At 47.8% G+C, this 570,325-nt stretch overlaps 10 protein-coding genes and 3 long non-coding RNA genes across 63 annotated transcripts in view; 9 read left to right on the top strand and 4 right to left on the bottom strand.

The window, feature by feature from the left end:
* PPP3CC (protein phosphatase 3 catalytic subunit gamma) overlaps positions 1 to 79,209 on the top strand; it is a 110,723-nt gene extending 31,514 nt beyond the window's left edge. For 3 of the 8 annotated variants that reach the window (XM_025463132.3, XM_025463130.3, XM_049100935.1), the window contains exons 2-15: positions 13,236 to 13,433; positions 13,738 to 13,862; positions 29,647 to 29,758; positions 38,006 to 38,151; positions 40,191 to 40,330; positions 45,006 to 45,083; positions 45,201 to 45,295; positions 49,720 to 49,845; positions 50,570 to 50,641; positions 63,823 to 63,849; positions 64,748 to 64,829; positions 65,420 to 65,517; positions 71,888 to 71,917; positions 73,061 to 79,209. In XM_025463132.3, coding sequence (XP_025318917.3) covers positions 13,236 to 13,433; positions 13,738 to 13,862; positions 29,647 to 29,758; positions 38,006 to 38,151; positions 40,191 to 40,330; positions 45,006 to 45,083; positions 45,201 to 45,295; positions 49,720 to 49,845; positions 50,570 to 50,641; positions 63,823 to 63,849; positions 64,748 to 64,829; positions 65,420 to 65,517; positions 71,888 to 71,917; positions 73,061 to 73,287 — 1,556 coding nt within the window. In that variant the 3' untranslated portion in view covers positions 73,288 to 79,209. Of the gene's footprint in view, positions 1 to 13,235; positions 13,434 to 13,737; positions 13,863 to 29,646; positions 29,759 to 38,005; positions 38,152 to 40,190; positions 40,331 to 45,005; positions 45,084 to 45,200; positions 45,296 to 49,719; positions 49,846 to 50,569; positions 50,642 to 63,822; positions 63,850 to 64,747; positions 64,830 to 65,419; positions 65,518 to 71,887; positions 71,918 to 73,060 lie in introns of those variants that run through there. The other 5 variants (XM_035717186.2, XM_035717181.2, XM_049100939.1 and 2 more) reach the window with 3 other exon arrangements.
* SORBS3 (sorbin and SH3 domain containing 3) lies at positions 78,520 to 106,417 on the top strand. Of its 18 annotated transcripts, none has more exons than XM_049100930.1 (22): positions 78,520 to 78,649; positions 87,421 to 87,577; positions 87,838 to 87,955; positions 89,429 to 89,622; positions 90,512 to 90,575; positions 92,786 to 92,824; positions 93,243 to 93,336; positions 93,593 to 93,655; positions 95,272 to 95,362; positions 95,607 to 95,693; positions 95,793 to 95,846; positions 96,637 to 96,723; positions 97,244 to 97,290; positions 97,743 to 97,882; positions 98,090 to 98,142; positions 98,269 to 98,315; positions 98,485 to 98,599; positions 100,364 to 100,489; positions 101,663 to 101,974; positions 102,794 to 102,894; positions 103,416 to 103,522; positions 105,559 to 106,417. In XM_049100930.1, the coding sequence occupies exons 1-22, from the start codon at positions 78,633 to 78,635 to the stop codon at positions 105,618 to 105,620; spliced, it is 2,175 nt and encodes a 724-aa protein (XP_048956887.1). In that variant the 5' UTR covers positions 78,520 to 78,632; the 3' UTR covers positions 105,621 to 106,417. The 18 variants fall into 18 exon arrangements, with proteins under 18 accessions (XP_048956887.1, XP_025318908.1, XP_048956885.1 ...); XM_025463123.3 differs by lacking the exon at positions 78,520 to 78,649 and adding an exon at positions 82,741 to 82,876 and having other exon boundaries at positions 87,883 to 87,955; XM_049100928.1 differs by lacking the exon at positions 78,520 to 78,649 and adding an exon at positions 82,741 to 82,876 and having other exon boundaries at positions 93,270 to 93,336; positions 93,596 to 93,655; positions 95,275 to 95,362.
* A 2,352-nt stretch (positions 106,418 to 108,769) lies between these two features.
* On the top strand, positions 108,770 to 122,942 carry PDLIM2 (PDZ and LIM domain 2). Of its 6 annotated transcripts, none has more exons than XM_025463137.3 (10): positions 108,770 to 108,888; positions 111,134 to 111,228; positions 111,916 to 112,067; positions 114,683 to 114,752; positions 114,862 to 115,013; positions 115,170 to 115,248; positions 119,114 to 119,196; positions 119,437 to 119,582; positions 121,166 to 121,283; positions 122,367 to 122,942. In XM_025463137.3, the coding sequence occupies exons 2-10, from the start codon at positions 111,136 to 111,138 to the stop codon at positions 122,542 to 122,544; spliced, it is 1,071 nt and encodes a 356-aa protein (XP_025318922.3). In that variant the 5' UTR covers positions 108,770 to 108,888; positions 111,134 to 111,135; the 3' UTR covers positions 122,545 to 122,942. The 6 variants fall into 6 exon arrangements, with proteins under 6 accessions (XP_025318922.3, XP_025318923.3, XP_025318921.3 ...); XM_025463138.3 differs by having other exon boundaries at positions 108,771 to 108,788; XM_025463136.3 differs by lacking the exon at positions 108,770 to 108,888 and adding an exon at positions 109,574 to 109,706.
* Positions 122,943 to 127,005: 4,063 nt separating this feature from the next.
* Positions 127,006 to 132,904, top strand: C25H8orf58 (chromosome 25 C8orf58 homolog). 5 transcript variants are annotated; one of them, XM_025463113.3, is made up of 7 exons: positions 127,006 to 128,002; positions 129,554 to 130,065; positions 130,428 to 130,568; positions 130,725 to 130,851; positions 130,980 to 131,092; positions 131,340 to 131,422; positions 131,955 to 132,904. In XM_025463113.3, exons 1-7 carry the CDS (start codon positions 127,912 to 127,914, stop codon positions 132,064 to 132,066), a joined length of 1,179 nt encoding a protein of 392 aa, XP_025318898.3. In that variant the 5' UTR covers positions 127,006 to 127,911; the 3' UTR covers positions 132,067 to 132,904. The 5 variants fall into 5 exon arrangements, with proteins under 5 accessions (XP_025318898.3, XP_035572995.2, XP_025318900.3 ...); XM_035717102.2 differs by having other exon boundaries at positions 131,316 to 131,422; XM_025463115.3 differs by lacking the exon at positions 127,006 to 128,002 and adding an exon at positions 128,454 to 128,575.
* A 786-nt stretch (positions 132,905 to 133,690) lies between these two features.
* Positions 133,691 to 147,834, top strand: CCAR2 (cell cycle and apoptosis regulator 2). Its single transcript, XM_025463111.3, is given in 22 exon segments — positions 133,691 to 133,828; positions 134,719 to 134,814; positions 135,101 to 135,192; positions 135,610 to 135,701; positions 135,906 to 136,020; positions 136,188 to 136,317; positions 136,501 to 136,597; positions 140,215 to 140,334; positions 142,162 to 142,384; positions 142,471 to 142,584; positions 142,938 to 143,101; positions 143,549 to 143,720; positions 143,808 to 144,000; positions 144,003 to 144,037; positions 144,146 to 144,367; positions 144,948 to 145,092; positions 145,221 to 145,303; positions 145,709 to 145,855; positions 146,009 to 146,120; positions 146,221 to 146,409; positions 146,554 to 146,759; positions 147,017 to 147,834. Coding segments are annotated over 21 exon segments (2,754 nt in total). The 5' UTR covers positions 133,691 to 133,828; positions 134,719 to 134,756; the 3' UTR covers positions 147,062 to 147,834.
* A 242-nt stretch (positions 147,835 to 148,076) lies between these two features.
* On the bottom strand, positions 148,077 to 192,557 carry BIN3 (bridging integrator 3). The gene is made up of 9 exons (XM_025463116.3): positions 192,453 to 192,557; positions 168,434 to 168,482; positions 161,762 to 161,802; positions 161,286 to 161,347; positions 158,136 to 158,272; positions 157,599 to 157,639; positions 151,777 to 151,918; positions 151,452 to 151,586; positions 148,077 to 148,979 (listed from the first exon to the last, which is right to left on the bottom strand). The coding sequence occupies exons 1-9, from the start codon at positions 192,458 to 192,460 to the stop codon at positions 148,833 to 148,835; spliced, it is 762 nt and encodes a 253-aa protein (XP_025318901.1). The 5' UTR covers positions 192,461 to 192,557; the 3' UTR covers positions 148,077 to 148,832.
* Positions 192,558 to 210,809: 18,252 nt separating this feature from the next.
* EGR3 (early growth response 3) lies at positions 210,810 to 216,198 on the bottom strand. Of its 3 annotated transcripts, none has more exons than XM_025463108.3 (2): positions 215,882 to 216,198; positions 210,810 to 214,561 (listed from the first exon to the last, which is right to left on the bottom strand). In XM_025463108.3, exons 1-2 carry the CDS (start codon positions 216,033 to 216,035, stop codon positions 213,552 to 213,554), a joined length of 1,164 nt encoding a protein of 387 aa, XP_025318893.1. In that variant the 5' UTR covers positions 216,036 to 216,198; the 3' UTR covers positions 210,810 to 213,551. The 3 variants fall into 3 exon arrangements, with proteins under 3 accessions (XP_025318893.1, XP_048956898.1, XP_025318894.1); XM_049100941.1 differs by lacking the exon at positions 215,882 to 216,198 and adding an exon at positions 215,579 to 215,821; XM_025463109.3 differs by lacking the exon at positions 215,882 to 216,198 and adding an exon at positions 215,382 to 215,537.
* Positions 216,199 to 233,712: 17,514 nt separating this feature from the next.
* Positions 233,713 to 480,807, bottom strand: PEBP4 (phosphatidylethanolamine binding protein 4). Of its 11 annotated transcripts, XM_025463101.3 has the most exons (8): positions 444,619 to 444,843; positions 437,264 to 437,316; positions 432,990 to 433,126; positions 427,474 to 427,600; positions 329,574 to 329,672; positions 247,504 to 247,549; positions 244,921 to 245,034; positions 233,713 to 233,998 (listed from the first exon to the last, which is right to left on the bottom strand). In XM_025463101.3, the coding sequence occupies exons 2-8, from the start codon at positions 437,303 to 437,305 to the stop codon at positions 233,850 to 233,852; spliced, it is 714 nt and encodes a 237-aa protein (XP_025318886.1). In that variant the 5' UTR covers positions 437,306 to 437,316; positions 444,619 to 444,843; the 3' UTR covers positions 233,713 to 233,849. The 11 variants fall into 11 exon arrangements, with proteins under 11 accessions (XP_025318886.1, XP_025318888.1, XP_048956899.1 ...); XM_025463103.3 differs by lacking the exons at positions 437,264 to 437,316; positions 444,619 to 444,843 and adding an exon at positions 480,694 to 480,807; XM_049100942.1 differs by lacking the exons at positions 437,264 to 437,316; positions 444,619 to 444,843 and adding an exon at positions 475,838 to 476,119.
* LOC118354899 (uncharacterized) lies at positions 236,347 to 255,548 on the top strand. 2 transcript variants are annotated; one of them, XR_004816300.2, is made up of 3 exons: positions 236,347 to 236,736; positions 252,977 to 253,071; positions 255,130 to 255,548. It is a non-coding gene; the product is annotated as an uncharacterized LOC118354899 (long non-coding RNA). The 2 variants fall into 2 exon arrangements; XR_004816301.2 differs by having other exon boundaries at positions 255,059 to 255,548.
* On the top strand, positions 444,956 to 479,343 carry LOC112669751 (uncharacterized). The gene is made up of 3 exons (XR_007405753.1): positions 444,956 to 445,324; positions 457,052 to 457,540; positions 479,121 to 479,343. It is a non-coding gene; the product is annotated as an uncharacterized LOC112669751 (long non-coding RNA).
* A 105-nt stretch (positions 480,808 to 480,912) lies between the features above and the next one.
* On the top strand, positions 480,913 to 510,097 carry RHOBTB2 (Rho related BTB domain containing 2). Of its 3 annotated transcripts, XM_049100924.1 has the most exons (12): positions 480,913 to 480,980; positions 487,744 to 487,831; positions 495,460 to 495,661; positions 496,333 to 496,436; positions 496,964 to 497,149; positions 497,817 to 498,838; positions 499,129 to 499,247; positions 501,473 to 501,623; positions 505,088 to 505,176; positions 505,540 to 505,645; positions 506,431 to 506,670; positions 507,462 to 510,097. In XM_049100924.1, the coding sequence occupies exons 2-12, from the start codon at positions 487,776 to 487,778 to the stop codon at positions 507,677 to 507,679; spliced, it is 2,493 nt and encodes an 830-aa protein (XP_048956881.1). In that variant the 5' UTR covers positions 480,913 to 480,980; positions 487,744 to 487,775; the 3' UTR covers positions 507,680 to 510,097. The 3 variants fall into 3 exon arrangements, with proteins under 3 accessions (XP_048956881.1, XP_048956883.1, XP_048956882.1); XM_049100925.1 differs by lacking the exons at positions 480,913 to 480,980; positions 487,744 to 487,831 and adding an exon at positions 491,071 to 491,400; XM_049100926.1 differs by lacking the exons at positions 480,913 to 480,980; positions 506,431 to 506,670.
* Positions 508,099 to 551,733, bottom strand: LOC112669750 (uncharacterized). Of its 3 annotated transcripts, none has more exons than XR_007405752.1 (9): positions 551,434 to 551,733; positions 521,065 to 521,161; positions 519,324 to 519,466; positions 518,590 to 518,716; positions 517,279 to 517,401; positions 515,968 to 516,120; positions 515,740 to 515,867; positions 514,562 to 514,687; positions 508,099 to 514,127 (listed from the first exon to the last, which is right to left on the bottom strand). It is a non-coding gene; the product is annotated as an uncharacterized LOC112669750 (long non-coding RNA). The 3 variants fall into 3 exon arrangements; XR_007405751.1 differs by having other exon boundaries at positions 515,705 to 515,867; positions 551,434 to 551,731; XR_003142484.3 differs by lacking the exons at positions 517,279 to 517,401; positions 518,590 to 518,716 and having other exon boundaries at positions 515,705 to 515,867; positions 551,434 to 551,725.
* Positions 551,734 to 551,758: 25 nt separating this feature from the next.
* On the top strand, positions 551,759 to 566,440 carry CHMP7 (charged multivesicular body protein 7). The gene is made up of 10 exons (XM_025463096.3): positions 551,759 to 552,244; positions 554,206 to 554,377; positions 561,701 to 561,886; positions 562,024 to 562,157; positions 563,029 to 563,077; positions 563,332 to 563,451; positions 563,721 to 563,819; positions 564,045 to 564,105; positions 564,572 to 564,751; positions 564,981 to 566,440. Exons 1-10 carry the CDS (start codon positions 551,946 to 551,948, stop codon positions 565,031 to 565,033), a joined length of 1,353 nt encoding a protein of 450 aa, XP_025318881.1. The 5' UTR covers positions 551,759 to 551,945; the 3' UTR covers positions 565,034 to 566,440.
* Positions 566,441 to 570,325: the final 3,885 nt, after the last annotated feature.

Genomic DNA, 570,325 nt, shown 5'->3' with positions numbered 1-570,325 from the left:
ACGTAAGTTTGAGGTTGAATTTTTCAGTGTTACTCATAAGAGTCAGTTCGGGATATAGCTCTACTGATCTAAGAAAAGTATTTAGGTATAAAACTGATTACCATATGGAAGGTTATTGCAAATGGGATTGTTGTGTTTTTTTTTTTGCATCTGTTACTTTTATTTGAATAAAGTTTACAAAAATGTGAAATAAACTAGAATGTAGGGCAAAGCAGATAGAAAAAAACAAAACAAAACCACCTGTAGTCCAAACACTCTTCCTTTTTTTTTTTTTTAATTTTTATTTATTTATGGTAGGCACACAGTGAGAGAGAGGCAGAGACACAGGCAGAGGGAGAAGCAGGCTCCATGCACCGGGAGCCCTACGTGGGATTCGATCCCGGGTCTCCAGGATTGTGCCCTGGGCCAAAGGCAGGTGCTAAACCGCTGTGCCACCCAGGGATCCCCAAACACTCTTCCTTATACTATTTTTTTTCTTTTAAAGATTTTATTTATTCATGGGAGAGTCAGAGAGAGACAGAGACATAGGCAGAAAGAAAAGCAGGCTCCATGCAGGGAGCCTGATGTGGGACTTGATCCTGGGATTCCAGGATCACGCCCTGGGCAGAAGACAGGCACTCAACCGCTGAGCCATCCAGGCGTCCCTTCCTTCTACTACTTTTCATCATTTTCTTCCAGTTTTTATTGTTCAATTAAAAGAATATCATTGTAGGGTGCTTGGGTGGCTCAGTGGGTTGAGCATCTGCCTTTTGCTTGGGTCATGGTCTCAGGGTCCTGGGACCCTCATTGGGCTCCCTGTTCAGCGGGGAATCTGCTTCTGCCTCCTTCCCCCTTGCTCATGATATCACTCTCTCTCAAGTAAATAAATAAAATATTTTTAAAAGGAAAGAGAATATCATTATAATCACAGGGTGTATGAAATAATTATACTGACTTAAGTGTATTTTTTCACTAATTATCAAAGTAATACAGTCATTGGAAAAGTTAAAAAAAAATAGGAAAGTAAGAAGAATAAAATAATTTAGAATCTTGTTACTCATCACTAATACTTGGATATATTTCCTTAGTACCTTTTCTAATGTATTCTTTAATCACAGTTTAGATCCTATTGTGTGGATTTATTTTTAAGTAGAGTTAACACTGGAACACTTGTGGATATTATGTAAGAGGCATTTGACATATTATATATTGCCTGGTAGAGTTTTTTGTATCCTAATCTTTAAAAATGACTTCACTGGGGCACTTGGGTGGCTCAGTTGTTATGGCATCTGACTCTGTTTTGGCTCAGGTTATGATCTCAGGGTCATGGGATTGATCCCCATGTCAGGTTCTGTGCTCAAAGGGGAGCCTGCTTGGGATTCTTTTTCTCCCTCTCCACGCTGTACATGTGTGCTCTCTCTTTCTAAAATAAATATTTTAAAAAACTAAAACTAAAAATAAAAATTACTATTCTGTATGAGTTTTAGATTTATAAATGTTTCTTCTATTCAAAATTGTACATATGTATGTATGTATATATTTGTGTGTATATACGTATTGATAGGGACACCTGGGTGGCTCAGTGGTTGAGCTTCTGCCTTCGGCTCAGTGCATGATCCCGGGATCCAGGATCGAGTCCCACATTGGGCTCCTTGCAGAGAGCCTGCTTCTCCTCCTGCCTGTGTCTCTGCCTCTCTCCCTCTGTGTCTCTCATAAATAAATAAAATCTTTTAAAAAATATGTATTGATATAGGTTCATAATCAATATTTAATGAAATAGTAAAAAAAACAAAACAAAATTCCATGGTCTATCTAAATTGACTCAGTCCTCAAGGGTCCCTGACAGTTGAGTTTTCACTGTTTATTATTAGCATCAATGGGCGAAGGATAGCACATTTCCATTGGCTCTTCGGTCTTATTCCTTGGCACAAGATGCACTGGCTCTGGCATCCCTATTGGGGGACAAGTTGCTCAAGAGAAGAAAATGGCTTTGAAAAGAGGTCTTTTTTTTATTAAAAAAAATTTTTTTTTTGAAAAATTTATTCATGAGAGACACAGAAGCAGAGACACAGGCAGAGGGAGAAGCAGGCTTCCTTGTGGGGAGCCCGATGTGGGACTCGATCCCAGGACCCTGGTATCATGACCTGAGCTGAAGGCAGATGCTCAACCACTAAGCCACCCAGGTCCCCCTTTTTATTATTTTTATTAAGTAATCTCTACACCCAATGTGGGCTCAAACTTGATCCTGGGATCAAGTCATATGCTCTTCCAACTGAGCCAGCCACATGCCCCTAAAAGAGGTCTTTTTCTTTTTTTTTTTTTTTTATTCGAGAGAGAGAGAGAGAGAGAGAGAGAGAGAGAGAGGCAGAGACACAGGTAGAGGGAGAAGCAGGCTCCATGCAGGGAACCTGACATGGGACTTGATCGGGACACCAGGATTGTGCCCTGGGCCAAAGGTGGCATTAAACCGCTGAGCCACCCGGGCTGCCCAAAAAGAGGTCTTTAAAAAAAAAAAAAATTTTTTTTTTATCTTACAGAGAGCATGCATGTGCAAGCAGGGGGAGGGGCGAAGGGTGAAGGGGAGGGAGAGAATCTCAAGCAGACTCTTGAGCTGGAGCCCTGATGCGGTTGGATCTCATGACCCAAGATCATGACCTGAGCCGAAAACCAGAGTCAAAGGCTTAACCAACTGAGCCACCCAGGCACCACCCCCCAAAAAGAGGTCTGAAAAGAACATTCTAGATTTAGTAAAACAGAGTACTGTATCTTATGTCCCCTCCTGGTTTCTTATACTGACTATCATGCCAAAATGTCTCAGCTGAAGGTACAGACTAATATCAAACCTCAGTGCACTGTCTTTCTTTTGAAATACTGGTAGACTGGGCTCTCTTACTAGGTGAATTTTTTTTTTTTTTTTTTTTTTTTTTTTTTTTTTACGATTTTATTTATTTGAGAGAGGGAGAGAGTGAGCATGCAAGCAGGGGGAGGACCAGAGCAAGAGGGACAAGCAGACTGAGCTGAGTGAAGCCCGACTCAGGGCTCAATCCCATGTTCCTGAGATCATGACCTGAGCTGAAATCAAGAGTAGGCTGCTTAACCACCCAGGTACCCCTCTTGCTATGTGAATTTTTTACTTTATTATTATTTTTTTTTATTTATTTTTTTATGTTTGTGTGTATGTGTGTGTGTGTGTGTGTGTGTGTGTGTGAATTTTTTAAAAAGATTTTATTTATTTATTTAAGAGAGAGAGCACAAATGGTGGGAAGGGGCAGAAGGAGAGGGAGAAGCTGACTTGCCGTTGAGCAGAGAGCTCGATATAGGGCTCTATCCCAGGACCCTGAGATCATGACCTGAGCTGAAGGCAGACACTGAACCAACTAAGCCACCCAGGTGCCCCTTGCTATGTGAATTTTTAAAGAATACAGAAAATCATTTTTTGAGTTGCTCGACAATAAAATAGATTATTACTTGCTATACTTTTACTTTTGAAGAGAGGGGAGAGGTAAAGACAGATATTTTGTTATGTAATTTTTCTTGCAGAGTGTCCAGAATGTAATTTGGATGTGGTCATCAACCATATCAAGAGAGTTTCTGTTAAGTTTGATCTCAGAGTTATATAATCTTGAAATCAACCTGGACTTCTGGATCTAGGTTGAAAGTGAATAAAGCTGGACTTGAAAATCTTTAGTACCATGACATCTTCATTTTAAACTGAGAACTTGACATTTTATTTTTTTTATTTATTTTTTTATTTTTAAAGATTTTATTTATGTATTCATGAGAGACATAGAGAGAGAGAGAAAGAGGCAGAGACACAGGCAGAGGGAGCAGCAGGCTCCATGCAGGAGTCTGACATGGGACTTGATCCCGGGACCCCAGGATCACACCCTGGGCTGAAGGCAGGCGCTAAACTGCTGAGCCACCCAGGGATCCCCATTGACATTTTATTTTGAATCAAGTATTTGTAAAATGTTCACCTTATATCAATAGTTTATTTTTGCATTTTTATCTTTTTTATTTAAAAATCCTGATTTGTTTTTTAACAACTAGCAAATCAGAAAACAGTTTATGCAACTTCTAATACAGTACCCTAAATTTTTTTGAAACATTTGGGAATTATCTACTTTAATGTTTTCCCTATAATAAGTGAATAAATATTCTCATTTGATAATAGCCTGGAGAATATAGGACAGACTGTTTAAAAAGGACTCGAATTTAAAGGACACCTGAGTAACTCAGTTGGTTAAGTATCTGCCTTTGGCTCAGGTCATGATCCCAGAGTCCTGGGATTGAGCCTTGCATTGGGCTCCTTGCTCAGCGGGGAGCCTGCTTCTCTCTGCCTGCTGTTCCCCTTGCTTGTGTGCTTTCTCTCTCTTTCTCTGACAAGTAAATAAATAAAGTAAAATAAAGGTATCATTAGAGGCATTGGTGACTTTTCCCCTTTGAAATAGAGAAAGTATGACAGATTCTTTTTCTTTTTTTTCTTTTTTTTTTTAAGATTTTATTTATTTATTCATGAGAGACACACAGAGAAAGAGAGAGGCAGAGACACAGGCAGAGAGAGATGCAGTCTCCATGCAGGGAGCCCGATGCAGGAGATGCAGGACTCAATCCTCGGACTCCATAATCACACCCTGGGCTGAAGACAGGTGCTAAATGCTGAACCACCCAGGGATCCCCAGATTCTCTTTTTCAAGTAATGGCCACAGCAGTATTTCTAGTCTCACATACTCACAGAATTTTGCCACTCTCCATCAATAGGTGGAATCCATTTCCTATCCCCTTGAATTTGGGAAGACTTGTGACTGCTCCAACCAGTTGAGTGTGGTAGAAATGATATGATGTGACTTCTGAGACTAGAATATAAAAAGAATACAGGTTCCTCCTGCCTTTTTCTTTATCTTGAGATCCATGTTCTTAGAATTCAGTCATATGAGCAGGCCACTTGTAGATAATTTCATTGAAAACCTGAGCTAAGCCTCAGGCAATAGTCGTTAACCATTGGATGAGTGAGTGGGTGAGCTTTCAGATGATTCCAGCTCCTGGCTGTCAAGTATCCACTGCAGCCCCGGACATTATGGAGGAGAAACAAGTCAGCCCCACTGTTTCCACTGTCTAAATTCATGGTCCACAGAATCTGTGAGAGATAACAATAACTATTATTGTTTTAAAGCCACTAAGTTTTGGGGTGCCTGAGTGGCTTAGTAGATAAGTGTCTAGCTCTTGATTTTGTCTCAGGGTTGTGAGATCAAGCCCCACATCAGCTCTGCGCTGAGCATGGAGCCTGCTCAAGATTCTGTCTCCCCCTCTGCCCCTCCCCCATCTCTAAAAAGTGAAAAGGAAGAAGAAAGCCACTAAGTTTTGGGTAATTTGTTATACAACAGTAAATAATTATATGCAAGTTTTAAACATCTGTTGTAGGGAAATAATCAGATTTGGACAAGGACATATATATAAGAATTTTCACTACCGTATAATTTATGACTATAAATTTTTTGGAAATAGCATAACCATCAGTAAGAAAATAGTTAAATATATAATATATCCCCTAGGGCACCTGGGTGGCTCAGTGATTGAACATCTGCCTTTGGCTCAGGTCATGATCTTGGGGTCCTGGGATTGAGTCCCACACTGGGTTCCCCACGGGTGATTTCAAACATACTACAAACCTGTAAGTAGTCAAAATGGTATGGTACTGGCATAGAAATAGACACACAGACCAGTGGAACAGAATCAGGAGCCCAAAAATAAACCCTTGCATGTACAGTCAACTAATAATTTGATAAGGGCTCCAAGAAATACAATGGGGGAAGGATAGCCTCTTCATTAAATGGTATTGGGAAAACTGGATAACCACATGCAGAAGAACGAAACTAGATTCCTATCTTTTACCACTCACAAAATTAACTCATAATGGATTAAAATGGATTAAGTTTCGGGCAGCCCGGGTTGCTCAGCGGTTTAGCACCGCCTTCGGCCCAGGGCGCAATCCTAGAGACCCCGGATCGAGTCCCACATCGGGCTCCCCACATGGAACCTGCTTCTCCCTCTGCCTGTGTCTCTGCCTCTCTCTCTCTCCCTGTGTCTCATGAATAAATAAATAAAATCTTTGAAAAAAAAATAATTCATTTAAACTTAATCCATTTTATTTTTTTTATTTTTAAAGATTTTATTTATTCATGAGAGACACAGAGAGAAGAGAGAGAGAGGCAGAGAGAGAAGCAGGCTCCATGCAGGGAGCCCAGTGTGGGACTTGATCCCACAACTCCAGGATCACGCCCTGAGCCGAAGGCAGATGCTCAACCACTGAGCCACCCAGTCATCCCTGTTTAAATGAATTAAATTTGAGACCTGAAGCCATAAAATTTCTAGAAGGAAACACAAGGAAAAGCTCCTTGACCTTGGTTATGGCAATGATTTTTTGGACTTGACACCAGAAGCATAGGATCGAAAAGCAAACAAAATAAGTGGAACTATATCAAACTAAAATGCTTTTGCATAACAAAAGCAATCAACAAAAAGAAAACCTATATGTAATGGGAGAGAATATTTATAAATCATGTATCTGATAGGTAACAAACTTGTACAACTTTTTTTTTTTTAAGGTTTTATTTATTCTTGAGAGACAGAAAGAGAGAGGCAGAGACACAGGCAGAGATACAGGCAGAGGGAGAAGCAGGCTCCATGCCGGGAGCCTGATGTGGGACTCCATCCTGGGTCCCCAGGATCAGGCCCAGGACTGAAGGCAGGCACCAAACCGCTGAGCCACCGGGGCTGCCACTTGTACAACTTAATAGCAAAAACAAGCGAATAGTCTGATTAACAAAATCGGAAAGGAGCTAAATAGATTTTTTTCCAAAGAAGACATGCAGAAGATCAGCAGGTACTTGAAAAGCTGCTTGGCATCACTAATGATCAGGGAAATGCAAATTAAAGCCACAGTTAAGACATCATCTCACATCTGTTAGAATGGGTACATTGTGCTTCCAGCACGAATGAGGACTGGCTGGAGAGTCTCCAAATTTAAAGTATATTTTAAAGGTAGAATGAACCAGGGGCACTTAGCTGGCTCAGTCAGTAGAGGTCAGAGCAGTGACTTTTTTTTTTTTTTAAGATTTTATTTATTCATGACAGAGAGAGAGAGAGAGAGACAGGCAGAGGGAGAAGCAGGCTCCCCGCAGGGAGCCTGAGCGGGGACACGATCCCAGGTCTCCAGGATCATGCCCTGGGCTTCAGGCAGCACTAAACCGCTGAGCCACCGGGCTGCCTCTTTTTTAAAAAGATTTTATTCATTTATTTGAGAGACAGGGAGAGAGAACAAGCGGGGGGGGGGGGGGGGGGGGTTGGTAGAGGAAGAGGGAGAAGCAGACTCCCCATTGAGCAGGGAGCTTGATGTGGGGCTCAGTCCCAGGACCCTGAAGATTATGACCTGAGCCAAAGACAGATGCTTAACCAACTGAGCCACTCAGGCGCCCCTCTAAGTGGCCTTTTTTTAGTACTGATCTTCTTTGAATAACAAGGACCTCCTCTACTCTTCAAAAAAAAAAGTACTGTAGTTTTAGAATCCCCAAATTATTGCATTTCTGGATAAAGTCATCTTTTGGCTCATAGTCATTTTTTTTAACTCCGTGCTTGTATTTTGAGACCCTTCGATCCCTCTAGTAACTCTCCTTTCTCATTGGTAAAGATTGTAGTTTATCCAATAATAGACCTATATTAAAGATGAAGGGACAACTTCCCCTCAATTTATGATATGATATAATCAATAAAGCAGTAAATTGAGAGCTGACACTAATGACATTTTGATTCTTTCATTTAAAAATGCCTAGTTTAATTTTTTGAACAAATGAAATGTCTGGAATTACTATTAGCCTTGAAAATCACTTAAGTACATTTTCTTTGAAATTTGAAAAATTGTGTCAAGACATTTTGGAAGTATGACCATAAATGGAGTGTTTAAAGAGGTAACATACAGCCTCAGAAAGAAGGGAAACTTCAGTGCTTGGTGTTGAGTAGTTTGTTTATAATTTGAAAAGATTCAAGAACTAAAACTCTTGTGTTACAGTTTATATACTTCATAGTTTAAGGCAGGGATAAGCTAAAAGTTGAGGTTGTTCGTCTGCTTGTATAGTCATAGTGTTTTGTTGAATTTTTTGTTAGTGAAATCCTGTGTGTCATTAAGAACAGTTGGAAATGAACTTATCAGACTTGGGTTCTAAGAAAAGATTATCATTCAGCACTGTGAAGTGAATAGTGAAGTCAGCTGAAAATCCTCCTATGTATACATTAGACATAATAAAATCTCCAAACTCTGGCTTAAAGATGGATACAAGGCAGCCCCCGGGTGGCTCAGGGGTTTAGTGCCGCCTTCAGCCCGGGGCGTGATCCTGGAGACCCAGGATCGAGTCCCACGTCGGGCTCCCTGTATGGAGCCTGCTTCTCCCTCTGCCTGTGTCTCTGCCTTTCTCTTTCTCTCTGTGTATTCTCATGAATAAATAAATAAAATCTTAAAAAAAATGTAAAAAAAAAAAAAGATGGATACATACATAATATTCAAGTTTTGACTTTAGTCCTATTCTTGTTCCCCTAAATCCTTGTTTATCCAAACCAGTGTTAACACAAAGTGTGGTCCATGGATCAGTGTCAGTTTACAACCTGTTATTAACTTCAAGAAGTATAGAAATTGAGCATTAAAAAACTTAAATAGTAATTTGACATTGGCACAACATCTAAGCATGTGGTCGTTTTTCCAGTAATTTATTTTTATTGCATTTTACAAAGTACAGGTTTTGACAAGTTGGAGGATGGAGTGAGGCACTTCCCACAGATAGTTTGAGAAACACTACTAGTGATCCTCTCTTCTTCTTCTTTTTTTTTTTTTTTTAAGATTTTATTTATTCATGACACAGAAAGAGAGAGAGAGAGGCAGAGACACTGGCAGAGGGAAATCCCCTGGGACACCTGTTAATGATGCAAATGCCTGTGCAGGATCCCTCCAAATTTTAATTCTACCAGTCTGAGACCCAAGAATTTACATTCTAAACAAACATCCCAGCTGATTCTGGTGAATATTGTTTTTGGGTAGGTGATTTAAATCAGGATACTTGAGAGTAAAAGAGGACACTACTGAATCACATTAGGGCAAGATAAATAATCTGAGAATATCTTAATACACATACTCAGACACATGGTCACTGTACCTGGGGCTTGTTTTTTGAAAATAGAGGTTTAAAGTTTATTTTGTTTTATTTTATTTTATTTTTTTTGAGGTTTAAAGTTTAATCAGAAAGTTCCCGCTATTTCTTTTCATGACCAAACTTAGCTAGATTTCCTTTAGTCTTCTCAGGATGATGGCTGTTCCCACTCTTCTACGAATCAACCTTAATAATAATGTGTATATAACTATCTAATAAAGGAAGATGGCATTCAGGGCTTTTAAACATAGCTAATAACTTGAAGGGAGATAGGACCCACTCCTTTAAAGTGGAAGATTCTTTTCTTCTGATTTGAAGGAAATTGATTTTATTTGCCCTTAGCTAAAAACTTAGGACTCTTCTGGAACTTTCTGTTATGCATGTTGTCTCAAGCCAGTCTTAATGCCTCTTAGTGTTCCTGGATCAGCTGTGTCCCATTTCTCTTAGCTGGGCATAATCCCCTTGATCCATTTCAACCTTGCTTTCATTTTCATTTAACTAAGTGACTTGTTTACTTGTTTTAAGTAAATTGCAACTGAAGAATTTGAGAGAAAGAAAAAATACCTTTCTAAATTTAAGAGTTCTTTAGGTTGTTGTCACCTTTCCTTACGTAAATTATATGATAGAAAAAATGGTTTATCTATTTTGTAAATTATTATTTGATTGCAACTGAATATTGGGGCGGGTGGCTGCCTGGGTGGCTCAATCAGTTGGGCATCTGCCTTCAACTCAGGTCATGATTGTGGAGTCCTGAGATAGAGCCCTGCATCGGGCTCCTTGCTCCGTGAGAAGTCTGCTTCTCCCTCTGCCCCTCACCACACCTGTGCTCTCTCTCTCTCAAATAAATAAATAAAATCTTTAAAAAACAACTGAATTTTAGTATTATTATTTTTATTAGTAGTAATAATCCTGCTGCTAGAAGTCAAATATCATCTGTGGATCTCTTGTCTCTGAGACTACCTCTATTAAAATACCATTTTTGTCAATTCCAACATATTTGGTTTTATATTATTGCATTTTGTTTATAGTTTGTTGACCAATTTCTTTTATTTACAAAGTGTAAATTAAAAACAAGCAGGCTTTCTTTTGGGTTCATTTAAAAATGGGGAAGGGCAGGTTGGCTAGCCAGAATTGAGAGTAAAACTTTGAAAACCAAAAAGAGGTAAATTAAGTATGAAAAGGGGACTGATTAAATACGTTTCTTTATTTTTCTGGAAAAAGATTTCAGAGGACTGGAGGTTCTCTGAAGTTATGTACAAGAAATTAAGTGTAGCTCTTGATTGAACCTCATATAAATTTCCCCAAAGAAAGTTACTCTAAGACTTAAACTCTTGTGGTGCCTGGGTGGCTCAGTGGGTTAAGCATCTGCCTTGGGTTCAGGTCATGATATCAGGGTCCTGGGATCAAGCCCTCAGAGTTGATCAGCTGGGAGTCTGCTACTCCTTCTTCCTCTGCCCCTTCCCCTGTTCATGTTCTTTCTCTCTCTCTCTCAAACAATTAAATAATCTTAAAAAAAAAAAAAAAAAACCTTATACCCTTAGTTTTGGTAATTTTTCCACTTTTAAAAAATAAGTATTTCAAATGTATTAGAACAATAGAGGAACTTTCAAGTGAATATCACTCAGCTTCAGTTAGTAACTCAAAACCAGTCTTTTTTTTCCTCTGTGCCACTGCTTATTCCCTGTCCCTCCATTATTTTGAAGTAAATCCCAAGTAGCATATAATTTCATCTGCAGATATTTCAATAAGAATCTCTAAACTGGGCAGCCCAGGTGGCTCAGCGGTTTAGTGCCACCTTCAGCCCAGGGTGTGATCTTGAAGACCCGGGATCGAGTCCCACGTCAGGCTCCCTGCATGGAGCCTGGTTCTCCCTCTGCCTGTGTCTCTGACTCTGTCTCTCATGAATGAATGAATGAATAAATAATAAAATAAATCTTTAAAAAAAAAGAATCTCTAAACTATAAAGGACTCTGTTGTTATTGTTAAACACAACCATATTACAATACACTTCAGTAAAAATTTAAGTAAATTTGTTTAGGACTTATCTTTCACTCTGTTGTAGAGACTCACCAGATGAATAAATTTTAAAAATCTTCATTATCTTATTTTTGTTTTATTTTTTAAAGATTTTACTTATTTATTCATGAGAGAGACAGAGAGAGAGAGAGAGAGAGGCAGAGACACAGGCAGAGAGAGAAGCAGGCTCCATGCAGGGAGCCCGATGCGGGACTCGATCTCCGGACTCCAGGACTACACCCTGGGCGGAGGACAGGTGCTAGACTGCTGAGCCATCCAAGGATACACCTGTTTTATTTTAGAAGTAGATTATTTTACTAAAATAATGTATTGATATTCTACCTGAATAACACAAATTAAATTAATTTAACCTGCAAATTAGAATACTTTTGAGAGTGAAAGCTGGCACTATGAACAATTACGATAGGAGAGCAGTGGAAATCTACGACTGCCTGCATAAACTGGGATGTATATGGTCCCCTATTTCAAGGTAATATTTGCTGGTTAGATAACTACTATAATTTTTTCAGTAAGCTCTGAATAGCCCAAAAAAGTCAAGTTGTAGCTAAGAGCCTGGTGAAACTACCATTTTCAAGGATTTTCAAGTCTCAAATTTTTATAGTGCCTATAGATTTCAACTTGGTTCTCTCTCTTTTTTTTTTTTTTTTACAGAGAGCATAAGAGTGAGACTACACACATGCATGTGCAAACTATGGGGTAGGAGAGGGAGAAGGGAATAGAATCCCAAGCAGGCTCCACACTCATCTTAGAGCCCAACATGTGGGCTCAATATCACAGCCCTGAAATCAGGACCTGAGCTGAAATCAACAGTTGGACACATAACCAACTGAGCTACCAGGTGCCTCTCCCCCCTTTTAAAGTTTATTTGTTTAAATAATCTCCCAACCCCAAGATCAAGAGTCATTCACTCCTCTGATTGAGCCAGCCAAGAGTCCCTCATCTTGGTACTTAACACATGCATAAAGCTAGAAGTGGAACTACCAGGCATAAATCACAAATTAAAATGAGCCCTTCTTTTAAATGTATAATTTATAGCCTTGTGAATGTTAGATCATAGATAATCTAAAGTAGACTACCTTATGAAGTAAGTAAATGAGATTTATTTATTTATGTAATATTCATGAGAGACACACAGAGAGGCAGAGACATAGGCAAGGGGAGAAGCAGGCTCCAAGCAGGGAGCCCGATGTGGCACTCGATCCTAGGACTCCACGATCATACCCTGACCTAAAGGGAGACGCTCAACCCCTGAGCCACCCAGGCATCCCGATGGCCAATTTTAAAGTCAAAAATTTTTTTCCTGTTAAAGTTGCTAGTTCACCATGATATTACATGAACTTTATATCAGACATAAACTGAAGTTATCTTTTAGCATTTCCAGATTAGAAAACACAGCTAGACCTTCCTTATCTGGTATTCTCGAGTTTATGCTGTGTCACTGTAACAAGTAATTCTGAGGAACAGCTCCATTCAGTTAGTGATATGCTTGCTATCAGTAATATTTTAAGCAACTGCTTTTTCATAATAAAGTGTACAACTATGATTCATTACCCGATCAGGAGCTGAAGTCAGACTTTTAAAACAGTTCCATTATGTCAGTTCATTGGAAAAATAAATGCCCTTTAGTGTTGATTTCTTTTTTTTTTTTAAGATTTTATTTATTTATTCATGAAAGATGCAGGGGGAGAGAGAGAGAGAGAGAGGCAGGCTCCAGGCAGGAGCCTGGTGTGGGATTCGATCCTGGCACTCCACGATCATGCCCTGAGCTGAAGGCAGACACTTAACCGTTAAGCCACCCAGGCGTCCCACACATACATCTTTTAAACACTTTAACTGTGGCTTTTTTAAAAATTAGAGTCTATCATCTGTAACATACAGTATCTTAGATTTCTTTCCCCATAAAATTCTAGTGCTGTGGTTGTGAAATCATAGTGATGTATTAGGTATAATTTGTTACGTAAAAGAAATGGGTTCACAGTTCTCTCTACGTTTAAGTATTTTAAATTACTTTTCCTCTCTTTCTAGCTGTTCCCTTTCCTCCAACCCAACGGCTTACTTTGAAGGAAGTATTTGAGAATGGGAAGCCTAAAATTGATGTTTTGAAAAACCATTTGGTGAAGGAAGGGCGACTGGAAGAGGAAGTAGCATTAAAGATAATCAATGATGGGGCTGCCATCCTGAGACAAGAGAAGACCATGATAGAAGTAGAGGCTCCAATCACGGGTAAGAGAAGTGTTTGCACAGCAGCAAATTTGAGAAATTATTACAAATAACCAACTAAGATGTATGATAATCTTTCTAGGAATTATGAAATAGTCTTAGGGATTGTTCAGTATGTTTGTTCGTCGAAGAAATACAATTTAAAATACCTAATATTTCCAGTATTGGTAGATTGACTACAATTATAGAACAATCCAGTCAAAAGCTAAAGTGATTTAAGTTAAAAGTTAAACTGTGATCTTATTGGTGTACTGCCCTTCTCTTATAAGATACAATTTTTCACCTCACCTTGTGTCCTTTTTCCTAGTTTGTGGTGACATTCATGGACAATTCTTTGACCTGATGAAGTTGTTTGAAGTTGGGGGATCACCTAGTAACACGCGCTACCTCTTTCTGGGTGACTATGTGGACAGAGGCTATTTCAGTATAGAGGTAAAAATTAAACTGGATACCTTGGAACAATTATATTGTCTTTTTTTTAGAAATTTGCTTTCCAGGGCAGCCCCGGTGGTGCAGCGGTTTAGCGCCGCCTGCAGCCCATGGCGTGATCCTGGAGACCTGGGATCGAGTCCCATGTCGGGCTCCCTGCATGGAGCCTGCTTCTCTCTCTGCCTGTGTCTCTGCCTCTCTCTCTCTCTCTCTCTCTCTCTCTCTCTCGCTCTGTATCTCTCATGAGTAAATAAAATAAAATCTTAAAAAAAAAAAAAGAAAAAAAGAAATTTGTTTTCCATTCTTCAGCAGAAGAAATTTAAATGAGAACACTGGCAGAATTTATAAACTTTGTTACTTTGAGTATTAAAGTGTTGGAAAAATGTTTTCATTTATATAAGAAAGGTCTATTCCTTCTTGTAGCTTCTGTATGTAGTAGACATATAGAAATCTATATTAACTCAGCTTTGCAAATAAATTGTTTACCAAACTTTTCTCTTGAAAATAGTGTATAGGCTGTATATAAATGACATAAATTACTATTCCTCCTAAACAGGGCTTGAATTAGCAGACCTTATTTATAAAACCATAAGCTGCTGGGCTGCAATTTACTCTTAAATTAGCTCCCAATGCTAAATAAGCAGTCATTTAGCATGTTGTAGGAATAATTTTTGATATTCTTGCACATAGTAAGCAATAAATATTCACTGAAGGAAAAAATAAAGTTAATGAAGTTAATGTAAACCCACAATTTACTTAAATATATTTCAAAAATTGAATGATGAGAAAAAATGATTAGAATTAAAGTAGGAGGGACTGGGTGGCTCAGTTGCTTAAGCATCTGACTCTTGGTTTCGGCTCAGATCATGATGTCAGGGTTTGGCTCCACATTGGGCATGAAGACTGCTTGGGGTTCTCTCTCTCCCTCTTCCTCTGCTCCTCTCCCTGATCATTCTCTTTCTCTCAAAAAAATAAATAAAATCTTTAAAAAAGAAATAATTAAAGTGTAAACTGTTATATATATAAAAGACAAAACTGTTTTAGACCCTAATGCAATGACTTGAGTAAAGTGGAACAAAAAGCACATTCATATTTAATGTCCATTGATGCAGCTATGTATACATGTTTGGCAAATAAAAGAGAAGTAACTTGAAATAGTGCAGGTAATTGAATTTATAATGTGTCCAGAATAAACATGAGATGAGAAATTGAGTCTGCTTGCTGTTCTTTTAGTCTTTAGTTGTGCTTCTCCTTCATAGCGTTATATAGTCTCACTGTACTTAGTGTATTTATGGCAGTTAAAAGTTTATTGTTTTTGCAGCATCACTCCTAGATCCAAGTCAACTCTCCTACCTAGTGCTCAACCAAAAAAAGCAGCATTCTAAAGATGCTAGAAAGATACACAAGAGAAATAGCTTGTCCTTTTTAGTTAGATGAGTGTTCTAAATTAATGAATCAGAAGTTTGGTGTTACCTGCCAGTGACTCCAATTAATTTAGTGTCATCTGTGAGGACAGAAGTTAGTGATAGAGGGATGTCTGGGTGGCTCAGTGGGTGAGCCTCTGCCTTTGGCTCAGGTCATGATCCTGGGGTCCTGGGATGGAGTCCCATATTGGGCTCTCCGCAGGAAGCCTGCTTCTCCCTCTGCCTGTGTCTCTGCCTCTTTCTTTGTGTCTGTCATGTATAAATAAATAAAATCTTAAAAAAAAAAAAAAAGGTAGTGGTAGAAGCTAAGAAAATAATTATGTTTCCCTGCTGCTCAGTAAATTCCCAAAGTCTCTAAGTAGGGACCTGGGATGGGTAAAGATGATACTTGCAGACTGTACCATTGAAATGTTTCTCTATTCTAAGTAATCTCACTGTCCATTAATAGATAAGTGGATAAAGATGTGTTCTATATACATATATACCAGATATAATAGAATATTACTCAGACATAAAAGAGAATGAAAAGTGGCTATTTGCAACAACATGGATGGACCTAGAGGATATTATGCTAAGTGAAATAAGACAGAGAAAGACAAATACTATATGATTTCATTTATGTGGAATGTAAAAAACAAAACAAATGAACAAACAAAACAGAAGCTAACTTATAAACACAAAACAAACTGGTGGTTCCCGAGGGGGGCGGAATGTACGGATTTGGGAAAATAGAGGGGATTAAGAGGTACAGACTTCAGGTCATAAAATAAATAAGTCACAGGGATGAAATGTGCATCACCAAAAATATAGTCAGTAATACTGTAATAACTTTGTAGGGTTGGGATGCCTGGGTGGCTCAGCAGTTGAGCATCTGCCTTTGGTTCAGGGCCTGATCCCGGATTCTTAGGATTGAGTCCCACATCAGGCTCCTTGCATGGAAACTGCTTCTTCTTCGGCCTGTGTCTCTGCCTCTCTTTCTGTGTCTTTCATAAATAAATAAATAAATAAAATCTTAAAAAAAATAACTTTATAGGGTTATAGGTGATAACTACACTTATGTGGTAAGCACTGCATATTGTATAGGATTATTAAATCACTATGTTGTACACTAGAAACTAATATAATATTGTATATCAACTGTAGTTCAATAAATAAGATAAAAAGGGAAGCAAACATAGCCTAAAAAAGAAAAGATTCCTACTTTCTATTCATATCACGTTTCAATAGACAGTCAAAAGTATGGATTTTGAAAGACAGATTGAATGTGTACTTATTTGTGTATTTGTTAGCATGAAGAGGTTTTAGAAGCTGACGAGAAGAATACAAAACTTACTAAATTTTTAGTTCTATTTAATGAAACATTTTTTTAAAGATTATTTATTTATTTATTTATTCATGAGAGACACACACACACAGAGGCAGAGACACACACAGAGAGAGAGGCAGAGTCACAGGCAGAGGGAAAAGCAGGCTCCTCGCAGGGAGCCTGATGTGGGACTCAAACCCAGGGCTCCGGGATCATGCCCTGGACTGAAGGCAGCGCTAAACCGCTGAGCCACTCAGCTGCCCCAATGAAACAACTTCTTAAAAAGATAATATTGTACCAAATCATCTTCAGATTATCAACTCACATATTTATAAATAGTTTCAATGCATCAGTATGTTCAGTAAAGCATACATCAAAAAAATCCATAATGATTTTTATATACATATACTATATTCAGAATATTTTCTGTTATATATTTTTTTCCTCATTCACCAACAAATGTTTCCTGATTGCCAACTTTATGGCAGGCTCTTAAGATAAATTAATGGGGCAGCCCCGGTGGCCCAGGGGTTTAGTGCCACCTTCGGCCTGGGGCCTGATCCTGGAGACCCGGGATCAAGACCCACGTTGGGCTCCCTGCATGGGGCCTGGTCCTCCCCCTGCCTGTGTCTCTAGCTCTCTCTCTCTCTCTCTGTGTCTGTCATGAATAAAAAAAAATTTTAAAAAAAAGAAATTAATGAATAAAATTCATGATTTCTATTTTTTGTTTGTTTTCTTTTTAAGATTCATGCTTTCAGGACACCTGGATGGCTCAGTCAGTTAAGCATCCAACTCTTGATTTCTCTTCAGGTCATGCTCTCAGGGTCATGAGACTGAGCCCCTCGTGGCTGCATGCTTAGCTGGGAATCTACTTGGGATTCTTTCTCTCCCTTTGCCCCTCCACGCCCTCTATTCCCCATGTTCACACACTCTCGAAAATAATAAATAAATCTTTTCTTTTTTTTTTTTTAATTTTTATTTATTTATGATAGTCACACAGAGAGAGAGAGAGAGAGGCAGAAACACAGGCAGAGGGAGAAGCAGGCTCCATGAACTGGGAGCCCGACGTGGGATTTGATCCCGGGTCTCCAGGATCGCGCCCTGGGCCAAAGGCAGGCACTAAACCGCTGTGCCACCCAGGGATCCCAATAAATAAATCTTAAAAAAAAAAAAGATTCATGCTTTCTAAAGGAGCTGACAGTCTATTAGAAAAGATGCACTTATAAACAGATCTTTCAGTAATCGTACAAAAATGCTGATTTAATTTTTTGCAGTATTCTTCATATTAGGAACTGGCATATTGCCTGACAGTAGACACTGAATCTATATTTGTTGAATGAATGAATGTTAATAAATCAGTTTCATTTTATCTAGTTATTTGATGTTTGACTAACTTAAAGGATTTTTCTGGAATAGCTGAAGAGATAAATGGATTAAAACTGTAAAGTGACAATGCTATTTTTTTTCCTTTATTTTTTTTAGATTTTATTTATTCATGAGAGAGAGAGAGAGAGAGAGAGGCAGAGACACAGGCAGAGGGAGAAGCAGGCTCCATGCAGGGAGCCTGATATGGGACTCAATCCTGGGACCCCAGAATCATGCCCTGAGCCAAAGAAAGACCTTCAATCACTGAGCTACCCCGGTGTCCCAGTGACAATGCTATTTTATCCCAGTTTTTTTTTTTTTAATTTTTATTCATTTATGATAGTCACAGAGAGAGAGAGAGAGGCAGAGACACAGGCAGAGGGAGAAGCAGGCTCCATGCACCGGGAGCCTGACGTGGGATTCGATCCCGGGTCTCCAGGATCGCGCCCTGGACCAAAGGCAGGCGCTAAACCGCTGCGCCACCCAGGGATCCCTATTTTATCCCAGTTTTAAAAGTAAACATCAGGGTGTATGTAGTGTTAGTTGGAAGTCACTTATTTGTAAACCCCTAAGGTTATAAACTTCTGTAGGCAACAGATTAGTCCAATATAATACAAGTATATATTTGAACCATTTTTTTATCAGTGTCCTTGATAAGCATGAATATGATGTTTTTGTCAAATGGATGCAAATAGGTAATGGAACCCTTATTACAATTTTTTGTTGTTGTAAATAGTTCACTTTTTTTTTTTAAAGATTTTATTTATCCATGAAAGACGAGAGAGAGAGAGAGAGAGAGAGAGAGAGAGAGAGGCAGAGACATAGGCAGAGGGAGGAGAAGCAGGCTCCATTCTGAGAGCCCAATGTAGGACTCGAGGTGCCCAGGTACTCATAAATAGTTCATTTTTGTAGAAAAATTTGGAAATGTAGAATCTAAGAAAACAAAAACTTTTGGGACACCTGAGTGGCTCAGTGGTTGAGCATCTGCCTTCGGCTCAGGTTGTAATCCCAGAGTCCTGGGATCAAGTAAGTCCTGCATCAGGCTTCCCTGCATGGAACCTACTTCTCCTTCCTCTGCCTATGTCTCTGTCTCTCTCTTTCTGTGTCTCTCATGGATAAATAAATAAAATCTTAAAAGAAAAAAAACATTATAAATCAGATATAATCCCTGTTAACATCTTGTATTTTCTTTCTTTTTTTTTTTATAAAGATTTTTTTTTGGGTAATCTATGTCCAATGTGGGGCTCAAGCTCACAACCCTGAGACCAAGAGTTGCCTGCTCCACTGACAGGCACCAACATCTTATATTTTATTATAGTCTTTCTTCTTCTTTTATATATGCATATATCTTTTTTAAAGAAAATTGAAATCATTTTGTACATTTCCTTTTTGTAGTCTTTTTTCCCCACTCAGTATTGTATTGAAAGCATTTTTCTCTGTTATTTGGAAAAATCTCTCCAAAATATGGCTAATGGTAAAAATATCATAAATTACTTCACCATTCTCCTATTGTTGGATAATTATTAGCAGGTAATTTTTAGCAGGTACTGCTTGTTGCCCAATAATTTTTAGCAGGTACTGCTTGTTGCCCATCTTTTCTCTCCTTCTTCCTTACTATCAAAATACCTATTTTGTTCAGATAAATGAGATTGGGGGTTTAGAGAGAACCTTGATTTCAGGAAAGGAGGCCCTTTAACCCAACCTCAGGGAATGAATTCTAATTGGTCTGAGCTACTCATGTGAATTAATTCCCTGTCATCAGTGATTGGTCTAGGGTAAACATGGGATTCTGTTTTGCCCAGTAATATGTAATGGGAACTCTGCTGTGTATATTTTGGTGTGAGGGTGCACACACACTTGGGTACTTTGGAATACTTGTTTCCAGATGAAAAGACTCTCGCAAGGTGAAAGCTTTTGAGCACTATTTCACCTTGTCATTTCAAATGTACTGTAGCAGCCACTTTGTGGCCATGTGGAAGGAAGGGCTAAGAATGAAAAGCAGACTTGCTGTGAATTACAGATCAAAGAGAGAGGACATGGTTTCTTGGTGACAGTACTGAGCTGATACACTAAACTGGGCATCTGATTTCTTGTTTCTTCCTAAATTACTTAAATGTCTCTGTGGCTTAAGCCATATTTAATTGCATATTTATTATTTTTACAAGTGGTCATTTTCTAGTTATTTCCATTTTGCATATTGCTGCAGTTAATATCTTTTCGAATAAATTTTTAATAGCATTTCTGATATTTCCTTGAGTCATATTATTTTTTTTTTAAGATTTTTATTTATTTATTCATGAGAGACAGAGAGAGAGAAGGGGAGGGGGCAGAGACATAGGCAGAGGGAAAAGCAGGCTCCCTTCAAGGAGCCCCAAGCGGGACTTGATCCCAGAACCCCAGGATCATGAACAGAGTCAAAGGCAGATGCTCAACCACTGAGCCACCCAGGTGCCCCAAGAAGTGAGTTTTTAAAAATATTTTATTTATTTATTCATGAGACACAGAAAGAGAGGCAGAGATATAGGCAGAGGGAGAAGCAGGCTCCATGCAGGGAGCCCGACGTGGGTCTCGATCCCAGGACTCCAGGACCATGCCCAGGGCTGAAGGCAGGCCCTAAACCTCTGAGCCACCCAGAGATCCCCCTGTCTTTTTTTTTTTTTTTTAAGTATAATTAACACAACGTTATATTGTGTACAACATAGTGATTCAACAAGTTTATAAGTTATGCTATGCTCACCACAAGTGGAGCTAACATACGATGCTAGTACAATACCATTGACTGTATTTCCTATACTGTCTCTTATTTCTTTGACTTAATCATTCCATAAGTAGAATCCTATACCTCTTACTCCCTTTACCCATTTTGTCAGTCCCTCCACACACCTCCCCTCTAGCAACTATCAATTTGTTCTCTGTATTTATGAATTTGATTCTGCTTTTTATGTTTATTTATTCAGTTTTGTGTTGAATTCCACAAGTAAGTGAAGTCATACGATATTTGTTTTTCTCTGCCTGACTTATTTCATTTAAAATTTAATGTAGGGATCCCTGGGTGGCGCAGCGGTTTGGCGCCTGCCTTTGGCCCAGGGCGTGATCCTGGAGACCCGGGATCGAATCCCACATCAGGCTCCCAATGCATGGAGCCTGCTTCTCCCTCTGCCTGTGTCTCTGCGCCTCTCTCTCGCTCTCTGTGACTATCATAAAAAAATAATAATAATAAAATAAAATAAAATAAAATTTAATGTATATTTTTTGGGGAATATTCTGTGCAAGTTGATATATATCAAAAACAAAGTCAACCAAAAAAAAAAAGTCATCTAAGTATATTTGTGTATGTCCACATATTTAAGTTTCTTGTTTGTTCTGCAGTGTCCTGAAATGTACATATATTTTGATACAACAGTTCTATTTTTTAGAAATACTGCAGATGTACACATAATTATGTACAAAGACATATGAATGAATAGTTTGTCAAAATGCTTGAGAAGTCCTACTGTCATTTAATGAGCTGGCTCCAGGGAAACATATCATCCAATGTGCAGGAAACTCCTGAACAACAAAGAACCACGCTTTTCAGATTGTCAGTACCTCTGTAGAGAAGCACCATTAAATTCTGGGGATGGAGATGAACAAGCAAAGCCAGGTCCCATACATGTTTTCTAGTGAAAAGGACTTCATTGTGTATTTGTTTATGCCTGTGAAAATCAAATCAGGGTAATGGGCCACAAGGATAACTAATTTAGTTGGAGATTAGGAAAGGCCTACTTGAGTTAACATCTGAATAGAAACTTGAATGACCTGAGGGAATGAGTCTTGCCTATGCAGTCCGGGTTGAGGGAGGGGTGAGAACATATTAAGTATAAAAGCTCTGAGGCTGGAGGAAGACTTATGCAGTCCTCGAATCATAACAAGGCCAATTTTGCCAGAAAGAATAATGAGTAAGGGGAAGTTGTAGGTGATGTATCAGAAAGATAGGCAGAGGTTAGATGATGTCAGCACTTTCAAACCATAGTAAGGGATTTATTCTGAATGCAATAGGAAGCCATTGGAGATTGATTGTTTTGAGCTGGGGAGTGACATATTCACATTTATATTTTAAAACAGTTACTCTGAGGCACCTGGCTCAGTCTGATGCCAACTCTTGATTTCTGCTCAGCTCCTGACCTCAGGGTTGTGAGATGGAGCTGAACCCTTGTCAGGCTCCTGCTGTGCAGGAAGTCTGCTTAAGATTCTCTCTCCCTGGGCAGCCCTGGTGGCTCAGCGGTTTAGCGCTGCCTTCAGCCCAAGGCGTGATCCTGGAGACCTGGGATCAAGTCCCACGTCAGGCTCCCTGCATGGAGCCTGCTTCTCCCTCTGCCTGTGTCTCTGCCTCTCTCTCTCAATGTGTCTCTCATGAATAAATAAATAAAATCTTAAAAAAAAAAAAAAAAGATTCTCTCTCCCTCTTCCCCTTCCCCCTCCTTCTCTAAAACAACAAACAAAACAAAACTAGTTACTCTGGCTCTTTTGTGGTAAACTGACTGTGGAAGCCTAAGAGTGGGTACAGGGAGGCCAGTTAGGAATCTAATCCAGTACATGGGCAGGAGATGTTGGTGATTTAGATTAGGCTTATTCATAAGCACCTGGGATTTAGAAGAAGTTTGAAGTCTTTCCTTTTTGGGAGGTGGGAAAATCTCAGTTCAAGTAATCAAGCTCATCAGGTCATGACACATTTATTACTAATCATTGCAAAGTCCCTGTCTTATTTTTTTTTTCTTATCTGTGAACTCTATTTTTTTCTTCCTCTTGCTATTATGTATATCTCTGTTATGTTTAGTATATACCTCAGAATACATATAATACATTACATTAATTTTTTAATATGTAAGGTTTTGGATAAAGTATTTAAATTTTATATAAGTTTTTTTGGTGCTATTCAGTGGTCCTCAAACTTTAGCATGCATCATAACTCCCTGGAGCAGTTGCTCAAAAACAGATTACTGGGCCCCACCTCAGAATTTCTTTTTTTTTTTTTTTTTTTTTTTTTTTTTTTAAAATTTTTTTATTTATTTATGATAGTCACAGAGAGAGAGAGAGAGAGAGAGAGGCAGAGACATAGGCAGAGGGAGAAGCAGGCTCCATGCACCGGGAGCCTGATGTGGGATTCGATCCTGGGTCTCCAGGATCGTGCCCTGGGCCAAAGGCAGGCACCAAACCGCTGCGCCACCCAGGGATCCCTCAGAATTTCTGATTCACTTTCTGATATAGAGTCTGAAAATCTCTATTTCTAACAAGTTGCCATGTAATGCTAATGCACCACATTTGAGATGAATATGACCACACTGAGAACTACTGCTGTGGCTTTGTTTCTGTTGATTTGGGTTTTCACTTATGATGTTTATAAGATCTATCCAGATTACTGTCTCTCGGTCATTGCTTTCTGCCTGCTGTGTAGTTTCCATAGTATACCTATATGACATTTTAGTTCCTTATTCTCAATGGTGGACAGCTAGTTTGTCTGTAGTTTCTTTCTACAGTGAACATTGCTGTGATAAATATTCTTATATAGGGCAGCCCAGGTGGCTTTGCGGTTTAGCGCCTGCCTTTGGCCCAGGGCCTGATCCTGGAGACGTGGGATCGAGTCCCACATCGGGCTCCCTGCATGGAGCCTGCTTCTCCCTCTGCCTCTCTCTTTCTGTGTGTGTCTCTTATGAATAAATAAATAAAATCTTAAAAAAAAAATTCTTATATAAATCCACTGATATTCCCATGCTTTAGTTTCTCTGTGGTTTATGAACAAGAGTGGAATTGCCAGGGAAAAAGGTATATACTTTTATACTTGAAGGTATATACTTCATACTCTATACTTCATACTTGAACTGACGATCCCAGATTCCTCTTCAGAATAGTTGTACCAATCTATATGCCTACCTGTAGCACCTAAGAGTTCATTTTTCCTTACAGTCCTCTCTCCAGAATTTAGTTTTATCTCACTTTCTAATATTTAGCGAAAATGTCTCCAATTACTAATGAAATTGAGCATCTCCTCATATGTTAGCTTTACAAACATATTTCCATATGTTTTTATTTTTTATTTTTTTCCACATGTTTTTAAAAAATAAATGTACTTGTCAGTGTATATTGCCCCTTAAGTGCTACTTTATTTGGGTCCCACAGATTTTGGCATGTATTGTTTTTATTATTATTTGGTATTTTATATTTAAGAATTCTCTTTAACCCTAGGATAATGAAGTAGTTTGGTTTTTATTTCCAGTCATGCAGGATTTTTTTTTTAGAGTTAGTATTTTGTTACTGATTCTAATTAATATAATTTAGAGAACATAACCTGAATAATATTCTTTGGAATTTATTGAGACTCCTTTCCTGAGGTACCTACTAGATTTTTGTGACTATTTTTTTTTTTAAGTAATCTGTGTACCCAACATGGGGCTTGAACTCACAGCCCCAAGATCAAGAGTCACATGTTCTGCCAACTGAGCCAGCCAGGTGCCTCTTTGTACTATCTTGCATATACTTGAAAATAATGCATTGTCTTTGGAATTGTTCCCTGTAACTTTCGTTATTTTTATCTGCTTGAACTAGGAGTTACTTTTTATGTGTCAAAATTGCCAACTACAGTTACTGATTGTTGGATTCTCCCCCTAGTCCTGTCAATTGTTGCTGTGTTTTGAGACTATGTGTGAGATATGTATATTTCATAATTAGTATATATGATTGGTTTCATTATTTGCAGGTTCTGTATTTGCATATATGTCTCCCTGATAAAATTTATTTTAGTCCCCAATTCAATACACCTAGTGATTCTGAGGTCCTAGGCCCTCTCACCAGGAACTGGGAAATATATATAAGCATACCAACCTGTACATTTTTATTTGTTTCTGTATTTCTCTTATATACCCTAAAAAGAATGAATTTTGATTACAGTCCAACCATCACAAGATTTAGTCTAGCCTTCCTCCTTTCCTACTCCCATTATCTACAGTATATTCACTTGTCTGTTCAATCTTAGTATATCCATAAAATAGGTATATATCAGCCAGTTCATACTGTGAAAACAGATTTCCTAACTAGAGATACAGTGTTTGTGTACATTTCTTTGTGTCTTTAGTCTTGTAGTAGGCAGTCAAAATACTATTTTCCAAAGTTACTTGGGTTCTTTTTCCCCATACCCTTCTTTGTTGCTTTGATATCTATTTATAATACAGTTAGGGTTATTACTGTTTGTATTCTGTTTGGGGTTTCTTTCACATGCTGGTTGATTTAATTATTTATTTTGGGAGACACATGTAAAACATTACTGTTGTTCTAGGAGTCAAAGCTATCCAAAAGGTTATCCTTTGAGAGGCACTGCTCTCTCCTCAACCCTCTTAAACTGTCCCCAGTGCCCCCTCCTTTCCACCCCTTTCCTCTGTGCCCACTGTAAGTAACTTTAGTTTCTGACTTATCCTTCCTGTAATTCTTCTGCACAAATGAGTAAGTACATATGTCTTTTTGTATCCCTTCTTTATTACAGAAACAGTAGCATACTCTTTTGTACTTTACTTTTTTCACTTCATACTGTATTTTAGAAATTGCTCCAAATCAGTTTATACAGCTCTTTCTCTCTGTTTTGTGTGTGTCATAATTTGCTAAGCCTTCTGTCCAATGTATGGTCATTTAGGTTGTTTCTGAAATGTTGCTATTACAAGCAATACCACAGGGCACCTGGGTGGCTCAGTGGTTGAGGATCTGCCTTCTCAGGTCAAGTGATCCCCAGGTCCTGGGATAGAGTCCCACATCAGGCTCCCCCCAGAGAGCATGCTTCTCCCTCTGCCTATGTCTCTGCCTCTCTCTGTGTCTCTCGTGAATAAATAAATAAAATCTTATAAAAAATAAACAACACCACAACTTTGTATTATTATTATTATTTGGAGGTATATCTTCAGGGTAGGTCAAAAGTTAAATGAATATGTAGTTTTAGCAGTTTTTGCCAGTTTTTTTACTGTACAAATTATTTTTATTTTATTTGTAGATAGTCAAATTTATCCATCCTTTAAACAGATTTTTTAAAAGATTTTTATTTATTTATTCATGAGAGACAGAGAGAAAGAGGCAGAGACACAGGCAGAGGGAGAAGCAGGCTCCATTCCATGCAGGGAGCCCGATGTGGGACTCGATCCCGGGACTCGATCTCGGGACTCCAGGATCACACCCTGGGCCAAAGGCAGGCGCCAAACCGCTGAGCCACCCAGGGATCCCTATCCATCCTTTAAAAATTTTTTTTAGGGCAGCCCTGATGGCTCAGCAGTTTAGCGTCCCCTTCAGCCCAGGGCCTGATCCTGGAGACCCGGGATCGAGTCCCATGTCGGGCTCCTTGCATGGAGCCTGCTTTTCCCTCTGCCTGTGTCTCTGCACCTCTCTCTGTCTCTCATAAATAAATAAGACTTTAAATAAATAAATAAATAAATAAATAAATAAATAAATAAATAGATAGATAGATAAAATTTTTAAAAATTTATTCAGGAGAAAGAAAAAGCACAAATGGGGAGTGAGGTGGGGGGCAGAGAAAGAGGGACAAGCAGAGTCCCCATTGAGCAGTGAGCCTGACATGGGCTGAGACTCAGGACCCTGAGATGATGACTTGAACTGAAGGCAAATGCTTAACCAGCTGAGCCATCCAAGAGCCCCTCCATCTTTTCATATTTCTTTTCTTTCTTTTCTTTTCTTTTCTTTTCTTTTCTTTTCTTTTCTTTTCTTTTCTTTTCTTTCTTTTCTTTTCTTTTCTTTTCTTTTCCCCTAGTTTTTTTTTTAATTAATATATTTTTTTAAATTTTTATTTATTTATGATAGTCACACACACAGAGAGAGAGAGGCAGGGACACAGGCAGAGGGAGAAGCAGGCTCCATGCACCAGGAGCCCGACGTGGGATTCGATCCCGGGTCTCCAGGATCGCGCCCTGAGCCAAAGGCAGGCACTAAACCGCTGTGCCACCCAGGGTTCCCTGCCCCTGGTTTTTTTTTATCATTAGTTAAGATCAAGTTTTTCCCCGGGGTGCCTGAGTGGCTCAGTGGTTGAGCGTCTGCCTTTGGATTAGGCGTGATCCTGGAGTCCCGGGATTGAGTCCCACATTGGGCCCCCTGTATGGAGCCTGCTTTTCTCCCTCTGCCTATGTCTCTACCTCTCTCTGTATCTCTCATGAATAAATAAATAAAATCTTTTAAAAAAAATCAAGTTTCCCCCTACATTAAGGGTACAGAACTCACCACTTTTTTTATAGAACTTGCATGATTTCATTTTGATACAGTTAGCTCCCTTATCCATTTGTCATTTATTATGTATTACATGAGATATAGATCTAATTTTTTTTTGAAATGGCATCAGATGACCCAGAGATATTTATTAAGAAATCCATCATTAGGGGCACCTGATGGCTTTGTCAGTAAGCATCTGACCAGCTCAGGTCATTATCTCAGAGTCCTGGGATCAAGTCCCATGTGCAGCCCCACAAGGAGACCCACGCTGAGCTCCCCACTTAATGGGGAATCTGCTTGTCCCTCTGCCCCTCTCTATGTTTGTGTGCAACGATGTGCTCTCTCTCTCAAATAAATAAATAAAAACTTAAATCCATCATTACCCTCAGTGAACTAGGATGCTACCTTTATTATATACCAAAAAATTTGTGTATACTTGGATTAATTTCTGAGCTAGTTTATTCCACTGGTATATTTATATATGTGCCAGTACCACTGTTTTAATTATAGAAGCTTTATAGTATCTCTTAATGTCCAGTAAGACTAGTTCCCCTCCATTCTCTGTCCGCCCATAGTTCTCATTTTTCAGTGTTTTTTTCCTGGCTGTTTCCTGGCTATTCTTGCATGTTTATTTTTCCATAGAAAATAACTTGTTAAAAAAAAAAAAAAAAGAAAATAACTTGTTGGTATTTTTTTTGGAATTACAATGATTTTATAAATTAGGAAGAACTAAGGCAGAATCATCCTATCCAAGAACAAGGGATGTTTTTCCATTTGTTCTTGCCTACTTTTGTGTCTTTCAGGAGGGTCTTAAATTTTTCTTGGTATTAATTTTGTACAGTTCTTGCTAAATTTGTTCCTGTATGTTTAATCTTCTTTGCTGCTATTATAAATGGCAGGTGTCCTATTTATTGGTTGTGTATATGAAGGCTATTTATTTTATATATTAATTTTATATCCTGCCATGTTACTGAATTCTTTTATTATTTGAGTTGGGTTCTTTTTTTTTTTTTAAGATTTTATTTATTTATTCATGAGAGACACACAGAGAGAGAGAGAGAGAGAGAGGCAGAGACACAGGCAGAGGGAGAAGCAGGCTCCATGCAGGGAGCCCGATATGGGACTCGATCCCAGGTCTCCAGGATCAGGCCTTGGGCTGAAGGCAGTGCTAATAAACCCCTGAGCCACCCTGGCTGTCCTGTGTTTTGTTTTTGTTTTTTTTTAAGATTTTATTTATTGGACGATCCCTGGGTGGCTCAGAGGTTTAGTGCCTGCCCCTTCGGCCCAGGGCCTGATCCTGGAGACCTGGGATCGAGTCCCACATCAGGCTCCCTGCATGGAGCCTGCTTCTCCCTCTGCCTGTGTCTCTGCCTCTCTCTCTGCCTCTCTCTCTCTCTCTCGTATGTGTGTGTGTGTGTGTGTGTGTGTCTCATAAATAAATAAAATCTTTTTTTAAAAAAAGATTTTATTTATTTATTTGAATGAGAGTAGCCAGAGAGCATGAGTGGGGGAGAGGCAGAGGGAGAAGCCGACTCCTTACTGAGCAGGGAGCCAAACATGGGATTCGGTCCTGGGACTCCAGGATCATGACCTAAACCAAAGGCAGATGCTTAACCAACTAAGCCACCCACGTGTTCCACTGAGTTAGTTTTATCATTGATTTTTTTGGGGGGTTTTTGGATATACTATTTTTTTTTTGGATATACTATTATTATATATATTCTTCAAATAGAGTTATTTTATTTTTTCTTTATCCATTCCTTTTTTTTTTTAATAAAGATTTTATTTATTCATAAGAGACAGAGAGAGAGGCAGAGACATAGGTAGAGGGAGAAGCAGGATCCCTGCAGGGAGCCTGATGTGGAACTCGATCCCAGGACCCCCGGATCATGACCTGAGCCAAAGACAGACACTCGACCACTGAGCCATCCAGGTGCCCCTCTTTACCCATTCTTTGTTTTTTTTTTTTCCTCTTTACCCATTCTTAAACCTCTAATTGATTTCTTTTGTCTAAATTAATTACCTGTACCTCTAGTACAGTGTTGAATAATAGCAGAGATAGTGGATATCCTTGCCTCATTCCTTATTTTAATGGAAATGTCTCTGGTGTTTCTTCATTAAATAAAATACTGATTTTAGGACCAAGAGTGTGGGGGTAGGGTCAGTAGGTGGCTTTGTCACAGAGTTATAGATATTTGGATAGAACATTAAAATATAAATTAAGAAGAGGTATGTATGAAACTACTGTCTGTCAGATTTTAGAGCAACAGTATGTCACATTCAAAAAGTTAGAAAGTTGTGCTCGCTTCGGCAGCACATATACAAAAAGTTAGAAAGTTTCATGTCTCAATTTGAGAATAGCAATGAGATATGCCATTATAGCAGGTCATTTGAATTTCTATAAATTATCCTTATGCATTATGGTCACAAATAAAAATATATCCTTATTTTTGTCTTATAGTGTGTGCTGTTTTTGTGGAGTTTAAAGATTAATCATCCCAAAACAGTATTTCTGCTTCGAGGAAATCATGAATGTAGGCATCTTACAGAATATTTCACCTTCAAACAAGAATGTAAGTATAATCACTTTTCCAGAACTTTTTTTTTTGAAGTAAACTCTACCCCCAGTGTGAGGCTTGGACTCAAAACTCTGAAATCAAGAGTCATATGCTCTACCAACTGAACCAGGCACCACATAAATTTTTTAGTTACCGTTTGTCAATCCCAAAATGAATCAAACATAAACTAAATTAATGGAACTCAAATGCCTCCTATTTATTTCTGGTAAGAACCAAGACATTTGTTTTCAAAATAACTTTTGTGGTTTTCCCCTATGTATGTAAAGTAGTACATTTGGGGTATTTGGAAAACATAGAATAGTCCAAAGAAGATAAAAGTTGTCCACAGTAAAACCACTTAAAGATAATAACTATTGGGCAGCCCTGGTGGCGCAGCGGTTTAGCACTGCCTGCAGCCCAGGGCATGATCCTGGAGACCCGGGATCGAGTCCCACATCAGGCTCCCTGCATGGGGCCTGCTTCTCCCTCTGCCTCTCTCTCTCTCTCTCTCTCTCTCTCTCTGTGTCTCTCATGAATAAATAAAAAATAAAATCTTTAAAAAAAAAAGATAACTATTATCTCACTATTTGAGAGGTAGTCTTTTCTGTATACATAAAAACCTATCATGAAAGAGTTCAAATGCATGTATATTTGTACGTTTTCAAAATAAAATTGGGCTTTTATATGCACTGCTTAATAAATTGTGCCTTTCACTTTAATAAAATTTCTCTGTATCATTAAATATTTTTAAACAGGATTTTAAAATGTTATTTTAATATTTTTAAAGTATTCCATCTTATGAGGTGCCTCGGTGGCTCAATCATTTAAGCATCTGACTTCTGCTTGGGTTGTAATCCCAGGATCCTGGGATAGAGGCTTGCTGAGCAGGGAGCCTGCTCCTCCCTCTCCCTCTGCCACTCCCCCTGCTTGTGTGCCCTCTCTCAAATAAATAAATAAGTTCTTAAAGAAAAAAAAAAAGGTCTTCCATCTTATGAATGCACTATCATGTAGCCAGTTTAGTGACAACTGTATGACATTTCTGTTGAATGACATTAATACTGTAATAGTTTAAAAAAAACTATTATTAAAGGTAGAGTTTTTTAAAGTCAAAATATTGGCGATCCCTGGGTGGCTCAGCAGTTTAGTGCAACCTTTGGTCCAGGGTGTGATCCTGGAGACCCGGGATGGAGTCCCACGTCAGGCTCCCTGCGTGGAGCCTGCTTCTCCCTCTGCCCTCCCCACTCTGTGTGTCTCTCATGAATAAATAAATAAAATCTTAAAAAAAAAAATTGCTGTTTGATAAAAAAAACAAAAAACGTCACAGATTTCTTGGACCAAAAAAAAAGATTTCTTTGACCAGAATCTAGGTACTCACTATTGACTCTTAACTAACATTCAATGTGAATATTAATCTATTGGGCTTGTTTGAGAGAATTTACCCCAGGACATTTGTACTTAGTATTTCTTGTTTTCCCAGTTAGCTATCTGTTCATAAGACCTATGTCCTTACTTCACTGATGTCATCTCAGAGACTTTCTTCCTTGGTTGCTTTTTCTAAATTATATATATCATCATTTTACTCTCATACCTCGCCTTTTTTTTAATATTATCTATCAACACCTGGATTTTTATATAAGATTTATATTTTTAAAAATAGATTTGTTTATTATTTTTCTCTCCTACCATAATTTAAGTTTCATGACAGCAGGGACATGTTTTATCCACTGTTGTTTTTCCATAATAGCGTCTAATAACTCCTAGGAGAGGGTAGCCCCTGTGACTCAGCGGTTTAGCACCGCCTTCAGTCCAGGGCGTGATCCTGGAGCCCCGGGATCGAGTCCCACATCGGGTTTGCTGCATGGAGCCTGCTTCTCCCTCTGCCTGTGTCTCTGCCTCTCTCTGTGTATGTCTCTCATGAATAAATAAATAAAATCTTTAAAAAATAAATAAATAACTCAAAAGAGATGCTTAAAAATATTGGTTGAGTTAATTTGTTGAATGAATGATCATCTAGAATTTGTACTTTGGGCACATATTCTCAGAAGACAATTACTAAGTTAGAGAGCCCGAACATTTTAAAGACTTGATACATACTCTAACTAGCCCTCTATAAAGATTTATCAATTTATACGTTAGGGAGTTTTTGTATTTTTATATAAAGTGAGAAGAAATAGAACCCACAAAATTTTAACACTTTTGATTTCTAAAATGTTAGCACATTCTTTATAAAATAAGGAAGCTCTGAGATCTACCTCTTTCCCCAAATAAAACTGAATATATACAAATGCTTTAATGTCATATAATTGATGATTTGATCATGGATTCTACTTTGCTTCCTATTTAGATTTCTCTTTATTATCTTGGAGGAATAAATCATAAAATATTTAAAGTTTTATTCCCAAAGAATATTCAAAATTGAAAAAAAAAACAACTTTTAAATTTATTTCCCAAGGTTCAAGAGTTCATCCAATCTTTCTCCCCCAAATCCCTTTATTTACAGGTAGGTAACAACTTAATAGTGTTCGACTCATAGTAACTCTTGTTATTGAAGCTTCCTACACTGGAGTTGGCAGTTATGATGACAGTCTGTCTCCTAGTAGATTCTGAAAGAAAAGGTCATTCGTATTAGAATGAAAAATTTAGAGTATGAACACTTAAAAAAAAAATTCCTCTGACAGGACAGTCAGCTACAGGTGGGCAAGATAGAGATCATTCCAGCCCTTGGGATTTAGAATACAGTTCAAACCAGTAGGTAACAACCACGAAATTTTTTTAAAAATTAGATCTACGTTGGTGAGTGTTTAAATTGGTATAAAGTATTTGAAGAGTAATTTTGGAATGTCTGTGAAATTTCTGATCCAGCATCTTGGCTTCTAGCAATTTATCATGCAGATTATATACTTTTTTATATATATATACATTTTTTAATGCTGTATAACAAATCACCACAAATTCAGCTGTTCGAAACAATGCATTTATTATATCACAGTTACTGTAGGTCAGAGATCCAGGCAGAGTGTGGCTGAATTCTCTGCTCAGGGTCTCCCTGAGCTGAAATCCAAGTGTCACCAGGGCTGCAGTTCTCATCTGCAGCTTGGTATCTTTTCTAAGCTCACCAGTTATTGGCAGTAGGCAGTTCACAGTATCGATGTTTGCTTTCTTCCAGACAGCCTAAATGCATATCTCTACCGCCTTCTGTGATCAACCAGCTGGGGAAAACCCTTTTCTTTTTTTCTTTCTTACAGATTTTATTTATTTATTCATGAGAGAGAGAGAGGAAGAGACATAGACAGAGGAAGCAGCAGGGGCTCTTTACAGGGAGCCCTAGGTGAGACTATCCTCAGACTCAGGATTATGCCCTGAGCCAAAGGTAGACCTCAACCGCTGAGCTACCCAGGCATCCCAACCCTTTGCTTTTCAAAAGCTCACTTGATTAGGTCAGGTCCACCTAGCAGAATCTCCCTTTTGCTGTAATGATATGTAGTCATAGGACTCTCAACATAGCCACAAATTCCACACTCACTGCTGTAGGTCATTGCTGTTCATTTTAGAATTCTGCTTACTATACTCACAAAGATAATAGGTTATGCATGTATAAGGATGTATGATAACAATTATAGTATTAATTGTAATAGCAAAAAAGGAAAACAACAAAAAAAGAATTTGAATATAAATGAAGGACTACTTAAATAAGTGAGAATACATTTTAAAGAATGGAATACTAGGCAGCTATTGAAAGATCAAGGTGGGCCTACATGTACTGATATGGAGAGACGTTCAAATATATTGTTAGGTGACAGGATCCCATTTGCAGAACATATATAATGCCATCTCCTTTGTAAATTAAAAATATATAATGTTTAGAAGAAATGTATAATAGTTATTACCTGTGGGGAGTTGGGTCAGCGTAACTTGTATTTTTAATTTTATATCTGCCTGTGGTATTGCTAGAGTTATTTTTATAACTACCATGTACAACTATTACAATAAAATTTTTAACTGGTAATTTAGAATCACCTGAATGGGCCCCAAGCACTTAAGAGGCTTTTTTAAAGCTCTGCAGGTAATTGTGCTGCATGCCGCTGGTCTAGAGGCTTTGAAAGTATCTACAATTTGTCATTTGAGAACCGCTTCACCAAATAGTAAAAATTGGAAATATTTTGCATTGTTTTTATAAACCAAATATGGGGATATTACTCATTACACTTCTCTTTTCTTTACCTGGGAAAATTAAATAATGCGTATCAAGCCATTAACAAAGGTTCTGGAATGATCAGTATGTAGCAAAAAATAAGTCATAAGAAAGCTGCCTATGAATGCCTCTGTTCTGAATTAAGGGTCAGGTTTTTTTAGGTAATATTTTATCCAATCCTTCCTCTGTTTGCTCAGAGTTCTTTTTTTGACTAGTATAAATTGGTTCAGACTATTTTTAGAAGACGAAACAATACAACATTGGGAGAAAATTTTTTAAGTATTTCATTTTACACAGAATTTCTTATCTTAGGTTTTTATTTGCTTTTCACATGCTTTAATTTGTCAAACCAGGTTTCTTTCTTTTTTTCTTATCTATAGAGATACTCCAGTTTCAGTCAAATACTGCATATGAAATGTGGATAAATCTTGGAACAAGCACATAAATACACTTTCGCATTTTATTCTTATGAACAAAGATTATGTGTGCTGCTTTGCATGGATGTTTTCACTGATAAACTGTCTCTCTTAAAGGGCCATTGTGGCTTTTAGAATCAGCACCTTACAATTACTGCTAAATGATGCTTAGTTTCTGAGTGTGCAGCTGCAGTCTTGTGACTATTTCTAAGGATCGCAGGTGAAGATTGGTTTTTTTCTTTTTTTTTTCTTACATCAATTCTTAAGTTGCTTTACATTACAGTTTTTAAAAAACATTCCTTTCAAACCCAGAGATAATTTGAGTAGCAAAGAAAAATAGAAGTTAACTTTTGACATATCATTTATGGTTGCAAAAGCATTGTTTTATTGTTATATACTTGAAAAGTGAACCTAATGCTTTTATGATTCCATCTCATAGCAATTTCTAAAGTAAATTAATTGTTGTTTCCATAAGCCATTTTTTGATATTTAATTAAATAGCTTACTGACAAGTTCTGGAAACTCCTCTTGTAATTTTGCTAATGAAAACAGTACTGTAATGACAGGTTTATTTTTTTAAAATAAGTATTGCTTGTCATTAATTATAGTATTATTTGTAGTACTAAGAGATTGGTGTGGTTAAATTGTGGTATATCCATAAAGTGAACTACTAGCCATAAAGTATTTGTGTGCTTGTTCCAAGATTTATTCACATTTCAGATGCAGCATTAGAATGAAACAAGCATAAAAAATAATTACAAACTCTTCATATAAAGATGTGGCATGATCTCCAAAATATGTTAAGTACAAAAAGCAAGTGTAAAACAGTGTATATAAACTACCATTTATGTGAAAAACAAAAGGATGTTTTGAAAAGAGAATAAATATGTGCATGTGTATGCATAGGGTATCTTTGTAAAGATCTCCAGAAAACTAGAAATACTGGTTGCCTGCGGGGGGGTGGGGGGGGTGGCAGGAGTAGAGGTTTGTAGGAGGCTCTGTATAGCCTTTTATAGCTTTTGTATTTTTTAACCATGTAAATGTAAATCTTTTTTTAAATAATGAAAGCAAATGTAAATGAAGATAAGTATATAATCAGTGGCTAGACCAGGTCAGGGTTTCTTGCAAATAGTGTTGACTCTCAAAATTACTTATAGGGCAGCCCGGATGGCTCAGCGGTTTAGCGGTTTAGCGCCGCCTTTAGCCCAGGGTGTGATACTGGAGACCTGGTATCGAGTTCTGTGTCAGGCTTCCTGCATGGAGCCTGCTTCTTCTCTGCCTGTGTCTCTCTCTGCCTCTCTCTCTCTCTCTCTCTGTTTTTCTCATGAATAAATAAATAAAATCTTTAAAAAAACCACAAAATTACTTTTAAAGAATATTGTTGAAACTTTGTTAATATTGTAGTGTTGATACTGGTTAGAACTTGTATCATCAGTGTGATCCTGTGATTGAGGTACGTTTTTCCTTTATTATGGAAATGATTGTCTTATGGAATGTAGCTTAAAATTTGTCATGAAAATAAAACACTGAGTCAAGTAATTTAATTAACCTTTGGGAATTATATGTTTGGCTATTTAGATTCTCCTATTAAATATTTAATTTGAAATAATGATTGGGAAGAGAACTGCATGGTTTTAAGAGCATGAATAGGTTCAGTTTCCAGCCCAACATCTGGCAAGTAGACCCAATTTCTTTAGCTTTTTAATGAAGATAGTAATAGTACTTGTTTCATAGGGTTTCTGTGAAGATAAAATAAGGTAATTATATTAGTTAATACTTACATAGTACCTACTGTGTGCCAGACATTATTCAAAGCATTTTACATATATGAATTCATTTAATCTTCACAGCAGCCTTGTAATGTAGGCATGTATTGTTATTATGCCTATTTTATGGATGAGGACATCAAAGCATAGGGAGCTAAGTCATCTGTGCTGAGTAGCATAGCTAGTAAAACAAGGTTCAGATCCAGGCAGTCAGGTTCCAGATTGTTCTCTTGACCACTGTGCTGTGAGGAACACTTTTTTTTTTTTAAGATTTTATTTATTTATTTATTCATGAGAGACACAGAGAGAAAGGCAGAGACACAGGCAGAGAGAGGAGAACCAGGCTTCATGCAGGGAGCCCGATGGGGACTCAATCCCGGGACTCCAGGATCACACCCTGGGCCAAAGGCAGACGCTCAACCACTGAGCCACCCAGGCGTCCCTGTGAGGAACACTTAACCCAGATACACTGTGAGCCTTCAACAAATTCAATAATAAAGGTAATATGATAATATATATTATTATAGAAAGTTAATATATCTCATCAGAGAAAACACAAATAAACTAAGCCAAAGAAGAATATAGATATCATCTTCAGTCTAACCCCTCAGGAGATAAGTGTTGGTGTTTATATACCTATCCATATACTTTAAGAAAATAACATTTTGTAAACTATTTTGGTCATGTGTTAATATAACATTTACTTCTGTTTTGCTTAATTTGATTTATAACCTCCTGGTTTTTAAAAATTTTTATTAATTTTTAATTCCAGTTAGGGAACATGTAGTTTTATATTAGTTTCACATGTACAATATGTGATTCAGCAACTCTATATGTTACTTAGTGCTCATCATGATAAGTGTACCCTTAATCCCCATCACCTGTTTCATCCATCCCCCCCCACTCACCTCTCCTCTGGTCATCATCAGTTTGTTCTCTATAGTTAAGAGTCTGTTTCTTGGTTTATCTCTGTCAGTTTTCCACCTGTTACTTAATGACATATTTTCTGGATAATTGTAGAGACCCCACCCTCTGCCCACCGGAGTGTTTCTTTGTTCTTTAACCCCAAAATACAATTTAAGATGAACATTTTTATACAGAATATAATTAGGACAAAATTTGCTTAAAGACCTTAAAGATCATGAGCAAAAGATTATTGACATTTTATTGATTACTCTTAACACTTCAGTTTCCATTAATATATGTTCAGTACCTCCAGGGAATCTTTTTAGACCCAATAAACATTTAGGCTTACAAGACTACCATGGGCCATATTGGCATTCATCTACTTAAGAAGGATATGGTCCAGGAAGGGGGACAACACCAGGCATTCCTTTTCAGTGGGTATAGCAGTCCAGACGTTTTCTGCCTTTCACCATCCCCTCCAAGTCACAATCCCAGGTGCAGGGAAACAAAATCCACATTGGGCAGATCAGGGAGCCACTGTGGCTTAGAAGCCTCATGTAGCACAGTTGCCAGTATCTCCCATAAAGCTTGGTTGGTATAGATTCCAGGGTCCCAGAGGGACCTACCTTGAGTCATCATTGCACTCAAAAGTCCAAAGCTATAGCTGCCTATCAGGTAATTGAGTAATTTTTACCATAAGAAATGTTGCCTAATAACACAGCTGACATTCACCTTAACAGGTTTCCAGGACAACAGGACTAGAAGGTTAATCCAGGGTCATATTTGTCTTTAGAGAAGATTTTGTTTACCTTTTAGATTTTGTTTACAACTTTTCAAGAATATTTTTATAAAGATGATTGTGTTTTCAAATTTGCCTGAAATAAATGACTTTGAACTAGCTTCATAATTTTCTGCCCAATATTCTTATTCATATATGATAAATTTAGCTTTTCTTCTTTTGACTGTTTTTCTTTTTTTATAGGTCGAATTAAATATTCTGAAGAGGTATATGATGCATGTATGGAGACATTTGACTGTCTTCCTCTTGCTGCCCTCTTAAACCAGCAGTTTCTGTGTGTACATGGAGGGATGTCACCTGAAATTACTAGTTTAGATGACATTAAGAAAGTAAGTAACCTTTCATTAGCCTCATGGAATATATATTTTTTCAGTTTTTTTATTGTAGTCAACTATATGCCTCTATTGCTGAAAAATTTTAAATGCAGATAATCAAAAGTAAGAGAATGGAAATCATCTGTGACCTCATTATTGGGAGAGGACTACTATTAACATTTTGCTAAATGTCTTCCAGAAAATTTCTGTAAATTTTAGTGAAATCTGTACTTTCATCAACTGGAAACATAACCTATTTTGAGTATAGCCCTAAAATTTTAAATTATGTAGCATTACGAAAGGAAGGAAATCAGGCTTCCCCTGTTCTGCAATTAATTGTGTAACCTTGACCAAATCAAGGTTAACTCTTAGTTACATTTTCTTCTCTGGGAAATGAGGAAGTTAGAATGGATAGTCTGTGAACTTCCAGCTCTCAAATTCATTGGCTTTGGCATTTTATTTTATTATTTTTTTATTTTTTAAAGATTTTATTTGTGTATTCATGAGGGACACACAGAGAAAGAGAGAGAGAGAGAGGCAGAGACACAGTCAGAGGGAGAAGCAGGCTCCATGAAGGGAGCCTGATGCGGTACTCGATCCCAGGACTCTAGGATCATGCCCTGGGCTGGAGGTGGGCGCTAAACCGCTGAGCCACCCAGGGATCCTGGCTTTGACATTTTAATTTTTTTTTCTTTTTTTAAATTTATTTATTCATGATAGTCACACGGAGAGAAAGAGAGAGGCAGAGACACAGGCAGAGGGAGAAGCAGGCTCCAAGCACCGGGAGCCCGATGTGGGATTCGATCCCAGGTCTCCAGGATCGCGCCCTGGGCCAAAGGCAGGCGCCAAACCGCTGCGCCACCCAGGGATCCCAGGCTTTGACATTTTAGATGATAGAGTTTAACTGCTACACTTGCATGAGTTAATGATTATTATTTTCAGGATTTTCTATAAAGATGATCAATCTTTTTTTACTTCTTTTGTCCTACATTATCATCATCTTTTCTCTACCTTTGTATTGTACCTGTCTCATATAGGTACTGAAATTAAAGATTTTTTTTTGTTTATAAAACTTTTCTCTGAATTAAAGTTACTCTCCTCAGGGTAAGAGGGTGTGCCTATATTTCTGCTGCCTTATGATCTTTAAAATAACCGACTTTCTCCTTTACATTGTAAGTCTTGAATTTTGCAATTCTGAATCAATTGTATTAAAAACCTCCCCTTTCATTTAGAAGTCTTCAACTCTTTTAGTTACTGGGTTTGTCTTGGTTTTCATGCTACTAACCAAAGCAGCAATGACTAAAAGCTTAAATTAATAACTTACATTGAAATGCCTGCACTGCATAGAAGGGAAAGGATGAAAGTTCTTTACAAAATAAAACTAGAGGGGATCCCTGGGTGGCGCAGCGGTTTAGCGCCTGCCTTTGGCCCAGGGCACGATCCTGGAGACCCGGGATCGAATCCCACGTCGGGCTCCCGGTGCATGGAGCCTGCTTCTCCCTCTGCCTATGTCTCTGCCTCTCTCTCTCTCTCTCTCTCTGACTATCATAAATAAATAAAAATTAAAAAAAAAAACTTAAAAAAAAGAAAAAAACAAACAAAACTAGAAATCTCCTTTGGAATGAGGTAAACAGTGAACAGAACCATTGTAAAACCTTTCCTGGTCTGATGGTAATGTTAGCTCACCTAGGCAGTTGAAGTGAATTTTACATAGTCTTTCTCAATAATAGTATATCTCTATAATGGTTGATTTCACATTTGAATTAAATGAGTTCTGCTTTTAAGACTAGGATGTAAAGGAGTCCTTTTCTACAGTATGGTTAGATGCCAGGGATATTTATAAAAATTTATTTCAAAAAAATAATAAATATGTATCCAGATTTGTTAAATGCTCATTTTCTTCCTAAAGGAAAACTCCTCTAAGGGGCTTTTCTCCTAATACATTCTTGTGGGTAGGAGGGTTTTGTTTTGTTTTGTTTTTTGACCCATACCAGTTTCCAAAAGCTCTTTTGCTTTCATGATTTTTCTTCTTTTGGCTTTTGTGTGTCTTTTAGTTAGACAGATTTAAAGAACCTCCAGCCTTTGGGCCAGTGTGTGACCTGCTTTGGTCCGATCCTTCAGAGGATTATGGCAATGAAAAGACTTTGGAGCACTATACCCACAACACTGTCCGAGGGTGCTCTTATTTTTACAGGTAAGCTAATCCCCAAAGTTATAAAATTAAGAAAGGCAATTGTAATATGTATCATCAAATTATTTTTAAGTACTTTATATCTCTGATTTGTGTAGTATAGAGACTTGTTTAATTTTTTGATTAATAGAAGGTAGAAAACGTGTTTATTTTGTTTTTCATGTTTTAATAGGTATTATGTGCTCCCATAATATATAGGAGTACCTTCATTAATACCTAAGTGTGATGTACTGAACATAATTGAACAGAACATCTTGCAGTGCTTAAGTGTTTTCTGATTCTAAACGATCTCGATTATTATCTATGAGTTTTTTAAAAATAAAGATTTGTTGGCTCTTCCCCCAGAGATTCTGATTAGGTAGATCTGAGACAGGAAAATCCGGTTATTTTTTTTTTTTTAAAGAGTTCTCCGGTGTTTGGAACCACTGCTATAGGCAAAGATATAAAAAGAATAGGACATTGTGAACTAAGTGCAGGACATTTCCTGGAAGTTGGCTGTTGTCTTAAATCTCCTATGTGAGCTTTTATTGTGTTCTGCCATTCAAAAATAGGGAGATAGAGGTTTGAAGTCTAAAGTTTTTTAATCCCAATATTTTACTGTGACAAGTAATGCATATATTTAGTTCCCTAAAAATCTCTGTTAATTGCATGAGATAACATATCCATTAAGTGAAATCCACATACAAAAAGTAAAAAGCTTTACTACTGCCATAGTTTTAACATTCTTCTAAGCAACCTTGTTTTAGTTCTTTCTAAATAATTTAGATTTTACTTCTCTTTTAAAAAAATTTAAGATTTTATTTATTTATTTTGAGAGAGAAAGAGAGCACATTGGGTGGGGGGAGGGGCAGAGTTTGAGGGAGAATCTCAAGCCGACTCTCCACAGAACATGGAACCCACACAGAGTATGGCTCAGTCCCATGACCCTGAGATCATGACTTGAGCCAAAACCAGGAGAAGGACAGTCAGCCAACTGACTACCTAAATTTTACTAATCTTTACACTGGTTAAAATAAAGAGCATAATGTCTTTTTATTGTTTGCTCAATATAAACTGGTATGATTTCTTTGGAGATGAACCTGACAGCATCTCTCTATTATAAAGGCCTTTAATCCAGAAGTTCTACTTCTAACGTGTGGTCCTGTGGCTATACAATTGATTCTTGGTATTTATGAATTCCGATATGCAAACTTGTCTACTTACTAAGAATTACTTATAAGTGTAAAGTCCCCACTCATAGCACTTTCACTGTCATTCAGACATGTACACATGCAGAATGATGAAAAATATGTTACTTTATGTTACTTAATGTGTGTTCCTGAGGTCTCAAGGAGCTGCTCTGCCTTCTTGTTTCTGCTTTCATGCTTAAGACCATTCTTTTTCTGATCCATTTAGTGCAATATTTTTCGCATTTTTTTGTTGGTAAAATGGCCCCTAAGCATAGTGCTTAAATGCTATTGAGTATTTATTCATGTAAGAAGGCTGTGATGTGTCTTACAGACAAAATACGTGTATGTTGGGATGCCTGAGTGTCTCAGCAGTTGACCATCTGCCCTTGGCTCAGGGCGTGATCCTGGGTCTGGGGATTAAGTCCCCCATCAGGCTCTCTGCAGGGTGCCTCCTTCTCTCTCTATGTCTCTCTCTCTCTCTCTCTCTCTCTCTCTGTGTGTCTCTCATGAATAAATACATTTTAAAAAATACATTTATGTTATATAAGCTTTATTTGGGAATGACTTACAGCATTGTTGTCCATGAGTTCCATGTTAATTAACCAACAGTATATATTATTAAGTAAGGTATCCTTACACAGAGACACACATAAAACAAGGTTATATATTGATTGCTTAATGAAAATGTGACCAGAGGATCAGAGGACCCTAACTATGTATTTTCTCTAGGAGTGGTGGTTCAGTTTTAACTAACTCAGTATTTACAAGTTAGCTTTATAGAACATAGCTAATGCAAATAATAATAATCAACTATGTGGAAGTGTGTAAAATATATGTACAGTTGACCTTTGAACAATATGTGTTTGAACTGAACAGGTCTACTTACACATGGATTTTTAAATACAAATACAATACAGTACTATAAATTTATTTTTTCTTATGATTTTCTTTTTTAAGATTTCATTTATTTATTCATGAGAGACACACAGAGAGGCAGAGACATAGGCAGAGGGAAAAACAGGCTCCATGCAGGGAGCCCGATGTGGGACTCGATCCCAGGACCCCAGAATCACATCCTGGGCCAAAGGCAGCCACTCAATGGCTGAGCCACCCAGGTGTCCCCCTTATGATTTTCTTAATAACGTTTTTCTTTTTTCTAGCTTGCTTTAGTGTAAGAATACAGCATATAATAGATAGAACATAGAATGTTGATACAAAATATGTATCAATTGACTGTTAAGGGTAAGGCTTCTAGTCAATAGGCCAGTAAAGTTTTGGGGGAGTCAAAAGTTACATACGTGAGGAGTGCCTGGCTGGCCCAGTTAGTAGAGCATGTGACTTTTGATCTCAGGGCCATGAATTTAGGCCCCATGTTGGGCATGGAGTCTACTTAAAAAAAGTTTAACAGAAGAAAAATTTTAAACACAGCTTTTTGACTACATGGAGAATCAGCATCCCCACATTGTTTAAGAGTCAATGGTACGAGGTTATTCACTGCTGTATTATTTATGATAAAAACTCAATTTTTTTTTAAGTAGGCTCCATGCCCAGCAAGGAGCCCAACGTGGGGCTTGAATTCATGACCCTGAGACCCTAAAATCAAGATTGTGATGTTTAACCAATAGAGCCACACAGGACAGGGTACCCCTATGATAAAAGATTTAAAACAACCTAATTGTTAATAGAAGAGTAGTTAAATACCTTGTGGTACATTCAGACAATGGAATGTGCCAGATTATGCAATGAGGCTATTTTTTTAAAAGATTTTATTTATTTATTCATGAGAGACACACAGAGAGAGAGAGAGAGAGAGGCAGAGGGAGAAGCAGGCTCCATGCAGGGAGCCCGATGTGGGACTCAATCCCAGGACTCCAGGATTACGCCCTGGGCTGAAGGCAGTGCTGAACCACTGAGCCACCCAGGGATTCCGAGGCTATTTTTTTTTTTTAATTAAAAAAAAAAAAAAAAGAAAAGAAACTCTTTATATATGTATACAAAATAAAAGCATACCTTATTTTATTGCAAGGTATGTACATTATTTTTTTAGACATAAATAATGGGAATAAATTTTGGGAAACCAAAAAATTAATTTGACCTGCTTTATTTCAATATTTGCTTTGTTATGGTGGTCTGAAACAGAACCCACAACATCTCCAAGGTATGCCTATAGAATATCTTTTAAAGGATAGTCAAAGAAGCCGAGAACATTGGTTGCTTCTAAGGTAGCTGGAAGATAGATGTAAGAAGAAGGAGGCATTTAGGGGCACCTGGCTAGATCAGAAGAGCATGCAGCTGCCTCTTGATCTTGGGGGTGTGAGTTTGAGCCTCATGTTGGGTATAGAGATTATTTTTAAAAAATAAACTTAAAAAAAAAGGAAGCATTTCACTATATAACCATTTGTATGTTTCCATTTTATACCATGTGAATGTAATTGATTTTTCTAATGAGCATAATAAGAAATAAAGATTTAAACATGAAGTAAATAATTAACACTAATTCTAGGATAATTTAGTATCCTTCAATTTTTCCTATCAGATTTTTCTTTTTTCTTTTTTTTTTTAATAGAGAGAAAGAATCTTAAGAAACCTAAACAAAAATCAAGAGTGCACCTGGGGCACCTGAGTTTGGCTAGGTCTTGATCTCAGGGTTATGAGTTCCAACCCACTGAGCTCCATGCTCAACACAGAATCTACTTGAGATTCTCTCTCACTCTCTCTCTTTCTCTCCCTCCCCCCCCCCCCACTTTCACACACACTACCCTGGTTTTTTTTTATTATTATTATTAAGACAAGAAAAGTTTTGGTGGTGTTATGTTATGGGTTAAGACAAAAAAAATTAAAAGGTAAGGAAGCTCTTTTTCTGTCCTAAGGTTGTTTGTTATCTGCATATTTGATCTGGAATGAGGTATATTAGTGAAGTGGGAAAACAGTGATGATTGCTAAGCCATTAATAAAAGTTTATTGATATATCAAACCTATAATTTTGAAACAAATTCAACTTATAGCATCTTGACTTTTCCCCTTCCTCCTGTTAGAAAACAATTGTTTTGGGCACTTAAATGACTTAGTTGGTTAAGCATCTACTTTCGGCTCAGGTCAGGATCTCAGGGTCCTGGGATTGAGCCCTGAGTCAGGTCCTGCTCAGCAGGGAGCCTGCTTCCATTCTCCCTCTGCCCCTCCTCCCTCTACCTCTGCCCCTCCCCTGCACCCTTGCTTGGGCTCTCTTGCTCTCTCAAAAATAAATAAATTCTTTAAAAAAGTAATAAAAAATAAGGGGTACCTGGGTGGCTCAATCAGTTATGTCTACCTTCGGCTCAAGTTATGATCTCCGGGTCCTGGGATTGAGCCCCCCATCGGGCTCCATGCTCAGTGGAGAGTCTGCTTCTCTCTCTCCCTCTGTGCTCGCTCTCTTTCTCTCTCTCAAATAAATAAATAAAATCTTTAAAAATAATAAAATAAAAGACAATTGTTTTAGTTCTCGGTTTATGTTTTCTAATTTTCTTTTTCAGTTACCCTGCAGTTTGTGAATTTTTGCAGAACAATAATTTGTTATCAATAATCAGAGCCCATGAAGCCCAGGATGCTGGGTAAGTTATATTAAAACTGTACCAAAAAATAATAATAATAAAAAAATAAAACTATACCAATTATCATGGTCGAGTTTTTGCCTTTAATATCAAGACAGATTATTATCTCTCTTCCAGGTATCGAATGTACAGGAAGAGCCAAACGACAGGCTTTCCATCACTCATTACAATTTTCTCTGCCCCCAATTACCTAGATGTCTATAATAATAAAGGTAAAGGAGTCCAGTGATATTTGAATTTGAATTTGTGAGTAAATGTGAGCTCTAGTTTAATTATATGTATGTATATATATTTTATATATATATATAAATTTTAAATAAGAAAAGAGGCCTTAATTGAAACAAGGGCCAAGGAACTTAGAATTTAGGCTACTGCTTGGTTTTCATTTCCTAAGGATTATTGGGCTTTTTGTAAATATAAATAATGATCATAATAGGTCTGATGTATACTCCTGAATCAAAATATAAGAAGAATGGGGTGCCTGGTGGCTCAGTTGGTTGAGTTAGTCCATTGAGTCCGTGGCTCTTGGTTTCTGATCAGATCATGATCTCGTGGGTTGTGGGATTGAGCTCTGTGCTCAGCAGGGAGTCTATTTGAAGATTCTGTCTGTGTGCCTCCTCCCCACTCTTTCTCCCTCTCTCTGTAAAATAAATCTTTAAAAATACGTATATAAGAAGAAGTTATTTCAGGTTCATGTTAGAATAGTCATCATAAATTATTGCTTTTGGTGAATTTAATTTATTTGTAACAGTATCTCAATAAAATGTCACTGGTATTTTAATGTTTGTAAATTATTAAGCTGTTTTTGCTTTTTGTGAATGATAGAGGTAGAATGAATACTGTATAACAAGTCAGAAAAATCATTTTAGTCCAAGCCCCACCATAAACCAATAGTGTGACTTTAAATAAGTCACATAATTTTTCTAAGCCTCAGTTTCCCATATAAACAAAGAGGGAAAAAATAAAAAATAAACAAAGAGGATTAAATATAAACATGCTTGCAATCCAGAAATTCTCATTCTTATACTTTATCCTATTGAAATTTTTTACTTTTACATATGCCCAATGTAGGGCTTGAACTCATGACCCTGAGATCAAGAGTTGCATACTCTACTGATGGAGCCAGCGAAGTACCCTGAAATTTTTTTAAAAAAATTTTTTATGATTCATAATTTGTAAGTATCAGGGCAAAATTCCTCTGTAATATCCTCTGTAACATGCCTCTGTGTAACTATTTTGTCGTTTACAAAGTATGACTATAAAATAATAGAACTTCCTTACAAACATGCTGGAACATATATATCCAAGTGAGTATTGTCCCTTCACAGTAGTTACCTTGGAAAGGTATATGCTTATTCCAACAATGCTGCCATTGTTCAAAACGTTTTTGGAACTCCTCTTTTGGCATTGCCTTCAGAGTCTGCGACACATTCTTTTGATTATCCTCAGTGATGGGAAATCTTCGTCCTTTGAGGGTGGATTTGATTTTTGGAACAGCCAAAAGTCATTCGGAGTCAAGACTGGTGAATAAGGTGAGTGATCAAGCTAGATGCTACCATTTGGGGTCAGAAACAAGGTATGATTATAGGGTAATGAGACTGGTTTTTCTTGTGTTGCTTATAAAATAGGTTTGGAGGCGATTCCAAAAGAGGAGTTCCAAAAATGTTTTGAGTAATGGCAGCATCTTTGGATTAAATATACAGTAAGGGAGCAAGGTATATTGAAAAGAGTACTAAGCTAGGAATCAGAAATTCTAGTCTAGTCCTGCTTCACTTTTAAATTCACAGTTAACATGACAATTTCACATTTAAGAAGACATTTAACTTCTCTGAGCCTCAGTGTATCTTTAAAATAGGGTTATTGAAGATAAGTTGGAACAATAAAAATAAACATTAAAAGCATCTGTCAAACTCTGAAATTGCTATGATACTATAACATTTTACTGTTATTGTACCTAGTGTGATTACATTGGAGGACCATACTCATCTCATATATAAGGTCTGGTGTGTTTGTAGTTGGTGGTTTTTAAGTCTCATTACTTTATAGTCATACCTTGTATATGCAGCTGGGGAGTCAAGTTTAAAAGAAATCCACAGTATACTAACTATGTAGCCTTTTTAAAGGGAAACTGAGGAATGACACATCTCACTTCAGTCTGATTTGAATCAGTCATCTCAGGGTCCTTCAGTGGCTTACTATCCATTTAAAAAAAAAAAAAACTTCTTTAAGTTCTCTCTTAGCGGGGATCCCTGGGTGGCGCAGTGGTTTGGCGCCTGCCTTTGGCCCAGGGTGCGATCCTGGAGACCCGGGATCAAATCCCACGTCGGGCTCCCTGTGCATGGAGCCTGCTTCTCCCTCTGCCTCTGCCTCTGCCTCTGTCTCTGCCTCTCTCTCTCTCTCTCTCTCTCTCTCTCTCTCTCTCTCTGTATGACTATCATAAATAAATAAAAAAATTAAAAAAAAAGTTCTCTCTTAGCTGTATAATTTTTTACATCTCGTCATTCTTTTCTGAGTCTTACCTATCCTGCAACACTCTGCTTCTCCCTAACTCCATTCTTTCTTATTTCCTCTTCCTACTATTCCCAATATGTTAGACTTAGTTTTGTTCTTATTTCTTCCATTATGAATGGTATGTACTGCTTGTATTGGTCACTTCTTCAAGGACACTTCCTGGCCCTAGTTCTTATATTTGTGAGAAGACGTTCCCTTGTCCCTTGTTAAACCTCTCTAGGAAGAGTGTCTGTTGACTGCACAGTGGATTTATCAGTGTGCTCACCTGAAGCATGGCACCCAACATAGCAGTCACTTCACTTACTCACTAAATACCCTAGCTCATTTTCTGCCCCCTTCTAACCTGGTTTTGATCTTGATTATTCCTTTAGTGAACTTTTAAATTCATAGTCATTCTACCAGAGTTTTCTGTTGACTGATACAATTGGTAACTTTATTTTAAACATTCTTATTTTCCTTGGTTGTTTCTCAAACTTTTTTTTTCTTTTTTTAAGAAAAACACAGTGGCATCTGAAACAATATCTGCTGGTACTCATTTACTCCCCATCCAAGTACCTCTTTCTTGAAAATGACAGCCCTCTCCCCCTTTCCTTTCTCTCTTTCTTCTCCTGTTGCTCTTCTTTCTTGCATATTGGTACCAACAAGTATTCCTTAGTTCCAGTGATTATGTGAAAGATCCTTAAGTCATGATTTTTAAAGATTTCTATTTTCATTTTTTTGTGTCTACTGGGAACATACCCAAAAGCAATTTTTTATACTCTCATTTCTAATCACCCACTAGAAAGACCCACTTCTCACTTCTTTTTCCTGTATAGATTGAGGGAAATGCTGAATAATTATAAATTCATCTAACCTAAATAAAATACATGTATATGAAAATAATGGGACATGTATATCATATCCAGTGTTAGGTTTTTAAGAGCAGGAGATCCAGGGGATCCCTGGGTGGCGCAGCGGTTTGGCGCCTGCCTTTGGCCCAGGGCGCGATCCTGGAGACCCGGGATCAAATCCCACATCAGGCTCCCGGTGCATGGAGCCTGCTTCTCCCTCTGCCTATGTCTCTGCCTCTCTCTCTGTCTCTCTGTGACTATCATAAATAAATAAAAATTAAAAAAAAAAAATTAAAAAAAAAAAAGAGCAGGAGATCCTACTTTAATGTGTTTTCTTTATAATCCATGGTGTACATTTTAGACACTCAGAAACTTAAATTTTGAGCATACGAGGCTATCCTTTAATAAGCAAAGAAACAGAAACTAGGAAATGACCTATACCTGTCATTTCTGGAGTACTTCATAATACCTGATTCTATTTATGATCACATAAATACTACTTCAAATAGACTCCCTGCTGAGCACAGTAAGAGTAAAGAGAATAATGCCAACAACATTGCAGTGCTTGTGCTCATGGTAAAGTCTAAGAAATTGGATTTTAAAACTTAAAATATAAAGAAAATTAGTTTGGTACCAAAGTATGTATACAAATACATGAACTGGTTAATTTAAACATTTATACAGTGCTAGCAATATAGTGATTCTGTATAGGAGAGGTGGATATTTCTTAGTCCTTTATATAATATGCAGAGATGATTTAATCTACTTTTGAGCCTTGTAAATTGGTTCAGGTTTACCATCTGCATTCCCCTCTATGAATTGATAATTGCTATGTTATAAGCTCCCAGACAGTTTATAAAGTCTTTGGCTCTGGGTAATGACTAGCAAAACGAGCTGTGTTCACTTAATGAAAAATGTTTGTCTTCAAAAGAAAGCTGTAATTGTAACCATTTGTCCTATAAAGGGAAATTATGACAACATTTTTCTAATGTGGAACCTGAGATTTCTATAGACAGTTACTGTGCAGTGACCCTTTGAAGTTTCAAAATTCAGTTTCTTTTGTACTTTTATTATATGAGATCTTCAGGTAACTTTGTTCATTGGGATAATTCTCAAAAGAATGAACTGTGTAAAATGCTTTAAGATTTTCCATCTGTTCTTAAATACTGAGTTCTGAATTTACAAATGGAAAGTAAGCTCATGAATTCTGTTTAGTAGGTACACAGCTATACAAAGCATACCAGTTGCCATGTCGTGTTCTTCTGTACCAGACTTTCCTGCCTTTTCCTTTTTAGCTGCTGTGTTAAAATATGAAAACAATGTCATGAATATCAGGCAGTTTAACTGTTCTCCACACCCCTACTGGCTTCCAAACTTTATGGATGTTTTCACTTGGTCTTTGCCTTTTGTTGGGGAAAAAGGTAAGAGAACCGGATTATCGTCTTAATTAGTAATGGAACACACTTTTATATTTGCCTGAGCCCCCTGATTCAGAAATGTTTTTCTTAAACTTATAGAAGTAAAAAAATAATAAAAATAAGAATAATAAAGTTATCAGAAATATTTTCTAATTTTCTTCTTGACAAAGATTTTTGAGTGGCACTTAATTGGTTTTTAAATTATAGTTCTAGTCAATTATGCTCATCTTATTATAAATATCAATTTAAAGTAGCTATCCAGCTATGACCAGGATGTTAAAATAGCATAAATCACCGCACCTTTCCTTCAGTATTTATTCAGTGATAAAGAAATATAAATAGGAAATATTGTCCTGTAAATTTTATTTGTGCACCTATACAAGTAAGCTATGCAAATATAAAATAAATCTGTCTTTGTAAAATGGGAGGAAATCTTTTTGTGTACACATCAGTGAGGAAAAGGTTCTGGACAGCAGTTCCATGGAACCAAGTAATTATGCAATCAAATCTTCAAAGACCTGACCTTTACTGAAGCAAGTAATTTCCCCAAATTCTTTATAAATCTGAAAGTCTAGATTTAATGTGACTTTTTATAATTATTCTTAATAGCATTATGATAAATAATTTTTGTTTATTTAACATGTATTTTACTTAGACATCCACATCATTGTAGAAAGACTATCTTACTAATTGTACAAATTCTGGGTTATTTTCTCTTCTCATACAGTCACAGAGATGCTGGTCAACATTCTCAACATCTGTTCTGACGATGAATTGATCTCTGATGATGAAATTGAAGGTAAACTTGCCTTTTTCTCATTTGAACTAGAAACAGAAATTTTAGCTTTGGTTTTAGTTTGTTTTGAGTAATTTTCTGTGTCTTGTTAAAAACAGAATTGTGTGTATTACAGAAAAATAAAATTTGAAAAATGCAGGAAACCATAAATAACAAAAAAGTTACCTATAATTCTACCATCTTATAGATAGCGACTGTTCATATCCTAATGTAATATTGGGTGACCTTTTATCTTTGCATATATTTTCCCCCTCTTTTTCCTTTTTAACAAAAAGGTCATATATTAGTATCACAAACATTTATAGTTTTTTTATAGACTAATTTTTAATAGTTACTTAGTTGTCTTTATTGATGATTTGTTTTAATCAATCTCCTGCTGTTGGATATTGGATTTTTTCTAACTTTTTAAAAACCGTACAGTTTTGAAAATTCTTACAGATAAATCTTTATACATTCTGTCAATAACCAATATTTATTACATGCCTACTATTAGTACTATTTAGGTCCTTGCATGCAATAAGCTTATATTCTAGTGGTGGGAAGACAAACAATAAATAAGTGCAAGTCAGATGTTGATACATGATACGAAAGAAAGGGGGAAACATTAAGAAATTGAGAATAACATTTTCTTGTTTTCACAGGATAAACTTCTAGAAATTGAATATCTGTGTTAATTAGTATTTACAACTTTAAATCAGATACAGATAACTTCTTGGAAGGCTATACCAGATTACATTTTTTTGTGTATGATGCATAGTTCATGTGTACTCTCCAATACTGTTTATTACCATTTTTATGTCTGGTGTTTTTAAAATTTTAATTTGTATATTTATGATGACTGATGAACAGTTTTTTTAATTGACCACATGTATTTTTCTTTTGTGAATCGTCAATTCATTCCTTTTGCCCATTTTCTTACTGGGTTATGTGCATGTTTGTTTTTTGCTTTCTTCTTCTTAGCTGTGTGAGGGATCTTTATATAGTAACATTTTGTTAGATATGTAGCCATGTATTTTTTTGTCTAGTATGTTGTGGGAGGTTTGATTTTAAAGATAGGTCCTAATTTATCTGAGAATGTAGAAGATTCTGGAAAGGTGGTGGCTCCTAAGTTCAAACCTCTGGCTGTCTCATTTTCCAAGCTCTGTGCTGAAGTGACTTACTCACCTGTTAGGATAAACCATCTATGTAGTGGAAAAAGCCTAGCTTACTTTGGGCAGATAGAGAGGAGTTCTAAACATCCTTATGTTTTAGATTCCACATGAGGGTGAAGAGCAGATGGAGCATAGCTTGTGAGTATCTTTATATATGAGATAGGAGATCACTATAAGGAACCAGTTCTTGAGGAAATAGTATAGACAAGAGGAGATTAAAACAAAAAAAGCATTTAAGTTAGGGATAGATAAAATATGTAAGAAATAGATGTAATAGAATTTGTATTAAAATCTTTGTGCAGGGATCCCTGGGTGGCGCAGCGGTTTGGCGCCTGCCTTTGGCCCAGGGCGCGATCCTGGAGACCCGGGATCGAATCCCACATTGGGCTCCCGGTGCATGGAGCCTGCTTCTCCCTCTGCCTGTGTCTCTGCCTCTCTCTCTCTCTCTCTCTGTGACTATCATAAATAAATAAAAATTTAAAAAAATAAAAAAATAAAAAAAATAAAAAATAAAAATCTTTGTGCATATAGAAATTATTGTGAATGCTAATTGTATGCACTAAGAAAGGATTCTTAATTACCATAAAGATATGCTTACAAAATTATGCCAAAAATTGTATATGGAATATATATATTAAAATATTGTCATAATAGCAACAGATTCAAAATAATCTAAATGTCCCTCAGTGGAGAAGTGGGTAATTCAAGTATGACATACCCATATGATAGATTCAATACATAACATTATTTTCCTTATGCAAGACTCCTTTTCCTCCTTCTTTTCTAGTTAGCTCTTGTTCAGCTTATTATAACATTCTCATGGAAGACCTTTCTGACCTCCCTGACTAGATCTAATACCCCTGTCATGCTGTGTCATATCACCATGTCCCTCTCCTTACCATTTACTAGAATGGTAATTTTGCATTTATTTATATTAATATAAGATTAATATATTTTACTCCCACTCAACTATAAACCCCCTAAGGGCTAGGACACAGTTGGTTTTTGCTCACCAAGAGAGCCCTAAAGCCTAGTGTAGTGTAATGAGCATGGTAAGTAAACATTTCTTGAGTTAGATTGAGTGATATGAAGGGCAACTATTAAAAAGAGAATGGAGTAGAGCTTTTGGTGCTAATATGGAAAATTTATTAGATATTCTGTTAAGTGCAAAAGTAAATGAATAGAATCCTCTCCCATTTTTTACAGGGTGTGTAGCCATAAGCTGATATGTGCTTTTTAATTTTTTATGAAAGGAAATGAAGAATAACCTTTTAGGTTATGATGGTGAATTGAACATACTTCTAATTCCATTCCTTTCTGAAGCTACACTAAAACCACATACAATTTTAGTGATATAAACTAAAGATTTCTACTTTAATAATGCTATAATAGATCGTTTAAATCAATCCTGACTTAAGATAACTGTAAAAGCTAGACACAGTATTTTAAAATTTGCTTTAAAGGCATTCAGAAAGCTAATGAAGTAAAATAATTACCAAGAGACTTGAAAGAAGGCATAAATCAGAGAGGTAAAACCAAAATTTGGAACTATTTCTCTCCTGGAGATATTCATGAATTTCAAAAGAAGGGGCTAAGAGGTTAAGCAGCCCTCTTGATAGAAGCTAAGAAATTAGGGCTTGTATTATCTGGGTGTCTTAGTTGGTTGGGCATCCAACTCTTTTTTTTTTTTTTTTTTTAATTTTTATTTATGATAGGCACACAGTGAGAGAGAGAGAGGCAGAGACACAGGCAGAGGGAGAAGCAGGCTCCATGCACCGGGAGCCCGATGTGGGATTCGATCCCGGGTCTCCAGGATCGCGCCCTGGGCCAAAGGCAGGCGCCAAACCGCTGCGCCACCCAGGGATCCCTGGCATCCAACTCTTGATCTCAGATCGGCTCTTGGTCTTGGGGTTGTGAGTTCAAGCCCAGTGTTAGGCTAGGTATGGAGTCTAGGTTAAAAAAAAGTTAGGGCTTCATGGCTCGCTAAGGATGATGTGAATGCTGATAAGTTTCTGCTCTTTGGCTTGGGACTCCAGAACGTTGCATCTATTTAAGAGTCAAGGTGAACTGGAAGCAGAACAGCCCTGAAAGGGACTACAGTTTACCCTCAAATCATTTTAATCCATGAAATTTATTCATTCATTCATTCATTCACTCACTCATTCATTCGTTCATTCGAGACAGAGAGAGAGAGAGGCAGAGACACAAGCAGAGGGAGAAGCAGGCTCCACTCAGGAAGCCTGATGTGGGACTCAATCCCTGGTCTCCAGGATCACACCCTGGGCTGAAGGCACTGCTAAACCGCTGAGCCACCCAGGCTGCCCTAATCCATGAAATTTAAATAAAGTAGCCCAGATGCCTGGCAAAAGTAAACCTCTCTATACTAAGATAACATCATGTAGAACTTTAAATTACTACAAATAGTCTTTCAAATATAATATGTGACTCACAACCAAAAATAACAAGGCTTATGAGGAAATATAACATAAATGAGAACCAACAGAAACAGAAAAAAAAAAAAAAAAAAAAAAAAAAACAGATGCTAGGTTCTCCAGACATTGGCTTTATCAGACTGAACTTTAAAATAACTATGCTGAGGCACCTGGGTGGCTCAGTGGGTTAAGCATCTGCTTTTGGGTCAGGTCATGATCCCAGCCAGGGTTCTGACATCGAGCCCCATGTCAGGCTCCCAGCTCAGCGGGGAATCTGCTTCTCCCTCTCCCTCTGCCTGCTGCTCCCTCTGCCTGTGCATTCTCTGTCAAATAAATAAATAAGCTCTTTCATCATAAAATAAAATAACTATGCTAAAAACCAAACCTAAACAATGTATACTATGTTCAAGAACGTAAAAAACTGGGATCCCTGGGTGGCGCAGCGGTTTGGCGCCTGCCTTTGGCCCAGGGCGCGATCCTGGAGACCCGGGATCAGATCCCACGTCGGGCTCCCAGTGCATGGAGCCTGCTTCTCCCTCTGCCTGTGTCTCTGCCTCTCTCTCTCTGTGTGACTATCATAAATAAATAAAAATTAAAAAAAAAAGAACATAAAAAACTAGGTTTAAAATTTTGGCAGGAAATTGTGAATTATAAAAGCAGAGCTGATAAGCACTGAAAGAAAATGCTAGGAATGAAAAGTAAAATAAATTTTAAAATTGTGAAAGATGAATTAACAGATTCAGTAAAGCTAAATAAAGAATAAATGAACTAGACATTAGTTTGGAAAAGAAATTCAGAATGAAATCAATAGAAAAAATAAAATATGAAAAAAAGCCCAAGAAGCAGAAGATACAGTAATAGGCTTATCATCTTTGTGTTTGGAGTCCCAGAAGAGACAGAATGGGATAGAATCACTATTTGAAGAGATAATGGTTAATAATTTTCTAAAATTGACAAGACATTAAGCCACAGATTGAAGAAGCTCTGTAAACCAAAGTAGAATAAATACGAAAAAGAAGTAACACCTAAGCACAACATAGTAAAAATGCTTCGGATGACAAAGAAAAAAACCTTTTTTTTTTTTTTTTTTTAAGATTTTATTTATTTATTCTTGAGAGACACCAAGAGAGGCAGAAACATAGATAGGGGGAGAAGCAGGCTCTTTGCAGGGAGCCCGATGTAGGACTCGATCCCCAGACCCAGATTCACACCCTGAGCCAAAGGCAACTCAACTGTGAGCCACCCAGGCATCCCACAAAGAAAAAAATCTTAAAGCAGCCAGGGAAAAAAAGAGATTACTTTCAAAAGAGATCAATTTAACTGACAGTAGGAGCAAGAAAAATGGAATAACATATTCAAAGCACTGAAAGATGATAATTGGTAACCTGGAGACCTAGCAGAAATACCTTTAAGAGTGAAGAGAAAATAAGCATTTTTCAGATATCCCTTCCTTAAAATATTTACTTAGAGAATTACCAAGAGACCCACACTAAAATCTTTTAAAAATTAAATTAAATTAAAAAAAAAAAAAGATGTTACGGCAGCCCCGGTGGCGCAGCGGTTTAGCGCTGCCTGCAGCCCGGGGCGTGATCCTGGAGGACCAGGATCGAGTCCCATGTCGGGCTCCCTGCATGGAGCCTGCTTCTCCCTCTGCCTGTCTCTGCCTCTCTTTCTCTCTCTCTCTCAATAAATAAATTAGTTAATAATAAAAATAAAAAATTTAAAAAATTTAAAAAAGATGTAATAATTTTAAGTGTGTATGCAATGACTTAATAATATGGCTTCATAATATATAAAACAAAAAATAGCAGTATAATGAAAAAAATATTCACAGCAATGGTGGAAGAAATGAACAAATATCTCTCAGTAATTGATGGAACAAGCAGACAAAATTAGAAACATTGTAGAAGATTACAATGTAATTAATGAACTTGACCTAATGGACATATAAAGAACACTGCATCCAAGAGGTGCTGAAATACACCTTTTTATTATTTTATTTTATTTTATTTTATTTTATTTTATTTTATATTTTATTTTATTTTATTTTTTAAAGACTTTTTATTTATTTATTCATGAGAGACACACAGAGAGAGGGGCAGACACACAGGCAGAGAGAGAAGCAGGCTCCACGCAGGGAGCCCAACGTGTGACTCGATCCTGGGCCACCGGGGCTGCCCAGAATACACCTTTTTAAACACACATAACATTTACAAAAATTGACCATGTACTGAGCTAAAAGCAAGTTTCAGATGTCAAAATATTTAATATTTAAAATCATAATTACTATATGTTCTTTGACCATATATAGTTAATATACAAATCAATAATAAAAAGGTAATCTAGAACACTCCTATATTTTAGGAGATTTAAAAATATATGTGGGGTGCCTGGGTGGCTAAGTTGGTTAAGCGTCCCATTTGTGATTTTGGCTCAAGTCATAATTTCATGGGTCATGAGATCGAGCTCCAGTTGAGCTTTAGTCGGGGAGTCTGCTTGAGATTCTCTTCCCTCTGCCCCTCCCCCCACTCACACACTCTCCTTCCCTCTCTCTAAAATAAGTGAATCTGGGATCCCTGGGTGGCGCAGCGGTTTGGCGCCTGCCTTTGGCCCAGGGCGTGATCCTGGAGACCCGGGATCGAATCCCACGTCGGGCTCCTGGTGCATGGAGCCTGCTTCTCCCTCTGCCTGTGTCTCTGCCTCTCTCTCTCTCTCTCTCTCTCTCTCTCTCTCTGTATGACTACCATAAATAAATAAAAAATAAAATAAAATATTTAAAAAAATAAAATAAAATAAGTGAATCTTTAAAGTATATATATTATATACACATATATACATACATACAAACAAACACTTGATACCTGCTCTGCTGGCTGGCTGGCTCAGTTGGTGGAACAGTTGGTGATTCTTAATCTCAGGGTCATGAGTTCAAACCCTACATTGGGGCTGGAGCTTACTTACCTACTTATGTACTTACTTACTTACTTTATTTATTTATAGATTTTATTTTATTTATTCATGAGAGACAGAGAGAGAGGCAGAGACACAGGCAGAAGGAGAAGCAGGCTCCCTCCAAGGAGGCTGATGTGGGACTCAATCCCAGATCCCGGGATCACACCTGAGCTGAAGGCAAATGCTCAACAGCTGAGCCACCCAGGCGTCCCTGGAGGTTACTTTAAAAAAAAAAAAAAAAGTATGTATACACACACACACACACACACACACACACACATGTGCATATACATACTTGATAACCAATGAGTCAAATAAGAAATCACATTGAAAATTTGAAAATATTTTGAGCTGAATGAAAATGAAAAGTAGTGCATATTAAAGTTTAAGGACAGGCAGCACACCAGGCAGGACTGGGCTTGGGGCTAGAGCCTGAACCTTGTGGCCATGTCAGCAGATACTCACTGGTTGACAGCTTCTGCTGTCTTCTGAGAGGAATTTAGTTATACTTGACTTTAAAGTAACAGGATGGTCCGAATTAAGTAAAAGAGATGCCATCCACAAAGAGTTCTTCAAAAATTTTAATCAAGTATTTGGCTTTATGTCCTGAGTCTGCCTCTCTCTGCCTCTCTCTGTGTCTCTCATGAATAAATAAATAAAATCTAGAGTGCCAGAGACACAGGCAGAGGGAGAAGCAGGCTCCATGCAGGGAGCCCAACGTCGGACTCAATCCCGGGTCTCCAGGATCAGGCCCTGGACTGAAGGCGGCGCTAAACCGCTGAGCCACCCAGGCTGCCCTAAATAAAAGCTTTAAACATAAAATAAAAATAAAATCAGTGCTTAAATACAAATTGATTTAAACTTGGGGGAAAAAAACAACAACATTTGGGGGATGTATCTAAAGCTGTGTTTAAATTTATAGTTTTAAATACATATACTGGAAAAGAAGAGAGGCAGAAAATCAGCATCCATCTCAAAAGGTTGACAAAAGGATAGACAGTACTTTAAACCTAAAGAAAATAGATGGAATAAAATAAAAAGTTAAGAATATTAGTTACAAAATAGGAAAAAAATACAGAGGTAGTAATACCAAAATGTGCTCGTTTAAAAGGGTAATAAAATTGATGGATCCTAGGTAAGATTTACCAAATAAACAAGATAAGACAAAAATTACCAATGGTAGTATTAAAAAATGTAGACATCAGACCCTATAGACTTTAAGAAAATAAAGTAAATTTATACCAATGAATTTTAAAACTTAGGTAAAATGGACAGATTCCTGAAAAATGTAGCTTATTCAAATTGACACAATATAGAAAATCTTTTTTTTTTAAGATTTATTTATTCATTTATTCATGATAGACACAGAGAGAGAGAGGCAGAGACACAGGAGGAGGGAGAAGCAGGCTCCATGCCGGGAGCCCGACGTGGGACTCGATCCTGGGACTCCAGGATCGCGCCCTAGGCCAAAGGCAGGCGCTAAACTGCTGAGCCACCCAGGGATCCCCAGAAAATCTTAATAATTACATGCCTACTAAGAAATAGGATCTGTAACTTAAAATCTTTCTAGGAAGAAAATTCCAGGTGAAGATAACTTTACCAACAAATGTACCAAACATTTAAGAAAGAAACAACACCAACCTTATACAAATTCCTCCTGAGAACAAAAAAGAAATGCTCCCCAGCTCATTTAGTGAGGCTGTTGTATAACTATGATACTAAAATGTGAAAGGACATTATTATATCTATATAATAATCCTAAGTAAATAATCCTAAACAAAACATCAAGAGATTCAAACTAACAATATACATAAAAGAATTATGCCTCCCAACCAAGTTGATTTATTCCAGAAATGTTGGAAGATTTGACATTCAGAATTCAGTCAGTAGGGATCCCTGGGTGGCGCAGTGGTTTGGCACCTGCCTTTGGCCCAGGGTGCGATCCTGGAGACCCGGGATCGAATCCCACATCGGGCTCTCGGTGCATGGAGCCTGCTTCTCCCTCTGCCTGTGTCTGCCTCTCTCTCTCTGTGACTATCATAAATAAATTAAAAAAAAAAAATTCAGTCAGTATATAGTAATGTAAGATCTTTTTTTTTTTTTTTTTTTGTAAGATCTTAATAATAGCGGGAACTGGGTGGAGAGTGTATGGGAACTCTATAGTGTCTTCACAACTTTGCTTAACATCTAAAACTATTCTTAAGAATTTTTATTTAAAACTGTATAATTCACTGCATTATAAAGGAGAAAAGTCATATCTTAGTAGATGTAGAAACAGCATTAAGAGTCATCATTCTTTTGCAATAGATATGTTAAACTCAGCTTACAAAGGAATTCCTTAATTTAACAAACATATCTATAAAAGCCTGTTGCAAACATCATATGGCAAAATATTGAAAGCTCTCCTTAGTGACTGGGAACAGACAAGAATGCCAGTATCAATACTTCTATACAATATCGTATCAGAAGTTGCACCCAATACAATAAGGCAGTAAAAAAGCAACATAGGGCATAAAGATTGGAAAGAGAGAAACAAAATTGTCATTATTTATAAATGATGTGATTGTGTGCAGAGAACACTTAAAAGAATCTATAGATTGTTAAAATCAACAAATGCATACAGCAGAACTGCTGGATACAAAATCGATAAGCAAAAATTATTTATATTTCTATTACCAGCAACAAACAAAATGAAATCTTAAAAGCATGCCATTTAGGATATCCTCCATAACAACAAATCTAGCAAGTAGTGTGTGATACCTCTGAACAACAAACTATAAAACATTATTAGAGAAATTATTTTTTTTTTTAGAAATTATTTTTTTTTTAAAGTTTTTTTTTTTTTAAGATTTTATTTATTTATTCATGATAGACAGAGAGAGAGAGGCAGAGGGAGAAGCAGGCTCCATGCCAGGAGCCCGATGCGGGACTCGATCCCAGGTCTCCAGGATCATGTCCTGGGCCAAAGGCAGGCACCAAACTGCTGAGCCACCCAGGGATCCCTAAAACATTATTAGAGAAATTAAAGGAGATCTAAACAAATGGAAAGAAATGTTCATTAATATTTGGAAACCTCAGTATTGGGCAGCCCTGGTGGCGCAGAGGTTTAGCGCCGCCTGCAGCCCAGGGCATGATCCTGGAGACCCTGGATCGAGTCCCACGTCGGGCTCTCTGCCTGGAGCCTGCTTCTCCCTCTGCCTGTGTCTCTGCCTCTCTCTCTATCTCTCTCTCTCTCTGTCTCTATGAATAAATAAATAAAATCTTAAAAAAAAAAAAAAGGAAACCTCAGTATTTAAAGATCTCAATTATTCCCACATTGATCTATGGATTTAGTACAAAGTCAAATATTAGCAGCCCATTCGATTCTAAAATTCCTATGGAGGGATGCCTGGGTGGCTCAGTGGTTGAGCACCTGCCTTTTGCTCAAGTCATGATCCTGGGATCCTGGGATTGAGTCCCGCATTGGGCTCCCCACAGGGAGCCTACTTCTCTGTCTGCCTCTGTCTCTGCCTCTTTCTCTGTGTCTCTCATGGGTAAGTAAAATCTTAAATAATAAATAAATAAACAAACAAATAAATAAAATTCATATGGAAATGCTGAGGATAGATTCTAAAATTTGTATGAAAATGCTACAGATAAGGTTCCAAAATTAGTATGGAAATAGCTTAAGTCTTGAAGAAGAACAAGGTGGGAGGACTTATTCTTCATATCAAGATTTACTATAAAGCTAGAGTAATTATAATTATTAATTCAAGGACAGATGAGCACTGAAACAGAACAGAGAACCCTGAAACATCACAACATATGTGGACACTTGGTTTACACCAGAGGTGGCACTACCAATAGTAGGAAAATGTTGTATTTTTAATAAGTGATTTGGGGATATCAGAAAAAATTATACCTGATCCATATCACATTTCAAGCCCCAGAATAATTTCCAGATGGATTAATACATTCAAATATGAAAGGCAAAACAGTAAAGCTTCTATTCTAGAATTTATAATATAGAATATCTTCATGGCTTTGGGGTAAAGGACAATTTCTTAGTGCGGACACAAAAAGCACTTACCATACAGGAAACTATTAATAAGTTGGACTACATTAAAATAAGAACTTATATTTATCAAAAGACCCTATTAAGAATGTGAAAAGACAAGGTACAGGGTGGTAGAGCATATTTGTAACACAATCAACAAAGAGCTCAGTTGCAGAATGTGTAAAGAACTGCAGGTCAGTTAGATGAGACTTGAACAAACACTTTACAAAAGAGAATATCAAAATGACCTGAAAAGATTTTCATCCACATTAGTAATTGTGAAAATGCAAATTAAAACCACAATGGATGATTCTGTACATCTGCTAGATTGGCTAAAATTAAAGGTGAATTACAGATAACACCAAATGGTGGCCTGGATGTGTAGCAACAGGAATGCTCATACACTGAAGTGTAAATTAGTATGTCCACTCTAGTGTCAGTAATGCCAAACTGTTGTCCAAAGTTGAACATATACATATCCAATAACTGAGCATTCTAATTCTTGGAATATACCTCACAGAAATAGCAGCAAGGAGAAATGCATCAGAATAGTCATAGCAGTCAAATTCACAATTGCCAAAAAATTGGAATCAGACCAAATACCACTGACAGTTAAAAGGGTAAATTGTGGCATATGTATACATAATAGAATTGTATACGATAATGACGATGGACTACAACAGGCAAAACACAGATCAGTCTTACAAACATAATGTTGAGGAGCACCTGGGTGGCTCAGTGGGCTAAGCGTCTGCCTTTGGCTCAGGTCATGATCCCAGGGTCCTGGGATTGAGCCCCACATCAGGCTCACTGCTCATCAAGGAGTCTCCTCTCTCTCCCTTTTTCCACCTCCTGCTCATGCTCTCTCTCACTATCTCTCTCAAATAAATAAAATCTTTAAATAAAAAACATAATGTTGAGGGCAGCCTGGGTGGCTCAGCGGTTTAGCGCCGCCTTCAGCCCAGGGTGTGATCTTGGAGACCCGGGATTGAGTCCCACATCGGGCTCCCTGCATGGAGCTGGCTTCTTCCTCTGCCTGTGTCTCTGCCTCTCTCTCTTTTTCTGTGTTTCTCTCATGAATAAATAAATAAAATCTTAAAAGAAAAAACAAAAACATAATGTTGAGCAAAAGAAGCCAGACACAAAAATATATATTTGATTGTTCCAATTACATAAAGTATAAAACAATGAAAACCATAGTGCTTGTGGATCCACACACACTTACATGGTAAAACTATAAAGAACAGCAAGAAAGTGATTTCAATAAGGGTCAAGAGAACGATTTTCTTTGGGAAGAAAGAGATTATATATCTGTATTTTGTACTTTTCTTTATGTTTCTCCTACTTGACAATAAAAAAGTTTTAAAAGTTACAAACCTATAAAAACATGAGATTTTTGCAGGACTTTTTAGAAGCTGGAAAACGAATGAATGTTCCTCACTTGGCTGATTCAAGAAAGCTGAAGTAATGGGGAATGCTGAGTTCCAGCACAGAATTCTCAAAAGGCAAAGGAATTGGTAGTAGGAGTTTTTAGAATTGGGGACTGTGGGCTGTGGGGAGGAGGGAGATGGTCACTGAGTTGAAATGAGACTAGATGGAAGCTATTTGAAAGGCAATTACAGGGCGTCTGAGTGGCTCAGTCGTTGAGCTTATGCCTTTGGCTCAGGTCATGATCCCGGGGTCCTGGGATCAAGTCCCACATCAGGCTCCCCACAGGGAGTCTGCTTCTCTCTCTGCCTGTGTGTATCTCTCATGAATAAATAAAATCTTAAAAGAAAAAGGCAATTAAGTCCTAGTTGTTACTGGGTAACTGCCTCACCTCCAGGTCTGGAGGTTAATCTCTAAAAAAAAATGTAAGCCAAAGAATTTCTGGATTAGGGGTACAACTGAAGATGTCAGTGCCGTGCCCGAGACATGTGAATTAAGTGGCCATGTATATCCTCAATACTGATACAGAGAACTCCCTCACAAAGTCCCACTCTGATCACTTCTGATAAAGCTGTCCACTCGGCAACTTGGAGAGCCTTGTAGGTCCCCATTCTCAGCCACAATCAGACTCCTGGGATTATATCAGGATAGTCTTGAAGAGAATCAACAACACAAACAGCAAAAAGCAATGTGAATGAATGTGAGATTCTGAAGAGAATACAAAATTGAAAAAGGGAAAGACTATAATATCTCCAAAAAGATGTAGGAAGATAGTAACAAAAATTAAACAAAAAATATACCTCTCTTAAGAGATTTGTAGGCTCTTCATATTGCCCTTTGTTTTGGTTCCCTGTTTTCAGTGTCATTTGTTTCCCAAACAGTATCTTTTTCTTTGTCTAATTTTATTTGCGTGACTTATGGGGGGACAGGGTATGTTGGATGACAACAAATGTGAATTAATGTAAAACTATAGACTTTTAAGAAATGGAAAATGCTAACAAGAATTCTGTAATTTAATACTGTCATGCTACCAAGGATGTCTCTTCTGAGCCGATAAAGATAGTAGCCTGCTTCTCTCATTGCATTTCATTTTGATTTTTTTTCTCTCTTCCATGTCAACTTAAATTTCTCTTGCCATATTTCTATCTTCATCTCCTTGTTTCTTGCTGTCTCTTCTCCCCGAAGATCACTACATTTCCAGCTATCGGAAAGGTATCCGACTAAAATGTGCTAAGAGCTTAATACCTGCTGTCTGTCCCACAACAGCCTATTAATTTTATTAGACTTTTTTAGTTGTAGTTGAATGATTTCAGAGAGGCTCTCCATCCTCCCTTTCTGTTTTAGTGTAAATGTTTTCTTTGTGCCTGCTGTATAATTCTGCAGAATATTGAGAGCTGAAGGGGCAAGGAAGGAGAGGCCATGTTTCTCTTTCTGACTTTTGAGTGCGGTCACCTGGTGCATGCCTGGACCTTGGCTTCATGTGTGAGCTGTTCCCTGAATCTTAGATGAGAAAAGGCCATACAATGTTGTGGTAGCTTTTTTAAAGAAGCCTCCCCCACCCCCATCATAACTGATATTGCACAGTTGTCTATGGTAGGAAGTAACTCACTGGTGTGTGAGTAAGTGAGGATTATAGAATGAAAGCAGCCCTCACTAAACTGAGGAGAGCTAGCTGTATGTTTGCCTGCAGAAGACAACTGCGTGAATCATCACTTGCCCTTTGGCAGGCCAAACCCTGCATCCTGAGGTGGCCCACAGCATTCTCAGAAGAGATCTTTGCTGTAGCAGCTGTCTTTGTTGACATGTGTATGTTTCATTCTTTGCTGTGCTCTGCATTTCAGAGGCCACAAAGAAGTCCCTGCCTCTCGTAGGTCCATCCAGTCTGTCTTTGTTGTGACCCTTCCATTTTTTCATCGTTTGCCCCCTTAGGTTGTTTTTTTCTCTTGCTCCTTAGAACTTTCTGGGATTTTTGTTTGTCTAAACAAACTTAGGCCCTGATTTCCTTTTCTAAAACAACCATTTCTTTAACTTAGAAAGAGACTTCATCCTGCATTTTTATCATCTAACCTGTTAACACATTCTTTTAACTCACTGATTCTTTGTATTGAAGGAGGCACTACAGTTCGAAAGGAGATCATCAAGAATAAAATCAGAGCCATTGGGAAGATGGCACGGGTCTTTTCAATTCTGCGGTAAGGATAAATCTGTCATTACAATGTGGGATCAAGGCATTTTGAGAGACAATTAGAAGTTGATTTCAGGACAGTTTTTTTTAGAATTGGAGTTTGGTATGATTGGATAGGTCTTCAGAGCTGAGTGCACACTGAATCTAACCAATATGTTAAAGTGACTAGAAATGTTTTGGCAAACATTCATTGGGCACAAGCTTAGATGTAGTGAATGCAGTGACTTACTGTGGATTCTTGGAGCCAGATTGCTTGTGTTCACATCCTGGCTCGACCTCTTCTTAGCTATGATTTTGAGCCTCAGTTTCCTTGTCTATAAAAGTGTGATAATAACAAGACCTGCTTTACAGTTATTAGGAGGATTAAATGGGATGATATATGGGAAACATTTAAATAGTTCCTGGCTATTGAACCTGCTGGTTGTTTAAAATTGGAATATTTACAGAAAGCATCTTTTTCTTTGGGTCAGGGAAGGGGTAGGAAGAAGGAGAACCTGTCCTCTATCTCTGTGCATCTTAACTTCCCTTCTAGTATCTTTGAACTGCTGAGTGGTAGACATCCTGGCATTAATGTAGGGCTTTCACCTTCCTTTGCAGGGAAGAGAGTGAGAGTGTGCTGACTCTTAAGGGCCTGACTCCTACAGGGACACTCCCTCTAGGTGTCCTCTCAGGAGGAAAGCAGACTATTGAGACAGGTGAGTATGAGAAATACTCCTTTCATGGAAGATGTGCTCCCATTACCCAGCAGTCAACAGAAAATTTAAAATTAGGGCTTCTTTCAATAAATGATATTAGAGCAATTGGATATCCATGTGAGGGGAAAGTGAATCTTAACTCTTATCTCTATATACAAAAATTAACTCAAAATGAATTATAACTTAAACATAAAAGATAAAACAATAAAACTCCCAGAAAAAAATATGGAGAGTATTGAAGTAGATAAAGAGTCCTTAGGGCACAAAAAGTAGTAACCTTAAAAGAAAAAAAAATCAATTAAATTTCATTAAAACTGAGAATTTCTATTCACAAAAATATATGATTAAGAAAGGGAAAAGGCAAGCCATTAACCGAGGGAAGATTTTTTGCAATATGTCTGTCTGACAAAGGGCTTAAATTCAGAATCTATAAAGAACTATAAACTCAAGAAGAAAAATACAACTACACTTTATGCTTCACAAAAGAGGGTATCAAAATGGCCAGAGAGCATATGAAAAGATGCTTAATATAGTTACTCATCTGGGAAATAGACATTAAAACCACAGTGAGATACCATTATATTCAGCAAAATGGCTAAAATTAAAAATTCTAGGGCAGCCCTGGTAACCCAGCCGTTTAGCGCTGCCTTCAGTCCAGGGTGTGATCCTGGAGACCCAGGATCGAGTCCCATGTCGGGCTCCCTGCATGGAGCCTGTTTCTCCCTCTACCTGTGTCTCTGCCTCTCTCTGTGTGTCTCTCATGAGTAAATAAATAAAATCTTAAAAAAAAAATTCTAACAATACCAAGTGTTGGTGAATTTGTGGAGAATAGAACTATATACATTGCTGCTGGGCATGTAAATTGGTTCAACCACTTTGGAAAACTGTTGGGCAATAAAGCAAAACATTATCGTACCCTAAAACCCAGCAATCCCAGACCTCGTATATCAAGGAGAAATAAGTGCATATGTCCACCAAAGGAATTGCATAAGAATGTTCACCATAGCTTTATTCATAATAGCCCCAAATGGGGAAAAACCTAAATGTTCATCAATAGCAGCATAGATAAATGTGTTCTGTTTATACAATGGAATATTACACATCAATGAAAAAAATTATAGATACATGCAAAAACATGGTTGAATCTCACAAATGTTATGGTAAACTAAAAAAGCTAGGCACAAAAGGGCACAGACTGTGTAATTTATAGGATGTTCAAGAATAGACAAACTAGGGGCACCTGGGTGGCTCAATTGGTTAAGCATCTGCCTTCAGCTCATGTCATGATCCCAGGGTCCTGATTGAGCCACATGTCGGGCTCCCTGCTCAGTGGGGAGCCTGCTTCTGCCTCTGCCTCTGCCTCTGCCTCTGCCTCTGACCCTCCTTTTGCTGGTACTCTCTCTTGCTCTGTCTCAAATAAATAAAATCTTTAAACAAAAAAAGAAAGGGGGCAGCCTGGGTGGCTCAGCAGTTTAGCACCGCCTTCAGCCCAGGGCCTGATCCTGGAGATCTGGGATTGAGTCCCATGTTGAGCTCCCTGCATGGAGCCTGCTTCTCCCTCTCCCTGTGTCTCTGACTCTGTGTGTGTGTGTGTGTGTGTGTGTGTGTGTGTGTGTGTGTCTCATGAATAAATAAATAAATAAAATCTTAAAAAAAAAAAAAAGGAAAAGAAAAAGAAAGAATAAGCAAACTAGCCAAATGGTAATAGAAGCAGAATGACACTCTGTTGGGAGAATATTGACTCAGAAGAAGCAGAGGGGACTCCTGGAGTAGTGGCGATGCTGTATATTTCACTACCTGGGTAGTAGTTACATAAGTGTATTTTTTTTTAATTTTTTTTTTTATTTATTTATGATAGTCACAGAGAGAGAGAGAGAGAGAGGCAGAGACATAGGCAGAGGGAGAAGCAGGCTCCATGCACCGGGAGCCCGATGTGGGATTCGATCCCGGGTCTCCAGGATCGCGCCCTGGGCCAAAGGCAGGTGCTAAACCGCTGCACCACCCAGGGATCCCTACATAAGTGTATTCATACACAAAAACGTATAGATATTGGTGCACATGATATGTCTCATGTATTTTTTTTTAAGATTTATTTATTTTAAAGAGAGAGAGAGCACTTGAGCCAGGGGATGGGTAGAGGGAAAGGGAGAGAGAGAATCTCAAGCAGACTCCCTGATGAGCATGGAGCCCATCTGGGGCTCGATCTCATGCCTAACTGAGATCATGATCCGAGTGGAAATCAAGAGTTAGACACTCAACTGACTGAGCCACGTAGACACCCCACTTAATGTCTTATTTTGGGGTGTTAGAATTTCTCAGAGAGGGAGTTTGCCTCTGCCTGCCAGCCATATCCTATTCCAGTGTCACAGTCACCTACCTATCCAGTCAGTGTCAGTACTAAAAAGCTTATGGATGCTGACTTGTAAGGAGAGGGCTTTATGGAACCCTGCAATGAAGAGATCAATGTTTGTCAGAATAGACATAGATGTGGTCAAGCAAGGCAACTAATTCTAGGCACAAAAACTGGAGTTGAAGCATTCACAACTTAAACTAGACTTTCACTGCTTTTATTGGCCCCTTATTTTATTACATTGTTTGTCTTTTTTTTTTCCTTGTCATACCATTACTTATAGGAATCCTTTGCTTTTTGTGGAAAATCCACTGATATTAATAGGAACAAGCCCCTTTTTCCCCTTTCCTTTTATAGGATTGAATTGCTCCTTCTCTTTCAAATTAAATACTGGAATATTAGAGTTCAACTATTTGGAAGGAGGAATGAACATTTTCTCCTTGGAAGTACATAACTATTTTCTTAATTTCTTTAGTTTCATAGAAAGGATCAGTAAACTACTTCAGGTTGAAATTTTTTCTCTCAAACAAATGTGCAGTTTCTTATAAACAAAATACTTCCATTACTTTGTTTGGTAGTTAGTCATGGGAGCTACTCTGAGAGTACTTCTGACGAGGCAGGTTGGAATTAGTAGGAAACACCATGGATAAGGAAAAAGGGAATGTCTATATCCTTACTTGAAAAATTTTAGAAACTTGCTGATCCACAAAGTTGTTGTTTTAATCTGCACCTTGAAAGACCAAATCTGGGATGAATAATGAAGAGAATTGTATAAATGTGCTATTTGGAGATTTGTTTATAATCTTTGGTCTGCCTTTTGTTCTCAGTCCCAAGTATATAGTTTCTCTTCATTCCTAATTGGAATATGAGTGTTTTAATAAAAATAGCATTTTTATTGATACTTTTGAAATTGATAGATGTCTTCAGGAATGCATTAAGAACAAAACTAAAGTTGGAGCCAGCTTTTTAGAGCTTCTTATGTCTCATTGATTGACAGAAACTGAATTTATTTTGTCGTTTTCCCATCACTCAGTTTTACAGGTTCATTGGCAAACTGGAGCATTAGCTAAAAAAGACCTTTTATTGTTCTGGTAACTCTACTTGGAGAGCTTTCAACCAACAATATCCCATATGGCCTTATGGGATTCATTCATTTATGTCTTAGCTTGTTCCAAGAGGGATTTGAGTAAGTTACAGTGTACATATAACACAGTGAAGTAAAATAAATATGCTTGGAATTAGAGCACAAAGGAAAACAAACAAACAAAAAGCCAATAGATAGTCACAGATTTTACTCCCAAGCTTCCTAGTACCGAAATAAAGAGGAGTGCCAAGAACTGAATGAGATTCACAAAGACCGTAAAATAAGAAACAAGTGGGTGATAAATTGGACTACATCAAAATTAACATTTGTGCTACAAATGAAACCATCATCAAGAAAGTGAAAAGACAGGACGCCTGGTTGGCTTAGTGATTGAGCATCTGCCTTTGGCTCATGGCGTGATCCCAGGGCCCTGGGATCGAGTTCTGCATTAGACTCCCTGCAGGGAGCCTGCTTTTCCCTCTGCTGATGTCTCTGCCTCTCTCTGTGTCTCTCACAAAAAAGTCTTTTAAAAAAGAAAGTGAAAAGACAACCCATAGAATCGGTGGAAATATTTACAAATCATACATTTGATAAGGGACTGATATCTAGAAAACAGAAAAGAACTCTTATAATTGAATAATAAAAAGACAACCCAATTAAAAAATGAGTAAAAAAAGTTGAATAGACATTTTTCCAAAGACATGCAACTAGCCAACAAGCATGGGAAAAGTTGCTCAACATCATTAGATATTAAGGAAACACATCCAAACAACAATGAGATACCACTACATACCACACCCAGGATGGCTGTGATCACAAAGACAGATAGTAACAGGTGTTGGTGAGAATGTAGAGAAATTGAGACCTTCTGGTACCCTGCTGGTAGAAATGTGAAATGGTGAAGTATTTTGGAAACCAATCTGGCAGTTCCTTAGATCAGTAAACATCAGTTAACCTTATGACCAACCGTTCCACTTGTAGTTGTATACCCCCCAAAATGAAAATGTATCCACACAAAGACTTGTTCACAGCAGCATTTTTCATTAGAGCCAGTAGGTGGAAATGGCCCAGATGTCCATCACCTAATAAGGTGGCTATTCACACAACAGCATACTGTTCAGTCATAAAAAGGAAGGAATTACTGGTACATGCTTCAACATGACTAAACCTTAAAAACATTGTCATTTTCCCATCATTACGCTAAGTGAAAGAAGCCAGTCACCAAAATCACCCTCTGTGCAATTGCATTTATGTGAAATGTCCAGAGCAGGCAAATGTGCAGAGACAGAAAGTTGATTATTGGTTGGCTCAAGGATTAAGGGGAAGGGATATTTGGGGTGATGAAAATGTTTTAACCATAGATTGTGGTGATGGTTATACAACTCTAAATATATTAAATCATTGAACTGTACACTTTAAACAAGTGAATTTTATGGTATGTGAATTATATTTCAGTAAAGAAATATAATAAATATATATAAATTAAATATAAATAAACCAGTTTCTCAGGTTTTTTTGTGACTGTTTCTTATAATGCCCCTTAATGCAGGCTAGTATCTTAAAACTCCGTGCAAAAAGTAATTCTAGAAGGACTCAAAACAGTGTAATACTAGTACACATTTTACCACATAGCTTTTAAACTCTAATTAGACCAACAACCTGTATACAATTTCAGGCTGTGCTTTGTTCTTCCACTTTGTAGCAGTAGCAGCAGTGATGTACTGCTTGAAGGCACTATCATTTTCTTGTAAAAGTTTATTTGTTCTATTCCAGGAGATTAGGAAGCGTGTGACATTGCTTTACCACAGGCCCACATACGGTGGACAAATTCAAGCACTTGATAAGTTGATTCCAAGTTTCCATTTTTCACATTGTGACAGGAGGTTAATTGTCAGTCCTCCCAGTTTCTCCTCTCTTGTTGTTATATAAAACCTCAGAAACAGCAAGCTATACTGCTCATTATTTTTCCCTGACTTCTTGTAAAAATTTGTTACTGAAGGAACTGAGAGGGTTCCTCTAATAGGATCTTTCTTGCTACAACCTGTAACCTTTTCATATACTAGGGTTTTTACTGTTTTAAAAAGATGATGCAAGGAAGTTTACCTCCTGGCACTAATTTTTAAATTGCTTCCTTTCCCATCACTGAAGGAGAAGGCTCTCTTAGTAATTGACCCACTCTTCTGCACAGTGAATGGAAGCCATGTATGGGTTGGAAATGTCACCTTCTGCTAGATCTCTAATCCCAAATGGTACATGAATTTGTATCCGGTATTGAGTAGTTTTATGTCTTTGCCAGTTTAGTATTCTACCCCTGGACAAGAAATAACCACTTACTTATAACCCATTTTTCTCTCCTTCCAAATGCTAGTCTGTTATTCAAAGGCCATTCTCTTTTTATTAGGTAATTAAAAAGGACAGTTGGACCCTACCCTACATAAATTGCTTAAGAGCAGTAAGAAGTAGTCTTAAATGACCATTTTGAATAGGACCCAGCAACAGCTCATTGAATACCATCTGAGCTGTTAGAAACTAAAGAACAGTTGTAATATTAAATTACTTGACTCAACTTATTTTGATATGTGAACGTCAAGATGTAAATTAGCAGCTGGCTATTTAAAAATGAGGAAAGCAACATAACTCTTGGTTTCTTATAGTCAGCTTGACTGACCTGTTGTCTTAGCTATAGATGCTATTAGCTAAAAAAGTTCCCATGCCACCTGAAATGTTAAAAAGTATCAGAACTCTCCCCATTTCACATTTTCTCCCCAATTTAGTTTTTTGTAGTAATCCTCACTTCTCTAACTAGTTGACTTTTATTATGGATGGGAATAGGCTGAGGTGGGAGCCTGGGATGTCTGTGCTGGCAGCAATGCTGTTGGTTTACTCACTCTTTTTCTGTCTTCATTTTTGCATGCCACTGCTCCTGCCTCTTACAGCCACAGTAGAAGCGGTAGAGGCCCGGGAAGGTATGGCCATATTCCTATGATAGATGTGATCATGTGTCTGTCTACTAGTTTTAAGAGCTTTGTCAACATCTGAAATCTTCTATTATTGCATCACCAGAAATGTAACAGTGAGAAAAGGAATAAATATTTCTAGGCATGCTCACAAAGTGTTTCCTTTATGTCCTGTATTTATGTTAATTTAAATTACCCTCTCCACAGCTAAAGGCCTCTCTGGGCTCTATCAGTTTTAATGCAATGGCTGAAGCTTAAGCAACTGGTCATGAGGAATCAGGTAGTTTAATCCTGTAGCCCTTCCATAGAGAAGTGACTTCTGTGTGATCACTAGAGACTCAAACAGGTCAGCCTCTTTATCTAATGATTCTGAGGGATATCCAGAGCAGAGACACAATTGGACAAGGATTTAGTTTGATTCATTTCTGAGGTTGCCCTAAGGCAGTTAGGCTAAATTATCTGTTTCTATGAAAACAAATTTCAAGTAACAGATCATCTATGAATCCAATAATGGAAATCATTGGGATTGATAAACTTGTGTTATTAATTTCATTGTTTTGTTAAGTAAGGTGGGTTCAAAATAGGAATGCCTTTCCTTGGTGATACAAAAGTTCAACTAGAAGGAAGATATCCAGAAGCTCTTTTTTAGATGCCTTTTAACTTATATTCAGCCCCTGGTTGTGCAAGAGAAAAAGCTGTCCTTCTAAACAAAAAGATGAGCTCTTTTTTTTACTTTTTTTGTGGTCAATATGGTGTTTGTGCTAAAGTCAACTACTCTGTTGAACTTGTTCTATTATTCTAGTGTTGTCTCTTCTCTTACATTAAGCATATTTCAGGCCCATAAGAAACTCTTTCTCAAATGTATTGAGGTTAAGAATGAACTTAGCCATTTGTCAGGTATACTTAGACCATGATTAATTGTATTGAGCTTCTGTGAAAATTAACTTTCTCAGTTTCGATGGCCTTATCAGCCTTAGGGAAGCAGTAGCTTCAGATGAGGCTGATTCAAATCAAGTCTTGCATATTACTTTCACCAGACATGTGCTCCAACCCTTCTTTGGTTTTCTCTACGAGGTTGCTGTATGCTAAAAAAACTTTAAGCTTGTTGCTTTGTTGTCTAATCAAGCTCCTCCCTTTCCTGTTTTTCTGTAGCCATCAGAGGGTTTTCGCTTCAGCACAGGATCCGGAGTTTTGAAGAAGCCCGAGGCCTGGACCGAATTAACGAACGGATGCCACCCCGAAAAGACAGCCAGTACCCTGATGGGCCAGTGAAATTGGTGGCTGCTGCACAACCCAATGCTGCGCATAGGAGTGATAGGGGGAGAAGAGCCAATAATGACACAGAGCCCTGCTGTGGCACAGGTGGATCCAAAACCTAAGAACGAATTTTATTAATTTATTATTGGAAAACAAAACAAAACAACTTTAACAACTTAAACCTGGAGGTGCATTCATAGTTCACTCTGCATTTATGCTGTAAGAAAGGTGACCATTTTATAAATTGTTTTTAATTTATGTTTAATATATATATAAAAAATACATGTTTTCCTTTTTTCCCCCTAATTTTTAGGAACTGATCTGATTGTCTGATACATATGTGAAGTCTTGTGCTACAAAGGGGACCTTCCCCTAATAAAAGGGCCTTGGAAACCTCCACCCTGGGTTTCTGACTTGAACTAGCCAGCCTTTTCTCTTGTTCTTTTGGAAGGTGATATCTTTCATTTCAGACTAATAAGACTTTTTCAAACACAAGAAGGTGTTTTTCTTTTCCCTTTCTATGGGGTGCCATTGAAAAGATTGTTCAGATTTCAGTGGCTAAAACTTCTCTTCTTATGGAAAACTTGATTAGAGTAGAACTTCTAAGTGAATAACCCAAATCCAGTGATTTGAAGGCCAAGGAGAATGTTTTCCATATAACCTACTTTCTTTTGGACTCTCAGTTCTTTTAATATGTTCTAGTAAAACAAAATAAAAAGCAATGAGGGATTTTCTTAAAATTACTCAAAATTTCTTCTTCCAACCGTGGGCATAATTGGTTTAAACTTCCCTTAGAACTTGGGAGGTTTCTTAACTGTTCCCAAATCCTTTTGCTTTGATTTTTGAAGCCCAGGTGATTTACCCAACTGCAAAGGAAGCTACGTATCTAAATATTTTATAAATGCCCTCTGTAGAACTTTTGACAGTAAGAGGTATTTATGTCCTTCTGTGCAATTGCATCAGCTGTTGTATCTGTTCTCCCCATTGTCCTTCTATTTTTCTATGTCAGCGTTTCAAAACTGATTAGAGTAGAATGATCCTCTTGATCCCCTTATGAATTCGAAGTCTTTCTAAAGGGCATTGGATGATGAGGATTTCCTATTTTCTGTATTTCCTATTTTCTGTAATTACTGGGATGTTTCTCCATCTTTAAACACTCATTAGGTTGAACTGTATGTCAGTCTCCATTAGCATATTTTGGAATACAAAAAGTATTCAGACACAGTGTTTGAATAGCCTTCTCTTACTTTTTCAAGTAACAACCAGTGAGGCAAAGAAATTTTGGTGATCCTTGGGCTCCCATTTTTGGTTTAGTCTGGTGACAAGTGCCATGTCATAATACTCACTGGTCAGCTTTGCAGTGAATGTGCATGTCTGGGCAATACTACACCAAAGTGATTATTAACAAAATTCTTAATATCATTTGGGATGTAGGAGTCCAGCATTGAAGCAAGTATCTCAGACAGTAATACTTAATGTTGTAAGCTTTAAGGACACCAGAAACCTTTCTCAAAAAACAAAAACAAAAACAAAAAACAAAACAAAAAATCCACACCATTTCACTAAAATAATGAGGATTTAGCCCATCTATCTCTGTTTTCCTATACCTTTTGCTATCAGTTCCCAATTTATGACAGAGATCAAAGCATTTTAGGGCTTGGAATCTGGTGACATGTATTGCTCTGTCAATAATAAAAAGATAGGAAGGAGATGGAGGAAGGAGATAGAAGACCTCTTACTGGCTTATGAGTAAAACCTGTGAAAGGAGGGAGCTAAAGCCATGAGTAGTTATCTTTTACCGATCATCATTTATTTATACTCAAAGAGGGAATTCATCACCTGAATAGCCTCATGCTCCTCCCTCCCCCAGTCCCACTATAGAAAGGACCACTGTTTTGGAAATCTCACCTAATATGAAGGTCAGTCCACATGACAGATTTGATGGATGGGAGTCCCCATCCCTTTCTCCTTTTCTCCTAGCTGAGGCTGTTATACATACATAACCTGCAGGTAGAAACCACTTTTAAGGGCTTCAATCAGCAGGCAAGTACAATGAAATAGTTATTGAAAATCTCTACAAGCAAAAAAATACTGTTCTAGTAAAAAGGATAGTTATTTAGGAATGTCTTCATATCTTCTCAAAAACAACTTATACAGTAAAGCAAGTCTTCTTGACAGGCCTGGCAAAAGACCTGTAAATACAGAGAACAAACTGAGGGTTGCCAGCAGGAGGGAGGGGAGTGAGGGATGGGCAGAATGGGTGAAGGCAAGAGGGAGATACAGGCCTCCAGTTATGAAGTAAATAAGTCATGGGAACAAAGGCACAGGATAAGGAGTACAGTCAATGATACCATAATAACAATGTAACAGGCCAAAATGGTAGCTACACTTGGGGTAAACATAGCATAATGTATTATCTTGTCATATTACTTAACTTGTATATCTGAAATGTAACATGTGTCAACTATACTCCAAGGAGGAAAAAAAAAAAAAAAGGGATGTATTTTACAGGTACCCTGTTAGCTGTTAAGGGATCAGCCAGAAAGATAGGAAGTGATGATTCAAGAAAGTAAGAGTGAGTTTATAACAAAGTGACAAGGAAGTTAGGTTTGAAAATTCAAATTCTGTTGAGTTCTAAAGGCAAAGATATTTCTTAGTTCTGTAGAAAGTTGGGGTGTGTGTTTCAACAGTTTAGAAAATTGCGTATAAATGTGTGTCTGTGTGATACAGGTAGCTTCTGAAAGTAAGACCAACAATCTATACTTTCATCTGTATTTGCACCTATGACTCAAGATGGGTTTAGAAGGCCTGAGCCTTGAGGATCTATCTACCTACCAGATAGATTATGATAGGTCTATCACTATCTAGATATCTATAGATTACATCTATGGATAGTGATATCTATAGATAGTGGTAACAGACTGTGATAAAGTGATAGTAATAAAGACTGATAACAGTACTTTTTCTTCACTTTAGGCTTCATTGGAGGGTTTGTTTGTTTTCAAAGATTTTATTTATTTATTCATGAGAGACACAGAGAGAGAAGCAGAGATAGGCAGAAGGAGAAGCAGGCTCCATGCAGGGAGCCTGATGTAGGACTCGATCCTGGGACTCCAAGATCACACCCTGAGCCAAAGGCAGACGCTCAGCCACTGAGCCACTCAGGCATCCCTTACATTGGAGGGTATTTAATATGTTTTCAAATATTTTAATCTAAACAGTAGCTCCCAAGATGGCTGGTTACCTGTTCTGGGTTTCCCTTAGGCCATCATTTCAAACACTTTAACTGCTGTCAGAGCTCTGCTGTATCTCCATTTTCAAAGCCTCTTCTATTTTATTAAATCTTACCCCCACATGTTTTAAAGATACTAAAAATACTTTTCTCTTGTTCTCTACTTTAAGATCCATAGAGACCTTATTTTCTTCAATTCCTCTCATCTAGGAGGGAAAAAACCCACTTCTTACATCCGTTCCCTAGACATGTTGGAGGACATGTCTATTTTACTGAAATATAATAAGTTTTTGTATATTTTACTGAAATATCATTTAAAAACTGATGCTTCCCAAGGACCAGTTTTTCTGACTTTTTTTTACATCTGCATCATAGGAAATTTCAAACTGATCAGATGACTTTTTTTTTTAATAAAAATGTAAAAACTCATCTAACACAAGCTTAAAATATACATCCTTTTTAAATCTCTGTGTTCTGAATATTTAGAGCTAAAACAACCCAATAAGCCAAGGGTGTGTGTGCGTGTATGTTTAATGGCATGCTAAAACAAAAGCAGCCTCAGTTTTCTTTTAAAACCTCAAGGCAAACACTTGGTTAATAAGGACAGACATTGCTGTTTCACTGGCCTTTTGTGACTGGATACTGACCTGCAAACTGCAAAGTGAAAATTGTGAATTGCCCTCCGATGGGCTTGATCTGGCTCCTTGTGCAGGGGTAGAAGAATCAGACTCTCTGGGAATATCAGTATTTCTCCTATACTTCTATCTATATTTACATTGTCTTTTCTGTTCCTACACAAACAGTTGCAATTCAGTGAAGCAAGTTCTTGTCAATAGCAGACAGACATCCTAATAACTTATCCTAATAACTTAGGTATGACTTCCTGACACTGTTCAAAATAGGAAAAGAAAAATCCTTTTATTTGTTTTGCCAACAGAATATTATTATTCAATGTCATTAAGGAGCAAGGGTGGGATTTCTTAAAATCGGATAACTTTGGGGCCTTTCGGCTTTGTCATTGTCCCATATATCCTCTTCTCAGTAATTTTAAAATACAAAGTTTGAGGCAGCTGCTCTTCATAAGAAAAATAATATAAACCATGCTTACATGATATATAGCTGGGCTTACATGGTCATTACTAAAGAGTCTGTCCAGCCTCTCAGAAGGAATAAGGCTAAAATCGCTTCCCTCCACCCTCCTGTTTTATGTATATAGTGTAGCTGATTGCCAGAATTTTTGACTATTTTATCTATAAATATAAAATTCAAGCTCTTTAGAATTAACTAAGTTAAAATGGTTTAGGAAGAACTTGCCCCAGATTGACTAATTTATAAACTTTTTCTTCATATTAATTATCAGGTTTTTTCTCCAGTTTTTATATTGAAAATTATTTCTGAACCCATAAAGACTTGTTAAGACATCACTCTAGAATCCCCAATATTTATTGTAGTTGTTATAGTAACAGTGGAACCTAAGTGTTTTTCAGACATTATTCAGCTTTTTATACCTAGGCAGAAACAATTTCAGAGGAAAGGTAAACCCACAGCCCCAGTTTGGGAATGAGGTTCCAATTTCCTAAATCATTTGTGGTTATAGTGATGGATACCATCTTGTTTGGCACCTGGTCCACATCTTTCCCAAAGCCTCTATAAGAGGGAGTAGAGGGCAGCCTGGGAGACCTCATCAAGAGCCAGAGGAGGGTCTGAATGACCTGGAGGGTAGTTCCAAAGCACTATGTTGCTACAATTCCTCTTCAGCAGTAGTGTGATCAAACACTCATAGGAAAGTCAGAAGAAAGAGCAGATGTGTATAGAGGAAGAAAGTTGTGTAGTCGAAAAACAGGGCTGTTACTCTTGAGTTGTGCAGAGAACTGTGTTAACAGTAGAGCTTTGTGCCGTTGCCAGAGTGTGAAAGAGGGAACCTGTGTTACTCTGAGACTCATCACCTGCCCTGCCTATGTCTAGCCAGCCAAAGTGAATGGGGCCAGGCTTAGCTGCCTTCATCTATGCAGTCACAAAGGTAAAGATGATACTGGCGAGGATATTCCCTCCCGGGAGGCCTTGGCCTCACGCCCCAGCAACCTTGGCAAGACTTGCTAAATAACACCTTTGTCTGGGACAGGGTTATGCATCTTCCCCTCTTCTACACCCTCATGACAAGTCAAGGTGGCTTAAGATCAAGAAGCAAGGACAATGAATGTGGACCATCCCTCTGAGCAACTCTAAAGTAGGGCCATGCACACGGCCTTCCTGTAAGTTCTTGCCCCGATCCCGTTCACTTCCTTAACATAGCTGTTTCCAAATAACATTTTGTGGGGGTTTTTTTGCATGTTAAACTGAAAGTGCATGTAATAGGGAGGAAGCCTACCATAGATTTTGATTTGCGGCAATAAAGATAGTTTTTTTGTGTCAGAGAACCTTTTTGAAGATGTCATCATGAATGCCTTACTTTTCCTTTCTCAGCGCACTGTGACCAATAGTATTTTTCCCAATGGAAATGTTAGCAGGCATTTTCCAAGAAAGCATCCCAGTTTTGCTTCCTAAATGAGGTGGTCAGACATAAATTAGCTGGTAATGTCATTTTTTAAAAGGCCTTTCTGAATGATGGATCATTTGCCTATGCTGAGAGATTATTTGCTTTATCTTGCTTTTGGTTATGTGAAAGAAAATGGTGGAAATGTTATTTACTGGCAGAAATTAACAAGTCTTTTTTGTGATCAAGAAATTAATTTGTTAAAACTTTCTTATTGTAAATTGGAAGTCATCTTAAAAAAAAAAAACACTGTTAAAATTAAATGATAACCTTATTGGCTTCCTGTGTCTTTATTTCCTTTATTTCCTGGTAGAGGCACTTATATTTGGCTCTTACCCGTTTAATAATTCCATAAATCAAAGGAAAGTCTGGTGTTTGATGTCTGGTCTCTGATAAAGGAATCTCCTCACAATAAAAAAGACCTCTTCTTTCCCTTACCTCTTCAGCCCTTTCTTGAGTTTTAAATAGGCTCTGGTGACTGCAGTGTTGCCTCTCCCACTCAGAATCTACTGCCTTGCCCCACCCTCTTCCCCCGGCACTCTGCCTACCACTAACTCATGCTCCAGTCCCAGCTCCTCCTGTGGCTTTTCTGGCAGAGGCCACTACTTGTAGGAAAGGAAGAAAGAATGGAATGTCTTTCTTCTTTAGTTTTTATCTATCTTACAAAAGATAAAAATAATTTTTATTATAGTAACTTAGTAATTGCAGATGATCCTAATAATAGGCATGAGTTCTATCTTGGGAAAAGTCACAGGAGCCAGAGAGGCATGGACTATGGGGCTGGACTGACAAGAAAAGGAAGTATAAGACCAGCCTTTTGATTCCTCCCCAAAGTAAAAATAGCATGAGGTGCTGTGGATTCACAAGGTAAAATAAGTAGAGGATTGAGAGGAGAGAAAGCACCCAGGGTCCTTAGGACAAATATATCAGAGGATTTTATCAGTTCTGGCAGAAGAGGCCAGACATCAGGCCTCTTAAATCCAGGCCTTGCCAGGCCTGAGTAAGGTAATTTCACTGCAAGTATAGCCACAGCAAGGGCCACAGAGCAATTTACAGGCCAGAATACAAGCCCAGCTTCCTAATTTCAAATAAGCTGGGTATGCATTTTGGGATCTTTGTTATCCAAATAGTGTCCTGACTTGGCAATGTCCTTATACCTCAGCTAAACCATCAGTAAAATGAGGCAATGTTTGCCCTTATTTCCAGAACTGTGAAAAAAGTTATTTAAAATCCTGGAAATTAAGAACTAAAGTGCAAACTCATATTTACCTCCCATTACGTGTAGATTCAATCTCTACCTTCTTGCCTGCTGTATGTAATTATATGGTCTTCCTGGGTTTTCTATTGTGACATGCAGGTTTTAGAAAGAATTAATTTTGACCCAGTAGATTAGTAACTTAATGGCAAATTAGACAATCTTTTTAATGTTGATACAGTTTAGGAGAAGTTTCATCATAGAACTCAAGGAGGGGAAGACAAGGTTATTCTTTGTTTGGAGGCCAGTAGACACCGTGAAGTCGTGCTCTGATCGACAAATCAGCCCTCTTATCTTATCTGTTTACCTGTGCTAGGGAAGAAGGTTGATGCAGACCTAGTTTTCCAGCCCCTGCTCTGTGTGCCCGTCTTTGTGGCTGAATTAACTTGGCTGGGTTTTCCCTCTGAGGTCATCACTTATTTATCCTTCCCTCATAAAATCTACTTTCTAAAGGGGCTGACAGCTACTTGCTCTTTCTTTCTTTTCTGAGAACTAAAAGAGGTCCAGCTCAGCTCTTCTCAAAGACACCCCATGTGCACATGATGCTTGTTTGCTCATCTATAAAAGGAGAGAGAACAGTCGCTGGCGTGATGTCAGTGTAAAGGCTTCCTTGAAGACAGCATAGACAATTGGACAAAAGATTGAGTTCTGTTGCAGCCTCTGGGGTTGGGATGTGACTGACTCCGAGAACCCTGCATATATGATGCCTGTTACATCATGTGTGTGCTATGGAGAGCCGTGTGCAAGGCAGGCCTGAGAGCCTCCTCCTCCACGCCCATGAGGGTCCACTCATGCACCCTGGCCGCCAGGCCCCAGCGCTGACCATATCTGACCTGTGGTGGGTATTTTTTCACTCCATTATGGTCTGCTCGCTCAGTTCCCCTGGCAGGAAGAGAACACTCTTCTGAGAGCACAAATAACCTGCTCAAAGCCTAACTAAAGAATATGCCAGAGTTCATCTCTGTGAAGAAGAGAAGGAATCAGATGCCCTTCCTTTGCCTAATGTGGGAGGACTGAGGCACAGGGCCAGAAAGCCACTTAACTGCTCAGGGCAGATCTCAGAGTGTGACATTCAAATACCGGACTCTTAGGACTAGATAAATACTTCTCCAGAAATGAGCGTTCCAGGTGTATGTCTTCTGGGCTCCCTGGCTTCCTTTTCCCACTTGAGGAATAAAACTGAATTCTCTGCTCACTTACAGTAAAAAGCTATTTAAGGGCTTCTTCAATTCATCCTTTTTCTTGGTGACAGAGGTTGGTTTTCAGAGTGACCTGTATTCCTGTATGAACAGCCACAGGCTTCTTCTCCTGCTCTGTGTGAAGAGTCACATCTCTTGGGAGTCTCTTGACTAATCATTCCTTAGGGTGGTGGGCATGGACAGATCTCTGTTGACTTGGGTGCCACCAGGGGATAATTCCCGGAACAAAAGGTGCCAGGCTTGAGGAGCGGGGTGGGGGGTGGCGCATACGGCTGACCAGGATCAGATAGCTAGGAAAAACAGAGCAGTTATGTAACTGTGTTTACTATGGCTCAGGTGACTCTGAGAAGGCAGAGGCAGCCCCCTGACAGGAGGCACTGCCAGAGATGGGGGAAGAGTCACAGGGAGGGACGTCCCTGTTAGATAAGGGAGTCACCAGAGGAGATAATGCATTGGGATGAAAAGAATCTCTTTGTTGTTGACAACAGCCAGGTCACCTCGGACAGCCTCTCCCTAAACCGTGCCAGCTGTCTTCAGGGTTAGGCCATCAGCAAGTAGAACTGAGGCTGGAGGGAGGAGATGAGAGATCAGATACCTGTTTCTTGGCTACATCTCTGGACTTTGCTACTCCTCACCCCCGCCCTTTACTTTTTTATTTTTAGGACTTTTATTTATTTGAAAGAAAGACCACAAATGGGGAGGAAGGGCATAGGGAGAGGGAGAAGCAGACTCCCTGCTGAGTAGGACCCTGGGATCATGAACTGAGCCAAAGGCAGATGCTCAACCAACTGAGCCACCCAGGCGCCCTCCCCACCCCTCCTTTAATCTTCCACTTTTCAGAGGAGGGATTCTTCTCCCTAAATATGTGCAGAAAAGGAGCAATCAGTCAAGATTCCTTATGCTCTATGCTCCCACCAATCTCTCATCCTCTTTGCTATGAGGCCCAATGGCAACGAGGGAATATTACGCAGGGATCTTGTTGTAGCTCTTCCTTGGTCCAAGCACACGGCTCAAGACTCAGAGGAGAGTGATTTCCACTGGTACCCGGGCAGAGCAGGTTCTGACCTGAGAGAGGTGATAAGCCCAGCAGAGCCTGGGCCTAAGTAGGCAGAAGTCAGAGCAGCTCAGGAGAAAGGCTCAGGTCTCCAGTGTGGGACCTACCCTGCCTCCCCCCACAAAGCTGTTTACCGGACTCCCTATTCCCATAGAGATGAAACTGGTAGCCAGTCCCCAGCTCCTTGCCCCTGGCTGCTACCTCCTTTTGTGAGAAACAGGAAGTGAGGACCTTTGTCAGCTCAGCTGCACCATCTACATTAAATATTTATCTTGGAGTCCAGGTCAGAGCCCTAGAGAATAAGAGACGCTCGCTGCTGGTGAGAGAGGGTATGGCCAGGATTCCTGGAATTGGAAGATCTTCAGCTTCACCATCTTTGGAGAACAAGGAAGAACATGAAAGAGATGTGGCCCTTCTTAGTCGAAAGGATCCTGACAGGTGGGAAAAAATTGGTGACAGGGGAAAGGGGCATATATTTTATCTCTGAGGGAGGGAAGAGGATGGTGCGGAGGGTGGGTAGGTAAGTATCCAAGCTTTAGGGGTAGGACAATGCACTGCTGCCTGTCCTCAAGAAGTCCCAGAATGCCTACACTCCTTTCTGCAGCTGCATTCTGTGGGCCAGGGCTACCCATCGCACCCCATCCCTCAGCTCTCCTGGATAATCATAGATTCTTGGAAGGGGCCTTAACGGTGACCTTGTCCAGCTCCTTGCTCAGAGCAGTCACTGCTTTTAGACAGATACCCAATGATCAGTAGGCTTTGGAACCCCTGTAATCATTCTAGAAGTTTTTCCTTGGAAACTTTGGATCAGCTTCCAAGTATGCACCCAAGGGTCCCACCTCTGTTAGTGCAGCCAGGCCGTTTCCACATGTCTACCCTGTAGACACTGGAAGCTAGCCAGCATGTCTGTCTCTCTCAATCTTTTCCACAACCTAAACGTGCCTCCTTCCTTCTTCACATGTGGTATTGTTTCAAGCTGGTTCACCACACTGGAATAGCTCTTTTAACTGAACTGAGAAAAGATAAAGCTAACAGCATCAATAATGGGATTAAAAAAAACTTTTTTTTTCATCTTTTCTTCATTCCCTTCCTTCTCCACTTCTGAGTTGAATGATGTGGTTGGAAGACACCCTTAAGCGCATGGTGGCTTTGGGACACCAATCTTACACCCAGTAGACATGCAATAAATGTTTTCATATTTTCATAAATTATCATTGATCCCTCGCAAAATAGATCTAAAATTGCCCAATAACTACTTGTTATTTTGGTTGGTTTGGGGCTTGGGTCCCAGAGGCAAGCCATGGGTGAAGCAGCCCTCCAGTTTTCCCATTAGCTGTGAACATTCATGAAGCATCTTGGCATTCTATACCATGCTCCGCGCCCGACGCAGAGGCTTGGGGGGGATGGAAAGATGGGCCAGAGGGCTTGGGAGCCAATGGGCGCAGGCTCTTGGGACTGGTGTCCGAGCAGTGGGAACAGCGGAAAAGCAGCAAGATCAAAACAAATACGGTGTATGGGAACACCAAGACCCTGGTAACCCCATCCCCGCCAAAGGGACCCCGCCCTCATCCTCTTCAGGGGCGCGGCACGCCCAGGGGGCCGCTCCCTACGGCTGATTTCCTCCCCCAGGCTACCCTCAGCGGCGCTTGCACGTGTGTGAGCATCCGCCCATGTGCTGGCGCGCGCGCGTCTGCGTGCGTGTGTTTGTTTGCACACGCCCGGACGCGCGCTTACGAAAGCACAAAATCTCCCCCAAGAGGGGAAGGAGGCGGCGGGGCCTTAACTCGGTCCGCTGAGCCACTCCACTTGTCGGGGCGCCCTTATCCCGGCCCCAGCCTGTCTGCATCTCGGGCCTGTCTCCGAGCTGCCGGCGCGGTATCAGCCGCGGGCTTGCCCCGGGATCTTTAATCATCCCTGCCCTCTGTCCTGGCTCCGCCGTGCAGGGCTCCCTTCCCACACGCTGGAAATGTCGCTGGAAACTCTGAGTGGCGCTCGCCCCCCCGCCCCCCCGGCCGACGCCAGCCCTGCGGTGGGGGCCCGGGCAGGCAGCTGGGAAACCGGAGCGGGCTCCCCGGGGACCCTCGGCGGCCCCTCCCGGCGCCGCCCGCGGCCGGCCCGGCCCCCTCGGCAGGGGCCACCTCGTCCCCCGTCGCACCCCGACGCAGGGCACTCGCACGCCCCGCCGGCCCCGCGGCGCAGACTGGAGGGAGGCGAGCTGCGCCGCCCGCGCGCCCCTCGCCCCCGCCCGCCCCGCGCGCCCTCGGGCCCGGCGACCCCCCCGTCCTCCTCCGGCGCCCTGCCTCGCGGAGCCCGTCCTGACCCGGTCACGAGGGCGGGCGGCACGGCCCGGACTTCTCCCCGCCCGCCCTCCTCGAGGGCCCGCCGCGGCCGCAGCAGGCGGGGGCCGGCCGGAGATGCTCCTGCCCTCCCGGGCGTGCTCGGCCCGCGCCACCTGCTCGCCGGGGAAGGTAAGCGCCGGAAGGGGAGGGGGCGGAGAGGAGGCGGGGAGGGCGCGCGCTCCTCCCCCGGGGGGTCCCGTCCGCAGCTCTGGGGGGGAAAGAGGTGGGAGTCCCCTCTCAATCTGGAAAAGGCAAAACTCGAGAAATCCTGTCCTTGCCCACGTGGACTTGCGGCTGGAAAATACCTGCTAAAGCTCCTAGGGCCAAGCCCCCAAGGGCAGGGCCATCCTTGGAGGTGGAAAGGAGTCTGCCCACTACGAGCGGCGGAGCTACCTCACAGCTTCAGCCCTTCGGGTGAAGGACTGCCAGAATTATGGGAGGACCCCAGGAATTTCCTGGCACCCTCTCTGTCTGTCCTCTGCGGGTGCGGGACCAATGCCTCTGGGACCCCGTCTCCCTATCAGAAGTCGCTTTTAGTTTCTCCTGGCTCCGCCACTGAGAGCAAAAGTTAGCCCGCTCTTGCCCACGCACCCCTGTCTCTGGGGGGTGCCTGCCGCAGGCAACAGTGTGGGAGAGGGCAAGCTAGACCACCAAGGATCAGCAACCCCTGAAAAGTTGAGTGGTGTTGGGGGATCTCCTGTCCTACCCATCCTGCTAGGGGGGGGGCAGTTCTCTTGAGCAGAACTGGGTGGGACCGGAGGAGGGAAGGAGGCTGGGGTCAGCTGATGGCTGGGACTGCTGATGCTGACCTCGCAACTTGGCTACAAGCAGTCAGCTGGGAAGGGAGGGGTGGCTGCTAGGAATCAGCCTGCCCCGGGCCTCTGGATCTCCTGCTCTCCCCTGCCTCAATTTCCCTCTCAAGGGGAGGGAGCACAGCCGGAACTGGGGTGTGTCTGCATGTTTTGCTTTTGGTAAGAGTCCTAATTGGATCCAGCTGGTGAGCTGCCCCTCCTCCAGCCTCAGCCCTCACTCCCCCCACAGCCAGGGATGGGCATGGAATAGCTATGTCCCCAGTGGGTCTTTGCAAATGTCAGGCGAAATCCCCACTCAGAACAGAGACAGGGACCTGCCACCAGCCTTGTCTGTACCCTCCAGCCCTTGTGGCCTGAGCAGGAACTGGTACAGGAGTAATCACAGCCCTCTGTTGTACCTTCACCCCCTCTGGTGTCCATAGCTCTTGTGCTTCCCCTATGAACCCCCACTGCATACCCACCCACCCCCAACTACCATTCAGCTGACACCCCTCCCTACCCACAGCTTCCATGCTGCTCACATACCTCCCAGCCCTATGGTATCTCCCACAAGTCACATTCACAGCACTGCACTCCCACCACACAAAAACATAGCACCTCACTGGGCCCCCTGGGCTTTCTCGTGAGTCCCCAAACCCCACAGACACACACAAGCCTAACCTCAAACACAGACACCAGAATAGGTCCAGCCCCAGCAGTGGAGGTTGGCTCAGCTCTAGGTCCAGTCCAACTGCACAGGTAAGGAGGCTCATGCTCTGCACAGGGTAGAAAAGCCCTGTTGGACAGCCTGACCACCTCCATATCCTGGTGCCTGGGGTAACTTTTGCGTGGGGCAGAAGGACCAGGCTGGCCAGCCAGACCCTCTGCCAGGAAGACACTCTGTTCAAAAAGCCACCTAGATGATAGGAGCACCTGGCTGGCTCAGCTGGTAGCATGTGCAACTCTTGATCTTGGGGTTGTGAGTGTAAGCCCCAGTTGGGGGTGAAGAGATTAATTGAAAAACAAATCTTAAAAAACAAAACCAGCCTGGAGGTGTAAAAGAAAGTGGGACTGTAGGAGTGGGGGGCACTCAGCACCACGTCTCCAAGAGCAAGTCCAACGTTGTTGCTGTGCACCGCTTTGCTTTCCATCCCACCCCTCGCTGGCACCCTGAGCCCTCTGAGGCATCAGTCCCAGGGAAGAAGGCCAAAGAAGGGAGCTGATACTGCTTTGAGCTCAGGAGTGGTTCCTGCTGCCTGGAAATGCCCCGCCCCCTCCCATCGCCTTGGCCCTGTTGGACTGTGGGCGGGTGTCCTTGCTGTCACTGGGGCCTCTCCCACAGCCCAAGAAACTTGTGGTGCCTGCTGGCAAGCAGATGCTCACAGAGGGACTGGAGGAGGCATGGGGAACTGAAACAAAGTCCTGAATGCCCAGGACCTCCTCTGCCAGCTGCCCCAGTTCCCTCTGCCTTCCCTCTGGGGGAGCAGGCCGCACTGTGCAGTGAGAGCCCCAGAGGGGCTGGCCAGCGGGCCCGTGTGCCCAGGGCTTTGTCCAGCAGGCCCACTCCTGGCCAGCCTCCCCTCCTCCTCGCCTGGCTTCCCCCTCCCCCGCTCCCACCCGGAGCTCCTGCCCAGCGGCCTAACAAGCAGCCCATTGTGCCTCTGGGAGCCAGCACGGGCAGCCTGCAGGCCGGTGCCCGCAGAAGCCTGTTTCCTGGGTCCCTGAGCTCCCACCCAGCTGGCCTGACCCCCTCCCACAGCTGTCCTCTCCTCCCCGACCCCAAGGTTGAGCCCAGAGGGCACAGGTGGCCTGAACCCAGCTGGTCATTCCCTTCTTCCTTCCTTCCCTGCAGAGGACGCACAGAGGAGCAGCTGGCACACCCGGAACCCTCCAACCTTGACCCAAGCATGCAGGCCCCGCCTTGCAGCCTCCCCGCTGGGCTGAGCCTGGACGACTTCATCCCTGGCCATCTCCGGGCCCACAGAGGGTCATCCTCCCGGGGGGCACGGGTGAGTGAGACAGTGAGAAGCGGGCTCCTGTGGGTGCAGAGTTGATGGGGACCTCGAAGGACAGGCGGAGGGGTGGGAAGCAGGAGGATTAGAGGAATGGAGGGACAGGGCAGGAGGGAGCTCTAGAGAGCCTGATGGGCTACCTGCTAAGGGGTCAGGGTGGCCCTCCAGCCCTTCCCAGGGGGTAAACTGTATCCATGCTTCCCACCCCTCTGTGGAACCTTCGGGCCTGAGCTGCTGCTCCTGGCCCCTCCCCACAGGTGCCTGTGATCCGGAATGGTGGCTCCAACACCCTTAATTTCCAGTTTCATGACCCTGCGCCCAGGACCGTGTGCAATGGGTACTTCCCCCAGAGGAGAGATGCTTCCCGGCACCCAGGTGGGTCTGCTCAGGAAAACCTGCTCTGGGAGCTCCATGTCGGGGTTGGGGGGATCAGAGCCTCCCTGCCATCTGGCCACCACCCTGTGATGGGCAGGGGGGTCAGGAGGGGCATGAAGGGCTCTCAAGGTCTTGGGCTCTGCATTCAGCTAGCTGCCCTTCTCTATGTGAGCGCTGTGAGTGTGAAATCTGCTGTGGGAGAGAACAGGCTGACGCATGCCTTCCCCTCTCCCTGCCCCCCCTGAGCCAGGGGAAGGAAGTGTGCAGGGGACACAGCCTTGGGAGGCAGCGGGACCTCTAGCAGGCTGCGGAATAGCTTGGATTGGGGATGGAAGGGGGAGGGATGTGACCATGTGTTGGTTGCAGAAAGAGTACGAGGCCAAACCCCATGAGAGGCCCTGAGGGCTGCTGTGGTCTGTACTCACCAGCCAAGCAGAAGTTTGGAAAGGCAGCTCTGAGAGCCTGTCAGCTCCTGGGCTCCTGCAAGTCACACCAGTCTGGGCCATGGGATCCAAAAGATCCCAGGACCTCCTGGGTACAGGTCTACCCGGGAGGCCCCTTTCCTGAGGAGGGAGACATCCGTTCTTGAGCATCCCACTGAGGCAGGCACTGTGTGAAATAGTTTATTCATTTAACTTGTTGAACCCTTGGAACATGTGGGACATGTTACAAGCCTTATCTCATATAATCCCTTGATGTCCTGGAAAGATAAGATACAATTGTCAACATCTTCCCACTGAGGAACCTGAGTCTCAGAGATGTTCAGTTGCAGAGGTTGAGCTGAGATTCAAACCCTGGTCGTTCCAGCCCCGAAGCCCTTCTGCCATTACTCTGGTGACTTGGAGGCTGAAGGTTCTAGGGGAGTTGAGGACACAGTTGCCATGTCTGGTGAATGAGTTTCTGTCCCTTATGAGGAGCCAAGTGACTATGTGTCAGGCACCTTGCTGGGCACGGTCACACACACTAGCTCTTCCTGGATGTCTGCCAAGATTATCCTCCTTTTACAGGAGTGGAAGCAGGGGCACTGAGAGGTTGCCTGCCGTACCCCAGGTCACACAGCCAGTAGGTGGCAGAGCTGGCACCTGAATCCTTTATCCCCTTCAAGCCCAGCGTCTTGTCTGCCACACCCTGCTACCTTCTCAGCTGGGATTATCCCCAGCATTCTCTGCAAGTAATGATTCCCAGCCCTCACTCTGAAGACTTTTAGGACAGCCTGTGGAAAGGATAGGGCACATGTGGGCACAGATGTCCCCCCAAGACAAAATCCATTTTCATTCACTTTAACTAAAAAATAAACAACGTCGTGTGGTCCTTCTGGGGATGGGGAAGTCTGTAGAGTCTGCTTCATCAAGTCAAACAAACAAGATGTTGAAACTTTTGAACCCATGGGATCAAGTTCTGAAGAGCTAAGGCCCAAACTAGTCCAGGGGGTGCCCCTGCTGATTGCTAATGTGGTGCTGCTCACTCCCACAGACCCTGCTTGGTATCAGACCTGGCCAGGTCCTGGGAGCCGGCCCTCTGGGAGCCAGAAGACCCCTGCCTCCCAGCATCCCCAGAACTGGTCAGCTACGTGGACCAAGGACAACAAGCGTCAGGACAAGCGTTGGGTCAAGTACGAGGGAATCGGGCCTGTGGATGAGACCGGCATGCCTATTGCCCCCCGATCTGTGAGTCCAGGGCTGCGGGCCACTGATAACTGATAGATGGGGCCCGGGGACCCACGCTGAGCTCCACTTCTGTGAATTAGAGTGGGAGCCGCAAAGAATGCACCCAAGCCATTTCAGACTAAAACAGGGGTTCTGCCATGATGAGTTTGGTGGGGGTGTCATAAACCACATAAAATTACAGGTGTTCTTGTGTGTCTGAGTTGCACAAGTGGTCTGTAGGGGGGAAGGGGAATCTAGAATGCCCCTGCCACCAGGTTCTCAGAGGTACAGAGCCCCTGCTATAAGGGCTGACCTGGGCAGGGACCCCCTTTGTTCACAGCCCCAGGGCCAGGCACAGCTGCTGAGTGCATGACCTGGCTGGATAAGCCAGCAGAGTTCTGGGTGAGAAGGCCTTACACTGTGGCAGGCATGGAAGGCTCCAGGGTCCAGGCTCCAGGGCCTGCCTGTCTTCTACAGCCATGTCTATCTCGAGCCCACCACATGCCTCCAGTTCTCCATCTGAAACTGAAGTTGGTAGTATACCTCCCGGGCCTATTTTCAGGCTCCGTGGGGCAGGAGCTTTGAAACACCATTCTACTCCTATGTCATTGCATTTATTCTTTCATGACATAGAAACACATAGTTGTTGTAGAAGCATCAGAGATACAGAAAAGCAAAGAGAAAAAAAGAAACCACCCCAAATCTCATGGGCTTGGGATCATCGCTGAGGGAGATCCTTATGTACACCTCATTCATATGTAATATGCTATATGAAGTTATTGTTATTAGACCCATCACAACAGCCCACCCACCGGGGCTTCAAGGGTGGCTAGAGAAAGGACTCTGTGAAGAACAACTTCCGTGGCTTCATATTAAAAGGGCGGCCTGACTTTGTCTTTTCTGATCTCAGAGTGTTGATAGCCCCAGGGACTGGTACCGGAGAATGTTCCAGCAGATTCACCGGAAAATGCCAGGTAAAACACCGTGCCTGAGTGGGCTCCAGCCCTTGGGGCCAGGGGAGGGAGGCTAAAGGGGTGGTGCCTCCAGACTCCTTTCTGTCCTGCCATGCAGTCACTTATTTGTCCAATCCGTCCCCTGACCATCTATCAAACACATAACTGCGTGACAAGCACTATACTAGGTGCTGAAGATAAAACAGGGAATAAAAAAGAATGTCACTGCCCCCAGTGAAGCTTAAGGCATGAGAATAAGCAGATACATATTTAATATGGCAGATGGCGGTAAGGGCAAGGGAGAAAAAGGAAAGGTCAGTGCCCAGTACAGGCTGGTCAGGGAAGGCCCTGTAGGTGGCATCTGAGCAGAGAGCTAAGGGAAAGGAGGAGCCAGTCCTGCAGAGCCAGGGGAAGCAGCAGAGACCCAGAGGCAGAAGCAGACCTGGCCTGTTCCAGAGCAGCAAGAAGAGGCTAGACTGGAGTGAGAGGAGCATTGGTGGGAGACAAGAGTCAAAGTGATGGGATCTGGTCAGGGAGGCCCTTTGGGGCCATGATCAGGGCTTTGGCTTTTATTCTATAAGAGCTGAGGAGCCAATGGGAGGTTCTGAGCAGAAGAATGACATGCTCTGAAGGCTCCCTCCGGCGCCAGCTGGGGGAGGGTGATGAGGCAGTGGAGGATACAGCGGACCATTTAGGGGACCTGGCTTTCATCCAGGCTAGAAGCTGGCAGTGTCTCAAACCAGGTCAGTAGCAGCGGGCCTGGTGGGATCTGGAGACAGAGTCATGAGAATTTGCTGATACATTGGATGTGGCATGAAGGAAAGAAGTCAAGGATGATTTGAAACCTGAGCAAGTCAAAGGATGTTGCCTCCAAATTCAAGGAAGACTGAGGCAGGTACAGTCTAAGAGGCATTCAGTTTTCAGTGAGGTCCATCTGATTGGAGATGTCAAGTAGGCAGTTATATGCAAGTCTCTAGTTCAGCAGTGAGGCCTAAGCTGCAGATGGAAGTACCTGGGATTCACTCAAGGAGATTTTGATTTAAACCTCCCCAACTAATTCTAACGTGAATCCCTGCAATAGATGGGGTTTTCGAAGCCAGAAGACTAGACAGGATCACCTGGGGAGATAGACAGAGGCCTAATCACTGAGCCCTGAGGCACTTGGATGTTCAGAGGTTTGAGAGATGAACAGACATCAGCTGAGCAGCCTAAGAAGGTACAGCAGGGAGCAAAACTAGAGTTGTCTTCCTGAAGCCAAGTGGAAAAGGAATTTCAAGGAGGAATGATCTACTGTAACAGATGTTGCTGATGGGTCAAGTATTTTGATTTGGTAACATGCAGGTCACTGGGTCTTTTTTTTTTTTTTTTTTTTAAGATTTTATTTATTTATTAGTGAGAGACAGAGAGAACACAGAGAGAGAAACAGAGACACAGGCAGAGGCAGAATCCCCACAGGGAGCCCAATGCTGGGACTCCGGGATCATGACCTGAGCCAAAGGCACTCAGCCACTGAGCCACCCAGGCGCCCCTCACTGGGGTCTTTTTTTTAAGAGCAGTTGGGGCACTGGTGATTGGGCTGAAAGTCTACTTAACCGAAAAGGGGAATTGGAGACGGTGAGTTAGTTATGGGCAATTGTTGGCTGCAAAGGAAAGCAAAATAGTCCAGGAGCTGGAGGACAGTATGGGATCTGGAGAGAGGCATTTTGGTTTGTATTTAAGACAAGTGCTGTTGTGGCACGTCTGCATGCCAAGGGGATCGAGTGGGTTGGTTGGGCAGTTGCTTTTCCAAAGAGGCCCAGGAAAGTCATGAGCACCATGAGGAGTAGGTCTGGGCACAGGAGGAAGGACAAGCATTTAGAAGGGGTGCGGAAAAGGAAAGAGGGAGAAGGAGAAGTGGAATTTCTCCAACCTGACATGGTGAGGGCAGGTTTACAAAGGTCAGGGCTAGGGTGTGTGTGGGAATGCAGGGAGGGAGGAGCAGGAGGGTTTGGGCAAGTCCACTGCCGGGGTTGGCTCACTCAGGCCCTAAGTCTGCCAGAGGCATTTCAAACCCTCCAGAGAACTGCCCTCCTAATTCCTTGCCTCCCTCGGGACATTCTTCAGGCCCTGACTCAGCCCCTCGGCCCCTGCTGTAGGCAGGGGGATGGCTGGGAGCAGCTGAGGCAGCCTCACAAGGCTCTCCATCCTCGCTTGCTGCCCCACCTCTGATCTGGTCCTTTCTGCTCCCACAGACCTGCAGCTGGACTGGAACTTTGAGGAATCACCCAAAGGTGAGGGGGGTGGTGTGGCAAGCTATGTCTGGCTTTGAGGCTCCCCAGTTGCTTAGTTCAACTTGAAAAGTTCATATACCCATTTTCGGTGAGCTCCAAATTTCCCAGTAGGTGGCAGTTAAGAGCCTCAGCTTCACTTTCCTGAGAGTGTCCTGGCCCTGGCTATGATTTCTCGGGGCTTCTCTCTCCTCATCTGTAAAATGGGGATACTCCTTGCCCCCAGAGTTGTGAAGATTTAGTAAAGAGTGTAAAGCTCTTGATGCGAAACTCCCATATAGTGGTCCAGAGCATCCCCAGCCCTGTTCCCACAAACCACCCAAGAGCATGTGTGGAAGTGGGTTCCAGAATCTTCAGTGCTCACCTGGGTACCCTCAAGCTCAGCTCTCACCTCCCCTGGCCTGTCTTCTCCCACCTTCAGTGCCTTCCTCCTGTGCCGCCTCTACAGACTCAAGGCATCCAGGGCCCCAGCAAAGACCAGTTGCCAGGCCGGGCCAGGCCTCTTCTCTGAGTGGGTGAGCCATCCTGGGAAAGGGCCCACAGGCTGCAGAGGGGCCCTGGCTTCCTGGAGGGGACTGGCACCCCCTGGTGGCCAAAGCCAGTGCAGCCTTTCCCCCCCACCCCATTCCACAGTTTGCTGCTCCTTCTTAGGGTCCCTACCCTAGATACTCTCTTTGTTCCCTGCCAGGGCCAAAGGGGAATGGCGGGCAGGGGTGGACTTAAGCACCCCTTTCCAGTCAGGAATGCCTCTGATGCTTTTGTGTTTGGCAGCAGGAACTCATCACGCCAAAGATCCACAGGTCATAATGCGATGGAAAGTGGGGTGGCCCATGGGTAGGTGTGGACCTGTGGCCATTCACTCCAAATCCTGGGAGAAAACAGGGGTATAGATGATCCCAACTTTCCTCAAAGGCAGGGGAGATGAGGATGAGTGAGGAACCCTTCCACATGAGTGAAGAATGTAGTTCTTTTGCCCTGCACAAACCACACAAGCCCCGCCCAGGCTGCTGGGGTCCTGGGGTGGGATGAGGGGTGGGGGGGTGGGGGGTGCTCAACCAGACCTTGAGAATCAGGAGCTTTGCCTCAAAATGAAATCCATGAGTTTCTTATTCCTTTGTAGGAAGGGATTAACCTCATTAGCATGGCCATACCTGGCCTGTGGCTCTTGGCATCATCAATAAGATAGAGGTTAAGACCTCATGATTGAGCCCAGAGTTCAGATTCAAGCTGGTACACTGTCACTGGCCATGTGATCTTGGGCAACATAACCAATCTTAGCCATCTGCCAAGTGGGGACCCTGACAGGGTGGTTGTGAGAGTTTAGGCACATAGCAAATCTCCACGTATTATTATTTTTTAAAAGATTTCTTTCTTTATTTGAGAGAGACAGAGCATGAGTGTGGGGGGGGGGGTAGGCAGAGGGAGAGGGAGGAGCAGGCTTCCCACTGAGCAGGGAGCCCAATGCAGGGTTCGATCCCAGGACCCTGGGATTGTGATTTGAGCCTAAGGCAGATGCTTAACCAACTGAGCCACGGATATTATTAATATACAGGCTCAGTTATGACTAGAGCTTCCCTAAGTTAGGAATAATATGTTCTGTTCTCATTATCAGTGGTATTACTAATATTATTATTGCTAAAATAGAGAATAGAGTCATAGTTACAGCCAATAAATCCTGACCCTCTGGTCAGACATTCCATCATTTGATAAGCTTGGTACAGTGGTGGAAACATTCTGACTCAACAGAGGCTGGAGCATCTGGGCCAGCCAAGAAAGGAGCCCTGGAGGGGAATGAAGGCAAACGTGACAGCGTGGAGCTTTGGTGGCTGGCGTGGTTTCACAGATGACATCACTGAATCCAGCACCCCCAGGGAACTGAGGCTCAGGGAGCAGAAATAGTTTGCCCGGGGTCCTGAGTCAAGGCTGCAGGCCCGTTGCTCTATCCTGGTTTTCAGACTAGGATGTCATCCCACCCATTGGGCATGTGAGCAAGACCGCTTGACTGTGACAGCCAGGAAGACCAGCTTCATCAAAGCTGCACAGACATACATAGCCACAGCGTGGGTTCAGACTGAACACAAATGTAGCGTATTTCACCAAAACCAGTGGGAAGGGACTGGCCACTCATGGAACAGATGCATGTGTTAGGCCTTCTCCTGGGTGCCTCACATGTGTTCCCTCACCTGAGCTTCACCACACTCTCATGAAGGTGGGTCTCCTCCTCATATTACAGGTATTGAATCTGAGGCTCTGAGAGCTCTGTAACTCACCAACAGGTCACAGCTAAGTGGTGGAGCTGTCATCTGAACTTAGAGCTCATAACTCCTCGATGTAACAGTGCTTTCGCAGGCTGGAACCCATAGTGCAGGGGGATGGGGATGGTGGTGTTCTCACTCATGCCTCAGTCTCCCTAAAAGGAAACTTGAAGAGATGTCCTCCCCTTTCTTTAGAAGAAGCTGGAACCCCTCCGAAGAGTTTCCTAGAAGTACCTTCAACTGTAATCCTGGAGCACCCTCCTCCTTACACCAGACCCCAAAGCAGGTAGCCTGCCCGGCATCCTCTCCTCACTGCTGTGCTCTTGGGCCAGACACCTCTGCTGAAGAGCACAGATAATGAATGCCCTTTCAGTTTGGGGCCTGTCCTATGTAGCCAGGAGAGCCCAGAATCCTTAGGAGGGCACTGGCAGGCATAGAGGTGAGGCAGGGGCCTACAAGCCTGCTTTTTGAGCCTGGACAGTGTCCTGGTACCCCTCTGCTTAAGCTGATGCCCACCTACTTCCATGCAGGTACCCAAACGCCAAGAGAAAGCAGACAATGTCTGGACGGAAGATTCTTGGAACCAGTTTCTGCAAGAACTAGAAACTGGACAGAAGGTAAGTGTCCTCCTGGCCCTCTAAGAGTGAAGATACTCTTTAGCTAGTGCATTTTGGAAAGTGAGTTCACCCCCTCTGACTCACCCTTCCCACCTTTAGCCCAAGAAACCACTAGTGGATGACCCTGTTGAGAAGCCCTCCCAGCCCATTGAGGTGAGTCCTGCAGGACAGGTTGGAGGAGGAGGGAGACAGCTATGCAGGGGGATGAGTGAGGGAGACTTTGGGGTGGTGTTAGCCCCAGTTACCATGGGCAAAAACAGAGACCCAAAGCTCTGACCCTCTCCAGTCCCATACAGTTTGCCTCTGTATCCCCAGCACCTGGGACAGTGCCTGGCATACAGTCTGCCCACAAAGATGTGTTGAATACATGTCCCCTGACCAGAGCAGCAGCAGAGAAAGGAGTGGTCAGTGTGGACTTGTCAGGAAGTATTCTTGGAGGTGGAGCTGAGGTCTCAAGAGTTGGGAGGGCTTGGTTCTGGCAGACAGCCAGCTCAGTGTGAGGGAGATGCAGAAGCAAAGGAGGGAAAGCCGGTGGAGCACAGGCTGTGGAAAGCCGCCGGCAACTTGGTGAGGGAGGAAATAGGGAGCTCTATAGGCTCTGGAACAGGGAAGTGAACGGACAAAAGGCACCAACAGGAAGTACTAAGGTACTATCCTGGGAGTAGGGATGGGTGAGCCAGGTCAGATGGGAGGGGCCAGCGAGGAGCTGTGGATGGGCCATCCTGACACCCTGAGACACAGCTCTGGGCAGGCCCACAGGCAGGGAGCCTGGCCTGGCCCTGTGCCCCGAGCCTGCCCTTTACCCAGGCACAGTGTGCTTTGCTTCGTCCTGCCGCCCCCTGGGTTTCTCACATCTGACCTGCGACCAGTGCTCCCCCACCGTGCCCTCCACCCCTCCGCCGCGCCCCGCTGCCCGGGTCTCTCCCCATAAATCCGCCCCCAGGTCTTGCTGGAGAGAGAGCTGGCCAAGCTGAGTGCGGAGCTGGACAAGGACCTGCGGGCCATTGAGACCCGGCAGCCGTCCCCGAAGGTACCGGCCCCCCAGTCCCCTCCCGGATGACCCGGAGTCCCCCGCACGGCCTCCGAGCGTGGGCGGGAGGGGCAGGCAAAGCGGAGGTGTCGCCCCCGGCGCGCTCGGCACGACCTTGGACGGACTTCATCCCGGACTGCTGTCTCCTGTATAAAATGCAGGGCGTTGACTTTTCCAAGTGACCCCTAAGAACCCTTCCAGGCGACTCCACGTCAGCCGGCCGGCGGGGTGCGGGGTGCTGGGGGCCCCCGCCCTGTCCGCAGGGACCCCCACCTACCCGGGCCGGCCTCCACTCTTCCGCCCCGCCCCCGCCCCCGCCCCCGCCCCGCCCCCGCGTTGTTCCTCCCGGGTTCCTGCGCGGCCGACTCTAGGACCCCGCGTCCCTCCGCCCCTCCCGCCCCTCCCCTGCCCTCCCCACCCCTCCTGCGGCCGAGCCGCAAACTTTTCCGGAGGCGGCGGCCTCGGCTGCCGCGGGAACCCGGCGCCCCGGGCCCTGACCGCGCCCCGTGTCCCCGCACAGAGCTCCCAGGCGCCCCGACGGTCCCGGGAGCCGCGGCCCCCAGCGCGGTGAGTTCGCGGCCGGGCGGGGCGCGGGGGACGTGGCGCGGGGCGGGGGGAGCCGGGCGAGGGCGCGGAGGAGGGGCCTGGCGGCGGGCGGGCGGCCGCGCAGGGGTCGGTCCCCGTCCCGGTCCCCGTCCCCGTCCCCCTCCCCGGTCCCCGTCCCCGTCCCCGTCCCCCTCCCCGGTCCCCGTCCCCGTCCCCGGTCCCCGCGCAGGGCCTGGGGGGCCGCGGCCCGCGCCCGGGGGAGCCTCGCGCTTCCCACGCGCGCTCCCGCCCCCCGCGGCCCGGGCCGCACCCTGTCCTGCCGGGGCTGCGGGGGAAGTAGGACATCCTGCGGCGAGCCCGGGACGGGGAGACGCCTTGGGGGCGGCGGGAGGGGGGACGCATCCGGGCGGCCGGGGTGAGTGGCTGCGGTGCGAGGCCCCGACAGGTGGCTCACGCGCCGCGTCCCCGCGCAGCCCGGCCTCCGCCTGGAGCACCAGCTCCCCGAATGCACTTTACCAGGGTTCCTCCCGGCCTCTGAGCCCCCACAGAATGGCGGATGGAGCGAGCCCCTTCCTAGGTCGTAGGGACTTTGTCTACCCTTCGTCGGCCCGAGGTAAGCACTGGATCCTGCACTTTCTCTCACCTGGAGGCCTGCCACCGTGCCCCCCCCCCCCCCCTGCTGTGGGGTTGTGGGGAGCGGGCGGTCATAGAGCACCCTGCTTCCACTGGTCCATGTCCTGGGGTGGGGGGAGCAGAACCCCATTCCCAACCCCGCCCCCCAGACGTGGCCTTCCCCAGCTGAGGTCGCGCTTTTCCACAGACCCTAAGGCCACTGAACGCGGGGCCAGCCCAGTCAGGAAGGAAGAGAAGAAGGTAAGCAGGGATGGGAGCTACTCGGACCAGAGTGCATGGGGATCCAGGATGGATCTCCTGTTGGCTGTTCTGGACCTGCCACCTGCTTGACTAAGGTGCCTGCCTCTGTCCTCTCCCCCTGCCCAGAGGAAAGCTGCCAGACTCAAGTTTGACTTCCAGGCACAGTCCCCCAAGTAAGCGCCCTTCTCTCTCCACCCCACCCCCACCCCACATGTCTCTGCACCCCACGGAGGAGTGGTCTCCCCCAGAGGGTGGAGGAGACTGGGTGCACTAGACAGGGTCTGAAGGGAAGGAGGATGGGGAGGAGCTCACCTTGCTGGACATCCTTGCACTGGCCTGCAGGGAGCTGACTCTGAAGAAGGGTGATATTGTCTACATCCACAAGGAGGTGGACAAGAACTGGCTGGAGGGGGAACACCATGGCCGGCTGGGCATCTTCCCTGCTAATTATGTGGAGGTAAGCAGGGGTGCAAAGGAGAGCCCAGCTGGGAGGGTGGATGGGTTTGCAGAGACTTAGAGTGCAGATCCCTTTATCCCCTCCATAGCCTCTCTCTGGAGATAACCTACATCTGACAGGCTTCCTGATAGGTAAAACTGTGAACTCCAGGAGGCTGGGGCAAGCCAGCCTCATTCATGCTCTTGGCCCAGTGCTCTGCTTGCACTCAGGACATGTTTCTGAAATGAACACTAAAGGTGGAGCCCAGCCCATGGGGAACCAAATGAAACCTCTGGCTCCTGCACCAGAGGCCACCAGGCCAGACTTCCACCATTCAGCATCCACCTCTCTCAAGCTGTCTTTGGGAAGGATAATGAAGGCAACGGGGAAAAAGCACGAAGTGTGTGACAGCTTACAAATCACATATACATTCATCACATCCTTCACGCCTATTACCTCCGTTGCTTTTCTCATTAACCTGAGAAGTGATCAGTCGTCCCCGTTTTACAGAAGCACTTGCTAAGGTTCAAAGACAAGTGGTTGAGTACAAGATCCAGAAGTGTCTGGCGGGCTCAGTCAGTAGAGCATGCAACTTTTGATCTTGGGGTTGTGAGTTTGAGCCTCGCGTTGGGGATAGAGTTTACTTAAAAATATTATACAAGCATTTAATGATATAAATTTCCCTCTAAGCAGTGCTTTAACTCCACCCCACAGATTTGGTATTTTGTGAGTTTTTTTTTTTTTTCATTCAACTCAAATTATTTTCTCATTTCCTTTGTGACTTCCTCTTTGACCCATGGATTGGGCTGTTGTTTAATTCAGGCTCTCGATTTGATAAGCATTAGTAGGCCTCCCCTACCTTCAAAACAGTTTCTCTGATTCTGAAATTCCACCAAGTATATACAGCATTCCGTGGTATTAGTAATTTACTTCTTAGTATGAACTAGTTTACTAGCTTCTTGATTTTTTTTATAAGTAGGGTGAAGCAGAGAGAACATGGGAATTTTGGGTACCTGATGGGGTAGAAAGGTGGGGGGAAGAGAGACATTTGGTTCTCAGCAGTGGTCAAATGTTAGATCCTCAGGGTGCCTGGGTGGCTCAGTTAAGTATCTGCCTTCAGCTCAGGTCATGATTTCAGGGTCCTGGGATCGAGCCCCACATTGGGCTCCCTCTACAGTGGGGAGCCTGCTTCTCCCTCTGCCAGTGCCCCCCTCCCAGCTCAAGCTCTCTCTCTCTCTCAAGTAAATAAATCTTAAAAACAAAAAGTTAGATCCTCACTTTTAGATCAGGTTACAGCTATCCCCTGCTTTTTTTTTTTTTTTTTAAGATTTTATTTATTTATTCATGAGAGACAGAGAGAGGGGCTGAGATATAGGCAGAGGGAGAAGCAGGCTCCCTGCAGGGAATCCGATGTGGGACTCGATCCCGGGACCCCAGGATCATACCCTGAGCCGAAGGCAGATGCTTTAACCGCTGAGCCACCCAGGCATCCCTATGCCTTGCTTTTTGGAACTCCTCATGTACATCTGGGCTCCAATATATGCTGTCTCTTAGGACTGGTTTCCATCTTTGGCTTGTCATTGCCTACTCTGCATACCTCCTGGGGAAATTCTTCCTCTAGTAGCCTTCTGGGACTAACCACCCCTTGGCTACCCTCAAGCTTGTGGCTGGTGTCTGTGTCCTTGCTGGCCTTGGGGGCAGATCGTGCCCATACCATCTTCTCTTTGTTACCTGTGCCCAATTGATACCCAGGCTGAGTCTTTCTCATGAACTTTCTTCCTGTAGGTGCTGCCTGCAGATGAGATCCCTAAGCCCATCAAGCCCCCCACCTACCAGGTGCTGGAGTATGGAGAAGCTGTGGCCCAGTACACTTTCAAGGGAGATCTGGAGGTGGAGCTGTCCTTCCGCAAGGTAAGGCCAGGCAGGAAGTAGGGGTGGGGTGAGGGGGGAGGTGAAGACATAGGTAAATATGTGTAGTAAAAACATCTTTTTAAAGAGTCAGGTGCACCAATCTTCAGCCAGTATTTAAAATTTTCCCTAATCTCTTTATCTATGTTTCCCTTAATTTAGCCCATTTTTTAAAAAGTTTGAAACTTCTAGAGTAGTTGTGGTTGTGTGTTTTTTTTTTTTTTTTTCAGTTGCAGGTTGATAGGCTGTGAGCATTTTTAGAACAGAAAGGAAGTGTTAGAATGTCTTGCATGTAAAAAGGCTATTTTATCAAACTTTTAAGCGGTTACATATGTACCCATGCACATGTGTGTATACTGGGTTGTTATTAGGACATATTTTTTACTATAGATCATAGTCAGGGTAAGTTTGAAAAATGTTGTCCTAGGAAACAGAACTGGTCTCTCTTTGGTTGATTTTTGGGGCATGCCCTTAGAGAACATCCTCCAGAAGAACTAGCCCCAAGGAGACAAGGAGGGAGGTGGCTGGGTGGAGAGAGGTGGGGGGCAGGGAACCACCCTCCCCAGGGCAGCCTCACCTAATGTCAGTGAGCATGTAGGTTGGAGGATGTGCTGGCTGCCCTCGGAGAGTTTGTTTTTTGATGCACTGGTGATGGATCACCAGCGAGGAGGCAGGGACAGGAGTGGTGGCCGATGACTGTCCAGTGCTTCTTACCATCTGTCGCTGATCTCCTTTGCTCCTCACAGCAACAGGATTGTTCTTTCCACTTAACACGTGAGGGAACTAGGCTAAGAGATGCAAAGTAACTGGTCCAGTGCCGCCCAACTTGGAATTGGCAAAGCCCGATTTGTTCATAGCCACCAGAACTCTGGGGAGAGGATGCTATGAAGTCAGAGGGGTGCGTGTCAGATAGGCTTCCCAGAGAGGCAGGACCTGATCCACACCCAGGGCGGCATGTTGTGGGAAGAGCCTAGACTTCTGGGCTTCTTCAGGCGGCCTGGGCTTGGCTCCTGACTCTACCACTGCCTCGTGATGTGCCCGTGACTTCCTGCTGACCTGCTCACTCTGTGCAAGGCGCTAGGTCTAAATGAGACAGACCACACAGGCCCCTCCCCTCGGGGCATGATGCCCAGGAGGGCCTTGCAGATGCTAATGCCCCTGTGCCTGCCCCTCCAGGGGGAGCGCATCTGCCTCATCCGCAAGGTGAATGAGAACTGGTACGAGGGGCGTATCTCAGGCACCGGGCGCCAGGGCATCTTCCCTGCCAGCTACGTGCAGGTGTGCCGTGAGCCCCGGCTCCGGATCAGTGACGATGGTCCCCAGCTCCCCGCGTCACCGCGCCTGACCACCACCGCCCATCTGGCTCGGCACTCCAGCTCCCCATTGACACCACACAGCCCAGGTGATCCCACCGACTGGGGGAGCCGGACCTCCCCCCGCCGCACTGGCTTCTCCTTCCCCACCCAGGAGCCCAGAGCCCAGACCCAGGTAGGGTGATCTGCCTTGGGCTAGAGAGCTGACCCCTGCTCCCCACACCATTTCCTCCATTTCCCTGCTCCTCCCACCAAGTGGGTCTACACTTTGGACTCCTTCCTGGTCTGCCCCGGACCGAGAGCCTTGCATCACAGAGCCACCCTGGCCTTGTGGCCTTCAGACCCCTGGTTGGCCTTTGAGCCACAGCTGCAGCCCACGGAGGCATGGGGCAGCCAGCCAGCTCTAGGAATGACCTGAAAACCAGCGTAGGCCTCCTGACCCTATAGATTCCGCTTTTGTGATTTGCCAATAGGAATTTCTGGGACATGGTCACGTGGGAGTCAGAAGTCTGCCGTTCACCTGCTGTGTGACCTTGGGCAGATTTCTTACCCTCTCTGGATTTGGGTTTTCTCAGCTGTGGAATAGGGGTAGTAATTTCCCCTGAGGAGGGTACTTGGGTGGGTTTGACCTAAAAGTTTGTAGTAGCCAACAGGTAAAGGATTTCATTGGTCCTCATACTGATGTGGCCTGTAAACGAGTACATTCGCTCCCACACTCATCCATTCACTCAGGAAACCCCTGTGAGCAGGCTCAAGCCAGCGCGTGGGATGCTTCCGTTCCCAGCTTTGTGCTGGCATTTAGACTCAGTCACCTACCCTACCTGGGCCGCAGCTTCTTGGCGCCTGTGAAGCAAAACTGTCGAACAGACCGTGGGGGTTGAGAGGATGAGACGGGGCAATATGAGAACGCTGCTGCAGGACAGGTGGGAGGGCCCATCGCACTTCTCCTCCCTCATGCTTGCGTGTGCCTGCTTTTCCTCCTATGGACACCCAGGGTCTCAGCACCCCTGGGTCAACTCTGTCCCATCCTGGAGACTCCAGCCGTCCCCTGGACCTGGGGACCCCCACCACCACCACTCAGATACACTGGACCCCGTGAGTACCATCTGGGGATGCTGGATCAGGGGTGGAGTGTTGCTTGGCAGGCACTACTACGCACATTGACCATAGTCTGCCCCTTCCCCCCTAAGATGGATTTGGTGACTCCTACCTCCGGCACTTATGGGTTGTCTGTGGTGGTCCTCACCTGTCCCTGCCAGCCCTACAGCCTTAAAACAAGCCTCCCATTCTCTGCCCCCTGGGCCTCAGTCTCCTCACTGGGTTTCCAGCTCTGTGGTCAGTGTGTGTATGTGTGAAGTGTGGAAACCAGTAGAACGAACTTGGAGGCAGTGGGAACTCAGAGGAGATGCTGGGGTGGCTAGGGCTCAGAGTGCAGGGAGCAGGCCTGGGGAAGAATGTGCTGAAGCCAGATGGGAGTCAGCATTCTAGGAGCTGGGCCAGGGCAAATGGGATCATCTGGAAAATCCGGGGGATGTGGCAACACTTGGGTTAGACTCTGGGCCTGGTTTGAGGCAGGGGCCGGGCTCTAGTAGTTGCCGCGATGCTGTCTCCCACAGGTATCGGGCGATGTACCAGTACAGGCCCCAGAATGAGGATGAGCTGGAGCTACAGGAGGGGGATCGGGTGGATGTCATGCAGCAGTGTGATGACGGCTGGTTTGTGGGTATGTGGGCCTGGAGGGGGCAGGCTGGAAGGGGTATTTCAGGGTCCCCAGGGGATGGGCTGAGGGGCGGACCAGAAGGGGGTACCTCTGAGTCCCCAGGTGGGGTAGCTGGGGGGGCAGACCAGAGGGAGTATCCCAGGATCCTGGGGAAGATGACTTGGGGGCAAGTTAGAAGGGAGTACCTTGGGGTTGCTGGGGAGATTTGGGTGGACTGTCACTGCCTGCCAGGGCTGATTGAGCAAAGATTCATGGTCTGACAGACGAGCCCAGGGTCACTGCTGAAGTCAGTACAGACTCGGGGCAGCAGGGCTCCTGACCTTCTACCCCTGCTCCTTCCCACCGCTCACCTGTCTCTGGAGCAGTTTGGCAAGGAAGGGCCTGTCTCTTGAGACACTGAGTTCCTGATGGAAAGGACTGAGTCTCACACGCATGTATCACCCATCCCCTGCCCCCAGTTAGCAGCTGCCCCTGCCACCCCCCATGGGACAGAGTAGAGAAAGAGCCAGTCGTCAGGGCTGGCCCTAGGGCAGTTCATGAAAGGACTGAAGCAGGAAGCCTCAAGTTGGCCTTGGCCTGGTTCAAGGTGACCAAGCCAGCAGGCTTCACAAGGCCTTGTCCTCAGAGTGGGCAGGGCCAGCCTCAGCTTCAGAGGAAGGGGCTGTCCTCAAAGAGTAGTGAACAGCCCGAAGCCCCCTCCCACAGCAGACTGTAGAGCTTAAAGGGTGGCAAGGCTGCTAGAGCAGAGGTGGCCCCAAGGGCAGGCAGTCTCTTGACCTGGCAACCCACCCTTTCTCATCTGAATCCTAGCACCTCATTCCCCACCAAGTTTAGGACACACCAGTGATGATGGAGCACCAACCTGTTAACAGTTCTTGCCTTGGAGGGGTGGGCTCGGGGGCACATTATCATTTTACTGTGTACGCCCCTGCATTTGAATTTTTTTAATACCACTAATAAAATTGTGCAAATATAGACAAGAAGAAAAAGTGCCGTTTTGTGATATTAAAGCCATAAGTGCTTTCAGAGGAAAGGTTAAGAAAGTTCAGTGTCTTGGTCAGACTAGCACATTTCAAGTGCTCAGCAGCTACATGTGGCTAGTGGTTATCATTTCAGACAGTGCAGATCAGGGAAGGCTTCCTGGAGGAAGTGGGGGAGCGAGGCCGTGAAGGGCAAATGAGGCATCCCAGGCAGCAGGACTGTGTCAGCAAGACCTGGGGGGCGGCAGGGTGAGCAAGGGCTGCCCAGAAGGAAGTCAGGATGCCAGCCTGCAAGGAAGAGAAGGTTCAGGACTTTAATTTCATTTTGCATTCCTATATCTTTTAGCACTCTCCCTTCTCCACCCCAGAACATGGGTTTCTTTGGGGTGGTAGCAGACCCGAGGCCTGGATTTTACTCCCACCTCTCCCTCTAAGCAAGAGTGCTTTTTGGGGATTCACTTGGCCTTCTCTTTAGGCCTTGCCTGACAGTCCCATCTCTAAATTGAAGGTGAGACCAGTGAGTTTCCTCTGCATTTAAGTTCTGGATTCACTCTCCTGCTTCCTGGCATTCCTGAGGAAGGCGGGGTAATTCAGGGCTGAGTGCAAAGTTCTAGAGTACTTCAATTCCCAGTCCTTGCATTTAAAAAGTGTAGCTTTGGGCAGTCGAGGTGGCGCAGCGATTTGGTGCCGCCTGCGGCCCAGGGCGTGATCCTGGGGACCCTGGGTCGAGTCCCACGTTGGGCTCTCTATGTGGTGCCTGCTTCTCCCTCTGCTTGTGTCTCTGCCTCTCTGTGTGTCTCTCATGAATGAATAAATAAAATCTTAAAAAAAAAAAAAAGTAAAAAATTAAAAAATAAGTGTAGCTTAAAAAAAAAAAAGTGTAGCTTTGCCCATCTGCTCACTAGGGGGCAGAAACGAGTAAAATAAATCCTCCCTCCCTGGGTGGGGGACTCCACTTGCAGTTCTAGGCACTGCCAGTAGGGAGAAGATCCCTCACCCCGACCTTCCTCCTAAAGTCCAGGGAATGCCTTTTATGCCTTTCCTCTTTCTCTCTTTCAGGTGTCTCTCGGAGGACCCAGAAGTTTGGGACATTCCCTGGAAATTATGTAGCTCCGGTGTGAGTCGTCTCCGTGGCAACTCAGAGCCCAGCCAGGATGGGGTGCGGAGCAGTAGCACTTACAGGAAGGAAAGAGGATCCCCCTCCATCCTCTCCCCAAGACCCGAGCTGCTGGCATCTGCAGACTACCCCAGCAACCATTCTTTGGAGCCCCCCTCAAAGCCCCCTGGAACGCTTCCCACCCACAACTCACAAACATTCCTCCAGCAGCCTTTTTATTCCCCCCCTACCACACCCCTCAAATATAGAGGTCTGCTTTGAAGTGGAGACTGTTTCCAGGCCTTATTGAGACCAGACCCTGGAGCCCCGCTCCCCCCTGCCCTGCTATGGCGTTTCCTCTAACAGGGACTGGCTCCCAGCTTCACCCCCATGGGGTTCCTCTACCCAGAACCAGCTTTCCTAACCTAACAGAGACCAAAGGCCGCCTCTGCCTGGGGGGGCGGCAGGGGGGAGTCCTCCTCTTTCACTCCAACTTGCCTGCTGCCCCCTTTGTCTTCCTGCTTCCAGCTGGGCTTGGGAGTGAAGTGGGAGAGAGACCCAGCACCTCTTTAGTGCCTAAGCCCTGGCAAGAGGCCTTGCCTGAACGCCCCCTCTTCCCAGAGGCTGCCCAGACCTGGGCCTGGGCTGTGCGTGTCATCGTGTTGCTGCAGTGCCCAGGAAGGGCTGAGCCTCAGAGAACTGGCCGCCGCCCCAAGTGTTTTCTGGGGAGACTGAGGTGTGCTGCCCTCCTGTCTCACCTGCTCCTCCAAACCCCCAAATCCCCCCTGGAAGAGAATATAAAATAAATCTGGATACCAGGGACCTCGCCAGTCTGTTTCCTTCCGGGTGGGAAGGATTGTGGGGATTGTCTCGGCGGCTGGCTGTGCCGGGAGCCAGGTGGGACGTGAGGCTGTGTGTGAAAGGGGAGGTGAGACAGCACCATCATTATCTCTGGAGATCTCAGACGTCAGTTCGCGGGCGGAATGGGGCAGCCCCCGGGATTGGGCAGCTGTCTGACAAGCAGCCCTGAGAGCACCTCTGTCACAGGGCCCAGGGCAAGGCCTGGCCATGGGGAGAAACCAGAGATGGGAGCTGAATGCGGCCTTGTGTGCAGGCTGTTTTGATTCCAGAGCCGCCATGGGGTTGCTGGACTAGATGACATTTCTAGCTGTTCTGCTCTAATGTTTTCCTTCTGTGTGCTCCATTTCCACACCGAAGCTCTCGTGTGTTTGTTTACTTTCTTCTTTGGGTTTGGGTTTCTGAGCCATTGGTTGTGGGAAGCTGGGAGTGGTGGGGCACAGCTTAGCCAAAGCAACGCCTCTCATCCGGGGTTTCAGAGTCCTGGGGCCTGGTGGCTCCTGCAGGGCCACAGCAGTGGCACAGTCTGGGCCTGGGTGCTCTGCCGAGAAAGAAAACTCCATTCCTTGCCAGCTGCTGGGCGTTGAGCAAAGTATAAGGTGCTACACGTGGGTTATCTGATGTAAGCGTCCCAATGACAGGGGTGGGGTTCCATTTTATGGGACGAGAGACTGAGGATGAGAAATTAAGTTGTCTGGGTTACATGATTGTAAAATGTGAAGTCAAGTCCAATGACTCTTGTCACCTCTCTGCACTAAGTATACTAAATGCCCAGGCAGTCCTTTCCTTGTCTTGGATAAGGAAGGTCCTGCATGAGGCCCAGGACTTCCTGGGGCAGCGCCAGGCTGGGCCTCTCACGTTCTTCCTGACAGTCCTGTCTGCTAGACCTGTCACAGGGCACCCTGTGGTGCCAGGTGGGTGGGAAGAGGTGGTGGCGCCTAGTTGTGCTTGTGAATGACCGGGCCACAGCCTGGCCCTGGCAGTTTCCTTGAGCTGGGGTGTGGCCTGGGCCCCAGTGGGGGTTAAACAGCAGCTGGAGGAACAAGACCTATGTGCACCCGTCTCTTCTGTCCACCCCAGTCCTCACCACCATCTGCTTCTAAGTTAGCAGGCCCAGCCCATCTTGTGGAAATGACCTTCCTTCAGGAACCCACTGGTCCCTTTCCTGATCCCCTGTCACAGCTTCTTCGCATTCCCTGATGCCCTCATAAAAGATATCAGGGTTGATTGGGACTTCCTCTCCCTGGGGCAGAAACCAAATCCACACCCTCTTTGATGGAACCCTGAAACTTCTGCAGCAAATCAACCCTCCGCCCCTGGGCTGCCTGCCACCTGCTTGCACAATGACAGCTTCTGTCCCTTGACCTGGTGTGAGGTGGGAGGGGAGGGGAGGGCCCGAGGCCTGAGGGGGTGAGGGGGACCTGAGATGTCAGAAAGGGCTGCAGGCCACAGTGGGGGAGAGGGATGCTTATCCTATTGGCGAGGTGAGCTGAGTGACTTGCCCAGGACCAGAGTTGCTTAGATGGGGACAGTACTCCCCTCTGGTCCACAGGGTCTGGCCCTTGCTTAGTCAATTTTGTTTTTGTTGTGAGTTTTGTGAATGCACAAGCCACAGAGTAGAAATCCTACAGATTAACCTATAGATGCTAGGGACTAGGGTGATGTCAGGAGCACAGAAAGACATAAAACAGAGGCCCTGCCACAAACTGGGGGTGAAGGAAGGGAAATGAATCCATTCACTCATTCAAACAATATTCATTCTACGATTAGCGAATGCTAATCGCTGTGTGCCAGACACTGTGCTAGGCTCGGGGAATGGAGCAGTGAACAAATCCCTCCCACCCTAAGAGGAACCTGCCCGTCAGCACATTGGGGAGGACAGTCTGCAGACCGGAGGCTAAGGTATGCATTATCTCCATTTTATCCATGGGGAAACTGAGGAAATTACCCAAGGTCACGCTGTAAGAGGCAGATCTGACATTTGAGGCTAGGTCTGTGCGACTCCAAGGCTGCACTTGCCCGTCCTGCAGTCTCCTGCTCCCTGGAGGGCCTCCAGTCTAGTTGTGGGGGGGAGAGCAGTGGTGTCCTGCAAAGAGGTCAATCCTGGAGGCCCGGGACTGAGGGGTGGGAGAGTGGCTTTCACACCTGGGGAGGGGGGGAGCCCCAGCAGGGAGCTGGAGGCTGCGCTGTCGCTGATGGCCTGGTCAGTGCAGGGAGGATGAGACGGGGCTGAGGTGGGCGGGGAGGGTGGCAGGAGGGTGGAAGGCAGTCCTCGCAGGGGGAAGCCGAGGGAATGACTCACTCGGAGCCAGGCAGCCTACAGCTGTGCCCACAGGTGTGCTTCCCTGAAAACAGCCCAGCCCCACAGCGACCGTGCAAAGTCCGGGCCGGCGGGAGATGCGCGAGGACCGGTGACCCTCGGGCTCCGGGTGAAGGTGCCCGGGGATGGCTCTGGGGAACCGTGTGCCAGAGGGGTCTGGGCTGGGGCCTGGGGCCTTCCCTTGGCTGCCGTGTCCCTAGCCCCGGAGCCTGGGTTCCAGGTGGCTGGCGGGAGCGGGGGCCAGGGGTGCCTGCTGCGGCTGGCGCACCCCAGCAGGGCAGCAGAGAGGGCAGCCAGGGAAGGAAACGGCGCCAGCCCGGGGAGTGCCCGGCGACCCCCGCCACGGCCCTCGGGTCGGGAGGTCGCCCCAGCGGGGCCGGCTCGCGGGCGTCTCGGCAGCGGCTCAGCGCCCCCCGCGGGCCCCAGCACCGGGAGCGCCGCGGCCTCGGGGGCGCGGTGGGGGCGGCGGCGGGCGCCCGCCTCGGGATCGGGGGTGTCGGCCGCACCCGCGCCGGCGTCGGAGCCCGGAGTGGGCGGGGGAGCCGGGCGGACCGCAGACGGACCCAGCCGGCCCGGCCCGCCCCGCCGCGGGGTGCTGGGGGGAGGCCCCGGGAAGGCGGGTGGGCGCGGCCGGCCTGGGAGAGCTCGGGGGGCGGCAGCCCCGGGCGTCGCAGGGCACCTGGCGGGGGAGGCCGCGCCCCCTCCCCGCACGCCGCGGCGGGGCGAGGGCCAGGTGGCCGCCGGGGCCGGGCTGCGCGGAGGAGGCGGCGGCAGGGGCGGCCCCGGGATCACATGGGCGGAGGCAGGTCCCGGAGCCCCGGGCGGGCTCTCCCCAGAGTCGGGCGGCGGCGGCGGCGGCTCCTCACCCTTCCTCCTTCCCTGCCCTTCCCTCCCGGGCCCGGCCGCCCAGCCCGACGGGTGAGCGGGAGCCAGGTGAGCGGGGCCGGGTGAGCGGGGCCCGGTGAGCGGGGCCCGGTGAGCGCGCCCACCTGCGCGCCGTCCGCACGGCCGGCTCCGGGGCCCTGGCGGCTCCGCGCGCTGCCGCCCCCTCCGCGCCCCGGCGCCCGCCCTGCAGCCTCCCCGGAGGCGGCGCCCCCCGCGGGCGGCCCTTTCTCATCCCCGCGCTTCTGCTCCAGCGTCCGGCCCGCGGTACCTTGGCCTCGGAGCGCACAGGGCGCCGGAGCTGGGAGAGCCGGGCCGACGGGCTGGGCACCTCCCCGCGGCCCCGGGCGCGGAGTCCACCGCCGGCTCAAAGGTCTGAGAACGCGGGGGCTCTGCACTGCCAGCGCCGGCCCGGGCCCCGGGACCTGGCAGGGGCAGGGGCTAGGCCTGGGCAAAAGGCCGAGGAGAGGGCGGGCAGCCGGTTCTGGCTTGAGCGCGCTCTCCCCAGGCTCTTAAACTTGGGAAGTGGCCCCAGTGTCCTTGATCGATTCTGACAGCAATTGCGGTCTCTGGGCCTCCCCAGGGGCAGCCTCAGGGGGCTGCTGGGTAGGGTGGTGGCCCAGGCTGGCATTACAGCTTCCTGCCCGGGTTGGCTCCTGACTCCATAACTAGAGGCTCAGGAAATCCTACAAGGGCTGGTCTGCGAGGACACTCCCTTGCCCAGCGGAGGGGCAGTGGATGGGAGGCCCGGGGCGCCAGCTAGCAGGCAGCATCAGTCAGCTCACCCTGCTGCTCATTGCCAGAGGGTGGATGTGCCCAGCCGGGCACATGAGCCCGTCCTCCTGGCTGGGGCTGTTCGGAGGGCAGCAGGCCGCTGGGGGTGGTGGGAAGCCCAGTCTTGCCTATCTGGACCACATTGCCAGGGGCCAGGCAGGCAGCCAGGAGGCCCCTCTGAGGACCCTGGGCCAGTCCCCACCCAGCCAACTACTGGGACAGTCTGCGGTGGCCTCATCCCCTTGTTTGCTATCACTCCTGTTCCCAGAACACTGCCCTCCCCCAGAGTGGGGAGGAAGTACCTTGTGCAGTCAGTTTTGGGGACAGGAAGCGGGCCCTGAAGCGACTTAGCCTTGCTGGTGGAGGAGGGGGAGAGGCAGGAAGCGGTGACCTCTCCTACCACCTGCCTCGGCCTTGCCGCCTGTTCTCCTGGTCTCCATCCCGCAAGCCCCCGTGAGGCGCCCTGGCAGCCTGCCCTCTGGGAGCCGCGCTGCTGGAGATGGTGGCGGCGAAGGGGGAACTCAGAGCCATGGCTTCCCAGCGTGGGGGGAAGTGAAACTGGGGGGTGAGGAAGGGAGTTAGTCACTTCCTCTACCCTCCCCCTCACCCCCCCAGCCCCTAACTGGCTGCTCACTGGACCTGTCATCCCCTCTCTTCTGCTTCTCCTGCCACCTTACAGCGTCTCCATCCCTCTGCTTCCTCAGATATGGCGCTGACGGTGGATGTGGCAGGGCCAGGGCCCTGGGGCTTCCGGATCACTGGGGGCAGGGATTTCCACTCGCCCATCATGGTGACCAAGGTAAGGGCTAGTTCCAGGAGCTAAGGAGGTGCCCCTCAGAGGTAGGGTCTACCCTGCTCTGCACAGGCACCTTTCTTTGTTTATTCTGGAAGCAGAGGTCTGCTGCTGGGAGTGGTAGCCTGGGGAGGACTGGGGCTCCATTGCCATGGGGTTGCGATGACCACTCCAGGAACAGACTTCTGGGGAGTGAAAGGGAGCTGGGCCAAGTACAGGGCTCCTCTCTCCTTGGACACCAACCCTATACCTGCTGGCAGCCATTTGGGGGAGTTTACTAGAACAGAAGCCCCAGGTCCTTGGCAGTTTCCTCTTGACCCAGGCCCAGGCCAGGGAGCGTTCGTGCCAACGGGCTGCATGCAGGCAGCCACCTGCATGGTGTGATGTGCACGGGCAGGGCTCTCTATCCTAAAGCATTTCCAAGTACAGTCCCTGAAATGCTGCCATTTCTTCGGGAGGCCCGGTGAGAACGCCAGCGCTGGGGTGAGGGGGGGTGGCTCCCCTCTAGCTTTTGGAGGGCATGAGCCGATCAGCTGGGCAGAGCCTGCTGGGCCGGGGGACAAAGTGGGAAGCAGGCCAGCCTGCTTCAAACCAGCGTCTGTGTTCCCTGGGCAGGACAGAGAGAAACCCCCTCTCCTCCATCCCGACGGGAATGTCATCACTGTCTGAGCAGGGATATCTCATCCCCTACAGGTAACCGAGAGGGGCAAGGCTGAGGCTGCTGACCTCCGGCCTGGCGACATTATCGTGGCCATCAACGGGGAGAGCGCCGAGGGCATGCTCCATGCTGAGGCCCAGAGCAAGATCCGCCACAGCCCCTCACCCCTGCGGCTGCAGCTAGACCGGTAGGCCCTCCACCTCCGCTGGGCCCGCCGGCTTTTTCTCTCCTCTGCCTGCCTGCTGCACGGCGGCTGTCCTCACCCACCTGCCCTCAGCCCCACCCCGGCCTTCCTGGGCCCTTTGGGCTCATCTTTGAGAAGGTCCAGGCTCTGGGGCTGCAGCAGGGTGGGCTGGGGGGTGTCCCTATGCATGGCTGGGCATGCAGCCATGGGCAGGGCAGGCTGGCATCAGCCACCTGGATGCCCGGGTTTGACGGGTTCCCAAGTGCGCAGGGTACAGGGTGTGGGCATGAAGTGGGTTGAAGAGGGGAAAGGTGTGCCTTAGGCTGGGTCTCCTGGGCCCCTGCCTCCAACAGAGGATGGCCTTTGTTCTGATCCGGGGGGGGGGTGGTTTGAGGGGTCTGGGAGCTCACTCACCATAGGACCCCTCGGTCCCTCCCCACTGCCTCTGGGGGCTGTGCTGGTGAAGGAAGATTCCTAGGCTTGGGTTTTCAGCCCGGAGACCTGGTTGTGGGGGTGGGGGGAACAGGTGGCTCCTTGGGGTGGAGCGTCCAAGTGAGTCACAGGGCAAGAATGTTGGGAGATCCCCCAGCCAGGAGAACCCTCTGGGCAAGCCTTGAACCTGAGTCAGGCACCTCCAGCCTCTCTGCCATCCCCTCCCCTCACTTGGGCTCTCTCTGGGCCCTGGCTCCATGCCATCTCTTCACCCCCCACCATCCCACAGTGCTGCAGAAGCTGGCTTCCGTGATGCTCTCATGACCCTGGCCCCATCCTGACTCCTTCCTCGGACTCATGAGTGTTTGCAGGAGTGGGGCCTAGAAGAGGAGGGTGGAGAGTAGCTTATGGCATATGTGAAGGGAACCAAAGTCTATAAGAGGCTGCAGAATGGGGTGGCAGAGGGGCAGGGAGCTGCTGACGCCATCACTTCCTCACAGTTCCTTCTAGAGGGACCCAGTCCCATGAGGGAGTGGGCCTGGCTGAATCCCTCCAGGCCTCCAGCTCCATGTTGGGTAGGTCAAGACTCCCTGCCTCTTCTTTCTTTGTCTGGCCTCCTCCGAAACCCCCCGAGTCTCCCCCACATCAGGAGGCCACTTGGGCACCCAGAAGCTCTGTGGCAGGAAGCAGTGCTCTGGACTGGAGCCTGAGCTTGAGCTTGAGCTCCCTTCACTCTGGCTCCACACCCCTCCCTGGGGAGGCTGAGGCTGTGGCTGCTGTGGTGTGCGATGACTGAGGTTCTTGTTGACCTCTCTGGAAGTGACCCGACATCCAGGAATGGTGTAGTGGGATTGGGACATGGTGGGCTTTTTCTTCACCCTCAGCCAGCCCCAGCCCTCCCATGGCTTCCTGTTCAAGGCTCCAGTGGGAAGGGCTTTGGAGGGGGTCCCAGGGAGCTGAGGTAAGGGCATCTCTTTTCTGGGTGCCTTGGTGATTGGTGGGGGGGTTGGGGCTGCTTGTTGCTTTAGCTCTCTGGGTCCTGTGGGGGGAAGAAGGCACAGGCTCCATCCTTTGTTGGCTTCAGAAGGGACCAGGAATGACCCTCTCAAAGGTATTCCAAGCCATTAGCAGCTGGTGGCAGACAGCATCTGGCTGGGCAGAGGAGAGTGGGCGGCTGGCCTGACCATTGTTGGGCTTTAGGAAATTGCTTTCTCTCTCTGGGCTTCAGTTTCTCCATGGGTGCAAGATAAAGGATTATTTATGTGAAATCAGCAATCTCCCCCAAAATTAATCTACAAACTGATGCTGACCAGTGACAAAGTCTGGATGAAATGCAAAAAAAAAAAAAAAAAAAAAGGGATCCCTGGGTGGCTTAGCAGTTTGGCGCCTGCCTTTGGCCCAGGGCATGATCCTGGAGTCCCGGGATCAAGTCCCACGTCGGGCTCCTAGCATGGAGCCTGCTTCTCCCTCCTCCTGTGTCTCTGTCTCTCTCTCTCTTTCTCTATGTCTATCATAAATAAGTAAATAAATACATCTTTAAAAAAAAATTAAAAGAGGGGTGCCTGGCTGGCTCAGTCAGTAGAGCATGCAACTCTTCATCCCGGGGTCGTGAGCTTGAGCCCCATGTTGAACATAGCGATTACTTAAAGAAAAAAAAGAGGAGTGGTTGGGTGGCTCAGTTAGTGAAGCATCTGGCTTTGGCTCAGTTCATGGTCTTGGGGTCCTGGGATCGAGCCCCACGTCGGGGTTCCACACTCATTGAGGAGTCTGCTTCTCCCTCTCCCTCTGCCCTTTCCCCTGCTTATGCTCTCTCTCTCTAATAAATAAATAAATAAATAAATTAATTAATTAATTAATAATCTTTTTAAAAAAGGAATAAAAAGAAAAGGGAAAAGAAAAAGACAGGGGATACTGTGAGGAGTTTTTAACAAAATTGAATTTATGAAGTATGTCCAGTCTACATATTGATGCTAAACTGTCCTTTCCTTGGAGAAATGGCGGTGGTTGTTGATAATGATTGTTTGTTTTGAATTTGGCAAAGTTGCAAGTTGACAACCTGATATCCACGTTTTGAACATTTTACTAATCTTGAGAATCTGTTGTGGGACCAGCTGGAATCTGCAGCCCCTGTCAGGTTAGGAGGGTTCCAGGACTCCTGTGACTTGCCTCCCCTGGCCTCTCCTCAGGTCTCCGGCTGCTTCCCCCAGGCAGACCAATGGGGAAAGCTCTGTGGAAGTGCTGGCCACTCGCTTCCAGGTAGGATGGGGCCTTCTTCTGGGAACTCCAGCACCCTGAAGTGAAGGGGAGCCTTGAGGGGCAGGGCCGGGAGGGGCTGGGTGCCACCCTCCCAGCCTTCTCTCCACAGGGCTCTGTGAGGACCCACTCGGACAGCCAGTCCTCCCTGCGGTCTTCCTGCTCCAGCCCCTGCTCCTCCAGCCCCCAGCCGGGCAGCCCCTTCTCTGCCCTGCCCCCCAGCAGCCCGCACACCCTCCCTGGGGAGGCTGTGGTCAGCCGCAGGTGAGCGTACGGGGTGGGGTCCAGACCAGGCCCCTCAGTCTCCATAGCTGGGTTTAGGGTTTAGGGGAGCCTGAGGGAACACCCTCTGTGTCCCTGAGGCAGGCGGGTGGTGGGGGGGGGATGCCTGGCACCCAGCTGCCCTTGCCTGCATTTCAGTTTCCAGAACCTGGCATATTCCCCGGGACCCACTGCTGCCAACCGCTTTTCCTATGGGGGCCGTCCTGGAAGCCGCCAGGTGAGGATACCTGGGGGGAGGACAGAGCCTCCCATCCTGGTTGGTTGCTGCCCACCAGCAGGACCCACTCAGGTCCCACTTGGGCAGCTGGGGCCTCCATTTCCCAGCACCAAGCACGCCCCTCTCCCGAGCCAGGAGGCCGTTGTGTCTGTGGTGGGCCGCCCTCTCTGTGCCCCAGCCCTGCCTGGCCAGTCCCCAGCGGCCTTCTACCTCTTGCCCTCCCACTTGCCGCCTCCCCTCCTCCTGCTAGCTTCCTCCCTTCCTGAGTGTTTCTCTTGGGCCAGGGCTGAAATAGTTTTGCTGCTGTTGTTGGGATGGTTCCCTTTGGCTCTGGCTGCATCTCTTGAACACATTCCTCCCCATTCCAAGTCCCATGCCCACCCCCAACTCCTGTCCCCCCCATCCCCCTTCCTCCTCCTCTGACTCAGCCCAGAGAACCACCACCAGTGGGACTGTGGTTCTGCCTCAAGTTGCATTTGGCTTACTTTCTGTCTGCCCCCTTCCCTGCCCTTCTACCCTGGACACCCCCCACTGGGTCCCATTGTGAACTGGTGACAGGCCCCGCCTTCCCTGCCTTGGTGGTATTTCTCCTCTGTAAGGGCAGGGGTGAGGAAGTGAGGGAGTGAGGCCACAGCTGCTGGCGGCAGAGTTGGGGGGGGGCATGTCCAGCCTTGGGGTGAAGGGGATGAGGCCCAGCCGCTGGAATCCTACCTCCCGGTTGATTTTGCATTCCAGAAGGCAGAGCCTTTGGAGATGGCTGGGGGAGGGCATTAGAAACTGGGGGCTCTGGAGAAGGAGAGGGAGGGCTCCTGTGGGGGAGCCCATGGTAGGGCCCCTCCAGTGACTCGTTGTGGGCCTACTCAGTGGCCTGCCAGGCAGTGTGGGCATGGAGATGCCTTCGATAAGATCCCCGTCTTTAAAGAATGTGAAATGTAGTTGGGAGATAAGACAAACATGTAAAGCAGTTCTGGAACAATTAAGAACTGAACAGTGTGGTCTTAATTATAAAAGCAGGAGGCATTCTGGGAGGGGAGAGGAGTGTCAGCTGGGTGGCCTGAGAAGGCTTTGTCAGGAATTTTGCTGGACGTCGGAGGTAGGACTGGGTAGGGTTTAGATTAGGGGACGATAAGCCAGGGAGATGGGAAAATGGTGTACCAGCAAGACCTGGCATGTTTGGGGTGGCGGTGGGGTGGGGAGGGGAGGGGCTTCTCCGGGAGAGCTTTGGGGTGGAGACCAGCTGAAAATACGCTTGGCCCAGGGCATGGCTGGAGAGGGTCCATCATCTTGGCCTTCTTCCCTGCAGCGTCCCAAACTTGGGCAAACGGGAGATGCTGGTGGTACAGGGTGTGGCTCCCCAGCCAGCAGCAGCACCTTGGAACCTGTTAGAAATGCTAATTTTCAGGTCCTAGCCTGAGATGCAGGAGTGAGGGTGCGGAGCAGGGGCACCAATATGTGTTTTCAGAAGCCCTCAGGGACCCGATGCAAAGACTTGAAGACCACCCATGCTGTGTAAACAGGAGCCCTGGGCTGGGTGGTAGGGAGACGTGGCTTAGTACCACCGCCACCATCTAACCTGGGATAAGCCCCTCTTGCTCTCTCTGGACCTCAGAGTTAGTCTCCATGCTCTGAGTTTCCTTCTTTGGCCTGAGGACCGTGGTCATTCCTTCAACAAACTTTTATTGAGCAGTTGCTTTGTGTCAGGCACCCTTCTAGGCTCTGGGGATGCACTGGTGGATAAACAGAAATTCCTAGCCCAATGAAGCTTTGCATTCTGGCCTATAAAGGAGGCTGTGGTCAGATGGTGTGGGAGTCACAGGGCCCCACACCTCCCTCTTGGGAGTCACTGTGTACTTGTAGCACCTTCAAGGCTCTAAGAAGTCCCATGAGAAATAGATTTAATTTTATTAATTTCCTAAACTTTATTTATTTATTTTTCCTAAACTTACTTTAACAACAGAATTTCTCCTGGCGCTCCCTGCCCCACACCTGCAACTCACTTATTAACGTCCCCGTGTTCACCAGAACACATTTTGAGAGGTGTTGGCTATAGATGAGCCCTTTCACCCCCTGTACTTGGGGATGAAGGTTCCTGCAGGTGTCCCTAGCTGACCAGGAGGGAGGGAGAAGGAAGGCAGAGCTGCTCCCCAGTAAGGGGGTTGGGCCCCTTTCCACCAGGGCACAGTGGTCTTTCAGGAGGAAGGGGGGTACAGGTGACTGTAGATGAGGTGCCCCCACCCCAGTCTGCCAGGGCCAGGGCCTTGCTGCTGGCTCCTGAGCTGGCTGGGGCTCCACTGAGCCCAGGGCACAGGACACCACCAGCCTTTATGGTGCCCTTCTGGAAACTGGAAGTGCCATGTCTGGGTCGGCACATGCTTTGGTGAGCAGATGTGAAGTGAAGGGAGCACCCCTCTGGCTGGTTGGCACGGGGACTTGGCTTGCCAAGAGCGCCTGGGTGGATTTCAGCACCCCCTTCTGGCTAGCCGCTGCCCCTGTGTGGGCACATGCTGACTTCAGATGGTGCAACGGGACATGGTTCTTAAGTAGCAGGGGCTGACTGTCCTTCCTGAGGAAACCATCTTACCGTCTGTCAACTGCGTGGCATTGAGAGCATGAGGAATGTAGGCAGGTGGAAGGGGGCTGCAGGGGTGAGGGTCCAGGGCTGTCTTCTCAAAACTCTCAAGTTTCTGCTTTTAGCTTAAAAATTCATAGGGCTTTATCATTTCATCCCATAATTTGTCCCTGATTTTGAATTTTAAAATTGAGGGAATTTGGGGATCACCTGGGTGGCTCAGTGGTTGAGCACCTGCCTTTGGCCCAGGGTGTGATCCTGGAGTCCCGGGATCAAGTCCCACACTGGGGTCCTTGCGGGGAGCCTGCTTCTCCCTCTGCCTGTGTCTCTGCTTCTCTCTCTGGGTCTTTCATGAATAAATAAATAAAATCTTTAAAAAATAAAATAAAGGGATCCCTGGGTGGCGCAGCGGTTTGGCGCCTGCCTTTGGCCCAGGGCGTGATCCTGGAGACCTGGGATCGAATCCCACATCGGGCTCCTGGCATGGAGCCTCCTTCTCCCTCTGCCTGTGTCTCTGCCCCTCTCTCTCTCTCTCTGTGTGACTATCATAAATAAATAAAAATTAAAAAAAAATAAAAAAAATAATAAAATAAAATAAAATAAAATAAAATAAAATAAAATAAAATAAAATAAGAGGGAATTCGGCCTTCTGGGGAACTGTGCTCCCAGCATGGTGCGCTGTGGCCTGTCTGGTTGTGGCTGGGTGGGGCTCCCTCTTTCCTTGGGGGTGCCCAGAGAGAGGAAGCAGAGGAGGAGGGGTGGGTGCAGAGGTGCAGGCCAGAAAGGGGAGCAACAGGGAATTCGAAGGCAAGATTTCCACTGGACAGCAAGTGTAAAGAGCCCCAGATGGACAGCACACACCTGGAGAGGGGGCACTGCTGCTGGCACGTGGGCCGCAAATGGGCTTGACCCCCCACGGCTCCAGGGCAGCCACGAGAGGCCCACCAGCCCACACCTGGGACAGGAGGCGTGTGCAGGGGCGAGGTCCCTGGTGCGGCCCCAGCCCTGCCCCTGGAGGGGTCTCAGGCCCTTCACTCCATGTTTCCCCGACCTCACCGCAGGAGGATCTGCTTCCCCTCTGCTGTCCAGCCCCTGCCCAATCTCCTGGCGGGGCCTCTGCACCTCCGTAGGTGGGTGTAGGTGGGTGCTGGCCGCCGGGTACCCCGGGGCCTGCAGGGGGCCTGCTGGTCAGCGGGGGCCGGGCGCCCCCTGGTGGCGGGCCTGGGGCCGGGCGGGCGGGCGGGCGGCCCGAGGCTGCAGCCGCGACTCCTCCCCTGGTGCCTCGCTGTCCCGCAGGCCGGCCTCGGCGGCGCTGGCGACGCGGCGGTGCTGGTGCTGCCGCCTTCCCCGGGTCCCTGTCCCTCCAGCCCCAGGCTCAGGTACCGGCGGGCCCCGGGGTGGGGGTGGGGGGTCCCGGAGGGCCTGGGAGGGCCTGAGGCCGACGGGCTTTCCAGAGAAGAGGGATGGGGTAGTGGGGAGGTGGGGGGGGGGGGGCTTGGCTTTCCTCCGAGTCCCCCGGAATCCCCTGGGTCTCCCCTGGGGCACCCTTTCCCTGCCCCCATGCTGGCGCTCATACCCAGGGAGGGCCCCTCACTCCTGGCTGCCTCCCGTCCCCGCAGTGCGGACTCCGAAAGGGGAAGCCACCTTCTGGACGAGGACTCCGAAGTCTACAAGATGCTGCAGGAAAATCGCGAGGGGCGGGTGGCCCCCCGGCAGTCCAGCTCCTTTCGGCTCTTGCAGGAAGCCCTGGAGGCTGAGGAGAAAGGTGAGTCCCTGGGGAGGGGGGGCGGGGGGTTCCAACCCCCAGGGTAGGAAGTAGGTTCCAGCAGGACACCCCTGGGCCCCGACTGGACACGATATTGAACTAGTATTTCTTAAGTGCGCATCACAGGAGTAGACACCAGAGGGGGGTTCCAGCACCAAAGGAGCTTTCAATCTGGTAGGTCTGGTAGGTCTGGTAGGTCTGGTAGGGGGGTGCACCCAGAGGTGCTCCCTGGGATCAGGAAGCGTGTCAAGGGAAGCATAAAGGTGGGGGGCAGGGTCCCCAGGCAGGGCTTCACAGAGGAAGGTGGGTTTGACTTGACTCTTGAAGAAAGATCAAGACTTTTAACAAAGGCCTTAAGATGGCGGCTGGGAGTTGGAGCCTCAGAGAGGACACCAAAAAAAAAAAAAAAAAAGTGGCAGGGAGCTCCGTGGCCTGTGGTGGCTGTGGCTGGCAGCTGCGGGGCTTGGTGTGGGAGCCGGAGCAGCGGGCCTGGCAGCGCAGACGGCGGTCTCGGAGGTCAAGTCCTGGCTGAGAGGTGTCGCGTGCCCGGCCGACGAGTGCCCTGACCCAGGAGGGCCCGGTACGTAACGCCAGGCGCCGCCTCTCGGATGCCGGAGTGAGCAGGAGGAGAGGGACGGGCTCTTGCCGGCCACTCGGTGATTCACTGGACAGATTTACTGTGCCTGTCGGATGGGCCAGGGGCGTGCGGAGCGTGGGGCCGAGCGCAGTCGGGCACCTGTCCGCCCTTGAGGAGCTGTTGATGGGGCAGACGGGCCTGCGCAGCTCCTGAGGTGGCTGTACCTGTACTGTGTGTGCGTGTGTGCGTGTGTGTGCGCGTGCGTGCGCGCTGCCCCCGTGCAGGGGAGAGGCGAGGAGGCCCGGCTTGAGCACTGGCTACAGGGAGGCAGAGGTGGGGCGGTCGGGAGGATCAACAGCCTCACCAGCACAGTATCTGGTGGCCCCTTTCAACTCTGACCTTCAGCTCCTGGGATGTTCACTGCGGTCAGAGGGCAGGGAGCCAGTCTTGTGCATCATCACCCTGAGGCCTTGGTGGAGCCCGGGACGGGGCCCAGGGAGAGGGGTGGGGGGAGCACAGACAGTCGGTGACTCCACGGCTCAAGCCTTGGCGTCCTTGGCGGCCAACAGGGACCATACCCGCCCAGGAACATCTGTGCTTCATCTCAGTGTTGTTCCAAGGCTCACATGCAACAGTGTCCATAAAAGCTCTTTGAAAACTGTATAAAGGTAGTGTGGTGCTGCTATTATCTGTTATTACCATTTTTAATTAATATCATCACGACTGGATCACGAGAGGAAACGCCTGCTTGGTGGGAGGTGGTAGCTACAGCACAGACGCTCTTCGGGGTGCCTTAGCTTGGGCTGACTGCGCCTTAGCCAAGGAGCTGCCGTGATCACTCTCTTCTTCTATTACCTACCTGCCTCACACCCAGTGTTCCTTTGGAGGTGCACAAGAGCACCTCTTAGGAGTCCGCGTGCGAGGAGCATGCAAGGATCAATACAGCCTGGGGCTGCCGCTGGTGGATGACTCTAATGTGTCTGTCTGCACCCCCCACCCCTCCCAGGTGGCACACCTGCCTTCCTGCCCAGCCTGCTGAGCCCCCAGTCCTCCCTGTCCACCTCCAGGGCCCTGGCCACCCCACCCAAGCTCCACACGTGCGAGAAGTGCGGCACCAGCATTGTGTGAGTATTGGCGGCTGGGAGGCAGGCACGCCCAGGCAGGGCCCTGCTGGGGGTGGGAGTGGGGGGTGGGGGGTGGAGCCTGGGATGCCCTCAGGAAGACTCTGCAGAGAACAGCCTGTCAGGGCCCCTGGAGGGGGTGGGGTGGGGTTTGTGGGTTATTTTCAGGCTTCTTACACGCCTTGCTGGCTTCTTCCTGCTGCATCTCCTCCTTCCTGGTCTCTCTCCCCCACCCCGGAGGAGGAGGAGGAAGAAGAAATGCTACTGCTTCTGATTGCTCTCCAATAATCTCAAAGCCTCTGGAGATCTGCCTCTAGATGAGGTGCCTCCTCCTGGAAAATTTTGCTCTTCCCCCTCCCTCACCCCCTTTGGAAAGAGATTTTCCAGAGGTAGGTTCATTTTTCTCAGTGGGTGGCATTATAATGCAGCCACATTCTCTGGCAAATTGCTGAAAGCCCACTCCCCCTGCCATAAATTTCTTAACGTGCAGTGTGCAGTGTTGACGAGCGGATGACTCACCTTAGGCAAAGCCCTTAGCCTCTGCGGGCTTTCGTGTTCCCCCTGCGGAATGGGATACTGCTCATGCCTGTTGTGCAGATGCGAGTGGTGTATCTCAGAGCAGGGGGCAGGGCTCCCCAGGGCTCGTTAGACGGATGGCTGGCCCATGCCTCAGAGCTTCCTCTTTGGGGATCCCTGGCCCCAGAATTTGCATTTCCGACTTGTTCCCAGGGGTTGCAATCCTGAGGGTCCTGGTACCTGGGACCACATTTTGAGAACCACTGCTCCATTAACAACCCAGAAAATTCCGGATGGATTATGTCTGCTTTGTGTAAAGGAGAAAGGACTCCTTTTTTTTTTTTTTTTTTTTTTAAACCAGAGGTCCTAGGGGTGGGGGTTGGGAGTTATTGAAGTGAGAGCCCCAAAGGAAGCCTCAGGGAGTCTAGGGTCTGAGATTTGGGGATCTTCCCTGACTCTGGGCTGGGAACTAGGCTCCTGGGAAATGAGAATGGCAGCGTCCTGCCTGTCGCCCCATCTCCACCCCAACGCCCCAGGCTAATGGCTTTCCCCTCTCCATCGCCCCTGCAGGAACCATGCTGTACGCATCCAGGAGGGGCGCTACCGTCACCCGGGCTGCTACTCCTGCGCAGACTGTGGGCTGAACCTGAAGATGCGGGGGCACTTTTGGGTGGGAGACGAGCTGTACTGTGAGAAGCATGCCCGCCAGCGCTACTCCTCACCCCCCACCCTCAGCTCCCAGGCCTGAGCTCCTGGCTGTGCTCTCAGCCTGCCCTCAACTCTGTGGGCACCTGTATAGCAAGGCCATGCCAAAAACAAGTTGGCAGGGAAGGGTGGTGGCAGGTGGTGGGGTTCCGCCCTCCGCGCTAGGTGAGGCCAGGGCCTGGGACCTGTCCTCATGCACGGTCTCACCGTCCCAGGCTTCTGCTAGGTACTCTCAATTTCCCCCGCAGGACAGGCTGTGCACCAAAGTCTGAGGTGGGCACTGCATTGGGTATCTCTGTGCAACAGGGGTTAGGTGGGGGATGTGACACAGAGATAAATATGTAGAAAGAGAGGGGTGGGCCAGAGGCTAAAGGTATTCACTCTGTATAGTTTTCACATATGAGCTCTATAAATATATATACATGGACAAAACAAAGTAAATCTTTTCTCTCCTTCCCAGCCCGGGCCCCTGGGGACGAGCTTCTCTCTACCACTGGGGAGAAAGTCCTTATTGGCATAATTTTTTCCCTTTTATTTCCCTCCCTCCCATGAACCCTTGCCTTACCAGGTGCTTCACTATGTGATCCCCCTTACTGAAGAGGCTTGCTTCTTTTGGTGGAAGGTTATGCTCTTTCTGGACAACTTCTCCTCTTTTTTAAAACAATTTTATTTTATTATTTTTATTTTTTTATTTATTTCTGATAGTCTAAGAGAGAGAGAGAGAGAGAGAGAGAGGCAGAGACACAGGCAGAGGGAGAAGCAGGCTCCATGCACCGGGAGCCCGACGTGGGATTCGATCCCGGGTCTCCGGGATCGCGCCCTGGGCCAAAGGCAGGCGCCAAACCGCTGCACCACCCAGGGATCCCTATTTTATTATTTTTAAAGATTTTATTCGTCCATTCATGAGAGACACAGAGAGGGAGAGAGAGAGAGGCAGAGACACAGGCAGAGGGAGAAGCAGGCTCCACGCAGGGAGGCTGACATGGGACTCGATCCCGGGTCTCCAGGATCAGGCCCTGGGCTAAAGGCAGAGCTAAACCGCTGAGCCACTGGGGCTGCCCAAAAGATATTATTTTTAAGTAATCTCTACCCCCCAATATGGGGCTTGAACTTAAAACGACAGTTGGTGGAGTACATTTGGTTGCGTGCTCCTCCTGGACCCATTTATTGGTGCCCCTCCTGAACCCATTTATTTATTTATTTTAAAGATTTTATTTATGTGAGAAAGAGCACATGTGGATAAGGACTAGTCGGGTAGAGGGAGGGGGAGAAGCAGACTCCCCACTGAGCAGGGGGCTCCATGGGGGGCTTGATCCCAGGATCCTGGGATCATGACCTGAGCCCCAGCAGGTGCTAAACTGACTGAGTCACCCAGGCGCCCCACCTCCTAGACCCTTTTTTATAGATGCCAGTTTTACGGATAATTCCTGGTCCATGAGAGGTGTGAGTTTCTCACTGGGAGCCTGGAGAAGAGGAGAGGTGCTGGAGGGCAGGCAGGAGAAATAAGAGGCAGGCCCGGATGTCCAATCTGTCCAGGCCCGGCTTGGTGAGACAGTGTCAATACTCCTCTGGCACTGGCCAGCCTGGGACTCTGTGCTCCTTGCTCTACCTGGGGTGAATGCTGTGAGCCCCGCTGACTTACCCAGATGAGCCGGGTGGGCAGGAGAAGGGCAGCATCCAGAGCACCTCCAGCACTTGGCCAAGGCTGTCTGCACCCATTTGAGAAAGATAATCACCAGAAAGAACCTCGGACAGGGCTGCAGGTTAGCCTTGCCTGGGAAGGACAGGCCAGTGGAGTCTCCATCCCAAGGGACCACCCTACCCATCTTGGGAGACCCCACTGGCTTCATTGGTAGTTGATTTGAGAAACAAAAACAATCAGTGAAGAGTGCTAGGTGCCAGGTGAGTCTACCCTCAGGTATGTTTGAGTTGAGGTGGGGGCCAGAGGTTCCCTACCAGATTTAGGGCTTGATTCACCCACCACCCCCAGTCCTAATCCCAAAGGACATTTCAGAAAGGTGTATGGGTGCTGCTGGGTGCTCCAGACCTACCCACCCCACCTCCAGGTAGCTTGAGGAATGGGCCACAGCCTCAGCTTTATTTTCACAGAAATGATCAAAGCTGGACTTCAGAGGCTTTTGTGCTGTGGGGCTCTTTTTGGAAGGAACCTTTTTTTTTTTTTGGAAGGAACCTTGGTGGAGACTGTTTGTGTTGGCTCCTCAGGCACCTGTTGATATAATTTACACCTTCCTATAATTGTCTCACCTTTTGCCTGGATGGCTGCCTTTATTTTCATAGAAAAGATCAAGGCTTTCTGTGGCTTAGGAGTGCACCAGGCCAGAACACCTGGTCCGCAACGGGACGGCCTCCTTGGCGCCACCTACTGTCAGAGGTAGCCCACGACAGGGAGCTACAGAGGAGAATGCGCCCAAAAGGGGCCATTTCACCCCTCCGTCAATACCTGGGTCCTGGCACAGTGAGAATATGGAAAAATATAGCCTTTTTTTTGTTGCTTTCCTGAAGGTAATGGTCAAGTGGCAGCAACTGAGATGGCATGAATGAAATAAGACTATATGGCAATGAGTGCTAAGAGCTAATGTGGAACATACAAGGCGGGCCCCGTGAGTACAGAGCAGAGGCCATCTGTGTGTAAGGATGGACAGGACTTGACAGGTGGAATGGACAGACGCCAACCGATGGGGTGGGTGCAGGTGGAATGCTCAGTTTAGGGCAGAGGCTGAAGGAGGTATCAAGAGAAGACTAGAAAGGGAGATGGGAGCCTTGAATGCCAGAAGAAATGGTCTGAACTTCACCTGAGGCTCTGGAAACATTTTGAAAATTTAAAGCAGGGAAGTGACAGGTTGGAAAAGGTGGGCCGGGATATTAACATGGTCAGATCCCCACCTGTAACCAAGCCTGGTGGGCCAGCAGTGTTCTAAGGAGTGGAGGAGAACAAAATGTGGGATAGGAGCCCCTTGTGAAATGGGTATGCCAGTGAGTTGCTGAATGCCTTTGGAAGGCTGGATGGGCTTTTTTGTTTTTGTTTTTGTTTTTGTTTTTGTTTTTGCTGGATGGGTTGAAGCTGAAATCCAGTTCTTTAGTTGTGGCAGGCAGCTCTCTTTGCAGGAGCCTGAGGGTTTCAGAGTGCTCTGCAGCTACACAGCCAGCCTGAGCTTGGGAGCAAACTTCTTTGGAAGATGGAGTTATTAGGCAAACCCATTGGTCAGAGGAGAAGGTTGGGGGCAGTCTTCGATCTTTTACCTTGCTCTCCCTCCACCCATGCCAAGCCAGCTGTGAGCGGCCACTCCACGTGACCCAGATATAGTGTGTGTGTGTATGTGTGTGTGGCAACTATCTAATTATAAGACTGCAATTTGTCCAGTGCTGTGCCCTCTTGAGGTTTTTTTTTTTTTTTTTTTTTTTTGCATTTGGGGGAATAACTTCAGAAATGGAGACAGATTCAAGTTAGAAGTTCCCTGAGAGAGCATCTGGGTGTCTGGGTGGTTCAGTGGTAGAGTGTCTGCCTTCGGCTCAGGGCGTGATCCCAGAGTTGGGGGATGGAGTCCCACATTGAGCCTGCTTCTCCCTTTTCCTGTGTCTCTGCATTTCTCTGTGTCTCTTGTGAATAAATAAAATCTAAAAAAATAAAAAGTTCCCCAGAGAGCATCTAACATAGCCCCTTTAGTTAGAAATGGGAAGGTGACATTCCCAAAGTTACACGACTAGATAATCTTAACACACAGATGTTTTAAGTGCTTTAAGCCTCACAGTTCTGAGATAGGTATTGCTATCCCCTTTCTTCTATAAATGAAGAAACTGTGGACAGGGAGGATGAGTAACCAGTCCAAGCACTCCTAGCTGGTTAAGGGGAGGGGAGGAAATGGCACCTGGAGTCTGAATCCCGCATTTCTGGTTTGGGGTAGGGAGTTTTTGCACCTCTATCAGCAGAGGCTGCCTCCCAGGCCACAAGGGAGGTCACCATGGCTCCCAGCCTTCTCTGCTCTGGCAGGAGCTGCCTCCAGCCTCTTGGCTTTGACCTTCCTCCCACCGGGCCTAGCTCAGTGCTGAGCTTTGCAGGAAATGTGCTTCCTGAAGCTGGGACTTCCCCATGGAGGACGAGGGGCAGCTGGGCATCCCTGGTTTCATCCTGAGAGATGACTCTGCCCGGCCACCATGTGTCTCAGGAACTCAGGGCAGCTGCTCACCAGTCAGGTGGGCAGCGAGGGGGTGGCTTTGCCATTCCTTCAAGCATCTCTCAAAGGGAAAGGATTCTCCCTTAGTAGTAAGGAGGGTGGGAGATACAGAGCCCTCTGTGTGGCGAAGCCGGGACCTAGCTCTGGTCACAGGGCTGCTCCAGTCAGGGCTTCAGAAGGCAGATGGGAGGGAAGTGTGTAGCCCCCATGAAGGATCCCCATCACCAGATACCCCTCAGGCCTATCGGTGTGGTGGGGTGCAGGCGTGTGGCCTGGAAGGGAGTGTGCTTGGGTGTGTGTGGGTGGGGGTGTGGGTTCTTTTGAGCCCACACAAAGCCTTGTGCTGAGACACTGCATTCCTGCTGGCTGGGCTTCCTGTTCCAGATGCATTCTTGCCCCAGAGTCACCAGGGAGACTGCTTGGAATCTGGCCCCACATTCTCCAAATTCAGGGCGAGATCTGGCAAAGGTTCCCCCCCTTTACCTCCCCACCCTCTCTTTGGAGGGAGGAAGCCACCTGATAGGGGCCAGCCCTCCAACCCTCCTACCTAGGAGGGCTGGGGTGGGGTCGGACACTGCCTGTGGGGTTTGGTGCCACACATCCTGTTGGACAAGCATAAAGCAGTTCCTGCCAGGCCCTGCGTTCAGTGTCCCCGTCTATATCTGGGCAAGGGGAATGGAGTAGCGGTGCTGCCTAGAAGGATGGGGTTAGGAGGGGGCAACCCAGAGGACCTATGCCTAGCAGGGTAGGGCTTGGCCTGAAAATCAAGGTAATTGAATGGCAGGTAATTGAGGGACTAGGCTCTCATTCTGTCTCCCGACTTGGCTACCGGCTACCGGCTTCCGTTTCCTCTTCCTACACAGTTAGAATCTTCTAGTTTGTGGCCCCCTGGTAAGGCTCCCGTGTAAGGTGTTTGAGGAAGGGTATGAAGGAGCAAGGAGCACAGCGGGGTGGGTAGTGTCTTCTCCCCTCCCAGTTAACGGCCACTTCCTTCCCAGGGCTCCGGCCCCAGCCCCTCCCCCCGAGGCTCAGGTGCAAGTTTGCACGTCCACCAGCTCCCTTATCTGCCTCCCGGGGGTTTGGGTTCTGCCGGGACTTTTCCAGCCCTGTCCCCTTCCTCCGGCGAGTGAGGTCTCCTTAGAGGCCAGCGGCCCCTCGGGTCACCTTCGGCAGCTCCCCTTTCAGGCTGGGAGCCTTTGGGGGTGAAGGACGGTGGAATGCATGGGCCCAAAGAGGGTGGGGGTGGGGACGCGGCCTCCAGGCTGCTTCTCGGCCCCCCCCCCGGGCCCAGTTCCCCGAGGTGCTCGGGTGAGGAAGAGGAGGGGGCGCCGCGGGGCTCGGCTCTCGCCGCGGACACGCGCGCTCGGCGCAGGGGGACCGTCGGCCGCGGCGGGCTTGGGGCGGCTGCGCGGCGGGCCCGGGCACACGGCGGGGAGCGCGGGGCCGCGGGTCGGGGCCTCTGCCGCAGCCCCGTGGGGCTCCACTTCCTTCCGCGCTCCCCGCCCCGTCCAGGCCCCGCCAACGCCCCCCATCCGCGGCGGCATCTCGGCGGCAGGAAGACGGAGCAGCGAGGGAACCGGGGGCGGGGCGGGGCGGGGCGGGGCGGGGGCCGCAGCTGCAGCCGACGGCGCCCGGAGCCCGAGGGTCGGCGGACCCAGGCGCTGCCCGCGCCCCCCGCGCCGCTCACCTGCGCGCCCCTCCCCGCCCCGCCCCGCCCCGCCCCTCCCCTCCGCGCCCCGCGGGAGGGTCCGGGGCCGCGCCCAGCCGGGCCGGACGCGTGCGGAGCCGCCAGCCAGCGGCGGGGGAGGCGGGCCGGGCGCCGCGTCGGGGCCATGCTGGGCCGGCGGCGCGTCTTCGCGGTGGAGCCGCTCGGCGGCCGGGGTGAGTCCCCCCCGCCTCCTGCCCCGGGGCCGCCTCCCCTCGGACCGGCTGGGGATGGCGCCGCGCCCCGGAGCCCCGGGTGGGGGCGGTAGACCGGCCCCGTCCATCCCGGCCTCTGACTCCCCCCGTGGATCCCCCCGCGGTGGGGGCCGCGTCCCCGAAGGAGACCGCCCTCGGCCGGGAGGGCGGGGGCCGCTTGGCCTGGGGAGCCGGGGGCGGCCGTCGGTCTGTCCGCTCGCGCCGGCGCTGGTGCATCAGGCTGGGTGGGCCCAGCGCCGAGGGCAGCCCTGGGGCCGGGCGCGGCTTCGCCTCCGCTCCCCCCCCAATCAGCTCCCCCCCCCTTTTCCCACCAGCTCTCCAAAAAATCTTCACTATTTCTCATTTAAAAGCACAGCAGCCCGCCACGGCTACGGCGATTGTTATTTTTATTACCCTCCCCGGGAGCTCCGGAGGGACTTGATCTCGCATCCCAGTCCCGACCCCAGGCTTCCTTCTCTGTGCCTTTCCCCGTGTCCCGACGTGGGGGTGGGGGTGGGGGTGGGGGTGGTCACAGTAGGTCACAGCCCTACCGCCCCGTGGGGAGTAGTTGGAGAGACCGAGGCTCCCCGTTCACCACTTGGAGGTCTTAGGCGGACCCGGCCCCAGGGCACAAGGGATCCCAAGAAGCAGCAGCTCCCCCCTCAAAAGGGGGACCGGCCAGACCGGGAGCTGATGAATGTGCCCTACCAGGCCTTGCCTGCCACACAGCCCAGATCCCGGGGGGCTGTGATGGCCAACAAAGACTACTGTGAGGGGAACCCATCTTAACTTCTCCAGGCCAGGGAAGGGAGAGACCTGGGCGGGGCGGTGGCCACCCAGTGGCTCGCCTCCCTCCACCTCTGGCCCAGGACACTCCTCCGCGGGGAATGCTGCCAGCTGCCAGGAATGCTGGGGGCGTCAGGGGCGGCCTGCTCAGCCTGATACTCACTCTCCTGGCAGATGGGGTTGCTGAGGACTCGGCGCTCGGCTGCGTAGTACCTGGAGTCAGCAGCACCTACAGACGGATCCCGGACGCTGCTCAGGGGTGCTCGCTGGCCTCCTGGAAGGCGGATGGGCAGTTGAGAGGTCCCAGGAGGCAGGAGCCGCTTCTCAAACTGGCCTCCCGGGACTCAGGAGTGGAGATGGTGGTTGGAGACAGCCCCCTGACCGCCTCACCGGGCCTTTCTCAGGACTCTCTGGACTTTGAGCCCACAGGGAGCCCTGAGCCCCCGGCCCTCGCTTCCATGGAGCCTCCCGCCCACCTAGGCCGGCTTGTGGCCAGCCACAAGCTGGAGCAGGTGCTGGAGCGGTCCCGCCAACTCCCGGCTTCCCCTGCCGGCGCGCCGCCCCACCACCGTTCCCTGAAGCCACCAAGCAAGCCTGAATATGATGTGCCCCTTTTTGGAGCAGGGGAACAGGAGGCCACTGAGGCAGAAACGGACCTAGAGGCAGGCCTGGAAGAAGCAGAGGTGGTGAGTGCCACGCCACCTCTCAGGCTGGGTGAAGAGTGCGATGGAAATGGCCCTTTCACACGGGGGTGGGGGGGCTGGGGGTGGGTTGCTGGCTGTGGGGCCTCACTGGCTCTTTCTCCTTGGAGCTCTCTCGGGGTGGGGCATTCCTTGCTTCTAATTGACGGGTTGTTCTTGCCTCGGCCCACTCCCAGCTGTGTGGAGGGGGGCAGTACGGGGCCAGCCTGGCCATGCCTGGCCGGGTAGGGAGGCCAGCTGGTGGTATGCGCCTACTATCCCCGGCCCCTCTGCTCCCATCTGCTGGCTGCCCAGGATGGGCGTCTGGCTGAGTTCAGGGGTCTCCCCTACCTCACTCTGTCCCACAGGTCAGGGGCCTGGGGCCTGAAGCCTGGGCCTGTCTCCCAGGGCAGGGTCTCCGCTACCTGGAACACCTGTGCCTCGTGCTGGAGCAGATGGCAAGGCTTCAGCAGCTCTACCTGCAGCTGCAGACCCAGAGGCCCCCAAGGGTGAGTGAGCTGCAGGTGGACAGGCCAGTGGGGGGTGGGTGGAGACAGGTGAGTGGGGGAAGCAGAGAAGGTCTGGGACCCCTGGAACCAGGGCTCCCTTCAGAACAGCCTCAGCCCTCTAGTCAGGTCCCAAGTGCCCGTCTGTCCTGTGCACAGGATCCTGAAGCGGAGGAGGCAGAGGAAGAGGAGGAGGTGGGGGAGCCAATCCTGGCACCTTCACCTCCACCTTCTCGTGCCCCAGGCAGTGAGGCACGCAAACTGCTGAGCCAGGCACAGGAGACAGGTGAGGGGCCATGGCATCTCCCACTGTGTCTTGCCTGCCCAGGGCCCCCCAGGCAGACCCTTTGAGTCCTGGCCTTGATGGGTGGCTTCCTGCTTCTGGCCCTGGGTAATCTGATTCTCTTTCTGAAGGGGCAAAAACAGCAGCAGCCCTAAAGGTAGGGCTGCCAAGTGCCAACCCTGACAGGCTGTCAGAGGCCACCGCAGAGCCAGCCCACATCATCCCACCCTCCCAGGGACACAAGGTAGGTGATGGGTGTGTGCGGAGGCAGGTGACAGGATGGAGGGGGTTAGGGGCTGTTTGGGATGTGTACATATCCCAAAGGCTGGAAACACTCAGAAAGTGATGGAATTCCTGGTTGGAGAGGGTGACTTGTCCTGGCTGTGGTGCCTGCTGTCTCTGGGAGCTTGGTCAGGGGGTATGTTGTGGGGAGGAGCTCTGTGGTGATCCCCCCACCCTCTGCTCAGCTGGATCTCTCCCACTGGAACAAGGTCAAAGTCCTGCTCAACCGGATCCGTTGGAGGAGCCCGAAGCACCCTGAGTCCCCTGCCCCTTCTGATGGGCGTGCCCCTAGGTGAGTCCTGGGGCCCAGCCCAGGTTAGGGCAGCGAAAGGAGTGATGAACCCGGATGCTGAGATTGGACTGCCAGTTGTGGTTTTTTTTTTGGTCCCTTTGAAATCTGAGAGACGCAGGTAGTCTTGGAGAGGGTGCTGGAAGAAACAGAAAGTAGCTAACACATCCCGTTTACAGAGGAGGATGGGGACTGGACTGGGGAAGGCAGTTGCTTTCCTGAGGCCACATGTGTGGTGAGACGGTGGCAGGGGCAGGGCCAGAAGAGGGGAAACCCCCTCATGTCCGCCCAGCAAGCCCTCACCCTTCGCAGCTGAACCTTAGGCCACCTCCCAGATTTGCTGGGAGAGCAAAGGGACACAGAGGATTCCCCAATAGATGATGGGGGGTGATGGTGAATAACTCAGTGGGGCAAGGAAGCACCATGCCGAAGTCCCCGGCTCCCCACGGCAGATAGGCAATTCCCCATCAAGTCTGTGGCCATTGCTGCCTTCGTGTCCCCCTCCTAGCCTAAAGCTACCTTTCCTTTTGCACAGGATTGAGTCAAGGGGGGTCCCCGAAAGAACTTCATGCCAGCCACTCCGGAAGACCTTTATGCCATCATTTGTGGTTAAGAAGCAGCGAACGAAAAACCTCTCTGTATGCTGAGACCTCCTGGTGCGGGGACGTGACCCTGGGTGGAGGGGTGTGCAGTGAAGTCTTCTTCCTCGCCCTTTGCCCTCTGCTGCTTCTGGGCACTGCCAGGAAAAGCTGCTGATACTCACTCTTCTCTCTGAGGAGAGAGCTGGATCTTTCTCCTCTGGGCAGCCTGGCAGAGGAGCCCTGGTTCCCTGAGAGGCCCCCCAGGTGTGGCAGCCCCCGGGCTCCTTACTGGTTGCCAGAAATCCCTGGTCCTAGACAATGTGAACTAACTTATTTATCCGGAGTCCTTGGAGCAGGTTTGGCACGATGTCCTACTGGGGCATGGCGTGTCACAGAGGTGGATCTATGCAAAATGATACGTGTATCTCTGTGAGTGTGTCACTGTTGCAAACTGGCTGGATCCATCCCTGTCTTCTGAATCATGCGCTCAGGGGGTTGGTCCTCTGGGTGACGTAACTGGTGAGGTAACTGCGGAAGGATGGAACCGGCCTTCATTCCTCAGTGGGCTGATCTGGAGTCTTGCTTCCTCCTCATACCTTCGTGGGTAGCCCCAGGACGGGGCAGGAGGGTCCCACCTTGGGTGCCTCTGCAGAGAGCTTGCCTGGGACAACGTGGAGAAGAGCAGAGTAGTAACCTTCAAGATCTGTCCTCCGCCGCTTTGGTCCCTTTACACATCAGAGCCAAAACCAGAGACTCCTACGAGCTTTATGACCTTGACAAAAATCCCTTAACTTTTCTGAGCCATGGCTTCCTACTTAACCTCCCAGATGGTTTCATGATACCTGCCCCACCTACCTCACAGTCTTGTTATGAAGATAAAATGAGATTAAACTGTCTCATCCAAGTGCGCTGTGAATGTTAAATGAACGGGGAGGGGGAGGAGGGTGTGGTGTTGGGAGGAGGACACCCTGGAGGGAGGACGGGGAGGCCTGAGGCGGCTACAGGAGGACTGGGGCTGCCAGTGGAGGCTTAAGTGGCCAGTGAGGAGCAGGCAAGACTTGAAGCAGGTCACTTCTCCAAGGTCTTCGGGTTCATAGCTTGAGAATTAGGGCACCGATTCCTGACCTCTGTGACCTTCCAGAGTTGTGAGGACTAAAGGAAAATGTTCCTGAGCACGTTGTAAATGTCTACCAAGATATTGTGGTGGTTTATTTATTGCAGCACCTTGGGCTCCCAGCTCTTTGGGAATTGAGGACGGGGAAAAGGCTTAGTCTCCGGTAGGTATCGGAGGTCGGGAGGGGAGCTGTCAATGCAAGGGCCGGGCTGGGGATGAAGTCACGGGCTTGAGTCCCTCAGGAACGCCTCCTAGAGATGGCCACCGCGGGGGCGCCCCTCCGCCCTCAGACAGGAGGGGCTGTTTCTGCGGCTGCAGCCCGGGGCTCCGCCAGGAGGCCAGGTGTCGGGCGGTGGGTACTCTCTTTGGGGGTCCTGCTCCTGCCGGTTTTTTTTTTTTTTTTGATTAGGAACCAATGCGCCAGAACCTACTTTTCCAATGGGACCGTTAAGCGGGGGCACCACCGAGGCCCGGCTTCCTAACGCGCGTCCGATCGGGGAAGGCGCACTTCCGCTCCACAGTTGGAGCGGGATGGCAGGCGGCGTGGGGGAAGGGAGAAGTCGGTGGAGCGGAGGGAGGGACCATATCCGGGAGAGTGGCAGCTTCCGACCAGTGGTCGCGCTTCCGGAGAGGCGCTTCCGGTGGTGGCGGCAGCAGCGGCTGTGGTGGTTCCGGGTGTCTTTGTCCCCCCGGTGTCGCGGCCCTGGCCCGCAGGTGGGTTGGGGGGCCCCCCGCCGCCCCTCCGCCCGTCTGCCCCTCCCCCGGCCGCGGGGCTGCGAGGGCCGGGCGGCCAAGATGCACGGGGCGCGGAAGGGGCCGAGCCCCCCTCGGACTGCGAGCCCCGTCTCCCTGGCAACGGCCTCGGCCCTGGGGGCGGGCGGGAGGAGGAGGAGAAACCGCGCGCCTCGGTCCTCCCACGGTGGCCCCGCCGCGGCCCGGCCCGGCCCGGGAGGCCCGGTGCCGGCGGCTGCTGAGGCGGGAGCGGGGGCCCGGGGCGCTCGGGAGCTCGGGAGCGGCGGGGCGGGCGGGCGCGCTGCCGGATTCGCGTCGGCCGGGCCCCGGGGCTCCCTTCGCAGCAGCCGGTCCGGGGAACAACGGGCCGGGCTTCCGGGGACAGGGCCCACACCACCTCCTCTCCCGCACCGGCCTCCTCCATTTTCCCGGGCCTGGTGGAGGGCCTTTTGACGGATGTATTTGAATGAATGAGTGTCACCGGGGTCTCCCCAGGCATCCGCGGAGAGGGAGAGGGGCGCCAAGTTGTTGGCGACCTGGGTGCGAGGCTCAGCTCTGTCACCGACTGGTGATGTGACCCTCGGCAAGCCTCAGTCTCTTCGAGCTTCAGTTTCCTTTTCTTTAAAAACAGCCTGACGGCATCACCCACCACGACACTACCGTGAGGGCACCCTGCAGCGGTGTAGTTTTTGCATTTCCTGCTTTATGTGCTCTCCAGCTCCTCCATTCATTCTCCGCACCCACCTGCACACCTACATCAAGATCCTCCGTTACTTTTTGGCTGGGGTGTCTGTGTGTGTGTGTGTGGGGGGGGGGGGAGTCGATGGAAAATTTCCCTCTGAGCTCTTAACTTCTTTCTTTTCCAATTAAAGGTTTTTTTCTAAGACTCTGAAAGAGGACAGCATTCCCAATGTCCCAGTTTAAGCGCCAGCGGATCAACCCGCTTCCAGGGGGACGCAACTTCTCAGGTGATCACCTTTATCCCTGTTTGGCCCCATAGTGGGTATGATGTGCTTTGGAGTTAGTCTTTTAAAATGTGGCTTTGGGGGTTTCTCTGGGGGAGCGCCGTTTGCTGCCCACGTTTCATAGGAAGATAGGAGACGAGCACAGTGGTGGCAAGTGAGACCCTGCGGAGGAGTCGCTTCGAGTCCCCTTCGAGTCCCTTTGCCCTTTGGGTCCCCCGTACCTTCTGGAGGACTCTGGTGCTCAAAATGGTGGGTGCAGCTCCTGGAGATTGCTTCTCTGTCCACATAGGCGCAGCTTCAACATCTCTTCTGGGTCCTCCTCCTGGTTTGCTCACTCCTCCTGTGGCCACAGACCTGTCCCAAAATGCCAGGCACCTTCAGGTAGGTTGTGCATTTTTTCTAGTGAGCTTCAGCACTTGGGACTAGTGCAGCATGCATGGGGGCCTGGTGCTTTCATTCTTGCATTGCCATGTTCATCCTTCCTGGAGCTCCTGGCCTGGGCCGGGATGGAGGTAACTAGACACCTCTGACCGGGAGTCCTAAGTTCTGGCTGAAATCTCTTGGGTGCTTCTTGGAATTAAAGAACTGGAAATCCCAGAAGAAGCCTGTGAGCTAAGGTTCAGTGTGATCTCTTCCTCCTCCCAGCAGTAGATTATGACTGTTCTTTCTGTGTGCTTCCTTCATGTGACCCTTGATGCCATCCTCTGTTGAGCTAGATGGGGTTTGGCTGGAGATGAGATGCTAATGGCAGAGCGTAGACAAATGCTGTTACTTTCAAACTGCACTATTCTCTTTCAGGGTGGGGAGAAGCAGCGGGTCTTCACTGGCATTGTTACCAGCTTGCATGACTACTTTGGGGTGGTGGATGAAGAGGTCTTTTTTCAGCTCAGGTAGGCTTGAGGTTAGTCCCTTTCTGGAAATGCTTGTTGAATTCAGTTCTGTCACCATGCTGGTGGGGCCCCTCTGAAGCCATTGCTTTGCTGTTTTTATGCAAGGTGTGCGAAATCTTGATGGGCAGGGCCTCATAGGGGCAGTCAAGGTGGCTTGGCCAGGGTCTGTCTCCTGACTGGGTCTCCTGGCTTGTGTGCTGGCAGTGTGGTGAAGGGCCGGCTGCCCCAGCTGGGTGAGAAGGTACTGGTGAAGGCTGCATACAACCCAGGCCAGGCAGTGCCCTGGAATGCTGTCAAGGTGCAAACGCTCTCCAACCAGGTATTCGTCTTTCTGGTGTCTGCATTGGAAAGGGGAGGGGGGAACCCCCAGTGCCTTGACAGCTGGGCAAGAACCTTACTTTTGTCAAGGGGTGGGGCTGTATCTTTCCAAGGTAGTGAGCACATCAGCCACAGGATTCCCTGAATTTCCTGGTTACTGTCCTACAGCCCCTGCTGAAGTCCCCAGCACCTCCCCTTCTACATGTGGCAGCCCTGGGCCAGAAGCAAGGGATTCTGGGAGCTCAGCCCCAGCTGATCTTCCAGCCTCACCGGATTCCTCCGCTCTTTCCTCAGAAGCGTGCGTACCGGTGGGATGGATGTTGGGGTGTGGCTTTATGGGGTATTTTGGATGAATGGGCCTGTAACTCTCAGGTGGTTACTCTCAGACTAGGAGGGGGTACTTTTATCACTGGAGGAAAGGGACAGGGAAATTGGGCAGATATGTAGGGTTTTAGAGTCACCAGCCATTTCTTCTCTGTAGCTCTGAGTCTCTTCCAAACATCCCACACACTTCATCTGAGCCACCTGAACAGATTTCCTGCTCGGGGCCCTCACGGACGATTGGATCAAGGCCGAAGGTAAGAGAATGATCAAATAGGGAAGATACTTTATTTGTCTCTAGGAGCAGTGTCTCTTTGCCACCTGTTGACACCAGCATTCTCTTTCTGCAACTAGATCCTGGGCCTTTTCCCCTGAAATAAGTTGATGCACTGAGATGTATATGCCAATGTCAGAACTTTATAAATTGGTTCAGCAGGGATTTGATAATATAGTTTATCTTTCAAAATACCACACTGAATTTTTAAAATATAGAAATTTCCCTTTTAATTCTTGTCCTTAAGACTGAGATGCCAAAAATCAAACTATGCAGATACTGGTGACTGTCCAAAAAATGGGAATGTCTTAATTTGTAGTATAAATTTGTAGTATGTCTTAATTTGTAGTATAACGTTTCTTTATATACACTGTACACCTCAGTTTAGCGTTAGAGTCTATAGGTTGCACTCTTCCCAAAAGTCCAGGCCTGTGCCTAGAACATGTAAATAGCTTCATGGCACATGTGCAGCCGGCATGGTAGCTTTGGGACGTTGGGGGTGTTTTAGGCCATCCTGTATCATCTCTGAGCTTCAGGGACTGCTGGGAGCACACTCCCCATTCTCTCCAGCTCATGTGTTCCTTCTCCTGCCTTACTCTCTCCCTAGAAGGTTATGCTTATATTCCTAGGAGTTAAGCTCTGGGCTAGTTTGTTGACTTGTTTTAGTTCTTCTGTCGGTCCTTACTTTAATTTTTTTATTATGGAAAATTGCAAATATAAGCAAAGCAAACAAAAGGATGTTCCCTTGGGCTAGGTCATCATGAACTCTAACTAGGAGAATGGTTCTGTGGTCCAGGATTGTTTTCCACCGTGCTTCCACTACTTGAAATGCTTTGTTCTGTCCTCAAGTCACTGGTGTATATTTTGCATACACCTACACCTCTTGTCCTGTGCATCTTCCCTGTCTCCAATTTTCAGACTTTGTACCTCTCCCATCCTGTGGGTTTATTAAAGGCATCATTACCAAATCACAGCAAGTGCCCTGAGGGATAGTGTAGCCTGGGTGGGAATCAATGGTTGCTATTGACTTTGTGCTTTAGTTTCAAATTCTGTATAGTCACATGCATTTGATTGTCCTGGACACGCCAAGCCCTGTGTGAGGCCTGTGTGACATGATTCTCACCATAATGCTTTGGCGTCGTGGCTTCTAGAGAAAGGAGGTCTTGCCACTGGCTGAGAGATAGCACCATCAGTCAGTACAGAGAGGCTGCGAAGTAGGAAAGGGAGCAGTAGGAGTTAGGTCACTCGGGGAGAACAACAATTTACAAAGGAGTCCAGCTACTTTAGCGTTTTGACTGGAAGCCAAGTTTTATTTTAAATTTCAGGTTTTGGGATAATGGTGGTGGGAGGTAACGGAGGTAACGGTGTCTCCGTTGGACTGCCGGTACTGAACTACTGAGGTTTTTGGACAGGCATATCCAGCGGGATGCCATCGCAGCATCCTGCTGAGGTTACTGAGATGTCTCCCACTGGTACCACTTTTCTAATGTGTTCTTTACGATTCACAGTGAGGAGAGAAAACTGGCCATTGAATTCTAGGATTCAGTGGGACATCCACCGTCACTAGGGGTGGACAGCCTTTACTGAAGTGTTCACCCAGTCGTGGATGAGCTGAGGAGAGCTGTCAGAATGACTCTTAGAAACGTGCAAGTACTGACATCCTGTAAAGGCAAGATTGCAAGGCAGCTTTCGGATGGAGATGCTAATAAACCAGGAAATGAGCCAGGCAGATAGAGAAATGATGAAAAACCTTGTGTTGAATGTAATGAACTTAGATGCCCAGGGCTGGAATGATCAGGGAAACAAGACAGGTGGGTCTGAAGGGAAGAGCAGAGGCCTTCTGGTAAATAGACTGCAGTCTGCGCCATACCTGGGCAGGAAGAACTGACAGTGATTTCCTTTCTCTCGTGAGACATGCGGGTTTTGTTTTCTCTTATCAGTCTGGCATTTTATAATGGTCTAAAGGTTTTTCTTTTTTTGTTTTTACTTCTGAACCCATAAAGTAGTGAAACTGTCATAAGTATAGAAATGTATAATGTAGTACATGCTATTAGGTAGGTAAAGTTAAAATACGATAAAAATGTGTCATTCCCTGTAAAGGTTACCATTCTTAAAGACCTTTAGAAACAATTTTGAAAAGAGAAATTACTTACTGCTTTTTTTTTTCTATGTTCTTTTGTGGTCTTTATGAGCATACTTTTTATAATTTTTCTGAGTATGAGCATACTTTTTATAATTTTTTTCAATTTTAATTTTAAAAAATTTTGACTTTAGAGTCCAAATTATTTCTATACATTGTGATTAAAGTGATCAAACATTTTTTTCCATATTGCGGTATAATCCTAAAAGTTCAAGTATTAACTAGATTTGAATGTGGTTTTCATATTCTTGGCTTGATTTTTTTTTTTTTTTTTTTTTTTTAAAGATTTTATTTATTGGGGGCGCCTGGGTGGCTCAGTGGTTGAGTGTCTGCCTTTGGCTCAGGTTGTGATCCCTGGGTCCTGGGATTGATGGAGTCCCACGTTGGGCTCCCTGCGGGGAGCCTACTTCTCTCTTAGCCTGTCTCTGCCTCTCTCTCTCTGTCTTTGATGAATAAATAAATAAAATCTTTTAAAAAAAGTAAAATCTTTTTATTTAATTTATTTTATTTTATTTATTTTATTTTTTTATTGTAGAGAGAGAGCATGTGAGTAGAAGCAGGGAGAGAGGCAGAGGGAGAGTGAAAGGGAGAAGCAGACTCTCCTTTGAGCAGGGAGCCCGATGTGGGGCTCGATCACAGACCCCTGGAATCATGACCTGAGCTGAAGGCAGACAGACGCTTAACTGACTGAGCTATCCAGGCGCCTCTCAGCGTGAATTTTTTCCACTATTCATAGTCTTATGTTTTTCTTTTGAGTTAACTTCCTTGGGATAATATTTTCAAGAATGGAATAATTGGATCAAAGGGTTTTAGTGTTTTTATGACTTAAATGCATAGTGCTAAGGGTTTGTTACAAGAACTGTCTCTTAATAAAACTTCCTTTATAGAATCCTTTGCATGATGCTATATACGTGTCTCATGTTAAAAATCAGTTAAAATCTTGGCATTTCAAAAAATTACGTTAGCTATAATTTTTAAGTTCAGAAAAATAGAAAAAAATTATTCACAAGCCTTACCAGTCAGAGGTGTTCATCATTAATACTTTATAAGATATATTTTTTAAAAGTAATCTTTGCACCCAGCCTGGGGCTCAAACTTACAACCCTGGATCAAGAGTCACATGTTCCACTAACTAAGCCAGTCAGGCGTGCCCCAATACTTTACTACTTTTCAGTCTTTTAAAGCTTTTTTTGCACAGTTGAGACAATACTATATACATACTTTCCTGTACTAGTCTTTTTGCTCACCATGGGTGGTTTTCTGTTTATAAGTATTTAAAGGTCCATTTTAATAACTTTATAACAATGTTATAAATGTTAGATGGCTGTTAGCTAGGCTTCTTTATCCATTTCTTTGATGTTGGGGATTCAGATTGTTTCCAGTTCTTTTAGGCCAGTAGGTATTGAATCTTAATGTAACATTGTGGTTTCTTCCTCCTGGTGATGGATCAACCCCCCCAGCGATGACTATGACTCCAAGAAACGCAAGCAGCGGGCTGGTGGAGAGACTTGGGGTGCTAAGAAACCAAGGCATGACCTGCCTCCTTACCGGGTCCATCTCACTCCCTATACTGTGGACAGGTGAGTGGTGAGGCTGGGGTGGGGGGTGAGGCTTTTGCAGCTGGTAACAGTTTCTTGTGTAAATGAGATACAGTCTATGCAAGAATAAGTGTGTTTGTGTGTAGGGTCATGCGCCTGGGACCTTTCTGTTTCTTAATCTAACAATTTTTAGATTCTTTTTTTTTTTTTTTTAAAGATTATTTATTCATGAGAGACACAGAGACAGAGAGGCAGACACACAGGCAGAGGGAGAAGCAGGCTCCTCGCAGGGAGCCTGATGTGGGACCCGATCCCGGGACCCCAGGATCATGCCCTGGGCCAAAGGCAGACACCAAAACGCTGAGCCACCCAGGGATCCCAGTTTTTAGCTTCTGAATCTCCAATTTTGACCATCATAGTGCCTTGGACATGGATGCCTTGATAGAGCTTTTGTGATTTTATCACCAGAAATAATTATGCCAGGTTATCATTTAAGGTTTACCGGTCAGAATCCAGGTACCCAATACCAGTTCTAATTTAGGTAGAAAAGTCCTGATCTTAAGCACCCTGGGACTGGTTTTCCAGGGGGACCTTAGACTCATTTTTAGAGTGCTCCAGAGCATGGGAGGACTCTGGCCTGCAAGCTTATGTATTGTGCTTAGGAACTGATTGACTCAGAGGCAGATGAGTGATTCCAGCAGCGTGGAGGCAGGGCTCCGGCCACTGCCCCAGTAGCAAAGTTCACCTAAGCCCGAGCTCAGGGGAGGGGGCAGCCTCCTGGCACCTCCTCCTCGAGGTGCAAGGGAAAGAGGGCTTGTTGCTGCCCTTTCTGGCATCAGTGGTTCCTCTCTGCAGGGCCGGGTAGGGCCTGTCCTGTGCCCCCTGCTAACCCAGCTGCTTTCCCAGGTTAGTCTCATAGGATGGTATGGTCCCCATATCTTGGAGAAGGATGCAGGTAGCGCCTCCTGCTAATCAGAATGTGACTGCCAGCAGGTAGCCACACACATGTCTTTGGAAGCCTCTTGTACGTACTGGTTGGGATTTTGCTTTTTCACTTAATGTGTCTTAGAATTTATTCCATGTTAGCATTTGTTAGATTAGTCTCATACTTTTCACCACCTACGCAATATTCCACTGAATGGATAGACCATTTATTTCACCAGCTCTCTGTTTCCACATTTTAATCATCCTACATATTGTTGTCACAAACAGTCCGTGTGGACAGGGGCAAGTAGTTTACTGAGGTCATTTCCTGGAAATGGAGTAGCTGGCTCAGAGGGTCTGATGTTGAACTTGCACATCCATTGCCGGTTCTCTCAAAGAGGCTGTGTTGGTTTCCATTCTTGCCCGAGGGGCCTGAAGTGCTCAGTTTTCCTTTCCCCCTGCTGTTGGCAGTGCTGTGCTACCAAACTTTTCAGTCCTTGTCAGTCTCTCTGGAGAAAAGTAATATTTTGATTTGCATGTCTTTAGTTCTAAGTGAGATTGAGCAGGCGTTCACAGGCTTTTAAGTCTTTTCTTTTTCTGGTAAGTACCTGTTGATGACCATTTTCTCAGTTTTCTCTCAGACTCGTGAACCTTCTTGTGAACCTGATATAATTTGTTTGCTTCTCTTCAATCAAGATAGTGAGCCGTAGCTGTCAGATATGCAAATGTTTTTCTGTTTTTTCTTTCCCAGTTCGACTTTACTTTGCTGTTAGAGGCTGAAACATTTTAGTGGTCAAATCTCATCCATCTTTTTCTATTCAGAGATGTCTTCTTCCCAGATTAGAAAATAATTTGCCCTTTTTCTCCCCCCAAGTCTTTCATGGTTCCATTTTTTAAATAGTGTGGTCTTTGCTCAGTCTGGATCCCCTTGCTTTCTTCCCCCAGCCCTACCTGTGACTTCTTAGAGCTCCAGCGCCGCTACCGCAGCCTCCTGGTGCCCTCCGATTTTCTGGCTGTGTGTCTGAGCTGGCTGTCAGCCTTCCCTCTGAGCCAGCCCTTTTCCCTCCATCCTCCAAGCCGCATCCAGGTATCTTCTGAGAAGGAGCCAGCTCCAGATGCTGGTGCTGAGCCCACCTCTGCAGACAGTGACCCCGCTTACAGTTCTAAGGTAAGAGGACTGAGGTCCTGCTGCCTTGTCCCATGGTTGGAGGCCAGTAAAGTTCTTGAGCGTGTCCTTCATGCTGCCCTGCACAGGTACTGCTGCTCTCTTCCCCGGGACTGGAGGAACTGTATCGTTGTTGCATGCTCTTTGTGGATGACCTGGCTGAGCCAAGGGAGACACCAGAACATCCTCTGAAGCAGATTAAAGTAAGAGCTGGAGTTCATGAGGCAGGAGGTAGTCCTGGATGACGGCCAGGCCCTGTCACGTTTTCAGCAGCCTGGCTCCTGTTCACGAGCTCGTAGAAACAAGGAGCCCAGAACTGAAATGACCACTCATTTTACCAGAAAGACAGCATGGCTTAGGATGTTCTTGTCAGAAAAAGTTACATGGCTAGTTCATGTTTGTAGGTGGAGAGATCCATCCTCCCCTGCTTTCCACCCCGTGTGGCAGACTCTTCACCATATCCTGCTGCTTTCATTCCCCAGGGGTGGTAAGCTGCCTCCTGGTGAGAGATCCAGATAATTGTTTTTTTGTTTTTTTATCTCATTTATTTTTGCAGTTTTTGCTGAGCCGGAAAGAAGAAGAGGCAGTGCTGGTTGGGGGGGAGTGGTCTCCCTCTTTGGATGGCCTCGACCCCAAGGGCGACCCGCAGGTGCTAGTCCGCACTGCCATTCGCTGTGCGCAAGCCCAGACTGGCATTGACTTGAGCGCCTGCACAAAGTGGTGAGTGGCTGTCCTGGGCTTCTCTTTGGTGGCTCATTGGCACGACTGTCTGGGAGACCAGGTTCCTGTGCCTTTCTGACCTGTCAGAACTCTTCTTTTCCCCCAGGCCTACCTCACCCCTCCCTCCAGCCCTTGCAGATGATTGTCTTGGTTGTGAGCATGACTAGGAGGTGTATGTGTGTTGAGGGCCAGCCGACCCTTCAAGGCTTGTCACATGCAACCCCCCAGCCACGTTAGTGGTCCTTGGTGCTGGGAGCACCCTGGATAGTAATTGTCTGCTTACTCATGTCGGCTCATCGGGGAACCACTTCTCGAGGACTTGGTCTCTTTTGTTTTCATGTTTTCAACGCTGCGTGTGCAGTATGTGCTCATTAAATGTTGGTTGGAAACTGAAGCACCTGTAAAGGTTGTGGGTCAGGACTTCTTTTTTCCTTTTGCCGTGAGCAGGTGGCGCTTTGCTGAGTTTCAGTACCTGCAGCCGGGTCCCCCAAGACGGCTCCAGACTGTGGTGGTGTACTTGCCAGATGTCTGGACCATCATGCCTACTTTGGAAGAGTGGGAGGCCCTGTGCCAGCAGAAAGCTGCAGAGGCAGCTCCCCCAGCCCAAGAGGTGTCTGGGGTAAGGCTAAGCCTTACAGACAAGTGGGCAGAGTGGGTGTCCTGACCTCTGGTTGCAGGTGGTCATAGCTCTTGACTTTTGTCGCAGGAAGCAGAGCCTCCGGAGCAGGCAGCTGATACATCAGAGCAAGTAGCAGACACCTCTAAACAGAATGCGGAGAATCCGGAGGCCACCACACAGCAGGAAATGGACACTGATCTCCCCGAGGCCCCTCCACCCCCTCTAGAACCTGCTGTCATGGCCCGCCCTGGCTGTGTAAACCTCTCCCTCCATAGCATTGTAGAGACCGGAGGCCAAAAGAAAGGATCTCTTTTGAAGTAGGTGTAGGGGTCTGGAAGGGCTGTGTGGCAGGGTGTATGGGATGGAGGGCTTGGAACATTCCCTTTCTCCAGATGCTCACGGGCTGCTGTTGTCTCTTCCACAAGGTGATGGTGTTGGCTGAGCTGTTTTTGGAGATGCTCCAGAGGGATTTTGGCTATAGGATTTATAAAATGCTGCTGAGCCTTCCTGAAAAGGTAGTGGCTCCGCCTGAACCTGAGAAGGAGGAGGCAGCCAAGGAAGAAGAAGCAGTCAAGGAAGAGGCTGCCAAGGAGCCCAAGGATGAGGTACAGAGTGAGGGCACAGCTGCCGAGTCAGACGCCCCACCGGTGAGTACTTCTGCTGCCTGCCTGGGCACTGGGGCTGCACACGGGAGTGCCGAGCGGGTTTGAGCGCTGCTGGGGGGGTTCTGCGGGGCTCTTCTCACTGTCCCCTCACTGCCTGCATGCACCCCGTTGCCTTGGCACGTCCTCAGGAGCAGGGCACTGCACTCTGCCACATGGCCACACAGCCAGGAGGTGGGGTGCTGGGAGGGAGGTGGGCCTGGAAGTGTGGCCAACGGGCCACGGCAGCACAGAAGTTAATATGCTCTGAGGACAGGGGTTTTGGCTCCTTGATGGTTAACTAGCACACTGCATTTTCTTAATGCTTTCTAAAGTGCATGGGTCTGCTTCTTCCTAAATGCTATTGAGTAAATGTAATTTCTTATGGGACTGAATTGACTCTTAAAGAGAATGCCAGGTGCCTGAGAATTGCCCTAGTTCACTCTGAACCCCACGTCACAACGCAGTAAACCAGACTGTATAGAGAACCCTTACCGCGGTGCCCAAACACGGCCAGCGCACAAATGTCGGCTCTTATCATTGTTAGCGGTTACAGGTGACCGTTCGCATCTTGGTTTGCTTCCAGAAGGAAGATGGGCTTTTGCCCAAACCTCCGTCTTCCGGGGGAGAGGAAGAAGAAAAACCCCGGGGTGAGGCATCCGAGGACCTCTGTGAGATGGCCCTTGACCCAGAGCTGCTCCTTCTAAGGGATGACGGCGAAGAAGAGTTTGGTACGTTCTGGCATCACGCAGCAGCCTCCTGGCTCTGTAGCTGGTGCTCTCCTGTCATGGCTGTGCATCTGGGCCCCGGGGGGAGGGAGGGGTCTCCTTGCTCCCTGCTTACCTCGGGCTTCCTGTAGCAGGAGCCAAGCTGGAAGATTCAGAGGTGCGGTCGGTTGCCTCGAACCAATCAGAGATGGAGTTCTCCTCTCTTCAGGACATGGTGAGACCTCTTTCCTGCTCCCCCCGCCCCACTGACAGTGAAGCCTAGCGAGGCCTCTGACTCACTGCTGGGATGGGGAGACTTTACCGTATGACTCCTGGCATCCTCTGACCGACAAAAGACAAATGTGGTTCTTGGCTTGCAGAGTGGTACTTTCACAGGATCCGGGATGCTTTAGTAGCTCCATCTGGGCGAACCAGGGCGGTGTCTGATGCAGGAGCACACTCGGCTCCTGTGTGTGTGTGACAGCCCCTGGTGCCCAAGTGGCCCAGGGCTCCCATCTCCAGCTGGAAGGGGTACCCGGGTGTGATGATGTCAGCTCCTTTTTCAGGGGGTTACCTCCTGGGTGATTTCGCTGTTCAGAGAATGCTTTGTAAATCTTGTTCATCCTTGTTTATCTTGCAGCCCAAGGAGCTGGACCCCTCTGCCGTGCTCCCTTTGGACTGTCTTCTTGCTTTTGTCTTCTTTGACGCCAACTGGTGTGGCTACTTGCACCGGCGGGACTTGGAGAGAATCCTGCTCACCCTTGGGCTCCGGCTCAGTGCAGAGCAGGTGCCTGCTCTTACATCCCCTCAGGCCTCCTCAGATGGCCTCCCCTGGCGCCTGTGCATGCACTCCCATGGGTGGCTCAGGGTGCTTGCATGTCACAGGGGCGAGGGCTGCCCCTTCTCGTCAGTGGGTTTCTTCGGTGTGTGTTTTCTGTAGGCCAAACAGCTGGTCAGCAGGGTGGTGACCCAGAACATCTGCCAGTACCGCAGCCTTCAGTACAGCCGCCAGGAGGGCACAGACGCCGGGCTTCCCGAGGAGGTGCTCTTCGGTGCGTCCTGAGGAGTGCCCTGCAGCCTTCCCAGGAGGACGGGCAGGGCAGGCTGCTTTCTCCTGAGAACCTCTCCCTAAATCTTCACGGCCCCTTCTAGGAAACCTGGACCTGCTACCTCCTTCGGGGAAAAACGCAAAACCAGGTGCTGCTCCCACGGAACACAAAGGCCTGGTGTCCCACAACGGCAGCCTCATCAACGTGGGGAACCTGTTGCAGCGTGCGGAGCAGCAGGACAGCGGACGGCTCTACCTGGAGAACAAGATTCACACACTGGAACTGAAGCTGGGTGAGTGGCCTGCGGCTGCAGGGACCCAACCAGGATAGGACATGCAGACGTGTGTCTTCATAGGCTCCTCACGCCTCGGGCCTCTTGCCCTGGGCTGCGACACTCAACCTTAGCAGGGGTCTTTCTGCCATTTCCCTCCACCAGAGGAGAGCCATAATCGGTTCTCAGCCACGGAGGTGACGAACAAGACACTGGCGGCAGAGATGCAGGAGCTGCGCAGCCGGCTGGCCGAGGCGGAGGAGACGGCCCGGACGGCCGAGCGCCAGAAGAACCAGCTGCAACGGCTGCTCCAGGAGTTCCGGAGGCGCCTGACCCCCCTGCAGCTGGAAATGCAGCGGATGGTTGAGAAGGTGAGCCCTCTCTCCACCCGGGGGAGAGCCAGGCCGGCTCGGTGTCCTGTTGGGAGGCTGTGAGGACGATAGCCAGCCACCGCTCTGCCCCTCCCGCCCCCACCCCAGTTTGCCCACACCTCGCCTCGGCTTCCCCACTTGCTCCTTTCTGGGGATGGGGGTCAGTCTGGCCTCTGCTGCAGCCTGCTCCTAGCAAGGGGGGTTGGTGGGCACCCCCGTCCTGGCCCTTCCTCCTCAAGTCCTGATTCTCGTTACAGGCTGACAGCTGGGTAGAGAAGGAGGAGCCGGCACCTAGCAACTGAAGGGGCCTGGTGCAGCAGCTGCCCTCCCGTGGGGTCAGCGATGGAGCCTGCTGACGTTCGAGCCCTTTTGGTTCCAGAAAGCAGCTGGAGCAGGACCTGGGAGCCATGGGCAGGGGTGGCTGACCCCTGTGCTCAGCCTCTGTAGAGGAGCTCAGGCCGTCAGGGTGGGGTCTGCGCTATGTGGGATGGATGAGTGGGGAACCCTGGTTCCACTTAACAACTAAATCCAACACCTTCTGCACCCCTCGAATGTCATTTTGTCCTCCACCTTGGGATTTCTCCTGGGGCCCTTTAGTCTTGTGCTTTCTCCTGTCCTTTTCCAGTTTAGAATAAGACAGGGGAGGAAAAGGCTTTTCAAGTATGTCATAAGGTCTGATGCCAATAAACTGAAGAAACAGACGTGGAATCTGGCGGGGGCGGGTAAGAGCCCTTCCTCCGGATGGCACAAATCCTGCTAGGTCCAGGAGCAGGTTCTTGGGGGAAGGGTCTCCCTTGGCCATCGCAGGAATGGAGTCCGTGCTAGCAAACTCTTGGTGTTGGGCTGTGTTTCCCAGAGAGCACTGTGTTCTAGCCACCCCAGACTTGCCAGAAGAAACCAGCACCTCCCCATGTTCAGAATGTGGTATTGGCTCTGGCCCAGCCTTTTTCCCTGTTCCCCCCATAAGTCTCGCCTCTTTCCATAATCCGTGGTTTCAGTTTGACTTTGTATATAAAGTTGGTTTTTTTTTTTTTTTTGGCTTTTTGTTTTTTAAATAAACCAAAGTCAAAAACAAGCCACGTGTCCTCCATAGCCCTTCCCTTCTTCCTCTTCTAGGTCTGCCTGTGCAGGCCCCCTTCCTCCCAGCCCTTAGTCCAGAAGGTAGGGCGGGGCAGTGGGAAGGGTGAGCCCCTGGTGCTCTGGGCCCTGCCACCTGCTGGTCGAGAGGGGCAGTGCTGTAGAGGTGCGGCCAGCTCGGCAGGGGGCAGCACACCCTGCCACAATCCTAGGGTGGCTCTCCTCTCAGTCACAGCACAGTAACAGCTGGCAAGTTTATTGAAAACTTTACTTGAAAAAATAAAATTCCAAGTATTCCGGTGAGACAAACCCACTGTTGTTGCTCTGAGGCCTGTGAATCAGGCTGTGACATTTTGTGTGGTTGGTAGCCTATTTACACGAGCTGAGTCTGGTTTCCTAGGGAACCTACGAGGCTTGGGACTCTTCTGTGCACCTGACCTAAGGGACAGAAGTGGGCTAAGCCAGTTTTGTTGTGCTGGGAGGCTGGAGTGAGGGGGTCTATGGGTTGGGGGAGCACAGCTCTTCTGTTCCCCATGGCAGTCTCAGGCCTCTTCAGAATAGAGGAGTCTGGAGCGGAAAGGCAACGAGGGCAGGTGGACTCCCCAGGGGTCTTTGGAGGTAGATGTGATCGCGACCTTGCAAGCAAGGCTGATGCCAGGTGAGCAAAGCCGGTGCTTTGAAGGCTGGAAGCTCGCGCAGGCCCCGGGCCAGGATGCCCTCTGGACGGTTCTCTTAGAGGGGAGAAGGCCCCTGGAGTTTTTCTGCTCTGCTTACCTGTCTGGGCTCTTGCTATGGGTGGGGAGATAGCAGCCTGTGTGGGGCTCCTGGTGCCAGGTCACTTCAGAGGGCTGGTGAGGTAGAGCAGGGGCTCTGCTGTCCCTGTGCTTCTCTCAGGGGAGGGCCTTTTGCTGGCTCATACCTGAGCCTAAGCTTGACAAGGCCAGAGACCGGAGAGGCGGACTTGTGTCCCCGGAGTCTCCAAAGGGCAGCGAGGACTCAGTCATCTGCCACAATAGAGAGGGCTCTGAGCTCACTCAGCCTGGCCTCATTCTCCCTCTCCCGCAGCTCGTCAGGGTGGCCAGGCTGGTCAAGCTGCTGGGTCAGGTCTCCAAAGATCTTCTGCATTTCTGAGTAGTACCCAACCTGGGGGGAGAGGCGGGGAGGAGGTTGGCAGGTGCCGGGCTCCCGTGGCACCAGGCCCCACAGCACGGCACCCCCGGGCACAGCAGGACAAGCGGGGCCAGAGAAGCGTCCCAGAGGCCCACACACTGTTGTGCCCTCAAGCAGAGCACTCAGGCTGGGGAAAGGGCTGTCTCCACTGTCCCCTCGGCCCATCCCGAAACTGCACAGCAGGCAGGGAGACTGAAGCCACGGGCCCCAGCCCTTCAGGGGCAGCCGCTGCTGCTGCCAGGATGGCAGTAAGTCAGAGGGTCCTTGGGGAGGCAGAGGTGGGGAGGGCCTTCATGCCCTTGGGAAGCTGAGGCTGGGGTGGGGGCACTGGCAGGGCCCTAGGCAGGTCCCGGGAGGCCGGGGAGGCCGGTGCTAACTACAGGCTGCTTTAGCAGAGCTAGAAGCCCGGGACCCTCATCCACAGGAGAGAGGGTGTAGTGGCCGCCAGACCCTGGGAGTTCCCAGAAGCAAAGATGAGGAAGGTGACACCTCCCCAGCCTTCTGTTCCTTCCTGACCTGTCCCACTGTTCATGGATGGCAACAGCCTGCTCATCACCACCTCTGCTGTCGTGGGCTGAGGGCAGGGCTCAGAGTCCGCCTCGTGTCCATGTGTGTGTATGTCGGGGTGGGGGGGGGCGTCCAGGGGAGATAGGAGAGGCCTGCAGTGGGGCAGGTGCAGGTGTGCTCAGGTACCAGGAGACCCACCAGCAACTCTCAGGTGGCGGAGGGCTGCTCAGACCCAGCACCTTTTCCAGAGGCCACCTCTGCCCCAGTCGCCACTTCATGACCAAATCAAACACCTACTTTCATGAAAGTGATGCCCACCCCTCGAAACACTATCTGGACACCCACCCCTATGTGGTATCATGTCCGGCTCCAAGTTGTGCCTGGGCAGCAGGAGCTCTGCTTCCACTTGGACCCTGGAGTGCTGTCACCGGTGGGCAAGGCCTGGAGGGGCGGCAGGTCTGATGGCAAGTCCACAGCTGGACTTGCCCTGGGCCGAGGGGGAGCTGAGTGGAGGTGTGCCAGTGGTGCTGCCACCGGAGCGGATGGGGCCTGGGCGGGTGCTGGGGGAGGGCAGGGGCTGGCCCGCCCTCCCCCACTCCCTGCCCCAGAGCCGCACTGCGCAGGCTGAGTCACTAGGGATGCTCACTTCTCTAGTGACTAATGGCAGCGACAGCCTCGGGAGGTGGAGGCTGGTGCCGAGGAGGCAGTACACAGCCCCCAGGCACCCCGCTGCCTGGTTACAGGGCATCCCTAGCCCCTAAACTGCTCTGGTCCGGGCACCCTGGAGCTAACTCACAACAGAATGGAGGGGGCGGGGGCCGGGAGCAGGGGTGGTGGCGGCACAAGGGAGGGAGGGCGCAGGTCTCCTTGAGCCCATTTCTCCCAGGCCTAGGCTGAGCTGCTGGAGGGGAGCCTCATCTCCAGGGGCACTGCTCAGGGGGCAGGGGCAGGAACCCCCACTCGCTCGTGCAAGGTCATGTGCGGCCTCCTTTCTCCCCAGCGACCAAGGACACTAACAAGTTCCAGCTCAGGGTTCCTGAGCCCGGGTGTGCAGCCCCGCCTTCGCCTTCGGTGTTCTCAAAGCTGGGGGGGGCCCCGCCTGTGATTGCTGACTGCAAGGACCGGATGTGTCCACTGGAGGGCGCCAGACACCCAGGCCAAGGGCAGAGGTGGGCTGGAGGCGGCCGCGCCGCCAGCTTTGTTACCTGCGGGGGACTGTGGGAAAGGTGGCAGGATGCGGGGCACCGGCCGTGGGCTGGGGGTCCTTCTTGGTGGGGACTCTGTACCTCAGCCTTCTCCCTTACAGGCAGGAGCTGTGGGCAGTTGTACTTTGTGTCCTTACACCTTTGAGGCCTGAGAGACAGGGTCACAGCCTGTGGCCCGCCACACTCTCCACTGCCAGACCCCGGAGCTCCCGTGCCCCTCCCACACCCGGTCTGAGGCCGGCTGGCCTCTCTGCTGGAAGGTGCGCCTGGCCTGGCCCCCACGCAGGGGCCTTGAGCACGCTCTCCCCAGGGTTTAGGGAGGCCTCCAAGGGTTGCTACAAGTCAGGACATCAGAAGAGGAGTGACTGCTGTGGGGCTGCGGGGCCAAGGGCCCTCATCCTGCAGGCCCCTGCGCCTGGCCTCCTGAGCACACCATGCAAAGGACCTGCCCACCAAAGGGAGGCGTGGACAGTGTGGCCTGCTTTCTTCCTGCCACAGGTGGTACAAGGACAGGAAGGAGAGAACTGGAGGGCAAAGCCATTCCACAAAAAGGGCCTCATCCCAGAGCTGGGATTAACCAAAGAGCCACGGAGGAGCTAAGACAGAGAAGTGGAGCAAACATTCAGAGCTGGAGTCTCTGGAGGCAGTGACGGGGGCAGGGTGACGGCACCGCTGTCGCATCTCCCCAGGGAGGTGTCCGCGGTCCTGCGGGCAGGGTGGGGCGCGGCCTCACCTGCGCTCGGATCAGGGACTCGAAGCTGGGCTGGAAGTAGTCGAGCCGGCTGTTGTAGAAGCGCGGCATCTCATCCAGGAGCTGCTTGTTCTTGGCCTCAAAGTCTTCCCGCACAGGCCGAAGCTCTTCTCGGGCCTGGGGACCAAGACACGGGCTGGCAGGGCTCCCGGTGGCTCCTCCAGCGTCCCTGCCTGGGGCAGGACGTGCCCGTCGGGGGCAGGAGAGAGTCCCACAGCCCCCAGGGCGGTCCCCAGGTAAAGGAGGCATCCGCCGTGTGTCCCCAGGGGGCCCGCTGTCCACACCCAGCTCGCCCTCCTCTTGGTACCTGGTGCAGTTTGGCCAGCACTGGTCCGGTCTTCTCCTTCTCCTCGTACTTCTCCACCTTGGCCTGCAACCTCCTGTAGTCCTGCAAGGCCTGCTCCCGCCGCTTCACTGCCATGTTGAGGCTCGGGAAGACGCTGCCAAACCTGCCAGACACAGCCCCGTTGGATGCGGGCCGTTCTCGGAGCTGCGGCCCAGCCTGAGCGCCTACCGAGTGCCGGACCGTTCTGGGTGTTGGCGATTTCGCATGAGCAAGGCAGATGAGGCCCGGGCCTCGTGGGGCTCCCGCTGCTGAGAATACGATCTGGGGTGAGGCCCAGGGAAAGAAGGTAGGAGGGCTAAGGGTCACCCTACTGACCTGAGATGAGCCACAGGGGCAGGAATGCAAGGAGGCCACCGAGGCGGTCCCTGCTCTTTCCCTGCCCATCTCACATGGCCCCGTGCGTGACAGACACCTGTCACAGAGGGTGGCCGAGCCGAGGGACTCCTTGGAGTCCTCTGTCCAACATCCTCCTGTAATACAACCAATGAGATGGAGGCCAGAGTGATGATGTGACTTCTCCAAGGTCACAATTAGGTAGTGACTGTCCAGCAGAGAACTCAAGCATCCCAGTCCTCAGGGAACCTCCCCACCATCTCATGATGCCATGAGATGTCACCAGCAGGTGACAACTGCAGTGGAAACCTAGGATTGGTCTCTATCAGCTGACCACGGGAAAAGCAGGCATCCTCTGGTGCTTTCCTTCACATGGCTACACTCTCAAACCAGATGTTTGAGGGCAATGGCTCCAGGGCATCTTCTGGCCCCACCACAACTAAAAAGGACCACAGGGAAATGCTGAGGACTATATGCCATTCACGGAGGGGCAACGGACACTCTGGCTCTGTGGGCATCATCCTTGCGGCAGGTGTCATCTCTAACGGGGAGGAGTGGGAGACCGGGAGATAGACACAGGGCAGGGCTGTATCCCAGGCAGGGATGCTGGACTTCCCTTGATCAAGGGAATGGTGGAGGAGGCAAGGCAAACCTGCAAGCAGGTTTTCTGGAACTGGACAGGAGGGGATGGGCCAGCTTCCTGGAATGCTAAGCGTGCAGGGCAGGAGGTGCCTGTCACTGTTGTGGGAGGCTGGAGGTGTCCACCCTGCAAGGTGGGAACGTGAGCAGCCTGAGAAGATCCGGCCCCGCAATCGAGGTAAATGGGGGGGGCTGCGAAGCAGAGGGGGCGACTCAGGGCCAGGAGCGAGCAGTGGGGTTCTCCCCTTCCACGAGCGCCCAGGGCCTCTCGGGCCACGTTTAGGTAGTTCAGATGCCACATCAGGAATGACTCCCCAAGTCCGCCTCTCAAAGGGGCCTGCCCATGAATTTGGTTTTTCTTTCCAAGTTTTGCATAAAATTCTAGTTTGATGAATTTGGGTTTTAAAAGCCTCAACAGGGGCGCCAGGGTGGCTCAGTGGGTTAAGTGACTGCCTTTGGCTCAGGTCGGGATCTCGGGGTCCTGGGATCGAGCCCCACATCAGGCTCCCTGCTCAGCGAGGAGCCTGCTTCTCCCTCTCCCCCTCCTCATGTTCTCTCTTTCCCCTTCCAATAAATAAATAAGATCCTAAAAACAAAAAAAACAAAACAAAAAAAGCCTCAACAGATGAAGGGTCCTTGTGACAGAGTGTCTTTTGCCAGAGAACAGAGAATATAAATTTGACCAAAGCACTGAATTCCCCAGCCAAGGCTATAGATGCAGGAAAATTCTGGTGATTCTTACACCCGAGGAAGAGCACTAAAGTGAGCGCTTCTAGCTGATGGCGTGTGCTAATGGGCTCACTACCTAAGTGGAAAGGCCAGAAGTGGGTAAGACAGGCCCTTGGACAAATCAGTCATCAAATCACTGCTACCGACTGAGCTGCCGGTGGAAGAGGCCTCCCGGGTGCGGTGCAGGCCGGGTGTGGGTAGTGGCCACCTCCAGGACACCGCCTCCCCACCGCCTCTGGGCAGGTCTGAAGAGCTGAGACCACCGGCAGGGACAGGCCTTGCTGTTTGTGCCTCAGGTGGTGGCTCTGACAGGGTGTCAGCGGCTCGGTGAGCCCCTCTCCCTCCCTGGGAGGACTGTGACCAGCAGCTGAGAGGATGTGACTCAAGGAAGCAGGTGCAATGGAGCCTGAGAAAGCCACTGCCACCTCCCCCTCCACCCCAGCCAGACGAGGGGCCACTGAGGGCCACCTTCATTCTCTCATTAGAGGTGCCCAGATTGGGTGGCCCCAGGGCCTGAACCTCTGCTGTCCATGCTGCTGGTGGCCTGGGGGGGCAGGGGGTGCTTACAGGATGGGAAGGAGGCAGGAAGCGGCAGCTGAAGGGTTTTCTCCTATTAGGAAGAGGGCAGCACGGCAGTGTCCACAGCACGAGATGCACGTTACGGGGATGGGGGGGGGGCGTGTGGACGACCACCTTGCTGGTCAGCTGAGCAGCTCCGGATGCCCTCTGGCCCCTGCAGCGCCTGTCTTCTCTGGTCAAAGGCACCAGGGATGCTGACTAAATGCAAGGACTGGATGAGCTCATAAAGGCAACAGGAATCCCACCAAGGGCCAAGTCCTGAGCCCTGAGTGAGCCAAGCAAGGGTCCAGGACTACAGAGTTCCATGCAGTGCCAGGCAACCTCAGGGGACAGGCAGTGTACGAGTGATGTGTCTCCAGGATGCCAGGCGGCCTCTAGAAGCAGGAGCACCTGTCCCCCGTGGGGAGGAAGTGGCTGCAGTGCAAACCGGTCCCAGCTGCTCTGTTAGAGCCTCTAGGAAAACCATTTCTTCACCATAGTAACTTCTGCCTCCCAAAATGGTGCCCCTCGGTCACACCAACAGACCTCGGGAGGCTTGGCTGGCTTAGGTCACTGCAGATGGGTCACGAGTCAGTCACTTACCACCTGGGTGGCTTTGGGCTCTGGGCTGCAGGACTCCCTCGGAGTGGAGACAGGCGTCATGCCCTTCTTACAGTAAAGTGGGTAAACCGAGGGCAGGCAGGGGGACCGGATGGCACAGTTGAGGTGGTGACAAAAGCGTGGGGACCCAGGGGGACCCCGTCTGTAATCCTGGCTCTGGTTAACTACACAGACACAACACATGGGATGCTGCCTGCGCCGGGAGCTCGTACAGCACCAGGCCCCGGTGCGGGGTGCCAGTGCTCTCACCCACCTTCAGGTCGGGAAGGGAAGGGGGGTGGGCAGCAAGGTGGGGACAGCCAGAGGCTGGTCCCTGTGCCTGGGCCCTCCCAGACTTGCTCCCAGGACCCTACAGAGTTATCTGCTGATTTCAGCTGAGAAGGGGCGGTGGGAGCCCAGCTGTCCCGCAGGTACCAAGTCCACACTTTCACCCGGCTGCCACAAAGAAACAAGGCTGGGAAGTCGGGGCCCTCCGCTCATCTCCCACTTCCCCCCGATAATAAGCAGTATTGTGGAACACAAGAGGCCCCGGGCCAGGGCCCCAGGGTGGACTCCATCCTCCAGAGGCAGCTCAACCCACCACTTCAGCCCATGGACACCTCTGTCTCCTCCTCCTGAGCGCCGACCAAGCCATTCCAGGTGGCGGGTGGAGGTTCAGGCCTCCCTTCCCAGATGGGGAAACAGGTTCAGAGGAGTGGGGCCTGGCCAGGGCCGTGGGCTGGCTGGGGCAGGCTGGCCCACCTGGCACTTGCCACACCCACTGAGCTGCACCACCTTGGCAGTTACGGATTATCCGGGTCCTTCTTCCCCAGAGCGCCTCTGCAGCATCCGCACTAGGCCACAAGCTCCTCAAATCTGTGCTGTGTCTACCCTCTGGAGAAGGGGGAATAGGGCTGGGCCTACACCGGACCATCGCTGGAGCTCTGCCCAGGTGACTGTCCTAAGGTTCAACCAAACTGCCTCCCCTGGGCTAATGGTGGGGTGAGGAGGCAGAGAGAGGGAGGAGGGGAAGGCGGAGGGAGAAGAGGCCGGCTGGGAGGTAGGCTGGGAGCAGCCGGCCCTGGTGGGGAATGCCTGCCATTCCTCAATCTGTGCCCACACAGCCGGGATCTTCCACCCACCAGGAAAGGGAAATTGAAAGCATCCCCATCCGACCATGTGAACGCAGCCCAGAGATGGGGGATTAGAGGCCGAGCCCCCTGGGGGGAGGCTGGGGGCGGTGGGGTGGCCATGTGGCCATGTTCTTCATCAGAGGACAGGAAAGCTGCAGTTTCCTGTTTCCGGTACCGGGGTCCCTGGGAGCTCCTCTCCTGGCAAGAGGCGGCAGCAGGCAGTGGCGGTTTTATGTGGTTGGGGGGGATCGCATGTCGGCTACGGGCCGGAGGAGCCAGCCGCCAGGCAGGCGGGCCGGGGGCTCAGGCAGGTCAGCGGATCCGCTGCGGAGATGGTGCCCGCCCCCTGTGCCACTCACCCACCTTCCTGGCAGGTGGTGGGCTGCTGGGGCGGTGGGAAGCAGCCGGGATTTCTCTCCATTTGGCTCTAGAAGCCAGGCATCAGATTTCAAGGCCGCCTCCTTGGTTGTGAAATCGAGATTGGAGTCAGTCCCCCTAGTCCTCGGAGCTGGTGTCCCCTGCCTAGCTCTGCCAGCTGTGGGTGTCCACGGCAGCCTCTGCGGCAGCCCCAGGGACCCCGGGGGACAGGGTGTGCTCTGCCCATGGTCCTTCCCACCCAGCTGCAAACCCTCAGTCCTGGAGACCCACTCAGAAGGCCACCAGCAATGGAGCTCCTGCTGACATCTCAAGCCACCAGCCACCAGCCTCCTCGGCAGCTTGCAACCTGGGGCAGAGCAGGGGCCAGGGAAGGAGTGGGGTGCAGGGAGAAATCCCTTCCCACCATGGCCAAGCTGCCAGAGAGCCCCGGCTTAGAAGGAGCCTTCCCTAACCCCACCCCTTGGACCTGAGCAGGGAACGAAGAGCTCCATAACCCCAACGCCAGGGGCTGGAGGACCAAAAGCTGCGCTCTTCATCTCCCTCCGGGCCCTGATCCAGGCCTAATGGTAATTAGCAGAGCCTCATTACCCAGGCCTGGTGAGGCAGCTGCCAGGGACCACCACAGAAGAGGTAATAAAGTGCAGCTGCCGGGCTGGAGCGGGAGCCTTTCTAGGTCAGAGTCAGTTTGGGAGAGGCTAGGGAAGATGATGAAGTGATCCGGGAGCTTCAAGGCAAGGCTCCTGCCTGGACCCCCCCCCCCGCCCCCCACCAGCCCGCCGCCAGCCCACCCCCTCCAGGGACTCAGGGAATAGAATAGGCCTGTCTGATCACTGCCCAGGGCCTGCCTGAGAGAAGATGAGTCTTACAGAAGAATTTCTGACCCTGACAGGTCACAAGTGAGGGGACCTTCCCAGGCAGGCCCCCGCGGCTGCGCCCTTCCCCATGTGCAGCCACCCCCACATTTCAAAAGCTGAGTGCGGCAGGCAGCTGCTCTCCCAGTGCGGCCGGTTGAGATGAAAGGCCTTGCCCAGCCCCGCTCAGGGCCGGCCAAGACCTCGCTCGCCTGACTCGGCAGGCCCCGGGCCTCTGCTTCTCAGTCGGGAACAAAGGGGAGAGTGGCGAAGTGACCACTGGAGCAAAGGCCACCTGCTGTGGCGGCTCAGACGTGCCCCACTGTCACTGAGTGTGCCCCAGCCAGGTGGGCGCTCTGGAGCTGCCACGGGTGTGGCACCCCTAGGGCCACAGGTCATGTAGCCAGCGTTCCTGCTGAGCTTCTGGTCAGCCCTGGCGTGTTTGCGGACAGGCTGCTAGAGATGATATCTGGTTGCCAATTGGGCAGCTGACCTGCCTTTCCAATAAATGCCCTGAACCCAGTTCCCTGAGGCCTGTGGTCTCCGGATGACCTTTACTCACTTTTTTAAAGGTTCAATCACGGTCTTTTGAATCTGGTTCACCTGTTAAAAGAAAATACCCAATGACAACAAAACTGAGGGGGAGTCAAACGCTTCCTCACACAGGGGCCTCCAAATTCCTGAGAAGAGAAAGGGGGCCTCAGGGTTACGCTGAAAGCCCTGGGCAGGGACAAGACTGTGGGGAGGAGCGAACAGGCGAGGCGTGGCGTCCGTACCTCTGCGGCGGGAGCGAGGCAATGGGGAGAACTGTGCTCGTTCTGGGTCAGCTCTCCTCCCCCAGCCGCTGTCTGCAGGCCGCTCAGTGGGGAGGCCGGGAAGGCACTGCAGCAAGTGTGAGGGGCTCCCCTTCTCCCTCAGGGTCGCACTGTGAGTGAGCTACGGGGAGCTTCCAGTGCTGAAGCCACAGAAGAGCTCATGGGGCTTGGACACACGGGCCTCCAAGGGCTGAGGGCAGCTGAGAAGTCCCTGCTGAGGACCCCTTGCAGGAGCTCCACCCGGGCAGAAGCCACGAGGAGGGGGAGGGCAAAACCCCACTTGCCTTTTCCTGGTTGAAGGCATCCATCCGCTTCATGGCCGTGTCTAGGGCTGTCACCATGTTCAAGAAGTCCTGGTCTTGCTCGCAGAGGGGATTGGAGAGCAAGTCCAAGGATATCTTCACAGCAGATTTGGACATGGCTGTAAGAAGTCAAAGCTCAGTAAACCTACGAGGGGATTGGCTTCAGGGCCTTGTCATCAGGAAGGACCCTGTCCTCCTTCAGCCCAGGGGCCACCCCCTGACCTCCGCCCCGGCCATGGGCCATGGGCTCTACAAAGCACCACAGAGCCGTGAGTCATGAGTCCTTACTACCTGGTGGTTGTTCCTGACCATCTGATGCGGCTCTGGGTCATTCTTTTGAGTAGCTTTACCTTTTGCGATGACTTAATTTTCTGAACTCGAGATTTTAACAGAATCATTTGGGTGGGAAGCTGTTAAAAAAACAAACTTATTTCTAGCTGTACAGATTCTAATTCGGTAAGTCTGGAATCCAGGAACGTGCATTCTAAAGACACTCTCTGGGCGGTTTGGAGGTGAAGCTTGGTTTGGGACTCCCTCACGGACAAGAGTAACAGCCTTCCACACCAGGGCTGGCAAACAGTGTAAAGGGCTAGAAATTGAGAGGTTAGGCTTTCGGGGCTGCTTGGTTTCTGCTGTCATTACTCAGCTCCGCCACAGATGATACCTGCAGAATGGGGGTGGCCTGCTTCTGATATCATCTTATCGACACAACAAGGGCAGGTTTGGTGTGTTCAGACCACCCCAGGCTTCAGTGCCACAGAGCAGTAAGACATACATTCAGAAACCCTTTTTCCCCGGAGACCTTCCAGAACCATGGCCCTTCTGCAGTCTCTTCCTGCCCCTTGGGACTTCTGTTCACAAACAATGGAGACTTAAAAACTCGTACAAGCCAAGAACTACATAGCTGCCAACAGGTTCCCATGCCCCCACTGTTTTATTCGGGGCTCCAATAACCCAGGAGTCATGTTTGGCTCCACTTTACAGATGAGGCGCGTTAGGCTCAGAGGAGCGTCTAACTCCCTCAAGGCCAGCCAACTGCGAGTGCCGGGCCAGGCCTAGCCTCCGGGTACCTGCCTCTCTACCACAGTCTTGGCTTATGGTGTTCAAGGCTCCTGAGACTGCTTCCACATGGATAGAGACCACTGCCCTGCTGTAGCCTTGTTCACGTGTTCTGACCCTGTTTGACATAAGGGGAGTCTGGAAATCCCATGGCAGCTCCGAGGCAGGATCGAGCTCTAGTGGCAGCTCTGGAGAAAAAAACAAAGTCTCCAGGTGCCGAAAGAGAGACAGGAGAAGGGTCATGCTTGTTCCACAGGGTCTGTGCCAAATCCAGGGTCTCAGGGGAAAACAAGCTTCTGAATGTATTTCTTACTATCTTACACCATTGGATTTAAGATGCCAGCAACTGTAAGACATCGTTACCATACGAGCCACTGAAGGACAAAAATGCTGCCAACTAAACACCATTAAGTGTTACGGTGTCTAGATTTCAGAGCTGTTATTAAATGTGAAAAAAAATCTCTGAATTTATGAAATCAGGGCCACTCCACTTCATGACAGATGTGGCCTTGCCTGGCCACTGTATACGAGGAGGGAGCAGCCCTAAGCCCAGCCTTAGCCCGCGGGGGGGAAGGGGAGAGACAGAAACCCACCCAGAGGCCCCTCGTCACTTGGGCCCCTCCACAGGCCAGCAAAGAGGCCCAAGGTGGGTGACTGGCCTGGGCAGAGACCTGTCCTGGCTTCCTCTCGAAACTGGGAGCTTGCTGCGGTCACCCAGCAAACAGGCTAAACACAGGAGAACCCTGAAAATGTAAAATTCCCAGAAATGTCAAAGCAGTGGAGCAAAAAAACCCCTCTTTCAAATCTGCGAGGTGACTTTGCAGGCCAAGGAGCAAACGTCACCTGCCTGGATTATGAAATGGTCTCAAGACAGTGTCATGAAAGGATAAAAACTTGGACAAAACTGGAAATGTCTGAAAAATTTCTTCTAATTTTTTAAAAAATATTTTGGGAATAATCCCTGAAAAGTCGGGGTTGGAGGAGACTTTCTTCCCAACTTTCCTTTTCTTTCCTAAAGCCTTCACACTTCATGCCTTTGTTGGGGGGGGGGGGTCCTTTGTTTGAACCATCTGAAGTCCATTAATAGCACGAAATTCACCCCCGTCCCCCGGGAGTCCTCAGCCGCCTCTGTGAGCACATCCAAGGACCACTGGGCCCCCACCCTCAGGCATTGGGACTGTGTGGCCAGCCTAATGCAAACTGGAAGCCTGGTTGTCTTTGAACCTTAAAGAGAGCAGGGGTCTTAGACACCACATGGGTCTCTGGAACCCCAATGCAACCTGAGAATGTAAGGGTCAACCAGGACTGGTCACGTGCAGGTGATCTGGTTTGGGCACATGCAATGGGACATTAGATCTTGTCCAGGGAGCGGACTAGATTCCAAGAGCAGGAAACTTGATTCCCCTCAACTGTTTGGAGCAGTGGTTCTCCAAATGGGGTCCCTGGAGCAGCTGCAGCGGCACTGTCTGGGGTGGGCCTTCCGGAGACTCTGACATACTGTCTGGGGTGGGGCTCAGGCCTTGGGCTGGGCTGGGGTGCTGCTGTTTCAGGAGGGCCTTTCCTGCCCAGACTCTGCTTCTGACTCTGGGCTCCAGGGCACTGCTCCCTGCCCCCCCGCCCCATTTCTTTGTTGGACAACCACACCCTCTACTTCATGGACCCCTGACATTCCACTGCTTCCAAAGCTGCTTGCAATAAAAACACTACCTTCCCTTCATTTGTGCTTGGACAGTACAGTGGTCTGGAGAAGCACCGAGGAAAGGAAGCAGTAGGCTGCAGCCTCTCCTGTGCTAAAAAGGCAGTGGCAAATGATAAAGATGCCACCCAGGTAACGTGCAGCTACCCACAAAACAAGTGATAGATGGGCTCCGAAATCAGACCCTCGGCTCGCTGTGCACACAGCATGTGGACGCCGTGGCAATTGTGTTCAGACCCACCTGCAGCCTCTGGGTGAGCAGTGGCAGGGGGCTCTGTGCACAGACCACAGGAGCCAGTGCTAAGTGATGGAGGGCCGGAGGCCCACCCTGTGCGCCCCCCGCCCCTCCCAGCCAGGCCTGGGGATCCGCCACCTACCCAGATCAGCATCGGTGCTCTTCTTCATGTCCTTCTGCAGCCTCCTGGTCTGCTCCTCCAGCCTGCAAGGCAGGGGCACAGGCTTGGGCACCTGGCACCACCAGCCTGCTTCAACCCCCTTCCTTCCCATCCACCTGAGTTAAGGCCAACCTGACACTCTGGAATGCCTGCCAGGAGAAGAAGGGGCCCCTAACTCTGCAGGGATTTTTCCCACTGACCGCAGGGCCACCACCAGCTCTGCGTGAAGCCAGGCACCCAAAGGCTATGAGTTAACGACTCTCCCACAGCCATCAGCTGGCAGAGAACTTCCGGCAGGCTGTGAACTGAGCCACCCTCAGCTCCCAGGGTACTAGTGGGGCAGAGGAGAGGCCCACCACCGGCGGTGCCAGAAGGGGCACAGCAGAAATTGAGACCTGGCGGAAGGCTCCTGCCCTTCCCTCCCCGCTTCCCTCATCCTTCTGGGGGTTGACACTCACTGCTGGAGTTTTCCATACTCTCTTTCAAAATCTCTCTCCACCTGTAACCAAAGAGATAACTCAATCATCAGAGAAATGACAACACGTTGGAAAAAATCTGCCAGCCTCCCGAAACTCCCTGCACGACTTCCCCCCGGCTGTGGAGAACAACTCGGTCCAGCCCATACAAGCACCAGCAGATCGTTAACGACACAGTATCCCTGTGTTCCCAAATTAATTAAGTGTTGGATTTAGGGCAAAAGCCTCCCCTCCCAGATGGGCCAGCCAGGCAAGTAGCAGCGGATTGTGGCTCTGTTCCTCTGCCACAGGGAGCGAGGCACTCAGCTGGGTTCCCTCTCCTCCCTCACCCCTCAGGTGAGGTGCTTGGAATGTGCCGAGACTCAGGCAGCCCAGCGGGGAAGCAGGTGGGTCCCGTCCAGCTCCCGGTTTCCTCACAGGGCCTGCCACCTGCAAGGAGGTTCCGGGTGGATCCTGAAAGATCCTGTGTCTGAGCTCTGTGTGCTGGGATGTACCCAGCACAAATACTATTACTACGGACTCAGGCAAGGCTCTCTTAAAATTCTGGATTGAGTTACCACATTTCCCCGATGCCACCAATATTTACATCAGATGTGTGTGAGTCTTGATCCCAATTCTGCTGCCCACATATCAGAAATTAAGAAAGTCATCTGCACGTCTAGTGCCTGAATTTCTCCATCCATCAACCAGGGCTCTGGCAATGGTCTCTCAGGAGAGTGGCCCGTGAGTTATACAACCTCTGAGAGCTGAAAGGAGGGGGCCGAGGCCTCTCCTCTTTCCCTTCCACAGAGGCAGTACCAGCTCCCCTGGCGGCTTGCTGAGCCTCTGGGCTGAGGGTCTCAAGTAAAAGCAGCTAACGCTCACAGGGCGCTCACCCCGTGCTTCTGGGGACGGCCGTTCCTCCACACCTGGAGAAGGCAGGTGTACTTATGGGCCTCACTGTACTCAGGAGCTCCCTAGGACACAGTGAAACAGACTGTACAAGATCACACCACTAGTGAGTGGCCCAGCTGGGATTTGGACATGGGTGGCCTGGCTCCAAGGCCTGTGCTCTTAGCATTCTAGTGAAAGGGGAAAAATGTATTTGCTGATGAATTAAAGTCATGATCTCAGAAAGGTGCCTTCTTGGCTGCTCTCCAAGATTCCGGCCAGTGAGAGCCCTGAATGGATTCTCATGCTCACAACAGGCAGGCTGACGCTCATGGAGTGCGAAATTGTGCAAAGTGTCACGGCCTCACTGCTCTTTACCCAGCATACCCTTCCTTCATGGTGCCCAGCCAAGGAGCTTTCAGGAGCCCCATGGACCCCATACTCCTCATGTGCACCGAGGTAAACTCAACATAGTCATAGTCAATTGGCCCATGATTTGGGCCAATTTTTTCATGTTATGAATGAGGAGAACAAAGCCTGGAGGTAGGAGGTGATTGATGGAAGGACGTAGGGGCTAGTCAGTGGCAAAGCAAGGCTAGAATTCAGTCTTCGAGCTCGGCACCCTCCCCCACTTTGAAAATGACATTCAGGGGGGTGCCTGGGTGGCTCAGTTGGTTAAGCGTCTGCCTTTGGCTCAGATCATGATCCCAGGGGCCTGGGTTTGAGTCCTGTGTTGGGCTCCCTGCTCAGCGGGGAGCCTGCTTCTCCCTCTGCCCCTCCCCCTGCTTGTGTTCTCTCTCTTCCTGTCAAATAAATAAAATCTTTAAAAAAATTTTAAAAAAGAGAAAATGACAGTCATTAATCCCACAAACACTTATGACCATCTACTCTGCCAGGTGTGAGGGATCCACCGGTGAATACAACAGACGCAGGGCCTTGTGGAAGAGATGAAACAGATTCACACACAGGCACACACATGTAACCCAAATGGTAGACATGACACTGTGGGAATGGTGCGGAGAACCTGAGTAGCTAGGGTCCTAGGGCATGACCATGTGTCACCCTTGCACAGACATACCTCATCCTCCTCATCTGAACTGTAAAATTTAAAGGCAGGAACCCAGGGTCTTTCCTTACTTTATGATCCCAGCATCTGGGATCTGGCACAAAAGTGTGAGGTAAAATTCACTCCTGGTTTCTCCCCCTCCCACAGTCTTTGCCCTCTTTTCTATAGACCCCCCGTCTCTGTTTCCAGGAACTGGACATCTTCATCACTGCCTTCCTTATGACCCATCAAAAGCTGCTCTAGAGAAATTCAAAATTTGCTCTCACTAAAGCATATATTCCTGGTAAAAGCTTCAAGTGCCACCTGTCCCAGGGGATGTGTAGCTGGGCAGGAATCAAAGTCTCAGCCAAGGACTGAAGAACATCTGGCATGACTACAGGTGGTGGCTTTGTTCTGGGGGGCAGGGGGGGGGGGCGCCTGGCCCAGGCCCAGCAAGCTGGCATAGAGGCAGTCCAGCCCTTTCTCCGAGGACGGTCGGGGACAGGAGAGAGCAGAGATGGATGAGACATGAACTCTGACGCCAGCTGTGCAGCACACTACCTAACATTTTGAGTCTCGGTTTCTTTCCTGGTAGCATGGGAAAACTTTGTTTAGCTTTTCCCTCTGAAGATTTCCGGTAGCCAACGAGGCAAGGGGGTAGCATGGGGCCCCACTGGCTTGCTTGGAGGATTCCCAGGAGTCCGTGCCAAGCCCAGAGCAGTCTGGGGGTGCAGAGTGAACTGTAGCCCCTTGGCTGAGAGGCGAGGCAGTGCATAGCATGTGGCTGGTTGATAGCTAGGATGAACCTTCACAGGACACATCACCTCTTACTTCATAGGATTGCTGAGCGGAGTCTTCACATATGAAAAGTCTTTTCTTCCCAAGAGAATGAAACTAAGATTAAGGAGGTCCTGGTCACAATCCAGCTTTCCTGAAGATCAAGAACGTGGAGTCGGTGCTGCTGCTGGGGAGGCAGGCTCAAGGAACGCCTGCCGACCCACCGGAGCTCCAGCCTTGGCTCCCGGCACTCTCTTTTGCAATCCCCACGTGTGCTGATGCGTGTGTGTGTGTGTGGGATGTCAGAGAGCACCTGGTCCCCCCAGCTGGGACTGCTTGGACTTGCACACAGAGTGAGCGACTGTGGGTTTCCAACTGGGCCGGATTACTCTGGTTGGTGAGAAACTCGAGGTCTCACACTGGCGGGTCAGAAGTATGTCGGGGTGGGGCTTGGTCCTTCTGCTGCTGCTCAGGGGCCGTGACAGCCTGCGATGTTCATGAGCGTTTCCCTCCTCTGCTTCTGGAAGCCAGGTGTGGGTTGTTTCTACAGCTCCCTGGCCTCAAGATCTCTCTCTTCCCCTGGGGAAAGATCCAAGGCCACACAGCCAGGATTCTGGCCCCTCAGACAATGGCTGAAGGAATAAAGAGACACACTGGAGCCTTAGTCCGAGGTATATCCATTCTGAAAGGAAGAGCCAAACACAAAAGATCGGAACATCTTTGAACGCTTGATGCTTTTGCCAAAGAGGCGATTGGCCCCCAGTCAACAATGTGAGTGTAAACACATGTGCAGGACTGTCAGAGGGTCAGGGGCGGCTGGGCCAGGCTGGCGGGGTTAGCACAGGGGGACTCGAGCACCACCCTGTCGCCTGCTCCCTATGTTCTTGAATACTGCAGGTGGAAGGGTGAGACTGTGCGCTCACCGCTCAACCGCCACCGCCTTGGGGCAGGCTGGCCCAGGGCAGGCCTCAGTCTCTAAGTGGGTGACTGGGTCCAGTTCCCAGCCAAATGGCCATGCATGGTGATGTGAAAAAGGAGGCCAGCAGGCAGGGCTGGGGCTTTAGCCATGGAGCTAAGCTGTGTCAGATCAGAGCTGAGGCAAGGGGCATGCGAGGTGCTCTAAGAAGCCTCTCTTTGAGAGGTGTTGGTGGGGGGGAGCAGCTTCCCTTTGTCCCTTTGGTATACTGCAACGAGATTAAATGAGGCTGAGAGATGCTCCACTTTGCAAGCGAAAATCTTTCTGGAGTGAAGGCTTGATACGGTGGATGCTCTTCTGCCTCGATGCTGTGGAGAACCTACGTAGCTATGACTCTGAGTGTGTGCTTTCCTTCACCCGTAAGACCCAAGCTATCTGCTTCCAAGAGCTCTTCCATCCTTGCAGGTGACGGAGGGAGGAGTAGCTACTTCTTGCCACACCAAGATGCTCCAGCTACTTTATGGGACTGCAAGAGCAGGAGGGGGACTGAGCAGGAGGTTCAGACCTGGAGTTGGGGGACCTTCTGTCCTTGCACTTCCATCCCAATGGCCAGCCCCTGCAGAGAACATGCTATTCCAGCCAGAGCCTTGACAATAATAGAATTCGTGTTCATGACCTGGGCACAGGAGAACAGTGAGAGCACATGCACAATGCTTTCTTTGTGTCTTACAGTTGGGTGCCTTGAGCCAAAAACCTCCTGAAACTCCCTGAAGATAACATGAGTGTTTCTTCCCATGACAGGGGCACCAGGCTTTCCAGTCAGCAGGCAGCCACATCTGGGCCCCCTCTGACAGTGCCTGGGCAAGAACAGCAGTGCGTCACCATTGTTTAGGGGCAGCCGCCAGAGGCGCCGAGACAGCTGCCTGGGCTCGGCCTGTTGTGGGGGCCAGGAGGGGTGGCGGAGAATGAGACCGAAGGGGCAGGCTCTCATTCCTTATACTTCAGTGCCTCTGGGGAGTTGAGGGAGCAAATAACTCTCTTCTAAAGCCCTAACTCCGCTTTGATTCCTTGTAAGAGATCAAAGGCCCCGCCTACCCTTTCCCTGAACTAGGGATCTGGCTCCTGGGGACAGGCTGAGTCCTTGGTGGTTTAAGAGTCAAATCAACTATCTTCCCACCATGTAGTTAATATTTATTGGGGGCGCACTATGTGCCAGACGCTGGGTGAAGTGTTTCATACGCAGGAGCTCATGTAAGACTTATAATACACCAATGGCACAGGTTCGAGGCTCATCCGTACTTATGGAGGAGGGAAGCAAGGCTCAGGGGGTGAGGGCCTTGCCCTCGGTCACACACAGCATGCAGCAGAGCAGTGGGAATCCAGGCAGGAAAACTCCCAAATCCCTCTTTGTAACCACTACTTGCTGCCCAGTCTGTCCGGGGGAGCAGATTACGGAAGTCAGAGGACTGCGATTCTATCCCAAATAAGAGCCATGTGGGGAGGGAAGAGAGAGGCCAGGGGCCCAGCCGTGGGCCTGTCTGTAGGGTGCTGGGACTGTATCTCTGTCCTTTCTCTGGGGAGTCCTTGCTACTCCTCAGAGGAAAAGACCCAGAGATCTTTCCGTCAAAAAACTCCGGTAAGGAAGCCAGAAACTGACTTTTCTGTGGAGAACGACGACTATCTCCACAAAGGTAAGGATGTTGGGAGAGTTTTCTGTTTGTCTGTTTGTTTTTTGGTAGTGAGTGTTGGGAATAAAGGACCCTTCTCAAAACCACTTCCCTTTCAGATCTGCCCTGGATTAAACTCTGGAGACTCCAAGCCACACCTTCCCACTTCCTGTAGCCGGCTAGAGCCCAACACTTGCACGCCCAGATTCTCGGCGCTTCAGCTGAGAGCCTCCACAGATGGTCAGCCTCTGCATGGGAGGTAAACTCTCAGGCTGTCCCCGGCCTGCCTTCACTGGAAAGAGAAATGCAGGCCCATTTCCTTTTAAGTGGCCTGACTTTGGATTTTCCAAAGACTAAGCCATTGGTCAAATGTGTGCTGAACTTCCCTTCTTGCCAAACTGAAGCAGTTATCTTTCCTGTAGCTCTGAGGCTGGAGCCAAGGAGGACCATCAGGACGTCTACCAGGCTGACAGCACTCACTTCCTGCAACTGTCACAATGAGAGGCGCTGTGCAGTTACGGTTCCCCACAGTAAAACCAAGAGCCTGCTTAGGTTTTTGGAGGGTGGTTTGGGGGGATGTTCAAGACATCATTCTTTACCAGAATTCCCAAACCTTGGGAGACCATCACAACCTGAGTAAGGTAGCACAAAGTACTGGAATGTGTATTGAACAGAAGCTCTAACTCGGGTTCCAATTTCAGCTCTGTCAGTATTCGTCTTTTTTTTTACAACCTTAGGAAGTCACTGTGACTCTTTGGGCCTGGGTTTTCTTGTCAGTCGGACTAGATGATCTGAAAGGGCTTCCATTTCTAACTTTCTAAGAATCTATGATTCCTCTCCCATTCTGGAGATAAAATAGGGATAAACACTGTGGGCTTTCAAGGGGGCAGGATTCAGTCATGCCCTCCCACTGACTCTGGGTCCTGGCCAACGTGCCTTTGGCAGTGGAGAGAAAAGGACCCCCCTGGAGAAGCTTCCTGGTCTTCATGCAGCCCGAGGTGGCTGGAGATAAAGGCCTGGGACATGTCTTCGGTGGGGGCCTATGTTTCAGGAGCCCTCTTAGGAAAGTGCAGATGTCATGCCAGATCGCAGAGCTGGGCCATTCAGAAGCAATGGATTTCTCCTCACCCATCACCTACTTCCTCGACCTGCCTGAGGACGACGGGGACGAGCCCAGGCTGATCTGCGGCAGGAAAATGTCCCAAGCTAGGAGGCCCCTTGCAAGTCCCAGTCTAGGTGAGGCTCTAGAGTGACGCGGCTGGGAAGAAGGCAGCCCAGGGTCTGCCCTCCCAGTGCCACGATGTGCTGAGTCAAAGTTCTGGTTCTCTGCAAAGGCCACGTGAGACAGAGTCTTAGAATGAAAGAATCGGGTTACTCACTGTTTTGGGGACAATCTGTTTCTTGGGCTGCCCAATCTTGAAAGGAATCCTATGAGAAAAAAAGACAAAGGGGGCTTTTAGGAGATGCGGGAAAGGATGTGGCTGGAAAGAATTGATGAAGTCTAGGCTGCTATTCCCCAGGAAGGCAAAGAGCAGCCATGGCTCACTCCTCAGCACTCATGCCACATGCCCCGTGGGTCTCAGGCCATCGGAAGCCAGGCTGGGCTCTGGAGAGTGATCTTTCCATGGACGGTGTCAGCTGGAAGTCCTGGGTGCAGCCTTCTGCCCCAGACCATCTTTCCTACCAAGACTCTGGTGTTGAGACACACTGCAGAAGTGAAGGTGGGAAAGCAGAGATGCAATTTCACTAACAGGTCACTGTAAGTCTGTCCTGAGGGGCTGTGAAGTCAGAAATCACAGGCTTGCCTAGGTAGCTGTCATCCTTGAAAACAAGCATTTAAAAAAACACCACAAGAACCAGTTATCGTCTGTATTAGGTGCTTCACTACTTCTTTCTAGAGGGACAAACAGTAGCCCTGCACAGCCTCCTATGTGGCTGGAGATAGCAAACTATCGGGGCGTGAAGAACCAACCAGGCTGGGTTATTTCCAGTAAGAAGTGACAAAATTGAAAGGTGGCTAACTTGGAGAGGAATCTGAATTGAGCCCAAGTTTGTCCTGAACTTGCTAGGAAGCTCTTGCACCTCGGGTTCCCCATTTGGAAACAGTTGACAGTTTGGCCTAAAAGAAGGAAGGTCAAGGTCTAGGCTCTAAACCAAGGCACCAGCCCCACTGCCGCCTCCACCTCTGAGGAGCCAGCTGCCCTTCAGCAGGTAATGACTGCCCTGGGACCCATCTCCTGCTCTGTGAAAGGACAGGGTTAAACTGGATAATTCAGAGCTTCCTGGAGGCACTGAGAATTCTGATTCTACAATTCTGAGAAGTGTGGCCTGGCCAGAAGTAAACACCAGGGTGCCAACTGCTGGAGAAGCAGAGGCTCCGGGAGGCCCTCAAGCTAAAAGTGTGTTAAGCCCCCCTGGGATCAACTTAGGGGACACCACAACAACACTGAGGGGACAATGCCACTCCTACTCCTATTCCCTGTAGCACTCAGGACACGCCCTAGAGCCAGAATCCCTCCCATTCAAACCTCCCGCTTCCACTGCCGCACCCACCCATCCACCGCCCCTTCCCTCTGCACCCCCTTCTGCCCAAGCCTGCTTTCTCTTGGCCCAAACTGACCAACGCTGTTGCTAAACCCAATGGTATAATTAACCACGGATAATAACCCCAGACAACGATCCGGTTGAGAGGATGGGCCAGCCTGAGTCACAGCGGTTTAAATTTAATTTCTGGAGGACATCCTGTTTATTGTTAACCCAGCCTGGTAATTTAGGAGCATTAACCCTTTGGGGGCTGGCTGATTCACGTGGCTTCTGTAAACAAATAATCAGTGGCTATATAATTAGCAGGGGGGAAAGGTAAGCTCTGGAACTGAAAAGGAGAGAAAAGGCGAAATTGCTCTTTCCCTTCTTCAGATCTGAAGAACAGAGGTTAGGGGAGCTAAGCTCTGTAGTTCCCTCCTCGTGCCCCCAGTTATTCTTCCCAAAATTAGGGACTGGAGTTGATTGACACAATGGTTTTGTAAGGCAAACAACTGCCCTCAAGGACCATTTTGGTGACAGTGCAAATGAGGCCCTGGTGGCATTGAGAAAAGATGGACTCTGTTCTGTGTGAAGCATGTTGCGGTATAATAAGCTCTAGCCTGGGAATCAGAAAGCCTGTCTCCGTCTCTGACTAGTTTTGTGGACAAATCACGATCTCTTTGGAACTCAGTTTCTTAAACTCTAAGACAAAGGAGATGGAATAGAGGGTCCCTTCAGCCCATCTAATAAAACTTGAATTCTAAACTGAATCTTCATTGCAGGAACACAGGAGCTGGATGAGAATTCTACAGAATTCTGAGTGGTCTTCAAAATGATTCTAACTTGGAGTCTAATACTACAGACAAGCTACAAAGAAATTAGGAACTTAGATGCCATTACTTGTGGTGCCACAGCCTCTCTAAATCTTAATTTGGAATCACAGTATTTTTAGAATTGCAAGTTACCATAGAAATTGTTCCAGTTCAACCCTCTCATTTTGTAGATGAGAAAGCCAATCTGGAGAGGTCCAATGACTAGCCCAGGGTCATTCTGCTCCTTCACAACCGAACCAGGAGTAAACAATCCACTTCTCTCTCTGCTATTCATGGTTTACTACTCTTTCACATGAATTTGTTATATTTATTTGAAGCAAGTAAGAAAAATCATTTGATCAAAATACCTAACCTTAAAACACCATGGAATTTCAAAGGGGCTCGTTGTTCTTTAAAAGACTGGAAACACAAGAAATGAAGAGAGCAGTGTTGTTAGGAGGTAAGGGGCTGTGCAAACACAGCTCCTTCTGCACAAATGACAGGTTACATGTACCATGTCAACTGAGTGCAAAATGTCATCAGGACGACAGGTATAAAACTTGGACCATCCAGGGCAATTGGGACCTATGGCCACCCCATCCACATGGGATGCCTTTCCTTTTCCCAGCTTGATCAAAGCTGTTCTCTAGTCCAAAATCTTGCTTACCTTCTTCTAAATACCTAAGACTTTATTTGGTATTTAAAAATAGTCTACCTTTTATAGTTAATTGAAGTTTATGCCTTTAAAAAGTAAAATACAATCATCAGAGAAAACTTGGGAAATACAGAAAAGTATGGGGGGGTGGAGAGAGAGAGAGAGAGAAAGGTAAGGAAAAGAAGGAAAAAAAAAACAAAACACAGCTCACAGTCTCATATCTAAAGATAACCAAAGCTAATGTTTTGGTGTTAATTATATTTTAAAAGTTTGCAGAAAGAAGAGAATCTGAAGCAAATATGCCAAATGTTAGTAGCGGTTAATTTGGGGTGGTGTGTGATTACTGTTTTCTTCTTTGCACTTTCCATATTTTTCAAATAAACTAAAAAAATCCCTTGTTTTTTCCTTGACTACAAAAATAACACCTGATCAGTGTCAAACACTTGGAAAACATGGAAAAATACAAACACACACACACACACACACACACAGAGAAAAATAAACAGCAACACCCTGAATCTGTGTGTACATATATGTACATGGGTATATATGCCTATTTACATAACTTTTTTTTAAAGATTTATTTATTTATTTGTTCATGATAGACACACACAGAGAGAGAAAGAGAGGCAGAGACACAGGCAGAGGGAGAAGCAGGCTCCATGCCGGGAGCCCAACTCGGGACTCGATCCCGGGACTCCAGGATCACGCCCTGAGCCAAAGGCAGGCGCCAAACAGCTGAGCCACCCAGGGATCCCCTATTTATATAACTTTTAAAGAATAAAGGAAACATATCATGAGGGCTTTTTTTTTTTAAGATTATTTACTTATTTATTCATGACAGACACAGAGAGAGAGGCAGAGACACAGGCAGAGGAAGAAGCAGGCTCCATGCAGGGAACCTGATGTGGGACTCGATCCCGGGTCTCCAGGATCACACCCGGGCCAAAGGCAGGCGCTAAATCGCTGAGCCATCCAGGGATCCCCCTCATAAGGGCTTTTATATGCCAGTATGTGGTTTGTCACCAGGCTGACTTGTAAGAGGCTACCTAGTACTTCATTCACCATTTTATTTTTGTGTCCCACATCACTTACTGGTGGTCATTTCAACTGTTTCATATTTTCCTTCTATTATAAAAAACTCTAATAGCTAAATCTTTGTGTACATCAAGAACTAGTCACATAGGATAAATTCTTAGAATTGGAATCGCTAGGTCAAAGGATATATACATGTCCAAGACTTTGATACATTTGCCAAATCACCCTAGAGGCAGATTGAGACAGTTTACATTTTTTAAAAGATTGAAATGGGGGATCCCTGGGTGGCGCAGCGGTTTGGCGCCTGCCTTTGGCCCAGGGCGCGATCCTGGAGACCCGGGATCGAATCCCACGTCGGGCTCCCGGTGCATGGAGCCTGCTTCTCCTTCTGCCTATGTCTCTGCCTCTCTCTCTCTCTCTCTCTCTCTCTGTGTGACTATCATAAATAAATAAAAATTAAAAAAAAAAAAAAAAAAAAAAAAAAGATTGAAATGGTTTACATTTTACCACTAGCCCTTCGGCCTGTTTTATCAGGATTTTTTTTCTTTTTCTGGCTTAGTGTTTGCTCTTCCCTTCTGTACATATGTGTTTTTTTTTTTTATTTTTTAAAGATTTTATTTATTTATTCATGAGACACACACACACAGAGAGAGAGAGAGAGAGAGAGAGAGAGACAGGCAGAGGGAGAAGCAGGCTCCATGCAGGGAGCCCAATGTGGGACTTGATCCTGGGACTCCAGGATCACGCCCTGGACCAAAGGCAGGTGCTAAACCGCTGAGCCACCCAGGGATCCCCTGTACATATGTGTTTAATGTACAGAAGCTTCCAATCGGTATGAAGTCAAATCTACCAAATCTTTTTTATGATGTCTTCTTTAGGTGTCTTAGTGAGAATGAACTGCCCTCTCCGCCCCAATATATAAAAATTCACCTAAATTTATTTTATTGGTTTCCTTTTATTAATCTAAGTTTGCTTTCATCAGAGTTCTACGTGGGCATAGTTTAATAAGACATTAAGGTTTGTTAAGTGAAACATTTGGTTCTATCCTCCCTTCCCCACCCTTGTCTCACTTGCCCAAGACAAGCGCTTTCAACTCCACTGGTTTTTTTGGCATGTGCCCTTGCATCTCTAAATAAAAATGCTTCTATTGCTATTTCTTGTTAGGTTTTAGGCACTAGCTCCTGCCTTTTTATTTTGGAAGAGGAAGATTTAACAAACCAACCTTTTCTAGGCCTCCACCCCCACTACACAGAGGCACATCTGCATCTCCTCTTCTTCTCGAAATAGTTATGTGATTTGGTTAGATCAATACTAAGTAAACTATTAGGACAATAATGTGATTTCTTTTCCTTCCTACATGTGGCAGCGGCCAACAGATTTTTCAGCCTCAGCCAAACCCTCAGAAGACAGTGTTTGAGCCAAGCCCCCCAGCTAAGCCACTCCCAAATTCCTGACCTGCAGAAACTGGTACTGTTGTTTTGAGACACTACTGTTGTGGGGTAATTTGTTACGCGGCCATACATAACTAATAACATTGCAGGTTTTTGCTTTCCCTGAAACTGTCATTTTTCTTGCACGTGCAGAATTTCCTACGTATTTATCCCTCACTGTCTCAGCTGTCCCAGTCTACCACCAATACGTTCATTTGTATGGGGGTTCACTTTTTGAAGCAGTGTTGGCGGCAGCCTGTGAGCTAGCTGCTCAGGCCCTGGTGCACAGCTGGGGGCCCAGGCTCTCCCCGTGTCTTCCCTCACACGGAATCCGTTTGTTTCTCCCAGGAATTCAAACACCTGGAATCCACATCTACCTCTTTGTTGGTTTACTCCTTGTTTGGGCGGAGTAAAAGCGAGTGCCAGATACTCTGAGACTTTGCATAACCAAAACCCTTCTGATGCTGCCTCACACCAGTTAGTTTGACTGGGTATAGAATGTGGGCTGGGCTTTATCTTTCAGAATCTCCAAGGCATTGCTTTGCTGGCTTCTCCTTTCACAGTTACTACTGTGGTGGTGAAGTCTAAAGTACCCTGGTTTCTATCCTTTGTAGGTGACCTACTTCTTCACGCAACTTTATTGGATCATGTTTGTCTCTGGCGGTGGCGGTGTGAAATTTCACAGCGATGTACCTTGTGGGTCTAATTTCACTCACTGAAATTGAATGCCACTCTTCCAGTTTGGCAATTCATCATCTTCTGTCTGGAATTTTAAAAAAACGTGGTTGTGGTTGGTTTCTTCCCCCCATTTTTTCTGCCTCTTATTTCTGAAGTTCCTGTAATACTAATGCAGACCCTCCTTGGTTGCTTCCACAATTTCAATTTTTCAACATTTTCTTATCCTCTAACACTTGTCAACTTTTCCATTTCTGCCATCATACATTTTTCAAAGTTTTTATTCATTTAGGTAAGTAATCTCTACACTCGACGTGTGGCTTGAGGTCATGACCCCAGTCCAGAGCTGCAAGCTCTCCGGACCAAGCCAGCCAGGTGCCCTGTTTCTGTGATCATAATTTTAATTTCCGAGAGCTCTTTTTAATTTTCAGGATGTCCTGTGTTTTTTTTTTATTTTTATTTTTTATGTATCCTGTTTTTTATTTCATGGATGCCTTATCTCTGTAAAGACCTTAATGATAGCTTTAGAAAACATTTCTTCTTCCTGTAGTCTCAGTTTCCCCCTCAAGTTGTCTTCTGCTTTTGTTTCCATTTTTTATTCTCAACACTCCCCTTGGGGTATGGTAATTCTTGGGTGTCTGCTCACATGCGTGACAGGAGACAAAACAGCTGATTAGAAGCCGGGAGTGCTCTGATGATGTCTGTCTACTATGTAGAGTGGCCTGGCTGGGCAGTTTTGTGGGGGAGCCCCTGACATTAGTACTTGTCTCTAATCATGGGCAGGTAAATTTTCCTAGAGAAGATTCTTCTGCTGTCTCGCCATGGAGTGTTCTGAGGGCTCAGTGAGAAGAGGTCACGTGCACACACACGTGAGGCGAAGGGTTGTGTCAGCCCTCCCCATGCATTCCTTCACTTCATTCCTGCCTTCAGGATGCAGTCTGGCCTTCAACTGGGCTTACAACGGATCTGGGGTTTGTGGGCCTGTAGCTTATGTGATTTTTTTTTTTTTTTTTTTTTTTTTTTTTTTAGCTTATGTGATTTTGCATGCCCTTTTAAAGAAAAAGGATGCCAATTCACAAATATAAAAACAAGATGGGGTGCCTGGCTGGCTCAGCTGGTAGCATGTGTGACTTTTTTCTTTTTTTTTTTTTTTAAGATTTTATTTATTTATTCATGAGAGAGAGAGAGAGAGAGGAAGAGATACACAGGCAGGGGGAGAAGCAGGCTCCATGCAGGGAGCCCAATGTGGGACTCGATCCCAGGACTCCAGGATCATGCCCTAGGCGTGAAGGCAGGCACTAAACCACTGAGCCACCCAGGGATCCCCGCATGTGTGACTTTTGATTTCGGGGTTGTGAGTTCAAGCCCCATGTTGGGTATAGAGATTACTTAAAAATGAAATCTTTAAAAAAACTTAAAAAAAAAAACAAATATAAAAATAGGCAGGAAAGTATTTATTTAGACAGAGAAAAGAACATAACAAATTATAAGTTATAAAAGCTGACAAATAACATGAACATCAGAAAATCAAGAATCACCTAATTTTTTTATTAATCATCTGCCTGACACACCTCTGTATTCATTTCCCTACATTTTTTTGGCTGCGTAGTCTATGATTGCCTCTTTATATGACACAGAGTGGGTACCATCATTTTCTTAGAGAAAAGAAAGGTAATTCAGCCTTCCTCTAGTAGGGTTGACTAAGATTTGTTTTCTATTACTGACAGTTTAGAAAAGCTTTTTTTTCGGCTTACCAGTAATATATAAATATACTATAAATTTTAGGACTTGTAAAATTTAGGAAAATCTCATGTTTCCTTCATAAATAAACTAAGATTCTAGGACACATTTCAGGGTTTCTTGTATGATTACTAATCTTACTAATCTTAACCACTCTGAATTAGTGGAGTTAATTGTTTTGTCACTGATGTCCCTGGAAGAGGGTACATCATGAGTTATGTCATCTTCGTTATCTTTCATGTTAAAAAATTTAAATGTTTTATCAATGTGTTCATGATTTGCTCCTCCTCTTTATTAACTAGATTATCAAGCAACTGCCGCTATTTAAAACCGATCTCGTTCTCATAATGAATCACTAGTTTTTAGTACAATTTGAAAATATTTTGTTGTACTTTGATTTCAGAATCTCTTGATTTAATTGCTCACCTTTGTCACTTTTATATTGTGTTCCATTATTTTTGACCCAATTTTCCTCTTAGCTTTTTTTCTTCTTTTAAAAATGTTTTCCAGCTTTATTGAGACACAATAGATATATATAGCATTGTGAAAGTTGAAGGCGTACAATTTTTTTTTTTTTAAAGTAAGCTCTACGTTCAACGTGCGGCTTGAACTCACAATTCCAAGATCAAGTTGCAAGTTCTACTGACTGAGCCAACCAGGTGCCCTTTCCCTTAGTTTTTAAGTACATTTAAAGAGGATAAGAAGAGGGACTCGTTGTATATCTACCATTCAGGAATGTGCAATATCTCATGGTTTCATCAAAGTTTTCAAATGTCGACAAATTGCAGCTAAAACAGCATACTCCCTGTTCAACCCTCAGGTCACATCTCCAGAAAGGCCTGTGCTACTCCAAAGCTGCCTGACACGAGTAGTATAAGCAGAAAAAGGAGGAAGTGAAGGCAGAGGTTTTCTTAACTGAGTGCAGTATATATTTTTGATGTTTACAAAACCCAGCATCATGTGAACACACCACCAGGGTTCCTTCTGGGGCCTTGGACAAGGTTCATGGAAGTCAGGGGCCCCAAAGCTTAAACCTTATTAAATAGTTTTCACATAGTAAATCCACCTTTGTGTGCCTAGTAGAGGAACTCCCTGTCTCATACTCTCCAAGGGGTGGGGCCCCTTCATTCTTTTGCTAGGGTGAGGCAGGGACAGTCTCCCAGGGACACTGGAGTTGGGGAGGAGATGGCAGGGCTCTAAACTTACTTAGAGGGATGCCTGGGTGGCTCAGTGGTTGAGTGTCTGCTCTTGGCTCAGGGCCTGATCCCAGAGTCCTGGGATTGAGTCCCACATCAGGCTCCCTGCAGGGAGCCTGCTTCTTCCTCTGCCTGTGTCTCTCCCTCTCTCTCTGTGTCTCATGAATACATAAAATCTTAAAAAAAAAAAAAAATTTACTCAGAAACCACTTTTAAGCAATCCTTCTGATCTGAGTGCTTGGCCTCACCCCACTTCTAGAAGTTCCTATTGCCACCAATTCCTGTACTTTTGAGGATTCAATAATGTAAGTCATGAGGGCTCTTGGTTTTCCTAAATGCCAGTTTAGGATTTGGCTTTCTTGGAACTTAAGACTGTTACTGCATGTTACTGCATTCCAATTCCTAAATGTGGCTGATGTCTCTATTCTCCCTGAGTTTGTAGATCTGTGCCTTAAAAAAAAAAAATCACTTTACTGTGCTTTTTGTGGGATTTGTGAGGGAGATAACTTAGATATATGTATTCAATCTGTCATCTTTACTTGGAAGCTGATTTTTATTAAGTTTTAAATAACGTTATTGAGATATAATTCACATACCATAATATTCACTCACTGTACAATTTGGTTGTTTTTAGTACAGTTAGAGAGTTAACCATCACCACAATCCAACTTCAGAATATTTTCATCACCCCAAAAGAAACCCCATATCTATTAGTAGTCAGCCCCCAGGCAAACCATTAATCTACTGTATCTATGGAATGTCCTAGCATCGACATTTCATACAAATGGCATTATGTAATAAGAAGTCTTTTGTGTTGGCTTCTTTCACTTAGCAAAATGTTTTTAAGGATCGTCCACATTGTGGCATATATCATGACTTCATTCCTCTTTTATCACCGAATAATATTCCATTGTAGGGATATACCATCTTTATCCACAAATTCGCTTTCCATTTATCATTCACTGGGTGATGGACACTTGGGCTGTTTCCATTTTTTTGGCCATTATAAATGCTTGCACATGTTTTTGCGTGGACGTATATTTTCATTTCTCTTGGGTATATACCTAGGAGTGAAACTGCTGGGGCCATATGGTTAAATCCATGCTTACATTTCTGCAGAGCTGCCAGACTTCTCTAACGTGGCTGTGCCATTTTAAAATCACCAGCAGTAAGTGAGGGTTCCAATTTCTCCACATCCTCACCAACACTTGTCATTGTCTTTTTTATTTTAGCCATTCCAGCAAGTATGAGAGTTATTTCATTGCAGTTTGACTGGCATGTCTCTCATGACTAATGATGTTGAGTATCTTTTCATGTGCTTATCAGTCGTTTAAATGTCTTCTTTGGAGAAACATCTATTCCAACCCTTTGCCTATTTTAAAAATGGGTTGTCTTTTTTTATTGTTGAGTTGTTAAGAGTTCTTCATCTATTCTGGGTAGAAGTTTCTTTTCTTTTTTTAAAAAAATATTTTATTTATTTATTCATGACAGACACAGAGAGAGAGAAAGAGAGAGGCAGAGACACAGGCAGAGGGAGAAGCAGGCTCCACGCAGGGAGCCCAATGTGGGACTTGATCCCGGGTCTCCAGGATCACACCCCAGGCTGAAGGCAGTGCCAAACCACTGGGCCATCGGGGCTGCCCTGGGTATAAGTTTCTAATCAGATATATGATTTGCAAACATTTTCTCTCATTTGTGAGTTGTTTATTTCACTCTTTTAGTGGTTTCTTTTGAAGCACAAAAGTTTTAGGTTTTGAAGAAGTACAATCTATTTTTTCTTTTGTTGTTTGTGCTTTTTGGTATCACATCTAAGAATTCTTTGCCAAATTCAAGGTCACGGGATGCCTGGGTGGCTCAGCAGTGGAGCATCTTGCCTTGGCCCAGAGCGTGATCCCGGAGTTCTGGGATCGAGTCCCACATTGGGCTCCCTGCATGGAGCCTGCTTCTCCCTCTGCCTATGTCTCTGTCTCTCGTGAATAAATAAATAAAATCTTAAAAAAAAAAAAAAAGCAGAGGTCAAAAAAAATTCAAGGTCACGAAGACTCACCCCTATATTTTCTTCTTAAGATTTTATAGTTTTAGGGATCCCTGGGTGGCGCAGCGGTTTGGCGCCTGCCTTTGGCCCAGGGCGCGATCCTGGAGACCCGGGATCGAATCCCACATCGGGCTTCCGGTGCATGGAGCCTGCTTCTCCCTCTGCCTATGTCTCTGCCTCTCTCTCTTTCTCTCTCTGTGACTATCATAAATAAATAAAAATTTAAAAAAAAAAAAAAAAAAAAGATTTTATAGTTTTAGCTTTTACACTCAGGACTTTGATCCATTTTGAGTTAATTTTTGTGTATGGTGTGAGGTACGGGCCTCCCTTCATTCTTTCGCATGTGGATACCCAGTTATTCTGGCACTGTTGAAAAGATTATTCCATCCTTATTCAACTGTCTTGGCATCCTTGTTAAAAAAAAGAAAATCAACTGACCATAAATGTTAAGGGTTTATTTTTGGACTTTTATTTCGATTCCATTGACCTACACTATCTTTATGGTAGTATCACAATGTCCTACTTCCTGGACTTTTGTTGAGAGTTTTGTGGTTGAGAAGCAGTAAGCCCTCCAACTTTGCCAAGATTGTTTTGGCTGTTCTGTGTCCCTTGCATTTCCAAATGAATTTTAGTGGTGTATTTTTTATATTTAAATCCTTATTCCAGGGGCACCTGGGTGGCTCTGTCAGTTAAGCGTCTGCCTTAGGCTTGGGTCATGATCTCAGGGTCCTGGGATGAAGCCCTCCATAGGGCTCCCTGCTCAGCAGGGAGTCTGCTTCTCCCTGTCCCTCTGCCCCTCCCCTCCCGCTCATGCTCTCTCTCATTCTCTCTCTAATAAATAAAATCTTTAAAAATTTTTTTAAATAAAAAAATAAATCCTTATTCTATTTAGAGTTTGAGTGTATGGTTAGCCAGTTATTTTAACCTAATTTAAAAATAAACTATCTTTGAGAAATCATTTCTTTTTTTTTTTTAAGATTTTATTTATATATTCATGAGAGACACACAAAGAGAGAGGCAGAGACACAGGCAGAGGGAGAAGCAGGCTCCATGCAGGAAGCTTGATGTGGGACTCGATCCCGGGACTCCAGGATCATGCCCTGGGCCAAAGGCAGATATTAACCACTGAGCCACCCAGGGATCCCCAAGAAATCATTTCTTTAGTGTTAAATACTTTTATTCCATACCACAGACCTGTCCTTTGCCAATAACATAGATTTAATTATTTAGGTTTATAAGAGTTCTTAATACCTATCCAAACAGATCCCTTCTCATTACATTTCACTTCAGGTAATTTATTTTAATTTGTCTTGATATTTAAGATGAACTTAAGAGTCATATGCTGTGTGCCCCCCCGCCCCAGGATACTTATTACTAAAAATGCATTATATTTATAGATTAACTTTTGAAGAGCCTACATTTTTACAAATATTAGGTTGGCTCATTCAAGGCCAAAATATTTCTTTCCATTCATTTAAGTCTTTTTTTTTTTTTTTTTTAAGATTTTATTTATTTATTCATGAGACACACAGAGATGTAGGCAAAGAGAGAAGCAGGCCCCATGCAGGGAGCCTGATGTGGGACTTGATACCAGGACTCCAGGATCATGCCCTGGGCCGAAGGCTCAACCACTGAGCCACCCAGGTATCCCTCATTTAAGTCTTTTTTATCATGTGCTTTAGTCTTTTTTTTTTTTTTTAATTTTTTTATTTTTTATTTATGATAGGCACACAGTGAGAGAGAGAGAGAGAGAGGCAGAGACACAGGCAGAGGGAGAAGCAGGCTCCATGCACCGGGAGCCCGACGTGGGATTCGATCCCGGGTCTCCAGGATCACGCCCTGGGCCAAAGGCAGGCGCTAAACCGCTGCGCCACCCAGGGATCCCCATGTGCTTTAGTCTTAAGAGTTTTTTCATATAGGTCCTCTACTTTTATTTTGCTGAATATCAAGATCCCAAAATAACACTTACATGTGAAATTTTTAGCCCTACACACGGAACCAATTCCACTTGGTTTACTGCAAGTGGAATTCCCTTTCATTTTATTGTCCTGGTACACAGGAAAGCTACTGGGTATTAAATATTTACCCTGACCCAGTCATCACACCTACATACTTAGCCTATATAGTCTGAGAAATTCAGCTAGGAAAAAAAGAATTAGGTTTTCCAAACAGAGAGTTATAGCACCTGAAAATAATGATAAAACTTCCCTTTTCTTTCCTGATATTTTGTACCCATTTCTTGTCTTGTCTGTAGCATTGGCCTGAAATTGTAGAAAAATATGTCTGACTTTAGTAAGGATGCTTCGAGACTGACCTTTCACTATTAAATATGAAAAAGTCTACTGGTTTCAGCCAGGAAGCCTCCTAATGGTAAGGAAATATCTTTTTGTTCCTGGTTTCCTAAAAGATACGAAGGTTGGATTTTTGAGTTATATCACAGCTTTTTCAGCATGCATTTAGATGCCCAGTTTGTTCTCTCAGACCTAGTGCTGTGATTCACTGTTACACTCTGCCCAGTAAAGGGTTAGGCTAACCAACTTGCTGTTTATCTGTCTTGCTTTTGATGATGACACATAAGCCCTCAAGTGCAGGGACTGAATGTTATGCTTTTTTGCAACTTCTGTAAGTACCTTTCATTGAATGAATATTCAGTAAATATTTACTGAGGGCTTCCTTTATACCTAGAACTATGCTAGGTGCTAGGGCTATCAGGATGAACAAGACTGACTCATTCTGTGATCTCAGGGAGTGTATAGTCCAGTTTGATGCACATAGTAAGCGTTGGATAGATAAGTGGCTAAATAAATGAGTAAACCGGTTATGTTGCCCCAAGGGCCCTATATAACACCATACCCCCATTTAATTTAAGGTTCCTGAAAAAAATTAGTCTCAGAGAAGGCTTTATAAACAACAAAGAAAAGTAGTATCATTGTCTTTGGTTTCCCAGTCCCTATCTAACTAAAACCAACCTAAAAGGATGATATTCCCAGCCACAAGCAGCAGTTGGGGACAGGGGAAAGTTTACTCGGTGGAGACTGTGAAAACGGAGCTAGCCTTTGGCATTGGCAGTAAAGCCTGGCTAGACATGTTATCTGAATATGGGTTGAGGGAAAACTATTATATTTTCTTGTGAAAGACTTATTTATTTATTTGAGAGAGAGAGAGAGAGAGAGAGAGATAGTGTGCCCACAAGCAGGGGGAGAGAGGGAGAGAGAGAGTCTCCAGCAGACTTCCCACTGAGCACAAGCCCAACCTCAGGCTCCATCTCATGCTCCTGAGATCATGACCTGAGCCGAAATCAAGAGTCAGTCACTTAACCGACTGAGCCACCCAGGCGCCCCTAAAACTAATATTTTGAAGAGCTTAAGAGGAAATATGATGGGAGAAGAGTCTCCTGGATTTATTCCAAGGCTGCCAAATGGCAGATATGCTCCCCTCAATAGCCTGAAAACTGGGGCAGGTACCCTGAGGGAAGAACAGATTCTCTGCCACTGACACGGTGAAAGGTGGCCAGGGGAGAGCGAGAAGACAGAGCAGAAGGACTAACACTTCAAGCAGCTCTTTGCCTTTTCTCTCTGCTTCTCAACACTGCCTCCCTGTTCTCATCCCTGTGGTTCTAGAACCCTGCTGGGACGCAGGGACTTCCTCGGGAGAAACAGCTGCTCTGGAACGCACGTGGCAAGAGTAAGAGCATCGTGGCATCTCAGAGGACAGCGGAGTCCTGGCCCAGCTGGAACTGTGGAGCCGAGGCTGGCAGTCCTCCAGGACCCGGAGACGGTCACTGGGCCTCAGAACCTTTGTCCCCCTCCTCCTCACAGCTCCCCTCAGTGTTCTTCCTGTGGCATCAGGTGGGTGAGATGAGGTCCAGAGAGAAGACAGGGCTTGCTCCCCACAGAATCTCTCTGCTCTGGAAGAAATCAAGAGGGCTCGGTGCTCCTAGCCTCTGGACGAGAATTCCTTGGTTGGTTCTGTTTGCCAATCCGTAAATATGAGCACCAGAGGGCAGGAGAAGGGATATTTTGGTCTCAGCAACAAAACGGAGAAAACAATTCTCTTGAGCCTCCCCTTCTCCATCCCTCAACGTGCTCCACTTCAAAAAACAAAACAAAAAAAAAAAGTTCTATGTGCACAGAGGGAAAGGGGGAAAATTCACTTTCACAGTAAAGAAAAGTCAACAGGATGTTCTCCAAAGCTACAAATATACTTTTTCAAACAGTAAATATCTCTATTAGCAGCATGATGCCAGTTGGCTAATTCTGTCCATCTCAGTAAAACCTTTCCAGAAAAACTCCTGCTCTTGTGTAATGTCTATTTACAAAAACAGCTCTTTTGCATTTTCAATTTGCTAGGTTTCTCAATCTTTTGTTTCCCCACCCCCTCGACTGCAGAGGCAGAGACAAGAGGCAGGCCCAGATGGCAGTTGGGTGGGGATCCCCTGGTCACCCCAGCAGATCCCTCAAGCCCCGCCTTCTTCAGAGAGTCCTCCGCTTCCATTACAATGAAGAGTGGAAAGAAGCTGGAACCTACACATTCCTCCCTGGTCTTCACCTTGGCCTTGGCCTCTGCAAGTTGTTTCTACTGAATGTGAATGAGCCCTCGGCCTGGCTTGGGGGTGGAAAGAACCCTGAAATGATTCAGCCCACCCCACCCCACATCTTTCTGATGGATCACAGTTTTGGGGGGGAGGGAGGAGGTGAGGGAGGTGAGAACGAAGGGAGGGCTGAGCAAAGAGTAGGCGGCAGTTGATAGTGGCTGAAATCCTGGCTCCCCGGGGAGTGGTCTGGGCCTGAGTCACTGTCTCGGCAAGAGCAGGAAGGTGGGCGAAAGGCAGCAGCTTTTGCAGGCTAGAAGGACAAGCCCCTCCTCCCCCCATCCTTCTGTTACCCTATCCTTGGGTCGTTGCCTTCTCTGGTCTGAGGGCCCACCAAGGCTACCACCACCTTGACGCTCCAAGGGGAAACAGGGCTGGGGCCAGGGCAGGCCTTATGGAGAGGCAGCTGGCTCCAGCAGAACAGCTGTTTGCTGGATGTCATCCTCTCTGTAAGGCCATCTGGCCACAGTGTCACCCGGCCATCGAGAGTTCAGCCCGAGCAAGGGTGTGAGAGACCCCATCCGAAGGGGAAATGGAGGAAAACAGAGCTGTGAAATGGCCATTTCCAGCACCTCTGACCACAGCCTCTCCACCATCCCCCCTCCCATCAGCCTTTCCCTTAAACTAGCCAGATCTAAAACCAGAGCACACACAACGCTACCCTAACTCACCACCCGTCCGAGGAGGTATGTGTGTGTTTAAAAATAAAAGGCATGACTCTGTGACTTGGCTGATTTGTCACTTGGACCAGAACAATCCCCCAGCTCAGCTGTGATCCCTCCTTCCCCACTGCTCCCCAGGCTGACCTCTTGAGAAGTTGAGACAGAATGAATCACAGACTGTTCAGTGAGATCTCACAGCACGTGAAATCTTAGAAATCCTCCAATTCATGTGACCATTTATTGAGCATCTCCTATTGCAGGTTTGTGCTAGGTGCTTCTGATACATCAGTTCATTTAAAGCGGTCCACTGCTGTATTCCTCACAAGAGACGGTGCGCTGCATTGGGGGACAGACTGCCAGCTGTGAGGTTCTGGACAAGTTACCTAACCTTGCTGGCTCTCAGTTTCCTTGTCTAGAATTGGACAAGAACATATATATTATGTAGGGTCAGGTCGCTGAGAGGACTAAATGAGTTTAGTGCTTAAAATAGTTCCTGACATATATTCAGCAGCCTGTATTTGCTGGAAAGACAGTGGTGGTGATATTTTGATGATGATGATCAAACAGGCCTGAGGGGGTGGTTCACACACAGTTGCACAGAGGTAAGTATGGCTAGGAAACCTGAAATGCTTTTTTCTGCTTTGGGGGCAAGCAGCAGTCCCGTATCATAGTGCATCACTGCCAGGCCCAAGTTAATCCTTTTGCCTACAGTGAATGGGGACTTCTTCCTGAGTAGTGAAAGGAGTTGTGACAGAAGTCTGGAGGCTGATGAGGCATCTAAAGGTCAGGAAAACAAAAGGAAGGAAGGCAATTCAGGGAGGTATTCTGTTTGTTTGTTTGTTTGTTTGTTTGTTTGTTTTGTAGCTCCTTAGAAGATGCATTTCCCCATTTTATAAAAGGAAAACAGAAGGCTTTCTGAGGTGAAAAGCTTATCCTGCTTACTCAACAAGCCAGAGAGAAGCCTCCAATGCCTGCTTCCCATTCTGATGGGCGAACAGTGGCTCAGACACCAACAGACCCTGAGAAGCACCAGACCAACTGTTTAGCTCTGAGGCACTACCTCTAATCTCACGTTCACTCCTGTCTCTAACCAATTGGAAATTACACAAAGAGCTTGCACTGACCTTTTCCCTTCTCTGTGGAAGGTCTGATAGCAGGACAGAGAAGGGGGATGGAAACTCGCTTCTAGGCCTACCTCCCTAGGTCATCCTCACCTACTGGCTGGGCAAGGCAATAATTCTCTTGCCATGAACAGTGAGGTCAACCCTAGCCGTGATGCCAGTCAGGCGAGGCATGACAAAAGTTAATAGAAACTATTATAAATGATTGTAAACACTCAAAAAATTACAGAGAATACTAAAAACACTCATGCATTCACCTAGCACCATCAGGTTCTAACATGAAGCCACACTTATTTCAGATCTTACTCTTTTAGCAATGCAGCATCTCCAATACTGCTGGAGTTCCCTGAATGCTACAGCCCCATTCCATCTTCTTTTCTCTCTTCCTCCTCACCCTAGTGGTAACTGCTGCCCTGCATTTAGTAGGCATTATTCCTATACTTTCACTACATACATTTAAATCTGTGAGCACAACATAGTATTGTTTTACAGGCTTGAACTTTATGTAAATAGAATAATACTGAATGTATCACTAGGAAACTAACTTATGTCCAGCATTATGCTTCTGAGATTTTGTCCATGCTGATATATATAGTTCTACTTCATTCATTTTAATGATTACATGTTTCATTATGTAAAGATATCACATTGTAGAGGCTGGACATCTACAGACAATGAAGCAACTCACCCTCCCTTGTAGTCTCCTGCTGCACCAGGGCAGGAGTTTCTCTGGGTGAGGGGGTGCGAATGTTTCCTATAGCCAGAGGCACTGTAGAAATCTCCAAAGGGGTTGTATCAATTTACACCTCCACCCCCCACACCACTCTGCACTCCTGATGCCAGTGGACAGCCAGCTCCCACTGCTCCTCATCCTTAAGATACTTGGCCCTTGCCTGACTTTAAAATTGTTGCCTGTTGGATGGCTGTGCAATGGCATCTTTGCTTTCCCCTGATTACTAACAAACCAACATCTTGGTAAAGGCTTTTGTCCACTTGGGTTTTCTTTTCTATAAAGTGATTGACAGCTTTCACATCTCTGGATTAAGTTCTTAGAAAGCACACAGCTGGGGTTCTTTATAGTTACTCCTTCTAGGTTTATTATTATAACCCACGAAACACAAACAAATAAACTAACAATGCTACCTTTAGCTGGCTGGAGTTACAGGCGTTGGCTTCTAGTCTGAATACCTGCAATGAACTCCTAGATCAGTGTTTTTCTAACTGGGGTCATGCATCAATCACGTTTGCTGCTACATGTTACTCCACTGTAAACCTATCAAAATTAGTCATGAGATCAACTGAATACACCATTCTTTTAAACATGAAATAGAATATAACAGAAAATGCTAGAGTACATTAGACATATACCATGTAAAGTTTTTATCTGAAGTATAAATGTATGTGTGCCGTTATATCAAAGGTATTTCTGACTGCAAGTTGTGGTCAAAAAAATTTGGAAGCTACTGTCCCAGTCAGTCCCCATGGCTCCATGCTTCCTTTCCTCTGAGCTCTTGTATAGACCACCACCAAATTCATCTGATTAAATCACTGATTTCCCCATGCCACTTCCATGCTCAAATCCCTTCAATTTTCAAAAGCCTCGGCTCAGTTCAGTTCCTCGGCATTGCACTGAAAGCACTGACAACATGGCCCTGACTATGGGGCCAGCTGTCATCAACGAAGCCTCCACTCAAATCCCTATTTGAGAAACCCATGCTGGCCTCCTGATGGACCGTGTCGAATACTTGATGCATTGTCTCCACACACCTTGTCAAGGTTATTCTTCTACCTGGACCCTTCTCTGACTGCCCACTGCGACAGTGCACACTCACTAGTCAAGGTTCAGCTAAAATCACATCCTCTGGTTGAAATCTTTCTTGATGTCACCCTAACATTTAGCGATTGGCTGTCATTCCATGAATCCCTGGCACTTTCTATACGCTGGCTCAAGACAGGCATCGATGCTTATAGCCTTTTCAATGTCCCCCAACATTTACTACAGGCCCTTGTACAGTAGAAATGTTCAATGAGCATCAGATCAACAAATATTTATTGAGCATTATCTGTATGGCAACATGTTATGGGCCATATTTAATGGATTAGCCACTGAAATAACGGGTTCAGGGAAGCAACCCTAATAACTAAACCGCCAACTCCGAAGTGACCCCAACACATGCACATAAAGAGTATAACACAGAACAAAACATCTTTGACAAAGAAGCTGTGGGATTTAAGATACTTGACTCTTTCCAAATGTAAAAAAAGTCCCTTCCCCTCTCATTACAAGAGGGGAATGTTTCAGCAGAAACAAGAGTGAGATGCTTTACATTTGTGCCCAAAGCAACGTTAACTATAGAATCACACAGGCTCTCCAGGGGGGCCCTGTCTTCTGGACATGACCATGCTCTCCACAGAAGAGGAAAAAGCTTGGGAAGAGTTTGGCCTGTCCAAGGAAGTGAGTAGGAAGGCTGCCCAAGGCAGGAAGGCCTCAGAGTAAGAAGCTGAGATGGTCCAGAACACTTCCTCTATTGCTTGGAGTGTGAACACTGGCGACTTTTTGTAATTCACTACCACCCTGGTAGAGTTCATACACGCTGGCAAAGTAAAATATCTTCCTTTGGGGCCCAATCTACTTGGGAATGGTCTTCCTTTTTAAATTTTTTTTTCTAGTAATCTCTACACTCTACATGGGGCTCGAGCTTAGGACCCCAAGATCAAGAGTCACGTGCTCTGCCCATGGAGCCAGCCAGATGCCCCTGGTCTTCCATTCTTCTAACGTTTCTGTTCAAGCACAGAGAATACTCAGGAGCAGCAGATTTTAGTTCTAGTGCTGCCGGGTACTCCGCACATGAATTCTAATAAGCTGTCAAAGGGAGATAAGAAGACCTGAACTGCATACTTCTGAGGGTACATGTGAGGATGTAGTCAGATAATGGATGGGAAAGTCATTTGAAAAGTTAAAAGCATTATACAAATGTGCAATAGCAAGGGTAACACTAGAGGGAAAAGAGACTCCACTGAGAACATGTATGAAATAGAATGGGTGGTTCAGTTTGACTCGGCAGTTTACGTTCCTTTCTTTATATTCCATTCATTTCATTTGACAATTACCAATTAGGTACTTACTATGTGCAAACAGTAGACACACACAAAGGTGAAGAAGCTGTAGATCCTGCCCTCACAAAGCCTGAGCGGGAGAGGATCACGTCTGTGCTCCCTGGAAGGATGTGGAAGTGCTACAGGAGTTCTAGGCATGTATGGAAGAGGGTAGTTTGGCAGGGGGAGAGGAGAGAGAATAATCAGACAGTCTCTGAAAGGCTCTGAAGCCACTTCTTCCCTCGTTGATTTAACAACAGCACTTTTAGAGACTCTCCATTTCAGGAAGTGGCTTATAGGTTCTGCATGTTTTTATCTGAAAATTTTTCCTGAGCTAAGGCAAGTCAGGAAATGGAAAAAAAGTGCTCGCTCATACATCCAATAAACATGTACTGTTTGCTGGGAACACTGCTAGGGATACAGTGATGACCAAGACACAGTCCCGTCCTCATGCACAGTGGAGTTACTGACAAGCAGACCAACAATTCAAGTACAGACACTAATGAGGGTCAGAGGAGGGGCATCCAACTTGGCTTGGCAGGGTGTGGGGGGCTGTTGGGGGAAAACCCTCAGAAGATGTGAAACCTGACCTGACTCTGGAAGGATGAGTGTGCATTGGCCTGATGGACAAGGCGATGAGGGGAAGAGTAAAGATGGACAGCCAGGTCCAGGAAGGCCTTATAAGTCATGGCCCAGCCTTTATCCTGAAGATGATGGGGGAGGGCCTACATGGTGAGAACAAGGCGAGGGAAAAAGGATGGATTCCAAGGAATACCGATACTTAAGGGGCAGCGGGAGGTAGAAGAGCCCAGAAGAGTCAGAAAACAATCATATGTGCATAGTCTGTATTTTTTTCTCACGACACAGTTGGGTGGTACAATGTCAGCCAGGCTTGTCCTCTGCATGCCGCAGTTGGAGAAAACAAGACGGAGGAAGGCTGGATGCCTACCCAGGCCAGGCTGTGAAGGAACCAGACCCTGAACTCACCCCTCTAACACCCAGCCAGATTTCTCTGTACGGACCCTCATTTCCTTCATCCTGAGTCAAACTTCTACACCCCTAATAGAGGAAGATTTCTTGTAGCCTCCTTTCTCCTCATCACTTAAGCCTAAAGAGCATCAAGGTGTGTGGTTCCAGGGAAGGCTACAATTACTGGAGACAGCTAAGCCAGATTAACAAGATATATTATATTCTTAATTCTACTGAATTCTCCCTCCTTACAACAGTAAAGACACAGACACACAAGAAGAGAGAGGGGGAAACAAGCAGGAGGAGAGGAGAGATAAGCACTGGACTTAGGCCCAGAGGGTGGATCAGTATCTGAGATGTGAACATCAAACGCCTTCTCTCTAGCAGGGCACACCACTGCGCCAGCTGGCTAGAAGACACGTGGGTGGTCAGCAGACCAATGGATGGGTAGATGGTACAGGAAGGCAGCAGGTACCCACTAAACAAACGCGGTGGGCGAGCTGCATGCACAGAGGAAGCAGGGAACAAAGACCGCTCACTCTTCATGCAAAGTCCACAGTGTACAAAGGGCATCAATATTGGACATTTCTCACTGTGACATTTTGAGAGCCCAGCCTAGCCCAGAACAATGGTTACACTCTGGGGACCATGCGCTGCATGCCCCTGGGCCTTATTCAATGATGGCTGGAATACCCCATGTGCTTGGTGAACTTGACCTTGGGCATCGGCCTCCTATCATGGCCCTACGTCACTCTGGTCTCTTCCCCCACTGAGAATTCCAGTCTCGGATGAATGGATAGATTCATTCTGGGAGCAGGAAAACCACTCCAGGAGTGAATCAGAAGGACCCAGCCCCGATCCCTTTGCCAGCCATTGAGCCAGGAACTGAGTGTGATTGTGTGCCCAGGCGCCGGTGCTGTTCCCCTCTCAGTGAGACAGGGTCAGGGTCCACGTAAGAGATGACGTAGAAGCCCTCTAAAGAGGAAGAAAAAGGAATCTCGGCATTGAGGGACAAAGCCACCCTTTTGGTTCTGACCCTCAGTCCAGGGAGGTGCCAAGCCGCACATGGACTAGTGAATTAATTCTACAGGATAAAAATCTCAGCTTTCGCTGAACAGTTGGTTGTCAATTTCAATTCTCTGCAATCTGACAGGCCTCAGGAAACAGGCTATTACTTTTTCAGAAAAAAAAGACTTCCTCAAGACAGGTGTTAACAGTATGCTTCAGATCACCAAGAGAATCTTTTACACTGGTCTCCGGTCTGTCCTTCTCCCCATTTGTGAAGAAAAGATCGATTTTTAAAATTGTAAAATGCCAATCTAAGCAATACAAAGCATTCGCACTTTCTGTTTTTTACCTTGAAAAATTAAGCAAGAGAACTCCAAAGATTCAAGATGTGGCTGGCAAGAGGACGTCTATATCACAGGGTCAGGGGATCCAGGCTGACACTTTAAGGAAGTAATTCCTCAAGGAGAGGGAATCGAAGGACTGCCACTTTTCTCATCACTAACTAGGTTATAACAAGATGGGAAAGTTAGCTTTTTAAAGCTCTAACCCCCTATCGGCCTCCTGGGGCAAAGGTGGAGGGAAAAGGAGCAGCTCCTGCCGGGGCTTATTAGGGCATTGCTCCGGGCTTCCCTCACGTGCTGGCACCTACTGCCTGACATTTGTCCATCAATCTTGTCTAAGAAGCAGGAGGGAGGAGGGGACAGAAATGGTTTAAATTTTACATTAGAGAATTGTCCTCAACGCTGACTGCCATTAGCTGCTTGTGGCTAGCGTGTAGTTTCCACTACACTAATGGTCAAATGTGAGCCTGCAAGAGCCTTCCTGAAGGATACTCTACTACCTTCATTCACTCATGACTAGTTATCTTACATTTACTTTGCATAAAGAAACAGGCTAGACTATATGAGGGCAGAGTGGCAAACACATTCCATATGGACCTTGGATTCCAAGAGAGGTTTGATTAATCTCCTACATCTCTGGGGGTCAATGTATTCATATAAACGAACTGTAGTTGGACCGTCTTGAGGTTTCCGGTTGTGGTTATATGCAGGTCCTTGGGCCTGAAGGTAAGGCCCTTTGGGCAAACCGAATCTTACAAGACAAATCAACCATTACATATTACGAAGTCTCTACTATGAGCTGTGGGCATCATAGAGCAACGTACCTACCGGCTCTGGAGTGGTGACTCTACTACTCTGAGACTCCTTAGCATCTTTTCTGATGGCCTGCTGGTTCCCATCATGTTTTAAGCTTACCTATGTCTATTTTAAAGAGAAAGCAGTGAGTGGGGTAATGGCCCTGTTAGCGACGAAAGCTAGTTCAATCCCACACTGGGAGTGTGGGTGTGGGTTTTCAACTCTGGACCCACCCCCAAAGAGAAGCAAGTTCTGTCTCTCCAAGACAATGAAGTGGTGCAAAGGCTAGCCATCTGGAAGCGAGGGGATTTTTTTGGTCGGTGAAACTGGGCCCAGACTGCCAGAGTGAGAGCCACAGCTCCGGGGCTATGGGAGCGGTGGACAGATGCCCACGGGGGAGAAAGCATTGACTCCACCTCACAGCGAGCATTTACAAGACGAGGAAACAGGAGACTTCCTCAGTTCAAGCAGCCGGGAGAAGACGCGACCGGTTCCTTGCAACAGAAAGAGTCAGGAGACAGACGCGGGATCCCAAGCCGAGGGGGACCCCTCGACCCAACTCCCGGTGAGTCTCCGGGAAAGCACCGGAGCAAGGGCCCTCAAACGACCAAGGGCGGCGGGTCCGTGCGGGCAGCGCGGGCGAGGGGACCCAGGCGGGCGCGGGCAAGGCGCACGGCGGGCCTGGGGCTCCGGCGGCTCGGCCTCACTCACCAGCTCATGGTCCCGAACTCGGCCCTGCCGCCGGGGTCCTCGGCCGCGACTGGGTCCTCAGGGATCACTTCCGGATTCAGCCAGTCTCCAGGAAGTGACGCGACCACGCCTCCTGTGCCCGGAAGAGGCGGGGCGGTGGGCGGGGCCTCGCTGCATTAACCCTTCTGCAGCGGCGGGCGCCCCGCGCGGTGTGCCCGGCCCGCGACCTCGCGCCTTTCCTTGGGGGCTGGGGGGCTGGGGGGCTGGGGGGCTGGGGGGGGGGCGGCGTGGGGACCCCGGGTCCTGAGACACTGACTTGTAAAATTCTCATTCGTGCCTCTTAACCTTGTTAGTGCCTCAGTTTTTCTGTGAAAAGGCTTCTAATCCAGAGACAGTAGTAGTCCTTGTTGATGGGGGAAGGAGCCAGTTGGGGGAAAGAGGGGGGGATTACATTCACCGTATGGGATTTTTGTGTCTTTTAAATTGTGCACCCTGACCTTCCCCTACAAACACAGACACAAATGGATCTTCCCTTCTTCAAGATGGCACAAGGCTCTGAATATAAAATAGATGCTTTTTGGGTTGGAAACATTCTGTAGATTGACCCAACGGAAGAGAACAAAGAGTAAAGGTCTCCCAGTCCTTCCCTCTCCGCTCCCCTTTACAGAACCCAGGGGATGTGACCGGTCCCATTCTTTTTACTCTGTCATTTAACAAATGGGATCCTGCCATGTGCTGGGCCCTGTGCAACCTCAAGGTCACAACCCTGAGAAAGAAGGTGGATCCTGCCTTTAATCCGTCCCAGGGCCACTTGCCCAGAGGGAGAGGTAAGGGGCACCTAAAGAATCACATGTGATGGGAAAGGACAGGGGGCTGGGCTGCCAGTCAAGGGCTCCTGCAAGCTGTACGTGGCTTCTAGGAGAAGCCAAGTCCTGAAGGCAAAGCACGCTAACCGGGTTGATCTGAGATGAGGGCTGCAGACGGTCCAGGCAGAGGAACCTGTCTTGGCCGAGAAAGGACCTGAGCTCCAGGCAAGCAGCTCACTTTGGGTCTCCCAAAGTCAGAGTTCAGGGTCTCAGTTCCTCATAAGCTGCCTGGGGTCTTGGGCTGTGTTGGCCTCCTTACCCCCAAGAACCTCCTTGCCTTAGAAGAGAAAGGCAGGTGGTGAAGCCCGTGAAGGTAACTGCCAGATCCACAAGGGCCCTCTCTCTGGGAATTCTCTTTCAAATGGATCTTGAGTGTTTTAGGGTCATTTGGAGAGCAGCTAAGCCACTGAACAGATGTACGTTACTTGTTCTGCCTTCTCAGGGGAGCGTGGACGGCTTGGTCAGGAGGAGTAGAGAGGCTCAGAGGACTTTCTACAGGAGATGGTCCCTCGTTTGTGTTTCCTGTTTCCTCTGTGGAGGGTCTGAGTTTGACTCCACCAAGGTTTTCCGATAAAGGGTGGGCCCTCAAGTGCGTTACACAGATTAGTTTCATCACCGTGTTATTCCTCAGGAAATGGGCCAAAATGAGCACTAGAGCATATTGAAGAATAAAGAGGAGGAGAAGTGACCAAAGAGCAGCCAGGACAGAGTAGGCAAAGGTAAGGACAGTCCTTGCTGCTTTGTACAAGGTGTGGTGGATGGATGATGGGTGCTGTGGTTTATGAATGTTCTGGCATTTTAACACCTGTGGATGGCTCTCCCACCTGCTTCTTCCTTTCCTCATGCTCTGTGTTATTCCCCCAAAGTGCTAAAGAATTTCCAAAAGTATTAGCCTAGGCCATCACCATATCCCAGGGGAAGACTGTTTCATGGCTGGGAATAGCAGGAACATCCCATAGGTCAAGAATGATGAGTTCTGAATTAAGAGTCTGGAGGAGTCCTGGGCTCTGGTTCCACCTTTGATACTAGGACTGACCTCAGGAAATCACATCCCCTCTCTGAGCCTTGGCCCCATTGTCCAGAAGATGAGTGGTTGGATAATATCACCAAAGTTGCCAACATGTTGAGGTTTTACGTTGACTGTCTTGTTGACTGAAGAGGTCCTCAGGAAATAGGAAAATAGGGGAGGCCTGTGGGGTGGGGCCAGAACAGAAAGGCAAGCTCAGAGCAGCTCTGAGGGATCAGTGACATCTCAGAGCCCGCAGGGGGGTTGGGGGAGAGGGAGGGAAGGATTCAGCCCAAGGCCCAACTAGGGCTGTGCTGCTTACCTCCAACCCTGGCTCTGATGAGGCCAGAAGGACCTCTGAGGGTCCTGGAAAGAATGCTGGCCTTCTAGGAAAGTGCCTGCTCTGACTCCTTGTCTGTGGCTCATTTGCTCAGCCTGAAGTGTGCCAGGTTGAGGATGGATGGCCAGGTCCCCTGCTGTTCCGTGGACCCCCGAGCTTCCTTCCATGAGCGTGCCATGCCTTGTGGCACTGATCCCTTGGGAGCTGAACACAAGGAAGCATCAACACCTCCCACTGTCATAGAAAACTCAGCCATAGGGTATCCAGACCAGGCTTGGGAGTTATGTCTTTCTTTTGGGAACCAACCAAGCAACAGCACCGTGCGGGTTAGGTTGATCCTGCCCGTCCAGGAGAGGGCTGGAAAAGGAGCAAATTCAGTTTCTACGTGGAAGCTGAAAGTAGAGGAGCTTCAGACAGAGGTGGATGCTCTTGGTTGCAAGCCTGGTGGAAGCTGCTTCCTCCCCCAGAGTCTGAGTCTGAAGTTCAAAGAGTGTTCAGGTGGCAGAGATCTGCTTGGGTGGACAAAGTTCTATACCAGAGGGAGAGCAGCCAAAGAACCAGTCCTGCCATCACATCCCTCCCCTCTCCTTGGAGCTTTTCACTCAGAAATTGGTAAGTAAGTGCTCCCCACTGACCCTCCTCTCTGGTCTTGTCAGAGGTCTAGGACTGACCCTCCCATTCTTTCACCCTGCTGACCTCTGATCAGCTAAGAGCAAGGATTCCAGAACCAGAGCTGGGCCATTAGGGGTTTCATTACAACATAAGAGCTGAGACTGAGGGGACTCACCTTCAGGGGCCGAATTGATGGGCTGAGCTCCCTTGCAGCCCTGAAGGTCTGTGCTCCTCGGGAGTCTCCTGCAGGGTAAATTCGGGACCCTCAGGTTTTTCTGGTTTCACTACCCACTTCCCTCTGCTCTGCATCTGCTCAGCAAGATGTCTCAGAACAACAGAGTTCCCTGAGCAGCCATGGGCCAAGGGCATGGGAGAGGACCAAGGGTGGGAGCTGATGGAAGATATGAGGGTAAGAGTTTCCAGTGGCAGGAAGCACACCTCAATGGCTCAAATGTCAGTGCAAAGTGGCGAGTCAGAGGCTGGGCTAGCCAAGCTGTCAGGGCCAGGAATAGCTGTCTGGACCCCGGCTATGTCTCCCAAGTAGCTGGAATGAGTCTCTTCCCTCCTCAGGGTCTCCTTTTTCTTGACTGCCACATAAAGAGTCCAGGTTAGATCTGGGATGGCAAATGGGTGCCATCCCACTTGGCATCTCGAATTGCTTATTCCTGGCTGCTTGGGGCACCATATGAGAATTCTGGGGAGTCTGCCATTGGTGGGGGAAGTTCTGTGATTGATTAGCAATGTCTGCCTTGGATGACTAATGAGGTACATTCTACTTTATCATTTAGTTGCTGTTATTATTTTTATTATGAGTTAGTAAATATCATGAGCACTCACAACATGGCAGGCACTATTCTCAGTGGTTCAGTTTTTGTTGTTTACAATGACCCTGTGAAGTAGGTACCATTGTTGTGATCAGCACAAAGAACAGCTGGTAGGTAGGGAGATGGAATTCCCACCTGGGGAGCCTGGCCCTGAGCCTCATGCTTTTTGCCACTATGGTACCCCACCTCTTACCTATGATTCTAGAAGTTCCTACTTCTGACAACCTATAGTTCTGCCAAGGCAAAGTGGAAGGGAGCAGCAGACAGTCGGGGACAGGAGAAGCACAAACACGGAACGGTTGGGTTGGGGCTGGAGAGCGGGCCAGCAGGAGACTGGGCACCTAAAGGGATTCGGTGCCCGGCCTCATCCTGGGAGCTTTTATATGCTTCCCCCAGTTTGGCGAGCTCAGGACCAGCAGGTGGCAGCACCTGGCAGGGTGAGAGAAAAGGGCAGATTCCGGACTTGGCATGGAAGCCCTTTAGGGATCAGACAGCCCAGATGTCAAGGAAAGCAAGAAGAAAGGAGGGTGTGCAGGAGGGCTAGCCAAGGTCCAGGAGGAAGAAGGACCGGGCCTCAAACCCATAGGGAGCTCCCATGGCCAATGCTTTAGTTCCACCCGCAGCGTGAGCCTCTCAGCTTGCATTTCATGGTGCCTGCTGTGGGCTTTTTTTTCCTCCACTCTGGGAGAATGACTAACTTTAAGGACTAAAAAAAAAGTGTTTTGATTACACTGCCTTTTTACCAACTGGGAGCATTAGTCACCGTGGATTGCTGCAGATAACGGGGAAGGCAAGCAGCATCCCCCTCCTCCCCCTCCTTCTCCCTGATTAGCTCGCAGAAGCCAAGGAGGAGACGCGAGTGAGAAAGAGTGCACCCAGGAGGGAAAACAATCCCCCTGGACAACATGTGTCCTGGGCATCAGTCCAAGGGCTGCTCTGTCAAGGCTGGGCAGCCCCCTGATAGCTCGACCTGGATTAGGAGGTGCCCACTGAAAAGAGAACTGACCAGAGGAGCACTGAGCCTGTGCTCCCCAGGGTCTGAGTTGGCTCCAGGTGGCCTGTTCCTCTAGGTGGGTCTAGGGTCAACTGGAAAGGGAAGTCACAGGGAAGTCACTGCAGCTCCTGAGGAGGGAACATTGGTGGCCGAAGAGGAGGAAAGAGTCTACAGTGGCTGTGACATGGGGCTGGTGCCCAGGCTGTGGAGGAGCCAAGAAGTGCCACCTCGGCCTGGGGCTTGCAGGGCGCCACCTGGGGTTGAACAGTTCCTGCAGGTGGGGACTAGTCCCTGCTTTCCAGGCCCTACCCTCCAACCTTCTCCCTTCCTCTGCTTATCAAGGGGACAGTCTTTGGTACTTTGGGTGGCCTTTGCTCCTGCTTTGGTGCTGATGGGGCAGAAGAGCCGGGGTGCCCTCCTGGTCTGTCCTGTTGACCTGGGTGCCAGCGATGGGAGCTCAGCACCTCCCTGGGGAAGGCTCTGAGGCAGGGAGGGATGGAACTGGGCTGTATGTTGACAGGCTGACCCTGTGAATCCTGTTCTCTCTGGTCAGTCCTTCAACCCATCCCCCCACCCGTGTTGCTCCATCCTGGGAAGAAGAAATTTGTCTGAATGGCCCTCCCACTGGCTAGCCACTAGTGGATAGCCTTGTAAAGAATTCCAAGGATTAGGACAAATAACCTTGGGATTATATTAGTAAAGAAAAGGAAACAATTTTACTTCGACATCTCCCAAGATCAAAGCTACTTCATCTTAATTTTGCTGTTGCAAATTTTCTTTAAATGAGGAGCTTATAGGGGCATCACCTTAGAGCAAAAGGGATTGCAAGAGAGAGAAGTTCTGGGAAAAGTCCCCCTCACCCTCAGAGCCCTAGCTGTCACAGAGGATGTCCAGGCACTGGGGTTGCTGTGTGCTTTGTCCCATCAGCTCCAGCACATCTCTTCAGGCTTTGGTCTCCTGACTGTGGCACACTTGGCTTTCTGACGCTCCCCACACCCATTCTTTGCTCTTCACAGTTCTCCATAATAACTATCATTGTTGAGTGCTACTGGTGCTGAGTGAAGCATTTGACATGTATTCAACACTGTATTCTGTTTTTTAAAAAAATATTTTATTTACCTTGCTGAAAAAAAAAGATTTTATTTATTCATAATGTCTACACCCAACATGGGGCTCAAACTCACAACCCTGAGATCAAGAGTCACACACTCTACTGACCAAGCCAACCAGGTGACCCAAGACAACATGTTCTTCACAGTAGCTTGATGAGGCAGCTGCTCTGATGATCCTTTTTATAGATGAGGAAACCAAGGCTGAACCAATTGCCCAAAGTCATAGAGTTGGCCAAGTGACAATGACAGGTGTTTAAAACCAGGTTATCTAAATTGCCTTGGAGTAGAAAAGAAAGTAGCAAAAGAGGAGGGAGCTAGCATTTGTGGGATTCTCACTCATATGCCATCTCAATAACCCTTGCCACCTTCCCAAAGGAGGGTGATGAGGCTTGGTTGGCTTGGCCACAGGAGATCCTGGGATGGTCCAACAAGTCATTCTGGCTGCAAAGCCCATGCTCCAGCGGTGGCAGTGCCCAGAGGTCAGCTTGCAGACAGGAGGGGTACCCACTGATATCAGATGGCAGTGCAGGGAGGTGATTGTGGGTGATAGAGTGGCCTCAGGACTTTTGTCCCTTGGCTGGGAGAACCCTTTGCTCTCCACAAAAGCCGCAGGGTATCCCAGGTGAGCACAGCCCCCAGGAGCGCATGGCTTTTCTCGGGAATCCTTGCAGGTCCCACACACGATGAGAGCGGATCCAGGGAGTGGGGAGGACTGCCCTAGCCTGACCTCACTTTGGGCCTGGCTGCCCAGTGTCCGCCCCCTGCTGTTGTGGCCGAGACAGCCCCCAGACACCGGCAGGGCAGGTGGCAATTATCCTGAGGCACTGATTACACTGCAAGGCCGGCCAAAGCCCCAAATAGCCCAGCAGCTCAGCCTGGCACAGGGAGTGGGGGTGGAGAAGGGTCCTGCTGGAGAAGATGGGGCAGGACCATAGGGGTGCATGGTATGGATGTGTTTGGAAGGCCTGTGGGGGCAGGGAGGGCACCATGTCAGGCTTTCTGTCTTTTGGGCAGTCAAGGACCCTGAAAGAAAGGGAGGAGGTCTCCACTATAGCAGGCCGACTTAGAGAAGGGCGTCAGTGGTTGGGGTAGACGCCACTACTCCAGGCTTCTTGAGGGTAAATCTGCGCACTGAGGAGGTGGTGACCAGCATGGAGCAGCATGTAGGAAGGGTCTCATTGCTCCGTAGGAGGAACCAGTGGTGCCACTGGGCCAGGCCAGTGTGCCTCCAGTCCTAGCCTGTTGTACCTCTGGCCTGATCGGGAACGAATTCCCAGAGAAGGCACGCAGTGCAGGGCAGAGAGGCTAAGGGAAGGTGTGGAGGGTGCTGGGCACAAACTCTCCCTGCCCCAGAGGCCAGGCCAAGGTATGGGTGCTGCTCAGGCATTAGCCCCTCTTCACCTTGGGCATCCCTTGCCTTGGATGGCATCGTCACTTCCTGGACCCCAGGGGCCCTCCCTCCCAACCAGACACAAAGACAAGCAGCTGTGGACTTTGGAGACTGGAATCCTGTATAGCTGGGGCCCCGAGCCTTTGGTATGGGGTGCCTTGTGAAAGTAGTCAGGGCAAGGAGTGCTGGCTTCTCACCCCCTCATTTCTGACTGCTCTCCTCACCGCCTGAGGTGTTGGAGGGCTTGAGACCCGTGGAACCAGTGCCTCCACAGCATGGGCTGGTGGAGGTAGTGAGAACCCAGTTTGTCAAGCAAGTTATGGGAAGTGGGCTGGACCTGGAGGTACTTGGGAGGAGTGTGCGGCAGGTTCCGTTGGGGGCCTCTCTGGTCCACCACCCCAACCTGGATCTGGTATCCTTAGAGGGTTGCTTCTTGGAGGACCAGCATGAATGCCTAGAATGGCCGAATGGGAGGAGGCACTGGACGGGAAACACAATAATATACCCCCCAGCATGCACCCCATTTTCCTTCTTATATAAGGACAGACTCTCCTGTGTGGATCCCCTCCACTTCACTAGGAGAGTCTGCAACCATCGTGGCTTCCCCTCCAGCCAGCCAAGAATGGGGGTGAGCAGCTGGCCCCTCCCCCACGTCCAGAAGCTACGCCTGAGGGGAAACCAGGGCACAGTCGGTCCCAGGATTTGCCAACTTGGGGACAAGGCGGGGCAGAAACCTGGTTTGCCTGAGGTCTGTGATGGAGGGAGTCACGGGACTCCACGGTGTCCAGCGTCTGTGCCCCTCTCCTCCCCACCGTGGGACCTGGTGCCCCTCTGGCAGCACCTGCTCAAAAGCCACCTGTGAGCTCTCTGGACCCAGGTCAGAGAAGGAGGCTGCCAGTGGCTCCAAACCACCTCTCCCAGCAACTCTGCTAATCCAAATAAGATAGGGAAAAGGCAGTGGGAGGAAATGATAGTTTCATGGTTATTTTCAGAAAGGAAACAAAAAAAAAAAATGCAAACAGGAGCACACCCTGCATTTTGGTGCAAAATCTAGGAGTCTCAGGGAAAAGAACCGACCATGCTTCCTTCTCCTGCTCCCTTCACCAGAGGCTGGGGAGGGGCTGCCTGGGCCCCTGGGGGCCTGGGGCTGCTTTTCCTCCCTGGGAGAGGGGCTCAGGGCTCAGGGAGTAGACCGCAGAGACCCTTCCCACAAAGGCAGCCTGGGAGACTGTGAAGCCGCGAGGCTTGTAAGGCACAGTGGCTTGTGTAGGATTGGTGGGCCGGGAGGGTGTGTTCTAGGAGCGCAGCACAGAAAGAGAACGAGAGGGGGAGGGCAAGCAAGGGAGCCTGGGCTGTGGGAGAACAGAGTGGGGTGCTGCGGGCATGCACGGAGATGGGGGTCATGTGAGCAGGCCATATACAGCGGGATGGCCCAGGCCCCCATCCCCCCACCCCCACCCCCGAGTACTGCAAGACCAGCCAGGGAGAGGACAGAGCCCATCCTCCTGTCCCAGGGTGGGGGAAACTGGGCTGTGCTCCATAGCCTGTAGGTTTCCTGGATAATGTGGGGAGATCGCAGAGGGAAGCAGTGACCTGAACCTCTGGGAGATTTGTCTGGGGAAGCCTGTTGTCAGGTGTTTGGAGACTCTCCTAGGACAGCCCTCGGAGGCCGGAGGGTGAGAGGATGTGGATGGGAGAGAGGTAGGAGCCAAGGACCGCTGGCACATGAGGAAGAGGGGCATGGTGAACCAAGAATCCCACATGGTGGCAGAGGAGGCGTTCTGGGGCAAGGGCAAGAGAGAGCAGAGGGCAAGCAGACCTAAGGGACCTGGCAAGGCAGCTGGGCTGGTGTCCTGCCTGAGGCAGGCACAGTGCTATTACCACCACCTTATGGAAGTGTCAGCCCGTAAGGGGCCCAGAGAGGCTAGTTGCTGTGTCCAAGTTTCCATGACTAGCCAGAGAAGGAGCTGGGGTGGAGAGATGGGCAGGAAGCAAACTCAGGCCATCTGTTGGGTGGTCTCGTTGGTGATGGGGGAGGGGGGGAATCTATAGTGCTGAGGACATAGGAGTGCCCATGAGGCACTGTTCCAGAGAAGACAAAGTCAGGCCAAATACCAGGAAAATCCTGGTCCCAAGAGGCCTGTGGAGCCTTGGAGCCTACCCACATGGAAGGGATGGAGCCTTCCCTCCCAGCTTGCTAAACCAGACCAAGCCCTGGGACCTTGGGAGGGTTGGAGAGGAGATGGAGGTAATGACTCAACCCATCCGACACAGGCTTGACCTAGGGGTGGTTGGGTAACCCAGCAGACGCTCCAGTGTGGGGAGGGATGGAAGAAATGGGTGATGCTCAAGATAAGGGAGAAAAGGCGGGCCGGTAGGGAGGGGCCAATGGTTCCGGGCAGCCTGTTTGGGAGGAGGATGGGGGAGAAGCACACTTGGTCTTTGGGGTTGGGAAGAAGAAATGAGGTTCCAGGACCTCTGGGGTAGCCTCTCCTGAGATTAGGCCCCCTTAGGAGAGGCAGAGGCTCTTTGGGGCTAATATCCCCAAACAGAGGATTCTGAGTGATAGGAATTCACAGGGTGGAGGCCCACAGGCAGAGCTCTGAGCCCTCCACAGTTCTGCTACTCCCTCCTGTTCAGGAGCCAGCCACCCTCTGGCACCTTCCAGTCCATGGCCTGGGGCTGATCCATGTATCACAGGCCACTGCCGAGACCCCAAACCAGAGGATCTCACTAAATGTCATCTTAAATACCTTTGGCTTGGCCCAGAGAACGAGAGGCCCCAGGAAGTCAATGGGATGGAAAGAGGCCAGCAGCAAGTAGGATCAGGTTCGGGCCTACGAGGACAAAAACAGAGGCTTTTTCCTTTTCCTGCCCCTGCCGGGCCCTGGCTCAGTCCTCCAGCTCTAAGGTGGAGGGGTGGGTCCTGTATGCACAGGGTGATGGTCCTGGCACCTCTGCACATCCAAGCTTGAAGTACCATATGGATCCACCACTAGCACCACTCACTTTTCTGATGGGGACTTGAAGACACAGAGGGGGGGCTATGGCTTTGCAAACATCATGCAGCTTTGTTCTCATATCAAAGTCAAGATCAGGAGCCAGGTGTCCTAACTCTCTGGGTGCGGTACAGGAGTGACATAAAGGAGTCCCAGAGGTATACAGCGGTTTGATGATATATATCCTCATTGGATTTGGATTTCAGTACACTTAGACCCAGGAGATAGTTTATAACAATGAAACAAGGACCATTCCCGGATTTGCCACCTCTGAACCATCTGAACTCTGTGTGGTTTTCTCATCTGACCTAGTAGGAAGAGTCACTGAGTTCAGACGCGGCTCCTAGCTCTGCCTAGAACGTCAGCCTGGAATATTCACTGTAGAAAGAGAAAAGTGTTTCCCAACAGTCTTCTTCAGGCTTCTGGGACGGGATAGCAGTCCTTCATAATTTTACATTGCAGTCGACCTCTCAGCAGCCATGTGGAGTAGGGGTTAATAACCCCCTACAGATGGAAGATGGGAGAACAGATGCTTGACCAAGTTATGAGGTTGACTTGGTCTATCTCTTATCTTTTGATCTGATATGGTTCAACGCAGAGAGAAGAACAATACTAAGGCCAAAGCTATAGTTTGGGTCTTTTGGTTGAGAGGCCTGAGCTCTTTAACCGGTAGCAACAGAGAAGTAGGTGAGTAGGCCGAGGGGAGGAAGGCAGAGGTTTGTCTATGCTTGGAATTGTGGAAGCAGAACTCTTAAGTGCCCAAAGAGAAGAGAATGGAGGACAGTGTTCCCTTCCAGCTCACTATTTCAGGCTGTGGAATGAGGAGTGGGCTGGGAAGTCAGCCAGAGGGATGCTCTGTGTGGACCAAGGAGAACCAGAAGATGGATCCCCCAACATAACCCTTCCCCCAGCTCTGAAAAAGTCTGGCCTGTAGCAAGAAGAAGCAACCAGAATGTAACACAGAGAAGTGTCATCTGGGTTGGACAACCTCCACCAAGCCAGCTGGGCATGCTCCAGGGATGCCAAGCTGGTATGTTGTTTCCTGGGGCCTGTGGGCCACTGAGACTTTCTTTTTCCTCCTTGAGGAAAGGGACAAGAGAGTGAGCAGCCCCCCAGGGTGCCAGGTGAACATTCTGGGGTAGATCCATTCTACCTGGAGTCTAATAGGATAATTTACAAAGAGACACTTAGCTCAACACTTGTCAGGTAGTGAGTTCTCAGTGCCTTGGTTTCATTATTATGAGAGACGTGGAAGAGGACCTTCTGAGATCCTCCAAGAAGTTCCCTTTCTTGCCTCCCCCACCTCCCACCAGACTCTGATTTAGGTAGGTGTCTTTCTATCAGGGACCACCATTACATGACACCAGGCCCAGTGTATTGAAATAATCTGTTTAGGTGTCTGCCTCTTCTCCAACAGAATGAAATACCCTTGAGGGCAGGGAGAGTGTCCTGTCATGTTCATCTTCGTGCTGCCTGCCACTCCCCCCAACCCCACAGACAGACACTATACCTGGCTTCATACATTTTCGTAAAATTAACGGATGAACAAATGAAATGTGAAGGAGTTCTGGATGATGCCAAGCTGCCAAGGAAAGACAGACTGAGAGGGGCATTTGGAAAGACATGACATGGAAGACCAAAGAAAGGGCAGAGGGAAGCAATTTCTCTTGTCCAGATGAAATAAATGGTTTAGACAAGCCTATAGAGATAATGCCAGAGCACCAAGATTTGTGACAATCCTGGGACACAGAGCTCATGGCTCATGGTATACTGGGTCAAGTGGTTTTAGGAATGTCCCATCTTGCACATTAAGGGCTCAGGGTAGGGGTGAGAATATGACCATATTGGAGGAACTTGGCCATTCGTCAGCTCTTTGCCAAGGCAGGAAACATGGCCCATCCAGCTAAGATGAAGGAGGAAGCTGGCTTTGTAAGAACGATTTCTGTGAGAGGAGGCCAAGGGAGATTCCCATTTTGAGACTGGGCAGCAGGAAGAGTCATCCATCTTATTAGACACTTGGTACCCAGGCAAATGTCAGCAGGAAAAGAAAGGATTCTCAGGCTGTGGTTCTCGAAGGAGGCAGTTCTTTCTCTCCTTGGGCAAGCAAACTGGGGTTTAGGAATCAGCAGGGGCCTCTGAAAGGACATGAAATAAAGTTTAAGAAGACTGCAGTTGGGGGGATTAAAAAGCCAAGTGGAGGAAGGGTGATCATTGAGGGCAGAGAGGAGGAGGCCTGGCAGCCCAGCATAGGTCCTACCCTCTCCCCTTCTTCCTGCGGTTGACCCCCTTCCTCACTTCTCAGCAGCCACTCTGGCTTCATTGGCTCCTTAAATAGTTCAAGAACACCACCACCAGGGCCTTAGACTTGCTACCCCTTCTTGCCCAGATGTCCACAGGACTGCCTCCAGCACTTCTTGCATCTGTACAAAGGCCCCTCCCCACTGAGGCCGGCTCTAGCTGCCCCCTATCTAATTGTTATTCCTACTCCAAGATTTTTCATTCCAATTGCTCTGCTGTATTTTTCTCTGACACAAATCACAATCCAACATATATGTTTTTTACCTGCTTCTGGCCTGAAGAAGGGAAGCTTTGTGAATGGAAGGATGCTTTGTTCACTGCTATATCCCCTAACAAATAGTACTGAATAAATGAAGCAATCAACATTTTCTATGGGGCCCTCCACTGAGCATCTGGATCTGAAGTCCTGGCTCTTCCCTTATTGGATGTGATCTTGGAAAAGTCATGGAACCTCTGGAGGCATTTATTTATTTATTTATTTATTTATTTATTTATTTATTTCCTGAAAAAGAGGGTATTGGACTCTTAATGTCCCTTATGACTCCACAAATGTGGGGGAACCCACTCAAGGGGGTGGGATGAGATAAGGGCCCTGCTCTACATGATTCTCTCCTACAACATCACTGCCACGAAAGCCCTGGGTGGTGCTTCTGCTCCCGAACTAGGGTTGGGCCGGGGGCAGTCCCTCAGCCCTGAGGCTGGAAGCTGAGAACTGGCCAGAAGGCTGAGGTCAAGGATGGATGACTAAGAACAAGCCTCAGATCCAGAGAGAAGGACAGACGGGGAGGAACTGGGGCTGCTGCGTTTTATTTAAATCCCTGATAAGGATCAGGAAGCAGGCAACAGCCCAATGACACATTAATTAACTTTGCAGATGATACTGCATCAGGAAGGTGTTCCATCCACCCATCTAAGTGAGAGAGACAAGAGGACCTGGGATGGGGTCAAGAGCCAGCCAGGAAATGACAACAATGACCAGCAGCTGCAGCTGGGAATGGACAGGACTTGTGTCCTCTGGGTGGACTGGAGGGAGGAGGTGGGGTTGAAAGGATCCATTTTCAGAATACAGATGTCCCATAGAGGGCTGGAGCTGGGAGCGAGTGCTGAGGACCGGAGACTGCCTTGGCTCTATTTGAATGGGTGTGCGGATCCCTGGTGGAGACAGAGCCTTCTTACTTGCATCTGTTTCTGAAGGATGGGGAAAGGGGACAGGACACAGGACAAGGGAAATAAGCAATATGTATGGAGCACCCATCATGAGCCAGGCACCATATACACTGCGTCATTTGAACCCTACAATGCCATGTTAAGACCAGAGGGAACCCAGGTGTGGAGAGGCTAAGAAACCTGCCAGTGGTCACACCATAAGTGGCAGAGTGGAGATTCAGATGGAGATGGAGATGGTGATTCCAAAGCTGGCTCAGAGCCCCATGGGAAAAGCCAAGTTGCTGCTGGATTATCAAACAGCCCCCCAATTTTCAGGACAGAAGCTTGAGGGAGGAATAAGTGCTCCAAAGGAGACTTTCTTTAGTGCCCTGGAGTCACACAGGCACTAGAAGTTTTCTGCCTTTCTGCTCAGATAGCTTGACCTTCTTAAGTGGGGAGGTTCTAGAAGGGGACAAAGTGGAATGGAAGACCATCAGGCACCCAGACAACCCAGAGGAGCAAAACACAAAGAGTAGAAAGTGCTAGAGCTCTTGTAGCCCATGCTTGAGAAGAAGCCAAGGTTCCTGGGGGTCCAGTTCTGTTCTGGTCACTAATCTCTAGCCCTTTGATGGAGACAGGGACCTGATGCATGGGGGAGGGGTGTGTGTGTGGGAAGCCACCCCCTGGAAAGAGCCACCGCAGAGAATACAGATCCTCAGACAAAGGTGACTGCCCTTCTGGAAGGTTGGGGTGTCCCCAGCCTTAGTGGTGTCAGCCATCTCTTTCCCCCCAGGAAGCCAAGAGGTGGAAGCATTCCTAAGACCATAACTAGGAACTCGGTGGGGAACTCAAACAGGAATTCAAGTCAGCTATTAGCTGGGAGAAAAGAGCAGTCTGTTTCTGGGTGGGTTATGATACCACTGAGAAGGCCCGAGGTGAAGGGCTGCAGACCCTGGGCAGACCTCACCAGGAAAGCCAGCCTGAAGGACTTGTGATCATGCTCCTTGCAAAATGATCAGGGCCCAGAGAACAATGGTGGGTAGTGATTGGATGGGACCGGTGGTGGAGTTGCAGAGGCCCCAGGAACAGACGGAAGAGGAGATTATAGGCTAAGGGTGGGTTGCCTGAGGTCCAGGAGAGGCATTCTGAGGACCAGAGAGTGACTTCTTTGTCCCTTGTCCAGGGACCTTGAGAGGAGGGTATCAATAAACCAGGGAGGCCCCATGTCTTCGTCCTAAGAGAATGCGTTAGGGCCTTCCTGGAGATGAGGTCAAGAAGCGGCCTAGGCAACACTAAAGAAATCAGATGGTGGTCAAACTCCCACCCAACCTAGACATTAGAGCCTTTCTGTTGAGTAGCCAGCACCATCTAGAATCTTGGATTCTCTCATTCTTCTCGTTTGCAGCTCTGGGCCATGTTTGTGTCAGCTCCTTAGTAAGATTGCTCAGAAACCTTTCTTCTAGCCATCTGCGCATTTTGTCGGGAGGGAGGAAATACTGTTTTCACACCCAGGTCAGCCGGCCAGAGGAGCACTGTGCCCCTGGTGGCCAGCAGAGGCAGAGGTAGGGACTGTCCCAGTTCCCCATGCCCGAGGAAGCAGCCGTAATGAGGATGGGGGATGAGGATCCTAGGCAAGTGAGTCAGGGTCTGGTCCCTTCCTGCCTGGGCATGGAGATAGGTCAGTGACTTTAGGGCAAGTTGGGAAAGCCTCATCACACTGCCCCCAACCCTGGCCCACCTCTGTTCTTGCAGAGACTGTGAAAATGATCAGCTGTTGAAAATATGAGAGATGGGGTAGAAAGGAACCTTCAGGCAGAAAGAGTGGTGAAGTTTCAAGAGTTGGGATGCTGGGAGAAGCTGACAAGGCCAGACATGTCCCTGGCCACTGTGGATGACTGATGGGGGCATGACTGCTCCCAGCATTGTCTCAGGGACTAGTGTGTCCGAAGGGCTCCAAGAGTCACTTGATCTCTCCTCTTCCTCTGGGGGCCTCATTCCTCTCCATGCAGAGAGTGGTTTTCCAAAAAGAACCACTTGGGATAGAATTAGGATCACGACCTATATTGAAAACCCCATTGTACCTTTTAGAAAGTCATTTCCCCTAGTCATTAAGATTTTGTTGGTATGACTTCTAGTCTTTGGGACACTCACGGAGACCTTCTACTTTCCCTAGGCTTATTTATCCATGGCACCAGGGGAGCTGATCAAGGGCAAGAAAAGGCAGTTCACACCCCCTCACCCATGGCAGGCATATTCTGGATTAGTAAAAGGAGATCAGTAGTGACTGGCCATAAGCCATTACCTTGCTACCATTAATATCATCCACCTTAATATTCCTTTTTATATCCTTGAGAAGAATACATAGACACACACACATCACTACTGCCACCACCATTTAAAAACATATGCCACTCCTTGCCTCTGCTTCTCATGAAGTATCTCCTCATTTGTATCCAGCCCTAGTTCACAGAGTACAATTTTGCAAAGACTCATCACCTTCCGCAAGCCACTCCCAAGGTGTGTGTGTGTGTGTGTGTGAGAGAGAGAGAGAGAGAGAGAGAGAGAGAAATCCTTTCAGTTACCCCTAAACACCTTAGAAGTTGCTTTGTATGTAGCTGTGCCTCTACTTCTTCCATACTTCTATGCCTGATTTTGCTCCCAGCAAAGCTTCCATTTATTCCTTCTCATGATAGCTCCACCAACCCTTTCCTCTACCCATCTCCCTACTTCATCCCTAAGTTTGAGGATTGAGTTTCCTCTCCCCATATTTACAAAACCCAGGCAGGTTGGGTTGCTGGTGTGATGCTATCTGGGACAGCCTTATCTAGCTACAAAGCATGAATCAGAGATTACACCACACAAGGGCTGGTGCCAGCCAGGCGGGCTGCCATATTGTCACCCAGTGGTTGAACCAGGTTGAGTTGAGTAATATGCACCAATGGGAAGTGAGTTTATTAATCATGAAGCATAGTACACTGTTGACGAAAGTGTAACTCTGAAGGCCTGATCTGATTGGGGAAGGTGCAGGTGGGGCTGGATGCTAACTATGAAGACACCCAGTGACGCTATCCTTCTCTGATAATATGCACTTGAAAAACACATAGAAATCTGGAAGCAAATACCTAGTTTAGCAAAGAGGTGGATTATATACTCAATCATTAGGACTTTTCAGTCATCTTGGATTCGCTTTGTTAAAAAAGGACACTTCCTTGTGGCTATAGTTGCAGTCTGGAATTTCGAAAGTTTCGTGAGGTGAGAGAAGGGAATTCAAGATGGCAGTCACTGACCTAGAATTGTGTGGGTGAGAAAATGTAAGATTCCATACCGCATTCTCTTTATTGGTCTTGAACTTCAAAAACATTCTTTTCTAAGGCCACAACCCACCACCTCCACCCAGGTCTGCCCTCAACTTTTTGGTAACTATAGCCAGCCAGAAATACCACCCACATTTTCTGGGTGATGGGCCTGATTGGGGCAGCAAGAGTAGTTTCTGAGCAGGGACGCTATACTACGTTTCTGTCACTGGATCGTTGCTTCAGGTGTCAAGACACTGTCCCCTGAGTTGCAGTATGGTGCTACATTTACACAGTGCAGTATCAGACATGGAGCTCCTGCCCCTAAGCTTCACTGAGGCAGATGGTAAGCAAAATACATGACAGAGAAGCCCAACTGAGTGTTTTAAAGGGCAATCAGGAAGAAAGGGAGAGAAAGGATAGATCTGCCCAAAGACCATTCTAGAACAAGCCTCACGAGGATAAAGGATTGTAAAGACTCACGGGAAATAAGGTGAGGGGAGCAGGGTGGAGATGGGGGACACACGAAGAAAGTGGTGGATACATATCTCTTTAAGAGAACCGGGAGAAAGCTCTAGGGTTGGCATAGGAACTCAGTTAAGAAAGGGTAAGATTCTGGGGAAGAAAGCTCATAGAGTAGGGGAAGCATCACATCTATGGGAGATAGAAGTCATAAAATGTGAGCAGTTAATGCTATATAAAATATTCCTTGTAAGTTCTCCAAATCCCAAATGTTCTTACTCCTCTCAGAAGCATGGGGTCCCTGGGGAGTTCATAAGAGCTGTGGTTTCAGCCAAGACCCTCTTTCCCAGGCAGCTACAAATAGTGAGGCCTGGACAGTCCCATCCAAGTAGGACTGAAGTTGCAGAATTTTAAAATCTGATTTTTTCCCAATTATCTGACCACAATAGAGCCTCCAATCTTTCTGGTTATCTTGCCAACCTTGAAGAACCCTCTCTCAAGTCTCCACCTGTTTTTCAGGCTTCAAAAGCTTTAGCAAGAGCACTACTCAGTGTTGCTGTACAGACTTTACAGAGTCCTGCTCTGGAGCGCCCTGTTACCTCCAGAGGCATAGTTTATCAACTAGAAGACCCCCCACTTCTCTACCCTCAAAACCCATTAGAAACCAGGGAGAAGGGTTCTAGAAAGTTCCGGTCAGTAGTCCTGATTCCCATGAGTTTATTTCATCTGTTAGCCTCATCTCTCTGGCAGTTTGAGAGTCTCAGCAGTATGGAGGAAGAATTCTATTCTGTTAGAACCACAGTAAACACTCGACACTGGATTTGAAACACCAGAACCCGCGCAAAATTCTGACCAACTTCTAATAAGGCCAAATTCCATGTTTCACCTTGAGTTTTCAGAGCAAGAACAGCAAAACCTGGCATAAGAACCTATCAAACCAACAAGCAGCCAAAAACAAACAAGACAAAAAAACAGGCCAAACCAAAACTTTATACTATGAAAACAAGAAATAAAATAAGGAGATTTATAGGCCGGCTGATTGTCAGCAAACACAATATATTTACTGTATTAGCATTTGCTCACAGTGCAAATGGTACAACATTACACCATTTCAATATTTCGGTTTTTAAAAATGCTGTTTTCATTAACTATATTATATTGGCATAACAATGTGACAAAGGAGCAAATGAAATGTTGGTGAAGAATTTCACCTTTTCACAATATCAAGCATATTTTTTTAACCTTAGTATAAGGTACTATAAATCCAAGAAATAAAAACATCCACAAAATATATTACATCTGGTTTGTCTTTTTCTAAGTACTCAACTTTATACAAAAGTCTTTCAAAAAATATCATTCCCCATAGGTTTTCCTGTTTAAAACCTGATTTTTTTCTCTCAGTTCACATAAGTTAGAGTGCATTTTCTTTTGTTGTTTTTTTTTTAAACATGCAGACATATAAAAAATCTGGATAGCACAACCTTTTGGCAACAAAGTTATTTTTCTCTTAGTTTAAGCTTAAATGTCTGAGAACAGTTTTATTAAAACAAAGGAAAACTCAGATTATCATGCAGTGACATGCATAAACCAGAAGGAGCAAGGAAAAAATATTAAAGGATATTTGATTCCTCCTTCCAGCTTTGAAGTGACCAAAATTTTTGTTTTTAATAATCATCACATTATAAAAAGTATTCAGCAAAATACTGTCTCTGCAAAGAAAGATTTTACCCTTCAGCTGAAAAAATATGGGCCCTCCTGGCAAACTTCACCCTCTTCTCTCTCCTACAAAAAGTCCAAGTACCTGGAAATTCACAATCCCCCTGCTCTTTGATTTTTTTCCCTTTCACTAGACTCCTTTTAGTATTATTTATCCACCACCAAAGGAAACAAAAAACAAAAAACAAACCCCCCCAAAAAAAAAACAAAAAACAAAACAAAACAAAAACCCCCGATGCTTTTTTTCTTAAAAAAAAAAAAAAAAAGTGGGAAACGCATAAAGTGACTTTAAAAACAGACATTCTGTAAACTCCAGACCTTTGTTCCTTCTCTCTGGGCAGCTTAGTGACCACAGGAGAAATAACGCTAATAGGGAACAGTACATTCAGTCAAGACTGTGCTGGAAGCTGTGTCAGAGCAACCTTCCCTACTACTCCACTTCAAAAGAGTCACCCCTGTGTGGGGGAAGCGCTAGGGAGGAGGGGGTGCCTGAGAAGAGGTGAGGTAGGGCAGGGAGAAGGTGAGACTGGGCTACGGGGGGGGAAAAGATATGCCTCATTCAGAAACATGGATTAATGCAAAAATACCCATATCTTTAAGGAAAATTTGGACAGAGATGTGTGTATATGCAGGTATACCTACATACATACATATGTGTATATATACATACACATACCTATGTAGATATAATCTCATCAGTTAAATTTTTCATAAAAAATAAATCATTTAAAGCTTATATACCTACAAATTCTCTTTATCCCGGTGCACTGCACTGGATAGCCAAGTACCTTAGAAATTTTATTTTACTAGGAGTACATATTGTGTGTGTGTTATATATACATATGCATGTATGCGTGTATATACACATACATGCATACACACACACACACACACACACACACACCACATAGATTTTAATTCTACCTGTTGTGTTGGCCATGACAAAGGATGAAAAATGAGCCTGTTTTCCCATCAATGGCGGGGAAGGAGAAATGGGTACGTGCGAGCAAAAACAGAAAGATGGTGAAATGAGGTGGCTGGTTGAGGCCTGCCTTTCTGGAAGAAGATTTTGAAAGAGATGGGAAAAGGCTTAGAGCGAAGGGAGAGGAGGGGGGAGAAAGGGCCGAGGGTGAACTCAGGAACAGAGATTTTGAAAAGTGGGGCTGAGGAAATAGATCTGTTACAAGGCAGGTTTAGTGATGGCTGCTCCGTCTCCCCGCAGATCAAACTGCCCTGAGGCCTAAGAGGGAAGCGCTCGGAAAAGGAGGGGTGCTGAGGGGCCGAACCCTACACGGCGGTAGCAGCCCCGCGGCGGCGGCATCCGAGGCATTTCTGTAAGAAACATTATTTCCGAGCAGATGGAAGACCGTCTCATCCGGCCACGTGCAGGCCCCCAACCTGGGACATTCCCCCAGCGGCCTGGGGACCCGATGTGGGGAAGAGTTTGGGGTGGACACAGCCCAGTTCAGCTCAAGAGTCTCACACACCCACACACACGCGTGCGCGCGCGCGCACACACACCCACACACACCCACACACATAACACTCACGCGAGCACGCACACTCGCGCGCATCCCCGCACGCAGGCGCGCGTGCGTGCGGCGGGCAGCAAGCTCTGCGCTTTGGTGCGCTCCTTACCCCCTCCCCCTCTCGGGTCTTCGAGGGGGAACCGAGGGAGACGTGGGGGGAGCCGTGAGGTGCTTGGGTCGGGCGAGGCTTGGGCGGGCCCCGCCTTCAGTCCCCCGCAGGTCCTTGGCGCGGCCCAGCGGCCCCTGGATCAAGACGATCCGAACTGAACAAAGCGGGCTAGACGCCACCTTTCCGCCCCCACGCCTTGGTTAAGGGGGGGCAGCGAAGGGAGGGCGCCTCCTGCCCTGGCCCCCGACCGTTGGCCGGTGTGAAAGGGTGGAAACGGGGGACATCGAAGGGGAACAAGGGACCTTACGTCCATGGAGAGGCCAGGGCGCGGCCCCTGCGCCTCCGTAGCTAGCTTTCCCGCTGCTTTCAGGCCAGCAGCTGGGAGACACTGGAGGGGAAAAGTGGGGATCTGGGGGCCCGAGCCTCAGGCGCAGGTGGTGACCACAGGGGCCAGGGATACGGGGGGCGCCGAGGACGCAGAGGGCGCACCCCCCTTCTCCGCCTTCTTCTCCTTTTGCTTGAGGTGGATCTTGGCGTGGCGCTTGCGCTCGTCGCTGCGCGCAAACTTGCGCCCGCAGAACTCGCAGGCAAAGGGCTTCTCGCCCGTATGCGTGCGGATGTGAGTGGTAAGGTGGTCGCTGCGACTGAAGCTCCGCATGCAGATCCGGCACTGGAAGGGCTTGTGGCCCGTGTGGATGCGCAGGTGCCGGGTCAGCTCGTCCGAGCGACTGAAACGGCGGTCGCAGCCCTCCGCCGGGCACGCGTGGGGCCGCTCGTGGAGCGGGGTCTTGCTGGGCCGGTTGGGATACTTGCGGGGCCGGATGGGCTTGAGCGTGAGCGGCGGCTGGGGCAGGCTGCCAAAGCCCGGGTGGATCTGCTTGTCTTTGAACGCCTTGATGGTCTCCAGAGGGGTAATAGGGGGCGGATTGACCCGGATGGGGTCCATGCCCTGGAAGGGCTTGTGCTCCGGAATGGAGCCCATGTCGTTGGGGTGGTGATATAGGTTGTAGTCAGGAATCATGGGGAAGAGATTGCTGTCCAAGGCCGGCTTGGCCGATTGGTAATCCTGGGGGGAATAGGCGAGCCCGGGGTTGCCCTGGGGGTCGTGGAAAGACACAGGCTCCGAGTAGAGATCACTGCAGTTAGAATAGGGGGGCAGCGCCGGGTACATGGCCTCCACGTCGCCCTGCGGCGGCTGCACCATGCTGGCGGTGGAGGTCTGCGTGCTGAGTGCCCCTGAGGCCGGGGGCACCCCCAAGATGCCGGCGCTCATGAGGCTAATGATGTTGTCCTGACACCAGTTGGAAGGGGAGTCGAAGGCGAACTTTCCCAAGTAGGTCACGGTCTTGTTGCCGGGGGCTGGCTGGAAGGAGCCCGAATAAGAGAGTTCCGGGTTGGGCTTCTCGTTGGTCAGACCGATGTCCATCACATTCTCTGCGGAGAGCGGGGAAGAGAGGGGAGGGGTGAGTGAAGCCGAGCCGGCTCCCGGGCCGGGGCGCCCAGGTCCTTGCCCAGGTGCGGAGGGTGCGGCCGGGTGGAGTGAGCAGCGCACGGGGTAGGAGGAAAGCTGCGCCCCGGCGCAAAGCGGGCGGTGCCGCGCTCCCGGGCGCAACCTGGATACAGCAAAATACTACGGATCGGGGTGTGGAGTGGCTGCTGCACACACACCGCACACGCCGCGCACACACTCACGTATCACACGCACACACACGCGCGCGCGCGAGAAGCATTGTTGTTGTTTCCGAGGTGGGGCGGGCAGGTAGCAGCAGCTACAGGTAGTTTCAGACCCGGAGCGCGCCGGGCTCTCGCTCTCCAGCGCACACAACTCGGCCTCTTCCCCTAGCCCTGTCCGCGCCGGGACGCCGCGCCTTTCCTGCCCCGACGAAGCCCCCCGTGCGCACCGCGCCCGGGTCGCTGACCCGGAGCGCTCCGACGCTTTGTCCTCTGCGCGTAGAGGGGTTCTGACCGCCAAGGGAGCTCTCCCGCCGCCTTCCCGGGCCCCAGCCTTCTCCAGGCCTGGAGGAGCTTTCGGCTCTTGCTGGAGGGGGAAAGCCCAGCCTCAGCTAGCGAGGGTGGAGGGCGGCGGAAAACCGGCCCGTGTCTCCATGGCGGGAGTGGCTCCTCTCCTCCAGCTCCACGGCTGGGGGATCGCCCCCCGAGGCGGCCCCCGCGCCGGTGGACCCCCTCCCTCTCCCCGCCGTCCCCACACCCCCACGGCTTTGCTGAACGCCCCGGAAAGGCAGCGTCGCAGTACCTCTCCCACCGCGGGGACTCCACGCCGCACATGGCTCCATCCCGGGTGGGAGGCTGAGGGAGTAAGGGGGGGAGAGCGCGGGTGAAAGGGACGCTGGGCTCCTCCCGGGAAAGGGGGCGACAGCACCACGCCTTGCGCGCAGCCTGGCGATCGCGCCCCCTAAGTGGAGAACCCCGGAGCCGCTCGCTCGTACCTACCTCCCTCTGGTCGGCGGCTGCCCCCACCCGGGAGAACCGAAGCCTCTACCGTGGCGTCGCCAACCGAGCCTTCCCGATCGGGGAGGGCGGGAGGAGTGGGTGGGAAAAGCAACTCGCCCCCCGGAAAATTTCCAGCGCGCCCCCCATCTCTCCATCCATCCATCCATCTCTCCATCCATCCATCTCTCCATCCAGCCAGCCAGCCAGCCAGCCATCTATCCATCCATCGCTAGCTCGTTCCCTCCTCCTCTTCCTCTCTCCCTTTCCTTCCTCGCAGCCTCGCCGCCTCCCCGCCGCCCTTACCTGTAGCCATCTGATTGTAATGGGCTACCGAGTCGCTGCTGCCGGAGAAGAGGTTGAGCGCGCTGGGGATCTCCTCGGGGTACAGATTGTCAGGCAGTTGGTTTAGCAAACTGCTCATGGTCACCGGCAGCTTCTCGGCGAGTTTGCCGGTCATAGCACTCCCGAGCTGCCGCCGCCGCCACCGCCGCCACCGCCGCCGCTCGCTCCTAACGCAGCTTCCAGGCAAGCGGCATCCGAGAGGCGATCCGTGGTGCAGGGGAAAAGCATGCGAGAGGGAAAGTTCGGGGGGAGGGGGAGGGAAGAGGGGAAGGGGTGGGCCAGGGGAGGGGATCTTCTCTTTTTTGGGGTGGGTGGGAGAGAGGGCAAAGGGGGGGTAATCCTCTTGGGTGCCTCAGCTGGTGCCGTAAGAGGCTGGGGGGGGGGGGCGTGTGCGGGGGGGTGGTGGGGGGCCTGGGCTGGGGGAACCTCGGTCCGAGGGGGTTGGACGCGGCCTCAGTATTGATCTCACAAACAGATGCGCGCCGGCGGCCCCCCCGCCCCCCGATCCGCCACCGCCACCGCCGCCACTGCCGCCGCCGCCGCCTCTGCCGCTGCCGCTGCCGCTGCTACCACCACCACCAGCCCCGCCGCTTCCTAGCAAGCTCACTGCTGCCCAAAAGCTCCCAGCCAGGGAACTCCACCAGCCTATTTATCTGAGCCCCGGGAAAGCTCCGTGACGTAGCTGCCCATATATGGACAGACAAAGCCCAGCCGAAGGGGCGCGACGTCACAATGGAAGCTCCTCACAATGGAACATTAGAAAGCAGGAAGCGGGCCGCAGCCAACATGCGGCGCCCGCAAAGCTCGCAGATCTTAAAAAAATGAGAGAAAGAGAGAAATGAAAGAGACGAAAGAAGGAAAATTCGAGAGGAGAGAGGAAAGAGGGAAGCAACTGAACGCAACGCGTAAAGCGCGCAGCGCGGAGTTGAAAAAGCAATAACCTCCTGTGTGTTTATTTTTGGTCCGCACAACCAGAGCGCGCTTGTGTGGCGGGGGGCAGGGGGCCGGAGTTCTTCGCGAGTGGCCGCCAACAGCCCAAGCAGGGAGAAAGGGAATTGGAAACCCTCGGCGAGGTCCCTTTGCAACCTGCGAACTTCTGGGGAACCCGGAAGGCGTGCGCTCCGACCCCGCTCCCGCCGCTGCCCTCGCGTCTAAGACCCTGCCTGAGCCTGGGGAGAAAGGGAGCGCGTCCCTTCGAGGAGGAGCCCTGCGTGTCAGGGACCGCGGGTCCAGGATCCCCACCCCTCCCTCTGACTCTCCGCCCACACCCCCGCTGCTCCCCGGCCGCTGACCCGGCGCTGACTCCCTGCTGAGCGCAGTGGCCCGGAGCCTCGTAGCTGCAGCGCGGCTGCGCGGAGGCGAGCACCCAGCACTTTTGGGGGTCGAGGATGTGCGGTCTGGGTGGTAAGGCAGTAGGACTAAAGTTGAGGGGATAGGGGACGCGTGCACCAAATCCCTGATAATTCCCTAACGGTTCCAAAGCACCTCCTTTGGCCACGGGATGGCAGGAGGGCCCAGCAGGCCCAGGCGCAGTCGCTGTCTGTGGCTGCCTGCGAAGGGCCCGCCACGGAGTTGCAGCAGGAGTGTGCCGAACCCACAGTCTCCGAGCCACCTCCTCTAGTCCCTCCCCTCCCCCTCGCTTCCACAGGGCTGTCCCCATCGCTGCCTGCCGGCGCCCTGCAGTCAGGGGCCTCCCGGTTGCCGACCGGGACGCTGTCACCTCCCGGAGCCTCAGCAGATCCCGGGGGCGGCTGCTGCGTTCCCCGAGGCCTGCTCAGGGAGCGCGCGCGGCCGGGCCGCGGGAGAGCCGGAGCAGAGAAAGGGAGCGTGGGGGAGCGACCCCGAATCACACCGGCACCGGCTTGGCGTGGGAGGATTCCCTCCTCGGTGGCCGCGTGGGCGCGGTGAATCCCGCGTCCCCCCCCTTCCCCACGCTGGGGAGTCGGGGTTGGGGGAACGTGCATTTCTCAGGGGGAGTGGGAGTGTTGACAAGGAGGAAGAGAGGATCCCCGGGCCTCACTCCGTGGGAGGGCCACGCGGGCCGGGGACGTGTGGGAGGAACTCCCGAGCTGCACATCGTGGTGGGGGTGGATGACAACCTCGCTCCCCTCCCCTCCGCGCGGCGGAGAACTGGGGGTGGGAGGGTCCGGCCTCCCCCGGATCTTCTCTGGTTCTTGGTAAAGGAGGGATTCCCGCCGCCCGCGAGCCCCCTCACCCCACCCCTGCTGCCGCTCCCGCCAGGCTCCCCACACCTATCCAGGGGAGGCGCTGCGCCCCCGGGCTCTCCTCCGCCCGCGCGGCGCGGGGAGGGAGCGCTCTGCAGCGGTCCCCGGCTCCGGCCGGAATCAGGGCATGCAGCGCCTCCCGCCCCCGGCTCCCTCCCTAGGGGGGCGAGCGGCCGGCCCGGGGGCGTGGGCGGCAGTGTGAGCCCGGCTGGGCGCGGGAGGGGCCCCGGCGGCTGCAGGGAGGGTCGCGGGGCGGCGGGCCAAGCCGGGAAGAGCCATACAAGGAGCGGATCCGGTGACGCGCCGGCCGCGCCCCTTCTCCTCGATTTGGCTGCCGATTCCGGTCCCCGGATTTGCATATTTTGGCATCCAGTGGAAAAGGAAAGAAGAACGGAACCCGCAGCCTTTAAAGGAACCGCACAGACTCTAGCGTCACCTAGGGAGGCGGTCTGGGGGGCGTGAAAAATTAGCCAGCGGCTCTGGCCTCTGGCCGCGGAGCGCCGCAGCCTGGGAGCAGCGGCGAGCGGCGGTGACTAGCGAGGCCCGCCCGCACCTGGCCCCTCCGCGGCGCTTCCTGCGGCGCGGGCACCCGGAGGCGGCGGGGGTCTCGGCGGGTTCCCGCCCGGGGCCAGGGGACGCCGCCGGGGCGGCGCGGCCTTGCGCGAGCGGCAGGCCACGGTAGTGACTGCAGTGGCCTTGTTTCCCCGCGCGAGGCACAGCTCAGCCTTCGGGGGTAGCGGGAAGGAAGCGGGAGACCTCCGGGCGGCCCAGCTCCAGTCCGGAGGACCCTGCCGTGATGCACCCCCTCCCCCTCGGCCCAGACCTCTCCCCAGAAGAGGAGGGTGAGGAGCTGGAAACCCCAGTCCTGTTATATAGGGGCCCGCGTTAGGAAAGGCAGAGGCAGTGGGAGAATTTGGGATCCTTGAAGGCTTCCAGGACCCCCAGAGACTGTGGAGGAGTGTAGCCCCTCCCGAGAGGGGCCCCCAAACACGTTTAGGCTAGCTGCACTTGTTGCATCGAAGAGAGGAGCAAGTAGCAGACCTCCGAGGCCTGCTCCACCGCCTGCTTACTTGTTGGTGAGACTGGATAAGAGGCTTTGGGGGCAAATTGCCTGCCACCTGCTTCCTCCTAGTTTTTGACAAAGAATGGGAGCCTTCAGTTCAATTAAATAAGCATTCATTAAAACTTCAGTGTGACCTGGGGCAAATTTCTGAATTTCTTTCTTAGCCTCAGTTTCCTTATTTGTAAATTGGGATAATGATAGTACTTATGCCTTAGGAAGCTTTAAATGAGATAATCCTCATAGAGTACTTATGCCAGCCCCCTTGAAGGTACCCCGTAAAGGGCAGTTAAATATTTATTTATTTTTTATGATAGTCACAGAGAGAGAGAGAGAAGCAGAGACACAGGCAGAGGGAGCCTGATGTGGGACTCGATCCCAGGTCTCCAGGATCACGCCCTGGGCCAAAGGCAGGCGCCAAACCACTGCACCACCCAGGGATCCCTAAAGGGCAGTTAATACTGGTCAACTATACTCTCCCCTACTCTACTGGGTATCTTAAGGGTGCGTATAAGTGATGCAGGGAGTACCGAGGGCCAGATATCCCCTATCCATGTGATCATATATACAAGAAGCATTGGGGTTTATTTTTTAGGGGAGAAAGAATGTCCTGTTCGTGCGCCAGGTACCTGCTGGGCACTGTGCCAAGGTTAAAGAAATGTCCTCACTCTGCAGGAGCACCAGCCCCCAGCGCTGGGGGTGACATAAGACAGGGTACAGAGAAGTTACTCGGTTGCACTTCAAGACGCTGGCACATCCTTCTAGACTTTTTGGAGGGTGGCTCTGGCTCCTGGGGTGAGGTGGGGGACTCATGCCTTTCCGTCCCTCCTCTGCCAGGGAAGGAGTCCTGCCATGGAAAGGCTGCCTCTGTAAGCAGGGGTCATTCTTGCCTGACTCCTCTTCAGGTAGGAGCCCCCACAGGTGTCCCCTGTTAGCCTGGATGATGGTGGCAGATGGAGGCCAGGGTTCTGTGGCAGGTGGGGACAAGCCTGGGTATGAAGTGGGTGTGGGGTGTTTGGAGTGACTGCTTATAGACTAATAGCCTTCTCCCTTCTGGTCGCCAAGCCTTGCATCCAGCAGAGAAAAAAATTTTTCCTCCTTTCCTCCCCCTTCTCTCCTCTCTCTCTCCTGAGCAGGGGCCGAGGGCAATTGTCTCAGGTTTATTGGCGGGCTCAGGTGAGAATGCCAAGGGCCTAATTACCTGAACTCCAAGCCCCGGACTTGTTGGGGAGCGAGTAGGCACTGGTTCAGGGCGTCCTGGGCCTGGAGATGGTGAAAGGCAGGCCCGGCCCCTCTGCACTAGGGCCAAGGCCTCCCAGCCCCTGGTTGCTCTCTCCCACCAAGCCCAGCTCCCTTGCCAGCTGCATTTGTGGGGACAGCTGCCACGTATGGGGGCAATAGGTACGTTTGTCTTGATGGAAGGCTGAAGGAAGGTGTCCATGTGGCCCTAGGAATTCAGCCCCAAGAGAGGCCAGGTGGTTGCTCTGTCTTGCTCCTTAGTTCTGCAGTCACCTCCAAACTTTAGCTCCCTTCTGCTAAACATATCCAGTCTTTCTCTGCAATCTTACAACAACCCCCTCCCCCCAATTAATTCAATCTGGGGTGTTAGCAATTATAGCACTGCTCTTCTCAGAGGCAATCTGCATTTTCAAAGAAAATGCTTAGAGAGGGTAGGAAATCACTCAAAGGAATGAAGCCCTGTGCTTAGCATGATCCCTGGAAATGGTAGGTGCTCATTAATACTGGTGGAATGAGGTGACGGTGGGTAGCAGGCCCAGGGACAAGCAGTGGGAGGGCCGGCCTTCAGAGAGTGGGCTCCTCACATCATTCCAGGCACCTGTGTGGGTACAGGGCCCACCCTGGCGGTATTGCTCTGGATTGACACTTGTCTCAATGTAGTTGCTTTCCATCTTGGGGTGCCCCACAGGATGTGCACAGGGGACAGACAGGTCACTGAGGGAATCTCCCTGGCCATCTCTTCCTGGTATTCTAGAGGTCATTGCTATTTGTTCAATGACAACAGCCAGCTGAGGCCAGGTGGGTTTGGCCTAGAAGCTTTTGGAGGGGAAATAGTGTTGGTACCCATGAAGACTTTTGAAGGGGGTGCTCCTCCTGAAGCCACAGAAGACGCGGCCATGGGAGCCCCGTGGCCGTACTTCATTGCTTCATTGTCCTCATTCTTCACAACAATCCAGTGAAAAAGTTTTTAGGGCTGCCCCCTTAACATTTTGCTTTTTCAAAAAATGGAAAGTGTCCGAATTGTTCATTGGAGGATACCCAGCCAGGAGGCGGCTGAGCTGCCATTTGAACTCAAGGCCTTGTGACTCCAAGCTACTGCTCTTCATCCCCACCTTTGTCTCCTCATGGCTGCCAGAGAAAGAAATAAGTGGCAGAGCTGGGTAATAGGACAGATAGGTATAGAACTTGTGGAGAAGGTGGTGGGTAGAAGAAACGTTCCTTGGAATGTTGCCTCCCAGCAGCTACTTGGACCCAGTGTGTGGTGGGGGAAGAGCCCCTGCCCAGGGGACAGTTGGAGGCTACCCACTCAGGGGGGTGGGGGTGGGTGGGCAGCGTTTTAGCAGGGCTCTCAGTAGGTGGAATGGTCACTGTGCCTCTGAGCTCAGGTCCCATGACCATGTCACATCAGCCATGTACTTCCATTTTATTTTATTTTATTTTATTTTATTTTATTATTTTATTTTTATTTTATTTTATTTTTTAAAAAAGATTTTATTTATTTATTCATGAGAGACACACAGAGAGAGAGGCAGAGACATAGGCAGAGCGAGAAGCAGGCTCCCCCCACAAGGAGCCCGATGTGGGATTTGATCCTGGATCCTGGGATCACGCCCTGAATGAAGACAGATGCTCAACCGCTGAGCCACCCAAGGGTCCCCCTTCTTCCATTTTAAACACCTGTTTGTGCCCCAATTCAAAGTAACTCTTTATAATCATGTTGAATCGGGATCGTTTCTGATCACACTTCCAGCAATTTGGGGGCAGGTCTGGTGACCAAAAGGGAGAAAGTCTTGTTAAAAAGTGACATTTGCTGGGGAAGGGCCCCCAAGTGGTCCTGGAGCCCCCTCCTTAGACACAAGTCCAAGGCTGTAAGTAACTGCCATAGGGACAGAGAAGCTGAGAGTTTAGGGCCCGGCCAGGCTGGAGCAGGGAAGGAAGGCAGGTCTTGGGTTAGAAGGTGAGACTTGGAAAGAGGTTGCTGGTTGGGTAAGTGGAGAGTAGAATCAGGAGTTCTGCATTCTACTGTGAATTATCTATAGGACTTTGAACCAGGCTCTCTTGTTCCTGGGCTTCTGGTAGGAACCAGACCAGACAATCCACCTCTAAGTTCTTCCCAGGCCTGTTAATCCACTGTTTCAGGATTCCACTGTAGAAAGGGTTAGGAGGAGACGCGTTAGTGTTCCCAATAGAGGTGGGTGTTCTGTAAAGCTTGGTCTGGGATCCTCGTGGAGAAGGAGGCATGGGTCAGGAGATGAGGCCTTACAATAGGAACTTTGCTGTGCTAGCTTAGGCGTTCATGGAAGGTAAGTAGAGTCATGTGCTCAGAAGGCCCATCATTGCCCCTGGGGGCCACTGTGGGACAGCCCCCTTCTCAACTGGGAGGGATAGTATATCTGCAGAAAGGACTCTTGGGGGATGGGGCTTTTTGAAAAGAGGAAATTTGTCATCTGAAATGAACCAGAAAATGTGTGTGAGGGGACAGTGGGGGAGGCACTCAGCAGGAACAAAAAGAGTGAGAGAGAGAGAAATGGAGAGAGAGATGGGAACTGGTTTTCCCTTGCTGCTCTCTGCACAGCCAGCCTCTTGCAGGGGTGCAGACTTCACCCATGGGATCTAAGGGGCTGGCAGATTCCTCTTCTCCCAGCCGTGTAAGAGACACCTGTGAGAAACCAGAGAGCTGTGGTTGAGATCCTTGTCCCTTACCAGTTCCTTGGCTCAGGACCCTTGTCAGCCTCAAACAAGGGGGCCCTTTGCCTCATTCATCAAGGTGAGGAGTTGGAGACAGACTTTTGTATTCTTTTTGGCTGTTCTGTGTGGTCAAAAATCTGGGATCTGGGGAAAAGCAGTTAATGACTCTTTGGGGCCTAAGACATGTTAGGATCCTCTTTCCCCAAGATGGCTTAGGTAGGGCTTCCTAACCTTTGTCATGCCTTAGCTCTCCTAGAAAATGAAACTCTATTTACAGCTCCTGAGGTAAAGGACGGACGCTGCCCCAGGACCTGTCCCATCACCCTGAGGGTTGGGGGAACTAGCTGGCTGGAACCCACTGGAAGTCTGCCCATCAGTTTTACTGCTGGCATGAGCCTCCCTGATAGGTCTTGGGGCACAATGTACAAAGGATAAAGGGCATGATATCTCTCTCTCAGTTACTGCAGAATTATTTGAGCTGTTCAGAATTGTTTACCCTAAGATCACCCAGAAAGTTACTGGAAGACAAGAGAATGGTGTCCAAGCTCCTGGAGGGGAGGCACTGAGTCTTATTCCTCTTTGTCTCCCAAGCACTAGCCCTGGGCCAGTCCCATTGGGTGCTCTCCTTGTTGGCCCAATTCAAGGGCCCACCTTGGTGATTCTGACCCGTGGTCTATTTGAGGAACAGCCTGACCCACTTGGATTTTTCTACCTGGTCCCTTCATTTCTACCTCCCAGCCATCCCACTGCAGGATGGGGTACCCCTTGTCTACCAAAATTCAATTTTATCAGGGGTACTTCTAGGTCTGGGACTTAGCCTCTCTTGCTTCAATATGGCAAACATCTAGGAAGCCCTTCCTGTGTACTCTGTGGAGGGAAGTGAACTTGAGACTGGGCTCCTGCTCTCTGTCGGGGAGCAGCCAGCTTACGGGGAATGTGGAATGAGGCTGTGTTAGGAGCAACCCTGCACAAGACATGCTATAGGTTTCGAGGGGGCACAGTTCAGAGGTGGAAGGACTGCCATAGGCTTGCAGGAGACACCTGTCCAGGAAGACGGGAAGGCCCCATTGGGAGGGAGGGCTTGATTAAGGCCCTGAGGAGGGCTGAGACCCATAGTGTGGGGTTGGGGGAGGGGGGACGACACAGACAGGAGAGGAGGGAGAGGGGAAGGGGATTCTGTGCCAAGAGCTATGATTTTCCCCCCTTATATTTAAAAATTTTGTTTATTTGAGAGAAAGAGAGAGAGAGAGAGAGAGAACACTAGCAGGATGAGGGACAGAGGAGAGGGAGAAGCAGACTCCCCACTGAGCAGGATGCCTGAAGCAGAATTCGATCCCAGGACCTTGAGATCATGACCTGAGCTGAAGGCAGACCCCTAACTGACTGAGCCACCCAGGTTCATTTTCATGTCAACTTTCTTTTTTTCATCTTTGGAATGGAACCCATTAGCATTGTCTTTCCGGGACTTCTCTCTCAAAATGCCCACTAGGCCTGATCATGGTTTGTTGTGTAGATGAATGAGGAACCCTAGAGGGGAGAGAAGGAACCAGTACTGAGCCTGGACATGCTGGATCCCATCAGACATGTGACACTGACTAGGATGTAAGCTCCAGAAAGGCAAAGGCTTGGGTCTGTGACCCTCACTGCTATATCCCTAGTGAGAACCTGGCTTATGGGGGTGCTCCATACCTATTCGTTGGAGAATGATGTGCCAGGATTCTTTTGGGCCATTCCGGATGTTATTAGCAGAAACAGGAAATGGGGCTAACTCCAGGCATGAAATCCAGGAGAAAGAAGGAGCTTGAGGAGTCCAAGGCAACATGGATCCCAGGTTGGGGGCGGGGTAGGATTAATCATACATAAACTCAAGTGGTAATAGCCCCGTTAATTGAGTCGTAATGATCCTTGGCATTTTTCATCTTCAAAGTCAGGAACAAACTGTAATTAATACTCCAGCCACCCGGGGGCAGGGTGGGGGGTGGCGTGGAGAATCTTGAGCTGCTGCTGCTACTCAGTCCAGGAAACTGAGGCACTGGTGGTGAAACGGGTTAGCAGAGTGGATACAAAGCCCATAATAAGGGCCCGGAATCTTCAGGGTGCCTTGAGCATATCGCAGGGTGGCCCTTCCCAAACCCAGGCAGCCGGGGAGCTGAGATCACAAATGGCGGGGGGGGGGGGGGCATTGGGAGACACCAGGGACAGAGAAAGGAGGCTTGGCCACTGGCCTGGCTAAGGGTGGCAGTATGGGGAGTCAGGAGTGCTGGTGGCCTGGCCCATGAGAGTGGGCCTGGGCCCAGGATGAGCCCAGAGGCGGCGCTGGAGTGGCGGGCAGAGCAGGAAGGGGACCCGGGAGTCTTTGGCGCCCAATGGCAGGCAGGCTCGGGGCGTATTCAGCGTGAGTCACCAGCAGCTTCGAAATGCCTCCCAGTTTCCTCATCGCAGTCTGGCCGCCCCGAGCCCGGAGGGAGTTTTTCATTAAGGTGATTACCCTGCTGTCATTAAAGGCCGGTAAATATCACCCAGGGACGGAGTTGCAGGCCGCCTCTGAACTGCAGCCCGGGTTCACAGCCCCCCTCCCTCCCCAGCCGGAGCCGCACCACTGGCCCTCTGCGGCCACCAGTTCGAATCCTCCTCCATATCCAGGGGCCAGGGGCCCGCGGCCTGCGAGTCCCCAAATGCCAAACCGCCATCCTGTTGGCCCAGCACCTTGCACCCACTGTGCTGTGGCATTTTCTCTTGGATTGCGATGTCTTTGAGGGACATCAGGTCAGTTCATCCTTTGGTTCAGCCCCTACTTACTCAGGAAAGCCTCTCCTATGATAGCCCCCTCCCAGGGGACCAGGGGATAAGCAGACACCACTTCTGTTGCCATCATCCCTCTTACCTTTTTACATTTATTTGTGGAATCCTTGGATACATGTCACCTCCCACCTTTCACATGTTTCAGAAGGGGCAGGAACCACTACTGATCTTGTATTGTTTACCTTTTGTGTCCTCCTCCCAGCCCACGTTCTTACCACCTGTCCCCAGGGTCTGGTGTCTAGCAGGCCTCTTCTGAATTAACAAGTCCCCATGAGGCAACAGAACTGTTTGATGGCTACGCCTCTGCCCAATTGTTGTCAACATAGGACAGTGATCTCTTGTGCACCTACTGTGTCAGGCATTGAGATTGGGGCAGGGATGAAAACTTGGAAGTCCTTGCTGTGGAGAGACGCAAGGCCTCGTGAGTGTTCAGGGTGGGGATGGGCAATCCGTAAATCTATAGGAGGTGGTGATGTGAAGAAAAAGAAAGAGAAGGGGAGAGTGTTGGAGAGTGCATGTTGAGATCCTGTTTTATGTAGTAATTCTTCCCTTCTTTGCATTTTGGAGCCAGTGCCACCGACATTAAAGTACGGAATCAGAATATGTGGGTCTGTGCTGTAGTCCAGCTCATTTATTGTCTGCTCTTTGAAAAGTTCTGTTTAGGCTCGATCTTAGTTTAAAGCAAATTACATCAGGGGTGCCTGGCTGGCTCAGTCGGAAGAGCACGTGACTCTTGATCTCAGGGTTGTGAGTTTGAGCCCCATGCCGGGTGTAGAGATGACTTAAATAAATAAATAAAGTTAAAAAAAATTACATCAAAGTCCACTAAGGAAGATGACGTCTCTGAAGGCAAAGTCACCTGTGACTGGTGTCAGCCCCTCTCCCCCGGGTCAGCTTTGCTGCCTGCCACCAGGTGGCCTGAGATAAAATTCTGATGGCTCAGGAGGACGCAGGTGGTTCAGAAGCCTCAAGGGGGAGGGATGGCAGCGGGCCAAGGGTGACTGTGGCTGTGGGTACCCTGGCCCTGAATCTCAGAGCTCCACTCCCCTCTCGCAGAGCCATCTCTCAGATTGGCGAGAGAGCTTCTTCTAGACCCCAAACGAAAGAAAAAGTCGCCGCAATGGAAACTCGAACTAACCCTCCCTTCTTGCCCCACTTCCCTCCCGCGGTCACACTTCCGGCAGTCACCACAAGGTATTTTAGGTTCGAAAACAAAGCGTCAGATCTATTTGAGCAACTTTTTTTCCATTGGAGTAGAAGCCCAGGGGCCTGTGGCCACCCTGGGCTCGGCCACTTCCCCAGGGAACTGACGCGTTTCCCCTTCTCTGCTGGGGACCAATTTAGCAGTTCAGGCTGGCCACTTTTAGCTTCTCCTTTCCTTGGCCTGGCAGCCAGCTAAGGGCCCAGAGGCAGGGCCACTGGGAGGATGGGTGTGTGTGTCTGGGTCCTTCTTTCTGGACTCCAGGGGAAGGCCTGTTCCCCTCCTCTGCCAGAACCTCCCTTTTACTCCCATCTGACCTCCCTAAGTATGCGTGGGCACATGTGCATGCATGTACACACACACACACACACACACACACACACAGACAATGCTGATAGCTACTGCCCCAAATCTATTTGCTGCATCTGGAGACTGCAAAGTGAGATCAGGGCTAGGCCCTGTCTGGTTCTCACTCTACTCCAAGGGATGGTGTGTGTGTCTGTGTCACCGATGGGTTGGTGTGTATGTAGGTTGTGAACAAAGTGGGCATGCATATATGGAGACTGCATGTGCATGCAAATCCTATGTTCACAACTGTCCAGGCTGAACAATGCATGTACACACAGCTTGTATGGATGTCTAGAAAGAGCTTGGCAGAGTTGAAACCCTGGAGTGTCTAGCGGGTGCGTACACCATGTGATTTTGTGTGGGCTGGTGTATTTACAGTATGTGTGTGCAGGATGCGTATAGTAGAGGTGTGTGTAAGTGTGCGCACGCACGTTTGTATATGCGTGGTTGGGCTGGCCTGGTTCTAAGGGTGTAGGGGGAGGAAGACAGGAGAGCTCTGGACAATGGTGACCCGTATCCTCATGGGCAAATGCACACAAGGTCCATCTATGGACTGGGGTTTGAGGGTAGGTTAGTGACCTACAGGTGTGAGCATGTACCAGAGGGACAATGGCTAGGGACTGGCCGGTTTGTCTTCATGTGTGCCTTTCAGCTTTACTTCAGGACCCTCACAGGTCTATTGGGCCTCTCCATAGACCGCCTCATCTTCCCCTGGCTGCAGTGCACCCCCTACCCCCCGCTTCTCCTACTTGTTAGCCTATCTTCCTGCCTCCAGTGCTGAGAGCCTTAGGTCTCCCAGTCACACGGCTCCTGAGGGACACCTTCCGGAGGGCAAGGACTTGTTAGGTTTCTTTTGTAGTTTCTTCCATTCTTTGCATACAACAGAGACTCCATCAATGCTGGCTTCAGCCACAGTGTGTCTGTAAAGGATGCGCTTTTTTATGGTGACTTGAAAGTGCATGCTTAGCTTCCTTATGGACTTCAGGGCAAATTTCTCTGTGTGTGTGTGTGTGTGTGTGTGTGTGTGTGTGAGAGAGAGAGTGAGTGTGCAAGCATGTGAATATGTTCATGTGTATGCATGAAGGTAAGTATTGTGAGTATATATGTGAGTGTGAGTGTGTGAGCTTGTATGGGGGAGTGAAGGTGAGTAGTGTGAGTGAAGGTGTGGGAGCATGTGAGAGGGTGAATGTGTAGGGGTGTGGGTGTGGGTAGATGCTGTCTGGACTCCTGGATGTTTACCCTTGGGTCCAGGCCCTGGAGGAAGCCCACTCAGCCTGCCTTTCTGACAAGCTCAACCCCTTTCCAAGTGACTTCTGGCAGTGGGCCGAACTCCAGCTCAAGAGGAATCAAGGGGATGCTTTCAGGTCCTGCTCTCATTTGGGGCATGTCGAAAGGCTCTGCACTTCTACCCGCCCCCGCCCCATCTGGGTGCAGACCCAGATGCTCCTCCACTAGGCTCCCTGAATGGCTTTCCTTTAGCCTGGATCTGGGGAGGATGAGCTCTGTTGCTGGTTGTTGCTTCAGGGAACAGTTTCTCCTGAAACCCCAAGGTCTGCTGTTCCCCACATCTGCAAACCTCTTAGTTTGGCTCTCCTGGTAGGGTTTTCTGCAGCCAAATGCACTTGGCTCCTTTTAATTCTCAATCCCAAGGTTCTACCCTGTTCTGGGGGCTTTTTTCTCCCCTATTCCCATCCCTACCCAGTCAAATGGACAGTGGTAGAGGCTTTCTCTACCATTTCCCAAAATAAGCACATAAAGTTGGAGAATATTCAAGTAGAGGGGTCCTCGGAGAACACCCATCTAGAGCTATTTTATAGAGGCTCAGAGAGGGCAGCTGACTTGTCGAGGCTCACACAGCAGTGAATGGCACTAGACTCAGTCCTCCCCTCCCGGCCAAGCAGTCCTCCTACTTACGTCAGACCAGATGGCCATCCCTTTTTTCCCTCTATTTCCTTCTTTCTCTGCCTCTTTCTCTTCCTTTCCTTTTTTGTTGAACTATTTCCTTTTTTCCCTTTGAAATGTTCTCTCTGTGCTAAGCAGGACGGCTGGCATTTGGTGGCACCAAAGTGGCACTCGGAGCCAAGACCTCTGTCCTGGCACAGTTCTCCTTAGTCTTTTCCAAAGGCTTTTCTCTTTCCTGGTTCCTCTTCCCCCAGGATGCTCAGGGGGACCCCGTCTTCCCCTCTCCCTGAGCCAGCCTATTCAGCTCCTGTTTCTCCTTCCAAGTACTGAGGAGGCAGATGGGAACCCGTAAGGAACTGGCTCCTCTCTGTAACCTTAGTTTCCTGGTCTCGAAAATGGAGCGAGGGTCTCTGAGGGGGAAACGTGAGCATCTGTGTATGTGTGTGTGCATGCGGGCATGTGGTGTGTGTGTGTGTGTGTGTGTGTGTGCATGCATGCCTCATGTGTTCCCCGGCAGCTGGGGGGGGGGGGGAGGCGGGGGAGAATGGGAAAGTTAATTAGCACCAGGATGAAAGGTGCCGTGGGATAATTACAGGTAATATCAAGATGGTCGGGAGGGTGGGGCAAAAGGCCCCTAGACCTCTGGTGGGGGTGGAGGGGATGGGGGGCAGCCCCTAGCCCCACTCCTGCAAAGTACATCAGACACCTGGAGAGGCGGGGTGGGAGGGGTGGGAAGGAGCATTCTGAGTGAAGGGTCTTTGTCTTTACAGGGAAATGCTTGTTAGTTGCTAAGGAACTGGGCTCTCTTCCCTGATCCAAGCCTCCCAATGTTTTGCTGAGCTTGGGAGGGGGATGCCGGGCTGGGGCTTGAGGATCCCTTGGCTGCCAGCCCTTTTCCTGGGGCCTCTGAGACTCTGATGGGGTTTTTGGGGAGGACTCTCATCCAGGGAGGGTGGCTCTTTCCTACTACCCGTAGCCACACTGCTTGCTCCAGCCCAGGGCCCAGGTGGGGAGCAAAGCAGGTGAGGTGGAGGCAGGGAAGGAGAGGAAAACATGCATTTACTGAACAGCCTGCATGCCAAGCACTGCGCCTGGGTGCCTTGTTTGCTCTCTCATCTAACTGGAGCAAGAGATCTTCAAGGAAGGCATTTATTTCCATGCTTTTCTTGTTATACGGTTTTTTTTTTTTTTTTTTTTTTTGCATTTGAAACACAAGTCCAGTACATTTGAGGAAGTTGCCTGAGGTCACAGGGCTATCTATGGTAGAGATTCTATGTGAATTTGGCTCTGCTCAGTAAGAAAAGTTGTGCTTTTTAAAACTACACCGCTTAATGCATCCCCCAGGCTCGCTATCTAGCCCATGGCTGTTCAGCTGGAACCTGAACCCACTACCACCACCCCCACCATCACCATCGTCACCGTCATCAGGAAGTCTTCCCATATGGCTTTCTTTCCCTTCTCCTCCACTTCTCTTCCTTCCTTGAGAGCAGCTGTCACACAGGTGAGGTTCCTGGGGAAAGGGGTGATTCCACACATTGAGGGTGGTAAAGCATTGGGCAAGTGGGGTAGGGGGATGGGCCAGGCTGTTGCCGTGTGTGTCCAGGCGTTGGCCCTTCCCACAAATCACACTTGATCTAGAATAGCTGAAGCTAGGGGAAGGGCAGATGCTGGGTGAGACTCCCCTTAAATTCTTCTGGAACTTCCAGCCTTCCTTCTCAGCCCACCTGGCTTCTGAATAAATAGAAGTTCTGGCCTTTATTTTATGTAGCCCACAGGGAGGAAAATAAGAGTACTGTTTTCTCTCTGCATAGGGAGAGTGACAGGCCCAGGTTCACAGCAGACACCATCATTACTAGTTCTGGAGCAGGGAGTAGGTCCCTTAACTTCTTGGGAATGACAGTTTCCTCATCTATACAGTGAGAATAGCAACACTGACATTATCAGGTTGTTGGGAGGGTGGAATGAGAGGATCTGCATGGAGGCCGGGAAGCTGGGCAGGAGTGGGTTACATGAGATACCACTTGTTAGGCATCTGGCACGGCGCCTGGTGTGCAGAAAGTGCTCAACAAATATTATCTGATAACGATGATGATGATGATAGTGTCAGCTCTCCGATCCCTGCAAAGGGCTTGCTACATGTTTCCTATCTGCTTTGTTAGAGATTTCTCAGGGATCTACATGCTCATTTTGTTTCTCCCTGGAGGAGGCAGTCCAAAGAAAAGGGGCAAGAGGCCTAAAGTCTTGTGCGGACAGAGAGCAGAGTCCAGGGTGGGTTTCCCCAGGAGTCCCTGGCCCTCTTGGTTCCCTTTCCTGGCGCTGGACCTCCTTCTCTGTGGCTTTCAGGACCGTCTGGCAGGGCTGGCTTCAGCCTCAAGCCTGGGCCAGCTTTGTTCTTTTTTCACATTTTGGGGCCAGAAGGGTGGGGGTCTCTCCCGCAGCTGAACTCAAAGCCCAAAACACAAGGAGAAAAGAAAAGGGGGGGGGGAGGAAGGAAAGCAAGCCGATAATTTCCTCGAAGGATAAACATCCGATTTTTTTTCCTCACCCAAAATAAACATGCTAGCCACAAGGAATTAAAAGCAGAAGAGGGGAGGATGTGTCTCGATTTGGGGCTGCTCTAGTAAGCTGACCTGCTATTTATCCCGGCCTTGGGCACCAACCGGAGCTGCCAATTACACTCTGGGCCTGGTGGAGTGGGGGCTGCAGGGAGAAGAGCCTGGGAGTGTGAGGTTCGCACACACCCAGAATGCCCCTTCCGAGGCTGCCTTCCATGACACTGCAAATGGACACTTCCTTTTGGTTCTTCTTTTAGCCCTGCTGACAAGCTTGCCTGCTGGGGTACGAGAGGGTGAGGGAGTTCCTACTGCCTGGGCTGGCACCAAAGGCCCTTCTACAGAACCAGAATTTAGTGTCCATCACTTAGGTGGGGAGCTCAGTCAATGTTGGGGGGGAAGTGTTGTCCAATTCCCTTCCCAGACTCAGGCTCCCACCTCATGGCCTTCTTCAGATGGCTGGCACTCAAATCTTCCAACCAGTTAAGATATGTTCAGCTGGGCTGAGTGGTTGGCCAGGGCACCTCTGCCTTCCAGCTAGTGCAGGGCATGGCTCTGAGAAGGTAATAACCCTGTGCCCAGCTGCAGCCTGCCTCTTTCATCTGGGGATCTCAAGGCACTCTGTACACGTGAGTCACTGACATTGCTGTATTCTGGCCAAGTAGAGGGGGGTTATTAACTCTTGGAGGGAAACTGAGTTGGGGGGGGCGTGGTGAAGGGTTGGGGGGTGCTAAGAAGACTGGAGCTGGGCATAGGGGAGTCAAGGAACCAGAGTTCAGCCTGTGAGTGAGACCATGGCAAAAGAGGTACCTCCAAGGGGGCCTTGGGTGGAAGAGCCAAGCAACCTTCAGAGGGCATCCAGGGGAGTGAGGCACCGAAAATCCTTGCCTCGAAGACACCAAGGAGTTTCTTCATAGTTTTGCAAAAGCGTAAATCAGATTGCACCCCTACTTCCCCTCCAATCTAGTTATTATCCAGTGGTTTCCCATTGCTTTCAAGGTACAACCCCAAACTTCAGCATGGCTGCAAGACCAGGCATGTTCTGGTCTTTGCCCATCTGTCCAGGTGGCCATATTATTGGCCTGGAAGATGCCATGCAAGCCCTTCTGGAAGATGCCGGAGCTAAGAGGTGATGTTCCCTCTCTTTGGCATGGTCTCCCACCTCCATCCCCATTCACAGTTAACTCCTTCCACATTTTTCAGTCCTGAGTTAGACACCACTTCCTCTGAGAGGCCTTGCCTGGGCCTTTACTGTGCACCCTGGCACGCAGAGCAGGCCCCCTTACACCCTCATAGCACGTACCACATTCGTTGCAATTTGCTTGTGGCCATCTGATGAACCTTTCCCTCCCAGCCTGGACTGTAAACTCCTGAAGCAAGCCCTAGGTTTTGTCTGCCCTGTTCACATATGGATCCCTAGCACCTAGCAGGTCAGGCACATGTGTACGAGGTGCCAACAACATCTGTTGGATGTCAGAGTTGGAAAGGACTGTGGTGATAAACCAACTACTCCAACTCTCCATCTTACCTTGGTTTCACAATCGAGGAAGCAGAACTTTAGGGAGGACATGTGATTTGCTCAAGGCCACACAGTGCCTCAGTGACAGTTGAGGCCTAGGGACCCCCACTTCCTGCCTCTCCATCTACCCCAGCACCCTGCCCACCCCCCACTCGCATTTATAGGAAAACCCCAGGGCTGGACATTGATTAATCTCTTCTCAGTTTTTGAAAGACAACAGGTTAGGAAAGAACACATCCAACCAGTCTGCCCTGGATGATTTTTTTTTTTTTTTTAATTTGGAAGAGAAGGGGTTCCATACCCAGCGAAGGTTCTACGCTCAGACCGACTGGCAGGGCACAGTGGACACACACATCTGCAGCGCGAAGCCTGACGTCTGGCAGGCAGTTATCTCTATTTGGGTTTGTCCCTGGGCTCCGAGCTTCCTGTTCCAGGCGTCTGGTAATTTGGCGAGTCCTGGTAATTTTGGGTCATGAATTGGGTGCTTGCTTCTGGTTCGCTCAGGTGGAAGCGGTTCAGGAATTTGTCCATTTTCCAAGAGGCTGGAAGGACAAACAGACCAGAGGAAGGCAGTGAGAGACAACCATGGACAGGGAGCTGGCAGGGTCTGAGAGGAAGGCCACCTCTGGGGAAGTGGAGGCAGCAAGTGAGGACATTGGCCCTAGGGCCCAGGTTGTCAGAGCGCCTGGGGGTGCCTTCTGGGTCCTAGCTGGATGTTAGCAGAGTGCCTGGGAAGCAGCGGGGACTGAGTCTGGACTAGGTCAAGCACTGCCTTTGGTTGCCATAACCCTGCCTCCTCACTCACATAGAAAGGAAGCGCCCGGTCGGGTGGGCTGCGCACTTCCTCTACCCACCCTTCTTTTTCCGCAGGCTCTCCTGACCCCATGATTGAGGCCTACATGCTTCTTTCCTTCACGCCTGATCACCCCAGCTGCTGGGGCTGAGACTGGCCCAAGCATCCGTGTCCTTCTTCCATTCTCCTCCCAGAAGCCCAGCTGTGGCAGAGGTGGAGGGGAAGGGCTCTCCTCACTCCTGAGCACCTGTATCCCGCGGGAGCAGAGCATGCATGAGAAGTCCCCAGCTGGTGCCCAGGTGCTCCGCAAGGGGAGAAAGCACAGGGGTGCAGGGGGAGGTGCCTCTCCTGGGGCGAGTGTGGACAGGCCCAGCAGCAGGGCAAGGAGGGCATAGCCCCGGGCACTGGGGAGAAGCTGCGGGAAGTGGTCAAAAGCGTATTCCCACGGTCCTGTTTCCCAAACCCTGGGCCTCAGGCACCCTCTGGGCACGATTGCCAACTACAATACAGGATGTCCAGCTTAACCTGAATCTGAGATAAACAACAAATAATTCATAAGCACGTCCCACATGGTGCATGAAGCATACTTAAAAACTCATTCCTTGTTTATCTGAAATTCACGTTTAACTGGGCATCCTGTTTTCTTTTTCTTTTTGGCTAAATCTACGAACCTTCTTTGGGTGGAGGGAGTGCTCAGGGAAGACCCTGCCCGGAGCAGAACGAGACAGTGACTGATATGCCCTGGTCCTCCTGGTCGGGGGGAGAAGAGTAATCTCGAACATGCACAGATAAAGCAGGGCAAGGGTGGCAGCTGAGCATTCCTCTCGGAGCTGCCATTTATCTGCCTGTGGTCCTCTGTCTGCACCCGCTACCCTTTTTAACAAGGAAGACAGCAAGTCCCTTGAAGTGCTGTTTTTCCACTTAACATCCTTCCTCCCCTACCCTGGGGCTATTTGTACTTCAAAAGTGTTTTCAAGGAAAACAAAAAAAATTTTTTTAATCCAAAGAAACAAGACAATAATAATGATAATGCAAATAATAATAATAGTAATAACACATCTATATTGTGCTTCCTATGCGCCAGGAACTCCATGCATATTCATACACTTAATCCTCACAAGGGGGGACTATTTTTATCCCCAGTGCACAGATGGGAGGATGGGGCACAAGATGGGGTTCCGGTGAGGATGCTTCTTAGGGGCAGGGATGCAGGGAAGGGCCTCTTCAGGTCCCCACAGGTCCCATCTGGTGACTGCATGCTCAGATTAGGGAGAGAGGCCCTGGGTCCTGGGAGACCCTCTCCTGGGGGAAGGCTGCTGCTGGGTGACGACAGGTGGGTGTTTGAGTGCTGTGGGGTCTTCCACTGGGAGGGGAGGCAGGGAGGCCCTGGCCTGGCATGGTCTTCACACCCAGAGAGCCTGGCTGGTTGGAAAAGAACTGGTGGTACTGTGATCCTGGGAAAGTGTGTGCATGTGTGTATTCATGTGTGTGTGTGTGTGTGTGCAATTGCAAGCCAGGAAAAGTGCTCATGGGTGAACTGGTGTGTGACTGGCATGTGGACAAGTGGGCCTTCCCCACCGAATAGGGCAGGAAGAAACCTTGGTGGGCAGGAAGGAATTGAAACTCTCATCACGAGATCAGGGTGAGCGGTGGAAAGAAATCCCCTGTACCCTGAGGGAGACCTGGCTCCCCTCCCTCGGACCTTGCCCTTCTCTAGCTCAGAGGGCTTCTCTTGATTGAGCTTGGATTGCCCTAAGGGCCTCACAGCTCCTTCCTGGTCACAGTTCCGACAAGGCTGTGGTTCTTGGGCAGCTCCTCAAACCAGCCCGTGTCCCTCAGGAGAGCGAGGACAGCTTGCTAGCCTCCTACTGCCTCCTCCCCTGGCTGGGCCCTGACTCCTCACACCCCCATTTCCTGCCACAAAGGGCAAGAGGAACTGACCCTGTGCAAGTTCTAGAAGGAAGAGGGGTGAGTCAGGCCCTTAGGGGTGTGTGTGGGGAGAGATGGGGAGCTCAGAGGCTGTGGCTTCGTGGTCACCATGTGGAGGAAAGTCCCATCCTGTATGGCACTGCTCCATCTTGGAGCTGCAGAGGCTGCTACCCTGCAGGAAGAGGGTGGTGCTGCTGTCTTGGCACAGGCCACTCCCCTCGTATCCTCGGGCCCACCCAGGATGGGCTCTTCCTAGGCCCAGGGCAGGGGTAGTGAGTGAGGGAGAAAGGAGGAGGATGTCTGCTGCCCGTTTCCTGAGCAGCCCAGTGGCTGGAACACTGGGGCCTGGTCTCCTCAGGGTGGGGCTGCTGTGTAGGATGTGCCAGATGTTCTCTGCACAACCCTGGGGGCACCATTCCCATCCCGGGAAGCCTTATGCCTTGGCTGTGCCCAGAGGCCAGTCTCTCCCCTACTGGTTGGTGCTGATAGGGAAGACGTTGGCGATGAAGGATGCTGGATGTGAGAGATGTTCCAGAAATGGGCCAAGAGGAGAGCTGGGTGAGCTTACCTAAAGCCATCAGGGGTTTCTGAGCCACCACTGGGTGCCCAATCTCTCCTAGACAGTGACTTCAACAATTGGGAGAGGGCTCCAAGATTTCTGCTACTCATCCTCCCAGCTTGAGTCTCAGGAGCTGTGACGGCTAGAAAGTTCTGGAATCGCCCTGGGGCAGGTCTGATAGTCATTCTCTGCCCCCAGCTTCCCCAGGCTGTGGGGTTGGCTTAGCACTGTTTGGGAGTGGTTCATCACATGGGATTGGACAGCCCTCTTGGGCCTATCAGGGTTAAATAGGCATCTCAGGACTGAGAAATATTCTTCTGGTCTGGTTCCTCCCCCTTAGAGGACTTGTGGGAATGGGGTGGACAGCTCTTCTGCTAGAACGAGCAACCTCTGGGCTGAGGGCAATCTGACGGCCCAACTGATAGCTGCTTCCCGGTGTCTGCTGGGCATACAGTGGGTTTGCTTACGTCGAGGTCCTACTCCTTCCCTCAACAGGTTTATAATACAAGACAACGAACACTGGACTAGTAACAAGCTAGGCCTTGGCCAGTAGCACAACTTTGCAGCTCCTGGCAGATGGGGTCCCATTCTTAGCATCACACCTGGTCTCTTTAGCAGGCTCACTCTTAAGACTTCCCAGGGGACACAGGGCAGTGTTCCCTGTGTGTCCTCACTCTAGCCAAGGGACATCTCCCACCTGACTTGCCATTTGGTCCTCAGGGGGCCCTCAAGTGTCTCCCTCTCAGCCCAGGAAGTAGGGGTTGGGAAGCCCCCACTGGGACGGAGGCCTCCACTCAGGTGGGCTGCAGAACAAGTGGCAGGGTCCTGAGACTTGGGGTCTCCCTTCCCTGAGCTGTTTTGTGAGCTGAGCTGCTTGGGCCTCTATTGTGAGGAGCAGCTGCCCTGTCCTGCAAGGCAGGCGAGTTGTGTCTAACCAAGGCGGCCACCTCTTCCCTGTCTCCCCGCCACCTCACCCACCCCTTTCCCTAGGGACACCATTGCTTCTTGTCAGGGGATAGTAGCCCTGAAGAAAGAACAAAAATTGAACACGAGCCTAATAACCGCCCCATCGAGCGCCCGGCTCAGGTCTGTAATTTGTCTGGTTCTTCGCGGGGCTGGCTGCGTGATAGAAGCACTGATGCCTTTCTGCTGAGATTAATGATGTCCTGGCGGTGGTAGGCGGGAGGCCTGGGCCTCTTATTTTTTGTGCCATTAAATGACATCCGGAGACTTCCACTCAGGAGCTGAAAAGCCCTCGTTCCATCACATCCAATTACTCCTGGAGAATATTTGCTGAGTGGCTGATCCTGCTGGCTTGAGAGGCTTGGGGCAGAGGGGACCACTTTGACTTTGGTAGAAGTGAGGATAGGGATGCTGGGGGAGGGGGGAGGGAGGAGGGTCCAGAGGTGGGCAGGGGTTACCCGGCTCTTCTGGAGCGCTCGGAGGGCTGGAGAGTAGAAGTGCAATTCCTATTTACCCAGTAAATGGATCACCCATGCCTCCCTCTCTCTTGGGGTGGGGGGGTGAAGGGGGTCGGGTGGGGAAGGGGGTGGGAGAGAAGGCTCCGAGCTGTCAATTTCAGCTTCCGGTGATCAATTCCAGGATTTGCTGGGGGTAGCCGGCTGGAGTTCTGGCTGATATTTGGGGATAGTCTGTGGTTTCCCGACGATCTGTTCAATACTGCCTTGGACGGGTGATGTTTGGCTTGACCGGGGCGTGCTTCTGACCGGCCCGTGGAGGGTGCAGGCAGTTCCCAGCCGGGGTGCCTGTCTGAGAGTTGCCCAGGATGGCCCCATCTGGGTTGCTGCCAGGCCCCCAGTCCTACCCGCTCTGCCAGGTGGGTGGGGCCCTTGGGAGGCAGAAGAGGGCTGCCTGACACAAGCCCACACAGTGACTCAGGGGCTGGGCCCTGGGGGGTTCTGGGGCCTGGCCAGGTGAACCACCATGGGAGGTCATGGCAGGGGGGAGGGGCTGTTTTGCAGTGGGCTGTGTGTGTTTGTGTGTGTCTCTGTGTGTGTTTGGGGCTGGTCTGCAGGCGGGGGCCCCCTTCCTTCCATCTTTGCCCACACCATGTACTTTTTCCTCGCTGCCACCAGGCCTGGCAAGATTTTCTCCCAGCCTCTGTCCCTCCCCATCAATGCCTCCTATGTTGACACTGCTTGGAGTTCTGCTGCCTTCCTGCCCTTGGCCTGTGCTTTCAAACATTTCCCCTGCAAAGCCCATTGTCTCAGTCACCCATGGTGCCACCTCAGGCCTTTAGAGGCCACAGGCGAGACTTAAACCCTGCTGTGTGGCAAGTCTCAGCCCAGGAGTTGCTCAATTCAGGTGTGGGTGGTGCTGGGGAGTGGGTTATGGCATCTGGTCCAGAACCCAGGAAACCTCCTCTACCCCTCCCGTCCCGTTTTGCAAGGAACAGTCTCTCTGCAGGTCTCTGAGGCTGCCCCAGCAAGGCGGTGACGGAGGATGGTGTGGCCCGTTAGCTCCCCTGGCACCGTGGCACCATCCTGGGCTCACTGCCTCGGAGAGGCACATCATCTTGTGGGGCACGGAGGGGATTTCCCCAGATCCCTTGTGAGAGGAGCTTGAGGCCGTGAGGCTGGCTCGTGACACCTCCGGGCCAGGTGGCTGAGATGTGGCATGACGCAGACCACAGTTCCCCGGGAGTTCTAGTCTCCACACAGTGCTATAGCCTTCTCCGGGGAAGGGGCCCGGGAGCCCACAGCCTCAGGTGGCTGCTGCTGCTAGCCAAGGGCACCCAGGGCTTTAGGATGGACTTGCTTACTCTTTATCCCCACACTAGAGCTCAGATGTCTGGTGGTCTGGGTGAGGGGAGAGGGAATGTGGGTAAGTGGGCGGTAGGAGCAAAGAGCCTTACCCAGAAGTCAGAGATCTTTGCTATTAACTGTGGATCCCTAAGCCATCAGGGTTCTGGGCTTCAGTCTCCTCATTCACCCAGTGGGAGTGAATGAGTCTCCTCATTCACCCAGTGGCTATGGTCCTAGCACCCCACAGGGTCTGGCAGCTGAGTGAAGGGACAGCCAGGGAAAGGCAGGGCAGGCTGGTGGAGAGGCTAGGCACAAGGGGTCCTTCCCGCCTGCTTGTCGTTGGGACAGGGAGCATGTGGAGGCCAAAATTGTCAGTTGTGGTCATGGTGCTCACAGGGGTGGCAGTCTTTTCAGGTGTTAAAGGAAGTTGATGATGAATTGAATATGGGGGTGTGAGAATGTACAGCTGTGTGTGTGTGTGTGTGTGTGTGTGGCTTGTACATGTGCATACGTGGGTGTGTCCCCTACACAAACATCCTCATTGACTGCAAGTTCACAGTGGGCAGAGCACAGGGCCAGGTGGTTAAGAGGAAATATCCGGCAGAGGTGAGCTTTTCCCTCAAGGAATTTAAAGCCTCATGGTGGAAGTGGGACCTGTGCAAGTGAAAAATGATTGAGTAATACAAAAAAGATGAAAGTGGGTGAGTAAGGAGGCACAACACAGTGTCACTGAGCACGTGGAAGGAACACCAGCAGTGGTGGAGGGCAGGGTCAAGTTGAGATAAGACTGCCCTGTGGAGGGACAGCCCTGGTGGCACAGCGGTTTAGTGCTGCCTACAGCCCAGGGCGTGATCCTGGAGACCTGGGATCCGGTCCCACGTTGGGCTACGTGCATGGAGCCTGCTTCTCCCTCTGCCTGTATCTGCCTCTCTCTGTGTGTGTCTCTCATGAATAAATAAATAAAATATTAAAAAAAAAAGACCGCCCTGTGGAAAAGTATCATGGGGGGTGGGGAGGGCAGGGCTGGTGTTCTGCAGGTAGGCAGGGCCATCCGGCTCGGGGAATGGGAGAAATGGGGGAATGGGAGAAATGGTCTGCCCGGATCAGTGGGCTGAGGGGGAGCGTGGTGGGCTCCACCACGGACTTAGACAGCAGGAGTTAGTGGGTGTCTGGCAGCCTATGGTATAGATTGGGGCCCAGGATGGGGTGTGAACCAGTACTGTGTGTGCGGGCCCTTGTCGCACACGTCCCTTCAACTCATTCAGCTGGTTCCCCTACAAAGTAGTAGGAGCCTAGGTGCCGAATCCAAGGCGGCTGTGTGGAAGAAGATGCAGGGGTGAACCGTCAAGAGCCACAGATGAGCCCCAAGGCCAGATTCTGGGCTTTGGACATAGAAGGTGCAGGGGGGTGGGTATGAGAGCTGGGAGAGGTTGGAGGCAGAGGTGCAAGTCCAATGTGTTGCAGGCCCAAGTTTGGGAGGGTGAGGTGTTGCCTTTGGGATAAATGTCAGTGGAACTGGGCCAGCTCTGGTCAGAGGGCTCCCTTAGCTTCACTGTTGTTCACTGTTTGGGATGTGGTCATGCTCCAACTATCTGAGTCTCTCCCTCCACTGGCTCCATGAGGTCTAATTATCCACAGAGCTACACCAGGTGAGAGCATACATCCATGGGAGCGGGCACCTGGTCCACACGGCTCACTTCTCTGCCCACAGCACCTACAACACTGCCTCACACACGCTCGACATCATCCCAACGAATGCAGAGGGCATTTGTGAATCATGCCCAGCATGCTGTGGGAAAACCAGCAGGGAGAGGAGGGAGCTGTGTAAAGGCAGGAGGGGTGGGAAGGCAGGGCTTCATAAACTTGAAGCAAGGTGTCTCCAAATCCCCTTCTAGGGCCCTCACTATGGTCCTGGCAGATCAGCGTCTGAGGGAGGGCTTCCACCCCGAAGTGTGTGGAGTTGGCTGGGCTAGGCAAGTCTGATCACTTGCTTGCTGCACTTGTCTCACAGCACTTGGGGGTAGTTGGGGGGACTTGGGAAGCTGGGAGCAAGTTTGTTAAGTGTCAATCAATGGTAGACCAGCTAGTCCAATCCCTTATCTTGATGATGTAGAAATTGAGGCCTAGAGATGTGAAGTGGCTTGTCCAAGGCCACACAATGGATATATCAGGGTATCCCATCTGCTGACCCCATATCTGTTGTCTTGAGGTCACAGAATAGCGAAAAACCTTGGAGAGGATTTCAGTCCCTGGCACTGAGCAATGTTCCCCAGCCCCCATGGTCATACAAGTTCAACTAGAATAATGTCACACTTGCTTCTCATCCTAAACTGTCATTCACACCTAAGTCCTAGGGAGGAAAGGACCCAATAGGATGGGCTCAAGTCAACTGTCCTTCAGGGATGCCTTTCTACCTGGCTCTTGCATACTGGCTTTCCCCTTCAATCTTGAAATCTGTCCCTGCCTTCCTTGTCCAGGAAACACAAGTGGCTGGTTCTATCATATGTAGCCTAGGACTCCCCTGTCTTTCCGAGGATACCTTCCCATGGGGAGAAAACTAGACCAAAGTAAGGCCCAGGGCCTGTGTTCCTTGGCTCCAGGTCCTGGGCTCCTGAGGGCTGGCCCAGCCTGGGGCTCCCTGCATCCACAAGCACGGTGCAGGTGCTTCAGAGAGCGCCAGACCTTTGGAGTTCTAACGAAGTGCAAGGGCGGCTTCTGCTACTGCCATGGCCCCCCGGGTTCATCCAGGCACACATCTCCATGCCTCTGGCGGCCTCCTGTGCTGTTGCTCCCCTCAGTCCAGCCCACCGCTCCAGCTTAGTCAATTCTAAAGGGTGGCTTTTGTGTGTCGCCTCTCCTGTGGGCTATGTCTAACGGCACTTCACGGTGCCTGCCCAGATCATGCCTCTGCTGGGCTTTCATGAAACTGCGCAAGCTTCCCCCTTTCTCCTTTCACGGCCTCATTGCCTCTCACGAGGGGTGCCCCTTCTCACTTTTAAAAAATTATCTTTGCATCTGTGGTTTCTCCAGCCCAGGGCTTCCTCTCTCTTTCACTGAAGAAGTCAAATGTCCTGCTTCTCTGAGGCCCAGCCCAGGCCGCGCCTCTTCCACGTAGCCTCAGGGCCATCCAGACTTGTAGATCATCTAGGTCCAACCCCTCATTTTCTAGACGGGGAAACCGAGGCTCAGAGAGGATAGCTGATTTGCCCACACATCACATCACTAGCTGGAGACTGGCAGTACAGATCTCCTCACCCTGCAGTAAAATACCTTTGCACCCTTCCTGGCTAAAGAGGGTGTGTCTTCTTGGAGGGAAGGGGATCCTAGGAAGGTAGAGACAATCCCTAAATCTACTTAATCTCCAGTTGTCTTTAAAGCCAGAAACATGCAATTAAGTGCTTAATTATAAGCTGCTTTGCATTGTTATTTAAGTGTTTTCAAAGTAGACTGTAAGCCCCCTGAGGGCAGGGAACATTCCCTGTGCAGTGGAATCAGCATCCTATCCTAAGCACTGAAAGGTGTCATATGGTGGAATTGGAACCCTGGCCCGGCCAGAGAGCTCACCTGGGAGGATAATTTTTCCACCTCCATTTCTGGCAGCAAGCAAAATGGCACAGAAGTCAAGAGACTGCCAGATGCAAGCCCAGTTCCTAAGTTTTCACATAGATCAGAGGGGTGTGTGTGTGTGTGCACACACGTGCATGTGTGTACGTGTATGTGTGTTGAGGAGTGTGCATAACAAACTGTGGTTTGGGCAGAGACTGGGGGGACAATAAATGGGTGTCAGTCTAGATAGGTTTTGAGCCTCTTTGCTGCTGCCAGTGTCATGGGAGGGGCACACGAGCCACCGTGTTTTCTGGAGGACCAGCTAGGATCAAACCCGAGGACCGCAGCCATGGCAGGGCCAAGTGTCTGCGACATGCCCCTCCCTTCTTCCTTTGCCCCTTTCATGCTCCTCCTGGCTTCACAACCTACTGTTCTCTCCTTCCCCTGCCACCCCACCCCTCAGAAAACACTTGATTCTGCAGGGGTGGGGGTGGGGGGCTCTTTCAGGGGACAGCCTGAGCATTACCTCCCCTCCCCCAGGGTGTGGGCTTTGTGACCTCGATGTCTAACGTGGGTCTCAGAGGCACTGCCTTACTCTGTGGGGGAACATGGTGGGCTGAGGTGCTAGTTCCCAGCTCCCAGAAAGTGCAGTGCCTGGATTGGTGGAAGGGAGCTCACGATGTCTTCTGTGAGATGGATCCAGGGAACTGGAGAAATTCATCTTGGCTTGGGCAAGATACATTTTTCTTGTCTTTCTTTGTTTCCAGATTTGCAAGTGTGTCTCTGGGAAAGCAGTTTAAGCAGATTTACAGATTGGCAAGGTGCTGAGGGCACCTGGGGAGGGTTCACCAGTGGAAAGGTTGCACCAACTCTGCTTTCAGGGCAGCCCAGAGCCTTCTGTGATTGGTGGCTCCTGCTTAGCACACCTGAAGGCCTCCTTCGTTCAACCTCTGGGGCCTTGGGCAACAGCCTTGTAACAATACCTTCCCTGGCTTCCCAGTAGGTAGAAGTTGGTCAGGGTCACTGGGTGAGAGCAAATGGCTGATGACACTCACCCACCCACTCACCCTCCTGCCAGCCAGGGGGATGTGCTGTTTGTACTCTGGAGATGGCATCTGTACTTTCCACGTTATCTTCCCTTCCCCCCAAATGGGGAGATGATAGAGTGCACAGAGCATATTTTATTTCCCATTTTCCTGGAGAAAAATCCAAGGCTCAGAGGAAGGGCATGGCTCACACAGGGTCAGGTGAGTCGCCTGAGGCATTGCAGTGGCCAGATGTCCACAGGTCTTCCCGCTCCCCAGCTCTGGTGGCTACAGGGAGTGGATCCTCTCCAGGATACAGAAGGGCTGCTCAGAGAAGCTAGTGGAAGGCGCATGGCTGGGGAAGTTTTTGCTGCGCCATTGAGGTAGTACTGGGCAGACAGAGCAATTAACGACCAATGAAGACAGACTGGCAGGGTGGCATTCCAGGGCCTTCTTGCCCAGATCAGACTCAATTATAGGGTACAATTACCTGCAGAAGTGCTGCGAGGTAGCTGCCTGCACATGCCATTCAAGGCTGAGTTGGGGAAATGCTTCTCTCACTGGCTCCAGTTATTTCCTTTGGGACCCGGCCTTATAGACCTACCCACCCAACTAAAGCCACCATCTTGGTCTGTGGGACTTGACTTACGTCTTGGGGGAGATTCCATCCAATGCCAACACCTTCTTTAGGACACTCATTCCAGTCTACTGCCAAGAAAGGCCACCCTTTGACTCTGGCCTCCAAGGCTCATGGGTAGGGGTCAAGGTCCCAACTTCCCCGTTCATGCACAAGCATCCACTTCCACCCCAGAATTCACACTGGCTTTGGCAGACGGGAAGGCCTTACCTCGAGTTTTATTCTCTTTGGAGTGGAGAGAGATGTTCTTTCCTTCCTGAAGATAGACGAAGAACTGGTAGCGGTGGAAGCCAGTTTGTGCTGGCGGGGAGGGAGGCTGGTAGGCTAGGGGCAGAAGAAGGACAGAGGGTAGGTCCCCAGTGCACAGTACCCAGGGGCTCCTGGCTGCCCTGGGCCAGAGGAAAAGAGAGTTCTCTGTGCCTTTCTTGGTCCCCCTCAACTCTCCTGGGGTCCCAGCTGGGAGCTTACCCATTGCTAACCTTTAGGATTTCTCTTTGGCAGGATCTCAGCCTCGGTAGCTTCTTTTAGGAAGCACCTTATCTTGGGCAGTGCAGGGAGAACGAGGTGTGGGCTGGTTGAGGATTTTGGGCGCTGGTGGGACTCCCGGGCCTTTCTTGGCCAGTGGGTGTTGGTGTTATCCCTTTGCTGCTTTAGTGTATCCTGATGGATTTCCTGCCTCAAGAGAAACCCATCTTCCTCTGTGCGAGTGTTTGGCAGTGGATTTTTATTTATCTTTTCAGCATTTCCTTATGAACTCAATTCCCAAAGAAGCCAATTTCTTGGCTGGATCCGGAGGATCTGGAAGTGGTTACGGGGGTGGGTGGGACTCGGTTCAAAGGTTTGATCATGGAAGTGTAGGATCTGGGTGCTCGGGGCACTGGAGCCCACTCAGGCTCTTCCGGAGGAGAAGGCCTATCAACCCTCCCTTTTGCCCTCAGTGCAGGAGATAGGTCTTTTTCTAGGGTAGAGGAGAGGTGGGCTGGGGGCACCTCTCCTTCTTTCCCAAATCTATGCAGGGGTTTTGTGGGCCAGACTTTTGTGGTTGGTTCCAGTTGGGCCTCCTTCCAATCTGTGTGCCTCTGCCTCCTCCCCTTCACTCTTCTCATCTCCCCTTTTAAAGAGCCAGGAATCTTCCTGGGGGTGGGTGGGGATGGAGTGTTCACAGTGAGGATGCTGGTGGGAGGAAGTGTCGGTGCTTTATGGCCACCTCCCTCTCCCGGTCATTAGACAAGAACCACTCGCTATTTGGAGCCTTTGGAAGTGTTCCTCATGGTGCACTTCCGGACACGGGGGCCTCCAGCATGTTCACGGCCAGGGGAATTCCTGCCTAGTCATCTCTCCCTGAGTTTCTGATTGCAGACTGATACAGGCGCACGTGTGTGCTCCGAGTCAGAACAGCACAAGGGGTGCCAGGAGCCATGTGAATTTGTATGACTTGGGGTCTATACTGGTGCAGGTGCAGGTGTTGCTAGAACTGGTGTGATGGTGTGTGGAGAAACAGAAGTGGCTGGGTCAGCTTTTGGCAAGGCTGGTGAATGCGTGGATTGCCAAGTGCACTTGAGGGTGGGCACACTCCACGCTGCCAAAGAGCTGGTGTCCGTGATTCTGTGTGCATGAGGCTGCAGTTGGAACTCACTGCTTCTATGCAGCTGGGAATTTGTCCTCAGGGGAGTGGAGACTGTACCCCTCTCACTAGGGCTTTCCTGAAGAATCATCCTCCTCAGAAGTAGAGATGAGGGGTCATGAGGAGGAAGGAAAGGGATACACACATGTTGAGCCACTTCTAGATGCCAGGCCCTGGCTACGTACCTTCCTCTGTGACATCTCCTTAATCCTCGCCACAACCTGGTAAGATGAGTGTTATCCCCATTTTCTGGATGAGGACGTGAGGCTCTGAGAGGTGAAATCAGGCCCATAGAAGTGGTGAAGCTGGGATTTGAACCCAGGCCTATCTGATGTCTGACCTCACATTGTGTCGTGGGACTATGGGGCTCATCTGTCTTTTTTGCTCGGTCCTTTTCAGAGGCCAGGTCCGCACCTGAGCATCCCCTTCAAGTTGAGTAGAGGGCATGGTCTTGCAGGGGGAGTCCGAGGGCGAATGGAACTGGGGATGAATAGGGATGGGAAGGGCAGGCATCCGAGAAAAGGGAGGTCTCTGGAGCCTCATGCCAGCGCATCATGGCACTGGGTGCAGGGGAACGCAGGGAGGCAGGCTAGGGAAGGGAATGACCCTGCCAATCCCTCCAGGAGAACAGTTACAGGGGCTCTCCCCGCAGACCCCTGCATCGAATGCTGGCCCCACCCATTACTCCTTGTGAGCCGTGGGTCATGTTTTGTTCCTGGGTTTCGTTCTCTTTAAAATGGAGATATTGGGATGCCTGGGTGGCTCAGTGGTTGAGGGTCTGCCTTTGGCTCAGGGTGTGATCCTGGGGTCCTGGGATTGAGTCCCATGTCGGGTTCCCGCAGGGAGCATGCTTCTCCCTCTGCCTATGTCTCTGCCTCTTTGTCTCTGTATCTCTCATGAATAAATAAATCTTTAAAAAATAAAATAAAATAAAATATAAAATAAAATAAGATAAAATAAAATAAAATAAATAAAATAAAATGGAGATGCTGGTGGAAGCAGCCTCCAAAGACCAATGTGACCATTAAATAGCAGTTAGTATGAGTAAACTCCTAGGTTGTGTGCACTTTTGCACCGCCAAGTCTCAACATTAAGTTGCATTATTATGGTTCTTGTGGTCATCACCGCTGCCCTGGCTGGGGCAAGGGATGTGGGAGGGTCGTACTCACGTGACAACTCCTGGCCCTGGAGCTTCCCTTTCTTTATATCAGTGCCCTGAAATGAGAGACAGGCATAGGTGTTGGTTCCCCCTGGGGCAGCAGCAGGCCACACCACCACCACATTTCAGTCCAAGTGGGTTTTGCTAACTTCTTTCTCTCCCCAAGGGAGTAAGATAGGAGAGTAGGAACATGTATGGCTGCTCCTGGGACATGTTGCCAGAACAGACTATGGGGTTTGAAATGGTGCCTCAGGGGGTCCAGGGAGAGAAGATAGACACGGGCATTGCTGAGGGTGGCCTGGGAGGAAGAGATGGATGCCATGACCACTGGAGAGAGCGAGAGGACATTTCTGGAAGGGCCGCTCCATTCCTATCACCTGTGCCCCTAGACTGGGCATGGAATACAGGTCTCTGCCCATGGGGTCTGGTCAGATCTAAGGCAGGGGTTGACAATCCTCCCAGAGGCCAACCCAGCCTCTCAGACTCTCTTTGGGGCCTTCAGAACATTAGGCTGATGGCTGCCTGAGTCCAGAAGGGCAGAGGCCACTGATTCTGAGGCAGCTTCTTCCCCAGCCTTGACTGGACTCAGCCCATAACCCCTGGGCAGATTGTTTGGCCTCAGTTTCCCTCTTCTTCCTTCCCTTCCCCTCTCCCCTCTGCTCCGCGTCTGTGGGATAATGAGGTGATCCCGGGGGCGGGTGCTAATTATTGTTTGTGCAGGACTGGGAGATGCTTAGATGAAAGGGACTGGAGCCGGGCCCCTGGGTCCGTGCCACAGCTCGGGGGCCCCTAGGTGTGGGGTTTTATGGCCTTAATGATGGTGATTAGCATGGCTTTTCATTGGTTCTGCCAACACCTAACAGTGCTCTGGCCACCTTTCCACCAAGCCCTCCTGGTGTAGCCTCTGCTACTTCCCCTCTCAGAGGTGCTCAGGATGAGGGTTTGGGAGTGGGGAGCTGTGAGATTTCCTCCCATTTCTCTGCAGAGACTCTCAGGGTCAGCTGGGGGACCCAACTCCTAGTTGGGTTTACCTGCTACACAGTCAAAGCCGCACCCCCCGCCCCCTTCTTGAAGCCTCCTGATGTCTTCCCCTTTGTGCTGTAGCTTGTCTACCAACTGTTCTTACTTTGGGCCTCCTTGGCTAGAACATCTCCTCCCCCAGGCTTGTCTCTGTCTAGGCTAGGAGACAGTTGGTTGGGACAATGGGTGGGAGACTGCAGAATGGGGCCCTCCACCCTGGGCCGCCTTCCTACTTGGTTTTCCTCACCCTGAGCAGGTGAGATCTCTGTCCTCCGGCACCCTTCCAGCAAGCCGCAACAACTCCCCCCCCTTCCAGTCTTGTTTGCTTAGGAGCATCCAGGCCGACTTTAAATTTGGTCCCTGGAACAGCAGGGCTCATGCCAGCTCTGCCTTGGCCCACTTTCAGCAGTGTCAGGCCCTGTCTTACCCAGGGCTGGCATGGGGCCCAGCTGTGGCCAGCGGTTGAGAAGCCAGTGGGTACCAGGGCAGGGGAAAGGGGTTGGGGAATGGAGGCCTCTCTCCTTGATACCCATCTGGCTCAGGAGAGGATGTGAGGGCCCAGGCCCTAGCAGCCACTCTCCCAAAATAGCTGTCTGGCTCTCTGGCAGCTCTAGCATGATTGAGAGATGGGGGCTAAGCCCAGGGCGGCCCAGCCCAGCCTGCTCTGCGCTCCCAGCCACCCCCTCACTCCTCTCCAAGTCAGCCCAGCCAGCGGTTTGTTTAAACAAAACAATAGCAACCTAAGCAGGCTGTTTCTTTTTAATTCCCCACAGGCTTGGGTCCCACCCAGAGTGATAAACAGGCCTCTCTCCTCTGAGTGAGGGCAGGGAGGGCTGAGGGTGGGGGCTGGGGCCCGTAAGGTCAGGGAGTTTGTGCAGAGCAATGTGGAAAGTCTGATCTGTAGCCTTGATCAGTGTGGAAAGGCTGTCCTTCCCCTCTTTCACTCCGGGGAGTCTTTTCTCATCAACTGGGGCCAGCTTGGCAAAGACGTACACACACCCGCACACTTGTGGATTCATTGAGTAAAGCCAGCGGCCCTTCCTGCCCACCTTCTCTGGGGGAGCTGCCCTTGAGCTCAGCTGAGGCAGCTGTTGGGGTAGCTGAGAGGAGAGGGCATTGATGGCTTTAGAGTTCTTAGGGTCTCTCTGGAGCTTGCCCTATGGACAGGTGCTGGTCCTTGGAAGGATGAGCAGGGAAGGAAGGCTCTAAGGAAGGATCAGGCTGTAGAGACTGCACCCCGCCCCGCCCACCCCCGCCCCCCAACCCTTTGCAGAGCCTGTGGTCTGTGTGGCTGGTATTTACTCAAGCTGGGTTGAGGATTGGCTAAGTTTCCTTTGGCCATGAACCTCACTGGTCTCTCCTGCAGGGGGTTGGTGTGTGCTAAGCTTTCTACCATACAATTAATATGTGGCAGGGGTCTTAGGAAGCCATAGTCAAAGGGTGAGGATGTTGACTCTCCAAGGAGCTCAAACTGCTTGTCCAGAGCCACAGAGCTGTGAGTGGGAGAATCCCAGAACATTCCAGGAAGAAAGAGCCTTAGACCCTTTGACTTTTGAGACCCACTAGCTCAAGATCTCATGTCTTTTACCCATAGTGCCATCCTATGCTTTTTCTACAATGTGATGACAGTCCTGTCACTCCTCCAGGCAGCATGGTTTTTAGGAAGACTATTATTAAAACACAGATATTACTTGGGAGGCCTGGGGCCGCAGTGGAAGTGGTTACATGGTTCCCTACCCCCCACTCTCCAGCCCCCATATGAAATCATGAGCTCTCCTCAAGTGTCTCCATGGACTGGAGTACCTCATTTAACCTGAGATGACCTTAGAAAGCTGGAAATCTCTGGGGATGGATGAAATTCTGGAACCTTTCTGGCAAGGTGGGGGTAGGGTGGGGTAAATCTTTGATTCTGAGCACTTCCTAGAAAGGGCCCTGAGGGTGGGCACTGAACCCAGCATTTGAGGGACAGATCCCACACCTATCAAGTCTGAGACAGTTTTGGAAAGAGAGCGTGTAGCAGGGAAGGGGCTGCTGAAAGCTCCCCAACACCCTGGCCTCTTCACCTGGTGCCCACCTTCCTGGCCTTCCCCCCTCCCCTAGGTATCCTGCTCTTCTTTCAGATGGGCCCAGCCTAGACAAAACCGCCTTTCCCGTACTATAGCTAAGACAGATTGACATTTTCAAAATGAGCTTGTTGAAATGCTAAGGTTAAAAAAAGGAAATAATTATAGAAATTATAAACAGTGTAGAAATTGGCAGGTTTCTGATCCCTAAGAACGCTGGAAAGCCCAGAATGGCTTTTTCAGGGTATCAGTGCAGGAACACCCGAGGTGTTAGGGCAGTGTGCTTGGGAGGATGTCTGCAGTCCTTCTAAGTGTCAGAGACTAGATGACCTCTTTTCCTTATCAGCATCCTCTGTCAAGGGGAGGGCAGGAGGAAGGGGTTGGAAGATTGTTCAGTAGGACCCTGAAATGCGTAGGATATGAGTGGTCTCCTCTTTGAAAAAAAAAATAGTCTCATCTTTCTCATACAAGTTGGCCCTCAGTGTGTGTGGGCACGCATGTGTGCATGGGTGTGTGTGCATGGAGGCTCTGTGCATGACTGTCTGTCATTGGAAGAGGCACATGTTATTATTCTAGTTGCAAAGAAGAAGCTTGACTCTGGACACACTGGAGGAATTTCTGGGTTTATAGATGTGAAATTTCCTTTCCAACTCTCTCATGCCTCAGAACCCATGGCTTCTCTGTCAAGTTAGTTTGGAAATGGCATGTGAGATGCTTCAGAGAAAAACTCCACTGAGAGTCACAGCGACCCTGTTCTTGGTCCAGGGCAGATACAGACTATCTTCCCAGACTTGCTCTGACCAAGTGGTTTCTGGTCAAGTAGAGAGCACGGTGCTGGAAGCTGGGGTCTGCTCCCCCTACTGTTATCTGACATTCGTAATGAGCTTCCAGCATGTCTTCTCTAGGGTTCTAACCGATGGATCCATCTCACAGCAGCCCTTGCTTGGGAAGGGTAGAGATCAGTCTCCCATTTCACTGGAAGAAACCCAGAGAAGCTATAGCCTCTCAAGGGCAGGGACAGCATCCTTCCCATCTTTGTAGCCCTTGAGATGCTTTGCATAGAGCAGGATCAGGGGACGTTGCCAGTGCCCGGCTCATTCCCTACCTCGGTGCTCTCCAACTCTACTTCCAATCTGCTTCCCCTGGTCCCAGGGCCACCTCTGGCCTCCAGAGCCTGCTTCACCACCTGCACAGTAGGGCAGATGTGTAGGGGTATTAACATCCTCTGGCAACAGTTCCTAACCAATGGCTGATGGGAAATGGTGCACAAATACTCCAGCTTCTTGCCTCTTGGGGGGAATGACGGAGTAGCATATTTCATACTGGCTCTGAGTACCCACCGTGGAACTCGTTTGCTCCTAGCCTCCTGTCTTACCCAGTCCTTTACTGGTGCTTCCTCATGTCCCTTTGAAAATACACTACTTGCTTTAGACTCCTTGTCTCGGGCTCTGCTTTGGGAGAACCCAAGCTTAAATAGACATTTGTGGAAGGAGTAGAGAGATGAATGAAGCCTTTGTCTGTGGTGTCATAGGTAGCTGGCCTCAGTGCCAAGACTAGAAGCCTCTACTCCTGACTCCCTGTCCCAGTGTCTTTTGATGGGACCACACTGCTACTGTCTGGACCTGGATCCTTCTGCCCTCCCAGGCAGGGTCCCAGAGATCCCCGACACATTAAGCCTTTACAGTACCACAAAGAGGCGAGCCAATTAGATGAAAGACATCTCCATTCTTTGTTTCTTGTCCATGGGGACAGCCAGAGAGCTACATTTCCTGAGGCTCCAGGGTCCTGGGACACCCCTTCCCCAGCCCAGAGAAGCCTCAGGTGAAGGCTTCTTGAAGCACGGGGGCCAGATTTGGGTTGTGCAGCCTGATGAGTAGGGAAAGGCTCAGCGCTGGGCCCAGCAGGGAAGCCAGCACTGTGTCCTCATTCCCCTTCAATTACCTACAGGCAACTGTCCGCCCACCTGGGCATTTGTGGAGGCCCCAGGTACTCGGGCTCACTGACCCCCGGAGCAGAGGGTCAGCAGCACATTTCCTAGAGTCTGTGGGAGATGATTTAATCTCTTCCCCCACTTCTTCCCATCTAGATGGGAGGATTCAATCACTTCTCCTGCCTGGCTGCAAACCTCGGGCAGAGTGGGAAGTTTCACTTTTTGATCTGGGGGTGGGGGGTGTGGAGACAGGGCAGGGTGTGGGGGGGGCTGTCAGAAGAGTCCTTAACTTGAAAGGTGAGGTGCAGAAAGATGTGGGGATGAGGAAGAGCGAATGGAGACATAAAGGAAACAGATCTTGGTGGGGAAGGGGGGGGGCGGGAAGGGGAAAAAAAAAGGGAAACGGAAACAGAGTTCCAGGCTCTCTGACGCTGGCACCAAATGAAAAAGCTCCTTGCTGTTTTGCACAGCTGCCTGCAAGCTGCCAAGTGGCAAAGGATCCAGGAAAAGGCACAAGATTGGAAAGTGCTACCCAGCAATCTGTGTATTCTGCAATTAAGAAGGGGTAAGTGAGTGGAAGGTACTGACAGCTCCCGGGCTCCAAGGTCTCCAGGGGCTGCGGCTGCCAGGCCACCTCACACCAGCTTGGAGAGGACCCAGCTCTGGAGACTAGTGCCTGCTTCAAGGGAGAGGCTGTGATCAATTAATCCTGTGGCCTGCTTTTTTTTTGCCCCGAGGCCAGGGAAAGAAGGGCCGGCCACCGAGGTAGGTGAAATGGAGTCTGTGGGAAGTGGTGAGGAGGAGTCACGCACCTGAGCCCTCCTGGGAGCTGAGTGCTTCTAGACCCCGGGGTGTAGGATGGCCAATTATTTTGTGCACCAGTCTCCCTCAAGAAGTATTAACATCGAAGGGCTGATAGGCCTCTTCCTGGCGCCTTCATGGGCAGTGGGGCTGGGTGGTGACAGTCTTTAGAATGTGCCAGTGGGTGGCCTGAAGATCTGGTATCTTGGCACTGACTGGCAACGGACCCCTGGGTTTTGACTCCTAGTCTGTCTTCGGATCTGGAGTCAGTTACCTCCCTGGGACTCCAGAGGCCAAAATGGGGAGAGGAGGGCTATAGCTGAGGGAGGGGGGTGGAGATTATCTGCTTCTTATAACTAAGTAATTACCCAGATAAGAGAGAGGAGCTTCACTCAGGGCTTCACCATTCTTCACGACACTGGGTTAAGGGGCAAGATTTCCCAAGGCCAAGGTCAAGATTGTCTGTGGCTTATAAAGTACAGGCTGTCCAGGCCCTTTGTTCCGGGCAGTGTGGAAGTACATGTGGTTTCCAAATAAGTCACGCTGTCTTGCACCTGTGTGTATGTGATAACATCTAGTGTAGAGCTGGCCCTTAGGGATGATGGCTGGGGAGATGGGTAGATAAATGAGTCAATGAATGAGAAGCGCTGGGTTGGAGGCAGAAATATGAATGAGGCACACTTTATGTTGTTGAGGAACTCATGGTCTAGGGTGGTAGACAGATCAATGAAGAAAAAACAAACTCTATTATCGGCCTACATAATTGAAGTCTACAAGTAAGGGCTGGAGGAGTTCAGAGAATAGAAGTTGTAGCTGCCTGGGGGAAGTGATCAGGAAAAGCTATTGAAAGGAGGTAGGGGGCACCTGGGTGGCTCAGCGGTTGAGCACCTGCGTTTGGCTCAGGCCATGATCCTGGGGTCCCTGGATGGAGTCCCGCGTCGGGCTCCCTGCAAGGAGCCTGCTTCTCCCTCTGCCTGTGTCTCTGTCTCTCTCTGAGTCTCTCATGAATAAATAAATAAAATCTAAAAAAAAAAAAAAAGAAAGAAAGAAAGAAAGAAAGAAAGGAGGCTATCCTATCTGGGCCTAAAGGATATGTAGGAGTTTTTCAGTTTTCTAGGAGACCAGATAGGGAAGGGGCAGCTGAATTAATTAATTGATTAATTAATTAATAAAGGGGAGCTGCATTAATAATGGATAATTATGTAAACAAGATGTGAGGGGAGCAGGTGGGTCTGGAAGAAAGCTTAAGACAAGGGTGGAAATGTAACCTAGGGCTAGTTTTGAATGGCAGGCAATGCTTCTGAGAATCAAAACTTTGGGTCAACCTAAACTTTGGGTCCATAGACCCAAGGCAAGACTTTTTCCATGTGCTTAGCCGCTGTGTGCCCAGGAGAGTTATGGGGGGTGGGCAGTGGAGCTGCCTCTGGTCAAGAAATTACCTGGACAGGGCCAGGCCTTGGGGCACTGCCTATACGCAGGTCAGAGCTGCATGGAGCTGTACTCCATCGCCATGGCTTCATTCAGTGTGGGTGACTCTGGGGCCCCCAAACCCAAACACCTCCCTGTACAAATGATAACTTTGTTTCAGATCATGAAAGTACTATACCTCATTGCAGAAAAGCTTGAAAACACACACACATACAACAACTAGAAAGAAAAAGAATCCCCTTATCATTCTTTGTAGAGATAACTGCTCTGAGAACACCATGGCTCCCTTCCCTGCATTTGTCCCAAAGCTTCTTGTCCCACAGGTGCCAGCTTTGAGCCTCCGGTCCTCTCTGGGGCCTGCATTAACTGGACTCCCCTCTGACCTCCCGCTCAGATAATCCGCCCGAGCCGCTTTCAGTGTCTGAAGCTCACAGACTGGTTTGGACCTCAGGAGGTGGAGCCGCTACTCTTCGACCCTTGCCTGTCACAGGTCACCTATTCCCCGGATGCAGCTCCAGGGCAGGGTTAGAGAGTGGGAGTGGGAAGGAAAACAGGATCAAGAACACAACGTATAGTTTTCCTGAATCTGCTCCACTTAGAAATAGACAAGATCTATTAAGATAGCTCGAGAGCGGGATCCCTGGGTGGCGCAGCGGTTTGGCGCCTGCCTTTGGCCCAGGGCGCGATCCTGGAGACCCGGGATCGAATCCCACGTCGGGCTCCCGGTGCATGGAGCCTGCTTCTCCCTCTGCCTGTGTCTCTGCCTCTCTCTCTCTCTCTCTCTGTGACTATCATAAATAAATAAAAATTAAAAAAAAAAGATAGCTCGAGAGCAAGTATCCTGAGTTGATAGCTAAGTATAATTATTGTGCGTCGATGTTAGTTGAGACTAGAGACTGCCATTTCTAGATACCTAGAACCAAAGCCGAGGCTTTCAGAATCAAAAGCGGGTCTCTGGAATGCCTCAATTATCTGGAATCATGTAGAGAACTGGCTCTTCTTCGTAAGCACACGTCCCTGATCACTTGAATCTTAGACTTCCAGTGCCCGAACTCCTTTGATCTTAACTACTTTGGTTAGTGATCTAATTAAACACTAGTTCTTATCTTCTTACACACACACACACACACACACACACTGGAACTACCTTACGTAATTTTAAACATCGCTGTGGTTGTCACAGTGAATAACCAATTCTGCACCCTGCTACAGCACCACTGTGATGCTGAAAAACAAATAAAAGGAATGGGCCATTTGGCCTTGTGCCTGCTCAAACCTCCTTAGGAGTCAATAATCTAATATTTGTGTGGTCGTGGTCACCACATGAAGAAAGGGAAACACCTCTTGCCGGGTGCCTCCAATGCCCAGGCATTCCGCCGGCGTCTTAATACAAGTTCGCTCCCTCTGGTCCCCGCCTTCCGGGACCTTTCCTGCTCAGGGGCAGTGACCCTCACGAGAGGCATCCCTGGGAGGCCAGAGGTCGCCTGCCCTGCTGAAGGAGTCGTGCTTCGTGGTCTCATTCTCGGCTGCCACAGAACTAGGGAAGGGGTGCCATCCAGTTAGAGGCAGCCCTGCTGCATGAGCGACTGAGCTGTTGGCGCGGCCGTCCGAAAGGGCAAACTGGGCTTCAGTCCAATGTCATTACCAATCAGCTACATGACTGTGAGCAAGACACTTACTTTCTCGGTGTCTCTGCTGCTCTACCTACCGAGCGGCAATGACGATGATGCCTGCCCCCCTGCTTTCCCCATGGGGCTGTCATCAAGATGAAATTAGGAAGAGAAATATTCTCCAGCCCCCCAGTGCCATCCTAGTGCAAGGGTCATCGTGGTTCCCCTTCCCCGGGCCACCCACTGGGGGAAGGGTGGGAAGGAGACCGGGAACCCATCCTGCCAGCCCCCTCGTGCTGCGGCAGACCCGAGAAGTCTCCTGGCAGGGTCAACCTCATGAGGCTAATGGCTGTGCCGTGGGCTTGGAGGTTACTCGGCTGTGAACGTGGGCCTGTCCTGCTGGGTCTGCACTCACCCGGGGTGCGCAGAGCGCGTGGCACATGATGTTTATTAATATGCCTTGATGAGGGGCATTAATATCTCTTAATGACACCATCTGAGCCCGGCCTCCTTCTTTCTCTCGCTCCTTGCTCCTCATTCCTGTCTCCCCCCCCCTCCGCCCCCCCCCACAGAGACACACACAGTCACAGAGCAAGTGAAGGACAGGAGAACGAGCTGTCAAGCTGTCGGGGAGGAAGGGCTCCGATGGGGGTCCAGCCACAGGGACAGACAGAAGATCCTGGGTGCGGGAGGCAGGAGGATGCTCGGGCTCTGCTGTTGGGTGGAAACTGGGCCAGAAACTGCTTGGCCATGGGAGCAAGGGAAACAAAACTGTGGCGAGACCTTTCCAAAACTGGTGGGGAGGAAGGGGAGTGGCAGGGGCTGAGCCAGGAGCCCAGGAGCCTCAGGAGCTGGGGAGGGGCTGGGTTCCTTCATGGGAGTGGGAAAGGGGAAAACAGTGAGTCACACACACTCACACATCTTCACACACTCATGTCCATTTGTGCACACCCATCACTCACATACATGCATGCTCAACATGCTCACATATACATGTCCACACACGACCTCCACATTCACATACTTAGGCACACATGCCACACATACCCCCTCACACCCACATGTATACATGTCCACAGCCACACACACATGCTCATATACAAACACAACGTGCTTACATGCACACACATTCACACATAGGTAGTTGTCATGCATACTTATGCATGCACCCATACACATGCATACACATGTCTACACAGTCACAGGCACATGCTCACACACATGCACACTCACATGTTCACACACATCTTGATACACAGCTCTCTGCACTTGTGCGCTTAAGCACACACATTCACATATACATATGTTCACACAATGTGCTTACATGTGCACTCACATGCATCTCACATATGCACACACACACAGACACAATATGCTCATACAATATGTACTCACACATACATATGCATGCTTATATATAGTCACATATTTACACATGATACGCTCATCAATGCAAACTCACAGTCCTACATACAGATGCACACACATGCACACACGTACTCACATTATACATAGTTGTACACAGTCACACATACATACTCACAAGGCACACATACACACATGCATACACGCTTTCACAAACACATGCTCACTATACTATCTCTCCCAGGCCGTCTTGCACTGGTGGGCATGTCAGGCGCTGAGTGTGATAGGAAGGCCAGGATGATGGGGCATTTGGAAGGGGCTGGTGTTGAGGCTAAAGCTTGGACTGTGGGATGAGGACCAGGGGGTGTGGGAATCTGCAGGCCCCTGGCAGGAGCCCAGGACAAAGAGATGACTGATTAGGACTGTTTGTGAGTAAGAACTGAGCTGTTCTGCTCCCCTGTGAGGGTCTATGGGGTGGGGATGGAGGAGGGGAGGGGAGCCCTGGTGGGAGAGGTGGCCCATGGAGTGGGGTCACCGGCCTTGCCCTCCCACCACTAGAGTGTGGAGCTTCGGGTTGACACGCTCCCCTGTCCATGCAGCACAGAGGCAGAACAAATGGGAAACGGGTGTAGCAGGGAATAAAGGGCTTGGGAAACTGCAACCTTCAGAGGGAGGGAGCTGCAGGGCTACCTCTGCAGGCCTGGTGCTTATCTATGGCTCCCATCTCTCATCTCTAGCATCCAGTCTTTCTGGCTGGGTGGCTGCAACCCCAGGAAGGGAGACCACGAGGTACTGGGGAGGGCCAATAAGCTGAGAGGTGCAAACCCAACCTGGGCCAGACCTTTGCTTCCCAGCTCCCGCTGGACAGAGGGGGCCCAGAAGCCCCCTAGCACCCACCTGGCCTGGGAAGGGTACCCCAGGGCTTGTGGATGATGGGTGGCACTGGTGTCTGGACTGCTCCAGGCTGTGAGAGCTTCTTGCCAACCCTCCCCCCACCCCAGGTTCTGGGGAGTGGGGATCACCTTTACCAACTGCTGGGAGGCTTTTTTACAGCGCCTGCTCCTGATTCTACTAGTCCCTCTCTCTCCCCTCTTTTTGTCACCCCTGACCTTGTCCTGTCCTGTTCTCCACAGTCAACCAGGAAATGGTCAGCTGCCTCTGGGCCACACTGCCCTCCCCACATTCCACCTAAGAGATGCTGGTAGTTCTAGCGAAGTGGGCCACAAGACCGGGGGGCTGGGGGCATGAGTGTGGTCGGGGGGGAGGCCTCCAGGGGGAAGGTGGGTGGCAGTGGTGGGAGTCAAGCTCCTGAGCTCTGTTCTCTGTTTTCTCTTCCTCCTCTGCCCTGCTTTAGGCTTCCATACTCAGCTCTAGTGGGAAGATGAAGCATAATCTGTACTTTGGGCCTTCTTTCTCCTTCCTTACCAGAGGGCCCAGGCCTGGGGCTACCTCGTGAGGAAGAAGGAAGGAGTAAAGGAAGGATGGAAGGAAGGAAGGTGGGTGGGAAGGAAGAGAGGGATAGACAGATAGGACTTCCTGGAAGAAAGATTGGGGATCAGGATTTTGTGACGAAAGAAGAAACGAAAAGATGCTGGTGAGACCTGGCGGTTCTGTGAAACCCTGTAGTCATTAGCAGATGTGACAATAAGTAGAAACAGTTAAAGCTCATTCAGATCACATCTTGCTCTTTTCACAGAAGCTGACAGTGAACTTGGCCCTGGTCCCCTAGCCCCTTGCTATTCAGAGCAGCAGCAGCAGCACCTGGGAGCTTGTCAGAAATGCAGACTCTCGGGCTCTTCCCCAGACCTGTGAATCAGAATCTCCCTTTTAACAAGAACTGGTGGTGATTCGGTGATTCGTCTACACACGAAAGTCTGAGAAGCCCTGGCCCAGAGTCCTGCCCTGAGACCTGCCTGCCCACCATTTTCCCTGGGCCCTCTGGCCTGGGCAGGGGACTCCCGGGTGGGAGCAGCAATGGGGAGGGAACCATCCAAGGTCTTGTCCCTGGCCGGTCTCTTTCAGGCTTCAGAGCCCTGGGAATCCCCCTTCCTGGGGAGGACTGACTGGTCCTGAAGTGGCCCCAGCTGTCAAGTCAGGTTATTTGACTGGTCAGGCTCCTGGGCAGTCAGAGGAGATGGGTGGCCTGGAGGGGCAGGGGGTTGGCCAGGACTGGGAGATGCCAGGCCCGTCTCCTCCCCTGCACACCTGCCTGGAGCCACAGAAGCAGCCCCAGATCAGTGACTCCCGGTGTCACTTGCTGTTCTGAGCTTTTGGGTTTTTGGGATTGGGCAGGGCAGGCCCTCCCAGTGGGACACTGGGTACAGTCTGATGGGTACTATGGGGGGTGCTGGATCCGCCCACTGGTGTTCCCTCCTGCCTGACCATACTGCTCACTCCTGGCCCTATTTTGGAGAGTTCATTCATTCATTTATTTGTTTATTCCCCAGGGACCTGCGGGGAGGAAGAAGCGAGAGAGCACTGCTCTTCCTTGTAGCCTGTAGAACAGAGAGGGGGGTGCGTGGGGCTGCCCAGGCTTGTGGGTCAGGGTCTGCTCTAGGGTGGGCCGTGGTCCTAGCAGGAGGCCTGCTGCTAGGCTTTCTCCCCTCAGAGATGCCCAAGTAAAGCTGTCATCCTTGGAAAGCTCCCAGTCTATCCTCCGCGGCCTGTGGTGGGCCTTTGCGCCCCTGCCCGCCTGGGTCAGGCCAGGCTCACTTGTCTCAGCCAAGAGAACAGTGACTGTGGCCCACTGGGGGCCTGCCAGGCCCAGGGTCTGCTCTCATTCTGTTGTGTCACCTTTGACGGTGCCCGGCAGGCAAATGCCAATCTGGGGAGCTTGGCAATTACCATGCAAAAACAACCGAGACTGAGCTCGGTAAACACCCTGACCTCACAGTTGGTCTGTCTCTGGAAAGCGTGGGGACTGACATGACCCCGGGGAGTGGAAGGGAGTCTGTGGCCCTCTCTGGCGAGGTCCCACGGAACCTGGGCCACCGCGTCACCCCCCCCCCCACGGGTGCTCATCTGCAGCTGGCCCCTCCGGAAGAGGGGTGGCCGGCTGAGTTTGGGGCCGATGCCATGCTTGGCTTCCCGCCCTGTGGGGATCATCACCAGTCTCCAGGTGTGTCGAAATGAGTTTTTGCACAACTCTGAGGAGGGCCCAGCAGTTCCAGGTGACAGTGCCCAGGGCCGTGAGGAGATGGGAGGAAAGGGGACGGGGTGACAGCAGAGAAGAACCTCAAAGAGGGTCAAGGGGCTTCCGCAGATGCTGACTCCCCAAGCTGCTGGATCTAGGGCTCGGGTGCCTCCTTCCAATCCCCCACCCATGCGGCTGGACCTCAGAGGCCTTCCACTCAAGGAGTCTGGGATTCCGGGCTGCCAGGCCAGTCCCCAGGCTGGGCCACAGGGTGCCGAGACCAACTTCTCCCCAGAACTTTTTTGTTGTGAGCAGTCAATTGCCCTGGCATCCGAGGCTGCTGCGCACAAGGAAGGGGTCGTTAATGAACGCAAATGACAGCTGATTAATCTGCCTCCTCTCTGTGGGGTCTGGCCACGCTCCATTCCGCCTCCGTGGCCTGCGCCAGCAGGGTGGGCTCCAACCTATTACCACTGCGCTTCCAGCCATAATGGGGAAGAGGGCAAGCCCCATCCCTCCCCTGCGCCAGTCCCCAGCCCGGGGTCCTGCCATGCATGAAGGGCTGGCCCTGCAGGAGCAGGAGAGGCCTTGGCCCTGCCGGACTCTCTCACTAGGTGCTCCCCTCTAGGAAGGGGGCAGACTGCAAGGAAAGATGCGAGCAGGTGCTCAGTGGGATTTGTGGAGAGGGGTTACACTTAGGAGGTAAGGGGGGGCACTGTCTAGACAATGGCAGATGGTTCGTTTTTCAGTTCCTTGCTGTGTCCTTAAGAAAGCAGCAGGTTCCTCAGATCTTTTGCACTGTGGGAAAAGGCAGAGGGAGAAGGATGGGGCTACAGAGAATCCCTCCTCCTCAGCCAGGTCACCTGCCCCGGCTCCTGGCTGATGTCAACGCAGTGCACATTTACTGAGCTCCTGCGAGGTGCCAAGTGCGGTGCAGGTGTGAGGGTGATTTAGAGTCTGGCAGGAATGCAGAGTGAAGGGGTAATTACAGATGGGATGCATGCGAAGAAGAGGACTTACAGAGGGCAGGGAGGGCTTCCTGGAAGAAGCAGATAGATTCTCCACCTGATAGTGGTGCTTGACAGGGAGAGGGGAGGGAGAACTATGTGCTGGGATGGAAAGGCCCCTATTTCCTGCACCCAGGCGTGGGATCTCTTAGGGCCTCCCCAGGTTAAGGGGATTGGTTGCTAGACCCTTCCTTTGAGGGATGGAGGAGCAGGAGAGGGAGTGAGTCAGGCCTGGAATGAAGGCTACTGACCTTCTCCCAGCAGGACCCCTTGGCTGAGAAGCAGAAGTAGAGTTCCCTTTGGGGGAGAAACCCCTCAGTTTTCACTGCAACAAAGAAGGGGCCCCAAGCTCTCTCCTGCCACAGCCTCTAATGATGGGGTTGGGGTGTAATGAATATCTGTGTACTCATAAAACAGGCTAATGACCGTCCTCATTTCATGGACCCCTTTCATCCTCACTCATTCCCAAACCAGAAGGGACCATCCTGAGGACCGAGGCCCAGAGCCTGGTGGCAGCCACAGATCCCAGCTGTTTGGGGTGGGGGCCAGCTGTCCTAAAGCTGAGGGCTCTCGGAGGCTGCCTTCTCCTCTTCCATCCTTTATCTGTTTGAAACAGCTTCAGGAATTTAGGTCGATGGCTGACCAACCATAGGAAGTGGGCAGGGGTTGGGGAGGGAGGAAGCATGAATGCCCTGATTCTTAAGAACAGTGTCGACACCTGTAGCACATGGCTGCAGAGAAAGAGCATTTAGCACCCGTTGCCTGCACCACACCCCCTTCTGCCCAGGTACTGATAGGAGTTCTCAGAATCACCCAACACCTGAGAAGAGCTAGACCCGAGGAGGGAGGGGCTGGGCCTGCTGAATCACCAGCAACACCTGTGTTTTGCTTGGGAGGTCTCCCGCTCAGGGACTAGCCAAGCCTGACCCTGTTTGGCTTCCTGGAGCTTGGTGAGATCACAGCCCCGGGTGTTGTGGCTGCAGGCCAGTGTGACCTGCTATGCAGGGAGTATTTTTAAAGAGATACTTGCTCCTGTGTTCCCAGGATCAGCTCCACGAGAGACTCAAGTTGTTCTGAGTCCTCCACCTCTCCCAAATTTGCTTGTAGAAATGGGTCAGGGGAACATGAAATCCACAGGCCAATCCCCTTGCCGTGGACAAGCCCCCGGGGCGGGCTGGGGCGGTCCTCAGGGGCTCCTGGTGACTGGCAGCATTGGAGGGAGGTGGGATGCGCAAGTACCCTAGGACAGAGACAGCCCAATTTGCTTTCCCCAGAGCTGGGGGACTGTCTCACCATGGTCTTCTGAGCCTGCACAGAAGCCACAAGGCCACCATGACAGGGTCTGCCTGTGGCAAGACACTCATGGATGAGTCAGCCTGCAGCCTCAGTGTTCCCATCTGGGCGCTGGCCCAGCCCTGCCTCCAGGCCATCTGCAGATAATTGGGGTCAGTGGAGGGCAGAGGATCCCAAGAATGTAGATTCCTGTGCCCCTCGCCAGGATCCCATTTGCATGTTCCCTTCTATTGGAGACAATTGCCCCTTCACAGCCTAGGGCAGAAAGAGCACTGCCCCCAGGTCGCACTTAGCCTCTCAGCTGGGGGCACCACGGTAGAGAGGGGGCACACGGAGCCACAATCTCAAGTCCTCCCTCTCGGTCTGGGAGAGTAGGGACCTAACAGCTAAGGCGAGTCACCCGGAGGTGGTGGTAGAGTAACCACTACCATCCTGGACGTGTGTCAGGCGCTCTCCCCTCTAGAGGCGTTTCAGGCATTTCTTTCTTTCTTTCTTTCTTTCTTTCTTTCTTTCTTTCTTTCTTTCTTTCTTTCTTTCTTTCTTTCTTCTTTCTTTCTTTTTTTTTAAATGTATCCACAAGACACACACACACACACAGAGAGAGAGAGAGAGAGAGAGAGAGACAGAGACAGAGAGAGAGAAGTAGGCTCCATGCAGGGAGCCCGACGTGGGACTCGATCCCGAGGTCTCCAGGATCAAGCCCTGGGCCAAAGGCAGGTGCTGAACCACTGAGCCACGCGGCTGCCCAGTTTCAGGCATTTCTGAGCCACTGCACCGTCTCATCTCCCTTTCCAAGGAGGCAGAAGGGGCAGTGGGGATCACCCCCGATTTGCAGGGGGGAGGGGAACGCAAGCCCTTGAGAGGTTTGGTGGCCTGCCCGAGCTTACAGTCCCTACAGGCGGCAGATCTGGGAACGCGGTCCAGGTGTCCTGGCCCATGCTCTAACCCTCTTGACGCACAGTCCACTGTTTTTTTGCCGACACCTCCCAACAAGGGGGGCTGTGTTAAGGACATGGGCTGTGAAGAGATGACTTCTTTCCCTTTTGCTGGAATTTCTCAGGTGACCCCGGTTTCTCAGTCTCAGACGCCCTCCTCAGATTCTTTCTCTTTCCAGCCCAGTTCATACCTCGCCTTCCTCAACTGCATTTACCCCAGTGCTTCCTCCGTCACACTGGGCTTGGCTCTGTCAGGTACATTCCCCCAGCCTAGAGCTGCACCTGCTGGCTCTCCTGCCTCTCCTCTGGGCCGGAGCTCCGCCCGCGGATCTTGTCCTGTCCACCCTCTTCTGCTCTGGTGGCAGGGGGGAAGCACGGGCCCTAAGTCCCTGGGGCCACAGGGCCAGGATTGACACACAAGTGCCTGCCTTGTCCATGGGCTCCAGGCCCGTCAGATCACCGGCTGATCCCCAATGGCCCCGCTAAGCAGGAAACTGGGTCTGGGGGAGCGCAGCCACTTGTCCTGGTCATTAGGTGGCAGAATGGGAATTAAACCGAGGTATTTCTGAGTTCAGACCCGGACCCGGGCCCTGGCTTATGCAACACTTAGACTCTTAGCTTGAATGACTTGGACACTTGTGCACACATATGCATGCGCGTGCGCACACACACACATGCATAGATTGCGTAGGGAGGTGTGTGGAAGGAAGATAAATTAGCCTGATTTCAAAGCTCTTTGCCTGGCTCACTATTGTCTCTCAAATGTTCGCTTAGAGGAGGGTGTGAGAAAGTGACAAAATGGATCATCGATGGAATTGAATCAAAGTGTCGTCTCCGGGTTTGAAAATGCACTCGACTTGTGGCAGGAGAAGCATTTTTATCTCACTAGGTTCCCCTTCTTTCTTTTTTCCAAGAAACATTTCTGCTGCAGTGAACTGTTAAAGGGCCTCGAGGTGTGCCTTCCCAGCACTAGGGGCAGGGGCATCTGTCTCTCTGCCAGGCCAGGTGCTCAGGTGCAGAAGGCACCCTAGGGGGTGGAGAGAGTCCTGGGCACAAGGACTGATCGGTTTGGGGACAGGTTGGGCTCTTTAGGTCTGTCTGGAGAAACAGTCAGATGCCATATCTGTGCCCCTGGCTGTGGGGTCTGTGACTCTGTTCTCTGGTCCTTCTGGAGTAGGATCGGAGGAGTGTGTCTGCCCCCCGGACTAGGACAGTTGCTCAGATCTCAGCCATAGGGGCAGCCACAGGATTGCCCTTCCCTTCTTGCCCCTCCTCCCTATGCCAGCCTCTTCCTCCTCTTTTCTCTCTCCTCTCCATCATCTTTCTCTTGAGTCCTCTGTTCTGCCCTCTTCTCCTCCCTCCTCCTCTCCCTTCTCCTCTCCTTCTTTCCAAGGGGACCTCCGCCCTCCACCAGGAAACAGATTTCTTCAGACCATCTGGTCCCACAGTCTGCCTCCTCCTCCTCAGCACTGTCCATCCATTACAATTACAAATGTTCTAGATCTGCCCTGTCCTATGGAGTAGCTCTAGCCACGTGTGGCTCTTGGACACTTCCAATGTAGCTAGTACCGTGCAGAAGTTGTCTTTATAAGCGTTTTATTGACTTTTAATTAATTGTAATTTAAATAAGCACATGTGGCTGGTGGCTAGTGACCTGGACATCAGAGCTGTCAGTGATACCAAGTGCTCGACTCTCCAGAGGTCCCTGGGGGCACCGTCCACCCTTGTCCAGGCCCAGCCCCACCCCCAAGTGCCTCTGTGTGGACCCTGCTTCCCTCTCATGTTCAATTTCCTGACCTGTTAGAGACCCTGGAGGCCTGGGTCCTGGGCTTGGAGGTGGGTCAACACGGGCACTGGATCTGTGAGCCTCAGTGGCCTCTTCTGTAAAACGATGAGGATAATTTCTTGAGGAAGGTGCCCAAGGCTCAAGGTTCCCTTCCAGCTCTAAGTTCCATTCTGCTTTTGGGCAGGAGCCTCCCATCGCCAGATCTGGGTGAATCAGTGTGAGTAGCAGGGCAGGTGGTGTGTATGTGTCTGGTGTATGTGCAGGCATGCATGTGTGCATGCTGTGAGGGGCGGCAGTGAGACCCTGGGGAGCCTGCTTCTCAGGCTGACCCAGCCTGATCTAAAGGTCTGGGACTAGGAAAAGAGCTAAAGGTTCTATTATTAGGGGAAGTTTGCAGCCTGACTCCACTCCTGGCAGGCGTTTGCCCGAGCTGTTCCAGTGATGCCCCAGACTTCCTCTTCTGCCATAAAAGTCTCCCGGAAAGTCTTCCCACAGAGGCCCCAGGGGCTTTCTCAGGGAATGTGTGAGTGTGTGTGCACACAGGCACTGAGGAGCAGAAGCCCCAGGCCGCGTGCACGCTCGCCCACAGCGCTGTTGGCCCTGGCCATGGAGGGGATGTCTGTCCCGGCTTGGGTGGAGGGAGGAGGAGGGGCTTCGCCTGGACCGGGCCCTGGCTTATGCAACACTTAGGCTCTTAGCTTGAACTACTTGGACACTTGTGCACACGCGTGCGCACGCACACACACACACACACACACATGCAGAGACTGCGTAGGGAGGTGTGTGGAAGGAAGATAAATTACCCTTTGCTGCTTTGCCCTCCCTCCAAGCTTCTGCTGCAGGAGTTCTTACCACATCTGGAGAGAAGGGGGGTGGGAATCCCTCAAGACAGGGCTGTTCTCAGGCTCCCTGGGTGTGAGGGAGGCTCCAGGCCTATGGCTGAGGTTGGAGGGACCACTGAGAGGAGCCCTCTGAGGGCAGAGGAGAGAAGCCCTCCAGCCAGTATGTGATGGGACGTGGCCACAGTGTAAAGAGAAGACGATGCCTTCTCTTTTGCTCCAGAAGCGACGGGGATCCTGGGTCACAGAACCCGCGTGGTGGAGAGTTGCGTCAGAGCGAAACTTCGTGCTGGATGCCTTGGGGGAGAGGGCACTGAGGGCTTGTGATTCAATTTCCAACCTTTAGGTGCCTGGGGTCAAGTCCTTGGCCTCCACCAGCTCACCCCTCTCTGACCACTCGTCTGCACTAGATGGCACACGGATGGAGGTGGTCGCTGGGAGTGAGTGAAGAAACGGGGGGTTGAATCAGAGGTCACCAGGCTTTAATCAGCCCTGAGTCAGAGAGGTGGGTGGAAACAACTTCAGGTAGTCTTGGGGTTCCCTAGGAGCAGGAGCTTCCTGGGAAAAAGAGCCCTCCCTGCTGGGGCAGCTATGAGGCTCTGACTGCAGACCAGGCTTTTCTCTGGCGTTGCTGTACACTCTAGAACAGAGAGGCCACTACAAGTGAATGATTTAGAAGCAGATCTGCCTGAAGCCAGGGAACTGACCGGATGACCCACTGAGTCCCTTCTAACTCTGTAATTCCACACAGAGAACTCACCACATCAGTGCCTCTTGGCTCTGTGGTCCTACACTGGCCCACGGAGAGTTGGGGGGATGCCATCGTGGGGACTGGGGAGATGTCAGTCTGTGGTCAGGGAATTGAGAAAGGTATGCGTATAGTGCAAGAGGGATGGGCACAGAGTCCTGCTGGAATTTCTGAATTTGCTGCAGGGTTTTTACTTCTTGGAAATGGGAAAGAGAGTGAGGATGGTTGGAAAGATCTGCAAGTTGCTTTTTGGTTAATGCATGGTTTTGGCAAGAAAGCTGTGAGGTGTGTTCCTCCTTTATCATAGATGGCAGCCCAGATTTCCCACAATACGATGAGGTCTGGCTGGTTGGCACCACCACCACCCCTATATCTCTGTGGGCCTCTGTGTGGGTCTCCTTGCTTTAGGTCTGTGGACAAGAGGGCCCCTCTATGTAACGTCAGCCCTTTGGTGTATAGCTACCTTCCTCGGGCTCATGACCTCCACCTGTCCTGCTGGAGCTGGAAGCCATGCCCACCACAGCCACTGCTTTTATCCATCTCGTCCCTCCCTGGAGCGGGAATCACCATCCAGGGCATGGCCACCAAACATAGAATATGGATCAACTCTCTGAGACGGTCCCCATTTGCCCCTGTCTGAACATTGCCACTCTTTCCTTTCCTTTGAGCAGATACCCCATAGTGGGTAGCTGCAGTAGCTGTGGAAGCACAGATGAGCCATGGGTGAGTTCTAAAGGGGATCCTTCTAAAGGGAAATCCTTCAGTGAGGTCCCCCACTCTGCATTTTACTAAGTGATTGATTCAGGCTCCTTAGAGGCAGCGTGGGTCTGGAACCTAGTCCTCCAGATTCCCAGTGTGAGATGATTTATAACAAATTAATTCTTTCATTTTCCCAGGGGCCTGGATGTGTATGGGGCTAGAATTAGGAAAAATTTATCTGGGCAAAATATTCTCTTCTAAAATCTACTAGATGATTCTGGGCACATGACTGGTGTTTAAAAAAATGCTTGTTGACTGACCTGTGTCTCTGGGTGACTCCTCCCTCCTCTTCTGTAAGAAGGAGGGGCATTCCTTGTAGGGGCTTGGTTTACCCTTCACTGCTGTCACCCTTTAGATTTCCACTCCCCTTGGGCAGCCAGAAAGGAGGGTGCCCGATGGCCCAGCCTCCCCTCCCTGCCATCCCTTGCCGGGGTGCGCCTTGCTCTCTCTTAGCTTTCCTCAGTGCTAAGACCTGAGTAAAGGAGTCAGGAGCAGCCACCCTGACTAACTGTTAGAGAAATAAACAAGACGGTATTGTGCCAAGGGGGGAGAAGTTACATCAAAAATATCTCAGAAAGGAAGAAAGCCAAACTTTTATATGAGATGCATGGATAGGGGGAGAGTGGGGAAAAAAAAGAGCCTGGGTAATTAAGTTAATAGGTTTCTTAAAGAATGCCCTTGTGAGTGATGTTCAACACATTCAAGTGTTGACAAGAAGGTATTGAACTTGACACCCACGCAGCGGGCAGAAGCATGCTCTCAACTCCGACACACCTTCTTTGTCTGAAACTTGTAGTAAAACTCAGTGCTGGGTTGTGAAATCTGTCCCAGGGAATCTGTGCTGTAGGGGCTCCAGGGTCAAGCTGCTTATCTTCATAGGCTTCAGGTGGGCCAGGGTGATCACCCTGAACTAAGATCCCAAGATTAGGGGGGCAAAGGCTGGGGTTCCCAAGTCAGAAGCCTAGGGATGCTATTATGCCACGTGAGGCCTGGAGATCTCTGAGGACCCAGAGACAACTTGCAACTCCTGTGGGGTCGTCAGCCTGAAGCCCTCCCCTCCCTCTGAGCCCCAGCTGCCTTGGGGAACTTGGGTCTGAGACCCAGGAACATCTGTGCAATCCTAGGGCTTCCCTATCATGATGAACTAATGGAAGGATCCAGGTGAATATGGATTTCCTCTTTCTCTGAAATCTGTTTAGGGAGAGAGGCCCTAAATCATTGGTGGGCTGGTGGAAAGCAGGCTTGCCTTGGAAGAGAAGTGGTGTGTGTGTGTGTGTGTGTGTGTGTGTGTGTGTGTGCATATGTGTGTGTAGAGTTGTGCTTAAAGAAAACTTGGAGTTTCTCTTGTTTGAAACCACAGGAGCACAAATCACCATTCTTAAAACAAAGGAATGCCTCCTTTGACAGAGAGCTCACCTCAAAGGCCCTGGATAAGCATGGGGTTTCTGGCCTCTTTGCCTACCCTGGCTCTGCTGTCACCCATCCCTCCCATCATCAGCCATTTACTCGTTCCTCTTCTCTTTCTGTTACATTAGGTTCAGACTTCTTGAGTGATCGGAATTTTCAGGCTGGGACCTGAAACTCGGGGACTCCATCACAGTTATGGTGGCCAGATTTGTAAAGTGGAAAAAGGGTGACGTGGATTTCCTTGTGAGAGAAATGTTCTCTTTTCGGTATTTAGTAAAACACTCTGAAAATTGAGTAACCCATGTCTATGGTTGTCTGGTCACCCTGAGGCAACGCATCTTAGGGGAACAATTAAAAAGAACCCAGAATCAACACCTATGGCTCAGGGGTTTCCAGCCTGGCAGAAAGACCAGCACTGCCCCTCACCTAAAGTCATTTACATTGTCTGAGGATGTGGTGGGAAGAGTGAGTGAATTGGAATCTCCCCTTACTTAAAAATGGCTGTCAAGGAAGGTAATCGCCTCTTGTAACTGGGAAAGCTGGGTTAGCTCTGTGCTCTTGTTCTTGGCACCAGCTCTTGTTCTGGGGCTCATTTCTGCCTGGAGAAGCCAGTTGCCACTCAGGGCAATCCCATTGTTCAGGAGATGTAGAATTCTGGAGTTTGCACACAGCCCTAAGACATTTCTGTTTCCAGGAGAAGGGAGCAACTTATCAGGTTTCTGCCTAAATCCCAGAGCCAGGACCCAGTATTATGAAGGGAAGGCTCTGGGTTGTGTAGGGGATACCTGTTAATTTACACAGAAACTTCTCATTCTTCCAGCATCTCCCATCCCCATTCTCCATCATTGAGACATATCACTGCTATGTCTCTCCTTTCCCGGTTGCCCAAATTGAGTTTCCTAAGAGCAAACTGAAGAGGGTGAATCAGATTCCTTGTTGCCTGTTTGACACAGGCATGTGGTCAGGGAGTAGCCTGGCGGCCCAGGTCAGCGCACTCTTACTGAGTGACTCCATGCACAGAGCCAGGCTGGGGGCCACAGGGGCCCACGGACACCTGGAGCTGCCTGCACCATCACTGTAGTCCCAGAGAAAGACACGTCCTGCCCAGGAGGCGGGAGGGAGCTGTGAGCCTCCTGGAAACATGCAGGTTTCCAGAGAAGTCGCTTCCTCTAGCCATTTCCCACTTCCTTCCACCTCCTGGCATTGATACTAGGGGCACCCCAAAGACTTCAATGAAGAGTCAATGATTCAAGGACATTGGGATGGACTTTTAGCTGGGACATCTTTTTGCATCAAACTCTTTTGAAAATAATGTTTTCTTCCTTTGGAGACACCTGGCTAGAGCGAAGCAGACTTCTTAGTTTGAATGAAGTAATGATATGAGATCAGTGACAATGTTGGTGTGTTTAATGTGGACAAATGGTGCTACGAGAACTCAAGAGCCGGACAACTCCTGCAGCTGCCCAGAAGCTGAGGTTAAACTCCAAGGCAGAGCCCACCAGAGTGGCCACCTCGCTGAAGTCCCTCCTAGGCCGCCATTCCTTGCAGAGAAGGGCAGAGGATAGAAGCCAGTGTCCTGGGCTATGGGCTCTGCTGTGCTGGCGGGCGGCCTGGCTTCAACATTGGCTTTTGGACCAGACTTCCCCGCCCCAGCGTGGGAGGTGTGAGGGGCTGGTGCGGGGAGGCAGGAAGTGAGCACAGATGGGCTGCCCAGACAGCTGTGTGGGGAACAGAGCACATCTGTCCAGGGTGAGTCTGGTGGGGCCCTGCCCCACAACCTCTATGCCATATTTACCTATTCACAGATAGGGTGTAAGCTGGGTTTGGGTCCCAAGTGGAGAGAATGATGGGAAAGGAAAATTGGGAGAAAGAGGCTGAGCTATCTAACGGTGGCTGATGGGGTATGTTCACATACAAAACAGAATGTCTCTGAACTCTGGGGGAAGAAGAGGGACAAAGGACAAAGTGAAAAATGAAAGCAAATGGATCAATTTGCATCTGCTCAGGATGGGCTTCTTTCTGGCTTTGCAGTGGCTCCTGAGTGCCCAGGGTCTGGTGCTTTCCTCCTCTGTGCAGCTGCCCCCAGCCGTTGCCTCCCCACTCCAGATGGTCTTCCCTCCTTGGGTCTCCCCAAGTGTCTTGCATTATATCGACTAAAGTCCCTGAAGTAGTTGCTCTTTTTCCTCACCTACCAGGCTGTGGGTGTATAAGAGCAGAGACCCTATCTCTTTCATCATGGAATCCTCATGGAGTAGACCCTGTAGAAGTTTGTTAAATGGGTGAATGGTTTTGTAGCCTAAACTGCACTTGATCTTAGCCAAAGGGCTGAGAAGCGATCGTTGTAGCCTAAACTGACACGAGGTTTCCTATTTAATCTCTTAATTTTCTCTAATTGGCTTCAAATATTGCTGGGAAAGCTTATCCCAAGTAGACACCCAGAGAGATCCTTGGGAGATAGCAGCTGGATCAGACTTCTTGTCAGGAATTTGCCTGTAGGCCTCAGGGTGGTTTACCCTTTTAGCGCTTTTTTAGGGAGCTGAGCAGAGAGGAAGGGATCCTTGTTCTAGAAACTGTACAGACTGACTTAGCATCATGGCCGTTTGCACGTCCTCCCTGGAGTAGCTGCTTCTCCCACTGTGCAAAGCTGTGAGCTGCCTGGTTTCGAGCCAGAGAGGCAGGAGTCATGGGTCACGTGGACCTCTGCAGTAGTTTCTCCATATCCACTCCCTCCATCACCTCTTTCTGTCTGGTTTTTTTTTGTTTTTGTTTTTGTTTTTTTCTGTCTGGTTTTTACAGGGTAATGAAGGAGATGGGTATTTGAGTCCCAGCTCTGCAGTGTGGCTGTGGGTGAGTCATTTCTCCTCTCTGGGCCTCAGTGTTCTCATCTGTACGATGGGAAGGCTGGACTAGATGATCTCTGGGATCTCTTCCGGCTCTTACTTGTCACAAATCTGGTAGAGTGATGAGGAGGGAACATGGCCCTTGGTGTTATGACTGTTCCCCAACAGCCAGGGCTGGGGACCATCCCCTAACTTTGACTGGGAGAAGGAGGAGAGGCCCCAACGTCCCTGTTGCACTCACTGGCTCCGTGTTCACCCCTTTGCTGCCATGGTGGATCAATCAGTTGAGTCCTTTTTGGAGTCAGAAGGTCTGTATGAATGATCTTAAATGTTTCTCAGCCTTCGACTCCTGCTTTCTATTACTAGTGAGTGGGACAGAAGTGCCCATGGGGAGGAAGGCAGGGCTTGGGCCCCAAAGAGGACATGCATATCCTACCAGTAGTCTCATCCTCCGCCTCTTCCTCGTCACTACCACCTATCACTGATACTGTTAAACATCTATTGTTCTTCACTCAGCCATGTGCCGTGGATGAGCAGAGCCGCAAGGAAATCGGGTTGCCCCAGCCTGCACTGTTCTCAGGCGTCGCTCAGGTCAAGGCAGGCTCCTCCCACCCTCGCCTAGAGATTAAATGTGACCCTCAGCCTAGGAAAGGGGGCCGGCTGCTTGGTGTTTCTCTTGGTGAGAGTGCCCTCCTTCCCGGAGGAGAGGCATTCGAATCCCGAGCTGTGTCTGCTGCTGTACACGTGTGTCCTATTCATCTCTGTAGCCCCGACAGTGCCTTGAATGGGGCCACAACAAAAGGCGCCCCCTAAATGCTTGCTGATCATCATTAGTATAATGATGCCCTACAATACATTCAGTAGGGGAAGCGGGCCTTAGTGCCCAGAGGGCCTCCGAGCTGCCAGGGGCTGAGACACACACTTCACTCCTCGTCTGGGGCATTTTCTCTGCTACCGCCCCGAGTCCTAGGGTTGCAAGACTAGCGTGGGATTGTTTTGGAGGCAGGGTGGCGGAGGCTCGCCCGGGAGGTGAACAGCTGGCGCCTCCTTCTGGCCCTGCAGGGCTGGAGCAGGCCCGGGGAGGGCTCCTGAGGGAACCTTCGCCCCTGGGCTCCCCGAAACGGGACCCTCCTCGGCCCAGACCCTTCAGCCCACGGGGAGCCCAGCTCAGGAGAGCCAATGGAGGGTGAGGGAGCCTGTTATGTAACCGATTTAACTCCTTGTCAAAACTGGTGACTAATTCAGACTGTCTCGGCCAGATTGGCTCGGCAGCTTTGCTGTTAGCCGCATGAGGCCTGGGCCAGTTTGTGGCTGGTTCTCACACCCTCTGCTGGATGGATCTCGGCTCCCTGGCTGGCCTTGGCCTCGCCAATCTCGACCACGGCCCCATCACCACTGCCCTCGGTTTAGACCTTCTCCGTGTTTAGCCACTCTCCCCGCCTTTGTGTCCCTTCCTGCCCTGTGGAAACAGGCTAGGAAGGCTGTCCCCAAGAATCATTTCCATGGGGACTCACTGCTTTCCTTTACTTTATACCAGGGGAGAGAGAAGGGAGTTGGGGCCTGCTGCCCTTGGACAAGCTGGCCAGGCTGGGAGTTGTGGCTTTCACAGGTTGGGACCATCATGGGTTAAGAACTCCAGGGCCTCTCTGAGCCACTTCCCAAGGGGAGAGGGCTCCAGGGCACATCTGGCCTTACCCAGTCCCCTGGCCCTGTGGGTCATAGGCTGCTGGGGGATGCTGGGAAAGGCCTGTGCTCACGACCTGGGCTCTCCTTTTCCTTTCTCAAAGGAGGTGCTTGGTAAACTCAGCCCATCCCTGCCACAGAAGGCTGTCACGAGGGCACCTAGGTGGAGGGCCTCTGCACTGATTGGGAGGGAGCTGTGGGGACACAGAGAGGTGTCCTGATAAGGTCCAGAGCATTCAGAATAAAGAGCGCCAGAGATTATTTCATTTACTTCTCAACCCAGCAATCCTCTGTGGTTGGGATTATTCCCATTTTATAGGTGAGGAGACTGAGGCCCAAAGGGACAAGGATGTTGGCCAAAGCTGGTAAGTGGCTGAGTTGGGCTTTGAACTCACACCCCGGTGACTCGGAAGCCCAAGCTAGTTCTGACACACTGCCTTCCTATGGTGTTCCTGGGACTCGTTCCCGAGACCTTGAAATGCTTACACATCTTAGCAACTTCATGGCAACTGCCCAAGCAGACCCAGAAAATAATACTACCTTGTACTCCTGCTGCTTCCTTCCACCAAGCAGTACACAGACATGATCTCATTCACTCTCTCAGAGTCCCATGTGGGCTCAGGAGGGGGTGGGGATTGTTGACTCTACTTCCTGGGAAGGAAGGGGAGGCACAGAGAGGGATGTTGGCCTGTCCTAGATCACACAGCCGGCTGGTGGGACAGCTTGGGATGGGAAACCAGGCACTCTTGCCCTGTAGGGCACTTATTTGGCTTGATAGATGTGGGCTAGAATCACCCCCGAAATACAGCAGATTAGGGTGCTCTTCTGATGGGTGACTCAGTGGCTGAAACAGCTCCAAGATAGCTGGGCTTGTGTTGAGAGAGGAAATCTGAGATGCATGTGAATCTGATCTGTGCGAGGGAGGGAGGTGGCTGGAACCGACGGCCACTACAGTTGCTCTCCTTGTGGCCAGGCTCCTGCAGTCCTGCATGGTCTCTCTGCACCCCAACACCCCTTCCCGGATGCCCTGGGACTTGGGCGCGGCCATGGCATAATGGAAAGAAGACTGGCTTCGAGGTCATCGGGCCAGGGGAGAGTATTCACGAGGGGCCCCCTGAATTTAGTCATTTCACCGCTCAGCTTTTCCATTTTTCACACAAAAGGTGGGGATACTAACTATACGAAATAGACATCGTGTGTGAAATATTTCATCATAAATTACAAAGCCTGCCCTGAGAGGAACGACTGGTGTTCCCTTTAGCTCCATTTCACTTCTAGTAAGCACCTTTAAAAAAATGGTTTTGAAGTGGTGGCTCACCCAGCAGGACGGTCCTGGTCAAATGTCTCACTTAACCACTGTGGCCTTTTTTCACTTGGTATCTCTAGCTCCCTGTGTCTGGGACTGAATCGAAAGTCACCTGAGTGGCCCTGTGGGCTCTGGTGTGGGGTCAGCAAACTCTCTGCAAAGGCTCACGGAGTAGGGATTTGAAGGCGCCACGGGGTTTTGGTCAAATGATCTTTGCATTCCAACTCTTTAAAAATATAAGAGCCACCCTTGGCTCACAGGTCCTGCAGAAACAGGCCAATTTGGCCTGGAGAAGAAATTTGCTGCCCCTAGTCTAGTATAAAGGTAGGTGGAGGGGAGTTTGGAAATAGAAAAGCCTAGAACCCATTTAGCTGTGTGCCTTAGGACCACTCATTCAGCCTCCTCAGACTTCGTTTATCGCCTGCCTGTGGCTATACTGACACTAGGGCGCTGTCTACACAGTGTCTACCGTGTCGCGGGCACCCGCTACATGGAAGCTGACAGCATCCTTATTGTTCGGTGAGAGAGGGAAGGAACACACAACCCGAGCTGGCCTGCCCTGTCCTTGGTGTGGTCGGGGGCCAGGACTCTCCTGGTGCCTGGAATATTTTACAGGGCAGTGGAGGCCTTGCTCAGAAGAAGTGGCCCTGGGTTCCTTCCAGGGGCAGGAGCGGATCCAGGAGCCTGCCAGGCTTGGGCAAGGGATTCCACAAAGACCGAGCAAGGGCCGGGGAGACCCAGGACTTCATTGAGAGAACTCTGGGGACTACCTGGTCCTCTTGAGTCCAGGCTTCTTGTCAAGTAAAACACTAGGGGACGGCAGCTCTGAAACAAGTGTGGGGCCGAGCAAGGTCTTTCCATTAATGGTAAGAGCCACCATGGGCTGAGCGCCTTCTGCGTTCCAGATGCGCTGTTGGCAGCTGCACGTCCACCCTCCCAGCCTGGACCCTGCAGAAGGCTGTGGCTCTTGGCTGCAAGGATAGGAGTGGGGTGAGAACAGACTGGAGCCAGTGCTCCTGTTTCCTCTGATGTGATGTCCTAATTCTGTCTATGCATTCAGGCTTGGATTGGATACCAGGCCACGGGTGTTTGAGATCTTGGCTCTTTGTGAGAAATACAGGGAAAAGGGACAGGCTTCTCAGCTGTTGGAAGAACCCCACTGTCACCCAGCTATGGAACCCGGAGCACATGGGAGCCTGTGCCATCCTACGGCTGGTTCTGAAAGCCTCACCTGGGACAGGCCTCCCAGGCCGTCACTCAGCAGTATGACATGGAGTACAAGGTCTTGTCTTCCTATCCCCAACAGCCTGTGCCCCTTCTGCCTGTGATGCACATTCCTCTATCTAGAAAAAGCCCATTTATCACTTCTTTACCCGGTAAACCTCTACTGAGTCCTTTATTTTATTATTTTACATTTTTTTCAGGGGGGAGGGGCAGAGAGAGAATCTTTAGCAGGCTTAAGCCCAGCGCCCAACACAGAGCCCAGTGTGGGGCTCCATCTCACGACCCTGAGATCACGATCTGAGCTGAAATCAAGAATCAGATGCTTAACAGACTGAGCCACCCAGGTGCCCCTCTACTGAGTCCTTTAAAACAGCTCAAATGTCACCTTCTCTAGGAAGCCTTCCAAGACTACCTAGGCACAGGTAGTACCTCCCTTTTCTACCTTTAGGCATTTTGTGTTTCTGTTGTGCTATTTTGAGGGGCAAACATTAGTTGAACACTTCTTACAGCCTATGCCTTCCACTAGGTGCTTTATTGCAATATCTCATTTAATATTCACAAACTCATGAGGGGGCTGGTCTTATCCCCATCTTGCAGACAAGGAAACTGAGGCTCAGAGAAGCTCAATAACCCGCCCCAGGTAACCTAGCTGTTAAGTGGTAAAGTTGGGATGTGGATCCAGGCACTTGGACTCCAGCGCCCTCCCTCCTAACCACTAAATTATATTGTCTCCCTTACGTTACTTATAATTACCCCCAAACTGTAATGATAGGCTTCTGGGTCTGTAAATGCCTCCTGTGCCAAGACCTCATCTTTGTTGCCCTAGAATATAACACAGTGCAATGCACATTGTAGGTGCTCAGGGGGATGCTCCTGGAAGGAATGTTGAATAAAGAGTCTGTGGCGGGGCCTGGACTACGTGCCCTGTAGGTTTGCAACCTTGGTGGCATTCTGGGAGTCCTGGCTGATCGAGGACTTGCGTGTGCATGAGTTTCCGTGTGTTTGAGTCCCCTCCTGCACCACACAGCTCTGTTTGCAGCCCACTGGCTTCCCAGAGGAGGAGAGCCTTCAGGTGAGTGGGGATGTATGCATGAGGATGCCTGGCTCCTCTGTCTCCTCCTGGCCCTCTGCACCCACGGGAGGCGGGACCCAGCCTGGCCCCAAAGCCTGGAGGCTCCCAGCAAGCCCAAGTGGATCTGTGAGGTCATGCTTCCTGCCACACCTCGCAGGTGGCCCTGTCCCCGGGAGCCACAGGACCTCACGGGCAGGGGTGGCTGGGTGGTGCGTGGGGGAACCCCTTTAGCATTCGCAGTCCCCTCTGGGGGCCAGCTGTGCCCTGTGAAGCCAACTGGAAAGCTCTTTTCTCGCCCGGAAGAGGTCCAAAGCCGATGTGGCTGCTGACACACGGGGAGGCGGGGGTGTAGGGAGAGGCGGGGAGAGCCAGAAGACCCCCCTGCAAGCCGTGTTCATACAAAATGCATTTCCCAACGTATCCCTCTGGCCTGTCGGAGCCCCTTCTGCTCACTGCTCTGTTTATACATGATAGACAACTAATTAACATCCAAACCTCTTGAAAGGTCTTTTCAGAGGTAATGTTCTGACAGATTATGTCAGCAAGGAGCACTGATTTGTCTAAGCATGGATCACATTGTTTCAGATTGAATGAGGTGAATATTAAACTGCTTTAAATGTACTCTTCATAAAGTACTAATTACACACTCCCAAGGGAGAACAGCCAAGGAATACTAAACAGTAGAGAAGTCAACAGAAGGTTCTTTTTATAGTATGTTGCTGGGCTCTGTGTTTTTCTGTCTCCTTTCTCGCTCTCTCTCTTGCTCTCTCTCTCTCTCTCTCTTTTTTTACAGTAAAATCACAGCACGCTAAAGAATACACATTTATAGCACAATGCTTCTCATCTAATTATATGGCAATCATTAGTTTTAAGCTGGATGCATTATATTTTCTTTGATATATTATGCCTGAGGCATAACTCTGCATTTATTGCTGCTACTGGCAGATTCTAGTTCCCCCAGCCCCCTTCCCAAATCCCAACTCCACTCTAGTCCCCACCCTTTAACAAATTATTTAACTCCTACTGTTAGTTTGCTTATTGTCTCAAAAAAATAGCAAATTAAATAGGCAAAAATGGAGGAAACAACACACCCTTCATTACATTAATTTAAAGGAGAAAAAAAAAGGAAATCTCATGTGTTCTTGGGAGCTGGGCAATTTTTTATTAGGCAGGTGATGCCCTGAATATACAACTTCTGCTCCCCACCCCAGTGAAATTCCTTTGTAACAAATTCTACCGGATCACACTGAATTCCCACTTGGCTGAGCCTCATTGTCCCTCAGGGAAAGAGATATTTATATGTATATAAATATACATCTATAAAAGCAACACAGGGGTGGAAAACCATGTGGCAGGGATCATTCCAGCAAAAATGCAGGGTGGCCCTTCAAAATGCCTATCTCCAGATGAAGCCAGAATTCTCCTCCATCGGCTTTTCTGGGTATTTCTGACATCAGCCCTTGTCCATGGTTGAGAAAAAGCAAGATCAATTTTGAGATGCCCTAGATTGTCAGATTCTCAGTCCTAAAGGAAGGAAAAGGCTCGGTTCCATGGGGACACCTGGCCTGATATTGACCCAACTGGTGTCTTCTCGGTGGGGCCTCTAGTTATCAGGTCTTTAAAGAGAAAAGGGACTGCAGGGTCCCAGAGAGGTAGAGTTACTTCCATGTAAGTAGCAAAGTGGGGGCCACCTCTCTACTTTCTTCCTTTTCTTCCCCACACCAAATCAAGGAATGGTGGGATCTTGGGGCTGAAAGGATAGACATTTCCTATGCTCTTTGTTTTATAACTTTGTAATTTATCTAATATCACTGAGCTGCCTGCATTTGTGGCTGGAGCCTTGGGAGTCCTGACTCCCAAGTCAGCATTACCTCCCCTGCTGCCTTCCCCCTCCTGCCCAACCCTTCACACAGATTAACTCCAGGCAACACTTCCCTCCCAAGAATGACAAAGGGCAGAGAGTCAAGTGACCGAGTGCTATGGACTGAATGCATCCCTCTCAAATTTGCATGCTGAAATCCTACCCCCAGTGTAATGTTATTTGGAGGTAGGTCCTTTGGGAGTTGATTAGGTCATAAGGGTAGAGCCCTCACAATAGGATCAGTGTCCTTTTAAGAAGTGACATTCGAGCTAGTTTACTCTCTACTGTCTTGGTCCTGTGGACACAAGAAGAAAGTGGCTGTCACCAGACACTGGACCTGCCAACAACTTGACCTTGGACTTCCCAACCTCCAGGACTTTGAGGAATAAATGCTTAGGGATTTTGTTTTGTTTTTAAGCCAGTAAGTCTATGGCAGTTGGTATAGCAGCTGGGACAGACCGAGACACAGAGTTATCTTCTCTGAGACCTCCTAGAAGTCTGGAGAGTCATCCAGTTCCCTACCTTCAGGTACTGCTTGAATCCCCTTCCCAATGTCCCACCCCACCAAGGCTTATTCATTCTTGGCTCTGGCTCCTCCAGGGGTGAATGGGTAGGTGACCCCCTCCGGATCATCATCGTGCCTCTCTCGTGGTTAAAAGCAAGTGTTCAAGAGCAGTGCCCCCTGGAACAGGATTCAAATCCCATGCTGCCGCGCCCCAGCTATGGGACCGTGGGCAAGCCACTTAGCATTTCTTTGCTTCTGTTTCCTCCTCATGTGTAAAATGGCAATGAGTGCCCACTTTACGGGGTTTTGGGAGGAGGAGACGAGGCAGTGTCCAGCCTCCTAGGGCAACCAAGGTTAACCTCCTAATAAGTATAACCTCCTGAGTTACTTTTATTATTGCTAGGAAGTTCATCTATTTCCCCCTGGGGCCCCATGAGACAAGATTAATTTTTCTCCTACATGACTGCTATCAGCTATTTCATTCATTCATCGCGCTGTGTTCACTACGTGTCCCCCCTCCCCCCCCCCCCCCCCCCCCCCCCCCCCCCCCCGCCAGGTACACGGTGGTTGCCAGGAGAGGAGAGACACTCAGGGAGAGACCTGCTCCCTGGTCTCACAGAGTTCATATTCCAGAAGAACTAACAATTTGTCTTCAGTGCTCCCCTTTCCAGGGGAAATGCTCATCAGTGTCTCTGTGCATTCCCTGCTTGACTTCTTTTTTCGGGCCTATTCTCCTTATGTGAAATCATTCAAAGAAATATACCAGGAATGAATTAAACATGGCAGCGAAGCTGAGCTTCAGTCCAGGGCACACGTGTGTCCAGCCCCCAGAACACCCTGTGCTTGTTGCATGAGATGGGGATTCCACTGGGTGGAGGGGACCCAGGTATGAATTTTTTTTAAAGCTCCCCGTTCTTTTTTTTTTTTTAAGATTTTATTTATTTATTCATGAGAGACAGAGAGAGATAGAGAGAGAGAGAGAGAGAGAGAGAGAGAGAGGCAGAGACACAGGCAGAGGGAGAAGCAGGCTCTATGCAAGGAGCCTGACGTGGGACTCGATCCTGGGACCCCAGGATCCCGCCCTGGGCCAGAGGCAGGTGCTAAACCGCTGAGCCACGCGGGCTGCCCAAGCTCTTCATTCTTGAATCTAATTCATGTGCGTGCACACATGCACATCTCTGCATGTGTATGCGTGTGCACGTGCACCCCACCCCCCAAAACAGCTACACACCCGCGGCCCCTCCACCTGGGCAAATTGAGAAGGCTGCCTTTGTATCTATCTGTCCGCTTCTCTGGGACACACTTTTTCCTCTCGAGCCGACCCCACCTTCTACAGTGGTCTCTCTTCAAGTCCAGGTCACTCCCTGCTGAGATATGCTAGGGTGCTAGCTGATGATCTGAGAATCTTCCAGAATATACTGTTAGTTGCCAGGCCTACTGTCCCTCCATATGTCCACCCCTCCCATCACTGATGCTGAAGTTAGCACAATAGAGCATGACTTCGACGTTGTCACTGTCCTGCAGAGACCTCTTCCGCAAGATCCCCCATCATCTTAGGATCCTGTACAAGCCCCCTAGGGTGTGTGCATATAAGTATGTAAATATCTCACCAATGCTCCATGCCAGGCACCCTTCTAAGTGCCTCCTCAATGTTAGCCCCAAACCCAGGGTGGGCTCTCTCCATGGCCCGAGGCAATTATGGGCTTTGCACTTCTTCTCTGGACCCCAAGGACAACACTGCATTACATCCATGCCTGACACAGAGTGGGTTTGGTGAACTGTGCAGCCAGGCCCCTCAACATGTAAGACCCAAAGGAGTAAACATATAATGGTGGAATTATGACTGGTGCAGGGTCATTTTTGAGAAAGAGCTCTTGCCTCACACTAATACCTATAATAGGCAACTAGCTCTTTGGCTTAACTGAAACACACCCCCCCCCCCTTCCTTCTAAAGCTTCTGTCTCCTTCCCCAGAGTGCCTTCCCCAGAGTATAGGCCCTGTCTTGTTGCAGTGAGGCCACCTGTGATGAGGACATACTCTTCAGGGGCATGCAGACCTGGTCATACACCTCCGAGTGACCGACAGGTAGTAGCACACCCAGTGTGTGCCACGTTCGTAGTAGACACTTGGCAATAGGTGACATCGAGTAGGGATATGACCTCTGCCCTCACAGAGCTTGCAGACTCGTGGCGATTTGCTGAACTCCCGAGCATTTGCCTTCTCATTTACAAAAGGGGCCTTGGAATACCCACCCATTCCACAGAGTTGCTACAGAGATTGAACGAATGCATTTAGGGTGGTTAGCATGGAGGGAACGCTCTATAAAGTAAACAGGCATTCTTCTGCACCTCAAGAGTGCATGAAGAAACTGACCCTTTAGAGATAGGAACATCTGTACACATGTCCGTGGGGATGTGACCTGGTGCCTGTGACATATACCCGCTCCTGGCCTTGGTCACCAAGAACAGAGGAAGTGTTGCTATCGATGGTGGGCAGACTGCCCTGATGGTTACACGTGCTCCTGGTTCTAGGGTGGCAGTGCCTGGGGGAATTTGAATCCAATACCAGGTACTCTGTTTTTCGTTAACACTCGATTTATGGCCCGGGTGTCACTTTTCTCCTTAGCACAGAGCCTTGCCCTTCTCCTTTCTATGCCTTTCTCTCTCCTTGCTCACAAATGCCCAATACTTCTGGCTGGGTCTCAACAGGGGCTCCAGAGGAGATGCAACTGGGTCTGAATGATTGCTTAAGCAGCCTAATAGCTGTGTGGCCTTAGGCAAGTTCTTTAATCTCTTCATGCCTCAGTTTCCTTATTTGCAAAATGAGGATGATAATACCATCCTCCTGAACTCACTGTGGGGATGAAGTGTAGGAAAAGTGTCCCACACAGTGCAAGGCATATAGTCAGCCCTCAGCACATGTGAGTTCCCCTGCAAGTCACACTGAGATTTTGTGGGTTTAATGGATTCTCTCCCCTCAGGAGTTCTTGCATTTTAAAAGAGGACACTGGGGATGCTTGATAAAGCACAATAAATTGACTGGGGCGAAGACTTCTGGGGAAGCAGTGGGGTAGAGGAAAGAGATATTTTGGGGGCAGGAAATGGCCTTCCTTTACTTCTGAAATCACACCACTAAGACTAGCAGTTCTCAGCCTAAAAGCTGTGACACGCTGGTGTGGTACCAGCAGTTGTGAGATGTATCACAAACAAATGTTACTAATAATAAAGTGCTGCAGTTTTCGAATAATCCCCCCAGCTTGTTTTGTAAAGTAGAGGGAATTCAAGGTTATCCCCATAACACCATCATACCCATTCACATTGCTATGTGATTTCTTGAATAGGATAGGAAAGAGTGCATCCTGGAATCGATGGCCTGAGTGTGCCTGGCCGTGGGTGTCCACAGTGGCGTGTGGCCTGGTGGTTGTCACAGCAGCCAGCCACTGACCGGGAGAAGAATATAAATGTGGAAGGCTTTGAGAAATTTGGAAACACCAGGCACACCGCATAGTGGAAGGAAAGAGTGAACCACTGCCTTCTACGCTGATAGGGTTGCCTCTCATGATAGAATATTGCACAAGCAACCAGATACAAAGAAGCGCTCACTCTGTGGTTCCATTTATGTGAATCTCAACAACTGGCTTAATTGATGGGGGCAGCAGTCAGAATAATGTTGGCTTAGGACTGGGGAGAAGCTCGTAGGAACCTTTGGGGGTACTGGAAATATTCCATATCTTGGTAGTGGTTACATGGTGTTGTGGAGTGAATGTCTGTGTCCCTCAGAATGCATATGTTGAGGTGTGTCTGGGTGGCTCAGTCGGCTAAGTGTCTGCCTTCAGCTCAGGTTATGATCCCTGTTCCGTGGGGAGTCTGCTTCTCCCTCTGCCCCCGCCTCTGCTCGTGCTCTCTCTCTCAAATAAATAAATAAAATCTTCTAAAAAATGTGTATATTGAAACCCTACTCTCCAATGTACGAGGAGGTGGGGCCTTGGGAGGTAATTAGGATTAGATGAGGTCATAAGGATGCGACCCCCATGAGTGGGATTAGTGCCCTTAGAGAAGGCACGAGAGAGCTTGCTTCCCTCCCAACTTGCTCTCTTCTTTGTGAGTACAGTTCGAGATGTTGGTTGTTCACAACCCGGAGGGCCCGTACCAGAACCTGGCCACGCTGTACCTGGATATCAGACTTCCAGCCTCCAGGACCGTGAGAAATAAATGTCTATTGTTTACAAGCCACCCATCTCTGGTATTTTGTTAGAGCAGCCGAGGTGGACTAAGACAATGGGTTTTTAAAAAAACCCACTGAAGTTTTATACCTAAGATCTGTGTATTTGATATATGTATTTATAACTTAATAAAAAATTTTTTGAGAAGCACTTTGGAATCTAAGGCGCACACCTGTCAGGGTTTTCCTAGCAGCGCCTGCTGGAAGTCTCCCAAATGTTCCAGGTCTCTGGGTACAGACGGTTAGTGTAGGAGCCCCGGAAGTGTGGGGGTCACATCAGGTCAGTTCCAGTCGGCAATGACTGGCCACAGGCTCTCCTCGGTGGCTCTGTGCCCTTCAGAGCTAGCACCTGGCTGATGACTTTTTGGGGCTGAAATCTCAGCTTCATTAGCGCCCAGTACATGCAGAGGCAGGACCCTTACCAGATAATCTTGTTCTCCTGGCAAGACAGCTCGGTGCAGAGTGAGAGCATGCACGCCGCTGCTGAGTGCTGTCAGGTGCTCCCGGCCTGGGCTTCGGTGAGAGCCCCTCAGAGCAACCTCAGTGGAAGGGGCTGGGCACTCCACCCCGATCTGTGGCCCCATGATGCTGAGGTGACTCTCCCGGCCACCCATGTGGAGCTCATTTTGTTTGCTTTGTGTGTTACTTTTCACCCACCCCTTCGGTTGCCAAGGAAACAGTGACGCAGCCTCGGGTGGGGCCTCAGGCTCAGTCAATGCAGAGTCTTTTAAGGCAATGGTGGTTCAGTGCATCGCTGGTGCTGGAGGGCTGGGAGACTGGCAAAGGGGGGCAGGGGACAGGGCCGCATGGGGAGAGGGAGATGGGTGACTCGAATGGAAGAGGTGGTGGCGTTGCTGCTAGCCCATTGGACGAAGCTAGTCAAGATGCAACTTTTCACTCAGAGCCTGTAGGAGACCCACCCTTGGCCGTGTCACCAGCAGATACAAGGCAGATGATCCTGGAGGCCAAAGGGGAACAGCCTTTCCCCATGCTGGGTGTGTGTGTGTATAGCCTGGGACAGTTGGTCTCTGAGGCTCCAGCAGGTCCAGGACTTGCAGACCAGTCAAGTCAGGAGCAAGCAGAATGGGTTTCTGGGCACTGATAATGCATGGATGTGGATAGCTGGCTGGGGACTCTGACTCAGGTGGACCCCTCTCATTGTGAGAAATGGCTTCTGTTCCTCCAGAGAGGACTTTCCTCACTCTCCATCCCTACATCACTATCACCAATGACACTCTGACCCTTGGGACTTTGTAGCCAGCGAGTCCTGTCTTCAGCTGCCTCAGCCTGCAGGGCCTCAGGCCCAACAGCTTCCATTCCTGGCCAGGCTCTCTGTCATGCGTTAAGCCCATCCTGGCCTCTCCCAGGCTCAGGTTCCTCATACGACCAAGTGGCCCAGTTCCAAGGCCAAGAAGGCGGGCTGATGTGCAGGGCGGGCTACCCAGGGTCTTATCTGGGGGGCCTCTTTCTTCTCAAGGCCCTGCCTACAGGCAGGCCTACCACTCTGGACTGAGCGTCTGGTGAGGCTCTGCTGAGTTCTGTTCCTGCCCCCAGGGCTGCCCTGCAGCCTGGTGAGTACGGCCCCTCCCCTCTGTGCCTCAGTTCTCCTTCCTGTGCGGGTGGCTCTGGCTCTCCTGCTGCAGGAATACCTCCCATGTCTCCTTGGCAGCTGGGGCGTCAACCGCCTGAAACTGAGCCGGTCATTTCCCTGCTTCGTAACTCCCCCACCTAGCTCCCTTTTCTCTGCCAGCTTCCCCGCCACCCAGTCTCAAAGCCTCCAAGTTATTTCTGGTTCATCTTTCTCCTTTATCACCTTTATCTAGTCACTTATCAAATGCTGTCAGTTTTTCCTTCAAAATGTCTCTAGCATATGTCCCTTCCTTCTTTAAAAATAAGTTTCATTGTTTTTTGGTATAAAAGAGAAATATGCTTGGTGTAGAAAATTTAGAAAATACGGATAACCAAGAAGAACACTAGAATTACCCATAACTCCTCCAGCCAAGGCAGCTGATCATTATTTTGATACGTACACAGTGGGTCTCTTGCCCACACCCACATATCTACAACCCTTCTCTCTCTCTCTCCCCGGGACTCCCACTCCCACCGTCCCTCGGTGTCTCTGACTCCCCTCTCCTCCACCCAGCCTCCTTGGGTGAGACTAACCTTCTCAGATGCTGCCTCTGAAACACGTCAAATCCAGGGCAGCCTCTAGTCCACAGGAAACACAGTCCCTCTGGGTAGAAGCCCACAGCTTGGCAAGCATATGGTGGACGCCTTTGTGTGATTAGAAGGAAGGCTCCCCTTTCGTCAGGGTGGAGGAAGCTCCCAGACTGGGCAAATGGCTGGTGGGCAGAGTGCAGGCCGCGTGGCAGCCCCTGCCTGCCCCTTCTGCTGGAGCAGTCAGTGACTGCAGGAGGTGGCCCTGGGCAAAGCTGCCCTTGGCTGCGTGCTGGCCAGCCTTCCTGGCCTGCTGAACCGCAGCCCCTCCCTTCCCCAGCACTTCTCTCCAGAGCAGCCACACGAATCTATTCCCTGCTTCTAGAACACTGTATGTTCCGCCCCTCCTCGGGTCTTTGCCGAAGCTACACCCTCTCTACATCCGCTACACCCTCCTCCCCTTCCCTGCACTCATGCTCCTGCTCATCCTTGCAGGCCCAGCCCAGGGGTCACCCCTGTTGTGCTCACAGGGTCCCGGGAGGTCCCCTGTGTGTGTGAGGGGGTGGGGTCTGTGAGGGTGGGACGTGACCTGGGTTGTCAGATCTTCACCCAGATTATTAAAGGCAATTCTCCAAGTTTTCAACGTCAGTACTCAATGTAATGTGTTAAGACGCCTTGCCTGGGTGGGGCAAAGTCGTCCAGCTCTGCTACTGGCTGTCTCTCTTCTGAGATTACTGTCTCTGCCCCACCTCGCCTTGATCAGCCTTGCTCCTCATGTAGGAGTATGAGATACCTGTTGGCAGTTTGGGCTTCTAAGGTTTCGTTGGAAGCGCACTTATTCATCCAATCAACAGGCATTTAGCGAGTGCCTACGCAGGCTTCGTAGTAAAGAGCCCAGGCTTGGGTTCTCTTGCTCTTTTGAGCAAGTCACTTAAATTCTCTAGGCTTCATTGTCCACCTGTAAAATGGGGACTTCGGTAATTCTCAACCCACTCAATTGTGACAAGGCATTGAAATCACATGTAAAAGGCCTTTTGTAAACTGTGAAGCTCCATGAAATGCCATTATTATCCTATCTCCTGCTGTTCAGGGTGTGCTGGACTTCAACCTCTCTAAGTGGTATGAGCGGGGCTCTCTATAGGAGTGAGTACCGATCGGCCATTCGATAAATCCTTGTGGGTGAGTTAGTGAAACGTATCACATCTACCTCTTTTGGTAGAGGATTTGGATAGATGACGACAAAACCATATGCGGAACAGTCATATTACAATACTGGGAACGATATCGGAGCCCCTGCTCCCTGCCTGCTGCTGGGATAAGAGGTTTCACGATCCTCATCTCCTGATCTCTATCAGGAAGGTACTATATCACCCCCATTACACAGAAGAGAAAACTGAGGCCCTAGTGAAATTGATAATGTCTCCTGAGTCATACAGCTGGCGAGAGGTACGGGCAGAAGAGGAAACGTGGACATAAAACTGGCACAGTGAGTCAGCCCATGGCTTTGGAGGGTTGGCAATAATGACATACGAGGTCATCTAGAAGAGCTCCACGTGGACTGTAAGCACACAACAGCTCACACCTATTATTATTGGGTTCTAGGCCCGTTGTGTACGTTATTTGATTCAGTCCTTACAAACAATCCTGTGAAGTATCATCCTATCCATTTTGCAAATGGGGAAACTGGCATCCGGAGAGGTTTGGAGTCTCTCTACCCAGACCAGACAGCTGGAGACTGAGAAGCTGGCCTGGGACCCAGAGCCCCCTGCCCCCTTTACCCTGAGGTCAGTTGTTTGGGGCTCCCAAATCCTTCCCTGAGCAAACAGGAAATGCTGTGCTTCCTCTAACACTGCTAGTGGTGTTCTGTGAGCCTGCTGGCTGGAGGGTCCTTGTGGAGGCCTTCAAAGTGGCCTCCACCAGAGCCCACCTGTCTCTCAGAAATACCTGTACAGTCGGGATGCTGAGGCCTGGGATCCAGAGCTAATGTGGGCCCTCCCTTTAAACTTCAGGGAACAAAGACTTACAGAACCTATGTTGGCCTTCCCCACCCCCTACCCAATTTTTTTCCCAAAGAAAAATGAAAGAATCTGATAATTACTTCTATCTACCACCCAACTGTACTAATTACCAACCTATTTCTTCACAGTGTGACAGACACCAGCTCTGGAAAACACATAGAGATAAATTAGCACTAATTGGTTTTCCTCTGGCTGTTTGAATTAGTATTTAAAGCTCCAATTACAAAGCAGAATAATTGCTATTAATGTCCTATCGCAGTACAAAAGGCAGTTCTCTCGAGAACCAGCCCAGGTGTATTATTACTTTGATTACAGCATATTTAACCTGGCTCGTTAAGAGGGAGACACGGGGGACAGTTTCAAGATGGCGGACAGACCACTTCCTGCAGGGTGGAAAGCTTGAAGACAGAGCTGTGACTCGAGGGAAGAAAAAGGCGGGAACAGAAGAAGGGACAGGATGGACGCAGGAACCGCTGGGCCCGAAAGTCTGTAGGGCTTCTTGGCAGGGCTCTTGGGAGCGCTGCTTCCTAGTCTGTCTCCCTGGGGACCTTCCTGGGCGCAGCCTACCCTACTCCATCCAGAACCAGCTCTGCCTCACGTTCCCCCGAGGCCAGCAAAGCCCTCTGCAGGCTTTCCTGGCTCCTGTGTGGATGCCGGGGGAGTGAGGCTGCCAACAGAAGGACCTACGGGATGTTCCGGATGTGGGCCTCAGACTTTTACTAGTGAGTGAGTTGGGGCTCTGCCCTCCACATTCACATCTCTCCACGCCAAGTCCCAGCCGGGGGTTTTAGGACACAAGGTGGGGTGTGCTTATGGCTCGCACTGTGGAGCGCCCTGCGTCATACCCTCTGTCCCCCTCCTAGCACTGTTTTCATTCTTGTTCCTCCAGTGGGACCTTTCTTGTTGAGGCCAGAGAACCGTGGGTGAGCTGGAGAGACGGTGAGCATGGTGGACACCTCAACAGGCTTCTGTACAGAGGTCACACCGAGTCCTGGCTCTCGGCTCACTGGCTAGATGGCAAGTCCTCCTGACTCCCAAGAGCTTCAGTCTCTTCAGTTGTACAATGGGCACAACATCCTCGCTCTTTCTGGCTTCACAGAGCGAGGAGGATCAGAGGATGTGATCATGCTTTTGTAACCCAGAGTGCAGGACCTTAAAAAGGGGTTCTTTGGTTTGCTGTGGACCAGCGATGGCTTGTGGAAGGCGGCCCTCGGGGCAGCTTCCTGCTGCTCCCTTCTTTGCTCTCCTCTTCCTTTTCAGTAGCTTCCTTCCTCCTGGCTGCTTCTCTACCTCACTCCTTCTCTCCTCTCGGCCCCCTAGATCCCATCTACATTCCCATTCACACTCGGGTGTTAAGACTCAATGAGTTACCCTTTCCTAGAGCAGCTGCGTTTCAAAAGGGAGGGCTATGTTTAACCCAAAGAAATGAGTCACTAATGGTGAACTTTCAGGCAAACTGAGATGATATTTTGTGGGGGAGAATGAGGATGTCACAGTGCTCCTCAGAGCCCCATAGGCAGCTGTCTACTCACTGACACACAGGTTTGGTGTGGCCCTGTGCCAGGCTCAATGCGACGGGAAGCATTTTGCCAGAGAGGCAAGAGGCAAGAGAAAAATCACTGATGGGGGACCGAGGCCCCGGAAACCCAGCCGAGGCTGCTGATCCTGAACGCTGAGGTCACAACATGAGGAGCGGGTGTGTGGGGGGGTTCCTATTCTGGACATGCTAGCAGTGAGCTTCTCTGGCCTGTCTGTCCCCAGGAGGACGGCCGCCTGTGGTTCCTGGGCAGAGCTCGAATTGGGCGTCCCCTAGGCTGTCCTAAGGAATGCAGCCTCCCCAGGCTGGCCACCACGTTTCACTTTTGTTGCCCTGTCTCGTCCCCCCAGACCTCTTTCTCTTTTGCCCTACGAGAAATAAACCCAGCTGACTTCCCCCAGTAAGGACACCTTGACGTGTCTAACCCCTTCTTGGCCCTCTGCTTTCTGTGGTGCGAGTCTCTCCCAGGAGCCCATCTCTCTCTGTCCTGGCAGCCTCTGCGCCCCCCCCCCCCCCCGGCCCCAGCCTTGGGGACAGATGCCGCAGGGTATGGGGCAAAGCGGGTCCTTGGAACCAGGAACCAGGTTCGGCCCAGCACTGCCATAAACTAGCTGTGTGATGGGTTTTCCCACCTGTACCATGAGAAGGGGCTCCCAGGTCTCTCCGGGGAAATGTTCTAGGGTTTCATGGCTCCCCTCTCCTTCCTTCTCCATCTCACCCGATCTCTGATATCCAAGCAACCGGCGCCTCTCCGTCCCCTTCAAGGACCCTGGGGGCGCCAAGAGCTTCGGCCACGGGGTGGGACACGAGAAGGCAGTCAGGGCCCATCTGCCAGGGAGAAGGCTCTGGGTGGTCTCTGCGGGGTGGGCCCAGCTGTTACAGCCCAGGAAAGGAGCGTCACTGCCAACGAATCCCTCCTTTACAACCACACTGGGAGGGACGTGCAAGGGCCCGTGGGTGGGTGTTCACGTATGGGGGGGGGATTTCTTTTTAAGAGACAAGGTGGGTGGAATGGGGGAAGCCAGCTGGCTGTGGGCTCTATTTCTACTGACAAGGCTTTACCCTGTAGGTGTGAGGAATTCCAATTAAATATGCAGCCTATTTGTCTGTGTGTGGGAGACGGTTTGCTGGGAAGGAGGGGAACGGAGGCAGCGTCTCTGCGGCATACCAGCAAACCAGAAATTAGCTCCGTTCATCACAGGCACACGGGGCTTCCCTCAGCCCTCCTGTGCACTCACAGGAGTCGCGAGGAGACAGACAGAGGAAGTGAGAGAGAGGTTGGGGAGGCGGGTTCTCCAGACTTGAAGGGCTTCCGGAATCTCTGAGTGGGCAGGAAGGATTGCCCGACTCCTTGGCTCTTGGGGGGTTTCCCGTTCTGGAGGCGCTGGCAGGGAGCTTCTCTGGCCCATCTGGCCCTCCCGGGCCGGCCGGGGTCGTCTGGGCTCACCTCTGAGACAGCAGGGTTCCGTGTGCACACGCGGGGGCATCTCCACCTGGGGAGGTAGGTGGGTCTGTGCGCAGGGCTGCCCAGGGGCAGGCACCCCGACCTCTGCGGGGGCCCCCGGGGCCACTCAGACCCTCTCCTTCTTCACCCTCCTGCCAGACCAGCACTTGGAAAGCCTCAGTTTGGGGCAGCAGTCTCTCTGAAGGACAGGATATGGCCATGCTGATGCTGGGGCTCCTGTGGTGGGTGGAGGAGTGACGGCAAGGCGATTTGGGGATCCGTGGGCTTCCAGAAGCCACTGCAGGCCTTTGGCCATCCCTTCATCCCTTTTTTTACTCATAGATGGGGCTTGGTAGAAAAACATGAAGGTTCCCCAAGGTATAAGGAAGAATCCATGTTGGAGCTGGCCGATGCAGTCGCACATTGTGTGGTTTGGAGGGCTCTCTATGGGCACCCAGCCCGGGAGACCTCATGAACAGCAGCCAGGCTCCTGTAGGGTGCACTGACCTTCCTGGTGGGCCAGCTGCCTCACCCTTAGCCTTCAGACCACTGGGCTTTCATCAAGGTGGCCCCTCCACCCTCTCCTACCGTGGTCTACCCCCGCTTCCCCCCCTGGGGCCAGTCCTCCCTGTGTTTTCACTGGTCTCTTCTTGGTGCTCTTTCTCTTCCTATCTGCAAACTCTGACTCCTTCCTGACCCTGGTTCCCCCATCTGCCTCCCGATTGCTTAAAACACAATCACTTGTTGATGTAAGAAGCTTAGTAACAGTTATGAACAGGAGCCCGAGAAGGGCTTGCAGGGCATTTTTCTGATCCAGACACCCAAGGTGGCTGAGTAGCTCTAGCCAGCGAACTCCTCCCATCACCGGGACTGCAGGGCCGGGAGGTGACTGGCCCATGGCCTCTGGCCTGCAGCCAGGCCTATCCGAAGGGTGGCACGCAGGCAAGGGTTGGGTGGTAGAGGGAAGCCTGGATGACTGTGATGGGTCCCAGGGAGGGCATGCTTGGGTGGAGAGACAAGGAAGGAGGCTGGGGGAGCAGGCCAGGGGTGGCACCAGCTGAGGTCTGGAGGGGAGGGGGCTGCATGGAAGGCGATCTTGCAGACAAGCAGCATGGGCCAGAAAACACACAAGAAAGGCTGGGAGAGAGGTTCACTAGGGCAGGCGTGTCCCCTTCTTCATGCTCACTCATTTTCTTCATTCCTCTGGCTTCCCCTTTGGCCACCTGTCCTTCCTTTTCCACCCTCCCTACTTCCCCCAGCTATATTAGCTCACTTCTAGAATGGAGGGAGGATGTGGCCACTCTGGAAGAGCTTCCTGGCAGGTTGGAGGAGACAAGGCCTGTTGCCCTAGGCCTGAAGAAGCTCTTTCAGAATTCCACATGTGACATCAGAACAACTAGGGTTGTAGAGGAAGCTAGGTGGTCTTCCTCGCTAGCTACAGCATCCCCGTGGCCCTCTCTCCTGCATCCCCTCCCTCTACAGAGACTGGAACAGACATAGAGTGGCTCAGCAGAAAGGGCTAGAGGTAGCAGGAGGGAGGCAGGGAGGTGAGAGGGTCAGGGGAAGAGGGAAAGGGGAGAGACTGGGGGGCAGGGAGAGGGATTATCTGTGTTGGGAATGTTGCAGTGGTAAAGTCAGGCATATGTAAGTGTTCATTTACTTGTTTGTTTTTTACAATATCTCCTTAAAATAGGTATAGGGCAAGGAGAGTGAAGACCAGGGTGTGTGGCAAACCTGGTCCAGAGGGCAACTTGAGTGATCATGGGATAAAGCAAATCTTTTGATGGTGGATGGAACCCTGGAAGCACTTAAGGTGAGCACCTTGCCAGAGTCATGCAGCCCATTGGTGGCAGTGCTGGGACAGAGGAGTGCAGTATGGCTTTGGCAGTAGCCAGCACCTTCACCGGACCCTTTACTCAGGCCTGTGAGCCTTTTCTCTGGGACCGCAGATGATGTTTTCAGAAAACATTTGTGTCTGCTCCCTGATAGGTCCAAAAGGCCATCTGGGATTGGTGGAGAGATAGCACAGGCCATATTCGGGGACAGGCAAGTGTGACCAGAGGTTTGGCTGAGGCTGGTTGTCCTTCGTGGATGCCAGCGACACTGTGCAGACCAGGAAGGGCAGTGCCATAGTGCCGTTGTCACCCCACTTCCCTTTGTTGAGCACCTGTGATTTGTGATGCCGTGTATTGATGCCCTCCAGGAACTCACAGATCAGAGAAAACGCCTCTTGGGAGGAAGAAGTTCTTCATATTTATCGTCTCCCTGAATCATGGGTTAGGCTGGCCCTTTGGTCAGAAGTTTGGGCCTTCGGTCTAGAACCAATCACTAAAGTGTTTCCCTGAGCCCAGCCCCATGAGGGATCTGAGAGAGGTGCAGGGCATGGCCCTGTCCTCAGGGGAACTCTCTGGCTGCAGAGCCACCCGCAGCAGCTGGGGAACCATAGGTGCTGAGGACAGCTGTGGTCATGCTTTGTGGGTTCTGGGAGAAGGGAGCCCTAAGAGACAGGTGTGGGGTTCCTTCTGGGTTGGGGAGGATGAGACAATGGCATCTGTGAGAGCTGTCTGAGCCAGGGCCCAGCTGGGCTTGGCCTGGAATGTAAGAGAGCTGGGAGGAGGATCAGGGCATAGCTCCAGGACCCGCAGGGGACAGGCAGGGCCCTGAAGGAGATAGGCAGGCTTCAGCAGAGACTATGTCCAGCAGGGTCTCCAGGTAGTAGCCAGAAGAGGGCTGGGAAGCTCACTCTCTGGCTCCCAGCCTGCCTCTTCCTGCTCTGTGGTTGTCAGACTCCTCTCCTCACTCACCCTGTGTGGCACTCCTGTCACCCCCAGAGCTGGGGGCGGTGACTGGGGCGCCGGGAAATGTTGTGAATGGCAGAGCTGCTCCACGTCCCAGCCTTCCTCCTAAGGGGGGAGAGCATCCAACCATAAGGCATTTTCCCGGCGCTAAGGATAACCTCGTAGGAGGCAGAGGGAATCCAATTAGATGGGCAAGGCTGGGAAGGCTGAGGGCATATGTGGGAGGTTTCTTTTCACTTTCTGGCTTCCCCAGGACCTAGAAGAGAAATTATAGCCAGCTTCCTCATTCCAACCCCCAGTTCCCCTTCCTGGGGCCACTATCACACCCTGATTCCTCTTGTCATTCATCCCCTTCTCACTCAAGGGTGACAGAGTCCCACCGAGGTGGACCTTTTAGACAGGGCTTACCCAGGGCAGTGGCCACCACTGTTTCCTTCCTCTTGCTCATTGCCTCCTGCCTCTGGAATGGGGCGGGGGGAGGGGGTACAACCTCTTGCATCCCTGGAGCTGGATCCCCTTCTGCACCTGGGTTCTTCTGAGCTCCGTAGTGATTGTCCTCCTTCCCCAACTCTGCTCTAGTTCAGCACTGATAAAGTGACCAATGACCTCACTCCCTCGACCCACCAACCCCAATGGCCTGGGGGCAGCCAAATCCATGAGCCTGGGTCCTCCTGCCTCGAAGATGCCTCTCTCAGTCTTTTTTCAGAGGTAGTTATGGGGGCACATAAAAGTGTGTGTGTAGGAGGGTGGATGTGGCATGGATGTGGGCAGATCCCTTGGCCTCCTCTGGCCTTTTCCAGTGCCCCACACATAGTAGGAGTGGCTCTACCCAAGGGACTTCTCCCTGCCTCCTGTTGTCCCCATTTCCCTCGCCTGTGTTTCTGGGAGGGTAAAGGGGCCACTCTTTCTATGAGATGAAGAGGCCTTCCCAGCAAGCCTCCTAGGAGAAGGTTCTGGAAGTTCTGTCCTGTTGGGTGCTAGGCACGGAGACAAATTCTCAGCCTTTTCTCTCTCTCTGCTGGGTGCCATCTGAAGGGTGCCTTTTTGGGTAAAGCACAGTCCTCAGTCCGTTGTTAGTACCCTCCCTCAGTCGGGGCCTGCCAAGGGGCTCTGAGTCTTGTCATCTTGTCAGAAGCTGTCCTCGGAGGTGTGAGGAACTCCAATTAAGCATTCAGCCAGTCTGCCTGTGTGGGGGGCCTGGGCTGTGGGGGAGGCAGCCTTGTGCTGGCGCGGTGACTAATCTTTGCAATACCAATTATGAGCCTCTGAGAAGGTGGTGGGAAGGTGGGAGAGGGAGGTGAGGGAGGCGGGGGGAGGCAGGGGAGGTGAAGGCCGGGGATTCCTCATCCCGTCAACTGCCTGGCTCTCCATGCAGGCCATGTGGGCCAGAGGAGAGTCAGAGATCCTGAGAGAGAGGAAACCCTCGAGGACCCAGACTACCCCCAGGAGAACCCTGCATCCCTGTAGGGTCCCAGGTGCCTTGTATTTGGGCTCATCTAACATGTTCAGACACCCTGGCTATCCCAGGCTTTCTCCCTACACCTCTGAGGTCACTGGGATAGGCCTCAAGGTACAGAGAGAGAATCTGAGGCATAGAGAAGTGACTGGTCAGAGGTCAGCCAGCTAAGAGGTGACCAAGTTAGATGCATAGATGGCTCTGACTCAGGACCAATAAGGTTTTTATGGTGTTGCATATGAACTCTTACATCATCTAGGGCACAGGCCACAAGTACCCCCATCCCCCATTATATAGGGGCACTGAAAAGCCCAGGGGGCAAGGCCTGGGGCTGGCTCCCTGGCCCCCCGACCACCTCCTCACAAAATGAGTCTTCCTTCAGGAAGCTGAGCAGCGTCTCCACTGGGCATGTTCATTCCCCTGGCAGATGCCTATCCATTACCTACTGCAGGCCTGGCATGGTGCTTAGCATGGAGACTGGGAAAGGCCAGTCTCCAAGATGAGAGAGTCTGCCGGAAATCAGTAGCGAAAAGAAGAGGCACTGAGGATCCCAGGAAAAAAAACCCTACAGTCTGCCTCGCAGGAGGCCTGGGTGGGACAGAGATGGATTTTCACCTGAGTCTAGGACGTGGGGGAGAGTGGAACAGGATCTGCCAGTGGGCAGCGGAGAGGCAGGGCAGTAACAGGGCCGAGAACAGAGGCTCTTCTCCTTGGGCCTCTGCGGCACAGTCAGCCCAGCTGCTCCAGAGGCATGGCAGGTCTGTCCCCTTGACCCAGGGGACACTTCAGGGCCCAGCCAAGAGAAGCGTGGGAACAGCACTTAAATAGGAATGAAGGCCTTTCCCAATCCCTCAGACTTCCAGGAAAATGTTAGGTTTCAGGCCTTAATCTCTAAATGTAGTTCTTTGTGTTTGGAGCTTATGAAGTATCAGCATACAGAAGGTGACTAGCTATTTCTATTGTTCAAGGAGCACAAATGCGAGGAAATGGGGCTTCATCTCCAACCTGGGGGGTTTGGACTGGCCTCGTAAATCCTCCTGAGAGCGAGGATGGCACAGTGGTCTGGTGGGTGTAGTTAAAAGTGGGGTTGCTTCCCAGGCATCTTGTAGTAGGTGACAGATGACAGTTTCCTTTCTCACCAAGGCCTGGTCACCTTCCCTGGTGACAGAGGTCTTTGTTCCCCAGACCCTTTCTACAGTTTTTTGAGGCTCAGAGTAGCTAATGCCTTGAAATCTGTTTCTCCAGAGCAACCAGTCCTCTTCCTCCCTGGAAGATGATACAGGGCAGGGAGGAATCTCAATTCCTCCAGAGACCCACAGACAGGGGTTATGGGGGTGACAACATCTCGTTGATGTTTTGAGGTTCCCCTGTTCTCCTGGGCGCTCTCAAGAAGATGCTTTTCAGATCCTGACAATTACCTGGGGTGGGAATTATGAGGCCCGGAGGCAGATACAAGTGGCCAGGTCAGCAGTCCTTCATCCACTGGACAAATGTGGACAAGGCACCAAAGTGATGGTTAGATGGACTCCTTGGATCCCAAGTGAGCCTAATGATCAGCCTCAGATTCTCCTTTCCAGAAAAGGACCAGAGGATCTCTCTGGTTCCTGGCTAAGGGGAAACGAAACAGACACATGATGAGTGCCTACATGCATCTGCCCCGTGCCTGGAACTGCACAGCCTTGTGGCGTAGACGGCATCTTCCATCTACAGCTGTGCAAATGGCCTCAAAGAGGCTCTGTACTTGCCTAAGCTAACTATTAGCAGCCAGCCGTGCTGGGGGGCACATCTGGAACTCTTGTCTTTGGAGTGGAACAAGGCCCTGAGTGGGGATGACAGATGACCCTTTGCCTCCTGTTGGGCTGATCCTGGGTGCCCTGTACTGAGCAGAGGTCTTCGAGCTGACACAACAGGTCCCCTTTGGGACTGTGGAGGCATCCCCTCTTCGGTGCCCTGGCCACCACGTCGGTTGCATTTGGCAGTGAGAGCCTTGTGGAGGAGTAGGGAGTCCGGGAGAAGGGGGAGGGGAAGGGGCTGCTGGAAACTCCCCGAGGCAGAGGGAACCGGGCTGGGAGTGGGGAGGAGGGACACGGGGGTGGGTTCCAGGCTTTTCCCCACACTTCCTCAGGGATCGCTTTACATAACCAGGGCTGCTTAGTCACCGCTTTTTACTTTTTTTTTGGAAACAATTTTCTCAGCATCACAGCTCCCGTCTCCATCCCTTACTAGTCACCGGTGCTAGGGAAGTCCCTTTTCTTCCGTTCCCTAGGCAACCCAGCACATTTGCCTTTCAAATGATCCAAGGCCTGGGCGGGGGTAGGAGTTCCCTCCCCCTGTACCCGGCCTCCCACACAGCCACTCCCCACCTCAGTTGGCGATGTCATGTGGCCCAGTCACCAGGAGAAATCTGGAAGACCAAGCGCCCTGCCTGGCATCAGCCCCTATTCTAGACCCTCACATTTTTAGGCCTGAAGTTTGGCTCAGACTCAGAGCTCCCAGCTCCTGTCTGGAGGCACCCATGTTGGACTTCAGACATGGCAGGCTCTCCTCACTCCTCTCTTGGTGGGGGAAATGGCAGAGCTGGGCCTGTTTTCAGCAAGGCCCAGGAAACCTGGAACGGGAACCACCCACCCTGCCACCCCAGCTTGTGAACAGGGCCTGCGGGCCTTGGTCCCCTCCTCGCTCCCAATATCTTCCCGTGGGGCTAGGATTTGGAGGTCTTCTCAGTCCCTGTCTGGCTCCCTTTGCTATGGCCTGTGTCAGCCTTGACGGGATGGAGATGCCCAATTGCTTGGGAAACAGACTTGATGTAGGGGTGGGGGTGAGTGCGGGAGTTCTCACGGTGGATGCCAGAGTCATTGAGTAGAGGGCCCAGAAGTCCAGACCTGGCATGCCGTCCCACACTCCCTGCTTCAGAGGCCCTGATGGCTGTCCTGATATGACTGACACAAGGTGCCTGACCAGGGGGTTCAATACAACAAATTAAAGGTGACTGGATGAGCTATAAAAATGGCATGGCACAAAATCACAGAGCATGCAGGAACCCTCCACTCATTCATTCAAAACAAATCTGCACAGAATCTACTACATAAATTGCACAAGTCCTCGAAAACCTACTGGATCCAGACCCTTGCCTTCAGGACTCGAAAGTGCCCAAACCATCCATCAGAGTTTTATAGCACTTCAATTTTTACACAGGGTCCATATATAGAAAATTTCATAGGGGCACACGGGGTTCTCCTTAGGAGAAGAGTCTCTTAGAATGTCTTCTGCAGGCAGAGGTTCTTAACCTAAGATCCGTGAGCAGGCTTCAAGGGGTTTATGAATGGCCAGAAATTGCCTGATCGTATATATCTGTGTGTGCCTATGCAACAGACCCATCTCCTTCCTGAGATGGGGGTCGGTGACCTTCAGGGGTTAAGGACCCTTCCAGATGTTAGAGGCTGGCCCAGCTTTGGAAGTAGCAGGTCTTCAGATAGTCCTGGGAGAAAGCCCATATGTGCAACACGCCTCGGGGGGGGGGGGGGAGGGTTTGAGTGCTCATAACCTAGTGATCAACTTCCCAGAGTCAAGGGAAGACCCTCTGGGCCCCCAGCCCTCCTGCTTAGACCCCAGGCTTCATCTCAGCCAGAGGATATGGGACAGGCGTGACAGGCAGACTGGGCCTCTCCACTGAGCTAGGCTCACTGAGGCTTGGGTCCAGAGGCACGGGCTAGGGCTCCTCGGGGCTCTGTCTCCCCTATTCCAACCTCATTTTGACTTCCTTTCTATATTTAGGTCTTTTCTCAGTCCTTTCTTGAGCATAAGGAATGATGCCTAGCCATTCTCTCAGTGCTTTCAATGCTCTTTCCCTCTGAGGAGAGGTGTGGACGCCATCCAAACAGGAAGGGTGAGAGTCTGCAAAAGCCTGCCTCCTGGGATTTCGGCATGGCCCACTCCCTCTGCCCCACCTTGGCTTCTTCAGTAGCCTGTGGTGCTGGGGCTGCTCTGGAGAGACTCACAAGGGGCCAGGCTCTCCAAGAGTAGCTGACTTGGTGCTCCCAGGGGGCTCTCGGCTGTTTTTTTGAGGTTGCTGGTCAGGTGCTCAGGCTCTGGTGGAATCAGGGTCCCGGATTCAACCAGCATTCAACTAGGGTCATTGTGCTCCACGAGATCTCAGAGACAAGATCATGACCATGGCAGGAAAGAGCAGAACTCACTTAACACGCCTGGTGATCAAGTGCTTCTTGCACACTGAGAGTGGAGACTGCACAGGCCCCAGAGCCAGGCCAGAGGGTGAGGCCCAGAGTCACTCACTGCCAATGAACTTGGGAAGGCTATGTAACCTCTCCGGGCCCAGGAGGCCAAGGGCATCTCTGTGATAGCCGGTGGTGGAGATTACAGAGATAGATCATGTCCAGTGCCCGCCTGGACCCCGGCATACAGCAGGTACTCCATCTCTGTTAGTTTTCTTCTGTCCCCATCGTCGGCACCCACACTGCCAAAACTGAGTGCCTAGTGCTATGAAAGGGAAGACGGGTGCCAGAAAGGGCTGAAGGAACAGATGAAGGAAGGCTCAGGGGAAGAGGTGGGACCAAGGAGAATAGCAACAAGAATAAACATAAACAACACATTTGGAGGGGAGGATGGGCTCGGGACTCCAAGGCAGGAAAGAGGACCAGGCTAGGCAGGAAGAGACGGACTGCGGCTATCTTGCAGTTCTTAAGACTTGTCACTGATACTTTGTTTTTAAGGAAACTGAGGCATTGGGGTGACTGGGATGAGCCTCCTGGCCTTGAATTCTGGCCCTTTTGCCAGCCACTGGACGTGACCCTGCAGCCAACCTCCCATCCTGGGAGATGTGCCAGGCTTGGGTGCTGCCAGCCGGGTGCCTGATTTAGCACACGCCTTGTTAAGAGAAGCTAATTAACAAACCTGCATTTAAATAAGCAGCCGCCCGGGTGTTTGTAACCACCGCCTTATTGAATTGTGACAAGTTATTAGCCCTTGCATGTTAAATGAAACAGAAGCATCCAGGAAAAACCCCTAAATCCAGTCTGCATAAAGCAGATTCCTGCTGAGAAAGTGACAGCAAAAACGGATTCAGGATTCACTCGCAGCTTTGGGGAGAACTCCAGGCCTCCCTTCCTTGAAGGTTACATAATCCTCCGTCAACAGTGATGACACCAGGAGAAAGGCAAGAGCAGGAAGGGAGGGCCATCCGAGATGCTCTGCGCTCCATCTGGGTCTCTGCCACCTTTTGGAGGTGCTGGAGACACAGTGGGAACCAGGGGGTTGAGGGGGGCCACACAGCACCAACCCACGGCCACAAACACGCGCTGCGGGCTGTGAGCTCCAGCTGCCTGCTTCCTCGGGGCCCCAGTGTGCCTAGACACTATGTCACCCCGTTCGGCTCTGCTTTTGGACAACAGAACAACCTAGCACAGACCCATGGGGGTCCGACCTCTCCATGGCATTGACTTTACTCAGGGAATGTCTCTCTGAGCGCCCACCAACAAGGACACCAGGCCTTATGCAGTGGAGTTGGAAGCGGTCACTTCCTCAAGTTATATTCCCCGACCATCTGGGGCACCTGCGGGAACCTGGCCCAGACATCGCCTCGGTGCCTCCTACCCAGAAACTCAGAGCAGAGCTATGGCCGTATCGAGATCCTCCAATGTGGATCCTGAGCAATCTTCAATGTGGAGGAGACCACATCTCCGGGATGGGGTAAGATGATAAAGGCAGGGACACGGGTTGCCTTGAAGAATGTCAAGGTAAGTCTGGTTTGGGACAAGCCTGGTGTGATGCCCCACCACCGGCGCTGCTCCTATTATCAGGGAGAGGCGCTGGAAAGGGAAGCCTAGCTAGGGAGGCAGGGCTGGTCTGGGTTGCTGGGAGTCTGATGGGGTCACGCCACTGATGAGTGGTGTGACCCGGAAAGCTACAAAACCCCTCTGAGACTGCTTCTTGATTTAAAATGGGAACAACTGGGACGTCTGGGTGGCTCAGCGGTTGAATGTCTGCCTTTGGCCCAGGGCGTGATCCTGGGGTCCTGGGATCGAGTCCCATGTTGGGCTCCTTGCATGGAGCCTGCTTCTACCCCTCATGAATAAATAAATAAAATCTTAAAAAAAAAAAATATATATATATATATATATATATAAAGGAAACAATTGGAGTGCCTGGGTGGTTCAGTCAGTTGAGCATCTGACTCTTGGTTTCAGCTCAGGTCGTGATCTCAGGGTCATGGGATCAAGTTCCGAGTTGGGCTCCATGCTAAGCATGGAGTCTGCTTGGGTTTCTCCCTTTCCCTCTGCCCCAGGCTTGTTCTCTCTCTCTCTCATAAATAAGTAAATCTTAAAATATATATATATATACACGAACAAGAGCTATCACACAGAGTCCTCTGAGGAGTCAATGAGAGAATGTCTACAAACGGTGTCTGGCATCCAGTAAGCCCTTAATGAACGCTAATTAAGGAGGCAGTGACAGGACCGGCCGGCAAATGGAGTGCAGTTCCCTGGAATCACTGCTGCTCAAAGTTGAGCCTAGAGCTGAGTTTAAATTTTGGCTCTGCTCCTTACTAGCTACATGACCCTGGATAAGGTCCTGAATCCCCTGCACCTGGTCTCCTTCTCTATCAGAGAGCATTCGTGTTATCTCACAGCACCATGGTGAGAATGGAATGATTTAATGCAAGTGTGGGAAGTGCCCAGCACAGAGCAGAGATGGACAACATGCTGGCTTTCCTTTCCCTTCTCCCCGCTACCCACTTCGTCCACCCTCCTTTTGTCTCTCAGCAAAAGAATTGCTAAGCTGTCCATCATGGACAGTTCTGAGCTAGTGACACCAGGGGAAGAGTACTCTGATACATCATGGTATTTTGAGTGTGTTTTCTTTAGAATTAGGATGGGACCTATGGAAAGAGGTTGGACATACTTCCGGACTTTGAAAACCCATCTCTTGGTGGCTTTTAAAAAGTTGCCATGGCAGTTTGAGGGTGCACAGAAGAAACAATCTCTTTCTGTTCAGTTCCTCCAACAGTCTGCTTTCAACCAACTGATCAAAGGATATTTATCCTTTGATAAAGCACACACTTCCTGCAAAGCTCTATGTCTGTGGGCAAGGGAGCTCCTAGGCAAAGCAGATGATCAGTGCCTGGGAATCACACCAAGGGAAGAGGGCTGGCCCCCTCGAATTCAGGGGCGGGTTCCTCCAGGAACAACTCCCAGATGCCTATCTTGGAATGAGGGAAGGATGTGCACAGGTGAGCAGAGGGGCAGTATTCTAGAAGAATGAAACAGTGAGTGAAGTTAAAGAGTTGCTTTGCTGTCTGTTTCGAGACATGTCAGTTAAGCTAGGGTGAAGAGTTTGTACAGGGCACATGGTCAGAAAGGCAAGAATTACACGGGTCTTAAAATCTCAAACTGATCTTGCCTGGCAGACATTCTCCAGGTCTGGGAATTGACCAAAGTGGAAGAAGGGGGGACACCAGCCTTTTGTCAGGTCAGTTTTATTTCCATAGTACTCCTTTCCTCTCCTTGTGGTCAAAAGTTATTCTTTGTACAGATTCCCAGTTGGCTGATGATGGCAAAGAGAAAAGAGGCATTAACTAGTAATGGTAACCTTCACTCTTCTCTACCACTGCCCTTCGATGAACAAGCATGCAAGATAAGAAGGATTAAATGTGGCTTCTACTCTCAAGTATTTGAGTCTAGTTGGGGAGTCAGAGAAATAAACTACTACTAGCACTACTACTACCAGTACTGTTGCTAGTACCTACACTTCTGTGCTCAGTTCCCTAATGGAGGAGTGTATGAGCCACGGTGGTGGTTTCCTAGGGGCGAGGTGGCTTAATGCTGCCTAAAGGAGGGGAGGCCAGAGAAAACCTTGTGAAGGGTGAGAGGTCTAAGCTTAGTCTTAAAAGATGATGGAGGCAGACAAGCAGGGTAGGGAAGAGCTTAACTGACCACATGCCAAGAAGGAGCCCAGGAAGTTACTGTTGGGGTGGGAATGGGGGGCCCTGTGGGGGGCTGGTGAGGAGGCCATGGAGACATGAGGCCAGTGAAGAGGCCCAGCCGGTCAGGGAGGGCCCTATGTGCCACATCAAGGTGTGCAGCTTTAACCCTATGTGAGAAGCAGTCAGGGGGTTAAGTATGGGAGCAATCTGTTGAGGGCAGCCACTCTCAGGGAGATTCTCCAGGGATGGGCTGGAGGACAGGCTGAGGAACACAGAGACTAGAAGCAGGTGACCAGTTGGGCAGTGACTGCCTTGCTCCAGACTAGAGCTGGGGGAGGGCCTGCAAAAGACAGTGTGGGCTTCAGAGACTCAGGAGGCACAAGGCAGTGACTGGATGGGAGAATGGGAGAAGCAGGGAGAAGGGAGGCTCCAGGGCGAGCCACAGGTTTTCTGCCTGGGGTGGTGGTGATGCTGTGGAGGAGGAGGGGTCAGAGGCAGGGCTGCAGAGTAGAGGGGGAGGAGATAACCCATTTCACTTTCAGTGCGTTGAGAATGGGCTTGCAGAGCAACTAGAGAGACAGATGAGCAATGGGCACCCAGGTCTGGAGCTCAGGAAGAGGCAAGATGGGGTGTGCTGCGAGCTGTGGGAATGCATGAGCCCATCCTGGGTAAGTCTGATGGGAAAAGGATACCAGGAGAACCTGGGAGCAACAGGCACTGGAAATCAGGTAGAGGGAAGCTGGGGGGAACATCATGGTCGCCTGGGAGAAGCATGTTTCAAAATCAGAGCTGATGCCTACTGGTCACAGAGATACCACTGGACGAGGATGACAAGTCTCCATCAAATGTGGTAGGGAGGGATCCCTGGGTGGCGCAGCGGTTTAGTGCCTGCCTTTGGCCCAGGGCACAATCCTGGAGACCCGGGATCGAATCCCACGTCGGGCTCCCGGTGCATGGAGCCTGCTTCTCCCTCTGCCTGTGTCTCTGCCTCTCTCTCTCTCTGTGTGACTATCATAAATAAATAAAAATTAAAAAAAAAAAGAAAAAAAATGTGGGAGAGGGCCAAAGAAGGAATGGTGTCAGTGTGGGAGAGATGGACCGGAAGTGAAGAGGGAGACACTGCTCCTGCCACCTGCTCTGGGAAGCAGCCTGGCTGGGAAAGACAGCTAAGGGAGGGGTGGTGGTGGCTGTGGCTAGATGGGGTGAAGAGTTGGAGTAGGGGGGTGGGGGTGGGGAGTGTGCCCTGAGGCTGGCAGGGTCTGGTGGTGGTACCAACAGTGGCTGGCACTTCCCAGCTCTGTTCAAAGTCTCACACACACACTTGTGGCGAGTGCCCAGGGTCCCTACATCATCCCACCCCCTCCTGGGCCTCAGTGTCCTCACCTAGGAGAGAGGAAGGGGGCTGCCCCACCGCACGGGGATGTCTTCTTTCCACTCTAAAGTTAGATTGTCCTGATGCTTACTCACATGCTACTGATAGGAATTTCTAAATTCTGGAGGGCATTTTAGGAATACCTACCAAAAAGCCTTCGAATGTGTGACACCTTGGACCTCTGGGAACTTATCCTAAGGAAGTCACTACAGAGGTGAATGAAGAGCGTGTATTCACAACTTTGTTCATTGTAGCATTGGTAATAATATAAAAAAAATAGATACAACCTAATGTCCAATAGTAAGGGATTGGCTGAGTAAATTATAGTACATCCATATGGTAAACTACTTCTGCACTAAAAATCATGGTTTAGAAGAATATGTGTTGACATGGGAAAATGTTAATGATATATTGCTAAGTAAAAAAGCAGGCTACATTACAGAATGTACAGTATGATACATTCATTTTTAAAATTTTTGATTAGGACACAGACCAAATCTTTAATTAATGTCATTTTTTTTCCTTCTCTTGGCAAGCAAGTGGAGTATTATCTGGAATAATGTAACTAAAAACTAAACAGACAGAGCTATACACTAAGTGTGTTCATGTAAATTTTTAAGTCATTAGAAAAATCAAAAGTAGGCCATCATTGAGTCAAGGAAGTAGAGAAATTCTGAAATTTAGAAGTGGGATTTGCCCTAGAGAACGTGAGGCCCGCCCTCCTCACTTTTTCTGATGAAGAAATCCCAGCTTGGCAGGAAGTCTAGCAGAGTTACAGGCCGAGGACCATGCTGGGGAGCCGGGCCTAGAACCGGGACCTCCAGTTTGTGCCAGGAGGCTGCACCCCCCTCCCCCACTCCAGCAGAGAGCACCTGCTGATACTTATAAGGTGACTGCATTTCCGAGTGCTGTGAGGTGGGTCATTGGGCTCCTCCCCTCCTTTCAAGCCCAGGAGGCCTGTGTAGCTTAAGGCTGCTCCAGGGCTGCCAGACTGTTCCTGGGCTGACTGCCTCACTTCATTTTTGCTAAGCTGAACTTTGGGGAGATGGCTGCAAGTGTCCTGTTGTGCATGCTCATGCACTATTGCTGCCGTCCTCCTCTGAATGCAGGAGAGAGGGTGCTGGGCCTGGCCCCTTCTGTGGCCCTATGGCCATCTGACCACTATGGCCATGTTATCCTCTCTTGCCTGGAGGACTGCAATGGCCTTCTGACAGGTCTCCCTGCTATCGGAAGCAGCCAGGGCGGTCCTCTTAAAACCCAAGGAAAACATGCCCCTCTTCTGCTCACATGCCCTGACAGGGCCTCCTCATACACACACACAGCCAGCCTGAGCCCTCACCAGGCTCTGCTTCATCTGCTCCCTCATCTCCTGGACCTCCTCTTGCACAAGGCCTGACTTGTCCCCTACGCCCCCTGCAGCCACATGGGCCTCCCAGCAATTCCTGAGACATGGCAGCACCTGCCCTGCATCCTTTGCATTGGCTGGTTCCTCTCCGGGGGTGGGGTGGGAGGCTCTCCCCCCAGATCCCTGCTGGCCTTGCTCCCTGACCTCTCCCAAGTCTTCACTTCAATCTCATGCTCTCAATGAGCCCCTCCCTGAGCACTCTGGCTCTAGAGTCCCTCTGCATTTCCCCCAAGTAGCTAATAAGCCTTCTAACAGCTCCAGGTTCCCTATATGTTATGCTTATTGTTGTGTGTTTGTCTCCCTCTTCTAGGAATTAAGCTCCGTGCGGGGAGGGAAGTTTGTTTTGTGCACTGGGGCATCCAAAGTACCTAGAATAGAGGGGTGGGGGGCAGAGGGCAGCCACTCAAAACATAGTTGTTGAATGAAAGCAAAACACAAGGAAAAGTTCCAAGCTTGGAAAGCACACAGGGGAAACCTGAGACAGTGCTCCAGGGAGAGGCTCCTCGGTGTGTAGGAGCAAGAATGATAGTTTAAGTCTAACTGGAAGTCTACCTGCCTCTCACCCCCATCTCTAACCCTGAGCCCCCAGCCGCAGTCTTCCTTACACTGAAGCCCCCTTGCGTTAACCTCCGACCCAGCTTTCCAACTGTACAGGCTGTTTGATGCTTCATTCAGGTGTTCACTCATTCTCTCATTCATTTATTCACCTGCGCAGGAGGACAGAGCAGATGCAGTTCTGCTCCTAGGGAGGTCACAGTGCAGGCGGGGAGCAGACCCCACAGGTCGGACTGGCCTAGGAAGCACCAGGAAGCACCTCCTCTGGGGCAGTATGCTAGGGAGCCTCACAGGAGGAGGGGGTGCATATGAGGGTGCCTTGAAGTATGAATGGGGTAAGAGAGGGAAGAGGAAGGAAGACATCCTGGCAGGCGTACATGGCAAAGGCTTAGCGGTGGGAAAAACACCAGGAGTATTTCGGGGCTGCTGCAGCTTGGCTGGAATGATGGGCTCGTGTGGGGTGGAGGGGGGCCTAGAAAAGCTGGGCTACGGCCTGACCTTGAAGGGTCTGGAGGCTTCCTTTTCTAGTTCTGAATTTGTACATTTTACAGGCTTCTGGAGAATCGGAGAGTTGGCTCCTTTCTCAGCAAACAGACGGGGTTTAATTGCTGTTACTGTCAGTGTAGTTGCAAATATCATATAAAAAGGGCTTTTTGGCTAATTGTTTTTAGAATAAAAATTCAAGAACTATGTATAGATATTATGCATCCAGGGTACTTTAAAGATCAAACTGTTTATATTACCCTTAAATACAGTCTTTAGCATGAGGCGCTGGGATCTGTGAGTGGCTGGGACAAGCAAAGATCCCCCAGGGCTTAAGATGTTGGAACAATATGACAGCAGTAACTTTTTTACTGGGGGGACCTGTGGGGGAGGCTGCAGCCAGCGCCCTTTGATTGGCCGGTGGCCCAGGAGAATAAATAGCTAAACTGAGTAACTTCACAGGCACCATCAATCTAAATGCTGCCTTCATGCAGACCGCCCCACCCCCCCTCCAAGAGAAAACTGAATTCCATGGGCTTTCTGGGGTGGGCTGGGGGTGGAAGAGGAAGGAGAGGAGGCTGTACAGGTGATCCTCAGCCTTTCCCTTCTTGTCCCCTTGCCTCAACCAAATGTTACTGGGAGGATTTCTGAGCCACACAAATAAAGCAAATTCATATCTAGTCATTGCCATCCTGTCTTCATGCTCAAGCCTTTTTCAAATTTTAACTTGGGAGCTTTTAGAAAGGCAAATTTATCTGTGACACCATCCAAATTCTATTTTATTGGAATCCTATTCTCAAAGGATGCAACTGACTCCTCAGAAAGCTGTGGGCTCATCCTTTTGATATTTTCCCAAACTGCGTGTGTGTGTGTGTGTGTGTGCATGCTCATGCACGCACACGCATGCACATTTGTTTTAGGGTTCTCTACTTATGTACAAACACATAATGCATATTCACAAGGCAGTCACAGAAGTATATATATATATATATATATATATATATATATATATATATTCATCACATATATGTGTAATACAGCACAGACTCCTGTAAGCCAATATTTAAGTTATCATATTTAATTTATTCAACAAACATTTAATTAGCACTTCCTATTCATTAAACACTGTCCTGGGTCTTGGCAGTAAAGCAAGGAACAAGTCAGATAAAGCTCCTGCCTTAGGGGGGCTAACACTGAAATCCACTGGAGTCCTAGCACAAGGTTTCCAACAAATGTGCAGAAATCTTTATTGACAGCCATCAAGTGAGCTAGTAGGATATGTCAACAGATCAGTGTTTCCTTAATACAGGAGAGACAGCCCATTTGGGTGAAAGAGTGGCGAGTTTAGGGTTCCCTGCATAGGCCTCCTCTCAGTGCTCAGGGCAGAGTCCTTCTGGGTGCTTTTAAGATGGAAATGAAAGAGCTGGGGGGCTGGGATGGGTGGGACCGCATATCCTAGTCAGGCTTCCAGGAGATTTTCAACACCTCCCTTCTCCATGAAGCCTTCCCTGTCCACCCCAATCACAAACAATGTCTCTCCCTGTGTTTATCCTACTGCCTGGGCAACTTCTGCGGGCACTTAACCTTATGTTGGGAGCTATAATTTTTGTTTTAGGCTTAGTTTGCTCTGATAACCAACACTCAGGGAATTTCTGCTCGGTGCCTGGCCCTGCATTCTGGGGGACACAGATAAGGGGCATTGGCTTCTGCTCCTAAGGAACTTGCAGCCCAGTAGGGGGTAAGGCAAGCAAACCTGTACTGACTAGTGCCAGAGGTACCACAGAGGTGTGCATGGGTGGTGTGGGGGGTAAGGCAGCGGGCGCAAGGGGTGTGAGGTCCAGTGGTTCTCAGGGCTCTGCAGCAGAATGATGTTTAAATGCTCCCAAAAGAAACCAGACTCCTGGGAATAGTGACCTTGCCTGATTCTCTTTACATTCCCCATAGTTGTGATAATCATATTTTCTTTCTCTACAATTTAATTTTTAGAATAGCATTTTAAATGTAAAATTCTGGTTATAAAACAATACAGATTATAGGAAATTTGGAAAAATAGCTAAGGCCCCCAAAGAATATAATCCTAATCCAGCAACTCAGACCTAACTACTAGGATTGTTTCGGTGCATATACTCCCCAGTTTCTTTTCCCCATGCCTATTTTCCCATGCAACAAAAATGGGTCACACTCTATATAATTATTTTTAATTTGCTTTTTCTTTTCTCATAACAATTTGGCACAAGTATTTTATTGCTGGCCTCACCTATTCATCTTCCGTCATTTTAATGGCTGCATAATATTCTGCAGGCCATAATTTATTTGCTAATCGTCTCTTATTGGACAGATAAGCTGTTTCTGGTTTTTCATCATTATAAGCAACACTGTGATGAATAGCATCGTAGATGAACTGCTGCTCATATATATTCACTATGATTCCCTTACTATAAATTTCTAGGAGTTTGTTGGGTCAAAGGCTATATGCATTTTAAAGGCATTTGAAGTTTGATACATACCACCAAATAACCCTGCATCAGTGTTTTCTACAATTTACATGCCCATCAGCATTATATGAGGGGACACTGGATGCTGTTATTATTACTTTTTAAAGACACAAACCCCAAACATTGCCAATTTAATGGTAATAGTTGGTGTGGGGAATGGAGAGGTAGCAATGATGTCTTGTGTTCATTTGGACTTTTGTACCTTTTCATTTTTCATGTGTTTATACTGTGTTTCTTTTTAAAGGACTCCCTATTACTGTCTTTTGCTCATTTTTCTATTTATTAAAAAATAAAGTAACAACTAACATTTATTGAGTACCTTCTGTATATTAGACATTGCCCTAAGCACTTTATATACTGCTTTATTTCCTTTACTCCTCCCAATAACCTTATATATGGAAGGTAATAACTCTTTGTCCTATATTTCACATTTCTTTAAATGTGTTGATTGACTTTTGATTTTGTCTATGGTGGTTTTGACCTGCAGAAGTTTGAAGGTTTTAAAGGTCAAATCGATCAATCATTTCACTTCTGCCTTTGCAAATACAGGTTATAAAGGATCATTTCCTATCTTTAGATTAGAGGAATATTAAGCTATATTTTCTTTTGGGTCTTTTATGGTCTAATTTTTAACATTTAAATATTTAATCTGGTTAGAATTTATTTTGTTCATGGTATGAGAAAGAGCTCCAACATTATTTTTCCCCCCAAATGATTAGCCAATCATCCCCAAACCATTTATGAAATAATCAACCCTTTCTCTTTGATTTTGAGATGACTCCTTTATCAGATGCTGTTTTAATTTGTTTCCTATCCTTTTCTTCAATCTCAGTGATGTCTGTGTATTCACTCACCAGTACCATATGTTTTAATAATTATAGTTTTATAGCCTGTATTAATATCTTAAAGTAACTTTAAGTTCCAATAAAAATCATTTTGTCAAGTTCTAGTAAAAATCCCTTGCTTATCAACGAAGAGCACATATAAAAATTAATTTGGAAAATATTGATTTGGAAACTTATCTTTCCATATATTAGAGTCTTTCATATTCTCCATGGAAGTTTTTTTTATTGAAATTATTTACATTTATTGGGTAGTTTATTTGTCAATATTTTCGACTGTTTATTCATATAAAATATAAATGGATTTATCATGTTTTCTGAACCCCAAATCAACACATATGTTGAAAATATTTCTGTGGTCCTTCCAAGTATCAAAGGCACTTTAAGAGGTAGAGTTTGTATGCTGAAATGTGGACTTTCTGAGCATTTCTATGGTTAAGAGGACAGGGTAGCGATATTTAAAATTGGAAGGATATTGGCTAAATTCCAAAGGTGGGATTGGTCTCCAGAGCCAACGTGCCTGGGGTAGTTAGTGCCTGCACCATGGTGGACACTCCATCTTTATGGATCGCTTTACACTGGCATATTGTCAGATACTTTGAGTTGAGTGCTGGCAAACCCAAAGTAAAGATTAAAAGCAGTGACTCAAGTTGGCTCTTTAACCTATAGATTCACCCGATTCCCCTGGCAATTTTCACATGGTATATAGGTGTGTGTGTGTGTGTGTGTGTGTGTGTGTGTGTGTGTGTGTATAACTCATTTCCCTACTGAGTTTGAGTTCCTTGAGGGCAGGAATTTAATTCTACCCTTTTAGAGCCCCCACAATGCCCAGCAGAGCGCTGAATCAGAAGGGGTGCTCGGTAAATTGTATTTGAGTTGAAAGCCATTGTCTCTTGCTATCATAACTAGGCTATATGGTCAATAATAAGCAGCTGTGGAGGCTTCCTCTGGGCAGCACGCTGCATTGGCTCTGTGGAGAGGCTCTTTTTACGCCAAGCATAAAAGCCCTATTCTTTCCCTATATGCTGCCTAAGAAGAAATACTTGCCACATACCAAGGAATCGTTCTATAGAGAATGTCGGCAGATGGTTAGAACTGAAAGGGGATGAGGGGACCATGCAGGCCAGCTCTTCATTTCCCCTGGGAGAGCATCCAGAAGGATGAACGATCCCACTCCAAGTCAGTGAACTGCTCAACAGGAGTTCAGTGTGATTTGGAAGGGCATGTGGTGGGCTTTAAGCTGAGTTTGGAAATGTAGTGGACATGGATTTGGGCGGGAAGAGAGGTGTGGACATTTTAGGTAAGGGAATGGCAGAAGGAGAGGTTTGTAGGTGGGAGTAAGTCACCAGTGGGGAGCAGAAGTGGCGTCCAGTGGTAGGTGCTCAGTTGATGGAGGGTGTCTGTTTGCTGGAAGAGGCTGCTGGCAGACTGTTGCAGAGTTCGTGTGGTCAGAGGAGTGGGAAAAAAGAGCCTTGCTGTTATCTGTGGGTGGGACGATGCAGTGTATTGTGACAGCCTGGCCAGGAGATGCATGAAAGGGGAGGTGGCCAGGGTGAGTACCCAGGCTGGGATGGTGGCCGGGAAGGGCTAATGGCAACGACGATGGCTCTGTTCCGGATAGAGGGCCAGATGTGTGCCAGGGCAGGAGGAGGGGAGCAGAGTCTTCCCACGGGGCTGGGAAACTAGGGCAAGTGCCCTGGGACAACTAGGAAACAAGACAGCGTGGAATCCAGTGCTAAATTGTGCGGCACAGACTAAGTGCTAAGTAGGAGGCCAGACGAGGGGAGGGGGCTTAGAGTCTTAAGGAGGCTGGAGTTTTGAGCAAAACTTTTAAAAAGAGCTTCTCTCCAGAAGTGGGCTCTGGGTGTATTAATCAGGTTTTTTTCACTTTCTGTATTTAATGATGCTCTGGTATCCCAAGGGTTTGCTAATCCTGGAGAGACTGTCCTTCTCGGGGCTAGCTAATTCCTAGAAATAGCAAACAACTCACTATGCAGATCAACCAATGCAAAGCCCACACTGCCAACCACATCCTACATCGAACACACCAAGCCAATATTCCCCTGTCCTAAGCACCCGGGGGCCAGGTACCAGGTGACTAGAGACTCCATCATAGCCCAGAGCCCATCGAGATGATACAAACTCTCAGTCCTAAAACTGCTCAAACTTGCCTCCCCTGCCTCGCCCATGCCAAATCTTTCCAGTAGAAGTCACAGATAAAAGACTCTGGGCCACGCTTGCCTCTTGCTCCTTCTGCCTCTTGACTGGACATTTGCCCATGCGGCCCTCTGTGGCGTGGCATGTATGGTGTGTCCCGTCCTCTTTTGAGGAATGAGGAATGAGGATTATAAGGAATAAAACTCCTTCCAATGGCATTGATTATTGCATCATCTCCCATGGGAAGGGGAGCAGCCATCATATTTTCGGGCAGCTGGTATAGGAGAAACTTCTTGGGAGACAGACCTAGATTCAGATCCTCCTCCTTTACCTCGACTCTTCCCCACTGCTCCTCCTCCCCCGTGTCTCACTTTGCTTCACTGCCCAGTGGCCTTCTGCTCTGGTTTGCTCTGAGTGGCCCAGCCAAGACTCCGGCATTGTTTATGGCCTCTTCGGGTTTGGAGCCTAAACCTATCCATGACCTCTCCCCTAGTAAGCAGCCTTTCCAGCCTTGTCTTCAGTTGTGGCCCAGTGCTCTCCCTGCCATTAAGGAATTTTAAGCATCTCTAAAGCCAGCAGGGAGAGAGTTTGGGAGACAGGGGTAGGTGGACTGGGAAGAACTTTCCCAGGACCTGTATAATCCCAGTCCGTGGCTGGCGCCAGGTGAAGCTCATGACAGGCCACATTTTGATTTGGAGATGGGGAGGAGGTGAGACCCGAACAGCCCAGGGAAGAGGTCCCTTTCTCTGGGGACCCAGTCAGTTACCCAGCAGGTGCCCCGGGCCCACAGGGCACATGCCTGTCAGTGGCTTCTCTTGTTCAGCAAGCTTGGGGCAGTGAAAGGAAAGAGCCAGAGGACTCAATTCTGGTCCACGCCCTGCACCATGAGCTCAGATGACCTTGGGACTCAGGTTTCTTCATCTGTAAAATGGAGGATTAGGACCTTCCAACTCTAGAGATCTAGAATCTACGAGGGAGGGACTGGTCTGTCAGCCACGATGCCAAGCCCCTCCCAGCTTTAGGCACGTTTTGGGACCCTTTATGCCTCATGGCAAAGGAAAATAAAGGTGCCCCAGCGCTGTGCCCTCCCAGGCCAGGCTGGTCCCATCTTTTCTCCTGGGGAAAACAGGCTGTAGGGGTTCATAGCAGGGCCTCATAGGACTAGTCCTCAGGGCCCCTGGGATGGCAGTTCAAGTTTATTTCCCAGAATTGGAGCCAGACTGGGAGGGTTGACTGTCCTGCCCAAGGCGGTGCTGCAGAGGGCAGCAGACTTACTTCTTGGAGCCAAGATGCAAGACTCCCAGAGTCTGTGGGAGAGCGCCAGCTCATTGTTTACCCTTCACAATGTGGGAGCAGCCCAGAATTTGGCTGACTTTGCCTCAAGAGATGAATATATGCCCCCCTTTCTTGGCCATCTCCTCCTGCCCACCCCAGCCCCACCTGGCTGTCAGAGCCCTGGCCACCTCTCTTCCCTGCCCTCTCCCTGCCCACTCCCTTTGAGCTGCTGTCTACCTGATTCCATACTTCCTGATGGTGGTCCTTAGTTTTTAAGTCTTTCTCCTGCCCCCAAATGGTGATAACCCCTTCAGGGCAGGCTCTTCGTCCTCCCCCATGACCTAGCACAGCAACTACGAGTGGAGACCTGTAAGATGGAATAATGCTGGGGAAAGACACCTTGGTTTGGAAAATCTATGTGAGGTCACAGCTGTGCTTGAGAGAAAAGACCCCCCACACACACTGCCTTCCTCACAGGGGGAGGACTATGGGACACTCCACCCATGTATCCTTCGTCTCATCTGAGCCTCACCTAAGCCCTGTGTTTCTGCCTTTTACAGATTGGGGCTCACGGAGGCAGGTGACTGGTTCAGAATCACAGAGCAGCCATAGGGACCCAGGTCCTCCTGATGTCAATATTCTTGCTTCTACCCTCGTGCCACACGGCCTCCTGGAGCAGAGGTCCCTGCTAACTGGTGGCCAGGTCCTCAGGGAAGGCACCTGTTTCCGACATGCAGGAGATGCAGAGACTAGAAACAGCATTGGGAGAAAGCATTAGGGGTGGAGGCTGGGCTCTTGACCTCTGCTACCTGGAGGCCAGTTCCCAAGCAGATCAAAGTTTCTTTGGGGGATGTGTGTATTTCTTAGGGAAAAGGCAGCAGCATGAGCTCACTCCCTGCCAAATGGTTTTACAAAAGCACATGCAGACATGCATCTACACACATGCATGCACATGTACACACACACGCACTCACATCCACACCCAGAGCCATCGCAGCACGGCTCCCCAGCACCGTGGCCCTCCCCCAACCAAACCCAGCTCTCCTCCTACCCTATATGTGCAATCTTGTGAAAACTCCACCACTCTTAAGGTTAATAAGGCTCATTTGCTTAAGATAGCACCTGTTTCTATGGTGACTCCTGCCACCCAGAATCTGTTCATCAACTAAGACAAGAAAACAGTGACTTCCACCCTCTTTGAAAGGAAAAAGCTAATTCTTAGCCAAGGGCTTGACAGGGCAGAAGCCCAAGAAGCTCTGGGGTCTGTCCTTTCACCCTATTTAAGTCCTTCCCTGCAGCCCCCCCCCCCTCCCTGTAGCCATACCCAAGCGGAGTCCTCAATTCTTCCAGAGTGTTCTGGACTGTGGTTTCCTCCTCCTCATTTTTCTGGGAAGCAACACAGCCCACTGCTTGGGGGGAGTAAGTGGCGGGGGGGGGGGTGGATGGCGGTAGGGGCGATGGTAGTGGTGGTGTGGGGGTGGGGGGTGGGAGCAGTGGTGGGTTGCTCTCTCCTGCCCCTCGGTCTCTGATCTCCCCAAGCTGACTCCACCACATCTTCTGGGCTGAGGCTGGCAGGAGAGCACGAGGAACTCCAGGACCTCCCCCTGCCCATCCCCATCCTATTGCCCACTACTCAAGGCCTATTGCTCACCATGCCATGACTGGATCCCTAGAGCCGCCCCCACCAGGCCTCCTGCCACAGACTTGTCTTCCTCCAGTTGATGTGGCAGGCTGCACCTACCTTCCTCCCAAACCAGAGCTGTGCAGGCCTCACCCTGCTCGCTGGCCCACTCTGGTCCTCTAAGGTCTGCAAGCTGAGGTTTGCAGCACTGTCTTGACACTGGTTCCAGCTGGGGGTTGAAAATCACTAGGGAAGTATGTTCCAAGGCAGGCGTTGCTAATAATAAAGCTGCAGCAAATGATTTACCTTTAACAATAAATTGGAGCAGCTTCCACGACCTCCCCTCAATGCCACTCTCTCTGGCACACTGAAGCACTGTTGACTGGGAGGGCAAGCACCCAGGGAGCTGCAAGGAACTTGGAGCTTGCTTTACGTGCTCAGAGACCCAGGGGTTGTGTGTTGTGCACACGAGCAACGTTTGGCAGAAAAGTCGAAGTCTGCTGATTAGAGGATCAAGGATGGAACTAGACTCTTCAGAGCTGGATGTGATGACCCAAATCTACCTAACCTGCTCATTTGTAGGCAAGATAACAGAAATCCATGGAGGGGCAGACCTGGAACAGTGTCATCCAGGTAGCAAGTGGCCCAGCACATGGGGCTCCGTGTCCCAAGCTTCTTTCAAAGAGTCACACAACTTCCTGCTAAATAGAACCAACTTCTCATGGCCTCCAAGGCCCCTCCACAGCTCTGGCCTCGCTGCCTCTCTGCACTCGCCTCCTAACACGGTGCTCTGCAGGCTGGTGTCAGGCTCTCTTATAAAATCCCAGCAGCTCAGAGCTGGAAGAAGCAGCCTAGAGCCAATTTGCCCAACCTTTTGCCCAATCCCTGGCCTATGGCTTCTTGAACATCTCCAAAGACGACTTACTCATCCCCCTCCTCAAGAGACAGCTTCAAAAGGCCCTATGGTTATAAGCAGCCCCGATGTCTCCCAAAGTTGAGCCTCCTCTCCCAGGGTCTCCCCTGACTTCCAGCCTCATTTCAGTCTCCTACTTGAAATCTCCAGTGGAGATCTAAAGAGCATTTCGGAATTAAGTGTCTGAGACAGAACTTCAGATCCTACTCGCCCCCCCACCCACCTTGCCCTCTAAACTGCTCACCTTCTAGTGTTTCCCATCTCAGTAAATGGAATTGCTGTTTGCTCAGACTCCAAATCTAGGTGCCATCCTTGGACCATCCTTCACCCACCATGTCTAATCCACTGACAAGTCCAATAGGCTCTAAACCTCAGATAGATCCCAAAGCTGTCCTCTCCATGCCCACTGCTGTCAACTTGGTGCAAACCACCCTCATCCCTCCCAAAGGAGTGAAATGGCCTCTTATGGCACCCTGCTGCCACCTGACACAGCAGTCAGACCTATCTTTTAAAGACACAAAGCAGGAATGCCTGGCTGGCTCAGTTGGAGGAGTCTGCAACTCTTGATCTCAGGGTTATGGGTTTGAATCCCATGTTGGGTGTAGAAATTACTTAAATAAGTAAGAATTAAAAAGAAAAAAAGCTGTTTTCATCCTCTTTTTAAAGCCCACCAGTAGTCATGTGCCAAACTCCCTGCCCATGCCTGGACAATAATTCTCAATCCCAGTGGCCCATTGTTTTTCCTTCAATTTTCTTTTCTTTTCTTTCTTTCTTTCTTTTTCTTTCTTTTTTCCTTCCTTCTTTCTTTCTTTCTTCTTTCTTTCTTTCTTTCTTTCTTTCTTTCTTTCTTTCTTCTTCCTTTTATTTTAAATTGTGTTTGGAAAACTCAACATGAGATTTACTCTCTTTTTTATTTTTATTTATATTTATTTATTTATTTTTTATAATCTGAATTTTATTTTTTTTATTTTTTATGACAGTCACACAGAGAGAGAGAGAGAGGCAGAGACACAGGCAGAGGGAGAACAGGCTCCATGCACTGGGAGCCCAACGTGGGATTCGATCCCAGGTCTCCAGGATCGCGCCCCGGGCCAAAGGCAGGCGCCAAACCGCTGTGCCTCCCAGGGATCCCTATTTTTATTTTTTAGATTTACCCTCTTAACAAATTTTTCAGTGTACAGTATTAATCTCTAGAACTTACTCATTTTGTGTAACTGAAACTTTATACTCTTTGACTAGCGACTCTCATCCCCTCCACCCCCCAGATGCCCATCTGTATCACCTGGGAAATGACAGAAATGGTGCCTAGGCTCTGTTCCAGGGGTTCTGATTTAGCTGGTCTAGAGCACAGCCTCCCCGGTGATTCTAGCCAGGGACTGGTCAAGGTTAAGACTGGCGGTCCTTCATAGCCTCCCTCACTGCTCATCTCCTGTACACGTCTCTGATCGTTTTGCTCCTGCTGCACTGGCCTTCTTTCTGTTCCTGGAACCCACCTAGCCTGTTCCTGTCCAGGACCTTTGGTCTTGCTACTGCCTCTGTCTATGTGCCCTTTTCTCACTGTGCACCTGCCGAATTTCTACTCTGCTAGAAGGTCACCTCCTCTGTGGAGCCCACCCCCTCTCCTCCCAGCTTTCTGGCACTTAACTCCTCCCTGACACTCCCACTCTGTACTGTGTGCAGTCATTGATTTACTCCTCTGCTCCTTTCACCAGGCAGGTTGCTCTCCCCCGGAAGGGATTTGACTTTATAAGCTTTTGATCTGCAGCACCTGAATGAAAACTATTGCCTAACTTGTGCTGAACACATGCTGATAGATGAATGAGTGAATGAATGAATGAGTGAACAGAGGTGGTCTAACTGCTGCAGAAAAAGGGAAATTATAATCTTCAATCATCTAAAAGCCTTTACTTCCATCGATGTGATCTAAGATTATATTCACTTTCTTAATTCCTGCATTATGGTTTGACATTCTATTATTAGCTTAAGATTAGCTTAAAAATTAACTAACACTCCTTTGATCTCTTTTCCTCATGAACTCCTGCTATGCCTGATCTTCCACATTTTGTACTTGTGTAGTTGATTTAGAACCTAAATATAGAACTTTAGATTAACCCCTATTGAACTTAAATCTTTCAACACAGGCCCATCCTTCCAATTTGCTAAAATTAACTGTCTTGTGTCAGTCATCGTACCAGCAATTAGTTGAAACTTTGTGTGATCTACAAATCTGGGGAGCATGCTATCTATAAAGATATCAAACAAGGTGGGGCCCATGTAAGTGTTCCGTGGTGTGTCACCAGGGACCACCCTGGCGGTTGACATTAATTAGTCAACACTCTTCAGGTACTCTTAATAAGCCACAAACCCACCTAACACAATAGTCATTGAAGCCCTATTTCTCTTCTTTGCCAACAGGGTTACCAAGATTGACTTGGTCTAATACCTTGGTCACTCAAACTGTATGGTGGACCTCCTCCTGGTCCACTAGATCAGTGCTTTTTATCAACAAAGAACTCTGAGTGAGGAGGTGTGACTTGTTTTTAGTGAACCTATGCTGACTCCCAATGTTCACTGTTTTCTATGTTGCCTCACACCATCTGTTTATCAAATTCTTATTGAATTCTGATGTGGATTGATAGCACACCAGCCTAAATTCAGGAATTTACATTTTCCTATCCTGTTTCTGGAAATGACTTTGTGATCTTAAATCTAAGTTCTTTCTGGACTTTGAAGGTCTTTACTCATGAGATATCAACTCATGCAGGACAAATGTTTGCAGATTGCAGCAAGGCTTCCTAGGGAGAGAGGACAGAGCAAGCATAGTCCCTAGAGGCTGGAGACACCGAGAAGGTGTGAGATTCCACAATCAGGTCAGCAGGAACACCATGCGGTGAGGGGTGGGGTAAGGGTGGGTAAGGCAGGCAGGGGCCAGAGTCTCAGAGGCCTTGAATAACACACCGACCAGATAAGACTCTGTCCTGAGATACTGAAGAGTTCACTGAACACTTCAACTAGGGAAGTAACATGATCATATTTTGATTTTAGAAAAATAGATACTTTTGGAGGGGTTGGGGTTGTAGGAGGGGGATCAGTTAGTAGACTTTTGCAATAATAATCTAGGGAGGAGTGATAAGGGCTTTAATTAACTCAGCCATTTTAGCTTTTATGTTTATGTTTATAATTTTTCTTTATTCCTACCCCAATTCAAACGTCTGAGCATTTAGTTATCCCCAGAATGCAGTCTCTGGTATCCTCTGACTTTTCCAGGCCTGCTCATAATTCAAAGCCCAGCTCAACTTCTGTCTCCATTGTGAAATTATCATATCCATCCTCCTCCTACCCAACTACTATCCATCCATCCAGTCTTCCTTGCTTCATTCTCTTATTCACTCCTTCATGCCTCCATTAATTGATTGAACCAACATTTACTAAGGGTCTGCTATGTTCAGGGCACCATGCTAAGTGCTGGGGATATAATAAGATATAATTCTATTCTCTAGGAACTCATGGTCTAGTCAGGAAAAGAGACCCATAAATAATAACAAAGCAAAGAAGGACAAAGCTGAAAGCATCACGAGCTGAGCTTTGAAGGAGGAGTGGCTGCCTCACTGCAAGGGAGAAAGTCTGCACTTGCATAGCCACCTGAGTCTCAAGAGCCCAGTTAAAGTTGACACTATACCCCTTAAGTACTCCTATTTCCTATATGTTAGCCTTGTCCTTCCAACTGAGTAGCTGAAAAAAAAAATCACATTTTAAATTCTTCCAACACTTATTTATCAAAAACCTATGTCTCTCTGTGAATCAATTATTAATATTATTTAACAGCCACAGTGCTGAGTACAGTGCGGGTTAAGTAGCTGGTTCCAACACTTCACTGTTAAATCCTATGCCTGCATTGCCATTTACCCTTAAGTTCTTTTTAAACTGGTAACCATGCAGATAGCTCATTCTTGCCCTACCTCTTGGGAGTGACGTCCACCTCCGACTTTCTGAGCTTCCTGCGGAGGACTTAGGGTGCTAGTATGTGTGAGCAGGAGAGAGCCAGCCCATAAACAGCACCTACTAGGTGGCCGATGTTGTGTTGCCAGTGTGCTACATATTTTATCTCACTGAGTCTTCACAGTGTACCTGCAAGGTTGACACGAGTGTCCTCTTTTACAGATGAGGGGACAGACTCAGGCATGTAAATAATTTGCTTCATGGTAAGTGAGAAGATCTACCTCCTAGGTGTGTGCTGCACTCCAAGGCCAGGGCTGTGCTCAGGCTGAGACGGGTGTGGCCAAGGGTAGAGGGCCAGGAACCTCAAACCGTACCACTCACACCGAGGCCCTTAGCAGCCACACCTGGCACTCATGTAAGCTGTCGCATGGGCCAGGCCTGATAGTGGGTGTAGCGCCTACCTCAACTCTGGAGAGGCAATCTGGTATCATGATCACATGTCTAGGCTCTGGATTCAAATCCCAATCAGCCACTTGGTATCTGTGAGGCCTTCTTTTTCTTGTCTTTGTTACCTTCCTCTTAGGGCTTTTGTGAAGACTTAATGAGATATTTATGTAAAGCACAATGCCCAAAACCACATGCTAAGTGAGCAAGTGTTGTTTCTTATTTTCTTTTCTCCTCTCCTCTTTTCTTTTTTTCTTTCTATTCTTCTTTCTTTATGTTTTTTTGTTGAGTGAGAGAAAGCGTGAGCTGCAGGGGTGCAGGTGGAGGGTGGGGGCAGAGGGAGAAGGTGAGCGAGATTCTTAAGCAGGCTCCCTACCCAGCACAAAGCCCGACACGGGGCTCAATCTCACGACCCTAAGATCATGACCTGAGCAGAAACCCAGAGCTGGAGGCTTAAACTGCCTGAGCCACCCAGGCACCCCCCCTTCCTTCTTTAATTATTACTGCTATTGTTAATATGTTACATGAATGTGAGCCATAAGAAGAGTGTTTCTAGCCAGGAGAGGACATACGCAGGTGGCAACACCTAACAAGTCACCTGCTCATTCTGGCCTTCCATGCCTGGCGGGGAGAGGGGCGGATTCCCTGGGTCACCCATGAATAGGTACTTCCAGTGATGAGAAGCTCCCTCCTCTGTGGAGTATACGCTTAGTTCTTAGGCAGTTCAAATTCTTAGAAAATTCTTTCCTCTAATGGAGCCAAAATTTACTTCTATGTAAATGTCACCCATTGGTTCTAACTTTGCCCAGCGGAGCCCAGCAGGATTACCCTTGTTTTCCAATTAGATTTCTTCAAAAAAATTTTTAAAGATTTTATTTATTTATTCATGAGAGACACAGACAGAGAAAAAGAGAGAGAGAGGCAGAGACACAGGCAGAGGGAGAAGCAGGCTCCACGCAGGGAGCCCAATGCGGGACTCGATCCCAGGTCTCTAGGATCACACCCTGGATTGTAGGCGGCACTAAACCGCTGAGCCACTGGGGCTGCCCGATTTCTTCAAATCTTTAATAAAATCGTCAAGGAATGTTTAAAGGCCGTCTTATGTCTCCCTTTCCTCCCAGCAGGCTAACCATCCCTACCTCTCTCAGTCCCTGTCCACCTGATGTCGCTTCTGCACAGCCTCGCCCTTCTGGTGGCTCTCCTCATGCTGCTCACTGGCTTTCTTAAAATACTGCAGCCAGAGCAGAAGACACTCTTTGAGGTGTGGTATGAACAGTGCGCACTAATAGAACCTTCCCGAAATCGAGGAGGGGTCCCTCGAATATGCCGCTACCCATCCCTCTTTGTCTCTTCCTAAGGGCTTGTGCTCAGGACCAAGGCCCGTGGATAGTGACAAGTGCAGGGTCCTCACGCCGGGCCAGGGTGTCTGTCTCAGTGCGACCCATGTTACAGCGTGGCCGTGAAGGGGAGTCATCCTGTGTCCCCATCAGAGCCTGGTTCAGAATTGGGTGGGCAAAACTATGCTGTCCCTTTTGGGGGGGGGGCATCCACGGGTTTGTGTAAGGGAAATATATGTGTGAGTGCCTGCGTGTGTGAGTGTGTGTGTGACAGGGTTGGAGGGGAGGCGGGGGGGGGGGGGGAGAAAGAGAGAGAGAGAAAGAGAGAGAGAGAGAGAATTTTCTTTCTGATCCAGGAATTCTCCTGGATGGCAGAAATGGTTTCCATAACGACTTTCTGATATAAACATATTTGATAAAAATAAGTTAACAGTGGAGCTGTGGTGGAGCACAGACTCTCGGAGTGCTGAGAGAGAGGGAGAGAGAGAGGGAGAGAGAGAGCGCGCACGAGCTCTTCGAAGAACAGCACTTTCCTTTTTTTCCCCACCCTCCCGGTCAGCCTCTCTATACATAGTTTCCATAAACCAAGTAAAAGGCTTTGTTGACCATATTCCCGTAGAGACTGGGCCCTTTCCTGCTTGTACACATTATATTCATTCTCTCTCTCTCTCTCTCTCTCTCTCTCTCTCTCTCCCTCTCCTTAGTTACCTGAAGCACTACAGCATGTATGGGATAATATGATAAATTCATTTCCAATTCACTGCATTATCCCTTGAATATTTTAATGACTCATTGAATGGAGTAAAAAAAGCTATTTCAAATGAACAATTATGCTGCATTAGTCTGAGGGCTGATTATATTTAAACACTGCTCACATGGATAACAGGACACAGCGACCTCAGCATACGAGAGCTAATTTGGCTCTTATCTCCAAATAATTTTACACCGCAAATTACCATGAAAACCTAAAGGGCTTTAAAAACATTCATCAAAAGATAATATTCCACTTTGTAGCAACATTTTATTTAAATTATTTTGAATGGGAACGAAGGCATCTCTGGGGTAGGACAATGACAGCAAGGTGGGGACTGTGAATGATAAGGAAATGGCGAGCGGGTGCTGGCTTGTGTTAAAAAATACAGATGGAAAGTGTCTGGGAAGATGTGCAGTCCTGGATGGGGGGGGGAGGCACACTGCAGGCCTGATCGGCGCTGGCGGCCCTGGCTGTGGTCTGCTCCAAGCATGCACAGGGCAATTCCCAAAGGCTCAATGAGGGGGACCCCCCCCCCCGACCACCCTGCCCCAACTACTACTACCTCCAGGAAAGCAGGTCCTGGTCAGGTCAGGTCCTCCAGGCTAGGCCTCAACCCACCTGGACTCGAAAGGCAAAAGGATGAGCTCTTTTTACTGCAAGGTTTGTGTCATTGTCTAGGATTCTTACTTTGCAAAGCATGAGTCCAAGAGCTAATTGAAGTTGCTCAATTCTAAGTGGCTGCTCCAAGTTGGGGGTCGTATGGGAGAGAATCACATTTACCAAGTCCCTACTATTCTGTTCAATGTCGGGCACCTTAATGTCCCTGAATGCTGGGAAAGAGATATTCTTCCCATGCCCATTTTCATGATGAAGAAACAGAGGTTCAGGAATTCCCATCTGGAAGTGCCAGAGCCTGGAGCCATCCCAGGTTCACCTGACCCGAAAGTACAGGCCTGGTCCCTGCCCTTTCAGGGTGTCTTTGTACAAGTCTGCTTTATAACCAGGGCCCCCCTGCATTGTCCCCATCACCAGATGTTCTTTATGGTTTGTAGATATTTAGGGAGCATAAGCCAGGCCTTGCTGGTGTTCACTACTTAAATTGATGGACCCTCACAGTACAGGGCAAAGCATGCAAGGACAAGTGGACAAATAGCAGAAAAAAACTAAAAATACAGGTCTAAATAAAGAAATTAATTAATTAATCCCATTTCCTTGGTTTGATCTCTTGTTCTGAACTTAAGGTCCTGATAAAGACTGTTAATTCTTCCGTTTATTATCATTAGCATGCTACTGAGCATAGATGTTGGAATTGGAATATATATATATATTGCATAATATATGCAATATCAGGATATATATAATATTCCAGTACTGCACACACACACATATACACACACACAGTGTATTTAAATTTCTACAGGATCTGCTGCTCAATTGGTTAGGAACACGATAAATTTGCCAGTTTTCTAAAGAGCCTCTCTCTAGAAAGGTTTTCCCTCTTTGCATATGTAATTTCCTTTTCCTGTCACAACCCTGAAGTGGAAAAATTTGTGTCAGTTTTACAGACAAGAAGCCACAGTCTCAGAGAGGTCAAGTAACTTTCCTGAGATCGCTCAGCAGTGGGACCACTTACTCAAGCAGAAGTGTCCTGACGTGTGCTAATTGCGTAATTGAAAAGTAAAGAGCTAAAATCCTTGCCCGTTTATTTGGTTTCCCATTTATTTACCTAACACACTTAGGGGTCCTTTAAAAAAACAGCCTCTCGTTATGGAAAAATTCAATCCTTATAGAAAAGTCGACAGAATAATGGACTCTTAGAGATCCTTTTAATTCCACCTAGAATCGGTTGCACTTACAGCTGCCAAAGGTTGAGGGCACTGAATGAAAGGGAAACATGAACTTGCCATTTCGCTTTTCTTTCTTAAAACAAAAAAGATATTCAGGGCAAATTTTAGAATCATTGACGGTTTCTAGGAAGATTTTCTTTTTTGGAAGAAAAAAGGTACTCTTGTCTCCTTAATTGTTCTCAGTGTTCTTTGTCACCAGTCATGATATTCTTTGTGGAAGGTATTAATATACCATCTTCCTGTGTTCAATATTCCCATTAACAATAAAAAGTCTAATGAAAATATCTGCATGAAAAGCTCTGAGCACTAATTTCAGAGACAAATAGAGGATGAACCAATAAGCTTTTCTTCTGAAATGAATGATGCAGATTAATTGATAGCTTAATTAGGCTTTAGCACAAAGATTATTAGTTAGATTGAATCAGAACTGAAAAACATCTTCAAGAAAAAGCTGGGGACATGGCCCTGAGAGGAGAGAGATGTTAGGTGTCACCGCTCTGTTCAAAATCTCTTTTGTTCATTGAGAGAGTTCTCAAAGAGGGGGTGGAGGACAGCATGCTTTCTAGCAGCCCCTGCCTGTGGTGGTCTGGCCAGCCTTGGGGACCCACACCTGGTGCTGCCTCTGAGCTGATGGGAACCCATCGCTGTGGGAAGTTCTATCCTGCGAGAGCCCCTGGTGCCCCTGTAACCTCCTCCCTGTGCTGTAGCCTCCTTCCTCTGCTTCACTAGAGCAGAAGCCCATGGAAGGCAAGGACTTGCCCTGCTATGCGCGCATCTGTAACCGCAGGGCCAGGGTCACGCCTGACTTCGGAACAAAAAAGATAATGTTACGGCAAAATAATGTTATACAAGCTTCCTGTGTGCTCTGGGTACTGTCCTAAGCACTTTACTTAAAAGAGCTCATTTGAACTTGATGACAACGGTGTGAGGCAGGGACTACAGATAGGCCCACTTTTCAAGTGAGCATATCGGGACGTGGGGTGAGTTTCTTGCCCCTCAAGATCACATAGTGATACTGGTGGATTCAGATTTGAACCCAGTAGGTTGGCTCCAGAGTTCTTGTGTTTATGTTTGCAAACAATGATCAATCCATATTAGTTGAATTCAGTGAACAAAGGTAGCATGAATGCCCGGTTCCTACTGAGGGACTTCTCTCCTGTTTTTGTACAGCGGCCCAGAGATCTAGAGCTTTATCCCACTCTACAGTAGACTCTTGTCAGCCTCTCTTTGGGGTCAGGGGGATGCAGATGTTCCCTGTATTCCTAAGAACTGATTGCTGTTTCAACCTGAGCAGATGGCCCCCAGATTGTCCTTACTGAGGGGCTCCCACGGTCGCAGCCCCACCCACCACCCAATTAGGCCTGGGTCCCTAACATCAAGACCAGTCTGGCTTCCACCTGGTCATTGTGAATCACAGGGAATCTTTACTCTACATTTGCTGTGCCTTACTGCTGAGGCCATTTACTGCTGAGGGTAATGATACTATGTAGGGTTTACTTTTAACCTAACGTATTAAGTGTTAAAATTACTGGAGGGTTCAAAATGCCTACCAGGTGTATTTGACTTCCCAAGGTAGCATTCCCCGAGCAGGTTCCCTGGAAGCATCTATCCATAGGAGGGAATCAGAAAGAGAGCCCTGGAATGGCAGGGGAACCACAGAGATTGTTTCCCATCTTACAGAGAGGGCACAGTGGGATGCCTCTTGTCACCGTGGAGTTGCTGGGAGAAATGTGGTGTGAACCAGACCATGTGGCATGGCAGGAAGGGTGTGTGGTTTGGAGCTGGGGGGCTGGAAATGAAGCCCCAACCTCTAGGACCCACTAGATGAGAGATTGCATCACCCAATTTCTCCAGACTTGCTTTCCCACCTACAAAATGGGGATAATGCCTAGTTCACCAAGCGATTGTGGGGATCCAAAGGAAGTGTCAGAAGTGACTGTCACTTGAAAACTGCTCCACAGATGCGTGATGACAGTAGCAACCAAGGCATTCTGACTCTGAGCTCCGTGGTCTTCCTTCAATTGGCTCACCTCCCTTCTCTCCACACTGACGGAAGTGGTGCCTGGGAATCTGCATTTTAACACGTTTACCAGCAGATTGGAACGTGCTCTACTGTCTGAGACCCGCTCAGCCACGGCTAACGCCAACACAAAGGAAGTGCCTCTGGTTTGATGAAAGCCTCCCCTTTTTTGGCCTGAGACCTAAATGAGCCTGGTTTTTATACTGGCCATGCAGCTGGAGGGATCTGGGGGCTGGCGGGCAGGCTGAGTGGATATAGCTGAGGAGAGCTGCTGCTTCCTGCTGGACCCCTGGATCAGAGAAAGTGGGTGAAAATGTGTCTGAAACCCAAGCCTCCTCCGGTCTGAGCGGGAAGGCTGAGGGCCACAGCCGGGCAGGTGGCCCTGGTAAGCTCTGCGGCTTAGCAGTCTTGCCGGACAGCTGCCACCTGCCACCTGCTCTGTCCAGCTGGGCTGCTGAGAACCCATGACTGGGTCACCATGCGTCTATAACAGAACTGTCCTGAGTGCATCCTGGGGTGAGGGGAGTGCGGCGGGGCGGGAGGGGAGAGGGGACTTCAGGCTTGGAAGAGAGGCAGCCTCATTGCCCCCAAGGTGCCCTTGATGCTGAAATTACTCCATCCACCACAGGTCCTGAAATCTGCCTCAGAACTGCCCCAGTAGAACGCTCTTCCGGACAGCCTGGCGTGTGAGGCCGTGCCCTATCCCTGCACTATCCCTGCACTATTCACTACACAGGTGCACTACACAGGGAGCGATACTCCTTTCTTGAGAGCTTCGTCCCCTTGTGACTGCCAGGGAATGCCAAGCACAGGAAACGGCAAGGCTCTAGACTGGGGCAGGAGCCAGTACCTTTCCTTTTCGTGCCCTCGCTCCCTGCCCTAATGGCATGAAAATCCCCCAGCTCTGCCCCTCTGCATGTTGCTGGTATTTTCGAGGCTCTTTACCAGGCCGAGGGCTGCTTGGTCAGGGGAGTGTGTTGAAGCAACGCTCTTGGTCTCCCTCGGGCACTGTCCAAGAAGCCACTGCTGGAAGCCTCCCTGGAAGAGGCCCCTTCCAAGCTCAGCACTGCCTCTGAGGATGGGGTGTCGACCTGAGCATCCTGTGAAGGGCCTGTGGTCGCAGGGCAGGGGCTGGATGACAGGATAGCTTCCTCCCCAAGACCTCCACTCTAGGAGCTGTGAGAGCCCCTGCCTTGCTCAGGAGAATCAGTGGCTGGTTCACACTATATCCCTCCCTCTGGCCCATAGTGGTAGAAGGAAAAACACAAACCCCTTACATTTGCAGCACTATGTTTTCCAAAGTCCTCTCAGGATGCTCTCTCATCCTTGGATTATCATGACAACTACATAGAGGAGGTGACACGGTTCCTATCTTATAGATAAACATGAAACGCCCAGAGGGACTCCAAGGGACTTAATGGTGATCATTGATTTGGGAACCAGCCAAACCTAGATCCAGACTTAGTCTTTCTAGTTCTGGATTCCCACTGTCTCATGGCTTGAGGCCTTTGCACACTATGAGAAGGCCATCCGCGAGCTCTCTAGGCACAGATGCATGGATGGCTGAAGCTAGCAAGCATGGATTTTCCCAAAGTGTGCGGCCAGGCACTCGTGAACAAAAGATTAAAGAGTCACATGAGGTTGGAAAATAAATGCATATTATATAGTGTACATTAGAATATTAAAAGCTCTAAAACACACCTCGTTGAGGAATGGGATTGATACGGTGCAACCTGAGGTCTCCAAAACTTGTTTGGGAATAGAACCTTTTTCCTTCCCCTACATAATGCCTGTTAACACGGCACACCAGATTTCTGTTCCTCAGACCTGCTCCAGAAGGGATGAGCCAGGCTCCTTCACAATTATGCGATGGTAAAGGAACACAGATGAGGGGAGGCCACTCGTTTCTGTACAAAGGAAAGGAAATTTCCATGCCTCCCAATGCCCCTTGGCCCATCAGGAAGAGGAGCTCCTGCAGGACTCCTTCTGGTCAGGTCTGTGACCTGGACTGCACAGAATCACCCTCATGCTTCCAAATCTAAGCCTCTAATTATGGAATGCTGGAGCCAATTGTTAAATTTCCAGAAAATTTGTGAGTTAATTGTTAAAATATCAGGAACTCGAAGCTGGCCATGGTGGAAGTATTTACACTACAGAAATCATCAAACATGACAAATTGGGGCTCTCCCCATCTGGTTAATCCCGAGAGCCCGTTTACCTGTGCAAAACTGATCTGGATGTTTTTCGAAATTGTTAGAAAACTTGGAAAGGGCTGTGACACCTGGCGGGGGTTGGGGGGTGCGCCGCAACCTGACATAGAAGTCCTTGCTCTTCAGAATCCCCAGCCCTCCTGCCTGGGAGCCGAGAACTGCATGCAACGGTAATCTCCCAGCTATAACCCCAAATGAATCAGAAAGTGCCTTCTGGCCTTTTTACCTTGATATCAGTTACCAGCCAGTGTCTCCAGAATTGAGCTTTGGGAGAAGACCTGCTTGGGGCATCTGGATCCACCATCACCAGGATGTAGGTTGCGCCCTGTAACACATTCACCAAAAAGAAATGTAGCATTGGAGTTCGAATTCTGACAGGAAAACTGCAGGGTGCTGGGTCTCCTTTTTTTCTCTATTGCAGCTGAGAGTGGCTGACCAACCTTTATGGCTTTCTACCCAAGTCTATCTTTGTTCTGGTGACATTCCTCTTGTGTCATGTGTTTACTCTCAGAGAAATGAAGTTTATTAAGTAGACAGCTGAAAAGCTTGGCTTTCCCTTTATGAAGAAGAATAAATTAGGGGCACCTGGGTGACTTAGTTGTTGAGCACCTGCCTTCGGCTCAGGTCATTATCCCGAGGTCCTAAGATCAAGTCCTGCAACAGGCTCCTCACAGGGGGCCTGTTTCTCCCTCTATGTCTCTGCCTATATCTCTGTATCTCTTATGAATAAGTAAATAAAATCTAAAAAAAGAATAAATCAAACAAGTATATTTACTAAGCATCATGCTAGGTGCTCTGATGGAAACAAAGAAATTTAAAACAGGGCTTCTGCTCACAAGAAGTTCACACTAAGTTGGAGCAACTTATCTGTTAATTTGGCAAACAGAGGAGAACTTAGTCTGTGTCAGGAACTCTACCAGTTGCAAGGAATACCAGGATTCATTCATCCCTTCTGCAAGCATTTACTGAACACCTACTATGTGCCAGAAATCGTTCTATAGGCTAGGCATCCAACAGAGAACAAGACAGTGTGAGCCTTACTTTCAGGAAGTTTTTCATTCAAGGGAGGAGACAGAGTTTAAAAAAAAAACAACAACCCAACCATAAGGAAATGTCCAATTGTGACTAGCACTGTGATTAAAACAAAATAGGGTTGTGCAGGCGGGAGCAAACAATATGAGAGGAGGAAACAGCCAGTACAGAGGCCTTCAGGTGGGAAGGAGTGAGGGTTGGGAACAGAAAGAATATCATGTGACTAGGGGTGAGCAAGGGGGAGGATGGACAAGGCAGGGTCAGAGATCTGGGTGGGAGCCAGGCCACAGAAGGCTTTGTGGTGGGCCTTGGTAGGGTCAGGTGGAGGGTTTTATTTTTTCTGTTCCTCCAACCCTCACTCCTTCCCACCTGAAGGCCTCTGTACTGGCTGTTTCCTCCTCTCATATTGTTTGCTGCCTCCTGAACAAGGAGGTGAGGGGAACACCTAAAGAACAGGTATCATGAAAGCCAAGCCAGAAAGTGTTTTGAAAAGGAGGAGGTGGGTCAACTATGTTGAATTCTGGTGAACGGTAGAGTGAGAGGAGGATACAGATGTGACAGTGTGATTGGACAACTTGAGGACACTGTTAACTTGGCAAGACCAGTTTCAGTGGAGTAGAAAGGACTGAGGTTTGTTTGGAATAGGTGGAGATAAGACAGGAGATGAGGAATTGGAGATATTTTGTAAAGATGATAAAAGAAATTTTAGTGTGGCAGTCAGCTGAGACATGGAGTGGCTGTTACTAGATGGGAAGGAAGAGTCAAGAGATCTTTAAACAATTTTTTTATTATACTTTTAAGAGATAGGTGACAGTCAGTCATATCTGCAGGCCAGTGGAAATGATCCAGTAGAAAGGGAGATATAAGTGACAGAGAGGAGAAAGGGGACGTGGCAAGAGCCAAGACTCTGAAAAAAGGATGGAGACAGGATCCAGACCAAAAGTGGAGGGACCAGTCTCTGGTGGATGCAGAGGATACAGGTTCAGATGCACGGAATTGGAGAATGTGATGATGAGGAATGAGGAAACTCCTATTTTCTCAGCGAACTAGAGGCAAGGTCATTAAGGGAAGGCGGGTTATAGGAAGTTTGGGGACCAAGAAAAAGATGTGAAATAGTCATTTTGGAAAGTGAGAAATTGAATATACCACAGGTTTGTAGTAAGGTTCCTAGGTAATACTACATTCCACATTTGTGTGCTTTTAACTTTTCAGGTGCAATCGTGAAATAAATGGTAGCTGGGTTTCACTTGGATAGGGACTCAAGCTGGTCAGTATACTGGATGAGAAAGAGTGGGAGAGTACGATATGAATAAGGTAAGTAGAGAAGAGACTGGGCTCCTCTTCATCTGAAGGAGATGTAGCTGTGGAACAATGTGCGAGGGCCTGAATGTTTACCAAGTGCTAAAGGGACACGGAGAATGAGCCTATACCTCTCTATCTTAGGAATCCAGGCAGCCTTCACAGCGTTGTCTTTTGAACTTGATCTTGAAGAATGAGCAGGGTCAGGAAAACAACTCTGTAGGCAAAGGGAAGTGTCTGTGCAAAGGAATGGGGCTCTTTGGGGAATGGCAAGAATCTTGGTGTGCTGGGACGAGGGGCGTCTGTCTAGATGAAGCTGAAAGGGACTTGATAATAGAGAGCATTTCATGCTCTCTAATTCTAAACAAATTTGTTTTGCCACAGGACCCACTGAGATTGTTTCAATAGACAACTGACATGATTAAGTCTGTGCTTTGGGAAGGCATACAATAACATTGAGTAAAAAACTAAAAGAAGAGCAAAAAAGAAAAAAAAAAAAAAAAGACAACTGGAGATATCCTGAAGAGAGATCACAAAGCTTGAAAGCGCAAGTAGTAATAATGAAGACAAATAGGCATTTGTACTGTGTAATGCACAGCATGAAGTGACTGGATAGGGCCGCTGCAGGAGAGGGAGATGTCTCGGATGCCCCTGATAGTCTATCTTGGGCAAGTAGGTGGACGACGGTGCCAGGAATACCACGAGTAACAAATTTGGGAGACTGTGAGTTTGGTGTTAAAAAATGTAGGAAGGGGTGCCTGGGTGGCTCAGTTAAGTGTCTAACTCTTAATTCTGACTCAGGTCATAAACTCTGAGATCGAACCCTGAGTTGGGCTCCGTGCTCTACGGGGAGTCTGCTTGGGATTCTCTCTTCCTCTGTCCCCCTCCACTTGTGCTCTCTCTCAAATAAATAAATAAAATCTTGACAAACAAACAAACAAACGTGCAGGGAGAGATATCCCTTAAATGGAGCTGTGAGGCTGGAGCTCTCTCAAGACTTACTATGTGAGTAGTGGGCATGAGGATGGAAGAGACTGTCGGGGAGAAACAGTACAGTGAGAACAGAGTGGCTAGGCTGGAAGTGGGGAACTCCAAGGGGTAGGGTGAGTTGGGAGGAGAACCAGGGGCCATAATGTCATGGATGCCAAGACCGTGACCGCCAAAAGAGCAGTCAAAGAAGGAGTGGGGTGGGGTCAGTATACTAGAGCCATCAAGGGAGAGGACCACATGCAGCATTTGCTCTGACAATTGAGGAATCACTGGCAACTTGCCAAAGAGATAAAAATACTGTTGAATGTTAAAAACCCCCAAAAGTCACTGAACCACATAATGCTATAGGAAATTAAATAGAGAATCTGAAGATAAAGTCAAAGGAAATCTCTAAGAACTCTGAAGAAAAGGATAATCAGATGAAATACTAAGGGGAGAGGCGCCTGGGTGGCTCAGTTGGTTAAGCATCTGACTTCAGCTCAGGTCATGATCTTGGGGTCCTGGAATCCAGCCCTGTATCAGAATCGCTGCTGAGTGGAGAGTCGGCTTGTCTCCCTCTCACTCTGCCCCTCCCCTGACTTATGAGCATGCATCAACTCTCTGTTAAATAAATAAAATCTTAAAAAAAGAAAATATTAGGGGGAAGGAAGGATCATATCCCAAAGAGCCCGTGTGCACGTGTGTGTGTGTAATTCCCACATGTTATGTTATTCCCACATGTTATTCCTTACATGTTATTTAAGATATGATCTCATTGTCTTTGTTAACCAGCAGAGTAGAAGACCAAAAACATCTATCATACACATGTATGTCGCCTATCCATGGAAAGAGAACCAAGAAAACTGAAACTGAAATGTTGACTACCTCTAAGTGATAGGATCATGAATAAAATCCCAGAAGCAAAAACTGTATAATTGATGCTCCCAAGAATAGGTTCTAGCCAAAGTGATAAGCAAACAAAAAGAAACAAAGTGTAAATACTGTAAAAGAAATAAAACCATCTATCTCTTTCTTTGAGTTAAACTTTTTTTTAAAGATTTTATTTATTTATTCAGAGAGAGAGAGAGAGAGAGAGGCAGAGAGAAAAGCAGGCTCCATGCAGGGAGCCCAACATGGGACTCGATCTCGGGTCTCCAGGATCAGGCCCTGGGCTGAAGGCGGCGCTAAACCGCTGAGCCACCCGGGCTGCCCTAAACTTTTTTTTTTTTTTTTGCAAGTGACATGACTGCCTACATGAGAAATCCAAAAGACTCAGTTGGAAACATCTAAACTTAATATTTAGTACAATGAGTTGTTATGTAATGCACACAAAATCAGTACTTATTCATAATGGTCAGAAAATACATTTTTAAAATCCCATTTACGATTGTAATAAAAAACATAAAATATTTAGAAATAAACTTGATGAAAAATCCAAGACTCAGACAAAGAAGCCAAAACACTACTGATGTGCATAAAAAGAAAACTTGAATTAGATGTGGAGACACGCTATGCTTTTATTTATTTATTTATTACATGCTATGCTTTTAAATTGAAAGAATCATTTACAAATGTGTAATATCCTTTAATTAATTAACTAATTTAACATAAATCTAATCAAAATCCTAAAAAGATGTTTTGGGAACTTCATGGAATAATTCTAAAGCTCAGAATAGAAGACAAAAATAATTAACCAAAGCAATATTGGAAAACAGGGAAATGGTATTGATTTTGTAGATATTAAAATATATCATAAAGCTATAATAATTCAAACAACATGGTATTGATTAAAGAACAAGTAACTAGAGGAAACAAAGTAGAAAATCTAGAGATAAACCCATGTCCTTAATATATGTGTGCCTAATAAATGATCAAGTTCTCCTTGAATATATGGTATTTCATATATGACAACATTATTTCAAACAAGTAGGGAAAGGATAGATTATTTTTTAAGTGCTACTGAGACAACTGGCTCACCATGTGGAATAAACTTTAGTCTCTATTTCTTTCATATGCCAAAACATTTCCAGATTTAAATGTGAAAATGAAAAAAATCTTTAAAAAGTGATTTAATGCAATTTAGTAAATTCATGTAATGGAATACTCTGTTAGAATTAGATCTTTATATTTTAATATGGAAAAATATCTAAAATATACTAGTGAGTGAAATAAGCTGCTGAATAGTGTGAATGGTATCATTTAAAATGTGCAGGAAAACTTCATATATCTAACTATATATATATTTATAGATATATTTGCATATGCATAGAAAATGTCTGGAAAAGTACACACCAAACTGTTAACAGTAAATGGCATGAAGGAAAAGATTGATATATTTAACTAGATATAATTTTGAAACTTTTATATGACAAAAAAAAAAGCCAAAATAAAATTCGAAGATAATGCTGGGAGAAAATATTTACAAGACCTATGATAAAGGGTTAATAATATCCTTAATATATAAAGTACCTTTTAAATCAATAAGAAAAAGAGTAATAACCCAATAGAAAAATAGATAAGCAACATGAATAGGCATAAATTCATTAAATAATAAGTACAAATGATCAACAAGCATATGAACAAATGTTCAATTTCATTAGTAATCAAATATATGCAAATTTTATAAAATAAAATCCCATTTTGCCCAAGAAATTGACATATATATTTTTTTATGTTTATTCCCAGAGTTTTTAGGTTATGTTGAAATAAGGGGTAGGTTATAAAATGTTATGTAAGATATGACCTCATCGTCTTTGTTAACCAGCAGAGCAGAAGACCATAGACGTCTATCATACACATGTATGCCCTTCTGTGGAAAGACGACCAAGAAAACTGGAATTGAAATGTTGACTACCTCTAAGTGATAGGATCATGATGTACTATATTCTTCTTCGTGCTTTTCTGCATTTTCCAAAGTTTGTGCAAAAAAATGCACTGCTTTTACACATAGAAAAAAAAGATTTGTACTTAAAAAAAGCTACTGTAAGAAGTCCCCAAACTCTCATTTTTCTCCTGGTCAGACAACGCATAGAGGAATTCTTCTCTATGGCAGGCTTCTCTTTCTTCTCAATCCCACTTGCCACAGCGCCTCCTGGCCCCCACCTGCAGCTCTCCCACACTGGTGTCTGCTTCTTTAGATGTTTGTGGGTGAATCCCTGTTGCATAGTGCTCTCTGAGGTGGCTACATCCTGAGGTTTACCCTAGATCCTCTCCCTGCTAAGTAACCTCACAGCAGACCTCTTCTAACACTCAGCAGCAAAGGCTTCTGTGGTGCTGGTCTTTTGCCTTCTCTCTCAATGCAATCAGGGAGCCGGTTTTTAGCCCTTTCAAAGACCCCAATTGCCAACAGAAGTTCCCTAGCAAATATTTAGCAGAAGTGGGTTGATGTTCAGCATGTGAACTGGGAAACAGGCTATTCAAGAGCCTGGCTCATAGCTAAACTCCTTGAAATCTGACCCAAGCACCCAATTTTTTCTCTGCTGGTCCTTGGAGCGGATAGGCTGGCATAAAGTGGGGTGAAGGAGATGAGCCAGTCTCCTGGCACATGACACTAATGCCTGACCATGGTGAGCCATCCTCTAGGCACAGCCCAAGGAGAACGTGCAATCGGTACTTTCAACAATGGCTTTGTCTCCAGAGATTTTTGTACTTGCCACATGTCTTCTTGCCTGAAACTATTCTGTACTTCTTGGGGGGCGGGGGCGGGTATTGCATAGACCTAGTAAATGCCAGGCATGCAGGAGGTACTCATGAATTTTTTAAAATTTTTATTTATTTATTCAGAGAGAGAGAGAGAGAGAGGCAGAGACACAGGCAGAGGGAGAAGCAGGCTCCATGCAGGGAGCCCGACGTGGGACTCAATCCCGGGTCTCCAGGATCATGCCCTGGACTGAAGGCGGTGCTAAACCCCTGAGCCACCCGGGCTGCCCCAGTACTCATGAATTATTGTTGCACTGTGGGCTGGAGATCTTGGCCAAGTCTTTCTCCTCTCTGGTTTATTCCTAGAAAATGAGGGGACAGATAGATGGTCTACTTACCTTCAGATTCTAACATTTATTCAGTGGCTTCTGAGGTGTCTAGATATCAGGTGAAACTGATCCTGCTAAATGAGACAACAGTCTCTCTTCAGGGTATTTATCCAAAAGAATTGAAATCGGGACCTCAAAGAGATGTCTGCACTTCTATGTTCATCACAGCATTATTATAACCAAGATGTGAAAAAAAAAAAAACCCTCCATGTCCATCAGTGGATGAATGGCTAGAGACACAACGTAATCTATATCTATCTATCTATCTATCTATCTATCTATCTATCTATCTATCTATCATCTATCTGTCATCTATAGTGGAGTATTATTTAGCCTTAAAAAAGCCTCTGTAACAAAGGGGATGAACCAGGAGGAAGTTGTGCTAACTGAAATAAGACAGTCACGTGAAGATCAGTACTGTATGATTCAATTTATATGAGGTACCTAAAATTGCCAAACTCATAAAAGGAGAGAACAGTGGTTGCCAGGGTTGTGGGGAAGGGGAAGTGGGGAGCAGCTGCTTAATGGGTAAGAGCTTGCGTTATGCAAGATGAATACGTTCTAAAGATCGGAACAACATTGTGCCTGTACTTAATAATATCATATTGTACACTTCAAAATCTGGTAAAGGGTAGATCTCACATCCTTACCACAATAAAATAGAGTTTAAAAATGAAAAATAGAAAAAGTAAGTAATTCTACTTGAAGAAAGCAGGATGGAATCAATGTGCTTGTCAAACATTCTGCAAATCTCAGCATCTGATAGTATGCTTTGCTGGTGAGGCTGTGGAGAAGCTTCCTGCATGACTGTGGGGAAGTGAAGTGGGGGCAATTTTACCTGTAGGCTCAGTGATCCCACTTCTGTGATTTTTTTCCCTCTAAAGATATCTGCACATTTATGAGACAATTTGTATGTAAGGTATTCACTTCAGTTCTAGACAAAGCTGAATAATAATAACAAAAGTCGGAAATAACTCAAGTGTCCATCAGTTGGGGATTGGTTGATAAACACTGGTACTCGCAATGGAATACTTTATAGGTGTTAAAAACCATGAAGCTCTCTAAGATTGGATAGGAAAAGCTCTCCAAGATAAATTAAGTGAAAAAATGCAGAACAGTGTAGATTATCTAGGAGCTCACTTTTACAGAAGAAAGAGAAAATAAAATAAGATATTTCTTTACAGTGGCTTGTATTTACATAAACAAACTCTGGGAGGATACTTAAAAAACCTAATAGAGAATGCCAGTAGGGGATCCCTGGGTGGCACAGTGGTTTAGCGCCTGCCTTTGGCCCAGGGCGCGATCCTGGAGACCCGGGATCGAATCCCACGTCGGGCTCCCGGTGCATGGAGCCTGCTTCTCCCTCTGCCTGTGTCTCTGCCTCTCTCTCTCTCTCTGTGTGACTATCATAAATAAATAAAAATTAAAAAAAAACTAATAGAGAATGCCAGTGGTAGTAGTAGTGGGGGTAAATGGGATGGACCTCTCTTATCTACGCCTGTTCTACCATCTTGTTTTTTGAGCCATGTGAACATACAGTTGGCCTTTGAAAAAACCTGGGGTGGGCTGGTGAAAATCCATGTGTAACTTTTGACTCCCCCAAAACTTAGCAGCCTCCTGTTGAACAGAAACCTTACCGCTAACATAAACAGCCAATGGACATGTATTTTATATGTCATACATGTTACATACTATATTCTTACAATAATGCAAGCTAGAAGGAAGAAAATGGAATACAGAAAATCACGAAAGAAAATATATTTACGGTAGTGTAGAGTATTGATCGAAAAAAATCTGTGGATCAGCGGACCTGCACAGTTCAAACTCCTATGGTTCAAGAGTCAACTGGATAACCTGCTAAAAATAGACTGAAGTTGTAAAATAAAGAGAAATGTATAGTAATCACATGGTATTATCTTGAGACGTCAGCCTCTAGTCTCTCCCTCACCAGCTGAGAGGTAAAGAGGGATGACCTTGTCCCTTTGCTGCAAGCAGAGCTCCGAGAATCCTCATGCTATTTGTGGAGGGCACCAAGGTGAAGGGCAACCCATGGACGAGGGCCATGGACTCCATGGTGCAGGGCCTGAGCAAGGTGCAGGAACTCACATTAACAAATCACGATGCTTCCAGACGATGGAGACGGCACAGAAGCAGAGTTAAAGTTAGATCTGGATTTGTCCAGGTACATTTTTTAAAGCAGCTACATCGAAGTATAATTTCCATACTACAAACTTCACTCCTTTTAAGCATACATTTCAACAATTTCTAGTAAATTAACAGAGCTGTGCAGCCATCACCACAATTTAAATTTAGAACATTTTTATCACCCCAAAAAGAAACCCTTTGCCATTTACAGTTACTCCCTGTTCTCTCCAACCAGCTCCAGGCAACCACTAATCTACTTTCTGCCTTTTCTGAACATTTCATGTAAATGGAGTCATATAATACGTGGTCTTTCGTGCCTGGCTTCTTTCAGTCGGCAAAATGTTTTTTTTTTTTTTTTTTTTCGGCAAAATGTTTTTGAGGTTCAACTATGTTGTTGGCACGTGTCAGTGCTTTATCCCTTTTTATCGCCAAATAGTATTCCACTGTATGGGTCTCGGTATGCATTGCATTTATCCAGTTGATGGACATTTGGGTTGCTTCTACTTTTTGGCAATTATGAAGTGTGCAGCTATGGACAAGTGTGGATATATGTTTTCAATTCTTTGGGGAAAATATCTGAAGTGGAATTGGAAGGTCGTACAGGAAACTTATGTTTAATGCTTTTTAAAACTACCAAACTGTTTTCTAAACTTGTCGCACCATTTTGCAACCCCACCGGCAGTGCATGAGGGTTCCAATTTCTCCACATCTTCACCAACACTTGGTACCATCTGATTTTTGGATTGAGGTCATTTTAGCAAGTATCAAGAGGCACCTCACCATGTTTTTAATTTACATTTCCCTAATGACCAGTGATATGGAGCATCTTTACAGGTTCTTATTGACTATTCATGTATCTTTGGTGAGGTGTCTGTATGAATCTTTGTCTCTTTTAAATTTTTCTTTTTATTGTTCCAGAAGGAATTTCAATAGGTGTGTCCCATCTGGAGGTTAGGGGAAACGGGAACAGTAGAGTGGAAATGAAGGAGGGAAAGTGGGAAGAAGAGGCCATTGACTTTGAACTCTGATCTGAACAGTTGTCAGAATCAGATATGCCTCATCCTTGAACATCTGGCTTCCGTCCTCAACCACCATCTGTACGTGGGGTTGTCTACTTACTGCAGCTCACCACGACACTGATTCTTCCTGCAGGGAAACGTCAGCCTCACAGGTAGCCACCACAGTCCAGGTGAGCAGAAAGCACCCAATGACACTGACTCCTCCCATGCCTAGTGAGCTAAGTCTTCTGTCCTCTGCCCCACTGGCCACCCTCAGAGACACCGTTGAGCCCCAATCTCCCCTGCTTTCCATCCTGGTTTTTTTCAGCCAGAGCCTCTTCCGCTGACCTCTTGCTCAGCCATTGGTCCTCCACCACACCATCATTCCCCAAATACTCTTTTCTTCTTTGCCTCAGAGCCAGTCCTCATTTCTCCTCCACCTCCAGACTCGGCCACTCTGCCCTGCAGAAATGCCACTGAGGAATACACGTCTCCCCTCTGTCCTCTGTCTCTCCATGAATTGCTCTACTTCCTTGCTTTTGCCTGGATCTCCCCTAAAGGGCCCCTTCCCCTGGGCACTCTCAAGGGCTGGTGTATGTTCTCTCGTGCCCCACAAACCCTGGGGTCAGGAGGCCATTGTTCCCTGTCGCCACGTCCTTCTTTGCGGCTTAGGCCATTCAACCATACATCTTCTTTCTGTCCTGTTGGCTGTTACTATGATCTCATGGTTGCTCCTGCTCATTCATCGAAGACACTGGCACCTGCTTAGTCTTCTTTTCTTCCCTTCATCCTGCTGTCATCCCAATGACTTCACACACATGTGGAATACCTGTCTGTCCAGCCCCATGGATGCTCTGGGTCCTGCACCTCCACATCTCAGACAATCTTCTCTTTCTCTATCTCAACCATCAACAGTCGTTCCCTGAAACTCGTCATCCCAAACTGTTCCATCTTCAAAATTCACACTAATTCTGGCCTCAACTTCCTCTCTGTTCAGCTTGCTTCTTCAACTCTGCTTACCAGAATTAGTCTTTGACTTCAAGGGGCCTCCTGACCACTGGCAACTGTCCCTCCTCCCTGTCCATCAGTTCCCTCTGTGCTCGCCTGCTCTCCACTTCATAGGCAAACCATACAGAAGAACTCTCAACACATACTGTCTCCTTTCCTTACTTCCTGTTTACTTTTTTAAAAAAAATTATTGCAGTATAGTTGACAGACAGCACTGTATAAGCTTCAGGTGTACAACATTGTGATTCAACAGTTCTAATGGGGAGCTGGATGGATGTGCAAGTAATCCAGGATCCCTTGTGCTCTAACCAGGGGCACACTGCTAGTGCTGCAGGAGCCAACCTGAGGAGGTAACTAACTCTGCCTGGGGTGACCAAATAAAGCCTCCCAAGAGGATGCTGCCTCTGAGCAGGGTTCTGGTGAATGGAAGTTTGCCCAGGAGGGAAGCCATGCTGGGCAAAGCAGCAGCATACACAGAGCCACAGAGATGTGAACGGGAGACACGAGTTGTTCTGTGTCTGGAGCCCAGAGTCCCCAAGGCCCAGGGGCTGAGGCCTGGAGAGGCAGCAGAGGCAGCCAGCATAGGTGATGAGGAAGATGGCAAGTTTGTACATGCCAAGGAGGTTTGTAAATGGGGGTGCATGGGGTCATACGGCCAGACACAAGTGTTAGACATGGAATTCCTACAGGTGGTGGAGGGGTGGATCTGAATAGGCACAGTGACAGCTGATCATGTAAGGGATGGGTCACGTGGCTCAAGAGTGGTCATTCCCAGAGTAGACCAGTGAGCCACACTCTCTGTAGCTCAGAGGTTCCGCGCAGGGTAAGGGACTGATGCGGGGGTGCACCCTTGAGTCTCAAGGCCCTCTCCCTCCACCTTGCCCTTCAAGGAGTATGTGTGCCTGCCTTTCTCAGACAGGAGAAACAAAAAGTATTCGGACAGAATATGACAAGATTTTGGTAGACAGTCCCGAGTCCTAGAAGTACTGAGAAGACGGGGCTTGTGTTAGTCCTGTCTTTTATTTTCTCATGCTTTAACATCTGAAGCTTTGCTGATCCTGGAGGGGCTGCCAATTCCTAGACAGCAAACACTCACCTGAGAGCACACTCTTCAAATGCAAGCCTATGAGTCCACAGTTTATACCCTTCACCACTATCTCCTTTATTGAGCTGAGCCACTACTCATCCCATGACCAGGGACCAGACAACCAGGGGCAGCTCCTATGCCCCAGAGCCCACTGGAATTATTCTACTTAGCCAATCCTAACCCTGTCTACCCTGATTATCCTCCCTTGCCCATTTTCCCGCCCCCCCACCCCGCCCATGAAAATCACAGTAAAGACTCTTGCCCATGCTTTCTCCTCACTCCTGCCTCCTGGCAGACCCTGGTGCTTCCCCACATGGCCCTGAGGCGGGGGGGTGTCCTGACTCCTGTCTAGAGATCTGTGAGTACGAATGCTTTCCTTCATGACCATCATTTCCATCTGCATGTCTTACCTTACCTGATTAAAACAAATCCCAGGCACATTTTAGGACAGGGCCCTTGACTCCTTGACTCGGATATCCAGCAAGCCCACTGGAGACTACTGCAAACTGGGGGGTCCAGCATTGCATCTCTCTTGTTTTCAGATAGGACTAGGGATGTGGCTTGTTGCCTACAGTGCTCACTTGTCCTTGAATGGGAGATTGACTGGATATGATTAAGTTTCACAGTCAAGTTGAGTGGAGAGCCATGTTTTCCAAGGCAGTAGTTCTTACCAGAGTGAATATTAGAATCATGAGGGGAGCTTTTCAAAGCTACCAAGGCTGGACCCTTGACTTAAGGGGTCTGGAGTGGGGCCAAGGCACTGGTGTCCATTTGGAGACCAATCCTAAAGTCTGGTTTCCCAGATCCCTGACCCAATCTGCACTAAAATCCTGGCTTCTTTCCTCTTACTTAAGGCACTCTCAGAGAAGAGTGTGTGCCCTCTACCTAAAGAGGACAGGCCTCCCCTGACCTGCTGGAGTCCCTTGTGCCTGGGGCCCTACAGATTAAGGGGCTCAAGCACCAAATCGAGAAGCTGAAGTCACAAACACCAGTCACCCTCCGCTCCCACTAGTCATTATGATGTTGGTTGGAATACAAATTTAGCCCCTGGTGGGTTGATTGTGTTTGAACCTCCCCCACAAAGTTCTGTATGGGAAATCTAGTTAAGAGCCTTCTTCCTGGGGGAGGTTGAGTGTAACAGCTGTTCCTCCCCAGGGCTGATGGTCCCGCCAGGATGCAGTCTGGGTGTTGCCCCTTGAGCCCAAAGCCTTTCATCCCCAGGGACTGCCTCACATTTCACGCTGGCATCCAGAGGGACAGCTGACATCACTGCCGACAAAGACATTTCCTGAGCTATGTGCATAGACGCACCTCGGCCTGGGAATTGGGGCTCCTTTCATGCTTTGACACCATGTGGAAAAGATGTTGTGCAGTCACTATGGCTTACCTATACCTCCTTGCCTTCCTCTGCTGTAGATGCTGGAAAGCTGCATGACTTGATTTCCCAGTGTTTCTTTCACCAAGAGGGGGCCATGTTCTGACCAGGATGGTGTTGGAGAAAGTCCCTGGGAAGGGATATCTTCCTGAATAAAAGGCACAGGCTCACTAGGAGAAAACCCTTGTCACCTTTTGTCTTCAGCCATTCCCCTTCTTCCCTGCCTAGAATGTGGATGTGACTTTGGATGTGTAGCAGCCACCCGTGTGACAGAGTGGGGGGACAAGCATGAGGCCGAAGGCCTATGTGGTAAGGGTGGTGAAACAGAAAGATGGAAAGAATCTGGGTCCTTGAGCTGCCTGGGATTGCCAGCCCCTCAACGTGTTGCATGCAACAAACAAACCTGCTAAGTTCCCGTGGTAGGGAATCTTCTTCCTTGGACCCCAAACACATCCCTAACCTCACACACGCATCAGTTTTTGGTGCTGGTTTTCAAAGTGAGTGTCAGAGGCTGATCTTCGGAAAGGAATCCTGATGCTGTGCAAGATGATTCTAGGAATTGATGGAGGACCTGGATGCTAGCTGTTCCAAGGATGTGTTTGGGAATAAGCTATTTACTCAGGTGTAATCTATCGACCCTTGAAACGACAATAATGTGTGTCTCACACAATGGGGGCATTCTAAAAATAAAGGGAGTTAAAAGTGTGAAAGTATTTCTAAGACTGGGAAGCAAGGTCCCTGGGTCAAGTTTTGTTATTGTGAACAAATGGCCTCTGAGTTCCTTCCCCACGGTCCCTGGAGCAGCAGTTACCTCAGGAGGTAGAAGACTTCCTCCAAACAGCCCACCTCTGGCTGCCTGGAACCAGAGCTCCTTGGCATGTCTAGTCCAGTCTGGGGATACTGGGACACGCACAGGCACAGACCTCCTTCTCTCTAAATCTCACTCTGTCCATGGCCCCGGAGAGACTGAGTTTGCCTGGAAATGGGAATGATTACAGAACCCCAATATATTGGGAGGATTTAAATAGGGGCAGAGGTTCCTTTGCAGCAACCCTGGCCAGCAAACATCCAGCATGTCCCTGGTGCTATGAGTGATGGGTGTCCCTCACTCCTTAAGGACATGACTCATTCAAGTAGCTCTCACTGTTAGAGAGGGCTATGTCTCGTGGAGCCCCAAAACTGCCCCATAAAACTCCCGCTTGATCGTGTTCTTTCTTCAAGAACAGCATAGAACAGTGAGAACAGCAAGTCCTGTCCTTGCACATGGCAGCATTTCAGACATTCGAAGGCAGTTATCACAGCTCCACAAATACCTTTTGTTCAGGCTAAAGGTCCTTTCCTTCAACTGGTTCGGCTACCTGGGACAACATCCTACACTGTCTGTACAAACACGCCCTTGAATGGTTCACAAACTGAAAAGGAGACAGCCATGTAAACAACTACAGTGCAACGTGACACGCTGGCTATGGGAACATAGGTGAAGCACCAAATGCTTCCACACAGAATGGGGCCAGGGTGGCGGTAAGGCTTCCTGCTGGGGGTAGGAGTCAAGGAGGAGGAGTAGAGGCCGATTTGGCAAGGGCTGAGTGCTAGAGTCGGGGTCTCAGGGGACTTGGGTTGCAGTCAGCGAAGACCATAATTTGATGTGACCGGAGTCACATCACTGGAAACAGGGGGCCACTGCAGGTGAAATGACTCTAGACAGATTATCATGCTGAGTGCACCACTGGAAAAAAAACCTAAGCCTCAGAAGGATTCAGGGATCTGTCTGAGGCAACACACTTTAGCGATGTGAATCCTACTCAAGTCACTGTTTGACCTTGGGTGTGCATTGCCTAAACTCTCTGGGCCTCCGGTTCATTATCTATAAAATAGAAATGATAATAAATAATCGTGGGATGCCTGGGTGGCTCAGTGGTTGAGTGTCTGCCTTCGGCCCAGGGCGTGATCCCGGGGTCCTGGGATCGAGTCCCACATCGGGCTCCTTGCAGGGATCCTGCTCCTCCCTCTGCCTCTGTCTCTGCCTCTCTCTGTGTGTGTCCTCTCGTCAATAAATAAATAAAATTTATTTAAAAAAATAATAATCGTGCTTTTCTCTTGGATTGTCACACACGTTGAATGAGCTAATAAATGGCTCAGGAGAGTTCCCTGCACGTGTTAAGTATGAGCAAATGCCAGTCTATTGTGAACAAGCGAATGGCTTCTCTGGGATTGAAAACCACGTCCCTGGTCCCCCAAACCCACCCTCTCCTCCCTTCACAGAAGGGCAGGCACATGTCAGAAGGTGGAGGGACGGATTTTAGGTTGACATCTATTTACTACAATACGGTATTTATTTGCGTGTTGCAGAGTCCTCCACACCTAGGTCTCTGGACACTTGTGCAATCTAAAACATACATACGACAAAGATGGACTTGTTGGCAACATGTTCCAGCGTCTCTGAATCAAGTGCCTTCTGCCACTGCGCTGCCCAGTCCTCGGGGGATGACGGTCCCCCCACAGCATCTGTGCTCAAGATGGCTGGGGGAGGGAGGTTGGTCTGGCTCGCAGGATCCTGGCCGAGTGCCAAGGGGGCGCAGGTGGCCGAGAGGTGAGTTCGAGTCCTGGTAAGTTCACTGTACTCTCCACACTCCCCCAAGCCCGAGCTCTGACCTACTGCAACTTCTCTGTCTTAATAAAGCCGAGGGACTTATTTAAATCTCAAAGGCACGTACGCAGCCAAGCAGGCACAGAAATCACAGCATCATCGAGTGATGAATTGAGATATGATCCGCACGGCATGGGAGGGAGGAGAGGGGACTGAGGAAGGGAATGGGAAAGGAGAACTCAAAAAGCAAAGCCGAGTGTGGAGTGTGGATCGTATCTTCCAGATCGTATCTTCCATCTAATTAGATACCCGGTGGACAAGCTCCACCTCCAAAGCTACATTCTCATCTACTCCGCTCACCAGCTCCTCCTCTGACATAACCTATTTCTGTGAATGGCCTGGCCATTTTGGCAGCCACCAAATTCAAAACATGAATCATCTTTAGGCTCTTCCCACTCCAACCGTGCCCAGTTCTTCTTGATTTCCAAGTTTAGGGTCTCTCTAGACCACACTCTCCCTCTCCCCTCATTCTCTCTGGCACCTGTGGGTGAGTCTGGACTAGCTCTTGCCTCTAATATTTTACTAGTCCCCTCACTGGCCTTCTGACCCCTCTACTTATTCGCTGCTGACTTGGTAAACCAGTCGTCTGGAAAACAAACCAACGAAAACAAAGGCTGATTGGCAATGCTTCCACATTTCCGTGGGTAGATAGTCACACCACAGTCCATCCAAGTTACCAACGTGAGGTCACAGAATGTGAAGTTGGAAACAGCAGCACGGAATTGGGCCTTGCAAGCACACAACTGCCCGATAATCTAAGAAACAGCCTGCCACAGATTTGTGACTGAAATATAAAGTGTGTAATCTGGCATTTGAGGCCTCCTATAGTTTGCTCTGGCCAATCCCACCACGGCACTACACGTGCCCATGAAGGCTGGGGATGCTTCTGATTGAAGGTGTCGTTCTTGCTTCCCAGCTTTGGTGGCTTTATTTATACTGGTCTCTCTGCCCATCAGAAAATCCTTCGCATTCTTCAAGACACTTCTCAAGTGCTACCCATCTCCTCTATGAAGATTTCTTCTGAGCCGCTGAACCATACAAGATGTCCTTGGCATCTGAACTCTGATAACGTTGTTTATACCTCTGTGTGGGGGGGTACTTATCATGGTCTGCTCTGTATCTGACTACATGTGGGCTTCTCTTGGTCCCCCTTATTAGATTATGATTTTTTCAAAGGTAGGGACTCGTGTGCTTTGCATATTTTCTTGCACAGAGTAGGTAGTTAAGAAAGATTTGTTGAAATAAATGTACCCAAGTCCTATGCCAGGATGGGACACTGTTTATTTTTCATGTTGTAGAAGAATGAAAAGATTTCTGATCTAAGGGCTACACAAGCCCTTGGTACTGCTGGCCTTGACACTGTGTTGTTTCCTGTGGAGGCTTTGCCTTTCTTTGTCTCCCGGCCTCAGCCTGGGGAAGCCGAAGCCTCTTGTTTCTGAACGAGGCGTCTCACTCACCTGTGCCTCCAGGGCCTAAAATTAGCTCAGCCAGACCTAACACTTCTTTCCAAGAGCTGGTTCGACTGACCCCTGGCTAGGGTCAGCAAATGCAACCTGCCTAAATGCCAGGCCTCGGCCTTAGCTGACCTAGGAAGCCTTGGCAGTGAAACAGAGCTGGGGCCATTCTACTAGGCCTGGTCCCGAGCTGTGGCTTGGCCTCCTCTGCTCTGGGCCTAAGCAGTCGCCAAGGCCCCTAGTGTGAAGGAATTTGAGTTCTAACTTTAGGTGGCTACGTGGCTGATGGCTGTGTTTGTGAATATCTCATTCCTACTTTGGTTGCCCAGCTGGTGGGAACAGAACGGGTAGTCATGGGACTGTCATCATGTGCTGTCCAGGTTAACATGTAGCATTTCTATTACTATTAACAGACTTTCTGCTCCTCACTCCATCTGTTCTCTGAAATAATTGCAGTTGTACAGACCATGCCTTCGCTACAGGCAAGCTCTGGGGAAGAGGATAGTGCTTTTATGAGAAAAAAAAAAAGTGTTAAAAAATAACAGCAAACATGAGAAGAGAGTGGGAATGAAGCTAACAGCAGGTTTCCAATTTCTTTCGGATTCCGGCCTGCAAAGGTGGCGTTTTCACACTTGTTTGGGGTGACCAAGCCCAGCCAGATGGGGGTGAGTGGCTGGGCTGGTGGCTCAGCCTTTTGGAGGTGGTGTTGGTCACCAGGGCAATCCCCTGGTCGGGCTACCCAATGAGGGGGTGTTGGGAAGGAGTAGGGTCCTGAGGAAGAGACCGGGGCATTGTAGATGGCCTGGCACGTCCTGTTCCAGGGAGTGAGATGGGGTCTAGGCCTGGAAAAAAATGCTGGAGAATCACGAAGGGCTGGTGGGAAGTGAAGGTTGTGAGGCGAGCCACTGGGTTTGTTTGGGCCTCTCTCCACACGCAGAACAGGAGATCATCTCAATGACCTCTGCTTCATAGGGTGGTTAGGAGAATGAAGGGGTCCTACAAAATACTAGGAATTCTTCTAGTGGAGGATTAGGAGAAGTGTCAAGGGTGATTAAGATGTGGTGTGTGAAACGCAGGCACCATTCAAAGCCCCCAAACAAATACTTGTGGATTCTAAGCACTCCGATTTATAAGCATAGTGTGTGGGGGTTCCATCTCTTTGTGGGGGTGCTAAACAAGGCATAACTATGAGTACAATAGCCTGATGGGTCTTTGTTCTGGTGCCTGCCTTCCCACCACCCGGCTTGTCGTCTATATGAGGTTTAGCACCAAGTGTCCAATTTCATCCTCTTAAGCTAAGAATAGTGGTCTTACCCCCCTTGCCTGAGCGCCCCATTGGAATGGCCAAGGAGGAAGGTACTGTTGAGTTTTTAGAAGCAAATTTGATGGAGAAACAAGGAAATGAATTAAGGGAACACAGCCATGTGATTTCTAGGGCTTCTTCCAATTTCAAGGAAGTGTTTTGATTTGAAAGAAACCCACAGAAGGGGACTGGTCAGCTGCAAAGAAGACATTTGTTGGGGAAAACTCTGTGTGTGTGTGTGTGTGTGTGTGTGTGTGTGCTCTATCCTTTTCTTGAAATCCATAACACGATTTTTCAAAGATCCTAGAAAAGCTCAGGTGGAGAATCTGCTGATCATGATCACAGTGCAGAACAATTCTCAGGTACTGAGTAGATTTTCCCTGCCTTTCCCACATCAAATTGCCCTCTAAACTGATCAGGAAATTCTAGATCTACTTTAAAACCAGATTCAGTGAATCATAGAAACTGACAGGCCTTTATCTAAGAAATTTTGAAATACATAAGTGTGAATGAAAACATGGCACTGTTGATTGGCAGGGGAGGTCCCCCCAAAACCTGGGTTCTCCTATTAAGAAATCGGAAAGGGGAGGCTTGTGAACTATTCCTGACTATTCAGAAAATTCCAGAGTTATCTTGGGAAAATCCACATTTTCTCCTTTGGCTAAAGACTTGATGGGAGAGAATATGAATCAATTCCTTGAGAGAATGTCTGTGTTAAAGATGAATGAAATTATATTGATTTTTGGTACGTTTGCTTCCACTACCTTCTCAGGAGCTCCTCCAGGTCAGGGGCTGGTGGAGGGCTCTTAGTGTCCTCTAGATACATGGAGTGTACAATAACTATGTCTCCTGAATGCATGAGTGAAATACATAGTGTTGCTAATATAATAGCCAAGGACTTGAGTAAATACCTGACCATAAAAAAGTGAACCCTAGATGCAATTAGTAATCAAAGATTTACAAGCAAATAACAGCGACCATTAATTAAGCCTTATTATATGCCAACCATTTCAAATCCCTTGCCTCATTTAATTCCAGAGTGAACATGAAAGGTCAGCATTATTATTTCCATTTTAAAGATGAAAACACTGAGACTGAGGGTAATTGACTAATTTGCCCCAGGACATGCTATTAGTAAATGGTGACAGCAAAAATCAAACCCAGTTCTGATTCCAAAACCCAGGCTCTTATCTTCAGTGCTTTGTTAATTTGTTTTAGTTTTTTGAAGAGCTAAAAAAAAAAAAAAAAAAAAATTGGCGGGAAAGGAAATTATATTTAGTCTTTCAAAAGCTTTTGGCAAGTTAACTTTCAAATTTAAGAACCTTTGGTGCCAAATATTTTGTCATTGATAGGGAACAGCTTAGAGACAGCAACAAACAAACAACAAAAGGATCTTTTTCTCCATTCACTTACAGATTAAATTCTTTTGGGGCTCAATTCTAGAACTTCTATTCTACACCTTTATGAACATTGAGTGGGAGAGGAAGTTTACAATAAACCCCCCAGGTGAATCCTTTGGCAGGTGAAAATACCACTGGATGGGGATAAATCCAGGCTGGCCCTGAGAGGCTGTGGGAGGGCAGAGGTGTGGGCAGATGAGCTCCTGGGCAGGCTGGAGCTAGGCTGGGCCCTGGCAGAAAGAATCCTGGCTACTTCTGGGAGGACAACTCAGAAAAGGGTATCACAGTCACTAGAGATGCATTTCCTAAAGACACTAAGGGGCTGCTGTGACCTGGAAAGACAACAAAAGGTCAGACTCAACTGGAAAGAAACAGGCATAAATTTACGCATGCATTTGCTTAGAGCCCTCCTGTTTGCTTGGAGGCCGAGTCCTCACCTTCCCAGTGCTGCAGAAAGGCGCCACTAAAATAGTCAAATATAAGGGATGGGATGAAGGCAGGAGAAGGAGATAAGGAATGATCAAAGTATTTCACATCACTAAGAGTACAAATGTTCAAACAGGTCTTGGTCATCAAATCCTGGAAGGCAGAATTAGAGGGAACTTTTGTGTGTGTGTGTGTGTGTGTGTGTGTAAGAGAGAGAGAGAGAGAGAGAGACAGAGAGAGACAGAGAGACAGAGAGAGAGAGAGAGAGAGAGCACACATGGGGAAGGGTGGGGGAAGGACACAGGGAGAGGGAGAGGGAGAACCTTAAGCAGGCCCCTCACCCAGTGCAATGTGGGAGCTCTTTCAAAAGCTTGATCACTACGATCCTGCTATCGTGACCTGAGCTGAAATCAAGAGTTGGACACTTAACCAACTGAGCCACTCAGGTGCTCCAAGAGGGGACTCTTGATACTTGAAAGAGCAACAGTTAGTATAGATAAGAGGAAGTGCTAATCTATGCAGTGAGGGGTAAACTCATCTACTTCATTACCCAAGAGGTGAAACAGGTTAAAAATATGAATTGCTCTTTAAAAGTTTTGGGCAAACCAGTGGGCTGTTGATTTAAAATAGCTTCTTGGGTAGACAGTGACTTTTAGGAAGAGATCCTTAAGGCTTGATAGCAGAGAGGAGAACAGGGACATTAACTGTCTTTAGATGCAGTGGCCAGAGTGGCTGGCATTTACATCTGTGCAGACACTGGTTCATTTTGACCCAAGCTGCCAATTCTGATGTTCTTTTTGGGCTGAAGGAGGTAAGAAATACTATGCATATATTCTGAGAAGAGTGAAAATGGTTAACAAAAAGTAATTTCCTGCGCCTGGGTGGCTCAGCGGTTGAGCGTCTGCCTTTGGCTCATGGGCGTGATCCCAGAGTCTCAGGATTGAGTCCCACGTCGGGCTCCCTGCGTGGAGCCTGCTTCTCTCTCTGTCTATGTCTCTGCCTCTCTGTGTGTCTCTCATGAATAAATAAATAAAATCTTAAAAAAAAAAAAAGTAATTTCCTGGTTCCTACAATTATGAGCCCTGCCCTTTGGGGGCCCACAGGGGGAAGCTTAAAAATCTCAGGGTGGAGCACATGCAGCTTTGGAAAGCTATGATGATTGAGTAGAAAGAGCTTGTCTCTGTCACTGGCCAGGATCCCAACAGCACTCAGAGCCACAGCAAGTGGATGCAGAGCCTAGAATTTGTGCAGCCCTTAGAAGGGCGGTCCTTGGTTTAATGCTCTATGGTTGCCATCTTGAAATTCTCAGTGACTTTTCATCTAGAGGTCTTGCAATTTCTTTCTGCACTGGGCCCCACAAATTACATAGCCAGTCCTTGTTAGGATCTACTCAGTTGGCATAATAATAGTGGGGGAGTGGGTCAAAGGAGGACCAAGGGAGAAGGCCAATCGAGGCAGCTGGATCCAAATGATGCCAGAAAGGGGAACATGTGTAGAATGGACAGTTTCCTAGGCAACTAGTGGCCCCATCTAAGTGTCATGCACATGCTTTGCTAAAAACGTTTCTTAATGGCAGGGAATAAAACAAGAGAAATAAGGCGTAGGGGAGCCTGGGGCACACCTGAGTTGCTCAGTGACCTGCTGTACGGCCAATCCATGAACAGAACCATCTGGAAAAGAGAGGAAAAAAAATAGGCCTTGATGGGCCTGAACTCATGCGAATGTTTTGTGCCTGAATGGCAGTCTTCCTCTTTCTCTAGCTTCACCCTCAGACATATGTGTTTATCAGAAACATTCTTAAGTAATGACCTGAGCTTATGACAAGGGCCACTCCTGGGTTGGCTGGGAAGTCTGAAGAGCCTGGATGCTGAATCAAGGATGAGGATGATATTGTGAGGGAAAAAGAAAAGACACTCATAGGAGCCCTAGCCTGGGCTGTGCCTCTGTTCCTCTCATCTTTCCCAGGGCCACTTTGAAGTAACATTTCTGGCAACCACTTCACTCTCAGGCCTCGGCCTCTCCATCTTCACAACAAGTTATCTTAAATCCTCCACAGAAATCAGCACAAAGGTGCTGATTCTTGGCAGAGTTCTTACAGAGGTGGGTAGGAAAGGACAAACAATACTACAGAAATCATTAATTCTAGTGCTCATATCATCCGAGAAATGATAGAAGGAAAACCAAGATGAGGCCCCAGAAACACTCCACAGATACTTACACTGTATATAAATTGGCATTTTTCAGATTAGAAAAAGGATGTTACTGTAAACTATGATGAGGCCATGCCACAAGGAAATCTCAAATCACAAGGCTCTGTCTAGTCAGGGAATTTCAAGTATCCCCCTAAAGTTCCACATGCTTTTTTCTCCTTTTTCACTTAACCGCATTCTATCTTCTTTACTCTTTTCAATTTAGAGAATTAGCTCTGATGGGGGATGATGCTTGCTCTGAGTGTTCAGAGAGGGAGAAGTCCTTTCTGGTTAAGGGGGTTCATGGGTGTGCCCTAACCCACTGGCAAATCTGCTGTCTTGCCCACAGCAGGAGGCTGGCATATCTGAAACCTGACCTTGATTCCTTCTCTGCTCTCCACCCTTGTCCTTGATTGGGGCATGGTGGGCACTTGGCCTGGGCAAACAGTTCGTAAACCAGCTAGTGTCTGCCCAGCACAAGAAAAGCTAGGCTGGGCCAATCCTATTTGACCTCAGCACTCTGAACCAGGATCTTTAGCAGGGACAGTAGAAGTCTGGAATGACCAGTGTCCAGGGATGAGGACAGCAGTGGAGGGTGGGGTGGGGTGCAGATTCCAATCCTGGGACTACCTGGGGCCTGCCTGTCACACATCCCTTGTCCGGTCCTCACCAATTCTGTACATAAGCCTTCTCTTTCTTGAAGGGTAGAAGCAGGCTTCTTGGTGGAAGGGTTGGAGGGACAGTTTTCAACTGGGCTCAAATGTGGACATTTTAAGAGTGAGAGCAGAGCAGACACAGATGGGCTGCTTGGGGGTAAGGGTAGGGTGGGAGAGAAGAGTAAGTTCATCATCACATGGTGGGGGTGCTGTAGGGGAAACTGTAGGGCTTCTTCCGGTGCTGCCATTCTATGAGTCTACATGTGTTAGAGGGCTGGGCCCTTCTGTATCTAGCTCTGTACCCTGCTGGGGGGGATATACTTTGCTAAACTTAAGGTTGAGAATCCATCTTAAATATTATTCCACCCAGATTTATTCTGCCCTTGTGCCCCATAAGGCACTACTCACTGCCCCCACCCTACTCTAGACATCATTTCTTTAGGAATCTGTCTTCTGACCAAACCATGTGCTCCTCTAGGCAAGATGCTCAGTTATCCCCAGGACCTGGCACAATGTCTGGCTGGGCATGGAATGAATATACAAATCAACACATGAATGAATGACTGTGGTAGGTAAGATCTGGAACACACTGGCTTGATTATAGAGGCTGGGATAGAACATATCCAAAAGGGCTAGAAACACCAGGAGGAATGCCCTTTATGTTGGACTCAATGCCCTTTTCCTAAGCAGACCTCCATCCTTGGGTGCATACAAGGGGCCCACTTCTCTCTATGTCTTCAGAATGTCACCCTTCCATGGCTGTCAGGGACAGAGACAGAGGAAGAGGCCACATACACAGAAGGCGGATTGGTTTAGCAAGAGGACAACAGCTTGGGAGGTGCTGGGACCTAGAATTCTGATGCCACGTGACGTAGGCCAATCCTTCCTCCATGTGCCTCTTTTTCCAGGGTGGATAAGATGAAATGGAGCTCTGAGAATTTAGGGGCCCCTGCTTTTAAAAACGTGGAACTCTAGATTAGAAGAAGACCTGGTAACCTTAGTTAATTAAGCCAACATGGGCATCCTTGTCACCCCATCCTGAGAGATCTTGTCCTGCTCCCCCACCCCACACCAGACCCCCTCATTTGGCTGTAACCCAGAGGTAATAGAAGTTACCTCACTGTGATTCTCAGCCCTCTTTCTTGAAGAGGAAGAGGCTAGAGTGGCAGAGAGCCTAGGTCTACACCCACCAAAGCCAGATATGAGACGTGGCACCAATTCCAGAATATCCCAACTCTACTCCTTCCTGAGAGGGAGCACGCCAGGCCTGGGTACTCCTCTTCCCTGTCTGTATCTACCATGACCCACGAGTGGCCAACACTGGGCAGCTGCAGAAAGGGGATTTAAGGGCACCTGGGTGGCTCAGGGGTTGAGCGGCTGCCTTTGGCTCAGGTCGTGATCCCGGCCAGGGTCCTGGGATCGAGTCCTCCATCGGGCTCCCCGCAGGGAGCCTGCTTCTCCCTCTGCCTGTGTCTCTGCCTCTCTCTGTGTCTCTCATGAAGAAGTAAAGTCTTTTTTTAAAAAAAGAAAGAAAAGGGATTTGATACAAACAACACATAGGACAGATAATGTTTGCTAAGCCCTTGCCTTGGGCTCAGACGGAGTACAGACTGCATGTGCTGGTGATAAGATAGTTGCAAAAGCCACGTAAAGAAGGGAATTTTGGGGAACCAGTCCCCAAGATAGGAAGAAGTACATTGCTTCTATCCCTGTGAGTGGTGTTCATCCCTGCCCTATCCCCCAAACCACTTATTTTCCCTTATGATGTGCTGTGACTACAGGGAAGGCGTGTTGACCCACCCCTCTGGGGCAGCGAGAAGGGAAGTGGGGATATGACGAAGTCTGTTCTAGGCTCAGTCAACAGGCAGGACTCAGAGCCAGAAGATGGGTTGTGTAGTCCTATACTCTCATACTCTGACACACAAGACTTTAAGGGGCTCTTTTACTTTGGGGCTTGATCTTAAAAGTATGTCCTTGAGAAAGAGCCCCCCACTCCATCTCTCTGGCCCCTTTAAATGCTCACTATCTTCAAAGTTTTATAGAGTCTGCCTGGTAGGAGCAAAAAGCAGTGCTGTGTGGTGAGAGGGAGACCTGGGCTTGGTTCAGGTTTGGTCACGAACTAGCTGGATAACTTTGGGTCTCCTCATTGGTGAAAGGAAGGGTGGGATGGGTTGATAGGCTAGGTCTTCTGCTTATCTCAGGCTTTATTTCAAGTAAATGCAAAAGCAGAGGCACCAGCCCCAGACAGCATATCTGTGGGTGGAAGCAATCCCAGCCCTGTCCCCTTCCCTATGGGGGGCAGCGGCCACCCACTCCACTACTGTTCTTCCTAACATGTGGTGCCCCAGAACAGCATCAAGGAACACTGTAAGTGCGGGAAACCAGGGGAAGGCCTGCGTTCCATGTGGAGAAAGTTGGGGCCCCCAGGAGCAGCCAGCTTGGCACCCCCCCCAGACCCTGCAATATGCCAGGAGGGATGCCTGGGTCTGAGGTGGCTGCCGGAGAACACTTGGGTTCTGAGCCTTCTACTCTCAGCGGGGGTAATTGCTGAACACTGTGAGCCAAACACCTCGAAAGAGCTAAAATGACTTTAAATGCCTAAACATTTTAAAACAAACCTTACAACACAAGGCTTTTAATTTTTTTTTTTATCCCAGTGCTAAAGCTCTTTCTCTCTCTCTCTGTGTCGCTTTCTCTTTTGGGGGGAATTCAAAAGCCGTTTTATGCCTCATTACCTGCACACTGTGAGTGATGTCTGTCGGTCCATGTGCTGTAAATACCTTAAATCATGCTTCATTAAGAATATCTATGGTGCTATTAAAGAGCTATAATAGACAACGAGTTAACAGATGATTAAAGATGAATTCCATTTGTGTCAGTCACCAGCCAGAGAGAGACGAGGGGCTGTAAGTTCTCAACTCATTATCCAAGGGAGTGCAGCTCTCCGTCCTGGATTTGTGAGGAGTGGGAAGGCGAGGGAGGGCTGTCTGCTTGCCAGGAGTGCAGAAGGGCCGCGTGATGGTGAGGTAGGCTGGACCAGGGGAGGAAGAGCAGGTGGGACCAGCCAGAGGGAATGTAAAGGGGGAATCCTGCGGGGGCTCAGAGAAAGAGGGGTGTGCGTGTGTGTGCATGCGTGTGTGTGCGTGTGCGCTCGCATGCACTCATTCCCAGGCACGTATGTCAGGGGCTGTGCTCACTGTCTGACAGCACTGTCAGCTCTGCCTGGCTGTTTCCATGCACATAGTCAAATTCCACTTGGAGCCATAAGAAACAGATCAATCTTGAATGCCTGGTAGCCAGAGGAAAAATAGGCAAGAAGGGAGGAGAGGGAGTCCCAAAAGTGGAGACACTGGATTTTTGGTGGTAGCAATGGCAGGTAGGAAGGAGGGAGAAGATTCCTCTCCTCAGTTGTGTTTTGGAGAAGATGAGTGTCACCAAGAAAACAAGGATTTGGCAAAAAAAAAAACGACGGGACTGCCGGCGGCGTGGTGTATAGAATAGTTTCCCATAGAAGAACTGTCCCTTGAAAAAAGAGGTGCACTGTCTCGCTCGTCTCTGATCTCTTCGTAGAAGCACTGCCACTGCCACTCCAGAGTCAGAGTATCTCACTCCCCTTCGCCCTGTTGCAGTCCACCAGCAGAGATCTGGAGAGCACGGGGTAGTTTAATTCCCAGCCAGTGCTTGGGACAACACTGTCTTCGGGCAGGGATGGATGGGCAAGCTCCTACTCAGAAAGGAAGATGAAGGCAGTTCTAACAGATGGCTTCAACATTCTCCATGGATAGTGCATATCTTGTTGTCCATCCTTTTAGAAGAAGATTGGAATTATCTTCCCATTTGATAAGTGGAGAAGTTGAGGCACTGAGTAAAAACAGATTAGGGCTATTGATTGAGTAATAGATATTCTGCGCCTCCTATCTGGCAAGACGTATTTCTGGCCTGGTGGAGACCACAGGCATTGAGGACACGGTTCTTGCTCCCAAGAGGCTTTACAGTGTAGGTGTGAAGGTGGGAATCCCACCACATGCGCGGGAGGAAAGAGAAGCTTCCAACCTGAGGTCAATTAGAGGGCCATGAGATGGGATGAGAAGACGCACAAGTCGGTATTAGCAGGCTTGGTTGAATCTTGTGCTGCCTGAGTTAATGATAACGCACTAGCTCCTCTTGGCGTCTTCTGACCCAGACGGTCTTTCCATGCCCACTGCCAAGTTATACTGGCTTTGCCAGCAACGCTGATGTGCAGCATTATGCTGTTCACGTCCCCAGTGCTGCTGTCATGCTCTCTGACATCCTGTGTGTCACCTGCCATGCTGTCTTGAACATGTACTTGGCCCGGGGTGTTACTACAACTCTTCACTCTTCGTATCTACTTTTTATGCAAAAAAAAAAAAAAAAAAAAAAAAAGATGTCAAAATCCAGTGCTTCTGATTTCTTTCCCATGGAGCCATGCTGAAACGTTCATGTGTCCATGGCTTAGGCTGTCTTCTGTTGAGGTGGAATGCGACCAGCTTGCAGGTGGGGCTGGGCCAAAGGTCCTGAGCATGTTCTGGGAAACAGATGGCATGTGCGGCCATTTGATAAACACTGGGAGAAAGGTAACAGAGAGTGGATTTGGGGGAGTGGGTACCACTACCCAGAGGGACTTGGTCTGACTGGGTGCTTTAGGGTTCACCAAGGGACACCTACACATATTGACTCACAGGGTCTCCAGAAACCCTGTGAGAGAAGAAGGTATTGTTATTATCATCCCCCTATTAAGACAAAGAGGTCTGTGGCTCAGCAAGGAGAAGTGGTGGGCATAGGACATGGGCCAGTGCGGGACAGAACCTCCCCTGTTTTAGGGTCGGGGTAGACGGGGTGATCGTAGATGGGAAGGAGAGGCTGGTACCCAGTGGCCAGCCTTTCAAACTAGAGGAACAAGACAGGAGGAATGGCCTGGAGGTAGGAAGGGACAAAAGTGGATCTGGGGGAGAATAAAGCCATGGCCTCCTCACAGCAACGCACCAGTCTGCTGGGAGAGCTGGGAAACCAGTGAAGAAAGTCGTGTACAAATAGCCAGAAGATAAGCAATGGTGAATCCAAAGCTATGATCTGGTCCAGGGGTTGGGGCTGCCTTTTTAACAAAGTGACTCAACACTGTGCCACCTAGGAGGGGGTTCTCCTTGGTGTGAAAAAGAGCATTATCTTCAGAGTGTGTGCACATGCATGTGCGTGTGTGTGATGTTAGAAAGAATAAGGTCTGTGGGCCTCTGTCTGACTGTGGAGTCTGCCATTTACTACGTTTTGTCTTGTTCTTCATTTGAATGATAGAGGTACCGACACCTTTGTGGTTTGAAAATGACACGAAGCACTGATACATGGAGCCATGTGTAGCTCATGCAACACGAAGGCTGCGGCATGCCCACGGTGCTTACTAAGAGCCACAGCCTCCGGGACCCTTGGGCAGGGGTAGGAGGAAGGGGCCTCTGCTGGGTTCCCAAACCCTCTCATTGCAGTGGGATCCAAGTTTAGAAAGGAGTTGGAATAGACTTGGGTTCAGATTCCACCGGCTCCATGCCATGTCCCACTTCCAGGAAAAGAAACGGGCTTGTTGGAAAAAGAAAACAGACTCAGAAGGCATCTTGGGCATCCAACAGTTCTTAGGAAACAGCATTTGGGCAAACATCACTGAATCAGCAACACTTGGATCCGGTTTCCATTGACAGCTTCACAAACTGAAGATCGAGAGGCTGGGGACCTGGGAAGGCAACTTTCTGGGGAAAATGCCAAGCACATCTTGCCCTGGGTGATAGTCTCTACTTCCTCCCTCCCAGCCACGTCTGGATGCAAGGTGCTCTAGTAAGTTCTAACATGGAGAGCTCTATGGAGTCCTCTGGGCTTCCTGAGAAAGGGGATGCAGAAGATCCTGGGCTGGAAGCTCAAACATCTGGCTTGAGTTCCAGCCACACCAATTACAGGGTTACCCCATGCCCATTATTCATGACTTTGTATTCCAGTTTCTTCTGAATTAGTTGTTGAGACTGTACACGTTCCTATCAAGGAAGTACTTTCAGATCCTCAGTGAAGTGTAGTAAGATAAACCCCTTGGGATTTTATAACTCGAGATCATCTGGTATACCTTTATTATTGTACAAAGGAGGAAACTGAGGCTCCGGAAGAGTTCGTGACTTGTCCAAGGCCACAAAGCTAGAACACTCCAGTGCTCTTCCACGGCGCCACCTACTGCACATCAGAGTTAGTTCTCAAGCTGACCGTGAGCAGAAAAACCCTTGCTTGCTTGCTTGCTGGAATCCCATCACCCATAGCTGCCAGGAAAGAGGAGGCGACACAGCTCCCCAGAAAGCGCAGGCGAAGACTAGGGGGAAGGGGAACGCACGTCGGCCCTGATAATTGAATCTCGGTGCGCAGAGACAGCCAGGTGCACAGCAATTGAGTTAAGGGGAAAATGCCATTTCCGTATTGTTAGAGGCCTTCTCAGCCCAAGGCCCCGATCATTTACTCCAAGCACCTGGTGGTCTCGTGCATCTGACCCCAGCTCCCAGCTGAGCCACAGGCCAGCTGGGATCAGCCATGTGGGGCAGGGAAAGAAATTAATTTTCAATCCCCAGGGACCGCAGTTGGTAGCTCAGCAGCCAAGGACTATACAGACCTGTAGAGAATAGAGCACAGTCCCTCTGGGGGAGTTATTGAACTCCCAAATGCCACTGGTGGGATGATGCGAGGGAATGGGGGGGGGTGGCGGGTGGCGGTGCTGCTGAAACAGACTTTATTGGCAATCCTATCACTGTGACTTAATGGACATCTCTTGACTGGAGATCTTGCCTCTTGCTGATTTCTCTTCCGAATATTTAATTTCAAACTCCTGCCCTCCACCTCCAAAGCATCAACCCTTAGAAAGTAGAAGAGCTGAGTTTCTCTCTTCTTTTTCCCCCTACCTGTTGTTTTGAGGCAAGAAATTGCTTTTGTGAAATGAATGGCCTTGCTCTGATTACACGAACGAATCTTGTGGCTCCTACTCCTCACTTTCAACCACTTTCAGAGGAGCACAGACCTCCCAGTTTCTTTCTGAACCCACGTAAAAAGGAAAAAGCCTTGGTCTACTTTCCCTCTGAGCCCACCTTTTCTAGTAGTTAGTAAATGAACAGCAGTTAAAAACACACCACAACAACGCCCAACCAGAAAGAGCCTGGAAAAATCTGTTTCCCAACACAAACTTGGTTCCAGCAGAGTCTTTTGTGAGTGTGAAGAAAATATGAATTATGGTTCCTGGCCGTGCAAAGTCCTCACTGAAAAGAAAAAAATATAAGAAAGAAAGAAAATGCTACATCTGTTTCCATTTCACTTACTCACATGTTGAAATACATGGATGAGGCATCCCTCTAAATTTACCAGGTCCTAAGAAATTAACAATTAAAAAAAAAAAAGACTAAAACATGATGGCAATGTTTTTGAAAAATGCAAAATGCTAAGATGCACGTGTTAATGTGTTCATTTCCACTGTGCTGCATTCCTTTGCAATCTTGGTGCTACAGGAAAAGTGGAGTGAGGCCTCAAAAAAGGAACAGGGCATCATTAGCACAGTGAGATCCCTATCTCAGCCCGCAGCAATTACCATCCCGAAAAGCCTGCAGGCTGCCAGGCGCTTTCATTACCAGGGGAGTAACGGGTCACTCACCTCTAGCCCCCATCTGGGGCTAAAACAAGCATTTTCCGCACTAACGATTCCAGCTTCATTTGAATCTGTAATTGCTTTGATTTCACAATGCATGAAATATGGAGACTTCATGACTAAGAATTATATTAGTCAATAAGTTTGCGACTTTTATGAATCATTAGTCCTCCATTCAGTCCTTTCCCACACTGGTCTGAACCAGTGTAACAGATTTCTTTTTTCCACCTGTGGGGATCAGTGCAATTTCCCTTCAAGACCACCTGTTCCAGGGATAATTACTTTCTCCGGGTCACAGAGGTGGGATGAAGTCGGTGAACGCAAACAAGAGTGTTATTCTTGCTTCCATACTAAAGGCAGTCAGTGCTGGGCACCAGAAGGAGTTTCCTGAAAATTCCTTACGTTTATTGAAAGCTTTTAACTTCTCAAACTCTTTAACATCTATTAGCTCAAGGCCCCTGAAGTAGGTAGGCAGGTGCCCTTCTCCCAAGAGAGAGGGTCACAAACCTCTAGTCCTGTGTTCTTTCAATTCTATAACATGCCCCACCGAAAGTTCCTTCCACTGAGGTGAGTCATTGTTATGTCACTTTGGGGATTTGGAGCCCAAATCCTGGAGACCCAACACTCCTTCTCTGGGCTAACTACATGATGGTCTGAATCCATGGATGGTTCTTATCGTGTCAGGGCAAAAGTAAAGAAACACTTCCTCCAGACCTTAGGAAGGGACTGGACAGATTGCAGGAGATACATCTTTTTTTTTTTTTAAGATTTTATTTATTTATTCATGAGAGAGAGAGGGGCAGAGACATAGAGAAGAAGCAGGCTCCATGCAGGGAGCCTGATGTGGGACTCGATCCTGGGACTCCAGGATCAAGCCCCCGGCTGAAGGCAGGCGCTAAACCGCTGAGCCACCTAGGGATCCCGCAGGAGATACATCTTGATAGGGACAACAATTATGCCCATTGCTGGTGGTTTCTGATAAACCGGTCCTACTTAGCAAGAACAATAATCCCCTACCCTCACCCCCTCTCCAACACCAGAATCCAGAGATGACGAGACAATGAAAAATATTCATATGAGAAGAAAACTATCCATCCAGCATAATTAACGCATGCAATGCTATATACAGGTAGGTGACATTAGAGCCTCACCATGAAAAACTCAACGCTTGATTCCAGGTGCTAGGGAGTAGGACATGGTCCCCTCCCTTTAGGAGTTTACGGAATTAAAGGAGTTAAAAAAGTGGCTTAGAGATTAAGGATAGGCTATGGGGAAAGGGCACCACTTCTGTGATATTCATCCTCACTGCTGTTTCTGTCCATAAGTCTCCAATTTCCACAGGAGATAAATCCTGACCAGCACTTTCTCTGGATTTTCCCCACGTCTGCCAGGACAATTCCCTTCGCTTAAGGTACCAAACACACCTTCACTCCCTACCTGCTTCTGAGGCTCTCTCAGGACCTGGCACCCACTCCTCCTACACAATCAGCATACACAGCAGTGCTGTAGAGGAAACTATAATAAAAATAAGTGGTGTTGTTGTAGGGACCAGCCTCGGGAACATCGCTAGTGGAAATGAATGTAATTGTCCCTTGATGACACCTAGGGACATAAAGAACCTCCAAAACTGCCAGGAAGAGACAGAGGAATAATCAGGAGCTGGGGCAATCAGGAAGCGGAAGAGTTAATGTCTTTTCTCCCTGTCTTCACTTGGGGAATTTGAATTCTTGATCAAGCGATTTGTCAGGATTGTTGTGTATTTACTGTAATTATAGAACATCAAATGTGCATTGACGTAATTACCATAAATATGTGTAAAGACATTATAACATGTAATTATGTCATATAATTCTTTAATAAAGCATGCAGAAGAAAAATTACTCTGCACATGCTCAGTGCACGTCTTTTTCTTACTATTTCTCCTGAAGGTTTTATTTGCTCCACCCTTCCTCCCCCCTCTTCAAAATTACAGGGGCACTTATTCCCACTTAGGATTAACTAGCAGAAAATGTGTGTGCAGGCGTGTGCAAGTGAGCATATACATGTGTGCTTACATACATGTACACACGCTTGGGGGAAAAAGGGCATTTTCACACCCCCGCAGAGGTGTCATGGCCCTGGTGTGAACAGCACATGGCCTTGCAGTGTTCTCATTGCTGATGTGGAGCACCAAAGTCATCACGGCTGGGAGGCCAGCTCATTTCCCCTCCCTCTCCCCATGCACAGGGTGGGCATGTCAGGGCACAGTCCACATGGTTTAGTGGCACAGACAGCCCCGAAGAGAAAGATGCATGGGAAGATGTTGACACTATCCTGAACCCAGGAAACTTTTCTTAAAGATGTGAGCAGGAAGCAAAATCCCAGGGTGAAATGTTCAAGCAGAATCTGGACTTGTCAGATTGTCACTGGAAGACTAGAACACGTTTAAATTCCTTTCCCAGCTCTCAGAGAGTCGATGAGATGTGGAGTTTGTGTTCAGATCTACACCCTCCATATTTCTCCCTTCTACCCTGTGGGTCTTTTGGAGGCAGTGTCTCCCTAGTGCAGGGTTCTGGAGATAAAATAGTTTGAAGTATTATGTTTCTAGAATTCAGAGTCAAATTAAATGGGAAGACAATGCTTTAATAGATGGAGAAGGTCTTCCCAACAATGATTTCAAAATAGATATCATAAAGGAAAAAGACTGATAGATTTGACTCTGCCAAAATGTACAATCCCTCTACATCAACCACCCCAAAACAACAATAACAAAAGCACCGTAAATATAGCAAAAAGCAGACAAAAGACCAAGGAAGTATTTGCAACATATTTGATGGAGGGGACAATATCATTAATGTACTGGGCACCTGGGTGGTTCAGTCAGTTAAGCATCTGCCTTCAGCTCAGGTCATGATCCCAGGGTTCTGGGATGGAGCCCCGAGGCAGGCTCCCTGCTCAGCTGAGTCCACTTCTCCCCTTCCCTCTGCCCCTCCCCCTGCTCATGCTCTTTCTCCTTCAAACAAATAAATAAAATCTAAGAAAAAGAAAAGAAAAACATCTGAGTAGGAAAAAATGGGCAACAATGGACAGAAAAAAATCACAAAATAAATATAAATGACCAAAAAGCATATGAAAAAAAAAAAGTGACCTAACTTGTAATCAAAGAGGGAGAGACTATTTTTCACTTATCAACTGGTAATTATTTTAACAATTATGATATTCAGTGTTAGTAAGGGTTGAAGGTATGGGAACAGAAATTGGTTTAACTTTCTTGGGGCTGATTTGGCACTGAGTATCAAAAACCTTGAAAAGGAGCATACCCTTTGACCTATTAATTCTTCTTGTAGGATTTTACCCTAAGGACTTAAAAATATAGTCAAAGATTTAGGTCAAAGTTTCCTGGCACCAAATTGTTTAAAATGTGAGGGGGGAAAAATTTGTGGAAATAACTGAATGTCCAACAAAGGGGAACTAGTGAAATGAAGTCTGATAGAGTCATAATCCCCTGTAACACCATTCAGTCATTAAAAATGAAAGATGAGCGTGGGATGACATGGATACAAAATTATGTGAAAGATTAAGTTATAAACGAGTATAGAAAAATACAATTTATAGATACATAAGTTTTGGAGGAATTTACACAAGATATTATTACTACCAGTCATCTTTTAGTGTTATAGTAAGTGTATTTAATTATTTCCTTCCTTCCTTCTTTCTCTCCTTCCTTTTAAAAAAATCAGAATAGGGGTGCCTGGGTGACTTAGTTGGTTAAGCATCTGCCTTCAGCTCAGATCATGATCCCAGGGTCCTGGGATGGAGCCCCGCATCGGGCTTCCTGCTCAGAGGGGGAGCCTACTCCTCCCTCCTGCTTGCACTGCCACTATCTATCTCAGATAAATAAATAAAATCTTTAAAAAAATAAATAACAAAAACCAAATAAATAAATAATCAGAATAGTCCAAAATCTTAAACATTTGGGTTACTTTTAAAGGACACTAAGTGGTGTAAGCCCATGTGCGAGCTAGGGTGCATGAGTGCGCACACACACACACAAACACACTCTAGTTTAATGCCCTGATATGGCCATTTATATCACATGGAGCTGCCACTACTTACCAAAAGCTACACTCTTTTCTCTGCCTCTGACTCCCAATTACTCATCTCAGAAACACTCATGGCCAGGGCCAAGTTCTCAAAGAATCACCAGGAATGGAAGGGTAGATGCCCAGTGTATTTCGGTCTATGTGCAGTGAAAAAGATTCAGACCAAGTAAATACCAGAACCAGAATTAGAAGCCAAGATGGTAGATCAGTAGTGAGCCTGCTTGGTAGGATCTTTGAACTCACAACTCATGTGATAAATCTTTCATCTGAAGCCACAGGAAAACTCTAAATTGGGGGAACTTAGGCTAGATTCTCATGGGATACAGAGTCCAGAACCAAAGAGGGAGGTGGAAGTGAGTCACTAAACTGAAAAGCTAACTGAGGTCAAATGCTGAAGTATTCCCAGTGAGCCTCTCTCACAGTCTGCTTCATTTTGTACACATGTAGGACAGTTTATTGAGTTGGGGGGCAGGGAGCCATGCTGATGATCAGGAAACACTATTCAAGAGGAGGGTTCTCTGTGAGAACTTCCTGAGATAGGGGTTGTCCATGGCTTGACTTTGAGATGCCTCATGGTACCTGGTCCCTGGGGCACAGTCCACATTTATTTATTTATTTATTTATTTATTTTTTTTTTTTTTTCACAGTCCACATTTAATGGACTAAGGATGGGGCCAGCTCTTTGTTGTTATCCCAACCATCTCTGGCACCATTTTCTAGAGCCTGGGGCCCATGTGGGAAAATCCTTTGAGATGACCAGGGTTGAGGCATTTTTGTTCTTGCTGCCGTTATAAGTAAGGAGAGGTCCTCTCCAGTGAAAAGGTGTACCAACAATGCAGTTGGTCAAAGCAGGATGGTGTGAGTGTAGAAATGGTAAAAGGAACAGTCAAGATTCCCACATGTCTTCTTGTCAAGTTCCTTTCTCAGAGGTCGGACAGCAAAATAGCTAAGACATCAAGAGTCTGTTTTTAGCGCTGTTGGCCAAGAAGAGAATGAGCCAGGCTGTAATGAATGATCACTCAGTTTAAGGCCAATCATCAATCTCAGAACAAGAATTTTCTTCTTCTGTTCTCATTTTGGTAAATGTAGTGATAAAGGGTACAAAACACACCTGCACAGACAAATGTTTACATCTAGCATCCTTGGAGAATGCACAGTATTAAGTTAACATTCAATAACATCCATCCTGTTATTCAGATTTCAAAGTTTGTCACCAACTCTACTCCATTCATCATCTTGATATCCTTAGAAAGCAAGAAAGAAACTATTACACTCATTTTAGATGTGAAAAATGGAGACACAGAGAAGATAACCGGAGCCTTAAAATTTCCTATTAAATAAATAACAGAGCTATGCGAAGAGGTCTGTTGTTGGCCATCTGGTTCACAACTCCATCTAGAAGTCAGCATTGCATGGGTGTCTGCATGACACCCAAACACTTAAAAATGTCATAGGCCAACTCATTTTTACTTTCAACAAATAATCCTTTTGTCTTACACTGAGAAAAGCCCAGCCTATGAAGCAAAATAAGGCAGCACCTACCAAGGAACCCTATCACTGGGCCATCACACACCCTCCTGGAGACTGCACCCTAATGTGAAGCCAGAGGCAGGAAATCCGAGTAGTTTCTGATGTGGAGCCAGTAATTTGCCAAGCATTGAGTTTGGAGCACTGAGGTTGCCTACGAATATTCAATTTGAAAGGAGTCAGGCTAATTAGGCTGAGATCTCATTAGTTTTCATTAGTGCAGCTGGAGCTGAAACACTCCGTGGGGGATCTGATCAAACCAAAGGCAGCTGAGGAAGCACCCAGAGGTGCCCAGGTGCAATGGGCCCTCACCATCCCAGGTGAGGTGAACCTTGGGGTCTGCTTTGCAGAAGAGGTTGGGTTAGAAGAGAACTGGAATAAACAGCTTGGCTCACTGGCCCAGAGAGTATGTATGACAATTGTATAGTAGCCAAGGTTGAAGAGACTATTAGAAGACCCACCTCACCCATATATGAAACCAAAGACAAAATGTTAAATTCCACTCTTTTTTGGCATGGCATTCAAGGCTCATTTGGCCTCCATTTGGTCTTAGCTCCTACCATGTCCCTCCCTCCCTGTACTTTAAGTTCTGACTCTATTGGTTAAGCATCCTTTCCTTGAACACATCCTACACTCTGCGTCTTTACCTTCCTTAACTCCTTTGTTCTTGCAGCTTCCTTCCCCATCTTTTTTTAAAAATTGTGCTAGAATACTCATTACATAAAAATGTGCTATCTTAACCATTTTTAAGAGTACAGTTCTGTATGAAGTACATTCACATTGACATGCAACCGATCTCTAGAACTTTTTTCATCTTGTGGAAGCTGAAACTCTATACGCACTAACCAACTCTCTGTTCCTCCCAGCCCCTGGCAACCACCTTTCTACTACCTGTCTCTAAGGATCTGACTACTTCAGGTGCCTTGTATTGGTGGAATCACACATTATTTGTCATTTTGTGACTGGCATAGTGTCCCTAAGGTTCATCCATCTTGAAATATGGGTAAAAATCCCTCCCTTTCCATGCTGAACAATATTCCATCGTAGGTATATATGGCATTTTGTTTATCCATTTCTCTCTTTTTGCCCTCTCAAAATCTGACTGTCTACAAAGCTTAAAACCCAGGGTACCATAAATAAAATATTTTTTAAAAGGGGGCACTAGAGTGGCTCAGTGGTAGAGCATCTGCCTTTGGCTCGGGTCGTGATCCCGGGGTCCTGGGGTCCTGGGATCAAGTCCCACATCGGGCTCCCCGCAGGGAGCCTGCTTCTCCCTCCGCCCATGTTTCTGCCTCTCTCTGTGTCTCTCATGAATAAATAAATAAAATCTTAAAAAAAACAACAACAACCCAGAATACCTACTTGATGAAACTTGATCTTCAAGACCCTCAGTTATAGCTAGCTAGTCATTCACACAAATCTTTTGAGCATCTGCTCTGCACCAGGCACTGTAGTGGCAATAAGAACACAGGGGTGTCTCCCCTCTTAGTCTGTTAAAGTTCAGCTTCCTGGCATATTGTTCAAGAAGGACTCCAAGACAGCCCTCACTGGCCGTGTTCACGACACACCATGCTGCCTTGAGGACTACTGGATAGTTTTCACACAAGCCATCTGCCTCAGAACCTCCTGAGGACCTGGGCCACCTCTTCTCTCAGCATCCCCAGTACTCAGCACCACAGATCCAACATGAGAAATAATCCATAAATATTTGTTCTCAAAGAGTTAAATTTGGAATGCAAGGCTTCTTGACTTCTAAGTGCCCAATGAGTGACACAACTAGTTAGAAGGCAGTGCTTGCCTCATTGCCAGAGCTGTTTCCTGATCTGAGTGTCCAGCCACCGGCTGAGATTCCAAGCCCCTGATGGTGGAGTGGAGGGCTTTATAAAAGTATCTTGCCTTAGCCTGCTGATGTCAGCATGTGCAGAAGGAGACATTTGATTAGCCCTGTAACAGCTAATAATTGCAGGAGCTAAGGTGTGTTGAGCTCTTTCCATGTACCAGACTTTCTAAGTGCTTTCTACAGACTAACTGAATCCTCACAACAAACCCAAGAGCTGGGTTTTATCTGGGATAAATATCTATTATTATCCCCACTTTACAAATGATGAAACCGAAGCACAGAGAGGCTAAACACCTTACCCCCACATCCATAAAATAAATTAAGTGATAGCAGATTTGCCAGAAACTGGCCTGCAAACCCAGGCTGGCCAACTCTTCATGCTCTGCTATTCTGGTAACAAACATCTTGTTTTGGCAAGATTTGATGTAGATCATATTTAGCAGAACCCAAGGGAAAATCTCATTAAAATATTGAAAGAGGGCCCCTCCGACATCAGGGACCCATTTTATGTTCAGACTCCTTCAGGGCTGTGCAGCCCACCTGGATTCGGAATTTTCTTAGGTCCAAGGGATGCCAACCTGATTAAAAAGAGATGGCAGGAACTAGGAACTTCTCTCGCCAGAACGGTTGGGGTAGAGATGGTGGGCAGGGGCAATGGAAAGAGATGGAGAGAAGATTGTTTCAGTTGTCATTTATAATAACCTAGACCCAATCTTTCAGTTCGGTAAGAAGGTCTTAGGACCAATGTGTTAGGATTTGACCAGCATACTGGCTGGTTTGGAGAAGGAGGGGCACTAACAGTGATTCTCTCCCCTTCTCCCACCCATCCTGAGCTCATCTCTGGTTTGGCTAAGCAGCAAGTGAGCAAGACAGAGAAAGGGTGCCTGGGGCTCAAGAGGGATAGAATTCAAGGTGTGCAGGAACCAAAGGGATCAGCCTTGGAGGGAGGGGTGGGGCTTGGGCAGAGAAGTGACTGCAGGCGGGAAAGCCACAGAGGTGGGTATTGTTCAGAGACCAAGGAGACTGGTTTGATTAGAACGGAGAGTTTAAGTGGGAGATACAGTTGGCAAGCTAGGCTTCCTCTTATAACCATGGACCACTGCGGAAAACTGAAATGGAGGGCAAAACAGAGTTTTTGGAAGGTGAATACAGCAGGTGTCTGTCAGACAGGCTGGAGGGAGGACAGAGAGGAAGACCACAAGGAGACAGCAGTGGTTGGTTTTGTGTCTCTGGTAAGGCTTGGCTCCAGAATCCAGTTATTCCCACTGGTGTGGCCCCGAAGGTGTTCTGTAGCTGGAATGACTTTGAGAAAAGGAGATCACCGCAGATGATCTGAGTGGGTATGATTCAAACAGTTGGATTTTCCTGGAAGAAAAAGTTCCACCTGTGGACTGCAGGATCAGTCCCTGCCCAAAAGTTTCTGGCCTGCCCTTCCCGAGGGCCTGTCCTTCTCGACAGCCTGCGGTTCCTGACGGCCTGCACTGTGGATTGTGGCTTTCCCTAGCTGGCCACTGCAATTTTGTGAGCCAGCCCCTTGCAGTAATAAATGCCCTACCATGTATCTCCTACTGTGTCTGTCTCTCCCGTCAAACCCTGGCACAGCGACAGACCACTGGTATGGTTTTGGACTAGCCAGGGGAGACTTGCCCCGACTTGAAATGGGGAACAGGACTTGGAGTGGCCCATAGGTACGGGGTGAGCAAAGCCCCTGGGGAGGTCCAACAGTGGTGACCAAGGGACACAGGGAGTAGATCTGGGTTCCTCCCCTCCATCTTCTGCTAGTCACGCAAGAAATCCAATCACTCTGGGTCTCTGAAAAATGCCAGCTTGAAATCGTACCTCCAAGATATCTTCTAGCTCTAACATTCTAGCTGTAACTCTATCAATTCTCTACAAGAAGATCTCATCTTTGATCAAAAATGAGATTTTCTTCTAAATGAAGTGTATTTTCTTGCCCCCAGAAGAACATTTCAGAGGATTATAGGGCTTGTCATGGTTGTCTTCCTAAGTATCCAAGACTTCATTGGAACCCCAAACGGCAACATCGGTTGATCAGATGGTAGTGGCACTGGAAACACAGCCATACCAAATACAGGATAGAGGACTCTGTCAATGTTCATAACAATATTTATTGAGGGCTTACCATGTACTAGATGCTGTTCTAATTGCCTAAATAGGCATTGACTCTTCTAAATTTCATAACTCTGGTATATACCCAATCTACAGATGAGAAACTGAGGTTTCAAAAGGCAGAATGAGTCACTTAACTTCTCTGAGGTCCCACAGCCGGTAGGAGTTGAGGAGATGGGAATCTGAACCTAGACCAGAGCCCACCCTCTTACCTAGCATGCTGACCTTCTAGTGCCCTGGCAGATCTACTAGAATTTAGTATTGGGATGATGACCAGAGGAAGCTATTTTGCAGCAGTGGGGGATCTCCTGACATGACACAGACAACATGGAGAATTAAATAAGCAAAGGCCTATCCTCAAATCCCTGCCACCCTAATATATAAAACTGCCAGATGGGGGTCCCTCCCTCCATGCCACCCTCCTCTCTGTGCACCCCAAGGGCCATCACACACACCCATCTTCTGCACAGTCTGCTCCGACTGGAACACATTTCAGGTGTTCCAAAAATGGCTCCATGATTTTTTGGTTGGAAAGTAGGGCCCTGAAACTGGTAAGGAGGCTTCCTACAGCTTCTGAAGCTGCATTTGCCGCAGTTGGCAGCAATTTCTGACTCACAGTGAAAGCCGCACAGGGAGGGTTGGCTTCCCCTTGAAGTGTTCATGGGGCTTTAACTTGAGGAGGATGAGCCGTGGTAAGGGTCCCAGATGCCTACATCCGCCTACCTGAGTATATCCCATCCTTTTTTATGACTTTAGGTGATCAGAGCAACGTTCATTCTGCCAACATTCAGAAACAACGACTGTGGGCTTTGCTGCCGGTTGCCAAAGCAGAGATAGAGGGTAGGCCCTGTCCCCTAAGGAGTTCTGGGCCTCCAGCTCAAAAGGGAAGAGGGCCACCAGCATAATGATATCTAGTTGAAGTCCTAGGGAGATGTTTGCCCTGCGAGTCCAACAGTGGGCCACAGGGGGGAGAAAAAGATTGTGTCGCCTTGGATTTCCAGTTAAGTAACCGTCATACGTTGTTCCAATACACCCCGTCCTCCTCCTCGTGGCACCTCTCCCTGGCACCTGATCCAGGCCTTGATCATCTCTAATTGGTCTCCCGGCTTCAACTCTCATCCCATCAACCTCTTCCTCCTGGCCACCAGAAGGATGCATTTAAGACCCCCACCTGACTAGGTCCTCTCCCTGCTTACACAAAGATCCTCTCCAGCCTCACCCCCCACCTCGGCACCTCTAGCAACTCCAAACTGCTTCTTTCTCCATCCTGTGTTTTGGTCACAGAATGCCCCCTGCCTTTTGCTTGATTAACTTGAAATCTCAATGATAGGCTCAGCTCAGGTGTCATCTCCTCCAGGAAGCCTTACCTGATTATCAAATAGGACACTAACAGCACTAACCCCTCTCCTCCCCTCCCTCTCTGGCTGGGTGAGACTTCTGTGCTCCTGTAACCTTCTCTGCAGAAACAGCCCTGTGGGGCCACCTGTTTGTTTCGTGTAATGATCCGACTGCTACTGCTCCCCTCTCTCACCAGACCTCAGCTCGCTGAGGACCCTGACCCTCTGACCTCTGAACTCAGTCCCTGGAGCTAGCACTGTGAGGTAAGGGGAGGCAGATGCAGGCACTGGCAAAGCAGCACCACCCACAGGCACTGGGAAGCTTGGGGTTCTGACACTGCCTCGGTCACCTTTCCATGCCTTGATCCCGTGCCTCAGTTTCCCCACCGGGAAAGTGTGTCGGGGGCCCGGGGAGAGGGAGCAAGATGAATCCGAGTTACTCTGGAGGCAGCAGCTTCCATTCATTAGCATTTGTAAAGGGCTCTGAGTGCTGCAGATGGAGCTGCTCAGGCAGGCAGCTTGTTAGAACTAAAAATAGAGTTGTGTAGCACCTTCTCGGCAGAGAGCTCAGGAAAGGGTGGAAGGGGTGAGAAAATAGGTAGCCAGAGGTGGGCGAGGCTGACCAGGCCCCTGAGGGAAGTCCACTTCGCAGCCGGCGGCCGTGGGAGACACGGTGGCCACCCCCAGCGCCCCTCCCCACCTGACCCCCAGCGCGCACCATCTGCTGGCGAAGGTCAGGGGCAGGTGGCCCGCGGTGCCTGGAGGCCGCGGACTGACTGGCCTTCGCGCGGTCTGAGGACGCGGCCACTGTCCCCAGACGAGCTGTCGTCGGGGCCGGGGCGGGCGGGCCGGTACCGTGGCGCCCCAGGCAGGCCGGCAGGGCCCCCCCCTCCCGCCCCGCGCGGTGGCCGAGGCCCCGCAGGGACCCACGGCGGGGCTCGGGGTGCGACCGGGAAGAACCGCGGGGGGACGGGGAGGGGGCCCACGTCCTCCGGTGACTCAGATCTGACTCAATGCCATTTCTGAAACAGCCTGGGGGGCGGGGGAAGGTGGTTTTTTTTTTTTTTTTCTTTTTTTTTCTTCTTTTTTTTTTTCCAAAATGACAAAACAGCTCCTTGCTCAGGGCGGCCCTGGAAGAGCTGCGGGCGGACGGGAATCACCCCGGGTCTCCCTCCAGCGAGGCTCTCGGCTGCCCACCCACGGGCGGCGGCGGCGGCGGCGGGGGACCCTGGCCCCGCGCCCCGTCCACCTGCCGCGGCCCGGGCGCCCGGCGGGGCGCGGGGGACCGTCTCCACAGCGCGAGGTGGAGCGCGCCGCCACCCCCGGCCGCGCCGGCAAGGAGCCTCGGGGAAGAGCTAAAAAAAGGGAAGGCGCTGCTGCGGGTGCCGCCGCCCGCCGGGGAAGGAATTCCCTCCGCCCGGGCGCACACGCGGCCCCCCGCCCCCGCCCCATCCTGCTCAGAAAAGATCGGATTTTGCCGGAGAGTAGGAGGCAAAGGAAGCCTCGATTCTAGCCACCGCCACCTTCCCCTCCCCGCCCAGATCCCCGAGAAAAGGGGATCGGATTCCCCCACCCACCCCACCCCACCCCCCAACACCGGATCTGGTGGGCGCAGCATCGGCCCGGGGGGAGGAGGAGGGGGAGGAGGAGGAGGAGGAGGAAGAGGAGGAGGGGGAGGAGGAGGCTGATAACGGGGACACGGGCGGTGACGGCGCCCAAGGGGCCTCCGGGGCTCGGAGCCCGGCGGGGACCCGGGGCAGGGGGGCGCACCCCACCCCTGACTCCCCCCGCGCGCCCGCGGAGCCCCGAGCCGCCGCCGACAACCGCTGCCCTCAGGCTAGATTCGCTCCCGATCCGAGGGCGGAGGCTGGGCACCTGCAGCCGCTGAGCGCCGGGGAGGCGCCCCGGGAAATCAGGAAATAGTAACTTCACTCGCAAAGTTCTGCAGTCTGCAGAGCAGGGCCGCGAGCCGTCGTCGTCTTGCTTGTCTCACGCTCACGCTGGTGAGTCTCCATTTGACGAATGCGGAAAACACAATTTATGGTCCAGCTCTAGCTAATCCGGGTAAGAAACCAGGCCTCTGACACACGACTTTTGATCTTGTGTGGGGAGCTTTCCACTGATTCCTGGGGCCACTCACTAGGCCTCAGTCCTTGGGGCCTTCTGTGCATTTCACATGTTGGGGATGCTGATCACCAATGACCAGCAAGGTGTTGAGGACAAAATGGTGAACAAGAGTCACTCCATGACCTCAAGGAACTCACAGTTGAGGGAGAAAAAGGAGAAAACAAAATTATAGATTAAAATTCGGTGTAAACCACACTGTTCTAAACACGGAAACAATTTCCGGTAACTTGTTCAGGTGTCAGGACTGCGGTGGCCCGCCGGGATTTGAATCCAGACAGTCTGACTCCAGAGCCCACCTACACAAACCACTATGCTGGACTGCCCCCTTTTTCCTTAACTATATAGCATTAAGTGGGGGGAGAAAAGCAGATCACAAAGCAGTGTTATGGTATGCTCCCAATTATAATACAGATAAATGCACAGGGAAAAAAAAGAGAGAGAGAGACCAGGAGAATACTTGTCAAAATGATGGGTGATTTTTGTTTTCTTCATTTTTTTTATATATAAGCTCCAAATTTCCTGCACTGAACATGAATTTTATAATAAGAAGAAAAGCAATACATATTATTAAAGTACAGCTTGAATGCAAAGCTTCTAAAAGATCATGTGGCTTGAGTTTTCCCTAATGGAAGAGGAGTTGTTAATCAAGTGGGAAGGCTGGGCAAGGCATCCCGGGGGGTAGAGAGCTGGGCACCCCAAGGCTGCAAAGGCGTGGCAGGAGGCCAGAGGCCAGCAGAAGAAACTGCAAGGAAGTCTGTGACAGGAGCGAGGAGGGGAAAGAGTAGGAGATGAGGCCTCAATCACATTTCTTGGGAAGCCCCTTGAATAGAGAATTACAAACCCTGAATATTGCCCTAGAACCTTCCCTGAGGAGTCAGTTTCCTTGGGGATCTAAGGCAGCAGTCCAGGAGTGGGCTGAAATTCCTGAAGGTTATTATTGTGTTATAAATCTTTTTCTGTCTTTGCCTGTGAAAAGGCTGGATGTAGGACATTAGACTCTGTCAACATATTTGGGTCAGAAAGTGCCCAAGTGCTGGGTGGAAATCGTTGAGGATGGGCTGTTCCCATGCACATTTTCATTAATCTGACCTTCATGTCATAACTCAGTTTTACTTTTGCTCACATCTTAGCTTGCAAAGACATTGCATCAATAACCCCCCACTTGCGCCATGCTGCCCATCTCTCTGAGGTCCCTGGGTGCACCAGTTCCAATATCAGCCTCAGCTTATTAAAGCACTAGATTTTCAGGTTGTATGGCAGGTCTTGTCCTCCATATCCAGCCCAGGCCTCCCAAAGTGCCCTGGTCCCCCTTTCTCTGCTGGACGACCCCAGACAAAGGCCAGTTCACTGCTCTTCGCCCACCTGGCCCCAGCTCTCAGACACATCCTGACCCCAAGAGCCACAGCACACAGTGCACAGTATGCAGAGATGCAGCTTTTCCACAGATTCCAAGTTCCAGGCTGGAAATAGAGGGGCCTCTGCTCACGTCATTGCATGAAATTCACCATCTGCCACTTGAACAAGAGAGACTCAGGGATGTTTAATGTGAAAACACAGCTCTTCCTTGGGCAACTGACTGTACTTCAGAGCGAGGACCACAGCTGGCAATGCTAATCCTGGGACGTGGGTTACCGATATGAAGGATTCCACCCAATATTGGTCTCGAATGTGGTGGATTGATAGTAATAGCTCTCCTCTCTTTAAACAGCTAGCCTTGTGCACACAGGGACCAGAGAGCAGGACCCAGCCCCGCCTGGCCCCACCTGGGGTTGATCTGGCTGCTTGACAGATGTGGGGACACAGCCAATGGAGCAGGGAGAGCTGGAGTGACTGTCCCTGCAGCCAGGGGGCCCTGTCACCTTCCCTCTCTTCCTTGACCTGCCTCACAGGTGATGGGGAGGCAAACGGACTGTGAGGAGCCCTTGCGAGAGTCTTCAAAACTCTGAAGTGTCTATCTGACTGTTGCTGGGGAAAGGAAAACTACTCTGGTTTCCCTTTCTTGCTGACTTCTTATTAATGAGCAGTCAAGGTTTTCAGGGGTGGTCTTTCATCTGGTTGTCTCCTTCGTGAAATCTTTGGTAGCTTGCATTTCTTCACCTGCCTTCAGGCCTCAAGGGAGGCTGGAAGGAGCTGCCTTCTGGTGGGGGAGCCTGTTTTATGTGCTGCCCTCCCGGGGCCCCTGGGCAGAGGTAGGGGTGGAGGGATGGTTTTATTCTCCCCCCTATATCCTACAGCACTCAGCCCAGAGTCATACACAAACTCCCCTGAACTCCAAACCCCTCTGTCCTACAGCCTACCTGACATCACCACCAAGGTGTCTAATAGTGCTAACTCTCTACGTGGCCAAAAAACACCTCCCCTCTGCCTTCACCCACCCCCACCTGGAAACCTCCTCTTCCCTGTCTCAATTAATGACATCCTTCCAGTGGCTCAGGTAAAAAATCCTGGTGTCATTTATGATGCTCCCTTCTCTCACCCCCACATCGAATCCATCAGGAAATCTCCCAAAGCTCCCTCTACTCCACTCCAGCCACTTCGGCCTCCTTGCAGATCCTTGAACACACCATGCACACTCCTGCCTCATTGCCTTTGCACTGACCGGTCCCTCTGCCTGGTTTCTGTGCCCTTTTAGCATCCTCTTTGCTTAAACCTCCCTTTCTCAATGAAGCCCAGCCTGCTACTTTATTTAGATGGCAAACCTCTCCCATGCCAGCACCTCCAATCTCCCTTGTTCTGCTCAGTTTTTTTCATGTTGGACTTCCTTCTAGAAAGCTATATGAGATGCTTATGTAGATTTTTCAGTATATGTCTCTATGTTTATTTTTTAGTATATGTCTTCTCTACCAGAAAGTAAGCTCTACAAGATTCAGAGTTTTGTCTGTTTTGTTCACTGATGCATCCCCAGGACTTAAAAAAATGTAAGTGTTTAAGGAATAAAGAAACATGTATTGGTTTGAAGTGAAGTGTGGCCACAGGCCTACCCATTTCCCTAGGAAGCCATGCCCCTCCACAGCTAGTCTGGCTTCTTTGCAGCTCTTGCAGGGAGATAAGGAGCCATGGGTTTGCTGGATATACAGGAAGAGGACACGGAATTGAATGGGGTCAAGAGAATGAGAAGACAAGTCACAGGCTGGGAGAAAATCTTTGCAAAAGATGTAGCTGATAAAGGATACAAAGAACTCTTAAAATTCAACCGTAAGAAAACAAACAACCCAATTTAAAAATGTGCGATAGACCTGAACAGACACCTCACCAAAAAAGATATACATGTGGCAAAAAAAAAAGTATATGAAAAAATGCTCAACATTATATCATTATAAAATTGCTAGATACCACCACACACCTATTACAATGGCCAAAATATAGAAACACCAACAACATCAAATGCTAGTAGGAAGGTGGAGCAACAAGAACTCAACAGTTCACTGCTGGTGGGAATTACAGCCACTTGGGAAGACAGTTTGACGGTTTCTTATAAAACTAAACATACCTTTTCCATACACTCCAATAATCGTGCTCATTGATATTTACCCAAAGAAGTTGAAAATTTATGTCCACACAGAAACCTGTACACAGATACTTACAGCAGCAGTATTCATGACTGCCAAAACTTGGAAGCAGCCAAGATGTCCTTCAGTAGGTGAATATGTAAATAAACTGTGGTACATCCAGACAATGGGATATTGTTCAGGGCTAAAAAGAAACAAGCTATCAAGTCATGAAAAGACACAGAGGAACCTCAAGTGCCTATTACTGAGTGAAAGAAGCCAATATGAAAAAGCTACACATATTGTATGAATCCCAACAATATGACGTTCTGGAAAAGGCCAAAAAAAAAACCCAGAGATGGCTAAAAAGATGAGTGGTTGCCAAGGACTGGGGGAGGGAGAAATGAATAGGTGGAGCTTGGAGGATATTTAGGGCAGTCAAACTTCTGTACGATATTGTAATGATGGCTATGTGTCATCATAAATCTGCCCAAACCCAGATTGTACAATACCAAAAATGAATCCAAATGTAAACAATGGACTCTGGGTGGTCATTATGATTCAGCATAGATTCACTGATTATACTAAATGTAACACCCTGGTCCCGGATGTTGATAGTGGGGGACCGAGTATAGGGGAACTTTCTCTCCACTCATTTTTGCTGTGAATCTAGAACTTTCTAAAAAAAAAAAAAAAAGTCAGGGGAAAAAAACTGAATGGGCCACAGGTCTTTCCAACCAGTAGATTATCAGGCTCTGAAGAGCGACTTCTCACCTATCCAAAGAAGCCCCTGGTCACTGCCAAAGAAGGAACTTTGTTCTGGAACAACCCACATCTCAAAATCTCAGCATCAAGGATGGCCCTAGATGTGGGGTTGTTGAGGAGGGAGGGGTGGATACCCGGAAAGATGCTCTGTAGATGCCCTGCACTGGTTCCTTTCCTGCTTCACTGGAGAATGAGGACAGGGACATAAAAGGAAGATTTTTCTGCTGCTGATTGCACACCCCCAGTCACAAAGTCCCAGGAGAAGCAAGTCCCTTTAATCCCCAGAAATGCTGCTGGTCCCTGCAGGTAAGGAGTAGAGAACTGGAGAAGCCTGAATAGCCAGGACAGATGCCCCCAGATGCAGGAATGGGAGTCCAGCCTTTGTCTGGAAGCTGAGGTCACACAAGCCACTGGATTTCCCTCCTTTCTTGACCCTCCCAGTAGTTAGCAGATCAGATCCTATAGTCCTGTACTTCTGTCCAGAGGACGATTCACATCCAGGCTTGGGCCCATGTGCTGTCACCCCCATTCCTGTTACAGGAAATGTATTTTCACTCCTGCCTCTTACGGATACTGAAGGAGCAAAAAAGGCCTCTCCGGAGTAATAATAGGCACCACGGATTTAGCTCTAAGAGATTTGCATATATTATCTCATTTAGTCTTTGCAAGGTTCTTATAATATAGGTACTATTGTGTATAAAATCAAACTACTTGCCAAAGGTAACACAGCTAGAAGGTGGCGGGGTCAGGATTTGAACCTAAGTCTTTCTAACTCAAACACTTCTATCTCTGGGGCTCCAGAGTGGCTCAGTTGGTTAAGCATCTGCTTCTGGCTTGGGTCATGATCTTGGGCTCCCTGCTCAGGGGTGAATGTGCTTTTCTCTCTCCCTCTGCCCTTCCCTCCGCTCCTGTTCTTTCTCTCAAATAAATAAATAAAATCTTAAAGATAAGAAAAGAAAAAAAGCTACTATCTCCTGCCAGTAGAGCTAAGCAATGCATGCACTGCACAAAGCCCCCCCCCCCCCCCCCCCAGGCAAGGAACTGACTGGGGACTGAAATCCAGACCCTGCTCCCCTTGCCAAACCACACGCCTCCTGGACTAGGGAGGAATCAGTTCAGAAGATAGGTGTCCCCTCTGTAGTTCACACAAAGATGCTGAGTATGCAGGCCACAGCCTGCATACTCCCTGGCAAGGAGCGGGTGAAGCATACTCCCTCTGGACAGGCCAGGGTCACGTGTGAGTTTTCCATTAGGACAGGTAAAGGGAAAGAAGTCAAAAGCCCTTTTCTAAGTACCTTGGAAAACAAAAAGGAAGGCATTGCCTCCAAATACTTTCAGTCTGACCATTTACCTGATAGCTCCTTTAATTTCCTGGTCCAGACCAGTTCCAAATCCTGATTCCTGGCTTCCATATTCTTTTTACTAGATTAGGAAAGATTAGACACAGAAAGGGGAGAATTTCTACAGCCAAAGTTAAACTGTAGCTTAAACTGAGCAAGTTTTTGCCAAAATCATCCTTCCTTGGGTGGGTATGAAGAGAAAGGGCCAGGACAATCTTCCAAAGCTGGTATTGTTCTCAGAGAGGCTGTACTTTGATTGTTCTTCTTAAACCTTTTACATTCCTATAGTTTTTTAATTTCTCGTCACTGTCAGCCATGGAGGAAAGGATGAAGAGGAAAGAATGTCGTAGGGCACATCTTCACAATTTCCCATACGAATTCATTTCACCTATATAACATTTAAAGTAACCCTGCATCCAGAGTTGCAAATTTAAGTACATTATACCCAATGCAACATCATCCCTGTCCACGTTACCCCCTCTCAAATTTTATTCTTGAGAAAGTAATGCTGTCCTTAGCACACTGATACTCATTTTACTTCTAGGGATGAGTTCACTGGCAGCCTGAGGGATGCACATGGAATGGAGAGGGTCAGTCCCATATCTTGACCTTGGGGATGTTGGAGATTTAGGGATCTGACTAGGTGTGTGATTCAGGATTTGTAGGGTTGGGACCCTGCCTTTGCACCTCTTTGTGCTCCTCCCAGCTTCCTGGTTATCACATTTGTCCCTCCCTAGGGACAGCTCAGTTTGCTAAGCAAATGGAGGTGAAAAGCCAAACCCAACCATGAATTCTAGGTCCTGATGTCTCAGGCCCCCTAATTAACCCTGTGGTCTGTTGGGGAGGTTCCATCCTGTGGCTGCAACTAGTAAGGCGGGTGGGCAGGAGGGAAGCATGTGGCCACGGGAACACAGATGCCAGAAGGACGGGCTCTATCTCAACAGCTGAAGGCATTTCAGTTAAAAGAAAATAAGGTCAGGGCAGGTGAAAGGGAAAGAAGTCAAAAGCCCCTTTTTTTAAGTACCTGGGAAAATGAAGAGGCAAAAAATTATTATTTCAATTACTATGAAAATGTATTTTATTAGAAGATGGGGATTCATCATTGACACTCAAAAGCCCGAAAAGCAATATCCAGCACTATAATACCCCTGTCTCCATGCAGGGAGAATGAGTTATTAAATCGGAAGATGAATGTTTTGCAGTTCAGTTAACTGCCTCTGTTAAAAAAGAAATAGTTATAAACTTGCTCTGGGTCTCCAACCCCTCCCCATGAAAGCTGCCTCTTGCCAGCCCCAACCCTCTGTATCTGCAAGGATCTTGACCCCTCCCCCTTTCCCATTTCTATGGCATATGAAAATTCAAGAGTTAGAAAGGGGAAAAAAAATCAGCAAATTAAATGCAAACCAGAGTTTTTTTTATTATTATTAAAAAAAAACCAGTTGCATATAGTTCAATTGTTGCAAAGTGCGACAATGTAAATGCGGTGCATTCTTATGTATAACAGCTTTTCCTTCCGCTCCCATGGCAGCCTCAATAACGCTGCGCTTCTGTTCTGCATGAATAAATATGTATAAAATGTAACGCGGCAAAGAAATAAAATCCGATAACTGAAAGATACCATTTCTTAGGTTCTGGGAGCAACATGAGGCACCAGCTTTTCTGATTCTTTGGTATTTATGTGAGGAACTATTGAAATGATAATGTGGAATTTATTATTTTTTTTCCAGGGGCAAGTAATTTTCACTTGTTCATCAGGGCTTTGAGAAATGGAGGGTTTGGTGGTCCACCTCCTCATTTTGTTTTCTAGGTGGGGGTCTCTGGCTGCTTCCCTGCTTCCCCCGCCGGGCCATATACCCACAGCCTCTAAATCTTTACCCTTCAACACATTGGGAGGCAATCTTGTTAGTGAAATAATGAATTTATCCCTTGGAGCCAGCTGTGCGCAGCCTTTTCACCAGTGAGACTCACGAGCAAGATGATTCTCCAGCTCTCTCGAGCTGGGAGCCAGGGCACTGGCTGTTAGGCATCACTCCCTGCCCGCAAAAGATAACTCCACCTGTCTCTCTCTCCCTAGTCCAGAGATCATATAGGATATTATTTTAGTATAATCTTAAATACAAGCCCTTTTTAAACAAGGAAATTGTTCAAAAACTCCAGCTGTTTCTTGACTATAGCACAACGCTTAGAACCTTGCTCATGGTCAGAGTTGACTTGCCGCTCTGAGAGCCCGGAGGCTGGCCATGGTGAGGGGCCAGGGTGTCCAGTGCCAGCTGCCACAGCCTGTCTCCATTCACCCTGTCCTGAACCCGGCCACAGCTGCATGCTCTGCTTCAAAACACACCCCAGCCTTTCCAGATCTTCTTGTTCCACTCACTCTTCCCTCCACCTGACATGCTCCTTTCCAATCTCTCTGGATGTGATCTTCCTGGCTTTCAATACTCAGCTCAGGGACACCTGGGTGGCTCAGTGGTTGAGTGTCTGCCTTTGGCTCAGGGCATGACCCTGGAGTCCAGGGATCGAGTCCCACACTGGGCTCCCTGCATGGAGCCTGCTTCTCCCTCTGCCTGTGTCTCTGCCTCTCTCTCTCTCTATGCCTTTCATGAATAAATAAAATATTTAAAAAAATACTCAGCTCAAATGTTCTCTCCTCCGTGACCACTGTTATTTTTATGCAGCTCCTACGCATCCCGTGCGTTCTATAGTAATGTGTCTACTGACTCTACCAAGTTCGTCCAGGGCAGAGCCGGTGTCTTAATGGCTTTCTGCATCATCGGTACGTAGTGTCCATACTGAAGTTCAGCCAGTGTTTGTTGAAGGAGTGAATGAATGAATTACTCAGAACAGACGGTATCCAGCTCATTCCTCAGCTTCTCAGGATTTGTCTTTAGGCCCCCTTCCAGGAAAGGATTTACATGAGATTACTTGGGAGCACTTGAGAAGCCAGAAACTCAGGAGGGAGGTCACTTTCCAAGGATGCAGTGGTGACACGTCTCATCTCTACCTTAGCTCAAGGGGCATCAACAAACACGCTTCACTAATGAGAGTGTATGCTTACAATACTTAGACTGGGTGAGTAAGCAGTGCATAAAGTATATCCATTAGAAGGTAGAGAATGAGCTAGGAATTCCTCCACTACTTAAACATGATGTCTCAGGTGAGGCATCAACTCCCAGGGAGCAAAGCCAACACCTGGTTTGGCTGGCAAAAAGAGGTAAGCAAATTGCTGTGATGTTAAGGTAGAAAGGAAGGCTTCAAGTTTCAGTGGATCCTCTCCTTCAGTTACTGTGGGACCCTGGGCCAGTTACTTCATCTCTCTTATCTTTTTTTTTTCTCTTATCTTTAAAATGGAGAGACTAGTGGCACCTCCTTCATACTGTCTTTGTGAGGATCTAAATGTAAATTACTTGGCATGTGTCTGGATAGAGAAGCCCCTCCCATCCCATGAACATTACCTATTTTAATTATGGCTTGGGTTTCGGGGATTCTATTCTGACCTCATACATATGCTAAATGCCAAATGGACATCATGTTTTGGAACCCCCCCCTTCCTCCCCAAGGCAGGATCTTCTAACAGAAAAGGGCTGAGAAGTGATACGGTTCAGTAATACCTCCTCTCTGCTGGTTGGGAATCCTTAAACGGAGCCTCTCAGCCCCAGGGATAAGTTCGTGAGCTATTTCAACTGTGGCTCAAAGACTTTTGCTGCCTTCCTACGATGTACACACTGATGAGATCAGAGGACTCAGGAATAAAGGGACCATTAGTGTATAACAAGCATATAATTAAAGAGTCCCTTTCCTGACTAAGATTCAAACCTGAGGGACAATATGTAATTCATGTGAGCCTGCTGGGTTGGATGGTAATCCTTGCAAGATTTGTGCCTTCAAGATTTGTGCCTTCAAGAGGTTGGGTTTCTCTGTCTTTAAATAACCCACCACCACTCAGGTACTGCGATCCTGTGCAGGGCCAGCCAGAGCTGGGAGGCGCTTACTACAGTCTCCACAGCCAAACCACCAGGAAGCCAGATGGGAAGAGAGAAGAGGGCTGCAGATTCCAGACGCAGTGCCTGGGAAGCCTGAGACTCCCCAGCCCAGTCCAGCCCAGGGTGCTCAAGTTCAGGGAGCCCACCAACCCCACCTCGCTGTCCTGTTAGGAAACCTGCTGGGGACAACCACACATATGGGCAGCCGGGGGCTTTCCTCAGATTGACAACAGCTTCTTGATGTAACTCGTAGAACAGGAGCTGCTTACATAAACACTGTCTCAGAGACACCTGCAGTGTGGGATGCTCAGTGGGGGAGAGGCAGAAAGACACAGGGTGAGAGGACAGCTCCCCCACCCCCCTACAGAGGGGGACATTTACCCATCTGTCCATCCATCCATCTGTCCAGCCAGCCAGCCACTGTACATGGCCCAGTAGTAACAGGGAGGAGGGGAAGAAGGCAGTGCAATCAATCAAAGGGCGTTTGCTCAACCTTTGTCCCTAGCACCTCATCTTCTCCTAAACTCCCCTCTGAGTGAGACTTGGCCGGGAAGGAGACTCTCGGGGTCTCCACTGCACCTGCAGGCTGGTGAGGCCATCACAGGCACAGGAAGCTGACAGCACCAGCAAGTCCAGGAGGGGTGGAGCAGGGGTGAGTGCGGCAAGGGACAAAGGGACTCAAGTCTCCAGAATGGAAAGTTAGAGAATACAGTAGTAGGGGGGGCTGATCTGATCTGGGGGCTTCTGCTTAAAACCTACACAGCAGGTGAAATGTGTCCGGAAACCGTTTGGGAGGGGCTGGAGGCCAGTGGATGTTCAGAGGGCCCTGAGAAGGGATGAAACTGGGTGGTACCGTGGGAGGCACCCATCTCTGGGGCACACTTGCTCACTTTTCTGCTCAATTTACCTGACACACCACATTAGTGAGATCACTAACAGTGGAGGCCCTAAGTCCTCTGGTTGCTCTATTCTGATCATGAAATAGACAGGAGGCCACTTGGTGCTCCCAGAGGCAGAGCCAGCTGGGAAGAGGGTCTCCTGCCTCCCTCCTCTGGGCTGCTCCTGAGTGAAGGGCAAGAACTAACAGGGGTGTATTCCCTGGCTTCACTATAGGAAACTCAGAGCTTCTGGAACAGAGCAGCAAAGTGATTGCCCAGGCCGTGCTGGAAGCCCAGAGGAAAATATCTCTCCTTCTCGGAGTATTCTTGCTCTTTCACTAGAGTCATCATGGTCAAGCCACCATGGGCAGACCCTAGAGGCTGTAAGAGGCCATTTAGAATGATACTGGTCTGACTTCTTAACAGAGAACAATGGGTAAGAGCAAATGTGACAAATGATGGCTCTTGTTCCCAACACAGTGTGCCTATGGGCCCATCCATGGTATCTTCTCTGTGTACCTGATTTCCTGGGCAGAAGGAGAGGATGGGCCCTTCCCCATGGGAAAGGAGTTGCGGCTAATGCTCCCTCGTGGTCTCATTACGGCTGATCCTGTGGAAGACAGACAGCCCACACAACGAGAGTTTATATCTCTGGAAAGGCACTCAACACATTTTCTTCTGATATGTCCACTCCTGGACTGTCAGGCCCACCAGACTGGAAGCTCCCAGAGGTAGGACTTGACCTTAGACATCTCTGTGCTTCCAAGCCTCACCCTGGGCCTGGCCCACACATAAAACGCATGAGTCCTTGACACATGAATCAGAGACGACCAGCTCTCAAAGAGGAATGTCAACAACATGAAGCATCAAAAGACGTGGAGAAAACTGAGATGATCAAGGTCAAACACTTCAGTTTAGGAAGGAAAAACTGAGGTCCAGACAGGTTAAGCCACATACTCAATCCCACACTGCTAATTTGGGGGCCGGCCCAGGACCACCGACCACGGGTTCTTGTACAGCCCTATGCAGGTCGGGGAGGATGGTGAGGGCAGTGCGGGCGGTGCGGGGGTGCTTCTTGCTGGGGGGGAGATGTGATTCTGGGCCCTGGGATACACACACACTTAAAAACAAAACCGCATGATTCAACGCACATCTGCAGCAGCAATGCAATTATCTCGAGATCTAAGCATTGATCGATGGAAGTTTTAATTACCAAAATCTCTTCATCCTCCCCCACAGAAGAAAAGAAAAAAATATCTTCTGGTATGTTTATTTCATAAAATATGGTAACATTCTACATCACACGGAGAGGCATGCTGCATTTGCATAAAAGGGGGTGCTAAACACCATTTTTTGTCTCTGCAGCTGAAAATATTGTTCAGATTGCTGCATGCACTTAAGTTTGGCTGCAAAATGGGACTGCTGCACCCACACTTGGGCCTGAGAAAGGCGCTGAGGAGGAGAGCGTGGCCGGCTGGTTGCAGGGCTGCATTCCACCCTCTGGAGCTCTGGGGCATGGGGCCAGAAGACAACAGATAATGGGGGGGGGGGGAGGGCAAATGATGGAGCAAGGAGTGAGGCATGGGGGGCCTGTAGGAAGACTCAGTTAAGGAGACAGAAGCCCCAGTCTGGCTCCACCTGTCAGTGAGCATCGATGTCGCCTTGGCCACTTGTTCATGGTCTCTGTCCATCTACTCTGCAGGGTTTTTGTGACAGTCAAATGACACATGAGCTTATTTTGAGAGGCTCAAATGGCCACATCAATGTGAGGTGTTATTATTCTGTAAGAAACATGCTGATAGGAGCTATGTATAGCCACCTTGGAATTTAAAAGGAAAAACTGTTCAAACTGCTCCTAAGTCTGCTGTATTCTGTTTTACACTTGGACCAACCTGTCTTTCACCAGCTATGGGAGCATTGCTTTGTTCCTGATACTACCTGAGGCCCCTTAGGAGCGGAGTCTGCGCCCCTTCACCGAGCAGGTGCCTGCCAATTCTAGGGGACATCTCAGGATGGACTGTGCCCTTGCCTCCACCTCCAGGGGGCTCTCCTCGTGTCTCAGGGAGACGCGGGCTGGGAGAGAGGCCTTTTCCTCCATTCTGCAGTCTTCGGCGGGCATCACAGAGTTGGGGTGCAGAGTGACCAAGGTGGAGCCGTGAGAGAGGGCATAAGCTCAATGGGACTCTGGTGGGGAGGAGCCCCAGCCCCACGCTCTGCTTAGAGCAAGTGGTTCCCATGACCCACCAAGTGATTTTGTAGGACCAGTTGTGTCCCACAGAGAAGGGAGAGAGGGAAAGCATGGGGCCTGGGGCTGTTTGGTCCCGCTGGGTCACTGAGAGTCACTGGCAGATTATAAGGCAAGAGGAAGGAGAAGCCAGGATACTGCTACCCCTCCTTTTGGCTCCAGACAGTGTCTCTGGCCTTGGCTGGGTCTGCTAAGCCCTATGGGGCTCTGGCTTCCTCAGAGACACCCCCAACCCTGGTCTGGTAAGGTGCAGCCTCCATTGTCCCTCATCCTGGGTCGCTGGGGGATTCCTGGTGTGGTTTCCCAGACCTCCATCACCTGCATAATCAATTCCCTGCATTACATCCCCTCTGTTTTCATGAAGAGTGGTTTCCTGCTGACCTGATGGTGCAACACAATGGGTGGCTCCCTGAGTCCTGAGGGCCTGGCCTGGCATGGAAGGCAGTGGCAGGATGGAGGATTTGAGGTTTCTCTGGTGTCCAGCATTTTCCAACTTCCCTGGAAGGCCAGAGCCTGTCAGACTGGTGCTCTCTACAGTGATTGTGTATTTGCTCACTTTGCTCCTATCTGTTCCCTTCCACCAGGCTGAGAGGGTCCCCGAGGGCTGGGGCATTCATGTCTGGGTGTCCTTACTGCCTAGAGCCATGCTAGACAGCTGAAGGACACAAAATATTTGCGGAAAGAAAGAATACGGGAAACCTCTTTAGTTCCAAGCAGAGTCCTTCCCAGGGGGCAGTGCCTTTCCTTTGGGATTCATTCTTCCTCTTTGGGGTCACCCCTCCCAGAAGTATGATTTATTGCTGCTTGGGACACACTCCATCAAATCCTCTTGGGATAATCCTGCCCATGGGAGAGGGAGGCAGCAAACAGTAACTAGGAATGTGACTTTGGGCTTGAGACCTGGCTCTGTCACTTATTGCCTGTGTGGCCAAGAGCAAGTGACTTCAGCTGTCTGAATCCAGAGCTGCTGGCTCCCCCATCGTAGGGTGGTAACAGCCAAACAAGGTAATATTTTGGAAGGCTGGTCACCCCACAGGTGCTGAATTCCTGTCATCACCACCACCACCATCACCATCATCACCATCACTGGGAGAGTCTCAGCCCCAAAGGATGGATGGAGGAAGGAGGATCTGGAAGACTTGGCCAGCTGCTCTGGTTTTGTGGATGTCACTGGTTTTATGGGAGGATTAGGCTCCCTACCCCCATCTCCTGAGCTTTTCTGCTGCTTCTATCTTTTCCCTCAATTTTTTACGGAAATGAAGCATTTAAAACTATGATCAAGCCTGCTTCTTTGAAGGGCAGGAGACTGAAGCCCAGAAATGTGAAGCAGCCTCGCCAACACCACACAGCCTGTTACTGGTGGAATCAAGAGGACTTCTGAGTCAGCCCCTGAGACGTGGCTGGTGCCATCCACACCCAGGCAGCCCCCGAGTGACGAGAGACCAGGAGAAACCTGGCAAGAGCTCACTGGTTGAAGCATAATGGAGAGTCTCTTCTTCCTGGCCTCGCAGATCCAGGGTTGGGGTGGTGTTGGGGAATATACCATGGTTTTTCTTAGGTGCGAATGGCGATGTCACCATGCCCTGCTTTTCCTCAGGTGTCTGGAGCAAGGGACAGGACGAGGAAATGGCAGCTGATGGTGTAGGGCTATGAAAGTATAACAGTCATATCCTTTTACTCTATATTCTGATGCTTTGACATCTCGAGGTCTCAGCGACCCTGGGGGGACTTCCCTCCCAGGGCTAGCTCATTCCTGAGAGCCCAGCATCTCTTTCATATGCTAACCAACCAAACTAGAATCCTTACCCCTAAACTGCTTCTTTATCACACCCTGGGCCACTATCCCCTACCCTATCTCCCCAGGGCCAGGGCCAGATGGCTGAGGTTGGCCCCTCTGCCCCAGAGTCTGCAAAGATCATTCAAACTAGTGAGTCTTAAACCTGTTCACTCCTCCAAGCCCTACCTTCCTGTGGAAGCCTCAGTAATAGCTTCTTGTCCACACGTCCCCCTCCCTCCCCTTTGCCTCCTGACCGACTCTGGTGCTTTCCTGTGTGGCCCTGTGTGGCCTGCCATGCCTTCTGTCTCTAGGGATGCGTAAGTATAAAAACTTCTTCCTTCATGACAGTCATTTCTATGTCTGTGTCCTACTACACCTGCTAAAATCAAATCCCAGGGCACCCCGGGTGGCTCAGCGGTTTAGCGCCTCCTTCAGCCCAGAGCATGATCCTGTAGACCCAGGATGGAGTCGTCGAGCTCCCTGCATGGAGCCTGCTTCTCCCTCTGCCTGTGTCTCTGCCTCTCTCTATCTCTCTCTGTGTGTATCTCATGAATAAATAAATAAAATCTTTAAAAAAATAAAAAATAAAAAAATCAAATCAAATCCCAGGCACCCTTAAGACAATGAGAACATCCATACAAAGCAGGGATTAAGATGCTTATTTAGAGGTTCAGAAATTCAAGATGTGGAAAGATCCTTATCACACCTAAATGATACCCTTGATCCAAATCCTTTCTGGTGTGGTATCAGCCCCTGAGAGTCCCTTCACTCTTTCATGTTGAAATCCCTCCGAATAATGTGTGTCCTCCTCACCGCTGTCTGCTCCAGGCACACACCCCCGAACACACCCAGATTACTCATCCAATACTGGCCACTCAAAAGCTGACACCAGCAACCTCACTGTGCCCTATGAGCTACGACCAGATCTCACATTCCCACCCCTGCATTTCTCTCCAGGGAAGGTTGTATCTGCAGACTTAAAAAAAAAAAAAAAGTTGAGCCGAAGATGGCACAAAATTAGTTCCTTCGACAGACAAATTTGCTCCTGAAACACTCTGCCAACCTGCTAATGAGTCGTCTTGAACCTTGCGCGGTGTTACCTCTAATTTTGCAGCCTGCTAGGATTTGAGTTCTGTGGACAGCCTCACATTTGGTTTGGAATTATAGGCTGAATTGCTGCTCACTCCTATTATTGTGCTGTCAATCTTGTATTAGCACATTATAATATGGTACACTGCATGCATCTGTTCTGTATATCACGGGCCCTCGTTGTCATTTGTTGAATCATTTTGTCTTATATGATTGTTAAGCAATTATTTCATCTCGGGTGGCTTAAATTTTGATTCCTGTATACTATTTACGGGGAACACAGAAAGAGGGGGAACACTCCACCATCGGCCGATTTCACCAGTTCTCAGCTCTGGTGTTCATGCATGTTTATGTTGGAGTGCAAAGACTCCCTGACACCTGGACATATGCCCTTGAATCTGAGAAGGGAGCTGGGGAAGGGGATTGAGTAGACGTATCTTGGCTCAAGGGCTGAAGAGACAGCAAGTTGGAGGCAACGGAAGAGGCCTGTGGAAAACATCCATGTTTCCCATCAATGGCAGTCCTTCTTGCTCCCGCACTGCAGAAGAGAGAGCTCACACACAGATCTTAAGCGCAAGGGCCTCTCTAAAATGCATATGGAATGCACCTGGTTCTACCGCTTAGTTAAGAGCGCTTATGAAGGTTGAAGAGCTGCTGAGATTCATAGCCCAAATCTGTGAGATAGGCCCTCCTAATTAACAAGACAAGGAAGACTAGAAAGTTGCTAAAGCTACCTGGCAGGGCTTGGAGCCCGCTGTCACCACCACGGATGATAGCATTTCCTTCTCTGCAAAGCCTATTATAATGTCAGGACGTGCATTCCAGTGGGATGGGCGAGTGCACTGGCTATTAAGGGGAAGCAAGTGCAAATCATGGCCAAGGCTCCAGCAGGGAGGTTAATCAAGGAAGAGCCAACTGATGACATTCACTCAGTTAACAACTCTTAACAACATTAGGAGAAGGAAGAGGGAGAGGTCAACATCCATTCCAAGGGTAGCAATCTGTCCCCTTGACTTGGACATCCCCCCAAATGCCCAAGTGCTTTCTGACTTCCTTTTTACTCTTTTGAGCATGTTTCCCAGTGTCCCCAGCCTTCACATAACCAGTTCAAATCCACACCACTCCCATATTCTCCAGATGCCCTCTCCTTAATTTTGCTGCATCCTCCAATGTGGATTTTTGCCTCCATGTCTTGCCTCATCTTTTCCTTCCCCCACCCCATGCCTGAAAATCCTTCCCCTTTCCTCTCGGCTCATGCAAATTCTACTCATCCTTCAAAGCATAGCTAGGTTTACCTATTCCAGAAAGCCCTGTCCCACAGTGCTAAGTCTATCCTGAGTCACAGCAACATTTACTGTTAGATAATTTTCAGGTTGTATCAAACAGAGTTCACCGTACTCTTCCAAATAAAGCAGACACTTCTTCCCTTCTATAATGGAATATTATATGCCTTTGCACGTGGTGTGCATTGGGCAATGCGAGTAAAGATTGAGATAACAGTGAAACCAGATACTACCTGCCCCTGGGTTATCTGTGTCATCTTGTTTGATGCTAATCAGTAAGACAGAGCTCGAGGATTGAGACCTTGTGAAAGTGGAATATCATTTAACTTCCCAAAAATCCTGTAAAGCAATTTCTCTTATTTATTTTTCCCTTCTACAGACAAGGGAATCGAGGCTTAGTGAGTTGAGGTGACTTGCTCAGGGTCCACAGAGGTACAGGATTGAACTAGAATTCAAACTTGGGTCTGGCTGACTCCAGCACCCTCCCTTTTCCTTTGAGATCAAGCACAGAAATCAGACTGTGACTGGTCTTGTCCACCAGAGCAGCACTGAGCTCATTTACTCTAGCTGCCAGTCCCTGGTGGCCCACCTCCCCAGCTCTAGGCACAGGACACAACTGTGACTCCTCTCTACTCTTCCAGGAAGCTTTTTTCACTGAAACAAACTCTTCACTGAAGCCAAAGTCTTTAAGTCTTATGGTTAAACAAACAAACAAATAACAACTCTAAAGATGCCTCTCCTGGAAGGCCACAGAGGCAGGCCATGGGATTACCAGCACTCGCTGGCTTCTGCAGTCTGCTGCTTTCAGAACTGTTCTAGCAAAGGTTACTGGGACTTTCTGAATGAAGTCAGGACTCACACAGTCGAATGAATACTCCTGTGTGGTGTTCATCTGGGGGTCCTCAGGAGAAGCCAGCCCTGTGTCCCAGGTACATGACCGGGACACAAGAGTGTGGGAACACCTGTGTTTGGGAATTGCTTTTTGTGCCAGTTTATGGGTCACTCCAAGAATCTACCTCATTACTTCCTAGTCATGAATTACGTAAGGACCTGATTTATTGTCCCTTCTTAAGAGTCAGACTTGCTTCTCTTCTGTGATCTTTAAGCATCATTAACATGGAATTACAGGATAAGAAGGGAAGTTATGTTTATTTGTGGATCCACTCACTCATCCACTCATCTGTCAATCGTTTCTTCAGTAACAAAGCCCTTACTAGATAAATACAGACTGTGTTGTAAATGGACTCTGGGTCAGGTGCCAGCACTGTGTACTTCTGCACTTTACAGATAGACATGTAGACCTGATCAGAAACAGCACCACCCCCACCTCCACCCTCAACATGGGCTTCAACACAGCACCTGGCCACTTGGGTGTGAGGCATCAAGGGTTCTTGATCACTGATCTGGCTACGTTTCCCCCTTCTCTGAGTGCAAGTTGCCACATTTCTGGAATAGGCAAAAGACAACTCCTATATCCAGGCTGGTTATCAAGAGGCCACTTAATGTACCCCATAGCTATTTGAATTTGGCCCTCAATTTCATAGCATCTGATCACTCTATTGGTTGGTAGCTGGGGATCTTGAGGGACTCTTAAAATTTCCTGACCCCAGACTTTCTCATCATGGAATTGTAAGGGTTAAATGGAAATCACATGTACAAATTCAGCCCATCTAAAGTCTGGGGTCTCAGGTCAAGGCCAAGATACAGGGGCAGGAAGAATGTGACCCCTTTCCATTCTGAGCCATATAGGACCCTAATGGTTGGCAGGTCTTGGGCAAGGCTGCAGCCCCCAAACAGCGCACCTGGCCCAGAACCATGGCCAGGTAGAGCACTGACCAGTCTGCTCTAGTGGTCCAACACCCCCACCCACCCCCCCTCACCCGACAGCAACAGGAACAGTGGCAGCGATCTGAGATGGGAGCAGTGGGTGTTGTACCTGTCTAAGAACTTGGGGAAAAGGGAGGCTCATCTTCCAGCTTCAAAAGTGATTTGATTTGACTTAGGAGTCCCCCACGATCTGAGTTTGACTTCTTTGGGTGTGTTTGCATACTATGCAGTGGGAATGATATTCATTCCTACCTCTCAGAAGGATTGCAATTAGGGCTTTAGGGGAGAGTAGTGCCTTTTTCAGAGGGAGGAGGGAGAGCAAAGAAGGATCCATCCGAGTAAGAAACAGAAGGAGGAAGAGGCTGGACCATCAGAACCCATGGAAGCCCCCTCAAACTCCAGAATAATAGTAAAGAAGCTAGGGTAGAAGGGTGGGCTTTGGGGAGAGACTCCAGCCTCCACCAAGAGAAGATGCTGTTCCTTTCTCCCTCCTGCTCTAAGGCCCTGGGGAGCTTGGAGTTTAGGGAGATGATAAGTGGGAGAGAAAATTAAAGGCAAGAAAAGTCTAAGAAAGTCGTCAAAGCACAGCCAGGCGAATAGAACCCTGCAAAAAGGAGGTAAAAGGTAATGCCGTAAATTATAGCTTAAAAGCCTCGTTTTGGGCAAATTGCTTTTTAACAAGCAGACAAGCTCTATCAATAGCATCTACCGTATGTTTTTATAAAGTGCAGAAATATGTTTTTAAAAGGCCAGTAAATAAAGTTCCTATCGATTTGAACTCAAGTGTAATCTGTTTTTCTGTCTGCCACCAACACTGGTAATAAAGCAGAATCATGTAATACGGTATTTCAGGTAATGTGACTATACATCACTGCAGGGACGCTCTGCTCTGCAGCGATCTATCATTTTCTATTGGTATTGCTTAGCTGCAGAATTTATAAACTTGCTTCAAATTGATGCAATGTTCAATTTTCTTTTCCAATTTATTTTTGGTTGAGCCAAGCAATATTGAGGTCTCTGAGCAAGCCACTGAGCACTACCAGATGTTACCTGGAAGACCTCACACTCCTTGGGAGGAGTGAGGAGATGTAAGCCAGCACTCATCACCCATCCCAGACAGGGAGATAGAATGCCATGAACTTGATGCACATGGAGAAGAGGCCTCCTGGCCTTGGGGACCAAGCAATAGCTGTGCTCTAGAGTATCCAGGGGCTGAAGGGCAGAGGGTAAGGGGACATTTAGCAGAGAAACTGCAGCATTGAGTGCTCTCGAGTCTGAGAATTTTGCTAAGATGTAGATGCTGATTTAGTAGGTCTGGATGAGGCCTGAGACTGCATTTCTAACCAGTCATTGGAGGTTGCCAGTGTGGCTAGTCATGGCCACACTTTGGGTAGCAATACTCCAGACCAGGAGCATCCTTGAGACATAGAGTCATAAATCTCAGAACTGGGAAAGATCCCCAGACAAAGACCCAAGAAGTAGTCTGGTCGATTCCCCGATCTTCACATGGGGACAATATCATTAGCTCTATCTTTCCAACTTCCTGCTTCCCTTCTCTGCACTTTGATCCACTGTAGCACCCTTGTATTTCCACTCACCACCTCACATTGAATGCCTAGTGTGTGAGAGTGTCTAGAGACCTCACGTTTGAAGACTACTGGGCAGATGCCAGGAAGTGGTGCAGTATGGTGGAAAGGGCAAGTGTGGCATTAGATAAGATGGGTTTGAATTCCAATTCCACCATTTGCTGGAATGAATGAAGCAAGTTTCATCTTAGGCCAGTGACTTTATCCCCTGGAGCCCCAGCCTCTTTATCAGTGACTTGGGACTAACATTCTTTCCTCAAAGTCTACCCACTTATTAAATGTGATAATATATACAGAGAGCTTGATATCATCAGATGTTTAAGAAAGACCAGCTCCCTTTGTATTTATTCAGGATGCACTTGTCAGATAGATGAGTGAATGACTACTTCTGAGGCAGCTGAGACAAACAAAGTATAAGTGGCTCATACTAGATCATATAGTAGAAAGAAGCCAGGGCAAAAGGCTGAGTAGGAGGGATGCAGCCTGGCTCCTCTTGCTTTCTAGGATACCCCACCTGTTGGCTCCCATATCCTCACCTCCTTCCAATGAAACTCAAGTCATAAATGCATGAAATACTCATGTTGGCCTCTTGGTCTGGTATAAATTGTTGACCACCCAGAGGGTAATGTTGTTTGGGGAATGAGGAGTTAGGGTGTGGGGGCAACAATATGGATAGGTGTGGTACTGCCTCTAGCACACCACACCGGATGTTCCTTATGCAGAGTTCAGAGTTATGGAGGCAAGTGTTGGAATTATTTGGAGAGCACTCTCAGATAACTAAGGCCCTAATAAAGTCCAGTTCAGTGGACCTGCCTCACAGGGCTGAAAAGAGATGAGGCTGGGATTACAATTAGGTCTTTTGCCCCCAATCCACCATCTTTCTATCATACATCATAGGATCTTTCATATCTTAAGAAATCAAGAAAGGAGAAAGTAGAGGGACTAAGGGTCATACTTAATTAAACCAATGAGAAATGAAAATTTAGTAGTTAGCCTATTTAGTGCTAAAATATATGAAATAACTTTCTAAGTAACATCTCTTACTTGGTTATGTTTTTTTTAATTATGGTAAATGCATCTAACATAAAATTTATCATCTTAATGGGTTTTTTTAGAAAGAGAGAGAGAGCACCTGAGAACACTTGTGAGGGGTGGGGCACGGTGGAGGAGCAGAGGGAGAGGGAGAGAGAAAATCTCAAGCAGGATCCATACTCAGCACAGAGCCCCATATGGGGCTTGATCTCATGATCCTGAGATCATGACCTGAGCAGAAATCAAGAGTTCGACTCTTAACTGACTGAGCCACCCAAGCATCCTTATCATCTTAACTCTTTTTAAGTATACAGTTCAGTAGTGCTAGTACATATACATTGTTGTGCAACCAATCTCCAGAACTCTTCATTTTGCTAAATGGGAACTCCATACTCATTAAGTAACCACTGCCTGTTCTTCCCTCACCCAGTCTCTGGCAACTACCATTCTACTTCCTGTCTCTATGAATTGGACTACTCCAAGTACCTCATATGAGCGGACTCACAAGGTATTTGTCTTTTTTATCTGGCTTATTTCACTTAGTATAATGTACCTTGAGGTTCATCTATGTTGTAGCATGTGTCAGACTTTCCTTCCTTTTTAGGGCTGAATAAGACCGCATTGTATGTATACACCACATTTTCTTCATCCATTCAGCTATCAATGGACACTTGAGTCTTTTCTATCTCTTGGCTGTCATAAATATTACTGTTCACATTGGGTATATAAATATCCCTTCAAGGGCAGCCTGGGTGGCTCAGCGGTTTAGTGCCTGCCTTCCGCCCAGGTTGTGATCCTGGAGACCCAGGATCGAGTCCCACATCGGGCTCCCTACATGGAGCCTGCTTCTCCCTCTAAGAATAAATACATAAAATCTTTAAAAATATATCCCTTCAATATCTTGCTTTCAATTCTTTTGGATACATATTCAGAAGTGGAATTGCTGGGGCAAATAGTAATTTTATTTTCAAGTTTTTGAGGAACTCACCATACTGTTTTCCATAGCAGCAGTACCATTTTACATTACCACCAACAATGTACAAAAGTTCCTATTTTTCCACATCTTTGTCAACACTTGTTCTTTTCTTTCCTTTTTTATAGTAGTCATTCTAGTGGGTTTGTGGTGGCATCACATTATGGGTTTTTTTAAATTATTTTTTATTGGAGTTCAATTTGCCAACATACAGCATATCACCCAGTGTTCATCCCATCAAGTGCCCTCCTCAGTGCCTGTCACCCAGTCACCCCCTCCCCCCTCCCCCCCAACCTCCCCTTCCACTACCCCTTGTTTGTTTACATTATGGTTTTGATTTGCATTTACCTAATGATTAGTAATGTTGAGTATCTTTTCATGTGCTTATTGGTCATTTGCATACCTTTGAGAAAATGTTTATTTAAGTCCTTTTTCCATATATTTTTTTTTTACGATTTTATTTATTTATTCCGGAGAGATGCAGAGAGAGAGGAAGAGATACAGGCAGAGGGAGAAGCAGGCTCCTTGCAGGGCGCCTGATGTGGGATAATACCTGGACCTAAGATCACGCCCTGAGCCAAAGGCAGATGCTCAACCACTGAGCCACCCAGACATCCTCCTTTTTTCCATTTTTAAAATTGGATTATTTTTTGTTACTCTTGAGCTATAGGAGTTCTTTATATATTCTGGATATTAATCCCTTATCAGATATACAATTTGCAAATATTTACTCATTCTGTAGGTTCCCTTCCTTCTCTGCTGAATGTGATACTTTGACATAATTAGATTTTTTTGATAAAGTTGAATTTGTGCATTTTTTCTTTTGTTGCCTGTGCTATTTGTGTCATATTCAAGAAATCATCACCAAATCCAAAAATCCAATGTTATGAAATTTCACATGTTTATTTCTATGAGTTTTGTAGCTCTAATGTTTAGGTCTTTGGTCCATTTTGAGTTAATTTTTATATATGGTTTGAGGACAGGGTCCTAGGTTACATTTTAATGCAGATTTTTTTCTTATTACCATGACTATAGTAACAAAATAGCAACCTTAAATTCCAAAATTTAGGAGGGAACATTTTGCCAGAGCAGCAGGAACATTAACGAGAACAAAATAGGTACATGAAGCTAGATCTACATTTCCTAGATTAAATTTCCAAAGTTTTATATGTTTTTTTTTCCCTCCATTACAGGTAGGTTTTTTGTTTATTTTTATTATGACTCACAAGTATAACCACCTTGGATCAGCCACTTACTTCTCAGCATCAGTTTCCTAAGAAATAAACTGTAGAGAATATCTCAGCCTCCTAGAACTGTGGTGACTAGATGAGATTCAGGTATAGAGTATGTGCTCAAATAATGCTGGTTTCTGATAACTCTTCAACACCTGAGCTTTGCTCAGCTTGGAACATTCTGCCCTTTCTAATTCATGACAATACCAAGTAAACATCAAGTGGCTTAAGGCTCTTCTCTTCCACAAATGCTTTAGACTTTTCATTGAGTTAGGCTATTCATTCTAGGCTTCCCTTCCTTTGTGGGTCTTTGGCACATAGGGTGACCCTTTTGTATTCCCTGACTTAAAATAAACTAAACCAAAAGAGAAAGCCTGTGTTCTGCTTCTAAAACTTGATCAAGTGGGTGGGTGATCAAACTAGAGTATGCTGGCAGGCACCTCAATGGGCTAAGTGAAGGCTGAGGAGCCCAGAAGATTCCAGGCTGAGTGATGGCTAGTCAGTTTAATTTGGAATTAAAGCGAATTCAAATTTCTTGGGCTCCTATTTTCATAGCTTGAAAATGAGCATGATAATAATACACCATTGTGACATTAATGAAAGGATAGTCTCAAAAACTACTGGGACCATTTGCTTTGCAGAGGCTAATAATAATAATAATTAATTTAAAATGGTGATCACCTCAGGAATTCTTAACTTTTTAGAATCATAGAGCCCTAAAGAGAATGAAAAAAAGAAGAATGGACTTCAGAAAATACTTTGCAGAAGTAAGTTTGTAAATAATTTAGGGGGTTTATGGCTTCCCTAAAGCCTAGGGTCTCCAGACTGTAGACAAACACCCAGGTAAGGGCTCTGCTCTGTACAACTGAGCATGACAACAATAAAATACTCGCTATGTGTTCCTCCTGCCTTAAGGTTTGCTTTTTTTCCTTCCCAACCCCTATTTAGTCAAGCTTGGTACTTACATCAGGTTACTGATTCCCATTGTCACTGTTTGAAGATGGGACTAGGAAATTATCAATTAAATTGTCACCCTGATGGATATGGCTGTATATGATGGTCGCCAGCTCAGGCAGGACATGGGGATCACCCATGGTGATCCTCTGGGGCACATAGACCTCCTCTGTCTCTGGGACACCTCCTCCATAGCATTACTCTCTAGTCATCCAGGGAGCTCCATTCCCCAAAAGGAGACTATTAACAGGACACAAAGTAAAAAAAAAAAAAAAAAAAAAAGGAATCCAGCTTTGTTCTGATAAATCATGGTTGATAAATTATTTTGATCCAACTTCTGACATCCATCCCATTCTTGAATCAGGGTCTTCTTTACCAAATGCTGATTACTGCTTGGCATTCTCTTCAGCCTCCTGTAAGTGTACCATCCTGACCTGCAAGGCTGGAAGCTAAAAATTGCATTTCTCAGACTCCATCATGGTTTGGGTTCTGGATGGAAATTCGAATTCACCAATAAGATGCACTCCATATGACAAGGGAGGCAGAAGCTTATGTCCTGGAGCCCAGGCCTACTTCCCAGGCTGATGCAGAGACTGGGAAGGCTTTGGAGCCTTCCAATTGTGGAGACTTTGGGGCTTCTTGGCAGCAAAATTCCAGCGTTTGGGGGCAGCTTCATAAGTCTTGGGAGAGAGATGTAGTGACAGAGACAGTCAGACTCACCATTTTCAAGTCTAGTCACTGATTCATGGGAGCTGAGAGACTCCTGAGAGGTGATGGCAGCTTTCTGATCACTGGGGGTAGTAGCTGTGGTATGCTTTTGAAGCCAACAGCTAGGTCTAGGGGCGGCTTCCTGATTACCCAGCTTCCTCAGTGGGGCAGAAAAAGCAGCTCCTCTGGTAGACCAGTTGGGTGGTTTTATTCCCGGGAGAGTCATTCCTGGAGGCCCAAACTAGAGCCTACTCTTCTAGCCCAGCTAATAATTTTGTAAGTAGTGAATTCTCTGTATTAAGTACTTTTCTGCTTAAAATAGCTAGAGTGTAGTTCTGATTTTTTTTTCAACTAAACTCTGACCAACTGTTTTGGAATGGAAGAGGTTGCAGGCAGTAGACCCTCATAGTTGGGGTTGGTTACTGTCTTGTCCAGTTTGAAGACAGGTAAAAGTTACCTGCTTCTAGCCAAGATAGAGTAACAGGAGCAGATTTACCTTACCACCAGAGACAACTAAACAACTGAACAAAGCATGTGACTAAGTGGTTTTCAGACTTTGGACATTGGGCAGTGCAAGGCAGTGATCAGTGAGAGAGAGGAAACAAATGAGGGGAATCTACAGTGTACCGCCATTACTGCCTAGACTGAGTTTCCAGGCTGCAGTGCAGGGAGAGGACCAGGTGGAGCCTGACAGTCTCTCTGAGCTGAGAGCCTGAGCTGGAGGTCCAAGGAGATCAAGTTGTCTGGAATTTAGAGGGAAGAGAGAGAGAGAGAGCTGTGCAGAGAGAAACCTCTAGAAATTGCAGAGCATCCTCCTTGATCAATTGGGTACTGATCAGCACATGCATGTGAAGAAATGACCTGAGACCACAGAGGGAACTCCCAAGAGGAACAGAGGGAAACATTTTCGAGGATCACATAGAGCTAAGAACAGTTCGTATTTCTTCCAGCTACAGTAAACAACACCCCCCCCTTCAAAAATAATCTTGTAACTCATAAGACAGCAGGTAGGACACTTAGGAGTGGGGCAAATTAGTTCTAGGAAAACGCTCCTCTGGTTCCACCTAACAAAGCTTAAAAACAAGCCTTAGAAGGATCAGACTGTTTTCAATGACTCTAACTATATCCCAGAACAAAGCTCAAGAATGTTTATAAGAATATGAAATATCTCACGTGCAACAAAGTAAAAATTCACAATGTCTGGCAACTAAAAAAAAGTTACCAGGTATGCAAAGAAGCAAAAAATAGAAACCATAATGAGGACAAGAATCAATCAATAGAAACAGATCCAGAAATGACACAGATGATAGAAGTAGTAGACAAAGACATTAAAGCAGTTAATTCTAACTATATTCCATATGTTCAAGAAGGTAGGAATGCTTAAATATCCCGAGAGAGATAGAATCTATTTTCTTAAAAAATTCCAATTGAATTCGAAGAGCTAAAAATGTGTAATGTCTGAGACGAAAAATACATTTGATGAGGTCAACAGTAGATTATTGCACAGAATAACATATTAGTGAACTGGAAGATATAACAACAGAAACCATCTAAAATGAGACACAGAGAAGGAGACTGGGGAAAACCCCAGAATGGCACATCAGTGAGTGTGGGATATCTTTAAGTAGCTAAATATAGGGGTAACTAGAGTCCTTGGAAGGGAGCGGAGGAGGCAGAAAAAATATTAGAAGAAATCATGGTTGAAAATATCCAAATTTGGGACGCCTGGGTGGTTCAGCGGTTGAGCATCTGCCTTTGGCTCAAGGTGTGATCCCGGGGTCTGGATCGGGTCCCACATCGAAGCTCCGCCATGCTTCTCCCTCTGCCTATGTCTCTGCCTCTCTCTGTGTGTCTGTCATGAATAAATAAATAAAATCTTTTAAAAAAAGAAAATGTCCAAATTTGATGTGAACTACAAACCCACAGATCCAGTAGGCCCAACAGAAGAAATGCCAAGCAGAAGAAAAATGAGAGAAACTACACCAAAGCACATCATATCAAATTGCTTAAAATCAGTGATAGAGATGGGGAACAGGCTACATACACTATCAAATGTGACACTGGTGATCCATGACCTTAAGTAGCAGAAGATTCTTAATGATCAAACGTGGTTGCCTAGAATGAAGTTACTATTAAAGATAAGAGTCTGGGGCAGCCCCGGTGGCTCAGCGGTTTAGTGCTGCCTTCAGCCCAGGGTGTGATCCTGGATACCCGGGATTGAGTCCCACGTCGGGCTCCCTGCATGGAGCCTGCTTCTCCCTCTGCCTGTGTCTCTGCCTCTCTTTCTCTCCTCTCTGTGTTTCTCGTGAATAAATAAAATCTTTAAAAAAAATAAAAATAAAACCTAAAGATAAGAGTCTGATTGGCAGAGTTGAATGATAGCTGATTATGTTGGGAAGAATGAACACAAAGAGTGGAATAAGATGGCTTCTTCTGCCTGAAGTGGAAAGATTAAAAAACAGCAAACAAATTTAGGGCTTAAATTCTTGACTCAAGGCAGAATCAGAAGACCAGGGTACAATTATGACTTCCTAGAAAGAACCTGTGGGAAAAAAACCAAAACAGAATGGTATAACAGAGGGCTGTGGGAAATCTTTAGGCAGCCTGTAGCTTCAGTGCCCACAAAACAAATCAGACATGAGCTCTGATTCTGAAGGTTGCTGAGTTACAACCTAAATTAAGTTCATAGGCCCATCAGGTCTCTTCAGGGATAGACCCTTGTTGAGGAAAATTTGGGACCCCATGATTTGGGATGCATGATTCAGATGGCTGAAGCTTAGATCCAACTGAGCCTCAGTTTCCAGAAGCTGCCCCTTCTCTTGTGTCTGATAAGGCTGATCTTACCTTGCAAGAGAAGACCTGATCTTGATGCCCGCACTGAGCCCCCCTCATTACTCCAGACCTGTCCTAGAGTCAGATTTCAGCGTATCCTACAGAGACAAGTATAAAGTCTGATCCCCAAACAGCAGACTTGCACATCAAAATAATTGACATTTGTTTTCTTATATTTATTGGCAGAGATCTGAAAATTTATGTTATCTCAGAAATCTGAGAAATCTACTGTATATACTAAGGTAAGGTACTAGATCAGAGGAAAGAAGATAATCTGAGATTGGACCAGCTTGATCAATATGGATTCTAGATCCAAAGTGCTAGCTAGATCATCTGGGTGTGGGTCTGTTGGCTCAGGGCATTCCCTGACGACAGCTGAATTCAATGGTGTCCTATACTAACTAAAATTGAGGTGATGAAAATTCCCTGATATAACATACAGGGAAGAACTCAAATACCTAAAGAACTATAGAAATGTTGGGGTAGGCTAACACACTGGCCCCGTCTGTGTTCTCTGGCCCCCTCTATGTCCTGAGAACATATTTCCTTCATTAGTATTTAGGAATACTTTGGTGAGGGGTTGCCAGCATTATTCTTTGGTTTGGTCGTCTTCAGAGTTTCTCTTTACTCTTGGTTTTCAACAGTTTCATCGTGATACCTCTAGGTGTTGCCTTGTTGCTGTTGTTTTAGGTCCTGATTATAGCTCTCTGAGCTTCTTGGATCTATTAGTTTTAAAAAAATTCTTGGCTATCATCTCTTAAAATATTTCTTCTGCTCTGTTACTTCTGTATTTTATTTCTGGGACTCCAAGTTATGTAGTTGAAACCATTTTCTATTGTCCCACACTTCTTGGATGCTCTGTTGTGTCCATTGCCCTTCTTTTCTCTCTTTATTGTGCTTAGATAATTTCTATCTATCCATCTTCAAGTTCACTTAATCTTTTACCAATTATGTCCAATTTGTGGATAAACTCATCCTAAGTGCCATTTTATAAACCTATCTAGTTTTCCTTGACAGAGGTTCTGCTTTTTTTGTGAGATTGCCTCCTAGGGCATAAGACCTAGCCCTGAGCCCAACCTAGGAGGCACAAGCCCTGCTCCCCAAGAATAGAGTTCCTCATGCCAGTCTGTTTGCCTAAGCCCCCCGTTGCTGCCAATTGAGTACTCCTTCCGCCCTGGGTAGGTCTGATGTGTGATATGAGACAGCTGCCTTAGAATTTCTGGTAATGTAGTTGGGGAGATAAACATGTTTGCAAAACACCACATCCTGCCATAGACTGAGATCAATACCTTCAGAATGCAGAGTAATGCGGGAACTTAGAGGGGAAGATGTGTTAATCTGGGGGAAAAGACATGGAGTTAAGTTTTAGAAAACCATGGTCATAGCCCAAGTGTGGTATAAAGAAGGTCTGAATTAGTGCAGAGCACAGGTCAGAGCTGACATGCATTAACGGAATTTTGCCCCTGCTTGCCTGTCGATTCTTACCCAATGGCTTAATTACCTGATGGCTGCAATGTCAGTGGGCATGTTATCAGGGTTCCATCCTGCCTGCTGAGAGTGCCTTCAGTCTAAGTTGAATCTTCTCTGATCTCCCTCCATCATCCAAATGATCAGTGTCCTTCCACCCCTCCCACCAGGGGTTTCTTGGAGCTGACTCAGGTGCACTCCTCCACTAACTTCCCTGACATTTTGTCCAGTGAGATTTTTCTAGCTCTGGATACTGAAGAACTACATCATCCATTTCACGCCTGTCCTTGGTCTCTATTCTCGTTCAAGCTGAGGCTCAGAAATTAATAAGACCCTCCCAACATACTGTGTTCTTTGGTAGGACCACCGTTACTCAGAGGCTAGGAAGTGACAATTTATGATGGGGCAGTATTTCAGAGATGCAAAATGCCTCAACCATCTTGCCATCAGATATATGAAGTCCCCAAATTCACAATTAGTGTCCCTTTTCTTTAGCATAGTAGCATAGTAGCTCTGAACTTAAATTGATGCATAGTATATGATTATATGATGGTTCTTTCTCTTGTCTCTCTACATACATACACATATATACATGTATGTGTGTAAACACATGTATACACACATATACATGTATACTTGTACATATATGGGTACAAATATGTGTACATGATGTGTATGTATATATGTACATATAGTATATGATGGTTTCTGTCTCTTTTTCTCTATATACACACACATATACACGTATGTATATGTGTGTGCATGCATGTGTGTTTACACACGTGTGTACATATATGCATACATTCTGTGCATGTATATGTGTGCAGTTTCATGTATATGTAAAATTATATTTAGAGATATCTGTATAGATAGAAATATATACATAACTAAATCAAATATCCCAATGTCCTAATGTACTAAATATACTAATATATTTTTATATATAAGTACACATATTAAATACACTAAAGCTTAAAGTAGACATTGATATAGAAAGGAAATGATTTAAGAAAGATTTAAAGAAAATATAGGAAAAAATTTAAAACTGAGTAAATCCTACAATTTTTCTGCAAATTGAAAAAATATAGCTTTCTTTCCTTCTTCCTCTTCCTTCTTCTTCCCTTTTCTTTCTCCTTCTTTTAATTTAAGACTGTTCAGTCTCTTAGCATGCAAAGTCCCTTGGGGCAGATAACATTTTAAGCTGCTATCAGTCACCACACTGGGATGTGATGTGTTTGAGAAGAACAGACATAGCTGGGAGTAGGAGTGGGGGTGGGGGTGGGGACAGAGAAGGAAGAGGAAGCTGCATGTTCAAGGAGAAAAAGAACATGGGAAAGGACATGGTATGTGGTGGGTTGAGATACCAAAGACAAGCTGTCAATGCCATCATTTTAGACAGGCATATCTTGGCCACTTAACTGTCAAGAATTAGCTCTCTAGTTTTAATATGCAAAAAAATCACCAAGTATTTTGTTTTTCCTTGTTCAAACCTCCCAACAACCCTACGAGATGGGTGTTATTAATCTTGTTGTATAGTTGAGAAGACTGTGGCTTGAGAGGTAGACTTTCAGATCCACTTCCATCTCCAGCCTAGGTCTCTGCCTTGAACATCAAACTCTTATATATGAACATTCACTCAACACCTCTCCCTGGAGGTCTGATAACACCTCAAACTCAGCATGCCCAGATCAGATTGCCTGAGTTCTTGCATGCACCCCTCAAACTGACTCTTCCCTCAGTCTTTGCCATCTGCTTATGGACTGAATGCTTGTATTCCCCACCCCTCATTCATGTGTTGAAGCCCTGACCCCTAATGTGATAGTATTTGGAGACAGGGCCTTTAGGAATTAATACAGTTTAGGTAAGGATGGAATTAGTGCCCTTATGAGAAGAGACACCAGGGAGCCCTCTCTCTCTGTCTCTCTCTTCCACATGAAAATACAGAGAAAAGGCAGCTGTCTGCAAGAGAAGACAAGAGAACCCTCAATTGAAACTGACTTGACCAGCACCTTGACCCTGGATTTCTACTCTCCAGAACTGTGAGAATAAATTTCTGTTGGTAAAGTCACCCAGTCTATGGTATTTTGTTATGGCGGCCTGAGTAGAAAATGGTAACTCTATCCTTTCAGCTATCAAATAGCTCAATCTACTATGAAGGTTCTCAAACAAAGCACTCTAACCTTTGGTTTAGGGTATGTGAAAGACAACCATGTTTTTTTTTTTTTTTCCCCAAAGGAATGAAGTGTTTCCCTCATGCTCCACTTTCCCAGGAGGATGCTAGAATTGGCTCCTGGGATGTCTGCTAGTTCCTACTGTCCTCTTTCTTTCTGTTCTGCAGTTACTAAATGTTTCTCGAGGTCTGGTATACATGAGACCCTTCTCATCAGAGAAAATTTGTGGTTGAAATATGCCAGCCAAAATGCAGGGCAGGACAGGCCTAGGTAGCTCTGTGGGGGTAACAAAGAGGTGACTTTTGAGGGGCTGGGCACTGAGGAGGCTCCCTTACTCCCCAGAGGGGAAGAGCTCAGGAAGGCAAGAAGGGATGGGCCTCAAACTGACTAGACAGGGAAATTGACCCCAAGATGCCTTTTGCTAGTCCCTACTATGGATGTTTCCAAGGAAATGTGGCTTGATGAATTAAAGTCCATTGTTCTGGACAAGCAACATAGCGTGGCAGTCAATATCCGGCCACCAGAGCCAGATCACCTGGGTTTGAAGGCTAGCTCCAAAGCTCACTAGCTGGGGCAAGCCACACACCTGTTTCCTCATCTGGAAAATGGGGATAATAACAGCACCTACTACATAGCACTGTTGTGCAGATGAAATGTTGACAGTACATAAAGAGCTGAAGACAGTGCCTGACCCATAGAGTGAACTTTTACCATGCTATGCTCTCTGGAGGTGGGAAAGCTGCCCTAAGCAGGCTGGACCCTGACCCAGGGAGCCTAGGGCTGCTGGGTATTTGGGCCTCATTCCTCCTTCCTTGTTGTTCCCCAACCTGAGACTGCTTTGGAAGCCCTGGCACTGGAGTGGCAGGGAGATTGGGAAGACTGTTTCTCTGTCTGAGCAGCCTCAAGTGCTTATAGGAAGCAGCTGAGGGCCTTCCAAATTATTCACTCTGAAAAGCCAGAGCATGGATGAGGAAGTGGTAAATATATATATATTTATATAACATATAAATAACATTATATATATATATATTTGTTAGCTTTCCATTCTGGAAGGTTCTTTGTACCCACCCTGCAGGTCAGGGCCTGATGGGGAGCTCCTGGCACCTGTGACTCCCCCTGTTACTATGGTGTCTGCTGAACAGCCTCTGGGAAAAGCAGCTCTGGTCCTGGTTCCTTTTTACCTAGGAAGGCTGGGGATGGAGGCAGGAGGAGTGTCAGACATCTCATCTACCTAGTATTACTAGAAAGGGATTAAAACATTGCAGAAAAATGGCAAAATTCGTATCTGTACCGCTCTTCATTTTTCCAATAGCTCTCATGGGTTTTATGTTTCTTGAACTATCTAACAACCCTGGGACAGCCAGGATGGCACATAAGGGAATCCAGAACGTGAGGAGAGGTTAGCCTTCTCACCTATGGTTACCAGGTGAGTGGCAACAGAAGTGTGGCACAAGGAAAGCAGGAAACCTGGTGGGCTCTATCGCCACCTGCCTGTGTGACCTTGGACAAGATCCCTAACTTCTCTTCGCTTTAGCTTTCTCATCTGCAGAGTGAGGGTCACGATCCCAACTGAGACAAGGATGAGGGATCTGAAACATATAACAGGCTCTCTGACTGTGAGAGCCAATAGACATGACTGATCTGGAGGTCACTTGCCCTAGCCCCAGTGTCCAGGACACAGCTGAGCATCAGAGAGGGTAGGAGGGAAGATGAGAACTGACATTTAGTGAGCACCTACTGTGGCAAAAGCTCTCTTGCACCCAGGCTGGTTGCTTTGAGTACACTTTCCCCTTTAAGCCTCTCAATGCAGATATTGTTACCCACATTCAAGAGGAGGGAAGGGAGGCTAAGAAGGCTGAGAAACCTGCTAGTCAGATACAGAACTGGAATCTGAACACAAATCTGTCTTTTTAGCCCTCCACGGCTCATGCTATGACTCTTCTATGCTGCTTTTCAGATCCCCACATCTGAAAACTACACACAAGGGCATCTTATACACCACAGGGCTCATAGGCTAAAACACAGACACTTGACTCACATCCCCCTTTTCAGCCTATTTACTCTTAGTTTAGAAATAATTCTGACATACTTGATTATCAGTTTTCCCATATTACCACAGATCAGAAGGGACATATGGATACTAATCATCTTTAACAGTAGTAAAAAATAACAGATAACAAGAGCGAAATAAATTTTAAAATAATTTTAGCAGTGTTGGGCGGTTTTGTGCAGAAGCAAATAACCCTATAAATTTCTCTGATCCCTCAGATATCACTCGTGAGGGATCAAAAAAAAAAAAATTCTGCCTTCCCTATGAAAATAAAACGTGTATTCCCAAGGTGGACATTGTTCCAGAAAAAGAATCTCCACACTAGATGTGGCATTTGGACCTCCAGCAGCTCTGACTCCTGTCCCCCAAGATCTGTTCACCCCTTTCTGAGTCCTGTCGGGGGCACTGTTCCACCTTTCTAGCCAGGGCAGAGCACAGACATAGATAAACCCAGGTGCTCATCCTTAGCACCACTGTGAAATGAGAGATGCATCACGTATTCACGGAAGACTCCAAAACAAGCTGATGAAGAGAATAACACGAAACCAGGTGCAAAATAGCCATTTGCTCATCATTTGCATAATCAATAAATATTGATCTGGCACCTGCCATGTGGCAGCACAGTTCCAGGACCAGGGCTTTCAGTTGTGAGGTGTCCAGCCTGCCTTCATGTGTCTGAAGTCATCTGCAATAGCACCCACCCGCTCTCTGCACTGTCCAACAGGACTGTGGCGTAGTGAGAGATGAGTATTTGATCTTTGTCCTCAGTTCCTGGCACACAGCTCCTCGGACTCTTGGAATCCAGAGTGTTATGTGTCTTTTGTGTGCTAATGAGATGACTGGTAGTGGGGGACCCTCTAGAGAGCTTTAAGATGGGAGCTGGTCCTGGAAAGACCAAGGCCTGATTAGGAGGTTGGAAATTTCAGCCCCACCCGCAGACCTTCAGCGGGGCTGGAGTTTGAATTAATCACCAGCGGCCAATGATTTTAATCAATCATTCCTTTGTAAATGAAACCTCTGTGAAAACCCCCAAATGATGGGTCTGGAGAGCTTCCCTGGTGGTGAACATATCTAGGTGTTACTAACAGGGTGGTGCTCCCAGAAAGGGCACGGAAGCTCCGTGCAACCCTCCTCATGATTTGCCCTGTGCATCTCTTCCATTTGGCTGGTCTTTGAGTTGTATCCTTTATAATAAACTGGTCATTGTAAGTCAACCGTTTTCCTGAGTTCTGTGAGCTGTCCTAGCAAATCATGGAAACTGAAAGTGGGGGGTGGCGGTGTAGTGAGGACACCCAATTACGCAGCTAAAGCAGAGAGAAGCATGAGCACTCTGGGCACCCAATACTTGTGAACTGTGTCTGAAGTGGGGGATGGTCTTTGAGACTGAGCCCTTCGCCGGTGGAGTCTGATACTAAGTCTAGGGAGTCAGTGTGAGAATTGAATTGAAATGCAGGGTGCCACGTTGGCGGATGGAGAGCTGAAGAACTGGCTGTTGGTGTGGAAAAAACCCACACGTTTGGTGTCAGAAGTATTGTGGGGAGAAAACACTGCGGAGTGACTGACACAGCCACCGGACTTCTAATTCCCTATCCTAGATGATTGATAACGGGGGTGTGGGGGGGAGCCTCCCCTGCAGGGCTAGGCCCCACCTGGCCACCTGGCCTTCGCCATGTAGGAGTGCACTGATAGGCCCCCGCTAGAACACTCAACAGCTCCTGCTGCCACGGAGAGGAAATGCTTGTGCATAGCAAGGGCACTCTCTGTGACAGGTGTTTGCGACGATGACATGGAGTCACTTAACAGAGGTTAAATTATGTTCACTAGACTGTTTAGAAAGGCAGGGTCATATGTAACCAATTTTAGAAAGACTGCCACACAAAACATGATTAAAATAAGAAGTCTGAGTTTGTAAAGGAGCAAGGTGTGATTGTCTGGAAGACGAGCTTAGAAAGAACAGCTCCCTCTCACGGGTGCTATTATTGTTTGCCATTTTTATCAAAAACCTACTTCCAGACTCCAAGCCCTACTTCCTTCCTTAATAGACCATTACAAGTTCCCTGCCCACTCCCCCCACCCCCGAAACCGCACGGCAGGAGGCAGTGTCCCCTGTGCACTTGTGATTCTGGTGAGGATGACCAACCTCATGCGGTTTTGTTTAGGGTCTGATGCCTTATTAGCTTCTCCCGAGGCTACAGTCTCTCCCCACATGCCCTGGGCACATTGGATACCCCACTGTGTCTGCAGCTCTGGTCCCTAGCCCCAAGCCCTGGTGAGTGCCGGGCTTGGGCCTCTGTCCAGATCCTGCCTCTGTAGCAAGGGGCCAGAGAACCATGCTGATTTCCCTGGGGTAAGGAATAGCTTCTGCCTGGGAAGCGTTAGGGTTCCAATGTTCCCAAAGGTTCAAAGAACCTTGTGGGTTCTGCTCCATAAAGGGGAAAGAGGGTTTGCTGAAGGCTGACCCCAGGGCCCCTGCTGGAGGGAAGCTGCATGTGACACAAAGCTTTTCCTGTAGAAGACTGGATTCGCACTCAGGGCCCCCCCAGCTTCCACCCAGTAGTAGATAGCGCTGGGTTTGCACATGCCATAGGTGGAGTGGAGATAGCCCTTGAACCCTGAACTTTCCTGCTTACATTGCACAGACCTTATAAATAGAGGTCTTGCAGCCTGACATGCCTGAAGGAATAGGCATGGTAGCAGGTCAGACAAACCCAGGACGGCAGTGATATTTCAGGCACAAACCCCTGGGACTTGTATTCCATCCCACTCTGGTCCCTTATGCTCCCATAGCTTAAGTGGGGAGAATCACCCCAAGACCTCTGAACGGTTAAGAACAGGATTCCTTTACCTGCTGTCTGAGAGGCAGCCATGAGTTTGTCATTAAACACACAAATTTGAGAACCAAACAGCTGGTCAAATCCTGCCCCCATCACCAACCGACTGTGTGACTCTTGGGCAAGTTGCTTAACCGATCTGTGCCTCAGTTTACCTATCTGTAAGACCGGGATAATCGTGGTTGTGAAGAGTAAATGGGTTAATATTTCTAAAGTGCTTAAAACAGTGCCTGGCACTCGCCAGTGAATGCTAAATAAAACAAAATGGTCCGGCAGAGACAGGGGATTGAAGAGATGAGGCATTTTCAATAAATATCACTGAGGCTCACGTATACAGATTCTCCCTCTGTGGCTGACTCCTGGCCTCAAAGGCTGTGCCTCCCAAAAGGGGCTGTAGGGGAGGGAGTGCATGAAGGGTTAAACCCCCAAGTGAACAGAAAAACAAGTTCCATCTGGTCCCTGGGACAAAGCGACAGCCTGCAAAGCCCCCAGCCCGGGCTCCTGCTCAAAGGACACATTGCTTTTTAAAATTCCAACTTGTGGCTGCCTCGATCTATAAATCAACCAGTTCTCCACACCCTAGAGCTCGGAACAGGATTCACAAATGGCAGCGAGACATTCATTCCGAGAATAGGCATATGAAAGTGACTTTGCACTCAGGGTACCCAGCCTCTCAGCTTCCTGAAAGGCCCTGGGGGTACTGCTTCATCCCAGTCCCCCCTTCAGTGCAGGAAGTGCTCTCCAGGTGGCAAAGAGAAGGAAGGCAAGATAGCAAGTGGTCAAGGCTCAAGCTGGGATTTGGGGTTTTCTTTAGAGGCTCCGCTTAGGACAAATGTCCCTGGGACTTGGTTGCACCCCCATCTTTACCATCAACACAAAAAGCCACTTGCCCTATCTCCTCACATCTAAAGATGCTGGGACCCCATCCTTAGATACCAAGCTGGGAGTGGGGCAAGGCTGATTCACCAGAGCCACCAAATACTCCACAGAGGCACTGGGGAACCGGATGCGGAGAAGCACATGGGTTTCTGCTGCCTCCCCAGACCGTGTGCACACAGGGCAGCTTGTGCCCCAGCATCCCCTGCAGGTACCTCGAAGGGAAGAGGGATCTAGAATGAAACCCAGGACTCTCCTTGAGGACCTTTGCCTGAGGCAGGGCCCTTCCATTTTTACCATCCCCCTGGACACATGCCCATACCTGGGGAACGCTGAATCCAGCCCTAGCACTAACCCTGCAGAGCAGGGAAGTAATTCACAAAAAGTTGGGCAATTCAAAGTTACGGTTTCCACAGCAACCAGCACTCAGACCATTTGGGTAGCTGAAGCTTTTCCTCTTAGCATTCACTCTTTTTCTCCCCAAATAGCATTTTTTTTCCTTATTATTAAAGTAATACATGTTCATTGGAGAACATATGGAAATTGCAGACAAGTGTAAAGGAGAAAATAAAAATCACCCTTAATCCCACCACTTGAGGTGATCCAATGTCAACATTTTGATGTATTCTCCATTCGTCTAGGGTTTTTTTTTTCCATGCATAAAAAGATATAATTTTTGAAAATTGAGACTGTAGTGAAATTACTGTTTTATCATTTGGTTTTTTCCACTTAAAAATATATTGTAAGACTTCCGAATCGCCTTAAATATTCTTCGAGAACATGATTTTTAATGGATACATGGTACTTTTTCATATGGATAGAACATATTCTACTTAACCAATCTATTGTTGAACATTTATGTGCTTTTCCTTTTTTCTTTTGCTATTTTAAATAATACTACAATGAACAGCCTTTTACATAAATTTGTGTGTATGTATCTGATTAAGTAATCAGATTAGAATAAATTCGTAGAACTAAAATTACTGTTCAAACACAATGAACATGCTAATGATTTTAACACACATTATCAAATCACCCTCTGGAAAGGTTGAAGATTTGTACTTTTACCTGTAATGTATACTCTTCTTTAAAAAAGAAAAATAAAAAAACCACCCCAAACTGAAATTTGGTTGGTTTTAAATAAAGTCCGTACTACTTATAAAAAGTACATCTCCTTTAATTGAAGCATTCCCCTGCCATATTTTTAATAAATTTTCTTATTTCCATAATCACCTACTAACATCCTTTCCCCTCTGTTTCTATGGGGTATTCATCTTTTCCTTATTGATTTATAAGAGCTCCTTATGCATAAAGATAATAATCCTTTGCCATATTTGTGGCACATATGTTCTCTCAGTTTGTCATTGGATTTTTATTTTGTTTACGGCATTTTTAAAGTGTAGAAGTTTCAAATATTGTTGTAACTCACATCCATCCTTCTTTTCCTTTCTGATTTTGTCCTCTGATTTTTATGCTTAGACCTTCTCCACCCTGAGATCAGAGAAATAGTCACCTGTATGTTGCTTTTCCAGTTATTTTATGGCTGTGTGGTTTGGGATTTACATCGACTGCTCTAAACTCCCTATGGATTCCACGTAGAGGTGGGGTTCTGAATTTGCTTGTCTAATGGTCCTAAGGCTGGAGTCGGGTCAGAGATGGTTGCCGGGCGATGCAGGAACTGACCTGTTGCTTCTGCCTTCCAGGAGCGCTCAGCCTGGCAGGCAGCTTTCCACGGGGCCCCAGGTTTTTACGAGTGAATGGAAGCAATGAATAACTGCTCTGCGACTACACACTGGAAAAGGTGCACCTCACGTGGCTCTGTTTCCCATCTGAGATGGGAGAGGTGGAGGACGGGGATCAACAGATGTAGGGGGAGAGCTGGTGAGCCTCTCCAGTCTTACCATGTTAAAAATCCAGGGACTGGGGATCCCTGGGTGGCTCAGCGGTTTAGAGCCTGCCTTTGTTTGGCCCAGGGCGTGATCCTGGAGACTCAGGATCAAGTCCCATGTCGGGCGCCCTGCATGGAGCCTGCTTCTTCCTCTGCCTGTGTCTCTGCCTCTCTCTCTCTCTGTGTCTCTTGTGAATAAATAAATAAAATCTTATCTTAAAATAAAATAAAAAATCCAGGGACTGGATTCCAGACCTGAAATCAACCATCACTCTATTTGCAGGATGAAGAGCTAGAGGCAGTTCTGCTGGCATTGGGCCTCATCAGGTACCAAGTTCTCATGAAGAGGCACTGAGGGAAGGAGGAGCCTGGGACATCAGCTCCCCAGAGATGTGGACTGTCTCTTTCATCCAGCCTCCCTCCAAGGGCCTGAGAGGCAGTAGGTACCAGGTGGGAGGGTGGCATCCTGAGCACAGGGTGGTTAGCTCTGTCCAGCATCCAGGAAGATGCCGCTGCAGGTGCCCCCTCTGTCCAGCCTCAGGGGACTAGTGCCTCTGTCATCCCTATTTCAACCCAGCCCCCAAAACTTTTTACTGAGGGGTTTTGCTCAGTTTCCAAAGTCAACTCTGCAGGTACTAACAAGGCAAGAGGTTTGTTCATTCACTCCACATGTTTACTGAGTGTCCACTCTCTGCATAGCCCTGTGTCCAGCCTTGTAGATCTATTCTTTTTCAACCAGGCATAAAATATTTCCCTTTTATCTGCCCTTCTCCATTTTCTCTCCTTAAACCCTTAAAGCACACACACACACACACACACACACACACACACACACACTTACAACCCTCTATCTTGAATACCCTGTCCTCCAGCCATCACCCTACCTCGGCTGTTGTGTTACAGGCTGCACTAGTCACCTGGGCATCAGAGAAGATTATAACCACCACCACCATTTATCCAATGCTCCCTGTGTTGGCACTGAAGTCTCTAAATACATGATCTCTCATAATCTTTACCCAATAACTTTCGCTCAGCAAATGTGATGTGCCTACCATGTGACAGAGACTCTTCTAGCGTGTGGAATACACCCGTAAATAAACCAAAGATTCCTGCCTTCATGAAACTTACATCCTAGCTATGGAGTAGGGGTAGGAATAGACGAAACAAATGAACAAACATAATAAATGAAGAAAGTATATGTGCTTTAGAAGGTGTAAACATGATAGAAGTGGGGAGGGGCTAGGGGGCTCAGGAGGAGCAGGGCTGGGAGATGGGAAGGCCTCCCTGAGAAGATGACCTTGAAGCAGAGATCTGAAGGAGGCGAGGATGTGCACCATGGAGATATGAGGGGAAAGAGCCTAAGGCATGCCTAGTGTGGTCAAGACACAAAAAGGAGGCCAAGTGAAAAAGGCAAAAAATGGTAGGAACTGAGGTCAGAAAAATGACAGTGAGCCAGGGTCTAGGGTTCTGTAAGCCATTGTGAGTTGAGCACCATGCTCTTACTCAGGTGAATTGGGGGGAAATGGAAGGATTTCGAGCAGAGGAGGAACCTGATGTGACCTGCAGATTTAAAGGCTCATCTTGGCCACTGTATTGAGAATACACTGGGGGTTTAGAGCAGGCATGGTGCCCGGGAGACCAGTTAGGTGGTTATTGTAATAACCCAGGTAGAGAGGGTGGTGGCCCTGGCCAAGGTGTTATCAGTGGAGGAAAAGAGAAGTGGTCAGCTTTTGGTTATATTCTGAAGGCAAAGCCAACAGGGTTTCCTGGTGGATGGGATGTATAATGGGATGACTCCAAGATGTTTAAGCAACACAGCTAGAGGGCTGGGGTTGCTCTTTGCTGAGATGGCAGAGACAGCATTTGGAGCAGGTTTGGGGGGAGGGGAGAGAACGGGCACCTCGGGCTGGACATGTTGCATTTGAGGGGTTTGTGAGATACCCTAGTGGCCATGTGACTAGGGCATCATAGAGATGACATTTGAAGTCATGACCTTGGATGAGACCACAAGGGAGAAAGTATAGAAAATGATGAGAAGATCAAACACTGATGCCTGGGATATCCTACAGCAAGAGGCTGGGGAGAGAGGACCAGCAGCCAGCAAAGGAGATTGGGAAGTGAAGAACCGTAAAGGGTGAAATCCAGAGAGTGTGGGTCCCAGCGGCAGGGTCGCAGGGATATCTAGGAGGAGGAAGTGACCAGCTGGGTCAAATGCTACTGGGGAGACCAGAAGGATTAGAATAGAGATTGGTCACTGGGTCTTACCCAGAAATGGATATTATACCCATTTTAAGGCAAGGGAAAGGAGTAAAGAGAAGAGCAAAGGTCAGAGTTATGAGCAACAGAGCTAAGATACAAGACAAGGTCTGGGCAAAACGCAGCCTGGCTGCGTCTCCTACTAACCCCCCAGTCTGGGTGCACTCAAAACCCAGGGAGTAGCTCTGACACCCAGTGATTCTCATTCCCACCGGACTATTCATGCTCAGGAAGTGGAACAGTCTCTGCAAGTCAGGGAAGACTGGGGATGAGCAGAGGCACGACTGTAAACATTTTTTAATGCCGGGTGGGATGTGGGGGGGTTCTCAGAGCAAGCAGGTCTCCCTGGCTCTGCTTTCCGTCCAACTGTTCATTTCTTCCCCCTAATTAGGGCCTGGGCCCTGAGGGCATTTCCAGTTGGTGGCCTCTGGCTCAACGAGTTCCAGTCCAGGGGTATTTGTATTTGAGTAGAAGGGCATTTCCACAACCAACCGGCAAAGGGAGAGTCGGGATGAGGGGTCTGGCAGAGAGGCGTGCACGCCCAGCCCAAATCCAGAACCCTCCTTAGCTCCATCGCGGGCTCCAGTCTCCACTGTCTGGGGGCCCTGGGCAGTGCCTTCCCTGCTGGCGTGCGGGCTCGCCTCGCCCGGGGCAGGATGACAGTCGCCTGTCTCCCTCTGGTGTTGGCTCTTGGAATTGCAACCCCAGGGGACCGCAAGAGGCTCTCTATGCCTTCCCACACCCCGGGCCTGGAGAGCCACGCCTAGGAGCCAGGCCCGGCCCTCTTCCCTTCTCGGCCCCTCTAGGCCTTGTCTGCCTCTGCCCAGGACAGGTCTAGCCCTCCAGGCCATGGGCATGGGCCCTCTGCATTCCTAACTGCGACAGAAAGAACTCAGACACGGAAATTAGGATGTCTGATGGCTTACCCTGCCTCTCCCTTAGGTTAGCAGTGCAGACCTATAGATGGGGAAGAAACCAAGGGTCTCTGACTTGTGCGTTCCTGCACGCCCCCATGTCCCACCCCTAAGTTATTTGATATTGTGAGACCCATCTGAAAAGGGAGGGGCTGGCTTCTTCCCTGGACCTGGAGCTGGGTGGCTGAGGTGGCTGTTGGGAAATAGCTCAGGCCATTTGGGGGCACACTGCAGGTTGCCTTCTACTCTCAGGAGGAGGAGACCGTACAGACCTGGGTTCAAATCCTAACTTTGTCACTCATGAGCTCTGGAATCTTTCTGTGCCTCGGTTTCCTGGCTTGGGAAATGAAGGTGATCATACCTCACGGGGCACTTAGCACAGAGCCTGACTGTGTGGAAAACAGTCAGTAGATGTGGTCATGTGGTAAATGCTTGGGGATGACAGGGATGCAAGGAAAGAAGAGCACAGTACAGGAGCCAAGGGTTCGAGCCCGAGCTTCATCATTCCACTTAACACATCTGTGCGTTAGGGCACGCTAATGTCCACAAGGCTGTGAGGAGGCCCAAGTGGTGTGTGAGGCAACAGGTAGATGAGCGCTGGGCTCTGAGGCTGCACATCTACCTTCTCCGGCCATCCCTGGACCAAGGATCCTTGGTGTAGACAGAGACACCTGCCTGGCCCACCTCTTGGGACTGATTGGAGATAAGAACTGTCATGACAAGGGAAAGTGCTTTGAAAACCGGAACGCTTATCCTCTTGTCACCAAGAGATACCCGCCCCTCCCCTGCCAGCATCCTGCACTTAGCTCCATATCACAGCACAGATTTCACTACACAAAAGCTTTCTATCTCCTGCTGTCTTCAAACATATAAAGGTCTCTGCCCTCAGGGGGTTTACATTCTAGGTGCCGAGATAGATGGGAAACCATATGGTGGCAACACCCCAGTTGACAGCAGGTGCAGGAGTGAGTAGATCCTGCCCACTCCAAAGTCTCAGTAGAAACATCCAGTTGAGGGAAGCCCAATTCCCAAAAAGGGAAGCTAAGCCACAGGACGACTGGTCACTGGTTTGGGCAAAGATGGGCAGTGTTACCAAACCTCTGTGTGGTAAAGAAGGTGCCGGCACTGGAGTCAGGAGGCCTGGGTGGTAGTCTTGGCGCTCTGTTAATCCCAAAAGGCTATATACAGTAGGATTCCAACTATAACATTCTGGAAAAGGCAAAAACTATGTAGAGAGCAGAAACTCTGTAGTTGCCAGGGGTCGGGGGATGCGTAGGCGGGGCACAGAGGATTTTTAGAACAGTGGAACTACTCTGATACTATAATGATGGATACGTGTCATGTCCATCTGTCCAAACCTCTACAATGTACAGCAGCAAGAGGGAACCCGCATGGAAACTATGCACTTTGGGTGAGAACAACGTGCCAGTGTAGGATCATCAGTTGCAACAAATGCACCACTCCGGTGGGGGGTGTTAATAGTGGGGGATGCCTGGGCGGGGGGATGTCAAGGAGCATCTAGGAAATCTCTGTACTTGCCACTCAAGTTTTCTGTAAACCTAAAACTTCTCTAAAACATGAAGTCTGTTAAAAACGAAATAGATGATTTCCCATGAGCTGCTGTTTCCTCATCTGTTAAACAGTCTCTGCCCTGCCTGGCCCACATAGCTGTGGTTAGGGCCAGATGGGCCAAAACCAATGCTGTCCAGCATCGAGGATGCACTGGTAAGAGAGTGAGATACCTCAAAGTCCAGATGGGGTGGCGACCGGCCCTGTCGGCCCCCGGCCCCAGCCTCAGGTCTGTGCCCACTGGGAGGGGACCTTGTCCCGGCAGCTGCTCCCCACAGGGAAGGATTTTCCATCTCCCCCACACCCCCACCCCAAGACTGCAAGTGTTAACAAATAACATCCTCCCTCATTCAAAAATCCTCAAAACCCTTCTCTGAACTCCTCTTTAGGCCACCGTCTTTTCTCTCCAATGAGAACAGACAACAAGCCACTGTACATTCAAAATTTGAGTATTCGTCTCTCCAAATGGCTCCCACAAGGGCCCAGCAGCTATTTTAAAATCCAAGAAGCCTCTGCTCACACCCCCAACGGTCAGCTCTGAACAGATCCCACACACTCAAAGTGCCCCACACAGACACTTGCTGAATGACCTTTTTTTTAAAACCAGGATGCAAACCCAGTGAACTCTCCTTTCAGATCCCACATGCCCCCTTCAAGGAGCGGCGGCCCACACAGTTGTTTTTTTTTTTTTCCAAAGAAACATTATGTGATCTGAGAAACATCTGGAACCCGTTTCCCCACACTTGACTGGAAGCTTTCAGCCGACATCAGCTGCCCAACCACCGAGCAAACACCCTGTTTGCCTGTGCTTGGAGGAGCACTACTGGGACTGGGGGAGGGTTGGGGCGGGGGACAGGCGGCTTGATTAAAAAGCTCCGGGAAGGTCAGGCTCAGGTCTGGCCAGAAGTTTTGCAAACCCTGGAGCAGTGAGCATAACGACAGGAAAGGTGGTGGGGGATAAAGAGGACTGGAAATAACGATCAAGGCCAAGAAGCTTCCTATTGAAGCCGCCCAGGAGCAAAACAGCCACACAAGCACTCCCGTGTTCTTTTTTTTTCTTTTTCTTTTTCTTTTTCTTTTTCTTTTTTTCTTTTCTTTTTTTTTTTTTTGCAATGACAATCATTCACATGCTTACCTCCCCCAGGTCCTGCTGGTCCTGGGCAGGGCTGGGGTTCATTTTTGCTCGAGTCTCTGGTGTCCAGTGGAGGAGCAGACAGGAGGCCTCCACCAGGACCTACCCCAGCCAGCAGATGCACTAGTGGCACCCCGAGTCCAGCGCAGACACGAGGGAGCATCCCTACTGCAAACACCTTTGCATTAAGTAATTGGCCCTAAGGCAATCGTGCCATAAAAGTTGAAAAGTAACCAACTGAAAGTTTGGTTTCACTGCTCCATCTTACCCCATATAGTCTAAACCCTCCTAGGGCATCTCTACAGTGACGCAGAGTTTTTCAAACCGCCTTTGTTGTAGAACTTGGGAATGTCGACCAGCAGACACGGGACCAGGTGCCATAAACAAACAACGGTCTAGAAGCTGTCACCACACCATACAGAGCTCGGCTGCCTGTGCGCATCCTCATATTTGGCAACTAATAACCTCTCTCAATGAAGGAAGAAATTTTAGTGGAATAAAAAAAGGAAAAGAAAAGAGAAAATGTGGTGCTAAAGAAGGAGACGAGTCAACAAGGGAAAAAAATGTATGATACCATGAAGGGAAGGCTTTGAAAACAAGTACCTAGGTACGATCTGCAAAATCAATTATTTGTGTAGAGATGCCACGAAGCTGCACTGCATATTCTTAATATGCTCAAATATTTTGTATTTCACAATAAAGTCTTTTTAATTTTGTTATTAGTTTTTAATGGATGTCCCTCTTTTATTTTTCATGACTTTACTTCTGCAGCAAAGCTGCCTTGTAATTAATTGTGCAGTAAAAACGTTGGCGGCAAAAATGCCTACACATGAAACAACCTGGAACCTCATATGTTTTAAAGTAACGAGGGCAAAAAAAAATAAAGTAACGAGGATGGAATCAAGAGGCAAAATGATGTAGCTGAAAGACAGTGGACTGGAAGGGATCTAAGGCTGAATTTTTCTACTTTCCAGCTTTGGGAAGTGTGATCTTGGGAGGGCCCTTTATCTGCAATTACAGGGGCTAATCCCTACTCGTCCAGCTCCCAACCTTGTTGGGGGGATCCTGTGACAAGTTTCTCTGCAACTGCAAATTCTGCAAGGGTTAGAAGTGGCGGTTAGCATTGCCCTTCTTTCCCTGGGCCCTGTCGTGGCCAGAGAGAACACCTCAGCAGAGGGCTGAGCGGCCTCAGGGATTTCAGCAGACTGTGACCAGGGACAAAGGATGAAGTGACACATGAGCAGGTTCTCCTTGCACATCCTCGCTGGGGCACTGGGCGCTCTCCTCGCCTGTCTTCCCAGGCCTGGCTCCACCCGTCACCCCCCTCCCTGACTCTGAGCCTCAAACTCCCACGGGCCTCCCAGAGCCTCCAGAAGCCCAAACCCTTCTGAGCCTTGTACTCTCCAGACTACAGGCCTGTCTCTCACAATGACAACTGACGCAAGTTACTAAGCTTGTGTCACACATCAGGCCCTGGGTTAGGGTTGCAGGTCATGAGTTCCCCCTACCACTTGGTGAATCGGTGAACCCCCCGCCCCCACCCTGGCCTGGATTTGCCATCTGCTCCCAGGTCCCTGCTCTGGAACTCCTCTGTCCATCCTCAAGAGCAGTGCCGGGGAATTTGCCAAATCTGAGCACCTCCCTCTGGGTGCCTCTGGCCGTGCAGCTGCTTCCCCCAGAATCTGAGCCGGGCGGCCACCTCGTCCATTCCTGCCCCTCTGGCCCTGCACCTTCCTGAGCTGTGTCTGGAATGCCCACAAAGTGTACTTTCTCACGTACACGCCCAAAGCCCTTCCAGCCTCCAGATGGCATCTCATCCCTGTGTGAGGGGCTCTGCTGCCTGTGCTCCAACTGGGAGACCCCTCACCCCTCCTGGGGCTGCCGCTGGCATGGTAAGCACACCGGCCTCCCCTCCTCTCATGTCTGCTCACCCCCGTGCCCGGACCTGGGGTCTCTGAAGCGTCTTCTGTGGTTCCCACCCTTGACCTGTGAGGAACTCGGAAATCTGCTCTTTGTTGACCTCCACCATCCCGTGGTTCTTCTCAGATGCAAACCTCTCCAGTGGGCCCATTATCTCGGATTTCTGCTGTATGCAGCCTTGTCCTTTCCACTGGCTCTTTCCTGCCAGCATTTAAATAGCTCAGGTGGCCCTGGGCTCCTTGCAAACTTCTGGTGTGTGGGGCCCACCCTGCCATGGCCTCTTCTAGCTCACTCCTCCGTCCTTGGGCTTGCCAATAGCTGGCTGGGTTAGGCCAGATACACTTTTTCCCTTACCTGTCTGATCTCTGCAGGCCGGCTGCAGGTGACCACTCCGTATGCTCCCCCCAGTGAGTCCCGCCACCTCGAAGCTTCCACTTTCCACACCCTGACACTGGGGACTCCAAATCTAGACCTCCAGCCTTGCCTTCTCTTCTCAGCGGGCTCATCGGGCACCTGCCTCTGGGTGCACACAGGGTTCTCAAATTCAGCGTCTGCAGAGTCGCTGCCACTGGCCTCTGTCCCTGTAGATCTAGTTCTCGTGTCCCTTGCTGGAAGCCATAATCATGGCACAGTGCCCTATCACCCCTGTCATTCTGATAACTATCGACCACACGTCCCTTCATTCTCTGAAGAGTCTTATTTTGGAGGACAAGTCGTATGCTCAGCCTCACCCTTACACCTGCCAGACTGTCGCAGAGACCCCAAGGTCATACCAGCCCTCCCTCCACCACTACCCCCCTTCCTGCACAGTCACCACGCCCTATGGATTTGACTTCTTTCTACCTCTCCGATCCATGCCATGGTCCACGCTCTCACCTACACTGAGTGCTGCAGCGGGGTGCTCTTTCTGTTTTCAACCTCATCTTTCTTCCATTCTTCCACCTGCACAGCCACAGTCACCCTCCCCAATTGCCAATCCGATCAGGTTCCTCAGCCCCTCCCCAGCCTGGCTTCAAGATCAAATCGGGGCAGCCTGGGTGGCTCAGCAGTTTAGTGCTGACTTCAGCCCAGGGCGTGATGCTGGAGACCTGGGATGGAGTCGGGCTCCCTGCATGGAGCCTGCTTCTCCCTCTGCCTGTGTCTCTGCCTCTCTCTCTCTGTGTGTGTCTCTCATGAATAAATAAATAAATAATTTTTTAAAAAATCAAATCCGGCTCCACTCCAGGGCAAGCGGCTTGTGTGGCCCGTTCCACTGTGGCCCTTTCCTCTCCTGAGCCTCATCCCTCACCAGCCAGCTGGGGGCCCCTCTTTGTGCCTTGCCTATTCGCTGTCCGCAGGTCACCCCTGTCACCTCCTCCTGGAGGCCTCCCCTGACTCCCATGCAGCTTGGCTCCCCTGCCTGGTCCTGGCGGTACCTGCAGCTCCTCTATCACAGCACTGACCACACACGACCCTGCACGTGCCAGCCACCCACCCATCTGTCTCCCCATCTAGACTGGGAGCTCCGTGGTGGCGCCTTTTGTTTTTGACTTCGAGGCACCAACATGGTGTCTGTGTGTTCAATAAGTATTTGTTAAGTGAATCACTTCCTACCCCTAACACTAAATTGTGCCCGGCTGCCACCCCAGGAGCAAATGCGCCTGGCTGCCCCCTGCATGTAGGCACCTTCCTCCTCTGCCCCTTCTTTCCCCAAATGAGAGAATGTGCCCCATCCATCAGGGGCTGCTCTAACCAGCACTACTGTGGGCATCAGGAGCCCTGTGTCCCACCTCCGCTAATCATTTTGTAGCCACAGCAGCTCCTATTTTCCTGCTCTGTGTGTAAAGAGAAAAAGAGAAGGATGGGGGGGGGGCAGGCTAGTTAGCTCTGAGGTCTCTTTCAGCAGAGAGAGTCTGTGACGCTCCCACATGTGTCCAGCGTTGTGGCTCTACTTCGGGCCCATTAGGGCAAGGAGGTGGCCCCCAGGAGGCAGCAACACAGACACCGCAGGCCGGGGTAGCTGGGGATATGCCTGCCCCACCCAGTGGGAGGACACTCAGAGTCACCTGTTTTCTGGGAAGGAGAAAGGCGCTGAGCCTGCCTGGAAACCTGAGGGACAGCAGGACTCCTTGTTCCTTCTCTCTAATGTAATGCACATTCCCCACTTAAAGGCAATTTCTTCACTTCAAAAGGATTCCAGCTGGTTAAATTCAAGGTGAAGAATGAGTTTCAGTCAAGAAGCTTCTCAGGGGCCTTTCAGTTTGCATCGTCTTGAAAAGGGATGCATTTTAAGACATTTGCCTCTTAATGTTTGTCAAAGCACCAGGGGAGAAAGCTTCTTATTTCGACACCTCTCTCAGCTCTCGGGGCACAAGGACCATCCACATTTCCCTGCACCACTTTGTCTTTTGGGAAACCCACTGGACTTGTGTCCTGGCTTCCCCCTTCCCAGCCCTGAGCCCACACCCACCCTGGACGGAGGAGAGACCAGCTCTGGCCCCAGGGTCCACCAGACTCGCCAAGGCACCCAGCAGTTTAAAAGGCAGGCAGGCCATGGGACTCACACATCACATGGTTCACACTCCAGGAGGTGTCCTTCCACCTGCCATTAGTTCATTCTCTCACTCACTCACCTAGTCGGCTGATGTGCAGTCTGCCGCGCTGGTAGGGTCTGTGGGTCGTCTTACTTTCCTACAGCTTATAAACCGGCCAAGGCTATGCGTGATAGAAATAAGCAACCACAATACAAGACAGAAGGAAGTAAATGCCAGGTCTGGTGGGTAGGGGACATTTAAAAACCTCAGAGAAAGAAGAGACCAGCCAGGGAATGAGGAGAGGACCAAGAGGGAGGCAGTCAGGGAAGGCTTCTTAGAAGAAGAAGCATTTTGGTGCTGGCAGGGTATCCTCAAGAATGGGAAGTGGCCTGAGCAAAGGTGTGCAGGCAGGAAGAGCTCTGGTAGGCACAGAGGCACTGTCCCAGGCCAATGCACACCTCCTTCCAGGGCCTCACCCCTTGCTTAGTGGCCGTGGTGGTTGGGGGTGCTCCCAGGGCATGGCATGCCTGCTGGCAGCTGCTGCTTTGGTGGTGTTGCTTTAATCACCTTTGAAACAAAGCACTATGGGCACCTGGGTGGTTCAGTGGTGGAGCATCTGCCTTTGGCTCAAGTTGTGATCCTGGGGTCCTGGGATCAAGTCCCACACTGGGCTCCCTGCAGGGAGCCTACTTTTCCCTCTGCCAGTGTCTCTCTCTCTGTGTCTCTCATGAATAAATAAATAAAATCTTTTTTGTTAAAAAAGAAAAGAACAAGGCACTGTCCCTATATAGCCAGTCACTACCTACTTGCCCTTTCTCATTAGTCCCTGGGCTCAAAGGAAATGCTTTCGATCCTCTTCTCTGTCACTAAGGACTCAGGCTCCCCTGCCCACACTTCTGAGATTCCCAGATAACATTCACTTGCTCCCCAACTTTTTCAGTCACTCTCTAGAGGTGTTTGCTCCCTCTACCCCTTCAGGGAGGCTTTGCCCATCATCTCCTTTCTCATTGTCCCTGGCCTGTCTTCCCTTTCACCAGCCCCCCCGCCCCCCCCCCCCCCCCCCCGCCCTTAGCAACCACTGCTGTCTATCCCAGGAAACCCATTCAGCAAGCCAGTCCCCAACGGTACCAGCACTCTGATGTCTCCCCTGGGAGCTATTGCCAGTAGTCCGGTCGGTGGTCAAGCATTTGGAGTTGGGCAAACCCGGGTTTAAACCCTGGCTCTGCCACTTTCCAGCTCTGCACTTGCTCTGATGAATTTCTTCCATAGGATCTTCTCTTGTTTTTCTGACTCAATATTCTCCTTTGGAGGAACCATTCTCTTCTGCTCTCAGCCTCTGAGATTTAATGGGGCTACCTAGGGTCATTGGCTCAGGGATAGGCATATGATCTAAGGAGGACAAATCCTGGGATTTTTAATGGTTGATAGTATCAATCTATTCCTACTGTGATTGATAAACTAGGAACACAAATCTGAAGCTGATGAGATTGTCTTTGCCACCACAAGGAAGGAATCTATTTACACATAGAACCAGCATAAGAAAAAGTAGAGAAAAGGGAAAAATCAATTTCTGGTGACATTGTTTGAGCACCTGGATCCAGCCATGCCTGATGCTATCCCTGGAGTTTTCAGTTTGTGAACCAACAATTTCTTCCCTCTTTGGCAAAAGCCAGTTAGAGTTGGCTTTTGTCACTTGCCGCTAACAGTCTCAACTGAAGAAATACTTCACTTGCAGACTTTGCTGAAAAGTTAAGTGAAATGATACATGAATAGTATCCAGCAATCCAGCATAAAGTGGGTACCACTCAATTAACGGTGTTTTTTTTTTCTCAGAAACTCTAACTGAATCTGCCAGTTACATTTCTGAGAAGAAACTCGAGTTCTGTGGCAGTAGAATATTACTTTTTCTTCCTTTGTTTCCATGTCTTTGACCAATCTTTTCCTTGCGAAATCTCTCCTCGGCTTTCTTAACCACAGCTCTGTGTCCTTCATAATTCTCCAGGTTTTCTCCCCCAACCCCGCCTCTGGACTGAGACAGGGTGGGAGATTTCATGACCTGGAAGGGGTGAGGTCCATTTCTCTGCATTCTATGCCTACACCCGGAGGGACAGTCGGCAAAGAACAAGCTGAATCCAATGCAGACTTCTGAGCTTGCAGGGAACCAAGCACACCAGGCAGTCGGCAAAGTCTGCACTGCCATCTAGTGGACATCTGCTCTAAGATCACGCAGCGTGGAGCCCTTGGAGAACCCCCCCAACCCCCACGGGGGACAGTCACTGGGCTGCCAGAAAGTATTCCATTCGACCATGTTACTCTTTCAGTGGCAAAGCCAAGGACAAGTGAATCAACGGCCAAGTCAAGCATCTTATCCCAGGAGCAGCATTATACTCTCCCCTACAGGACTGGGTTTCTGCTCGGCTTCTGCAAGCTCTCCCCCATCCTGATCCAACTTAGAATCATAGTGGCCTATGTTTTCTCGGCTTCTCTCACACGTCCACCCGTGTGACCCAGGCCGAAGCCCTCCAGGGAGGAGAGCTGACAGGTGCACGTGTGCTCGTGCGTGTGCATGCATCTTCACTTGCGTGAGGCCTGGAGGGGTTGAGGGAAAGGAGACTGGGAAGGCCTCCTCATTACCTGCGTGCTTAGCCTCCTGGAGGAAAGGATGTTTGCAAACACAATAGCGGGCCAAAGCTTCATGTTTTCAAGCTCATAAGTTGTGGGACACATCACAGTCTATTGGTTCCCTGCTAGTGAAAACAGTTCAAGAAAGCGAGAAAAATCTACCCTCTGCATCTGAGTAACCTGTGCTCCCCCCACCCCAGAATTTGCTATTTTGTTGTGTTTGTCATGACCGCTGTCAGACCTGATGAACAGCAGCATTGATTGTCCCCAGGCTGGCTCGGCAGAGGGGAAGAGCCAGCAGTGGCCTCTCCCTCCTGCAGTGCACAGAGGGGACCAGAGGGCTGTGCACGTGATGTGCATGTGGTCACATCCCTGTGGCCCTTCTGTCTCCACCCATTTGTGACCTGATTCCTGGACACATCACAGGCATCGTGTGTAGGTTGGCATTGGCACCTCCTACTAAAACACAGCAGATGAAGCGAGAGTCACCCTCCAGTACTGACACTTTGGGGACTCGGTGTGACCCAGGAATCAAGGAAGAAACAAACAGCGGCCTTAACACCAGAGCAGCGCCACCAGGACATGGCCTGGCCACTGGAAGCCCCAGCCACAGTCCCACTTCCCTGGGCTTACTACACCCCCTAACTAAGGGAAGCATCCAGAACAAGACAGTACTCGTCATTTCCTAGTAAAAAGAATAGTTATTTCCAATTCCTAAAAATGTTAGGTGTGTTTCATGTCGCAAAGACGGAGTCAAGATGCACAGCTCCGCTTGCTTAGCCTCCGCGAGGAGCACTGCCCATCACCAACTAGCTCCTCCCCATTTAAAGATCATTTTGAAAGCCCCACCACCTCGCACCTTGGGAAAGGACTCTTTCTCTCTTCCTTGCTTCTGCTGACTTCAAAGCACACACTAGCTGGTCTGTACATATGCTCCAGGAACCGGGAAAGGCCTCGACGGAGCAGTCCAAGAGTTCCACTCACACTCCCAGTCTGCAGCCCTCCTCCCCACCCCAACCTCCTCCAAGGCCATGGGAATGCTCTAAGGAAGGCATGTGCTTATGACATCAGCCATCTGAGAACATGAGACCCAACCCAGACGGCCCTGCACAAGGCTTCAAGTCACCCAAAAGAGCGGGCTCAGATGGAAACCAAGACCCATGGTCCTCCTCCTCCTCTTCCTCCTTCCTCCTCACTCACCTCCAAAGCCCCGGGGAACTTGACTATGGGCTCAGCCCAGTGGGTGATCTTCTGTCGGTAGTTGTTGCAGTCAGGAACAAACATGCAGCCAATGTTCCCCAGCTCTGGGTAGAAAACTTCAAGGCCCCTACCGAGAGAGGGAGGTGGTCAGCGCATGTAGTTCTGGGGGAGCCTGCAGGGTTCACAGGCTTCAGGACAGCACCATTGGGAATGGAGGGTCAAGTAGGATCGAATCCCAGGCCTGCTACTAACTAGCATGACCGGTGTGGTGTGTGGTTTAGGATCTACTTGACCTCTTGGTGGCTCAGTTTGTTCACCTGTAAAATGTGGACCCTGACAGTACCTACTTAGAGCGTTGACATGAGGAGTAAAGTAGGTGACCAATGTTTACAACGGAGCCAGCGTGTCATCAGTGGTCAGACGTGTTACCTATCATCTGTATTTACTTCCCAAAAAGGATGCACATCCTTAGGCAAACTGGGTCATTGTCTTTAAAGTAAGATTGGGTTTATAAGAGCAATATTTCAACATTGCTTTCCAGGAATGTTCTCTTTACGTGAAGAAAGGTTCAGCAAGTGAGCACAGCCTTCTTCACGGGTACAGGCATCTGTCAACCTTTAACAATCCAGTTCCTCTTCATGTCTGCTGTCTTCACCAGTACTTCCATAATCCACATCTCTGGGTCAAGTATCACCCAGTAACCTACCTACCATTCCTTGTGCTTTTTTTTTTTTTAAAGGTTTCATTTAGGGATCCCTGGGTGGCGCAGCGGTTTGGCGCCTGCCTTTGGCCCAGGGCGCGATCCTGGAGACCCGGGATCGAATCCCACATCGGGCTCCCGGTGCATGGAGCCTGCTTCTCCCTCTGCCTGTGTCTCTGCCTCTCTCTCTCTCTCTGTGACTATCATAAGTAAATAAATAAAAATTAAAAAAAAAATAAAGGTTTCATTTATTTATTCATGAGAGATACACAGAGAGAGAGAGAGGCAAAGACATGGGCAGAGGGAGAAGCAAGCTCCATGCAGGGAGCCGGATGTGGGATCCTGTAGGCCCTGGGCTGAAGACGGTGCTAAACCACTGAGCCACCCGGGCTGCCCTCCCTGTGCTTTTGAAATGCAAATGTCTCCTGGGGGTAAACCATCTGAACACTAAGACAGTAGTATGAATCCATTTGTCTGCTTTTTCCCTGTGAAGGCCTGAATAGCACGAATGCTCTGAGAATCCGGTTCACTGGGAGGGCTCTTGCCATAACTCCACCAAGGTTAGCCTGAAGGGCTCACCTATAACCAAAACTCAGGGATAGAAGCCAGGCTGTCAAATAGATACTTTAAAAAAAAAAATCTTTGTGCCAACCTTTTTTTTTTTTTACTTGCCCTTCCTCTCTGTCCCCCTGTCATTTCTTATCACCAAGACCCAGGGTCTCTATAGGGTGCATTTGGTTAAGCTGATTCCCCCCGCCCCCCGCCCCCTCAGAGAAGGGGGGCAGGGTTTCAGCTTTGCTGAAAAGCTGAGGCAGCTCCACAGCCTGCCAGCAGTCACCCAGAGCTGGCCATGATTCTCTTGCTGGGGGTAATGCCTGGAGGAGACCCAGCAAGGATATAATGAGGGAATCCATCTGGAAGGGGAGCTCCTGAGTTCTGGATCTGGGGGAAAGGCAAGGACAGCCTCCTGGTGGGGAACCCCACATTCCCTGCCCATCCCAATCCTTCCTGAGGTCCCATCTTGGGCCTTGGCTGCTGGAGGCTGCAACACCCAGCAGACACAGGATGTTTCCATGGGCCAGCACCCCTGAGGAGCCTCTGGCCAGTTAGCTGAACTTCTGGTTTGCTCAGCTCATTTGTTTCTTTTACCTCTTGGCAAGGTTAAAGTAATACCTTCTGGATCGTTTTGATCACTTTTGAACAAGTCGTAGGGACAGGTTTTCGTTTTTCTTCACAGCAGCGTTGCAATTGGTTTTTGGTTTTTTTGTTGTTTTTTTTTTGTTTTTGTTTTTGTTTTTGTTTGAGAGACAGAGAGAGCACGAGTGGTGGGAGGGGTAGAGAGAGAGGGAGACAGAGAATCCTAAGCTGGCTCCGCCCTCAGCGTGGAGCCCAGCATGGGGCTCCATCTCACAGCCCTGAGATAATGACCTGAGCTGAAACCGAGAACCTGACACTTAACTGCCTGAACCACCCAGGCGCCCCAACAGCAACATTTTAAAGACTGTTCTGTTTGTTTCTGCCACGACTCCCTGCCGCTGCAGCTAGCAAGGTCCGAGGCCGATAGAGGGGCCCCTTCCCTGGCAGAGAGATGGAGGGTCAGCAGCACATAGGCCAGCACCGGGAAAGGCCAAGGGGCAGGGAGGAGGGGAATGGAGACCCAGAGGGGCCTCCCCCAGGAAACAAATGGGTCTCCTCTTTGTATCCTGGTGGAATTGCTGCAAATCTTAAAACAGTTAAGCAAAATCAGCAAGTTGATGTTGGGTGAGTGGGCCTCGAGCCACAGAGTGGGCCCTGGGAGGGTGGGTGCTGGGAGGCCAGGGATAAGGTCCGTGCCCCCCCGCCCTGGTCACACCTTGGGGTGCTGCCAGCCCAGTGTCTGGAAACCACAAGCTGCCCCACACAGCAGGCAGCACCAAGGCACCATGCAGGCCTCTGTCCTGTTCGGCGGTTTTGCCAAAGCCTTGCATCAGGGCACAGAAGGCAAATTTATTCGATTTGTGAGCGGCACAAAGCTGATTAATAGCAATGATCAAATTGTTCATTGATTAAAACTAACAGATGACCAAATCAGCCTGGAAAAGGATCTGGACAAGCCTGAGATAAATAAATCGAAAATTGAATTTAGTAAGAACACACTTTAGAACCGTGCCCTCTTCTTGCAGTGCCCTTCCTGCTCATGGGGTGCCTCCCCTGGGGCACGTTCTGTCTCCATCCTCAGGGTTGGGGCATTTCCCGGTCAACCTCGCAAGACCTGAGGGCACAGAGCGGAGGGGCAGGCGGCTCTGCACGGAGTAGGGAGCCCGATGTGGGGCTCAATCCCCTGACCCTGAGATCATGACCTGAACTGAAATTGAGAGTCATACACTTACTGACTGAGCCATCCAGGCACCACCGAAACCTAGGTTCTGATCTCTGTTTTTGTCAATCTACTCAGGCTTATCTCAGGGGTAGGTAAGGTATTACTCTGGAAGAGCTTTTCTCTTAACTGTGTTTTCCTACTGCTTGTCCCTAGACATAGAATTCCTCTTTTCTAGATTAATAATGCCAGGTATTAAAGCCCGACTTTAAAAATTCCCTTTCAGGGGGATCTCTGGTGGTTTAGCACCTGCCTTCGGCCCATGGCATGATCCTGGAGTTCTGGGATCGAGTCCTGCATTGGAGTCCTTGCATGGAGCCTGCTTCTCCCTCTGCTTGTGTCTCTGCCTCTCTCTCTCTCTCTCTCTCTCTCTGTCTCTTGTGAATAAATAAAATCTTTTTTAAAAATTAAAATTAAAAAATAAATAAATAAAAATTCCCTTTTAGACTCTATACATCCATGAGATGAGTGGCTTGTCTGGGGGCACTCTTGGTGAAGTGAAAAGCCTGAGCTAAACAGCATTTTTGGGGAGGGGAGCCCTAGCATAAGGGTTACTGACCCCTCCTCGGGGCTCTGGTGTGTCCATAACGTGTTCTCAGTTGGTGATGATCTTTTACCAATGGCAATCTTCAGCAGTAATAAAGATAAATCTCCCCTTTTATGCGGTGATGGTTTACAATCAGACATTTCCTACCAAATAACCTTAGTGTGGCGAGTTCGTGTTTCTCATACTGGGGGTCTGCTGGTGTATTCTAGGAAGTCCCGAGAATGGCTGGGCCAAAGACCAAATTGCAGCTGCCCCTCCCCACAAGTTCATAGGCCAACTCTCAGCCCCCAGAGTGATGGCATTATGAAGTGGGGCCTCCAGGAGGTGCCTTCCACTATGCCCGAGCTAGCAAGAAGACGGCCATCTATGCATCAGGAAGTAGGTTCTTACCAGACATGGAAGTGGTGGACACCTCCAGAAGGATGAGCTATAAATTTCTGCTGTTTATGAGGTGCCCTGCACTGGCATTTTGTTAGAACAGCCCAAGTGGACTAAGATAGCCCCCCCTTTGCTGGAGTTTGAGAGGCTTCTAGCCCCTGGAGGAAGATCAGCAGTCAGAGGTGGGTGGGGAAAGAGTGTTGGGTGCGGTGCTGAACCCTGGCTTTGCCACTCGTAAGGTGTGTAAGCACAGTGGACAGGTTGTTTAACCTCTGGGGACTCCTCATAAGCAATATGAGGATGATAATACACACCTCAGAGCTCTCTCCCAGAGCTCTCAGGGGGCTCATGGTACACAGGCCACCAGGCCACCAGTGTGCAGAGGTCAGCAGGGCAGAGCCTAGGGCAGCTGGGGCCCAGGCCGGTCCCACCACCAGTGACCATACACATATGTCACTAAGTGTCCCTCAGTGAACGGTGGGAAGCACAGAGAGCCTCTGTAATGGGGCCTTATCATGGCCTGGCCCAGCTGGCCTCCCCACCTCCCGGGGACTTGATCTTTTGCCGACCAGAGTAAAATGGCAGCCCACCCTCTGGAAGGTTCCACTCAGCCCAGTGCCTAGAGGATTGGAGCCCACATGTGAGCAGCAGCCACGTTCCCTCCTTCTCCCACACAAAACTTCACCCCGAATTATTTCACCAGAGTTTCAAAAATGTACCAATAGGAACAAAATGTGTATTATCTTTTTTGGCGGGAAAGTGCTTCAACTACCTAACTTTTCAAGGGAAAACATGTATTTATCTTTCTAAAAGAACATTGGTAAGAATTCATACGTACACAGGGAGACAGAGTGAGAGAGATCTTCCCTCCTCTCTCACTTCTGATGGCTTCAGCAGGATGCCAGCCTCCGTGGCCACCAAACAGGCAGAGGGGGTTGGCAGCCATGTGGCCCCGGTGGCCCTCGGGAGGAGCCCTGAGTCCAGGACAGTCAGGCCTGGCTTTTCTAACTGACAGTTGCTGAGGAGAGAGCTGAACTCTGAGGCAGGCAGGGAGGAGCTCATGTCCTCAGAAGGGAAAAAACCCGCCCCTGATGCCCAGCCTCTTCTCTAGACAACACCCAGGGGCCACACTCCCTAAAAGGCCCACCTGCCCCACACTCCTGGGGCCTCGTTGCCGGAAAGCAAACAACCGCCCCTCACACAGGGGGCGTCCAGTCCCACATCCCCTGTCAACTGCCGCTGTTCTTTAAAATGCCACTTTGCCGAGGGTAGGGAGCAGTCGGGGCTGTGGGGAGGGATGGTCCCTCAGAGGCCTGGCAGGGTACAAGCAGGAGCTGACCACGTCCATATACCGTCTGGGCCTGGGAAAGCACCATCTGGAAGGCAGGAGCCCGCCTCAGGGTCTTTCCTTAGCGCCCTAGACCATCTTTCCATCTAGGGGGTCTCCAAAGCTCGCTCCCTTTCTGCCTGTCCACAGAGGCTCCCTGGCTCTGCAGACACCCCAACCTGAGACCTCAACCCCTTTTGGACCTTACTTGCAGAGGACAGCATCGGTGTCAGACAGGGCCTCGTACAAACACATGTCGCCTTCGTCCTCGTCTCTGGTGACCACCATCGTGAGACCCAGAAACAGGGCTGCCGTGGCCAGCTTCATTGTCCAGTCCATGGACACCTGCAACAGAAGGACGGTTAGAGCTGCCGGGCCCTCTGCAGGGGGCGCCCTCCTCGCCCTGCGCGTGCCCACCCCAGGGCCCCACCAGGAGGAACGGAGACCTCTCGTAAGCAGAGGGAGGACGGCGGGCAGCTGCCTGGGCCCCAGCAGCCAATCTGCCACCCGGACACAGATACCTTGGGAGGATCTGGGCCTGCTCCAAGCCGGACTCAGTTTGCAGTCCTGGCCGAGGCCCCTCCTCCGTCGGAGCAGGGCTTTGCCGGCCACTAATCCCCGCTGAGAAGCAGGAGGACTTATATAAGCCTCCCGCCCGGCTCCTCATCCTGTCCCTGCCACTTGCCCCGTGTGTGGCCAGCTGGCCATGGGCCAACCTGCTCTTTGGCTTCAAGGCAAGCCCTGGGAAGCTGGTGACCCCAGGCTTTGGGCTGGGTGGGGGTGGGGGGGCGGGTTCTGGGGTGCTTGCAAGAGCAAGACCTTGGTCGCCCTCCTAGGAGCAGAGGTTTGGCTGGGCTGTGCCCCTCAGACAGCTCTGCATCTCCTGCCCACAATTCCTGAGCCACCTGCCTTGACAGCCTTGGGGCTGACGGATGGTAGGTAGGTGGTTGGACGCAGTGACCCTGTGGAGGAGAGGCTGCTGCACTTAGGGCGCCCCAGCCCCGAGGCCAGCTCCAAAGGGCCAGCTGAGGACAGAAGGGCTCCTCTGACTGCACCTTGCCGCAGTGCTGAACTCAGCACTCTCCCAAAATAATAGTCTCTGGAGAAGACACCAGCAGGGCTGCTGGGGAACGGGGCAGCTTGTGCGGTGCTGGGTGCCGGGTGCAGGTGCTGGCTGGGAGGAAGGGGGGTAGCAGCCTGCAGGAAGTTGTGTGTGGGACTCTGACTGGAACAGGAGAGGGCAGGAGAAGATCAGAGGCACTTCTCCCACGGCCTTTCCACTTGATCTGCGCTCCGTCTTCTCTGAGATGGGGTGTGGGGGTGTGCTGGGGGATGTTCCACCAGCCGGGAACCGAGGACTCCTGGCTTCTGCTCTGAGCCACTCCAGGCTGCTGGGGGTGGGGGGGTTGGTTGGTGGAGGGGGGGGTGGCGATGCCCCAGCAGGACGCACCACTTCTCGCCTTCAAAAACAAGTAAAATGCCCCCGTCACTCTTGTGCCTTGCTGAGGAAGATGAGATCATAGCCATAAAGTATATGCAGCTCGAGCTTTAGAGAAACTATTTCCAGCATAGCTTGCTTTTCAGCTGAATTCCTGCTTCCAGGATCCCGACTTCAAGCAAAAAGCCCTTCTTTGGGGCTACAAATTAAACACACTTCTCAATAATTAGAGTCCCTGTATGATGAGCCTACCCCCCCCCCCCCCCCGCCTCCCCAGAGGACTCATTCCTAAGATCATTCCCCTTTTGGAAGTGCCTCCTGGTAGCCTCCTCACAAGATGGCTGTGAGAATGGAACCAAACAAACTATATAAGGTCTTCAGTGCACAAATGGCCCTCCTCTAGGGATTGCTCAGTCATGTGGAGTACTCTTCCACAGGTCCATCCATTTTTTCATTCATTCATTCATTCATTCATTCATTTGCACTCCATCTTGCCACTGGGTACTGAGCACCTCCCATGTGCCAGGCCCTGGGCCCGCTCCGTCATATAGGGTCAGCATGGTCCCTGTTCTTGCAGAGCTCACTGGATAGCCAGAGCCACAAAGACAACGCTGCCAGCATTGGTATTGGCGTTGGTATTACAAGGCCAAGAGACTCTTGTTTTCAAACTGGCAGCCACTAGAGAACCAAAACTTTCTGAATGCCAACAGCTCTTAGCACCGAAAAATGGCTGTCTAGACAGTCTCCGGCATAGGGTGGCTCTTGCTGAGCCCACTCATTCAGCAATTCTTCTTTACTCAGGATGAGCCAAGCTTTTATTATTGAATCCTCTTGCTATGATCCTCTGACGTAAGTACTATTATGATCCCATTTTACAGAGGAGGAAACTGAGGTACACAGAGGTTTGCTAACCTGGACCCTGGTCACATGGATTGTAAGTGGCCAACCTGGGATTTGAACCCATGCCATCTGCCTCCAGACTCTGCTCCTTGACCACTCTCTTCTATTGCCCCCTCTTGGAGCTTTGCTGCACCCTGTCTTCCCCCCTCTATTCCCTTTGTTCTTGGAAGGAAGCCCAGAATCTCCCACTTGGCCCATAATGTCTGCATGATCTGGCTCTTCCTGCTTCTCGAGCTGTGACTCTCTACTCTTCGCTGCTGCTGCTCAAGGTTGAACTCCAGCTCAAGCCTCAAGCTCCTTCCTGCTGCAGGGCCTTTGCCTTCCTATGCACCGCCCTCACTTCCCACCCCTTTTTGGTGGGTAGCTGAAATGTCATTTCTTCAGAGAAACGTCCTGACCCCCAGGTTCCATTAGATTCCTGTTAGACAGAATCATAGCTCCTTAGTCCTTTCCTTGTTCTTATATGCTTGTAATGCATTATTTTGTAACTATTTGCTCAGATATTAGCTATAGTTCCCCCACCCCCATTCTACAAGTTCCTTGTCCTGTAGGCTGTACGGCATCTGTGTCCAGCATCCCAAGCACAGTTCCTGGCGTGTCTAGATGCTTAATAAACTACCCTGTGAATGCCTGACAAACCTGCCACCTCTGTTTCTGATAGTCCTATTTTCACGTAATAGCTCCTAACTCCATAAGCATCAGCAGGAAGTAACCACTCAGGTTGGCCCCTGGCCCTGGGTCCCTTTTGCTTATTTATCTAACCTTCTCTGGCTTGTTTTCGTACAGAGAGATCTGACACAGAGTGCAGTGGTTCTTGGCATTTTCGAATCTGATCTTTCTCTTGGGGATTCACAGGACTTCACTTCATACGCAGAGTCCAAGATCTGGGAACCACATTCAAGCCCAGGAGGGCACAGCATCCCCTTCCCATTACCAGCCTCTTTTACTCGATTGCCTTATTTCTGGAAACTCCTATCTCTAGATCCTGAGGTAGCCACCCTGGGAGCCCCCTTCTTTTCCTCTGATCATCTGGGCTGTGACCACATCCCAGTACGATCAGGTAGGCTGAGCCTGTTGGTTTCCTGAGATGCTTCAGTCCCTCCAAAACCCAGGATCTGTTGGGCCAGGGCTCCTGGAACTCTTGACTTCTCTTCTATCCCTCCAGACCTCTGTGCCTGACACCTGCCCCATCACTACCGAGGTGTCACCTTTCTTTATCCAGACAGATGCTCATGCTTTCCCTCCCTCCTAAACCTTTTCACCACGTATGCCTCTGGAATCTGAATTTATGGCGACCACGTTCCCCCTCACTCTTTTCCTTTACTCTACATTTAAAAAATTTGAGACTTACACACCATAAAAGTCACCCTTTTAACATGTACAATTCAGTGATTTTTTAGTATTGAAATCACTAAAGGTTATGCAACCCTCACAAAGTTATGCAACCATCATCACTGACTAATTCCAGAACATTTTAATCACCCCCAAAGAAGCCCCAAAGCAGAACTCATTAACAGTTACTCCCCATTCCTACCTCTCCCAGTCCTTAGGAGCCACTAATCTACTCTCTATCTTTGTAGATTTGGCTATTCTGGGTGTTTCATATAAATAGAATCATACTGCAGTTGACCCTTGAACAACATGGAGATTAAGGATGTCAATCCCCGTGCAGTTGAAAATCTGTGCGTAACTTTTAAATCCTCCCAGATTTAACTACTAATAACCTACTGTTGCCTGGTATCATGACCTGAGCCCAAGGCAGGTGCTTAATTGACTGAGCCACCCAGGCACCCCAGTCTTTTTATTTTCTTGATGGTGTGGTTTGATGCACAAAAGGTTAACTTCAATGGACTCCATAGAACTTCAATGAAGTCCAATTTATCTATTTCTTCTTTTGCTGTCTATGTTTTTGGTGTCATATTCAAGAAATTATTGCCAAATCCAATGACATGAAGCTTTTCCTCTATGTTTCCTTTTCCTCTATGTTTCCTCTATGTTTCCAATCTTATATATATATCATTGATCCATTGTGGGTTAACTTTTTTGAAGATTTATTTATTTATTTTAGAGAAGGAGAGAAAGAGAGAGAAAGAGATCACAAGCAGGGGGAGGGGTTGGGGGAGAGAATCTCCAAGCAGACTCACCAGAGTGGAGACCCTGACACGGGGCTCAATCTCACAACCCATGAGATCATGACCTGAGCAGAAACCAAAAGTCAGAGGCTTAATCAACTCAGCTACCCAGGCGCCCCCATTGTGAGTTAATTTTTATAAGTTGTGTTAGGCAAGGATCCATTTTTATTCTTTTTCATGTAACTATCCAGTTGTTCCAACATCATTTGGTGAAAAGATTGCTTTCCCCATTGATACCACTTCACCTCTACCTCTTGCCATAACCAGAATCTCCCTGACTCTTGAGAAGCTGCTTCTCCTGAAGTTCTTCAAAGTGTGAATGCTCAGTCTCCCACCCCCAACATGATTCAGGGTTGGGAGGTAAGGTTGACTAGCACCCCATTCCCCATTGCTGCTTCTCTACCATGACTCCTCAGCCCTCTTGTCAAAATCTACATTTCATGAGGCTTACTCCATCTATCACTCCTTGCTCACTGAAGACATTGGTACTTGGCATGGAAACTTTCCCTTGTTCTAAGTCTTGACATCAACCCAGGGGTAAATCCATATGCATGGAGACGCTGCTTCCAACACTTCTCCTCCTTCCTCTCTAGCCTCTTTTCTTTTATTTTTTTAAAAGATTTTATTTATTTATTCATGAGAGACACACAGAGAGGCAGAGACATAGGCAGGGGAGAAGCAGGCCTTCCATTTGGAGCTTGATATAGGACTAGATCCCAGGACCCTATGATCACGACCTGAGCCAAAGGCAGAGGCTCAAGCAGTGAGCCAGGTGCCCCTCTAGCCTCTTTTCTGATGGCAACTTCTTGGACACTGTCATCACTAAAAACCATTCCATTCCTGAAATCTTACATTTAAATCTTTAAGCAGCTATTCTCTTAACCTCTCCTTCCTTTGCTCTCACTTCATTACTCCCACTGCATCTCATTCTGAACTCCAATCCCGTGACCACTGTCTTTTCTCCTTACCTATTCTGATTTCCTTCTCTCTGATGCCTAGTTTCCTATGGATCTTTACTTCCACTCTTCACTTGCCACCATCCTCAATTCCTTCCTCCTTATCCTCGTGTTGTGGCTGTTGGGCATAAGTCCAATTTTGAAGCACTCTCCCTGCTCCACTGTGTACACTTGCTGCTCTCCCCTCCCACTTATCTTCCCCTGAGAAGCAAGGGATGGGGAAAGTTATTGTGCTAAGTCAAAGAAGCCTGTCACAAAAGACCATATAGTATGATTCCTTTTATATGAAACATCCAGAATAGGAAAATATATAGGGACATAAAATTGATTCATGGTCACTGAGGGCTGGGGGGTGGGTGGATGAGTGAACAGGGCAGATGGGGGTGATCACTAAAAGGTATGGGGTTTCTTTTGGAGGTGATGAAAATGTTTTAACATTGTGGTGATGGTTGTACATATCTGTAATTATACTTAAAAACACTGAATTTTATACTTTAAAAGCCATCAAATTGTGCATATTTAAATTATGCCATCCAATGTGGTGAACTGTGTGGTATGTGAAACATATCTCAAAGCTGTTTAAAAAAAAAAAGAAAACAGTCCAGGTAACATCAGGAAAATGAAGGACTGGGAGGCTCATGCACTCTAAACCCAACCCAAACCAAACAACCAACAAAACAAACAAACAAAAACCCTTCACAGCTGGCTGAGTTAGGAGCTCTGGATAATAGTGAAGGATTGAGCTCAACCAAGTGAATGCTAACTCAAGAAAAAGTTGCCTTCAAATTGGTAAGAAATTTCTTGGCATTTTCACGTGTCTCTCACCCCACACCCTCCCAAGCATAGTTAAGTCTTGGTTTAGAGGAAACTGAAGCCCAGTTACTGGTTTCCTCTCTCAAATCAGAGGGAGCCAAGTAGACCGTATTACAGTATTCCAATCTGTCTAGGAGTTGTCTGAAGGACTGGTCTCTATTTTGTCTAACTCAGGTCTCAGGGAAAATAAGGAGTAGGTTGCTTATGAGAGCTGCAGGGAGACTACAGACCTGCAGATACTTGGGGCAAGAATTTATGGATAGAGACAGATAAAAGATAATATAGGATCCAAAGAGAAGCTAGGGTGAGATTCTTGGGGAAATTCAGACATCTAAAAGAAGTTGTGTAAATGAGGGAATTGAGAAAGCTACATTCAGGTCCAGGAAACATGCTTAGAAAAGACCAGAGAAGATCTTAAGTTCTGATCTTGTGCTGATCTTTGGGCCCAGGGCATGCTCAGCTAATTAGTAAATGTCTTCTTTGGCACACAGCCAGTCTGCAAAAACTAGGAAAGGTGGTTGTTTCTTTCAAATACTCAATTTTCAGCAACAACAAAAAATCACAAATAATAAAAAAAAACATAGCCATTCAAAGGAATAAAATAAGTTGACATAAACTGTCCCTGAGGATGTTCACACATCAGATTTGTTAAAGACCTTAAGATAACTGTCTTCAATATATTCAAAGAGCTAAAGGAAAACATGAGTGAAGAGCTAAAGAAAATCTTGGGGCACCTGGGTGGCTCAATTGGTTAAGTGTCTGCCTTTAGCTTAGGTCATGATCCTAAGGTCCTGGGATTGAGCCCTCAATGGGGCTTCCGGCTCAGCAGGGAACCTGCTTCTCTCTCTCTCTGTCTCTGTCTCTCTCTCTTTCTCTCCAATAAATAAATAAATAATCGAAAAAAAAGAACTAAGGAAAACACTATATGACCAAATCAGAATATCAACAAAGTATAAAAATTATGAAAAGGAGCAAAATAAATTCTAGAGCTCAAAAATGAAATAACCGCAATGATAAATTTACTAAAGGGATTCAATAGCACATTTGAGCAAGGAGAAAAAAAAGAATTGATGAATTTGAAGATAGGAACATTGAGATTATTGAATCTAGGAGCAGAAGCAAAAAGAAAAAAGATGAAAAAAAATGAACAGAGCTTAAGAGATCCATAGGATGCCATCAAGTAGACCAATATATGCATTATGAGAGTTTGAGAAGGTAAAACAGAGCCGGGGGCAGAAAGAACATTTGAAAAAATAATGGCCAAAAACGTCCCAAATTTGATGAAATACATGGATCTGCAAATGCAAAAAGCTCAAGAAATGCCAAGTAGAATAAACTTAAAGACACTTATACCAGGATCCCTGGGTGGCTCAGCGGTTTGGCACCTGCCTTCAGCCCAGGGCCTGATCCTGGAGACCTGGGATCGAGTCCCACATCGGGTTCCCTGCATGGAGCCTGCTTCTTCCTCTGCCTGTGTCTCTGCCTCTCTCTCTGTGTGTCTCTCATGAATAAATAAATACAATCTTAAAAAAAAAAAAGGCACTCATACGAAGACACATAATGGAACTGTTGAAAGACAAAAAAATGGAATCTTGAAAGCAGCAAGAGAAAAGGGACTTGACATATACAAGATATCCTCTGTAAGACAGCTGATTTTTTTAAATGATATTTTAGTGTTTTTTAAAAAGATTTTATTTATTTATTTGAGAGAGAGAGAAAGAGAGAGAATGAGCTGGGGGGGAAGGGCAGAGGGAGAGGGAGAAGCAGACTACTCGCTGATTGCAAAGCCGGATGTAGGGCTGGGTCCCAGGACTCTGAGATCATGACCTGAGCCAAAGGCAGCCACTTAACCAACTGAGCCATCCAGTCGCCCCCTGACAGTCGAGTTACAGAAGAAACTTTGGAGCCTGGTGCATTGGGAAAATTTTTAGTTGACCTTCAAACAGCAGGGAGGTTAGGTGCAGTGACCCCCATGCAGTAAAAAATTTGCATATAAATACTTTGACTTCCCCAAAACTTATGTACTAATAACCTACTGTCGACTGGAACCCTTACTGATAACATAAACAATTGGTTAATGAATATTTTGTACATTATCTATATTACATATTGTATTCTTACAATAAAGTAAGCTAGAGAAAAGAAAATATTATTTTTATTTTTTTTTAAAGATTTTACTTATTTCTTCATAGAGACAGACAGAGAGAGGCAGAGACATGGGGAGAGGAAGAAGCAGGGACCCTAATGCAGGACTCTATCCCAAGACCCTGGGATCACAACCTGAGCCAAAGGCAGACGCTCAACCGCTGAGCCACCCAGGTGCCCCCCCCCCCAAATCATAAAGAAGAGAAAAAAAATCAACAAATAAGTAGATCAAATCTATGTTGTTCGAGGGTTAACTGTATTTAAAATTTTTAAAGAAAAAACTGTCTATATCCAGCAAAACTGTCCTTCAAGAATGAGGGAGATATTAAGACATTCCCAGACAAACAAAAACTGAGTGAGAATTCATTGCCACTAGAGATTTCCTGCAAGAAAGTCTTTCAGGTTGAAATGAAAGGACAGCAGACAGTAACCTGATGTTAGATGAAGATATAAAGATCTCAGGTAGAGGTAAATATATAGGTAAACATAAAAGCCAGTATTACTACAATTTTTCTTTGAAACTCCACTTTTTTTTAAAAGTAGGATTTAAAAGTAATTCCAAATCTTTGCTAGTGTACAGATATATAAAGATATAATTTGTGACATCAATTACATAAGGTAGGGGAGTGTAGCTATATAGGAGTAGAGTTCTTACATGCAATTGAAATTAAGTTGGTATCAATTCAAATTAGATCATAGTACTTTTAGGATGTTTTATGTGATGCTCATGATACCCACAAAATATACCTACATAACATACACAAAAAGAAGTTAGAAGGGAGTAAAAACATGTTGCTACAAACTCTTTCAAAAGGTTAAAGTGGAGGGAACACTTCCTAAGTCATTTTGTGAGGCTAACATTACCCTGATACCAAAACTAGAGAAAGACACTATAAAAAAGGAAAATTAAAGACCAATACTCTTCATGAATATTGATGTAAAAATCCTGGCAAACCACATCCAGAAGCATATTAACAGGATTATATAACATGACCAAGTAAGATTTATTCCTAGAACATAAGAATGGTTCAACATAAGAACATCAACAAATATAATACACCACATTGACAGAATGAAGGGAAAAAACCCACATGATTATCTCCCTCGATGCAGAAAAAGCATTTGACAAAACTTAACAACTTTCTTGATGAAAAAACACTCAACAAACTAGGAAGAGAAGGAAACATCCTCAATATGATAAAGGCCATGTATGAAATACTCATAGCTAATATCATACACAAAAACTTTCCTCAAACACCAAGAACAAGACAAATGTATTAGTTTGCCAGGGCTGTCATAGAAAACACCACAGACTGGTGGCTTAAGCAACAGGAACTTGCTTTTCTCACAATGAGGAGTTACTACTTAATGGTTACAGATTTTATGTTGGGGTAATACATGTCTTGAAATACATAGAATGATAAATGCTCAACATTGTGACTGTAATGCCACTGAATTGTACTCTTAAAAGAGTTAAAATGGTAAATTTTATGCATATTTTAGCACACACACATACCCCATGCCCATCCAAGGAACTAGTGGTCTATAGAGCCCACTTTGGAAACACTGACCTCATCCATTCTCCTCACTGTATAGACCACTTGATCAGCCTGTGTAGACTACTTTCCATACTCTCAACTGGCTCTGCTTTCTCCCACCCTAAGGCCTTTGTACAAGCTGTTCTCTCTGCAAAGAGAGCCATTCTCTCTTGTCTCATGACACATATGGCTAACTTTTGCTTATCCTTCAGATGTTGCTTAAATCACCGATTTTCCTTCAGTGAACCTTCTTAGCTATCCTCTCCTATCCACATACAGTTTCTGCAATGCTACCACCATGTTAGTATGTATCGGGCCATTTTTATTTGCCATTTACTTGTGCTTATCTAACACTAGACTGTTTCCTTTATGAGAAGAACCACATGTGTCCTGTGAATTGCTGTGTCTGGCACCTAACACAGTGGCTGAGAAACAGCAGATGCTCAATTACCACTTAAAGAAGGAAGGAAATAAGGGAGGGAAGGGTGGACATTGATCGCCTAAAGATCACATCTCCACCTCCACTTTAATCTGTGCCTCACTTGAGTTCCAGGGACAGTGTTTGCTCCTCCTTCAATAGCATTTGCCAGTATCTTTCTTCTGTTTTAGTTTTCTGTGCACATATTTCATCCTGTGAGGGTCCCAGTTGTTTCTGCATCCCCCACAGTACTTTGAATATAGTAGACACTTAACTAAATAAGCACATACATTAAAAATAGCATGTTGTAAATGGAATATTCTGACTTTATGTTTTCTTTCATATGTAAAGAGTAAGGGAAGAACCACAAAGTCTCCCAAAATGCACTTGAGCCATCCTTTAGTTCTCAACTAAAAGATGTTGCTTTTATCCTCCTTTCATTTCAGATAACCAATTTGGAAATTGTCTTGGAATGTAAAAGTATCAGAATATAATTTCTTTTGTTATTTTAGGAAATGCTTCCTTTCCTTCTGTCACGTTTTGAATTGTAGATGTTTAACTTATCAAACAGAAGATGCCAGAACTGGTGGTGTTGACAGGGGGTGGGGCAAGGAGGCAGTGGCAGAGAGAGCTCCAGAGCTGAATTTTCTAGCAGTTACATTTCCTAAGAGTCAGTGACTGGAAGACTGTCCAGCCCTGGCCCCTAAGCCAACCACTCATTTTACCCAAAGGTTCTGCTAGACCTCCAGCCAGAAGCTGGGGGCTTGGTCCACTTTACTCCAAGGACAACAAAGTCTTCTTTCTGGGAGCCCCAGCTTGTTGGTCTCAACAACCAACTGTTGACCTAATAAGCCCACTGCTTCAGCCATATGTTGTATGTATTGACTCACTTCATCCACAGTATGGAAAGGTCCAGATAAGCTATGAAATAGTGGCATTTGCCAGGTTCCTTTGGTGCCATGTTATCCTCAGAAGGTTGAACATTCTGTATGTCATCATGGAAGTGAGCACTGTATGTAGAGCCCATGAGAGCTGCACTACCCATGCACTGCCCATGAGAGCTGCTACTGCTACTGGTTCTGCCCACATATCTACACATGGGAGGAAATAGGAATTCTTCTGCAGAGGGGGAATCAGGACCCCACAAAGGAAAGAAACTTCCTAAGTTTGTTAGATGGCCTGTCTGAACTGAAATCAGTAATGCTAATCCCAGTCCAGGACTCTAGTAGTGAGAAATGTGCCAAGGAGCCCTTTCTGGGGAAGTTAGAGAAATGTTTGATGCTCAGACACAAGCACGTAGAAACGCCACGAGTCATGGCCTCAAATCATATGAAGGTAAAAAAATCAGAAATATGTCCTACACACCAATTCTCTTAAATTCTCCAGGGCCCAGTTCTTATCTCTGAGAACTGCTCATTCTCTGTCTGTCTGTCTGTCTGGTCCTTATGGAAAGTCCCTGCCTCCCATCAACCAGGGAGAAGAGCCCCGATCACTTACCCAGAGCAGTGTGGGAGCCATTGGGTGGTGGCTGTAGGGAGGTGAGAAATCTTGGCAGGTTTCTGGGGGCTGGACAAGGTGAGGAGCAAGTTACCTCCAGGATGCCCCACAGTTTGGGCCCTTAAGGCAACCAGGGTCTGCCAGTATTGAGAGTATGGGAGTTTTAGGGGAGGTTCCTGGAGTGCCAGGAGAGGAGGCAGCAGTTGGCCGTTGGGGAGGCAGTTGGGGAAGTTCCAAGAAGTTCCAGGGAGGAGCTAACATGCAGGGTGGGTAAGAATAGGAAAAAGAAGAATGAAAAAAAAAAGAAGAAGAAGAAGAAGAAGAAGAATGGGTGGGTTTTCTGGCATTCCCTCTTCCAAGGATTCTAAGGTAAAGGCAGAAATCAGAGATGGTTCTCTTACCATTTCCATTTCTCTCCTACCTTTTAAGATATGCTGTAAGACAGGGAGAAGAGACACCAGGGATGCACAGAGAAAGTTGTGGAAGAATAAAGAGAGAAACCATTGGGCCTAGAGTCCCAGAAAGAGACAAAGTAGCAAGCAAAACTCACATAGATACTGAGAGGAGAGAGGTGGGATTGGGAACTTTGGGGTGAAGGAAGAGCCCCTTCTCTAATGAGGGTAGCCTGGAGCCTCAGAAGAATGCAGAGGAACAACACTTGTTCAAGCCCAGGATCTGCCAAGACTGCAGAGACCACTTTCAGCAGGTAATATTCTACCAATATGGCCAGTGCATCGGATGCTCCTGTAAAAGGTGATCAAGCCCAGGGCAAGTCCCTGGCTTTCAGGACTTGGGTTTCCTGCTGTTTTAAATGACCACATCTGGGACCAGAACCTTGATTTCCTTCTGGAAAATTCTTCCCAGGAAATTCAAGGAGTCAGTGGAAATCCAAACATCCTAGATGACTTAAGTCAGAATCACTGAAGGTAAGCTCTAGGCATCAGTACTTTTTTAATGAATTAATTGGTCAGTTAATTAATTTGAAGTAGACTCCATGCCCAGTGTTGTGCCCAATGTGGAGCCTGAACTTACGACCCTGAGATCAGACCTGAGCTGAGATCAAGAGTCTGATACCCAACCGACTGAGCCACTTAGGGGCCCTGACATCAGTATTTTAAAAGTGCTTCTCATGGGTTTCTAATAAGCAGCTAGGCCTGAGAAACTCTGATTTTTTTTCTTAAATATTTGATTTATTTATTCATGAGAGACGCAGAGAGAGGCAGAGACATAGGCAGAGGGAGAAGCAGGCTCCCTGCAGGGAACTCAAAGAGAGACTCAATCCCAGGACCATGACCTAAATTGAAGGCAGACACTCAGCCACTGAGCCACCCAAGGGCCCTGAAATTCTCTGCTTTAAACATAGATTGGTGACAGACATTTGCCAGATGCTGAAGGTACAATCATGAACAAGATTCAGACCCTGATTCTGATGAGCTCTCAGCTGAGCAATAAACATACATCAAAACAAACCACAATGACAAAATCACCAACAGTGTGCTGAGCTCAGCCATGGAACCATCCCTTAGGCAAAGAGGAAGGTGTATTAATTATGTGTTTTATTTTATACATTTTATGATGGTTTGACGTCTTGAGGGTCTTGCTGGTTGAGGAGAGATGGTCCCTTGCTTCCTGGGCACAGGAATTCTTTTTTTTTTTTTAAGATTGATTGATTGATTGATTGATTGATTGATTGATTTATGATAGACATAGAGAGAGAGAGAGAGAAGCAGAGACACAGGAGGAGGGAGAAGCAGGATCCATGCTGGGAGCCCGACGTGGGACTCGATCCTGGGACTCCAGGATCGTGTACTGGGCCAAAGGCTGGCGCTAAACCGCTGAGCCACCCAGGGATCCCTGGGCTAGGTGATTCTTAGAGATAGTGAACTCACCTTGGAACATATCTTTCTTATGCAAAGCAACGATCTTGGGTCCATACCCCAAAACAACCTCTTTTATCCAGCTGTCACCCACTGAGCCTATATCCCTCTGCCCAACACCATTCCAAGGCCAGGCACCAGGCACTGGACACCACCCACCTACCTCAGAGGACACTGGCATTATTCAAACTAGCTGACCCTAAGCTGTTTTCCCTGCTTCATCCCTTCCTTCCCATGGAAAACATCATAAAGGCTCTGGGACAGGCATTTCCCTCATCCCTCTGCCTCCTAATTGACCTTGGCACTTTCCCAGGTGGCATGATATGCCCCTTTTCTCTTGGAAATGGTAAGTAATACATTCTTTCAATGGCATTGACCTTTCTGTGTCATCACTTGGTCACCTATAAAGTAAAACCTCATGGTGCAATCAAGACAGAGGCTATCTCACAGGAGTGACAACCAGGAAAGGCTTCAAGAGAATAACAGAAGAGTATCCCACAAGCAAAGGCACTGAGGCATAGAAGGGCCCAGTCGACAGTGAACTAGAGCAGGATGGAATCACTGAGCACAAGTGACCAAATAGGGTGGGGGTGAGGATATGCTGGGAAACCAGGGAAAATTTCAGGGGAAACCAGGGCATGCTGGGAAGTTTATACTTGCTTAAATAACAGGTGATTTGTGCACGTATCTGCTCTCCAGCAGGCCCCACTAACCCATTTCTCAGTTTGGGCTTCTGTGAGATTAACAAAGTCATGGTAGAGATCTGTCACACTGGCACCAACATTCCTGGCCCAAAGAGACTATGGAAGGAGAGAATGGATTGTAGAGCCAGATAGAGAGGGCTCCTCTTCCTGAGGTAGAGCATGGGCTTTGAGCCTGAATTGTGAATTTACCACCTTGGTCAAGCTTAATCTCTCAGCCCGTTTCATTAGAGTGGACGCACTAATACGTGTGTCATGGTTGTCTTGCAGATGAGGAGGGAAGGCAGAGCACAGTTCTTGACTCTTAGTATATTTGTGTGCATCGTTTCCTCCTTCAACCCGAAAACATTCTAAATCTGATAAGAACCAAAAGAAACACATTCCATCAGAACTGCAAGATAGCAGCTCATGAGATGCCAATCAGTAACAGTTCAGTAAGAGTGTCTCTTCCAAACAGTCTCCATAAGCCAGTCCTTAAAGGTCTACAGAGGAGCCATGAGATCTGTTGGCTTAGCCAGTGTCAGCCTCCATCATCTTGCTATTCTAAATTGAAGCTTTGGAGCTTTCTGGGTTCCATGTCGCAGGAAAACCTTAAGAGGAAGCTGCAGGGCAAACAGACGTTGTAAAATGCCACATGAGTTCAGATGGCCCTGCTGTCTCCTGCACCTCTCTGCAGAAAGGAAGGACTGAAGATCGATGGTCTTTTCCACCTCTGCTCTCTGCCTCTAGGTGCCCTGTACCCTTGGATGCCTTGGGCCACTGCGCCTATTCAGATGACGTTGACTAAGCGCTGACCATGCATCAAGCAGTGTATGAGCATGTAACCAGAACTATCTCATTTAATCCTCCCCATGGCCCTATGATGTGGGCACTACTATGCCCACTTTACAGCTGAAGCTTGGCATCACATAGTAAGTGGAAAAGCCAGATCCCAACCCAAATCCATCTGAATCCAAATCCTGTGTTCTTATTATCCTCACTAGGATCTCCTGGGCCATTTACATCTCTCAATCTCAGTCCAAAGGCCTGTTGATGCAAACACCCTGTGCTACAATAAAGCTCTATCTCTGATTCTCGGTTCACACAAACTGTAGCAGCCACAGGACATTTTGAGTCTTCCTTCTTCAACACTTTTCTCCATATGTCATCCCATTCACTAAGCCCTTCAGTTGTTAGACCTTCACTGGGTCCTTTCTGTGTCAGGTACCACATATCTCTGAGGATACATCATCCTTGCCGCTCTATTAGTGTGCAATTAGAGGAGATAAAGTGGTATACATTGGGTTTGGAGGCAACTTTAGTTGGTCCTTTGTGGGAAAGGTGACTGGAATAGCTGCCAGTTCAATGTCAACATTCACTGGGCCCAGCCATGTTCAAAAAGTGTTCAAGATTTGGGGATTTCCTCTAGGATAGATACAACACAATGTTTACCTCCACAGTTTAATGAGAAAGATAGGTATTTACTTAATCAACAGTGAAACCAGGCAGTGATAAGAGCTATAAGAAAATAATCCAGGGGATCCCTGGGTGGCTCAGCAGTTTAGTGCCTGCCTTTGGCCCAGGGCGTGCTTCTAGAGTCCCGGGATCAAGTCCCGCATGAGGGACCCTGCATGGAGCCTGCTTCTCCCTCTGTCTGTGTCTCTGCCTCTCTCTCTCTCTCTCTCTCTCTTATGAATAAATAAAATCTTAAAAAAAAAAAAAAGAAAAGAATCCAAATAGTAGGGACACTGGAAGGAAATAAGGTCAGAATTAAGGCAGACCTCACAGTGGAGAGGGTAATTGCAATGAGTCTCAAGGGCTGCTTCCTCAGCTCATCATTTTTTTTCCTTGAGGGGGACTGGAGTTCATGCATCATGTCCTTCCAGCCTGCCTGAGCCCCAAGCTCTGACACCTGATTGTTTCCCTGTAGAGTCTCGTTAGATCAGCCTCCCTAAGTGCCTTACACCTGCCCCTGGCTCAGTGTTCATGGCTGGGGCCTGCAAAGCATCTCTCCAGTAAGCCCTTGCACCAATCAATCACTTCTGAGCATCAGATTGGTTGGAAGGTTGAATGCTATAGTACTGCCCCGTGGAGAAGTGAAGGCAGCCAAGTCATTAAGCCCAAAATTTCTGATAGCAAGTGAGTACAGAGAGCTGCCAGAGGCCTGGTCTGCATGTCAGTGTTCACAGACATCAGCCAAGGAATAAAGAGCGGGCCTGGAACAAGGCCAGGCTCTAGGTTTTCACTGGGCAAGTCATTTGAGACCTCAAAGATAAAATCCCGGTAGCCTTCCTGGGCCTTACCTTCCTCTTCTCCTGGGTCTTGTCCGGGATGCTTATCTGAGGAAGAGGCTTTGTAAAGAAAGTACATGCTAAGATTAAGGTGGATCTTTTAGGAACTCAGGTGACAGCTTTATTTTATATGTGGCACTTATGGGTGTAATTATTTCCCAAAGCAATCCCAAATGGATTCAGGTAGAAGGGTTAGGGGAAGCCTTATCATCTGTGGCTCTGGAGGGGAGATGGGTCAAGCCACCCAGACACAGGTTTCTAGCCTATGGCTCCCAAAGATGGGATGACCGGGCCCCTACTGGGCCACCTGGAAAACCATAGGGACCCCATCAGCAAAATGCTTAGTCCCCTTGATGTCCTGACAGGGCCTTCTCAGGACAAGGATGGATTTGGATCAGCGGTTTTTAACCTGTGCTCTTTGGAGGTCCTCAGGGACTTTCAGGGGAGGGGGGCAGGGGTGGTGGGGTAGGGGTGGCAGGGAGCTCCAACCAGGAGCATTGATTTTCTACATTAGGACTCTGCTTAGGATACATAAAAATCACAGGAACATATGAGCATGTCTCTATCTATCTATCTATCTATCTATCATCTTTTAACTGATTCTGCTAGTAAATATTCAATATCTCACAGGTTAATTGATTAACTTACTTCGGCTGAGCCTTCACTGTCTGTTCTTCTACCTTCTCTACACGTTACCCCTTTTTATCCTCACAGGTATTTCATGAGGTATGGAGTGATAGCCCCATTTTTCAGAGAAGGAAACTGAGGCACAGAGAATATCAGACCCTTGCCCAAGGTACACAGCTAGTAAATGGTGAGTGGGATTTGAAATCAGCCATGTTGATGTTAAACCTCTGCTCTTACCCTCCACATTTTCCTGATCCATCCTCTCCAACTCTGAGGACTAGGTTTGGTGTTGCTGTATGTCTGTCAGAACCCTTGACAGCATTGTGAATATGGCTGACTTCCCTCTGCCAAGCCTTGTGTGCCACTTTCAATGTTCCCTCCGGGCCTCCAGGGACCTCCCCAGTCCACCCTGTGGGAGAGTAGTCTGATGGGAGGAAATGGACCTTCTTGAAAGGCCGCTTGTGGTCCACCCCATTTGCACATACAGCCTGGGTATTTTTTGATAGGTGTGAGAAGGAAAGTCTCCCCAAATTAGGAGTTTTAGGGGGGATATCCTGGTTGGCCAACGAAGGAGCATTGCTCACATGGGGGCCCAATTCTGACTACCCCTTCTAGGAAGAGAGCACCACTGTGGGGGGCTTCTTTCCAGATCTTAATCATGCTTGAGAAATAACACTCCCTTACAATCAGGCTCTCCCTACTGCCTGCCTCTGGGACTCCTATGGCTTACTCTCCATGCTGTTCTAGCTCTCCAATCTACCCTGCTTTGGGAATTCCAACTTACTTTGCCTTGCTTCCAAATCTGACCTTTCTTCAATGCCCACCTCATTCTCATTTCCTTCTTCAAGTTTTCCATAAGTGATCCTTTGGACCTACAACACTTGCTCTAACATGCCATTATTTGACTTTCTAGCTATACAAGTCTTTTCTTCTCAGTTAGGTTACAAATTTCTTGATAGCAGCTGCTATGTCTTTGTATTGGCAGAGGTCCTTGGGAGAACCTCCTTTTGAGTGGCTTGGGGTCCCCAGGTAAATGCCACTTGGTAATGATAGTCTTCTTTTGGTTACCGGGTTGCCTACTCAATAAATAGAGCCTATAGTCCTTGGATTATAAACAGATGACACTATGCCCTCCTCCAATGGCCCTTGAAGGAGGTTCTTCTCTGGAGGACAACCAGTCAGCAACATTCACCAGAGCCCTCACGATGACTGCCTCAAGAGTGAGAGCATAGGGTGGCTTTTGGGTCAAGACAGAGACGGCATCACATCTATGTTTTGACCTGTTCATTTCTAATGAAAATACCATATTTTTCACATCATATCATTTCACAGTATTTTATCATATCATATATCTCATGGAGATCCCATGGAAGGCCCATAGGGTTAGTTCCATCTCTGGAGTTAGGTGATTAGTTTCAACTAAATCAAAGAGACTTTTATTTCTTTATTTATTGCATTTTAGCACTGAGTGCTACACTTTGTAAACATTTGTTGAAGAATCAACGGAGATGTGGGAGCTTCTGGAGAGCTCATGTCTCTTGCTTTGCTGAGTCAGGGGCCTTTATTCCAGATGCTCAGTGTTGATTATACCATCATTATAGTATTGGAAAGTTTCCTTGCACTACTGAGGATACATATCCAATTATGTGTTCTGTTTGGTTTTCCCCTGGCCAGCCAGAGCACTGTCACGTGCCCTAGTGTACCTCTGTACTCAGGGCTATGTTCCTGGAAAAAAGGTCTAAACACTTGTGAATTGGAGCCCACTGTAACTGTTCATGCTCGTGTGGGAGGAGCTTATGTAAGTGGATAATTGCTACCCAGTAATCACTTTCCTTTAGGTTTGCTTAAAGCTGTATGTCCTTGGTATGTGACTGCTAAGGGATAAATTTCAAATAAGGTAAAATAATCACTCTCATCAGATGTAAAGTAAGCACATTTTAAAATTTTTATTGAACTCTTCATTAATGAGGGAACTGGTAAGACCTTATGACCAGTTCAAAGGGCAATCCAAAGAATTGATCAGATATAGATCAGGAATATTGACATGAACATACAAATGGCAGCGAAACTTGCTCCTTCCACAGAGGGAGAAGGTAGTCAGTTGAACCTTCACCACACCGACCTTATTCACTTGTCTGTAGACAAGAATTATTCTGCATTGTTTGTAGTTATCTACAATTTATGGAGTTGTAAAATAGTTCAGGTCAGTGAAAGAGGCAGAATAGTGGAAAACCTGGAAGAGTATGCTCTAAGCAAGTTTCCATCGCAGCCACTCAGTAATCTCATTTGTTTACACAAAGTTCTTTACAAGACAGAAGTGACATTTGATGTCAATGAAGAAAGGACAGGCTATCTAATAAATGATGCCAGGGGCATTGAATTTCTATGTGTAAAAATAAAATGAGATATGACACCCTACTTTACAGGGAACAAATTTCAGGAGAATTAAAAAATGAAATAAATGAGATATTAAAGTAGAGATTTTTAAACCTTTGGAAGAAAATATAAGAGAGTAACTTCATGACCTTAAGGTAGGGAAGGAAGTATAACAGAAGAGACACAAAGTATATGAAAAAAGTGATAGATTGACTACGTTTTAAACAAAAAATCTTTTTTTCATCAAAAGACCCCAGATACATAAAATCTTGCATTCCAATAGCCAATAAAGGCTCAGCATGCAAAATTCATAAAGAGTTCCTACAAATCAAATCAGAAAAAGACCAAAAAGCCAGTAAAAGCAGGGAGGGGGGGGTGCGGATACCTATCACAGGAAGAAACTGGGAGTACAAATTTCTCGAGAGTTGCACTTCGGTTACCCTTCCAATGCCCTTCAGATGATCACAAGCACCTCAAACCATTTAAAGGAGCTCAGAGAGAGAGAGAGCACAACCTGGAGATTTACTGCAAACCAGCTGTATGCTCATCTAGCTCCTTGCCCTGATTCCTCAGGACGCTGGACTGGCTAGAGATGTTAACAATCGCAGTTACTCTAAAGATTCTCACAGTGGAGGCCAATTCTGTTTCCATTATGGAAGCCGGGATCTCGTTCATTCATACTCAACAAACCTTTGAATACCTACTTTGTGTCAGGAACTGAAAATATGGGAGAATGCTGCCTCCTGGAGCTTTGTCCTCCAGGGCTAATGGAGGAGTCAAACCCTAATCACCAATGACTGTGCCCTCCCAGATGGAGACAAACACCAAGGAAAAGCTCTGGGATCCTGCTGTTCAACCTACTCCTGTGAATCTGTAGATTTTTGTTTGTTTGTTTCTAGTTAATTTTATACTTACAGAGAAGTCACAAAAATAGCACAGAGAATATCCTGTACTTCAGCTTCACCTAATGTAGACTAATGCCTAGCCTGGCCAAAGAACAATTATCAAAACTAGGAAATCAGCCTTCGTACTGCACTATTAATTAAACTATAGAGTTTATGTGGATCTCATGAATTTTCTTTTTCTCTTCTTGGATCCAATCCAGAATCCCACACTGTATTTAGTTGTCATGTCTCCTTAGTTAGCACCAGTCTGTTAGAGTTCTTTGGTGATGCTATAGACTGAATATTTGTCCCTTCCCAAAATTCATGTGTTGAAGCCTGATCTACAATGTATTTGGAGCTGGGGCTTTGGGGAGATGTTTAGGTCATGGCGGTGGAACCCTCACAAATGAAATTAGTGTTCCTATGAGAGGCCCCGGAGAGCTTTGCCACCCCTTCCACCATGTGAACACACAGAGAGATAGGGTCCATTATGAACCAGAAAGTGGCTCTCACCAGACACCTAATCTGCTGGTAACTTGATTTCAGACTTCCTAGCCTCCAGGACTGTGAGAAACCCATGTCTGTTGTTTATAAGCCACCCAGTCGTATCATTCCATTATAGCAGACACTCACTCTTTGACATTTTTGAAACAGATTCATCAGATATTTGGAGAATGCTTTCTCATGATTTGATCAAGGTCACACATTATCAGGAAGGAGACCGCAGAGGTGGCCTGCTCTTCTCAGGGCATCAGATCAGAGGGTACATGATGCTGATCTATTACTACTGGTGATAATGACCTTGGTCACTTGGTTAAGGTGGTATCCTCCAGGATTCTCCACCGTAGACTCACTATTTTCCTCTTTGTAATTACAAAGTGTTTGGGAGGAAATACTTTGAGATTTTGCAAATACACTGCTCATGCTTAAGTTTCACTGTGGTTGTTTTTTAAACTTATCCTTGCATTGGGCTTCATGAGACTGATTACCCCTGACAGTCAGCACCAGCCCTGCTGGGCTCCTCAGCTGAGAAAGTACACTCAATGCTCTTTCCTTTTGTCCACTGCCCATACGCACAAACAAGCCATGCTGTTCCCACCTGGGGCATTGTGTGGGGGTTTGCTACTCACCAAAGACATGAAGGCCTAGAAAAAAAGGCAGCTGGAAATATAATATACGAACTGTGATAAGGACTTGGAGAGAACTTTAAATATGAAGACAGGCTGGAGGCATCTGGCTGGCTCAGTTGCTGGAGCATATGACTCTTGATCTCAGGCTTATGAGTTTGAGCCCCACATTAGGTGTACAGATTACTTTTTAAAATGCATTAAAATAGAAAAATAAATAAATAAATAAATAAATAAGCCTAGTAGAGTACTGTATTTTAAAAAAATGAGGGTACCTCGGTGGCTTAGTCAGTTAAGCATCTGACTTTTGATTTTTTTTTTTTTTTTTTTTAAATTTTTTTTTAAATTTATTTATGATAGTTACACAGAGAGAAAGAGAGAGAGAGGCAGAGACATAGGCAGAGGGAGAAGCAGGCTCCATGCACCGGGAGCCCGACGTGGGATTCGATCCCGGGTCTCCAGGATCGCGCCCTGGGCCAAAGGCAGGCGCTAAACCGCTGCGCCACCCAGGGATCCCTGACTTTTGATTTTGGCTCAGGTCATGATCTCAGGGTCATGGGATCAAGACCCAAGTCAGGTTCTATGTTCAGCAAGGTGTCTGAGATTCTCTCTCTCCCCATGTCCTTTTGCCCCTCCCCCTGTTTGAGCTCACTCTCACTGTCTCTTTTTCTCTCTCAAATAAATAAATAAATCTTTTGAAAAAAATGAAGACAGGAGGAAGAAATTAACTTTCTTTCACAATCCGGACAGGTGCAGGCTGGGAGGAAGAAAGCATGATAGGGTAAACATGAACTAATTTGTTTCCTTAAAAATCTGGGGAACTGAGGCACAATGTGGGGTAAGGGCAGCTTGAAGCACAAGAAGTTCATTTTAAGAATGAAAGCAAGGAAGCTTGACTCTATACCATGGAATCTTTTTTTTTATAAATTTATTTTTTATTGGTGTTCAATTTGCCAACATATAGAATAACACCCAGTGCTCATCCTATCAAGTGCCCCCTCAGTGCCCATCACCCAGTCACACCCCCCCCCACCTCCCTTTCTACCACCCCTAGTTCATTTCCCAGAGTTAGGAGTCTCTCATGTTCTGTCTCCCTTTCTGATATTATACCATGGAATCTTACACAAGAGGCTACAAGTTTGAAATGCGTAAGTGCTGAGGCTAAGGATGCATTTCTGGATAAGCCTCAGAGCAAAGGGAAGCAAGCATCACACACACCTCATAGTCACATTGTCCACCAGCTAGAGGGACATGGTAACCTGTGTGCGTGGCTTGAATGGATGGTCCAAGCCAAGCCTGCAGTCCTCAGGTTTCCATATGAAGATGATTAGGATCCTGCCAGTCTTCCAGGCTTAGGAACTCACTGTTCACTCTCTTTGAACTACTTGGGGTGGAGGGGTGGAGGTGGGAGAGAGGGTATCCAGACCACTAACACATGCTTCCGTTTTCTCCTGTTTGCATCCTGCCTTAACAAATTCTCCCTCCACCTCCCACTCTAGGCAGAGCTTCATCCAATTGTATCCTGGGACCGTACATCATCTTTCTAGAGCAGAATTAAATCAAGGATCTCCTGCTAAGAAAATAATTTGATCTCAGGATCAGATTAGTCCAGAATTCTGGTTATTAGATACTGACTGCCCTTGACTCTTCAGGTCTTAAGTACTTGCCTGCAGTGGCCACCAAGCGTGGGTGACACATCCCAACTCTGTTCTGACCCATGTAACCTCACACCTGGAAGATGATGTCAGGTCTTGGTCCTCTGCCTTTTGGCCTGTTTGTGGCTATGGAGACCATGGACTCAATGATTTTATTTTTGTCTTTCCTCATGGGGTTTTGTGAGATGTCATTGAGATGATTCTTACAAACTGCTAAAAGCTGGCATGTAGGAGAATGGGGGACATGGTAGGGATTCCCTAAGTTGCACATGTGCCTTTGGAAGTCGCCTTTGAGAGTTCAACCTTAAGTCTGCTTCTTCAGTCTCTCCAGTGATTCTGTAAGTTATTTTCCACATTGACACAGTTTTCTTTTTGGTTACTCCTGTGAGAAGGACTGTATTTCTGCAACTGAATGGTGACAGATGCAGGTCAAAGAGAGAAAGGACCAAAAATGGAAGGAAAAGTAGGTCTCCACACTGGGCTTGGAGTCTGCTTAAGATTCTCTCTCTCCCTCTCCCTCTGCCCCCTACCCACCCCACATGCACATTCTCTTTTTTTTCTCCCTCCCTCTCTAAAAAATAAAATGTAAGGAAAGGGACATAATCATAGATATTAAGGTATTTTTATCATGAGACCATGTATAACACTATGCTAATCAATTGAAAACACTGATAAAACTGATAGCTTTTCAGAATACATAAAGGTATTCAAATTTACAAAAGATAGAAAAAACACAAAGAAACAAATAATAATGGAAAACTGAAAATGTTATTAAAGAATTACCTTCTGGACACACACTAGACCCAGCTGATTTTATGAGAAAATGATTTCTAAAACAGCAAGATATTTTATTTAACATCAATTGAGGAAATTTTTTTTTTATTGAAAGTAACTCCTGTTTCTCCTACTTTCGCAGAGCTCATCATCCATCCTTATTCAAAGGCATTCACTGCTTTATGGATAAGGCAAGGAGGATGGAACAAGAAAGTGGTTGCTCAGCTTTGAGTTTCAAGGCACGTATTGCCTTATTGGAGAGACAGAGCCTGAATGCCAAAAATACTTGATTTTCAAGAGCCAGATTTTTTAGAAAGAAGTTATTTTTATTTTGTTTTTTATTTTAAAAAACTTGACTTTACAAGTCAATGGCTATAGATGAAATCACCGAGGGCACAGCGTTTAGGATCACAAGAGGACAGATTTCTTACTGGAGATTTGTAGGTGGTTTCACAGACACCAAATAAAGAGTCTCTGAAGAGTGCTCAGCATCGTGGCTTTCTCCTGGTTGAAACTGTGGGGGGCAGAGTAAGAGAAATCCTGAATAGTTTGAAAGGAGTACAAGAGCAAAGAGGTCCACAGGCTGGCTTTCCATGGCCCAACAAGCTTTGGAGGACACAGAATAAACATGGTAAGATCAAAATTGTTGAGAGAGTCATCTGGCTGATTGGCAGGTGGGGATTTGTGCCCTAGACCCTGGACAGTTGAGGGAAAGCAGACAAGCCCTAGGGACCCATGGAAGCAGTGAATGAGCAGGTAAAAAAGACTGAAGAGTTGTGTCAGGACAAGGGAGATACAGCGTTGGTGGGCTCACTGCCAAGAGATGCTAGACCTGAGCTGAGTACCTATGGCAGCAGGAACCAAAGACAGAAGAAGGTGGCGCCAGCACCAAATATCTCATGCTAGAAAGATAAGTAAGCCTCCTAGAATTCAGATCACAATGGGGAAGGGAAATGATGGGGGTGGGGATTAGATTTCAATTTATACTCTAAATTGACATGTTTCCATACAAAAGTGGCTAAAAATGGGGCATCTGGGTGGTTGGTTAAGCATCCAACTCTTGGTTTCCACTCTAGTTGTGATCTCAGGGTGCTGAGATCAAGCACTGAGTCAGACCCTGTGCTCAGTGCAGAGTCTGCTTGAGATTCTCTCTCCCGACTCCTAACTCTGGGAAACAAACAAGGGATAGTGGAAGCGGAGGTGGGCAGGGGGATGGGGTGACTGGGTGACGGGCACTGAGGGGGACACTTAACGGGATGAGCACTGGGTATTATACTCTATGTTGGCAAATTGAACTTCAATAAAAAATATTAAAAAGAGAGAGAGAGAGAGATTCTCTCTCCCTTTCCCGCTGCCTCCCCCTATGCTCCTCCCACTTGTGCTCTCTCTCTCTCTCTCAAATAAATTAATAAATCTTTTTTAAAAACCAAAAACAAAGTAGTTAAAATTTATGAGTAAGTTTTCTCTCATCAGCAGAAATGGAGTGTCTTCAACTAAGTATCTATATTGAGAAATGACAGTTATATATCTGTATCTTGGAACCTGTGTGAAATTTGTAACTGCTATAAAAATTTAATGACTACAGCTATTTCCCTAGTCAAAAAAGTGTTCACCATTAGAGAAATATATAGGAAGTCTCCCAATACATTTTATAAAACTAGCATAAGTGTGACAGTAAAATCCAACAAAGTCCAAAAGAGAGTAATTACCAATCTTTCTTGTGAATAGAAAAACAAAAATGCCAAACATACTAGCAAGTTAAATCCAGTACTACAAAGACTAGTTGACCATAACCAGGTTGGCTTCATCCTGGAAATGCAGAATGATTGAATATTAATACATCTATTAATGGAATGATCCCTTTAAAAATTATCATCTCAATTCCAAAAAAAAATTTGAAAATTTCCACTGTCCATTCTTAATATTGAAAACATATCTTAATGGAATGATACCCCTTGTTCATGAATTGGAAGACTTAATATTGCTAAGATGACTTCTTAGAAATTAAAAAACTTTTGTGCAGTGTGGCTCAGTGGTTGAGCGTCTGTCTGCCTTTGGCTCAGGGCGTGATCCTGAGTCCGGGGATCGGGTCCCGCATTAGGCTCCCTGTGAGGAGCCTGCTTCTCTCTCTGCCTGTGTCTCTGCCTCTCTCTCTCTCTCTCATGAATAAATAAATAAATCTTAAAAAAATAAATAAAAACTTTTGTGCATCCAAGGAACTATCAACAGAATAAAAAACACTCATAAAATGGGATAAACTCTTTGCAAATCACATATCTGATAAGGGATTAGTATCCAGAACTCATAAGACTCAACAACAAAAACCAAACAGCCCAATGAAAAAATGGGCAAAGGATTTGAATAGACATTTCTGTAGATATATAAATGTAAAGATGCTCAACATCACTATTTCGTTAGAGACATTCAGATCAAAACCACGGTGAGATACTATCTCACATCCGTTAGGAGGATTCTTCCAAAAAAGCAGGAAGTAACAAGGTGGTGAGGATGTGGAGGGATTGGAACCCCTGTGCACTGCTGGTTGGAGTGTAAAATAGTGTAGCCACTATGGGAGACAGAGTGGAGAGTCTTCAAAAAATTAAAAATAAAACTATCATACGAGCCAACAATTCCACTTCTGGATATGTATCTGTCTGAGGAGGGTATCAAGAAGACATGACCGGGTGTGGGATGGGTTACATAGGGGATGAGGATTAAGGAGTGTACTTGTCATGATGAGCAACAGGTAATGTATGGAATTATTGAATCACTATACTGTACACCTGAAACTAATATAATACTGTATGTTTTTAAAAAGAGAGAGAGAGGGATGCCTGGGTGGCTCAGGGGTTGAGTGTCTGCCTTTGGCTCAGGTTGTGATCCTGGAGTCCTGGGATCAAGTCCTGTATCAGGCTCCCTGCAGGGGAGTCTCTGCTTGTGTCTCTGCCTCTGTATGTGTGTGTCTCATGAATAAATAAATGAAATCTTTTTTAAAATATAAAAATAAAAAGAGAGAGAGAGAGAGAGAGAGAGAGAAGACGTGATTGCCAATTGATCTGTAAGCTGGATCCAAGCTCTCATCCTCCTCTCCTGTCCTTGGAATATGTGTTCCACTTGCCTTCTCTGCTGCCAGAAACTGCCCCAAGGATACAACCTCAAGATAGAAATGTGTTGAGACTATCTGGACTGGGTACATGACTAAACCCAGTTAAATCCTCTATATAAACATTTAAAATTCTAGCAGGCAGGTGTAGAGATCTGTTCATTTTGCAACTGCCCAAGACAAGCCTCATACCTAAGTTCCTTTGCTTATCAAACCTGCCACCTACCAAACTAGAGTGCTCTGCCTCTTTCTTCAGACTCCCTTTGCCCTCCCTGTACTAGAGCTAGTTTCATATTATACCCAGAAAGCTCCTGAGGATGTTGCAAACCAACAATACTCAAAAGAGTTGAAAGCAGGACCTTGAAGAGATGTTTGCACACCCATGTTCAACAGTAGCATTATTCACAACAGTCCCAAAGTAGAAGCAACCCAAGTGCCCATCAACAGAGGAATGAATGGACAAAATATGATACATATGATATATTATATATCTATGGTGGAATATTATTCAGCCTTTAAAAAAGAAAGAAATTCTGACACATGCTATAAAATGAATGAACTGTGAAGACATTATGTTAAGTGAAAGAAGCCAGTCACCAAAGGATAAATACTTTATGATTCCACTCATATGAGGCACTTAGAATAAGTACTCAAATTCATTGAGACAGAAAGTAGAACAGTGGTTGCCAGGGGCTGAGGCAATGGAAGGACAATTAGTGCTTAATGGGTATGGAGTTGTGTTTTACAAGAAGAAAAATGTTCTGAAGTGGGTGATGGTGAATGTACTTAATGCCACAGGGCTATCTATTTCAAAGTGATTTAAGTGGTAAACTTTATGATATGTATATTTTACCATAATTTAAATACATATTTTTAAAAAATTACAAACCAGTAATATCTATATAAACGGCAACTATATCTAGGTCAATCTTCAATCGGAAGTTCTTTCTAAACACAGTAAAATAACCAACATCATATAAATATAAACAATTATAAGAGAATATTGTAAAAAAATTATATGCCAACAAACTGGGCAATCTGGAAGAAATGGACAAATTCCTAGAAACATACAAACTATCAAAGCTGAGACAGGAAGAAATAGAAAATGTGAACAGACCTATAAGCAGTAAAGACTTACCAAACTCAACAGCCAAAAAACAAATACTACAGTTAAGAAATGGGCAGAAGGCATGAATAGACATTTTTCCAAAGAAGACATCCAGATGGCTAACAGACACATGAAAAGATGCTCAACATCACTCATCATCAGGGAAATACAAATAAAAACCATGATGAGATACCAGCTAGTACCTGTCAGAATGGCTAAGACTAACAACACAAGAAACAACAGGCATTGGCAAGGGTAAGGAGAAAGGGGAACCCTTGTGCACTATTGGTGGGAATGCAAGCTGGTGCAGGCACTGTGGAAAATAGTGTGGAGTTTCCTCAAAAAAGTTATAAATAGAACTACCCTATGATCCAGTAATTGCACTACTAGGTATTTACCCAAAGGATACAAAAATACAGATTCGAAAGGGTACATACACCCAGATATTTACAGCAGCATTATTAACAATAGCCAAACTATGTGGAGCACCCAAATGTCCATCAACTGAAGAATGGATAAAGAAGTGGTATACATAAAAATATATACATTATATATTTTATATGTTTATTTATATATTATATTAAATATTAATTTAAATAATATAAAATATATTTATAATATATATGATGGTATATTACTCAGCCATCAAAAAGAATGAAATCTTGCCAATTACAATGATGTGGTTGGAACTAAGTGTGTATTATATGGTATGTAATATGTCAAAGTGTATTATGCTAAGCTAAATAAGTCAGAGAAAGACATGTACCATATGATTTCACTCATGTGGAATTTTAGAGACAAAACAGGTGAACAAATAGGGTGGAGAGGAAAAGCGCAAAACAAACCATAAGAGGCTCTTAATGATAGAGAACAAACTAAGGGTTGATGGAGGAACGTGGATGGGGGAAGGGCTGGATGGGTGATGGGTATCAAGGAGCGCTCTTGTTGTGATGAGCACTGAGTATTGTATGTAAGTGATGAATCACTAATTCTATCCCTGAAACCAATATTGTACTGTATGTTAATTAACTAGAATTTAAATAAGATCTACATTAAATCAACACATATTTGAAGAAAATTATAAAAATTTAATATGAAAGAAGTTTAGATTTTTTAAAGTAAATTGAATCAACTGAGAGATAGCTATCTCATTGAAATAGTTTAATATTTTAAAAATATTGATAATCTTTAAATGAATTTATAGGTATAAAGTAATTCCAATAAAATTTTGTGTTTTTAGTGCAAGTTTAGAAAATAAGTTAAATTTCTTTTGGGAAAAAAAATTTCTTTTGGAAAAAATCAGTATAGCAGAATTGTCAAAAATTATTTGAAAAAGAAAGTTAAGGGAGTATGAAGGGGAGAAGATCATGTCTTATTTATTTTTTTCCTGTAAAGCTATAACAATTAAAACATTATGGTTCTGTCACAAGAATAAATAGCTCCATGAGACAGCACTGAAAGTCTAGGAGCAAACCTAAGTAGGAGTGGTTATTTAATATATAATAAAAATGAGATTTAAATTAGGGAAGTACAGAAGCTAGGACAATCGACTATTCAGAAAAACATTAATTTCAGTTGAAATAGTTCAACATGAAATACAAAACTATAAAAATGTGAGAAAAATAATACAAAACATTTATATAATATTGGGGAGGGAAGTCTTTCTAAGATTAGAAGCAAAGAAAAAAAAAAAACAAAAGCAAGAAGTGGATATCTCTAAAGAGAGAAAATTGAAATTTTTGTATGCCCGTACACAAGCATTAAATTATGAGATGCCAATAAACAAGATGGAAGTCAAGCAACAAACTGGGAAATAATATTTATAACAAATGACAAAAGATTAATATTCTTAATACATAAAGAGCCATTATAAACCAATAGGAAGAATGTATCATTGCCCTGAAAAATAAGTAAAGCTCACAAACAATTCAAAAAGGATGAACACATGACTGAAACCATGTTCCTGCCTATTCACAACAAAGAACGCAAGTTGAAACCAGGTACATCTTAATACATAATAAATGTAAAAAAAAAACAAAACCAAACCAAAAATACATAATAAATATCAAAAGCCATAAAAATTTTTATACAGTTTAACCCAGGAATTCTAGTAGGAATTAACCCAAGGAAATGCCCATGTATTTGCAGCATTATTTGTAATAGCAATAGTTTGGAAACCATAGAATTCTAACAGGAGGGAATGAGATTTTTTTTTAACTGATTGTATTTCAGGTAGGAAATAAAACATTAGAAATAATGTAAAAAAAATTAGTAAGTGTGGGGCACCTGGGTGGCTCAGGAGGTTAAGCGTCTGCCTTAACCTCCTGATCAGCTCAGGTCATGATCTCAGAGTCCTGGGATTGAGCCCTGCATCGGGTTTCCTGCTAATTAGGGAGCCTGCTTCTCCCTCTCCCTGTCCCCCCCCCTCCCCCCCCCGCCCCACTCTGTTCCTGTGTGCGCTCTCTCTCTCAAATAAATAAACAAAAATCTTTTTTTTTTAATGACTAAGTGCTATGGAAAGATGCACACAGCTATAGCAGGGTTCCAAGAGGAACTTGATGCACACTCAAATTGGGATAAATCAAGGAGCAATTAATAAAAGGGCTACTTACAAAGATGAGGCCAGAAAATAGGGGGACACCTGAAGGTGGTGAAGTAACTGAGAGCTAGTAACAACAAACTGTCACTAGACCTCGAGGGCTTTGGGGAGGGAGTGCGGGACCACAGCAAGCTCAATGAGGCACTTAGGATGCAGGATTTGAGGACACATTCACCCTCAGGGTTGAGCAAGTCACAGTGAGTGCCTCCTTACATGTTTGCGCCAGAGGCACCTGCCTCACCCCATGCTAGTCCTGGCCCTGGGGGACAGAGCTATCAAAGGCACCTAGAAGGAAGATCCTGCAGAAATGTCTGTGAGGAGAGGAATGGTAACCTTTCATAGGGGGCCAGAGGCAGCAGACTCACCCGGAAGCGAGAGGGCAAGGCTGCTTTATAGTCAGCCTCTGGGACAGACCACAGGACAGAGAAAAAGTGGATCCAAGGGTCACAGAGACTTCCCTAGAATGACACAAACTTAAGCAAAACAGGCAGGTTCCAAAGCACTATCTAAAATCCGATGCCTATTTTTACATCAATTTTATTTAGTCCTATACCTGGGGTGTAACATTACATTATGGTTGATTTTTAAATAGTTTTCGCTTTTATATGTATTCGCTAAATCTAGTGGAATGAATGTCATACAAAGAAAAAGAAACAATTCCAAAAATCATATGTAGGTTATGGCCTGAAGAAGATGAAGTAAAAAGCGTGGATGAAAAAAAGTCAAAATATTTATAGGGGTTGCTTTTGGACCATGAGCATTTACAGAGTTATGAGTGCTTATTTCTTGGGGGGCAAGCGTTGTAGTTTTGTTTTTGTGTGTGCATCTTAGCCATTTTCTTTCTTGAAAGTGTCCTAAAGTGAAGGTGTGTCTTGCTATCATAAGTCCAGAAGCTATTCAATAAGTAGATTGGAGAGAGGCCAAGAGAGGGGTGCAAGAAGGAGAGGAGAGAGGAAAGCATCTCCGTAAATGGCCCCCTGTCCTCCCTGTGAGCTGACACCCCGAGCTCAATTATATTTATCTAATGTGTACAATTATATGATTTCTTGGGCTCCTTTTGCTCCAAAATTCCTTTTATTTTATTTTATTTTTCCAAAATTCCTTTTAAAGAAGAAACACAACTCTCATTTGGCAGTCCTGGTAACCTGTGGTAATGGTCATGAGACAAGGCTGACCAAGACACGGCCTAAGTAAGTAGAGTACGGACACGGAGCAGGAGCTGGGAGCGCCACCTCCCTGCAGGCCTGAGCATTGCAGCTGAGCGCTAAGAGCCCATTTCCAGGCTCCAGGACGTGCTGCCCTCTGCATGCCCCCTTGCAGGCGCCAGGTGCTGACCCCCTCTTCCTTCCCTGGCCAAATTCCAGTTCACTGTGTTTCTAGAGTCTCTGTCTTCACAACGCTTGCCCCCCCCCAGAAATAACTGCTCATGACTCTGTAAGCACTCATCACCTAAAAGCAACCCTGTAAATTTTTTGGACTTTTCCTCCAGGCTTTTTACTTCATCTTTTTCAGGCCATAACCTACATATGATTTTTGGAACGTTTCTCTCTTTTTTTTCTCTCTCTCTCTTTTTATGACATTTATTCTATTAAATTTAACGAATATGTAAAAGCAAAAATTTGGGTCTTGACCTCCTCGAGGTGAATTCAGCATTCACAAGTATGAGCCATCCAACACTATGGCTTCCTGGGTCCCGGACTGCCTCACTTTCAAGAGCTTAGCTTCTATTCTATCTCCACCACCCACTCCCCAGGGCACACTTGGAAGCTCCTTTGTGCCTAGAACCATTGCACTTCTGCAGCTTGCACCCTCACATCCCTGTTCAGCCCATTCTTGCAGCTCTCCCACTCAGCCACTGCTTCCCACTGCAGCTGTCTCCTGGCCTCATCCAATCCATCTGTCTTGTGCATTGCTTGTTTTCTGCTATCATTGTGTCCCTCTTTCCAGCCCAGGCTCCTCAAACTGCAACCATCAGCTCAGTGCCATCTTTTTTTAAGATTTATTTATTTATTGGAGACAGAGAGAGAGAGGGCAAGCAGGGGGAGAGAAACCTAAGCAGACTCCTGCTGAGCACAGAGCCCACCACGGGGCTTGATCTCCCCACCCTGAGATCACAACCTGGGCCAAAACCAAGATTCAGTGGCTTAACTGACTGCGCCACCCAGCACCCCTCAGCACCATCTTTTACCTTCTCCTGGATGTCTAACCTAGGAAGTTCCAGACAGAACTCCAGCCCTGGAGGAATCTGACTTCTTGCCTTATCTCTCTGTAACCCAGGCTGTTGATGAGAAAGCACACAACTCAACAGATGGTTGCCACTAAAATGGGGTGGTCCATTGGGTCCTCAATGTTGCACTGTTTGTGATTTTCTAGTCCCTTCTTTCCCTCCCATTGGCCCTGGTAATAATTTCAAACCTTTCAACCCTCAGCAAATATCCCTACCTCTCTTTCTTAGTTCTTTTTTACTGGGAAAAAATAGGATTTATGAAACAAGAACTACCCAAATTCTCTACCTTCCTCCCAAAATAATGGGAAGGTATCTCTCCCTAGGTCCAATGCTTATCCCTCTTCCTGTACTTCAGTCCTGGCCCTGACATGCTAAGTTGACCCCTCCATTTTTTCTCTCCTTTCCTGTATCTAATCCCTCCCTTTCAACTTGCCAGCACGTAAACATTTTTTAAATTATATATAGAGAGATAAAGCGAGCAGGGGGAGGGGCAGAGGGAGAGAAAGAGAATCTCCGGCAGACTCCACAATGAGCACAGAGCCTGACACAGGGGCCGGATCCCAGGACCCTGAGATCATGACCTGAGCCAAAACCAAGAATTGGGCACTTAACCAACTGAGCCACCCAGACGCCCTAGCATTTAAACATTCTCAAGTCTCTTCCAACTATAAAAGATCTCTCTGCAGTGGATGCCCTGATGCATAACCCAGATGCCCCCTCTGGACTGAGGCATTCAATCTCCCAGCTGCTGGAAGTGTGGCCACTGGCTGCTCACACCTGAGGCCCCCCCTGAGGATTGCCAAGGAGAGTTGCTTGGTCTCAGGTAACCCCCGTTCCCCAAGGTGGGTAGTTAACTGACTGGTGCTAGAGTATTTGAAGGGTACTCTGGATTTGTTTTAAGCAGATAAGGAAAGACATACAGGCATGCAGATGACTGTCGTGAAGAAAGAAGTTTATACACACAGATCCCTAGAAATAGAAGGCAAGGCACACCATGCAGGGCCATGTGAAGAAGTGCACATTTCTATCAGGAGACAGAGGAGCAAGGAGAAAGAGAGGAAGATGTGGGCAATAACTTTTATTATGGCTTCCATGGGAAAAGTGATGCAAGGCAGCATAAGTAGGTTTAAGATCGGCTAGTTTGAATAATTTTATGGACTCTAGGATATAAGAGCTGTCCCTCGTCATCTAATGTCTGACCTGAAGTAACTAGTGCGGGGGTTAGTGGCCCTGAGTGTAAGAATCCTTTAAGAGTCCCATAAAGAAAAAAAAAAAATAATAATAATAATAAAAAGAGTCCCATAAAGGTGACGGTTGAGGGTCTGAATTCTTGATTGGTTGTGAAAGTTATGCTCACAAGGGAGTCATTTGCTACCTCTAAGAATTAGCTAGCCGTACCAGGGGCAGTCTCTTTGGGATCAGCAAGATATTAAAATGTGAGAAAAATACAGAAAATAAAAAGGCATGATTAATAAAGGGGGTGAAGTCTCAATCCTGCCTGCCCTGATTCTGGGTCAACTCTGAAGGCCACCCTAGCTCCACAGCTCCCAGAGCGCTCTGCTCAGGCCTGTGTCACCACAAGCCACACTCCAGTTCCACCTCTGCTCCTCGTGCTGCATCACCCCATGGACTGCCACCAGCAAACCTGCATCTCAGCACCTGCCTCCCAGGGAACCCACCCAAGATGGTCTCTCTCACTGCCAGACCCCCAACCTCCCCCCATCTTTCCTTCCCAGCCAAACTTGGGGGCACCACCTCTGCTCACTGTCTCCACCTCTACAAATCCACAGCCACACTTTCTTCTCAGTGGTTCTCAAACTTCAGTGTGAATCGGAGTCACAGGGAGGGCTTGTTAATGCAAAGATTGCACAACAGGACCTCCAGAGTGTCTTGACGGAGTAGACCTGAGGTGCGGCCCACAATCTGCCCTTCTAACAGGCTGCCACATTGGAGAAGCCCCTGCCACACCAGTTCCCCACGTCTGTCAAGAGGAAGTCCACACTTCTGAGGCTCTTCAGGTGGCTGGCTGACAGGTGGTCAGCCTCACCTCTTGCCAGGCCTCTCTGTCATCCAGTCATTGCCATACTTGTGCTTTCTCCTAGAGAGATGCTTGCCCTTGTGCCTCTGGGCCTTTGCACGTGTCTTGTTTGCTCTGGCAGGTGCTTCCTCAACACCCCTGACTTCTTTCCCCTGCCTGGCTCCCTCCTTGTCAGCTTCTTGTCTCTTTTCCAGTCACTTCTTCAGGGAAGTCTTGATCCTCTAAAGGGAGGCAGCCCTCACTAAATTATCACCAAGTGAGTGGAAAACGAATAATGGTGGAGGTGCTGCTCTTTCATTATAGAAACCCCTTCCTCTGGGCTGAGGCAAAGATGGAAAAGACAAAGGAAGAATACGGTGGGGAGTGCTGGGCCACACTGGAGGCTCCCTGGGGGACAGCAGGGAAGAAGTGGCACCTGCAGGAGGAGGGGCACATAGCAGGTGTTCTCTTGCTTAAAGCTCCTCTAGCCTTAAACAAAGACATGCCTGTCCTGCTCTGCTAGGCCCCCTCAGCCCACCACCCGGGGCAGATGAAACTCATCCCCTTGGGACACCTGGGTGGCTCAGTGGTTGGGCATCTGCCTTCAGCCCAGGGCGTGATCCTCGAGTTCCAAGATCAAGTCCCATATCGGGCTCCCTGCATGGAGCCTGCTTCTCCCTCTGCCTATGTCTCCTATGTCTCTGCCTCTGTGTGTGTGTGTCTCTCATGAATAAATAAATAAAATCTGAAAGAAAGAAAGAAAGAAAGAAAGAAAGAAAGAAAGAAAGAAAGAAAGAAAAGAAACTCATCCCCTGCACCAGCTCTCCTGGGGGAGCCACCCCCTCCCCCAATCTGGGGCCTCCAGCCAGTTCTGGTGAGAGTCATGTGATCACTTGGGCGTGCATGACAAGCTCCCCAGAGTGATGCTTTGAGGGGTGACCTTGTTGTCTGGGACAGAGCCCTCTCCTTGCACACTTGCCGCTGTCTGTAAGGGCTGGGCTACTTCCCGGGCCTGGGGTGGGGGTGGGCAGGGGCGGGGGCAGGACCCCACTCGCTCTTCCTCCCCAGATATTTGGCCCCAATTTCCAGGTCCAGGTTACGTAACACCTGAGGAGAACTACACTCCCCTGTCACCCACACCTCTTCCCTTTCGTGGAGCATTTCACAGACGCAGCTGCTTCTCAGAGAAGGTCTATTTTGGGAGCTGTTTTCATTTGACCTATATTAAGCACAGTCACAAGGCAGAGGCAAGTTGCAGGGTGCAGGGTGGCCTGCTTGCTCTTTGTGCTTTTTTAGTGTGACGGGTGAGAAAACCAGCCAAGCTGGTGCCCACAGCTCTGGAGCTGAGACTGGAGTGGCCCAGGGAGCTCACCGTGGCATCAGGCTACAGAAAGCTCTAGGTGCAGGCGGTTCACCTGTAATGGTGTAGGCCCGGGCTGCCTCCCCTTCCACAAGTCTGGTTTGTGTCCCCCGAGGCCCCGCCAGAAGATAATACTTTGTTCACTGCAGCACAGGTCAGGGAGAAATGTAGGTTCCCTGCAGGCCCAGAATATACCAGGCCGGGAAGAGTCTGGGCCTGTGAAGTGCAGCTCGCAGAGTTTTAATGGGCCGTGGAGCCCCCTCCATGGGGAATTGCCTTTCCTGGGTTAATAATTAAATCACATGACCAGCAGGGGGAGAGAACGGGCTGCTGGGAGCCATCTGGCCCAGGTACTGTGCACAAACAGGTACTGCTTAGAGTCCACATCACTTTGAGGGCCTGTGGGGAAAATGAGAACAGAAAGGATTCATCCACTAAGCGTCCTGTTTGCCCCTGCACCACTGTTTTCTTTTCTTTTCTTTTTTTTTTTTTTTAAGATTTTATCTGTTTATTCATGAGAGACACAGAGGCAGAGACATAGGCAGGGGGAAAAGCAGGCTCCCCACGAGGAGCCTGATGTGGGACTCGATCCCAGGACCCTGGGATCCTACTCCTGAGTCAAAGGCAGATGCTCAACCACTGAGCCACCCAGGTGCCCCTCTCCACTGTTTTCTCCCTTGGCCTCTTCTTGTCTCCCTAGAAACAGAGGCCCAACCCCAGAATCTCAAGCTCTGCTCCACACTGCTGACCCCAAGAGCTATATCTCTGGCACCTCGTCTCCCCTGAGGGTCAGGCCCACATCTCCAAACAGTTGTTCCACTGTCCATCACATTCAAAAATTCAAACTGCATGCGTCCTCCATACTCAGATCAGCCCCGACTGAGGACGCTGCTGTTGGCCTGGTCTCCCATGTGCCCCTGCTCTGTCTGCCCTTGAAGGGCTGGAGTGGACACTGATGAGGACTTCCCAGGCCAGCTGGGGAGGTACTCATGTCGCATCCCCTCAGAAGTGCTGGAAAAGAATCCTAGCTTGTCCTGTGCAGCAGACAGTGGGGCTTGTGCTCGCACCCATTGCAATCTGATTAGTGAATGGCTCTCCTGGAGATGCTTGAGTGGGTCACACACACCAAAGTGACCCACATGATTCCCACCAGAGTGGCTGGGAGCAGCTAAAGAAGTGGGGAAGCCACTGTCCTGGGAGAGTTGGTGGATGGCACTGGGGAAGAGGGAGAGAGACAAGAGAGGCCACAGCAGCTGAGCTTAGCGGGGTGTGAACTAAGGGCAGAAAGGAAAGGAAATTTTTAAACTTGAGTCTTTGGCCTGGAGGGACTGAGGCTGACAGAGAGAATGGGTAGCACATTTGAGGCAGGGACACAGGCCTGAGAAGGAACAGAGATAGGGTAAGGCAAAGTACATCCCGCACACGGGGCACATGGGATGCTCTGAGAACACAGCAAAGGGGGATAGGAGAAGAGGGGAACCAGCTTGAGGAGGCTTGAGTTCAAAGATGTCTTTCCAGCTGGGTGGCTCCTTTCCTTCCTCCGAAATCTCTTCCCATTCCCCAGGGCATGACAAGTCCTGGTCACCCCATCACCCCAGGGGGCTCCTGGGTGGGAGTGTGGAAGCAGTAAGACCCTTTCTGCAGCCTGAGGCAGAGACAGTGGCAGACAGAGGACTGCAGACCACCCAATGGGTCTCCCAGGGCAAGGCCTCCTCTCACCAAGGGCAGGAAAGCTTGGCGCTGGAGGAGGGCGAGCGGGGGGCCGAAGGACCAAAGGAAAGGACCCTGAAAGCATCGCCAAATAGAAGCAATGGAGGGATTTGAGAAGAAATATCCATTTTGCTTCATTAAGGAATAAAGAAAAGGCAATATTATTCTCTACTCGAAGAAATACCAAAAAGAAGACTAATGGGGTAGGAGGGGAGGGAGAAACCCCAAGAGGGGATATTGGCATTTTCAGTTGGGGTAGATGCCGGAAGCATTGTTTCTGTTGATACTGGATCATCGGTAAAATACATCTTTTTCCAAAGATAAAATACACATCAAGATGCAAGCTCTCATGATTTGACTGCGTTTCCCCTTCTTCTGCTAATTTGGAAATGTCCCAGTGAAGACAGAAAAGCTTCTTGTGCGCTGAACACATGCTACTCAAAGGCAGGAAAATGACTTTCACCCCGACATTCCAGTGCTCAGCACTTCACTCAATAAATACTTGGTGAAAGACCAAATTTGTGAAGAAAGAGGCTCCCTGACAATTACAGCTCACCTCTAGAGGAGCTGGCTAATTCCAGCATGGTATCATCCATTGATGGTAACATTAGGCAGCTGTTAAAAAGGTACAGGAAAGGAATGCTTGGGTGGCTCAGTGGTTGAGCATCTGCCTTCAGCTCAGGTAATGATCCCGGGGTCCTGGGATCAAGTCCCGCATCGGGCTCCCTGCATGGAGCCTGCTTCTCCCTCCACCCATGTCTCTGCCTCTCTCTGTGTGTCTGTAATGAATGAATAAATTAAACTTAAAAAAAAAAGGTACAGACAAACAAGTAGCTGTAAATATATTTGGGGACAATTCAGGGAACTGTGAGTACCAACTGGGTAGAAGATGATATCAGAGAATTTCATGTCAGTTTACTTCAGGATGATGATGGTTCTGTGTTTACTTATGCTGGACAATGTCCTTTTGGAGGGCACACGTGTTGAAGTATTTCGGAGTAAGTGTCATAATATCTGTGTAGGGGCCAGAGACAGCCACTCCAAGATGGGGTGCTTCAGCATGAAGATTATTTTGAGTTAAAAGCAATCAAAAAGCAGCAGATTCAAGAAAAGCTCTTCGCCTCCCCCTCAACTGCCTAAAAAGAGTGTAGGTGGAGGACTTGCTCCGGGAACAGAGCTGTCACCACAGATCACTACGTTATGATCTGAACTAGGTGTGGCAGACAGGGAGGAACCTAGTCAGGCCTGATCCAACTCCTGTATGTCCCATTGTTTCTGGGGGCCCAGCAGACACTTGTTTGCCTGACTCTTTTTCACCTTCCTGTGAATTCAATGCCTTCCCTTTGAAGTCCCAGACCCCGACCCCTTCTTCTAAGGTGACATCTGTTCCTCATTTTATCTACCTATCTTTGGAATTCATGTCTGTGTGGATTAATATGTATATGAAATCAAATTTGATTTTTCTCTTGTTAGCGTGTCTCAAATCAATTTGACTTTTTTTTTTTTTTTGAGAGAGAGAGAGAGAGAGAGAGCATGCCCTCAGGTGAGGTGAGAGAGAGGCTGAGGGAGAGGGAGAATCTTAAGTAGATTCCACACCCAACACAGAGCCTGAGGGGAGGCAGGCCTTCCTGCGGGGCTTGATCTCAAGACCTTGAGATCATGACCCTGAGATCCTGACCTGAGCTGAAATCGAGAAGGACGCTTAACTGACTGAGCCACCCAGGCGCTGCATCAAGTTGATTCTCAGTCCAGCTAGAAGGACCTTGAAGATGTTGCTCCTCAACATCTACAAATTGTTTTGAAAAAAATTTGGCCAAAAAAGAGCATGAAAAATGTTAACAAATTGTTAAGTCTAGGTAATGGGAATGAGTATTTATTGGATTATTTCTTTTCAATTGTTCGATATGTTTGGGAATACATATGGTAAAAAATTTTTAAATATGATTTTAAAATATAAAATGTGTCTACTACACAACATGAGGCTAGAATCAAGAAAAAAATCTAAGATCGAGGGATCCCTGGGTGGCGCAGCGGTGTGGCGCCTGCCTTTGGCCCAGGACGCGATCCTGGAGATCCGGGATCGAATCCCACGTCGGCTCCCAGTGCATGGAGCCTGCTTCTCCCTCTGCCTGTGTCTCTGCCTCTCTCTCTCACTGTGTGCCTATCATAAATAAATAAAAATTTTTAAAAAATCTAAGATCGATAAATAAACAAAAAAATGTATAAAAAACATATAACATGGAGATAATAGAACTGAAAGGAATTGCCACTCTGCTGTTGAAATTATGGAAGATATCTTTTACTTACCTACCTGTTATGTTTTGTTATCCTTGAAAAGCATGTTTGCTTATTTGCAATAAGCAAATCACTGCCTAACTTCCTATATCCTTTATATACTGTCATGATATTTTTGCATGTATATATACCTACTTTATTAATCTTTTATGCACCAAGTTATTTAACATACCAAGTTGCAACTCTATGTTTGCTTTTATCACTGACCTATGGGATGCAATAAAGCAATTAAAACAGTTTGTACCTTAAGAAAAAAAACCTACCCACATTTAATGCTTTAGTGACATTTTACAATTGAAGGAAAAGCTAGCAAAATGTTTCCTTCTTTCTGTACTATCTTTCTTCCCTCAACATTAATTAATTTGTTTATTATTTTGGTCAATAATAATTTTTTTGTAGCGCATCTTGGTGGTTCAGTTAGATCCCAACTACTGAAGTGTTTCTGGGCTGCTTTGTAGCACGTGAGAGAGATCTCAGTACCCAGCATCACTGGACTGTCGCATCAAAATCTCTGCTTATGAAACAAAAGGAATTGAAATAGCTTTATTCCAAAGGGCCCCAGTCTTATTGTGCCTGGGATCCTTTTCATTGAACATCACATTAAGAAGCACTAAGATCAATGAGTGCCTAGGTGGCTCAGTTGGTTAAATTTTTGCCTTCAGCTCAGGTTGTGATCCCAGGGTCCTGGAATTGGGTCCCATATCAGGCTTTCCCCAGGGAGCCTGCTTCTCCCTCTGCCTATGTCTCTGTCTCACTTCCTGTGTCTCTCATGAATAAATCAATAAAATCTTAAAATAAAATAAAATAAAATAAATACTCTTTATACCAACTCTGGGGCTCTGAGTGGGTCCTCACATATACCATCTGATTGTTTGTCAGAAATGTACTAATTTATACTTCCATCAAGCAGAGGGAGTTGAGTATCATCATTTCAAAAAATTCTTACTGATTCAACAGATTAAAAATTGATCTAATTTTCACTTTTTAAAAATAACCGAGGTTAAGCCTTTTAAAAAAGTTTCCATATTTATTGCCTTTTAAAAAATGAATTATATTTGCATGTTCTTTGCCTATTTTATTTGCTAATGCAACTTACTGGTAAATTAAAATCCTTCAGGTTTTATATGTTTAATTGTTACATTAGAATATTTATTAGGGGGATCCCTGGGTGGCTAGTGGTTTAGCACCTGCCTTCAGCCAACGGCGTGATCCTGGAGTCCCGGAATCGAGTCCCGATTGGACTCCTTGCATGGAGCCTGCTTCTCCCTCTGCCTATGTTTCTGCCTCTCTCTCTCTCTCTCTCTGTGTCTCTCATGAATAAATAAATAAATAAAATCTTAAAAAAAAAGAATATTTATGAGGACAGTGAAAAAAATGTGTATTTATCTTACCAGTGTGAAGAGAAATGAGAATTCATTTAATCGTCAAATTCCTTAATAATTCTGAAAAACAGAAGGGTCAGTTCATTTCATGGGGACAATTTTGATTGTTATCCTAGCTATCTTCAAAGTGAAAGTCTGAACTAATGTCCAATACCAAGTTTTTTTAAAAAACAAACTCTGTGGATATTTAAACTTAGAGCTCCAAATTCCAAGGAATCCAATCTTCTAACAGCTTCATGTGACATCCCAAATACTTTCAAAATCCCAAATTACAACTTTGTGTTTCTACTTGATTGCACGAAATGCATCTCATCCCGTAGCTATGACCCCAAAACAACACCTAACATTCGTTCAAGTCTCCCTTTTTAAACTTTCCCTTTTAGCCATAGATAATACAAAGAAAACACTAAATTGCTCTAAGCTGCTCCTTCTTTCATGTCATACTTTATCTACAGAGATTTAAGCAAAAAAAAAATTTGTCCACAACTTTTTCGATTTTAAACTGCCTACTGGTTTTCCTCTGAGATTTACAAATGTATTTATTCAGAACTCAACTGCAGTATATATAAAAGGACTGCTTGTGAGAATGTATTTTTTCCTTCCGATCTCATTTCCTATTGTAAAAGCCAGTTGTCAGTGCCTGGCACGGTGCCTGCCATAACTAGTTCAATAAATGATGATTGGAGCTGATTTGAGCACTGATAAAAGCGAACCATTTTTTAAACTCTGCTTGTGCTGACAGAAAGAAAGAAAGAAAGAAAGAAAGAAAGAAAGAAAGAAAGAAAGAAAGAAAAAGAAAGAAAGAAAGAAAGATCTCATTCCCCAGGGGGAGCCTCCGGAGCTGCAGTGACCTCCCCATCCCCACCCTCTTTGCTTCCATGCAGCCTGGAGATGCTCTCACTAGGGCAGGCCCTTCGAGATTGAGATTGTTCTGAGTAGGCTGGTTTTGAGAGCTGAGTCTTTTGCCAACCAAATTTCATTTGAATTAGCCGCTGTCCCTGCCAGGAATTCACCGCTGGAGCTGGTGCAGGCTACTCCTGGGGAAGGGGCAGGAAGGGGGGAAGGAGAGAGAGGGTCAATAGGGACAAAAGTTAGGTACCATCTGTGTAGCCCTGGTCTCCTCCTACCTGCCTCTGAAGCAGCTCTCCTCTGCTCTCCAGGGGTTGCAGAATGAGCAGTAGGCATACTCTGGCTGGCATGCTCTTACAGGAAAGTGCCAGGTTCTCCAGAGGAGTTTATGGCCTAAGCTTGGCCCTGAGCCCTGTCAGCTGAGCTCCAGCTGCAGCAGCACCACGCTCCCCCCAGGCAGCCCAAGATCTGGACCATGTCGGGCTCAGGTACAGCTGGCCCTGCTGCACGCTCTCCCCACCTCAGTCCTGTCCCCTGGACTCTCAAAGGCCCCAGTCTCTACATGGTGATGTCTGTCATTGGAGAGGCTAAGCACTGGAGCCCACGTAGGCATTTGTGCAGCAGAACCAGAAAAGAGAAGACTTTCGTTACTCCCAAGGTTCTCAGCCTCTGTCCTCTCATCATTTCACCTAACTCAGGTGCAGGAAAACTTAGAGGCTACTGGTCTGGGGCTCCTACCTCTGCTTCCATCATGCAGGCCAAGGGAGGCCATGGGCAAGATGGCAATGCCTGTTTTGGAACCTCTCCCCAGCCTCCTGGCCTTTCTACCTGTTGGTGGAAGGCTCTGCTCCAGTATCTCCTTTCCAGCTGCCCACTGCCCCTTCCCGCACTCCCTCATTCTCAAGTTTTTTTGATGTACCAGCGTGAAACTACCTCACAAATTAGACTTTCGATTTTATAAAAACTCCAATCCATTGGTACAGGCACCATATTTCTTATGGATAGTGAGTCATCTTCTGGTCTTGGTTTAGAAATAGTGAGTACCATGATTAGCTCTTTGGATTAGCTGGGTTAATTAGCTCTCCTTGTGGTATGTAGACACCACGTAGACATGTTTGTACCAATGTGCAGACCACTTTTATACCAAGCCAGTGAAATAGAGTTCAGACAGTTTCTCTAGAAAGGGCTGAAACTCTGAGATTGATAATTTTGCCATAATAAGGCATAAGTAAAATGTGGGGGGGGAAATACTTGGTTTGGGCAATATTGATCATAACCTATATTTTTATTTTCTACCTTAAGGAAAAAAAGTAGTATCTTAGTAAATATTGGTAGAGACATGACTTATATATCATTTAAATAATTCATTTTCAAGACGCTTGAGTGTCTCAGTGGTTGAGCCTTTGGCTCAGGGCATGATCCCAGAGTGCTTGGATCAAGTCCCACATCCAGCTCCCTGCATGGAACCTGCTTCTCCCTCTGCCTATGTCTCTGCCTCTCTCTTTCAGTGTCTCTCATGAATACATAAATAAAACCTTTAAAAAATAATAAATAACTCATCTCACAATTTTTTTTTCTGGAATTTGAGTGGGCCCATTTGGAATTTTGTTGGGTTGTTAAGGCCCCCCTCATGATATGCTTATTCGGCGGTTATACATGAGTCTCTTCCTGACCAAAGATACACCTGAAGAATTTGCGTGGGCAGGGTGATGGCCATGATCTTCAGTAGAGAACTCTGCTCCTGAATAACCAGTTTGAGTGTTTGGGAGGCACATGGAACAATTTCAGAGTAGTGTGAAACACACACTCGTTTTTCTTTCTTTTCTACCTCTAAATGTTCTACTATGAACCTATAAAATCAGAGAAAAAGACATAAAAAAGAATATAGTGCTATATGCATGATATTATATACCAGTTATGTATTTTAGACATCTATATTGATTTGGTAGTAAAAATTTTAGTTGTTCTTAATTTTTCATATTTTCTGTAATTATCAATATTTATTAATGAACTTTTCTTCATTATAGAACCAGAGAAATAGTTTTATAATAAAGTACTAGGGCTTTTTTCTTAGCCAGAACCCCAATTAATAAATATCAATTACAGACAAAGACATAAACAGGAAAGGCAAGTTTCACATTTTGGAGAAAAAATATAGAAAACTATATTTATCTCCTCAGAATAAGAAGGGTTTCTTAAACCACAAAATATACTATCCGTGAAAGAAAACTTGATAAATCAAACTGCAATATAGTTAAGAATGCATGTTCATCGAAAGCCACCATAAAGAAAGTCATATAACAAGCCACTTTCCTGGAGAAAATATCTCTCACACATTGAGCTGAAAAGTTAGAAATTCTTTTGTATATTAAAATACATTAATATTTTAAAATATATAATATTATATAATATATAAATTTAATATTAATTAAATATTGTAATATTTATAACATCTATTATATGTAATATTTTTCACATAACTGAAAAATATTCGTTCCAGAATATATAAATAATTCATACAAATCACTGATGATAAGAAAATGATGGTGTCCAGAAAATGGGCAAAGGACATGAACAGGCACTTTGAAGAAAAAGAAAAACAAATGTACCAAAACGTATGAAGATACCCACTTGACCTTGTTAGTAATCAGAGAAACACAGAATGTTGCTGCTGAGATGCCATTATGCACCCAGCAGAGAAGTGGATGTTTAAATCTGAAAAATCAGGTGGAGATGAGAATCAAGAGCAGTTGGAACCCTTCTACGCTGTGGGTGTTCTAGCCACTTCGGAAAACACTTCAGTACAATCTTGTCAACTTGAGAGCAAGCACTCACCCCATAACCCAACAATTCCATTTACCCAATGACAAATGTTTGAGCATGTGCACTTGGACAAGCACAAGAATATTCAAAGGAGCAATTTTCATAATAGCCAAAGACTGGACAGCAGATAATATGTTGTTGCCCTGGGAATTACACTGCCCTGCAAATGAAGGCACTGCGGCTACACACAACAGGTTGCCAGATCTTAGTAACATAAAGCCTAGAAAAGACAAATCCAACAAGATGATGCACACACAGTGTAATATCATTTCTCAAAGCTTAAAAATGAGCAAACCTGAACAGTATGTGATTCAGAGATGCCCACACCGTAGGATAGAAAATATTCCAAATCTTCAGGGAAATGACAAATGCCAGATGCAGAGTAGGGGTCCCTGTGTTGAGAGGTGAGGGGTGGGAATGAAGAGTCACACTCCCGTGGTCTCAACGTTGCAATGTGCTGGTTGTGTTACGCTTTTTACATCGAGTAAGGGGTTCACACTTGTGTGGGTCTTTTTGTGTGTGTGTGTGTGGGGGGTCTTTATTATGTTTTATGACTTGGATGTGTGTCATATTTTACTGTGCCATATATTGTATCACTTAAAAATATTGAAGACTACAGAAGGAAATATATAGGATATCCTAAACCTTTAAGTGGAATTCCTTTGATTTGAGCTCAGTTTGACTCGGGATTCCAAACCCTTTATTTTATTTTTAAAGATTTTATTCATTTATTCACAGAGAGAAGCAGAAACATTGGCAGAGGGAGAAGCAGGCTCCTCATGGGGACCCCGATGCAGGGCTCAATCCCAGGACCCTGGGATCACCACCTGAGCTGAAGGCAGACACTCAACCACTGAGTTACCCAGGTGCCCTGGATTCCAAACTCTTAAACCTATCTGATCATGATGTATTATCTTATTAACAGTGCTTTTAACTTGAAAAAAAAAATCCTGATTGTAATCATTGGTATGCATATCAAGGCACAGATTCATTTCCTTAACCCTACCTACCCTTTACTTCTCTACATCTTCCCAAATGATCATGGTCCCCCCAGTGTGGCTAAGAAGGAGAAGGTGAGGAGTGCCCAAAGTGTGCTTCTCTAGCGCCCCCTACAGACCAGATTTACCTTAGCAGTGATTAGGGCGACCACCAGATCCCAGGTGAGGGGCAATATCTTCACTGACAGGCCAACTCCCCCAAAACTGGCTCATGGTTCCGTTCACTGCAGCCATTCTTTGGGGTTAGACAATGGGGTGAGGACTTTGTTTCCTGAATACACTGAGGGTGTCCCCCAACCCTCCTCCCATGCATGAACCTACAGGGGTCAGCTGATCAGTCTGGCATAGAGCTCTCTACTTAGCAGAGGAGCTGGAAGGGGCAGGGTGGGACTGTGAGTCCTTGGGCCTTGGGCAGCTGGGGAAGATAAGAGGTGGAGAACAGTCTGGGGAGAAAATGGGAAAAGCAACCAGCTTCTGGAGGAGTGAAGACAGCACACGGACCCAGGGCTCCACTATGTGCTACCAAAGTATGCACCAGGGTCCCAGGGGAGGTAAGTGCTTTGAAGGCCATGGGGAGCCTCTGCCTTCTCAGCTGAGGCATCTGATGGGGACAAGTCGGCGTGATGGCAGGATGAATTCCAGCCCAGTGCAGGGTCATGTCAAGTCCCCCTTCCCCTCTCCACAATCCCAGGCAGCACCAGTCCCTCATAGCACATTCAAAATGCAGAAATAACAGAGCCCAGGCCATTGTGAGGGATATGTAAGCTCCATCAACTGAGTACAAGGCCATTGTTCTTAGCATTCAAAATGAGGGACTAGCAAACCTTTAACACTCACAAAAGGGTAAACTGAGGTCCAGAAATCCATTCCAAGAAGCACAATATATGTAGGTTTTGAACTCAGTTGCTCAACCTTCTTGAGTATCCTGGCTGGCCAGGACTACAGGCTAATAGCTTTCGCGTTGTTTTCTACCTGAGTGCAAATGAGCAGAAGCAGGAAGAAAGGCTTCCTGTCCAGCAACACCCCCCCAACTCCCATCTTGCTTCTCCAGCCTTGCTTCCCTCTATATAGCCTCCAGCTCGGGTTGCCAAAATTAATCACCGGTGGGGTTGAAGCAACAGCCCTGTTCCCTGGCTCCAGGCCAGGCTCCCAGGATGTGCGTCAGAAAGAGCCAGTGAGTGAAATTCCAAAGCAATGTGAGTCACCAGGGAGGAGGAGAGGCCAGGACAGAAGTCAGAATGAGAGCCTCAAGGCAGACCAAAAAAAGGCCCTGAGGGGGTCAGGGGCTGGGCCCAGATAACATGAATGCTCACCTGTACAAAGTTGGGAGGGGGGCCTCCTGGCCAAGTGGCTTATCTCTGGGCTCTGCACAGACCTGGATTGGGAGGGAAGTGACCAGGAGGCCAGCCTACTAGTCCCACCCCTGGATACAGTAACCATGACCCTTACCTGGCTCCCCATAGGCTGGGCTTTGGATCCCAGCCCTTAAAATCCGAGTATTGTTTCCACAAGCATTCCCTCCCCCCTGGCCCAGCCCAGGACATTGCTTACGGACAGGGAACGGTGATAGGCCAGCTGGGCCCCAGAGGAAAGGCAGCAGGTAAGTCCACAATCTGTGCCCTGCCATCCCAAGACCACCCCTGGACCCTTCTTCTGTGCCCGGGGTAAAGAGAGGAGCTCCAGCTCTGGCTGCTTCACCTGTCCTCACCAGGTTTCTTCCAGAACTCAGTACAACGAGCAGGTCTCAGAATGTGATCTCCGAAAGAGAGAGATGTGAAGGCAGGGGGAAGGTGGGCTAAAAAATCAATCAGGTGTCTTACCCATCAGGGTGCAGCAGCCTGTTGACTCTGGACCAGTGACCCAAGGCAGCAGAGCCCAAGGCAGAAAGTGTGTGTGTGTGTGTGTGTGTGTGTGTGTGTGTGTGTGTGTGAAGGGGTTACAGTTCCACATACAGTGGGAGTCTCCAGGGGCAGTGTCTACAGGAGCCAGGGCAGGCCTCCATTCCACTCTCCTTGGAACCAAGCCAGGAGGGAAGGGGAAGCAGGGGTCTCTCCTCCTCCAACAGCCCTTCTCATCCTACTCAATCAAAGTGGCCTGTGGCCAGGATGGGGCACTGCAACCACCTGTGTTTCTGGGGCCCCCTCAGCCCTTACACCCTTCTCCAGCCTGGGTGGCTCCTGCCAGTACCAGGGATGCCTCTGCTCTGCTGGGTTTCTTGCACCTGGCTTTTCCTCACCGCTCACCTCAAGACCCTGTGCAGCCTCTGGATATCCTTCCCCAGTCCTGGAGCTGCTGGATCCTCCTGGCAGTAGGATCCATTTCTCCGAAAAGAAATTTTTTTTTTTTCTCCGAAAAGAAATTGAACAGCATCCCTAACTCTAATCCTCACCCTCTCTTGGGCCCCTCACCCCACCCCACTCAATCTGACTCCTCTCTCTAGGCACACCTGGCCCAGAACGCAGGGCAGCCAAGAACCCCCACCCCCACCCCACCACCCCAGCCGGCCTCCTGGCAAAGCAGTCGCTGAGTGAGAGAGCTCCTTTTGCTTTAGGAAGGGACGAGACTTAGACTTGAGGCTTCCTGGGGCCTGAGGATGCCCTGGTAGGTAACTCAGACAGGGAGCCGATGCAGAGAGCTGGGTGGCCATGGGCCCTAGCCAAGGTGAAGGCCACTGCGCAGGAAGTCAGACCCACTGAGGGGCTGTGTGAAGTGACTGTTTAAGGCTCCAGCTGCCCCTGTTTATAGGTGACCTTGGCTCCGGGCTCTAAATTCTGTGTCCTCCTTGTGTTTCCACTTCTAGGGCATATTTATCTCCAGCAGTTAAGACCTGTCAGCTTCTCTGATATATATATATATATAGGAATATATGGAATATATATATATATTGCATCAACTGAGTTAAAAGCCCATACCTGGAGGCATGAAAACATTTCCACATTCTTGACTTCCTCTGGGACTGGGGTTGCAGGGTGAGTGGGGGCCCGGGAGGGCTCTGAGGCAAGCTGATCCATTCTCAGCGACCCTCCCTGATGGCAGAAAACATGTCACAAGATAACCTCACACAGTCAGGATTTCAAAACCGGTGGGGATCATCCACCAGAACCACCCGGTCTCACGCAAGAGTAAACTGAAGCCCACAGAGATCAAGTCTGGGGAAAGGACCCCAGCACCAGGCCCCACATGGCCTCAAACTCCCTGTGTGACTTGGCACATACTGTGTTCAGCTCTAGCTCAGTTTGCTCAGATAAAGATAGTCATTTTCATATGAATTAAGAACAACACGTTAATGCTCTAAAATGAGGGCACGAGGTTGGAGGGGGCTCCGGGGCTGTGCCATCTCCCCTGGGAGGCTCTGGGCCTGCCTGCATTGTGACAGTAGCGAGTCGCGTGGCTTCCTGAAGTTTCGGCTTCCCCATCTACCAAGTAGGGATAATCGTACCTCCTCAGAGGATTGTTTTGAAGCGTAAATGAAGGAGTACAGTTAGCCCAGTACTGGGCATAGAACAGACTTGTGATAAATGATGATGATTATGATTAAGCTTAAGCTTCTTGGTGATCAGATGGCATCATCATTTTATAATCATCACCATCTCTAGCAGTGTCTGGCACTGGTAGGAGTTTAGCATGCATGTGATATGCAAAACAAGATAAATGAATAAAAGAGCAAACAAGCCTCATTTTTCTCAGTCTTAGGGTAAGTAAGTGATGTGACTGGGGTTGCAAGGACAGGTCACATACCTTTGGCCTGGCTTGGTTATTAGGGGCCCAGGCCACATCTGCCTCCAGCAGGGCCACGGGACAGGTCCCAGAGAGGTGCAGCGTGGTCAGCACTCCGAGTCCCCTAGCACCAGGGCTCCGCAGTCTCAGCTCCGCATGGATAAGATAGTGGTGGGAGCTGCTATAAGCCAAGGTCTGCTGAAGCCACATTGCCTCCCCAAGGCTTTCCTGTTGGGTGTGGAGATGGGTCTCCTCTTGGGGCTAGTTCCAGCCCCAGGATTCCACCCCCAGCTCAAGCTTCCAGACAGCTCTCAGCATGGGGCCCCTAGGAGAAAGATGAGGATGGGTTGGGGGAAAGGTAGGGTGAGCAAGAGTGAGCCCCAAGCTACCAGACAAAGCTGAGGCATGCATTCAATGGCCTTTGAGGTGCCCAGACTGTGTTTCCAAGGGGCAGCATAACAGCACCCTGCCACCCCTGCCACTCTGTCCGGGGACCAGGGCCACAAGCTATGTCTCTAAAGGACCCACATGGGCAGCCCAGGTGGCTCAGCAGTTTAGCGCCGCCTTCAGCCCAGGGCGTGATCCTGGAGACCCGGGATTGAGTCCCGCGTTGGGCTCCCTTCATGGAGCCTGCTTCTCCCTCTGCCTGTGTCTCTGCCTCTCTCTCACTCTCTCTCTTTCTCATAAATAAATAAATAATTTTAAAAATCTTAAAAAAAATAAATAAATAAAGGACCTACATGTTCTGGAGGAAGCTTCCAAACCTGAGCACCTGCTCCTACTCTCTGTCTCTGTGTCAGTCCCTACACCCCACCTCACTTTGTGCCTTGCCCTGGGGGTCCAAAACTCTGGGAATGGTCACACCCTGCAGAGCAATGCTTTGGCTGAGACCCGGGGCCCTGGACTCTGCACGCTGCACCCTGACCCTGAGAGCAGCTGCAGTTTCCCAGGGTAGCTGGCTACTGACTCTGGTTGCTTGGAGCCTGAGAGATGACTTCCAGGTCCAGAGAGGTCCAGAGACAATGCAGTTGCCCTGTTGGTCCCTCACCACTCCAGGAAAGTTCTGCCCAGCATTCCCCAGCTGTCTGCTCTGGAGGACCATCCAGGGTTGAATAATGCCCACGACGGTCCCTAGTTGTCCTGCTTGTTCGCCAACCAACCGTCCTCCTCTCTTTGACCAAACCAGAGCCAGGTGCAGATGTTTTTTCTAGAAATTTCTGCCCAGGAGGTGGGGAAAGGGAGAAGGAAGAATAGGGGTGGGGGCAAAGGAAAGGGAGAACAAGAGGGAAGAAGGAAAGAAGAGAAGAAAAAGGGGCCTTCATGGGGGCTGGAGCAGATCCTTGATGGATCCCAGACTTTGTGGAGGATGTGGAGCTTTAGAAGTTGGGGGATTCTCTTCCTCTGGTTATAAAAAGTCAGGGCCAGAGGCTCCTTAGATGTCTTCCAGGTCAACTCCCTAATTTTGCTGAGAACCCTGAGGGGATGGGAACCCCCTTCCAGAGTCCACTCCAGCGACTTTTACACCCTTCCTTCCTCATGTTGTTGGAGCCCAAGTACCAAGATGGCTCCAGGACTCAGGCAAAGGGTGCAGAGGGCGGTGCTCTGCAGGCTCTGGCCTGGAGCCCTGCAAGGGGAACCCAGAGTGCAGGTGAGGGCCAGCTCCCTTCCTGGGAAGCCGCACACAATCCTTTCATCTGCGTCAAAAGCAGCTACAGCCCCAGATTCAGGTCTGGTTACTGACAGGCAGCAATGCCCAAGGCAGGGTCCAGATTCAGGCTAAGCTGACCTTGACAGGAACACTGAGCCCTCCAAGGGTTTACTAAACAAACTCTGTCTTCTTCTCAGAAAGATTCTCTGTTCCATGCCATGCATTCCTTTATCTGGAAGCGGTAAACAATAACACACACTCGCAGTGGACCATCTCTGAGGGCCAACAAAAATCTTTCCCATCCCTAACGTGGATTATTATCCCTGTGAGCTCCAGCAATACCAGCGCCCAAGGGAGAGGTGGGTCAGAAGTAAGGAGACTGGGGGGCCCCTGGACACACATCTCCACTGGCCTCCCCCCCAGCCCCCTCCCTGCCCCCCTCTAGAACACCGCAGCCACATGGAAACCCATGGGGAACAGTTGGGGCTTTTTATAATCTTTATTTGTTAACAGTTCAGGCTATTTTTTTTCCATGCTTGCAAGAGATGCCAATGCCTCATGAAAAAGTTGTGAAAAAAAACAAGTCTATTTTGGGGTGATCAGCCTCCTCAGAGCTTCTCACTTGCAGCTCTGCAGGGCTCCAGGAACAAGCCTGTCCTCTCTCGGAAGGTCTGGAGCCTGCTTGAAGTGAAGGATCTTGGTCCTTGAACGCGCTGGCTAGGGGAGTGCATTTTTGCCCACTCCCCTTCGTAACTTTTCTGTCTACGAAGTGCAGCAGAAGTAACACCATGTCGCTTCTTTCTGCTGGAGGCCTGCCTAGTGGTTTCTAGCGTAGTGTCCTGAGAAATAACATCCCAGGAGCCTTGGGGTGGCTCTTGCATTTCCCCTGTGGTATTAGTGGTGGTGGTGCTTGCAGCTCTTAAAGAGAGAAGCCAACCGGTGCCCCAGTCTCTCCTCTAAGCAAAGAGCTGCTTCAGAGCTACAGATCCACTGCTTGGAGGCTTCAGCCAGCTGTGGCTCCCTAGGAGGCAGGGCCAGAGTGGAGGGGCTTGGGTGAGTGGGCAGAGGGGTCTGCACGCTCAGATCTCTGCCAGCTGGGGCCGGCTGCAGCCTGGCCAGGCCAGACTGGGAGTGGATTCTTCAGCTCCTGCTTTGAGCAGCGCCTCCAGCCCCACAGTGTGGTGGAGGGGAGGCTGCAAGGGGCCAGTTGGGCTTTGAAAATCCCAGGCAGAAATTTTGTTTGTGTTCCTTTCATTGCCTCACCTGCTTGTTCATTTTCTCCAGGGAACCCCTGGGCACCAGGGCCAAGGTGGGCATGGGATTTTCCAACCCTGGTAGGTGAGACTGCCAGACTTCTACACCCTCTGTGCTGCCTGCTGGCCACAGGCAGTGTAGGCAGCTGAGGCACAAATGGGAGATAGGTCCCCCTTCGCACAGGGATACTGAGCACAAATCCATGAGGGGGGAGAGGGCAGAAATGAAGGAGGAGTTAGAGGGAACACACAGTCTCTGATCTCAGCCCTGGAAGGGGCCAAGAGAGGATCATCTAGCGCTCCCCCCCCGCCCCCCGCCATCTTCAGGCAAGTAATATTATTATCCCAACAGAAGACCAGAGAGGTTAGGTTCCTTGCCCAAAGTCACACAGCCAGTTCCTGGCAGAGGGGAAACTAGAGCCGAAGCTGGCACCAGTTACTGCAGTGGTTGCTCTTCTGCTTTAGTTTCTTTTTACTCAGGGCTCTTGGGGCTCCTACTGTCTACAACCCTACCCACATTGGGCTTGGGGGACTTCTTTTTTTTTTAATATTTTATTTATTTATGATAGAGAGAGAGAGAGAGAGGCAGAGACACAGGCAGAGGGAGAAGGAGGCTCCATGCACCGGGATCCCGACGTGGGATTCGATCCCGGGTCTCCAGGATCACGCTCTGGGCCAAAGGCAGGTGCCAAACCGCTGCGCCACCCAGGGATCCTGGGGGACTTCTTACCTTAGCTTTCTTCTGCTTTGTGGTCCCCTGTCCCTGGAGGGTTGTCACAGAGATGCCCCTCTATGACCCTTTAACGACACAGTACCAGCTACTTCCAGAGGTATCCAGCTGGCTTCGCTGAGCCCTTCCTTAATCATTCCCTATCTCTCCTCAAATTCCAGAATTTTCTTTTTTTATTATTTTTTTTAAGATTATTTATTTATTTATTCATGAGAGACACAGAGAGAGGCAGAGACATAGGCAGAGAGAGAAGCAGGCTCCCTGTGGAGAACCCAATGCGGGACTTGATTCCAGAACCCTGGGATCACAACCTGAGACAAAGCCAGATACTCAACCACTGAGCCACCCAGGTATCCCCCAGAATTTTCTTTGGCTGAACCTGTTGCAAGATTGTGACTGACCATTTAAGGAAGCTGAAGGTGGAGATCTCTGCCTCTCTTACTATGTTTCTGATCCCTCCCCACTTTGTCCCCCAAATACTTCCTTCTTCCATTCTCAGCCTTGGTGGCCATCAGCTGATATTCTGCTGAGCCTAATTTGGGTCAGGAGCTTCTTCAGTGAAAAGGATGGCTGATAAAATATAGGCCTTCCATGCTAGGAGCCCATAATAAATATCAGTGTTGGATAAACTGACCCGACCCTTACACATGAGAAAACAGGCCCAGGGAGGAGAGAGACTTGCCCACTATCACCCAGCTGCATGACGATGGAATCCAGGCCTCCTGAAGGACAACAGAGTGTCCTTTCCAAATTGCCAAACCAGTTCAGAGGGTGCAAGTGCCTGCAGCATGGGATGGACCCTCAGCCCTGTTCATGGCCCTCAAGGAGCTCCTTGATTTCCCAGGTGACCTCTGGGTCAGCCCAATGAGCCTGGACAGCAGGAGCCATGCTCTTGCCCTGAGTAGACCCTCTGTATGGGCTGACCAACCTGGTGGTGCCTCTGCAGGTAGCTCACAGTGTGTTTATTCCTTCTCTCACTGTCTTCCCCTGCCCTGCCCCATTCATTTCTGTCCAGCATAGCCAGGAGCCTGGAGGGTACCCAGAGCAATGGCGACCCAAAGACAAGGCCGGTACAGCCTGTGGAAGACCTCCCTGGACAGCATGTGAGTAACCACTGGTGGGGTTGACTCCTGCGTTCTCACATTCCCCACCCAGACATTCATTCACCCATCAAGCATTTATTGAGCTCCTGTTGAGTACTGGTAGCCATACCAGCAAGAAGGAAACTCTCAAATAAACATGGTCCCTTCCCTGAACAGTTCTCAGTACAGGGAGGAAGAGAGAGACCCAATGACAGAGCAGTGGGATTGGTATTATTCGGGGAGCACAGAAGAAGGGCAGGGAACTTTGCCAGCTTTGTAGAGGGTATTCATGGTGGGCTTTCTGGAAGAAGTGATATCTAAGCTGAGACTTGAAGGATGAGTGAGCATTATCCAGGTGAAGGGATGAGAAGAAGTATTCAGGCTGAGAGAACTGTTCGAGCAAAGGCCCGGGAGGGTTCTGTCTCTTTTTTTTTTTTTTTTTTTTTGTTCTGTCTCTTATGACAACCTGGTGGTGCCCCCTGAGTCCTGGGCAAGGAGGCTGAGAGACTCTGGACTTTCCAGATTTGGCTGTCCTTCCCCCTGACAAGGCTCTGCATGTTGAGATGCCTCTGTTTTTGCTCTCAGCTAATACCAAGCACAGAGTGCCAATGCCATGTGCCCCAGACTGCACGCTGCTGGGGAGAGGGGCAGGCTTTCATGTCAGACCTGTGGGGTGGGCTTTGTTCAAGTGTTCCAGGAGAGGGCCGAAAGAAGAGAGATCAGTAGCCTGCCAACGGTAGAAAGGCTGGAACTGTGTGCGACACAAATGGAACGTGCAGGTTGGAGGAGGCCACACGGAGAGAGGAGTCTGCAAAGCTTGGGCAGGCACTGGGGAGGAGCCTCTGGAGCCTCAGGCAGAGGAGGACTTGTGGCACTGGCTGAGAGCCTGCCGAGAAGGTGCCCTCCTGAGAACCACGATGGAGAGTTTTCTCCCCAGACGGGGCTTCTCGCTCACAGGCTTCCAGAAAATGGCAGCTCATGATGTCCTTGAGGAGAGTGGCTATGGGCGTAGCTGGATGGGATGCCTGTTGGGGACAGGCTCAAGGGGCCTATATCATGGGACAGAGGAGTCACCAGAGGGCTTTGTTCAGGGCAGAGATGTTGGAGGAGGCTCTGACTGGGAATGCCTGAGAGGTGCTGCAATCAGAAAGAACTCTGATTTGAAGAAAAGCTGAAAAAGAGGATTGTGCGCCAAAAGCAGAACTAGAAATTAAGGTCGTGTCCCCCAGCGGAGCACCTGTCTCTGCCTGCAACAGTTTACCCAATGTGAGCAGGGTGGGGGGTGCAATTTCCTTTGGCCAACCTTACACCTTTGAACCCCAACAGCGCAACCTGTTGGGCAGTGAGGTCTCCAGGCTGAGCTGGCTCTTTCTCTGAAGGAGGAAAGGGCATTGGCCCCATAGAGGCAGACCTGGGAGCCCCTCCATTTGGGGCAGAGGGCAATTCTGTTTTTCTGCTCTGTACTACCCTGGGGCTGTCTCTGCTGCTGGGATGTGTGAAAGGTGACGCCAACAGGCTGGCACTCTGGAGCTGGGTGGGGGCAACAGGGTATCAGCAGGGGAGGCCTTGGCCCCTTGGTGCTCCCGTGCAGAGATGTCATGCTATGCTTTTCTTTGAGGCAGGGACATCTAGCACACAGAGGATGGGCTGAGGCTCTTCATCGCCAAACATGTGGGAAGAACACGCCTGCGCATGGCTTTCTTTCCTATGCATGTATTCAAACCAATACGTTCTGTTCTTATGGAGACAGAATCCTAACCAGAAGGGTGAAGCGGCACACCTAGTCATCGCTAACCTCTTCTTCAGCTCTGGGGAGGTTCAGAAGAAGGTGGGGGAAGCATCCTCCACCAATCAGGCACTAACTGAACATGGACCAGGCCAGAAAGCACATTTATCACAAACTCCTTAATGAGCAACTTCCAATTATAAGCGTTCATAGATGGAAAGCATACTTCAGAGAATACAAGATTCATTTTTATTTGGCTTTTTTTTTTTGGCAATGGATTTCTCTTCCTAATCATATTTTTGCATAAACTAATATTAAACTGGATTTGCATTCTCAGAGCACAAGCTGGAGCCAGTGAGGTGGGAGGCATGTCAGTCTGGACTTAAAAAATTGCCCGCAGGTAATTGACAAAACAGATAAAATCAGACTGAGCTGGGTACTATGATTACCAGTAGTCAGGATCATCAGAATCCAACTGGCCTTGGACATGGAAACTTCCTTTGAGGACTGCCTAATATTTACAGAAGTCATCCTTTATAACCTCTTTGTTTTACAGAGGAGTAAACTAAGAGAGTCCAAAGGTGTCTTAGGCTAGTATCCTCATGGCATTTCTTTTAAGGGGTCAGGAGATAGTAAACTATCTAGTTTACTATCTAGTAAACTCCAGGTGGCAATAGGATGGAGGTGGGCTGGAAGCACAGACTGCTGACAAGGGAGGGAGGAGGAGAAGGCCTAGATGGGAAAAGGTGCAGGTGATAGTGACTAAAAGTCCTGGGGCCCTGCAGGAGTCGGAGGCACAGGCTGTAGCTGCACGGCTAGTGATCAAGGAAGGAAGGCCCCCAGGTGCCAGGAAGAAGCTCAAGCCAAAGGAGGGCCTGTATGGAAACGCTGTGTTCCTCTCCCCCTGGGCCGGGGGCGGAGGCCTGGGCTTAAGGGGCAATGAAAATATGCCAAGTTCCCCTCCCCTAACTCGCATCCCTTCCAGGGCTAAGATGCGTCTCCCAGTTCTTCCTCAGCCTCCCGGAGGAAAGGGGGAAACCCCGTGGGCGTCCGGCGAGATCTTGCACCTTGCCAGGTGGAGGGAAGCGCCCCGCCCCCAGTGGTGGGCCGAGACCCTCCCAGGCTCGTCCCTCCAGGCGGGGGCAGGGAGGGAGGGCGGAGGGGTGGGCGGAGCCTGGAGCGGGGGCGGGGCCGCCGGCCGCCCAATCCCCTTCTAGCCCCGCCTCGCCCCGCCCCCAGCTCCCGTTCCACCAATGGCGCTCCGCGGTGGGCGGAGCCTGTCCCGGCCGCCGGCCTGGGTGCGCTGTTTTCCCCCCCTGGTTCTTCCTCCCTTTCTTTCTTTCTTTTTTTTTTTTTCCCCTCTCCCTTTTTTGTGAATGAAAAAAGGAGGTCGCGAGCGGGCCGCGGGACTGCAGCGCCCGGCGTCTTGGCGGCCGCGCCCCTGCCCTCCTGCGCTGCGCGTCGCCTGCAGCCTCCGCAGCCCGAGGACCCGCGGCGGCGGCGCGGCCCAGGCGCCCGAGGTCGGGGCGGCCGCGCGCAGCCCCCTCCAGCGCGCCTCCATGACCCCGGGCGCCCGGGGCGCGGGGAGATGCTGATCCGGAAGAGGCGGTGGCTGCAGTGGCGCGCGCGCGGCCGCCCCCGGCCCGCCGTCCGGCCTGGGCGGCTCAGCCTGAGTTTCCGATCCCGCGCGACCCGGGCCCGGAGCCTGTAGCGGCGGCGGCGGCGGCGGCGGCGGCAGCGCGGCGGCCCCGCATCGTCCTAACTTGCACGCGCGGAGTGACCCCAGACATTCACTAAAATGAGCGTGCTTAGCAGGAAGAGATGTGTTCCTTACACTAGAAATTACCCCGTCACATGTAGTGGTGTAAGTAAATGATTAATTTCTATTATGGCCGGGTTGCAAGCTGCCTGGAAACGCGCCGCCTCGCCCTCCCGTGCCCTCCCCGGCCCTACCTGCGCCCCTTCTGCAGACTCCCCTCCCTCTACCCCCACCCCCACCCCTCACCCCTGCGGGTCCCTCTCCCCTTGGCTAGAGCTTTGGCTGCTGGGGTCTCAGGGGGCGGGGGACTAACCTTTTCCGGGTTTTTCTAGGGAAAGGAAGATGACTTGATTGCCTCGGCGTGTGGTGGCCTTCCCCTCTACCCGTTTTTAAACATTTTATTTCTGTTTCGTGTGTGTGTGTGTGTGTGTGTGTGTATGTATGTGCAGAGCAGCGTGTCAGGAATCAAGGTCCAGAGTGGTGGAAATGTTTCTGTTTAAAAACCAATGGCATTTGGATGTTTTGCTCGCCGATCCGGAGATCTTTCTTTCAACCCAACTCCATTGCAGTCTGTGCATCAGAGTTCTGGCAAACTATGGGAGAGACGCTTAGCGTTGCTTGTTGATGTTTGAGAAGGTTTGTGTGTGTGTGTTCAGGTTTGCAGTTTTTGTTCATGCCATCATTCAAGATCCCTTTGAGCCTTGCTGTCCATTGAATCTGCAGGAGGGACTCCTCTCATCTCTCCGCCTTCCCCAATGCTACAGTGTCAGCAACCCCGGTGAAAAGCCACCCTCTCTGGTCTTCTCTTCCCGATTTTCCCTTCCTCCCCATCCTCCTCGATTTTTACCTTCATTTTGAGGATATTCCTCCCTTTTGCATTTTGTAAGATGCAGGATGTGGGATATTGGTTGCTAGGAGACAAACCAGGCTCCCAGGGAGATTCTGTTGTTTCCTTGACAACCAGACTAGGACAGCCACAGATGAACAAGCCTCCTATCAGCTGTGGGAGGGAAAGGGGGGCTTTTCTGGGCTCTGCAAAGAGTGTGTGTAGGGGTGTGGGGGTGGGACTGAGCCGGTGAGGGTTGTAGCTAATCTGAGCACACCCTGCTTTTTGGCCTGGCTTGAGTACAAGGAGCTCAGAGAGCAGTGGGCAGGAGGCCGATTGTGGAGAGGGGGACAGGGATCGTGGGACAGGGTGGGAAGGGAGCATCTATGTGACTCTGTGATCACTGAGGGAGAGGAATGAATTGGAGGTGGTGGTACCCCAGGCAGGATGGCAAGGAAGCCATAGTTTATGGAGGTTTGTCTAGAGGCTCAGAAGGAATGACAATGAGGCAATTGTGCGGAAAAGTCTAGAGTCATTGAAGGAGAGCGTGCCAGAAGGGAAGGGGAACTTGAGAAGCTCATTGAGTGGGTTGTATCATCATACATCACCAATGATACAGTAAAGTAGCAATATTCTAGAGCAAAAATTATATTACTGGTGGTTTTGGCACACTGTCTCCAGTACAGAATCCCTGTTTAAGACAGGCCTGATTCGACTAAAGAGTTTTGCCTGCTGGCTTAATTGGGCCAGTCTGTATCTTAAAGAGAGATAGAATTATATATATAGATATGTAATCTAGCATTATATAATACCAGATTACATAAGAAGACAAATACCTCCTTTCCGCCCAGGCTCTCTTGGCGTGAATTCACCAAGATTTGGGAAACTTTCTTCCAGAGCCCTCATACCCATTCTTCAGAACGGCAGACTGATGCCCAGAGAAGCCAAGTGATTTGCCCTTTCCTAGATCAGAAGCTTCCTAGATTTGAAGTCAGGCAGTTGGGACAGGGGTGGAGTGGGTGAGAATGATAAAAATAGGGAGGAAGTCCAAGGACAAGCAGGGGAAGGCTGCAGGAGCAGCTGAAGAATGGATGGGGAGGGGCTGTGCAGCCGAGCAGCACCCAGCAGGTCTGCTGTCAAAACTCGGCAGTGTTTGTTGCCGTCCTACTTGTTGGTTGGCTGTCCCTTACTTAACTCTAGAGGTGTTTGAGGTGTGCAGGGGTATTTTAATAATAAATTCTCTGATTTTGAACCAGCATTGCTCTACTGGTGTTCTGGCATCCTCCTCACCATCCAGGTGCTCCTGGATTTAAGAACTGCTGCCCCTCCTCTGTGCCTCCTCATTCCTCCTCCTGCTTCCACACCCACAAGGCCATTAGAATCTAAATTTGAGAAAGAAGTTCTGTTGGTGAGTGGGTTATAGTCTCTCTCCTCCAGCCATACATATTTGTGTTTGGGAGTCTGTCTGTTTTGTCCTTCAATATATAGAACAGAAACTACAGCCCAGGTCATTCCTTCCCAGTTGCCTGACTTGAGATCAGGAACCATCAAAGTGGGGTTCCTGGTCTTGAGCTCGGGAGAGAGCAGGGAGGAGGCAAGATGGTGGTTAGGATAAGGGCTGCCCACTAGGGAGGGTGAGGAGGGTGGAGGGGGCAGGAGGAATCATGCAGCCAATTGCTCTGGAGATTGAGGAGGGGCTGCGTGGAGACCCCTTGTTTGGAGTTCAGATCCTGTAAAATTCCAAGGAGGAGGAGGCGCTTGTCTCATTGAAAAGTCCTTGCTGCACTTTCTGCTTAGGTTGCTGAGATGTATCTACTCACGCAAATCCCAGTTGCCATCGTTACTTGGATATTTCAGTTCTGCATTCCTGCATGCTGGCATCCAGTTACAGCCCGGCAGGAATGGAGCTGCTCTGTTGCTGCTGGTGGCCTGGCTCTCTGGCCGGATGGCTCAGCAGGTGAGGGTGCCTGGATTGCCTCCAGGACTCCTAGGAGTTCAGCCTTCCTTGGCCTAGGAAGGAATCCTCCAGGTGGCTCCAGCCCCCAGCTGACTTCGTGCACACAGGGAATGTGAGCAGGAGCAGGCCAGTGACCTAGGTGAAAAACCAAGTTCCCTAACAACGTCTGCCTTGCACCTGCCTCTGCCTCCTCCCCTCAACCCCTTCAGGAGAGTAGATGCCACTGGGAGCCTGCCATCCGAAGTCCCTTCACCCCCAAGCTGAGGGTCCTTTTTGGGTGACAGCGTTTTAAACACTTACATGACATTTTGACTACAGAAGGCCTTTCTGTTTGTTAATTTGAGCCATCCCCCTCTGTGGGTGCACAAGGCACTTCCCCTCTGCTCAGCACAGGAGGAAACTGAGGCAAACATTTGCCCAGAAATTCAAGCCCAAGTTTCTGACCCCCCTGCTTTCCCCAGCAACCCCATTACCCATGCAGCCAATTGAGTGAGCATCCTTCCAGCAGTGCCAGGTGTCTGGGGGCTTCCAGCCTGAGAATCCTTCTCCCTAGGAATGGAAAGTATGGAAGGGGACCCATCTCATTCTCCCTCAGGCTGCATGCAGGATGATTAGAGGGCATGCCTGAGTAGGGGTGGGGAGGCCCGCTGGACACAGACTGAATGGTCACAGGCCCATGTTTATACTCCACTGCCATCTCAAAACTGGGCCTGCAGCTGAATGAGCCAACATGACAGGCTCAGAGGAGAGGAGGGGAGGCCCATGGGCTGCTCAGGCATCTCCCTGAAGGAGGCTGGGGGCTAGCATTGGAGGGTAGCCATAGGCAAGCCAGGGCTTGAAAATCCACCACCAGGGAGGGAGGCAAACAAAGGTGGAGGACAGGAGAGCTGCCACCCAGCTCTGACAAGTCCATTAAATTTTAAAGTGGCCCTGCCCTCAGGCATGCTGGGAAGGGGTGGGGACCTGGCCTGGACTCTGCTTTTCTCAGCTGTTTGTTGTTCTGCCCAGAGGAGGAGAGTGTGGATGATGAGTGAGCTTCCCAGGTAGACTCTCCTCTTCCTGGGAGCGTGGGGATGGGCCCCAGGGCAGGGTCTGCCTGGGGATCTCTCACCGGCCTCCCCCAGCCAGAAGCTCAGTGGGAGGATGGTGGCAACAGGAGGCAAACGAGTAGATCGTGCGGTAGAACTGCTCCTCTCAGCCTGAATGGGCCCCCCGCTTCCCAGGCCCCGCAGAACTATCGTCCAGAAAGCTACCCACTCCCTTCGCCCCCTCTCCACTCAAAAGCTGGCAGACGGGCCAGCCTGACAGAGGAGAGCCGCTGGCCCTGGGCCTCGGGCCTCGGGCGCGGAGCCGTCTTGACCGCTGCGTTCTTCTCCCTCAGGTCCCAATTAATGGATTCTGACATGGATTATGAAAGGCCAAACGTAGAGACCATCAAGTGCGTTGTGGTGGGAGACAACGCGGTGGGCAAGACCAGGCTCATCTGTGCCCGGGCCTGCAATGCCACCCTCACCCAGTACCAGCTGCTCGCCACCCATGTGCCCACGGTTTGGGCCATCGACCAGTATCGGGTGTGCCAGGAGGTAAGTCTACAAGGCCGCTCGGCTGGGGGTCCGCCCTGTGTATCTGGGCTTCTTTCCAAGCCATAGCTCAGTGTCTCCAAACAGGACCCAGCCCATGGAGGCCCCTGGGGATGGAGGGGGGGGCAGCAGCTGAAGAGGAAGGAGCCCCTGGAGAGAGGGCTGAAATGAGCCCACCCCCGGGGGAGGGATCTTTAACCATTTGTGTTTTGCATGGCTGGGCTGGTGCCGGAGACCCAAACTTTGCCGGGAGCACAGCGTCTTGTGCAGTCACAGCCCCCAGTAATAGGGAGCACTATGGGGAAGAGGGTGGTGTGTTGGAGAGCAGAGAGGAAGGAAAAAGCTGTTGGCTAATACCAAAATCAGAAGCTTGTGATTTGCAGATGAAGCTGGGAACAGGGCAGGCTCCCTGACAGTCTTCCCTCTTAGAGGCTCTTCCCTTCTGACCAGCTTAGAGGCCACTCTTGCTGTTGAGTCTGCAGAGATGGCACCTGGCTAAAGTGCTATGCACGGCACGTGGACACAGAGGGGGTGGCTAGCTCTGTCCCTCCACCCCCATGCTGTCCAAGACCCTCAGGGATGAGTTGGCATCACCCTGAGCTAACATGTGGAAACCCCTAGAACCATTGCTCATGATTCCCACTCCTCTCCCTCACCGCTGCCACATCCCACAGGTGCTGGAACGCTCCAGAGATGTGGTAGATGATGTCAGCGTCTCCCTCCGCCTCTGGGACACCTTTGGAGACCACCACAAAGACCGTCGCTTTGCTTATGGGAGGTAGGTAAGGCCTCTGGTTGCCTGCAGGGAGCCAGGTGGGGCAGGCTTTCCCTGCTTTCAAAGTGAGCAGCACTGTGACATTTCAGCTGGGACGTGGGAGCAGGGCATACAGCATTGGCAGACCCTCACGGGGGAGGCAGCCTGGGACACTGGAAGGAGCCGGGTTTGGCCTCAGGAAGCCAGGTTGGACTCTCAGCCCTGCTACCTATCAGCTCTGTGACTATGTGCAAATAGAACCTCTTCTGAAATGATTTTCCTAACCTGTGAATTGTAAAATGGTAATTTCTAACCCATAAGACAGCTGTGAGGTCAAAATGAGGGTTTTCGAAGGCTCTGAAATGCTAAATTAGAGGCTCATAAGTTAGAAGTCCTCTTATGATCCATCTGTGTAAGGTCACGTGAGTAGATGCATGACAGATGTGGGATGTAGTGTAGGGTGGGGTGGGTAGGTGTGTTCTCCTGTGTTCCAGGGGCCGATCACCTACCGCTAGCTTTCCCGGCCCGTAACCTCATTCTCCCACCCCCAGATCCGATGTGGTGGTTCTGTGCTTCTCCATTGCCAACCCTAATTCCCTGCACCATGTCAAGACCATGTGGTACCCAGAAATCAAGCACTTCTGCCCCCGAGCACCTGTCATCTTGGTGGGCTGCCAGCTGGACCTGCGCTATGCTGACCTGGAGGCTGTCAATAGGGCCAGGCGACCCTTGGCTAGGTAGGGGGTGCTGGTGCCTAAGGAGGGGCAAGGTGGCAGACAGAGGGAGGGGGTGCATCTCCATGGATCCTGTTCAGCCCTGAGGGAATCCACTTGGCCTCATGTCTTACCTTCCATTTGAAGCAAGCCATGCGGGGGAGTGGGAGAGGGGGCAAAGAGAGTGCCCATTATGGTTCATTTGTTCATCCATCCCTGTATCCATCCATCCATGCATGTATTATAGTCTGTGAGGGCAATCCTGGGGTGAGCACCATGGGACAGGATAAAAGGAGGTGGTCTTTGCATGAAAGGGGCTTATGATCACGGTGGGAGGTGAACTCCATATATGGCCATGTTAAAAACCAGCATGGAATATTGCATGGTAAGTGCCAGAGAGGTAGTGCTACCTCGTTTGGAGCTGGGGACGGTGGGGAGCTGGCATAAATACAGAAGGCTTCCTGTAAGAAGAGGGGATTGGAAGCGGGCTTGAAGTACTGGTAAGATTTGACTAGACAGAGGAGAAAGAGCAGGAGTGAGGCAGAGACAGATCCTGAACAGAGCCCTCCACCCCCACCCCACCCTTCAGTCCCCTGAAGAACAGGCAGGCTCTGGAGAGCTGCCTCTGCCCTCCTCTCCCTTTCCCTCTTCCCCCACCGACATCTTTGGTTTTCCTTCTTGAACCTACCAGGCCCATCAAGCCCAATGAGATCCTTCCCCCAGAGAAGGGTCGGGAGGTGGCGAAGGAGCTGGGTATCCCCTACTACGAGACCAGTGTGGTGGCCCAGTTTGGCATCAAGGACGTCTTTGACAATGCCATCCGTGCTGCGCTCATCTCCCGGCGGCACCTGCAGTTCTGGAAATCCCATCTCCGCAATGTGCAGCGGCCTCTGCTGCAGGCACCCTTCTTGCCTCCCAAGCCGCCCCCCCCCATCATTGTGGTGCCCGATCCCCCGTCCAGCAGCGAGGAGTGCCCCGCCCACCTCCTGGAGGACCCGCTGTGTGCGGATGTCATACTGGTGCTGCAGGAGCGGGTGCGCATCTTTGCCCACAAGATCTACCTCTCCACCTCGTCCTCCAAGTTCTACGACCTGTTCCTCATGGACCTGAGTGAGGGGGAGCTGGGGGGCCCCTCGGGGCCAGGGGGCCCTCGCCCAGAGGACCACCGGGGTCACCCTGATCACCACCACCACCATCACCACCACCACCACCACGGCCGGGACTTCCTGCTGCGCGCGGCCAGCTTTGACGTTTGCGAGAGCGTGGAGGAGGGTGGGGGCTCTGGTCCTGCTGGGCTCCGTGCCTCCACCAGCGACGGGATCTTACGGGGCAATGGAACAGGGTATCTGCCTGGGAGGGGTCGAGTACTGTCTTCCTGGAGCCGAGCTTTTGTGAGCATCCAGGAAGAAATGGCAGAGGATCCTCTCACCTACAAATCCCGGCTGATGGTGGTGGTAAAAATGGACAACTCCATCCAGCCGGGGCCCTTCCGGGCTGTTCTCAAGTACCTGTACACCGGAGAGCTGGACGAGAACGAGCGGGACCTCATGCACATCGCCCACATTGCTGAACTGCTAGAGGTCTTTGATCTGCGCATGATGGTGGCCAACATTCTCAACAACGAGGCCTTCATGAACCAAGAGATCACTAAGGCCTTCCATGTCCGCCGGACCAACCGGGTTAAAGAGTGCTTGGCAAAAGGCACTTTCTCAGGTATGGATTGTGCTTAGGAGGGTAGGGGAAACTAACCTCCTGTTAGTCTTCGGAAGAGTCCGGGTTGGTCCGATTAGCCTTTTGAGTCATCTCAGCTGCTGATGTCCTGGAGGTATGATGACTCTGCCCCTGAAGCCTAGCACCCAAGCCCGAGAGCTTGGTCACGTAGCACTCTACGGCTGTGGCTTCAGAAGGAAGTGGGTTGTCTCGGCACAAGGTCGAGCTTTGGGGTCGGTGGTCCCACATTCTTTTACCACATCCTCACGAGATCCTCTTCTCCTCCTGGACAGATGTGACCTTCATCCTGGACGACGGCACCATCAGTGCCCATAAGCCCCTGTTGATTTCTAGCTGTGACTGGATGGCCGCCATGTTTGGGGGACCATTTGTAGAGAGTTCTACCCGAGAGGTAAGGCTGGGAGGGGAATGGTTGGGAAGGAGAGAGAGACCTACACGCTTCGCACCTGAAGCATCTGCCATTTACTGGTACTTCCCTCAGCACTGCCTAGGTGCTTGCTCTCCACCGAGTGACAGGCTCACGACAATTTGATGAGATGGGTCCCATAGCCAAGGATCTTACGATATATCAAGACAGGATTATAGTGATATCTTCACTTTATGGTGTAGAAAGCACTTCTGATACATTAGCTCATATCAGCTCACACACAACTCCTATACATGGTGTCCTGTTCCCACTTTACAAGTAGAGTGAGGCCCCAGGAAGTTAAGTGTCTGGTGCAAAGTTATGTAAGTAGAAAGGAGAGGTTCGGACTTGAACTCAAGACTTCCCATTCCTTGGCTCTATATGTTGTACCCTGCTTTCTCCCTAACACAAGTGAGCCAACTGGAAAAAATTTGGTGTGTGCCAACATGAATCCATCTCTGTTTTAAATGTCAGTCTTAGGTACAATGAAGCCCACAGATCAGGAGAAGATTGCCCTTGAACAAAGAGATATTTATACTCACAGTTGTCAGTAGGCGGGGGCACGCACGGCGTAGGAGACCATACAGGAAGCAGCAGGGTCAGCCTGGAGGCAGAGGGAGTGAGCGAGGGGTGGCAGGACACGAGCCTTCACTGTAGTTCCTATGGGAAGGAACGAGGTGAGGCAGGGGGATCAGGCTCAGGATTGGCTAGTCTGAATGATTTCAGCAGGTTTTGGGGCTGTCCCAAGTCATCTGGTACCTGGCCTTGGGGTGATGAGGGCAGGGGACAATGGCAGAGAGAGTGAGCCTGATAAAGGAGGTGGTTGGGGTGTGGACTCTGGGTTGGTTAGTGTGCACGTAAGAGGCAGGCCGACTGCCTCCTTTACTAACTTCAGGATTAACTAACATTGGGAGGGGCAGCCCTGTCTAGGGTCAGCAAGGCCCCAGAGGTCAGGGCAGCAGAACATAGACAATAAAAAAATGCTTCGTATAATCCCCCCTCCCTCTAATCAGGCTGCTCCGACCCGACCATTCCGTCACCTATATGGCCACTTTCTCAGGCACTGAGACGGTAAAGGGGCCTGTCAGTGCGTCCTTAAGAAGTATTCTCTTAGGTCTGTCCTCTCTTCTCCCTTCTCGCAGCCAAGCAAAGCTGCCAGGGCGAGGAGCTGCATGTTCTCTATTTTCCTTGACCCCCTGTACCCTTACTTGTCCATCGCCCAGCCTCATGGGTAACGAGGCCCAGCTTGGTGCACCTGCTTCAGGTTCTCAGGGTCCACACACTGTTTTCTCGACTGGTCTGGGATTTCTTTCGAGTGTGGGGGCTAGGGGACTAGGTCTTTTACTTCTGCTGAGTCGTCCCCGCCCCCCTTAGCCCACGCTGGTCCCTTAGTAAGAGCTTGAGGGAAAGACAGGATAGCATTCTGTGACACAGAAGAGCAGTTTCTTAAGATTTCTGGGAAGAAAGTTCTTCCAGAAGGCTAAGTGGAAGGTCTGAGACATGATTTGGGCTCTGATCCTTGAAGCATGAGCGGCCTTGGCTTCTGTAAGTGTGAGACTCGGTGCTCCCCAGTGCCCCAGGGGCTGGCCAGCCCTAGGTACTTCTTAGTACCATAGAAGCAGCTTTAAAGCTCTAGACAATTCCCAGGCAGCCTAGAGAGACTTGTGTCTGATGAGAAAGCAGTTTTTGTTGTAGCACTGCTCAGAAGAGATCCCAGGGGCCTGGAGCAGCAGCTTCAAGCAGCCAGAGAGAAGGCAGCTGGTGTCGGCTTTGTCCCTTGTACCCCACTTGCACCACCCTCTGTAAGGCCAGGAGGGGCCAGGGTGTAGGTTCAGGTGGCAGGAAGGACTCCCTCAAACATCTTGCAAGCCAGCATGGCTTTGGAAGCATGCCACTGAGAATCCAGGTCCATTCATTCATTCATTTATGATTGACTTAGTTATTTTAGAGAGGTGGGGGGGGAGTACACACCTATGCAAATGTGGAGAAGGGCAGAGGGAAAGGGTGGGGGAGAGAATCTCCAGTGGACTCCCTACTGAGCGTAGGGCCCAACATGGGGCTTGATCTCAAGACTCAGATCGGAGTCTGACGGCTCAACCGACTGAGCCACCCAGGCGCCCTGAACCCAGGTCCATTTAAGAGTCTTTTGAGTTTCCCCAAACTGAGCTCCTTCTTCCCTGAGGCCATCTGTCTTCCTTCCCCCCTCACAGGTGGTGTTTCCTTACACGAGCAAGAGCTGCATGAGGGCAGTGCTAGAGTACCTCTACACGGGCATGTTCACCTCCAGTCCCGACCTGGACGACATGAAGCTTATCATCCTGGCCAACCGCCTCTGCCTGCCACACCTGGTTGCCCTCACAGGTACACAGGGACCACCATAGGGATAGGGAGAAGCTAGGGAAAGGCCGAGAAGTCCTGTTGTCTTCTCTCACCTGTCTCCCCCCAGGGGACCGGCTGTGAGCACTAAGGAAAGCGGTTATATAAAGTGAAGTATGTTGATGCGTATTAGGGTTTGGGTGAGGACATAGATGTAAAGAAGTGCATGTGACAGGCATGCTCAATGGTGTCACATTCTAGGCTCTCTGCAAAGGGTTTGGGGTTCAACCAAGCTACCTCCAATAGATGACAGCACCTGGTGTTCCATCAGCTTCGCCTCAGTAGGACAAGCTTAAGTCAAAAGATGTAGAACACAATTCCTCACTGCTCCCCTTTGGTTCTTCTCCTCCTCCTCTGCCTTCTTTCATTCTTTCTTCTCTTCCTTCTTGTCTTCCTCCTCCTTCTCTTCCACGTTCACTTTCTCTTTTCTTCCAGAAGCAGGCAATAAACATTGACCTGCCACCCCTAGTTCCCTGAAAAGACCAGGAGAACTGGAACTCAGCTTTTAGAATGGGCCAACCGCTGAGGCCCTCGGGGTGGAGCAGGGCTAGTTAGATATTATGTTCAGATTCAGGGAAGGACCTAACATCAGAGCTGCTGGGGCACTGGACAGATGACCAAGACAGGGACTCACATAGGAGAAAAAGAGCAATACCATGATGAGAAATCAGTTATAAGGTGGGCCTCTGTTATAGGAAGAAGGAAGAAATCGTTGATCAGAATTTGCATGTTAGGAGCTGAGCCTACAGAGAGAGTCCAGGGTCCCCAGTTGGAGACACAGAGGGCTTTAGGGTGGGGAGCAAGAGAGAGGCTTCCAAAGATCACAACTGGAGCCGTATGATGCCATAGCCGCCTGTGAAAAGTGGTGCGGTCTTCACAGAGCACAGACAGCGTCCAAATAATTTAACTGTTGAAAGACTATCTCCAAAGAAATGACCCAAAGGCAAAGTATGTATAAATATGCTTCTTTTAAATTTGCTTCATCATGGCGGGCGATCAGAAACAAGTCAGCCACTACAAATGTTAAACTGCGCTGCTGCGTGGAGAGGCTTATAGAAAGTGCCACCGAGTGACTTTTCTTGGGGAACGGCCCATACGTACTACCAAGCGTACAGATGTGTGTCGTACATGTGCCTTGTCAAGGGTCAGCAGAAAATGTCAAGCAGGGTACAATCGGTGATGCTCTATGTTTGGGGAGATATGCTTTCTATGAAGGTATTAACTCAAGCCTAAAACTTTTTCATTGTTCAGTAGAGCACAAATGCATGAAATATGTGTTGAGCTTCATGAATTATCATAGAGTCAAATGACCCATATTGGGAGCTAGCACCTTGCTGTCCATAGTAGAAGCCCTCTGCCTGTACCCCCCACCCCACACCCCAGTCATGAGCACTTCCCCATCCTCAGAAGTAATGCTTTGCCTATTACTCTTTTATAGGGTATTTTTTATGGCCTCACTCCCTTACTCTTCATGGTTTTATCTTCCAAGTGTACATCCTTAAACACTGTAGCATAGTCTTTTTTTTATATGCCTTTTAAATTTCTTCTAATCTAAAGGTTCCTTGTCCATTAAAAATTTTTTTTCCTTTGCAATTTATCTACTGGAAAAAAAAAAAAACCACTGATGTAGAAAATCTAGAGTTTTCAGATTGGCCATTGGATCTGGAGCTAGATCAGATTCATACTCAATTTTCTTTTGCTGAACTAATCCATAGATTATTCCTGTTTTTTTTTAAGATTTTATTTTTAAGTCATCTCTCCACCCGATGTGGGGGTCAAACTCTCAACCCCAAGATCAAGGGTCGCATGCTCCACTGAGTCGGCCAGGTAGCCCATTGCTGTTTTTTGTCAAGAAGCTTTGTTTCTTTTTGTGATCTTTTTGTGATGTTAGCAGCCACTGAGTATCATTGCCTGGATTGATTGATTTATTAGGTGTTGTGAAATGGTAATATTCCAATTCACTCATTCCTCCTTTATCGGTTGGAATACTTCTCAAAAGAGAGCTAACCTCCCCCTCACCTATCCTCTTTTTATCCAGGAGAGCGTCCGTATGGGGAAGGCAAATGAACGCTTGACTGAACCCTTTTATTTACTGGTTTTCAAGAAAAATCTGTTTCCCATCACCCTTTGAGAGTGCCTGATTAGTTTTTATTTTTAAGTATTATTCTGAACATTGAGATTTGCACATACTCAATAGGTTTCAAATAAGTACAGTTATCCTTATGGAAGCTGAAATACTGCACTGCATCTTTTGCCAGCAGGAGTCTCTTCAGGTTGGCACCAGAGTGAGCTTTCTGGTTATGTGCAGTGACAAGATGTTCCAGGTGAATCTCCTGCCCCAGACCTGGCATCAGCCGTTTCCCTAAGAAATCTGTTTCTTATAGTTGGACATGGTATGTCAAGGCTATAATCTGTGCACTAGTGATGCACGTTACTACTGTATTGTTTCTAGCTGTTGTTTTTAGGTCTCTTCCATGGACTGAGCTGGGAAATATATTTTAAAGTGTATTTATTTATTTATTAGAGAGAGGGAGAGAGAGCGCACCCACATGTGAGTGGGGTTGAGGGAGAAGCAGAGGGAGAGAGGGGGAGAGAGGGAATTTCAAGCAGGCTCCACGCCTAGTGTGGAGCCTGACACAGAGCTCAATCTCCGGACCCTGAGATCATGACCTGAGCCAAAACCAAGACGTTTAACCAACTGAGCCACCCAGGTGCCCCCATAAAGATGAAATACCTCATGAGTTTATACTGGTACAGTTAAACCTCAGGCTCAAGAATGTTCTTCAGGGGATCCCTGGGTGGCTCAGCGGTTTAGCACCTGCCTTTGGCCCGGAGCGCAATCCTGGAGTACCGGGATCGAGTCCCACGTCAGGCTCCTGGCATGGAGCCTGCTTCTCCCTCCTCCTGTGTCTCTGCCTCTCTCTCTCTATGTCTATCATAAATAAATAAATCTTAAAAAAAAAAAGAAAAGAATGTTCTTCAGTATAAATATTCTAACATAGAATGTAAGGTTTGTTCATAATTTGTTGTAAAATTTCAATTAATACAAACAACTAGGTCCAGTCCATAGTTGGGATTCGTAGTCCACAGCAAACCTGAGATTTCTCACTGTCTCCCATCAGTAACAATGGCTGGTTCTGGGGGCTTGCACCCTACATATACCAGACCACTGGGTGCTACAAAGGCAGTTTGACCAGTTCTCCTACGTGATTGTAACTAATATCCACCTTCACTTCCCACCCCCACTCCACTCAGAGAGTCTTGCTGTAATCTCAATTTCCTTCCTGGTAGGAGCAGACTTCAATCACCTGTGGCCTTTCCTGGCCTGTTGGGACTTGCCTCTGGCCCTCATCTCTCTCTGCCCTGCAGTGGGCCCCTGCCAGGGGTAAAAGTAAGTGCGTGTCCCTTCATGTGGTTCTTCTGCTGATTCCTGACTGTGTGTGTCACAGAGCAGTACACAGTGACCGGGCTAATGGAAGCAACTCAGATGATGGTGGACATTGATGGGGACGTCCTCGTGTTCCTAGAACTGGCTCAGGTATGATGGCAGGGGAAGTCGGCTCTCTAAGCCTGGTAGTCCACGCGGCAGTGCAGGCTTTGGCCCCTGGTGGGAGGAAGAGGGCATCCTGGGATGGGATCTAAGGAGAACAGTAGGAAGGCCCCACACACAGCTGTGGATTTCTGTGGATGCTGGAGGCCGTGCAGAGGTGACATGCTGGTGGCAGCAGTGGTGCCAAGGAGCCAATTTAATGTTTTCTCACAGTTTTGTGTGGGTTTGCCTCTCGAGATGGGCTCTTTATAACTGTAGGGCCTTTGCCCATCTGCACCAAAGCTTTGGCTCTGGGTGTCTGTGCAGACCAGCCCTAGGCTCCAACACTGATGCTCTTCTGTTTGTCTCCAGTTCCACTGCGCGTACCAGTTGGCCGACTGGTGTCTTCACCACATTTGCACCAACTACAACAATGTGTGCCGCAAGTTCCCTCGAGACATGAAGGCCATGTCCCCAGGTGAGCATCTCCTGCAGGCCCCATGCCCCCCCCACGTGCTCAAGGGGCTCAGCTCGGGTCCAGATCTCTGCCTCAGGCGCCCAGAAGCTGCCGGAGATCCTTGGGCTGAGCTTGAGTTTGTGAGTGGGGAGCAGCTTGCAGAGACGTATATCCAGCCAAACAGAGGGGAGCCCAAGGAAAGAGCAGGGCCGCTGGAGACCTCAGGCAGTTTGCTTTATATCTCTGGGCTTTATATCCAAAGTGTTGGACTTTTGGTATTTAAGACTTGGTATTTTTCAGACAGGATTCCACAATAAGAAATCTATTTTATGTTGTGAGCCAGCGCACATATAAAAAACTATGTAAATTGCTTTTAATGCTGCTCATGACCCACCACATTGATTTTACAACCTAGAAATGGGCACAGCTTGGGCCACATGGGTCCAGATATCCTCCGAGGTCCTCCCAGTTCCACCTCTGCTTAATTAACCTCCCAAGTCCTAGGAACTGGCATGGGCTCCAGGGAGAGGTGTTGTGGCCACTCTGAGTTCTTAAGGCCTTCGCTGGGCACCCTGCACTCTGTGGTGCCCCTCCTCCCTGCTGCCAGGTGATCCTCCCTGCTGCTGGGTGGACCTCCTGCTGATCGGTCATCCTCCCTACTGCCGGGTGGTCCTCCCTGCCTCCAGGTCATCCTCCCTGCTGACCTGTCATCCTCTGTGCCACCAGGTGGCCCTCCCTGCTGATCTGTCATCCTCTGTGCCACCGGGTGGCCCTCCCTGTTGTCCTGTCATCCTCCCTGCCGCCAGGTGGTCCTCCCTGCTGTCCTGTCATCCTCCCTGCTGCTGGGTGGCCCTCCCTGCTGTTCTGTCATCCTCCCTGCCATTGGGTGGCCCTCCCTGCTGTCCTGTCATCCTCCCTGCCACCGGGTGGTCCTCCCTGCTGTCCTGTCATCCTCCCTGCCACCGGGTGGTCCTCCCTGCTGTCCTGTCATCCTCCCTGCTGCCGGGTGGCCCTCCCTGCTGTCCTGTCATCCTCCCTGCTACCAGGTAGGTGGTCTTCCCTGCTGCTGGGTGGCCCTCCCTGCCGTCCTGTCATCCTCCCTGCCGCCGGGTGGCCCTCCCTGCTGTCCTGTCACCCTCCCTGCCACTGGGTGGCCCTCCCTGCTGTCCTCTCATCCTCCCTGCCGCTGAGTGGTCCTCCCTGCTGCCCTGTCATCCTCCCTGCTGCCGGGTGGCCCTCCCTGCTGTCCTGTCATCCTCCCTGCCGCCGGGTCGTCCTCCCTGCTGTCCTGTCATCCTCCCTGCCTCCGGGTGGTCCCCCCCTGCTGTCCTGCCATCCTCCCTGCTGCCCAGTTGTCCTCCCTGCTGGCCACACACCCTGCCATTCTCCTATGGAGCTTTCTCCTTTGCACCCTTGGGGCATTTTCTTTCAAAACCACATCCCTGCCCTCCGAACCTTCCAGCCTGCCCGCCTTCAGGAACAGTCTAGCCCCTGAGCTGAGCCTCCCTCCAGGCTACCGGCCTCTGTCCTCCTGCAGCACCCCCCCCGCCAGCTACCTGTGCAGTCACCTGGCCACGCACCTCGCTGCCCTCCCTCCTCACGCTCCATCCCAGACTGGCCCATCTGGCATGCACAGGAGGCCACGAGGCTGTCTGTCCCTCTGTCCCTCCATCGTGGAGGCGCCTCTGCCCAGCGCTGGCACCACCCTTTAGGAGGCTCTGCAGCTACGCCGAGGGCAGTGGAGGCAGGGCTGAACCCCGGCCCCGGGACTGGGGGCGCCCCTCTGGCCACTTCTGCTGCCCACTCGCTAACTGAGCCCCACTGCCTTCTGCTCCAGAAAACCAGGAGTATTTTGAGAAGCACCGGTGGCCGCCTGTCTGGTACCTGAAGGAAGAAGATCACTACCAGCGGGCACGGAAGGAGCGCGAGAAGGAGGACTACCTGCACCTGAAGCGGCAGCCCAAGCGGCGGTGGCTGTTCTGGAACAGCCCCTCCTCGCCGTCCTCTTCTGCGGCCTCGTCATCATCCCCATCTTCCTCCTCGGCTGTGGTCTGAGATGCCACCGCCCTCTTCTGACCCTGCTGCTGATCTGTCCACTCGCCTTTGCCCCTCTGCTCTTCTGCATTGCCCCCTCCACCCTCCAGGGACAAGGGAACCCCCGGAACCAGGACCCTGAGGGCAGAGCTGTTCTCACCAGCCCACGTAGCTCAACAAGTGGGGGGGGCTTGTGGATCAGAACGGGGACCTCCCCTGCAGGGGATCCCAGTTCCAAAGCAGGGCAGGAGGCAGATGACTGCTGGGAGGTGGGCGGCGAGGGAGGGTTGAGAGCTCTGGCATCTGACTCTGGGGTGGAGAGCGCTGGCGTCCAAGGGAAACCCTCCCAACCGTGAGGCTGCGCAGAGGCAGCCCCCTCCCGGGAGCCGCTGTGCACAGGGAGGGTCCTGTGTCTCTTGGCCATGTTTTTCCATCAATGGACCTGAGGGCTGCAAATGTTTTGTGGGCATTTCCACACAGCGCCTACTCAGATCCCCACTGGAGAAGTCAGGGTAATTAAGCCTTCAGACCCAACTTGAGGCTTCCGCATCCTGGGGTGCAGCTGCCAAGGCCAAGGGGGGGAAGGCTTGCACTTGGCAGGCATCCCTCCCTCCCAAGGCGGTAGGTGTCCAGGCCTAATGAAGGGTGGCGGAGCCTGTTCAGAGCTTCGGGCCTAGGAGCAGTGGCTCTTGGTACAGTGACAGACTCCTCCCTCCCCGTCCTTCACCTCTCAGATCCAGAGACGGGAACCAAAGGAGACCGCTGGAACAGGGGAGAGGAGAAAGTGAGTGGTGGGGTCTGGGCGCAGCAACCCCATGCTCTTCTGGGCTCCTCCCCCTGCCTCTGGTCAGCACGGCTTCTTAGCACTGTGGGGCAAAATTAGCAAAAAAATCAAAAACAAAAAAAGATCCCAAACAACAGCAAAATCACCACCAACAAAGACACTAGCCCCTATCCCCTCAAAGGAAAAAAAAAAAACACAGAAAAGACCCTGTATAGCTTACAAACAGGGGCCTTCCTGTTGATAAGACAAAAGCTTAGGTTTGTAGGACTGATTCCAGTGCCTGTCAGGAAAGGACCTGTCACCTGCTGGCTCTGAGGACAGCATGCTGGGATTGAGGCTTCGGGGGCAGGGGCAGGGTGGTCTCAGGGCTTGGACATGGCATTGGACTCCTGCTTTGCCCACTGCGATGCATTATCCTCCTTGACTTCAGAGAGTGACTTCACAGGATGTGAATGTGTTGGGGGTCAAAGATCAGGGAAAGGGTACCTGGAGAATAGGAGTCTCTGTAAATGACAGGTCAGAAGACATGACCTCCATTAGTGCTGGTTTGGGCAGGAAAAGGGGAGAAGTGAGCAGGAGCAAAGCAAAGTCAGTCCCATGTAGAGTGGGACCAGGCTGGAGGATTGTGGCGGCTAACGCAGCAGTTGGCAGCCCCACAGGGAAAAGCTGGGCCACATTTAACCCTTCCCCCATTTTGTGATCCTGACCCATATTTCATCCCCCACACCGTATGTAGACGTAAAGGTCCCACTGATGACCTATGGAACCCTGGAGTGGGCTCCACCAGCAGGACCCTGGCTTTAGATCCGGGGTCAAGCAAACCAGAAACCGAGGGAAAGTCTGCAACAGTTTTGTGGTACTGGGACCTAGGGATCTGATGGTAAGTCCTTGGTAAGAGCAGGAGCAGGAGGTGGCAGGTCTAGGGTGGCTGCACCCCCTGCTGTCTGAGCTGCACATTTCTCCGAGCCTGCAGCTGCCTCTTCTCCAGGGTGGCTGGCTGGCCATGCTCCTGCCTGCTGAGTCCTCGTCCTTGGCTTCGTGGCCAGGCTGAGGAGGCAACAGGCTGGGGCAGGAGGCAGCTCACAAGAGGGGGTGCAGCCCTACACCCAGCACCTTTGCTCTGGGTTGTTCTGGAAACTCTTGGTGAGGAGGAGAGAATGCTAAAGTCTAGTGGGAGAGGGAGTGGGTGTCTGAGCTTGTGGGGCTAAGTGGTGTGGCCCGCTGAGGATGCAGACAGATCATGGAGAAAGAAAGGGTGGCCCATGGGAGAGGGAGCCACAGGACCACCCCAACCACCAGGGTGGGCTCACCCCTCAAGGTCCCACTGCTCCTTCCAAGCTGTACTAAGGGGGCCCGGTGGGCCTAGGTGTGAGCCAGAGACCACCTGAGGGAGCCAGTCCAGGGCTAGTGTTCCACATAGGAGAGGGAGGGAAGAGGGAATGAATTCCAGGCCCCCAAGAACGTGGCATTTGGAAATCCAGGTAGACAGGAAGGACAAGCCCCAAGAACACACACCCCTGTACTCGTGTCACTCAAAGCTGCTTCCGAGGAGAGTGGGAGGGTGGGGGAGAAAAAACACACACACCTCTTTTTATATAAGGTTTCATATTTAATTTGGTCATGAATTCATAAATACATGAGTATTTTGTACCTAATGGCCTTCCTTGTATTGTTTGATATGTCCAACAACCTCCTCAAAGGTGGCCCTCCCACTGGAGAGAAGCATGAAAGGACACCGATCGCCAATGAAACACTTAAGTGCCTGTTGAGGGCCACGTGCCATTTGGACTGGATCCGCCCCATGCCCTGATGCAGCTTACCTTAAATGAGTAAGCGTGACAAACACTGATAAGGCTAATACCGTGGCTGGGCACTCAAGGACTCTGACAAAGGGACTGCAGGTGAGCTGAACGCTGACTGGCAAAAATTCACGGCCCCTTCTACAGATGCAAGCGCTCCACATAGAAGGGACAGCAGAGGCAGGAAACCCCAAGTCTCCCAGGAAAGGGAAGGGGCAGGCGGGCACCTCTGGAAGGAAGCAGGAGGGAGGGGAGCAGCAAGGCCGTGAGGGTTGTGCCCCCACTTGAGCACCAGTACCCTGACTGCCTGAGTGTTCAGGCAACTCCATTTGGGCCCAGCCAATGGATCCAGTCTGGGCACTCCCAGACCTTTGAGATGAGAAAGCTGGAGAACCCTGAGAATAACTTCTATAACATCATCCCGCCATGACTGGAATACAGGTAGGGTGGAAAGGGGGCTGAAGATGAAGATGGGGCTGAGGGTCCACTCATGTGATCTGCAATGACACGTGACATAGAACCTATTTGCCACCTCAGAGCTAACCCGTCTCCCAACCTGCCCACATCTATAGGCAAGGAGGAGGCCCTCACATTCCTGCCCAGGGCACCCAGACACAGGGCTGCACGAGGACACCGTTTCTCCTCACTCTCCTTACTTGGAAACATCAGCTTATGAGTAATATACATATTCATACGCCCACGTAATTATCATGTTGAAAAGAGTGGGCACTTCAGGAGTTTCTGGTCATCTGATTCTGGAAAAGGGCATATGAAGGAGAATTGGAACCCGCCATCCCCATCCCCGGAGGTGGGCTGTTTCACCTTCTCCCTTTGTATGCGAACTCATTTTACGATTGGCTGCTCCCATTAAGGTAATCCATGTAATCAAACTAATAAGTACATTTCAAAAAGTTCTACGCACTCATATAAACATATACAAAAATAGGAAGATGCACATCCTCTAGTAATAGTTAGATATAAGTAAATGCACACATGCCAACATGATTGCATCTTACGATATAACAAATACAAGTAGCAAGTGCAATTCTATTAGGATGAAGAAGGCCCATGAATCAAAAAGAAAGACACACTAAAACAACTTGCAGGCCACACATGAGCATATTCAGGCACACCTCGGAGACACTGCAAGTTTGCTTCCAGAGAAACCCAATAAAGCAAGTATCACAATAAAGTGGGTCAAATGAATTCTTTGGTTTCCAAGTGCATTCAAAAGTTGTGTCTGCACTATACTGTAGTCTATTAAATGTGCAATAGCCTTATGTTTTAAAAAGCCATGTATTAAATTAAAAAACACTTTATTGCTAAAAAAAATGCTAACGATCATCTGAGCTCTCAGCGAGTTGTAATCTTTTTGCTGGCGGAGGCGCTTGCCTCGATGTTGGTGGCTGCTGACTGATCAGGGTGGTGGCTGCTGAAGGTGGGAATGGCTGTGGCAATTTCTTAAAATAAGACACCGATGGAGTTGGCTGTGTTGATTGACTCTTCCAATTTCTCTGTAGCACGCGATGCTGTCTGATAGCATTTTACTCACAACAGAACTTGTAACAAAATTGGAGTCGGTCCTGTCCAACCTGCCGCTGTTCTATCGACTGAGTTTACTCAACGCTCTAAATCTTTTGTTGTCATCTCAACAATCTTCCCAAAGTCTTCTCAGGAGTAGATTCCATCTCAAGAAACCACTTTCTTTACTCATCCACAAGCAGCAACTCCTCATCTGATCATGAGATGGCAGCCATTCGGTTCCATCTTCAGGCTCTACCTCCAGTTCTACTCCTCTTGCTCTTTCCCCCACACTTCCTCCTCTGAAGTCTTGAACCCATCAAAGTCATCCATGCAGGTTGTAATCAAATTCTTCCAAACCCCTGTTCATGTTGATATTTTGACTTCTTCCCATGAATCACAAATATTCTTAATGGCACCCACTTAGAATGGTGAATCCTTGCCAGAAGGTTTTCAATTGATTTTGCCCAAATCCTTCAGAAGAATCGCTATGTATGGCAGCAACAGCCTTACAGAATGTATTTCTTAAATAATAAGACTTGAAAGTCTAATGACTCCTTGATCTCTAAGCTGCAGAATGGATGCTATGTGAGCAGAAAACAACATTCATCTCATTATACGTCTCCATCAGAGTTCACGTGTGACCAGATGCATTGTTAATAAGCAGTCGTATTTTGAAAAGAATATTTTTTTCTGAGCGGTAGATCTCAACAATGGACTTAAAATATTCAATAAACCATGTTGTGATCTGAAATGCCATCATCCAGGGTTTGTTGCTCCGTTCACAGAGCACAGGGCAGAGTGGACTTAGCATAATTCTTCGGGACCCTGGGATTTTCAGAATGATCAATGAGCCCTGGCTTCAACGTCAAGGCACCCGCAGCATTAGCCCCTAAGGAGGGGTTCGGGCTGTTCCTTGAGGCTTTGAAGCCAGGCACTGACTTCTCCTCTCTCTAGCTATGAAAGTCCTAGCTGGCATCTTCTCCTGATAGAGACCATTTTTTCTACATTGGAAATGTGTTGTTCAGTGTAGCCTCCTTCATCACTTATCCTGGCTGGATCTCCTGGAGAATGTGCTGCAGTGTCTACACCAGCACTGGCTGCTTCACCTTGCACTGGGTTGTGGTAGAGACAGCTTCTGGCCTTAAACCTCATGAACCCACCTCTGGCAGCTTCCACCTATTCTCCTGCAGCTTCCTCACTGCTCTCAACCTTCACAGAACTGAGGAGAGTCAGGGCCTTGCTCAGGATAGGCTTTGGCTTAACAGAATGTCCTGGCTGGTTTCATCTATGCAGACCACTCAGACTTTCTCCACATCAGCAATAAGGCTGTTTGGCTTTCTTATCATTCATGTGTTCACTGGAAGGCACTTTTAATTTCCTTAAACAACTTTTCCTTTGCATTCGCAACCTGGCTATTTGTTGTGTGGCCTAGCTTTTGGCCTATCTCAGCTTTCAACGTGCCTTCCTCACTAAGCTTAAGCATTCTAGCTGAATTGATTTAGAGTGAGAGACATGTGACTCTTCCTTTCACTTGAACACTTAGAGGCCATTTTAGGGTTAGCTGGTAGACCAGTCAGAAAACACATATGATTTATCAATTAAATTCACAATCTTATATGGGCACAATTCATGGCACCTTGAAACAATTACAATCAAACAACACTGATCAAACAATAACATAATATAATAATAATAAATAGGTTTGAAACATTGCAAGAATTATCAAAATATGCTTCAGAGATTCGAAGTCAGCAAATGTTGGAAAAATGACACCAACAGACTTGCTCAACTCAGGGTTTCCACAAACCTTTACACATCTTTGATGTGCAATAAAATGAAACACAATAAAATAGCTGTAACTATAATCCACATAGAATTTTTCCACAATTCATTTATCACACCCAACATTTCATAAAAATTATTCCAAGTGCATTAAAAAAAGTTCTAGAACATTCCAAGAGCTGTATGTTTTTAATTACAATTTCTCCAAGTATTTGTCAAGAATCTACTCTTTCTTCCAGGCTGGTGTCTATTCATGCTTCCCCTTCAAGAAGAAAGGTAAACCAGGGAAGCTCAGATTCCTAAAAAGATTCTTTCCACTCAGGATACAGCAGAGCTGTCCCATCTTCTTCATAGATGCACTTTCCAGAGCCCACCAGGTGCTCCTGAATTCTCTCCTTCGCATATCTTTTCCCTAACGTTTCCGAGGCATCCAGTGGGATGTTGACTGAGGCACCTTGCCCCATTTTGTTGAGCCACGTCATCAGCATTTCATACACGGCATCCTGTATGCCCGAAGCACGAGCTCTGGCCACAGGGATACCTCATTGTCCATGAGGCCCATCTGACACATAAGTAGGTTCTAGGAATGAAAGAACACAATGTTTGGAAAATAATCAAAGACCAGCCTCAGCCCAGGTTGAGAGAAAGCCACAGAGATAGTGAGTTGGGACACACTTCAGAAAGGGCATAGAGGGCTGATTCAGGCCTAGACCTAAGAGTAGAACCTGATGAGCTCCCCCTGCTGGTGAACATGCTGCTCTGCATCCTTATCAGCTTCCCATTAGCTGAAAATCAGGCCACACTGCTGGCGCTTCCCCTGAAGCGAAGGCATTCTGGGGAGTCAAGGTCAGCCTAAGGCAGGGCTGATAGCCCATCTGGGAGGATAGAGGAATTATGGAAGGAGAAGGCATTATGAGGTAGGAGACACAGGGTGGGACAGACTGTGGGAGCAACAGATCCTCCAAGAGGGAAAACTGTACCAATCATGAGAGGGAAGTCCTAGGGTTGCCATACCTGCACCTGTGCACAGAGCAGGGGCCTGGAGGTAGCAGGGCCTCGCTTAACTCCCAGTTCAGCCTCCCTCACCCACACTCTGGCAGTGCCAGATGGGAGCAATCGGACTCTGAGCAAGAATTTAACCTGTAAGACAGAGCAAATCATCATCAAATTCCTGGCACCATACTGAGATTAAATAAGATGTATGAGAAATGCACTGCACACTGCCATCCACAGATATATAAGGTGAGCATTGAATAAAAGTATATACTTTCTGGTAGTTTCTTGAAAAAAAAAAACAGGTGATATTAACTTTTTTTTTTTTTTGAGAGAGAGAGAGAGCTTGTGTGAGTAGGAGGAGCTGCTAGAGGATGGGCAGAGGGAGCGAGAGAGAGAATCTTAAGCAGGCTCCACACCCAGTGCAAAGCCCAACATGGAGGGGACAGGGCTCGATCTCACAACCCTGAGATCATGACCCAAGCCAAAGTCAGATGTTTAACTGACTGAGTCACCCAGACCCTCCCCTCTTCCCTGATATTAACTCTAATAGTATGTGGTGGACAACCTGGAAGAAATGGATAAATTCTTAGAAACACATAAACTACCAAGACTGAAACAGGAAAAAAAAAAAGAAAAGAAAACCTGAACAGACCAATAAATAGCAAAGAAATTGAATTAGTATCAAAAACCCAAAAAACAAAAGCCCGGGGCTAGATGGCTTCACAGGCAAATTCTAACAAATGTTGAAAGAAGAGTTAATACCTGTTATATTCAAACTATTCCAAAAAAATAGAAAGGGAAGGAGAACTTCCAAATTCATACCAAGAAGTCAGCATTACCCTGATCCCAAAACCAGATAAAGACACTAAAAAGAGAGAGAAACAGTCTAATATCTCTGATGAACATAGATGCAAAAATCCTTAACAAAATACTAGCAAACTGAATCCAACAATATATTTAAAAAATCATTCATTATGATCAAGAGGGATTTATTCCTGGGTTGCAAGCATGGTTCAATATTCACAAATCAATGTGATATATCAGTAAGAGAAAGGATAAGAACTATATGATCATTTCAATAGATACAGAAAAATTATTTGACAAAGTACAACATGCATTCATAGAAAAACCCTCAACAACATATATTTACAGGGAACATACCTCAATATAATAAAGGTTGTATTTTAAAAACTCACAGCTAACATCAGCCTCAATGGAGAAAAACTAAAAGCTTTTCCTCTATAGTCAGGAAGACAAAGATGTCCACTCTCACCACTTCTATTCGACATAGTACTGGACTGTACTAGCCACAGTACTCAGACAACTAAAAGAAACAAAATACATCCAAATCAGTAAGGAAGAAGTAAAACTCTCACTATTTGTGGATGACATACTATATATAGAAAACTCGAAAGACTCTGTACCTGGGTGGCTCAGTTAAGTGCCTCACTCTTGGTTTCAGCTCAGCTCATGATCTCAGGGTCCTGTGATAGAGCTCTAAGTTGAGCTCTGAGCTCAGCGTGAAGTTGGCTTGTCCTTGTCCTCTTCCTCCTCCTCTTTCTCCCTCACCCGTCTCTCTGGAATAAATAAACAAAATCTTAAAAAAAAAAAAAAAAAAGAAAAAGACTCCACCGAAAAACTGCTAGAACTGATAAATTCAGAAAAGTCTCAGGATACAAAAATCAATGTACAGAAATCTCTTGCATTTATATACACTAATAATGAAGCAGCAGAAAGAGAAACTAAGAAAACAATTCCATTTACAATTGCACCAAAAAAAAAAAAAAAAAAAGGTATCTAGGAGTAAACCTAACCAAAGAGGTAAAAGACCTGTACTCTGTAAACTATAAAACACTGATGAAAGAAATTGAAGATGACAAAGAAATGGAAAGACACTCCATGCTCATGGATTGGAAGAACAAATATTGTTAACATGTCTATACTACCCAAAGCAGTCTACACATTTAATGCAATCCCTATCAAAATACCAACAACACTTTTCACAAAGCTAGAACAAACAATCCCAAAATTTTTATGGAACTGCAAAATACCCCAAATAGTCAAAGCAATCTTGAAAAAGAAAAGCAAAGCTGGAGGAAGCAAAGGTCTGGACTTCAAGTTATACTACAAAGTTGTAGTCATTGAAAGAGTAAGGTACTAGCACAAAAATAGATACATAGATGAATAGAACAGAAAAGAAAACCCAGAAACAAACTCTCAATTATATGGCCAACTGATCTTTGACAAAACAGGAAAGAATATGCCATGGGAATAAGACAATCTTTTCAACAAATGGTGTTGGAAAAACTGGACAGCAACATGCAGAAAAATGAAACTGGACCACTTTCTTACACCACCCACAAAAATAAATTCAAAATGGATGAAAGAAAAAAATAAATTAAAAAAATGTATGAAAGACCTCAATGTGAGACCTGAAACCATGAACATTCTAGAAGAGAGCATAAGCTGTAATTTCTGACATCGGCCATAATAACTTCTTGCCAAATAGGTCTTCTGGGTCAAGGGAAACAATAGCAAAAATAAACTAGCAGGACTATATAAAAATAAAAAACTTCTGCACAGCAAAGGAAACAAACAAAACTAAAAGGAAACCTATGGAATAGGAAAACATAGTTACCAATGACATATCTTATGAAGGGATGGTATCAAAATATACAAAGAACTTATATAACTCAACACCCAAAAGCAAATAATCCAATTAAAAATGAACTTACATTTTTCCAAAGAAGACATCCAGATGGCTAACAGATACATGAAAAGATGCCCAGTATCACTCATCCTCAGGGAAACACAAGTCAAAACTACAATGTAATATCACCTCATACCTGTCAGAATGGCTAAAATCAAGAACACAAGAAACAACAGATGTTGGTGAAGATGTGGAGAAAAAGGAACTGTGCACTGTTGGTGGGAATGCAAACTGGTGCGGGCACTGTGGAAAACAGTATGGTGGTTTCTTAAAAAGTTAAAAATAGACCTAACCTATGATCCAGGAATCACCCTCCTGGGGTATTTACCTAAAGAATATAAAAACATTAATTCAAAGGAATACATGCACCCCTATGCTTATAACAGCATTATTTATAAAGCCAAGATATGGATGCAGCCCAAGTGTCCATAAAGAAGATGTGATATATATATATCACATACACACATATATATATAATGGAATATTACTCAGCCATAAAAAGGAATGAAATCTTGCCATTTGCAATGACATTGATGGAACCCTCTCTGCCTCACCTCCCTCCATAAGGATGATGTGGGAGCAGGGCATGAGCTGGGGGCTCAGACACTGAACAAAATGCCCCAGGGCCTGGTGAAAGGGAGAGGGTCATTCCAACTCTGGGGAACCCTTAGGGAGGGGGTACAGAAGGGGGAAAAATGAAGTAAAAATAAACATCTAATCTCTGTTGGGTTCTTCTCTGACCAAAGCCGTATAACTCCCTTACCCTCTCCTCCTGAGTCTTGTCACTCATTTGAGATGGCCATTGCCTCTCTGTCCCAGCTGGGGGCTCTGAAGCCCTGAAGAACTGGCCTGCTGTCCTGGATGTGGTCAGGGAGATAAGGTGACTTACCTTATATAACTTATATAATTTATATAACCTATATAACTCAACACCCAAAAACAAATAATCCAATTAAAAATGGGAAGAATGGCAACCATAGAAGTGGTCTACTGTGCCCAGTGGAAAACTCAACGTGGCCAGGAGGGAAAGGTGCCCAGGTGTGGGGAGGGGCCGCCATGGGGGGCAGTGGGGGACATGCGGACAGAAGGTGAGGGGTCACTGTGGGCTCAGAAGACCCCACGGGCCCAGGAAAATGCTAACAGAATGACAGGGCTGTGTGAAAGCAGGACAGAGAAAGGAGTATAAGGAAACTTGGGTTTTCTGTAGGTTAGGAGCCCCCCCGACTCCAATGTCTCAGTAGGGTACTTCTGGCAGAACTCAGGAGAATCTTTTCTAGGACAGTACCAGGTTTGCATCCTGACACTCCCTGTCTCTGATCCTAATGCATGGACTTACCTCCTCATTTGGAGACAAAGGATAAAGATTTGGTGATGTTTCCTTCATGATCCTCAATCCTTCTTCACCATTCAAACACCTTTCCACTAGCTGAACTCAGTTGGCCAAGGAATTTGGGGACCACTTTCTGCTACAACATACATGGGGCACACACAAAGGACAGCCACCATTCACTTGTCACTAACAGATGGATGAAAAGGATGACTATTCATTATTTACTACATCAGGATTGAAAGGAAGTATCAATTAGATCACAGGGTCAGTAGCAAGAGGTGGGGTTTAACCGGAGAGACCCAGATGGAGAGGAGCCCTTGAGTGCCTTCCCCAAACCCAGCACTGCTACAGTGACACTGGACTCTGGGCTGTGAAGGCTGAGAGAGCCCGGCACCTGCCAAGAGCACAGGGCCCAGTGCTAAGTGGGGCCTGGCCCAGGCCTAGACCTACCTCACAGCTCAAACCTAGCACTTTTCTACTCAGCCAGGCTTCTTCCATGCTGTACCTGTACAGGTCCCCACAATGATAGACAGATTTTTTACCCTTCTTCTAATGGATAGAAGATTTCCCTACCAGGTGACATGCATTATAAAAGCAATTCCTGTTTTTGTTTTATTTTATTTTATTGACTTAATACATAATTGTATGACAGGGTGTAAGAAAGACCAAGCTGGTCTGAAATGCAGGTTTCAGATTGTACATTGGCCATGACCACCATGTAATTATCACCTTGAACCCACCTCTGAGCAGGGCCTCCACAGGTTCTGTACGTGAGTGACATATTGTGCAGAGTATGCAGAAAAGGGGGTGTTTGAATGATTGGTGAAATCCATTCCTTATGTGCATGGCTTGTAACCTCTCTTCAACTCTGATGCACAGGTTCCTGGGAAGAGGGTAGAAAGCTGATGAGTGAATGCTCACAGGACTCCCAGAGGCTGGCAGTGGTGGCTGGACACTCAGCTTTAAGCTGCCAGTGGAATCTAAACAGAATCTAAATCTAATCCTCTATCCAACCTTGATCTTTTCAATCCTGCAATTGCCAGGTACATTAGACTGCAGCACTGCCAATGGAAAATTATATTACAAGCCACACATGGGGGCGCCTGGATGGTTCAGTTGGTTAAGTGTCTGCCTTTGGCTCAAGTCATGAATCCATGGTCTTGGGATCGAGTCCTGCATTGGGCTCTCTGCCTAGTGGAGAGTCTGCTTCTCCCTCTCCCTCAGACCCTCCCCCAGCTCATGCTCTCTCTGTCTCTCTCTCTCTCAAATAAATAAGTAAAATCTTAAAAAAAAAAAAAAGCCACACATGAAATTTGAATTCATGGTTACCAACTTAAAAGATAACAAAGAGGTCAAATTAATTTGAACAATATATATATTTTTTTAAGATTTTATTTATTTATTTATTTATGAGAGACACACACACATACAGAGAAAGAGAGAGAGAGAGAGAGAGAGAGAGAGGCAGAGACACAGGCAGAGGGAGAAGCAGGCTCCATGCAGGGAGCCCGACACAGGACTCCATCCCGGGTGTCCAGGACCACACCCTGGGCTGAAGGCGGCGCTAAACCGCTGAGTCACCCGGGCTGCCCTGAACAATATATTTTTTAACCTAAAATAACCAACACATCATTTTCATGTATAATCACTAAAAGACAGTGAGATATTTCACTTTCTGTAACACTTCACTCAAAGGATAAAACCCATGTTCCCTCCACAGTTCCTGGGTGTGTGATTTGCCCTCACTTATCCCCTTGACTTCTTCACCCTCCAGTCACCCCAGCTGTATCCTAGCTTTGCTCAGAGAAGCCCAATCCCTGTCCCTCCCTGGAGCAATAGTGTCTCAGGGATGGGGTGGGGGGGTCTCCCAGAACTTCTGCTTGGCCCCTTGCACCAGAGACAGTGGCTCTTTGCGTCAAAGTCACCATTCCCAGGCAGCCCGGGTGGCCCAGCGGTTTAGCGCCTGCCTTCGGTCCAGGGCGTGATCCTGGAGTCCCAGGATTGAGTCCCACGTTGGGCTCCCTGCATGGAGCCTGCTTCTCCCTCTGCCTGTGTCTCTGTCTCTGTCTTTCTCTCTCTGTGTCTGTCATGAATAAATAAATAAAATCTTTAAAAAAAAAAAAAGTCACCATTCCCAGGAGACCTCAGCAATCTGTTTCTGTCCCACTTGTCACCCAATTGTCCTTGAGGCTCTTACTATATGTCTCTGACTGACTGACATGTTCATCTGTCTGTCTGGATGCCATTCCAGAAGGAGAACTTCAGGAGGCAGGGGCCCCATGATGTCCACTAACACCATGCCTGGCACACAGAAGACATTCAATAAACACATGTGAAATAAGGGACCAGGAACCGTAGGAATCAGAAGACTGGAAGGACATGCAGACACCGGTCGGGTAAGAGCTGGAGATCAGTCTTTCTTTTTCTTTTTTTTTTTTTTTTAATTTTTTTTTTTTTTTGAGATCAGTCTTTCAAATGTACCTGCTGGACACAACCCATCTCAGGCCCTGGGCTCTCAGCTAACTTCTGCTGAACGCTGTCTTGCCTGGAGGCCTGATGTGGCTGAGGAAGTTAGGACCTGTAGGGACAAAGGGAAGGCAGGCATGAGTGGCAGCCAGATCCTCCTCCCTCACCAGGCTGCCTCTCACATTGTCTCCAGTCCAGCCTAAAAAAAGCAAACAGGCTGAGACCTTCCCTCTAGCTCTATACTCTCTTTTGCATTCATGTTTGTCTGTTGTCCTTTGGTACTAGCAAGTGACTTACACCAGAAAAACCTCAGTATTCTTTTCTCTTGTAATACAATAAAACGTATTTGTCCCACAAAATATGGGCAAGGAAAGTTTCTTTTTCTTTCTTTTTAAGATTTTATTTATTTTGGGCAGCCCGGGTGGCTCAGCAGTTTAGCACTGCCTTTGGCCCAGGGTGTGATCCTGGAGACCCGGGATCGAGTCCCGCATCGGGCTCCCGGTGCATGCAGCCTGCTTCTCCCTCTGCCTGTGTCTCTGCCTCTCTCTCTCTCTGTGTGTCTCTCAAAAAAGATTTTATTTATTTTATTCATGAGAGACGAGAGAGAGAGAGAGAGAGAGAGAGAGAAGCAGAGACTTAGGCAGAACGAGAAGCAGGCTCCCCATAGGGATCCCAAATGCGGGACTCAATCCCAGGACCCCAGGATCACAACCTGAGCCAAAGGCAGATGCTCAACCACTGAGCCACCCTGGTGCCCAAGGAAAGCTTTTATAAGAATATAAAACCACATGTGAAGTCCTCAATTAGAGACAGCATTCATTATTTTCTTCCTTTTAGTTGTTTTATTTGACCGTATGTGTGAACTCATTTTCTCTCTCTCTTGCACATGCACACACACACACACACACACTTTTAACAAATGAAGGTTATATTATGAGCACACTTTTTAAAAAGCAGGATATGGAGGGGCACTTGGCTGGCTCAGTTGGTAAAGTATGTGACTCTTGACCTCAGTGTCATGAGTTCAAGCCCTACATTGGGCATGGAGCCTACCTAAAAAAATTAAGTTAAAAAATAAATGAAAACCAATTTTTGGAAAGCTGTAACTGGAAATCTAATTTTTTTCAATAAAGTGCTCATCTCTGAGAATGAATAAATGAATGAATAAATAAAAACCAGGATATGGGATGACATGTTAAGTAATGAACTTCTAACTTTAACCTAACCACCTCATCCCAAAATGAGCTTGTCAGTATCTCACAAAATACCAAAAGGAGGAAATGGCAATACAGAAATTGGGCCAGGGTCTCTATGCTCAAAATGACATGAGGACAGCCAAAGAAATGTGATAGGATTAGCTAGTAGTACTGCATCACTGTTCAAGGTCTCATTTTGAAAGTTGTGTTGTGGTTACAAGAGAGAATGTCTTCATTTTTGAAAACATACACTAAAGCATTCAGGTATCCATCAGCTCTTTTTCAAACAGTTCAGAAAAAGGGGTTTTGAAGAGTTTTTGCAACTTTTCTTTAACATGGGAGTATTTTACGTTAGAAAGTTAAATTAAGAAAGAAACAAAGAAAAAGAAAGAAGGAAAAGTTAAAATAAAAACAGCTTATTTGGAGCCCAGTTCAATTGACTATATCTAAACAAGATAAAATGTAGCCCTCTCCCACAGAAAACCTGCCAAGCATCTGGTGACAGCTAAGCTTCCGCATGTTCCAGGCTGGGCCTCCCTGAGTCCAGGCAATGCGGGGTCTCCTTTCTCTTCTCCCATATGCTCTTCCCTCCTGTCTTCCCTGCTTCTCTTCCTCAGATTCTTTCCCTCAATATTTTATTATGAACATTTTCAAGCATTCAGTAATATATATATATAACATATTCGCTGCCTGGATTCTATATATAACTAAGAGTTTGCTATATCTGTTCTATTCCAGGTTTCTTTCTATATCCATCCCTCTGTGATGAAATTCAGGTGTAGGTATCAGTACATTTCTCTTAATACTTTAGCATGTATTTCAATAACTAGAGTTCAATATTTGTTGACAGTTTTTTTAAATTTCACTTTCTTTTTTAATTTATTTTTTTAGGTTTAAATTCAATTAACATAATGTGTTATTGGTTTCAGAGGTAGAGATCAGTGTGATTCATTGGTCTTTTAAAAAAATATTTTATTTATTCATTTTTTAAAAAGATGTAATTTTTTTATTTATTCATGGGAGACACAGAAAGTGACAGAGACATAGGCAGAGGGAGAAGCAGGCTCCCTGCAGGGAACCCGATGCAGGACTCGATCCCAAGACCCTAGGATCACTACCTGAGCCGAAGACAGATGCTCAACCACTGAGCCACCCAGGTGCCCCAATTTTATTTATTTATTTGAGAGAGAGAGCACAAGAGAAAGCACAAGTGGGTGAGCAGGGGGTGGGGAACAGAGGGAGAAGCAGGCCCTCTGCTGAGCAGGGAGCTTGATCCCAGAACCCCGAGACCATGACCTGAGCCGAAGGCAGACACTTAACTGACTGAGCCACCCAGGCGCCCCTCATCAGTCTTATATAATACCCAATGTTCATTTCATCACATGCCCTCCTTAATGTCCATCACCTAGCTACCCCATCCCCTATCCCTTTCCCCTCCAGCAATCCTCAGTTTGTTTCCTATGATTAAGAGTTTCATATGGCTTCTCTCCCTCTCTGATTTCATCTTTTTTCCTCTTTCCCTATGAATCTTAAATTCATGTTTCTTAAATTCCACGTATGAGTGAGATCATATAATTGTCTTTCTCTGATTGACTTTTGTTTAGCATTATTACCCTCTAGCTGCATACACGTCATTGCAAATGGCAATGTTCCTGAAACAGAACTCCTGGAACTCTTTTAATTTCCTCAGTGATGAGGGTGATAGGAGTGTCTTTTGTTCTAATAGGCCACATTAGATTAGGTGGGCTGCAGGGTAGCTTCTGGGTGAGGGCTAGTCACTGAAAGACCAAGCCATGAGAAGAAGTTTGAAATTTTCAACCTTACCCCCTATCCCCTGGGAAAGTGAACAATGTAGAGATTGAGATAATAATTGACCATGCATCATGTGGGGAAACCTCCATAAAATCCCTAAATGGGGTTTCAGAGAGCTTCCGGGTTGATGAACACATCCACCTGTTGGGAGGGTTGTATACACCAACTCCACAGGGACAGAAGCTCCCGCTCTCTGGATTTTTCTGGACCTCACCCAATATACTTCTGGCTATTCATTTGCATCTTTATAATAAATCAATAAACATGTTTCCCTGAGTTCTGTGAGCTGTTATAGGGAATTATTGAACCTGAGGAGAGGGTCATGGGAACCAAGTCAGACAAAAGTGTGGGTCACGTGGGAGCCTATTTGTAATTGACAACTGAAGTTGGGGTGATTATGTGGGACTGAGCCCTCAAAGGTGGAGTCTGCACCAACTCCTAGTAATCAGTGTCAGAGTACTTTGTTTCTCTCATTTCTATGTTTCCTTTTTACTTCATTTGGTTTAATTTTTTTTTTTTTGAGAGAAAGAGAGTGTGTCCTCTAGAGCAGGATTGGGGGTGGTGAGGTGCAGAGGGACAGGGAGACAGAACATCTTAAGCAGGCTTCACACCCAGCAGGGAGCCCGAGGTGGAGCTCGATCTCACAACCTTGAGATCATGACCTGAGCCAAAATCAAGAATTGGTCATTTAACCGACTGCACCATCCAGGTGCCCCAAATTTATACTTATTTCTATGGCTGATTAATGTTGATCTTCAGGTCACAGATTTTATATATTCCTCCTTCTCAACAGCTTAAGTGAGATACAATTCACAAGATTAATAATTATGCTGCTTTATATAAATCATTCATTTAAAGTATATATTTCAGGATGCCTGGGTGGCTCATTGGTTGAGTGTCTGTTTTTGGCTCAGGATGTGATCCCAGGGTCCTGAGATCAAGTCCCACATCAAGTTTCCTGCTGGGAGTCTGCTTCTCCCTCTGCCTGTCTCTGTGTCTCTCATGAATAAATAATATCTTTTTTTAAAGTACATGCATATTGAGTGTTATATTATCCTGATGAATCAACAATTTTATCATTATATATCCCTCTTTTTCTTTGCTAATAAGCCCTAATTGAAGCTTACTTTGACATTAAGAGAGCTACACCAAGCTTTCTTATGCTTACCAGTTGCGTTGTATATCTTTTCCCATCTTTTGCTTTTAGTCTATCTAGGACTTTGTATTTAAAGTGTATGTTTTATACAGCTTATAATTTCAGCTTGCTTTTTTCCCCCCAGAAAAACCTCAGTCTTGTATTTAGAGTGTTTATTCTAGTTACATTTATTGTTGTGGCCATATGTGGAAAACACAATCTGCCACAATTTCATTTTGCCTTTTCCTTAAAGGATATTTTTCCTGGACATGAATGAATAATGGGGCAATAGGTTTTTTTTCACCACTTCGAAGATTCTGGGCTTCAATTTTTTTTAGTCAGTTTTCACTCACTGTTCTTTTGAGTGCAAAAATTTTTTCACTCACAAATTTTTTCTTCATCATTAACTATGACGTGCACAGGTGGTATTTTTTTATGTTTATCTTTCTTTGGAGTTTACTGAGATTTCTGAATATGTAAGTTGATGTTTTGCACTGCATTTGATAAAATTCTTTTTCTCATTTCCTCAGCCATTTCTTCTGAGTCTCCAACTTCACATATATTGCATGATACTACTCCACAGGTCACTGAGACTCTGATCCTTATTTTTTCTTAAAGATTTTATTTATTTATTCATGAGACACACACACACACACAGATGCATAGACACAGGCAGAGGGAGAAGCAGGCTCCATGCAGGGAGCCCGACGCGGGACTCGATCCCAGGTCTCCAGGATCACACTTCAGGCCGCAGGTGGCGCCAAACCAGTGCGCAACCGGGGCTGCCCGACTCTGATCCTTATTATTTTTCAATTCTTTTTGCCTCTGTTGTTCGGAATGAATGGTTTCTATTGATCTCTTCAAGTTCAGTCATTCTTTCTTCTGCAATGTTCAAAATGTTAATAATATTCAAGAGAATTTTTTATTTCAGATAATGGAATTTTCAGTTCTAAAATTTCCTTTTGATTGTTTTATAGTTATCATTCCTATAGTGAGATATTCTATTTTCTAATCATTTTGACAATCTTCTCTACAGACCTAATGCATATTTTAAAATCTCTCCTTAAAAGAGATTCTATTATGAATCAGAGTTAAGAAACGCTGAATTCAACCTTGAAGGAAGAGATATATAATGGGGAGTATCAGCAGGCAATGTTAAAATAGTTATTGAATGCATTAAAATGCATATAATTTTATAAATACTTATTGAGCATTGATTATGTAACAGGCATAATATATGCAAAGATGAAAATATTCAGTTCCTGTTTCAAGTGACTTGCAACCTAGTAGGAGATACTAAAACAACTATAATAAAATGTGGTATTAATGTGACATATTAAAAATGCTCATACCACCAAGGACTTTTACTTTCTTTGGAGGAAAAAACAGTAGGATAATCAGGAAAAAGAATGTAGGAAAGGAGAAGGGAAGAAAAATGAACAGAGGAATGTCTCGTACTTTATAAAGAAGTCTTAAGGGAAACCCAAAGACAACAGAGGATAGAAAGATAAGGACAAGAGAGGAAATTTTAGCCTCTGACACCAAAATCGATAGCAAACAGGAAACACATTCTAACTCCAAGCCAGATAAAAGTAAAATTTCACACTAATGGCCTATTTATCTCAGTTCCTTTTACCAGTACATCGTGTCCAGTTTTCAACAACAACAAAAAAAAGATGGCATACTAAAAGACAAAAAATACCCACATGTTTGAAGAGAGGGCTAGCACCACAGTAAGAGACCAATATGGCAGAGATGTTGGAATTACCACAACAGGAATTTAAAACAACTATGGATAATATACTAATGATTCTAGGAGAAAAAGGACAAACTGAAAGAACAGATGGGAAATGTAAGCAGGGAAATGGAAACTTTAAGAAAAAAAATCAAAAGGAAATGCTAGAAATAAAAAATGCTATTACAGAAATAAAAAAATGTCTTTCATAGGCTCATCAATAGCTCAGACACGACCAAGGGAAAAATCAGTAAGCTTGAAGAAATGTCAATGGAAACTTATAAAACCAAAGCAAAAAGAGGGGGGAAAAAAAGGAATGAAAAAGGTAGAACAGAATATTCAAGAATTGTGAGACAATTAGAGTAACATACACATAATGGAAACAGAAGTAGAAGAAAAAGAGAAGGAACAGAAGAAATATTTGAAACAATAATAACTGCAAATTTCCCCAAATCAATGATAGACAACAAACCACATATCTAGGAAAGTCAGAGAACACCAAGCAGGATTTTTTTTAAAAAAATCCATGCTTAGGCATATCATACTCAAGCTGCAGAATATGAAAGAAAAACTATTTAAAGAAGCCTGAGAGGGAAATTGCCTAACCTATAGAGGAGGAAGGATAAAAATTAAAATGAGCTTTTCTTCAGTAACCATGCAAGCAAAAGAAAGTGGAGTATAATATTTAAAGTGTGAAAGAAAAAAAAAAAACCACCAACCTCGAATTCTGTGGCCAGCAAAATTATCCTTTAAAAGAAAAGAGAAATGAAGACTTTTTCAGGTAAACAAAAGCAGAGAACTTGTTGCCAGTAGCCTTGGCTTGCAAGATATGTTTTTAAAAATTCTTCAGAAAGAAGGAAAATGATTTAGGTCAGAAATTCAGATCTGTATTAAAGAAAGGAAGAGTATTAAAGAAGGAATAAATGAAGCTAAATTAAAATGTTTTATTTTACTTATTCCTACTTGATCAAAAAGATAGTTTGTTTAAAATAACAATAGCGGGCGGCCTGGGTGGCTCAGCAGTTTAGCACCGCCTTCAGCCCAGGGCCTGATCCTGGGGACCCGGGATGGAGTCCCAGGTTGGGTTCCCTGCATGGAGCCTGCTTCTCCCTCTGCCTGTGTCTCTGCCTCTCTCTCTCTCTCTCTCTCTCTCTCTGTCTCTCGTGAATAAATAAATAAAATCTTAAAAAATAAAAATAAAATAACAATAGCAACAAAGTATTCAGTGATGATAACTTTTTGAAGAGTGAAATAAATGAAGGCAATGTTATATGGGATAGAAGGGAGGAAATGGTACTACACTACTGTAATGTAGTTACACTACCTGTGAAGTGACAGTACTATTAGAAAAAGGACACGGGGCTGGTTTTAAGTGAATATTATAAACTCAAGTGCAGCTACTAAAGAAAGTAAAAAAAAATAAAGCATATGCTACCAGAGAATAAAAAATGGAATCACATAAAATGCCCAGTTAAATTCATAGAAGCCAGAAAAAGAGAAGTCAAAAACAAGAAACAAAGGCAATGAATAGAGACAGTAATAAATATGGTAAGTATTAAATCCAACTATATGAACAATAATTTAAAACATCAATGGTCTGAATACACCAACTAAAAGAGACTGTTATAGTGGGTAAAAACAAACAACATCCACTATATGATGTCTTCAAGAGAGAGATAGAGGGGCAATTTAGACACAGGTAGAAAAAAGTAAAGGCATAGAGAAAAACACAACATGCTAATACTAACACTAGAAAAGTGGAATATTTATATTAATTTCAGATAAAACAGAATCCAGGGTAAGGAAAATTATGAGTTACAAAGGGGCAATATATGATAAAAAAAAAACCAACAACAGTCAATTCTCCAAGAAGACAACAATCCTTAATGTACATGCACCTAACAACAGTATCATAATACATGTGAGGAAATTCTAGGAGAAAGAGATGAATCCACAATTACAGCTGAATTCTTCATTGGGACTTCTCTCACTAAGGGATAGATCCATTAGGCAAAAATCAGTAAGGACATACTTGAACTCAACAACTGCATCAATAAACTGCATCTAACTGATATCTATAGATTACTTGATCCAAACAGCAGAATACACATTTTTATCAAGCTCTCATGGAACATTCACCATGATAGACCACATTCTGAGCAATAAAACATCCCTTAGCAAATTTGTTTTTAAAGATTTTATTTGTTTATTCATGAGAGATACAGAGGACAGGCAGAGATACAGGCAGAGGGAGAAGCAGGCTCCCTGCAGGGAGCCCAATGCGGGGACTCAATCCCACGCACCCCCCGCCCCATGACCTGAGCCAAAGGCAGACACTCAACCACTGAGCCACCCAGGTGTCCCAGGATTGCTATTATTTAAACAAATGAACAAACAAAATGAAATAACAACATGGGCAAACGTGGAGAAACTGGAACACTTGTGCAGTGCTAGTGTGAATGTAAAATGGTTGCACCATTACAGAAAATCATGTGGCAGTTCCTGAAAAAAAATTTAAAATAGAACTATCATAGGACACAGCAATTCCATTTATGAATATATACCTGGAAGAAATAAGAGCAGGGACTTGAACAGGTATTAGTAAACCCATGTCCACAGTATTACTCACATAAGCAAAAATTTGGAAGTGTTTCAAATGTCCACAAACAAAAGAATGTATAAACAAAATTTGGTATATATAGACATAGGATGTTATTTAGCTTTAAAAGGGAATAAATTCTGACACACACTACAACATGGAAGAAGCTTGAAGACATTATGCTAAATTAATAAACCTCTCACAGAAAGACAAATACTGTAAGGATTCCACTTATATAACTAGGACAGTCAAATTCATAGAGATAGATAGTAGAACATAGGGATGCCTGGGTGGCTCAGTCAGTTGAGTGTCTGCCTTTGGCTCAGGTCATGATCCAGGGGTCATGGGATCGGACCCCACATTAGGCTCTCTGCTCAGTGGGGAGCCTGCTTCTCCCTCTTCCTCTGCCTGCCATTCCACCTGCTTTTGCTCTCTCTGTCAAATAAATAAATAAAATATTTCAAAAAAGAAAGTAGAACATTGGTCATCCAGGATAGGGAGGGAAAAATAGGTAGTCACTGTTAAACACATATAAAGCTTCAGTATGTGAGAGTGAAAAAAATTCTAAAGATCAATGATAGTGCTGGTTGCACAATAATGTAAATGTACTTATACCACTGAAATGTACGTTTTAAAATGGTTAAAATGTCAAACTTTATGTACATTTTACCACAATTTTTAAAAAGATGAGCTCATAGTAGAATAGGGTGGGCTTCTAATCCAATATAACCACTGTCCTTATAAGAAGCCATCCCTATGAAGATACAGAATATAGGGAGAATGTCAAGTATTGCAAGCCTAGGAACACCTGGGGCCACCAGAAGCTGGACAAGGCAAGGAAGGATCATCTCCTAGAGGCTTCAGAGGGAGCCTTGCCCTACTAACACCCCAATTTCAGACTTCTAGCCCCCTAAACTATGAAAGAATAAAATTCTGTTGTCTTAAGGAAAAAAAAATGTATTTCCACAAGAGTCAGTAAATACTGTATATAAATATGTAAGGCTTCTTATCTTGCCAGTAAAGTTATGGACTGGATGTTTATGTCCCTCCCAAATTTATTTGTTGAACCCCCTAACCCACAATTAGGAGGTGGGGCCTTTTGGAGGTGATTAGGTTTAGATAAGGTCATGAGGGTAGAGCCCCCATAATGTTATTAGCGTCCTTATACAAAGTGGAAGGGACACCAAAGCTCCCTCTCTATTTGCACACACCAAGGAAAAGCCATGTGAGCACAGAGTGAGATGGCAGCTGTCCATAAGCCGGAAAGAGGGCCCTCCCCAAGAACCATATCTGTCAGTACTTTGATCTTGGAATTCCTAACCTCCAGCAGAGTTAAGAAATAAATGTTTGCTGTTGAAGCCACACACCCACCCAGTGATATTTTGTTATAGCAGACTAAGACAATGTCTTCTTGTTAGAGTAGACTAAGACAATGTCCACTTTAGAAAAAGCCACATCATGAATCAAGCAAATTGCTGGCATTGCACCAGGTGTATTTGTTTTAGTTTGCCAAAATTAAAAAATAGAATACAAAAAATAAATAGTACATATATACTGTGTCTAAAAGATAAAAGCAAAGTAAAGTATGAAGATAAGCTGCAGGATTGTAAGGAGTCACACCTGGACCTGGACCCCTTCCTTAGAGGACTGATGTACAAACTATTAGTGATTTAGACTGAGACACAAGGACCCAACTTTTCAAAATATGGAAGAATGTTCCCAGTCATGAAACATATGATGATAACTAGGACTTCAGTTTTTATGTTGGAGAATACTTCTCTTTTCTCTCCCCCACCCCATTCCATTCCTTGCTTCTTAAAGGTTAATTTTCTCACTTCTCAAGGGATTAATGTGGTTCAAATGGAGAGAACTCATAAGCAATTTCAGGTTTGAGGCGTACAAATACATCAGTGTTCATGTGTTGGGTGGGTGTCTGTTGCTGGGTGATTGTTTTTGGTAATGTTGCCTAAATGTGGTTCAAGACTTCTTCAGAAATATTTACTTTTCCTGTTTATATTCTACTAGTCTGTGTCCTGCATGAGGAGGTGATTTTAATGTTTGTAATTCCACATAGCAATGAATCATACTGAATGTTTTTAGCCAAGAAAATTATTGCAGGAAACTTCTGTTCATTTTCCTGAGCATTGAATTACAAGAAATAAATTATTTCTCCTGGAACAGAACAGTTTTAAGTACACAACAAAATTGAGTAAAGATACAGAGTTCCCATATACCTCCTGACCTCCTATACACATAGCTATCAACATCCTACACCAGAGTAGTACAACTTGTTACACTCAATGACCCTACATTAACACCTTGTTATCAACCAAAGTTCATAATTTGCATGAAGGTTCACTCTTGGTGTTGTACCTTCTATGCGTTCTGGCACACGTATAATGACATGTATTCACCGTAACAGTACCAAACAGAATAATTGCACTGCCCTAAAATTCCTGTTTCCTATTCATTCCTCCTTCCTTCCCAACTATTGGCAACTACTGATCTTTTTACTATCTCCCTAGCATTGCCTTTTCCAAAATGTCACATAGTTGGACTCATACATTATGCAGCCTTTTCAGATTGGCTTCTTTCACTTAGTAATATGCCATTTAAATTTCTTTTAATTTAAGATTAAAATTAAATCTTAAATTAACCCAGTGCCTGGCTGGGTCAATCAGTAAAGCATGCAACTCTTGATCTCAGGGTTGTGATTTTAAGCCCTATGATGGGTGTAAGCTTACTTAAAATTTTTTTCTCCATGTCTTTTTTTTTTTAAGATTTTATCTACTTGAGAGAGCACAAGCAAGGGAAGAGGCAGATGCAGAGGGAGAACAGACTCCCCATTGAGTAGGGAGCCTGACACAGGGTTTGACCTCAGGACCTGAGATCATGACCTGAGCCAAAGGCAGATGCTTAACCGACTGCTTAACCGACTGAGCTCAAGCTATCAGTCAGTGCCCCTCTTCTTGTTTTTCATGGCTTGATAGCTCATTTTTTTCATATTGCTGAATGATCTTCCATTGTCTGGGTGTACCACGGTTTATTTATCTGTTCACCTACTGAAGGACATTTTGGTTGCTTGCAAGCTTTGGCTATTATATACAAGGCTGCTTGCTATAAACAACCATGTGCAGGTTACGTTTTCAACTCATTTGGGTGAATGCCAAGAAGTGCAATTGCTGGATTGTGTGGTAAGAGAATGTTTAGTTTTGTATGAAACTGTCAAACTGTCTTCCATTTTTTGTGTTCCCATCACCAATGAATGATAGTTCCTGTGGTTGCACATCCTCACCAGCATTTGGTGTTGCTGGTGTTTTGGACATTCATCATTTTAACAGATATGTAGTGAAATCTCATTATTATTTTAATGTGAAACTTTAGTGACATGATATTGAATATCTTTCCATATACTTATCATCTATATATCTCCTTTGGTAAGGTGTCTGTTCAGATATATTACCCATGTTTTAGCTGTATTGTTTATGTTCTTATTGTTGAGTTTAAGAATTTTTTGTATATCTTAAGAGTCCTTTATCAGATGTGTCTTTAAAAATACTTTCTCCTAGTCTGTGGCCTATCATCTCATTTTTTTGATAATGTCTTTTATGGATCAATTTTTATTTTACTTTTTTTTTAATTTTTATTTATTTGTGATAGTCACAGAGAGAGAGAATGAGGCAGAGACACAGGCAGAGGGAGAAGCAGGCTCCATGCACCGGGAGCCCGACGTGGGATTCGATCCCGGGTCTCCAGGATCGCGCCCTGGGCCAAAGGCAGGCGCCAAACCGCTGCGCCACCCAGGGATCCCAACAATTTTTATTTTAATGATATCCAGCTTATTATTGTTTTTTCATGGATTGGTGTTGTATCTAAAAAGTCATCACATTCCTAAGGTTAGCTAGGTGCTGGATCCCATCAAATGCTTTTTCTGGATCATTTGATAGAATCCTATGTTTTTTTTCTTTAGCATGTTGGTATGGTGGATTACGTTGAGTAATTTTCAAATATTGAACTGGCCTTCTGTTCCTGGGATAAATCCCACTTGGTCATGGTATATGATATTTTTTTATGTATTATTTGATTATATTTGCTAATGTTGTGGGGGGAGTGCATCTTCCAAGAGATGTTGGCCTATAGTTGTCCTTTCTTATCTTTGTTTGGTCTTGATATTAGAATAATGCTGACCTCATAGACTGAGTTAGGAAGTATTTGTTCTATTTCTATCTTTTGCAAGAGATTGTAGAGAATTGGTAGATTTTTCTTTAAATGTTTGATAGAATTTACCAGTGAATCCATCTGGGGCTGGTGCTTTATGTTTTTCAAAGTAATCAATTATTGATTCAATTTTAAAAATGGATCTAGGTCTATTTAGATTGTCTATTTATTCTCCTGTGAGTTTTGATGGGTTGTTTCTTTCAAGAAATTGGACCATTTTATCTAAATTATCCAATTTATGAACATACTGTTTTTCATAGCAGTCACTTATTATCCTTGTGACATCCATGGGATCCGTAGTTTTGTCTTTTATTTCTGATATTACTAGTTCATGTCTTCCATTTTTCTCAATTTGGCTTGAGGCTTATTGATTGCATTTATCTTTTAAAAGAACAAGCTTTTGGTTTTATTGATGTTCTCCATTGATATCTTGTTTTCAAATTCATTGATTTCCACTCTAATTTTTTTTTTACTTCTGCTTACTTTGGATTGAATTTGCTCTTTTTATAGTTTCTAAGATAAAATCTCAGAAAATTAATTTTAGATTTATCTTCTTCTCTAATATTTGAATTTCATAGTATAAATTTCCCTCCATGCTTGGCTTTTACTCCATCCCACAAACTTGGTTGTTTTTTCATTTTCTTTTTTTGATATTTTATTCACTTGTGTGAGAGAGAGAGCACAAGAGAGCGAGCAAGCACAAGTGGGGAGAAAAGCAGAGGGAGAGGGAGAAGCAGGCTGTTTATGTCTGCCCATTACAGATATCCAGTTCAGTGATGGTGGTGTTGACTTCAACTATGTCCTTACTTATTTTCTGCCTAATGGATCAGTCCATTACTGATATAGAGGGCTGTTGATGTGTTCAGCTATAATAGTGCATTTCTATTTTCTTGCATTTCTATCAGTCTTTACTTCACATGTGTTGACACTCTGTTGTTAGGTGCAAAAACATTACATATTGTTATTTTCAAGAATCAACCCCTTTGTCATTATCTGATGCCCCTTATTCCTGATAACTTTTCTTGCTCTGAAGTCTGCTGTCTGAAATATTGCCGCTCCCATTTTCATATTAATGTTAACATTAATATTTTTTAAATCTATATGTGTTCTTATATTTAAAGTTGGCTTCCTGTAGACAACAAATAGTTGGGTCTTGCACTTGAATTCACTATGACAGTCTCTATCTTTTAATTAGTGTATTTAGACTATCAATGTTTATTGATACAGTTAGATTAATACCAATCATATTTGTTACTGTTTTCTATTTGTTGCCAGTGTTGTTTCTATTTTTTGTCTTTCATTTTTTTCTGCAATTTATGATTTTAATTATTTTTAAATTATTCCATTTATTCTCTTTTCTTAGTAAATCCACTTTCAAATAACACTATATCATTTTGGAGGTACTGAAAGTAACTTAAAATAACAGTATTTCTAATTCCTTAATCCTGTCCCTTGTGTTATTTCTATCATTCACTTATACCTAGAAGGTAATCACTGAATTTGTTATTTTGAACAAACTGTTATCTGCTGAATAGTTAAGAATAAGAAAAATAAAGGGCCCCTGGGTGGCCCAGTCAGTTAAGCACCCAACTCTTGATTCCTATTCAGGCTATAATCTCAGAGTTGTGAGACTGACCCCTGCATTAGGCTCCATGCTTAGCTTGCCCTCCTCCTCGCCCTCCCTCTAAAAAATTTTAGAAAAATAATATTTTTTATTTTATCTTCACTTATTCCTTCTCTAATGCTCTTCCTTTTTAAATGCAGGTCTAAGTTTTTGACCTATATCATTTTCCTCCTTTCTGAATAACTTCTTTTAACATTTTTTAAAAAGATTTTATTTATTTATTCATAAAAGACACAGACAGAGGCAGAGACACAGGCAGAGGGAGAAGAAGCAGGCTCCTCACAGGGACTCAATCCCAGGACCCTGGGATCATGCCCTGAACTGAAGGCATATACTCAACCACTGAGCCACCAGGTGTTTCCAACTTTTAACATTTTTTGCAAGGCAGGACCACTGCCAACAAATTCTTTCAGTTTCTGTTTGCCTGAGAAAGATTTATTTTCCTTCACTTTTGAAAGATAATTTTCCTGGATATAAAATTCTAGGTTGGTAGTTTTTTTCTCTCAAAATGTGCAATATTTTATTCTACTTTCTTTTTCCTTGAATGCTTTCTGAGGAGAAATCAGATGTAATTCTTATCTTTGTTCCTCTAGAGGCAAGATTTTTTTCTTCATCTTTGTCTTTCCACAGTTTGAATATGATATGCCTAGGTGTAGTCTTACTTTGGCATTTATCCTGCTTAGTGTTCTCTGAGACTCTTTGATCTGTGGTTTGCTATCTAACATTAATTTTGGGAAACTCAGTCACTATTACTTTTTTTTTTTTAAGATTTTATTTTTTATAAAGATTTTATTTTTTATTTTTAAATATTTTATTTATTTATTTTAAATATTTTATTTATTTATTTTTTATTTTATTTATTTATTTTATCTTTATATAAAGATCACGCCCTCAGCCGAAAGCAGGCCTAAATCACTGAGCCACCCAGGGATCCCCAGTCATTATTACTTTAAATATTTCTATTGCTTTCTCCCTTTCTTCCACTTCTGATATTCCCATTGTATGTATATTACACCTTTTGTAGTTGTCTGATGGTTCTTGGATCTTTCTTTTCTCTTTGCTTTTCAGTTTTGGAAGTCTCTACTGACATATCCTCAAACTCGTGTTCTTTCCTCAGCCATATCTGGTGTATTAATAAGGTTATCAAGACATTCTTCATTTATGTTAACAGTATTTTTGGTCTCTAACATTTCTTTTTTATTCTTTCTTTTAATTTCCATTTCTTTCTTATATTATCTACATGTTTTTGCATGTTGTCTGTTTTTTTCTACTAAAATTCTTAGTTATCTTAAATTGCTGGTTTGATAATTCCAACATCACTTCTATACCTGACTCTGATACTTGCACTGTCTTTTTAAACTGTGCTTTTTATATTGGGATTTTGTTCTGTTGCCTTCTAGTATGCCTTATAATTTTTTGTTTAGGGATCCCTGTGTGGCTCAGTGTTTTAGCACCTGCCTTCAGCTCAGGGCGTGATCCTGGAGTCCCGGGATCGAGTCCCATGTCGGGCTCCCTGCATGGAGCCTGCTTCTCCCTCTGCCCGTGTCTCTGCCTCTCTGTGTGTCTCTCATGAATATATAAATAAAATCTAAAATATATTTGTTTTCAATAATCAGAATTTTAAAAAAATTTTTTTGCTTAAAGCAGGACATGATTTGCTTTGTGCTAGGTAAAAGAAAGTGTGGTAAATAAGCCTTAGCTATGTGGGTGGTAAGGTGTCAGGGGAGAGGAAACTGTTCTATAGACCTATGATTAGGTCTCAGTCTTATAGTGAACCTGTGCCCCTGAGTCATAAACTTCACAAGTGCTTCTCAGTAGCACCCTCCCCAAACTTGAGTGGGACAGGATGGCTAGAGGGAGCAGAAGTTGGGTATTTTCCTTCCCCATGTTAGATTCTAATAATACCCCCAAAAGATTAGGTTCTGGGAAAATATTTTCTCTAACTTGTGGCGGTTTTGGGGTATTGACAGTTTGAGGAGATCCAAAAATGTGCAGGAAGGAAGGGGTAGGGTCAGGGGCCAGAGGACAGGGTATGCTCTGAGTAGGGTTAAGGGCTCTGTCCAATTTTCCATGACTAGGGCCATGCCTATCCTGGGTCTCATGCTGTATCTAATGCATTTCTGGGGTTAGAGCACTCCACTGCCTCTAATTTTAATTTTCAGCTGTTAGTAACCTGTAATCCTATGTTTTGAGTATTATCCTGGAGTCTACAGGAATCATGACACTAAAAAAAAAAATCCGGAAAGGACGTAAAATTTTTCATGATATAAGGCAACAAATATAGCCCAAAACCTAGAGGTTTGTAAAATCAATTAATTTTTCCCACTGTTAGACAAGGAGCTTAAATCTCAGGAACAGAAGTTCTGTATTATTAATATTACCTTGACCATTTTGTTTTCCATCATGATGGACATAAACAAAGCAGGAGACTTTCTTTACCAATGGACTATATAAGATACACTGCAAGGTTCTTCTGTTCACCATGACTTCTGATATTCAGGTATAAGTACTGGAGAGGTGTGCCACAGGACAGGCATTTATCAAAGGAATTAATTCCCTAAAACCCTCTTTTCCCTCAAAAGAAGAATAATCTTTCTTTGGAGGGAATTCAGAAGAAATCAGAACCAAAAATAAAAGAAGAAGGAGAATACAAGGAGGGGAAGGAGAGGGGAAAAAAAAGAAAGATAGGTAGATTAAGCTTCAGAAGAAAAATGCAAGTCCCATGAAGGTGAAGCCTTGAAGCAGGTTTCTGAAGGGGAGAGATGAGAAAGAAGTACTTCAGAAAGCAATAGAAGGGAACAAAACTTCAAATGTCCTACCCTGATACTGGTTCCGAAGGAAATATTTGCTTGTAGGTCTCTGCTCCACTAAGCTGTGATTCTTTTTCTGCCTGTTCATCTCTCCTAACTTTGTGGTAGCAATTTGTCCTTTGATCTCAATTCTCTGGTAGACCTAAGGATTGTTGATTGTTCAGCTTTTTACTTGTTTTTAGGATACAGTGATGACTTCCAAGCTACTTTTAGGCTGACTGAAAATACAGAGCCATTTAAAAGGGAAGAGTGAGGAGGGGAGGAAGGTGTTGGGGTAGGAGGATCCTAGGTTTGCCTCATTCCAATAAAACTAGATAATTATCACATCATCTGAAATACCCTGGAAACTGACCTGAAGACTGGCAGAAAAAACTCCACAACTAAAGGCAGAGAAGAGGGCATCCCGGGTGGCTCAGCAGTTTAGTGCCGCCTTCAGCCCAGGGCCTGATCCTGGAGACCTGGGATCAAGTCCCATGTCGGGCTCCCTGCATGGAGCCTGCTTCTCCCTGTGCCTGTGCCTCTGCCTCTGTGTCTCTCATGAACAAATAAATAAAATCTTTTTAAAAAATAAAGGTAGAGAATAGGTCCTATCAAAGGAGGTAGGAAGCAGGGTGCCTGGGTGGCTCAGCTGGTTAAGCATCTGCCTTCAGCTCAGGTCATGATCCCAGGGTTCTGGGATCGAATCCTGAATTATTCTCCCTGCTCAGCAGAGAGTCTGTTTCTCCATCTCCCTCTGCTCATGCTCTCTCTCAAATAAATATGTAAAAAAATGTTTTAAAAGGTAGGAAGCACAATTGGGGAGAGAAATGGATCATGGCTTCCATGGTGAGGAGGGAGCCACAGTCATTAGAGAAGGGAGAGAGATGGACTAGCAAACACAGGAGTGCACAAATCACCAGAGCAGTTGGCTTAGAAGGTGGGAGGGGCCAAATTTCATGACTTCTTGAAACCAGTGGGGCTTAAAGCCTGGAATTTTAAAGGTTGATAGGCTTGGCTCTGATAGAGTCTGGGAGGCATTGGGACTGCTCTTGAGGAAGGCAGGGAGAAAAGCTTGCAGACATATAGTACAGAAACAGCAAACTGAAGAGCACCTGGGGCATACAGTGGGGAAGCAAATCTCAAAGAGGCAGCATTCACAGAGAAACCCCTCCAGGAACAAAGGAACTGGTAGGTACTATTTCCTTCACCTGTCCCTTAGCATAAGCTCAGGGCCACCTGTGGGACCCCGTGCAGACCACTTGCTACTTAACTTGCCTACACCAAGGCTCTACCTCCCTGTGCTCCATTGGAACCATGCTTCCCAGTTATGTTTGCCTCAGTCCCATCAGGTCTTTTGCTCCAAAGACTGACCCAAATCTCTGCCACAATGCATCTCCCAACCCAGAGGTTTTGGAGGGCTTCCATTCCGGTGACAGTGGCAACAGATCTCATTTCACAAGTAGACCAGAGCACACATAATCTTAAAACTTGCCACATTCAGGCCAGAAACCAAACAGTATCCACAACAGGTAGAGAGAGTTTCAGATGTCTAGCCTCAAGGATAAAACAGCCAGGACAGCAGCAGAGCACATTCAGCATACATTAGAGACACTCTCTGAAGCACCAAGCCCTAGGAAAGAGGGCTCACTACACAGAATGGCACTACAAGGCTCTCTTCATCATAAGGCCATCACCCTCAAGAACAGGAGACTTTCTGACACAGAGAAACAGGCACAGAAACTTAGACAAAATGAGAAGACAGAGAAGTTAGTTCCAAATGAAAGAACAGGACAAAGTCATGGCCAGAATCTAAGTGAAATAGATATAAGTAACATGCTTGATGGAGTATTTAAAGCAATGATCATAAGGATACTCATGACTTGAGAAAAGAGTGGAAGACATCAGTGAGATCCTTAACACAGAGATTAAAAAACCAATCAGAGATGGAGAGTGCAATAAACAAAATTAGAAAAACACTTGGTGCAACAGACAGCAAGCTTGAAGAAGCAGAGGAATGAATGAATGATCTAGAAGACAGAGTAATGGAAAATAATCAAGCTGAATGAAAGAGAAAAATGCAAAATAAGAATAGACTTAGGGTGACTCAGTGACTCTATTAAATGTAGTAACACTGGTATTACAGGACTCCCAAAAGAAGAGAGAGAAAAGGGGGCAGAAAATTTATTTGAAGAAATAATAACTGACAACTTCCCACATCTAGGGAAGGAAATAGATATCCAGATCTGGGAAACTCCAACAAAATCAACAAAAGCAGATCCACACCAAGACATATTGTAATTAAATTGGCAAAATACAATGAATACAAGAAAAAAATTAAAAGCAGCAAGACAAAAGAAGACAGTAACACACAAGGAAAACTTGATAAGCCTATCAGGGTTTTTTCAGCAGAAACATTCCAAGCCAGTAGGAAGCGGCATGATATATTAAAAGTGCTGAATGGGAAAAATCTTCAGCCAAGAGTACACTATCTAGAAACGCCATTATTCAAAACAGAAGGAAAGATAAAGAGTTTCCTAGACAAACAAAAACTAAAGGAGTTCATGACCACTAAACCAACCCTGCAAGAAATGTTAAGGGAGACTCTGAGTGGAAAGACTCAAATGACAGTATCATGCTAAGAAACACAAAAGGAGTAAAAATGAATATTTCTGTAAAAAAAATCAGTCAAGGAACTCACAAAATAAAACAATGTAAAATATGACACCATATATCTAAAATGTGATGGAGGAGTCAAGAATGGTTTCAAACTTAAATGACTACTGGGATCCCTGGGTGGCGCAGCGGTTTGGCGCCTGCCTTTGGCCCAGGGCGCGATCCTGGAGACCCGGGATCGAATCCCACGTCAGGCTCCCGGTGCATGGAGCCTGCTTCTCCCTCTGCCTGTGTCTCTGCCTCTCTCTCTCTCTCTGTGTGTGACTATCATAAATAAATAAAAAATTAAAAAAAAAACTTAAATGACTACTAACTTAATCTAGACTGCTATTTACAGAAGATGTTATATATACACCTAATGGTAACCCCAAGTCAGAAACACTAATAAATATGTGAAGAATAAAGAGAAAGAAATATGAATGTATCATTGAAGAAAAATGGTGACCATGAAAGAGAGAAAGACAAGAAAGGATTGGAGAAAATCTTCAGAAACAATAAAAAAAGAAGTAAATGGCACTAAATACATATCTATCAATAATTACTTTGAATGTAAATGAACTAAACACTCCAATCAAAAGGCATAGGATGATAGAATGACAGAATGGATTAAAAAAAACAAGACCCATCTGTATGCTGCCTGTAAGAGACTCATTTTAGAACTAAGAACACCTACAGATTGAAACTGAGGGGATGGAGAAATATCTATCATGCAAATAGATGTCAAAAGAAAGCTGGAGAAGCAATACTTTATATTTGACAAAACAGACTTTAAAACAAAGAGACAAAAAATAAAAAATAAAAAAAAATAAAATAAAACAAAGAGACAAAAAGGACACTATCTAGGGGGACACTATGACAATCCAAAAAGAACACATAACAATCATAAGTATTTATGCACTCAACATGGGAGCATTCACTTACATAAAACAAAGGATAACAAACATAAAGGAACTAATTGAAAATGAAACAATAATAGTAGGGGACTTTAATATCCCACTTATATCAATGGACAGATCATCTAAACAGAAAAATCAACAAGGAAACAATGGCTTTAAATGACACACTAGACTAGATGGAATTAACAGATATATCAAGAACAAAATAGCAGAATATACATTCTTTTCAAGTGCACATGGAACATTCTCCAGAACAGATCACATATGAGGCCACAAACAAGCCTCAACAAATTCAAAATCAAAGTCATACCATACATCTTCTCTGACCACAATGCTTTGAAACTAAGAGTCAGCCATAAGAAAAAAAATCTGGAAAGACCACAAATACACGGAGGTTAAATAGCATGCTGCTAAACAATGAAGGGGTCGACCAGGAAATAAAAGAAGAAATTTAAAAAGTATATGGAAACAAATGAAAATGAAAACACAATGGCCCAAAACCTTTGGGGTGCAGCAAAGGTGGTTCTAAGAGGGAAGCTTATAGCAATACAGGCCTACCTCAAGAAGCAAGAAAAATCGCAAGTAAACAACCTAACCTTATACCTAAAAGAGGTACAAAAAAAAAAAAAAACAAAACCTAAAACCAGTAGAAAGACAGAAATAATAAAGCTCAGAGCACAAATAAATGATATACAAACTAAAAACAACAACAACAAAAAAACAATTGAACAGATCAATGAAACCAGGAGCTGATTCTTTGAAAAGAATCAATAAATTCAAAAGACCTCTAGCCAGACTTATCAAGAAAAAAACAGAAAGTACTCAAAATAAATAAAGTCACAAATGACAGAAGAAAAAAATTAAAAAAACAGAAATACAAGCAATTATCAGAGAATATTATGAAAAACTATATGCAACAAACTGGACAGCCTAGACGTGAGTAAATTCCTAGAAACATAAACTACCAAAACCGAAACGGGAAGGAACAGAAAATTTGAACAGACCAACAAACAGCAAGGAAACTGAATCAGTAATCAAAAAACTGCCAACAAACAAAAGTCCAGGACCAGATGGATTCACAGGTAAATTCTAGCATTGATAGAAGAGTTAATACCTATTCTTCCAAACTATTCCAAAAAATAGAAAAGGAAGGAAAACTCCCAAATTCATTCAATGAGACTAGCATTACCCTGATACCAAAACCAGATGAAAACCTACAAAAAGGGGATCCCAGGTGGCTCAGCAGTTGAGCATCTGCCTTCAGCTCAGGGTGTGATCCCAGAGTCCTGGGATCAAGTCCCACATCGGGATCCCTGCAGGGAGCCTGCTTCTCCCTCTGCCTGTGTCTCTGCCTCTCTCTCTCTCTGTGTCTCTCATGAATAAATAACATCTTAAAAAAATAAAAAAGAAAACCCTGCAAAAAAAAAAAAAAGAGCGAACTACAGGCCAATATCTCTGATGAACATAGATGCAAAAATTTTCAACAAAATACTAGCAAACTGAATCCAACAATTCATTAAAAAAAAAATCATTCACCACGATCAGGTGGGATTTATTCATGGATGGCAAGGATGGTTCGATATTCATAAATCAATCATCATGATTTATCACAACAATAAGAGAAAGGATAAAAACCTTATGATCACTTCAACAGACACAGAAAAAGCATTTGACAAGGTACAACATCCATTCATGATAAAAAACCCTCAACAAAGTGGGTTTAGAGAGAACATACCTCATCATAATAAAGGTCATATATGAAAAATCCACAGCTAACATCCTCCTCCATGAGGAAAAACTGAGAGCTTTTCCTTTACAGTCAGGAACAAGAAAAAGATGTCCACTTTCACCACTGGTATTCAACGTAGTACTGGAAGTCCTAGCTACAATGATCAGATAATAAAAAGAAACAAAAGGCATCCAAATCAGTAAGAAAGGAGTAAAACCCTTACTATTGGCAGATGACATGATATTATATACAGAAAACCTGAATGACTTTACCAAAAAACTGCTAGAACTGATAAACAAATTCAGAAAAGTTGCAAGATACAAAATCAATGCACAGAAATCTTTTGTTGCATTTCTTTTTTTTTTGTTGCATTTCTATACACCAATAATGAAGCAGCAGAAAGAGAAACTACAAAAACAATTCCATTTACAATTGCACCAAAAATAAGATACCTAGGAATAAACATAATCAAAAAGATTAAAGACCTATACTCTGAAAAGTATAAAACACTGATGAAATAAATTGAAGATGACACAAAGAAATGGAAAGACACTCCATGCTCATGGATTGGAAGAACAAATATTGTTAAAATGTCTATACTACCCAAAGCAGTCTACACATTTAATGGAATCCCTATCAAAATGTCAACAGCATTTTTCACAGAACCAGAACAAGAAAATCCTAAAATTTGTATGGAACCACAAAAGATACCAAATAGTCAAAGCAATCTTTAAAAAGAAGAGCAAAGCTGGAGGCATCACAGTTCTGAACTTCAAGTTATATTACAAACTGTAGTAATCAAAAGAGTAAGGTACTAGCACAAAGACAGATTAATATAATAGAATCAAAAATTGAAAAATAGAGGCACCTGGATGGCTCACTCAGTTAAAAGTCCAACTCTTAGAGTCAGCTCATGTCATGATCCCATGGGTCATTGGATCGAGCCCTGTGACTGGCTCCATGCTCAACCGGGAGTCTGCTTGAAGATTGTCTCCCTCTGCCCAATGCCCTCAAATACATAAATAAATCTTAAAAAAAGAAAGCAAGCCCTAAAATAAACCTATAATTATATGATTAATTTATTTTTGACAAAGCAGGAAAGAAGATGCAATGGGGAAAAAGTCTCTTCCAACAAATGGCGCTGGGAAAACTGGACAGCAACATGCAGAAGAATGAAACCTTCTTACATAACACACAAAAATAATTTCAAAATGGATTAAAGACCTCAATATGAGACTGAAACCATAAAATTCCTAGAAGAGAGCACAAGCAGTAACTTCTGTGACATTGGCCATACCAACTTTTTCTAGATATGTCTCCTGAGGCAAGGAAAACAGAAGGTCAAACGAACTACTGGAACTACATCAAAATAAAAAGCTTCTGCGGGGATCCCTGGGTGGCACAGCGGTTTGGCGCCTGCCTTTGGCCCAGGGCGCGATCCTGGAGACCCAGGATCGAATCCCACATCAGGCTCCCGGTGCATGGAGCCTGCTTCTCCCTCTGCCTGTGTCTCTGCCTCTCTCTCTCTCTCTCTATCTGTGACTATCATAAATAAATTAAAAATTAAAAAAAATAAAAATAAAAAGCTTCTGCAAAGGAAACAATGAACAAAACTAAAAGGCAACCTAAGGAATAGGAAAACATAGTTACCAATGACACATCTTATAAAGGGATAGTATCAAAATACACAAAGAATTTATATAACTCGACACCCAAAAACAAATAATCCAATTAAAAAGGGTCAGAAGACATGAACAAACATCTCTCTGAGGAAGATATACAGATGGCCAACAGACACGTGAAAAGATGCCCAATATAACTCATCATCAGGGAAATACAAATCAAAACTACAATGAGATATAATCTCACACCTGTCAGAATGGTTAAAATCAACAACACAAAAAACAACAAATGCTGCCAAGGATGGGGAAAAAAAGGAACTCTCATGTACTGTTGGTGGGAATGCAAACTGGTGTAGTGACTATGGAAAACAGTATGGAGTTTTCTCAAAAAGTTAAAAATAGGGGATCCCTGGGTGGCGTAGCGGTTTGGCGCCTGCCTTTGGCCCAGGGCGCGATCCTGGAGACCCGGGATCGAATCCCACGTCGGGCTCCCGGTGCATGGAGCCTGCTTCTCCCTCTGCCTGTGTCTCTGCCTCTCTCTCTCTCTCTCTGTGACTATCGTAAATAAATAAATAAAATTAAAAAAAAAAAAAAAAGTTAAAAATAGAATTACCTTATGATCCAGCAATCACCCTAATGAGTATTGATCCAAAGAATACAGAAACATTAATTCAAAGGAATACATGCATGCCTATGTTTATAACAGCATTATTCATATGATAGCCAAGATACGGAAGCAGACCAGGTGTCATCAGCTGATGAATAGATAGACGTGTGGATAACAAAGTATTACTCAGCCATAAAAAAGAATGAAATCTTGCTATTTGCAATGACATGAATGGAACTAGACAGTTTAATGCTAAGCAAAATAAGTCAGAGAAAAATACCATATGATTTCACTCGTGTAATTTAAGAAACAAAACAAGTGAGCAAAGGGAAAAAGGACAGAGAGAAAGAGACAAACCAAGAAACAGACTCTTAACTATAGAGAACTGAAGGGAGAGGGGAGAGGGGTGGGTGAACTAGGTGGTGGGGATTAAGGAGTGTGCTTATAATGAGCACTGGGTATTGTATGAAGTGTTGAATCATTATATTGTACACCTGAAGCTAATATAACACTGTATGTTAATTGGAATTAAAATGAAAAACTTTAAATTTTTAAAAATTTAAATAAATAAATAAAAGGGAAGAGTAAAAGACAATGAGCTTATAAAGGGATAAATTATTTGGAGTGAAATTGAACAGCTTCGTAAATGGTCACTGAGGCATTCTAGATCATTATGAATGGGTAGATAGCAACAACCTCCTGTGATTTGCATTCTTTGAAGAGAGACGCTAGGGGAGTTCCCACAGCTGTAATTGCTTTAACTGCTCTGAGTATGTAAATTTAGTATATTAAATTTAGAAGCATTTCAGCTCAAACCAGGTAAGAAACATTAAGTCATTCAAATAAATAAAAGATTTAATTATTCTACTTATATATTTGGGTAAATGTTTTTATGATCTAAAGGATAGGCCTTGATGACTTTGTTTCTTCAAACTCATGGTTTGATTAAATTCATTCATTTATTCATTCAACAAACTCCTTATAGGTGTGCACACACTGTGCTAGAAACAAACAAAATTAAGAACATCACCCTTGCCAGCAGGGCACTTAACCTAGTTAGAGAGATAGGCCATAAATGGAAACTCAGAAAACAATGTGGGACATGAAATGATAGAGAGGTATACAGATATAGAAAGAGAAGAAAAGACACCCAATCCAGCATGGAGAGGGAAGGAAGGAAGGAAGGAAGGAAGGAAGGAAGGAAGGAAGGAAGGAAGGAAGGAAGGAAGGAGGGAGGGAGGGAGGGAGGGAGGGAGGGAGGAAGGAAGGAAGGAAGGAAGGGAAGGAGGGAGGGAGGGAGGGAGGGAGGGAGGAAGGAAGGAAGGGAGGGAGGGAGGGAGGGAGGGAGGAAGGAAGGAAGGAAGGAAAGAAGGAAAGAAGGAAAGAAGGAAGGAAGGAAGGAGGGAAGGAAGAAGAAAGAGATCAAGAAAGGCTTCTAGAACATAGTGGTACCTGAACAGAATATTAACAAGCCTGGCTTCTCTTCCTATAAACCTCATAGATAATAAATAATGTATTCTTTTATTTCTCCTTTAGCCAAGTCCTAAAGGCTGTGAATTCAAGAGATAAGAACTAGAAATAACTGGATAATGTAAGAGGGCATGCACATTTCTACAAAAATAATAAGGCATCCCCAAACAAGCAGGAGAGGTGACATGGAGCACTGTGCAGTTTAATAGAGGTGATGCAGTGTTTGAAGCCTCTGTGATCTGTGCACATTATCGCAGGAGTGAGGCTGCTAAAGCGTCTGATCAAAAACATATTGGGGCATCAGTAAATAAATATCATTGCCATAAAATGATATGGTGATAGGTAGCATTTTATTCTTCAGACTCCCCAGGACTAAAGAGCTTCTGCAATCACTCACACATCTACAGCAGATACTACCTTCAGAATCAGGAAATGGACACTAGAATAAAAACCATAAGACCATAGTGTAAAATGTTTAATTGACAGAGAAGGAAATCTCAGAGGGAAACCTGTTTGCCTGAGGTCATGCTATTTACTGAAATGAAACCAGGATGCAGATCTCCATCATTTATTTATTCATTTAAAAATCAGGGATCCCTGGGTGGCTCAGCAGTTTAGCGCTTGCCTTCAGCGCAGGGCATGATCCTGGAGACCCGGGATCGAGTCCTACATCAGGCTCCCTGGATGGAGCCTGCTTCTCCCTCTGTCTGTGTCTCTGCCTCTCTGTCTCTCTGTGTGTGTGTCTCTCATGAATAAATAAATAAAATCTTTAAAAAAAATTAAATGATACCTAAGTCCCTGGCTATGTGCTGGGTACAGAGTATGAAATTTAGACTCAGTGATATGTCCCTACTCTCTCCCACCCAATCTCCTGCCACATATTTCATATGGTTTCACTCATAAATACTTTAGATGTATCTTCAAAATATAAATACCTTCAATAAATCACACCCTGTATTATTTCATTCAAAATAATTTGCTGAATATCTCAAATATCCAGTTAATATTGAAAGTATCTAGTTACCACTGATGAGTTTATATGATTTTTCATGCAAATTGGATCCATGTTAGATCAATAACAATGTACAATAAAAGCATCTCTGTACCATTATTTGTTGAAGAAACAAGGTCATTAACTAGAATTCCCCAGTCTGGATTTTGCTGATTGCAACCTCAGTTTTCATTTAATATGTACCTCCACCTTCTGAATATTTTAACTTCCACAAACTAGTTTCTAGATCTAGTAACTTGATCACATTCAGGTTCCGTTTTTTGGATAAAAATACTTCATGGTAGCTCTGTGTACTTGCTATCACATTACTTCAGGAGATATGCAATGTCTGGTTATCTTTCTATGACGTTCAGGTGAATCAGCAGATGTCGTCAAACTGATCCATCCGTTCTAAAAAGAGTGCTATGTTACATAGGATGTCTAGAGAGGGCCTTTAGCTGTGACCTAAAAGATGAAAAGGAGCCAGTGGTGCAGAGTAGAGGAAGAGTGTAGCAGATGGAGGCCCTGGGATGAGAAAGAGCCTATCATAAACCCAGCTGTCCCTCTCAGGATCAGTGGAGTTTTTATTTCTATTCTCCACTACTCCCAGTAGCTCCCCCAATTTCCAAAAGCTACAAGTGAAGAACCCTCTGCTTAGAGGTGTCAGGAACCTAGTGGCACTTCCAGGTGCAAGTGGCCATAAGTACATAACTTTGCTCTCCTGAAAATGCTTAGGAGCAAGACTACTTTGACTTAGAGACCTAGCTGAGAAGACAACCTGGTCTCTCTCATGACACAAAGCAACCAGCCATTTTATTGAGTATGATTGCATGGCAGAAACGTGCTTCTTAAGGTACAAGGGTGCCCGTTAAAGTGGTAAGGATAGATTTTAATCAGTAATATACTATTCCAATAGGGAAAGCTGCCAGTGCAAATTTAACTCAACTTCTTTATACAGAGGTGACTAGGCTTTTCAAAGAAATAAGGGAATAGGCAGGAGAGTGAGGGGGGTCTCAGTAGAATCAGGGCAGTGATAAATTACAAAAAGCTGGAAGGAGAGATGGTCCCTGTGAAACCCATCTGAGTTTGCAAACTGACTTGTAGAAATTAGTCTCCCTCTTCCACGGAGGCTGGAAGACAGGAGCCCCATCTTCAGGTGTTGGCTGGAACAGACAGTAAAATTTTTTGACAACCTTGAGTTTTCTGGGGCAGCTCTTTGACGGAGACTAGGGTCATCCTAGGGATGTGATCTTGAGCGGTTAAAAACTATGGTAGCGGGATCCCTGGGTGGCTCAGCAGTTTGGCGCATACCTTCGGCCCAGGGCGTGATCCTAGAGTCCCGGGCGTATCAGGCTTCCTTCATGGAGCCTGCTTCTCCCTCTGCCTGTGTCTCTGCCTCTCTCTGTCTCTCATGAATAAATAAATAAATACGTCTTTAAAAAAAAAAAAAACTATGGTAGTGTTTGTTCAGGTCTTTATAGGTCAAGGTTGACAGGTCTCGTCAAGAAGAGGGTTCAGAGAAACTAGAGTGTGGTCAAGGAGAGATTTTTTTTTTTTTTTTGTCAGTTGCTGTAAGTTATCAAACGGGATATTGACCTGAAAATGCTTGAAGGAATGTAAGACAACAGTATCAGATGACACGTTCATTCATATAACCAATCATATCCCTTCCCCTCCTTCAAAATGCTTATTAAGATTCTTCATTGCAACTGAGTTCCAACTACTAAACATTCTGCCATTCAGGGATAATGATGTGGGAAGCAAAGGCAGAAGAAGAACAATTATTAAATTTCCTTACTACTTACAGCCCATTGACAAGTCCTTGAAACAGGCAGAGTGACATTCCTCTAGGGACTCAACTGCCTCGATGCTGACACTTTGCTAAGGGCAAAAGGCAATCGTAGCCCGACCCCCAGGACCCTGTAGGTCTTCTGTAACCTATAAAAATGCCTTTGGAAGCTCCCTTTATCTCTAACCCTCCCCCCAAGATATAGGTTAGGAATCATCCTCCAAGCATATGACCCAATGATAGACATCAGAAGGGTCTCATGACTGATGGTTTACTAAACAATAATAAGCGACCTTTCCTAACAAAAGCTAGACCCCTCAGGGTCCTAGAAACCTTGTTTCCAAAATACCTTAGAGGTTCCTTCTGTTCCTAACTCCCTCAGAACTTGCAAGCATATAATGGGTCACTCTTCATGACCCCAGTGCAGTTCCTTCTGCCCATGGGTCCTGTCCCCTTGCTTTAATAAAACCGCTTTTTTGCACCAAAGATGCCTCAAGAATTCTTTCGTGGCCCTCAGCTTCAAACCCTATCTTTCCTATATCATTAACACTATACTACGTGCCCGGTATTTTACATACAAAACATTTCCTTTAAGCAGATTAGGGGACCTGCGGGTGGCTCAGCTGTTGAGCATCTGCCTTTGGCTCAGGCTGTGATCCCGGGTCCTGGGATCGAGTCCCACATTGGCCTCCCCTCATGGGGCCTGCTTCTCCCTCTACCTGTATCTCTGCCTCTCTCTCTGTGTCTCTCTCATGAATAAGTAAATAAAATCTTAAAAAAAAAATAAAAAATAAACAGAAGATTAGATACTTGACCAAGGTCATACAGCCAGTGGGCGGAAGAGGCCAGACTCATACCCAACTCTGGTTGAGCTGGTGACCCAGTTCCATTAAACATGAAACGCCTTTCATCTTTTAAATCATTCAACTAAAAAAGAAAAAAGAAAAACCAATTTATTCTTCACACACTGGACAGGTTCACGGCTCGGAAGATTTTCCGTAACAATCTTACATACGTGAGCTCTCAGTCATCCTAACAAGATTCTAAGTTACTGGAGGGGCAAGGGTCAAGCTGTGCACCTTTCAGTTGACAAACTATTTCTTCGGCATCAAATTTAAGCCGCTGCACCTGCCCTGAGGGCACCAGGGAACAGGATGCAGACTAGCAAACGCTGACTGTGCAGCCCAGGGAAGGGGTCAACGGTGAGTCACGGTAACTGGAGAAGCTTTCGACGGAGATTAGATGGGAGTTCCGAGCAGCCCGGGTGGCCCAGCGGTTTAGCGCCACCTGCAGTCCAGGGCGTGACCCTGGAGACCCGGGGTCGAGTCCCACGTGGGGCTCCCTGCACGGAGCCTGCTCCTCCCTCTGCCTGTGTGTCTGCCTCTCTCTCTCTCTGTGTGTCTCTCATGAATAAATAAAATCTTAAAAAAAAAAAAATCAGTGTGCACACTGTCACTCAGAACTTGAGTGACCCACACTTGTTTATCCGCTGACATTACCTTAAAAGGAAGCTACCTTGAAGTTTAAGTGTCTGAAGTCGAGGCCGGTGCAGGAGCGGCACAGCGATTCCGTGCGACCCCGTTGCCTCCGGCGCCCCTCAGCGGGACGCCACGGTCCCACTCCCTGCGGCCTCCACAGTTTAGGAGCCGAAGCGTCAGCCTAAGACTAAGACGCGTCGTCAAACTCTATGATCCGCGAAGGGGCGGGACGCTTCCCTACCCGCCGCGCACGCGCGAAGCCCTTCTCGCCGCACAAAGACGGCGGGAGGAGGGGCCGACGCATGCGCTTTGAGCCCGTCCGAAAATAGGGTCATCGCCCCGCCTCCCGGCGCAGGGAGGGCAGAGAGAAGCATGCGCTTAAGGAGGCGCGGGACTTATTTCGCGCGGGGGGTGGCGATGACGTAATGACAGAGGAGGAGGCGGTCAAGGAACGGAAGCCGGGAGGGAACTAGGGCGGAAGGGGGGACCAGGGCCGGGGTTGTGTTCGGAGCCTTGGCGGGGCTGGGGTTCCGATGTGGTCCCCGGAGCGGGAGGCCGAGGCCCCGGCCGGGGGAGACTCGGCGGGCCTACTGCCCCCCGAGTGGGAGGAGGACGAGGAACGCATGTCTTTCCTGTTCTCCGCCTTCAAAAGGAGTCGCGAGGTGAACAGCACCGACTGGGACAGCAAGATGGGCTTCTGGGCACCGTTGGTGCTGAGCCACAGCCGCCGCCAGGGGGTGGTGCGCCTGCGTCTGCGGGACTTGCAGGAGGCCTTCCAGCGCAAGGGCAGTGTCCCGCTGGGGCTGGCCACCGTGCTGCAGGACCTACTACGGTGAGGGCGGGCCGGGCCGGGCCGGGGGCCGGGGGCCGGGGCCCGGGGGGCGGGGGAGGCTCCCGGAGGGGACCGCGCCCAGCCCCGGGTCTGGCCCGCAGGAGCGCATCTGTGTGTGCTGGGCAGGCAGAGGAGGACAAGGAGGAGGCTGGCTTAGGGGTGTGGACGGGGCAGGAGACGGGGCATCGGGCAAATTATGGGGCCGCAATAGGCCGATGAATTCCACTGAGACGGTAGGAGGAGAAACCCGCCTGGCACAGGTGACAATGACTTGTCTTGCCTGCAATCCCGTTGTGTAGTTGTTTCGTAGGGCTTCCAAATTTGGATTACCCTGGAACGGCAGATCTGTGACATAGGATTTATTGAACTGAGGGAGGTCAGAACTAAGAAGAGAGCAGTCGTGGGGAAGAGGCCCGTGGGGATCTTGCCAACAGCCCCGGGCTCATGTGTCTGGTTTGGCTTGTCCTTGGCACAGGCTGTTTGAAGCAGAGGACGTGAAGCAGGTTAGGGGCTTTACTGGGTACCTTGGTGCTCTGAAAAGGTTCTGTACGTGTGCAGGGTTTTGGAGGCACCTGAGGCCACAGCATGGATATCTAAGAGATGTGCCGCACTTAATAGAATGCGAATACTTTATATGCACCATTCACTTGACCTCAGCAATCCTGTGGGCGAGATGATAGAATTATCCTCAGCAGACAGAAGAAGGGACAGGGGCAGAGAGAAGCAACTTACTCGAGGTCACACAGTGAGTGAGAGGTAATGCCAGGACAGGACCCCTAGTCTCCTGGTTCTAAATCGTTTGCACATCACATTGTAGACAGACTGAGAGCGGCCTAGCTGGCATACTACCTCCTTCAGTGAAGGAAGAAAGTCAACTTTGATATGTTGCTTGGAGTTCGCTGCTCGTCCTGATTCAGAGGCCTTCTTTCTCCCCAGTACCTTTGCATTGGCTGACATGGATGGGATAACCCATTTCTGAAACTTATTGTTTCTGAGAAAGCGTACTGTGCCAAGTTTTAGTTCCTGCCTGAGGTGGGGTACAGAGGAAACCATAGTTCAAGCCAAGGAGGAACAAGAACAGTCTGGGCTTCCTATTGCAGTAGGACCGTTCTCTACCTCTTCCAATCCAGAGACCTTTAAGACCTTGGTTTCTTCTCCCCTGACTGCTGGCACTCTACTGATGCTTCCTGGTGCTTGATGGGGTCTGGCACCCGGAGAATTTTTCAGAGAGATAATCCTCCATGGAAACAGCATAGGATAGTAGTTAACAGCTTTGCTTGAGGGCCAAATGGTCTGCGCTCAAATCCTGGCTCTGCCACTCGCTACGTTATGTGCCCCTCTTTAAGCTTCAGTTTGACCAAGTATACAATGATGATGATGAGAATTGTAGTTAGGTTTGTTGTGAGGATTTGAAAACACATTCCTAACGTAGCCCTTAGCAGAGGGAGTGGTCCGTGATAAGCATTCAGTAAATAGAGCTGCTTATTATCAGTACCGTAATGTACTTATGTCCTAACTCCACCCTAGCTCAGGAATAGCAGGAAACCTTTTCTCTGAACATCTTTGTATATTTCTTTAGGTCTTGCATTAACAGTAACCCATTTTTTGTGATTCTCATTTTATCACATTGAGCTTCATTCGTTAAAAGAAGTCTCAAAGTAGGCTCTGCAGCCTTGTGGAGAGCTTGCATTTTGAAGCCAAGTTATAATTTAGATTTGGCCCCTCTCGCCTCATTCCCTCAATTTTCTCAGTAACTAAAATGCCAACAACATCTATCTCACAGAATGAGGCTTTCAGCTGGAGCTGAAACACTGCTGCTCATAATAGCTGGCACAGAGTAGGTACCTAATAAATGGTGTTTATGGCGATGATGATCAAATTTGTCTCTGGGGGAGAAGGTGGGGACTGGAATGGGACATTGCACTAAGCCACCGTATGCCCTTTTCTTTCTTTGCCTGCAGTCGAGGGGAGCTGCAGCGGGAGTCAGACTTCATGGCCAGTGTAGACAGCAGCTGGATCTCCTGGGGGGTTGGAGTCTTCCTGCTGAAGCCCCTCAAGTGGACTCTTTCCAACATGCTGGGGGATAATAAAGTTCCTGCTGAGGAGGTGCTGGTAGCCGTGGAGCTGCTTAAGGTGGGTGCTCAGAAGGGAGAGGTGTGGATGTCATCCATGGCAATGACAGGATCCTCCACGTTCCTATGTGTGTCCTTAGAAAAAGAACATCTTTTTACACAGTGACAGTTGATAGCTGGGTTTATCTGACCTTTTGTAGCATTATTTAGTTGTTAGTTGCCCTGTACATTTCAAAGGTGTTCCTCTGTCTAGGAACTGTCTGTTACATATAGTTGATTGCTTTCTGTGTTTGTAGAAATTAGTTATAAGCTAAAGTTAAGAAAACTCTTTGCTTTCTGTAGTTTACTGGTAAGGATTTCCCAGGATTTCTGAGGACCCTGTGACTTCAGCTTTGCCTTCCCTTAAATCAGCAAAACGGGTTCAGATTTCCTCTTCTGTGACTGTGATCCTTCCCTTCCCAGCTTACTGATGGTCTTAGTTCCACTGAAGAGGCCACTAGACCCTTGGTCCCTCCATGCTCTTCTGGTCGGTCAGCTTCCTCCAGGCTGGCTTTCCCCACACAGCTTAGAGCATGCACGTAACTTCTTCACAGCTCTCTTGGGCCACTCGAGACACTAGCACATCCACTGCCCTAGGCCAACCCCACAGTCTGCCATCCCTGTAGAGAATACCACCCTGTCACCAAGACCAGGGTCCCTTTCACAGAGGAGACCCCCGCAGCCATCCCTCAGCCCAGTTTTTTGCCCTTTCCCAGCCCCCTCACACTTGCCTTTTGTATGTCACCCCAAGACTCTGCTGACATTTCACTGAGAAGATGGAATCTCCTAAGCCAGGCCTTCAGTTTTCTGTCCTTCTACATCCAGTTGAACATCTTCTGAGCCTTAATTTCTCCCCAGGCTCAAAGGATGAGGCATCCATGTGCTCTTGAGTCTGTCTCTACCCTGCTATCCTCCTCATCCCATCAATTAGCTTCTTGATCTGTATATTCTATCTCCCTCTCTTGGTGCTTTCCTTCCTCAGCCTCTAAACCACTCAAGTTTTTCCCATCACAGCATGACTCCTTTGTGGGACCCAGCCACTGTCTCATTAGTGCTCTGTTTCTCTCCTTCTTGACCAAGCTTTATCTCCACCACTTCTTCACCTTTCACACACTCTTTAACCCAGCACACACCCGCTTCAGCCCCACACTCCACCAAAACTGCTCTGTGTGTACGTGTTTATAGAATTGACTGAACACCTGATAGCAAAAGTATACCGTAGACAGTACTTATTTTTGAAACTCACAGACCAAGCCCAACCCCAGGACCTTTGCATAGTCCCAGAGGCTTCACACAGTTGGAGCCAGCTCAGCATCTTTATCCCTTACTCCAAAAGAAACTCCAGTTTCTCTTCACCTTGACAGACCCCAACCCTCTCAACCCTCAGCTTGAGGTGGAGGTCTCCAAAATCTACCACCTCTCCTCGCAGACCCTCAAAGTTTGACTGAACAGCATGCATTTGCTTCAAGGGAAGGGCTCTTTCCCTTTCCCTATCCACATGGGTATCTTCCCACACAGCGCCCTGAGCTCCAGGACTTAGCCAAGGCCATCCAAAAACTACAGGATGGTTTACATGGTTCTGTGCCTAACCCATTCTTCTTTGCAGTCTCTTAGCTCAGGTGTTTTCCAACCTGGAGCAAAGGGAGGTAGACTCCTTTATCCCCACAGATGTGGTTTTGGTTTCATAGTCTTTTGAGAGCAATGGCAGAGATGGGGGTGGGAGTGGAATTAATAACATAGATCTTCCAAGAACCAACAGTAGTTTTTAACCACGGTGTAGTTTAATCTTATTTAAGTAGAAAAATAAATCTCACTCTGCAGCGCCTTGGTACTGTTAAATCTATACCCAGTTTACATCACTAAACAGAGCTCCCAACATTTAAGCTCATCCCATGAAATCTGCTTTCAAATATATGGTGACTGCACTGTGTTCTCCTGGAATGGAACTTTGTTTCTCTGTGTAAAACTGAAAAGTCTTACATTGATATTTTTTAAAACAAAACCTACTTCTGAGGTAAATTGATTTTCCCAAGTCTAGACACTGAAAGCCAGTAACTTTTTATTTTATTTGAAAAAATACAAAAAAATAAAAATTGCCCATACATCTTGCTATTTGAAATAATTATACAAAGAAATGAACATTTCCTTTCTATTCATCCCATTTCCATCTCTTTGGGTGCATTCCTCTCTGCTAAGGTGTGTGCACACACGTATGCTTGTGTGTTCACATGTTTTCTTACTGGTGTTGTGCAACACCGTTGTATTACTTTCTGTTTTATTTTGTTGTTAGCACTTAATGCTTCCTGAAAATATTATTTACTTGTTTACTTACTTGTAATCTGTCTCTCCTACCAGAAGGGAGAAGTTCTATTGGCACCAGGGCTCTGGGAACAGTGCCTGCTATATAATAGAGTCAATAAACATTTGTTGAATAAATACATGAATATACACATGCATACAAAAATATGCATGCACACACATTCCTTTTTTTCCAGAAATAGAATCTTATTTTATTTATTGGTCTGCAACCTGCCTTTTTTTCTTTACACTTTAATATGTTATGAGCATCTTTTCAGGTCCCTACATAACATAGATCTATTTCATTCTTTCAGATGGCTACATAATAATCTATAGATATGCCACAATTTACGCAATAGTTACCACCCAGTTGGACATTTAAGTCATTCCAAATCTCTCTTGTTACCAAAAAATACTTCTTTGACAGCCTTGTGTATTTATCTTATGCACTTGTATTTCTATTTTTATGGAGTAGATTTCTAGAAATGTATCTGTACAGAAATTGCCAAATTACTTTTTAAAAGTTTGTACTAATTTACACTTTCATTAAAGTGTTCAGGATCCTCACATCCTTGCTAGCCCTGGGTAACATGAGTCTTTTAAACTTGCAAATATGACAAACAAAAAATAATGCTTCCTATTTGGGGTTTGAGCAAGTTTTCCACTATCTGCTGGCCATTTACAGATCCTCTTCTTTGCATTGCCTATTTATATATTTTGTTTGTTTTTATATTGGATTATTTGTTCTTTATAATTATGAGGGTTTTTTTTGTATGTATTAGGGGTAGTTATATATAATATATTTTTAGTGTTAGAGATATAAATATTGTGTTCTGGTCTCTTTTGCTCTTCATTTTTATTTATGATATCTTTTACCATATAGAAGTTTCCATGTTTCTATAGTCAGATCTCTAACATTTTCCTTTATGGCTACTGAATTTCCGGTCTTACTTACAAAAGCATCCTCTACTTCAAAGTTAATTCAATTTTTAAAATGTTTTCTCAGAGGTGCCTCTGATGTTGACCCAAGTCATCATCTCAGAGTCATGACATCCAGCCCTGTGTCAGGCTCTGCACGCAGTGGGGAATCTGCTTGAGATTCTCTCTTTCCCTCTGCCTCTCCCCCCACTTTCTCTTTTTTATCCCTCAAATAAATAAATAAATAAAATCTTTTTCTAAAAACATGGTAACAAATATTTTCTCAATTTAGATTTCAGTAATTTGGCATTTGTTTTTGTATATCTGGTAAGGAAAAAAAATTTTTTTCCAAACAGATAGCCAGATGTCTTAACGTCATTTTTTTTTAAGATTTATTTATTTATTTGAGAGAGAGAGAGAGCATGCACGAGCGGCTGGAGGGGCAGAGGGAGAGAAGCTCAGACAGATTGCTTGCTGAGCACAGAGCCTGATGTGCTGGACCTCAGAATCCTGAGATCATGACCTGAGCAGAAATCAAGAATCGGACACTCAACCGACTGAGCCACCAAAGTGCCCCAACATCATTTGTTAATGTTGTTCACCATTCATCTGTTGGTGTGGACACCACACTATTCTTACTACAGTAGCTTTATAGTAAGTATTATTATCTGACAAAGCAGGTAAATCAAATGAAAACTTTAGTCTCTATCTTATTAGGCTCTTCTGCTGCTTTTGACACTGTTAAATACTCACTTATTAAAATTTTCCATTTCTTTAATTTTGTTGTTATAACACTCTGGATTCTTCTTGGCTCTCCCTAAGTGGTGCTCTGGATTTCTTTTGTGAGTTCCTTCGTCTCTTAGATATTGGTCTTCCTTCAGTTTATTACTTTGTTCTCTTAATTTCCTTGGGTATCTCATTTACACTTGGGATTTGAATTACCTTCTATATGCTTAAGGATTTTTACAGTTATATAAACTGCCCTGGTGTCTCCTTTGAGCATCAGATTTGGATATCCAGTTATCTGCTGTATGGATCTTCTTGGATGTAGTTAGGCATCCCAGACAACATGTACAAAATGGTATGTTTTGTCTTTCCTATAGAATACGCTTTTCCTTCTGTGTTCTTGCTATTAATTAATAGCATCACATCCTCCTGGTCACTCAAGCCAGAACCCAAGATCATCCTGGACTCCTCTTTCTCCTTCAACCGTATGCCCAGTTACTATGGACTGCCTGTTTTATCTTCTGAATTTTTCTTGAACCCATCCCTTCTCTGTCCCTCTTACCACTACCCTGTTCAGTTGCTCTTAGTCTCTTGCATAAATGGTCTCTGTTCCTCGAAGCCTAGCTCCTACAATCCATCCTTTCCCTCTTGTCAGCTAGATATCTGTTAATCCAGCCTTGTCATTTCCCTTCCACAACTACCCACCATCTGCAGAGAAAGGACAGCAAATAAGATATTGTAGCTTGTATAAGAGAGGAGTGCTGGACACCTGGGTGGCTCAGTGGTTGAGCATGTGCCTTTGGCTTTGTTTGTGATCTTGGGGTTCTGTGGGGAGCCTGCTTCTCCCTCTTCCTATGTCTCTGCCTCTCTGTGTCTCCCTCATGAAAAAATAAATAAAATATTTTTTTAAAAATAGAAGTGCTTCTGCTCACTCTCTTTCCTTCCTGACTACATCCATAAACACCAAATTGATTCATACTCCATGCCGTTGCTCATGACCATCCATCTTCCTGAAATACCCTTTACCTAGGAACTTACTGTTTGTAATTCGGCTCAGCAACCATTTTCCCCCTAAGCAATCTCTGAACTCCTGGGTGTTCCTTCCTTAGATTTTCATAGCATTCTGTGCATACCTTAATAAGTATTTCTTACTTATGGAAGACTAAGAGGGTAATTTCCATGTGGGAGGAATACAGTGGCATTGTTTCTTGAAACTTATATTTCTTAGGCTCCTCAAAAAAAAAAAAAAAAAAAACCTGTCTCACCTCATTGTAACACACTTCACTCTTTTTTTTAATAAAATAATTTTTATTGGTGTTCAATTTACCAACATACAGAATAACACCCAGTGCTCATCCCGTCAAGTGTCCCCCTCAGTGCCCGTCACCCACTCACCACCACCCCCCGCCCTCCTCCCTTTCCACCACCCCTAGTTCGTTTCCCAGAGTTAGGAGTCTTTATGTTCTGTCTCCCTTTCTGATATTTCCCACACATTTCTTCTCCCTTCCCTTATATTCCCTTTCACTATTATTTATATTCCCCAAATGAATGAGAACATACACTGTTTGTCCTTCTCTAATTGACTTACTTCACTCAGCATAATACCCTCCAGGTCCATCCACATTGAAGCAAATGGTGGGTATTTGTCATTTCTAATGGCTGAGGAATATTCCATTGTATACATAAACCACATCTTCTTTATCCATTCATCTTTCGATGGACACCGAGGCTCCTTCCACAGTTTGGCTATTGTGGACATTGCTGCTATAAACATTGGGGTGCAGGTGTCCCGGCGTTTCATTGCATCTGTATCTTTGGGGTAAATCCCCAGCAGTGCAATTGCTCGGTCGTAGGGCAGGTCTATTTTTGACTCTTTGAGGAACCTCCACACAGTTTTCCAGAGTGGCTGCACCAGTTCACATTCCCACCAACAGTGTAAGAGGGTTCCCTTTTCTCCGCATCCTCTCCAACATTTGTGGTTTTCTGCCTTGTTACTTTTCCCCATTCTCACTGGTGTGAGGTGGGATCTCATTGTGGTTTTGATTTGTATTTCCCTGATGGCCAGTGATGCAGAGCATTTTCTCATGTGCATGTTGGCCATGTCTATGTCTTCTTTTGTGAGAATTCTCTTCATGTCTTTTGCCCATTTCATGATTGGATTGTTTGTTTCTTTGCTGTTGAGTTTAAGAAGTTCTTTATAGATCTTGGAAACTAGCCCTTTATCTGATACGTCATTTGCAAATATCTTCTCCCATTCTGTGGGTTGTCTTTTAGTTTTGTTGACTGTATCCTTTGCTGTGCAAAAGCTTCTTATCTTGATGAAGTCCCAATAGTTCATTTTTGCTTTTGTTTCTTTTGCCTTCGTGGATGTATTTTGCAAGAAGTTACTGTGGCCAAGTTCAAAAAGGGTGTTGCCTGTGTTCTCCTCTAGGATTTTGATGGAATCTTGTCTCACATTTAGATCTTTCATCCATTTTGAGTTTATCTTTGTGTATGGTGCAAGAGAGTGGTCTAGTTTCATTCTTCTGCATGTGGATGTCCAATTTTTCCAGCACCATTTATTGAAGAGACTGTCTTTCTTCCAATTGATAGTCTTTCCTCTTTTATCGAATATTAGTTGGCCATAAAGTTCAGGGTCCACTTCTGGGTTCTCTATTCTGTTCCATTGATCTATGTGTCTGTTTTTCACACACTTCACTCTTGAGACTCTATAGATTCAGTGATGCTCTTGTTTGCATTATTGCCAGTTGGCATAAAAATGGAGAGACCTGGGACACCTGGGTGGCTCAGTGATTGAGCGTCTGCTTTGGCTCAGGGTGTGATCCTGGAGTCCCAGGGTCGAGTCCCACATTGGGCTACCTGCATGGAGCCTGCTTCTCCCTCTGCCTGTGTCTCTGCCCCTTTCTCTGTGTCTGTCATGAATAAATAAATAAAATCTTTAAAAAAATAATGGAGAGACCGACATTGGAAGGGAATTTGAATGTCATCTCCTCTACCTTCTTCAATTTGTGAGAGGGATGCTGAGGACCAGTGAGAGGACTGGTCTGGGGCCACATAAGCAGGGCTCAGCTCTCAGTCATGGCTATGCCACAACACCTCAGACTCCTCCTCCTTCCCTCAGTGCTGGGAGACACAGAAACATAAAGTCCCAAATGGATATGCAAGCACAGAGCTGGCTCCCAGTACATACCATGTACCTTATTTCATCTGCATACATCAGACTTCCCTCCAAGGTTTAAAGAAACTGAAACTCTTTCCTTTTCCAAAGCTACTACTTTAGGGAAGGCAGGGCCAGTGCTCCCTGCTCTCGTCTTGCGGATCATGGTTTGGAGACACAGGGTCAGGGCTCACTGGGCGCCATGGGTGGTGGCCAGGCATGTAAGCAATACTTGCCTTTCTGCAGGAGAAGGCTGAGGAGGTGTATCGTCTGTATCAGAACTCCCCTCTCTCCTCCCACCCCGTCGTGGCCCTGTCAGAGCTGAGCACCCTCTGTGTGGGCTCCTGTCCGGATGAGAGGACCTTCTACTTGGTGTTGCTGCAGCTGCAGAAAGAGAAGAGAGTCACAGTCCTCGAACAGAATGGGGAAAAGGTACGGAAGTCGAACTGTTCATGCACTGACTCACCAATGGCTTATTAAGTACATACTGACATGCCCGCCAGCATTCCCGCCTGGGGATTTCTCAGCATTTGTGGTAGGGGCCCCAGTAATTTGTCCCTGTCCCTCAGATTGTGAAGTTTGCCCGAGGGCCACATGCCAAGGTCTCTCCTGTCAACGACGTAGATGTTGGGGTATACCAGCTGATGCAGAGTGAACAGCTGCTCTCGCGCAAAGTGGAGTCCTTATCCCAGGAAGCAGAGAGGTAACTACCCCTGAGCTGAGCACCCTCCCACCCCCACCCTGGCTGGCCCTCAGAGCCAGCAAAGCATTAGTGTCTTTAAAAAAAATTTTTTTTTCGTTTTACTAATTACAAAGTACTAACTGCTCAGTGCAGCAATCATGCAAAACACAGACTTTCACAAAGGAGAAAAAATGAATTTTAATTCTTCCCCCCAAGATTACATCTGTTAGCATTATGTTTATGCTCTTCCATGCCAGTATCCTTTTAACCAGTGTTTGTCGCACCAGACCTTGCCTTAGGGACTTAGGAATTACAGTAGTGAACAAGGCTAGTCTCTGCCTTCCAGGATCTTTCTGAGGGGTTCCTGCTTTTCTGCCTAGATGGGGAAGGCAGCCCTGCTAAAGGCACATGGATACTTCTCTAAAACATTGCTATGTAGACATTGAATTAAAATGCTCACTTCTAAAAATAATAATAATAATAATGCTCACTCCTTCTTCCAGTGGGAGAAACCCAGTATTGTGGGAAAGCCAGGGAATATGTCCAAGGTCATTGTCAGTGTTAAGAATTGATCCCTTATCTCCTGGCTCCCAAAATGGGAATCTATTGTTAAGGTGCCCTGTTGGCATGTTCTCCTTCCCTGGGGGCTGAAACAGCTTATCCTTAGTGGGTTTGCCTTTCTCGCATGCCTATGTTCAAGCTCATGTCTCAGCCTGCTGCGGGAGTTTGCCAATGTGCTCTTGGGTATCGTTCTTCTGGCCATTGGGTGGAATCAATTTGATTTTCAGATTGGAAAGCACCTTAATTGAGTGGGATGCTCGGGGACTATTCAAGACACTGCCACCCCCATTCTATACCATAGTCATCTCAATCTGTCCCCTGTGTTTCATAGGTGTAAAGAAGAAGCCCGCCGGGCATGCCGAGCAGGAAAGAAGCAACTGGTGAGTTTGCTTGTTTCCCTTCAGTTGTGTACCTGTGCCTTGGGCTGGCAGTGTGTGGTGGGTGTCCCAGCAGTTCCGAGAGGACCGTGGGGCAGGAGGGGAAGAATCTGCAGATGGTCCAGGTACCACAACTTGTTTTACAAATGAGAGAAGAGGAGATCTGAGATGATCTTATCATCTGAGAAAGCCTTGCTTCCTCTTTGGCCTGCCTCGCTTACCCTAACCAAGTCTCCATGCCCCCCCCCCCCCCCCAGGCACTGAGGTCTCTCAAGGCCAAGCAACGGACAGAGAAGCGTATCGAGGCCCTGCATGCCAAGCTGGACACTGTTCAAGGCATCCTGGACCGGATCTATGCCTCCCAGACAGATCAGATGGTAGTCACCGCCTCTCTGCTCCATCTTGAGCATACTCCTCATTCCCTCCACCATTCCTGTGCTGTTTGGAGAAGGCCTGGGTTTTTTCAGGATATGGTTGGGATTGTGCTTCTCCTATTGGGAAGTTTTGGCCTTCGTGAATATGGGATGAATCAAGTGTGGGTGGCTAAACCAAACCAAACCAAAGAAACCACAAAGCTGTCATTTGGAGATGTAGGTATTTTGCCCAGTGTTCTTCATTCACAGTGATAACTTTGCTTTCTCTTTAGGTTTTCAATGCCTATCAGGCTGGGGTAGGAGCACTAAAACTCTCCATGAAGGATGTCACAGTAGAGAAGGCAGAGAGCCTTGTGGATCAGATCCAAGAGGTACAGGAAGGGCCTGGGAGGAACACCCACAGGAGGAGGTTCTGAGGGCAGGTGTGACTTTGCTGCCCTTCTTCTTTTCCCAAACTGGACTCTTTACCTTGTGGACTTGAGGAAGATTTTCTCTGATGGGGCCACATTACTTTGTAACCCTGAACACGGAGCCCAAAACACTAAGACCCCTAGAGATGCCACTCTGCATTCAAGGCCTGTGCTTTTCTCTTACAGCTGTGTGACACCCAGGATGAAGTTTCTCAGACTCTGGCTGGTGGGGTGACCAATGGCTTAGGTAAGTTGACAAGGCAGTTCTTTTCTTCTTGCTTTCTAAGAGGCCTTCACTTCCTTGTGCTGGGATGGGTTGGGTCATAGATCTACTTTTCCTGGTGCAGGCAGGGCTCTCCTCGCTGGGGCTCACCCGCAGCAGCAGTTAGAAGGAACTGTCATTTCCCCGTTGGTAGACAGTACTGTTACTCTCTGGGCCACAGAGATCTTAACTCACTAGAGTTCCGACTGGAAGATCCTCCTTCGAGGGCAGAGGGAAGCAGGGTCAGTTCTGTGGTATTAGTAAAATATATCCCCTTGATGACTTAGCTCTGAGTGGGAAAAGAGTATTTGCTTGGAGGTGCCCTCTGCCTCCAGACTTACATGACCTACAAGAAGGCCTGGACATCTTTTGTAAAGCTGAGCTGAGTTTTGCCATCCTCAGTCCTTGCACCCTAGACTTTATGTGTCCTCAAGTCCTCTTTTCTTTCCAGATTTTGACAGTGAGGAACTAGAGAAAGAATTGGACATCCTTCTTCAGGATACCACCAAAGAACCTTTGGATCTGCCTGACAACCCCCCTGAGACATTTTATACCAACAGTGTGCCTAACCCTAGGATCTCGGACGCTGAACTTGAAGCTGAACTTGAGAAACTGTCCTTATCAGAGGGAGGTATGGAGCTGTATTCGCAGGGTTGCTGGTGGGCCTGGGGCCTTCTAGGCGATAGTAGCCAGGCACAGGGGTGGTGAGTCCCAGCCTCGTTACTCAATTTGCCGGGTACCAAACCCTGTGAGGGAATTACAAGCTCATTATTTATATTAAGATTCAATCCCGTAAACACTGGGATGCTTTCATCCTAAAGACTGCCCGGTGTAGAATTCAGTCTTTCTTCTCATTACAGATTTGGTCCCAAGCAGTAAATCTCCAAAAAGGCAATTGGAACCGACTCTCTAAAGCCATTCTAGGACCCTCAAGTGAAGGACCCTCGTATAAAAGAGAGACCAAGCTTGTGTGTGTGTACATAGTTATTTAAATGAGAAACTCTCAGAATTTGTTGGGAAGAGGAGGAAGGAGAACTACTCTGATTTATCTGGATGCTACCACTTACTACAGGACAGATGTAATTTCTGGAAGCGTGCTCGCGAGGCGTGCTCCCAGCTGGTGTCATGGACCTGCCTTCTATCTTTCTAGTGCCACAATTTATACAGTTCTGTGTGTGACCTGTCGTCTCTCATAGCCTGCAGTTCTTGCCATTGGCTCCGTTAGGTTTGTCTTCACCCGCCAGCTTCGTTCCAGCCAATGAAGGCGAAAGAGTTGCAGCTTTGCCAAATCAAAATCAATCCCTTCTCCCCACCCACCCCACTGTTGTTTCCAGGACTTTATTCTGTCTGTAAGGTCAGGTAAACAACTTGTTCCGGGCCTGCTCTGTTTTCATTGGTAATGAGAGGAAGCAAAATCAAACAGCTGCCACTTTATGGAGAAACACAGTGTGAAAGGTTGTTCTATGGGGTCACTGGCCAAATTTTCCAAGTGTTCAGAGAAAGAGGTCACCCCTGAGTGTCAGAGCCACGACAACTGGTGAGGGGGCTTGTGTAGTTGGGGGATGCTACTGCCTCTTCCATCTTACGCAGAAGATCTGCGGACTGGAGAGTTATTTTTAGTCTTTTGAACTTGAGGGGGAGAAGCCCAGGTGACTACAGGGCCCTAGGTGTCCAAACTCCATATATTTTTTTAATGAGGCAGAATTTTTGCCTCGCCCCCATCCTGGACTAACTTAAGTATAACTTAAATATGTGTATCAGAACAAGCCACACAACCACACAACCTCCCCTTCTTGAGCCTGGCACCTGACAACAGATTCGTGGTTTGAACTTCAGAAGCATTTCACTTTGTAGCCCATTGCTCAGGGCAGGGGATCTCAGCCAGGATGTGCAATAGAAGCAGAAGACTGTGGCCTTCCGCCATGTGTGCTGTGTGATCCCCCGGTCCTGCGCTACACCTGTCCTGCCTCCTGAAGTCCTGTCTTCCTCCTTGCTTTGATGGACTGGGGAGGATGGTACGGGGTGGGGCAAACAGGAGGGTGTGAATGTTCTGGCAACAGGGAGAAGCAAGGAGGACAGCCGCACTGCCACTCTGCTGCCACACTACAGTATTTCTGCCTGGAGCCCTTTGCCCTGTCCCTCCTCCTCCGGGAGGTGCTGTAGAGCCGAGGGAAAGAATTTGCTCCAGGCCAGGAGCATGAATTACTACTGTTCAATTTCTCTCCTACTTGACCTTGGTAAACTGAAATGTTGGGGGTGAAGAGAAACAATCACTATTTTTTCTTTTTTATCTGGTAAATAATTAAAAGAAAAAACCCGAGTGCTTGTCCTTGTCTCTTTTTAGGTTGTATAAAGTTTCTTGTGCCATCATGCCTCCCTGCCTGCACCTGCAGCGTAGACACCCTCCGGGTCTTTGGCTGAAAGCCACAGGAGAAGGGAGTAGCTGTGGAGTGTGAGGGCTGAGCTGGGCCGCGACATCTGCTTGCTCTCACACTGACCCCGTTGCTGTTCTGGGAGAGGAGGCATTCTTTGAAAGGCCTCAGTTCACAGAGTGTGCCATCATCTTTATTATTTTCTGTGGCCTGTTCTCTTTCCAAGACCTAATCCCTCTGCCTGTGTGATTGTACCATATTTTAATCTGGCCCAGTATCATCCAACACCTGCTACGTGCCTGGTGTTTACCTCGGCTCAGGGCGGGGGAGATGGGCTTTGAGGCTGAGTGCTGAGCTAGGAACAGGCTAGAAGGTCTACTGCATCAGTGGGTTCACAGCTCTAGGGGAGTCAACAAGCCCAGAGCAGAAACAGCTTAGAGAACACCATGAAACAGGCCAAGTTCTCTGAGGGAGGCATGTCATAGTCCCCAGACTGACCTGGACTTTGTGCGTCTCTTCTTACCTGGTCTCATATTACTCTCTTTTTCTCTCACTGACCTGACCTGCTGAGGAGTCCTTGTTTAAATGTTTTAGCCTTTAGCTCCCTTGCTGTGCTGGGAGAAACAAGATGTTGAGTCTGGGTGGGCTGAGAGAGAACCAGGAGCCACTGGCTGGCAGTGGGCTGTGTTTTCTGCATGTGACCCCCACAGGGGCCTGAGTCTTGCATCAGGATTCTCTCCCCTTGAAGAACTGGACTTGATTTATTAAGGCAACTAAAGAACTTTCTTATATGTGGAGCTGTACTGGGCCCAGATGAATCAGGCTCACATAGTGCCCTGTAGAAAGTGCTCAGGGTACAGATAAAGAGCTAAGGAAGTGACCAGAATAAATACTTCAAGTTGGTGGACTCAGGGAGGGCTTCACTGAAGATATGACAAACCAGCTTTCCTTTCTGTGGAGTATTTTCTTGGGTGTTCAAAATCTTGTAAAGCAATCTAAGTGTTAAAACAACTATCTGTTGAGATCAAGTAGGGAGTGAAAATATAAATCAGGTAGTGACTGGTCCTGACTGAGAATCAGGAAACCTCGCTCCAGTTCTTGCCTCAGCTACTATTTGTATGGCTTTGGGTACACAAGCCTCTCATTTCTCACCCATAAAGTGAAGCAGACAGATGACTCTCGAAATTCTGACTTAGTTTCCCTGCATATGGTCTGCTGCTCCTTTCTGATCACCTGCTGCCTTGTGATGAGTCAGAGCAGGGCCACAGCGATGCCAAGCCCGAAAAAGTGGCCGGAACCTCTGCAGTCACTGCCTGCTGGGGGCCAGTATTGCAGTGCACAGGGGGAGAGCAGGTGTGGGGAGACGAAAGAGTACCTATTTGGGGAGGTGGAGGAAGGGGGGCAGACAAGGCCTCAGTGTCTCTTGGGCCTCCCTGAAAGGGGCTCTTAGCCTGCGCCCCAGGTTAGACACCACTCCCAGGTTAGACACCCACTGTGAGAGGGATGGTTTCTCACTGCCCACCTGAAGGGTTGAGAGCCCGAGGTTGAGCAACTACCCCCATCCCATGCCCCCAGAAGACATCACGATATTCTGCTTGCATCTGCTGGAAATGTCATCAAGGCCATCTAAAAAGAGAAAGAGCAAAAAAAAAAAAAAAAAAACAAAAAAAAAAAAAAAACAAAAAACAAAACAAAAAAAAAAAAAAACAAAAAAAAAAAAATAAAAAGAGAAAGAGCAACACAGTTGTAAGAAAGATGAGGCAACTGGGAAATCTGTTGACTCAAGAGGAATCCAACCAAAGCTTGGCTTTGAGGTTTGTGGGTGAGTGCAATAACCTTCTTTCTTCTTGAGGGATTTCGTGTTCCCCACCAACGCCTCATTTCCCCACCGACATCTCATTTTTATTCAAGTTACAGCCACTCTTTGGGGAGTATGGTTCCTTTCCTCCTCGTGCAGAGAAACAATACATAGTCACAGACATCTGGAACAGGAGAGCTGGAGGAGCCTCAGCAAGTGGAGGCAAGTGAGTGCCTGGGTGGTTCAGTCAAGGTTAAGTGGTTAAGCGGCTGCCTTTGGCTTAAGTCATGATCTCAGGGTCCTGGGATCGAGCCTCATGTTGAGCCCCATGCCATAAGGCTCCTAGCTCAGCACAGAGTCTGCTTCTCCCTCTTCTTCTGCCCCTCCCCACTGCTTGTGTACTTGTGTGCTCTCTCTCAAATAAATAAATAAAATATCAAAAAAAACAAACAGGCTACTCTTAAAGCAGAGTTTGAAAAACCCACAAATACTTCCTGTGGTTGGTGGGTGGTGCATGTTAGTGCATTGGGTTGGCAGATGAGCTCCCACCAGTTCTGAGTGCTACAATTACACGGACTTTTATGGATCGAAAATCCCCTTTTAAGAGATACCAGCTGGCCAGTGTCCAATTTTTAGGGAAATCTAGGGCAGTCTTCACATTGTTCTTTTGCTGATATCAATTATGAAGGTAAACTCTTTTGACTTATATTTTGTATCAAGCACATCAACTGTACAGAAAAATCCCAGCCATGGGCTGCATAGCCCTTTCTAAAGGAACCAGACTTAGAATCCTTGCAAGATAACCAATGGTGTGTAGATGACTTGGTCCCCCAAAAGCACACTGTGAGCTGTAGTGTGGATCAAACCTCAGCTAGTGGATGTCTAGCTAGCCCTATGAACAGCATAATGAATGTAGGCTGGCTGCCTGGGTTATCATGTAATGAGGTAGCCTAGAAACTTCTTTATACATGTTGGAAGAGTAAAATTTAGCTATTCAAAAATATCACGCTGAAGTCCTTAACTCAGGAAAGTTAAGAATTCATCACCAGATTCATACAGTGTGCCTTTGAGGTGTAAGCTAACAAATCAGTGGAGGGAAAGAAGGAAGTTTTAAATAGGTTCTATGTCCTGCAGGTACTTACAGAAGAGTATCTTAGTACAGGTACAGAGGAAGACTGTCTTAGTTCAGAGTGCTAAAACAACATACCACAGACCCATGGCTTAGAAACAACAAAAATTATCTTGCACTTCCAGAAGCTAGAAGACCAAGATCAGAGTGCCAGAGTGGTCTGGTTCTGCAGATGGCTGCAGATGGTCACCTTCTTATATCCTCACTTGTGGAAAGAGGGCAAGGGAGCTGTCTGGTGTCTCTTTTATAAGGGCACTAATCCCGTTCATGAGAGCTCTACCTTTACGACCTGATTACTTGCCAAAGGCACCACCTTGTAGTACCAGTATATCGGGGGTTAGGATTCCAACATATGAATTTTGGGAAGGACACAAACATTCAGTCCATAACAAAGGCTAATTCCACAATATTAGTATAATGAAGGATGATTCCTACAGCACTAGGCTGTGCTGTGCAGGGGTTGGATGACTTAGGAATAGAATGTCTAATGTTAGACTTTAGCTCCTATCATAATGCAACAACAATAACAAAAACCAACGGTAACATTTATTGGGTACTTACTCTCTTCCAAACACTGTGTTGCAGACTGGGTTCTCCAGAAGCAGACCTAGAGACAAAGCTTGGGGTATCAGGGCTCACCACCTTTGAAGGAAAAAGGGAAGAAGAAGATTGGAGAGAGGAAGAAGTCAATCCATGATGCAGGCCCCTAAAGCCTTGGCCACTCTGGCAGGAAATTCTAGAATGAGTTTGCCTATTACTGTCAGAAATGAAATGGCCAGGTCTCTATCCATGGCCACCTCTCACCCTCAGTTACCAGATTCCCCTGGAAAGGGGGTGACCCCAGCTGCAGTAACTTTCTGCAGCTGGGGCAGGCCCTGAAGGAGCCAAAAGCTGGCTGGCTGGTGG

Source organism: Canis lupus, chromosome 25 (assembly GCF_003254725.2).
Source record: "Canis lupus dingo isolate Sandy chromosome 25, ASM325472v2, whole genome shotgun sequence".
In the NCBI taxonomy this organism is placed as follows: Eukaryota; Metazoa; Chordata; class Mammalia; order Carnivora; family Canidae; genus Canis; species Canis lupus.
Note: the sequence above shows the minus strand (reverse complement) of the source record. Positions and strands in the feature narration are given on the sequence as shown.

Excerpts from the sequence above, each read along its gene's own strand:
- SORBS3 (XM_049100927.1), top strand. The coding sequence starts at position 82,770 with ATGGCCAGGATTCCTGGAATTGGAAGATCTTCAGCTTCACCATCTTTG. Across the intron at positions 89,623-90,511 it reads TGCCTATTGCCCCCCGATCT|AGTGTTGATAGCCCCAGGGA; the intron begins GTGAGTCCAGGG and ends TTCTGATCTCAG. Across the intron at positions 101,975-102,793 it reads AGCCCAGAGCCCAGACCCAG|GGTCTCAGCACCCCTGGGTC; the intron begins GTAGGGTGATCT and ends ATGGACACCCAG.
- PDLIM2 (XM_025463137.3), top strand. The coding sequence starts at position 111,136 with ATGGCGCTGACGGTGGATGTGGCAGGGCCAGGGCCCTGGGGCTTCCGG. Across the intron at positions 111,229-111,915 it reads CGCCCATCATGGTGACCAAG|GTAACCGAGAGGGGCAAGGC; the intron begins GTAAGGGCTAGT and ends CATCCCCTACAG. Across the intron at positions 114,753-114,861 it reads TGCTGGCCACTCGCTTCCAG|GGCTCTGTGAGGACCCACTC; the intron begins GTAGGATGGGGC and ends TTCTCTCCACAG.
- C25H8orf58 (XM_035717102.2), top strand. The coding sequence starts at position 127,912 with ATGCATGGGCCCAAAGAGGGTGGGGGTGGGGACGCGGCCTCCAGGCTG. Across the intron at positions 130,852-130,979 it reads GAGCCAGGCACAGGAGACAG|GGGCAAAAACAGCAGCAGCC; the intron begins GTGAGGGGCCAT and ends CTCTTTCTGAAG. Across the intron at positions 131,093-131,315 it reads CACCCTCCCAGGGACACAAG|CTGGATCTCTCCCACTGGAA; the intron begins GTAGGTGATGGG and ends CCCTCTGCTCAG.
- BIN3 (XM_025463116.3), bottom strand. Across the intron at positions 161,348-161,761 it reads GAGTATGGAAAACTCCAGCA|GCTGGAGGAGCAGACCAGGA; the intron begins GTGAGTGTCAAC and ends CCTGCCTTGCAG. Across the intron at positions 151,919-157,598 it reads GTGATTGAACCTTTAAAAAA|GTTTGGCAGCGTCTTCCCGA; the intron begins GTGAGTAAAGGT and ends TGTGTCTGGCAG.
- EGR3 (XM_049100941.1), bottom strand. The coding sequence starts at position 215,801 with ATGGATAGATGGCTGGCTGGCTGGCTGGCTGGATGGAGAGATGGATGG. Across the intron at positions 214,562-215,578 it reads CAGCCGCCGACCAGAGGGAG|AGAATGTGATGGACATCGGT; the intron begins GTAGGTACGAGC and ends CGCTCTCCGCAG.
- PEBP4 (XM_049100942.1), bottom strand. The coding sequence starts at position 475,909 with ATGCCAGCCAGAGTATGCCTACTGCTCATTCTGCAACCCCTGGAGAGC. Across the intron at positions 427,601-432,989 it reads ACCGATGCTGTCCTCTGCAA|GGGCCTTGAAGTTTTCTACC; the intron begins GTAAGGTCCAAA and ends CTCTCTCGGTAG. Across the intron at positions 247,550-329,573 it reads GGCTGGTAACTGATATCAAG|GGCACTGATATAAAGAAAGG; the intron begins GTAAAAAGGCCA and ends CTCTCATTTCAG.
- RHOBTB2 (XM_049100924.1), top strand. The coding sequence starts at position 487,776 with ATGGCGACCCAAAGACAAGGCCGGTACAGCCTGTGGAAGACCTCCCTG. Across the intron at positions 495,662-496,332 it reads AGTATCGGGTGTGCCAGGAG|GTGCTGGAACGCTCCAGAGA; the intron begins GTAAGTCTACAA and ends CACATCCCACAG. Across the intron at positions 505,177-505,539 it reads TGTTCCTAGAACTGGCTCAG|TTCCACTGCGCGTACCAGTT; the intron begins GTATGATGGCAG and ends GTTTGTCTCCAG.
- CHMP7 (XM_025463096.3), top strand. The coding sequence starts at position 551,946 with ATGTGGTCCCCGGAGCGGGAGGCCGAGGCCCCGGCCGGGGGAGACTCG. Across the intron at positions 554,378-561,700 it reads TAGCCGTGGAGCTGCTTAAG|GAGAAGGCTGAGGAGGTGTA; the intron begins GTGGGTGCTCAG and ends GCCTTTCTGCAG. Across the intron at positions 564,106-564,571 it reads TGGGGTGACCAATGGCTTAG|ATTTTGACAGTGAGGAACTA; the intron begins GTAAGTTGACAA and ends TTTTCTTTCCAG.